Below are 573,120 nucleotides of genomic sequence, written 5' to 3' on the forward strand. Positions count from 1 at the left end.
ATTATCCCCGAGCAACCACTGATCTACTTCCTGTCACTATAGTCTAGTTTGCATTTTCTAGAAGTTTACATAAATGGAATCATACAGTATGTACCCCTTTTGGCTTTTTTACTGAGCATAATAGTTTTGAGATTCATCCATGCTGTTGAATGTATCAATAATTCATTATTTTTTAATATTCTGTTGTATGTATATACCACAGAATGTCCATCTCTTCAGCTGTTGATGGACATTTGGGTTGTTTCCGGTTTGAGGATATTACAAATAAAGCTGCTGTGAACATTCATGTACAATCTATGTATAGACATATGCTTTTATTTTTCTTGGGTAAATACATAGAAGTGGAATGTCTGAATTATACACTCGGTATATGTTTGACTTTTAAAGAAACTTCCAAACTGCTTTCTGAAGTGGTTATACCACTTTATATTCCCACCAGCAGTATGCTTTTTTGTAAGTTTTTTGGAAATTGTCTGTTTTGAAACTTCATGCTGGTGTACTTTGTTGTAGGTGTGTCATTGTGCCCACTTTGTGGGCTCTTTCAGTTTGGAGATGAGTTTTCTCTAGTCTGGACAATCTTCTTGAATTGTATCTTTAATTTCCTCTCCACTATTTTCCTTGTAATGTGTTTCTAGAACTCCTATTACTTGGACTGATTCTCTACTAGTTTTCTTTCTCTCCTATTATACATTTTTCTTCATTTGTTCTACTTTTTAGGAGATTTCCTTGACTTTTTCTTCCAACCCCCTTTAAAAAATATTTTGTTTTTATATTTATATTCCAAGCTCTGTTTCTTGTTTTATGGATGCAATAACTTCACTCTCTCTCAGGTAAATACAGTTTTTAAAAAAGATTTATTCTACTCTCTCTCTTGTCTTTCCCCTGAGTTCTTATCTTGTTTGTTCTGGTCTCTCATGTCAGAGGCATTAAACGTCTGTGATCCTCGCATACCCCTCATATTGGAGAGGGAGGCATCAAAAGCTCTCAGAAGCTGTATGTGTGTGAAAGAGGCTTGTGGACGGTGTATTTCTTTATGATTAGTTAGATGTGATAACTTTGGGGAATCCCTAAACATTCATATCTATTATGATTTGTTTTATTTATCAGCAACTTGCTGCTGGCTTTCTGGATGCAGGGAGGGGAAGGGGCCTCCCAGTTCAGGATGCAGACCTTCACTTAACTCTCATACAGCCCAGAGTCTCATTTGCACCTCAGCCTGGCCAGTGGTCCGTAAGTCCACAGCCTCTGTGCCTCCACATTTCCCACAACAATTTCTGGTTTCCTGGGCTAGGGTGGGAGGGAGGCTGAGTGAGGCCTCCTTATACAGAGATTGATCCAAAACCCGTTTTCAGCCCTTGCCTGCCCTGTGGTCCGGAACTCATGTGCGTCTCTGCAGTGTACACTGGCCCCTCACCAGTGCCCAGCTGCTCGCCTCTGGTGGTGGCTCCTTTATCGTGTTAAAGCAGTTTCTGCTGCTCCATCTGCTTTCAGATTGGTTGACATTTTATAATATTGTAAATCAACTATACTTCAATTTAAAAAAGAAGAAATATCTCTCCCATTATTGCCTCCTTGCCAGTACCCTCGTCCAGGCAGGTTTGTACCTTATTATAAAAATATACTGTATTGGGCTTCCCTGGTGGCGCAGTGGTTGAGAGTCCGCCTGCCGATGCAGGGGACACAGGTTCGTGCCCCGGTCTGGGCAGATCACACATTCCGCAGAGCGGCTGGGCCCATGAGCCATGGCCGCTGAGCCTGCGCGTCCGGAGCCTGTGCTCCGCAACGGGAGAGGCCACAACAGTGAAAGGCCTGTGTACCGAAAAAAAAAAATTATATATATATATATATATATATATTACTGTATTTGTAAGGTCTTTTCTGTCATCTTAGTGGAGTTTTGGGAGACAGGGGATAAGTATTTCTCGTCCTGATTCATCAGCACATTTTTGTTGAGTGCTCACTATGTGACAAATGTGACAAGCACTCTTCTAGGTGCTGGGACAGCAGGGCTTACATTCTAGGGAGAGTGGAGAGTAGAGCGAGTCTAGGTACTGTACAGAGAAACAGACAATACACATACATAAGAAGTAAGTTCCAGCACGTTAGAAGGTGGTGTGCGCTATAGAGAAACATGGCAGGAGTGGAGGAAAACGGGGCGTGGAAATACAGACGTGGGATTGCCATTTTAAACACTGATGGGGTGACATTTGGTTAAATACCTGAAGAAACTGAGAGCGCGCACCATGCATACCCTAGACAGAGGGAAGAGCCAATGCAAAGGTCATGAGGTGGGATTGTTGCGGGGGTGGGATTGAGGGATAGGGGGAGGTTTCGCTGGAACAGATGAGTGAGGCAGGAGAACAGGAAAGGAGGTCAGAGGGGAATAGAGGTCCCAGTCATGTGGGGTCTTGTCAGTCTTTATAAGGTCTTGGGCTTTCTCTTGGGGCCACATGGGGAGCCACTGCAGTTTTGAACAGAGGGTTGACATGGTGAGACGTCCCTTGTTTCTAAAGGCTCACTCTGGTTGGTCCGTTTAGAATAGACTATGGCAATTGGAAGCAGAGTGACCTGTTAGGAGGATGCTGTAGTAAACCAGGGCACTGGATGGTGACTTGGACGGGGCTGATGTGGAGATGGAGATGGTGCAAGCATGGGCTTCTGGATTTATTTTGAAGGTGGAACCTGCAGAGTTACTTGATGGACTAGATGTGAGGTGTGAGAAGAAGGATGATCAGAAGGGACTCCGAGATAATTGCTCTGAGCAACTGCAAGGGTGGAGCTGTCTTCAGGGGAGAGGAGAAGGCTGCGGGTAGTGTGGGTGTGGGCAGGAAGAGGCGGATCCGTTTTGGACACACTCAGTTTGAGACGTCTTAGTTAGCATCCAAGAGGAGATGTCAAACAGGCAAGTCCAGGCTGGAGATGGAAAGGTGGGAGTTGTGTGGTCTGAAAATGGTATTCCAGGGAATTCCCTGGCGGTCCAGTGGTTAGGACTCAGCACTTTCACTGCTGAGGACCTGGGTTCGATCCCTGGTCGGGGAACTTAGATCCCACAAGACAAGTGGTGCGGCCAAAAAAAAAAGTTAAAAATGGTATTTCACACGTACTTGGGTGAAAATGATGTGTCGATACAGATTCACCGCTTGTTGCAAATGTACCACCCTGGTGGGGTAGGCTGTACTGGGGGCGGGGAGTGAGGGGTGCATGGGAACTCTGTGTACTTTCTGTTTAATTCTGCTGTGGAACCAGAATTGTTCTAAAAAACAAAGTCTTTTTATTTTTTATATTTTTAGCAGCGTTGCGCGACTTGAGGGATCTTAGTTCCTCGATCAGGGATCGAACCTGAGTCCCCTGCAGTGGAAGTGCAGAGTCTTAACCACTGGACAGCCAGGGAAGTCCCCAAAGTCTATTTTTTTTTTAATGGTATTAGAAGCCATGAGACTTGATGAGATGGTCAAGGGAGTAAGTGTGCAAGACGAGAGATCCTAAAATTAAGCATGCAGTGTTCACCTTTAAGTGGAAGGAGAGGTGGCAGTGGGGACTGCAAACGTGGTGGAAAGAACACCAGGAGAGAGTGGTTCTTGGAAGTCAAAGGAAGAAAGTGGTTCAAGGGAGGAAGGCATCAACAGGGTCCGATGCTGACAGTGGCTCAAGTAAGACGGAGATGGAACTGACTTAAATTTCCCAAGGGGGATGCCACTGTGATTTTGCAAGAGCAGTTGAGTGGGGTGGTGGAGAAGCAAGCAGACCGAGAGGGCTTAGGAGAGTGGAGGAGAGGGATGGGAGACGATGAGTACAGACAACTCATTTGAGGCACTTTGCTGAGAAGTGCTGCAGTGAAATAGAGCAATAGAGAACTGCTTTGTTTTGTTTTTGTGTTTTTTTTTGCTTTGAGATTGGAGAAATACAAGTATGATTGCATACTGAAATAATTAACCTGCCTTTGTTTAGCAGGAATCCCGACTTGAATCCTAAACGTACATAAAGGTCTTCCTTTTTCAGGTGTATCTTCATGGATGCAGCATGGTACAAGATAGAGTGTGCTGTGCCAGGAAGACCACTTTCCTATGACTCAGGAAACCTAGCATCACTCCTAGCCAAAGCCATCTGGGCCTCAGTTTCCTGATCTGCAGCGGAATATGCTGATCTCCAAGGATCCATCCAGCTGTGATATTGCCATGAATATGTGACTTGAAAAGCAAGGGAGATCAAAGATGGGAAAGGCAGTCAATGTCTGCTTGCTTCTTGCACGGGAAATTAAAGAAAGCACAACTAACGTTGTAAAGATGTGGGCTTAAATATTTGTAGATTAAACCTAGTAGAGATTTTGATGTTTCCAACTACTGATCCCCTCCCCCCCCACCCCACTGAAAAGCATATTCACTGCAGAAATTTTGTAAAACACGAAAATACAATAATGGAAATTAAAATCACCCATTATCCCATCATCTAGAGATAAATGCTAGTAACATTTGGGAATCGTTTCCATAAAGCTTTCTATCCATAAATATACTATATTTCCTCTCCTCTCCTACTGAAAACTCTCTATATTTGTATCCTGCTTTTTTTCAATGACAGCTTCACAAGCACGTTCCCTACATCAGCAGTCCCCAACCCTTTTGGCACAAGGGACCGGTTTTGTGGAAGACAGTTTTTCCATGGATGGGGGAGGGAGGGCGGGGGCAGGAGGCTTTGGTTCAGGCGGTAATGCTAGCGATGGGGAGCAGCAGATGAAGATTCACTTGCTCACCCGCCACTCACCTCCTGCTGTGTGGCCTGGCTCCTAACAGGCCTCGGACTGGTACCCATCCACCGCCCGGGGGTTGGGGACCCCTGCCCTACATCACCAAATACTCTTCATTCAGTTCTTACAACTGTTCAATATTCCATCATAGGAATATACTGTAACTTAGTCATTGTATTAATGGACATTTATAGCTACCATAAATAGCACTGATAAAAGAAGTGTTATGATGTTCAACTTTGCACACAAATCTTTGTATTTCTTTTCTTTCTTTGGCATAAATTACCAGTTGTAGAATTATTCACTGGTCCAAAGGGTATAAACATTCTGAAGGCTCTTATGCATGTTGCCAAACATCATCTTAACACATCTGCCTCTCTTGCCTTCCAGAGAGGTTGTTAACAATTTACTTTCCCGCCTTCACTGTGTGTGTCAATTGCATCATGCTGTTACTAACCCTGCCAACTTCCTATAATTCCTTTCTAAAATGCCACTTTTCACCACATATAAGCTAAAGTTTATTATTTATTAAAACAGCATTGTAGGGGGAGTGAGTAAGTCAGATTCCAGTACATTTTTGTGTGCCTACATGTGCTGGGCACTATACCAGGTGTTTTCTTGTTTATTGCTAGTGAACACCACACCCTTAGAATGTGGGTGGCATCCTTTCCTTGTCCAATCCTAGGAGGCTGTGTTTAAAGACACACAGCTGGGGAATCCCTGGGAGTCCAGTGGTTAGGACTCTGTGCTTTCACTGCTGAGGGCGCAGGTTCGATCCCTGGTCAGGGAACTAAGACCCCACAAGCTGCGGGGTGGGGGTGGGGTGGGGGGATGGGGTGTGGGAAGACACACAGCTGGTCTGCTATATGGCCAGGATTGGTAACCAGGTCTCTTGGCTTCAAGCTGCGCACTTATGTATTTACTTAGTTTACTATATCTCATCTGCTTCAAATGGCTGAGCATATTCTTTATAAGAGACTAAAATATATTTTATTGTAAAAGACTATAATGTATTCACAGCTTACCAGTTTTTTTTTTTTTTTAAGTTTTTGAGAATTAAAAATGTCAAACTCGGGCTTCCCTGGTGGCGCAGTGGTTGAGAGTCCGTCTGCCGATGCAGGGGACACGGGTTCGTGCCCCGGTCCGGGAGGATCCCACATGCCGCGGAGCAGCTGGGCCCGTGAGCCATGGCCGCTGAGCCTGCGCGTCCGGAGCCTGTGCTCCACAACGGGAGAGGCCGCAACAATGAGAGGCCCGCATACCGCAAAAAAAAAAAAAAAAAAAAAAGTCAAACTCTAGAGTCAATGATCACTCTGAAATTCTGCTTTACCAGAAGACATGTGAAAGTTATTCAACCAAAGGTGAGACCAGCAGGGGTAGGAAGGGGCCAAACCACTTGTCCTCTTCTTACTCAGACTGGCTACCAGTGTTTGTAAAGGCTTGAGATGAGCTACAGAAAGTGAGCAATGCTATTTTTTCTTTTTTATATTCATTTATTTGGCTGTGCTGGGTCTTAGCTGTGGCACGCGGGATCCTCGTTTCGGCATGCGGGATCTAGTTCCCTGACCAGGGATCAAACCGGGGACCCCTGCATTGGGAGCAAGGAGTCTTAACCACTGGACCACAAGGGAAGGGGAAGCCCCTGAGCAATGCGGTTTGGATGGAGAGTACCTTCAGCCATTGCAAACCACAGGCAGAACTTGAATCACGTGGGAGGGGTGTGTGTGTGTGTTTTCTTTTGGCAAGCCTTAGGAACTGTGAGGCTCTATACTCCTATACATGGTCTTCTGCACAGCACATGTTGAAAACTGGCTTTTGGATCTTCAGACACTTGAAACAGGTATTTATAGCAATTTCATAAAGACAGTCTTTTCATGCCCCGAAACAGATTTTAAACTGTGAACATTAAATCATGGGTCTTTATTTTTGTACTCACTATCTGATGTGCTAACAGGACAGTAAAAGTGGTTTGAAGCTGTTCTATTTTCCTTTCGTTTCAGAAAGCTGACCCAGCTAAGTCTGGCCGCAGTCTTAGCTCAGGACAGATGCATAAGGACGTCCTAGGCCACAGCAGGTTTCTTTCCCGACACAGCAGGGGTGGACCTGGAAAGTGGCCTAACATTTAGCTGTGCCTAACTTTCACCCATTGTGCCAGTCTCCCTACTTCCTGCGTTAGAATTACTTGTAATTTGGTCTCTGGAGACGCTTTCTGGGGAGGTGCTGCACAAATTCCCTGGTTATTGTTACCTCATTTGTACGCAGGACTCTGTAGAGTTTGAAAGTCCTACTCTTAAAATGGCTGAACATGCTGCCTGGAGTTTAAGCATCACGGTTCAATCCCGTTATAACGGGAGAGGAAGCTGGCAGGAGGCCGGCGACAGGAGACGCTTTAAAAACCGAGCTTTTCAGCTCGATTCTAACTCTGCTCCTGGTCACAATAGCCTGCTTCCTCGAGTTGCAGCTGAAAACCCGCAGCAGAGGGGCAGGGTGCTTAGAAACACTCTGAGTAAAATACTTTGAGAGGGGAAGGAAAGGTAGGGAGAGAAATGAGAAACAACCACAGAAGGCCAGAGATGGGGGTGGGATTGGGGCTGAAGGGGTGGGTAGAGGGAGGGAGGAAAAATGAGCGGAATGGGAAGCTCAGAATAGAAGACACAAAAGAAAATGCCAACTAGTGAAAATACTGAGAAAGGATGGGTGGAGGGGGGACCGACGACTGGGGAACAGTTTAGAAAAATAGAAATTAGTACAGCTAAAAATAAAGACTAATTTAGAGACAAAGCCAGATACACAGGAGAAAAGTAGGACTCGCCAGAAAGACAATTACTCGTAAACCAAATCCTCAAGAAAATGGGGCTAACGATACCCCCTCTTGGGCTGTTTTGCAGAAGAAATGAGATAATAGATTCGAGTGGAGCTGGCGGCCCTAAGCAGGTGACTGGCGGCGGGAGAGGAGAAATCAGAAGTAGAGCGCAGTGCGGCCCGAGTGATTCCGAGCGTTGAGCGCAAAGGCCCCGCCGAAAGGTGTGCCACGTGTCCCGAAAGTTAGTGTCTCCGGCCAGCCGGTGTGCGGGGCAGAGGCACAGCTCCGCACTGGAACCTGAGGGGTTCCTACGGAATTCCCCCGAGGTCCGCCCTTGGAGCCTCAAGACCGGGGGCAGAAGGCGCCCAAATTTCGGCGCCCGCGCAGCGCGGCCCGGGAGAGGGCGCCCACCTGCTCCGGCTCGGCTCGCTCAGCCCGCGGACACCGCGGCCCGGGTCCTGGCGATGCCCCGCTGGCTTTCGCGGCCGTGGGAAGGCCCAGCGCCCACGGAGTCGCGGGACGGGCAAGCCCGGGCGCGCAGGGATCCAGGAACCCGAGGGCAAGGAGGTGAAGGCCGTGGGCCGCACCTGGGTTTTTCAGAACCACGAGGCCTCAGCTTTCCGGTCTCTGAACCAGGAGGTGACCCTCGCCGGCCGCCCGGCAAAAGCGCGCTGAGCCACGAAGCGCAGTGCGCTGAAGGCGCCGCGTGTTTCCCAGGGCTGCAGGGAGAGGGCGGGAGGCAGGGATGGACGCTGGAGCTGGGGGCAGGGTAGGGCGGGGCTCGGGCAGCTTCTCTGGAGAACCCCGCCGGGCGGCGAAGGGTCCCCGGGACCCGCGAACCACCTGGGCAGGGTTCCTAAGTCCCTGGCGGCGCGGACTACTTCCGAGAGAGTGCGCTCCGTCCTGGGATCTGGGCCGGGTCCCGGCGTTTGGGTGTCACCCGGGTGCGCCCTGCCCGCCCAGGCACCCCGGGGCGGGACCGCAGGGCCCCCTCCTGGGCGGGCCGGTAGGGCGCACGGAGCGCGCCACGCGGCGTCTGGCCGGGAGGAGGGCGGCAGGGTGGGGGCCGCACGCTCCGGGGCGGTGCTGAGCGGGCTCCTCCTCCTCGCCTTCCTCCGGCTCAGCCGCCGCGCTGCCCAGCGGATCCTCCTTCCTCCCTGGGTTGCCCGCGGCTATGTTTAACCGCGCCGTGAGTCGGCTGAGCAGGAAGCGGCCGCCGTCAGGTAAGCTCCCTGGACCCCGCGTGCTGGGGATTGGGGCGCCCGCAGGGGCTGCGATGAACCGCCCGGGCAGGCGCTGCCCTCCCAGGGCATCCTTACTAGGCTCGGGCGCGGCTCTGCGATGCCGCACGGAGGGGAGCCCCGGCCGAACGCGCCACTTCTCCCTGCTCCGTCCAGCGCCCCTGCGGTCCCAGCCGCGGCGGGAGCGCAGAACCCCGAGAGGCGCGCTGGGGAGGAAGTTTGTCTGAAAGGAGGAACAACAGCAGTTTTCTTTTTAGTGATGGTCTGGGAGAAAAAGGAGATCCAAAACACCTCCAAACTTTGGAGGTAGTATGGGCTCTAGATTCCGAAAGCAGAACGTCGCGCGAGTTCCCTCCCTTCGGGAGTCCTCTGCCTCCGCTGCGGGCGTTGGTGCGAATGATGCCCACGCGGCGCCAGGAAAGGCACGCCTGGACCCCAGGCATCCAACAGCGCTGTCAAGGCCTGTTCTGCGCCGAGGAGCCGAACTATGGGGCAGAGAAGGAGGGTGAATAAATACCAGGTGAAGGGCGCATCTGCAGTTAGCGCCAGGGAAGAGCCGACAAAGGATACAGTTTGGCTGTCACTCTGGACCAGCCACAATTTGGAACGATTTGATAGGACAAAGAACCCGTGGTGAAGATGAAACCATGCCCTTGATTCCAACCATCTTACCCTTTTTGCTCCTAATAGCTAAGCCCCTTTTGAGCGCTAATTGTGGGCCTGGGTCTGTGTTCACTCTGTTTTGTGAATTCTCTTTTCACCTTTAGGGCAACCCATTGAGATAGGCATTGTTCTCCCCACTTTACGGAGAAGGGAACTGAAGCCAGGAGCTATTAGGTAACGTGCTCCAAGTCACACTTAGGTGATGGAGAATCTTTCAAACCCAGCTCGGCCTGACTCTGGAGTTCAGAGGCTTTTCTGCCGCCTCCCGCCCCGAGACGCTTCTGCTAGTACCAAGAGTCTGTACGTGTTGGCCCGTATCTTTTTTTCACCTGATGTATTTTATGAGGGACACTGTGGTGAAGAGGATGGACTGAAAGTAGGTTGGCTGGGTCCAAATCCCACCTCCACCACTACTAGCTGTGGAGCCTCTCCGTGTAGATAAGGATCCGCAAAATGAGAATAAGATACCTTTCTTTAAACGCTAAATCGAAGGTGGTTTCTCATCCATCAGATTTTGCAAATTATTGCATTTACCATTTAGGACAACTCTAATAAAGTAGGACTTCATAGAGTTATAAATTGCTTATATCAGAGTTAGTGTCAGTGGTCATGTAAACCTTTCTGTGCTACCTGTGGGTCAAAGGATTCCCCTGTGGGCGTTCATTTTAGCCATTCCTTATTGTTAGATATTCACAGGCCTACGGAGTGGTGGTCAGAGCCTGGACTCTGAAGTTAAACTCCTGGTTCCCACCGTGACTCTATCATTCAGCTACCTGGGGCAAGTTACTTTACCTCCGAGCCAATTGCTAAATTATGGGGAAATTTGGAAGCTGGTTGCTAAACCGTAGGTAGCTTGAAATTGGCTACCGGTGGCCATTTACACCTTGGAAATCAGCAGATGCTAAAAATCAAGCTTTTTTGTTTTTGTTTTTCCCTGGGAGAGCTGGTTTACCAGCACACCTCTGCGTCCGTTTTCGCCTCAGTAAAGTGGGTTCAATAGAGCTGTGGAATCAAATACATGAAAGCATATATATGAAGTCCCTAGTACAGTGCATGGCGTTACTGAGTAATAATGGTTAGCTCTTATCTTTTCCGCCTTTTCCTATTATAAATAGAGCTGCTTTGAACATCCCTGCACAGTTCGCTTTTGGGTTGAAGTCTTCCAAATAGAACACACGAATTTTGGGACATACATGGTTTTGGGGTGCTGTTGCATGTGGGCAGGTTGTACCCCAGAAAGACTGGTGGCAGTTTTAGGGACACCAGTGGAGTGTACCTCTTTCAGGGTAACACATTTTAAGTCTGATGAAATGTGGTTAGGTCACTGATAGAAAGATCAGTAGCTAAAAATCATGGATTGGTATTAAATGCCAGACTTCCAAGAGCCCGATTTCTTTATGACTTTTAGGTTTAATGTCTACCCCCTGATGGGAAAGGACAAATGAGCCCCTGCCAGTTTGGTCATCACCACCCAGCAGTGAGAAAGGGGGAATGTGGGCCCCGAGGCAAAGGCACTGGGAAGCCAGCCAAGTGATCCATGGGACCCTGGACTGATTTTTGTGTGTGTTTTTTTGGTGATTTTGAATTATTTTTCTTAAAGTGGCTCTCCAGATTGTGTAAGTTTCTGGCCCCACAAAACCCGGATCCATCCCTGCTGGACCCTGATTTGAGCCTGGCTGCAGTCCTGCCTCCCAGCTCCTTTTACTCCAAACCTTTCTTGCTTTTCTGCAAAATCTTATTGGAGACAATGTCTTTAAACTGAAGTTTGGTGCTCCCAACGCTTAATTCCAAGTTTCAAAGTGCGATTCAAAGGGCAAATATTCTCCTTCCTGGGCTTTCTCAAAGTGTGTTCACGAACCACAAGGGGGTGGGAGTGGAGGTGGGCTCGACAAAATGCAGCTTTCCAGGCCCCCCCAGACCCCGCCCCGTCCCGGATTCAGTCCTGCGGACCCGAGGTGGGAGGGAGAGTTGGCTGCATTTTTGACAGTTGATTCTTACGCCACTTAAGTGTGAGGACCCCGCCAAGGATTCTGTGCACCCACCCTGCCCCCCACAGCGACTTGCACTGTTGATGGTACATGGGATGCTCTTCGCTTGAAAAGCAAAGCCAGAGCCACGGCCTTCCACCGCCCCCTGCGAGCAGAACACGGGCTGAACCGCCAGGGGAATTCCCCGCTCCCCCGCCCAGAGCCTGTTATACATTATCCCATTAAACCTCTGGGACCAGTTTCAGATTTATGGCAGGGCTTAAGTTTTTATTTAAAGATGACAGTTGACATACAATTTAATGGCCGGCTTGGCTGCTGGGGGAAATTTTCCCTGCCGAACATCACTGAGCCGGGCCTTCAGATTCAGGGAGAACGAAGCGGGCACAGAGAGGCGGGGCTGAGCGAGGGGCGTGGTTTATACACGTGTGGCGACCTGAACACCACCGCGGGCAGCTCGCGGACTGGTGGGTGCCGGGCGCTCGGGGTGCTTTACTTGCCTTCACAGACTGTATGATGTATGAACTGATGTCTCCTTTACTCACTGTTAGAAACTGTGGAAACCAGGCAGGTGCCTGGCTGGGCCATTTCCTAGGGCTTTCTGGGTGAACTGAGTCATTTCCCTCCCTGGGGTTGAGTAATCCCCTCGGCCCCCTGCCGCTGGGCTCTGGGAACTTGCTGTTTAAATTGTACTAAATTTACGCTCACCAGTTTCTTCTGCTTCCCCCAGATAGCTCTCCACGGCAGCAGCCCCGGGGGTGGCAGCGGGGGCCCAGGCAGGCGACAGAAGCAGCTCCTTGATAAGAGCTGTCAGGAGGCGCACACTGGAGCCAAACAGTCCCTTGCAGACTTCCGGGGACCAATTTCCCTTCCCAGTAGGTTCCCATCTCTCGAGGGCCCCGCCGAGTGCCTGTGGGTCGGCTCTGCTGTCCCCGCTCTGTGGTGGGCTCAGGGACCCCTCATCTGACTTGCCTTCTCGCCCAGTCCCCCCACTGCCCGCCCCGCCCTTGGGTGGCTGGACATTCCCACCTCTGTCCTGTGTCCTCTCCCAAAGCTCCAGGAGACCCGCTCTTCCAGGCCTCCTGCCTCCCTCTCTGCACCTGAAATGCAGCCTGCCCATCTTGTCTCTCCCCGGACAGCTGCAGAGGCCGCCCATTTCAGAAGGGACAGACCAGGGGACTCAGATCTCTGACCGAGCCCAGAGCTGCCTGCGTGACCTCACACAGTATCCAGTGTGTCATCTTGCTTGTGTGTATTTAGAGAGTGAGTGTGGAGTGGTGGGCTTTTCTCTTTCCTTCCTCGCCTCCCTGCTTCTCTGCTCCACTTCCTTCCTTCTTTCTTTTCTTTCTTTCTTTCTCCAGTTGGGACATTAAAAAGCAACAATACCATCATCAACTGTCTTTATCATCCCACAAATGAAGGATGTTTCAACACCCCAAATAGTAGGAGAGATATAATCTCACGTAAAGAACTTGTCCTGATACACAAGAATCTTCCACAGGCTGTTGCTTCTAGGGGAGAGGCTCTGGGTCGCTGAAGGACAGGGGCGATAGGAAGACCTGTCCCACTGTGCTCCCTTGTGTAGCTCTTGTCTTTTGTACCCTGTAAATAAATGTAATTACCTACTTAAAAAAGACAACCCAACACTGTCCCACTCGATCAGCACAGCTCACTTGGTAAATATTTCCTTCTGCTTATTCTCATTCTTTCATGGACCAGTGAAGAAAACTTCATGGCAGTGTGTGGCATTGCAGCCAGATGCCATCTGGGAATGCCTGGCTTCATCTTCTCAATTATTTTTAATTTCCCTGAGAAAATGGACCTGCCTTTTATTTCTTGCGTCTTTCCCTGCCCTTCCCTTAACAGCCTCTGCAGCCAGACAGCCTAGGGTTGAGTCCCAGCTCATCAACTTCCTGGCTTTCCCCTTTGGAGCAAGTGATTTAACCTTGTTGTACCTCAGTTACCTCGTCTGTAAAATGGGCCACCGATGGACCCAACCTCCAAGGGCTGTGAGGTTGAGATGGGATGTAGTCAGTGTTCAGTAAATGCCATCTCTTTTTACAACCGTCATCCTCCTCTCTGTTTTGTCCCCCGCTCAACCTGACAATCTATCAGAAAACAGCTATCACTATAAATCTATACAAGAGTGCCCTGCACTGCAGACCCTGAGGAAGACACAGCTCTTACTCTCAAGAAATACACAGTCTACCCTACTGACACCGGAGAGAAAAAGTTACTTATTTTCCCTGAGGTGGGGGCCAGGGGAGAGCAAGGGCACATTTCCGCGTAAGTCAGGTCCCAGAGGAAGCATGGGGGCTTCTGGAAAGTGAGAAGAAATACGGACAGGGTCTTCACTTTCACCTCCAGAATTGGGCTTCTGGGTAGTTTTTATTTTTTCTGGGCCTTTGCCTAGAAAGTGAGGATTCTAGGGAAGCTACAGATGACAGTCTGGCGTCCTTATTTCCTTCCCTCTGGTAGGAAGTGGAAACTGGGGCCATCTGTTGTTTAGTCCACTCAGAAGAGGATGTTGAGGTTTGCTTTTCCTCTGGATCCAAAAGGGTGCTCTGGAGCCCCACAGCCCCCGTCTGTCTCGCACAAAGCGTCTCTGAGAAGACAGCAGAGTTTTGGGCTGCGGGGACCTCCCCAGGCAGACCCCAGAGCATGGCACGTAAGGAAGGCTCCCCACCCCTTTGGCTATCAGATATGCCCTCAGCTCACCCATCGCTGGGTGCTGGCGGGCAGGGTAGAGGTAGGGGTGTGTGTGGTGCAGATGCAGATGCACAGGGGGCCTCTGGAGGGCTCGGCTGAGCAACTTGACTTTTTCTGAGGCCTCAGACCTCGTGGGAAAACTGCCATGAGGCCGTTTCTGAGCCCAGCTGACCTCTCCAGCCTGTTGGCCTGCTCTGGTCTTTGATGCTTGCTATCAGTATGATTATTTCAAAACGATTTTATTTTTATTTTCTGCTAATGGCAGTTCATGCAAACCTCCCTACCAAGGGAATTGCATGCCTGAACGCTCATTATTCTCAGAAGCTAGATACTGGAGCTGATAAACACTTAAGTAATATTTAGATAGAGGGTTTCCATGACCCAGTTTCTCTGGAGCCTTACATGGATCACCAGTTGTGAAAACGGATTCTCTGCTTCTAAGTGGGATGACTTTTTTAAAAAATGTGATGTTTGATGTGATATAGGTGATATGAGGTTTCAAATCAGTTTTGTGGGGTATGTACTTTCCCTGATTATTTTAAAGGAGTATGGTGTGTGTGTGTGGTACCAAACCACATTAGAATTTAGGGTTAACATTTCTGCCTTTTCCTGGGCTTGAAGGTTTAGTTTGTTTTCTTTAATGTGCTGTGCGTTTGGGGGGTGCCTTTGACAAACCCTCTGAGGATGTAAGTTGACTCTGCTGTTGAGGAAGCTGGATATTGAAAGTTTACTAAAATCTTTGACTTGGGGAAATTGTCTAGGCAGGACCATTAGCCAGACCTTCCTGAAGACTAATAGCAGGAATTTGTTCTGATGAATGTTAGAGATGCCTTCTGAGTATGGATTTCCAAGGAATTACTGTCTGGAGAAGGTCTCTGTTAGATATGACATCATGGCATCTATAAATAATGCATCACACAATGTGCTGCAAGCAGTCAGCCTCAGCCCTCTGTACCTGGATGCTGTGCCGGCTTTGAAATAACAGCTTTTACCACACAGAACAATGTAAACGTACATGGAAAGCGTCTGCCCGTTGTGTTTATGTGCTGGATGATTCTGGCCCAGTCATAGGTGGGTTTTTGTCTGCAAGGAATTGGACTCTTCGTTTTTGCAGTCTTCTCACACATAAGTGTTATCATTCTTGTCAAGGCCATCATGTTCTGGCTTCTGTGAATGTGAAGATCAGCAGATATCAAAACTAACAATGGCAGCCCATTGACCTGGGCTCTGGAGGCAGGACTACCTGGGCTTGGACCGTGACTCCCCGTTTCTAGCTGGGTGCCCCTTGCGAGTTACTGTGCCTCCGTTTCCTCATCTGTGAAGTGAGGATACTACTAAGCACATCTGAGGGTCGTTGTGAGAACAGAATGATTTAACCCATGGAAAAAGCTTGGAATAGTACCCAGCACATTGTGAATGATTCGTAAGTGTTAATGGTTATTATTAGCCAATGACAGATTCATCTGAAGATGAGTATATTGAAACGTAAGTATCGTGCCTGCAAAAATCTGAAGCTCTAAAATGCTTTGAAGGGCCCAGGAGGTAAAAAAAATTATTTTTTTCATTGCAGAAATATTTTACAGATGATCTAAACGACAACAACAAATGAGCAGGGCTGGACAAAATGGGAACAAACAAATGTCATCACCACCTGCTCCTTACTAGCTTGAGTGATCTTAAAGCTGCTAGAAAGATAGGTTTAACTCTTTTTCCAGCTGTGCATTCCCAACCTACTTTCTTGTGTAATCCATGTAAAATGGAAACTTTTATCAATGAAAAAGGAAAGAAGAGTGTTGGACCTTTGTGTTTCCAAGTGCCAGGAACTGGGAAGGAGTTGGGAAGCTGGGAACTCTTGTTTTTGCTTTATTCTTAAGCTCAGAAGTAAACTTGCTTGCTGTGAAGAAAGGTTATTTCTTTCTCCTATACATCATTGGACTGATTGTAACATTTAAAGTGAACCAAGTTGTCTTAGGAAGCCCTTACTTACATGCATCGGAAAATAGGGCAAGTCTACTTGTACCGACGAGGATCCTGAGAAATGGAAATGCCTCAGGTTAGGGGGCAGTCTCTTAGGGCATTGCCAAATGGAGTGGACCTCTGCCAGTCTCATTGGAGGTTGGGGATAATGACTTGGAAAGGAGAGACATCATTAAGTGAATGGAGTTTGCAAATGTTGCTCTAACTAGAGATATCTATCTATATTGATACCAATCAAGAAGGATTAAAAAAAAAAGGCGTAGCCAAAGGCCTTAATCAAAATGAAAAGACAATCAGGAAGTCTTGGCAAAATTCAAGTCAGTATTTCTGGAAAAGTGAAAACACATGGCAGTAGAGTTTGAGTAGAAGATTCCTATAGTAAAAGGAATGCTAGGGCAGAAGGTGAGCAGAAGGGCAAGAAGAAATTTCTCTTTATCCATGGCACCAAAGCCGAAACTAATAACCATGGCTATGGAGATACCTTCTGTGTCTTGGTATATGCTTTCTGGGCCAGCTCTGAAAATTCTTTGCCTCTGTAACATTGTCAGCCATAGACGTATTTCATGATATCGATGGAAGGGAAATGGTAGCCTAGGAGGGAACTGAAAGGAAAGGCCACCCATCTGCAAACTCCTGTGTTCTGAGGCACCCTGGGGTTCCATAGAGGTGGTCCTGGTGGGGACAATTGCCTGCATATTTAAGTCCCAGTACTGGTTCCATCCAGCAGTTCCTTAGCTGGGTCACCTTACCCTCTGGACCTTTATTTCTCAGTCTGTTAAATAAGGAGACTAGATCAGATGAGTGGGTTTTGAGTTGTAAAACTTTTTGTTCACACGAAAGCCAGCACAGAAACCTAATATGCAAAATGACTAGAGTATGAAATAAAAGAGGGGAGTGAGGGAGCAATTGTCTCACCGTGGGGATGGCTATCTTATCTCTCAGTTAACCAGAAGACCTAGTTAACCAGAGCACTCTATTGGCTAAATGGGAATCCACCAAGTGTATTTATTTGCAAGACAGTGAGGCCGTGAAAACCCAAATGTGGTTTGGTTTATTACTGAAAAGAACGTCAAGAGTTTTGGAATCACTACAGGCCAAGGTTGAAAAGTTATAGCCAAAGCAGTTGTTCTGCAATGGCGAGAGAAATTTCTGGCTACCTACGATTTTTCCGGAACAGCGAACTTGTGTCTCTAATTTATTTCCTTAAGAGAAGATCTGCTAGGGGAGTGGAGTAAACTGTCAAACTGTATTCTCTGGGTAGAGAACAGGGAGTAAATCTGTGAAATGCTTGGCAGAATGAACCCTGTTGCAGAAATTTCTTACGATAATGATCTTTTAATTTGATTTATACTTCATTGGGAAGAAATGCAGTGTTCAGAAGCTTGCCGTTTTAACATTTGCAAAGAGAGCAGGGAACTAATTTAATCTCCACGAACTGAAGATTCACTTTAGAGAAGTGTCAGGTCCATTTGTGATGTTTGAGTGAGTTTGCCTCTCGAGTAAAGGAATGGATTTGTCCCAAACAACTCTCTTATGTGCTCCATCACCATATTGCTTCTGCTTTATTTAGCCTAAATCAGCCAATCAATGTATAGAACCCAGGTAGTTTTCCCAGATGCTAGGAGACCGAGTCTCAGCTGCTTGAGAAATTAATATGTTTGTTGACCTCCAATAGAATACAGTAGATCACAGAAGCTGCGTTACTTCCATGTTCAACATATTCTGATACAACTTTCCTCCAAAAACATTTGAAACCATATGACCACCTAGCTACTTGCAGCAATTAATATTCATAAGACTTTTAAAATTCAACCTTTTAAAATGATTGTTTGGCTGATTTCTTAATTTAAAGTTTATTTTCTCCCAGATTCAAACTTTTCTTTAGAGAAACATGTCTCTACTTTGAAAAAAAAAGAAAGCAGTGGAGAAAAGAAGTATTAGCTATAAAAATAGTTCACTTGATAAATCATTATTTTAAGGAAGCAGAGAGAAGAACTAATATTTTTTGAGGGTACACTGTGAGCATCGAGGTGCCTGATGTGTTTCCTCCTTTAATCCTTCTGATAACCCCAAGAGATAGGGGGATTATCTTCATCTTACACAGAGTTTTGCCCATGTTCACATAGTTCGAATTGACAAAACTGGCTTTGGAACCTGGGCCCATCCGAAGTGACATTCCATGGATTTTCCCTTGACTCCAGGAAGGGGCCAAATTCTGTAGATGAGGTGTGTTTGTGTTGTTACTTCCTCCTTCAGGCAAGTGGCCAGAGTGTGTTAGTTGGAGGTCCCGTCCCCTTTCCTTTAGTCAAGAGGCTCTTTTTAGAGGTAAGAGTAAGAGAGTGCAGCAGATGTGCAGGTGCAAAGTCACTGATTCATTTAGCCTATGCCCTTCGTAACAGCGTCCCGCCGAGACATATTGGAGCCTGAGAGGCACAAGGAAAAATCAGTTATAATGATCCTGTCTTTATTTAAATTTTTGGTATTTTGCTCATTTTGGAATTTTTTGCATTAATTTTGATTTTTCAGAATATTGCATGAAAACCTCATTTACCTGATGCCTGAGTTTTTTGGGCACCCCCTTAAATTTTGCACCTCTGGCCAGTGCCTCCCTTTCCCCACCCTAGTCCCGGCCCTGGTACACACTTTAATCTATGTGCCAGGCAATGAGCTACCTGCTGGAGATAGAAGATCAAGATGCAGAGGAGCTTTCAGACTGGTGAGTGCCGGTTGTGCAGTCACAACACAGCAGGATAATTATAAGACTGTGCACAGAATGTAATGGGGGAAGAGTTGCTGTTGAGTCAAGGTCCCTGGCAGGAGGGCTTGAGGGAGACTTGAAGGCTGCCTGTGGGTCAGCCAGTGGACACGTGGGTGGGGGAAGGATATATGGGGAGTGTTGGGAAATGACAAGTCCCTTCTTAACTCGGAGCCACAGTTTTCCGCATCTGTAAAATGGAGGGAATAGCAGCATGCCCTTCATAAGTTTGTTGTCAGGACTAGAATGAATTCACTGTGTCAAGCACGGAGAGCAGATTCTGGCATATAACTTACTATTACATCTTAGCCATAATGGTGATGGTGATGATCATAATGCCCGTTATAAGATGACAGTATCTTTGGGCCACATACACAGTCTAAACTTTGCTTTGCAGACATCCACGACAGTGATGGGAGTTCCAGCAGCAGCCACCAGAACCCCAAGAGCGCAGACAAATGGGCGGCTTCTCTGGAGAATCTGCTTGAAGACCCGGAAGGCGTGAAAAGATTTAGGGTTTGACTTTTTTCGTTGTTCACCGGGCTCGACGCACATACAAAGAAGTTTAGAAGCCTGTGGGTGGAGCACAGGCCAGGTTTTAACACTGTCTGGCCCAACTTGAGAAGCAGAACTTCTCACCTGTCATGACCAAGATGGAAATGCTTTCCTGGGCAGTCGTGGACCAGCACGGAGGGGCGTGCACAGACTGTTTCTGTTTTTTTTTTTTTTAATTTATTTGATTGCACTGGGTCTTAGTTGCAGCAGGCGGGCTCCTTAGTTTTAACACATAGGCTCCCTAGTTGTGACATGCGAACTCTTAGTTGTGGCATACATGTGGGATCTACTTCCCTGACCAGGGATTGAACCTGAGCCCCCTGCATTGGGAGTGCAGAGTCCTATCCGCTGCGCCAGCAGGGAAGTCCCTCTTTCTGGTTTTTACATAGCTAGATGGGAGCGGGGTGGGGTGATGAGGAAGAGGTACTGTGCTCATTGGCAGAATCTACAAAGAATTTCCAGCTCTGTGACACCTGGGAGGGGGTGGTCTGGGCCTTTCTGGTGTGAAGGTTTGTTCACTTGTATGTTGGGGATTCTCAGGATACATATTAACAGAGTGAAAGAGGCTGGACATCAGCTGACAAAGTGAAGATGAACTCAGGGAGGAGAGCAGGTGGGTGGGGAAGTGTCAGGGCTGCCTAGAAATGGCCTGCAGAAACCCCAAGTGTCAAAAGAAGCACAGGTGAATTTCAGGAATGCCTTGTATCTGCCTGAGTCCCACTGACTTTTGTCTTTTAAGTCCTGGGTCAGGCCAGGATAAGCCCTGATGGCTAGTATGTGTGAAATGTTGGTCTCTGTAGCAGACTCCAAGGAGCGGGTAGCAGGCATTTCTGGACATAGGACCACCATCTAGAGCACCGTCTAGATCTCCGGGAGAAAACTCCGTGCACAGCAGGATAGCTGGCTGTGCCACTAAGCCCCCAACACCTGCCAAAAGAAAGCACACCTCCAGCTTGAAATAGTTTTCATTGTGGCATTTTTAGACGTGCTTAGTATGTTTTCTTTTCTTTTGTTTAAAAAAATGAGCCTGATTTTGAAGGAATGTACTTTGTTTAAACACTGTCTGGAAGGAACTAATATATCTTCCACTTTAATTTACTTTTTGGTAACTTATTGTCAGTTGAGAATTGTGAGTAGATTCCTACTTCATGTTTACTCTTTTCCAGAGTGTCAAACCCATTAAGTTCAAATGCATATGAAATTCCAGCTTTAACATTAAACATACACTTTGTTTTCAGGGTAGAGCTTTTACAGGGTGAATGAACACCCTCGTTTGTTGAATTTTGACTTAGTTCTTGAAGGGAAATGCATTATTTGTTTTTTAAGTAGAATACTGATTTGATATTTTTTCTTCTTTTCATCCACAGGAATTTTTAAAAAAGGAATTCAGTGAAGAAAATGTTTTATTTTGGCTAGCATGTGAAGATTTTAAGAAAACACAAGATAAAAAGCAGGTACTTCTACTCTATAATCACATTCTTGGTAATTTTCTTCTCTCCTTATAAAGTTACCTTTATTTGCCTTTCCAATAAATTTTGAAATTGCCTAGGGAAATCTGATCTATATTGGATTTGGGGGAAGATTTAAACTTCAGAATAGCCTATGTGGTATTGATCAAATAGTAACAATTTTTTTAAAAAGTGTGTTAATCTATTTTTTAAAATTAATTAATTTTTGGCTGCGTTGGGTCTTCGTTGCTGCGCATGGGCTTTCTCTAGTTGCGGCGAGCGGGGGCCACTCTTCGTTGCGGTACGCTGGCTTCTCATTGTGGTGGCTTCTCTTGTTGAGGAGCACGGGCTCTAGGAGCGCGGGCTTCAGTAGTTGTGGCACTTGGGCTCAGTAGTTGTGGCTTGCGTCCTCTAGAGTTCAGGCTCAGTAGTTGTGGCACACGGGCTTAGTTGCTCCGTGGCATGTGGGACCTTCCTGGGCCAGGGCTCAAACCCGTGTCCCTTAACCACTGCACCACCAGGGAAGCCTTGTTAATCTATTTTTAAATGGAGCTGTTCAAATGTTTAAAGTAAAAATAATGATTTAAGTCATTGAGAGTTTCTCATCGAGTATGATTGCTTTTTCATGAATAAGTTGTGTGCATGCTTCCCCCAGAGTTTGACGTGTCTGTGTTTTTTACGGACACTGTAAAGCAGATGTGTGGTGATAAAAGCACAACGCACGTCAGATGGACTGTCAATTATTCAGTATATCTTTACAAAACACCTTGTAGTTGGCAGGCATCCCACATAGAAGGTTTCTCACTGTTCTCCTGGGTAGAGGTGGATGTGTGCTCTTTGCAGGAGGTAGCCTTTAGCTCCAATGCCAACCAGATTTTCTGCCACTGGAGGTTGGGTGTTGGGGTGGTGGAGGAGATTATGGGGAAGGAGGCTTGTGGATTGGGTGTGTTTATGAGGCTCATGCCTGTGTATTTCTAAGAGGCTAGTGGCTAGATGCCTACAGGAGCCAGTGATAATGTGCACGAGTGAGGTTTTCTGTATGAGGCTGCAGGGAGTGGTGGGGACTGGGGCCATTAGGGGGTGGCCTGCCCTGCCTCCAGAGGCTGTAGCTGGTTGTTTGGCTGACTTTGGCAGTGAACGCTTTGGGGTCTGTGGCCGTCTGCGCTTTCCCTGCTTTGGGTTCTACCCACCTAGGTCTTCGCTTGCCCACCCTTGCCCCAGAACCCTGAGGGACCTTGCTTCCTAAAGCATCTTCTCCCATCTTTAGTCTGATGCTGTCTGTTTTTCCAGAGAAGCTGGACATTTGGATTCTTATGTGAAACCATCCAGTTTTATAAATGATGGAACTAATTTTTTAAAAATGTAAAACCTTGTCTGCCAAAAAAAACATACCCATGGGCAGATGTGGCTTGTGGGCTGCCAGTTTTTAAGCCTCTGGTTCCAAAAGCTGGAATCCATGAGGCCAAAAGCCATTACGCGTTTGCAGAAAATGTCTCTCGTCGGTTTATTCAAAGGCTTTTCCACCTCAGACACCCTTTCCCCAAGATGGAGCAGTGTGACCTTCGCTCTGTCACCTTCCCCTCTGTCCGGGCAAGGATGGATTCCAAGATCCCTTGAGCTGAACTTCCTAGGTCAGCCCAGAAAGCCATCCCTGGCATGATGCTGGGCATTTGCTTCCTTCCTGCTTCTTGACCCTGGATGACTTTATCTGAGCCCTTTGGGCTGGTGAATGGTCTCAGGTGTTGGCTGTGCCCCTTCAGGCAGGCATGCCCATCGCAATCCTTTGCCCCCAGCACCCAGCACAGGGCCCAGGGACAACTGTCAATAAATGCTGGCCTGGACGATGGGTTCATCCGGCCTCACCCTAAAACCCTAGCTCAGAGTCAAGCAGGCAGACAGATGTCCATTTCTCTGCCTTCATTTGCGTGTTGGAGCTTAGAGGGGCTGACAGGTCAGCCAGCCACCCCTGCAGTGTACAAACCAGGCAGCTGAGGTACCCGCGTGGCTGAGCTGGGACTTGAACCTGCCCCATGAGCTGCCCAGTCGTTTTCACTGCATGTGAGGCTGACGTGCCCTTCAATTCAGTTGAGTTTTGCCAGATCTTTGCAGCGCGCCTGCTCGGGGCCAGGCCTCGTGAAAAGCATGGGTGACACACAGGGACAAGACAGCTGAGACTCCTTAGGGAACAGGCCTCTAGAGGGGAAGCTGCTTGTTAAACAAGCCTTTGCAAGTGTGACGAGAACAGAAATGGGAAGTGCAGGATCCGTGGGAGCACAGGCAGTGGGTGTCAGGAAGGTCCCTGGGGAAGTGACTCTCAAGCTGACATCTAAGTGGAGTTTGGAGATGGGGGGAGTGTTCCTGTAAGAGGGGACAGCCTGTGGGGAGGAAGGCCTGGAGAGAAGAGCTGAAGGAAGACCAGAAGGCGGGAGGCTGGTGCTTGAGGGGTAGGCTGGGTCTGCTGTGTCTGAGACTGGGGCCACAGCTGGAGAACGGGGGTGTCAAGGTGAACACTGAAAAGCCACGGGGTTGGATTGCACCGTCCCGTCCACATCCTACAGCCAGAGCTTCCAGAATCTGGCAGCCCTCTCTGCTCCCCTAGCCCTGACACCTAGCATATGACTCCTTGAAGGTTTGTGTCCTGAGGCCTGGATGTTGCTTCTGGGCAATGACTGCTGCCTTGCCGTCAGCTGCTCAAGGATGCAGACAGAGCTGGGAAAGAGAGGAGCATGTGTGAGGCCTGCGGGGTCCACACCTTGGTCTGGGTCATCACACTCAGCATCGTGACAGTTCCCACCCTTCCAGATGCTGGTCTGTGGTCTGGGAGGTTAAGCTGTGGCTCGCCTACAGCCGTCCAGCTCGGTGCAGACAGAGGCAGGATGCAGCCCAGGTCTCCGCTCCAGACCACGTAGTGGGTCTGGCTGCAGGGGAAGTAGAACCAGAAGTAAGTTCTGTTTCACTGATTTTAAGAAGCAGAGAGGACATAGCACAGGGAGAAGTCAGCCCAACTGCATTTCGCAATCAAACTTATTACGTCTGATCCAGCATGAAGTTTGTGGACCATTTACCTCTACAGTGAACTAAGGCAGTTGTGGGATTGATGCAAATCTCACTTTTGCATCTATTTAAATAAGACCTGTGCTGGTTTTTTTTTTTTTTTTTCTTTTTCATTTTTTACTATCATTATCCAGCCAGATCTCTGGTACCTTGTATAATTTATTTATCTTCTGTACAGTTTGGTTTTCCCTCTATCATGCAGGCTCTATAAGGTTTGTGATCTTTGTCTGTCTTCTCCCCCACTGGGACTGTGTGCCTAGGACAGTGCCGGGCTCGCTGTTTCCTTCCCAATTTCCACTTAGGTCAGCTGACACCTGAGGATCTGCCGTGGGTAGGGTCCCGCCCTCTTGCTCACCTTGAGCTGCAGTTGCAGCCTTAGGGGAGGACTTGAGGGAAGAGCGTGCCATCCTTTCTGTTGGGGCTTTGCATTCTCAGAAGCTCCAAACAGTGGACTGGTGCTGTGTCTTTGCTGCCTTCCTTGGTCTCTGCTTCGCCCCCTGGCAGACAGGAAAGCAGCCCTTCAGTTTGGGAGGGTCTCAACGCTCTGTGTTTATGGTGGGGATGCTGGGGCTATAGGATGTTGGGAGGGTGATGCCTCCCACCCTCCCTCCCTGGGGTTGTAATTGCCAGGTGTTCATATTCCACAATCAGCTTTCAAAGCAGTTCTCTCCCTTTGCTATTTCTTCGTGGTTTAACATTTTTCTATGAAGAGCCTCTTCCCCATGAATTAGCATGTGAGATCCATCTATCTTTTAACATAAAGCAAACTTTATGTCTTATAAAACCTCAGAAAAAGCTCCAAGAAGGTGTTCATTCTTTGGCTATCCCTGAATTCATTCATTCATTCATTCATTCATCTGCACATGCATATTGGGCCTGTTTACTGTGTAACAAGGATTAAGATGGATACAGCGGCTCGTACAGATTTGTAAAAACCAAACCGAGTGGGGGTGGGGAAGTGGTGGGGTGGTACAAGATGTCTAATAATCATAACTCTGAGAGCAACTTGCACTGATATTTAAATATAATAGTACCATGCATTTTTATAGTGTTTTAGAGTTAACAGTTATGGGGGGAGGGGTCTATGGTATTTATTAATTTTATTGTATTTATTTAACACTAAAACTTGATCCAGGGTTTTAGAGTGTTTGATGTTCTTATTTAAAGTAATAGTAAAGGTTTTCCTGAAAGGCTAAAACACTATCTTCTTTATTTAAAAAAAAAAAAAAAAAAAAAAAACTACTTAAAAATCCAAAAGTGATGAGTGTTCCTTATATGAAGGTCACTCAGTTCATAAGCAGATGCAGTAAGAAGGGTTCATGCCCTCAGCACCCTCCAGGTTTCACTCTGTCTCTGGTTTGGGCTGTGTCTTTCTGACCTTTGACGTGGACTTGGCCAGGTCCAGGCGGGACCGGATAGGAGCTCAGCTGCTCACGGTGTGGGCTGGGGTCTGGCATGGGCCTGCCCGGCATCTCCACTCCTTCCTGCCTCACTGTGTAACTTTCCGGCGTCCTCTACTGTCTTCTTACTGTAACCAAGGTTTCACTTACTTTACATCCCTGTCTACTGCATTTTCCTTATTAAAACTTTACTGTTTACTGTTTGCTGCTGAGCCAAAGAGGATGCTATGATTACATTTTTTTCTTCTTGGACCATTTTTTGCTCTTCTTATTTTTATACTCTCAGATAGCCCTTTAAAATGCTTCTCAATACGGTGTTACACAGGTCTCTCAGATCATCTCTGCAGTCCGAGTTCCCCTGGGGACTCCTCCCGGGGCCCCCTGACTACCCCACCCACTGGGGCGCCCCCCTGTCTTCCTTTGCCACCAGTGGCCATTCCGTCTGTCCCTCCCCTGCCTCCTGGACCCAGATCCTCATCTGTCTGGAGTCACTCCCTCATTTTGGTGGAGCATGACCAGCAATAGCTTCTTGAGAAAGGGTACATGGCAGGTAGACCTTTAAAGAATCGTATTGAGTGAAAATGCTATTTTTTTCCTCTTCTCCTGCGTCATGGATAATCTGATGGAGCATAGAATTGAATTCTAGGTTAAAACTCACTCAGAATTTTGAAGACCTTGTCCCATTATCTTCCATTTTTGTTAAGAACCAGTATGTTACATGTAAGCTGTTTTGTTTTCTTTGCTTGTTCACCACCAATATTCTAAAACTGTACAGTCAGAGGCTTAGAGCGGGCTGAGGTTCGTTCATCGTGTGGGGCATTTGGTGGAGCCTTTTAATCTGGAAATTTGTAGTTCTGGGAGATGTTCTTATATTGTTATTTTTATTATCATTATTTATTTATTTTTTTTTTTGCGGTATGCGGGCCTCTCACTGTTGTGGCCTCTCCCGTTGCGCAGCACAGGCTCCGGACGCGCAGGCTCAGCGGCCTAGGCTCACGGGCCCAGCCGCTCCGCGGCATGTGGGATCTTCCCAGACCGGGGCACGAACCCATGTCCCCTGCATTGGCAGGTGGATTCTTAACCAGTGCGCCACCAGGCAAGTCCCCCGATGTGTTTATAAACTAAACATACCTCCAATCAGCTGGGTTGGGAGAAATTTGCTGGACGTCTGTGTGCGGAATTTCACTTAACCCTTGTGTTCGGTTTGGCATCTCTTCCTTGCCCTCCTTTGTGTCTCTGTCTGCAGCTTCCCTGAGTCAATTTCTTTAGAGAAGAAAACTCCAGGCTCTCGGGGGTGGGGCGTGGATAACTGCTCAGAGCTGGGGGTCGGGACCTGGGGGGTCTAACGGCTTCTTTCTGCTGCCTTCTCCATCCCTCCTGCCTAGGTTCCCAGATGCCCCTGAGTTCCTGCCATTTTGGGACATTTCTTTTCATCCCCAGCCCTGCCACCTCCCCTCACCAACCTTGCAGGCACCTAGGTTTCTCCTTGCTGCTCTCTGCAGAGTCATTCGCTGTCCCTCCATCTGCTTTCCATTTCCTGAGTCTGTTCTCAGAAATATTCTCAAACCATTTACTTGACATTTTCTTTGCCTCATTCTCTTTCTGAAGTGGATATTAATGAAGGTAGTGGCTTGATCCTTTAATTTCCTTATGTGTCCTGTCCCGTTGTCCATCTCTGGCAGAGTGATGGGGACAGAGGGGAATGGGCTGGCAAGATAAGCAAGACTCAGTGACAGGCAGGGTGCGGGGTGAGAGAGGCATTGGGGGATCACTGTTCCCGGCTTCCTGGAGTAGAGACGGCAGGACCCCCCTGCCAGGAGGGGCCCACTTCTTTCCTTGGCGTTAGGTGTGGGGTGTCTGTGGGACATCCAAGCCCACATTACTGGAAATCAGTTGGCTACATGGTCAGTAGCTTCGGGGAGAGGGATGGGCTGAGATCTTGGGAGAGCATGTGGCTAGGAAAGCGTTCGGCCTAGGGCAGAACTTGGGAAACCCCAGAATTTATGGGGGTGGGGGGGACAGAGGGACAGGAGGTGGCGAAGGAGACAGAAGCAGGGAGGTGTTGGGGAATCCTGAGACGGCAGCGGCACTGAGCAGGGCCAGGGGCCAGAGAGCAGTCCAGGAGAAGGACGGCAGTGGGCTGGCAGGGTGGGCAGAAGCCAGGGGCTGGGGAGCGGGTGGCAGGGAGAAAGTGGAGACACAAATACACATTTTTTTCTTTTGAGATGTTTCAGTAAGAAGTCATTAACTACAGGGGGATGTGGGTAAAAGGTTTTGTTTTATTTTCCCAATGGAAAAATGTAAAGCACGCTTATTGGATGAGGGAGAGGAGGCAGAACGTGGAGAGGAGCGCTCGTCGGAGCATGGGCTGCCGATGCCTTTGCCTTTGTTCTGGGTCGATTTTTGTTTCTGGGGCTGATACTAAAGGGAATTTGCTTCTCCTAAGCGTGCACTTCCTGGGAGCAGTGCTGGAGTGCTGACTTCTGCTGAGCACCGCTGTGGCTGACGCACTGCCAGGTGGGGAGGACGGTCCCGGGCTGGTGGGGTGTCTGGGAAGCAGACCTGGGTGCACACGCTCCCACGGGCATTCCTCAGGTTGATGCCGGGAGTCACCACTCAGACCCAGGGGGGATCCTTTTCCGGCACCGTCTGGGGCAGGGTTGGGCGCTGGGCACGGCTGCTGTCCACAGCGGGGCAGCTGCTCTGGTAGAGTCCGTAGAGTCTGGTAGGAGAGCGGCTGACCATCTTTCCAGGTCACACCGAGGGTCCCAGACCCAGGCGGCCTCACCAGTGGGGGATGTTCTCACCCTGTCCCGACGGGAGCTGCAATAGGGTTAACCAAGCTCTGGAAAATATACCAAAATAACTCAAGAGACCTGGTTCTTCTTTTTTGCTAAGTGTTCTTGGCGTGGACACCAGGCCTTCCCATGACCGGCCTGCGGTTGGCAGTCTCAGGGTTCCCCTTCTCAGTCACGCTTCCTAGCCCAGCCAGATAAGCTCTGCCCACGAAGCCGTCACTCTGAGTGATCAGTCAGAAATGAGGGTGGCCCTGGCCTGGGCGCCTCGGGGGCCCTGCACTCTTCCCAGAGACTCGGGGTGTTAGGGACATTCGGGGGGTGCTGAGAGGCCCGAGGCTGATATACCTACAGGCCCCGCCTCCCCGGAACCTGCTTCCTGTCTTCCCTTCCGCCCCATGTCTAAGCCTCAAGCTACTCGTTATACTTCTTCTTTTCAGAACCACCCAAGACAGCCTGCATCCATCTGGAAAACTGTGTGTGTGTGTGTGTGTGTGTGTGTGTGTTCAGGGGGGAGGGAAGAAGGAGGGGAGGCCTAAAGTGATTTCTGCTTCCAGGGCCTCACATGGAGTTTGCTAATCTGACTGGCTGAAAGTCTACTTTCATGAAGTATTGTTAAAACAGGAAGTGGTTTTCCAAAAACGTTCCTTCCTGACAGATGGGGGTGGTGGGAGGGAAGCTCATGGCTTCCTGGAGGGAGTGGGTCTTCAAGAGGCGGGTGGCCTCAAAGTACTGCCCCATCCGGTCTCCACAGCTGTCTCCAGGCCTGTCCCCTGGAGTAGCCATGTTAAGGCCCCGACCTGGACGGTCTTCCTGCACGTCTTGCCAAGGCTTTCTTTCTGGGGGGATGGCAGGTGGTCAGGCCTCCATCTCGTGGGGTCGTTTGTCAACTAGTCCCGGTACCTAAAGAAGTTAAAGGACTGCTTTTTGCCTTCTTTCAAGCACCTGCTATTGAAGCCTTCTGGTGGTTTCCACGAGGCCAAAGGGTTCCTAAGCCAAGTTCTGCAGCACGTGGGAGGCCCCAGGTGGGCTCTCTGGAGAGAATGGCAGTCTCTAGGCAGACCCCGAAAAGCCTCCTTGCATCCCCCCGCAAATCATAGCTCCGTGGCTCCATGACAGGGGCATATGTTGTCTGGCTTCCTCTGTAGGGTGAGCTAACACTGAGGCTCTAATGTTTGGAGAAAAGCCCCATATTTGCCACCTGTGAGGTGCGAGCACAGGAAGTCAGAGAACATAGAATCCTCAGGGGACGCCCTGCAGGACCCCGGCACGGATGCCTGCTGTGTTTAAGAGCACCCGCCGTGAGAGCGTTCCTGTACCAGCCACTGCTGGGTTTTGGTGCAACCTAAGTGCAGATGCTGCACACCTTTTCGAACTCCACTGACAAGCCCTCCCAGGGCAGTGCTTCCGTAGGGTTGATGCCTTCCGGCCCGACGGCCCTTGGGCAGGCAGCAAGTGTTCTCTCTCTTGCTAATTCTCATACCTCCTTCCCTGGAAACAACCCCCAGCCCTGGAAGGCTGACAGTGCATCGCCTGCTGGGAGGATAATGTATTGCGCAGGCGTGGACCTGAGCAGAAATGCCAGGCTTTGGAGTCAGATGGTCCTCTGTCTCCCTGTAGGCTCCCTGGATAAGCCACGTCACTTCTCCTGGCCTCTGTGTCCTCGTCAGGGATGGGGCACTTCATGGGCGCCCAAGGGGTTAAGGAAATGGGACCATAGTTGTAAAACACCTAACGTGTCTGGCACATAGTAGGGGCTTGATCGCTGGTTGGGATATGTGTTCATGGTTTAACTTGATTTTTTTGTATTGTGGTAAGATAGACATGACACACACCTTACCACACTGACCATTTTTTAGGGCTCTCATGTTTACCATTTTAACCATTTTAAAGTGTACAGTTCAGTGGCATTAAATACATTCACAGTGTTATACATCTATCACCACTATCCAGTTCCAGAACTTTTTCATCACCCCAAACAGAGACCCCTTACCCATTAAGCAGCCACTCCCCGTTTCCCCCTCCCCCAGCCGACCACTCACGTCTCTATCTCTATGGAGTTGCCTCTTCTGAATATTTCACAGAAATAGAATCATGTCACGTGTGGCCTTCCGTGTCTGGCTTCCTTCACTGTGCGTCATGCTTTCGGGGTTCATCCGTGCTGTAGAATATGTTGGTGCTTTATTCCTTTTTATTGCTGAATAATGTTCCCATGAGGCCTTGATTTGGGGCAGTCACAGGATGGCTGTGGATGCTACCGAATGTCCCTCACTCCGGGCTGGGATTCTTTCCGACATCATTTCGGAATGGATAGTGGTTTTGAGACAGGAGGTGTGGCCTACAGATGCATGGAAGAGGAGGGGAAGGGGCCAGGCCGACCGTGAGCCCCCCCGCCCCCCGGCCTCCCATCCAGCTCAGCTCCGGAGCCACAGCCAGATCCCCCAGGGCTCTCACAGCAGCGCTCCTTCTGGGCTCAGGCCGGGAAGGGCTGTGCTCGCCGATAACAGACAGGCTCTCCGTGTCTCCCCCAGATGCAGGAAAAGGCGAAGGAGATCTACATGACCTTTCTGTCCAGCAAGGCCTCTTCACAAGTCAACGTCGAGGGCCAGTCCCGGCTCAATGAGACGATACTGGAGGAACCGCACCCACTGATGTTCCAGAAGCTCCAGGACCAGGTAACCTGACTTCCCTACATGCACCTTGATTGGAAAACTGGCATTTTTTTCCCAGCCTGGAAGAATTCAGTTAAAACCAGATGTTCGACACCCTAGAAGCCGTCCCACCCGACCGGGCAGGCTGCGGCATGTGAAGGGGCCGTGGTTGGTCAAAGAGCAGGCTGGCCTGCCAGGCCCAGGATTTGACCCATTGGAGGCGCCCTCAGGCCTCGTTCCTCTTGGTCTACACGTAGTTTGACCGAGCAGCGTTATCTGTCTTCTCAACCAGATGAGAAGGGAGGCTGGAGCTATTTGAGGAACCCACACTGAGGAAGCAACGAGTGGTAACCGCTGAAGGTAGGAGCAGCCAGAAAAATCTAGAAAAGCAAAAGCACGTGGACTCGGAGTGGCGGGGAACCTGGGGCTTTTGTGCAAACATCGCCTCCTACTTCAGTTGACCCCATAGTCCACTTTGCCAACGTAGTCCACTTAAAGCAGGAAAAGGTAGGTTTAAAAAATGGACCTAGGGCTTCCCTGGTGGCGCGGTGTTTGAGGGTCCGCCTGCCGATGCAGGGGACGCGGGTTCGTGCCCCGGTCCGGGAAGATCCCACATGCCGCGGAGCGGCTGGGCCCGTGTGCCATGGCCACTGAGCCTGCGCGTCCGGAGCCTGTGCTCCGCAACGGGAGAGGCCACGGCGGTGAGAGGCCCGTGTACCACAAAAAAAAAAAAATGGACCTAGAAGGGGTAAACTTTAGTGTTCTGGCAAATTTTCGTATGAGGAATGCCAGCAGTAAAATAGGCAAGAGGGGTGAAGCTGCATTGCAGAGATTTTTTCAGGCATGAATTTGCAGATGTGACTATTCATAGCATGCTCTGTTCTTATGAAACGTTGTATGCACACATGTGGACCATGGAACACTGACAGATTTCAAACTTCTGCTGGCCCTGTTCTTGTTGGGGAAGCAAAGGCCTTACTTGGCACACAAGTGGAGACCAGCTCTTAGCTTGATTCAGCATTCCTCCAACATGAGCAAGCCTAGAGCCACCTGTTGTTACAACAGAAGCTGGGCCCCACCCCCAGAGTTAACCAGTGGACTTGATGGTTCCCAAGTGGGCTGAGACTTTGCCGTCCTAACAAGTCCCCAGGTGGTGCTCATGCTGCAGGTCCTGGGACTACACTTTGAAAACCACTGGCCCACGGCATCAGTTGGCATTTTTTTGATCACCTGGAGTATGCACAGAGCCCAGAGCCATGTCCCAGCATGCAGAAGGCCTCATTTGCTCAGCATCAGATAGAAAACAAATAGGTAGAAAATACAAATATTAGCTTGAGAAGGTTTTCCAGTTGGTACAGTGGCAAGTGCAAATTCCACATGAATTCTAAGTCAAATTTGAGTGTTGAAGGGACTCCAGTTAGCATGGGAGACTTGCTGAGGGCTTCCTGGAGGTAGTGATGTTGAGCCAATGGGAGGGATGCCATGGACATAGATTTGTGGAGGGAAAGGGATGCATGGTTAAAGGCAGCTCTTGTGTCTGTAGCCACACGGGGGTGTCTGCCCCACCCGGACCTCAGAATCTTTTACAAACTTCCTAGGTTACTCTGAAATGCAGCCAGGACTGAGAACCTGCACTGAAGCCCCTGTGTTCTCGGTATTCTCAATAAGAACAATATCTACCCTTCAGGGGTGCCCTTCTGTGCCCCCTTGGCATATATTATCTCATTTAATCTCCAGTGAGTAGTGGTATTCCCATTTTGGTGATGAGAAAAGCAAGGTTCCAGGAGACTAAGTGGTTTGTTAGCACAAAGTCCCATAGGTACAGGGCGTGCTGGAGGCCGATGCACCTACCTTCAGAGACTGTACGCCGCACACACTCACAGCCTGTGCAGCTGTCCCGCCCTCGTGGGCAGCCCCTCATGGCTCCTCAAAGCCGCATGAGACCGGTTGGAGCAGAGGGATTGCCATGCGAATACGATCCTTTTCTGGGATCGCCGAAGGCAAGGTAGCCGCAAGGAATGAGGTGGGCTGCTGTCTCTCCACGCGGTGGGACAGCTCTCCTGTCCCACCAGCTCTCCTTGTGTTAGGCCTGCGACACATCTCAAAATGGAGCTAGGCCTCTGTGACCAGGGTACCTCCGTTGGATTCAGACTGTGGGAGGTTTAGCTGGTGCAGAAAGGAGGAAATACAAGGGACCAAGGACAATTTTTTTAAGCGACAAAATATTTTAAAAATAACTTTTATTAAGAAAAACTTTTATTGACCTAACTAGAAAAATCATACATGCTCAACAAAAGAAACTTGGAAAACCAAAATATAAAGATAAAAACAATTCATAATTTTATGCCTGGAGATAGCATTTAACGTCTAGACTTTCCATCATTTTTTTTCTATAAATATGCATGTGCACACACGTCTAACAAATGTGGCACAATGCAGTTCGAACTACTTACTGTAAATAAAATACTTTTATACCCTGTTGTTAAAAGTCATTTATTTGAGGGGAAGACAGAGGTACTAACTATCTTCCTCGGGCATAATTGGGTGGAGAGAAGGTATTTGGAATCTGAGCTGAGTTCACAGTGAGTCCCTGCAAAGGCCTCTGGGTTCTGTTTCACTTCAGAAACCTCTGCCTCTTGGGGCTCTTGCTGGCAACTGTCAAAATGTATGCTCAGCAGAGTCTATGGGTCTCTGCTCCCCAAAGGCCCTCACAAGAGCCCTGCTTTCCTAAGTGAAGGAGAGTGAAGCTGAGGGGAGCATGTTTGGAACCACAAGATTTCACGTAACTTAAAAGCCTCCTCAGCGGCTTTGGCTTCGTTGAGCACCGCCTGGCTTTATCGCCGAGCTGTCTGAGCTGGCTGCGTTCAGCACCGGCTCACCAGGAAATCTCCAGGGGCCTCAGCCCCTTCCCACGGCAGGCAGTGCCCGAGCCCTGGAGGCTGCTGAGAGGGCAGCGTGGACTTTGGGGCACAGCTGGAGCCTAGAAGGATGGGAAGATCTTCCCTGAGCATCAGATGAGATGACTTGACATCCACGAATCTCATTTAAAGGAGAGCTTCTCGGGTCTTCATTCAGATCCTGTTGATTCTTGGTTTACACACAGTTCTAACAGGTTCTGGTTTTTCAGTTCACAGCCCATTTGAAGTGCTGGTAGAGGCTGTGGAGTGAGAGGCAGCAAGAAGTGATGGCTGACAACCAGGGAGGAAGCAGAAAAATGATACTAAACACAAAACCACAGCACAGTGATTGGGAACCACTGAGCGTGGGGAATCTCACAGCCCCACACACCGCACTGGGGGCATCCCTGTGCTACAGGACGGTGATGCAGTTAGTGATCCTAATGACCCCAGATTATAAAGCAAAACTTAAATTGTGGTCAGTGTGTTCACTGAAGAATGTGTTAGGCGTTTTAATAAGAATTTCATCATAGGGCTTTCCTGATGGCTCAGTGGTTGAGGGTCCGCCTGCCGATGCAGGGGACATGGGTTCGTGCCCCGGTCCGGGAAGATCCCACATGCCGTGGAGCGGCTGGGCCCGTGAGCCATGGCTGCTGAGCCTACGCGTCCGGAGCCTGTACTCCACAACGGGAGAGGCCACAACAGTGAGAGGCCCGCGTACCGCAAAAAAAAAAAAAAAAAAGAATTTCATCATACATGATATCTTTTTTAAAAAATTATTCATTTGTTTGTTTGTTTATTTATTTATTTGGCTGCACCGGGTCTTAGTTGAAGCATGTGGCATCTGCATTGCAGCATGCGGGATCTTTAAGTGAGGCCTGAGGGATCTAGTTCCCTGACCAGGGATTGAACCCGGGCCCCCTGCATTGGGAGCGTGGAGTCTTAAAGCTGGACCACCAGGGAAGTCCCCATAAATTATATCTTAAGAGAAGTTGGGGGGCTTAAAACTTTGTTACCTGGAAAATTCATAATTAGAGAGACTGTTCTCTGATTTAATTCTGTGCTGCCAACGTGGCCCAGGTGTGTGCCCGGCACGTGCCTGTAAAGCCAGGAGAGGTGAGGGTAGCACTGGGGGCATCTCCCTGGAACTTTAGCCTACAGTCAAAGGCTGCTGTTGGACAATTTTAAGTTGTGGGAAGCAGGAAGGAGGAGGTGATCTTACAAAGAGCTGTTTTCTTCAATGGATTGCACTTCACTGCAGTGGCTTTTTAGTCTTAAAAACTCCCCTGGGAGGTCTAGTTCAGTTCTGGTTGGTTTGCTGGTGTGTGAACTTGTTTTTTCTTTCATTCCTTTATTCTATAAATATTGATGCAGGGCCTCCTATGTACCGGGGACTGTGCTAGGAACTGTGTGTGCAGTGAGGAAATCAGCACCTGTCCACCCAAGAGGACAGACAGAGATAAATGCTAAGAAGGAGATAAAACAGATGACGGGTTAAGAGTGACTGAGAGGGGCCTATTTTGGGTCTAGTGGTCAGGGAGGACTCCTTGAAGAGATGCCTGAGATCTGAGTGGCAAGGGGGAGCTGCGTGAGAAGACTTGGGGGCAGGACCTTCCAGGGAGAGCCAATGGCAGTTGCAAAGGCCCTGGGGCAGGAATCCACTGGGTCTGTGCCTGCAGTGGAGTGAGCGAGGGAGATGAAGAAGCTAAGCTGGAAGGGACTGGCCGGGGTTAGGCCCTGAGGCCATGGCAACCAGTTTAATTTCAACAGTGACTGTAGAATGTGCCGGCTGGGCTCATAAGGTTTGGTTCTCTTGAAAGCCGGGCACCTTGGCTCTGATCCCCAGCTCCGGCTGTGCCCGTCCCTCCTCAGCCAGTCAGGAGAATGCAGATGACTCGGTGCAGATCCATCTCTGTTCTAGAAACTCAGCTGCGAACCCGCAGTCTCCTGACCATGGCTCATTGTTTGTATCCTGATGACCTAACCCCCTACCCCCTCCCTTACTCCTCCCTGCCCATCACTTCCTGGACGCTGAGCTCAGATTTACTGTCACTGTCACTGCATGTTAAGTAAGGCTGGAGGGGGAAGTGGGAGCTCATGTTCCAAGACTGCCTCCATCTGTCCCCAGGTGGGTCCTGTTTCCTGGTGTGGCTTCTGTGGCCTCATCGGTAACGTGGGGCTTTCGGCAAACATGGCTACCTCTCCAAGCAGCAAAGCAGTCCACAAGCCTTCAAAGCCCCATTTTATTAATTAATTAATTAATTAATTTTTGGCTGCGTTGGGTCTTCATTGCTGTGCACAGGCTTTCTCTAGTTGCGGTGAGCGGGGGCTACTCTTCGTTGTGGTACGTGGGCTTCTCATTGCGGTGGCTTCTCTTGTTGGGGAGCATGGGCTTTGGTAGTTGTGGCTCGCAGGTTGTAGAGCGCAGGCTCAGTAGTTGTGGCGCACGGGCTTAGTTGCTTCGCAGCATGTGGGATCTTCCTGGACCAGGGCTCGAACCCATGTCCCCTGCACTGGCAGGCGGATTCTTAACCACTGCACCACCAGGGAAGTCCCAATGCCCCATTTTAAAAAATTGCTCCCTGATGGCCACAACCTTGTTTCCGTAGAGCCGACTTTTCTTTGACTTTAGAATTTAGCAGCTTTGAAACTTTGGCTAAGATGCCATCCCTCCCTGAGCCTCAGTTTCCTCATTTGTGAAATGCAGGTTATGATAAGGCAGTTGTGAGGATGAAATGCACTCATGTCTGTGAAACACTGACTTGGTGCAGCACCTGGCGTGCAGCCAGCCCTCCACAGGTGTTAGCTGTGCATGTCCTTTAAATTGTCTTAATGCAGTAGTTCTTAACTGTCGTGGGACATGGGGCAATGTCTGCAGACATTCTCGGTTGTCATGATCGGAGTGGGGGGGGTGCTTCTGGCACCTAATGGGCAGAGGCCAGGTTGCTGTCAAAACACCCTGCAATGCACAGGACAGCCCTGAGCCCCCCCACCGCCCCACGACCCCCTACACACACACATATCTGGTCCAAAATGTCAGTGGTGCCCAGGTGGAGAAACCCTGGCTTAACGTAACTTTCAGAAATGTAGCAGAATCCACGTGCCTTACCCTCGCTAGGTTCCCACCTTTCAAAAAAGCACCAGATAATGTCTGTCAGTTTTCTACACTTCAGTGAATTCTGGGGAAACATTAAGGCGGAACCTCTTCACAGTTTACACTGCTTTTGTGTGTGCATCTTATCTGACTATCAAGTAGGCTCGGGGAAGGTGGAACCTGGCACCTCACTTTACGAGAGAAAGTTCCCTTGAGGGGAAGGTGACCTGAGTGGCCTGAGGTCCCAGAGCTGGAAGAGGGGAAACGGGGCATGAACCCGGCGCTTCTGGTTCAGCCGGACTCCTCCTGCCACACTGAGGCCCATGGTCCACGGGAAGCAGTGGTGTTTGTTCTTACTGTTCTCCCTCTGGTCTGTGCCGCCTTCTTCCTTTCCTGGGCGCTGGTACAGCGGCATGGTCTTTGGCGATTAAAGACCAGCCAACACTCTTACCTTCTTCTCCTTTCCCACCTTCGCCTCCCTTGCTCAGTAGTGCTCTCCTGTACCTCCAGCCCTGGCTGATTCTAGAATATTCCCATCAGTCACTAAGGCACTGAGAGTCACCCACGACATGAAGGGATCAAATTAGTCACAGCAGCCTAACACGTACAAGAAATGACAGTGCCGGTCTGTTCTGGCCCTGTCAGCTTGGTGGCCTGGACACATGTGTCCTTCTCAGCTACGTGGCTAGAACTCCAGGGAGGAAGGCCAACACAGCCAGCACTAGCCACGAGCACATCCTGTTACTGCCTTGCCCAGGATTCTGGACAAGTTAATTTTAAAAATTATTTTTAGGGCTTCCCTGGTGGCGCAGTGGTTGAGAGTCTGCCTGCTGATGCAGGGGACGCGGGTTCGTGCCCCAGTCCGGGAAGATCCCACATGCGGCGGAGCGGCTGGGCCCGTGAGCCATGGCCGCTGAGCCTGCGCGTCCGGAGCCTGTGCTCCGCAACGGGAGAGGCCACGGCAGTGAGAGGCCCGCGTACCACAAAAAAAAAAAAAAAAAAAAAAAAATTATTTTTAATTGTTAAATTACTATATGCATTGTTAAGATGAAGAGAAGAAAATTCACATAATCCAAGAGGAGATGAAAAGCTCAAATCCCCCAGTTCCTGCCTCTTCCCTCTCACTTTCCGCCTTATGTTGTGTATCCTTCCAGACCCTCCCCCGAATGTTTGAAAACGGAACACTTTGAAATCTGCTCAGTGACTTGAGCTTGTGCCATATGAAAGATTTAAAACAGAATTCTGCTCCTGCAAGTTTCTGGGCACCAATTTACACAACTTTCTTGCTCTGAAGCCTCTGGTTTGAATTCCACAGCGTAGAATGATGGGTTCTCTGGAATAGCAAGGAGATTGGAGAAGAGGGAAGGGTCAAGGTCATTGCTCTCTCGGACCATGAAAGAGAAGCCTGCAGGTTTGAGGGGGGCAGGGGGGCTCATTCTTCTTCCATAAATCTTAGGGACCCCAGTGCCTACACTTACTGCAGATTTTGCGTGTTGCCAGGATGCCCTCACCCAGGCTTCGGGGTTGGTGCTAAGTCTGGTCTGGGGAGGGCAGAGTGGAGGTGGTTTTCTCCACTGAAAAGGAAGTCCTCAACCTCTGATGTTTAAAAAAATATCAAGAGACTTCAGTGAGATGTCAGCACTCCCAGCCACATCCTTGACAGCGAAAGGAACCATGCACCAGGCCCCTTTTTAGCAGTGTCGTTTCTTTGAATTTCCCCAGAACCCAAGAAATGAGAAGTGCTTCCTTTGTAGACCTCAGTAAGAAGGGTTGGGCCAGCTGGTGAGGACCCAGGGGTGGGGGGAGGGGCTGCCACGCCTACCAGGGTCGTCTAGGAGTCCACTCCCTCTCCTAGCCCCTCGCTTCTCCAAGTCTGCCTGTGGTGGGAACTGGAGCTGGACTTACTGGGCACCTCAGTCTTGGTGCCAGCTGCCTTTTGCTCTCAACGGTCAAGCCCAGTCCGGAGAATGACATGTTCCAACGGGCAAAGCCAGAAAGAACGGTTCATGGGTTTTCATTCAAGTGGAAGGAGCATTGGATCCTGGCGTTTGCCATGGCCCTATGGCTTCTGAGGGTGGGGAGGCAAGGACAGCATTTGAAATACTTTGAGTTTTGGGGGTTTTTTTACAACTTTAAAATGGAGTTTAGGGGAAGAAGAGGGGGTAGGGGACGGGTGCCAGAGAGCATTGAACTTTCTCCCTGACGGCCAAAGGCGAAAATAAAACGCCTTCACCCCACGTCGAAAGCATGTCATTTCAGCTTTGGATTTGAGTATTAAGGACTCCAGGATCAAGTGGACAAATCACCCCCCTCCACCCCTGGCAGTGAGACAGCACCAAACCCATGGGTGTGCGAGCGGATTGCTCGCCGGGCAGGGGTCTCTGTCTCTGTCCGTGTTCGGCCTCTTTCTGGATTTCTGCTCTCACCTTGGCACGGTGTCCACCTCAGTGGGGGGCCTGTCCAGGAAGCAGCACTGTCCAGGCGACAGAACCTTCTGTGTGGCCTTCCCTGGTGCTTTGGGACAAGGGCTGGCCTGAGCTTTATCTTCTTACTTGCTCTCTGCCAGCTGCCCTCAGGCCTTCTCCCCCATCCCCCCATCCCCAGAGCGGGAGGTGATCTTCCATCAGGGGTGGGGACGTCCCCATCTGTGCCTGGCCCCAGCAGCCTCTGCGGCGCCCCGCTGATCCTTGCCTGAGGGCTGGAGGTGGAGGCTGGTTTTCTTCACACTTTGTGTCTGTCCGTGTGGTGTGAAAGCATGTCTGAGGTCTAGGTGTGCAGTTGCATTCTAGAACTGCAATTCATGGACAGTTATGTGTTCTTTCAGTCCTTTTCATGTAAAAACTAAACCAGATTCTTGAAGCAAATATGAAATCCCATTAATAAAATTTTCTGTTGCAGTAAAGGATTCATGTTTTTTCCTCCTGGTATCCAGTTGAAATAACATGGTGGAGGGCTTTGAAGAGGAGGTAGGATACGTGTTTAGTTTAGGTCTTTAATGGCCTTGTCCCCTAAGACGGGTTAAAAGATTTATTAGACTTGAAATGCACTTGAGACAGGGATGAAACCTTCACGGAGAGGCCCTCAAGGCTGGTTAAGCTTCTCATTGTCTATATGGCTGAATATGCGTCTGTGAGGGAGTCCTTTTCGGGAGCAGCAGACCCGGAAGAGTCTCAAATTGAAGCACCACGTGGATATTTTCCTTTGCAGAAAGGGGAATGCTAATCGGTCGCGCGGTCTGGGATCTGGGGAGGGCGGGGCGTCTTGTATAACAACTTTGAGTGGGGAGACCTCCTGGCAGGAAGACCCCCTTCTCTGTTTTCACTTCGAGTCCCAGCGCCAGCAGCCTGAGGGTTGGCTCCCAAGGTCACGACATTAAGCAATTCACAGTCCTGGCGTCCAGCCCCCAGATGTGGGGCTGCTGAAACCTGAAACCTACTGGGCCACAGCTGTGATGGCCAAAAAAAAAAAAAAAAAAAAAGGTAGGGAATGCAACTTAGCTGCCAACTTGAGTTTTTTGCTCCACAGGCTGCCTGTCTCCCCGAAGGGGTGTTGGTCAAGGAGTGTTGGTCGGCAGCCTGCAGGCCCGGCCCCTGCCCACCTGGGTCTCCACCTTCTTCTTTCGCTTCCCTGCAAACAACTAGAGGCGCATGGTCAGGGGACGATCACAGCCCAGCCCCAGTGAGGCCAGTCCTCCCTATCAGAGAGTCCTGGTTTTGTGGAACCTTCTGGAACCCCTAGGGCCATCTCATTTTCTGTGCACAAGCAGGAGTGAGGTGAAATCAATAATTTGACTGTGTTCATTTCCAAGGGCTGTCATAATAGATTATTGTAAACTGAGTGGCTTAAAACCACAGACATTTTTTTCTCTCACAGCTCAGGAGGCCAGAAGCCTGAAACTGAGGTGTCGGCAGGGCTGTGCTCCTTCTAAAGGCTGGAGGGAAGACTCTTTCCTGGCCTCTTCCAGCTGCTGGTGGCCGCTGGCAGCCCTTGGTGTTCCTTGGCTTGTGGCTGCATCACTCCAACTCCAAAATCTCTGCCTCTGCCTTCACATGGCCTTCCTCTCTCTCTGTGTGTCTCTCTGTGTGTTCTCTCCTTTTCTTATGACAACACTCCTTGGATTTAGGCCCATCCTAAGTCCAGGATGATGTCATCTTGAGATCCTCAACTACCCCTATTCCCAAATAAAGTCACATTCTGAAGTTCCAGGTGGACCTAAACTTGGGGGTGGGGCACACCATTCAACCTACTATACTGACCTTTGGGGATGTTTATTTCCCACTTATACACACAAGCACTCGCTAAAGAACGTAGTTGGGATCATTGTTTTTAGTTTACGTGCATTTTAAAAATTCTGTGTTCAGTCACTTAACACGCACATACATTTTTCCATGTTAAACTCCTATGCAGTCTTCATTTTTAATGACTGCCTCTTGCTCTGCCACGAGTGGCAGGATAGCCTGGAGGTTAGGAGTGTGGGCTCGAGAGCCGGACGGCCAGAGTTTGCATCCTGCATCCTTTTTGCACCCTCTTTTACTCACTGTTATGGGCTGAATTGTGTCTCCCTCAAATTCATATGTCAGACTCCTAAGCCCCAGTACCTCAGAATGTGACTGTGTTGGGAGATGGGGGTCTTTAAAGAGGTGACTAACGTTAAATGAGGTCCTTGGGGTGGGCCCTACTCCAGCCTGACCAGTGTCTTTATAAGGAGTGGAGATTAGGACATAGACACACACACAGCAGAGACCAGATGACCCTGGGGAAGATGGCCACCTACAAGCCAGGAGAAGCCAACGCTGCCATCACCTTGATCTTGGACTTCCAGCCTCCAGGACTCTGAGGAAAGAAATTTTTGATTTTCAAGCCACCCAGTCCTTGGTACTTGTCATGGCAGCTGAGCTGACAACATACCAGCCACTGGGGCAAAACACCAAATCTCCAAGTCCTCCGTCCTTCCCATGTGTGATTGGGGTCCTCGGGTTCGGTGAGGATTAGAGAGGATGCTCCATGCATTGCCTGGCGTGTGGTTTGAAGGTGCTCTTAGTGGGGCTGGTACCACCCTGAATTGTTTTGCCAACCCTCTGTCATTGCTCGGTGGGTAGAGTCTATTCATTCACTGGGTGAATGTTTGTTCGGCCTCCGTCATGGCCATTTGCCCCGTGATAAAGAAGGCTGTGGTCAGCAGCTGGGTACCTGGTGTTTGGCCACTTTCTTTCTTTTCTTTTCTTTTTTTTAAATTTATCAATCACTTTGTTTTTTAAACTTTTATTTATTTTTATTTTATTTTTGGCTGTGTTGGGTCTTCTTTGAAGCGTGGGCTTTCTCTAGTTGTGGCGAGCAGGGGCTGCTCTTTGTTGCGGTGCATGGGCTTCTCATTGCGGTGGTTTCTCTTGTTGCGGAGCACGGGCTCTAGGCGCGCGGGCTTCAGTCGTTGTGGCACGCGGTCTCAGTAGTTGTGGCTCGCAGGCTCAGTAGTTGTGGCGCACGGGCTTAGTTGCTCCGCGGCATGTGGGATCTTCCCAGACCAGGGCTCGAACCCATTTCCCTTGCATTGGCAGGCGGATTCTTAACCACTGCGCCACCAGGGAAGTCCTGGCCACTTTCTTGAAAGAGATTTTTAGGACATTCTCTATCCTCTAAGCCATCTTCACTGAGCACCAACCATGAGGAGCCCTGGGATGGGAGCTGCCTATTGCCATGAGCTCCTAGGCCAGTGCCCAGGAGACCCTTTGCCGGTGGCAGTGAAGACCCCGTGCAGAGATACCAGGCAGCTCACAGCCCCAGAAAATGAGACTCTTGGAATCAGCATCCCTTTTCTTCTTCAAATCTGTCCCAGTCTGATGGCTGCAGCTGCCACCCCCTGACTCGGCGGCACCAGGAGCTGCACCTGCAAGCAGGTGAGGGCTCGTGGAGAGGGCAGCCCCAGCCTGAAGGCCTTCACGGGCATCTCACACCCGCCCATGGCAGGGAGCAGCCCGTCTGCTCTTGTTAAATAGCTCGCAGCCCCCTCCCCTCACGCTTGCTGACGCCAGGAGTGCCAAAGGGGCAGCCAAGCCTGTGGTGTCCTGGCATCTCCTGGAGGCCGAGTGAGTCCTGCCAGGTACTCGGCTGAAGCCACCTCCCCTCCTCCCTCCCCCACTGCCTCCGGCCTGGCCCAGGTGCCTCCAGCCCCAGCCTTTTTGCTTCTCTTCTTTGAAGAGCCACAGCAGGCAAACAGGATGTTCCACTCCCACACGTGGAGACTCAGACGAGACACTTGGGTCGAACCGCATCCTGCTGGCAGAGCTGGGTCCCATCCGCTGCGGACCTGGTCGGGATGGGGTGCGGGGCTGGGGGCCGGGAGAGCACTCGCGAAGCTGCTTTCATTAGTCACTTTTCGAGCATCGTTCCAAACTGTGAACTTGGTGGGCATCTCAAAGTTCCCTTTGGGGGCTCTTGTGCCAGGAAGGGCCGAATAATGCAGGTGGTGAGGGATGGCAACACCTGCACGAAATGATAATGGCATTCCTCATCCCCCGTCTCACCCCTGGCTATGATTCTAGTATTTTCTGGGAGGTGTTTTTTTTTTTTTTAATGAATAATTTCTCCAAACCGTAGCACATCAGTCTAGGATTACAAGATGGCTACAAAATAGATGGCTGCCATGGAGAGGCACAAGGTGGGAGCTTACAGAGGCGTGGTCTTTCTGAGCAGTGAGATAAGACTGGAAGGACGCCCAGGGAAGGGCAGGCAGTAGCTGAAGAGTTTAAAGAAAACCCAAACTCTGCTGAAAGCAAAATGATTTAAGCGGTTCTCCCATGGTTGAAGCCGTCTTGGGAAAATGAAGGTGTCAAGGCTGAGGTCCAGTTCTCCCAGCCCCCAGGTAGATGTTCTGAGTCCCTGGACACCATCAGACATTTCATTTACGAAGTAGTTTGTGTGCCTGTTGAGAGAGGACAGATTGAAAAGACGTTTTACCACCCACTTGATAACCCTGCCTGGCAGTGAGCAGCATTCTAGACACCCCTGGAACTTTCCACTCGTTGAGCCCATTGGTGGTGCAATAAGGGGAGGCCCCAGGGTGCGCAGGGCGGATTTTCGGTCTGCAGAATGCCCTGAAAGCTCGGTTGAAAGGTCTGAGAGAGGTGGAGAGAGATTTCTCAAAAGAGACTGTATCCCTCGACCACCAGAAAGCGCTTCCCTTTTGCTTCTCCTCTTCCCACCCCTTTGCAGGGCAAGGGAGGAGGGTGGTGGCAAAGGATGGGGTGGGAGGAGAGGGGATGCTGGGAAGAGAGGGGGCAGCTCTCGGAGGACTTGGGGTGAGGCAGGCGGCAGCCCTCTAATCTGTCAGGGTTTCTCCCCTTGCACCTGATGAGCACGTACCTTGGAATGATTTCTCTCCCAGAGATGCACTCCTGGAACTGTGTGAGCAAGCAGGTGTTTGCATTCCGCAGCTGACCGCTATTTTCTTTCATTAAGGCCTGTTCCCAAAGCCTCTGCTTGCCAGGACTACCGTTTCACTTCCCTGACCTGCATTGAATAAGCCCCATTTTGTTTCTGGGCATAATGATAGGTTTGTTTGAGATCTGGGATGCCAGACTTCCGGGGGTCTTAACAATATTGACATCGTCTGATATGACAGTGACAGTGGCCTAGTACACTGTCGTCTCTACAGAAATGGTTTCTCTTCTGCTATCTCAAGTTCCTGGAGCCATACATCCCTGTATTATCTACCCAAATAAAGTGGAAATTCTTAAAGGACCTCTTGATACAAAGGTATAAATCAGTGCTGTGCGAACCTATACTTCCGTGGAAGATATAGATAGGTTTGTTTCGTGTGACTCTCTAAGCTCTTATATTCCATTGAGAAAATTTCAAAATGACCCAAAACACCCAGGAAATCCAGCTTGTCTAGCACACGACGTACTTAACTTCCTTTGTGTGTTTGGCACGTATTTTCCTCAGCACACGATCGGTATTTAATAAATATTCGATGAGATGATTAGCCTCACCCTTCAGATTTTGTTTCCTTTTCCCCTTAGATCTTCAACCTTATGAAGTACGACAGCTACAGCCGCTTCTTAAAGTCTGACTTGTTCTTAAAACACAAGCGAACGGAGGAAGAGGACGAAGGTCCACCCGATGCCCAGACTGCAGCTAAAAGAGCTTCGAGAATTTATAATACATGAGCCCCCAAGACACTGGCAGGACTGGCAGCTTTCAGAAGCGAAGGAACTCGCTCTCAGGACCGTGCAGGGTTTATAACCTCTTTGTTTTCTGCAAGGACTGAAATGTGCAAAACGCTTCCATGGAATATGTGTATTTTATTACCTGCTTGACCAGTAAGTTTTGCATGATGGCTAATCTTACATAAAAAGACAAATAGCTTTGAAGTTTTAGTTCTCACACACACCCAAAGGGGGGACAGTCCTTAAAACACTGGACAGTTTGAGTATTTCACAGCTTGATTAAGCGTCATGTGAGGCCACCAGGTGAACATACAGCCACCTCTTACCTCTAAAGTCTTTGCCCTGCCTCTGTGTGTGGGTCACATGTGTCCACAGATTCACTTGGTGAACCAGCTCAAGAATGAATTGATCTGACAAGCTCAGGTCACTGGGGTTTTGTCTGTCAGGTGCCTCTTGGGTTAAATACTTCTAGAGAGTAAGTTCAGTGCTGGGAAAAGAAAATTCAGCACAGCCTCTAAAGATCTGGGGAGCTGCGTGTGGGTATCGTCAGAGGGCTCTTATTTCTTGCGCGTGGGTTTGTTCTGGTTTTGCCCGTAATCCGTGACATTTCATGCAACAAAGATAAATAGTTCATTTTGACAGAAACAAGATCTCAACCAGGAAGAAAGACAAATGGGAGACTGTTCAGGGTCCCCATGGTGATGCAAGGTGGTGCTGAATGGGATGGTGGCACTGGCCCGTGCCGATGATGGAGCTGGGGGGATGTTCCCTTCTCTTGCAGCCCTTTTGGTGAAACTCTTTCTTCTTGATGCCTACCCCTTGCTAGACTTGTTAACTCTGGGCTTGAGACTTCAACCAGAGGAAGGAAATGCTGTCTTTGGAAGCCCCCTCTTGGGTGAAGAGGCTGTGAGTGAAGTCCTGCTGGGCCCAGGCGCCCCCAGCAGAGCCCAAGGTCAGGCACGGTTCCCTTCTGCTCATTGTTCCTGCCGTCTGCTGCTGCCAGACCTTCTCCAGCATGTTTGCCAAACCTTAATCTCCTGTTTGCACAAACAGAGCAACCAGACTCTTACTTGAGAGCCTTCCAAGTCAGACGTTCCCATTTGCAAAATTCCCTGCTGATGAGCCTGACTGTATGATTTATCAATCAAGCCGGGACACTTGAGAGAGAAGGGGAGTGAGCTTAATCATCACGCTGGGATAATAGGCATCAGCTGGTTCTGTTCCCAGTGAAACCAGTTTGCATAGTCACCCTACTGACCACCCTCTCCTAGGGCGACCACTTGGGCAGTTCCCCGGATTCTCCTTGTCCATTCACTGTGGTCGAATGCCCCCTGTCCTTCCACCTTGGACCTGGGGAAGGGATGGTCTTAGGAAGCCATTCACTGCTGCCAACCAAACCACCCAACTGAGGATTCGTCAGAAACAGCAAATGCTTGATCCCCCCGACAGGGGGTTTTCTGCCTCCCCCAGGTCATCCCCGACATGCCTTCTCTCTGCCTGGGATGAGATAGTAATGCTGAGAATGACACCCAAGGGCCCTGTCATCTGGGAAATTCAGTCCATCTTCAAGCAGTGCAGACTGATGTACTTGAAAGAGTAAGGAATAAAAACAACATGGGTTCTCTAGCTCCACTTGCAGTTTACTAGCCAGAAAAGTGCAGGGATGCGGACCCACACACCCACTGCACTGTTGCAGCTGCAGGATAATTTCAAGGTGCCAGGGAACTGAGCGAGCTGCTTGGTGCTCTCTTTTGAGAGCCTGTGCTGGGCGGGTCCCAGAGACTGCAGGTGGGCTGGGAACCCTCTTTCTGGCTTTTACCCTTTTACCCCTGGGTTCAGAGGCCCTTTGAGGTGGTGAGCTCTTCATAAGCACATAAAGGAAACAGCCAGAGTTAGCTGGGAGACTGTCTGCCAGAAGAAAGCCTCTGGCTTAGGAGCTGCCTGAAGAGCTGAATGCGGGTGGGAGGGTGAGCTGCCCGTGTTCAGCCACGGCTCACTTCTCACAGCACTTCCCCCAGCTCGCTCTGGCTGGGCTGCCTGCATCCCTGCCAATCGCGGAACTGAGGCAGGTACAGAATTCAGCTTCCTAAAGCCATTGCAGAAGTGAGACAGAAGTGTAGGGAATCTGTGTAGCCAGACCCATGCTTCTACCCAGCTTTTCACTTTCACCCTATGTCTGTCCATCCGTCCATTTATTGATTAATATTTAAATTGTGTCTGCAATGTGCTAGGGATTGTGTTAGGTGCCAAGATTCAATGGGGGGAGTATAGCAGCCATGACGATTCATGCTCTAGTTCACAGGTGTTCTAAAATGTAGGTTTTATTATTATTCAGGTGTGGTGAGCCCAGCAGATCAGGAGACGACTATCATTGAAAGGACAGTTTCTAAGAGAAAGGAGCAGGTCACACCGTGCAGGGCCGCGTGGGGAATCACCAGGGTCGGTCAGAAGGTGGAGAGAGTGAGGGAAACGTAGGCAAAAGCCTTTATTGTGGTTTCCTTGGAAAAGGCAGGGCAAAGGGTAGGTTTGGCTAGTTTGTATCGTTTCCGTGGGCTCTGGGGCTTAGGGACTGTCCCTAACTGGTACCTGGGCCTGAGTCATTAGGGCAGGTGGCCCAGAGTGTGAGAGCCCCATAAAGAAGGGACCTGGGGATGTGAGCTCTGCATCTGTCAGTTGTTTTCTGCCTCTAAGAATCAGCTAGCGCTGGGAGGGGCAGTCCTGCCAGTGCCAGCCAGGACCCAGAGGTCAAAGCTTCAGAGTAAAACACGCTTATGACAACAGTCTGCAGGGTCTCAAAATCTCAACCCGCAGGGCATAGATGTTGTGTTTGATGGGGCATGTGTCTGAAAGCTTTCAGTGCAATTGCCTTGGGCACAGCGCAAATGTAATCTCCAGTTGGCTACAAGCCCCATCATTCCCTATTGCCTTCTAACAGGCTATTCACAGTTTACATTTTCTGCTGGCTTTACAGTTTGTGCCCTGATCTCCATCTCCTGTATGCAGAGAGCACGGCCTTGGTGACATTTTCCTCTGTGACTTTTCAGTCATTAATGATACCTCCAGATCCACTCTGCTGACCCGCCCAGCTTTCTCAGAGTCAGTTGCGGTTCACACTCCTGCACCATCTTGCTTTCTCAATCACAGAACTCCCCTCCAAGGCAGGGCGGGGGTCACCTCACACTTGAAGAACACCTTTCCAAAGGCTTCTTTCCCATTGCTTCATACACAAAACCTTAAAAAGTGGGAGAACATCTATTTCTCCCATTTTAGAGATGGGAAAACCAAAACAAAGGACATGACTCACACGTGCTTGTGAGTGGTGGAGTCTGAGGCTGGAACCAAACCTTCCATCTCCCGACCCCAGCTCCCTTTTTGGTTCATCCTCTGCCTGGACAGGGCCCCAGGGAGGCCCAGCGCTGGGGTGAATACTGGCATTTTGGTAAAGATGCTCCTTTACTCATACAACAGATGCTTAATGAGCACCTACTACATCCCAGGCCACATACTAGCTATAGGAATGTAGGGGAATTAAAGAGTGAAGCATGGAGAATTCCCTGGCAGTCTCGTGGCTAGGACTCTGCACTTCCACTGTAGCGGGCATGGGTTCGATCCCTGGTCAGGGAACTAAGATCCCACAGGCTGTGACGTGCAGCCATAAAATAGACAAAAGTCATACTATACACAGTTCAAAAAAAAAGAAAGAATGGAGCATCAACCCTGCCAGCAGCTGGTCGGGAGATGAGATGGGGTTTTTAACCAAAAACTCCTCTGTAAGAAAGAAAGTGACCAGCCCCTGGGAGAGAGACTGAGGGGACAGGGCTGGCCAGTTGTGTTCATCTCTTAAGTTTACATGCTCAGTTGTTTTGTCTTTTCCCTAAATGTCAGGGGGTTAATTAAGCTTCATGTTGACACTGGCGGTGAAGTGATTTCATTTGAAAAACATGAGAATAAGTACTCTCTGTTCTCATGGGGGATGAGCTTTTTAAATTCCAGTCTCAGGTTAACTCCAGAGAATGAAGAATTAGTTAACTGCGTTTCCCATTACGATTTTGCTAATATGTCCTTTCTTGTGTTAGAGTCGGGAGCTGATGAATTGGTACCCAACTCCCAGGTCCCCGCCCTGAATTTGTGAGCACACTGTTTATACGCTTGGCAAATGCTAGGCAAGCGCAGTCATGACTCGCATTCTGTCATTATTTACTTTAATTTTGGCCGCGGATGTTCTAGAACTTACATTTATTTAAGTGCTAAATGGTCTTGTTGTACCATTAGCTTCCAGGGTTTTAAAACTGTGTTTCTTCTCATACACTACAGTGAGCACTGTGAAAGGACTGACGCCTGGGCAGGGAGGGGAGAAACCTCACACACAGATGGGTGCAGGGGTAGAATCTCTGTCGAAATGGTCCCCAAATTGTTCTCCTTGGATTCCCACAGGCACTGCAAACTTTGCAAGTCCAAAGTTGCTGAAGCGGAAACCTGGGGGTCCCCCCTTGGGGCCTCTGAGTGAGGGTCTTGCAGGGTACACTGGCTGGGTGCTTGCACGGGCATTCACAGTGTTGCATCCACCTGGAGAAAGGGGGGACCTTTTCCCAACTCCCAGAAAGCCACTGGGTCGAGAGACCTGGAAGTGGCCTGAGGGCCTCCCCTTTCCTGACTTCTAGGCTGATCCATCAGCAAGTCCTCTAAATTCTGCTCCCAAATCTATGTTGAGTGCATCCATCCTTCCCACCTCCACAGCCCTGGGCCCTGGCCAATCTGCCTCTCTCGTGTCTTGCCGGATGGAGCCTCTGCATAGGTCAGTCCTCACTGCACACCCCTCCCCATCTTCATCCAGCATCCACCTTTTAAAAGCAAAACCCTGACCAGGTTGCTCACCTGGATAAGCCCTTTCTGGGCCTTTCTTTGTGCTCAGAATGAAAGCTCAGATCATGACCATGGCCTCAGGACTGCAAAGCCAGGAGAGCTGAGCCCCGCCCCAGCTCACCTTCTGTCCCTCTACAGCTCATTTCAGATGTGAGCAGGGCACGGACGCTGCTTCCTGCAGCCTCTGCACAGGCTGCCTCCTCCTGACCTCGGCTCCTTGGCTCTCAGGCCAAATGTCAGCTCCTGGGAGAGGTCTTTCCCGAGGACCCCACTAAGCATCCCCCTGCCCGCTTCCCAGCGCCTTCAGAGCCCTGGCACGTGGCTATTTCTCTGTTACCAGCTTATGAGCTCTCTCCCCAAGGACAGGGACGGGATGTGTTTCACCGAGTTCCCAGAGGTGAGTCTACTGCCTGGCCCCGAGCAGCCACGTGGTGGGCCCTCCATAAACGTTCCTTGCGTGAGCAAAGGAATGTCAAGTGGGTCAGGATCTCAAAGTTTGGTTGGTCTCATTCACAGCCTGGCACTCCAGGGTTGCCCTTTGGTAATGGTCAACCCTTGTGATTGCAGAATTAGGAGGCCCACCACTTCCTGAGCACCTCCCACGTGCCAGGCATTGTGCAAGGCGCACTGCAGATGGTGTCAAACTTGGGCAGTGGGTGTGGCCTCCACTATATCAAAGGGGGCTGACCTTTGGAGGCATTGAACCTGCACCAGGTCACCATGGCTTATGGTTGGTGCTGCCAGGATTGGAACCCAGGTCTTTTAGACCCCTCCACACACCCCCTCCCAGCCCACCATCTTTCTCTATACCAGGCTGGGCCAGATTTCAGCTCAGACAAATCTCTGGCCATTCCAGCTAAAAAATGGGACTCTCTTTCTGCTCTCTCAGGGACAAGGCCACCACCCAGCTGGTCTTGACCCATCCTTCTTTTTCCCTCGCAGGATATGCAGAGAATACTTTGCCCCAGCAAGGGAGGTAGAGTCAAATGCTCCTTTAAAAAGTCTGGTTTGGTATTTGCAACCAGTTTTTTTCCCCAGTTAGTGATATATCATGACCATCTTTCCATGCCAGTAAACATAATTATACACCATCCAAAAAAAAAAAAGTCCAGTTTCAAGATTATCTAGGGAAGATAAATGTTTCCCTTGTGCTAATTCCAGCACAGTTTATATTCTATTTTGCAACGCGGGCAAACTGTTTCCTTCTCATTTAAGCATTTAAACTCTGTTTTTTAAACTGTTATGGCATACAGATCGCCTAAGAGTAACAGATGTCTGCTTGATGGAGATGTTCCCAGGAAAAGAATTTGCTGCTTCTTGGTCTCCAGAGGAAGGATGCCTTTGCAAGTATGTGGCTTTTGGTCCACATGTCCCCTCTTGTACCCTCGTAAGATGAATGGGGGAAGAAATATAGTGCCACTGGCTGCTTTGTAAATATCTGTATTTACAGATCCTGGCGATTACAGAGGTGAGACCCTGGTCTCCCAGGAGGGCTGTCCCTTCCCCTCCTGGAGGCAGTATTTCTCTGAATTTTCTTAGGTGGTTAAGGTCATGGCCCATCTGGAGACATGAAAATGTGGGTCCACTTCTACTGAATTTGCAGCTTTCCCCAGAATCTTAGCAGTGGAAGAATCTCTCTCAATTATTTTTATTATTACTTTTTTACTATTGACTAGCATGAGAATTTTGATTAAGATCATGTCATGGAGTTTGACTGCCTAAATTCTAACCCAGCTCCAATGTTTATTAGCTGTGTGCTCTTGGGCAAGTCACATTATCTTTCCAAGCCTAAATCTCCTCACCTGTTAGATGGGGATAACATTGACTCAATGAGATTTAATGAGATGATACATATAATGTACATAGCACAGTTCCTGGCCCATAGGGGGGTCCATAAATATTAATGATCCAGAGTCATGTAGTCTGTTCAAGGTCACAAAGGAAAGATGTAGCAGATTCCTAGTCTGGGCTAATTCCTGAGTCCTTGGCTAGGGCTCTTCCTCTATGTCATTTGAGTGAACACAGGAAGAGCCCCAGGGCCAGGGAGCTGGATCTGAATACTGCTCAAATGATTGATGTAGAAAGTGAGTGGGTCTCAGAGCAGGAGAGGGTCAGCACCAGAGGACGTGGAGGGCAGCTGGTGGGGGGCGGGAAGGGGAGACCAGGATGGGCTTGGGATTGGGTGTCAAGGCCGGGAGGGGGCTCCGTTGCCAACCTGGAGGCAGGCTCCTAGTTCAGCCAAGTGGCCAAGTTAAAGGGCAGGAAGTCTGAGAGAGGGTCTCTGACGGAAGGGGTTCTGACCAGGGAAAAGCAGTGAAAACAGGAAGTTGGTGGTCTCTTCTGGAGCCCCTCTGCGTCTGAAGGAAAGGGAAGGGAATCCAGTAGATGTCCTCTGGGGAGCTGCTCGTATCCTGGGCGACTGTCCCTCGGCCTGCGAGAATGATGGTTTCCCCTGGGGGAGGAGCTGCCCTCGCGCTTTCCAGGATGTCCCCGACTCTGCTTCTGCGAGAGGAGGGAACCCGGCACAGGGACAGCTTTCCTGAAGTTCCCGGCTCGGGCTCACGGGGGAGCTGCTGAGCCATGGAGAGAGGGCGCAGCTGGGCTCTCTGCGGGGAGGGGCCGGCAGCGGGGGAGGACCCTACCAGGCCCTGGGCACCACACCCACCCCCGGGGAGGGGTCCCCACCCGAGGGGTCCCCACCCCCCCAGAGGCGCCCTGCGGTGCCCCCTCCCCAGGTCCACTTGTAAAAGGGTTTTTGTGCTAATCACCTTCCGAGAGCCCGGGTCTGGGGATGGGGCAGCCCTGGAACTGCCACGTCCATGCCCGCTGACCAGGGCCACCGCCCTGGCTTCTAGGTGTGAGTGGCAGGAAGGTGGGCACTCTTCCTAGCCGCCACGGTCCCACAGCTGTTTAGGCAGGAGGATGAGGCACTTCCTGCATTTACACTGAGATTTTCTTTTGCCTCTTTTCCGCGGCCTCGCTCCCCCCAGCCTCCCACCTTGGCCTCTGCTGGCCCCAAAGACCCAGACAGGCCATCAGGAGAGGACTGTTTTGTTCATTTCATTCATTTCTAAAGTCACTGTTAATTTTCTTTTAAGCACTTGGAAACAATGTTTTGATGTGAGTTTATTAAAGAACTGCAGGACTTTGTACAGTAAACTGCCTGGTACAAAAGCTGCATTAACGAAGAGATCAAGAAATGACTAGCTTTGTGCACAGAGGCTTAAAGGTTTAAAATTGTTGAGATATTAAATTTCTGTCTTTCTAATCGGTGGATTTTAAAAGTATATCTCCAAACCCTCATCTTTTATCTCTGGTGTTTGTTCTGAAATGTGGTTATTTCTGAAGCCTCCAAGATAAGAGGTTAAAATTTCACTCTTTCCTTCCCAGCTCTCTGGGCTGCATTATTATTTTACGGGTAAGGGGATGGCTTTTTTTTAAAATTGAGGAATAATTAATGTTCAGTAAATATACAAATCTCGAGTGGGCAGCTCAGTGACTGTCCACATTTGTTTACACACATGGAATCACTACCAGGTCCAGCTACAGAACAATGCCAGCGTCTGGGGGACAGCTTTTAAGGGGCACCTTCTCAAGAAGCTGTGCTTTTTCATCCTACCTTCTGTATTTCCTGTCTCGGTTCTCACGGATGGAGATCTCGGTACCCTGTCCCCAACTCCTTGTCCAGCTGTGTGGAGTGAGAATAAAGTGGCCCCTCCTTCATGCACAGAACTCTTTGAGACTTTCCTCTGATTTTTTTCATTAAGAAAATTAGTTACTTTGCAAAATAGTTACTAGCCAAGGTGCCATTCTGCCTTTGTACAATTTTGTGGCAAAGTCGGGAGGGATTTCAGTGGATTCGTCCATGTCTTTACATCCCTGCTTCTTCAGTGCTGACCAGTTGCATTGCTCAGTTTACCACTAACCTGTTACATTATGAAAACTACTTATAGGGCTTCCCTGGTGGCGCAGTGGTTTAGAATCCACCTGCCAATGCAGGGGACATAGATTTGAGCCCTGATCCGGGAAGATCCCACATGCTGTGGAGCAACTAAGCCGTCTGTATGCCACGGCTGCTGAACCTGTGCTCTAGAGCCCGTGCGCCACAACTACTGAGCCCACGAACCACAACTACTGAAGCCCGCGTGCCTAGAGCCCGCGCTCCAAAACAAGAGAAGCCACCGCAATGAGAAACCCGTGCATCGCAACAAAGAGTAGCCCCTGCTCACCACAACTAGAGAAAGCCCGCGCACAGCAATGAAGACCCAACGCAGCCAAAAATAAATAAATAAATAAACAAAAACAAAAAAACTGCTTATAGGAAGAGTTTCAAAACATTCAGAAAAGTAAAAATACGATTACAATAAAACCATTGTCTATATTTAATCATTGAATAATTACCACTAATTATTATTAATAATTATTAGCCATGTTTCCTCTATATGTTCATATTTTTTTGCCAAACTATTTTAAAGAAAATTAGATGTAATGGTTCACCTAAAGTAATAACATTTATTACACTTAGTAAACTGAACAATTATTCTCAATATCATCTAATAACAACTCCGTATTAAAACTTCTCAAATGACAGGACATTTTGAAGTGTCCTTTTTTCAAACCAGGATCCAATCAAGGAGCTAGCATTGTAATGTCTCTCTGTAATTTAGACCAGTCTCCCAATCTTTTATATTTTTTGTTTAATGGCGTTGCCTTTGTCGAAGAAACTAGGCTAAGTATAGTATAAAATGCTCCACATTCCTGACTTGTTTTATTGTTTCTTCATGGTGTCATTTAGCTTGTATTTCCTTTACTTCTGAGAATAAATTAACATTATGTATGCTGACCTTTCTCCTTAGTCCAGAGGCCCCTGAATTTTCTCAGTTCACGATGCCCTTGGAGTCTCATAAATCTTTTCAGTGTTCTTAGGTTAAGCAAACAAACCCCAAACTAACTGTTCCATTTATTAAACAGGTCCAAACAATTTAATAAGTATTTGTGTCCTAACAACTTCATAATTGATTTAAAAAATCACACACATACATCAACGTTTAAAGAGAGTATTTCTATTTCATTCAAAAATAACCAAAATTACTTACTAATGGAATGTGTGCGCCTGTGGGCTCCAGCCAGCTTCTCAAACCTTGGAATCAGATTGACGCCACCACCCTTAGATCCTGTCCCATAGCGCTTGTCATGCGGTACTTCCTTTTTATCACAGCAACCACCGAAAACCCAGCTTTAGAAAGATATGGCTCCATCAGAAGGAATGTAGCATGATCTAGTGTTGAAACCATGAACCACCTTGAGTTAATTCAGTGTCAGCTATCCCTGTGTTTCCCTTGAAAGTGTAAGATATCCTCTGGCACTCCTGTCAGTTTGTGGTGGCCTCTGGGTGCCTCGGTGGGCAGTTTGGGAACCACAGTATGAATCCAGCATCTGCTAACTTCAGCTGCAAGGATTGCAAGCGGCCAGAGACAAAGTGAACAAGCACAGGTTTGTCTCAACTAAATGAACAGAGAACACCACCTCCTTACCTAGAGCAGTGCTTCCTAACCTCACTACGCATCAGAAACATCTGGGAACCTTACTGCAATGAACACTCCTGAGCCCTGCCCCAGGGAAACTGACCTGGGGGGTTTCAGGTACCTGTTTAAAAAGGGAGCATCCCATGGGCTTCCCTAGTGGCGCAGTGGTTGAGAGTCCGCCTGCCGATGCAGGGGACACGGGTTCGTGCCCCGGTCCGGGAAGATCCCGCTGGGCCCGTGAGCCATGGCCGCTGAGCCTGCGCGTCCGGAGCCTGTGCTCCGCAACCAGAGAGCCCACAACAGTGAGAGGCCCGTGTACCAAAAAAAAAAAAAAGAGCATCCCTGGTGGTGTAGGTAACCCAAAGACACTGTGTTAGGACAAGTCCCCTGAGGTCATCTCTGACTCAGAGTTCACTCTCAGAGAAGAAAATGGAAAAAGACGATATAAAGTTTCAACGAACGAGGCCTGGGTCTTAATCCAGCCAATAGAGTGATTCAGTGGCCTTGTGAACGCCCCTCTCTAGAAAACCTGTTCTCTTGAATAGGTGCTGGTTGAATACATCTCATGTGACAGTCCCTGAGCTCCAGGCAGTGTGGGACCCAGAGATGAACAAGGCCAGCCCTGCCCTTGTGTTTCTCCAGCCACTGAGAGGAAAGGGACATAAATAATGTATCTCCAAGGCATGACTTAACATCAGCGTGGATTTAAACCCTGTCATTGCAGTTTTCCAGGGATATTGACTCTCCCCTCCCATTCCACACCAAAGAGGCCATTTCCCTCAATCTCAGTAGGCAAGGGGAGTTGAGCGCCCTTTTCCCATGAGAATATCAATATTTCCTCGGTGAATTATTTAAGCTTCTCAATTGAAATGTTGGGAGCTGGCCTCTCTCAGCAGTCCCAGCTGCGGCCCATGCTCCTGACTTCAGTGCTTTTCCAATTCCCTTCTCGGAAACAACTTCAGCTGTGAATCTGAGAAGAAGCCACTGGAATTCTGGTTGATCAAGGTTAAGTCATTCTCCTTCAAAACTTGCATCTCCTCAGACATTTGGGGCATCTCCTGTACAGGAGATGTGGGTATTTCTGGGTCATTTCCTTCCTACAACCTCCCCTGGGAGCTGGGTATGTGGGGTGGGAAGTTGTGGAGGCTGGACACAGAGGCCAGAGTACCCCTCAGGGAGGGCTTACTTGGGAAGAAGTGAGACATCATCTGCTGAGCCTCAAGTAGGAGGAGAATCCCCCCTCCCTGGACGCATCCGAGCAGAGGCTGGGCACCCTCCTGTGGGGCGTGGGACAGGGCCTTCAGACATCACCTGCGACTGGGCTAGCTGAACCCGGAAGCCTCTTTCAGCTCCGAGAGACTGTGTGGGTTTATGTTCTGGAAGATGCTTCTCAAGAAAGGCAGGAACTCAAATCTTCATGTTCACCCTGAGGGAAAGCAGGAAATGAGCTTAAAAGGGAGATTTAGGAGAAAAAAAAATCCCCAAAGGCATAATTTGTTTTCAACATTTGCACAAACTCTTAAGTCTGGGCCCCGGAGAGCTTTGAGGACACCATCAAAAGAAACAATCGCCTTGGTATAAAAAATAAATATTAACCCCAGAGCCTTCCTCTGTAACCAGCTGCCCTCAAGAATCCCATCACTGCCAGCTGGATCACCACCTCACACGTAAAAAGGATTCTTTCTAGCCCAGAGAGGCTAGATTGAGCTCCATCCTACAGAAAGGTGGGGAAGAGGGGAGAGAGGAGCACGGAGGAGTGCCAGGGCGACTGCCGGGGGTGCGGGGAGAGGGTGGGAGAGAAACAGGGATTTTAACAAGTTCTCAGAACTTGGTATTTGGATCTCCTTCAGGGTTTGGAGGAAATAAAAGGAAAACACATTGGACTGTGCCTCATCAACTGTGCAGCTGCTCTGAGAGTGGAGCGTGTAGGTTCTGGGTTACTTTATTAACCCTTGTTCTTAATGAAGGGAGGCCAGAGGGGTTGCCTCTGTGGAAGAGTTAATACTCAGTGTTGCAGGGTGATTTGCCATTCTGGCTTCCTTAAACAACAGTACCTATCCTATAGATCCCAAAGCACTCACTCTTCCAAGTGATCACCAGAAGTCTAGAGGTAAAACACTGGTATCAATATGCCCATTAAGCAGATGGGAAAAGTAAGACTCAGAGGCATGTGACAGCCGCATGAAGAACACGGGGGTATTCAAGCTTAATTTTTCTGACTGTGAATCTGGTGCTTTGCCCCCTGCCTGTCCCGTGAAGCCTAGGCTCTCTGACCATCTGAACTTTGGCTTGAGGAGTCATCAAGTCAGTTTGGCTTCGCTGTCCCCAAAGCAACTCTCAAGTAACTTTGGAACACTGGCTGAATTGTCATTCTGGTTTTTTTCCCCTGCCTTTCTTTGCCTGTTGTAGGCACTTTTAAAAAACCCATTGAATTGTTTGTGAAAATGAGTGACAGTACATTTGCCAAAGCATCGTGTGGGTGGCGGCATTCTGCTGTCTTCTGCACAGACAAAGGAACGATGCCGCTAATTACACCTCTCCCGCCTGGATGTGCCTTATCTGCCCCTCAGCGAGGTCCCTATTTATGGTGTTCCCGGCTCAGAAGTGAGAGGAAGAAGGGTGAGGGAGCCTGGGCTTTATTCTCGCTATGCTGTTTACATAGAGTCAAGCAAGGGCGCTGTTGAAGTTTGTATTTCCATTTTGTTGTTGTTGTTGGGAGGCGGGGTAGGAAAGGAGGAACATGGGGTGTTTCTTGGAAGCAAATCGGGTGGGGGAAGGCGACATACATTGCAGCTGAGAAATGAAACCTTCTATGGTTTAACTTGCAGCAAGTTCAAAGGATGTGTTAGGGAAAATTGCAGGTGCTGGTTCTGTGGTATTTGGAGTTTAGATGAAAAAGAAAAGCAAACAAACTGCTGGGCAGCTCATCTCAAGAAGAGACTGGCTTGAAGGTCACCCCTTCCAGCAGGAACCCTCCTTCTGTGGGTCCCAGAGGAGGCAAGGGCGGTGGAAGGGGGCAGAGGGAGCAGAAGGAGGGACAATAAAATATATTTTTTGAGACAACCTCATTCACCCAGCTTTCTTTATGGAAACGGGGTGAGGGAACAGATCAGGCATCTCACTGGAAGATTTTAAGAGATGCCACAGAAGGAAAGAATTTTCTGATGTTCCAGTTTTGCTCAAGTTCAAGCTGTAGAAACCACAGACTTTCTTCAGAGGTGAAACCAGTTCACTGGACTGGTTTTTTTCTTTAACTGTAGAAAAAACAGGTTCCAAGATGCTACTCACTGTGCAAAACTTTATCACAGAGGTCTAGAGAGGGAAGGGGCTGGCTGATCTCTTGATTCCTTCGTTTGAGATGTTGAGAAGCAGAAATCATCTGACCTCCCCCTGGGTTTCCACCCAGCCTCCCCTTCCACTCCCCCCCACACCCCTGTCTCCCCCTGCCTCTGTCTCCCCCCGCCGTCCCCCCCACTAGAGGCCGGCAGAGAGCATGGGACCCTGATGCCCATTCCTGCATCCTTTCCACCTCACCCTTGGGTCTTTATAGATTTCAATTTCACGCACACCTTGTTTAAGGCTTTCCCTTAAACAGATTTGTCTCTGAAGTGTTTTCCTAAAAAAATGAGCCCCTGTGGCTCAGGCTGCCATGCCCTCAGCCCACGGGTTCTCCTTCCTACCGTTGAGCTGGTGGCTTTGCTGTGTGTGCCTTCTGCAGTGGCCTCCCTTTCTATTTCGTGGCTGTCAGGGGTCAAGGATCCAGTGGGGCAGGAGTGGAAGCATGAAGAATCCTTGTGCCGATGGATGTGTCCTGTAAGTTGACAGCATCCATGTCACCGTCCTGGTTGTGGTGCTGTACTAGAGTTTTGTAAGACGTCACTGCTGGGGGAAGCTGGATGAAGGGTACATGGGGTCTCTCTTTCTCTCTCTCTATTATTTACCACTGTGTGTGAATCTACAGTTCTCTCAAAATAAAAGACTTCACTTAAAAAAAGAAACAGGGCTTCCCTGGTGGCTCAGTGGTTGAGAGTCCGCCTGCTGATGCAGGGGACACGGGTTCGTGCCCTGGTCTGGGAAGATCCCACGTGCCATGGAGCGGCTGGGCCCGTGAGCCATGGCTGCTGAGCCTGTGCGTCCGGAGCCTGTGCTCTGCAAGAGGAGAGGCCACAACAGTGAGAGGCCTGTATACCGCAAAAAAAAAAAAAAAAAAAAAGAAACAAAGTAAAAACAACGCCCCCCCCTCAACATCTCCATATTACAGCCAATTATGGGAAAATACTTCCAACAATGTACATTTTTGAGAAAGGTTGTTTTCATCTTGTAGCTAGGAGGGCCCACACTGGGCCTTGTCAAAAGGATGACCAGCCCACAGGCCATACAGGCAGACAGGTTTGGCTCTAGGTCAGTGGTTCTGACACATAGAGCACATCAGAATGACGCAGGGCACTTGTTAAAACAGGTTCCCAAGCCCTCCTCCTAGAGTCCCTGTTCTGGGTCCAGGGATCTGCATTTTAACATGTGCCCCAGGAGCATCAGATGGGAACTGATTACTCATTCACCGTTCACTGGTTCCATTCATTACCCAGAGTGGGTGCTTACATGTGCTTGAGTACATATATGGGAAGTGCTCACAGGATGTTTGTTTCTAGATTTTTTTCTTTAAAAAATAAACACACACACCTGGGGTTCAGTTGTTTCAGAGGATGTTCCATGATTCTTTTTATGGTCATGATCAATAGCTAATATTAATCAAGGCCTCGCTGCAGATCAGGTACTAGGCTAAGCACATACGTATATTAGCATTTTAAATTCTACCACAGCCCTGTGGATAAAGACACAGTGGCACAGAGTGTTTAAGGAATGTGTCCAGTGTGTTGCAGCCTGGACGTGGTGGGCTCACCTGTAAGACCATTCTCTCTAAATGCTATGGTCTGAATGTTTGTGTTCTCCCAGTTCTCAAATCCATATGTTGAAATCCTAATCCCCAAGGGGGATGGTATTAGGAGGTGGGGTCTTCCAGAGGTGATTAGGTCATGAAGGTGGGGCCCTCATCAATAATTAGTGCCCTTATGCAAGGGACCCAGAGAGAACCTGAGCCCCTTCTGCCATGTGGTAACAATGAGAAGTTAGTAATCTGTAACCCAGAAGAAGGCTGCTGGCAGACTGATCTTGGATTTCCAGCTTCTAGAACGGTGAGAAATAAATGTTTGTTGTTGTTTTTTTAAATTTATTTATTTTATTTATTTTTGGCTGTGTTGGGCCTTCGTTGCTGTGCGCAGGCTTTCTCTAGTTATGTCGAGTGGGGGCTGCTCTTTGTTGCAGTGCACAGGCTTCTCATTGCGGTGGCTTCTCTTTGTTGTGGAGCACGGGCTCTAGGCACGTGGGCTTCAGTAGTTGCGGCATGCAGGCTCAGCAGTTGTGGCTCACAGGCTTGGTTGCTCCACGGCATGTGGGATCTTCCTGGATCAGGGCTCAAACCCGTGTCCCCTGCATTGGCAGGAGGATTCTTAACCACTGCACCACCAGGGAAGCCCAGTGTTTGTTGTTTACAAACCACCCAGTCTATGGTATTTTGTTATAGCAGCCTAAACAGACTAAGACACCAAACCACAGAGCTCCACTCCCCCTGAGCATGACACCAAACGCCCATTGGCATAGCACTGGGTCTGCTGCGAAGGATCTGGCTTGGGGGTAGGGCCCTGGGTTCCACTTCTTGCTCTAACACAGCCAGCCATTGGGCATCAATCCAATCCCATTTGCAACGCCTCTTAGGCTAGATCACATTTCCCCAAACCTTAGTACTCTGTGTACCACCTTCATAATGCACCTCATAATACTGAAGAGTTCACTCATTTGTCAAGTGTACTTATTTTAAAAAATTAAATCACTGCTATAAGTGGCCAATCAGTGTCAAATGTCCTAGAAGACAATGTACAGTTGATGGAAACATGACATGATTAGCTCTGACTCAGGTTCTTTTGCCTTCGAGTCTCTAAGCCTGAGGTCTTCTCTCTCTTTTCTAAAAAGGAGAGAAGGTCGGGAGAGAGTGATGTCAGCACTAAACTGAGGTGTTATGGGCTGAAATGTGTCCCCCTGAAATGCATGTGTTGAAATCCGAAGAGGTGATTAAGTTAAAATGAGGCCATTAGGGGGGACCCTAGTCCAGAAGACTGGTGTCTTTTTAAAAAGAGGAGATTAGGATGTAGGAGTGCACAGAGGGGAGGCCATGTGATGACACAGGGAGAAGCCGGGACGACTGTCTGCAAGCCAAGGAGACAGGAGGGAACCAACCCTGCAGACATCTTGCTCTTGGCCTTCTAGTCTCCAGAACTGTGAGAAAATGAATCTCTGTTGTTTAAGCCCCCTGCTCCATGGGACTTGGTGTGGCAGCTTTCCCTGTAAGACAGCCAGAAAGATTCACAAATGAATGGGAAGGAAATCACTTTCCTAGAATGTTGACACTATTGTTTGTGTCTGAGCACCACCCCAAAGCATCTTATATGCTGGGGAAAGAGTGCACATCTGGTTCAGGGGTCCCCCATTTTTCTAAGGGGGAGCCTTCTGCTCCTCATTTCACCATAAAGTAGAGAGGGGTGAAAGTCTCAGTAAAGGTGAGATGGGGGCTGTTCAGCCCCCTAAGGGTCAAGGCGAGGTCAGACAGTGGTGACTTTTGCTCTACTGGGACTGACTTTACTCCACAGTCTCCTATCCTCTCCCTCCCTCATGTTCGTGAGCCTCATTGCCCCCTTCTCTCTGCTCCTTCCCATCAGATGAAAATCGTGCTTTGTCCAAATTTCCCTTGGAAACCCCTGCAGAAAGGCACTATGTTGAAGACAGATCAGTCTCGTTTCCCTCCCCGGTGGGAAAGACTCCTGGGTCTGAGGACAGGTTCTATCTAGCCCAGAGGTCGCCTCTACAGAGGGGTCAGGCTGGGTGAAAAATGCACGTCTTTAAACAGCAGACTTACACACAGGGGCAAGATGATCTCCCCAAGTAGGGCAGTAACACTAGCCGATCAGACCCACGTGTCCCCCTTAGGCTCACTCAGGGAGTATGCTCCTGCGTGGGACGGTTCGTGGAATTGCCTCGACTGTTAAAAAGGTCACTTCTCTCTCTTGGGTGCGTGGAGTTGAACCTCTATGTTAAATGAGCTTCCGAGGTGACCTCCTTGTACTAAGAGACTCTCAGACTGTGCCTGGGGCTCCTTTCCCCAGCCCGGCCCGGCAGCCATGCGACGGCCTCCCTTTCCCTGTGGGACCTCCCAGGGCTCTGGGCTGGCCCGCCGTCGCCCACTCTGACACATCCTCCTTTCCTGAGGCATCCCCACCCCATCAACCACAAACTCCACAAGTTACAGGCCATGACCTTCCGGGGCTGGGCCACCTCAGTGGGTCTGTTCCCTCAGCGGCTGCCACCCAGTCCTTTCCCTCGCTGTCTGCTTTCAGTAACAAGGATACACTTTCTTTTTACATATCTGGGGAAAATAATACATTTATGTGGTTTGGTTTATAGTTCTGTCCTAAAAAAAAAAAATGGCCCGTTGTTCTGGCTGTGGTCTGGTTGGCAGATTGATAGGGACGGTTGACCCTCTAGTCTGTACTTGCTGGAGGAAGAGGAGGGGCCGAAGGTGGACCAGGAATTGAGGGGAAAGGGTCAGAGCCGGCTGAGAGCAAAGGGCCTCAAACCCCTGCGGCTGCAGTGGACAGAGGCCATCTGTATTCACCCCATAATGATCTCCCATGTGGTGTGCTGGATGCAGCAAACACAGCCAGTTATGTGAGAGCCAGTTAGGTGCATCTCTTCCCAACTCCACACTCAGTGACATCACGCTGGTAGTGTGACATCAGCCATGGTGGGAATGTTTACACCCCAGAAATCAGCAAAGGCTACACTCAGGGCTTCCCCCCTCCCCTTCCCCCAGGAGCCTGCTGTTAACTATTTTCTAGCACACCCCTGAGCACTCCTAGGCAGGGGTGGTCCCTAATATCGCTGAAGACCAGCAGGGGTCTCTGGGCAGTTAAGTGACAGAGCCTTCAATTCCTGGTCTCTGATCGTTTCCGTTGTCTATAGGTCAATCAATGGATACAGATAGAGAGAGAGAGAGACATATAAATATCAATTTATCTCTCTATATTCATCTCATTTGTCTGTCTATCTCTCTTTAATTCATAGGACCGGGGTGGGGGAGGTCATTCAAAAAAACCATAAACACATCCTCAACTGGGCAATGGGCTAACAGAAAAAAATCGCCAATGGTGACCTCAGACCTGGGCGGTGGGTGCATGAAGGATAGGGGGAAAATGAACAGAGAAATACCTAGTAAGCAGCTTTAGGAGGACAGAGACAAAGCTCAAATCCATACTTCTTTAGAGGATAAAAAGATTATTTAAAAAATGTGTTCCTTCTTCCTTTCATTCCTTCACTCCTTTCAGAATTTGCACAAACTATGGTACAAAGAGGTGTGATGTCACTAACCCCCTCCCAGTCCTCTAGAAATGTCCCAGCACCCAACTTCAAGACCAGCCACAGAGAGGACCAGGCCTTTTCCGAAAACTGCCCATGGCTGGGGCCCCGCGAGGGACTGAGTCCAAGACTGTCATCATTGCCTTGCCCTTGTTTGCTGCATTGTGTTTAAATTGCCTAAGCTTTTCCCATTCACTCGGGTGAATACTTGTGTATCATTTACAAGAACATGAACAAAATCCCTGAACTGCACTTTTCAACCTCAAACCCTCTTGTTGTTTCTGGAATATTTGGCGAGTCCTGAGCCACTGTGAAGGGGACGCCTTTGTAGCTGGGCCAGTAACTCGGCCCAGATGCTCCGTCCTGGTCACGGGCTGAGCCCAGACTGCACAAAAGGACCTCTCTGGACCCGCAAGACCTGCTGTGAACATCCACTGAGTCCATCACATTTTTACTGTTGTTCTTTCCCTTCTTGTTGTTGCTGGTCTGGGCTTCCTTTTGTGGGATTGGCATAAAGATGGCTTTAGAATCAAAAGCTAGGCAGTGAGGAAGTTGGCCGGGAGTGCCCGCTTAGCTCTGTGCCAGCCTACTTCCAGTTAAAATGGGGCCCAGACAGCTGGACACCTGGAAATTACAAAGGAGTGAACTTGGAAGGTCTTGGCCAGCGGCTGAGAGGTGCCAGGGGTAGCGTCCGTTGTGCCAGGTGGCACTGGAAGCCACCAGGTGGTGCAGAGAGAACAAATAGGACCCAACCCTGCCAACTGAATCCAGGGCCAAGGCTGGGCGAGACCTCCCGCTGGGGACCACCCTTTGCTCCCAGTTTCAGCGACGGCCAGGGTCTCAGACATGTTTCTACAGATGAGGAGGGTCTCCTAACACCTAACGCCCCATCCTCACGGCTCTGGCATCTCAGGACACGTGACGCAATTCCAGCCCAGTATGTGCCAAACACGGCCGATTCCAAACCGAGCTGGGCCGGATGGGCTGTGGGAAAAACCCAGAAAGCCCGGTTAGCTGCCCCAGACCCTGATGGCTGGGACCACGCTGCTCCATCCCCTCCCTGTTCTGGAGACAAGATGCTCTTGGATGACAAAGTTCCCTGGAAGGAAGGGGCCCTGGGGGAGAGGATGGACTGCTTGTTTGCCACTCCATGTGGGACGCGTTAGAAACGAGGAAGTTCAATAGACCAAATGAAGGGGTGGGTGGTCACAGCCGCAGCTCCTGGGGCCGTGGCCTCCACACTGCCGGGCTTCTGGGACCCTGGCCTCTGAGTCACCAAACCCCACCTTCCCGAAACCTCACGGGGCTGGGGTTCTTTTGAGAGAGAGAAAAACCTGGGAGGTGAGAGGAGGCTAAAGGGAAGTGGGGCAGGAGGGAGGGAGGTCAGGGTGCCAGAGACAGGCTGAGATGAACGAGAGGCAGAGCCAGACAGAGGAAATGGACTCGGGGCGGAGACACAGAGACAGAGACAGAGACTGACACCCACAGAGACGAAGCGAGCAAGAGAGGCTGCAAGAGAGAAAGAGGGCGAGGGCGAGGTGCAGGCGTGCTTCAGACCCTCCCAGCTCCTGTCTGACGAGGCCGCTGCGGTCCCTGGAGCTCCTGACTGGGAATGTCCACAGGGGGCTGGAGGCCCCTTCTCCTCCCCAGCGGCCTCTGGGGGGGTGTGAAGGACGCTTAGGGGCTCAGGGACGCCTGGGTCGCCTCCAGCCCAGCTGCACACCCTCCTCCCCACAACTGCCCCTGTTTCCTGGCGCTTCCCAGAGGGAGGCAAACCTGGCTGCGGTGAGGTCTCCCTCCAGCTGCCACCCCAGTTCCTCTCACTGGGAGAATGGGTGCACCCCTCCGGGCCCTGCCAGGCTCTCTGAGCCCCCTCCAAGTCTGGCGTGGCACTGAGGGTCTCTCGGGGCTCGGGGGCCGTGTCGGCAACCTCAGCAGGGATGCGGCTCCCGGGCTCCTGCTGCAGCCCAGGCAGCACTGAGGATACAGAGGCTCCGACTGGGCCAAGGTCATAGCCTGCGGGGGGTCGGGCTCTTAGGTCACTGAGGCAGGGGTAGGCACTTGAGACCCAGCAGAGGGAAAGAGGCAGAGAGAGCTGGAAGAGAAGGTAGCCGAGGCAGCCGCCCCTCCCCCATCCTCTCGGGGGCCATCCCACCAGCCTCTCTTACTGTGCTACAGTGAGCTGGGAGGCCCCCACTTCTGCAGAAACACTTCTTTCACTTGGGACATGTGTCTTCCTTGGCACACAGATGCCACCTCAGCAAATGTCGCATTGGCCGTATGGGGCAGCTGCTGCTGTTAGATCAGTGTAGCAGGTGAGGAAACAGACTCAGAGAGATTAAGTAACTTGCCCAAGGTCACACAGCTAGTAAGTGGCAGAGCCAGGATTCGATCCCAGCTCTCTCTTGGTCCAAAGCCCGAGGCCTTAATGAACGTGTTGTATGGCACCTGGAGAACAATGGAAGAGGCTCAAAGAGTTGGACACATGTTAAGAGGAAATGAGCAAAACCCAGGGACTGAATTGTTTAGGTTAGGTTTTGAGAATGGCTCTGCATTGCTGGAAAACACAGCCCTTCCTGTCAGGCCCTATCGAATGGCTGGCAGTGAGGGCGTGGGTTCAGCCACTGTTAGCTTGTGCTCATTCGTGTGTGAGCCGGTACCTTTTCTGTGTGCACGCGTCTTCTCTTCTTTCCTGGACAGTAAGCTCCTTGAAGGCCCTGCAAAGGTGCAGTACTTCACATTCAGTAGTTCCTCTATCACTATACGGTGAATGAATGAGTAGTTGGTCAGCATTTATTCTGGAGAGGTAGAGCCGGAAAGGTCCTCAAGTTTATGAGCAAATTCACTGCCATCATTTCCCCTCCCACACCCATTGCAGACATTACTAATTGATCGAGTCACTTAAAAAAATATTTATTTATTTGGCTGCGCCGGATCTTAGTTGCAGCACACGGGATCTTTTAGTTGCGGCATGCAGGATCTAGTTCCCTGACCAGGGATGGAACCTGGGCCCCCTGCATCAGGAGTGTGGAGTCTTAACCAACCACTGGACCACCAGGGTAGTCCCGATCAAGTCATCCTTTTCCACTGAGCCACCATTCAGCCTCACAATCTTCCTCAACACAGTGCTCAGGGCAGCTACTTCTATTGATGATAACAACAACCTAGCAGATGCTGCTGGTGCCCTGCACAGGTGTCCTTCACCAGGTGGGTGTGCCCACACTCCAAGTGCTGCAGAGCTTGGCTGCTAAGGACTCACAGTTACATTCTTCTTTGGCGGATTGCCCCGGCAGTCTCATCCAGAGACACCTGGCAGGTTTGCAGCTCTCCTTCCCCTCATATCCATGGCCAATGGCTGACGGCTGCAAGGCTGTCACAGTCCAGCCCCAGGACACCTCTGTGCATAATGTAACTCCAGATTTCCTCGTGGGGTCAGGTTGAGGCAGGACTTCCCCCGAAACGGTATCTTTGCCCAGCTGCCTGTCCTCCTTCCTTTACTCCCTCAGTACAGGCATACCTCGTTTTATTTCTCTTTGCTTTATTGCACTTTGCAGATACTGCATTTTCTTTTCACAGATTAAAGTTTGTAGCAACCCTAGGCTGAGCAAGTCTATCGGCACCATTTTTCCAACAGCATTATTTTTAAATTAAGGTATGCACATTGGTTTACTTTTTTAAAGATATAATGCTCCTACACATTTAACAAATTATAGTGTAGTGTGCACATAAATTTTATATGCCCTGGGAAGCCAAAAAATTCACGTGACTCGCTTTATTGCGGTGGTCTGGAACGGAACCTGCAGTATCTCCAAGGTATGCCCATACCTGCATTTGCACAGGAACCTTGGTCTCAGCCTCTGCTTCTAGAGAACCTGCCCCAAGACGAACAGCAACATTGCTAACATGTATTGAGTTTTTACTAGGTGCTAGGCAGAGTAAAAATTGCTCTACATGGCTTGTCACAGCAACTGATAAGGTTAGTATCCTTATCCCCATTTTACAGCTATTGAGACTGAGGCCTGAAGTGGGTAGCTCTGGGTCGTGTCGCTGGTGTGTTGCAGGGCTAAGATTCAAACACGGATCTCTCTGCTCCCAAGGTGCCTGTTCATTAGCACCACACTGAGAAGGATGCAGTCTTTCCTCTCCCCCTTCCTGCTTCTCTTAAGCTTTGTAGGAATAGAAAGAAAACAACTGCAGCTTTGTCGTGTTCAGTCAGTGCTTCATTTGACTTGGTTGGGGCACTGAGGGCACTTTGGGTTTGAAATGACTTTCCAATCTGCTCATGGCCCCATCGTCCTGCCTTGGCTTCGTGTCCAAGCGGCTCCTGTCACAGGCCCCAGGCTTGCTGCCTACCAGGGCCCCCTCCTCAATGCAGAGTCCCTGGGTCATCTGAGGCCACCTCCCAGGAGAGGCAGCACTGACCCTGGAGAACAAGGTCACCCTCTGCTCCACCCTCCGCAGAGAGAACGTGAGGAAGGAAAGTTGGCCTGAGGGGACAAGATAGATAACGGGGTTAGAAGCTGGTACCCAAGTGGGAAGAGCAGGAAACAGTGATGGGGTTGAGGGCCACCTGCACGTGCCACGTGTTTCTTCTTCTTTGTTTTTGGCCACACCACACAGCTTGTGGGATCTTAGTTCCCCGACCAGGGATTGAACCCGGGCCCTTGGCAGTGAAAGTGCAGAATCCTGAACACTGGACCCCAGTGTATTCCCATGTGGTTCTTCTTTTAAGGGAGGAGTGTGCCAGGTGGGTGGGTCTCCTCTGGGAGGTCTGTACTCGCCTGGGCCTGGAGGATGCAAATGGACCAGGTGACCCTTCACCGGCCCTCCTACCCTCCTGCAGGGCCTTTGACCCATGGCAGGAGGTATTGAGAACACCTGCTCCGGCCCTTCCCCAACTGAAGGATCAGAGGCTGTGGTTAGGACTGCAAGGAATCTCAGCCCAGAGAGGGGTCGTGGCCGTGTTGCTTGACAGTGAGGCAGTCAGGGGCTGAGTGTGGGCATCGGCACTGGCAGTGCTAAGGGTGAGAAATCTCTGGAACCCACCTGAGTGATCATTTATAGAAGAAAAAAGCGATATGGCCATACGTACAGAATACTGAGCAGATAAAAAGTGACAAGGCCGGGCTTCCCTGGTGGCGCAGTCGTTGAGAACCTGCCTGCTAATGCAGGGGACACGGGTTCGAGCCCTGGTCTGGGAAGATCCCACATGCCGCGGAGCAACTAGGCCCGTGAGCCACAACTACTGAGCCTGCGCGTCTGGAGTCTGTGCTCCGCAACAAGAGAGGCCGCGATAGTGAGAGGCCCGCGCACCACGATGAAGAGTGGCCCCCGCTTGCCACAATTAGAGAAAGTCCTTGCATAGAAACGAAGACCCAACACAGCCAAAAAAAATAAATTAATTTAAAAAAAAGAAAAAAAAAAAGCGACAAGGCCAATCTTTACATGCTGATTCAGAACCATCTTCAAGATGCTCTGTTGAGTGAAAAAGCCAGGTGGAGAGTAATGTGTATAGCCTCCATTTTGAGTAAGATTAAAAAGGAATATATATGCGGGGAATAGCTCCGGAGACCGACACCAGGAGGAAAACTCTCTTCCGCTGGGAAGGGGCATTGTTGTGTGCTAGTTATTACCAAAAACAAACAAGCAAAAAACTGAAAAGAAACATCAAGGCCTATGGCATCAGATAGAGCTGAGTTTTGGGGCCTGCTTCCATCACTGACTGGCTGGCTGACTTCCGGTAGGTTATTTCACCTCCCTAGACCTCAGCATCCCCATCTGTAAAATAGGGATAATAATCATAGTGACACCCAAATAGTCGGGTGGTTGGGAGGATTGAGTGAGAAATGCATGTTGAGCCCTGACCCAATAAATACTGTTAACTGTTATTACCTTTATTGATAAAGACCCCTCGCACAGGTCACTGTTCCTTAGAGGCCCGAAGGCAGTGGCAAACTCCCCTCTTTGGAAGAAACTTAGTTGTCGTGAATGTCCCCTGGGTGGCCAGGGGTGGGCTGATGGCTGGAACTAGGTGGCTCTCTCCAGCCGGAGACTGGCTGGCTCTGACTGCCTGCAGCGTGCACAGGCGTTTCACTTACACGCGTCACTGGACCCCATGTTTAGGGCTGCAAGGACGAGACCACCCTTCCAGCCTTCCGAGGGCACAGTGGAGGACTCAGGGAGAAAGTGGCCCCGCGGCTTCTCAACCACAGGACTTGGAGCAAATAACGGAACCCTTTCCTCCCAGGTTCCTTGGCTCCAAGACAGGACCTCATCTAGCCTGTCTACTTTTGGGAGCTGAGCTGATCAACTGTAAAGGACTGTGCCAAGAAACCGAAGGGGAGGAGAAGCCCTTTCCTCAAGATCACACGGTAGAAATGTAGAAAGGTGGTCTGTTTCATACATTTGGTTGCCACATAAGGATTTGTTTGGGGGGAGAAAAGTTTCTGCTGCTAAAACAAGTTTGGGAAAAACACGCATCATCCTGCTGCACTGCCTGCCCTCAGAGCTCGATTTTCTAAGTGAACAGATCACTAAGAAACAACACAGGGGGCTTCCCTGGTGGCGCAGTGGTTAAGAATCCGCCTGCCAATGCAGGGGACACGGGTTCGAGCCCTGGTCCTGGAAGATCCCACATGCCACGGAGTAACTAAGCCCATGCGCCACAACTACTGAGCCCGTGCGCCACAGCTACTGAAGCCTGCACACCTAGAGCCTGTGCTCCGCAACAAGAGAAGCCACCGCAATGAGAAGCCCGCGCACCGCAACGAAGAGTAGCCCCCGCTCGCCGCAACTAGAGAAAGCCCGCGTGCAACAATGAAGACCCAACACAGCCAAAAATAAAATAAATTAAAAAAAAAAAAGAAACAACACAGGGACGAACCCTAAAACCAGCTCTAAACAGCAAACCAGGAGATGGTCTCAACTCCAAAAGCAGAAAGAGAAGCCCTTTCAGCTGGACTCCTACAGACCCCCAGCCAAAGATGTGGGTCTACCGGGTTGGCAGGGCACATCCTCTTCTCTGCAACACCAAAAGCCGATGATGTGGGCGTGGTCTTGACCTCAGGGACCCGCAGGAGAACTGGCTCCTGCTGTGCTTGGGGTCCCTCTGGGATGAGAGGTTGCTGTGTCCTAGAGACGGAATTCAAGGGACCCCTGCCACCATCACAGCCGAAACCCTCGCCAATCCTGACCATCCACATCCCTCCGCTTCTCTGCCTTGTGTTTTATCTTGAAATCCCAGACCTCATACCATGTCATCTGTAAATATTTCAGTGTGCATCTTCAAAAGTTATGGACCTAGAAAAAAATAACCACAGCAACATTATCAAATAAAAAAGGAGTTATTTAAACAGAACCCTAAGCTCTCTAATGAAAACAAGAATAAGCTGGCATTTACTGAGTATCTGCAGTATTTCTAGGTTCGTGTCACACTGCATTTAAACCACCCTTCTACCCTCTGAGGTTGTCATGCTCTATCCAAAATTTCAACACCCGCTGCCCACATAGTGCCTACCCTTCCTCCCTACTGTAGTTTATATTTTCTTACATATTTTAAAAAACACTTTTAATTTTGAAATAATGATAGGTTCACAGCAAGTTGGAGAGACAGTTCAGAGAGGTCCCATGCACCCTTTACCCAGTTTCCCCCAATGGTGGCATCTTACGTCACTATGGTACAACATCAAAGCCGGGAAACTGACACTGGTCCAATGTGTGTGTAGTTTTAGGCCATTTTAAATACATGTGTGGATTTGTGTAACCACCACTGCAACCAAGGTACAGAATACTCCATTACCACAAAGATTTCTCTCATGCTGCTCTCTGTAGTCAAACCCAAACACCCACCGCCCCCAACCCTGGGCAACCTCTAATCTGTTCCCCATCTCTACAATGTTGGCATTCTGAGGATGACATACAAATGCAATCATGCAGCATGTGACCTTTTGAGATGGGCTCTTTTCACTCAGCAGAATGCCCTTGAGATCCATGAGAGTCCTTGTGTGTATCAATAGTTTCTTCCCTTTTTTATTGCTTAGAATATTCCATGATATTGGATGTACTGCCCTTTATTTAACCACTCACCTATGAAGGACATTTGTTTCCCGTTAGCATTGTTGACAAGCATACTACATATTTATGTGTCCTAGTTATTTTCTCTACCCCTCTAGAAAGTACGCCCCGTGAGAGCAGGACTTGTGCCTTTTGTGTTCATTTGTTCATCTCTCTAGGACCAGGGGTAGTGCCTGGCACATAGTAAGAACTCACTACACATTTGTGTAGTGAACGTTGCATGAGTTTTTTAGCAGAAGAGATTTAGATTTGGGGAACGTGAGTAAGCTGCCCAAGTTCATGGAGGCAGTGGGTTGCAGAGCTGGTCTTGCACCCAACTCTCTTGGTTCAAAGCCTCACTCTCGACCCACTTCTGGACCTGGCTCTTTCTTCTCTCTGGCCAAGCGTGGGCAAAGCGGTCGCATTTCTGTGTTTCCCTTGGCTTAAAGGATAGAGGTTTTCAAATGGAACTTTCCTGACAACCCGTGAAGCCCAAAGGGAAATAAACACGGGAAACACGAGGACTTATGAAACGCTGAACTTATGAAATAGAGAGATTCTCTTTTTCTTTCCATCCCCCCCGCACCGCCTTTCTTTAAGGAGTGTGAAGATTTAACGAGGTGAAGCATGTAAAATGCCTAGGATAGTGCCTGGGACAGAATGTATGGAAATAAGCATCACTTTTTCCCTTCCTCCCTTCTTTCCTCCTCCTCTACCGAGTTCCTAGAGCCATTAGATACTAGACACCACAGTCGGCCCTTGGTATCCGAGGGTGTGGAACCCCCATCCACCCCATCCACCCAGTACTGGGGTGCAAGAGAAGAAGAAAAGACAGTTCGTATCCTTAAGGAATTTATAATCTAGTTAGGGAGACAAGGATGTAAAATGCTGGGTACATAGTAAAGCACAGGGGCTTCCCTCGTGGCGCAGTGGTTAAGAATCCGCCTGCCAATGCAGGGGACATGGGTTCGAGCCCTGGTCCGGGAAGATTCCCACATGCCGCGGAGCAACGAAGCCCGTGCGCTTACTGAACTTGTGCTCTAGCGCCTGAGAGCCACAACTACAGAGCCTGTGCTCTAGCGCCCGCGAGCAACAACTACTGAGCCCGTGAGCCACAACTACTAAAGCCCGCGTGCCTAGAGCCCGTGCTCCGCAACAAGAGAAGCCACCGCAGTGAGAAGCCCACGCACCAGGACGAAGAGTAGCCCCCACTCGCCGCAACTAGAGAAAGCCCGCGTGCAGCAACGAAGACCCAATGCAGCCAAAAATAAATAAATTAAATAAATTAAAAAAAAATAGTAAAGCACAATGAGTGTAAGACACTATTAATATATGAATATCACTGATTGCATTAGTTTCCTATTTCTGCTGTAACAACTTACCACAAACTTAGTGGCTTAAAACAACACAAATCTATTCTAGAGGTCAGAAATCTAAAACAGGCTTGCAGGGCTGTAGGGTGGGACAGGCAGGTAGGGTAAGGTGGGTTGAAAACCGCTAACGTTTTGTACTCTGTGGCCTGTATTGTATTGGCCTGTAGTGCATTGATAAAACATTGTAAAATAATGAAGATAAGCTTCGTATTAGGAGACTCAACTGGACTCCAGTCCTTTGTCTTACCTGTGACGTGTCTATCCCCCCAGCTTCCAGACAGCAGGCAGGAATGTGGGGAGGGGGCAGAAGGGGTATCCAGGTGCCAAGGTCGGAACCTGCCCACAGCCCTGGGGGGAGGGGATGCCCCTGGGCAAACATATTTGACATCATGTGATGCCAGCCCACTTTCTCTGCCCCCTCTTCTCACTGTGGGGCTGCAGGGACTGACCGAGACCAGGCAGTCAAGGGGCAGGTTACTAGAATTATGAGATGGCTTTGGGGACAAATTTCTTCCAAACAGAGCCACTCCGTGCTGTCTCCTCTCATTCCCCATCGAGCGCTCTCTCCGGGATTTGAAGCAGGACACGTGGAGAGCTGGGCAGTGGGCAGAAGAAGTGGAGGGTGATCTAGAACCCATGGTCTAGGGAGGCTGTATGGGGACAGGAGACACCAGCCAGGAGTCAGCCGAGGCTCTGGGGGTTTGAGGAGCAGCAGTTTGAGGTCCAGGTTGAGGTGGACAGGTGAGAACAGGAAGAGAAGCTGACTGCCTAGAGAGGAGGAAGTGTGCCACCCACCAGGGGAGGCCCCCGCTGGCGTGACGGCAGGGGTCTGGGGCCACCGTGGAGCCTGGTCCAGACGTCAGGAAGTCCCTCTTATATTCTGATTTTGGAGTCCCACAAGATTCCTGTCTTTCTTGTGGCCACATAGGCTCTTCAGTCCCCAGAACGAATGAAGCCACCAGAAGCAATGGTTATCCTGGCAAAGAGCCCAGGAAGGCAGTGAGGGTGGGTAGGCCTGCAGAGCCTGCTCTGGCCAGCCGTGTCAAGGTAAGTGTCAGGCCTGGCGAGGCTGTGGAAGAAAAACAGCTCACGGATAGAAGGTGACATTACAGATGCTCAACTCTGGTTATGCTTGAAAGAGAACAGGCTCTGTGGCCAGACGGTGCAGGGTTCAAGTCCAGCCCTACCACTTCCCAGCTGTGTGACCTTGGGTGAGTGATTAAGCAACTAAAACCATGGTTTGCTCATCTCTATAATGGGGTAAGAGCTCCTGCCTTGCTGGGTAGTTGTACCAGTCACTTGAGAGAACAGTAACAGCATTCAGCCTTTATAAAAGGGAAAGTACAAACTATCTGTTGTCATTTTCCCTGTGTTCTTCCATTGTCAAAGCATCGTCTTCAAAAAGTTAAATAAATCACTTCATGCAAATATAGACCCAACCTATGTCAAAGATTTGTAAACTCAATGAGGGAATCAGAAAGAAAGTAAACTAGGTCAAAGAGTAAAGTGGGTATTAATTTTAAAAGGGATGTCACTTGTTCTGGGGGAGGAAAGGGGGATGAATAGGTGGAGAACAGGGGACTTCCAGGGCAGTGAAACTCTCCTGTTCAATACTCTGCTGGTGGAAGCATGACAGTATGTATTTGTCAAAACCCATAGAACTGCACAACACAGAGAGAGAGAGCCCCTGGGTAAATTGTGGACTTTAATGATAAAGTATCAATAATGGTTCAGCCATTGTAACAAACGTACCACAGTGATGCAGGATGTTGATAACAGAGGAAACTGTGTCCTGGAGCTGGGGGAGGGGGGGCAGAAGTTGCATACGGTAATTCTTTGTACCTTCTGCCCAATTTTTCTGTAAACTTAAAACTGCTCTAAAACAATAAAGTCTAGTAAAAGAGAAAGTCTATTAATAATAATAATTTTAAAAAGAGGATTTCCCCCCCCCTGCCAAAAAAAGAGGACTTCCCTGGCTGTCTAGTGGTTAGGACTCTGTGCTTCCACCACAGGGGGCGTGGGTTCGATCCCTGGTCAGGGAACTAAGATCCTGCATGCTACATGGTGCGGCCAAAAAAAATAATAAAAATTTTAAAAATAAATTAAAAAAATAAGAAAGAGGGGTGGAGGGTGGTGCAGGGAGGGGTGCAGCATGTGCAAAGGCCTGAAAGTGAGAGGGGAGAGGCGGCAGGGCATGGGGAAGCCACAGAGGGTCTGACACAGGGAACCACGTAATCAGTTTTCTCTCTGGAATGAGTGTTCTGTCTGCATCCCTTCCCGCCCCTCTTTAAGGATCACTTCTTTCAGTATGTTAAAGAAAGGGCTGGGGGGCTTCCCTGGTGGCGTAGTGGTTGAGAATCTGCCTGCTAATGCAGGGGACATGGGTTCGAGCCCTGGTCTGGGAAGATCCCACATGCCGCGGAGCGGCTGGGCCCGTGAGCCACAACTACTGAGCCTGCGCGTCTGGAGCTTGTGCTCTGCAACAAGAGAGGCCGCGACAGTGAGAGGCCCGCGCACTGCGATGAAGAGTGGCCCCCGCTTGCCACAACTAGAGAAAGCCCTCGCACAGAAACGAAGACCCAACACAGCCAAAAATAAAAATAATAAATTAAAAAAAAAAAAGAAAGGGCTGGGGTGGGGTCATCCACTGGGCAGCTGCCTCATGCCAAGGGCCCCTCCCAGGCTCATGGGTCCTTGTCCTGGGCCCCTGCCCCTCTGCCACCAGCTCCTGCCTCATCTCCAGAACCGCCTGAATGCTGCCACTTCCACCAGTCAGCCTCAGCAGAGGGGCGTTGTGAGGAAGGCCCCAGGTCCCTTAGTCTCCTCTCCACCCCAGCACGAGGCCCTGCATCTGGAACAGACTTTTCTGAAGGTGGGACACAGAGGGAATTACATCACAGGGTGGGAGGACACAGCTTTTAACTGACCTAAAATATGTCCCCATCAGGGAATTCCCTCGTGGTCCAGTGGTTAGGACTCCACCTCTCACTGCCAAGGGCCTGGGTTCAACCTCTGGTCGGGGAACTAAAATCCCACAAGCCTCGTGGTGCAGCAAAAAAAAAGTCCCCATCACCCAAAGAGCCACAAAGATGTCCCCAGAGGGCTCCCCAGGACATAGCCCAGAGCCAAGGATTGTCTCAAGTTGACCCTTCCCTGGCAGCGGCCCTAGAGCCAGTCCACCTCCCTTCCCCACACTTTTCAAACATTCAGCCACAACGGAAGACTGGTCTTATTTTCCAACCTAGTCACCTTCACCCACTAGGGCAATCCAAGACCTGGCACCTTCAGAAGGATCTGAGTTTCTTAGAACATTCTCCCGCCTGGGGGGACTTCAGTGTGACTGCCCCGGTGGGTTTTCCATCTCCCTGGATGGTGCCCACCGAGTCACCCATGCGAGCCCTTCGGCAAATATGCCTCCTCCAGACGCTTCCTCCGGCCTTCAGGTGCGTTAACTAGCGTCGGGCTGCACCCCGCTGGCCCGCAAGCCTAGCAGTTGCCCAGCCTCAAGACCGAAGAGCCCAGAGACAGGGACAGAGACATCAGTGGCTTCTTGGATGGGGAATCTTACACAAAGGGTCCTGAAGTGAGACCCCACTGTAGGCAGCAAACACGACAGCAATCTTTACTACTCCGGAGAGAAGGAGGCTACCATTTATTTATGGGGGAATTGACGTCAGGTGGGCTCAGTTACCAGGCCATATAATTAAGAGAAGTTGGATAGTCATGTGAGTGAAGCAGGGCCTGGTCGAGCAGGGGATGTACAGAGAGCAACGGAACAGCCATCTTAAGTGGCCTGATCATACACCTAGTGATCTGTTATGACACTATCGCCGCCCCTCACCCCTCACCCCCCGCCCCGTCTCCCAGAGACTGATCCTCAGAGCCAGGCAACCTGAATCCATCACCAGGAAGGGGACCTTTGTGATACAACGTCAGCTGCCCAGACTCCTCTGCGCTTGACCGGGTGCGGACACAATGGTGCCCAGCAGCCTCTGCTTCTTGCTCCAGCTGCCAGCCCACGGGCAGAGGGCCACGGGTGGAGAGAGCAGGACGGAGGCCCACAGCAGCCTTCACACTGGGGGGCCCCTGCTGGATACACAGGCTCTGGCAGGAATTTGGAAATGAGAGCTTTTTCTCTACTTGCAGCTGGGTTAATTTGACCACGGCGTCCCCGCCTCCCTCCCACCCCGTTTCTATATGGAGACTACATAAGGATGTATGAGTCTCCACTTTGGGGCAAACCCTTGATGTGGGGGAAGAACTGCTTATTCCTCAGGTCACAGTTATAAGGGGAAAAGCCTGTTAGAACAGTAAGTTTAACGCTGTCTCTGGCTGCCTTTCTGAGAATGAATTAGAAGGAGGCGGGCGTGGGGCAGGAAGACACTTCTCCCGTCTCCCGCCCTGTGGCTCACTGGTGGAAGGGGCCCCGCTCCACCTCGGTCTGGCACACCCAGCACCCCCTCCCTGGCCCAGGAATCTTCCAGCACCCAGAGGCACTTCAGAGCCACCTCTGTGCCCCAGCTGCCCTCTGTTCTTCCTTGGTCAAGGTCTCAGTGGGGTCAGGTGTCACTGTTTGAACTGCTCCTGACTGCAGAGGCTGGGAAAAGGAACCCAGCCTGCATTCCTGCAGGGGAGCGTGACTCACGGTCAGGATTTGACACACATTAGAGCCTTCAAAGTGTTTTCCAGCCTCTGGCCTCAGTGCAGAGCTGTAGAGAGCCAGACAGAGTATAGTTCCCACCAGCAACAGGAGAGGAGCTTGGCAAACTACAAACGACAACTTTTCTTAAACCCATCAGAGAACTGAGCTTGCAGGGCAAGCAACTAACCTGAAATCTGGGGAGAGACAGGACCTAAGCATTTGCTTATCTGGGGGGCAGGTGCCTCTGGCCATATATATGCTGGTAGGAAAATGTAGCTAGAAAATTTTAACTTCCTGCAACGGGCTGAGAGTATGAAGCCACTGGGGCTGCAAACACAGAGGGATTCATGCCTTCCTGCAGGCTTTTCCTACAGGATCCCACCAGACAGTCACTGGGAAGATGGGGGGAAGCCTGAGAAAGCTTCTGCAAGGGGCCACAGGGGGAAGGGGAATGGCTCCCACTGTGGAAACTCCTTTGAAACCCAGCTCTCCAGTCTCCCTAAGAAACGAAAACCTTCAATTGCAAGGGAAAGGGTCATAAAAACTGTAGCTGTAAGACACTCAAAGACCCTTTGCAGCTGGGGGAGGGACTAGGGAAAAAAAGCTTGACCCACCCCCCATTGCCCGGGGAAGATGCAGGATAGAGAGCCCTGCCTGGCTTTCAAGTTGGAGGCGGGGTGGACCACCTGAGAGCCCTACTTCAAGATCCAGGCTCCCCCGGGCCTGCCAAGACTGAAGGTTGATGAGAAGATCAGAGAATGCAACCTCACTCCCCACCCCTATTCATTCTACCACCATATGACTCAAGCACGGAGTAGAAAGAACCAGTGGATACAGCTCAGAAGGCTGAGACAGGTGTTCCCTGGAGGGCAGTACAAAGAGAGATCCAAAATCCAAGCCAGGAGCAGACCCTGAGAGAATCCCTCTGGTGGATTGGCCCACTCGCTAAACGCAATGTTTCACCAGAGGAATGTGAAGCCTTGGCAACTGAAGGTAATAAACTCCGCACCCCAGCCCAACTACTGACTGGATGAACACAGCCCACACGCTAAGGTACACTGAAGGGATAACACACTCATCTCTAAGCATTAAAACAGTTTCCTCAGAATCTGCCATCCTATACAGTGTATCCAGCTTTCAAACTGAGGCATACAAAAAGGCAAAAGGAATTGCAATCTGAAGAGACCAATGATCCAATATGATGATATGACACAGATGTTGGAACTATCAGGGAATTTAAAATAACTGATTAATATATGAACAACTTTAATGGAGAATGGGAGATCAGGTAGGTTATTTCAGCAGAGAGATAGAAATGATAAAGAATTAAATGGAAATGCTAGAAATCAAACTTGGTAACAGGTGAAGGATGCCTCGCCACTAGGTCCAACGCAGCTGAGAAAAGTATCAGTGCAGTTGAAGATTGGTCAATAGAAATTACCCACACAAACACAGAGAAAAAAACCAGAGCATTCAAAACAGTCTAATATATGCCTAATTGGAATCCTAGAAGAAGAGAGAATGGGGCAGAAGAAATGTTTACAGGAGTAAAGGCTGAGAATTTTTCAAAATTAATGACAGGCAAATCACAGATTTGGGAAGCTCAGAAAGCATGAAGCAGGACAAATTGCAAAGCCAAACTACATCTAGGCATATCATATTCAAACTGCTAAAAAACAAAGAAGAAAACCTTAAAGGCAGACGAATAAAAATGACAAGTTACCTGCATAGGAACAAAGGTAAAAAGTACATCAGAAACCATTCCAGAAAGAAGACAGTGGGGTTACACCTTTCAAGTACTGAAGGAAAAAAATTGTCAACCCTGAATTCAACCCAGCAAAATGTCTTTTAAAAAATGAAGAGAAAAATAAAGCCCTTTTATAGACAAACAAAAAATGAAGGAATTCATTGCCAGCAGACTTACTTAGGAAATGACAAAAGCAGTTCTTCAGGCAGAAAAAATATGATATAGGTTAGAAACTTGGATCTGCACAGAGAGATGAAGAACATTGGGAAAGGAATAAGTGAAGGTAAACAAGTATTTTTTTCTTATAATATTTCGCTGAAAGATAACTGAAATTTTAAAGCAAAAATAGCAACAATGCATTGTATGCTTACAGCATGTGTAAAAATAAAATATATGGCAACAATAACACAAGATGGGAGAAAGGAATTGGGAATAAAAGTTTTTTAAGGTTTTATTTTAATACATCTTCATTGGAGTATAATTGCTTCACAATGCTGTTAGTTTCTGTTGTACAACAAAATGAATCAGCCATATGCACACATATATCCCTATATCCCCTCCCTCTTGAGCCTCCCTCCCACCTCTCTAGGTCTTGGCAAAGCACCGAGCTGCTCTCCCTGTGCTATGCAGTAGCTTCCCACTAGCTATCTTTTTTTTTTTAACATCTTTATTGGAGTATAATTGCTTTACGATGGTGTGTTAGTTTCTGCTTTATAACAAAGTGAAACAGTTATACATACACATATGTTCCCATATCTCTTCCCTCTTGCGTCTCCCTCCCTCCCACCCTCCCTATCCCACCCCTCTAGGTGGTCACAAACCACTGGCATGATCTCCCTGTGCTATGCAGCTGCTTCCCACTAGCTATCTATTTTATGTTTGGTAGTGTATATATGTCCATGCCACTCTCTCACTTTGTTCCAGCTTACCCTTCCCCCTCCCCATATCCTCAAGTCCATTCTCTAGTAGGTCTGTGTCTTTATTCCCGTCTCACCCCTAGGTTCTTCATGACTTTTTTTTTTCTTAGATTCCATATATATGTGTTAGCATACGGTATTTGTTTTTCTCTTTCTGACTTACTTCACTCTGTATGACAGACTCTAGGTCCACCCACCTCACTACATATAACTCAGTTTCATTTCTTTTTATGGCTGAGTAATATTCCATTGTGTATATGTGCCACATCTTCTTTATCTATTCATTTGTTGATGGACACTTAGGTTGCTTCCATGTCCTGGCTATTGTAAATAGAGCTGCAATGAACATTTTGGTACATGACTCTTTTTTTTTTTTTTTTTTTTTTTTGCGGTACGCGGGCCTATGGCTCACGGGCCTAGCCGCTCTGCGGCATGTGGGATCTTCCCGGACCGGGGCACGAACCTGTGTCCCCTGTATCGGCAGGCGGACTCTCACCACTGCACCACCAGGGAAGCCCACATGACTCTTTTTGAATTATGTTTTTTTCAGGGTATATGCCCAGTAGTGGGATTGCTGGGTCATATGGTAGTTCTATTTTTAGTTTTTTAAGGAACCTCCATACTGTTCTCCATAGTGGCTGTATCAATTTACATTCCATTATGTATCATTACATTCCTCTTGCACAAAGAGGAATGTGCAAGAGGGTTCCCTTTTCTCCATACCCTCTCCAGCATTTATTGTTTCTAGATTTTTTGATGATGGCCATTCTGACTGGTGTGAGATGATATCTCATTGTAGTTTTGATTTGCATTTCTCTGATGATTAATGATGTTGAGCATTAGGAAACCATAAACAAGACCAAAAGACAACCCTCAGAATGGGAGAAAATATTTGCAAATGAAGCAACTGACAAAGGATTAATCTCCAAAATTTACAAGCAGCTCATGCAGCTCAATAACAAAAAAACAAACAACACAATCCAAAAATGGGCAGAAGACCTAAACAGACATTTCTCCAAAGAAGATATACAGACTGCCAACAATCCCACTAGCTATCTCTTTTACATTTGTTAGTGTATATATGTCGATGCTACTCTCACTTCGCCCCAGCTTCCCCCTCTGCCCAGCCCCCCACCATGTCCTCAAGTCCATTCTCTATATCTAAGTCTTTATTCCTGCCCTGCCACTAGGTTCAGCAGTACCATTTTCTTTTTTTAGCTTCCATATATATACATTAGCATACTGTATTTGATTTTTCTTTCTGACTTCATTCTGTATGACAGACCCTAGGTCCATCCACCTCACTACTAATAGACCAATTTTGTATCTTTTTGTGGCTGAGTAATGGGAATAAAAGTTTTAAGATCCTTACATGACTTATAGAGCAGTATAATATTATTTGAAGGTAGACTCAGATTATTTTAAAACGTATATTGTAAGCCCTATGGTAACTCCTAAGATGTTTTTAAAAGATGTATAAATAATAAGTCAAGAGTTATATGGAATCATAAAAAATGCTCAATTAAACTCACATAGGCAGAAAAGGAGGAAGAAATAGGAACAAACGGACCAAATAGAAAATAGCTAACAAGATAGAAGGTTTTAATCCACCCATATTCATAGAAATTATTGGGTTGGTTAAAAACCCAAATGAACTTTTTGGCCAACACAATACTTTAAACATGAGTAGTCCAAACATGCCAGTTAAAAGACAGAGATTGTCCGATTGGATAAAAAAGGAGGGCCCAATTCTATGTGGTCCACAAGAAACCCACTTTAAATATAAGGCAGTTTTCACAGGCTTGCTAAGTGTAATTTTTCCCCTTGCCTGAAAAACCTATTTGCTTTGAAAATCCTTACTTCGGAGTTTGTGCCAAAGTCAAGTTCAGCTTTTCTCAGGCTTTGATGAGCTCCATAATACTGGGGTCCGGGGTTTTTGCCTCACTCAAATGTTATCTTGTGTGTAATTTACATTGAAATGCTTTGGTATAAACAGTGAAATAACACATGCGTGGAAGTGCAGTGCTTAGCTAGCTTATGCAGGACCCTACTCTGGAATTCACACTCCCAGTGTAGACATGTCTTCAAAATATCACCATCAAAATCTGCACAAGAGGGTTTATTCAGATGAGGTTTCTACCCAAGCCAACGACAAATGTTCTTTCAAGTTAGTAGAAAGCTTGGGCACTGATGCTGGGAACGGCTCTGTTCTAATACTCAGCCATCAGCCCAACCCCCAGACAGGGTTTTCTGGCTCGGCCTTATGTAGTTGGTAGTTTTCATTGTTGTTGTTTTATGGGGGGAAGATGGGAAAGCGAGGAAAATAATTTTTAAAAAAATGTCTCCTGGATGCCAGGCGCATTATCAGATGAGTGAGAACATTCTCATGCTTGAAGTGGTGTGAGGTTTTTCTGTAAAGTAACATGGACAAGACATCGAAGATTCAATGAGCCTCAGGCCCTGGCATTTCCTGTCTGAGCTTTTGTCTCTCTGAAGTCTTTGCCTTTGGCTGGGCAAAGCAAAGAGTGTCTTCATTATAGCAGTTGTATGACCCAGTGGCCAAGCATACAAGTTCTGGAGCCCAATGGCCTGGTTCAGGTCCCAGCACCTCTATTTATGTAGCTGGGAGAGCTTGGTTAAATTATTCTCTCAAGGCCTCGGTTTCCTAATTTGTAAATGGGCATCATAAGAGTATTCAACCCTTTCTAGGTGGCTGAGAGAGAGAATGCGGGACATAAAGTCTATATCAATGCATTCCTGGCATAAACTCTATTGGACGATAAATGGGACTTGATTCTTTTCCATTATTTATTAGTTTTCCAAAAAATGTATTAGTTCTCTAGAATCCTCCAAATGTGACTGATGGGGAATTCCCTGGCGGTCCAGTGGTTAGGACTCCACACTTTCACTGCGGAGGCCGTGGGTTCAATCCCTGGTTGGGGAACTAACATTCCACAAGCCGTGCAGCTAAAAAAAAAAAAAGACTGATGATGTTTTTCTTTAAAAAAAAAATTATTGAATATTATTATAAACTCCTGGATTTCAACATGTTTGATTGTTTTAATCTGTCGTTCTTACTAATATTCCAGTTATCCCCTATTTGGCCACTGGGAACTCCTTCAAGTTGCTCCTGAGTACTTTGGACACAACCCTAGCAGTCTTTGATAAATTCCTTGTTTTCTGGGACAACAAGATACTCCAGGTTTCTCCTGGGCCTTTTCTCCCCCAGCCTTGAAGTCGGCCATTTCCCCAGGAGCCCTGGGTCCTTTTAGTGGGAAATGGTATTTGGAGGCCACGGTCTGGGTCCCACAGGACTCCCTGCTGTGGTCAAACCCAGGTTTGTGTGCCCGACGCACAGTGAGGCCAAACAACCAAAATGTCAGAATCTGGACAGAAAGGTTTACTTCGGGGCCGAGCAAAGGGAACAGGCGGCTGGTGCTCAAAAAACCCAAATTCCCGGCGGCTTTTAGGGAAGACTTTTAATTAATTAGTTTATTTTTTTCAGCCGTACGCGGGCCTCTCACTGTTGTGGCCCCTCCCATTGCGGAGCACAGGCTCCGGATGCGCAGGCTCAGCGGCCATGGCTCACGGGCCCAGCCGCTCCGCGGCATGTGGGATCTTCCCGGACCGGGGCACAACACCCGCGTCCCCTGCATCGGCAGGCGGACTCTCAGCCACTGCGCCACCAGGGAAGCCCAGGGAAGACTTTTTAAAGGTAAAATTTGGGGTGGTGGCTGCAGGGCGTGTGACGTTCTTCTGATTGGTTGGTGGTAACAGGGTGATGTCCCCAGAATCTCAACCTTCTGGTTCCAGCCAGTCTGGGGTCTGCGTGCTTGTGGTCAGCGTGTAGTCACCATCCTCCCCTTGGGTGGGTGTCTTAGTTTCTGCAGAAAAACTCAAATATGTTCTAGATTGTTATCTACATCCCTTCAGGGGAACCCAAAGTCCTGTGACTCTGTCCTATTAACTGCCTGAGCTGCTCTCTGGAGCTTGGGGAAGGCCTAGGAGACTAAAGCCTTTTTTCTGCAAACAGGGGACATGGAGGGGCTTTTGTAGCTGGGAGGGCCCCACGGGGTCCTGTTCGGTTTCAAAGTCACAGGAGCGTTCTCTGTGTGATTACGCCACCAGCTGCGTACCCAGATAGGTTTGTTTTGTCTTTTGATTTTTAGGGAATGCTTTTAAAGATATTAGTTTTGTTTTATAATCATCTAAAGCGTTTACAGGTGACAGTGTTGAATTTTATCTGAGCCCCTGGGATCTTGCAAAACAGTGACTTTAAAGAAATAACCCCTCACCCTTTTGAGTTCCGGAAAAAAAAAAAAAAAACAGCTCACTGCAAAGAACCTCCCTTTCCATATGACTTGGATAAGACCCATGGATGTCCCCCTCGTTTGCCTAGGACAAGGCCAGATACAGACCCTCCAAATTCCCACCCTTTGCCTCCTAAATGAATAGTTGAACTGTCGGTCCTCACTGGCCCGTCGGAACAAAATGCTTGTCAACCCAGCTTTGGTTACGTTTGTCTCCTTCCTCCAGACCCTGAACTCTGTCCCGCCCTCAGCCTGAGCCAGCACACAGCCCCTTGGACAATACGCTGGCCTCTATAGTGTTCTCTTCTGGAAAGAACGAGGGTGGGGAAGTGGGATGGGAGGCGGCGTGTTTACTCTCCTCCAGAACGAAAACCCCTGAGTCCTTGCAGATCTCAGGGTCAAAGCGGCCTCTCTTCTGCGATATTCTCCATCCCCCTGTTGGCAATAACCCCTTCTTTCCTCCTTGGCAAGAATCCTTTTGAATAAAAATCTCCCCTGAGTTCAGATTTATTTTATGTTTGACCCGTAGCTTTCAAAGTCAAATCTACGAGACAGGCACATTCAAAGAAATCTGCCTTTTATATCTGTTCCCCCACCCCACGTCCCTGTTGGCTACTTCTCCCTCTAGGTAATTTTTTCTCTCTTTTAGTGTTTGGCTTATCCTTTCATTTTTAAAGAGATAAGGCAGTACGACCACATGTTACATCCTCGCTCTCATTTTTGAGGAACGAGGGCAGCCAACCACACTCACCTTCTCCCACTTATAGGTATGAACCTCACCCACGTGAACCCTCCACCGTCTCAGCTTAACAAGCTGTCCACAGGGAGACCGTGGGCTTCAACAAGATTTTAAGGAGATGAAAGCACTTTGTAAATCAGGGTCCCGCAAACTTGAGTGTGCCCCCGAATCACCTGGAGGGCCTGTTACCAGGTCCCACCCAGAGTTTCTGATTCAGTGGGCCTGGGGTCAGGGTGAGGATTTGCACGAGCTCCCAGGGAGGCTCCTGCTGCGTGTCCGGGGACCAGACATTGAGAACCACTAGCTTGAGCCCCTCTGAGGGCAGGGCAGACACACTCGAGTACTCCTAAGATATCTGTACCTCTGAATGCAGGGCCTGAAGGGGACAGCAGTGGGAACGCAGGCCCTGGCTTGGCCAGAGACCTTGGCCTGACTTCCCAGTTTGAGGTTCTCTCCTCAAAGATAGCCCGTGGGCCAGCAGCCGTTCCAGGGAGCTTGTTAGGAATGCAGACCCTGACCCAGGCCTAGTGAATCAGAATCTGTAGTTTACAAAGCTCCAGGTGAGGCTATGCTCCCTAAGTGTGAGAGGCACTGGCCTGAGTCTCCACAACCCCTGGTTTATCTGTGTGTGTGGGGAACTGATGCCCCTGGAATACAAGCTGGACAGGCAGGGCTTTTATCTGATTTATGGCTGAGAGGGGGGAGCCCTCGAGCCAAGTGAACGGCCTCCTTCCTATAGTTCTGCCTGCCCTGTCCCCCCCGCCGACAGCCAACCTGGCCTGGCAGTGCTTGGCTTGAGGGACAGCCAAAGTGGTACCAGGAGCCCTGACCTGCTACGGCTCGAGTGCCCATCCCCGAGGGTCCCTTGTCTCCTTCCTCTTCACAGTCTCCAGGGGTGGCAGGTAGACCCCGCCCCCCCGATAGGCCCCCTGCCAGACGGATAGCGTCCTGAGGCTCTTTGGTGTCCTGGGGGTGCCCACGCTGAGCCTCGCTGAAAATAAGTCAGTTGGAGGCCATTTCAGCCCCCACTTACCACGTCTACGGCTGTCCATAGTGAGAGGAGGTCAGGGAGGGGCCGCCTGCCCCTGGCCCGCCCCTTCTGCCTGGGAAGGGGCCCAGAGGTATCAGGGGCGGGTGGCCGGTGTGCGGGGCTGGAGTTTCTCCCTTGGCCCCTCTGTCCCAGGAGGACGGAGGCTCTGTCTGCCTGGGGGGCCGGCTCAGGTGGCGGAGGGTCCTGGGACGGTGGGAGAAGGTCCCAGAGAAAGCGCTGGGGCCACCGAGATAACAGCCCCTGTGATGGGACCCCTGTCCAGAGGCTCAGAGCACTCCTCCCACCCCTCCTTTTTCTCCAGGAGAAGTCCCCCTCAGGCCCTCAGACAAGCAGGTCCCCACGCCATCCCCATTGCTCACCAGCCCCCCTCCCTCGAGCCCCTCAGTGAGCAGACTCCTCCTCAGTCCTCCAACGTCGTTAGGAAAGACACCTGCTCCGGGAGCCACGGGGCGACACGATTCCAGTTCCTACCTTCCCTGTGAGGTGGGCGGCTCCAGCCTCGACTCCCAGCTCAGGGCCTCCCTTGCCAGGGGCTAGGACTGCCGCCAGCTCCCGGGCTGGGCCCAGGGGCCGATGTGTGTGGGTCTAGGACCCCTGCCCTGTCAAGGCTCAAAAGGGGTCCAAAGACAGCCAGGGCGACAGTGTCCTCCATGGCAAAGGCCTCTGTGCTGGGCATCACACGTGTCCCCCTGAATCTTCCAGGAGAACCCGCACCCCAGCAGGTGTTACCCCACTGTACACACGAAGCCACTGAGGCTCAGGGTTAAGTGGCCGCTCAAACTCACACAGATTGTCAGGAAGGGGTTGTTTGAGCCCAGAGCCCTATTCATTGTCCCACTAAGCCAGGCAGGTGAAGGCGGACTGGTCGGGTCTCGGGTCCTAGACTGGGACTCCAGGTCCTGAGGCCATCCTGCCGTGCTGGTGAGCACTTCTAACATGTGGCTCCGTGAAGGCTGGACAGCCAGAAGAGGCCCTCTCTGTGGAGCCCACATCCGAGTTGTGGCCTCTGTCAGGTAAAACCTGCCAGGTGGAGGTGCCCCCTCTGATCTGGGTGCCAGCACCCACTCAGGCCCCTCGCCCCACTCCTGCATGGTACCTTGTGGCAGGAACACTTCTGGAGCCGTCTGCTGGCTCTGCGATCAGAAGCCCATCAACCTGGAAAGGGCTCAGGTGGTCTCCTTAGACCCTGCCCCCTGGAGCTGGGCCAGGGCAGGTCGGGTGGTCAACATGGGGGCCAGCATTGGGTGGGGCTGAACCGTCCACCTGAGGAAAGGTTAACTCAAAGACTGAAGCAGCACGTCCTGGCATCTTGGGGGCAGCTGGCATTGGCAGAAGAAATAGAACAGCTCAGCAGAAGGGAAGAAGTGCAGCCGTATTTTCATTAAGGAATTTATTTCTCTTAAAAAAACAACAACAGTGGTTCGATCTAGATACAGCAGCACTGTGACATATCGAGGGAACATACAAAGATTCAAGAGCAGCAGGAGAACAGAAGCCGTTATCCTCGGGAATGACTCCAGAATGGAACTATTTTTACTCATCAATGTTAAAATTTCCCTGAAAAAAAAAATAGCAACCTTTGGATACTAGAAGGATTGTTATTTTAACACTAATTATTTTAACAGCCACTAAGCTCTTCTAATTGAGAACATTTGCTTTTGATCTATTACAAAAATGACTTAGTGATGGACCAGGGAAAGACATCTAGATTCTTCTTTTGGGGAGTGTCTTTCCCTCCTAAGGAGAGCTAGTGTTTCAAAGGTTTTAGCCACTGTCCACAGCACAAGCCTTTAAAGTTAGACCAGACGAGGTACCTGCACCTGAGCAGGGTCTGACCCCTACACGTTGGAGCTTCAAAAGCTGGGCTGGTTGGTCCTAAAAGTAGGTACAGAAGGTGCCTAGGGGGACGAGGTGTCACCATGTGGTCTGTTGTGATCAGAAAGCGAGCTCTCTGCCGTTCGTGACTCACAGCTCTGCGCTTGGAAATGCACAAAGATTTCACACTCTTTCCATAGAAAGGCTAAAAAGTTAGGAGGTCCTACCTCAGAGTGTGGAGCTAGAGAACAGGAGACAACCAGAGGGGTTGCCCATGGATACGCAAGCACACAGCAGCCCCAGAGGAGAGCTGGGTGTCACCCCGACTGGCGTTTCCTCTTCATCTCGGGGGACTTGGTGGTCCGCAAGGCCGCTGTTCCCTTCAGCAAGGCCTGGGCTACCAGGCTCAAGGAGGCTGCAGTGCTCCCTCTGTATTGAGGTCTGGGTCAGCAGTTTGCATGAGAAAGTTAGTGGGAAAAGTCTGGGGGAAAGGACAGGGGTGTAGAAGGATAGGGGGAAGCTTCCACGGAGGGCTGGGCTCCTTGACCCCTGGCCTCTCGGAGGCCAGGCCCTCAGCATCACCAAGGATTGCTAGATTCAAGGGCAGGCAGCCGCATCTCACTTGTGCTTTCAATGCCAAGGCCACGTCCACATACGTGTCCCCAGAACTCACTGCCATTTGCCCCCGTGGGCTGCCTGAGAAGCGTGCATACCCCAGGCCACACCGCTTGCTTCCGTGCTGCATGGCCTCCAAGACTGAGCGCTCCCCTTTGTTAAGAGCAGTGCATTTCGGGCAACAAGCCCTCCTGGGGCGGCTCAAGACAGGGCAGCCCTTAGCTACTGTGCAAGTCAGCCGCCCTCGCGAGAAGCCTCGTGGTTTAAAGAACGATGTTCCCGGCCTAGAAAGATCAGAGGATGAGTTGATGTGGGAGGTGGTGCCATCCTCCGTGAAGGTGGGGTTGGGTCTTTGTGATCTTGTGGGTGATAATCATGGGAGCCGCCCAGGGGGCTTGAGAAACACTCACAGGTCATGGTGATCACGGCAGAGACCACCCCCGTTTCACTGGGGACAGCGGCTTGGCTCCGGAACAGGGGAAGCAGAGGTGCTTCTGCAAGACCCTGCGTCTCACCTCAAAGGCACGAAGTCAGAGAAGGTCCGGTGAGAAAAACGTCATGCTTGGAGGAAGAAAGTCTCTTCCGTGAAGAGTTCAAATGCAGTAAAAAGATTTAAATCCACTGGCTGCCCAAATAGGCCTCCTCCTGGACAGGTAGATGGTGGGAAGGTTTGTTTTTTTTTTTAAGTTAAAAAATCTTTTTAAAAACGCAGCCATAGAAAACAAGCTGGAGTAGAGGTTGGCGGCGGGGCAGGGGGTCCAGGGACAGGACCTGTGGCAACTGGGGACCCAGAGGGGAGGGGGCTGGCTTTCAGGCACTGTTCCAAATGAAGACGCCCCTTCTCTGTACAAAGCAATGGACCGAAAGGAAAAGGAGGATTGCAAAGGCCAGTGACTCTGACCCTGTACACTTTGGAGCGCTCAGGGGACAGGTGGCGAGGGTGAAGGAAGACTCCCGTTATCCTGAGAGCCACGCAAAGTCCTGTGCTTCTGTGCTCTCACGATGTAGAAACACACTGAGCAGATGTATGTTTTCTTTCTTGCTTCTTGATGATTCTCTACCGCAAACGGACAGTGCGTTGGCTTTGAGGTATAAAGAGACTGGTTGCTCCCCACCAGTCCGTTTGGAAAGGTTTGAGTTGCTGTGAATCGGGCAAAATGAATGAAATTTCTGGACAGGAGGGTGGTGGCGTGGACTACTGACTGTCCCAGGAAGATGACTGTCCTTTTCATTGAGGAGGGTCAGTAAGAGCGTGAGGATCTTAAAATACTGGTCAAAGAGCTTTCCACTTCCTCAGCAAACACTGAACACGGCTGTTTGTATTAATCTTGTACTCAGCTCCAGAGAGGTAACGGAAGCAGCCTCGGAGACGAGAGCTGGTCTTGAAGAAAATAATACTGCACGTTAAAGGGATCTAAGGGAGGCCCAACTGTTTCTTTTCTTCTCTTTCCTTGTAAAATGACCTCAAAATGGTCAGTTGCAACGGTCAGGCCCCTGTCTAGCCTCAGGACCCAATGGCAAAGTTTGGGGAAGGAGCATGGAAATTGGGACACAGGCTGACACGCTGGCTTCTCTCTCCTCCCTAAAAGCTCAGGCTCCAAAGTTGCCTGGTCACCTAGAGAAATAAGTTTGGGAGGATCACATCAAAAGCCCCACCGATGGCCTAAGGCAGTGGTTCTCACACTCCAGGGTGCATCAGAATGACCTGGCGCGCTTTATAGAGATACAGATTCCTGGGCCCTACTCCCAGGGAATCCCATTCCGTAGGTTTGGGATGGAGCCCAGAATCTGTATTTTAACAGGAGATGCTGCTGCAGGAAGTGCAGGGCCCGCGCCGGGAGAAACCCTGGCAGCTGCCCAGTGGCTGAGACCAGGTCTGACTGAGGGTGACCTGGCAAGCAGGGGAGCCGGGAATTCAACTGTTCACCCCGTCCCGGAGGGGAGGCAAAGGCAGCTTTGCTCCCTGTCACCTTGTGAAGGCGGCAGGGGGGAGGCTGGCCGCTCCCTGGGGCTGGAGAGCCCTGCTCAAAGGGCCTGGGGGCTGCCTTTAGAGACCCTGGTCTGGCAAAGCCACCAAGTTCTCCTGGGGCTACTTGTGCCTGGAGCTTTGAGATGCCCGATGAGAGCTCGCCTCTGCTTCACCTCTCCCGGAAGGGACAGTGAGTTTTTCTTGAGCTTCTGTGGGTGGCCCGGCCTCTCCCATTTGCTTGGAGAGCCAACCTCAGGCATCCATGCCACCTGAGCCAATGAATCTGCGGGGCCCCAGGAAGCTCTCAAGGCCCTATGACCCCGTAAACACTCAAGGGACATGCCCAGAGATCCTGGAGAGCCACCTTCTCCTCTACAAGCCCAAGACCTCCGCTCCCTGATGTTTCTATGGGCTGTAAGCATTTGGGACTCTTGGGGTTCCATGACTACTCCTCATCGTTGCTATGCGTCTCTTAAAACTAGAATAAAACAATCCCCAAATGCAAGCCTCTTGAAAACATACTGGCTTTAGCAGTCAGAACCTACTCAGAAAGAAAAAGGCCTAGACACCCTTGAGCTGAAGACCCTCAGCTCCACGTACCGGCCGCCTTCCAGAAGGAAGAGGAGGCCAAGGCCAAAGCAACAGTGGCATCGTGTGCCCCCAAAGGAAAAGTGCACATCTTGACGGAGTTGGGCCCAGGCAACTCCATGGACCCCAACGGAAGACATCCTGGCTGGGGGTGAAGTCCCAGTCGGTCTTTGAGCATTTAATTCAGAGAGTTACAAGCCAACAGAACGGTGATACCAATGCGAGGGAGGGAAAGGTTATAGAGATGGATACACTCAATCCTTTAAAGGTGAAATGGGAATCATTTTCTACATTTAATAAAAACATTTTCTCATTTGAGGCTCTGCAAGTCTTGAGTCACATTTTTTTTTTTTACACCCTTCCCCGCCCGCCACCCCTCTAAAATGTCTTAAAACACATGGCTTAACAGTGGCTGCACAGAAAATATACACCCTCAAAGTCTGACTTTCATTTAAATACAAATATACAAAATGTAAACTGAAACAATAGAGAAATTTACAAAACTTTTCTTTAAAAATAATAAAGACAAAATTCAGTTCTAGTTATGACGCTGTTAAAACACGTGCAAGTTGTATCCAATTGGATTTCTATTGCAATGTTCGACAGAGACACAGCCAATCCACCTTGGCTTGAGGGCCGCCTCCGAACACAGACCTGAGTGGAAATCTCTTTGAGGAACCTGGAGGCTCCCCATCTCGGGGCTGGACGGCCTCCTTCCCCGGCTCCTGGAGGGCTCCCCCGCCTGCCCGCCAGGGCGGAAGCTCCACCGGTCACAAGTCCGCTTCTAAGGAGGAGGGTCTAGGCTGGTCCCACCGTGGGCTTCAGGCCAGAGCTGCAGCTAGCTGCTTCCGGTGGAGTTTGAACTGACATGGTTTGAATTTATGTGATGGTTAAAACTGGTCTTGGAACTGGCTGAACTCTTGGAATTGTTCTGATGCTGGGAGGGGGGTGAGCAGGGAGGAGAGAAAGAGGGAGAGAGAAGGTCAGTCATCGCAGAGTCGAGCCCTGGGGACCTTGCATCACAGGGGCCTCTGAATCTGAACTGGAGGGGAGCTCAGCTGACCGGCTCCCCGCCTTGCTTTCTGCGGCCTTCTGTTCTCCCCCTGCAGACCCAGGTCCGGAGGCCACCCCTTGGGGCAGAGGGCTTTACCTGATTAACAGACGCCCAAGGCAGAGAGGAGGTGGTCCCTCCTATAATATCTATCTACATGGTTAGGCCTGCAGGCCCAGAGTTAGGCTGCCGGGTTCGAATCCTAAATCCGCCACTGCTTAGCTGAGTGACCTTGAGAAAGTGTCTGACTCCCTTGGTTGCCTGGCCCGTGATGTGGGTTAGGAGCCACTTCTGCGCAGGGCTGTTGGGAGACGGAAACAAGGCTGTGTGTGCAAAGGGCTCTAGCAGGTGCCCGGCTTGGGAACCACGAGCTGCTCGCCCTCAGTATCTCTGGCACCCTCTTGGCACCCCCATAGGCGCGGGCCCCTCACGTCGCAGAAGAGAGCTGGCGTGTCTGCTCCCTTGGTGGCAGTCGTGGTGCCAGGCACTGTGCTGAGGTCACTGTCCTCCACCTCACTCACCCTGGGCAGCCGGCATCTCCATCCTGATTTTTCATGTGGGCAAACAGAGGCTGGGGCGGGGGTTGGGTTCAATACGCTGCCACCCAACCGAGAAGGGTCAGGGCTGGATTTGAACCTGGGCCGTGAGCTTCCACAGCAAACGCTTGTCCCAGGATACCGGGCCGTCCTGGGGGGCTTGGCCACTTCGGGGGTGGAGGTCTTTTCTTTCTGGAACTTCAATTTTACTTAATGGAAGCATTTGAAAATTTTATATATATATATATATATATTTTTTTTTTTTTTTTTTTTTTGCGGTACGCCGGCCTCTCACTGTTGTGGCCTCTCCCGTTGCGGAGCACAGGCTCCAGACGTGCTGGCTCAGCGGCCATGGCTCACGGACCCAGCCGCTCTGCGGTATGTGGGATCTTCCCGGACTGGGGCATGAACCCGCGTCCCCTGCATCGGCAGGCGGACTCTCAACCACTGCGCCACCAGGAAAGCCCGAAAATTATATTTTTATAGTAGATGGATATGAGTATATTATGGAATAGGAGGTGAAACTCACATGAAGTTTTTAGATAAAACCGCAAACTCAGGCCTCAGTCTGCATTTTCTCTCAGTGTGCCTGATTCGTGCTGCCCGCCCTGTTAGCCCAGATCCTCCGCAAGGGCTCACTCACTGGCTGTGTGACCTTGAGCAAGTTCCTTAACTCCTCTCAGCCTCAGTTTCCTCATCTGTGAAATGGGCTAATGGGAGCACATCCTGGGCTCACACTTCACTAAGATGCCCCAAAGGAGGGATGCAGTGTTGCTTGCTGATGCATCTTAAGTCCTCAGGTAACAGTCTAGCATGGAGTAGGTGCTCAATACATATTGGTGGAATGAATAGTTGAATGAAGGCCTGGGGTTTTGTGAAGATTAAATAAGAGACGCCTTCAAAAAGCACCCAGCACAGTGCCTGGCCCACAGTGGAGTGCCACGAACAGCCACCTCTTCCCTGTTATCTAAGCAGGAGGGAGCTGGGATGCCCGGGGCCTGGGTACAGAGCTGCTGCTACTCCCTTGGGGGGAGGAGGAAAGTAAGGAACCAGGGGCCTCCCAGGCCTCAGGATGGGGCCCTGCCTTCTTGAAGGGCCAGGCCAGGAGGCGGCACTATTGTGGCCATCTTCTTGGTGGCAGGGATGAGGTTAGGGGTCTCTCACTCTAGAAAGCCTGCCGGGTCCTTCCTGGGACATTTCTCCCACGTGGCCCACAGCAACCCTTGATCCAGGGACAGGCTCTGAGGGAAGAATACCTTTTCCTGAGGGCCAAAGTCTCCTCTGGCTGCCAGCTGCAGGGCACAGCATCAAACTACGGGAGCCATGAGGTTCTTTGGGGATCACCTCTCCAGCACCAGATCCCCCTGTTCTTTGTCAAATCTTTACCTACATAACTTGCGTCGTCTTTACAATGGCTCTCGACTAGGGGCGTTTTGTCCCCAGGGCCATTAGGCAGCATCTGGAGACATTTTTTTTGGGGGTGGTGGTACGCGGCCTCTCACTGTTGTGGCCTCTCCCGTTGCGGAGCACAGGCTCTGGACGCGCAGGCTCGGTGGCCATGGCTCACGGGCCCAGCCGCTCCGCGGCATGTGGGATCTTCCCGGACCGGGGCACGAACCCATGTCCCCTGCATCGGCAGGCGGACTCTCAACCACTGCGCCACCAGGGAAGTCCTGGAGACATTTTTGATTGACACACGGCAGTGGGTGCTACTGCCATCTACTGGGCGGAGGCTAGGGATGCTGCTAAGTTCCCTCAACGCATAAGTCCCCGTGACAATGAATTAACCCAAAGCATCAGCAGCACCGAGGCTGAGGAACCCTGACGACCGGTTAACTTTGGGCTGGCCCTGCCCCTTCTGCTCTGGGGACCCCATCAGCCAGTGGGTCTCAAGGCACTTCAGACAGGCTGCCTCTCCCTTCCAGGCTGCTGCTGCCCCCAGTCTCCCCAGCCTGCAAGTTGGTCTCAGTTGTCTGGAAGGCTAAGACCTGGGGGGTTCCCAGAGCTGAGGCCAGGACAGCAGGGTTGAGGTGGGAGTGAGGGTCTCACCTGACGCTTGAAGAGCCTCTGGAGCAGCCCTTTCTTCGGCGGTTCTGGAGGGTGGCTTCTGTTCAGGTCCGGCGAGAGGGTACCGTTAGGTCCAAACACATTCAGTTCCTTAAAGCACTCTGTTTCGATCATCTGGAGAAGCCGTCAAAACACGGGTGGTGTCAGGGGCTGCGCTGGTCATCTTGGGTGGACAGGAATCCCAGCAGCCCAGCCCTGGGCGACACTGCCCCGAGCCCGGTCCTGCCAGGCTCTCCGCCCACCCTCCATCTCACAGGGCAGAGAGCCAGGCAGCAAGGCCCGCCCACCGCCTCTCCCTGACGGCCCTGCAAGCCGCCCTCTCCGAGAAGGCAGTAGCCGGCCATGGAGGGCAGCGGCAGGGAAGCGCTCATCTCCCAGCCACGGGACTCACCCCCAGCGCTCCGGACCCTCCCCCTTCCAGCGCTGCAGGCCCACTGCCCCATCACTGCCATCTCACTCGAACCAGCTCGAACTTGCCCCACCTCCAGCCCCCCCGTGCCTCCCACTGCTGCCCCATTTCTCCTGTTTCCCAGCCACGCTTCTCCAGAGAGCCATTGAGACAGGCCTCCTCTTCCCGCCCAGCCAGCTCCTGACCCAGCACCACACCACGCCCCAGTCTGCCCACAGGGACGCCCACCCAGCTGTCCCTCTTCTGCCCTCGTTGCACCCTCCCCTCAGGGTGAAGCTGAGGGCCCCGCCGTGCTCACCTCGCTTTGCCAAGGGATGGGTACGGAGCCCGTGGAGAACTTGGAGTAGAAGTCGTCGTCTGTGTGGTCCAGGTTGACGCCCTTCACGGTGGAGAACTGCTCGATGTCCAGCACGTCCTTGCAGTACACGGCCCGGGGCTGGGAGGGCAGGGCGCTGGTCACCAGGAGCCCTGCCTGTGGCTCTGGTGGGCCCCAGCCAGGCCCGGAGGGTTTTGATGGAGAGCAGCGGGGGTCTCCCAGGGCCACCCCCGCTCCGGGAACCCGGGCTGCCCTTCGCTCAGAGGGGCCAAGGGGCCCCCAGCTGGGGTGAGGAGAGCTCAGGGCCCCTTCCTGCCATCACTGCCCCGCACAGTATGCAACGGGGCGATGTGCCAGGAGGACCTCCCTGGCCCTTCTCGCATCGGAGGCCCGTCAGGGGTGGTAGGTCAGCACACAGGCTCGGCAGGCACACAGACCTGGGCTGGGGTCCCAGCTGTAGTGCTTAGGTGCTCTGTTAAAGTTACATATCCCCTGGAGGCCTCAGTTTCCTCACCTGCAAAATGGGGCAGTCGAGGCACCAGGCCACGGGGCTGTCGTCAGTGCTGCTCTGGCCCCGGCGCCGTAACCATAGTGATCTCTCTCATCTCATCCACCAAACATGCTCTGGGGCAGCCGTGCGGGGACTCACAGAGACAAACCCGCGCCCTGCCCTCTGGGGATTCTAGGTCAGTGGGGGAGGCCTCCCAGGGGCTCTGGGAGCCTGGGATTCTGGAGATGAGGACTTCATAGAGGTGATGATGCCAGGGTGGGTACAGAGAGACCCCCAGACCGGGCAACACCCTGCTACTGGAAGACGGGGGCCACCCCTTGCCCACAGGTCTCAGCCTCTGACCCGGGGCCCAGCACAGGTGTTTAGTGAAGTCGAAGGTCATAAATCAATGCACAGGCTCAGTCTAGGCTGGGGAGGCTACTTACATCTGGAATGAAGGGAGGGTCCAACATCCCGGCTTCTAAGCGCTTGAAATTCATGTTCCTGAAGAAGGGGTGTCTCTTGACCTCTGCTGCCCCTTCCTCCTGGCAGCCCAGCCTCTGCTTTGCATCTTTGGTGAGCAGCTGTGACAGGAGAGCCCCATGAGGACTTGCCCGGGGGACTTTTCCTCCTGCCCAGAGGCCCGAGGGGCAGAGGGGCTTCGGAGAGCTTGTGGTCACCTCCCTTTCACACGAGTGTCCCTGAGCCCTCCCGAACGTCCCTCCTCTCTCCTCCGCAGTGCCTGCGCTACCCCAGGTACCCAGCGGACACTGCCTGCTCAGGCCTCGATTCAGGGTGGCCTCCTGAACCACAGTGTGCTTTGTGGTCCCATGTTCCCAGCAGGCTCAGATGCCCGGAACCCCCAGGAGAGCAGGAATCCTGTCTGCTTCTCCAACCCAGCATGCACTAATGTTTGTTGAATTGGTGTTAACTCTTCTGCTCCAGGTAAGCTACAAAGGGCAAGGGCTGGTCAGTGGGTTCTTTCATTCATTTACTCCGTTCATAAGTACATTGTAGACTTGTACCCAGTAGGTCCCGAGAGAGGATGCTAAGGCTCTGGCCTCAGGAAATTCATGTTCAGAGGACCCATCAAGGCAATGCAGATATGACACCATGGTGACAGAGGAACAAGAACTGGCTGCCAGCTGAGGCATCGGGAGGTGTCCTGGGGAAGGGGCGTCTGCGACAGGCTTTCAAAGGTGGGAGCAGATATCGGAGGGACCTGTGGCATCATGAGCAGGGCGGCAGGGACACTCAGGGCGTGTTTGGGGAACACCTGTCTTTGAGTCTGAGAGAAGGATGAGGGAGGTGGGTCGGGGGAAGGGGACTGGTTGGGGAGAGTGATGGACGGTCCTGAAGGGCAGGTCCAGAGGTAGGATTTTAATACAGGTGTAGTGGGGAGACAAGGATGGTTGGGGTAGAGGACTGTCCTCATCACAACCAAAAGGCAGGATGGTTAATAGGAGAGGAAGGGGCTGCAGGAGCAGAGACAGCTGGACGGGAGGAAGGTGTGAATGAAAGAGAGGAAGGGGGGAAGGGGAGGGGCAGGCCCCGGCTGAAGATGGGGCAGGGCCGCCACGTGACCGCAGGGCATCAGTCCCTCCCCACAGTCCCAGTGTCCCCACCCCACTGAGCACTGCACCATAGACGCAGCTGGAATCTACTGTCTGCTTTGAGACTAAAATCAAAGTGGGTGGTCTGCACCTTGGAGGGAGTCCAGCCCTTTCCTTTACCAATACCCTGGCGACCTCTGCATGTGCTCATTTAATCCACATTTATGGCTGCCCTGAGAGCCAGAGGGCAGGGGGGCCTCCTGGGGCCCAGAGTCTGGAGGGGAGGCTTGCTGGGACTGCCCACCCCCCCAAAAACTAAGGAATGAAAGGTGGCAGTGGGGCAAGCACCAGGTCACAGCCTTGAAGGGACTAAGCGATGAGATAGCCACTCACAATGTCACCCTTTGGTCCACCGACCACCCAAGAGTGTTTTGCCCAGTGGGCTGGTGGCTCGGAGCCTCAGCTGCTCTTCTCCTGGGGCTTTGCTCTGCTCTGAGTAATCCCAAGAGGCTGCAGACCCCAAAGCCTGCAGGGGCTGGCCAGACAGATGGCACAAGTGAGAGCAATAAGGTGAGGGGTGGGCTGGGCTGGGTGGGCCGTGCCAGGATGCCCGTCAGCTCCTGCCAGGCAGGGATGCTGGCCAGTGTCCAGGGCTTCTGCTTTTTTTGAGAAGCCAGAAAATCCAGGTTTTTACGTGAATTTGCCCCATTTAAAAATCTTGGCAAGTAACCCACTATTCACCTCTCTCTAAGACACTGTGCAGACTGAAATAAACACCCATCTACATGCTGCCTGTCTGCAACCTGGGCATCAGGTAGAGAGTTTACACATGTAATATCAGTATAAACCAGAAGTGAGGGGGAGAGATAGTGTGAGCTGAGGTGGATGGGGCAGGCAGAGAGGGCTTCCTGGAGGAGGAAGACTAGCAATGGGCTGGAAGGACCGGAGAGACTGAGAGGGCTACAGGGCCAGTGGGGAAGAACCAGTGCTGGGACTCAGCAGGGGCCTCAGAAAGGTGGGGGCTGAGGTCTGGGCCTAGGTACGACTGGACCCAGGGGACAAGGCAATGAGATACATGCATTTCTGGACACCAGGGGCAGTGAAGAGGGTCTTGTGGCTGCCAAGATGGAATGAGGGACAGAACCTGGGGGCCAGGGACCAGCTTCCTTGCTGTTTGTAGAGAGACTTTCCTCGGCAGGTGGGGCTGGAGCTGCCCCGGGCCTCCATGGTCTCCTTACGGTCAGGCCCTGCTGTGTCCTGAGCTGGTGTCCCTTGGTGGTGGCAGCCTGGCTGCCAGACCAGATGGGCTGTGGTTAAGGGCTCAGAAGAAGCCCAAGACCAGAATTCCAAGACCCCAGGGTAAGGGGGCAGAGGAAGGCCAGAGAGCTCCAAAGGTTCTTCTAGCTGAGAGAGACAGGAGACCTTGGTTTGACACGTACACCTACGGACCCAGGTCTGCCTGGAGCCGCAGGCTCAGATGCCACCTTTCCTTCAGTGGCCACCAGGGGACAGCAGAGGAACAGCAGTGCCCCCGGTCCTGGGGCCCCAAAGCCGGGCGCCAAAGCCGATGACTGTGGGCAGGGAGGGGGCGCTCTGTGCCTCTCTGTCCTCTCAGCACATCCCATGCTGCTGCTGGACGTTTCTCAAGACTTGCTTCTCTGAATTCCCTGACCTAGGACATTTGGTGATGCTGTGACCTCCTTCTTCCCTTGTCCAGTTGGCTCCCTCTGGACAGATACCTGACTGTGACACAACCAAGTATCCTTGGCACCCCCCAGCCCCCGGCTGTCAATCATCCCTAGGACCCCACATTTCCACGTACCTGCCTTTTGCTGCCCTGCTCCTCTTGCCCCCCGACCCCAGCTCTGGCTGCCGTGACTACCTGTTTTCTCGGAGGTCCCCCAGCTACAGGCTGGCCCAGGCCTGTGGTCCGGGCGTGTGTTTGCTTGTGTACACACCACACCTCCCTGTCTCTCACACATGCCAATGGCAGATCTATGGTTCCTCTTCCTTTGGAAGTGGTCAGATGGCAGCTCTAGCCCAAATCCTTCTTCCCATGCCTCTGTGACGTCAGACCGAGGCTGGTAAGAGGAAGCGGTCACCCAGCAGGCGGACGGCTCCGGGAGGGTGGCCTTCTGGGGGTGGGAACTATGCCAGATGGTTTCTGGGCCCCTAGCAGTGCAGCCTCAGGTTTTCTAGAAGTGGAAACTCTGCTACTTTTCATCAGCTCTCCGGGCCTGCCCTTCTCTGCACTCAAGCCTGGTTTACGCCCATGATTCAGATCTGAGGGTCCGCTGGCCTGTCCGCTGCTCCAGGCGCAGCGCGCTGCAGGGAGAGGAAGGGGATCTGTGGATCCCCGGTGCCCAGAGCCAAGCGCTCAGGCCCCTCCTGTCTCCGAGTGGCTGGTATAAGAGGGCAGCTGCCTGCAGTGGAGGTGCTAGCACAGCTGGGCTAGCACCAGAGGGAGGAGGGCCCTGGGGGGCACAGGTGGGCCTTGGGAGCCTACGAGCCAGGCAGGAAAGGAAGCGGGCCCACCTGGGCCGAGAGGAAGGGCCGCGGTCCAGGGGCGGACTCTCTCCAGCTCCACTTTTTTTTTTTTTTTTTGCGGTACACGGGCCTCTCACTGTTGTGGCCTCTCCCGTTGCGGAGCACAGGCTCCGGACGCGCAGGCTCAGCGGCCATGGCTCACGGGCCCAGCCGCTCCGCGGCATGTGGGACCTTCCCGGACCGGGGCATGAACCCGTGTCCCCTGCATCGGCAGGCGGACTCTCAACCACTGCGCCACCAGGGAAGCCCCCACTTTTTTTTTCTTTAAGATTTTTTTTTGATGTGGACCATTTCTGAAGTCTTCATTGAATTTGTTACAACATTGTTTCTGTTTCATGTTTTGGTTTTCTGGCCGCGAGGCATGTGGGATCCTAGCTCCCCGACCAGGGATCGAACCCGCACCCCCTGCACCGGCAGGCAAAGTCTTAACCACTGCACCGCCAGGGAAGTCCCCCAGCTCCACTTTTGATGGCTCCTGTCACTCCTTCCTCTATCTGGCTTCCAGCCCCCGAGTCTGGCCCCGTCCACCCAGCCTATGTAAAGGTCATTCCCCGAGTGCGCCCTGCCTGTGGCCAGGTCAAGTTCACTATCCATGGATGCTGTCACACAGGGCCCCAGCAAGTGTGACCAACATTCCATACAGTGGGTGGAAAACTCGAGTATAAGAAACTATCACCACCCCCCACCTGCAGCCCCTGGCCTCAAGCCAGCACCCAGGGGTCCAGAGCTGGAGAGACAGCAGGAGGCCCAAGGTCAAGGGTAGGGGCTGCCTGGATCCCTCTGTGTCTTGGGGGCGAGCCAGGATCAGCCCCTTTCTCCCCATGCTAGCTTCCCCCACAGAGCTGGACGTGAGGGTGTCTCCCATTGTCACGCAGCCCCCTCCCTTATCACAGAGCCGCCCTGCTCCACCCCAGGCTCCCTCCTGGAAGCCTTCACCGCCCGCCCCAGTCCACAGCCTGCTCCTCCAGCCTGGTGGCTTCATCGCCCACACCCTAGAGTGCCCCGATCCTGTCCCCTTCAGCCCATTTGCTGTTCTCGGCTAAGGGCCGGGAGGGGAGCCAGCACTGGACACCAGACCCGGGGCAGCGTCTGGCTCACCGGGAGCTCACCATTTTGCAGATGCACTTGGCCTCCTCGGAGAACTTGTGCGAATATACCTCCTCGGTCTCCAGGACCCGGCGGTCCACCTCCTCCCTCTTCACCTTCTCCTTGCGGCCGCGGAAGGGCGACTGGCCCTCGATCATCTCATAGATGAGGCAGCCCAGACCCCAGTAGTCGGGGCTCAGGCCGTACCTCTGGTTGTTCAGGACCTCTGGAGCTGGGGGCAGAGCAGGGAAGCGAGGAGAGGTGAGAGACAGCTGGTGGCAGGTCAGAGCCCGGGCAGACGGGGCCAGGACTGCGATGTCAACAGGGCCTCGGGACGTCCTGCAGCCAGGAGTGCTGCTGCTGCTCACAGAAGGCCTGGAGCTTGATGGCTCAGACCTCTTCCCTCTGCCAACCCTGGTCTACCAACTGCTGTAAATACCACCTCTTCCTGGGAGCCTGCCCTGGTTGCTCTTTGCTGTGCTCCCAGGACCCTGACTGTGGCTTCAGAAGCCTGACCACAGTGGATGGAAACAACCTGTTCCCTTGATGTCTCCCCCACTAGACTGTGAGCCACCTTATTCCCTGCTGTGTCCGGTGACAGGTACGACGCCTGACACACAGTAGGTGCTGCACACATATTTGTTACAATGAATGGTGTGTCCACCCAAAGTAAAACGATTTTAAATTTAGCTGGAATTCAAATAGCTTCTCTAACATTTTGATAAAATGAATTATAGATTCACCATAGAAATGCAAAAAAGATAGTTTCAGGTCATCAGGCAGGCCACATTCATCCAGGGAGGCAAACGCATCCACACATGTGCTGGTATGCACACAACACTATGTGCTGTGCAGACACTCTGTGCAAGAGGAGAAGACGCAGATGCACAGGCAGACACACACAAAGGTGCACAGATGGACCTATCTACCCATCACCCATCTATCATGCATCCACCCATTTATCTATCCACCCATCCATCCATCTATCCACCCATTTATTAATCCATCCATCCATCCATCATCCATCTGTCATCTATCTATCTATCTACCTATCATCTGTCCATCCATCCCTCAGCATTCACATGGGTAAACATACCCCCAACATACACACAGATATACACCCCAGAGGTCCTCCAATGTCGTGCAACCTGAAAAGGACCCTCGAGCACCAGAGACCAAGTCTAGAACCCTAAGCATGTGTCACTGGCAACAGCCCGGTAGAGGAAAACAAGGTTCCCACACCCCCAGAGCTTTCAGGAGTCCTCTACCTCCTGGTGTGAGTGGGCTTATGAGTGGGAGGTGTGCAGAAGGAAGCCCAGGGAATATCCCTTATTGGCAGGAGCATTCCAGGGGTCGGTGTAGCTCTGGGGCTCTTCCCCGTAGCTCCCGGGATGATGGTCTCAGAGAAGCCTCAGGGGATGCAGCGCAGGGAGCCCGAGGCTGGTCTCTCCTTAGAATGGTACTTGTGACACAGTAGGTGGGGTGCTCCTCTCCTTTCTGGACCCTTCCTAATGATCTCCCCCCTCTCGAGGTCACCCTGAAAGGCTGTCTGCCAACTCAGCAGACCCCTACTCCACCCACCCCCAGGCAGCGCTGCTTGTCAGCTCTGCCACTGACCTTGGGAGGGGCTTGCCCTCCCAAGAGATGTAGCTGGGGCTAGGGGTGGGAGCTGCAGAGCTTAGTGAAGTCAAGTTGCGCCCTGGTGCCCCAATGCTCCCCGAACCCTGGCTAAGACCTCCCACCTCCCAGCATGACTACTTCTAGTTGCACTAAGAGGCCAGTGGCTCTGAGGGTGGGGCTTGGTGAGAGGCCGTGCCTACACTTACCCATGTAGCCGACAGTGCCCACCCGGCCGCGGATCAGGTCTCCCTCCGGGATCTTCACAGCTAGGCCCAGGTCCGAGATCCTAATGTGGCCTGAGGGAGGACAACAGAGTCAATAAATCCCTGGGATGGTCATGTGGACATCTGGTCTACCCTGGGCAGGGCCCCAGACTTGCCATGGTCCCCTGGCATTTCATCTGTCCTAGAAAGAGTGGTACCAAACCTACCATGGCAGGGTGACTGCAGACCCTTGGGAGAGTCCAGGTGTCAGAGGACAGGGGTAAAGTATTACTTTTTCGGAGAAAAACTTAACGATGAAAAGGATGCCTGGATTTGGTTAGACGATTACAGACCTGCCTCATAAAATGCCCTAATGGGCTTCTTGGAAGGCTGATGTCACAAAGTTTAAAATGCCTTGGCCTGATTCTGGGATTGCTTCATGGGAAAATGTAAGAGTCTCCTGACATTTTGCAACAATTTGCTTAAGGGGAAAAATCATAAAGCAATTTGGGAAGCAACTCCCTGTGCTGCCTTTTTGGTCTTTGGGGGTTGTTTTCTCCCTTTGGAGACACTGACACCCAGGCTTAGCAGAGACTGTGGGGAGGCACTGGAGCTCCTGGACCAGGACCGACCCCCAAAGGCAGAGACAACGTGGTGCTGAGAGCTCGCCTCAGTGCTGTCTCTCCTAGTGGCCCAGCTGGCAGGGTCGTGGCCTCATCTGACCCTGCAGGGAGGAACACTACCCTCCTTCCCAGCCTGGACCTCAGCAACGCCCAATGCCAGAGACCCCGCTAGGCTGCAGCTGAGTGGATTCCCCTGGCTCAGTGGCCCCTGACAAAGGCAGGAACGGTAGGGGGCAGGGGAGAGAGCACACAGATTCCAGCCACTGGGCCACAAATCAGTGGTGGGCACAGTTCTGGAACCAGCAAGACCCCCTGCGGGCACTGGGCGCATCCAAAGAGGGGCGGTGGGCCCTGAGCCCACGACAGTATCACACGACAGTATCACAATCAAACCTCTTCGCTTGGCCACGAACAACCTCCCTCCCTCCCTCCCTCTCTCTCTCCCATCAGCCTGGGGCTGCCTGACGTCTGGGGCGTGCTGGCAGGGAGAACTGGTTTCTGGTCTCAACTCCCCACTGATATTGCTGGGTGAGTGACCCTGGCAGGCTGGCTCCTCTGAGCCTCAATCTTATCATCTGTAAAATGGGCACAGGGGTGTCGGCCCTGCCCCCTCTGTAGAGATGAGAAGATCTAGTTAGACAGAAGATGTGACAACCCCTTCCCAGGCACGAGAGGCTGAAGGGTCATGAGGGGCTGCTGTGGTGGCTCCTGTTATCCGTGCATGCGCGCAAACACACAAGGAAATCACAAGGTGACAGACAAGTAATAACGCCCAACACATTCATAGCTGGCTACAGTTGATAAAGCAACTTCTCCTCAAGCTATCCTGTCAGAACCTCACCACCACCCTCCACCGTCTGAAGCAGGCAGGGCAGGACCCACTGTTTCTGTTTCACAAACAAGGAAGATGAGGCGCAGGGAAGCTGGGTGAGAGTTAAGTACTGGCCCAGAGCCTCTGGAATTCTCGACTCCTCACTCACTGCTCGCTCTCTCCCTCTCCTCCCTCTCGGCTGCTTCTTTGCCGGGTGGGAGCTCTGTCCACGCCCTCTGCCCTCCCGTGGACCCCGGGTCAGTGTCTCTGAGTCTCCACTGGGGGAACCCCTGCTCCCTTTGGGTTGCGACGCTCACCTCAGCTGCAGAGCAGGAGAAGGATCCCCGGGCCGCTGCCTGACTTACCGTAATCGTCTAACAGGATATTTTCAGGTTTCAAATCTCTGAAAGGGAAAGATCACCAGCAAGTGAGTGCGGCTGTTCTGGGAGGCAAGGGCACACCAGCATCTGGGTGGGCCCCTCGGGCCAACCCGGCCTGAGTGTTTCCTTCCCGACTCTGGGCTCAGGAGGTCTGGTCTCTCTCTGGGTCAAGACAACCTTGTGCTAACTTCTCTCCCTCCAGTAATTTAAAACAAATGCTGCTTTTTGCCATAGGTGCCTTCCTGACCCTGGAGAGTGACTGAAAAGGAAGTTAGGCAAAGGCTAGTCCTGGCACCTGTCCACACACTGATGGCCCCAGGGCTAAGAACACTTCTGGCTAGAGTGGTGACAGACTCCTCCAGGCCTGAGAAGACCCTGAGGTCTCAGGATGCCTTGAAGGCAGAGCAGGGTCTGGGAATGAAAGAAGTTATTGAGGACAAAGAACCAGCCGCAGGATTGGGGCAGAGGATTGTAAGGGAGAGAACGGTAACCTCCAGGACAAACACCCCCTTTGGGAGGGGGCCCCCAGGAGCCTGGCACATCTCCCAACTCCAGCTGAGCCACAGCCTGGGAGAGAGCACCGCCAGAAGGCACGGCTGTAGACACAGCCACCTCCTCCTGTCCCTAACATCTCTCTTCTCTTTGATGAAATGATCGTGCTCATGTGAAAGGGAACCTCTCCACTCCCACTGTGGGGGGGGGGGGGAGGCAGCAGAAGTGTCTGTTTTTATTTTAATTAATTAATTAATTTTTGGCCACGTTGGGTCTTCATTGTGCTGCGCGCAGGCTTTCTCTAGTTGCGGCGAGTGGGGGCTACTCTTCGTTGCAGTGCGCGGGCCACTCATTGCAGTGGCTTCTCTTGTTGCGGAGCACGGGCTCTAGAGCGCAGGCTCAGTAGCTGTGGTGCACGGGCTTAGTTGCTACGCGGCATGTGGGATCTTCCCGGACCAGGGCTCGAACCCGTGTCCCCTGCATTGCCAGGTGGATTCTTAACCACTGCGCCACCAGGGAAGCCCTGGTTTTATTAATAAAAGGTTTTCTCCACGAGTTAAAGAATAACAGGATAGTGTGTGCAACTCAGTTCAGCCATCGGGCAGACGATACATGGCATCTAGATCGAGGATTCGGTTCTCAACCAGCTGGCTTTGTTCATCAAACGGAGGGCAGCTCTCCTCGTGGGGAGCAGTTCCTGTGCCCAAATCCAGTGGTGCAGCGTCACAAAGTGATAACTGGTGTTTGCATGTAGTTATTTATTACGACATACTTTTGTTGCTGTTGTTAACCTGCATGCTTTTGGTGTGTTAACCATTCCAAATAGGGGCAGGAGTCATCACTGCAATTAATCAGCCCCCACCGACCACCGGGTTGGAAAGACAGCTGGCTAGTGGGCACAAACCCACACCCCCAGAGAGGCTCTGGCAAGTGGTCGGGGCCGGGGAGGCACCATGGTTCCCTTCCTCCATAGAAGAAGGGCTAGAATTTGGAGGGATGCCTTTTTTCTTTTTTTAAGAGAAAAGCAATCAAGTGGAGGATTCTTTTTTCAACCCTCAGGGAACATTTTCTGACTCCCTTCCCACTTGAATGAAAACAAAACAAAAGCATAAATTGGGAGATGGTGTGGGGGGAAGGGCACGTCATCAAGACCATTCCTCTTGCTTTCAAAACCTTCTCGGGCTCCCAAGATAATCTCCGACAAGAGCCCCATGGCAAAGGTCTTCAAACTGGGGTGTGTGTCCCCAGCGGCTGGGGGGCGGGGGTCCCCCACGTGCTGGTGGCTTCAGTTGACAGAAGGAGAGCAGGTTCCTCCCCACTCCTAAATGTGACTATGGCTCTGGAGCCAGTCACCATAGATCCCAATTAGAGGTGGAATCTAGTAATAATAATTATAAGGTCAACTCAACAGAATATATTATCTTAACACTTAGAGCCTTATGGTCAAAGGAAATTTTAAAAAAATCTTACATACATCCACATATTTCAGAGTGGAATGCTAATCGATAACTTTTATGCAAAAAAATATTACATTATAATAACTATTCTGTCGGGGTGGAGGGGAGTAGAGAAGAAAATGATAGAAAACTCCTCACCATTAAGGAGTTTTCATGCACTTTTTTAGCTGCACGATGGTGGAAATCAATTTGCTACAGCAATCAGATTCCACTGGATACTTTTAGAAATGTGATGTCACTTTAGCTCCATTTCAAAATATCAACATTAGCCACTCTTTTAACATATGATGGACAATTTCAGATGTCTACTTAAAATGTATGAGGGCACACAGATTTTCAAAATTCTGTGAGGAGGCCTGTGAGGAGAGTCTGAGGGCCACCGTGCACAGAACCTGGACACCTGGTCCTAAAAAGCTGGATGGTGTGGGAGGGAACGGGGTCCATTCTGATGCCTGCTGCGGTGGTGATCCTACTGAAGTCTTCCTGGGGTTTGTTCCGGATCAGGCCACCAGGCCCCACTGAGCTTCGCAGGCACTGGTTGGGAAGGGAACAGTGGCCCAACCTCATCAACTCTTGAGGGAACACTTGGCCTCCCTCCCTTACTCGGTTCCTGGGCAGGAGCCTGTCTGACTCAAGGGCAATGCCCAGGCCTCGACTCCCAGGGTGGGGTCGAGCATCCAGTCCAGGGCATGGAAGGGTCAGCCTCACCTGCTCAGACTCATATGGGGGGACCGGGGTTGCGGGGCACTGGGAGGGGAGCCCACTCACCTGTAGACGATGTTCTCACGGTGGAGGTCTTCCAGGCCGCACAGGATCTCTGCCGCATAGAACAGGGCACGCTCCTCCTCGAAGCCCGGGTTCCCCATGTTGTAGATGTGGAACTTCAGGTCCCCCCCGTTCATGATGGTCAGTACCAAGCACAGCGCATCCTTGGTCTCGTAGGCGTAGGCCAGGTTGACCTGGGAGCACAAGACAGCCCTGCGGTGGGGTTCCGGGGACCCTCTGACCACGTCCACTCCTCCTCCCGGGCCTTGAAGCTGGGCGGGAGGGCTAGGGTGCAGGAGCTGCAGCAGCTTCACGCCACCCCCTGCGCCCTGACAGCCTCCTGGTGCCCCTGCTGCTGCCCCTCCATCAGATTCAGTGGTTCTAGGTGAGGGGGCAAAGCCGGAAGGGGCAGGCCAGCACCTTTCAGGGGTCCCAACAGGACGGTGTCTGCATTTTTACGTCACAAAAGCATGTGTGTGCATCAGGTGGTTAAAACTTCTGCCCCCTTTGGGTATCACCTCGTAAAGCCCAGCCCACTCTGGGGGATGACGGTAGCACCACGTGGATGGCGTGGCCCGCCCTCACGCAGAGCTGGTGGGAGTGAAACTGGGGGCCGTGCACACACCCTCTGACACAGCAATTCCTCCGCTAGGAGTCCATCCCACGGACACCCTCACAGAAATAGGCCAAAGGGATGCTGAAGGATGGACACGGTAGCCTTATTCGTTGCGGTGGCTTCAAAACCAGGAACAACTTCTATCGTGGGAACGGGCTGCACAGGTCGTGGCCTAGCTCTTCCCTGTGCATCTGGGGAACGGTGCACAGCTTTAAAAAAGAGGTGCAGCTGTTGGTCTGTTGTAGGAAAAGCTCTACAATTTAAGGGGGAAAACACTGCAGCCTAAGATTTGTAGTAAGATCGCGTTGGCTAAAAGTAATAAAATCTGTACATGAATCAAACACGTCTGGAATGGTTACTTAGAGAGGGAGGCTTTTATGTTTACTTTGCGCCCATCTGTGCTGTTTGACTTTTTACCGGAGCATATATTATTTTTTATAATAACAAGTGGCAGTGACACTGAGAGCTGGCCAAATACCCAAGTCCTCCTCCACATTTCCCAGCCTCCCCTGCGGTTGGCTGGTCCCTGGCCATGACCGGTTCTGGCTGAGGACTGTGGGTGGAAGTGAGGGGTGTCACTGCAGCCGAGGCAGTGCAGAGCCCCCAGCACTCACTCTCCACACTCCCGGGAAGGGTGTGGCTGGAAGATGAAGGAAGGTGGTCTGATCTGATGGGATTTGGGGTGAGAAAAAGGACAGCCTTTGCCATTTTCAGCTACTTCAAGTTGGGGTTGATTTGTTACCGCAGCAGAGCCTAGCCTGGATGCAGTAACACACGAATATAAACCAGACGGGCCTCTCTAGGATCCTGACACTTCGGTCTCCTGTGATGAAACCAGCCTACAGGGGTCTGTGGAAACAAAGCTCCTTGGCCGGGCCCCGCGTGGGCCTCTTTCGTCCACGGAGGCGCTCAGAGAAGCCTGGTCTCACGCCCAGAGGGAAGCCAGGCTAGCTTGGTGACCACTGTCAGCCCCAACTGACCCCCAGGTGCCTCGTGATGGAGGGAGTGTCGGGCTCCTTTCTGCAGCCCCCCCCCACTGCATCCCATGCCCTGGGGGATGGGGACTTGTCACACTTAAGGGACAGAAGTCCCAGTCACCAGGAGGGGGCCTGTCCCTGGGGCCCTGACACTCACCACAAACCGACTGTTGACCTTCTCCAGGATCTGCTTCTCATTCAGCGCCATGGACTCCCCTTTCCGCTTTTTGATCCTCTTCTTCTCCAGGCGCTTGCAGGCATACATTTTACCCGTGGCCCGAACCTGGCAGGCACAGACCTGAGGGGCAAGAAGGAAGCCAAGGGCACACGGCACGTGAAACAGGGCCAGTGTGAAGCTCCCTCAAGGCCAGGATGCTGTGTCTCTGGGGCTTGGAGGATGCCTGGCCGTGGACCCACTGCTCCCAGGGCCCTGCCCTTGAGATCTGGCTTTGGCGGCACCTTAGGCAAATCCTAGCCCTTGGAGGTGCAGAATCAGCCACTTACACCAATGCTTAGATGGCTGGCTGAGGCCTAAAGAACTGTTCCTCTCTCAGGGGCAACTAGATCTGCTCTGTCCCAAGCTTCCAGCCAGATGTAGCCATTGATAACTGGGGACTTGCAAGCACCAGCTGCTGGTAGGAGAGGCTTGTTTCGGGGGGGGAGTGATGGGAGACCCCTGCGAACCCTGACTGTATAATTCAGAGGAATGGAAACCAGGACATTTGGGTCTGGTCTTAGTTCTGCCCCTATTCAGCTGTGTGACCTTGCCTGGGTCACCTAACCATTGTGAACTTCAGCTTTCCTCATCTCTAAAGTGGGAATAACAAGGCTTGGGAAGGTCAGATTAAGTACAACAGCGCATACTAACAGCATGGTGTGGCCAGGATGCTTAAGCCCCTCACGTCCTCCCTTCTCCCTCCAAACACAATCAAGAGGGCCCGTTTCTCCTCTCCAGACGTGACTCCTGCCTGAGGCTGGCTCCAGCTCAGCTGCCCTGCCACAGACACCCTCCTTCCTCACCTCAGACACAGCAGACCTTCTCAAGGCCCCGGCCTCACCCTTCTTCTCCATCGGGGGCGCGTGACCAAGCCATTCGCTCGGAAGCCATGCTTAGAACACTTCAGGCCAAGCCCGAAGGGACAGAAATGGTGACAAGAGTCCAGAAACTTTTCACGAATACGTGGATATTCACTTACCTCCCCAAAGCCCCCTTTTCCTAGTACTCGGTACTGCCTGAAAGTGTTTTTGGTTACCGGTTGCCTGGAAAAAAAGCAAAAATCCAACATGGGACTTGTAGTATTAAGATGCAGAATCCAGAAGAAACAGACAAGGGCAGCATTGAAAAGAGCCAGCGCCAGGCACAAACGGCCAGACCAGGCCCCGGGGACCCCCTGGAACCATCACTGCAGACGGGACCCTCGAGGACTTGCTCTGGGGCTGGGGCCGGGTGTTCAAATCCCAGGCTGCCGCCCTCAGGACGGCACTGGGAGGGAAGAGCTGAGCGGAGGCTGTTTCACCACACTTTCCCTGTGGTTCCCCTCTCTCTCCCAAATGCAAATCATGCGGCTAAACTCAGGAGGAAGCTGTGTCCTCAGTGCAGGGAGAGGGGAGGGGGCCAGGAGCCACAGAGGCTTGGTGTCCCACGGAGGCCACAAAGGAAACCGCAGCCCTCCCTCCCACACCTGCAGGCAGGACGGCAGGAGGGCAGGACGGCTGCACCTCCCGTCCTGGGGCGCCCGAGCTATTCCTTCCTGCAGACTTGCCCCGGGAAGACCCGGCCTCCTGTGGGCAGAGACTGCTGGTCCCCAGGTCCAGTCTGGTTACTCTCTCACGGCAGTTCCCAGGCTTCCCGCCACCGAGGGCGCTGTGCTATATGTAACCCCCCTGAGCCCCAGAACACGAGAAGATCCTGTCTGCCAAAAGCCGTATTTATGACTAATCTTTTTGTGTCTCCCGACTCCCCATTTTAATTAGCCAAAGCCATTCTTTAAAAAATATTTATTTATTTTTGGCTGCGTTGGGTCTTCACTGCTGCGCACGGGCTTTCTCTAGTTGCGGCGAGCAGGGGGCTACTCTTCGTTGTGGTGCGCGGGCTTCTCTCGTTGCAGAGCATGGGCTCTAGGCGCGTGGGCTTCAGTAGTTGTGGCACGCAGGCTTAGTAGTTGTGGCACGCGGGCTCAGTAGTTGTGGCTCGCGGGCTCTAGATTGCAGGCTCAGTAGTTATGGCGTATGGGCTTAGTTGTCCCGCGGCATGTGGGATCTTTCCCGACCAGGGCTCGAACCCGTGTCCCCTGCATTGGCAGGCAGATTCTCAACCACTGCGCCACCAGGGAAGTCCCACCAAAGCCATTTATAATGTCTAATGAGACAAACCTCTGATCGGGAGCCAAGGATGGGACTTGTGGGGTAAATAAGTAAATGGCCATTTAGTTGCAGCAAAGGACTCCACCTTGCAGACAGTGTGTGCTTTTTCATCGCTGGCCTGTTTGGCTAAGGAAAATCAGGTTTTCCCCCTCTTCTTTTCGGCTTTAGTGAGGTATAATTGACAAAGAGTGTACAACTTGATGTTTTGATATATGTATACATTGTGAAATCATTACCCAATCAAGCTAATTAACATTCTGTCACCTCACAAAATTAACATTCCCCCCTCCCTCCCTTTTTTCCGTACTTTCTTCCTTCCTTCCTTCCTTCCAAGAACACTTAAGATCTACCCACTTAGCAAATTTTAAGTAAATAATACAGTACCGTTAACTACTGTCCCCATGTTGTAAAGGAGATCCCCAGAACTTATTCATCTTGCATAACTGAAACCTTGTGCCCTGGACCAACATCTCCCATTTCTCCAAGCCCTCCCCACCCCTGACAGCCACCACTCTGCTCTCTACTTCTATGGGTCTGAATATCTTAGATCCCACATGTAAGTGAGGTCATGCAGTACTCGTTTTTTGTGTCTGGCTTATTTCACTTTAGCACAACGACCTCCAGGTCCATCCACGTTGTCATTAAATGGCAGGACTTCCTTCTTTTTTAGGCTGAGTAATGGCCCATTTATAAACGTTAAATATTTTACTCCTACATTCATTGCAGAATTATTCACAATAGCCAAGACATGGAAACAACCTAAATGTTCATCAGTTGATTCATGGATAAGAACAAGCAGCTTTTACGACGTTAAAATTGGTTCTTGGCTCTCTAGGACTTTTTTTTTTTTTTTTTTTTTGCGGTACGCGGGCCTTTCACTGTTGTGGCCTCTCCTGTTGCGGAGCACAGGTTCCAGACACGCAGGGTCAGCGGCCATGGCTCACGGGCCTAGCCGCTCTGTGGCATGTGGGATCTTCCCGGACCGGGGCACGAACCCGTGTCCCCTGCATCGGCAGAAGGACTCTCACCCACTGCTCCACCGGGGAAGCCCCTCTAGGACTATTTTTGAGCATGCCCCAACCCCACCCCAAGAGTCTTAACCAGGGCGGGGATTGGTGTGAGACTGAATTGGGCCAAAGAACTGGTTTTGCTCGAGAAAGAGCAGTGAGCCTCTGGTCGCCCAGCAGCTGTTGAATGAATCTTCCGTGGAAACTCTTCTCGCTGCTGGGTCCTGAAGAGGATTTGGGATTCACCAGAAATCACAGCTTCGGCACCACTCTGTTCTCTTAGGACAGCCCTGAAACCTCCGGAGCACTCCCTGGCACGCCTGTCTCGAATTCATGTGCTTCGACTCACTCTCTCTTCTCTGGTGTTTCTTTAGGAAGCGGGGCCCAGGCTGCCCCTGGGCAGAACTCCCCCTTGCTCTGCACCTTACACATGAGTAGCCGGCCTAGAGCAAACCTGCCATGCGCCTGCATCTGCCATGTGGCCCTGGGAAGCGTTTCTTCCAGCTGCCCTCGAAACCACATGAAGGCGTCCAGGCCTAACAGTTTACGATACGCGGAGAACAAACAGTCGGTCGACATTACCGCAGAGCTCCTCTGCTGGGGGAAATGAGTGTAATACAATTTCCGAGGAATTTCTTGGTTAACCTTGGGAGGGAAAAAAAATCCCTTTAATATTTCAACAGTACAGCACCAACAGGCCATGATCTTTTTAGCAAGAAAAAAAAGGGAGGGGGGGGAAGGCGGGGTGCTGTCAGTCATTTAGGGCATTTCTAGGCCAGGGTCCTGCCCTGCTGGCTTCAACAGCTTAACGCCCTCAAAAGGGCATAACTTCTTTGAAGTCAGCACGCAGATTTTAAAAGTCCATTTCTCCATCTCATGTGTTTGGTACTGACAAGTAAAGTGAAAGCCAGTGGCCACAGCTAAAGGCTTCCATTGGAACAGGAGTGCTGGGTGGGCTAAGAGTGAAGGACTTGAGTGAGGGACCTGGGCTTCAGGCTTCACCCTTGCCAGGCCATTGCTGTGTGACCCAGGGCCAACCCATCAACCTCTCTGAGCTTTGCATCTTCAGTAAAAGGGTATATGCATCTGAAGGCTTTTTGTAAGCTGCTGAGTGTCAGATGTCATTATTAGAACTCTTGGGATAAAGGACACAGCCCCTTCTGGGGGTCTCTATGGTAACAATCCCCATTGCTTGAAGCAGCTTATACATAGACTCATGTAATCCTCACACCAGCCTCAGGAGGTGAGACTATTACTGTCCTCATTCTGCAGATGAGAACGCTTAGGCTTTGAGAGGTGAAATGAGATTCCCAAGGTCACGGCTGGTAAGTAGCTGGGTTGGAAGTGGAGTCCAGGAAGCCTGCTGCAGAGCCCACTTTCGGTGTCCTGACTCTGCCACCCCAGGAAGGTGGGGTTGTGTTACACAGCCCAGGGCTCCAGAGTGGCAGGTGGGGCAAGATGAATACCTCCCCACCAGACTGTCCTCCGCAAGCAGCTGCTCCCTCCAATATCAGAAGGGGGAGGAGACGGCAATGGTGATGCCAATGTGCTCAGTGACGACTCATCCCAACAATTACATTCAGCAGTTTACTTCCCAAGGCCCAGAGGCTGGCTTTGTTGATGTGTGCGGTGCTATCTCACCTCACCCTCACCCCATGCCTATAAGGCAGGCAGTGTTATTATCCCCACATTACAGGTGAGGAAACCAAGATGTGGAGAGCATCCCTCCCCCAGCCCCTAGGGAGGAGGCAGAGCTGGGACTCAGACCCAGGCTGTGGGCCCCTGGTGGCCCACGCTTGGCTTTTCCATCTCCTGGAGGCATGACGTGCACGGGCAAGGCGGCCAGTGGCAGGCAGTGCACCAACAGAGAAGACCGTCCACTGCTCTCTCTGTCACCCCCATGGGTCAGGGTGGAGAGAGACGTCCCCCAGAGGCTACAGGGCAGGGTGTTTCCTCAGGGCTTCCTGAAGTGCGCAGGGAGTGCTGTGAATTCGGCTTTTCGGGGGTTCATGTCCCACAGGTATGTGTCCTAAGCGTCTGCAGGGGACTTGGCCAGCACAGATGCCGATATACATGCAGGAGCAGAAGGGCTCCTTGCTTTCTGACCACAGCCCAGATACGCAGATGGCAGTGAGTGCCAGGCCCCTGGGGCACAGGAACCTTGGGCAGTGGGAGGGGAAACTCCCACCCTCACCTACCAGCTAACCCAGCATGGATTTAATGTAAGCATTGCCCTCTCCTGCAAATCCTGGGACGCTGTGGTGGGCAGAGCACCGCCCTGGGGGTCCTGGGCCAGGGTCCCCTCCTTGGCTGCACTAATCCCTGCCGGGTGACCCAGCAAGCCACATCCTCCCTGCCTCTCCTTCCTTGTCAGTCACACGGAGGTCACCTCTGCCCGGCCAAGTCATCACCGTGTGTGTGAGAGCACTTTGCAGAGAATAAGGCGGCAAATGGAACACATGAAAAGATGCTCGGTCTCACCCGTGATTAGAGGTGAAGAGATAAACAAGAAGGAAACCCGGCTCTCACGCACGAAGAGGAGTGTTGCTGAATCTGAGGACAAGCGAGCGCCCAGGCACCGGCAGGACTGGGAATCGGGCAGCAGTTTGGGAGGGCAATCTAGCAGTCCCTCACAGCGGAATACCTTGCCCCTGGAATTCCTCTGCTAGGAATTTCTTTCTTTCTTTTTTTTTTTTTTTTTCTTTTGTGGCCACGCTGAGTGGCTTGAGGGATCTTAGTTCCCCGACCAGGGCTTGAACCCAGACCCCAGCAGTGAAAGCACCGAGTTCTAACCACTGGACCGCCAGGGAATTCCCATCTGCTAGGAATTTCTATGGATGTATTTGCAAAAATAAAGATGTATGTACAAAGTTATTCACTACTTCGGGAAGGCTGCACACAAAATTGAGGGAAACCTCCATGTCCATCAATAGGGGGCTGGGTTACATGAGGGATGTGCAAATCTTTCTAAGAACATGGCAGCTCCCATCATCAGATGAATGGATACAGAAGATGTGGCACATATATACAATGGAATATTACTCAGCCATAAAAAGAAATGAAATTGAGCTATTTGTAATGAGGTGGATAGGCCTAGAGTCTGTCATACAGAGTGAAGTAAGTCAGAAAGAGAAAGACAAATACCGTATGCTAACACATATATATGGAATTTAAGAAAAAAAAATGTCATGAAGAACCTAGGGGTAAGACAGGAATAAAGACACAGACCTACTGGAGAACGGACTTGAGGATATGGGGAGGGGGAAGGGTGAGCTGTGACAAAGCAGGAGAGAGGCACGGACATATATACACTACCAAACGTAAGGTAGATAGCTAGTGGGAAGCAGCCGCGTAGCACAGGGAGATCAGCTCCGTGCTTTGTGACCGCCTAGAGGGGTGGGATAGGGAGGGTGGGAGGGAGGGAGACGCAAGAGGGAAGAGATATGGGAACATATGTATATGTGTAACTGATTCACTTTGTTATAAAGCAGAAGCTAACACACCGTTGTAGAGCAATTATACCCCAATAAAGATGTTAAAAAAGAAAAAAAAAAGAATATGGCAGCTCTTTATTTGCTGTCAGAGAAAGAATTCCCGAAGACGGTGACCCCAAAAAGTAAGAACAGGAGGCTGAGTGTATGCGTGTGTCTGCACGAGCGTGTGTGTGTGTGATGTTAATAAGCATACAGCATTTCTAGAATACACAAGAACTTAATTAACAGGCAGAGAACGCTGAATTTTATCTGAACCATGGGCCCATGGGACGTAACAGACTTCTACAGGACTTAGGTGAAAAACCAATACCCCCCGCGCGCGCACACACACACACACACACGCACACACACAATGGCACACACTCGTGTGTGTGTGTGTGTGTGTGTGTGTGTGTGTGTGTTGGGGGGCTGTGCCCAGGGAGCACTCACCTTTCCAACCACTTCCACTGGAGAAACCGATCAAAATACATGCCGTCCAGGTACTCGTGGAAGGGTTCTCCCCTCAGGTAGTCGTGGACAGACCTAGCTCAGAGGGAACAAACAGATGAACATTTTACAACCCTGACCTTGGAGCAGGTGGGCAGAGCCATAACCAGCAGCTTATAGCCTGGCCTCATCCACTTCCAGACTTTGGAAATGCAAATACACAGGGGCCTCCGACAGATGCAGCAGGAGTGGAGAGAGGCTCCACCATTCTACAAAGGTTGTTTGAGATTGACCGACCCTGCAAACCTTTAGTAAGCAGTTGCCTTGGGGGTTTGCTCTAGTTCCGGGATACAGCAGGGAGCATGATGGGGGACACACACGGCAAATAACAAACAAACAAACGACCCCTGGGGCATGTTATCGTGAAGTGGGGTAAGCGAGGTCCCGGGGGGTGTCCGGGAGATCTCTCTGAAGAAGGGACAGGAGCTGAGATGAGAACAGAGGAATATTTAACTATGTGCAATGGAGGGATTGGGTGTCTTGGGAAGGGGCAGAGGGGCGCAGGCCCTAGATTTGGTCGGGACCAGAGAAGACCCTGGGAGGTTTTCAACCCCGCAGCAGAATTTACTGGTCACCTGCTGTGGGCCAGGCTCTAGGCCAGGCCCTGGAGGGCTCTGAACTGGGCTTCTTCCCTTTAAAAAGCGGCCACGCTGACCAATCGAGCCTAGACACTTGGGACCCGGGGAAGGGAGGCGACACGCAGAGCTGGGGCTCGCTGGAGGCTGTGCCCTGCCAAACCTGAACAGGGGCTGGCGTCGGGGGCCAGGACGGCCACTCCCTCAAGGTCAGGGGGCAGCCCAGGGACCTCACCCGCCGTCAGAGCTGACCCTCGGGCATCTCCAGGAGGGCAGCAACCAGCCTTGTTTCTGCTCACGGTGGGCCCTCTCCAGCACCTGCCACAGGGCTGGGCCCCACGTTGGCACCCCTGAATGTCCCAGCTCTTCCCATGGTGAGCGCATGGGGCGCTGGCAATACGCCGTGGAGGCAGGACTGGGTTCTTGCTCGCAAGGCCTCCCCTACACAGCATCGTGCCAGGCACACAGCAGGCGCTCAACTAATGTCTGGGGTGCAGAGTCTGAACACGGTGCCGTCACGCCAGCTGTGATCTTGGCACGTACGTATGTTCGTGCGGCTGCACGTCAGCCTACAGGGAGGGTGCGTGTGTGGGCGCAGGAACGGGTGTGAGCCTAGCTGCCTAAGCCTTCATGGTGGCGCTTAATGGGTGCACGGCTCGCCCCACACCCACTGACTTGTCTCACGTCCCATTATGGTTGCCGTACAGCCTGCAACAAGGTGATGGGGTGTGGCTGAGAGGGCAGCCTGCAGCCCAGCTCCTGCAGCAGCGCTGGTGGGTGGCAGTGATGGGGGCAGGAGTGGGTGTGGGGGGGACCTGGGAAGGATTTCCAAACCACCCAGACTGGGTCAGATCCGTGCACATTCCTCTGTCTCCACAGCCTGGAGACCTACTTGCTTTCGACACCATCTGAAGCAGATGTTCTCTTTGGACTTGGCACCCTGGTATCTTTTCCCTTCATGAGAAGTGTACAAGCGCTGGGTGGCTTGGCTGGGCCCTCAGGCACTGAAGACCTGCCCCGGGTGCCCAGCGCTCTGGTGGAGGCTAGAGGCAGCCCCTTGCCTGGTGACTGTGTGGCAGCCCGAGGGGAGGTGGAGGGGCCTGATGCCCCGGGCCGGGAAGCAGGGAGGGAGGCCGGCGGCCGAGCACTTACTGCACACAGGCAGAAAAGAGTTCTTTGCAGGGTTTCTGAAGGAGCTTCTCCTCCGTCTGGGAGACCAGGTCCCGGCCAACGTGGGCGATGAAAACTGGGGACTGCAGGGAGGAAGAGGAGAGGAGGTATCAGTGAGGGAGGGGGCAGGGCGCCAGGTGGCCTCGGGGGCCCCTCCTACCCACACCTGGTCCTGGGCCCCTGCACCGTGGTAGGCGGTCTGGCAAGGTGGCTGGGCTGGAAGGTGGTGAACCAGCCGGGACTCAGGGTCAGATTTCGGGCTCTGCCCCGGACACCGCATGTGACCTCGTAAGGCTACGTGGCTCCTCTGAGCCCCGCTCTGCAGAACATGGATCACGACATCCCTGCGTCCTGGACTGCGGTCAGAACCGAGTGGGAGGTGTCAGCCTCACAGTGTAGGGAGCCCCTCGGAGCTGCCCCAGTCCCTTAGCCACTGGGGTGGGGGCTGCGTCTCCAGAGGGCACATGAGACGGCCCCCTGCCCGGCCTCGAGGCCATGTGTGAAAGGGTCTGGACTAGGCAAAGGGGCAGGTGGACGGACGGCTCAGCGGCGAGGGGAGGGATGTGACACCGGCACGGCCTCGGCGTTGGTAGGTCTGCGTGCCGCTCCCACATCTGCCGCTGTAGCTCTGGGACCCTGGTCTTGGTACAGCCTGGCTGTTATCAGGAGGATGGTCAGTAATAATTGTTCCTCCAGGAATGAATCAATGAAGCCTTTGGGTCAAGCATTTGGCCCGGATCCTGGCAGGCAGCAGAAAGCCTGCAATAGATGTCAGCACTGTCATTTCGTTCTCCTTCCAGTTAAGCTGCCTGGCCTGAATGTTTCAAGTTCGAAGGGACAGTTCCAAGAGGTTCTGGTCCTACCCAGGAGCGGCAGCCCCCTTGGGAAGGTGTAGAGACAGCCAGAGGCAGCCCGGCCACCCCTCCCCTTCGCCGCTTCATTCACGGTCTGCCGGCTCTTTACTCACCAGGTGGGTCTTTAATCAACTACAGGGATAACAGAGAAAACTGCCAGGAGTGGGCTCCAAAGCACAGGATGTAGACACACCTTTCTCCCCCTAAAGATGCTGAAATCTGAAAGGCTTGCTTTCTCTTCCCAGCTATTGAACTGTAACTTGGGGGCTGATTAAGCCCACCGGGTGGTGTCTCTGGGGGGTTTGATTCTGGGGCTGGAGGGGGTGCCCACAGCAGCCTGGCATGGCTCTGGTGAATGAAATCTCCCCAGTGTTCTGAATGCCCCCATTCCTGAGTTCTTTCCTTCTTCCTTTCTCCCCTAGCCTGGTCCTCTCCTCTCTGGTCCTCTCTGCAGGCTTTCACCTAGCCCCTGAGCGGGGGAGGCCTCAGGTGTGTGTGTTGGGGGCGGCCGCTGTGCCAGTATATGCCGCCTGCACACCCAAGCACAGGCAAAGCCCATCACACGACCCCACAGACTCAGAGCGCATCTCCCCAGGGCTGCTGTCGCCAATCCTGGGGGGCGGCACCTTCGCCCCACCTTCCATCCCACTTTGCCCTGGACCATCCCCCTCTCCCCACACTAAAAACTCAATGAACGAGGGCTTCCCTGGTGGGGCAGGGGTTGAGAGTCCGCCTGCCGATGCAGGGGACGCGGGTTCGTGCCCCGGTCCGGGAGGATCCCACGTGCCGCGGAGCGGTTGGGCCCGTGAGCCATGGCCGCGGAGCCTGCGCGTCCGGAGCCTGTGCTCCGCAACGGGAGAGGCCACAACAGTGAGAGGCCCGCGTACCGCAAAACAACAACAACAACAACAACAACAACAACAAAACTCAATGAACGAGACATCAGGAGAGCGACAAGCAGAGCGCTGGCTTCTGGAGCAGCTGCTGCGCGTTTTGCAGAACGGATGCGCACTGCTGGGGAAGAAGTCCCGAGCTCTGCTCTGCCCTCTGCCCTTGGCCATTTCATGCCTCCACCTCCTCCTCTGTAACAGGAGGGAACAGCTCCAGAGATGCCCTACAGGCCCTTCAAGATTTGACAATTGGGGGTTGGTCATTTTTGCTTCTGAGACTTGGGGAACTTGCTTCGAATCCTGGCAGCTGTCTCTTGGGGATCAACGATTCCAGGCTACTTCAAAGCAATCAAATATTAGCACAAGCCACCGAGGCCACGGGTGAACTGGCTTCAGGAAGAGACCTGACGGCTGGGGCAGTTTTGGTTTGAAGGGCCCCGTGCCTGGCACAGAATTGGTGCCCCGCATATATCTGTTAGTAAGCAAGATGAAACACAGTATGCCAGGGTGTGGCCTTAACCCTGCCGTGAGTCAGCAAAGCGCAGAGACGCTGGGTGGGCGTGCCATGGGGAGAAACAGAACCATTTCTGGGACCTCAGAAAGGCACCCGAGTTGCCACCTGTATGCACTCAGACGCACACTTTGTCATGGAGTTCAGCCAGGGAGGACCCACCCTCACGCGCAGTGGCCCGGCCTGGTGTTGGGCACATGCAAGGGGAGGGGTGTTAAAATGTGAACCCAGGTGACCTCAAAGCACTTTTTCTCCAGTAGGACATAAATAAGGTCATATCCACACAGAAGAGTTCCTTTGCCTCTCTTGGCTACAGGTGATGTATAAAATGAGCTGGATGGATGGAACTCAATGGCTCTCAAACTTTTTTATCAGCAAATTTCTTTTCTCCTCCACCAAATGAAATGTTTCTATAGGCCCCATATTTAAAACCAATATAAGTAATATAATGGGTAGCAACGGTTTCCATCTATTGAGGCCAACACATCCTTTCATTCAATATTCCTTCTGGCTCTGTGAGGTGGCTACTATTATGATGTTCATTTCACAGATGAGGAAACTGAGGTTCAGCAAGGTTAAGACATTTGCCCAAGGTCACCCAGCCAACAAGCGGCAGAGAGGGGATTTACACCAGGTTGGGTGGGTCTAGAGTAAGTACGGTTGGAGGTGGTGGGGTGTCTGGGCCACCTGTGCTGCCGTCACCCACCCCCATCTCCCAGGAGTCCCCTGAGGTGTGACCCTAGCCGTGGGCTGACCTGGCACCTGCCTCCAGCAGAGGCAGATAGAACTTATATAGGAGATTTTGCAGCTCAGGGCCGTGAGCCACTGGGCTCAGAGAGGGGGGGGGATCATTGCTGGGGGGCAGGGGTCATCTGGGAAACCTTCCCAGAGGATGGGGTCAGAGGCAAAGCAGAACATGGCCTCAGACCACCCACCCCTTCTGGGCCCTCCCATCAGCCAGCGGGACTCCCTGTCAGCCACACTCCTAAGCAGATGGGAGGGGCTTCCAGGGTCTGGGGGCAGCCCAGCTGTGCATGAAGTTGCAGCACTCTCAATCCTTGGGGCTGGCTGGCAGGAGGGCTCTGGGGAAGCTGCCCACACTCAAAGTCCTGAGGGGAGTCAATAACGCGTTTGGTTTAATGACCACGGGTTTAAACTCAGTCTTTGGCTCGACATGAAGAAACTAAGTGATTCCAACCAAACCTTCTCTCAAGTGACTCCGAGAAGTGACACCTTTGCCAATAAGAAGGGAATAAGAAGCTGTTGGCCGGTTTAAGTTGGGACCTGACACTCAAACCTGCCAGGAGGGTGGGCAGAGCCGCTGCTCAAACGGACATTTGCTATTTGCATCAGTGGAATCTGAGGGTATTGGTCCTTCTCCTCCAGTTCAGAGAAGTCGATTTCAAAGGCAGACCCACAGAGAAGGCTCTCCCCAGTCCACAGGTAAGGTCTGATGCGTCACGTAAGAAAAAGGGCCCTCAGACACTGAGAAGGCTCTGGGGTCCCGGTAACCACAGTCCATCCTCTGTGGCTTGAAGGCAGAAGAATTCCACAGTTTCAGATCTCTTTCCAGGAAACTAATCCCTTCTGGTCCCAGGAGGCCTGTGAGGTCAGCTGGGGAAGGGAGAGGGGTGTATCCTACAGGCCAGGTGGGCTCTGGCCAGGAATGTCACCCTCGCTGCACTGAAGCCTCCGAAACGCCAGGAGAGCTACGGTGGGCAGCGCTGTGGCTCTTTCTAGCGGGGACTGTCCCTCTGGGATGAAGCTGAGGGTCAGCATGGGGAGGAAGGATTGGGGTCATTCTCCTCCATGTCAAAGACGTTCCCCTAATTTCTAACCAAACAGAAAGGACCTCAAGGCCCTCAGATATTTGCAGGACTGAAAGCAGCCCGGAGAAGGGGTGTTGGTGGAGGTGGCCGGTAAAATTCCCCCTGGGGCCTGGGAACCCCTCAGGCCAGCCGTGGTTTGAAGTGACAGTTTCTTTGGTCGCTGCTCCCGCCTGCAGGCCCAGACTTAACACACGAGTGTGAATTTAGGCACCGAGTTTCCTTTGAAATGTGTGCTGTGTTGCTTTGGACGAGGCCCCACGGGGAACACTTGGCCTCCTGATGGCCCAGGGCAGCTGAAGCCAATGGCTGGTCAACCTCCATGTGACCAGTGTGCCTGGCCCCGCCAAGAGGTCCACTCTGCTGGCAGTCGGGATGAGCCCCAACTGCCCGTAAGGAGGGTTCTACGGCCAACTCCAGGAGAGCTTAAAACAGCAAGACGTGCCTCTGGGACACGGCTATGTACGCCCTGGGCCGCTAACCACAGAGCTCTCTCCCCTCCAGGCTGATGAGATGGGACTTGGTTCCCTGAGGAACTGTAGGCTCAGGGCCACCTGTCCTGCCCCTGAAATCACACATGGAGCAAGGGAATAAACCTCCCCCTCCTCTTTGGCTAAGACTCCTCCCCATTTCTTCTCCCTTGAGGCTGGCAGTGGGAACAGACGTGGCATTAAAGCTCGGGTGTGCTTTATCCACTCTCTGTGGGTCTGTGCCTCTGGATAAAAGCCCCTGTCACCAGAGGGAAAAGAACGGGCTCCAACCCTCCCTGTGGAGCATGAAATTGACCTTGAATCTGGTACCAGAAGAACTTGGGGCTGCACTTGGATGGGGCCAGGTGGCCAGCAGGCCCAGATGGTAGGACAGACTCAGCACACTTGCCCCTTTGTACCTCCAGCCCCCCTATGGCCCAGACTCACTCTCTGCTGTTGCTGATGCGTGTGCCACAGGTTCTAGGCGTCCTGCTACGTGTTAGCCAGAAGGCACACTTTAGGCAGCGAGCGGTGAAGGCTGCGTGGGTGTTTTTCTGGGCACCAGAGCACACTGAGAAGAGCCCTTTGTGTTGCTCTGAATGTGAATGGGGCAGGCCAGTGAACTGGGTGCAGGGGCCCAATGGGCTTTGCACCTTCACTCCTCCCTAAGTCCTCTCCTCCCTTTTGTCCCCACTCCCCTGTTAAGTTCTCAGTGCCCTCATGCTGCCTCACTGCCTATGACCCTAAACTTCAACAAGTGGCCTAGGCCAGACTTCTCATCCTCTGCTCCATCAACACGGAAACCTCTGCAATAGTCAGGCGTGGACGGTATTGATGGCCAGTAATGATTCAGTGCACTGGGGTTTCTAGAGGAGAGAGTTGGCTGGAGGACTGTGGGTGGGAGGGCGTCTGCTTAGTCAGAAGAGCTAGGACTTGTCCTGAAGCTGCATCTGCATGGCAATGGATTAAGAGGGAGCATGTGCTGGGTCTGGGGTGACATACCGGCTAACAGAGATTACCGGGGTGCTTCAGGGACCAAGGCTGGGGAGCAAGGGATGGTGGTGGGGAAGGCATGGGCCTGGTCCAGGCACGAAGCCTCCCGTGGGTGCTTCACTCAGCACTCTGCCTGCCCCAGAGAACTCCAGCGAGAGGGACGCAGCCCCAGAGGCAGGCCAACAGCCCAAGCCCAGCTCGGCCTCCACAGGTCATCCAGCCTGGGGCGGGCCAGCTGTTGGTCCACCAGGTGGCACTATGGAGCCCCTTGCTGCAGACACCCCCCAGAGGACCAGCCTCCCTGGCCTCTAGAGTCGGGAGCGACTGATTACCAAGTGCTGCATCTCAGACCTGAGGAGGGCGGCCTTTGCAATAAGAATTTCGGGTTGGGGGGAAATGAGAGAGCAGGTTGGGAGGGAGCCTTCCCTGGGGAGGGAAGACTGGAACTGGACCTTGAGGGAGAGGTGGGATGTACACCAGGGGAGGGGGGCCATGCGGGCAAAGGGTGCTGCCCCGAGTGCGGAGGACTCATCCAGATACGGTTAAGTAAGCGGGGCGGCTGACAGGATCAGGTCTTGCCAGGCTGGTTCTCACCGGCTGCTGAGTCACCAGCCCGATGACATCATGAGGGTGAGGGCGGCTGCTCTGCTCTCCCTGGCACCACTGCTCCGAGGGGACCAGGAAGATGAAGGGACCTCATTTCCTGCATCGGAGAGAAACTCCACGTGTCTGAGGACCTTATTCCCGAAGCATCTCCTGGCTCCCAAGTCCCTTGTTTCAAGATGTCAGAGTGGAAATGGGATCCACTGTATGTGGCCAGCGCCCCTGGCAGCGCCCACGGATCGAGGCACGGTTGGGCCACGTGACAACCCTCCACACCTCCTCAGTAGCCAAGACTCCTGAAGCAAGCACCTCTGCTGTCGCCCTTGGAGCCTCCTGGAAACACACGCCCTACATTTGCTCAGAGGTTCAGGACCGAGAGGAAGCAGGAGGAAAACACAGAGGGCTCTTCTGGGAACACCCCCGGGGCCTCACTGATCCAACCCACTCCTGGCACCGATGGGCAACCAAGAGAACGGACCCCTACGAGTCACAGTGCTGGCCAGGGTCAAGCCGGACCGACACCGGAGGGGCTCTGTAGCGGGCAGAGTTCGGGGAGTGGATCCAAGCTGCATGGGCTCTAACCAGCTGTCCTAAGCCAGCTCTACGGAAAGGACACAGCCTTGGCCTCCCTGGCCCCACTCGAAACCAGCTTTTCCCCCACTTCACAGACGGGGACAGGCACACACGGCAATCTTAGCCCTGCTATGTCACCCACCCAACCCCTCTCCATCCCACTGCCCTGGTTTCAAGAATTCTCTTCTATCGCCTGGACTAGCCAGTACGCCCCTCACGAATCTCTGCAACCACTTGCTCTTATGTTGACACAACGGCCTCCAAGGGAGTTTTCCGAGAGCACACAGCGGAAGTGATCTCCACGGCCAGAGGACCAAAATCCAGTGCCTTCTCGACCTGCTTCCCCATCATGCCCTCTGCTCGCCAGGGCTCTCACCCCATACTTGTGATTTCCTGGGCGAGCTCCGGCTTTCCAGCTGCTGAGCCTTTGCTACTGGAAGGAGCCCTTTTGGCCCCCTCACAGCACGCTGTCCGAACCCTACCCCCTCTTCAGGACCTGTTTCCAATACAACCTCATCCAAGATGAATCTTTGAGCAGGCAGGGCCTTTCACCCAATCCCACCTCCCAGTGACAACTGTGGTCACCATTGCTACTTCTTGAGCACCTAATATATGTTAAGTCCTAGGAGCTTTACGTGGGGTTATCTTTTTTAATCCTCTCAAAGTAGGTTTTGTTATCTCCATCTTATAGATGCAGAAATAGGCCCCGAGAAGTTAAGTAACTTGCCCAAGATCACACAGTGGGAGCATAGACAGGATTCAAACCCAGGCAATCTGGTCAGAGAGCCTTATCCCTAAGCACCATCAGGTCCTCCAAGGACGCCACAGTCTTTCTCGAATAGTGAAGAGGAGGTGACTTTTGGCCTTTGGAGGCTGGATATCGAGGTGAAGTGGACTCTGCATGTTTCGGCAAGTGCTATTTGTATAGCGCTGCCACACGTATCTCTCACACACACACACACACACACACACACAGGCTAGTGGCCAGCTTATGCTTCGCTTCAACATATGAAACCATCCCTCCGAGGAGCTCCGCACTCATTAGCAGCAGTTCCATCAGTGAACAAAAGGTCAGCCCAGGAGACTGTCCGCTCTATCTCCAGACGCAAGCACTTAGGACTTAATGATGTGTATATTTTCATACGTGGGCAGCTGACATTCCCCATGTAAACTATTTGCAATTTCTCAGTGTGGACAGACTAGACCTTCAGGAAAAGCTGAGCAGGAGAGAGGCAAGACGCTCTGGAAACAGGGCTTCCGGGGGGTCTCCTTCCTTCCAAACAAGGGGCTTACTGGGGGTTTGCCTGTCCCACCCATACCAGGGTGGAGGCAGCTGTTTCTTGGGGGGCCACCCCGTTTCTCCTCCAGGACAGGAACCGGGAGGGGCACTCCCACAGCTGTACCCTGGCCACCCTTTGACCCTTGGTGAGGGGATCTGTGTCAGCTGCAGGAACTCTGCACACGGGGCTGCCAAGGCCTGGCTGGGGGCAGGGGTGGGAATCAGCCTCCAGCAGGATCCAGGGCCAGAGGCATCGTGGGACCCTGGGAGAGGGGCTGGCTGATAGTCACTGGCCCCTCCATGTGAGTTTTCCTACAAATTCATACTTCTGTTGCTCCCCGGAACGATGCCATAGGTGGGGCTTGTTCCAAGGTCACAAATGTCGACGCTGAGCCTTAGAGAGCTCTTTGAGGGGCAGGAATGTTGTTCATTCCTCTCTCATCAGAACTAAGTACAGCGCTTGGTGAGCAGCTAGTACTCCGTACATGCCCCTAGACACAATAATTAGTAAACAGAGGACCTGAGATTCAAATCCAGGCCTGCCCGGCTCCAAAATCTGTAATCTCTCCACTCTGCTTGGCTGATATGAACTTACAATGTGCCCTGCATGTAGTAGGTGCTCAATATGTTTGTTGAACCAATGTGTGTGCACATGCCTCTTCATAGCAGAAGAACCTTCATGAGGTCATCTGGTCTACCCCCTGCCTTTGGGACATCAGGGCCAATCAGTTCTTTGGGATTTTCTTAGTTACAACTAGTTGGAGTGCTTGTCTGGGGCAGAAACTGTGGGCTGGAGGCTTGGGGGTGGCTGGGGGAGGACCTGGAGCTGCCTTGAGTAAAGCGTCCTGGCGCCAGGGGTTCCTGAGCCCACGTACAGCCGTGTCTCTCTCACGGTTTCATTTAATCGTATCCCCCACCCCTCCAATACATTCCTCCTTTGTTTGAGCAACTGGGAGTTAAGTATCTGCCACTTGATGCCAAGAATCCAGACAAATGCACCATCTGTAAACTCAGGAGCTGGGCCAGGTGGCGAGGAGGACCCTCTAGAGGCGTCCCCTCCACTCGCTTTTCTCTCCCCCGGCTCAAGTTGGCCGGTTCCGAGTTCCGTAAACTAACTCAGCCCAGCCCGCCAGACTCTAGGAACAGGAACTGGGTGAAGAAAGCAGGACAGGCAGGAGGTGGGCAAAGGAGGGTGCTCATTCCAACCCCAAATCCTGGCTTGAAATGAAACCTGCTTGTACAATCACAACTGGCAGACAAAGGAGAGCATTTACTGGACGGCAGCGTTGGACAGCATTTCCTCACTCCAGGGTTGACTTAAGGTCTGGCTGACAGGAAGAAAAAGAGCCATTCTTCCACCTTTTAATCAAAACCTTCAGTGCCGTGTGGCAAAGCCACGGCCACGCAGCCTGGGTCCATCTGGAGCAGCTCGTCTTCCACATCAACCAGGCAGCAGGCACAGTCCACAGGCCCCAGGCGAGAACAGAAACAGAGGAAAAAGCAGGGTTTTGTTATCTTGGTCACTGGGGAAAAGTCAGTCAGCCAAGTCAAGCGCTCGCGAGCAAAGGGGCTCCGGCTCCTGCTACGCTGGGCCCATGTCTGGGTCCTGCAGCTCTCGGCCCGAACGCCAACGCCTCCCTGAGCGTCCACGTGGTCAGCAAGGCTGCTGGACTGCACGGCCTGAGCACAGTGCCACATGCAGACCCCTTGGGCAGAGACGCATGCTGGACAGGCAGCTGGTTGCTGGAGGTCCTTGGGGTAGAAGCTGGGAAAACGACAAGTCTCATGGCACCTGACTCAAGCTCTAAGGAAATGTGGTGCTCACCGGCAGGTACCCAGTCAGAAGCAACTCACCCTGAAGCAGAGGAAGCTGAAGCTTTGGGGCCCTTTACTTGCAGTCCTAGGAGCTACAGAGTTTTCTAGGTGAGAGAGGAAGCATTTCCGCACAAGCACTTCCAGTAAATTGAGATCTCAGGTGAAAAAGACCGAATCTCCAAGGCTCCAGGCATTGGTTGTGGTTTCTTTTCTCATTCTCAGGAAATACTTTTGTACCTAATGTTCTGTTCGTTCTTCTTAAACAGCATACTTCCCATGCTACTTAAGCTTCAACCCCTACAAAACCTGGATCTTCCCTTGTCTCTGACAGACAGCACTCGGTCTTGAAGGGGCCTTCTCTAGGGGGACATCCAGGGGTCCACCTCCTGCCCGACTGCCACTCTGCACCTTTATCTTTTTGTGATGAACAGCCAGAGACCCAGAGTCCAAGGGACTCCCGGGGCTCTCTGGGGCTTCTCATGGTAGGAGAAGGTGAGGAAGGCCATTGCCCTGACACTGTGCTGGGAAGCAGCCTGGTGTCCTACGTAAGGCCCACGGTTCCATTATGACGCAGACACACACGGCCACCCTGGTGATCTCCTTAAGTCTTTGGGCAACGATCTCTTACACCAATTCGGGGGTGACCCTGGGGATAGCGGGTTACTCTGCCAGGCCTGGAAGACACCGCAGAGCACAGAGCTGCCTTTGTGAGCTGACCCAGAGGTGGTACCACTGCTGTGACCAGTCGGAGAGCAAGGAGCTGCTTCTCCCGCTGGGGCCCGAGCTGATCCAGTCTGTCAGCTACAACAGGGTCCCTGAGTGTCCACTCTATGCCCAGGTCATGAGCTCTACCCCAGTGACCTCATAAACAGACTTTCTTGGCCAATGGCAGGAGTTCAAGGCTGGTGGGGACTGAGGGTGGCCGAGTGTGGAGCGGCCTTTCAGCCCCTAGAAGGGCGAGCTCAGACAGGTGGCCTCATGGCTGAGGTGAGGTCTGATCAAGGCTCAGAGGACGAAGGGCGTTTGGCTAGGCCATGAGGAGGACCCTCCAGGTATCTGTACCCTGGCAAGTATTCTGAGAAGACCAGGGCTCTGAAAGAATCAACTTTATCCTATGGCAAATCGACACTTGTCTGGACAAATTTAAGATGGCAGAGAGCAGGTTCACAGAGACCATCAACTGCGTGAGGGGCCACAGGGCCAGGCAGTCTTCTGAGCAAGCCTGCTCTACAGGGGGTTCCAGCCCTTTCCAAGGGTGCCCCTGCTGACTGGGCCACCCCGGGTCACAAGGTATCACATTCCCTGGGTCAGCAAAGTGGAGAAGCACAGCCCTTGAGACATAGCCACGACCCTCCAAGAAGGGAAAAGCAGATAGGGACTGAAAGGGTCTTGTCCCTTACTTCCTCTGTTCAAGTGGCTTCGCAGAAATCAGGACGAAGGATTTTTAGGGGTCAGGAAGTGAGAGAGAACATTTTTAAACACTAGCAGAATTTAGCCAGAGGCCCTGAGAGCTGGGCAACTTGAATGAGAAAGAAAGGAAAACATACAAGTGGCCCTGACCCAGACCATGACTCTTTACGTCAAAAGCAAAAAAGGATAATTAACAAAACAAAATCTGCCTGGACGTGGAGTGAGAGGCCAGCCGGGCTCTGTCAACTTGATAATCTCCGGTCAAGACCTGTGGGCCCAGAGTGTGCGATGGGAGAAGACTCGCTGTTTACACAGGCGGTCCTGGCTCTCAGGACCCAGAGAGGCAGGGTTTTTCCTGGCAAGCGGTTTGAATTCGGCCAACTCTGCTCTGGGTCAGGGCGGCCACGTGCAGGTAATTCACGGGTAGAACTTGGGTCCTAAGGGGCTGAGGTGCAGAACGCTCACGGCCGGGAGTGTCCCTCGTTCCTCGTGCATGAGAGGTGAGAGCACAGCAAGCTGACTCCCCACCTTCCAGAACACCCTCCCGGTCCACAGCCTCCAGACCGGCTTCAATTTGAAGCCGTGTTGGAAATACCTTGGCACGGGAAGATTTTTCTCCAGTCAAGATTTCATTCCACGCGGCTTGGGAATGAAGGAGGGGCAGGAATCTCCTAAGATCCAGGGAATTCGACTGAAACCCCCATGATGTCATTTCTCTGCCCAAGGCCCACGGTCAGGGAGGGCCTGTCAGGCCACACGGATTCAGCCGAGCACAGGCACCACAGAGACCTACCCAGGGCTGCCTACCCAGGGCAAGGCTGAGGGGAGGCTGTCCTCAGGAAGCCTGTGGCTGGTTTCTCTATCTCCAGACACTCTAAAAAGAGGAATCCTGGTCAGGAAACACTACACACACACACACAGGAATGGGGGTCAGAGGTAGCGCCGGCTCCACTGGCATCGAAGGAACATCCAACTTTCCGACCTGGAAGGTCACAAGAAAGGAAGAGGGACCCCGATGGGCATGCTCCGGCCTGCTCTGGGGAGCCCCGGCTGGCAGAGCAGCCTCAAGGATGTCAAGAGGGGCCCAAAGACATCAGTCAAAGAGGATGTGTTTTCCAGGAAAGGTTGGGGGAGAGAAATAAATGTATCTATTTGAAGGACAATTACACAGTCTTTAAAAATGTTGTGCAGGGAGATTGTGACATGGGAAAAGCTAATGACACGGCGCAAAGGTTTGGAGCCAGAAGGTGGACCCGGCACAGAAGGGACCAGCCAGTGTGCACATCCTCCAATCCACCTGCCCTCCCGGACTTGCTACTTCGTACAGCAGCTGGGAAGGTGATTCGGGGGGGTTTTGTCTTTGGTTAACCTCTGAGAAGAAGACACAGTGGAAAAGAAAGATCCCAGGTTCTAGAATCGGACAGACCGAGGTTATATCTCATCATCACCTTTCTTCTGTTGTTGTTCTTTTTCTTTTATTGTGGTAAAATAGACATAACAGAAAAATGGCCATTTTAACCACTTGTAAGCGGACGATTCCACAGCATTAATTACATTCATAATGTCCACTATCACCACCATCTTTTCCCACATTTTTTCCATCATCCCAAACAGAAACTCTATACCCATTAAGCAATAACTCCCCATCCCTCCCTCCAACAAGTCCCTGGTAAGCTCTAATTTACTTTCTGTCTCACTGAATTTGCCTATTCTAGACATTTCAGAAAAGTGGAATCACACAATACGTGGCCTTTTATGTCTGGCTTCTTTCACTTAGCATAATGTTTTCAAGATTCATTCGTGCCGTAGCATGTATCAAGACTTATTCCTATTTATGGCTGAATAATATTCCACTGTGTCGTTACACCACATTCTGCTTATCCTTTCATCCGTCAATGGACACTTGAGTTGTTTCTACTTTTCGGCTATTGTGAATAATGCTGCTATGGATGTTTGCATACAAGTATCTGTGTCAGTCCCTGTTTTCAATTCTCCCAGCTTTCACTCTTAACAGCTGAAGGCCTTTACCCAAGGTAGAACAGGGACAAATGTGTCTACTACAAATGAATGTCATGAAGACAGGATGCGATAAAGATGTAAAGCACACAGCATACAGTAGGTGCTAAAATCATGTCACTTTGCCCCACCTCCCCCTTTAACACCCACCCTTAGTAAAGGAGTGTGAGAGGGTTAGATTCAGTGATGCCCCTCAAGGGCATCTCCATTTAAAAAGTGTGGATACTTAAATGGTAGAACTTTCGGCACCAGTAGCCTTCTCTGCTTTGTTGGCACACTACCAGTGTCTCAGCATCTAGACAAATACTGACGCAAAGAATAAGAGCCTCGGGGGAATTCAGGCCCAGCTGCAGGCCAACCAGGGTGGGAGGTGGTAAATGAAGTCAGGAAGCATTCCTTTTCGTGCCTTTGCGCCATACTTGCAGCACAGGGGTGTGGAAAGCCCAGTGAGGAACATTCCATTCTCCTCCTCCAGCTGTATGACCCTTCAGGGGTCCAGCTCCTCTTTGAGCCTCAGTTCCCTCATCTAGGAAATGAGGAGTTTGGCTTAGCCCAGTAGTTTTAAAACTGGGTTCCAAGGAGCCACAAGTGTTCTTCTCAAAGCCAGGGCCCAGGACGGGGAAGGGAGCAAAGGGGGCCCTGCCCTAAGCTAGTCGACCACAGCAGACCTGCGTGTCTTTGCATCTGGAAATCTACAGCTAAAACTGCATGCAAAGCCTTGGACCGGGTGGCCCCTGAGATCCCCTGGGTGCTGTAGCCTACTCTAGGTGGTGTCCTCTTTCCCCTTGGGATGAACTAGAGGAACAGTCCCTGAGGATGGGCTATGGAGTCATCTCCCAACGTACCAGGATTGCTGGCTCAAGCAGCAGGGGCACTCCATGGGGAGCCATGTAGTGCTGGGTGCTGGGGGCAAAACTTGAAGTGACCCAGGAGCCCTGCTGCTCTCCAAACGGCACTGGTTTGCCAGTCTCCAAAGGACTGGTCATTAACAGTCCTTCAATCAAGAAGAGATGTGAGTGGAGCTCAAGGCAGGGAGGCAGGTTAGGTTATCTTAGGAGAGCAGGATGGGGAAGGGTCAAGAGCACAGACCCCGAAGTCTCAGCTTCCTCCATCCCAGCTGTGTGACCTTGAGCAAGTTACTTAACCTCTCTGTGTCTTCACCTCCTCATCTTTAAAATGAAGATAATAATCTATGGGGTAGATATGAGGATTAAGTGAGTTATTTAAAGCCCTGAGAACAGTGTTTGGCACACAGTAAGAGCTGTTCCCAGGAAGTTCCTTTCTCAAGTTTTCTTTTCAACCCTCTTCCAGCCTTGAGACTTCTTGCAGTGCTGTGGCAGGAAGTGGGAAAACCTGGGGTCCATGCCCCACAGGTCCTTCCAGCTGGACCCTTCCAGCCAGACCCTGCCCAGGAGGGGTTCAAGCAAAGGTGGATTCTGAGCTCACCAGATTCACTGACAACAGGATGGAGATGCCGTTCGGGCTGCAGGGAGGCAGACAAGAGCCAGGTGATCTTAGCAGAGATGAACAGCTGGCTCTGGGGCCAGAAGCAGGGAGCTCAAACCCCTGGAGGGCAGGCCAGGCACGTGGAAGGGAGGTATTACCCGGGCCACCCGTATTCCATGGCCTTGGGTCCCTGGAGACCAAGGGTTGGTTAGATGGTTAGACGAATGCTAAGCTAGCTCCTCAGGGCCCCAGATCCCAGGAAGGGAGATCCAGGAGCGAGCCTCAGTCCTAGTGCCCTTTGCTTTAGGTCATGCTGTCTCTTCCAACAACAAGCCAGCATTTCTAAAATGCATCATAGCTGGGAAGTAAACAGCCCAGCATTTTCTAACGATGATGAAGTGGTCTTAGCCTCGAGGTACAGGGACACAATTAAATAATACTGAATCACTCAGTGAAAAAAGTAGTCCCTTTTCTTTTTTCTTTCAAGTCTCCCATCATCAAGAAGAAAGTCTCAGTGTGATGCTACCTACCATCTTGCTAACCTGTCTCTAATACTCGCTACTTGCCCTTCAGAAACACAGAGAAAGGAGGCTCCGAGCATTAGGTAAACAAAAGAGTACCCAGCTAGAATAACTTTTCCAGTTATCTTTATGTACAGCAAATCAATACTGGCTTTCCAGGTAATTCCTGATAACAAAGTTTCCTTTTGAAACTCATTTATTTCAAGTTAAAAGATGAGTTGATTTAAAGAAAAATGAGCCCATTTGAGCACCACTGTTATCATCCCCATACTCAGATGGGGAAACTGAGGCTCCAAACATGCCCCACTGGAAAGTGGCAGAACTGGGTTCCATGTGCCCCTGAAGACAAAGATTGAAGCCTCTGACTGCCCCAGAGGCCGAGGAGCTGTCCCCTTTTGAGAAACCAGCTGTTTGGTTTAGCTCAGATCCTATGCTACTGCCTGGGTGGGGCAGGGGGAGGTGCCAGTGAAGTGAGGCTGTGACCGGGGGCCAGAGAAAGAGGAACTTGGAATAATTATTATTTCCTTTCATTCAAGCTCCTTACTTTTTGAAAAGTAGATGTTTCCCGGAGAGCCAAACAAGCACTAGGAATAGATTTCTTTTGTGCAGAAACTCAGGTTGATGGGTAGTTTCCCCCTTAACAAGAACAAACTTCCCTGCCCTAGCCTACCATTGTTTTCAGAAACAAAGAGGCCCGCATCTCTGGAGGGCCCAGAGAACGCCATCCTGCCAGTGGACCTCCGGCAAGAAATGCCCTCCAAGAGCTGCCTGCTCTGGGGCATTCCCAGGATCCCACAGAGGATGCCAGGCGGGTTCACGTCAGAAGCCTGTCCCAACCCACCCGCCCACCTCATTGTCGGAAGAAGCCCACGCAGGCCCTTTCAACAGGACCCTCTGCCAGGTCTGAGCTTCCGCCTGGCATCCACTGACACTTCCTAGCAAAACCACATTGAAACTGGGTGCCACCTGCCAGGCCTTAGTGATTGGAGTGGAGACCTGGCAGAGCTGCTGATGGGCACAATGAAAATGAACAGAGCAAGATGTCCTACAAAGCACACTGCCGAAGCAGGACACTAAGAAGCTCCTTTAAAGCCCCGCCTCCGCTATTCTAAGCCAGCCTCTTCCCTTCCCAAACCTCAGGTGCCTGATCTGTAAAACAGACGCACTAATACCCATCTTGGGGAGTTGCTAGGAAGATCCAAGAGCAGGTCGTTGCAGTGCTAGACCCGGACAACAGCCTAAAGAATGTGGTCATGTCAACCAGGAGAAGGCGTGGAATATTGGTGGAGGACCAGACCTGGCCCTGCCCTTTACAACAGGCGATGGGGCTTTGGTTTTGCAGAGGAAGAGAGATTTATGGGCCTAACGTGTCTAACAGGCCTATTTATGGGCCTAACAAAAATGAGTCCGAATGTCATCAAAATGAAAAATCTTTGTGTTTCAAAGGACACCATCAAGAAGTAAAGAGACAACCCACAGACTGAGAGAAAGTATCTGCAAATCACATATCTGATAAAGGACTTGTACCGAGAACATAAAAAGAACGCTTAGGGGCTTCCCTGGTGGTGCAGTGGATAAGAATCTGCCTGCCAATGCAGGGGACGTGGGTTCGATCCCCGGTCCGGGAAGATCCCACATGACTCAGAGCAACTAAGCCTGTGAGCCACAACGACTGAGCCTGCGCTCTAGAGCCCGTGAGCCACAACTACGGAAGCCCCTGCACCTAGAGCCCGTGCTCTGTAACAAGAGAAGCCCCTGCAATGAGAAGCCCACACCGCAAGGAAGAGTAAGCCCCCGTGCAGCAACGAAGACCCAACACAGCCAAAAAAAAAAAAAAAAAAAAAGAACCCTTAGGATTCAACATTAATAAGATAAACGACCCAATTTAAAAACGGGCAAAGGATTTGAATAGACTTTTCTCCAAAGACGATATACAAATGGCCAATAAGCATATGAAAAGGTGCTCAACATCATAAGTCATTAGGGAAATGCAAATCAAAACCACAATGAGATACCACTTCACACCCACTAGGATGAAAAAAGAAGAGGGAATATGCCAAGCGTTGGAGAGGATGTGGAGAGATTGGAACCTTCATACACTGCTGGTGGGAATGTCAAATGGTGCTGCCACTTTGAAAACAGCCTGGCCGTTCCTCAACTGATTAAATATCAAGTTACCATGTGACCCAGCAATTCCACTCCTAAGTATATACCCAAGAGAAATTTAAAAATATGTCCATGCAAAAACTTGTGCATGGATGTTCATGGCAGCATTATTCATAATAGCCCAAAAGCAGAAACATCCAAGTGTCTATCAATTGATGAGAAGATAAATAAAATGTGGTTTATCCATTAAAATGGAATATTATCCAGCCATAAAAAGGAATGAAATACTGATACCTGCTACCACATGGAGGAACCTTGAAAACATGCTAAGTGAAAGAAGTGAGTCACAAAAGTCCACATACTGTATGATTCTACTTATATGAAATGCCCAGAACTGGCAAACCCATAGAGACAGAAAGTAGATTAGCGGTTGCCTGGGGTGGGAAGAAAAGGAAATAGGGAGTGATGGTGATGAGTACGGGGTTTCTACTCAGGGAGATAAAATGTCCTGGAATCAGAGAGTGGTGATAGTTGCACAATTCTGTGACTATTTTTTTTTCCTTTTTTTTTTTCTGTGACTATTTTAAAAACCATTGAACTGTGGACTTTAAAAGAGTAAATTTTATGATATGTGAATTATAGCTCCATAAGCTAATATTTTATTTTTTTAAACTTCATTTTTTTTTTTATTTGTTGACTGCATTGGGTCTTAGTTGCGGTGCGCGGGCTCTTCGTTGCAGTGTTTGCACTTCTCTCTAGCTGCGGCGCGTGGGCTTAGTTGCCCCGCGGCATGTGGGATCTTAGTTCCCCGACCAGGGATCGAACTGGCGTGCCCTGCATTGCAAGATGGATTCTCAACCACTGGACCACCAGGGAAGTCCCCATGAGCTAGTATTTTAAAAATGATGTCTGTAGTGATGAATGATATATAATACTGTTTTCAGGATCATCCATTATTATTATTTATTATAATTAGGAATATTTCCTGGTCCATCTCCAGCTCAGAGCAATCCTGCACCTGAATACCTGCCACCTGTATCACCTCTGATCTGTAGGTACCTGGAAAGTGAGCTGCCCAGATCTCTACAGAGCCCAGCACACATGTCTGATTCGACCAGCTTCTGGGCAGCTTCTCTGAGCTGTCTCACCAGCCCTAGAAATTAGCCTGCCAAACAGACAATGTTTTCAGCTTGGGGTTGAGGAAACGTAGGCAGGAAGCAAATTTCCATATGCTCCCCTGAATCCCCCAGGCTTCCTTGCTGGTCAGTGGACAGAGAGAAAGTGATGTGTCACATCGGGACCAAGGCAGTTAAAGCTCATGTCCGTCTTTCACTCCTCTCTTCCCCTTTGGTGGCGGAGACACCAAAGCAGCCAGGACCCCTGATCTTCATCCAGAAGAGACCCAGGCAGAGCATGCATGAGAAAGAAAGAAATTTCTGGTGTGTGAAGCCCCTGAGATTTGGGGTTTGTTTGTTGTGGCAGCTAGCATTAATCATCCTGACCAATGCATTACTGTTGGCCAGTCTCTCTGGCCAGCCCTCTGAGGCCGAGGACCCTGTGGACCCCTCCTTGGCCTCTCACAACTCCACAGCTGGAGTTCATGTCTGAATGATTTCCTCATTCAACGGCCTGAATTTGAAAACACAGACTAGGAAGAGGGAAAGTCAGATGAGAGCCCCTGCTTAGGGAGAGTCTTATTCGTACCAGCTCCTGGGCTCTGTCCTGCTGGTATTTATGACCCTCGCCCACTGGACAGAGGAGCAGCCTGAGGTTCCGGGAGGTTAAGTAACTTTCCCAAGGCCACTCAGCTAAAAGAGGCCAAGCCTGGCTTCCAACCCGAGTCTACCAGGTCCTAAAACTCACGTCCTCACAGCACTCCGCTGCCTTTGTGTCACATCTCAACAGCTTTCAGCCCACCCCAAAGCCCACCCCGGGCTACTGTCCTCTAACTGCCCCCAGAGCAAGGCTGGCCGTGTACGGGCAACTGATGCAGGATTCTGGGCAGTGTCCAAAGAGAGGACTTGGTCTCTGAGATGGATGCCTTCAAGCCAGGGTTTGGAGAGCATCATCGCACGGGGAGCGAGAATCCGGCTCCGGGCATGAGCTTTGACTTTGAGCAGGATTTTCAGCCAGACTCTCAGCAAACACACTCTGTCAGACACTGGGGGACACAGGCCAGCCACGTGTCAGCTCGCCAGAAAGAGACTTCAGGTGGGAGAGGGAAGGGGCCCATAGAGGGAAGCTTCCCAGGGTCCCTCATTGTCTCATTCAAACCAACGCACAATGAATGAGAGCCATATGTCCAACACTGTGCACGGGGCAGGGGACACAGAGAACAGATGCCATCATATCTGCCCAGTGAGCTACTAGCCTGGCCACCTATAGCAATGGCTCTCATCCTGGGTACCGTGCCTTTCCTGGGGGCACCTGCACCCGCTCAGTGACTTGAGATGGAAACCAGAGAGTCACTTGGGATTCCTCTTGTTCCCTTTCCTCATGCCCCACACCTGCCACCCCCCCCCCGAGAGCTCCTTCCCCCAACATTTCCCAAGGCCCTTGTGTCTTCCCCCTCCGGTTCCCCCCCCTCCTGCCCCAGCTGCGGCAGCAGCTCCCGGGATGGCCTCCTGCCTCCAGCCCTCCCCCTCCCCTTTCTCCTCTGCATTGGGAGAGAGACCATCCTAAACTGCAAATGGCATTCAGAGCCCTAGGGGCTCCCCACTGCCCTTAGGATGGTGTCAGACTCCCCACCATGGTTTTCCAGGTCCTGCCACCCAGAGGGCCCCTGTAACACTGACCTCTCCCCCGCACACACACCCTTTCCCACCTCTGCACCAAGGCCTCTCACCCTCAGCGCTTCTGACATTTGGGGCCAGATAACTCTTCGTGGTGGGGGCCATCCTTGCATCGCAGGATGCTCAGCTGTACCCCTGCCCATGTGCGTTAGATGCCGGTAGCACATACCCCCAGTTGTGTCCACCAAAATGATCTCCAGATACAGCCAAATGTCCCCGGGGCGGGGCGCGGGGGAGGGCAAAACGTCCCCAGGTGAGAGCCCCTGCTCTAGACCTTTGCGCATGAAAGGCCCTTCTCCTTTCCTTTCACTTGCACCTGGCTTCCCCTCAACATCACATTGAAATTCGATTCAGCTGCATCCACTCCCAGATGGCTCCCTGGCTCGCCCAGGCCGGTCTAGGACAGCCTCCGCAGACCTTCCCACCCTCACACTTCCCTGTGCACCGTCAGCCACTGCTCCCATCACACTGCATTCCACCGATCTGTTGACGTGCTGTCACCCCCTTTGGAAGGTGGGGTCCTCAGGAGCCACCTTCTCCAGGGCATGGAAGCACTGACCCCACGGACCTGCAGAGGCACGACAGAGGGGCGAGCTGGGAGACCACCCAGGTGGGAGCGATGGCTTCTGACCAGAGGCAGAAGAGGCTCTGTGCGGAGAAGCAGAGACACAGCGGCAGAAAGACGGGGTGGGGTGTGGGGGGCAGAAAGACGGTGGGTGGGTGGCAGCTCCTTCCGGGTGCGGGGCCTTGCAGGGAACAGATGGACAAGGGTGACGAGATGGGGACATCAAGATGAGGCTGGGAGGTGGCGTGGCTGGAGCCCAGCGTGGGGCCTTTGGGAGAGGAAACTGGAGGCCAGGTCGTGAAGACCCCTGCATGTGTTCTGCAGCCCAAGATGTATTGAGCAGGATGTGAAATTGAAAAAAAGAAAAAGTTTGGGAAATGCTTTATTAGCAGTTAAGCAGGTTTCTTTACTGAGGGACTTCTCAGAGCCTTTAACATGCTCACAGGCTGGGCGAATCTTTACACGGGAGAGACCCGGCGAGCAGTGCTGCCCACAGGTAATTGTCCTGTGTTTTTTTTCCCAGAGCCTCTCGAATGGCCAGTGTTCCACCTTCTACCCTTTGGAAAATGCCGCCTGGAGCCGAGACACATGAGCTGCACCTTGAGGAGTGGGTACAAGGTGAGGACTACCTGGGTTTGGGGACAGGGGTCCTGGGCGTCATTCGAAGGCCTCAGAGCCAGTGCTGGGGCCTCAGCCACGTGGCTCCTCTCCCAGCGCTCGCTCCCCAGCACCCGGGGTATCCGCAGCGCTGAGAAGTAACACAGGCTCCTGGGAGAGTGACTGCAGGAAGGACTAGGAAGGCAGCGCAACACTTATTATTGGAAAACAGTCAACCCACGGGACCACTTCGACCACCTTCCCCAGGCCCCTGGGCCATAACATATGCTGTGGTTTAAATTTTTTAAATTGAGGAACTTAAGGAAAAAATGCTGGCAAGCTCTGAGGCACCTGTAAAACGGTCTGAGCTGCCGGGGAGGCTGGGCCCCACCCCTCCAGGAGATAGAGGCAGCGCTGAGCAGGGGTAGGGAGGGGCCCCGACTGGGGTCTGTGAGAAGAGGCTTCTGGTCAAGGTCGGCCGGCGGGGGGAGAGGGAAATGGCCCCTGCAGCAGCCCTTGGATAGGCCAAGCGAGGCAGCAAGGCCAGGCAAAGGCACAACCTCATCCTCACCACGGATCCTGGCCAGGCCAGCAGATGCGCGGGGGCGGGCGGTGGACACAGTGCAGCACAGGGCCAAAGCCAGAGGCTCTGGGATCACCGCGACCTGGGCTCAACTCCCAGCTGTCGCCTGGGACAGCGACAGCACCTCCTGTGGCTCCGTGTCCGCGCAAGACGGAGCCAATAGAATCACATCACACGGTTGACAGCCAGACTAGGTGAGACTGTGCCTGCACACACTGGGTCCTCAGTATATGTTAGCTGCCACTGTTTGAGAGGGAACCCCAGCAGGTGGGCAGCCCGAAAGGGGGGCGCAGATGGAGAACCGGACGGACAAAGCTGAGCCACTGTGGAAACCACCTTGGCCGAGGGCAGCAAGAGTCTATCAGCTGCGCGGCCGTAGCAGGTCACTCTCTGCTCTGGGCCCCGGCAGCCGCCTGTAAACAGGGCTGTCTATCCACCTCTCCTCTCGTGAAGGCCGGAACCGTCACAGATAGCGTCTAGTTGGTGTCTGGCTTGCTTTAGGTGCTCAGCACTGAGCTGTTCTCTTCCCTCGGGTGTGTTTACGCCCCTCAGGCCTGTTATGCCCGGAGTGGACTCCCTGTGTCAAGTGGTGGCCAGGAGACCGAAAACATCCCTGCAGCCTCTCAACAGGTCAGCGACTGCGACTGCGGGCAAAGGGGGACCCTGCTCAGACACGTCTCCTCCTTGACCATTTTCAACCTAAAGACTTTCAGGCCCGTACCTGGAACAAAGCGAGGCCACGCAGCCTGGTGGCCCTGCAGATGGAGAGGGCAGCCAGGTGTGCCCAGGGCCACGCCTTGTGCAGAGCGAGCCAGCCCTGTCCAGCGTCTGGAGGAGTTTATGAACATGAATCCACTCGCTTCTGAAAAGTGCAAAGGCCCTGGGGTTGCCCGCCATTCCATTAAGAGATGTGTATGATTACGACGGCAGCAGAAGCAGAAAAGGGAAGCAACTGGGGGTGGTGTCTCAGCAGGAGCAGGGGAAAGGGACACGGAGACGCCTGTGGGGTGAGGCTGGGCTGGCCGCCGGCAGGCGATGGAGGCGAGCACACCTGCTACAGAGCAAGGCTCAGTGTGGCCTGGGTGGTCCTCGTCACGCACTCAGGCCCCTGGGACCTCCCTAACATCCCAGGGGGCAGCGAGGGTGTGAGGTGGGAGCAGAGCTGCCAAGGACCTGTGACCCCTGCTGAGAACGACAAGGTGACTCAAGGGACTTCCGTGCCGTGTGAATAAAATATATAAGACTGTGCAGAGGGGCTTCCCTGGCGGCGCAGTGGTTGAGAATCCGCCTGCCAATGCAGGGTACACAGGTTCGAGCCCTGGTCTGGGAAGATCCCACATGCCGCGGAGCAACTACGCCCGTGAGCCACAACTACTGAGCCTGCGCGTCTGGAGCCCGTGCTCCGCAACAAGAGAGGCCGCGACAGTGAGAGGCCCGCGCACCGCGATGAAGAGTGGCCCCCGCTCACCACAACTAGAGAAAGTCCTCGCACAGAAACGAAGAACCAACACGGCCAAAAATAAATAAATAAATAAATTTTTTCTTTTAAATGAAGCTAATTAAAATGAAGCTTTAAAAAACAAAACAACAACAAAAAAAACTGTGCAGAAACCATCCATATGTACAGGGAGAGGAGAAGGCCTGGCTGTAAACTCGGAAGGAGCTACTGTGGGTTCAATCCCCTCGTGTCACCCTGGATGCCTTCAGCAGCCCACCTGCTGCTGGAGGAGCTGGTGTGTGTGAGCTGGACTCCTTGTGTCCACAGTCCCGCCTCTGACTCCTGAGTGGAACTCAAGCTGAGGAGCCGTAGCATCCATGTTTAACTGCATCCAGCGCCCGTGCCACCGTGAGTGCACACAGGCCACGGGGGGGACCCCGGTCCTGAGGCCCTTGAGCGTCCTCCAGAACACTTCAGAGTATGCTGCACCCTGCTGTGTGTTCAGCTGACTTTGCCTCTGCCGGCGCGGCTTCAGCCAGCCCCTTTCCTTCCCATCAGCCCTGGCCCCTTCCCGTCACGCTGACCTCTCAGAGCCACCCCTGCTGTGCCCTTTCTTCTGGGCACTCTGATCCCTGCCTCAGCCGAGCCTCCACCTGTCCTGCCGCAAACGCCTGAGTGTGAACAGTGGGAAGTATGAGGGCCCCTGGAGGGGACTGGGCCCCCAAGCAGCGGGCCTCCCCACCCCAGGCCTGGTGTGGCCTGGACCACTGCCTTGGCCTGGCCAGGCTTGGGTGCCTCTGGAGGAGGATGAGAATTCTGGATCTGGAGACCAACGGCACCAGCGGCTGGGCACTCCTCACATGGCCTGGCACAAACCTGGGGGCCCATATTCCTCCTGCTTTGGGGTTTGGGCAGCCTCTTACCTTTGGGGTGAGGTACTTGGTCATAATTTCCTTCCCTTTTTCTCCCAGTTTTTCATCCGGAGTAACTTCATATTCTGCCTAAAACAGAAGAAGGAAAAGAACAATAATAGACTTGTTCACGACCTTCTCATAGTTGTAGAACCTTAGAGGCCCCTGGAGAAGACACCCTGGAGGTCACGTGATCAACCCCCTCCTTCTACAGGGCAGGGACTGAGGCCCAGAGAGGGGAGGAGCCCTGACGTCCAGTCCAGCCCACGCTGCTCCACCGTGGACACATGCTCAGAACTGGGGCGGCACATAAGAATCACGGGGGAGCCAACGATGGTGCTCGGGCCCCGCCCCATGCCCATGCAGTCAGACCCTCTGGCGATGGAGGCCGGGCACCCAGGCAGCTGGGGTTGAGAACCACCGGCTTAGGAAAATCAAAGGAAGCTGCTGGAAAGTAACTGGGGCCACCAACCTGGAAGATCCTCGAGAGAGGCTGCCTGAGGTCACACACCTTACGAGCCGTGTGACCTCAGACTGTTTCCTCGACCTCTATACAGTGCAGATGGAAAAAGCACCTACGTGTAGGGTGATTGTGCAGAGAGAACGTGACAGAGACGGGCACATAATCAATACTCATTGTAATGACTACATCTTGCAAGAGAAGACAATAATATGCACTCCGTAGCTTTTCAGTTTACAAAGGGAACATGCAGAGAGATTTCAAATGCTCTTATATGAACCTAAAAGGAGCCCAGGTAGTGACACAGGAGGGCAGGGGCTGCTGTCACACCCCTCCATCTGCAAACAAAGAGCAGAAGGTTCAGCAGAGTCGCCCAGGGTCACTGGGAGGTGGGCGGGGGCTGCAGCGAGGCGGCAGGGCTGGGACTTGGACCTCCAAGCCCAGACCTCTTTCTCAACAACACCAAGGAACTTAGGACCCTGATGGCTGGCCAGGCCAGTGGGACCCGGGCTCTAAAGAAAGAAGTGAGGCCTCATAAGACAGACCGTGTTATCTTCCTTGACCCGAGAGAGGCTCCTTCACTGGCATCTGACCCACTTGCTAAGTGGGTAAAAGGCCTCCTCGAGTTAAGGAAGAGCTTGGGTGAGCTTGCCCTTCTCATTTAAACAAGGGAACTAATTGCAAATTGTTTATAACCATTTCAAAATCCACCACCCAAGGACTTGTCAGCCTCCGTCCAAAAGTACAGCTATTTCAAAAGAGACAGGAAATGACATCAGCACAGAGGGACTGAAACTCCTTTCCCAGCCACTCGCTGTGAAGTCAGACCCCAACCTCCGCCCCCCACCCCCTGGCCTGGTTCAAAGCAACCTCTCAATCCAGTGTCTAGGGTCCAATTTCTCCCCAGCCCGGCCCGGAAGACCCTCCCGGGCTGGAGCTGCAACTCTAAAGGGGCTGAGGGTTCTAGAGTACAACTGCCCCCCTATTTTCCAGCGGGGAGAAGAGAAGCTCCCAGTGTCCAGCCACCCTGGAAACCCCTCCTGGTGGTCTGGCGCTATGGGAATTTACCCAGACTGCTTTGCAGGGCCCAGGCCACAGGCAAATGCCCGACTACCTTTTGGGGGTAACTCAATCCCATGCAGAACCCTGGATTTGCACTGTCCCAAAACACATCTGTGAAGAAGGCTCTATTTAACCAAATGGAGGCCTAAGGCTCACTAATCAGCCTCAGTAACCAGCTGAAAATATTATTGCTCTGGGTACTAAAACCCACGTTAAAAAAATAACATCCCTTTCAGGTCAGCTCCCTCCCAGCAGAGGCCCGGCTGGGCAGCTGGGCGCCACAGTTCCACAGGGCGGCAGCCGGGAGCACGCGGGGACAGGCATCCCCGGCCCGGCATCAAAAGGCCTTTCTTTGAGAGTCCATGTCAGGTCGCCACCACTTGAAGAGCATTTGTGTTGGGAGGCAGAAAACCAACAGAAGGCTTCCAGCTGGGCTTTCCACACCGATTAAGTCACCTGGAGTGACAGGCCAAGTCTCCACGGTGACCTCCGAGAGGGGCTCACGGGGGACCCGTCCTGAGAGGCCACCTACAGAGAAAAAGCACCATGGCAGCTCGGCTGGGCAGGGCTCAGGCCGATCACCCAACCAGAGGCGGGGGACCACCCGGGAACCCGCTGCTACGGGAACACCCTTGCCCAGGTAGTCGGCCAAAGCTGCTGAAATCAGCTTCAACCAGAAAACATAGACAGCGAATAAGAGGCTGGGCTGGGCCAGCAGCCTAGAATTTTACTATTAGAGTGGGCTCTGGAAGCGGCAGCCCGACAATGACTTCAACGAACAGAGAGGTGAACCACATGCCAGGATGCCCCCGTGACCTCCATCCGTGAGAATTCCCTCCAACCAGGGAGGGTGGTGGGCTTGTCCCCTCCTCCCAACAGAGGGGACACACACTGTCCTCCCTGCCGTGTTGCCCATCTGAAACCTTCTCCTGCCCAGAGCTCAACCCTAACTGCCAGAGCGCCAAAGAGCTCCTGTGCCAGTCCACGCGGAGGGTATTTCTCTTCCCCAGATACATCCATGGTGCCAACGGAGGCAGGCATTTAATGAGCCTTCTCTTTGCACGGTGATTTATGCCAAACACAGGAATGGCCTTTGGGGAGGAGATGCTGTAACACAAAGAGCAGAACACTGCATTGAGTTTAAGGCGAAAAGAATTATTTACGTATCTGTACTTGCCAAAGAGTATAAACATCTGTGTACATCCTAGTTTATAAACCTAATATTTCATTCTCTCTCTTGGCTGGCTCTAATTGCATCATCCATCTCAGAAAATGCTAATAAAAATACGTCCTCTATTAAAACACATTTCCCTCAGATGAGTTTTTAAAAACATGAAGACTGCAAACCGGTGCAAGGGGCCCTGCCACGTTTCCACAGAAGCCGGCACTGCTTTACAGAGCGAGTCTGAGCTGAATTCCTCTCGGCCTCTGACCAACTCGAGATGTCACCTCCTCGTCCCGGGAGCCCTTCTCCTGCCCTGGCAGGAAGATGAAATCAGAGAGGCTGAGGTCTCGCCACCTCCGGCTTCTGTAATTACCGATGTGGTCAGCTTTTCCAGAGTCCTCGCGGCAGGGACAAGTGACACGCCCGGCTGGCAGGGCTGCTCCCCATGGCTCTTTCTGGAGAAAGAAACACCCTCCCACCTTGGCCTCAGCGTCTTGCTGGTGCCCGACCATGGGGGTGGGGGTCTCCGTTTGCCCCTCTGGAGTCACTCCCCACCCTGCGGGCTCCCTCGCCGCCTGGGCACCCGGGTTCCTGGACCCCCTTCTGAAGACCCAGCTCCTGCAGCTGCCTTCTCCCACTCCTTCCTGTATCGGCCCCTCCCCTGTCCCTGCAGAGCTGCAGGTGTGTACATCAGCCAGTACTGCTTTCCCTGCTCTGCCCAGCACTCTGTCAACCGTCCTCATTAAACTCTAGTTCATTCACACATGAGCGAGCCATCCATCTCCGGCCAGGCCCCTCACTGATGCCTGAACAATCCTTCAGATGGCTGGCATCGCCTACCCCCTCCCAGCGCCCCCAGCGAGAATGAAGAATGGGGGTGAGACTGCAGATGGGGGTGTCCCCCCGGGGCCCCAGCATCAGATGGGTCTGGTCAGTTCCACAGCCTGTGCCCACCTGGGCAGACAGAGTGTTCTCTGGTCTCTGGCCGCCATGTGAGGAGCCCTCGGGCCTGGGTCAGGAAGGGATTCCATGGCCCAGGTTTCAATGGGATGGGCCCAGAGAAAGAAGGGAGGAAGGAGAGGACCCCTGGCCACGCGGGGTACAGACAGAATGGTAGGAGTGACCCCAAGGGGGCGGCACCACGGCCACCAGCTTGAGAGACATATCTTGGCGGAGGCAAACTCAGAAGAGAAGTTAGGAGGAAAGGGTGCTGACCCTCTCTCGGGGCAGGGGTCGGCGGGAGGTGACAGATTTACCAGCCGCTGTCAGAGAGCACAGAGGGGCTGTGCTCTCACCTGCTGTGTGCCCATCATTCAGAGAGCCTCCGCCCGGACTGGCTCTGTGCCACCCCCGCACCGCCCAGCTGGTCCTCCTCCTGCAGCCCCTGGAGTTATTTCTCTGTCCTTACTCCCTCCCATGCTCATAAGGCCACCGTGCAAAGGTCTTTGGCTCTCCCTGTTACTCTTTCAATTCTAAGTGAAAAGAATCCCAACCTAGCCTAATTCAGGCAAAACCGTATTCTCTGGGCTCCTGGAATCCAAGGATGGGTTGAACAACCAAATTGTGGGGAAAATGGAAATGCAGCCTGGCCCAGAGCACCAGGAACCAGGGACATGAGCACTTCTGGAACCCACTCTCACCAGGTGTGCGTGTGTGTGCGTGTGTGTGTGTGTGTGTGTGTCTGTGTGTGTTGGCCTCATTCTCCCTCAGTGCTGCCTGGCTTGCTCCAGTGGTACAAAACCTAGCAGCCAGGTTTTTTTTATTCTAAGCTTCCTCTACCAGAGAAGGACTTCCCCTCAAATCTATAAACCCCAGAGAAAGGACTCATTGATCTGCACTGGCTCACAGACTCATCCCTGCTCCAATCAGCTGTGGTTTTCAGGCAGCAGCATTAAGAACATGGCAGCTTCTACGACAGCCATGTTGTCTGGGAGTACAGGTGGGACACCCAGGAGACTGGACAATCCCATAGATGTCCAGTATATGAACCTACTTTTTTTACAAGTGGTACTTTTTCAAGATGACCCTGCTCCCAGGCTTTACCAACTGCTCTGAGGGTCTTTATGTCCACCTGAAGAATGATTACCACCCTCCACCCTCCCTCTTTTGGGAGATCACAGCAGTGACAGAAAGACAAAAATAAATACTGGGTATGATTCAAAAATAAGAGAAGCAGAATATTTAGTTCCGCTGGTGAGGCATTTCAATTCATTTTACAACAAAATTCCAGGATAACCGGACATATCTGAAACCAGGTGATAGCCCACTAATTTCACATGCCATAGTTCTGGGCTAGAGTGACTTTTAGCATTTCCTGATGTGAGACTCCATTTGTAGTCCATTTGTAGTCAGTCATATTTGTAGTTGCCAGTCTCCAAAATGCACACTTTAACAATCCTCACATCCTGCTATTCATGTTCTTGAGAAGGTTCTCTCCATACTGAACAGAGGGCTAACCCCCGTAACCACTACAGTATCAGGGATATGGCAGTATGGAACCTCTGAGACCAGGTTACAAAAGACACTGCAGCTTCTACCATGCTCTCTTGGATCACGTGCTCTGGGGAAAGCCAGCCATGTTGTGAGGACACTCAAGCAGTCCATGGAGAGGCTCCCATGGAAGACAGCTGAGGCCTCCAGCCAACATCCAGCACCAACCTGCCAGCCGTGTGTGCAAGCGTGGAAACAGATCAAGCTTTCAGATGACTGCAGCCCCAGCCAATATCTTGATGTAACCTTTAGAGAGACCATAAGCCAGTAGCACCTCAGTTAACCACTTCCAAATCCTTGACCCATAGAAACTATGAGATGATAAATGTTTATTGTTGCTTCAAGCTGTTAAGTTTTAGGTAATTTCTTACCCAGCAATAGATAACAAATACTTGACAGGTGTCTGAACTTATAGCTAGTATCTCTTAGTTCATTAAAAAATGCTCTTTCTTTCTTTTTCAATCTTGCATTTAATCAGAAAGCAAGCTCCATGAGGGCAGGAACTTACTTCTCCTGCTCACTCTGTAGTTTCCAACTGCTAGAACAGAGTGTGACACATTGGAGACATCTCATAAATGTGTGTTGAGTAAATCTGGTTGAGTATCTGCCAAACCTCCCCTAATCCCAAAGAGAAGAGACCTGAAAACTTTAAGTTGCACCCACGCTTGGGGACGGGAGGGTTCCAAATGAGCTGAGATGCCATCAAGGCTCCCAGAAAACAATTTAGAGAAGTACGTCAGTCTTTAAGAGGTCCATGGCCAGACCCTATTGGCCTGTGGAGGTTGACATGAGCCTGGAAGCCCTTCCAATCCCCTGACCCGCTAGGCAAATCTTCTTGGCCCTCCAGAAGCCAAATCTACTCAAGGCCTTGACTTGGGTCACTGACTCCATTTCCCTGGAAGGGAGGGCAATGGGGGAGTCCTTCTCAGGCTCCCAGAAGCTGCTCGACAACCAAGACTAAGGGCCGAATTGCCCCTGCAGTCTGATGAATGATGCACAAACAGCTCTGCTGCCCCCAAATCACCCAGGCCCCATTTTAAAACAGCCGATGTCTTCTGCTTGACTCGAGAAACTCCGTCTTCAGGACTGTGCAGGGGAGCAGCCTTTCCTGGGGGCTACGTCAGAGCCGATGAAGACGGGTTAGTTTTAAAAAACTCCACTTGGTAGAAATTCAGCACAGAGGTGGGAACGGTGTGTATGGCTGTGACTGAGCCAGGGGCACTGGAGCGGCGTGCAACACCAAGGATGCCGCCACCTCCTCCCTCCTCGGAGTTCCAGTCAGGATGGAAGAAAAAAGGTATTTCAGACGAGCCTTGCGCCAGCCTTGGAAAACTCAGTAAAGTCTTCATGCGTAAAAGAGGTGTTCCAAAGCCTGTTCATTTGACACGTCAGGATGGGCAATGAAAGGCCTTGCTAATTCCCAGAGATGCAGACAGAAACGCGAGGGGATGGGGTGAGCCTCTCCCGAGGGGCGGCGGCGTTAAGGCATATGTAAGGAGCATCTGACGCGTCGACACAGGGAGCCAGACTCACATTTCCTTTCCAAAAGAGAGATCTTGGTACAGGCCCAGCAAAAGAGAACGTCTGCAGGACCAGAATGAAAATAGGCATCCACTGGATTTTTTTTCCTTCTTCTTTTCAAACTGACTATAAACGTCTAATAAGACACGTGGCTGGAAAATTCCACTGGCTCCTGGGTTTAGCCTTGCCCTGCCCTGCCTCATCGACTCCCCAGACAGGTCCCAAAGCTGCCGATGCCTCATCTTTTCCAAATGGGGAGGAGCCTTTGTCCAGGGCTCAGACTTTGATCCTCAGCTCCTCCATCCACATTCACCTCCTTGGTGAGCTCATCCAGCCCGTGGCTCCAAGTACCAGCTACATGCTGACAACTCCCAATCTGCTATTTCCAGCCCAGACCACTCTCACAAACTCTGGATTCTGACACCCACCTCCACATGGACATCTCCACTGGGCCATCTGGTAGAAGTCGGAAGCTGAGTGTGCCCCAGGTGAAGATCCTGACCTCCCCACAAACCAACCTCCCACAGCCCTACCCGCATTCCATCCTTCCACTGGTTCAGGTCAACACTCTGAAGTCATCACCAACTCTTCTCTCTCACCCCCAGGGCATCAGAAAATACTGTGAGCTCTGGTTCAAAACATGCCCCCATTCCTACCACTTGTCACCACGGCCGGCTGCTTCCACCCTGGCTTGAGCAACTACCCGCTCTCACCCATCAGAGCTCCCCACTCTGACCCTTGCCCCCCCCCCCATAGCCTTTTCCCAACACAGGAGCCAGAGGGATCCTTTAAAAACCTAAATCAGACCATGGCATTGCTCTGCTCCAAACCCTCCAGTGGCTCCCCTGCTTCACTCAAAGTCAGAGTTCTCTAATGGCACAAGGTCTTGGATGGTTGTCACCTCTCCTAGACCCCTCTGCCCTGGCTCCCTCCACTCCAGCCATGGACACCAGCTCCCAGTGAGTCCTGAGCATTGATCACCTGTCAGATTCAGTGTTGTGAGGATTCAGAGATGATGAGCTATGTCTGTGCCACCCAGAGACTTCCAGTTAGTGGAGGAGAAAGGCACACAAATAGAGCCCTACTGGCTACATTCATCAGGCGTCTGTGACATGCCGGACACTGCCCTGAGTGGCGTGAACTCATTCAATCTCTCCTCAACACGTCCACCACCATCAGGTACAACTACGGCCCCGCTTACAGATGAGATATGGGGCACAGAGGGGTCAAGCACCTGCCCACGGTCTCCCTGGCAGCTGAGGTGGCACAAGCATTGCCTCAAGGTCTGTCTCAGGGGTCTGCACCCCCTCCCCGATGCGCCATTCTGCCAGCACCGCGCAGTAATGAGGCTCAGGTGTGTGAGGCTCAGGTGTGTGTCGAGGCCTGGAGCAGAGGGCACGTGGGGAGAGAGGGCGGATGGGGAACGCTTCTGAGAGCAGAGTGCAGGGGGATGAGCTGGCACTCACCAGGCAGAGGGGGCCCGGGAGGCATTTCGAGTAGTGAGAGGGAGGGAGTCGGGGCTGACAGGCTTTAACCAGCCTGGCCAGTCAAAGCCTGGGTGGGCAGGGGCATGCTGGTGGAAGGTCTAGGAGGGCAGCCTCAGAACTTGGACTTCTCTCTGGATGTCAGTGTTTCCCAACTCTGGACATACACACAGTACAGTCCTGAGAGATGTGAAAACTGCCAATGTCTGCTACAAACAGTGGCCGATCCAGTGGGAGGTAATGAACACCCCTAGTGCCAAACTGTAGTCTCTAAGTACCATTGCCCAGTAAAAGGAACCAGGGCTTCTTGGAGAAATGACAAACTCTAGGTGGAGGGCAGGAAACAAACAAGATGAGGCCGGAACACTGCATCACACCAGACAGCAAGGAGGCTGCCAATGACCACTGGGGTCCTCTCAAGGGCCCAAAAGCCAACCTGAAGGGCTCCACAGACCAACAATGAAACCACGGAGCACCAATGCATCAAAATGCCCCATGTTTATCATTGGAGGATGCTAGTGAACCAATTTGGTACTTTGAAAACATAAACATGGGGAAAGAATCAAGCAATTCCTATATGAACTTTACCATTGGGTAACCAAACAGTAATTGAAAGGAAGTGTTTCCCAGTTAGCAAATGAAGAAGGAATGACAGAATGTCGCCATGTCACAACCCCTAATTAATCAATAGATTTGGGTATTGAATATCTATGGCTGCTGCCATCTCAAAAAGACAGACACCAAATATTATACGTCCCCTAGCAGGGACTTCCCTGGTGGCGCAGTGGTTAGGAATCAGCAGGGACTTCCCTGGCGGCACAGTGGTTAGGAATCTATCTTCCAATGCAGGGGACACGGGTTGGATCCCTGGTCTGGGAACTAGGATCCTACATGCGGCGGGGCAACTAAGCCCGCGTGCCGCAACTAGAGAGAAGCCAGCGCACCGCAACGAGGAGCCCACACGCCACAATGAAGGATCCTGTGTGCCGCAGCTAAGACCTGACACAGCCAAAAATAAAATAAATATTTTTTTAAAAAGTCCCCTAGCAGAAGAGCCTGAAACCACTTATGAAGTCAGTCCCCTACCACCACCAGATTGAAACTAAATCTGACCAAGTTTCTAGATTCAATGAGCAATTTACAAGAAATACAGAGGAACTTATTAAACGACACATGGGGGTGAGAACACAACACTCAGACTGTGGGACACTCTTGGAGAGGGTTATAAACTGTTAAGACATGCATTTACAGAAAGCATGAGAATATCAGAAATTTGAACGCTGATGATATTTGATTATTAACACTGATTATGTGATGAGAGTAATAAATTATTTTTTTTAGCTGTGATAATGGTATTGTGGTTTTTTGGTTGAAGAGCCGTCATCATTTAGATATACATGCTGACATGTTCACAGATACAATGACATAAGTGAGGTCAGCTGCAAAATGTGCCGGAGGGGAGGATGTGGGTGAAACAAGGTTGGCCTTGAACCCATAACTGTTGGAGCAGGGTGCATGGGGGTTCATTATGCTATTCTGTAGACTTTTACTTTTTATAGTTTGAAATTTTCCATAATAAAACGTTATGAAAATACCAGGCCCCATCCCCAGAGATTGAAATTAATGAGTCTGGGCTTCAGCTCAGGCATTGGTATCCTTTTTAAGGCTCCCCAGGTGTTTCTACTGCTCAGCTGAGGTTGAGATCTATGGTAATCACTTGTATGCGTCATGCGAGAGCCTGCGTGGAGACCAGGAGAGAGGTTGTAGAGGGAAGGGAACTGGGCTAGGAGGAGTCAGGAGCCAGGTACATGGTCCTTGATCCGGTTGGGTGAGGAATGACGAGAGGCAGGGGTCAAGAACAATGCAAAGATTTCAGGGGTGGGTGATGGAGGCGTGCTGGTCACTGGAATAGGGAACATGTCAGGGCTGGTAGCTGTGGGGAGCTGGGGGAGGGTGCTGAGTTTGTTAAGGATGACTTCAAGGGGCCCATGTGACTTCCGGTGGAGAAGTTCAGGGGACAGTTTGGCCAGTGGGTCTAGAGATCCACCTTGAGACCCTGAAGCAGACACAGAAGGTTGGGCCCCATAGGGCTGTCCCCCACACCAAGCTGGAGGTCAGGATGGCTGCAGCCAATGATGGCATTAGGGCCTCTAGGAAACAACAGCACCTTGGCCCCCTGCCTTGGAAAGGGGGGGCCCAAATGACCCCATCCTTTCACGACTGACCGTGATTCATCTTTCACCTCCCCACTCCTTCTCTACCTTCCTTGGACAGACACCCAAAGGGCAGTAGGCCAGGCTGAGGTGTCCTGTCCTCCTAAGCAAGTGTTGAGGAACTCCTGTGCGTTCCTACGTCCTGTCCTAAAAGCCCACACAGGTCAATCAGCATTTGTTTTTCGGTTTTTTTTTAAATTGACATATAGGCGATTTACGTTTCAGGCATATAGCAAAATGATTCAGTTATATATATGCACACATATATATTCTTTTTCAGATTCTTTTCCATTATAGGTTATTACAAGGTATTAAATATAGTTCCCTGTGCTATACAGTAGGTCCTTGTTGTTTATCTGTTTTATATATAGTACTGTGTATCTGTTAATCCCAAATTCCCAATTTATCCCTTCCCCTCCCTTTCCCCTTCAGTAACCTTAAGTTTGTTTTCTATGTCTGCAAGTCTATTTTTGTTTTGTAAATAAGTTCATTTGTATTATTTTTTTACATTCCACATATAAGTGATATCATATGATATTTATCTTTCTCTGACCTACTTCACTTAGTATGATCATCTCTAGGTCCATCCATGTTGCTGCAAATGGCACGATTTCATTCTTTTTTATGGGTGAGTAATATAGCATTTGTTAAACAAATGAACGACCAGTACATCTGAAGGAAGTCCCCGTGGTGTCAGTCACAGCTGTGTATGCCAGCAGCCAGCGCAGCGCAGCCAGCAGCTGTCAGATTGCCTTGAAATGGCCAACACGTGTTCCTCCCACAAACGTTTACTGAATGCCGGTATGGGCTGGGCACAATGCCAGGCAGAGGTGAACTGGAAGCCCAGGGCCCTGGCCTCAGGGAGCTTGCATTCTAGTGGGGAAGCAGACAGTAAACAAGCACACAAAGAAACACAAGCTTTGGAATTTTAGAAAACGGGTTCTCAGCTGGAAGAAGGGGCCTGGGAATCCAACACCTTGGGGTGTTGGGAAAACCACCCAACTTCCTAGGTACTACTTCACAATAACCCAGGCTCCCAGAATCAGAGAACTGACAGAACCTCGTGTTAAAGCAGCGGCAACCGAGGCCCAGAGTGGGAGCTGGCCCCGCAGGTCATGCAGCAGGTGGTGACCTGGAGACGAGTCTGCACCGGCAGTCTCTTAAGCAACAAGTTTGTTCTGTATCCACGTAAGCCACGTGGTCTATCTTTTCCTTTGGACAAAAACGATCGCTGATCACAAAGGACCAAAGGGCTCTTCCCCCCAGCGAAGGGACTTACCACTGAGTCCAGGAACTGAATGTAAGACTCCAGCCCAGGTCTGGTTTCGCAGAACTGCCGGAAAAGCAGCCTCCCAATTGGCTGCTTGTCACATAAACTGCAGTAATCTCTCTCTAGAGGTAAGAAAAGAAGAATATGGTGAGACCCCAGAAAGGGCCAGACAGAGCCACCAACCCACACCTGGGTTCTTGCCTCAGACAGATGGAGCAAGGTGATCGGCAAACTCCCAGGACCCTTTATCCACCTCCAGGCTCTGCAGACTCAGAAGAGTCAAGGTCAGTGTAGAAAGAGGAGCCAGTTATGACCTTGCCTCTACTCCCCAGCCCACTCCCTTTCCAGTGTCCTGATTTCTGTACGGAGATGCTAGCAGCTCTGGGGACTAAGGCTCTGCCCCTGACTGCCTGATCCGCATGTCACATTCCGTGGTTACAGGGACTGACTGGATAAGGGTGGTGGGCATGTAACCCAAGCCAGTAAAATCAGCACGAACCACAGACGTCGCCTGGGCACGCTAAGCCAAGGTGCTCCCTCCTCCTCTGGTACTGGGGTGCATGGGTGTGAGGCCAGGGTCTGCTGCAGTGTTCTTGACACCACACAACAAGCTGCTGGGAGGATAAGGTTGACAGACAGAGGAAGTCAGAGCTGGGAAAATTATGAGTAGGTGCTCTGGTGAAGTTATGAACCTCTGGATCACACTATGCCTGCAGTCCAAACCACATCTGAAAGGCTTATTTATGAGCATTATTTAGGGCAATTTGAAAAAACTTTAAAATGACTTGTAATTCAAATATTCTAATGAATACAGTAAACAAAATTTCATATTTGCCCAATTGGAGCAAAGCCCAGTCTTAGAATGCTTCAAACTATGAAAACCCTGTATTTTCCAGCTGAGGAGCTAGAGGCACAGAGACAGGATGTGACCAGACCTCAGCCACTCAGTAGCCAAGAGAGTTCTGAAGAGGAAATAACAGTGCAAGACTCAAAGCACAGAGGCCTAGAGACCAGGGTTCTAGCTAATGACCTGCTGTGTGACTTCAAGCAACACACTTGCCCTCTCTGGGCCTTACTCTTCCTCTCGATAATGAAGATGCATGTTGGAGGTAAGATGGGAGGGTCCCTTCTGCTTCTTCCTGCAATGACTCTGCAAGAGGCTTTCTCTGGGCAGAAAGATGCTCAAAGGTCTGGCTGAGACTTGTTGCCTCAGACCCTCCAGAGCACTGAAAATTAGCCCTTTGATTTTGTGGCTGCACCAGGAAAACTCAGGTGACTTCGTGGGGAAACCAGGAAGAGGGTGAGGCAGACCTCAGTTAGAAGAGCTACCTGGGAGGATGGAATGACTGTATCCTTGCCAACTGTAGAGGAGCCAGGAACCGCCCCCTGGAGATACGGAAAACAAGGAGACAGGAACAGAACCATCACGCCCACTCATTTTCATACCCAAAGAGTTTATCCACAGAGGTACAGCCATTACTTGTAGGGAGGGTGGTGGCTGTGAGCAAGGAAGGGCTCTGGAGCTAACCTCAGATTCAGATCCCAGCCTCACTACTCACTGCCTGTGTGCCCCAGGGCAACTGACCTGACACATTATCCCTCAGTTTCCTCATCTGTAAACCAGGAACAGTCATCGTACTATCTCTTAGGAGCAGTGAGAGCCTGGCACAAAGGAATTGCTTAATAAACACCATCTGTTATCATCGTGGAAGTGGGGATTTTGGTCTGTTCCATCTCCCTTCCTTTGGGGAACCTCCTCTCTGTAAGTCTGTAAAATACCATCATAGGGTCCTAAGGGAGCAACTCCTCCCAAGCCCCAGGGGTGGGCACGTGACTCAGTCCTGGCCAATCAGAGCCCTCTGTTTCATGGCCACAATGATTGGTTCAGGGCAGGTGACCCAGGGGGCCTTAGAGTCCTTCCAGGGTTTTTGGTAGAACTTCCAGAAAAGACACTTGTTCCTCTCTGGGATGACAAGGCCTTAGGACTGGTCAGCCAAGAGTTGCCACAACTGTCTTTCCCACCAGCAAGAGCCCATGGAGAATGAAGCCAGTGCAAGGGAAGGACAGCTGAGTGAGGAAGAGAAGCCTGGAGCTGTGAATATCACAGGAGTCCCAGAAAGGCAGCCTACTGAGGCCCGCCCAGTGCCTGCACCTTTAGCCATCTGTCTTTGCTTAAGCCAGTTGGTGTTGGGTTTTTGTCTCTTGCAACTGAAAGAACAACTGACTGGGGCTGGAGAGTTTTATAGCCCATTTCTCCTTTCATGGGTAAACTGCTTGAGGGCAAGAATGGTTTTTGTAGGAATCCACCAGTGGTAAGTACACCTTGTATCAGAAGGCACTCACAAATTTCTCATTCTCTCTTGAGAGGATACTTCGGTCAAGTGGATGAGGCACCTTGCAAGTCTCCCCTTGGCCCGCTCCTCAACTGGTTTGGGGGCTGAAACTAGCCTTGAACTATTGCCTTAACTCAGCTTACCTTTCCATGCACAGATTGTTCGGGAATAGCCACTCCAACAAGCATTTAACTCACCTCATTGTGTGCCAGGATTGGTGGGGGTCGGGAGTGGGGGGAATGGGACATGGTCCCAGCCCTCAGCGGTCTTGGATTCTGTTGGAAAGGGGGTGTGTGGGGAGGTGAGCAGACAAGATCCCAAGTGACAGTAATAAAATGTCAAGTTGTCATCAGCCACAGGAGGGAGTCTGGGTTGGAGGGAGCCAGGAGGGTGACAGGTCTGGAGCCTGCACCTGTTAGCACGATGCCCTACAGACACAGCCTGCGTTCTCACCACCTCCCACTCAGCCTGATCCCCCAAGGAGAGGAAAACAAACTTCCCTGTCCTTCCCCAGTCAGCTGAGCTTCCCCAGCACAAACACAGAACAAAGGAAATTACCTTGTGTGAAACTCCCGTTTTATTCAATTATGGCAGAGAGCGCCACATTGCTTATGTGATTTGAGCAAGGGGCCCTCCCCCATTTCCAAAAGCAATTATGAGATTTCATGTACCATATTGTGATTCCTCAAGGGTTCATCTGACAGGATTTTTTCTCTCCATATGGCGTGTGCTGTCAGTATGGAAACAAAGCCGTTATAAACTCACAGCACAGTAAACACCATGTGATTCCAACACAAGCTGTCAGCACCTCAGTTCTGTGCCTCTCCCAGCTGTACAGAGGATCCCAGGCAAGAAAGCCATGCGTTGGAAGCCCAGGAAGAAAGAAGAGGATCAGTAATCATCTATTTGGATGGCTTCTCAGCTTTAAATAAAGATAAATGGGCTTATCCTCTGAGGAAGCACCACCACCACTAAAATCAAAGTGCAAAGTCTGCAATTCCTTTAGAAATGGAGAACGAGGCCACAGAAGAAAGAATGTGAATTTGGGATTTGACCAAGGTGACAGGAAAAGGCGCAGATTCAAAGTTCTTAATGCGTCAAGGGCAAGTCTGAGGGTCAGGTCACTTCGGGAAAGTCAGAGGACACTGAAATTGAAAGCACAAGTTGCTCTGTAATACATCTTCAGAGCAGATCCTTTCTAGTCGGTTTCTAAGGAAGCCAGCCATGCTGTAGAAATACAGCTTGGAAGTGCCCTGCCCACAGCCCGTCTCCCAAGGGTGTCCTGTTTGGGTTAGTGGGGAGGAGTACCCAACACAGAGGGGCAGGGCTCTCCCTGTCTCTGAATCTCTCTCTCAGGCTGGGAGGCCCCTGGGATGCTGTGTACACAGGCACACATGCACGGTCTACACACAAACATACACACCAGCTCTTCTGAATGTGAAAATCCTGCTTCTGGCCACATCCTTCATTGATCTTTCCTTCCAAGCCAGAAAGAGTCTGTCGTTATGTAAGATATGAGGGGCATCAGGCTCCCTGCCCCCAAAGTATTCACCAATCATCAAATCATTCTAGCCTTATTCTTTTGGATCCTTCATTCATTCAACAAACTCTGTTCCAAGGTCTCTTGCTTTTTGATACTAGAAGGTTCCTTCAATTTTCAGACTCTCTTATTGAATTGAACACCTGGGGGGGGGGGGTTGTGGATGAGTGGGTGGGAGGAGACACACCTCATACCCATTGGCAGGTTAATGATCCAGAAACAGGCTTGGAGTTAACAGCTGGCGGTCAGCTGAGACCAAGAATAGGGGTGTGGTCTTTGTGATGTGACATTTGACCTTGGCTGCAGTAACTTTGGTCTGGTGGACACAAAACTGAAGCATGTCCAGAGGAAGGTGATGGAAAAGGGGGTCCAGAAAGCCCATTATAAGCTCTGAACTTATAGTGCCCTGGATCAAGGGGCAGGCTGCCCCAGGGAGGGCTAGGGCCCACCAGCACCCAGGAGGATGGGGGGCAGATGTGCTGGAGAGGCAGCTGGGCTCAGACAGGAAAGGGCTGGACTCCAAGGCCAAGGAGACTGGAATGGATTCACTGTCCCACTGGGGCATCAATAATTTTAGAGCACAAATGATTCAAGTGCAGTGCATGGGAAGGTGGACAAAAATGGGGTGGAAGTCACGAGCCTGAGACATTTACGGAGGAGGTCACTGGTTTGGGAGCCATTCCCACCTGTGGTTCAAGCCCTGGCCTTTGGGCAGGGAGGGCGCAGCCCCTGTGGTTGTGATCCTGCTTTGGTGAGAAGCCGAACTGAACTGGCTTTAAGGAAACCACATGTCGTTTGCTTCTTCGAGGGCTTGACGCCTCCCAAGCACGCCCACGGCTGGCCCAGGAAGACAGGACTGCCACTCCTTCCCGCAGCACACCGAACTCCTGCCATGCCTCAGACAGAACCAACGTCCCCTTAGCAAGTTCACAGACACTGGCTGAGCCCCTTCTGGGCACTTCATTCCAGGCCCTGTCGCAGGGGGGTGGGAGGGGCACCCCTTAAAGGAGACAGGCTCCGCAGGCTTTGTCTTTGTCCCAGCAGTTTGCTTACCAGCCCAGGCAGGAGGGAGGCACATTCACAGACAGGGCTGGGCAGGGCAGCCACAAACAAAGCTGCACACGCAGGGCTGCCAGAAATGCCCCGGCTGCAGGGGCACACACGCTGCTCTCCTGGTTTGGATGGGTTTCAGGGGAGGTGCCCAGGGGAGGTGCCCAGGGGAGGGCTCGCTGGCGCATGGGAATGGGAGTGATGGGCTCGCCAAAGGCAATGCAAATTGTCAGCAGGGGAGAGGCTGAGTGCTGGGGAAGGAGGAGAAGGTCAAAGCCAGAGAAATAGGGCCAGAGGCTGGAGAGAGGGGCAGGGAGAAGCCACAGGGCAGGGACGAGCCTAGGACAAGTGTGTTAGGGCAAGAATTCAGGGCTAGATCTGCAACCACTGCAGGAAAGCTTCAAGAACGGCTTCAAGTATACGGAGGTTCCTCAAAAAATTAATACGATCCAGCAATTCCACTGCTGGGTATTTATCCAAAAGAATTAAAATCAGTATTTCAAAGAGGTATTAGTACTCCCATGTTCACTGCGACACTATTCATAACAGCCAAGATGTGGCAACAAACGTAAATGTCCATTGACCAATGAATGGATTTTTAAAATGTGGTATATACATACAGTGGAATGTTATTCAGTCTTAAAAAGGAAGGAAATCATGTCACGTGACAACATGCGTTAGTCTTGATGACACTATGCTAATTGAAATAAGCCTGTCACAGAAGGGCAAATTCTGCATGACGCCACCTTTATGAGGTATGTAAAAGAGTCAAACTTGGACTTCCCTGGTAGCCTAGTGGTCAGGATTCCAGGTTTTCACTGCAGTGGCATGGGTTTAATCCCTGGTTGGGGAATATCCCGCAAGCCGCGTGTTGTGGCCAAAAAAAAAAAAGAAAAAATTTTTTGAATAAAATAGTCAAACTCATAGAAACAGTAAAACAGTGGTTGCCAGGGATTGGGGGTGGGGGAAATTGGGAGCTACTGTCCAATGGATATAGAGTTTCAGTTATGCAAGATGATTAAGTTCTAGACATCTGCTGTACAACACTGTGTCTGTAGTTAACAACACTGTATTGTGCACTTAAAAATTATTAAGAGGGTAGATCGCATGTTAAATGTTCTTACCACAGTAATTAAAAAAAAAAGAGAATGGCTTATAAAACACAATGAAATATTGCCACTTGCAGCAACGTGGATGGACCTAGAGAATATTATACGTAGTGAAGTGAATCAGACAGAAAGACAAATACTGTATGATATCACTCATATGTGGACTCTAAAAAATAATACAAATGAATCTATATACAAAACAGAAACAGATTCACAGACACAGTGTAACAGGGAAGAGCTAAATCGGACTCCATGTTTGATCTGTTTGACTTTAACCTTTGCTTTCCACTGCTTTTGTTATTATAATAATACATAATGGCCTGCCTCAGGGAACCCTGCCCCTCTGTCTGAGATGTTAAACCAAAGTGCCTCTGTTCAGCTCTCAGGAAGACAATCTGACTCCACCCACCTGCGGATGGCTGCAAGAAAGAAGAAATTAACACATCCCCTCCCCCCACCCTACCCCACCCCCGCCCCCAGGCTGGCCATTCCAGGGGATATTTGCAAAACTTATGGCCTTTTTACTTTCCTACCCCATCTCCTCCCCATCTCTGTGCTATAAAAGAAAGTGGCATGCAAAGCCCGAGAAGATGGTTTATCGGAGACCCTAGTCTGCCATCTTCTTGGTCTGTCGGCTTTCCGAAGAAAGAAAGTCGTATTCCTTGTCTCAACACCTTGTCTCTGATTCATTGGCCTGTCATGCGGTGAGCACAGCGAGCTTGGACTCGTTAACAACATGAAACAAATTTATGGTTACCAAAGGGGAGAGGGAGAGAGGGAGGGACAAATTAGGAGTATGGGATTAACAGATACAAACTACTACACATAAAATAGATCAGCAACAAGGCTGTACTGTAGAGCACAGGGAATTATATTCAATAGCTTCTAATAACCTATAATGGAATATAATCTGAAAAAATATATGTAACTGAATCACTTTGCTGTATACCTGAAACTAACATAATATTGTAAATCTGTTATACTTCAATTTAAAAAAAAAAAGAGAGAGAGAGAACGGCTTAAAGAAAATGGACAGAAACTGATAGCTTGCTTGGGGACAGGAGGTGAGGCACAAAGGGACACAAATCAGCACAGTGTTATCTGAGGGGTTGGCAAGTAAATTTACTTGGTAATGAAGGTAACTGCCTGAGAATACACATGCAAAGCATGCCAACATATGCATTTTTGCAACACACATGTCCTGAAGTTTTTAGGCACAGCCAAGCCTACCTTAAAGGTCGGGCACGACACTTAACAAGTTGTCAACCAACAGAGGGCACAACAAGACAAGGAGCCCTGTTCTTACCACCACCTTGTGATGTTTGGGTGTTTGCCAAGAGCTTCCTCTTGTCTCCTATCCTGTTCTTGTAATAAGCCATTGACAGTACCCACACCTCAGGACCATTGTGAAGGACACCTGCTATACACTAAATGTGTCTCCCCCCCAGATTCATTAGAAACCTAATGCGCATTGTGATGGTATTAGGAGGTAAGGCCTGAGAGGTGATTAGGTCATGAGGGTGGAGCCCTTGTGTATGGGATTAGTGCCCTTTTAAAAGAGGCCCCAGAGAGCTCCCTTGCCCTTTCTGCTATGTGAGAACACAGAGAGAAGATGGTCATTTATGAAGTGGCACCTGGACTTCCAGCCTCCAGAACTGTGAGAAATAAATTTCTGTTATTCTTTTAAAAATAAATTTATTTTTGGCTGTGTTCAGTCTTCGTTGCTGCCCGTGGGCTTTTTCTAGTTGTGGTGAGTGGGGACTACTCTTTGTTGTGGTGCGTGGGCTTCTCATTGCGGTGGCTTCTCTTGCTGCAGAGCACAGGCCCTAGGCGTGTGGGCTTCAGAAGTTGTGGCACACGGGCTCAGTATTTGTTGCTCGCAGGCTCTAGAACGCAGGCTCAGTAGTTGTGGCGCACAGGCTTAGCTGCTCGGCGGCACGTGGAATCTTCCCAGACCAGGGCTCGAACCCGTGTCCCTTACATTGGTAGGTGGATTCTTAACCACTGCGCCACCAGGGAAGCCCCAGTTTCTGTTCTTTATAAATCCACCCAGGCTGTGGTATTCTCTTGCAGCAGCCCAAATGGACTAACATGTTATCTAGTCTTGGGCACATCCCTTAACCTGAGGCCCAGGTCCTCACGCATCACACGGGCAATCAGAGTATCAGCAACACACGTGAGTGCCCAGGCCAGTGTCAGCACATAGTGGGTCCTAAACAAATGGTAGCCATTCGGACATCCCCTCTCCTCTATAAGACTCCTCTATAAGACTCTCTGAAGATTCAGAAAAGAAATGGGATGTAGCCGGTGAGAGGGGGACAACTCTGTATCAGCACCAAAGAAGGCAAAGCAAAGGCCACTCCTCCCGGCGAGAGCCATTGACTCTGAGCTCCAGAAGGGCAGAGGGCAGGGCTCTGCGGCCCTTCTCCCCCTCGCTCTGAGCCTCTCTCTCAGAGAGAAGACACATGTATCCCCACAGCACATGGCTGGGGTTAAAATCTCACAACCCACAGTCAATTCCTTCAAGACTCATAACCCCCAGTGGAATTAGAAACAGGAATGATATTGATAGTGAAGATAAATAAATGCTGTCACTGTTTTCATTCTTTTCGAGTGACATGAAATGGGAACATACTTTCTTAATTAAGAGCCTTTGGTATGCGGATGCTTGGAGGGTCACCAGACTTTCCCAACTGAAAGCCAGAACTCAGGCAGCGGGGACAGCATGGCTCCCCTCATGGCTACAAACCCAAGCGAGGGAGGTCGCCACCCCTCCCTCCCTCCCCCTCCCTCCCCATCTGGCGTCAATCCCCAGAGGATAGGAAGCAAGAAGTCCCGGCTCTGGGGGAGGGGGTGTCGACCACCTACCACCGAGATCTGCTTGGGACCGGTTTTTCATTGTTGCCCCTAGGCACTCCTTGAACTTGGGCCAATGAAAATGCACATTCCATTTCAGAAGTAGGAGCAAGAAAGGCAGCTTCCTGAGGAAATGGAAATGCTAACACGGGAGCCCTTGTTTATTGTACACGGAGGGCGGGTGGGAGAGCTAATCCAAAAGTGATTCCTGATTCCTGATTCCATCTCTCTACCAACAGGAGCTTTCTTTTCTTTTCTTTCATTTTATCTTATTTAACACCGTTTCACCAAAATACCAGGTTTTGTTGTTTTTTCTCATTGGGGGCAGGGGTGCTTATAGGTCCTGAGGCAACTGAGGAAAACAGATTGGAGGAGACTGGATTAGACTGAGGCCTGGAGCCCCCCCCCCCCCCCCCCCCCCCCCCCCGCTTTGCTGTACTCCAGGTCTAAGACAGAGACAGAAAAGGGATTTGAAAACAGCTTTCTCTCAAAAATTCCTGCCAAAGCTGGAAGAAACATCCTGGCGTTTGCTCTGAGGAAAAGGCTCTCTGAAAGGCAAGATAGCATCACGGATAAGGGCAATTCTTCATAGCCCGCCTCTTGGAAGGAGCAGGAGAGGAAAAAGGAAACATTTGGTATTTGGTTCGCAACAGCCGAGTGGGTTCCTATTGCTTCAAGAAAGATGTTTTTATGTGAATAAAAATGACATGTGGCACATTACACGAACACACCCAAACCGAGCCCCATCTTCCTGTGCTTTTTGTTGCCCTCCTGCTGGTCTCGGGTTTTACTGAATGTCTTGTACTTGTCATGTGTCTCTGTAGGATCAAAACTATTAAGCCTGAGTCTTACAAAGGTTAGTGACACCTGGACAAGTCACATGTAAAAACCACTGAGCTGTAGGGTGTTTGGGCCTGGGCTGCCAGGTGGGGGAAGTGGGGACAGGGGTGGGAAAGGGGGAGGAAAGGAGGGTCCGGTCTGTGGATCTGTGAAAGGAAGAGGGGTGGGTGGAAGTCTACTTGTCCGGGGGGCCCATGCAGCCGCCCGAATGAGCCCCACCTCTTTGTGAGGGTTCAGGTCTCTGCCCTGAATCCACTGGGTGCGGTCAAAGCCCAGGAGATACCTGGAGCCTAGGAACGGCCTGGGGGCTGAGCTGGAAAGGATGTCAAGCCTCCGCTGTCACCACGGGCCCCTCTGGGCAGTGATGGGGCTCCAGGGTTAGGCAGTGACCTCTCTCTTATCCTTGCAGCCAAGAAAAGCGAAGAATTTAGATATTCCCTTGCAGTGAGAATGGCATGAAGAATCGGGTGGGTAAATGGAGGGGTGGGGTGACGGAGGTGGACCCAGGGAATGGCCAGGGAGGCACGGACACTGTGGGGCAGTGGCTGGGATGCCCGGCACGGTGGAAGAGCTGGGGACAGAACTGGGACCTGGGTTCCAGGCCTGGCTCTTTTACCGGCCATCTCTACTGGCCGGTAGAGACCACTGGGCTCTCAGCCCTCTCCCGGGCTGAAAGTCCCCACTCTGTGACTATAAGCATTCCCTCCACGCGAGCACAGAAGGAGCATGACAGCCACAAGGCATCAGTAGAAAAGGCACCTGGTTCATCACCAGTGGAGGATTTTGAAAATGCCAGGCAAAAAGGAGACGACTGATGTGTGTGACCTGTGGTAGTTTCTACTTCTTAAGATTTTAAATCTTTACAGATGAGGGGAAAACAACTATTCTAAAAGTCTGGCTGTAGAATCACTGAGATTAAGAAGTTCCTGGCAAGCAAAGGAGCTGTGGCCGCCAGACATGTCCCCCTTGGGGTGCAGGGCCTGGGTCACAGGCGGGTGCTCAGAGCCCCGTTTCACCCTGCTGGGCCTGCAGCAGAGCCTTCCGGGAGCTGGAACCCGGCACTGTGGTGCGGCACCTGGGAAAGCCTGGTGTCTGGTGAATGACCCGGGGCCTCCCTTCACTCGGGCTCTGCTCACAACCATCCGCTTAGAGCCACATCCTTTCTACAAGCTTTTTTCCTCCTTGAAAAGAAATTTCCATGTGGATACAGGCAATTTTAGAAATTGAAACACGCAGGCCACACCCAGGCCAACTGTATCAAATTTCTGGAGATGGCGTCAGTAGTGTTTAAAGCTCCCTGGGAGATTCCAAGGTCTAGTTCATCATTTTATCCCCAGCATCTGGAACGGTGCCTGGCCAAGCAAGAGCGCAGGTGTATACGTAAAACAAATGAAGATAAAACAAAACAAATGAACAAATCAGTGTGAAGTGGAGACCATAAGCCTCCAAGCTGGGGAGTAGAAATCCCAGGCCCACACCCCCCCGACACCTCCCCCCGCCACTGAGTGATTAATCTGCCAGAAATGAAGGTCTCCCCGAAAAAACTAGATGATGAAGAGTTGTCCCTAGCAGGGCTTCCATCTAAGGTTAACAAAAGAACCCGTGAGGCTTGCAGGGCTCTGGGTACCCAGGCCGAGGCGAGGCTGGGCCAGGCCGTCTGCTGCAGCTGTGGTGGGCCTTGCCTCCAGAAGCGAGAAGGGCCTGAACACAGGCCCTGCCTGACTCACTGTCTTCAAAGCTCAGCCAGGGCCATGGGGCTGGGGCCAGGGGACTGGACTCTGCCTCCAGCTTCTCCTCTGACCCATGTATGACTTCAGACCCATCATTCTGCTCTCTGGACCTCGGTTTCCCCTTTTACAAAATGAAGCTGATGAACTAGAGGAGCGTAAATGTCCCCGCCTCCCAGTTGGGTGCGTCCACAGGCAGGAGCCTGGTGGGGATGGAGAGACCAGAGGGCATGGCCTTTCTCCAGCATCAGAGCCCCAAGCAGAGTTCACGACTGTTGGGGTCTTTAAGGCCACCCGGCTGCGGCCCCTCCTGCACCTGCACTGTGGCCAGAGCGGGAGCAGAGCAAGCGGGAGCTTAACAGCAGCATCTCCCCAGGGCCGGGGAAGCGCGCTGCTCCGTGGGCTGGGTCCCCGGCTTCCACTGCAGCCCTGCCGGTTTGCTGCGGGACCCCGGCGCCGTGACCCCCGCTCTCTATGCGTCAGTCTTTCTCGAGCGTTTTTCCAGTTTAAGCCTGGATGACAGCGCCTGACGCACCCTTACTGTGGGCTGCCCTAGCCTGCCCGGGAGGAGAGCAGGGAGGCGTGCAGGCTCTGCAGCCTCGGAGGCTGTGCCCACTGTGCCATCCAGGGCCCCGGGGCCTGGCTTCACCTGGAACTCTGAGCTAATGAAGCAAAAGCCACAGGAGGGCAGGGCCAGGAAGTCGCTGGGCAAGCAGGGGCCAAGGCAAACAGCAACCTCCATGCAGAGGCAGTCCTGCTTCTTCCTGGGCCAGTGGCCAGGGCCTAGCGAGGCTCACGGTTGTGCTGGCCAAAAGCGGCTTAAGAAGTGAATGCCTGGGAAGATGGAAGCAACTGATGGTCTCCCCAAAGTCCTGATGTCTCAGGTTCCAAAGACCCCCCCAACCCCCATCCTCTGGGTATGATCCCCATTAGTGACTTAGCCAGCCTTAACTTGTGCCATTCCAGGGACAGTAAGCGCTTCACCTACAAGGTGTCCGGTACTCTTTATCAGCACCATGTTAAAAGTCATTCTTATTTTGAGACCAAACCTTTCTGGAATACCTGTCCCTTAGTCCTTATTCCTGAGATAGGGAGGGCAAATATTTGGTGGCAGTGTTTCTGTGTTCCTGGAGGCCTCTCTCAGATACACGTCCAGTTCCGCCAGCTGCCTCATCACGGCTCCTACAAGACTGGCCACGTGATACACCTGCACTCTGCTTCCTCAAGGAACAGCGTATGGAGGGCTTGGCCCACTGGTACCTGATCCAGGTCTCTGGTAATTAAATATGACAGCATGTCAACTCCTTCCTTCAAGCCACCTTTGCTTAGCTTAGCCCCAGACCCAAGAGGGGCTAGAGTCGGGAAGAGACGAACATATTCCCAGGCACACAGTTCACCCGGTACCTACGCTGCAGATGAGAAACAGGGGAGATGCTTCAGCAGAAACCAACAGAGAGAGGTGGAGCCTCAATCCAGACTCACTTAGCAGAGTTACAGCCCAGGGTGGGTCGGGATTTTAGACATGAATTTTCATAGAGTTCAGCTAAGCTAGTTTTCAGAAAGACGTGACTTTTGGATCAGACGGTGACCTTCCGACTTCGCCACCTGACGTGTCATAATAATAACTGAACGATAGCAGTTAACATGAATGGGGCACCTGCTGTATACCAGGCACCGTGCGACACACTTCACATGCTTTTCTCTTGCATCTACGAAACAGACGCTATTAACAGCCTATTTTTCAGATGTCAAAAAATGAGGCACTGAGAAGGAATTAGCATAAGGTCCCAGAGCTAGCAAGAGGTGGAGATGAGATCTGAACTTATCTCTTCCTGAAAAGAGAACAGCTCTTCTGCATTTCTTAGCTTCTAGGGAATCCGCAGCGGCAGCAGGTGAGGAACTGGAACCCTGAGAGGTGGATGGCGTCACACCAGTGGCATCATTTGGCAGACTCCGGGAGTCCACAGGGGAGAGAGTCACCCTGGTAACCTGGACGCACCCATGACCTGTCATTCCATTCTCACGGGCCCAGGACTGCTCTGCATACAGAGTCCAGGGCTCAGCCTCCAGAGACTAAGGCCTGGGAAAACCGTGGCAGCTCAGGGGCTGGCTACCAGCTGGACCGGCAAAGGAGAATGGTGTAGAATACCCTTCTCTCCCCTTCTCCTCCGGAACGCGCCCTCCCTGGAGCTCCTTCAGCTCTGCGGCCAGCACCACACCTGTGATCAAGTAACGTTCGTGCTGTCTCATTCCTTCGGCCACTGTCCTCAGAGTTGGCCTTCACACTCACTCACACTCTCACACACACACACACACACACACATCCATCCATCCCCAGCTGAGCTGTAAATTCTCTGCATCCCCGGCAGAGCCTAGGACAGTCTGGACACTTAAGAGATCACCAATAAATATACAATCGATTAAAGCAGGAGCAGCCATGAGAAATATTATTCACTAGACTCCTGTTTACACTTCTTTTGTCAAAACAAATCCCTTGTTCTTTGAAGGAAGAAATCTTAAAGTCCTGGGTGTCCAAAAGTAAATGCTTGGCTTTAAACAGGCTGTTAGAACTGCACTTCACATCTCATTCCTGTGCTAGGACCGACATAGAGGCAAGTCCTTAAGCCAACAGGAGGGGAATCCAAACGGGACTAGACCCCACCTGGAGCAGGCGGGGCCCAGGCTGCCTGGTTCCCTGCACGCCCAGCTCCCCATTCAGAGCCTGGCATAGAGCTGGCACAGTAATATTTGAGTGCACAAGTATGAATGAATGAATGGATTAACGACCTATCTCATCAATTTGCTAGCTGTTGGCTACATTCTAATTTGTCCCTGGGCTGCGTCAAGTTAATGAATGGATCTGCCACGTGGGAAAGGGAGCCTCTTCCCAACACTGGCATCCTCATTCTTTATAACGCAATCATAGGACAGAGCAAGGGCGTGCCGGAGGGAGCAGGGACACAGACCCTGAAGAAAATCCGAAGGAAAGCCAGTGTGATGCCCTCATTGCTCAGACGGAGAAACTGAGGCCTGGGTAGGGGCAGGTCTGGTTTTGTTCCTCACCGCGGGGCTTGCTTAGCCGCTCAGCTGCTCTAAGGCCCTGGCTCAGCGTGAACAGGGAGGGGAAGTTCTTGATTAAAATTCAAAGACCCTCACCCTAGGGTCCCACCCAGGTCTGGCACAGAGACTCCCGGTCAAGCCTGTCAAAACTCCCTCCCAGGACCTGGCATTTTGAACACCGTGCAGGGTAGCTGCTTCTGTCAGCCTGAAGGCTGGTGCTGGATGCCACACAGGTGTCTCATATAAATCCTCAGGGGCCATCTCTGCCTGGAGCCAAGTAGACGCTTTTAATCATCAAGAGGGAAAAGAAGCAAAATGCCTCCTGCATTTTCATCTCAGTAAAAGAGCGCAATCAATTTGTCAGCAGGCAGTAACACTTCTTGCCAAATACCACTTATTGTAAACTAAAGCCTTCTCAGCTGTACAGCTACAGAATAGAAGCACGCAGAACCCAAGACACATGTTTTCCTTTCTTCCCTTCTTTCTTTTCTAAGAGTTCCACATATCTAATAACTGTCTAGACCTCGTAAGCTCCGTCTCAGCCTGAACATCGCTCTCTGGGAACACTTTTTCTCTTCCCTCTGACTGCCAGGCTCCGAACAGACGTTCTGACAGACACTTAACTGAGGCTAACCGGTATCCTCTTCAGTTACTCAGCACAAGAAAGACAACTGCGAAAAAGACCAAAAAACCATTGGGATGATCAAAGAATACCCTCTGTGGCTAAATGGTCTCAAAACGTGACCTATAATGGCTGTTTGTTTTCAATCATTCCTTGCCAAGAACAATGTTCAAATGATTGAAAAATTCCACGCTGGAACATCGGATGCTCACTGATTTTTCCCTTCTGAGCACCTGCATGGAGAGAAGCTCTGTTCAGAAGGTGTAACTAATAACAGGGACCGGAGAGCTCTCAGCTCCCCACATTCAGTGTGTCGTCTCAGAAAGCCCTCCAAGGACTTCGGAACGGGGCCTGGGTTCTGAGAGGTTGTTCTAGCTGAGTCAGGGCCAGTTCGAGCAGGCAGCTGGAGCACAGAGGGAGAGAGGCAGAGGCCCTTCCTCGCAAACCAGGGGCCAGCAGTTGACAAACCCAGACCTCCATGTGGCCAGAAAAGAATCAGGAATGTACAGGGCACAGCCCAAGAGACCACCGCTAGGGGAGAAGCCACTCAAAGCGGCCAGTTCCTCCCAAAGCAGGCACGGAGTCGAATTTCCAGTCTGGAACCACAGCTCATAGATGTCTTCAAAGTTGGGGTTAAGCCAGGGCAGCCAACAGGATACCCTGAACCTCTCTGTGGTCCCAACCAAAGCAGCTGGGAGCTCCACCCTGCAAGGGAATCCTTCTAGGCCCAGCTGCCTCCTGGCAGTTGGTCACTGCAGTTTCCAGCCCCCTTATAATTCACATCCAGATGCGCCCATCATATTTAGCTGGGGCTGGATCTGGTAGGTCAGGTCCCTCTCTACTGCTCTCCCTTTAAGATTGATTTACTGAGCACCTACTTGTTGCCCTGCGCTGTGCTCCCCCAGAGGATCAAGGGATCGGCAGAAACACCCACCACCGTAAGCACCCGAGGAGCTGACGGTCCAGCTCTGGGCTCCTTTCCTTGGAGCTGACCTTGAACTCCTCGGAGATGAGAGGTGGTGGACAGGTAAGGGACATGAACTCTGTGCACCACCTAGACTCATCCCAGTCACCTAATGTCCATTCATCGTGTTTTCTGTTGTAATAGATCTCCCACTTTTAGCCAGGCACATGGCCACCCAAAAGAAAGACTACATTTCCCAACAACATTTGCAGCTAGGTGTGGCTATATGACCAAGTTTTGGCCAATAGAACATGAGCAGAAAGGTCCCAGTTATCTGGGTTACGTCCTTAGGAGAAAGGGCATGTCCCCCTTCCCGCATTCTAGACTAGAATGCAGACATGTGGGGTGCCATCTTGGACCATGTAGATGCAGGCAACATCCTAAGGACAGAAGAGACTGGGAACTAAACAGCCACAAAGATAGAACTTCCACAGCAGCCCCAAACCCCTACCCGAGCACTGTTCCATGAGAGAGAAAGAAGCTTCTACCTTGTTTAAACCAGCGTTCGGGTGGGTCTTTGTTACAGCAGCCGAACCTATACTCTGCTTGATCCAACCACATACTAGCTGTATGAGCTTTTCTGAGACTCGCTTTCCTGGACCTAAAATAGAGATAATAACAATACGACCTACCTCATAGGGACAGATCAACCAAGGGGTTTATTAGCGCAGTGCCTGTCAGAGGGAAGGCCCTCAGTAAGTATCAATACTGTCTATCCATCATTATTATAAGGAGCAGTCACTGGAGATTCCTGCCAGTTCCCCAAACCCACCCCCTTCACTGCCCAACCAGGGGAGAGCTGAGCACACACAGCCAATGAGGGATTAATTGTGGAACTGATGTTCACCCACCTGAACCTCATCTACTAAATCAGGCAGTTTCAGATGCTCCTTTGCCACCGAGAGGGAGGCCGAGGTGTCCCTTCAAATGCGATGTACCCACCCGACCTCCCTTGGCATGATCCACGGTGCTGTGATAAGGCTCCCAGGGTCCCATGGTCCTCGAGCAGCCCTTGGACTTAAGCAAATAGAGAACTGCTTCCCTGGTGGAATTAAGGTACCCAAATCTCAAAAAGCATGTGTTCAGTTCTAAAAATTGTGACCTGGAGGCCTCCCTGGTGGCGCAGTGGTTGAGAATCTGCCTGCCAATGCAGGGGACATGGGTTCAAAGCCCTAGTCCGGGAAGATCCCACATGCCATGGAGCAACTAAGCCCGTGCACCACAACTACTGAGCCTGCGTGCCACAACTACTGAAACCCACACGCCTAGAGCCCGTGCTCCTCAACAAGAGAAGCCACCGCAATGAGAAGCCCGTGCACTGCAACGAAGAGTAGCCCCCACTCGCCACAACTAAAGAAAGCCCGTGCATAGCAACGAAGACCCAATGCAGCCAAAAATAAATAAATAGATGAAAAAAAAATCCCCTTAAAAATGGTGACTTGTACAATGGGTATCATCAGAAAATCTACAAACAACAAAGGCTGGAGAGGGTGTGGAGAAAAGGGAACCTCTTGCACTGTTGGTGGGAATGTAAATTGATACAGCCACTATGGAGAACAGTATGGAGGTTCCCTAAAAAACTAAAAATAGAATTACCATATGACCCAGCAATCCCACTACTGGGCATATACCCAGAGAAAACCATAATTCAAAAAGACACATGCACCCCAATGTTCATTGAAGCTCTATTTACAATAGCCAGGACATGGAAGCAACCTAAATGTCCATTGACAGATGAATGGATAAAGAAGATGTGGCACATGTATACAATGGAATATTACTCAGCCATAAAAAGGAACGAAATTGGGTCATTTGTAGAGATGTGGATGCATCTAGAGACTGTCATACAGAGTGAAGTAAGTCAGAAAGAGAAAAACAAATACCGTATATTAACGCATATATGTGGAACCTGGAAAATGGTACAGATGAACCGGTTCGCAGAGCAGAAATCGAGACACAGAAGTAGAGAAAAAACGTGTGGACACCAAGGGGGGAAAGCGGCGGGGTGGTGGGGGTGGTGTGATGAATTGGGAGATTGGGATTGACATGTATACACTGATGTGTATAAAATGGATGAATAATAAGAACCTGCTGTATAAAAAAATAAATAAAATTTTTTTTAAAAAACGGTGACCTGAAATGGAGAGTATTTTCTCTCCCTGTCAAACACAATTTAGCTTTCTGTCCCTGTGATATCCCGGGTAATCCACATTTTATCCACTGGATAAAAAATCCAGTATTTTAATAAGTTATAGTTTGGAAGCCACAAGGTTCTGAAGTCACTAGAACTGTTTTTGCTGTATATTACACAAAACAAACACTCTGGTTCCAGGAACTCAAGGCAGCACACTGGGAACCACATTCGTTTTCCCAAGATACAGGCGCTGTGCGAACTGCCTCGTCCCGGTCACATCAGGCTCAAGTGTCTCTGGGGTTCCTGAAGCGCATGGGCAAGGAGCAGCCCCCAGATGGCCATACCAGCACCTGGGATGGCACCACCTCTCTTACAAGGGCCAGGAAGGTGGGGGATGTTCGTGCACTCAAGGGGCAGACATCCAGGTGGCCTCTGGCCCCCGGCTACAAGTAACTGGCTAAACACAAGATTGTATACAGGGCTACTAAGAGCTTCCTAAGAACTGACATTCCTTTTTTTTTAAATATTGACTTTGACCTTGCAGTCTGATTGCCTCTGATGGTCACAGAGCCCAGAGTGGGAACAGCCTACAGCTGGTGCCCACACTTCCTAAAGGCAAGGGCTGCCTTGCAACTCTGAGTCCCCTTAAGCCTCAACCAGAGCTGGGCCCCTGTCACCCCTCCTCTCTGGCACTCAATACAGGTGACCTTTAAAATCTGCTTGGCGGACTTCCCTGGCTGTCCAGTGGTTAAGACTCCGCACTCCCAATGCAGGGGGCGTAGGTTCGATCCCTGGCCAGGGAACTAAGATCCCATATGCCCCAAGGTGCAGCCAAAAAAAAAAAAAAAAAAATCTGCTTGGGTGGTTGCTTGGTTAGTGTCCCTCCCCAGCTTCAGTCTGGAAATAAGGAGCCAGCCCTGCTATCTTATTTCTGGTTGTGGTCCCCAGTACTCAGAGCAAGGCCTGGTACAGGGCAGGTTCTCAGAAACAGGAGAATGGATGAATGAATGAATGGACGAGGGCTAGGGCTTGCTAAATAGGGATTTTTTTTTTTTTTTAATTTGGTTGCGCCAGGTCTTAGTTGCAGCAGGCGGGCTCCTTAGTTGTGCCTCGCTGGCTCCTAATTGTGGCATGTGAACTCTTAATTGTGGCGTGCATGTGGGATCTAGTTCCCTGACCAGGGATCAAACCCGGGCCCCCTGCATTGGGAGCATGGAGTCTTACCCACTGCACCACCAGGGAAGTCCCCAAGGGAATGGTTTTAATCATGACGATGAGGCCTTCCCACCTAGGCAGTCAGAGAGCAGCCAGGGCCAGATTGATAAATGGGAGAGGGGCATCAGCTCACATCCCCCACGCGGGCAGGGACCACTCACACGGGAGCTCTTGCACATGCGCTCAGCACCCACAGAGCCCCAGGCTTGAAGACTCCATTCTCGCTCTTAATGCCACCCTGGGGGATTGAGACTTCTCCCCCAGCACTGAACAGAAAACCACACATCACTGGTCTAAGGAACTCGCTGAGGTCATACAGCGGCAGTGGAGGAACTGGGGCCTGAGTCCAGGTCTTTTTGGTTCCTAAGGCCCTATGTTCCCAGCGAGCACTGGGGGGAAGGAGGCTTCCCAGGAGGCCCCTCTGCTGTCCCAGAGAGACTCACCCTTGGGAATCGGAGGAAGGGAGGACAGCAAATTGCTCCTCCCTCAAGAGGAAGCCACCACTTCCCACCAGAGAAGCGATGGGCCTCCCTCAGGGAGGAAGGGAGGGGAGTGTCACCCAAGCAAAGGTCCCTGGGCCAGGTGCAGAGGAAGGAGAGAAAGGGTGGGAGACAGGGGAGGGTAGATACTCCATCTTCTTTTTTTTTTTTTTTTTGTGGTACGCAGGCCTCTCACCGTTGTGGCCTCTCCCGTTGCGGAACACAGGCTCCGGACGCACAGGCTCAGCGGCCATGGCTCACGGGCCCAGCCGCTCCGCGGCATGTGGGATCCTCCCGGACCGGGGCACGAACCCGTGTCCCCTGCCTCGGCAGGCGGACTCTCAACCACTGCGCCACCAGGGAAGCCCAAGGGGAGAGTAGATACTCCATCTTCTTAATTAACGGGGTTGCGAAAGCTTCAAGCACTTTCACATGGAGCAGCAAGAGGGGGCTCTTCCCTCTCACACGGGCTGTGGCTTAAGCTCCAAGAAGCAACTCAACACCTTCAGAGCCCGGCTAGGGCCAAGGTGTGCTAAGCTGAGGCACAGACATAAGAGAAGCCAAAGACACCCAGAATGGACAGGCTCACACTCTGCTTTGGGGCAGGGCTGGCACTGTGGTCTTCATAGAGGAAACGTGAGAAACAGGAAGTTCCACTGAAAGAGCAGAGTCCCTCGGCCTCCCTCGGCCTCCTCGACCTCCTCAGCACTCTTTCCAGCCTCTTGACTGAGTACCTACTACAACCCCACACAGAACCCATATCTGCTCCGGACTCCACACAGGACCTGGTGCATGAACCCAAGCCTCTGTCCTGGGAACCCCGCCCTCATTCCAGAAACACAGACACTGCAGAAAGTTAAAATTTCTAAACCTGGCAGCGAGGATTTCCTTCACCAGCCACATCTGGCCTGAGTCTAAGAAGAGAAGGGAGGACAGACACTGGGTGAGGAAGGCAAGAGGATTTACAGCAGGGGCTCCTGCAGGTGATGACATCCTAACAAGGCTCCTCTTTATAGAAAGATCACGCTCCCCAGCAGCTGGGACCACAGCAGCTGGGGCTGGCTGCCACATGCAGCAGCCAATCTGCAGATGTCTCTCTCTGCTGAAGGAGTGCTTCCCAGGTCCTCAGCTCGACTTCTGCCCTTCTTTGCCCACCTGGAACTCCATCCCCTTCCACATTAAAGACCTGGAAATGCTACCTGATGGGCTGCATCAAGCTACAGCTGCCTTGCTGGACCAAGCAAGGACCAGATGGTTCCCCTCTTGCCACATCCATGGAGAGAAAGTTGCTCCTGGAAAATAGCCAGGCTCGTCTGAATCACGGGGTGGGGGGTAGGGGTGGACTCCCTGTGGGGTTGCCCTGAAATGACGCAGATTCCCAAATGGGCCAGCTACTCAAGCCCAGGGTACACACACACAAACACAGCCCTCCTTCAGGAAGCCTTCTCAGGTTGCCCCTGTCCTCTCCCGGGGCTCCTGCACAATCAGTCGCTCCAAATGACTCCTTTGATGTGCAGTAGCAGCCATTTCCTGGTGTGACCTGGGGGCCCCAAAAGAGTGGAAGGGGCTCAGGGTAGGTTACAGACTGAACTGTGCTCACCCTCAAATTCATATGTTGAAGCCCTAACCTTCAATGTGGCTGTATTAGAGACAGGGCCTTGAGTGCGGTAATTAAAGTTAAATGCAGTTATAAGGGTGAGGCCCTAATCTGAGGACTGGTGTCCGCAGAAGGAGATGAAGAGACACCAGAGATGGCGCGCGCTCTGTCTCTCTGCACAGAGGAAAGGCCATGTGAGGACACAGCGAGAAGGCAGCCGTCTACAAGACAGGAAGGAAGCCCTCACCAGAAATCAACCCTGTCACGACCCTGACCTCGGACGTCTAGCCACCAGAACTGTGAGAAAATACATTTCTGTTGTTTAAGCCACTCTGCCTTATCTTGTCGTGGCACTCAGTGGCATTTTGTCATGGTCCGAGCAGACTAATACAAGGTGTACGAGCAAAAGAGCGAGGTTTGAAGCTCAGTTCTACCAATGCCAGGCTCAGTGATCTCTGACGAATCACCTGGCCTCAGTTTCCTGGTGTGTAAAATGGGGTACTAACTCTCTCTGCCCTGCCTAGCTCACTGAGAGGCCAGGAGAAGACGGCCAGGCTACAGGGCAGGAGGGCAGGGCTGGGGTGGGAGATGGACATGGGTTCAGTCCTGGCCCCGCCACTCGCCACCTGGGTGACCCCAGACAAACCACATGATCAGAGCAGCTACTGTCCACAGAGCATCTGCTACGGGCCCGGGTCCGGCACCATTAGTCAGTTTTCCCAGCTGAGCAATGGGGACGAGGTTCCTGCTGCGTGTGGGAGTGACGGCCAGATGCTAAGGTGGGCGCAGCATCCCGGCCAGGGCCGGCCACGCCCCCTGGGCGGCCACCCCAGAATGCTCCCAGCCCTTGCCACATCCCTGGCCTGGCGACACTCACTGATGCTCCAGGAACTGGGACGCACTGGCCCTTTGCTCCCTCTCCCCCACACGATGGGGAAATCAGCTGGAGCCTTGGGAAGGAGAGGCCAAGCCATTCCAGACCGTCCGTGGCATCGTCCAAGGCTTGCATACTTTCCACACTGAGGCCTCAGCCCTTGGGGTGTTGACTGACGCAGTCACCCCAAGAGGACCAGAATCTGCTCAGCAGACGCTGCCCAGCCGCTCAGGAAGCTGCCTCAGCACCTGATCCAAAATCCAGTCCCCGCGGGACCGAGGTAGCCGAGTTAAGCAGTGTGCCCCCCACCAGCCCATCACTCTGCTGATGGCGCGGTTACTAACCATGGAGAAGGCCTGATATACAAAGGAGGAGCAAGGGCCATCACAGGGCTGTGACGGCTGCAGTGGGGAGAGGGGTGGAGAGAGAACGTGGAAAGAAACGCGTGCAGAGCAGTAAATGGTGGGGGCCAGCGGGGGGGCTGAGTTTGCACGGGGATTGCTAGCGTTGAATGAACCTGAACTTTAGTCAGAATTTCCATGGCACGTGGGGACGCAGGTCTCTGGAGAGCTGCCAAGCCAACGTCAATCCAGACTCTGATGCTGTCCCCCAAGGGGCAGGAATCCAGGAGGCGGTGGTCAAGGTGTGCAGCAGAATGGAACATTCCCCCCGCCATTCCCCATTTGCAGCCATGGCCTTTCCAAACATCCCTCTGACCCCAAGCACGAACCGGCACAGTGGGACGCTCCCAGGTCCCACCTCAGCCTGTCTCCCAGGGGACAGATATGCGGACTCCACACAGGTCCCTTTGAAGGCACCTCTGTTGTGCTGAGATGATCTCGAGCTGGGCTCCCGGGAATTTGCCCAGAGAAAGGAGAAGGCCACAGCCCATTCTATATCCCATTTGTTGCTTTCCCTTTGGAGCATAAATACACATCACCTGCATTTATGGTCAAAATGGCCAAATCGCTATTCCTTACCCAGCCCTGCTCTGTCACTTAAAAGGAAAAAAAAAAAAAAGATCACTCATAGATCACTTTCATTGCCTTAGACACGGCAAGGCATCTCACATCACACCGCTCCGCCTGGGCTCCAGGCTCTGTTTGGCCCCTTTCATACCTCACTCGTTGTTAAGAACGTTTCCTCCCCTGGCCTGGCCTCCCTTGCAAGCTGTTCTTCGGCAGGGGTGGAAGCTCCCTGTCCCGGGCTGGGTCTTCTCTGACGGTGCCTTAGAGGTACCATGAGACAGCCCAGCACTGGTACGTTGCAAAAGGGAGAGCTGGCAGAGCAAGTTTCGGTCAAGCAAAGTCTTTCGCCTTTTGTCAATTGTGAGAAGCGTCCCCACACGAGAAGACAAATCCTCCCATAGACTGTGTTGAAAACTTGTGAGAAAAGGGACCAACGGTGGCTGGGCTGGGTCTGCCGGATGCTGGAGCATATAGAGGGTTGTGGTTATGCCTTGTTGCTTGCTTTTTATTTTTGATAGTTTTCTCTATTCTTGGCTCTTTTCTCTTGATGGTCCTGAGACACAAATGGAAATAATCCTGGGATCAAAGAAGAAAGATGGAGCTGGAAGAGCCCAAAGGCTGTCTGAGGTTGGATTCAGGCAATGCGGGGAGTAGAAATCCAGACGTGGTTAAGGGGCTGATCTGCAGGGCATCAGGAAGGTAGGCACACAGGGCTCTAGCTAGCCCAACCTCGGAAATCAGACGGGACCCCAGAAATCAAGAAGGCATGAGCCGTGAACATGGTCTAAAGTCTAGGGCTCAGAGCCTCAAACCTGGGTGTCGACAACAGTGGAAGGAACAGGGCACCGACTGGTGGAAGAGCTGGGGGCCGGCACTGGCAAAGATGAGACTCAAAGCTCAGCTTTCCAGCCCTATATGGTTCCTATAAGGCAGAAACCACCCTAGCAGGGCCATTTCTGACCAGATATTGTCTAAAATGACCATGTTCCCTGGAGAACTTTTTCAAAATATAAAATTCTGAGCCCAGACACTCTGATTCTATAAAGCCTTGGAACTATTTATTTCTTAAAAGCTCCAAGGTGATTGATGTTAGCCTCTACCCTAGGCTCCCTGATTTTCCTTCTAACTGTGGAAGAGGGTGTGTAGGCAAAGCAACTGTCATTATGTCCTTTCTAAGCTGCCTTCTGCATCCTGAGAATTTCTGTTTTGTCTAAGCTGATTATAATGTCATACCCTGCCTGACAGAATTTGCTCTTTTCTAGGTCCTTTTCAGTCTGAATACAGCATTTACTCTTGCTGGTTCTTGGTCCCATAGAGCTGGGTTGTAACGCCCCAATTGTTCAGTAGGTGTCACTGTAACACAGGATGCGCATGATCCAGTCTTGAAATTCTTCCAGATGAATGTTTTCAAGTCCTGCAGAATATATTAGTACCTTACTTTATCAGTTCTCTCGATTTTAAAATTTCTATCTTGGGGCTTCCCTGGTGGCACAGTGGTTGAGAGTCCCCCTGCTGATGCAGGGGACGTGGGTTCGTGCCCCGGTCCGGGAAGATCCCACATGCCGCGGAGCGGCTGGGCCCCTGAGCCACAACTACTGAGCCTGCGCGTCCGGAGCCTGTGCTCCACAATGGGAGAGGCCACAGCAGTGAGAGGCCCGCGTACCACAAAAAAGTTAAAAAAAAAAAAAAAAATTTCTATCTTGAGTTATCTTAGAATGAAGGATAACTATATAGGACCAATTGTTTCTCAGGGCTCAGGAAATGCTATTTCACAAGAATTGTCTTTTTAAAAATATATATATATATCCATATTGGAGTATAATTGCTTTACACTGTTGTGTTAGTTTCTGCTGTACAACAAAGTGAATCAGCTATACGTATACGTATATCCCCATATCCCCTCCCTCTTAAGCCTCCCTCCCACCTTCCCTATCCCACCCCTCTAGGTCATCACAAAGCACTGAGCTGATCTCCCTGTGCTACGCAGCAGCTTCCCACTGGCCATCCACTTTACATTTGGTAGTATATATATATGTCAGTGCTATACAAGAATCGTCTTCTATGTTTCACTGTTTCTATCTTCCTTTTTTTCCCCTCTACCACAGTGGTTCTCAAGTTTTATAGACTCAGAACAGTGTTACACCGCTAAAAATGTTGAGGACCCCAAACAGCTTTTGTTTATGTGGGTTATATCTATTCATAGTTTCCATATTAGAAAATAAAATTGAGATAAATTTAAAACACAAGAATATACAGGCGGGCTTCCCTGGTGGCGCAGTAGTTGAGAATCTGCCTGCTAATGCAGGGGACACGGGTTCGAGCCCTAGTCTGGGAAGATCCCACATGCCGCGGAGCAACTAAGCCCGTGAGCCACAGCTACTGAGTCTGCATGTCTGGAGCCTATGCTCTGCAACAAGAGAGGCCGCAACAGTGAGAGGCCCGTGCATCGCGATGAAGAGTGGCCCCCGCTCGCCGCAACTAGAGAAAGCCCTCGCACAGAAACGAAGACCCAACGCAGCCAAAAATTAAATTAATTAATTAAAAAAAAAGAATATACAGGCATACATTTCATTAACAGAGTGATGATAGGCTCTAGAAAACTCTATACTCACAAAAGAATAAGAGTAAAAAGGACAAATAACATTATCAGGATTATGTATCATTATGGAAATAGTTCTGACCTTGCTGAAAGGCTCTCAGGGACGCCCAAGGTCCCAGTTCACATTTAGAAACTGCTGTCCTACTAGTTTTGAAGTTATACTGTTTGGTCTTAACAAATCTGAAGTAAATGAACATTTAAAATTTCCTTCTGAAAAAGATATGATAAGTTTGAATGCTTTGATTCTGATCATCCCCTTCCACCTTACATGTTCTGGTTGCCCAGTATTTTAGTTCTATTTTGTTTTGTTTTGTTTTAATCTCTCAATTGAGACATTATTTTATACAACCAGCATTTGTTTAAATATAGCCAAATATTTACCAAAATTTTTGCACATCATTCCATCTTGCACCTTAGACCTTCCACCTGGTATATTCTTTTGCCTGAAATACATTCTTCAGAATATCCTATTATGAAATAAATCTGTGGGGAATTATCCAAGCCTTGTCCTCTATCTCTAATTTTGCTCTTATTCTTTCACTGGGTATAGAATTATAGGCTAACAATTACTTTCCCTCAGCACATTGAAGTTATTTGACCGTTTTCTGGCTCCCATAAACTGCTGCTGAGAAGTCATCTGACAGACTCATCACTGTTCCTAGACAGGAAATCTTGCTCTTCTCTCTGGTTGCTTTTAAAATTATCTCTTTGTCTTAGGTGGACACAGGTTTACACTGATGTGTCAAAGGAGAAGGCTTATTTTCATTTATCATGCTTTATTTCTCATGTTTGGGATTCACTGAATTTCCTAGATTTGAGGTTTCATATCTGTCAAAGACTACAAAATTCTCAGTCATTGTCTCTTAAAATATTGTCTTTTCCCATTTTCTGTATTATTGCCTTCTGAAAACCCAACTGGGTGTATCAGACCTTCTCACTCTATCCTGTATGTCTCTTACTGTCTTTTTTTTTTTTGCTGTACGCGGGCTTCTCACTGTTGTGGTCTCTCCCGTTGCGGAGCACAGGCTCTGGACGCGCAGGCCCAGCAGCCATGGCTCACAGGCCTCACCACTCTGCAGCATGCGGGATCTTCCCGGACCGGGGCATGAACCTATGTCCCCTGCATCGGCAGGCGGACTCTCAACCACCGCGCCACCGGGGAAGTCCTCTTACTGTCTTATTATTTCCATTTCGTAAGTCTCTGGGCTGCATTCTAGTTTACTTATTTGAATATATCTTCCACTTCTCTAATTTTTCTTTTATCCACTAAGTCTAATCTGCTATTTAATGTGTCCCTTGAGTTTTAACTTTCATTTATTAAATTTTCATTTTTAAAAGTTCTCTTTCTTTTTATTTTGCTTTTTTAAAATTGCCTCTTCTTCCTTGCTCATATTTTCGAAACTCTTATACTTCTTGAAATATACATTCACCCCATATGCTCTTCAGGCAATGTGACTGACATCCCTCCCACTAACAGGTGGGGTCTTTGTTCCTTCCCCTTGAATCCATGTATGGACCTGTTACTGCCTCAACCAACAGAACACGGTGAGGGCGATGCTTTGGCACTAGGTCACGAAAAGGGCGTAGCTTCTGCTCAGCTCTCCATCTCCGAGATGCTCATCCTTGGAACCAGCCATCACATTGTGAGGAAGCCCAGGCCACATGGTGAAGCCACATGGAGAGGAACAGAGGACCCATTAACAGCCAGATCAACTACCAGACATGTAAGTGGATTAGTCATCCAAACGGCAAGTCCTACACTGAGGCCTTGAACAACGTGGGGCGGAAATAAGCCACCCCCGCTTTACCCTCTGAATTCCAGACCCACAGAATCCGTGAGCACAGTAAATGGTTGTTCCGTGTCACTACATCACTCAGCCATGGTAACTGGAACACTCCCCAATGTATTTCCAGTGCCTAGTTTAGATCTGGTGCATAGTGGGTGCTTAAATATGTGTTAGGTTTATAACACATTAGCTAACGTATTATTACTCTTCTAGAACCTACAGCCTACTCTTCAGAAAAGTCCTGCGCCCTTCATCGGGTATCTTTGATCCCTGATCGGAACAAAGGCTCACTCTCCTGTTTGCCAGTGAATGAAGGCACCCAGTTCCGAGAGGGCTCCTGCCTTACCCAGTCCCTCAGAAAGCTAAGGGGTGCGGATTCCCTGGGATCCACCCTCAAAGCAAACAAGGCGCTCATCCCCCCTGTTTCCCAGATAAATATTTATATTGCCCTTGGCTGAGTGGCTTTTTGTTTTTACATCTTTATTGGAGTATAATTGCTTTACAATGGTGTGTTAGTTTCTGCTGTATAACAAAGTGAATCAGCTATGTGCACACATATATCCCCATATCTCCTCCCTCTTGCGTCTCCCTCCCCCCACCCTCCCTATCCCACCCCTCCAGGCGGTCACAAAGCACCGAGCTGATCTCCCTGTGCTATGCGGCTGCTTCCCACTAGCTATCTATTTTACGTTTGGTAGTGTATATATGTCCATGCCTCTCTCCCGCTTTGTCACAGCTCACCCTTCCCCCTCCCCATATCCTCAAGTCCATTCTCTAGTAGGTCTGTGTCTTTATTCCTGTCTTACCCCTAGGTTCTTCATGACATTTTTTTTTCTTAGATTCCATATATATGTGTTAGCATATGGTATTTGTCTTTCTCTTTCTGACTTACTTCACTCTGTATGACAGACTCTAGGTCTATCCACCTCATTACAAATAGCTCAATTTCATTTCTTTTTATGGCTGAGTAATATTCCATTGCATATATGTGCCACATCTTCTTTATCCATTCATCTGATGATGGACACTTAGGTTGTTTCCATCTCCTGGCTATTGTAAATAGAGCTGCAATGAACATTTTGGTACGTGACTCTTTTTGAATTATGGTTTTCTCAGGGTATATGCCCAGTAGTGGGATTGCTGGGTCATATGGTAGTTCTATTTATAGTTTTTTAAGGAACCTCCATACTGTTCTCCATAGTGGCGGTATCAATTTACATTCCCACCAACAGTGCAAGAGTGTTCCCCTAGGATTAAAGACCTAAATGTAAGGCCAGAAACTATCAAACTCTTAGAGGAAAACATAGGCAGAACACTCTATGACATAAATCACAGCAAGATCCTTTTTGACCGACCTCCTAGAGAAATGGAAATAACAAATAAACAAATGGGACCTAATGAAACTTCAAAGCTTTTGCACAGCAAAGGAAACCATAAATAAGACCAAAACACAACCCTCAGAATGGGAGAAAATATTTGCAAATGAAGCACCTGACAAAGGATCAATCTCCAAAATTTACAAGCAGCTCATGCAGCTCAATAACAAAAAAACAAACAACCCAATCCAAAAATGGGCAGAAGACCTAAATAGACATTTCTCCAAAGAAGATATACAGGTTGCCAACAAACACATGAAAGGATGCTCAACATCACTAATCATTAGAGAAATGCAAATCAAAACTACAATGAGATATCATCTCACACCAGTCAGAATGGCCATCATCAAAAAATCTAGAAACAATAAATGCTGGAGAGGGTGTGGAGAAAAGGGAACCCTCTTGCACTGCTGGTGGGAATGTGAATTGGTACAGCCACTGTGGAGAACAGTATGGAGGTTCCTTAAGAAACTGCCGTTTTGTTTTTCTCATAAACCAGGTACTTCCCAGACAAAAGTGATGTAGGGAGAAAAAGACCTTTCCAAACAGCACCTGCACCATCCAGTCTAAAAATAAAGTCAGTAGAATTGGTTTGGGAGTGAGTGATGTCACTGCTAACAATGCTTAGATGTATAACGACATTAGCGGGTAACTGGCCTAGGACCTGCGGGCTCCAGCATCCACCGACATGACATCTCTGAGGAGGTGCCTGCTTTCCGAGCTGCGTCAATTCCTTCTCACCCAGCCCCACCAAGCCTTCATTTCGGGAAGCCAGGGCTGGACCTACTAAATCCAAGAAAAAGGGCTGGCTGAACATAGGGAAAGCCTGGATTTAGAGCTTTCATTAAGCAGTAATATGGACTTTCTATTTCAAGAACAGAATGTCTAACAGTGTTGCCAAGGAGAAGCTCTCCAGGACTTGCTTAAATGGTAAATATATAACCATTGTAATTAGCATATTAATAACGGTTTGATATCTAACGCCATAGGAAAGCATCTCTCCAGTCTCTTTATAATACTATTTGCTTGGAGGTAATTACAGAGCAAAGACACAGCACTGGCGTGCAGAAGCCTGCTCTCCCCACTTCTGCCTCATACTGGCTGCAGCAGTCTCCTGATCATGAAAATGGAGGCATGGGGGCTAATCTCACCTCTTGTGCCCATTTTAGCTCTAACATTCTTTCCACGATCTGATAAAAAGTGAAAGTTTCCCCCAAAGTAAAAGGGGAGCATTTCAGACCCAAAAGAACCCAAATCCCTGCAGAGGGGGCTTCACCCAAACAAGGATTATCTTCTATGAATGGGTCCCCAGGACAACTTCTGCAACTCAGAAAAGAATCACTGATATTAAAGAACCCTCCAAACTTGACATTCCTGGCAACTAGCCGACATACACCCCCTGAGAGTTGAGAAGTGCAAAGCACGCTTATGTCCCCACGGCCGGGAGGCAGGGCAAGAGGGAGGCTGGAGACCAGGTGGTAAGCAGTTTCCCACGAGCTGCACAGAACCCCACACTCACCTCGGGGCTCTGCACCCCATGCAGGGCTCTAAATGACAGCCCAGGGTTCAGTTCCAGGCTGCAGTGAAAAGCTGACTCTGCAGCTACTGCTCTAATTGCACTGGAGGACGGAAGGTTGGGAATCTGGTTTGTTTTGCACTCAAGAGTGGCTCTTGTCTTCTCAGAGGGGCTGATGGGATGGTGAGCAGGGGCTGCCTGGGGCAGCCTAATTGCTGCAACTCTACACTCCAATTAAACAACAAACCAACACGCAGAACAGTGCAAAAAAGACCAGGCTTATTGGGACCACTCCAGAAGCAGGTCCCAGTTCAGAGGAGGCTTTTTTCTCTCCACACAACTGCTGTCCTCTCCACATCTTCAACCAAAAGCAGCTCACTCTACTGGAAGCACCTTGAGGACAGGACTTTTGTTTTCTATGCACATATGCCTATCACACAGTAGGCAGCCTCCCATATAACAAGGGCTGGCCAACGAGATGAGGAGAAGCTGGGTTAGGTTCAGCTTCTGGAAAACTCCTTAAAGGTGGATGACTCATTGAAAGGAATGTATATTTACCCTTTTCTTCCCTTTCTTTTTTCTAATGCCTGGAACAAGAATGTGATGGCTGGAGCTGCATTAGCCGTTTTGGACCATGAGATACCTGGTGGAGATGAGAGATGGAAGGAGCCTGGGTCCCTAATGGCACAGAAGAGCCAACCCGTAGCCTAACCTCGAGACTTCATTTATATGAGGAAAAAACATGTTCAAACCATCCAGCCAATGATCATAGATATCTGATGGATGGGATACTCTGCCTTGCCACCCAAACTTCCCTTGCTAAATCCTGCCCCTCAGTCAAGGCATCCTTCTCTAGGAAATTTCTTGGATTATACCCTAGGGAGGAAATAATCACTTCTTCATTTGACCAACTGCTGTACTTTGTCATTTAGCATAGTGACGAAGAGTTCATGATCAGGAGTCAGACCAGGGTTCAATTCAAGCTCTTCCACTTACTAGTCATGTGGCCTTGGGCAAATCACTTCCCCTCTTTGACCCTCAGTTTCATCAGCTGTCAGTTGGGATGGTAACACTACCATCTCCCAGAGCTTCCTGAAGCTTGGATGATGGTACAGGTAAAGCCCCTGGCAACCCATCAGCATGCAACAAACCTGCACTGAACTTTTCCAGACATAGCCATTCGTGAGCCACTGTCAAGATTTTTTTTTTTGCAGTACGCAGGCCTCTCACTGTTGTGGCCTCTCCCGTTGCGGAGCACAGGCTCCGGACACGCAGGCTCAGCGGCCATGGCTCACGGGCCCAGCCGCTCCGCGGCATGTGGGATCTTCCCGGACCGGGGCACGAACCCGTGTCCCCTGCATCGGCAGGCGGACTCTCAACTACTGCGCCACCAGGGAAGCCCTGTCAAGATTTTTTAACGATAACTTTTACCATAATCTACCACCTGTAATAGTTACTACCATTAGAGTATTTACTTGGTATTTTTCTTTAACTTGGGTTTTAATTGACTCTCCCTCCTACCTTTTTTCAACTTTTTCCCCTAATCAATAACATATGGGAAATTACTGTAGTAGTTACTTTTTTTTTTCTTTTAAACGGCATACATCAAAATAAATGCATAACCCCAGTTCATCCATGTCTCACCTGAAATCACCTCACAACACTAAGAGACGTGCCTGCTGCCCTTCCTAATATGGTCCTGAAGTATTTAGGAATGAAATGTACCTGCATCTTTTAGTCCCCATCAACTAGGCTCCTTGAGGATGGGGCCCGGGTGGCACTTATCTCTGATTAGCCCAGAATCTGGGACATAGAAGGCGCTCATTGAATATTTGCTTGATGAGCAGGCGAACCTTCTCTCGCAGCCATATCAGAGACCTGGACGGAGAGCACAGCTAAATTCCATTCCAGCACATTCCGAGGGCTGGCCAAATTCTTCTGCTGTGCTGGGTGCATGTTCTATCAAAAATTACACAAAAGGAGTGGGCTGCCAGCAGAGGAGTCTGCAATTGTTTCCACAAACATTTCCATGAACCTTCAATGGCTTTGGCTGTAAGGGGACTTGATCCATTTCGTGGTACCCTGGCAAGACCCATCCTGGCCAGTGAAACGTGGCAGGAGCTCTACAGAAAGGGGATTCTTCTCTGAGCTGGACAAAGAAAACCTTCTGAAGGAGTTTTATGCCACCTTGACAATGAAAAACATTCTTGCAAAATATTCCATCAGGGAGTTCAGTCCTTACGCAAAGCAAGAGGTGGTGACATTCCAAAAACACTGGATCCCAAATAAAATGTGAGCTGTGACAAGGATGCAGCAGGACCCAGCTTCTGTGTCAGAGACACTTTCTGAACGATGGAAATGTTTTGATGGAAAATAGTGCACTAGGCCTGTTAAGAAGTAACCAAGTGAAATGATTTTTGGCGTACGTAAATGTTTTAGTTGGCAAATTCAAACCAACTCAGACTGAAAGATAATACTTCTCCCACCACCTCACCTTTCTGTGGCCAAATGGAGTACTGAGAAAATGAGACAGGTGTAGGCAGCAGGCTGCTTGGACCACGGAGCCAAAGACCTAGATGCAAAAGGCTCTTGAGTTGGAGGGTCTCCGTCAAAGAGGCAGCTGCCGCTGGTGGAAAGCTTATCTAGCAGGAATGGGCGTGACCCTCCAGGCCCATCTGCACGGCATCCTCACCCCATCCTGGGGCAAGCTGTGTGGCACAACCATGATTAAGCCCCGAGAAGCGGCAGAGAGCAGCCACAGGCCAGGCCTTGCTGGGCAATGGAGGCAACTTCTAGGAGCCTGGTCTGTAAAAGGAGAATGGAAATACCGCTTACCCGCAGGATTGCTGGGGGATTACATGAGCTCAGCGAGTGTGAAAAGAGCTTTGCAAGCTGCATGGCAGCCCAACAGCCTCCATGGAGAGTGAAGACAGGCACGTTCAGAGCAACAGTCAGCAGCATGTGGCGGTTTGAAGATCATAAGAATCCCTGGAACTCAAAGGACTAGGAGGTGACGGCAGCTGAATCAGTGCCAGACAGGAGAGCTGGCTTTCACCATTCAGGCCTCACTGGGAAAATAACTTGGCTGCTGGCCAATGACCCCAGAAAGGCCGTCTCCAGGACTGCAGAGAGACAGACCACACACCGACCCCCAAGGGCCATCTCGGCCCCAGTGAGAATTGTTCCACACCGGCAGGAACAGCGCCCTCCCACTCGTGTCTCAGCTGATGTGCGTGGAGACCCCGGGGGGTGTCCTGTATTTACCCCATGGTCCGAATGAAGAACTGCTTCCTGAAGGTGAGAGGCTTGCCCAGGACTACCCAGTGAGTAAATGGAAGAGCAAAGCACTGAACCTGTTTGGCTTTTAAAGATACTGCTTTCCTTCCAGAACCATCGGAAATATAGTCTGATGCAGCATCACCTTGGCCCACCTCCCAGAGCCATGCCGCCACCTTGAGCTGCTGTCCTGCCTTTTGTCTGCAGCTTTGTAACCGTGAAGCCCAGCGAGGACCAGGCTTGGCCCACTGCTAGTCCAGCCCCATCAGCTCCTCACCGGCCCCCACCTCCTTCCAGCACAGACCACAAGCCCCCTCCATCCTCCCTCCTCTCCTCCCTCTGGTCTCAAGCCACAAGTTCTTTTCTGAACACAGCAAATGGGCCACCTAGAGCTCATTCTCCCAAACTCTCTCTTGTGATGTGATGGCCAGGGTGTGGCAAGGGAAGAGGGTGCAGGATGATGGGAGATTCCTCAACCCTCATCTCTCGCCAACATCTCAAAAAATCTGTCTCATGCTGGTGGCCAGGCCCTCAAGAGCAGCCCTCCGGTGGTGGTGGAGGGGCTGAGCAGAGCAGCCCCGTCATCCGGCCACCCCCCAGCCCCGCACTCCTATCTATATCTCTCAGTCGAGCTCTTTCCTTTCTTGGACAATGTCACCGTCTTGGCTCACCGTGGATGCCCTGTCACTGTACCTCTTTACCAGGGACAGAGGAGCAAAGCAAAGCAACACATGAAGTTGGCCTGCCACCAGTGCTATAACTTAGGATGTCTAATTCCCCTCCAGGGCACTTTCCAATGGCCGGTCTAGCCAAGGTCTCAGCCAGTTTCTTCGAAATAGGGAGCTGGCCAGCTGCGCCCAGCCAGGCAAGCCCTGGCCCCTCCAGGCCGGTTGTTCCACAGCCAATTCCACGGAGGCCCCTGGCATCTTCTTGCCCAAGTGGCCTCATCTTCTAGAGCCCCGGGGCAGGCACTGGCCTGGCACTGCCCAGCACCCTGGCCTGTCAAAATACATTCTGCCCATACCTTCCTCGAAGTCAGCAGGGCAGGTGCTAATCGGCCCTCTCTCCAGAGAGGCGGAACAGAGCTCAGACGCACCTACTTCCCAGGTGGAGCAGGGGGGCCTTTTCTCCTTTTTACTTCTAATGACTGGTGTATTTGTTGCTTGCTCACGTCTCAAAAGGATCCACACCATTTTCCAGTAAAAGCACAAGTTCAATCATTCAATGAAAGACAAAGAAGAGGAAATAATCAGCAAAGCGGGAGGGGGAAGAAAACACGCTCCCCCAGGCATCTGACAAAGGAGAGCTATGCCTCTGGCACAAAACTGGGCTGTGGGCTTCCCAGCAGTTTGAACAAAGAGGGATGCAGGTGGGTGGGTAGTGGCAGAGCATAAACGAAAACCAGGCCTCAGGACTCCTCGTTAATCAAACACACAACAAGCACCTACTGGGTGCCGGCGCTGTGATACACGACCGGGGGGCACAGGGAACTGAGGTACAGCCCCTGTCCAGGGGTCGGGTGGGTGAGAGAAGAGCTCACCCGTGGGGTATCACTCTGCCCTCCCTCATGGAGAAGAGAAGGGTGGATGCTGGAACACAACGGGACAGACAGCGCCACCTGGCACCACCCGGCTGCACCCATGGGTACCGGTGAGGCTGCCCTCTTTGCTTGCCAAGCGGCCCCTGTCTCCTAGGGAAGGGCCGGGATCCTGGGAGTAAGCCCTTTCCCAATTCGGAGGCTGCCCTTGAGCGTGGCAGCCCCACGACCTGCCCAGCAAGTGATTACTCAGCTCTACGGCAGGATGGGATGAGACCAGGAGCCAAGGACGGGTCCCTTGTTGCCACAGACCCAGAACTGCCCCTCCCCGGCTCAGACCCCACCCCTCCCCGCACAAGATGCCGCGGCTGGGCTTGCCAGGCTCCTCGACTAAGGCACCTCCTGGGCCCACGGTGCCTGCCATCGAGCCAGCAGACCCAGGCCCCTCCTCGTTTCCTGCCGTCCTCAGCCTCCAGCCTGCCCGTCTGTCCCTCTGTGGGGCCTCGGTTTCCCCACCTGCAGAGTGAGGGGTGCGGCTAGAATGGGACTGAGGTCTTCCAGCTCTGATATTCCAGGAGGAATCTTGTTAGCTCGAAAACGACTACAACTCGGCTCTCCAGCACCCGGCACTGGCACCGCACCCGGTCAGCACTCAAGGACTCACTGAACAAATGGATGAAGGGGCCCCAGGAGGGATGTGTGAGCTCGGTGGCCACTGGGAGGCACTGCGCTTTCCTCCCTGCTGCAAACCAAGGCGGCGGAGATCAGAGCTGCTCCTGGGGAGACTCTCCACCCCCCTGAGAAGGCCTTACAAGCCGAAGGTCCCACTCAGCTCGTCCCTCCCCTGCCCACTCACTGCCTGCTTGGACCCCTGCAGTTAGGCTCTCACACTCCCCAGCCAGTGGTCCTGAACAGGCCCATTGTCTCTGAGCCTCAGCCATGTCATCCATAAAATGGGGGCAAGGGGAGGGGTGGTTTCTATACAACCCCCCAGCACAGTAAGAACAAGGTGAGTGTCCATCCCCATTTGACAGGTGAGAAAACTGAGGCTTAGGCAGGGGCTCTATGGGAACTCTCTGTACTTTCTGCTCAATATTTCCACCAGACTAAAACTGCTCTAAAAATAGGGCCTGTTCATTGAAAACAAAACAAAAACCGAGGCTTGGAGAGGTGGGTGATTGGCTTAAGGCACAGAGCTGGTTAGTGGGAACCATGCAGAATCTGGAACTTCTATCTCCTGGCCCAGAACTCTCTCCACTGCCTTCCCTTGCCGGTGTTGTCTCCAGGTCAGAGTCACTCCACCTGATATCTGTTCAGGCAAAAGCGATACAAGACAGCCAACAGCTTGCCTTCAGGGCACATGGTCTGGTGATGGACACACACGCACACGCACGCACATAGTACAGCGCTGGGTCACAAAGGCCAGGCCGAGGACAATCCCCTCAACAAGAGGGAACCTCTGCAGACTCTTCCAGAAAGCTGGAGGGCAACAGACAGCACAAACCTGGTCTCCCCTCAGATGAGCCAGGTGCCAGCGGTACCTCAGCCCTCAGGACTGAGTGTCAAAGCAAAGAGATGGAGAAGAGGGGTGTAGATCCAACCAACTGGGGACAGAAATTCTGAGGTCTCTACCTAGTAAAGTCATTGCAAGAAACAGGAATCCAGGAGGGGTGCAGGCTGGGGATGAGTGGGAAGTTAACACAGCAGCAGGCAAGCACAGCTGAGAACTACTCCTTTCACGTTAAAGCCAAACACAGACAGAGGGTGGCAAAAGCCCCAAGAGAACGAATCTCTTGGCTGACTAGCCAGGGGAGGAGGCCAGAGGACTGTCAAGGGCGGAGAGCTCCCTCTGCACCCAAACCCACGTTCTGATGCCCAGTCGGCTCAGGTCTGCAAGCCGCACCTGGACCATGCCCGAGGTGATCTCCCAGCCGGACCCCAGGCTCATCCCGGCCAAAGACGGCCAGTGTGACATTCCTGCCCATCTGCCACCTTCTAAAAGGTCCAGCGGGGGAGGAGGGAGAGAGGACAGACAGCAGGGGAACGAGAAATCACCCCCGGAAAGAAGGGGAGAGACAGGTGGGCAGCGGGAAGAGCTGCCGGCTCGGAGACCTCACAGGTGATGTGAAAGGCATCCCATGACCCAGCATCACAAAGAGAAACCTGCTCCCAGACTGACGCTGCGGGTGAGGAAGCTCCAGCCACCCCTGTCCCCTGTGGCATCACCTGAGCCACGGCGTACTGCCATCAGAAGTGGTGGCCCTTTCTGGGACATTCCAGGTCCTGGGCTGGGTACTTGAGAAACACTGTCTCATTTCTCCCTGGCACACAGTAGGTAAAGGATAAATATCTGGAGGAGTGAAGGAATCTCATATCACCCGGGAAGCCCCGCCTGCTTCCCTTTGCTCTCTGCTCTCACTGCGAATGGCTGCAGGGGCTGTCAGAGATGGACATTCAATGGCTCCCTACTACCTGCAAGACAAAGACCTAACCTTCCAGGCTGGAGGCATGGATGGTGTCTCTGGCTCGACCCAGCCTCTCTTAGCCTCTTCTCACTCCTGACTTCTCTGCACAAAGCTCACCAAAGCAGTGCACCATCACCTTCCAAATGTGCCCCATGCTGTCCCACCCCCATGGGGAAATCATGGCCAACATGGTGGAAATCACAGCCAGCATGGCCTTGACTCAGGCCCAGGTTTGAATGTGGGCTCTGCTTCTTCCAGAGCTCTGTAGCTTTGAGCAGTTTATTAATCTCTCTGAATCTCTGCATCCTCGTCCATAAAATAGGAGGACTTCCCTGGTGGTCCAGTGGTTAAGACTCCGCGTTTCCACTGCAGGGGGCACGGGTTTGATACCTGGCTGGGGAACTAAGATCCCACATGCCACACGGCATGGCAAAAAAAAAAAAAAAAAACAGGGGCGGGGAAAACAGCCCCTGGCCCATAGGGTTCTGTAATGCTTTGATGAGTGTGTGTCTGTTAGGCAAGCAGCCTGATGTCTGGCCAGAGTAAGTGCCCAGGAAATGCTTGCTGGTTGGATGACGCTGAACCTGCTGACCCCAAAAGTCTTCCCTTTCTGCCACGACTCAGCTGGCTCCTTCCTGTCCCACACAGACGTCTCTGTCCCCCTTCTCCCCCGACCTCTGGGCACTTGGTACTAAGGACAGATATCTGACAGTTGCCCACTTCACGTGGCTGTTACCCAGCACCATGTGTGTGCTCTCTGCCCTGTCTCCCCGACCAGGGACAGCTCTTTAAGGGATGGAGCTGGCCTCACATGCCCCCTGGGGACCCTCTGCTGGGCCTTCAGAGTGAAAGCTGGACAGGGGTTTGTGGATGAACTGGCTCTCACTCCGTGTGTCTGAACTGGTTGAGACCCCTCCTGCCTGGAGCCAGAGGGATGGGTGAGATGAGATGGCCTTTAAGAAAGGAGGTGTGGAGGGCAACCATCTGGAACCTCTGAGCCTGCTGAGAGTTAGTAAATAGAGATTTGAGGGCTAAGGGAAAAGGGTTATATCCAGGTTATGTAAAGGAAACACACGGCCCAGTCCATGCTACCAAGAGCCACTCCGGAAAGCAGCTCCCCAGATCCCTGCCACAGAATAAAGACTTAACAGATGAATGAAAGAATGAATGAATGAACAGATAAACTTAAAACCAGCAGGACCTGGCAACCACCACTCAGGGAGCCAAGAGGCGAAGCTCTGAACTGCACCAACTGTTGACAACAGTGAGATAAAGAAGAGGAAGGGGTTGAAGCGGCCACCCGTGAGCACCCACTGTGAGCCCAGCCCTGTGCAGAGCTCTCCCCACACCCGTCCCCAGGTAATCCTCGCAACACTCCTATTCCCGTTTTGCAGATAGAGAGACTGAGGATTAGGGAAGTCACATCACTTGCCAGTAAGGAACAGAGCCTGGCTCAAAACCAGGTCCCTCACACTTCATTGCTGTCTCTGTACCAAACCGACAGAGCTGGGTTAGCCCCTCCAAAGCTTTGCCCCAGTTGACCTGCCTGAGGCATATGCACAGTGCCTACAGCTGCCGGGTACTTGCAGAGCTGCTGCCACCCAAGCCTGATGATGGCGTCTCTTGGCAAAGCCGTTCCCGGCACCTTGCTCCGCCTCAAGCGGGTCTCAGCTAAAGGCGGGGAGCAGCATCACCTCTGTGTCCATCTCTGCCCACCAACCAGAGGGGGCTGGCGGGACAGCGGGCCTGGCAGCACACACCCCTTCCTCACACTCTCCCACGCTGCCCCTTGAGTCAGAAAGGGAGAGAAAAGTGGGGTCACTGCCCTTGGAGGGGACAGTTGGACACCTCTGTCCTGAACCATTTGTGACGAAAGCAGCTACTTCAGAACGGACAAGGTGAAAGCCGTTCTCGATCCACATTTCCAGAGCCTTTTAAAAGAACTCAGAGAGAAAAATTCCACCCATCGGCAATCAATCGTTCCAGGATTTGGGAAGATTAAGGCAAAAATATCCCAGCAAGGAAAGAAAATGAAGATTCTAAAAGGGCACGGTGCAGGGTAGACACTCGTGTTGGATGCTGGGGAAACAGTGCCAGGCAGATCCAGGCTCTACCCTGTGGTCAAGCCGAGGAAGAGGCTAGTCATCAGACCGCCACAGGGTGAGGACCAAACCCAGACTAGGTCAGGTCACCAGGGAGAGCTTCCTGGGGGAAGTGACCTGCAAGGTAGAAGACCAAGGTTGAGTCAATTACCAGGCAGAGTGAGGGACGTGTGCCGGGCAAAGGCCTGGAGAAGGGAGGAAACAAGAAGGAAAGGCTGGGGACCTCCCTGGTGGTCCAGTGGGTAAGACTCCGTGCTCCCAGTGCAGGGGGCCTGGGTTCAATCCCTGGTCAGGGAACTAGATCCCGCATGCACGCCACAACTAAGACCAGGCACTAAAAAAGAAGGAAAGGCTGAGTCGGGGCACAGTAGGAGGGGTGAAGCTGGAGCAGTAAGAAAGGGCAGGTAAGGCAGGGCCTGGACAGCTTTGATAAGACCTTTGGAGACCTTTGGGCTCCATCCTGACCACAGTGGAAAGCTATTGAAGCAGCAGGTGGTAGCGTGATCAGATGGATGTTTTAGAAAGAGCCTCCTGGCTGTTGCGTAGAGCTTGGTAGGAAACACGTGAGCCTGGAAGGAGTTGGCAGCAACACAGGAGTTCAGGCAGGAGAAGGTAGTGCCCGGGACGAAGGGAACGGTGGAGATGGGGAGAGAGGGGCTGCCCCAAGAGAGACTGTGGAGGCAGTTACCTGGACTTGGAAGGGACTGGCTATGTACACAGGACAGGGACAGGGGTGGCAAGTCAGAGGGAAAGGGAGGATCCCGGGTCTCTGGGCAGGCACAGGGAGGGTGGTGATTGTCATCAAGATCAGACACAGGGGTGGCTTTAGAAGAAAGGGTCACACGACCACATTGAAAACGGCCAGAATCAATCTGCAGAGCTCACTATAAAGACTTTCTACCAGTAACTCCACTGGCCACTTGATCATCCAGTACGGTAGGAAAGATTACTGGATCCCCATTTTAAAGATGGGCAAATTGAGGTTAAGCAACTTTCCCAAGGCCATAGAACCAAGAGAGGAGCACAGGAAGCTGGGTCTTCTGCCTCCCAGTCCATTGGGGATTCTACAACCATATTTCTCAATTTAAGATGATACCTGACTTTTGGGCAGGGCAACAAAAGACAGCTGGCACAATTCTCTCTCTCTAAGCAGAACAAACTATGAAAGGGCCACAGACCGGAATGTCAACAGTGGTTATCTCTTTGGCAATTTTTATTTTCTTCTTTTTAGATTCTATTTTGGAAATGTCATCAATGGGTTTATATTATTTTTGTAAAGACAAAAAGAACTAAAAGATAATTTTAAAAATAATTTTTAGGAAATTCCCTGGCAGTCCAGTGGTTAGGACTCTGTGCTTTCACTGCCGTGGCCCAGGTTCAATCTCCTGGTTGGGGAACTAAGTTCTCGCAAGCTGCAAGGCCAAAAAATAATAATAATTAAAAAAATAATTTTTAAAGACAATGCAAGGACATCACAACCGTGAAACAGAAAAAATGAACAGATGAAAAGCTGCGCTCGATTTGCATGTTTCTTGATTTTGCATTTTCCTTCCTAACACTAGCTGGGAGGGGCCGCAGAGAGAAGTCAGTAGGAGCTCATGCCCACAGGAGCCCTTTAGGGGATACATTTTTTTGGTGATGTCCTTTTTTTTTTTTTTTTTTAATTTGAAAGTTTATATTGGCCACAAATATCCCTCCGCCCACATTTTTTTCTTCTCACTCTCCCTTGGGTGCTAGCTCTGGGGTACTCGGAACAAGGGGTGTTTAATACGCTGAGGCAGAGGCTGGGGCAATACTGCCAAGGTGCTGCTGAACAGACAGAGCCCGGGAAATAAATTCTGTAAATAGTCTGAGCAGAGACCATCAGGAGTGTTGTCCCAGTGTCTCTTTATGGGGCAGAACTGTCATGCTCAGCCTGCTGCGGGTCGGCTGGCCTCTTGTGCTGGTCTGAGGTCCCCATTGCTGCATAAACCAGCTTGTTTTTCCCCTGTTTTCAGCAACAGGCCTTAAAACAGACAGAAAAGCCCTTCTCATGCCCGCGACTGCAGTGAATTGGGGCTGGCAAGCGGGGCCAAGGTGCTCACCAAACCTCGCTGGCTTTGTCCATCAGAGGCACATTTCAGGTTAATGGCATCTGCGGACGCAAGCATGAGCGGGAAACAGAACATTCCAGAGGAAGCAAGGGAGGCAGAGGTCATGGCGCAGGCTACTCGGGTTTAGCTACACGCGTCTGCCTTTAAAAAGACAGCGTGAGGGGGCTTCCCTGATGGCGCAGTGGTTGAGAATCTACCTGCCAATGCAGGGGACACGGGTTCGACCCCTGGTCTGGGAAGATCCCACATGCCGTGGAGCAACTGGGCCCGTGAGCCACAACTACTGAGCCTGCGTGTCTGGAGCCTGTGCTCCACAACAAGAGAGGCCGCGATAGTGAGAGGCCCGCGTACCGCGATGAAGAGTGGCCCCCGCTTGCCGCAACTAGAGAAAGCCCTCGCACAGAAACGAAGACCTAACACAGACAAAAATAAATAAATAAACAAATGTGGGATTTAAAAAAAAAAAAAGACAGCGTGAGGATTTCCCTGGTGGCGCAGTGGTTAAGAATCCGCCTGCCAATGCAGGGGACATGGGTTCGAGCCCTGGTCCGGGAAGATCCCACATGCTGCAGAGCAACTAAGCCCGTGTGCCACAACTACTGAGCCTGCGCTCTAGAGCCTGAGAGCCACAACTACTGAGCCTGCGCTCTAGAGTGCGCGAGCCACAACTACTGAGCCCGCGTGACACAACTACTGAAGCCTATGCGCCTAGAGCCCGTGCTTCACAACAAGAGAAGCCACCACAATGGGAAGCCCGCGCACCACAACGAAAAGCAGCCCCCACGCGTCACAACTAGAGAAAGCCCATGTGCAGCAATGAAGACCCCATGCAGCCAAAAATAAATTAATAAATTTAAAAAAAAAAAAGACAGCGTGGGCTTTCTCACCTCTGAGCAATGTCACAATGAAGTACAAAGATGCTCATCTGAACACTAACTGTAACGGCAAAAACTAGAGGGAAAAACCCCCAAAAGTACAATATATACATGGGATAGATAGGAAGCCTTGAAAAATCAGGTTCATTGGAGGCTAATGGGAGAGGGCTTCTTTTCTTCCTTTCTTTTTTTAAAAATTATTTATTTATTTGGCTGCAGCGGGTCTTAGTTGTGGCATGCGGGATCTTCAGTTGCACCCTGCAGGCTCTTTTAGTTGTGGCATGCAGGATTTAGTTCCCTGACCAGGGATCAAAACCGTGCCCCCTGCATTGGGAGAGCGGAGTCTTAACCACTGGACCACCAGGGAAGTCCTGAGAGGGCTTATTTTCAAGATAACTTAAAGGAAGAATCGCCCTCAGGAAATAAATAAGCCACAGGTAGGGAAAGATCGGGGGCCTGGACCAATGCTGGGAGGAGGGCAATAGGCTAGTTCCCCACTGCCCACTGGTGTAGACACTCAACCCTCTGGATGGCCCAAGAGAACAGGAATTTTGTGTTTTGTTCACTGATGTATCCCCAATGCCTGACACTCAATAAATACGCACCTAATGGAAAAACATGAATCACGTTTATGGAGGTTTTTAATGACCTGGGAAAATATTTTTGAAATTATATTAAGAAAAGATTAAGAAACAAAACCATGGTATGTACACAGGGAAAAAAAGCTAGAAGGAATTACATGAAAGTATTAACTAGCTATAGCTGAGTGGTAAAATTATGGGTGGCCTTTCTTATGTTTTTTAGCAAAGTAATTTACCAATTACAATGACTTGAACAATAACAACAACAATAATAAAAAGAGGGAACAAAAAAGCACCATGCAGCATGGTTTGGAAAGCAGTTAATTGTCTTGTAGACATTCCTGTGGCCTGTGGGAAGAAGTCATCCTGGGCCTGCAGGGGTTAACCCCAAGCTGGGGTCAGGAAGGAGGGAAGGATCCACCCTCAGACTTGGTCAGATGTGGGATCCTCTAGCCCCTTGAACTTGAACTCCAGAGACCATGTGAGAAGGTGATAGTAGGGGTTGGATTGTGACCCCCAAAGAAGACCCCCTAGTACTTCAGAATGTGATCTTATTTGAAAATAGGGTCTTTACAGAGGTAACTGAGTTAAAATCAGGTCATTACGGTAAACCCTAGTCCAATATGACACCAATATAACTGGTGCCCTTATAAAACGGGGAAATCTGGACAGACACAGACACAGACACGAACAAGAACGCCATGTTAAGGCGAAGATGAGATTAGGGTGATGCTTCTACACGCCAAGGAATGTTGAAAATTGCCAACAACCACGAGAAGCAAGGAGGAAAGCCTGGAGCAGGCTCTCCCTCATGGGCTCAGAAGGAAACAATACTGTCGACACCTTAACCTTAGACCTCCAGCTTCTAGAACTGCGAGACAATAAATTTCTGTTGTTTAAGCCCCCATAAATGTCTGTGGCATTTTGCTCCGGCAGCATGAGTCGACTAACACAGTGAGGGAAAGCCTGCCTTGGAGTCAGGTCACAGGGAGACCTCGGCATGTCACTTGTCTCTCTGGTACTCAGTTTACTTACCTGGAAAATGGGAGACCTGGCCTAAAGCAGTGGGTTTCAAACTTGGTTTTCACTCTGGAATAAAATCTTACACAGGTAAAACCTTCACTCTGGAATAAAATCTTACCAAATATAAAAGGTAAAAAGAAACCCTGTTCAGATAGAAGTCTGCTCTGGATCTCTCATGCTCCCTGCAGGACAGCCTTTGAAAACCACAATCTCAGATCATCTGTAAAATCCCTATCAGTGCTCCATTCTAAGAATCTCCAAACACAAAAGCCACCAGCTAGGATCACTGAGCATCTTGCTTGCACCCAAGCCCAGGCTGGGCAAGCCCTTGCCTTCCAGTGCAAGGGCTGGGCAAGCCCTTGCCTTCCAGTGGCTGTTCATCTTGGTATAGAGGTGAGACTAACACCCAGCAAACTAGCCAGGCCACCCTCTCCCTCGTAAGAGCTACAGCTGCAGACAGGTCACCTGATGTTCTAAATCCGCCACATCTAAATTTATCTTGCCCTCCAAGGACAAGCAGATGCTGTGCCTTATCAGAGCACGGCAAGTGGCAGAACGACATACATGACGTGCCCTTATCACCCCAAGGACGAGAATGACGTCTGTAGAAAGACTTGGTTCACCTGGCGATGAAACCAAGCGCTTACGTGCCAGCCTGGAAGGCCTGAAGGGGACCAGGTCATGCAGACCCTTGGGTGGGGTGAGACCTGTCCCAGGAGCCCATACTCCTTTCCAGACCCTGATGCGTGCCTGGCAATGCCAGGGAACCTGTAGCCCTTGAACAGGAACGAGCAGAAAAGCAGGCTGTTTTGCAGCACAGCATGGACTAGCCCCTGTCACATCTCTGGGAAAGGACCCCGGCTGCCCATTCCACTCAGTGGACATCGACGATGTGCAGGCAGGAGACCACCGTGGGCTGGATGAGGGGGACCCCGCCAGTCAGAGCGCAGAGCTGAGCAGCCCAGGAGGAGGCTGGAGACTCCAGGGATGGGGTCCAGGGTCAGGCTGAGCTGATCCAGGCTTGGGCTTCCCCCAAAGCCTTGCAGGATTGAAGGCCCTGAGACCCTACCTGCTGAAGGCAACAGGGTGGCTCCTGCCTGCCAGCATCCCAGCAGAACCGGGCAGGAGCCACACAGCCACAGTCCTGCTGGATCTGCAAAGACGGAGAGACTCTGACCATCTTCTCGGAGACCACAGACTCATCAGGGGACCCAAAATCAAGTAGGAAAGAGGGCAATGGTGTCACCAATCCCATTGCCCCACTGTGGAACCAGGCAGCAAATTCCGTATTTATTCATTCAACTTTCACTTACACAAATAACTCGCCAATTCATTCTCCTTTAAAAAAAAAAAAATCACCTTACAGATAAAGTTAATATCCCCTCTGACCTCTATGTCTTCCCCAGGGGTAACCTTTATTAGTGCTCTGGGGTGCAACCTTCCATATGTCCCTGCAAAGAAACCTACAAGGTCAGGGATCTGGGCACAGTGTGATGCCATCAGCTTCCACAGGTGTGCTGTGGGGCTGAGGGGAAGAAGGAGGGCTGAGGGCTGCAGGGATATCAGGGTGGCCTCCGGGAAGGGGAGGCCAGAGGCAGGGGCTCAAGGAAGGGTAGGTTTCAAATGATCCCAAGGCTGGAGTCCCTGGGGCACTGGACCCACGAGATGTCAGCGCAGAAGCAGTTAGCCACATTCATCGTTTGCAGCCAATTCGGCTTCTTTGGGAAACTCTAAAGCCCTCCCCAAGGGCCTTCAGCCTTTGCCACACACCACTAGCACCATGATGATGATGGTGACAAGGATGGCTTCTTCTAGGCACTCTGCTGGCCCTCCCAACGGTTCTACCAGGTTGGTAATAGTGTCTCCCATTTGATAGACAAAGAAACGACAACCCAGAGAAATTAAGCAACCTGCCCCATGTCACACGTCTGGGAGCAGCAGAGCCACCGTTTGACCTTAATGCCAGTGACTTTCCACAAGATGACCCTGCTTCTGCGGCCAATGGTACAGCTCCTGGGCCTGTAACAATGCCCAGCACCCAGCAGGAGCTCAACACATATTTGTAGGCTGACTTCTTGTTCAAAGACCATGAGCAATGCTGGGTGAACAGTCAAAACTAGGCTAGTTCAAGGCATCTTCACATTATTACAGTATTTTGGTTTTTCTTCTTAAAGGTTAAAAGTCTCCATTTTCTTCCAGGAATCCCCCATAGCCTAGAGCTTCTGCTCCTGGAAAGAGTTAAGACTTTGGCAAGACGCTGTCCCACAAGGCAAATGAAATCTCTCCCGTCCCGTCCATCGGTGAGTGTACAGGGCACCGCGGCAGCTACTTGCTGCGAACAGCTTCCTGGTAAATGTTAGCCTCACCAGGGGGTGGGGAGGGGCCTTGATTTATTATATAGCTTTTGGACAGTTCCTACACAAATATTGCCAAACAGTGGAATAACCAACTCTTTCACTCATACTCTTTTTTTTTTAATGAAAGAAAAAAGCATGCAATGAGCCTGAGCTAAATAAATAAAAATGCCACACTTTTTGCCCAACAGAATTTTCTGCGTCACTGAGAAATATTTGCAGACCTCAACAATCTTTTATCTTCACAATGACGTTCCAGCCTTCCAAGTTTTGGACATTCTGAGAACTTCTTTGATTTGGACCCTCTAATTATCTTACAATTAGCTTACTAACGAATGCCATTATTTGGTGTTTCATCAAGCAGATATCAAAGAATGCTTCTTCTCCCACGATCTGTCTGCTCCCCTCCAGGACTGTCTAAAATCAGTTACTCATATCTGGGGCTCACACTGGAAGTAGATGCATGTGGCAAGGACTCTCTGTCTTAATACTCGTTACTGCCAATCCCAGTTATGGTTTCCAGGCTGAGGAGGAGGGCAGCATCCATTCATTCAGTCACTTCATCCATCCATCATCCACCCATCCATCCATCCACCTACTCACCATGCCAACGATGGAGACCCCAAGATGGAGAGCACGTGGTCCATGCCCCCAGGGAGCTCACACAAAGAGATGCCCTGGGAGGCTCAGAGTGACGTCACTTCCTCCAGGGAAGTTCCTGACGGGTGGAAGACCCTCCACACTATTATCTAGCTTGGCAACCTGTCCCTCCATCATGGACCTTTCTCAGAATTTGTTATCACCTCTCTATTTCTGCCAGTCTCTTGGGTTCAGCCATGAATGAGCTCAGGGGGTGGGGGCAGGAATCAGGCCTGTTTCCCCAGTGCACAGCATATCTTAAGTGCTCAATAAACACTTGTTGAATAAGCAAATGAACATGCTACCCATACTTAGAAGATAAAAGAAAGAAAGAAGAGACAGAAATGTCTATCCCTCCGAGTACCTACTGAGTTTCTCTGCCGTGGGTACTGGCTGGGGGCTGATGCCAAAATGTTTATAAAGTCAATAGGATGCTGGGGAGTGGAGAGCTGCAGCTCAGGATCAGGGGCCTGGACTGTCCTGGGCAGGTCACTTCTCCTCTTGGAGCCTAACAGGCTCTGAAATTCCGACTCAGGTCTGAAAGGGGTGGCTAGACGAGATGCTCTCCAGTTCCTTGAGTCGAGAATTCCGTCAAAGCCTAACATCACTGTGAGAATTACTCCAGTTGCAGCCTCAGGGGAAACGGGCCTGGACCAGGAGCCACCAGGGCACCTGCCCCTCTGAGTTGCTCATCATCTAGTAGGGAGTGGGGGAAGGGAGACAAAGCAGATGCTTTCTAAGGTGCCTCCTAAGTCTGAACTGTTATGACTTTAAACCACTAGCTAAATTAAATGTGGGTATGGCAAGCATATGTCACAGAATTTTTAAACAGAGCCCTCGTTTCCAATATTTCACTTCATTCATTCCTTCATTCACTCTCCCAACGTGTAGTGAACCCCTATTGTGTGCCAGACACTGTTCTAGTGGTGACCCACACAAGACACAGTCAGTATTGTCATGGGACATCCAGTCCAGTAAGGGAGAGAGAAAATACACAGGTCAACAACTAAACATAGGATGACGGCAGCTGGGGGCGCAGGCCAAGAACATTAATAAACAGCACAGTGTGAAAGACAGCAATTAAAGGGCAAGTATAGTTCCTATCTAAAGGCTGGTTGGGAAGGCTTTTCTATGCAGGTGATATCTGAACTGAGACCTAAAGGCCCCCTAGAAGAAGTGTGGGGAAGAGCATTCCAGACAGAGGACAGCAGGGGCAAAGGCTCCAGGCTACAGACAAGCTTGGGGTAGTCAAGGGACAAAAGGGCAACCAGCACGGCAAAGTGAATGGAGGAGGAGGGAGTGACTGAGACAAAGGTGAGGGCCGGCTCACATAGGACAGGGTAGGAAGGGCATTGCCAAGAGGTCCATGGATAGGATTCAGGGGGTCTGTGAACTTGGATGGAGAAAAATGTCATCTCTCTCTTCACCAGCCTCTAACTGGAAATGAGCACTTCATTGAGTCACAAATGTTGACAACAACCCACAGTAATGTTAGCGGTGCTGGGACTTGTCAACGACAGAAATCTCAGACCCATTCATATCACCATCATTGCAGATATCTGGAAATATCACTTACGCTCTCACTAATTCAAAATTACAGTAGCTATTAGACCAGTTGCTGGGCCTTATTAAAGTATTCACAAGAAAGCACATATACTTCAAGATCATAACATTTTAAAGTATCTAATAACTATTTGAAAAGAACTGGTTTCCTTTGCAACCCTGCGTCTTTTATTTTCTGTATGTTAAAGCATTATTCTGAGAAGGAATCCCTAGGCTTCACGCAACGACCAAAGAGCTCATAAGCCGCGGTGAGAAGTTTGTCTTTTATTACAGGTGGGAGCAGCTGCTGCAGCGGTTTCAGCAGGGGACCCAAGGGGTGCCGTTTTCATTTCTCAGAATCCCCCTGGCTGCTGGGGGAGATGGCCTGTGGTTGTCAGGGCAGTGCTGGGGGCGAGAGGGGGTGTGGCTTTAACAGACCACTGTTCTGGCCAGTCAACGGGGTCCTTGTGGTCTCCGTCCTCCCCTCTGATCAAGAGCCTTCCCACGGGGCCCTCTGGGCCCATAAGGGCCTCATCACCCTGGCCCAAAGCCTGCTCTGGGACATCCTCCCAAAGAGCTTCAGAAAGTGAGCTCATGTGTCCACAAGAAAAATAAATGTGGCATTTGCCACTGTTTGGTTTGTATATTGGTCTAGAAAAGAAATGAGATTTTTATTTAAGAAAGCCTTCCAGCAGGACCCCAGCAGAGGCTGGGCAAACACCAGGGCGACGGACTGTAAACACACAGGAAGGCCCGAGCCCTGGGGCCGGTCCCCACGAGCTGCAGCCCCTCGGTTTATGGCGGCCTTCCTGTTTTCCCGGCCTCTCTTCACACTGCACTCATACACAGAGTCTTTTCAATCCCTCTAGGAGAACAGAAGAATTCATTTTCACACGGCAGCGTGCACGTTTCTCTCACCCTCCCAGGGGAGGGGACCCTGACAAGAGGCCCGTTTATGGACCTTGATGGACAGATGGGGATGGGGCCCATGGGGTGGAATCCACGGACATAGAAAAGCTCAGAGGCGAATCCTAGGCTCCAGGGGGTCCCCCGTACCGGAAGTGACGAGGGTGCGGCCGGGCCGACTGGAAGGAGAGAGGCATTTGGGGTCCTTCTGGGGCAATGCCTGGAGGCCCCATGGGGAGCAGGGCTAGAGTGGGGGGCACTGAGAGTTGGTTTCGGGGACTGAACCTCAGCAGAACTCGCTCACCTCCAAGTATCAGGATCTGTGTGTCAGAAAGGAGAGACGTGGAGAGGGAGGGAGCCCTGGGTCTCTGAGTCTGGCACTAGGATAGGTGAAAAGAAAGGTAGAGGGTGAGGCGTCCACATTGCTGGAGTGAACTGTGGCCGAAGTGTGACCGTTCTGGAGGGGCCAGCTCAGCTCAGCTGTCCTTTTCCCAGGCTGCTGGCTAGAGAGAACAGAATTTTTTTTTTTGGGGGGGGGTGTCTTTTCTTTTGCACCCATTGGCATCTCCGGGTAGTGAGTTTCTCCAGCACCTTGTCCCTGGGATTTAACGGAGGCAAAAAAGAAAAGCCAGGAGCCCACTGGCACATCACTCCTCACATCCTGAGATCCCAGCCAGTCTGCCTCTTCCTCCATTTTTAGGAATCTTCTTTAAATGCTTGTTTTGTTTTTATTTTATTTATTTATTTATTTTTGGCTGCGTTGGGTCTTCGTTGCTGTGCACGGGCTTTTCTCTAGTTGCGGCGAGCAGGGGCTACTCTTCGTTGCGGTGCGTGGGCTTCTCACTGAGGTGGCTTCTCTTTGTTGCAGAGCACGGGCTCTAGGCGCGCGGGCTTCAGTAGTTGTTGCACGAGGGCTCAGTAGTTGTGGCTCATGGGCTTAGTTGCTTCGCAGCATGTGTGATCTTCCTGGACCAGGGCTCGAACCCGTGTCCCCTGCATTGGCAGGCCGATTCTTAACCACTGTGCCACCAGAGAGGTCCCTTTAGGAATCTTCTTATATTTTTTTATATGTGATGTCCAGAGCTCTGGACTGCCCATGGTCGGGGGGGATAGGAAACCGCATCTGCTCCACGTTGTCTGGAACTGGAAGTCCTATAGTTGACGTTTGTGTTTTCCATTTTCAAGAGACACATGAATCAAATATAGAAAAATATTAACATTTCTTTAATCCAGGTGGCAGGTACAAGAATGTTCCTCATATGACTCTCAACACTCTTCCATTTATTTAAAACACTGCAGAAGCTCAGTGTTCACTCCTTCATACCACTTCATTCATTCTTTCCTTCACTCGTTCATCCAACTATTGTGCTCCTCCTGTAAGCAGGCACCAGGCACATGGTGGTGAATTTAAAAGATCCTTCTCGAGGAGACTTTCGCACTTGAGGGGCAAACAGACATCCAATAATAACTGGGGGTGGGAGGTGGGGAGGTGGGAGGTGCCCTGACAAAAGGGCAGGATGCTTTGAAAGATCCTGGCCAGGAGCTAATTTTAATTCTCTGAGGAGGTGGCCTTCAGAGCTGGCTGGGTCCTGAGGACCATTCCAGACACCACCACCTGCAGGCAGTTAACCCAAGGCAGAGAAGCAAATGGGCTCCACCTGCCGGGCCCCTCCCAGGTGATACTGGCCCTCACGCAGTTACCCTGCCTCTCTACACAGCTCCCCACTTTGGAGGGTCCTTTCCTCCTATTTCAAGTTCTCTCTTCCAAATCAACACCTCAGAAGGGTCTCTGGGATCAGCCCTATGGCTCCGAGGTTGAGTGGGAGCCATTCCTGGGCCTGTTGAGAAAAAGCTGGGCTCAGCATCCAGGAGAGGCATGTGGTAGCTGGTGAACGTGCTCGCCCTGGACCAAGAGGATGGAGAAGAGGGTCTGGTTCCCCAGGGGTGTGCGGAGACCATGGCATCTGAGCTCCCCACCCCTCCCCACCCCTAGGCCCTACTCTCTCCAGGCCTAAAGAACCAGATGGCCCCGGGAGGGTGGCGGCAGATTCCAGGGACTCTCCTTCCTCTCCCCTCTCTGAAGGCTACTTGTGAGTCGTCAGTGGCAAAACCCTCCCCGACATCCTCCCAGCCCCAGAAGAAGAGCCCATCTTCTCTCCCCCCGCTGCCCCACGTACCTCCAGATCAAGGGCAAACTCGGGCACCCCCAACACAAGAGCGGCCCAGCAGAGTGGGAGCTGCTGTGCATTCCAGGAAGAAAGTCAAGTGCTAAGGGGAGTGGTCCCGGGCTCCAGCGAAGCCCTTCACACACCTGGTCTCACCGGACTGGGTTCACGAGCACTATTTTCAGCTGAGGAAACTGAGGCTCAGCAAGATTAAGTAGCTTGTCAGGTGGCTGGAGAGCGGGTGGGGTTTGAACCCAAGTCGGCCTGGACCCAGAGGCCCTGATCTCTTAGGCCACCTGCACTCTCAGCCCCAAGAACACCGTGGGGACTCCGACCTGAGGTTTTAAGGACGGAAGGTGGGTCTGAGGTCATTTCCCCACCACTCAGCACCCTACTTCTTCCCTGGTCACATCTGCCTTTGTGGGATGCACGTGGCTCCCTTCCACTTCATAAACACCAATTAAGGGAGCTCCTCCTCCGTGCTGGGCATGTGGGGCGCACAGAGGGAACAGGTCACCTGCTGTCACAGCACAACGGAAGGATCTGGAGGGGGGCGCCCGGCGAGAGGACTGAGCAGGCCTGGGACGGCATGTGAGTCTCACCTGGCCTGGGGAGCTGGCGGAGGCCAGGCCACGCAGAGAAGCCATTCAGAAAAGCTAAACGGCCACGAGTGGCCTCACGTCCCACAGCAGGTGCAGGGCAGTTCACCCAGTGCCCCGGGCAGAAGTCTCAAGAGCAGCTGGGCCTGCGGAGTTCTGGGTAACAGCATCATCTATACGCGCGCTCAAAGGATCTGAGTGTAATAAACACAGCATTGCGCATCTGTGACCTCTAGCAGTCAGGAGCAGATAAGACGCCTTCATGCAGCAAGCGGGAGTGCCCCGCCCTGGGCACAGAGGGGAGAAGGGCCAGGGCTCCCACCAGCACAGAGAGTCCTCATCCAGCCCCCCAGCCTCCTCACCACAGCCGTGTTCGGAGCGGGGCCGGGGACAGACCCTCCTTGTGCATTTGGCTGTGCCAGCCCCTAGGGAGACAAGCGCCCTCTGCTCTTGGAGCTGCCTGGCCGTGTGGGCACTAAATAAAGAGGACAGGGCTGTGCACTGAGCAGGGCAGCTCCTCGGTGAGAACCCACATCCCTGGCAGCAGGGAAGGGGAGCCCAGAGGCTCACCACCCCGCCTCAGCTCCCAAAGCCTGGGGCTGCTTCCTGAGGGCAGGACCCACGGGTCCCAGGAAGGAAAGGCGGAAAGCTGCGGGGGGGGGGGCGCTCAGGGCCAGGTGTGGCCCACCTCCACCACCCTCCCACAAGCTGTGCAACTTTGGTCCAATTACAGAATCTCTCTGTGCCTTGGTTTCCCCAGCTGAAAAGTGGAGTAAAATAACAGCCTCAAAGGGTAATGGGGAGATAATCCTGCCCAGCACACACCAAATACTCGACGAATGTTGGTTGCATCTTTATATCAATTAGCAAAGGCATCAGCTTGGAGCGCCTACCTGGCATCACTTTACTGCATTAATCGATTTGTACCTGACTCACCGTTCAGACGGTTCCGGTTAATGGGCCGCTTGCTCCCCTCTCCGTCCCTCCCCGTGCCCCCTCGAGGCAGGAGAACTTACCTATGGTCCTTCGGAGGTCTTCACACTGGCTAATGTGAGGGAACTTCAGGATTTCCTTCCACTTCTTGCTTTTCCCCTTGCGCTTTCCTCCGCCCCCTGCAGAGATGGGGGAGAAAGATGGGGAGCTGATGCTGGTGTTGTCCAAGGCTCCAGAGCCTGTGTCCCAGCCCAGTGAGCCTGTGCACGGCTTCCTGGCTGGGAGACAGGGACACGCCCCCTCCCCAGTCGGCATCAAGCCTATGTGTTCTTCCCGCAGGCTCGCCCGGGCCTGGGCCCCCGCCACCACCAGCAGCAGCGGTCCCTCCCATCCTCCACGCCTGCACCCACACCGGGCACCCTGTTCTTCCTCGGCGTCTCCCACGGCTGTGCAGCCCTGCCGGGTGCCTGGTGTTCGCCCCAGACTCGACCACAACCTTCCGATGGCAGGGGCCAGGCCTGTCGGCCTGGGAAATCCTGGTGAAATGGATTCACAAGCGGGTGGACTGCAGCCCCCTCACCACCTCATTTTACCCCTTGTTTCCCGGGGAGAGTCCCCATCCCCAGCTGGAGGCCAGGTGTCGGGGACAAGGACTTCAACTCCCACTTGTCCTGGGTAGCCCCTTCTTCTCCCGCCTCACGAACCCCAGGGTCTCAGGGGATGCATTTCTCAAGGCTGGGAGGACTCCTGAAGGACCCCCGTCAGGCCTTGCATCCTGCCCAGTGTGCACACGTAATGAACACGCACACGCTAGGGACACACACATGCAATGGATATGCACACATGATAGACATACAAACACAATGAACACACATGTAACAAACACACACAATGAACACGTACATGCAAAGAACACACGGAGCTACCTAAGGCGCACACACAGGTGTTCCCATCAGCCCTGCCACACCTTATCCGTGGACAGATGTCAGAACGCTCAGGTGTGCAAACGGCAAGGGGGGGCCGACTCCAGCCTACGTGTCCCTGAGCCCACCACCATTTGGAACTTGGACCTGGAGGCACCTCTGTGTCACGTGGCCAGGACCGCGCCAAGAACCTGAGATGCCATCGTCTGCCCACTGCCCCCAGAGTGGCCCTTAAATTCCACTGGTCAGTGACTCACCAAAGATCACATAGTCCTTTAGGTCCCTCAGCGTCTCAGAATTTTAAGGGCTTCTTATCCCCCTTCACGTGATCACCACCTCAAATACCCACGAAGTTTGGGGCCAGTTAAAGAGACGCCAGATCTTGGCCAGGCCCTCAGCACCCCGGGATGCTCCCCCCAGCCTCTGACCCCCAGAGAGGGTCTGGGCAGGGCAAGGCCCCTTTCTTCAGCCAGCCAACCCAGGGACACCCGGAGGAGCTCGGATCTGGGCCCGCCCCTGGTCCAGCGTGTGCCGGCGCTGCCACAGAGCTGATCTCAATAAAGGGAGATTCCCAACTCATCCAACTGCCCTGCAAAGCTGAGGCCACCTTCCTGAACAGCAAGTGGGTGGGCTTCTGAGGATGGGACCAGGACCCCCACCCGGGGGGCCAGGAAGGAGGGGAGGGAGCTGACGGCAGAGGCCCAGGACACGGTCCATTTCCCAGCTCTCTGCTCGTTCTGTCTTCAGCCCAGCCAACCAGCCCCAGCCCCCTCTGCTCAAGCCTCCACAAAGGTCAAAGGCCCCAGCTTCCAAGGAACAAAACAAATGTGTATGGGGCTCACGTTGTAGCCAGACACTGTTTGAACATTATCTTACTTAATCCTCAGAATGACTTGTGGAGGAGGAAATCACGGCATATCACAGATGTAGAAACAGACGTCCGACGTTGCGTAACTCACCAGTGGATGGCCTGTCCGACTCCACTGTGCTCTTTGCTCCAGCGGCACCAACACACCATCACATGTCCACACACACCTCACAGCCCTTCTGCTGCCCTGCCCTGGTCCCCGCTCTAACTCTCCCAGGCATAACTATTACCATTGCCACTTGACAGACAAGGAAACTGAGGCACAGGGAAGAAAGAAGCAAGTCACCTATAGCCTCACAGCTCACAAATGGCAGGGCCAAGACCCCAGCCTGAGCAGAATCCAGACCCTATAGGCATTCACGCTCACCCTTCTGTCTATAAAGCTCCCTTTCGGGAGCACCGAAAGCAAAGGAAGCTCCCAGGTATCAAAGAGGAAGCTGGCATCGGACCTCAGAAGTGATACGGCGTCCGGTAGGAGGAAACAGAACCCAAATCTCTCCAGCTGAGGCCCAAGCCACCGGGAAGAGACGCCACCCCAGGCCCGAGGCCTGAAGAGCTGCTCTGTTGGACCCACGTGTGGCTTGTTGGTTTGTTTGCCTGTTCATTGAACCCGGTGTCAAGATTTAAACATGGAGATGTTACATATGAATCCAGATTTGGGACTTCTCTTCCTGCATTTCTCTTCCAGGATGAGCTGGAGCTGGGCGGCGGCTGCCCTTGTGGACAGGACAGTGGCCTCCAGTCGGCAGCTGGCCCGGCCCCTGTAAAGGTTAGTTACGTGCATCACCCAGGGAAGAGCCGCCGTCTCGAGAAATCAGCCAAGTCCGATGCTCCCATCCCCATCAGCTCCGGCTCTGAGGCTTAAAAGGGCCATTAGAAGTCATCCAACCATAAACAAGACCAAAAGACAACCCTCAGAATGGGAGAAAATATTTGCAAATGAAGCACCTGACAAAGGATCAATCTCCAAAATTTACAAGCAGCTCATGCAGCTCAATAACAAAAAAACAAACAACCCAATCCAAAAATGGGCAGAAGACCTAAATAGACATTTCTCCAAAGAAGATATACAGACTGCCAACAAACACTTGAAAGAATGCTCAACATCATTAATCATTAGAGAAATGCAAATCAAAACTACAATGAGATATCATCTCACACCAGTCAGAATGGCCATCATCAAAAAATCTAGAAACAATAAATGCTGGAGAGGGTGTGGAGAAAAGGGAACTCTCCTGCACTGCTGGTGGGAATGTGAATTGGTACAGCCACTATGGAGAACAGTATGGAGGTTCCTTAAAAAACTACAAATAGAACTACCATATGACCCAGCAATCCCACTACTGGGCATATACCCTGAGAAAACCATAATTCAAAAAGAGTCATGTACCAAAATGTTCATTGCAGCTCTATTTACAATAGCCCGGAGATGGAAACAACCTAAGTGCCCATCATCGGATGAATGGATAAAGAAGATGTGGCACATATATACAATGGAATATTACTCAGCCATAAAAAGAAATGAAATTGAGCTATTTGTAATGAGGTGGATAGACCTAGAGTCTGTCATACAGGGTGAAGTAAGTCAGAAAGAGAAAGACAAATACCATATGCTAACACATATATATGGAATTTAAGAAAAAAAATGTCATGAAGAACCTAGGGGTAAGACAGGAATAAAGACACAGACCTACTGGAGAACGGACGTGAGGATATGGGGAGGGGGAAGGGTGAGCTGTGACAAAGCGAGAGAGAGTCATGGACATATATACACTACCAAACGTAAGGTAGATAGCTAGTGGGAAGCAGCCACATAGCACAGGGATATCAGCTCAGTGCTTTGTGACCGCCTGGAGGGGTGGGATAGGGAGGGTGGGAGGGAGGGAGACACAAGAGGGAAGAGATATGGGAACATATGTATATGTATAACTGATTCACTTTGTTATAAAGCAGAAACTAACACACCATTGTAAAGCAATTATACCCCAATAAAGATGTTAAAAAAAAAGAAAAGAAAAAAAAGAACTCATCCAGTCTGCACCCCCTGTGCCCCCATTGATTCCCACACTATTTGTTCCCAGATCTGGCTGGGATTAAGCACTTTTGTGTGTGTGGTAAAATATACATAACAGAAAATGTACCATTTTAACCATCTGTAGGTATGCAATTCAGTGGCATTAAGCACATTCACATTGTTGTGCAACCGTCACCACCGTCCATCTCCAGAACTCCATCATCCCAAATGGAAACTCTGTACCCATCAAACACCAGCTTCCACTCCCTTCTACCCCTGGCAACCACCTTTCTACTTTCTGTCTCTCTGATTGGACTACTCTAGGGACCTCACGAGTGACATCATACAAGATGTGCTCTTTTGTGACTGGCTGGTTTCACTTAGCATGATGCCTTCAAGGTACATCCATGCTGTAGCAAGTGTCAGATTTCACTCCATTTTAAGGCTGAATAATACTCCGTTGTGTGCATACAGCACATTTTGTTTAGTTATTTGTCTGTTGATGGATACTTGGGTTGTTTCCACCTTTTGGCTATCGTGAATACTGCTGCTCTGCATATCTGAGTCCCTGCTTTCAATTCTTTTGGGTATTTGCCTAGGAGCAGAATTGCTGGATCATATGGTAATTCTATGTTTCCCTTTTCTGAGGAACTGGTGAAGCCCTCTTGACAATACAGACTCCCAGGCTGCACCCCATCAGCCTGAGCCCCAACTCTCTGTGATCGGAACCCAGGAGTCGGGCTACGTAAAAGGCTCCCCAGGCGATTCTTAGGTAGCCAGTCTATGGCAACAGGAGTCTATTTAAGACACACACACACACACACACACACACACTTCTTTATAGGTTAATTTATCCATTAAGAAAATTAACACCAAAACTTTAAAAATAAAGAAAATGAACAAAATTCATTAATTCATTAAACCAGTATGTGTAGAGCATCTAGTAAATGCCGAGCACTATGCAGGTGCTGGGGACGTGGGGACGGGCAAGACAGACGGGGTGTCACCCTCTCGGGGCTTCCTTCTTTGGGTGCCCGATCTAGTGAGGAAGACAAACATCAAAGGCTTGATTTCAGTGGTTCTCAACCCCTGGGCAATTTGTCCTCCAGGGGACATTCAGCAGTGTCTAGAGATATTTGGAGTTGTCACAACTGGATGAGGGTGCTACCAGCATCTAGCAGGTAGAGGCCAGAGATACAGTTAAACCTTGCCTAATGAGCAGGACAGCACCCCACAACAGAGAACAATGTGCTCAAAGTGTCAATAGTGCTGAAACGGAGAAATGCTGCTTTATTTAATGACCATTATGACCAACACTCAGAAGGAGTGCGAGGTTTGGGAGAGACTCGCTAGTAATGGGGCCACAGTGGTGGTAGTAGGGAGGTGGCAAAGGTGAGTCAAGGCTGGAGGATGTGACCCAGAGGCTGGAGTAATGAAGGGCCGGTGGGTACCACACAGCCACCTGGGGCTTCCTTCGTCCTTCTCCTCACTTCCTCATCCCCCAGAACAGGGCAGGGACTATGGCAGGCAAATCAATGCTCCTCCAAAGTATCCCTTAATCCCTGGCACCTGTGAATATGTTAGGTTATGTGGCAAAGGAAATTAAGGTTGCAGACTGAATTAAGGATAATGACAGGGACATTATCCTGGATGATTTGGGGGGACCCGATGTAACCAGAGTCCTTAATTTTGGAAGCAAAGGTGGGAGAGTCAGCTCAGAGTGATGTGATGTGCGAAAGACTAGACCAGCTGTTGCTGGCTTTGAAGAAGGAAGGGGCCACGAGCCAAGGCGTGCAGGCGACCGCTAGAAGCTAGACAAGCAAGAACACAGATTCTCGCCTAGAGCCCCCAGAAAGGAAAGAGCCCTGCCAACACCCTAGTTTTAACCCAGTGAGACCCAGGTCAGACTTCTGACCTCCAGAATTGACCCCTCTGCCTGTTGAAGTCCTGCTCTTTCTTCAAACCCCCAACCTTATGCCCCTTCCAGGGCTGCCCTTGAGAGGCAGATCCCTTGTCTGCCCACAGCCCTCTCCCAGCTCAGCCCAGACCTGCTCCATATCCTTCCAGAGGGTGGGGCAGCTAACACAACTGGCCTGGACAATTGCAAGCTTTTGTTAAGTTATGCTGACTGACTGGTTAAGTGAATATTTGCTTAGCACTGAACTAGATGCTACACGCTTGGTCCTCAATAAGGCAGTTACTAGCCCCATTTCACAGATGAGAAACCTGAGGCTCAGGGAGAGGAATTAATGGGGCCAATGGATGAACCACACCGCAAACAGGAGCATGTATCTTCTCCAACCCACACTGACTGGCAGCCACTTCCCGTCTTGAGCATCCTTGGGCTTTATTCTCTTTACCAACCAGCCTACGGTTGCTCACAGTTTACCTTCCACAGGCTAAAAATGAGACGGCCAAGAGGACAGAGTGCCTACCTTCGTGGACGTCCAGCTCATTCCACGCTTAAAAGGGCAGAGCTGAGTGAGACCACTGGGGGTGTGGCTAGGCAGGTGGGGGCTGCATGGAGGAAGGGCGCCCCAGCCAGGGAGGGGATGCCAGCAACACAGGCTGGGAGCCAGACAGGAGGGCTCCTATCAGAGGTGAGAAGAGACCAAGATGTCAGGCTTGTGGACATGGGCTGAACTCTACCCACTCATGGCTCTGGGGAAGGCACCAAAGGACCAGGGCAGCAGGTCTCTCTCCTGGGTGGGCAAGAGTCCAAGCAAAACCTGGAGAAAGGTGGGCGACAGGAAGATGCAGCCTCCAGAGAGGAAGTTGCTTACCAAATCACTTCTGCTTTCTCCAGCCCCCAGGGTCTCCTTGGCTGCCAGCAATGGCCTCGTGCAGGTACACCCCAGATGGGCCGAGGGAAGTGTGATAAGGGGGTGGCAGGGCAGGAGGAGGGAGAGTGGCCAGCAGGAGGGCAAGTCCTAGCAGGGATGGAGCGCAGGACTTGGGGGAAAAAGCAAAGTAATAAAGAGCTACTGTGTCTTAAGCATGGGCCAAGTGCTCATAACAGGGTGAGCTGCTGAGAAACGAGCTGGCATTTCTTTTCCTCCTGTGGATGCGCCCAGGGAAGAATGAAAAGATCAGGCCAGAAAACTGCCATGAGAAAACTGTCACTGTGGGGGAAGAAACTGGCTGTTATTCTTGTTGCTTTTACTGTTTTCCAGGGAGGTGTTCATGCTTTGCAGGCTGAGGACTGAAATGAGAACAACAGGGAGACAGTACGGTGGGGAGGCCTTTGCCCCTGCTGGATCCCAGGGACAAGGGGCTCTGAGCTGTGAGGGACCCGGGACCAGCCTGACACAGGGGAGTGGAAAAGCGCAGAGACCTCTCCTCCAAAGGACACTGACAAAATCGGCAACAGCAGTGACCCCGATGGTGTGAGGTCTTATTTGCTGGATTCCTTTGAGCCCTGGGGCTTCTCGTGCCATCCATGGAAGGGAGTGGGACAGACCTTTGCAAAACAATTGACCTTGAACTTCTCATCAATCTTACAGTATATCTGATTTGGAAGTTAGAGAAATGTGGCATTTCCTGTACTACCAGAGTCAGGGAGCTGTTTGTTAAGACGCCCTCTCATCTAATCCTCACATCAACCACACAAGGTAGGTCCTCTTACTGGACCCATTTGACAGGTGAGGAAATAGAGTCTCAGAAAGGCAAGAACCTTGGCTCAAATCACTCAAGCGGTTTGTGTCACACACCCAGGCATCCTGACTCCTACTCTAATGTTCTCTTCCTCCCTGGTCAGAGAAAGGTTCCTTGGGGGAAGCTGAGAAAGGCTCTCTGCATTTGTTGGAAAGACCTTCCTTCACACCCTTGAATCAGTGGTTCCCAATGTGGTCCTTGGACCAGTTGCACCAGCATCACTGGGGAATTTGTCAGAAATGCAAAATCTTGGGCCCCACCTTAGATCTACTGAGTCAGAAACTCTGGGAGGGGGCTCAGTGGTCCGTTTTAATGAGCCTTCCAGGTTGATTCTGATGCACAGTCAAGTTTGAGAAAGCCCTTGAGCATCATGTGGGAAACGGGACAACGATAGGATGACTCTTTCTGGAAATTTCTCTCTCTGACTTATTTCTGCCCTGCCTACTTCTTTTCTAGATCTGAAAAAATTCACAGCAGTTTGGACCAATTTGGTGATCCTGGGGTCTGACTCTGACAAGAATCCCGGTCCCTGTCCCCATAAAACCACTTACCCGGCCACTCGCCGGTGTAGGAAGGCAAACTGGATGTGGACCCAACTGTTTCCAGAAATCCAGAGGGAGACACTGGAGAGAAGCTCACCAGTGGCCATGGGGGAACAGGTTGGTGAGATGGCCTCAGGGGCCCACCACACCCGGCACCAGGCCCAGGTCTGGCTCCCTACGGAGCAGGCGGGACCCACCTCAAACCCCACCCGAATCATCAGTGCACACACCCTATACTTCCTGGGTACCTCTTCCCATTCTGACCTCTTCCCTTTGGACCTTTATTGTTCTCTGGAACCCAGAGAGAAGAGCATCATCCCTGGAGATAGGCACACTGGGATCCGGAGAGCACCTGATTCGTTTTGTGGGCCCTGAGGAAGTGGAAGCCGGTCTTCCCATGGACCACATCCTCCAGGACAAACTTGTCAACTCACACTGGAAAATTGTGTTGGTGAGTGCGGTTCTAACCAAGGTGAGCAGGAAGAGAGAATCATTTAAGCTGACCCACAAAGACAGGGATTATTACCAGGATCACTGGAGCCTCTAGGAATCCAAGGAGAGGCAGCCAAGAGCAGCTGGGTTTGTGGGAACAGGAAGGCTGTGGAGACACAGAGAACCCGGGGCTGGGGTGTCTCTGCCTCTCACTCCGCCATGTGCCTCTCTGCAGACCATGCCAGGCTTACTCACCTCTTTGCATGGAACCCAATTGGCTGTTGTTGTATAACGAAGAAACTGACTTTGTCCCTGGTTCCTGGTAGGTGATCTCCCAGTCCTGGGGATTTTCTGAGTGATGGGGGTGTGGGTTTTATTCGTGGTGGGCCCCCGGAACCACGCCCGAGCTCATGCTAAGGAGACGACTCAAGCTGGGGCTGGCCATGCCAGAATGACCAACCGTGGGCTTAGAGAGTTGGGGCTTTGAGCCAAATGGTGGTACCCAAACTTCGCGGAGGGGAAGGGGGCTGGAGACTGGGTTCAAACGCGTGGCTAATGATTCAATCAATCACGCCTAAGTAATGAAAAGTCCAATAAAAACTCTGGGCACCGGGCTTGGGTGCACTTCCTGGTTGGTGATCATACACTGGTGCCGGGATGGTGACGTGTCCCTAGCAGACCTTGCCCTATGCATCTCCCACTTTCGCTGGTTCAGATTTGTATCCTTTCGCTCTGATAAAACTGTAAATATAGCGCTCTCCTGAGCTCTGTGAGTCGTCCTAGTGAATCATCAAACCTGAGAGGGGTTGGGGGAATCCCCAAATTTTTAGCCAGTTAGTCAGAAGTATGTGTGGCCTGGGGACTCTCAAACTGGTGGCTGTGGTCTGAAGTGAGGGTGGTCTTGTGGGGATTGCGCTTCCTCTGCGGAGTCTTTGCTCACTCAGGGTAGTCAGTCTCAGAATGGTGTTGCAGCCGGCAGGCCCCAAAGCCCCCTCCCTGCCCATCTGCCAGAATCCTGAGCCTAGAGTCCCAAGGAGCAAATCTGATTGGCCAGCTCACCTTTTCTCTCCAGGCACGCCACATGTCGTGGGCCAGCCTAGGCTCTGAAATTACCCAATCAGCTCTGGCCCTTGTGGATGGGGCGAGATGGAGGGGCTGAGCGAGCTTTGCCCGTTCAGTGCAGAGGCCCCCAGGTGGTGCCAGATGTAACTAGAGGCAGCACAGGCGAAACCACAGAAACAGCTGCCCTCTCTTCCAAAACGGTTTAGGGCACTGCTGGTTAAAGGCACAAGGACACAGGATGGAGGAGGGCCCGGGCTACAGGGGCCCCAGGATTCCCAGCAGGGCCTCTTCCTCCTGTCACCTCAGAGCCCCTTCCTCGGAATGGCTTGTGGGTCACCAAGCTTCCAGGAGGCTGGGAAAGGTCATGTTAATGCCAGGGACCAAATCTGTTAGAAATTCAAATTGTGTTGTAAAGCAGGTCTTTAGACCACGCATCTGGGGGCTGGGGGGTGAGAACCATGAAAACTGGAGGAGCTGCTCTCAGCGCATTTGGATCAAGGTCTGGGAGGGTCTCAAGCATCCTGGTGACTGACTGTACATGGGAAGGATCTCTCTCTGTGTTCCCAGCCACAGAAGCTGATGACTCAGCCACTCCAGCCGGTCAAGTGGAAGGCACTATGACAATTTTGCCTGTGACATCTGTGGAGCTAAAGAGTCTGTTCAATTCCTTTCTAACCAGGTGAGTTTTCAGGACTCAGTTTCCACAGCACTGCCAGCAGGGTTGGTTTTCCAGAAAATATCGCCACGGGGAGGCCGTGGGTGTTCTCAAAGGCCACAGGCAATGCGGAGGAGGCCAGTTTTCCTGGTGGGGTAGGTGGACCCTGTGTCTGCTTGTTTCTATGCTCGCCCTCCCTGCCACCAATATTTCTGTCCCATCCACCTGGGCTCTGTCCCCTTTGCCATTGCCAGAGTGGCACCCGCAGCTGAAGCTGAAGAGGAGGGTGTATCTCACTGGTTCAGAGTCTCTTTTCATACAGCCCCAAACAAGGCAAGATCCCAATTATAGGGCCATTCGGGACTGCGTCACTGAGTGACTCAAGCCTTTTCAAAAGGGACATGACTCCAGCCAAATGTACTTGAGGTGACCTCAGCCTGCAGGGGACTTTCTCCAACCCAATGCACTTGGCAACCACTGTGAAAGGGAGACGGGCCCACCCCTCTGGCCTCAGTTTCCTCACCTGGGATGGGAGGGGGAGGAGGGGGCGGGGGAGGGTGATGCCAGGTCATGGCAGCAGAACCCTTTTTTTTCAAAAGAGTGTTTCTTTAAGATCGCATTAGTACAGATGAGAAGGGAGCTGATCGGGTGCGTGGGGCAAGGGGGATGGAGCTTGCAAACCCAGGGCCAGGGGCCTCGTTCTATTTTTGTAGGTCTCACTTTCTAGAACTATCCAGTACCCACAGGGTCTCTGCCTCAGGACACCCTCTTCTGTGACGTTTCCTGGACGCCCCCTGCATCTAGTTGACTCCCCCCTCCATCCTCCCCTGTCCTCCACTCCTCCGTTACCCCACCGTCCCAAAGCGCTGGAGCTGGGAGGTCAGGATCTGGTGGCGACAAGTGGAGACGCCCCCAGAACTACCCGCTGATGGAAACGTCTGGAAGAAAACACAACACGAGGGGCTACCAAAGGCACCTCTGGCCCAGAATCTCCTGTGATGGGAGCTGTGCCATTTAAGCGGGGCAGCCGAGTCCACGGCTCCTCGGGGCAGGAAGCATCCGGCAGCCCTGGTGTCTTCAAGTGTGTCCAGCGCCATCCTAGCTGGCAAAGGACCCCAGGAGTGGGCAAGAGAGGGAGGAGGGCAGGGCTCGGGGCACAGAGCCTCTTCCCACCCAGAGGGGCTTGCTACCTTCACACCACCACCACCTGAATTCATCAGAATCCAGGATGAAGCCCTGGGCTCCAATCAGAAGGCTGACACTGGTGCAGGCGCAGCCAGGCCGGGGAGCACCTGCCCACACTCAGCGAAGCAAGGAGGACGGGACAAGACCGGAGGCCTTTCCGGGGCCTGTCTACCCGCCTGGGAGCTGAACTCCGTGGCTTAGTTGGGGCTTCCGTTGTTCACAGGGACCCCACCAGGAGGGTGGGCAAAACCACGGTGGGCAAACAGAAGCAGTGCATTCCCACACCCCAGGCCTCAAGGCCGGCTGCACCCTCCATGGGACCAGACATGGGGAGGCAAAGACACACAGGGATCCTGACCACGGAACGTTTCGTGGTGCCACAGCTGTCAGCTACCAGAACCTAAAACCTCCAGGATGTTCTTCAAAGGAAGCGCGGTACTGAAGCGGCGAGAGGTGGGGGGGGGGCGGAGCAGCACGGGGCGTGTACGGCCTGCAGGCAGGTCCCAGCACCTCCAGGCCCCACCCCATGGCCACGCCGCAGCCGGGTTTCCAGGGCAGAAAAGCCTCAGCCACAACCAGAAGGATCCCACAACCTCAATTAGGAAAACCCAAACCAACACCAGGCCTGGTAACTGGTTGCCATGGGGCTGGGGGGACGCGGCCCCTCCCCATCACACGGAGCCTGAGAGAGGGGAGGCCTCCGGTGTGGCTTTGCGGTGGGAGTGGGAGGGCAGGGGGGCCTGGGGACGGCCCCTCCCAGGAAACCCTTGCTGCCAGGGGCAGCACTGAGACTGGGCCACCTTGACCGGAGGCTGCTGCCCTTGTGCTGGTTGCGCTGTTTACCAGGGGTTCTCACGCCCACGGCCTCCGGCCTCTTCACTGGAGTATGATAAGTGGCTATCACAGCATGTTATCTGAGCCCTGCCACACACAGGGTCTTCCCCAGTCACTCAGTGTTTTCTCTTGCGAAGGAAGATGCTGCTACCCAATCTGCACCGCTGCGATAAGAGTTAGAGTCAAGTGTGCAAGTGCCCAGCACACAGTAGGGGCTCACTGGATGTAGCCATTATCAACACCACCACCATCATCACCACTGCCACCCCATCACCACCATCCCCACCCCCCCAACCTCACCATCAACATCACTGCCACCCCCCCATCGTCCCCACCACCACCCCCATCCCCACCACCATCGCCGCCGTCAACATCATCCCCACTACCACGATCACCCTCACCACCACCACCACCATCACCATCCCTACCAACACCACTACCACCATCATCATCACCCGTCACCACCACCACCATCACGACTTCTGTAAATGAGATAACCGAGGACACAGAGCTGGCGAGGGACAGACAGCAGGTCTAAAGCCCAGGTGTTAGGACTCCCAAGTTCAGCCATCTCTCCGCCCTATCACTGCCCCCACCCAACACAGACACACACACACACACACACACACACACACACTTCCCCATCAGCATGATGTCAGCCTCTGTCCTGACATTTACCAGAGGTGCCACAGGAAAGCCATGCAGGAGGGTTACCTGATTTGGTGCCCGTGACTTCTCTGACCTCACCTGCTTCTACTCCTTCCTTCCCTCACTCCAGCCATCCTCTCCTCCTCTTGCTCCTCACATACCCCATGGACCTTCCCACCTGAGGACCTATGTATGCTCTACCTCAGGAGTCAGGAACTTTTTCTGTAAAGACCCAGGTGAAGTCCCTGAGTCACAGACAACATAATACGTAAACAAATGAACATGGCTTTATTCCGATAAAACTTTATTACAAAAACAGACAGCAGGCTGTTGGCCCGGGGGTCACAGTTCACCTGAGTTCATCTGTTCCTGCTACTCCCTCTGCCCGGAGCCTTCCTCTTTCTCCCTGGGAGAAAACATCCCAAGTGTTAACACCTTCCCCTCCTTTAGCCTTTTGCACAAATATCACTCTCTCCATGAAGCTGACCCTGCCCACCTTTTTTTCCCTAATAAACATTTTTTCCCTAATAAATAAAATTGATACTTTAAAGGGAACAATTCAGTGGCATTTAGGACATTCACGACGCTGTGCTACCTCCACCGCTGCCTAGTTCCAGAGCATTTCCACGCCTCCAAGGCAACACCTGCTGCTCACCTGTTCTAACACTACAGGCTGTACCCACCCACTGCCTGCCTCTCCGGATCCCTCTACCCTTCTTTTACTTTGCAGGTTTAATTTCGACTGCACATATCACTTTGTAACATTCCACGTGGCTTATTGCCTGTGTCCACCCCTCCTTCCATTAGAATGCACGCTTCACAAGGGCAGGGATCTTGGTTTTGTTCCCTGCTGTCTCCCAAACACCCAGAACAGTGCTTGGCACATAGTAAATGCTCAGTAACTCGTTGACAAATAGACTGATAAACAGATGGAGAGGCAGGACCACAAGGGAAGAGATGGTTTCCAAATGAACTTTATTATTTTATTTTTTATGTTTTGGCCGCACCACACCACACGGCATGCAGGATCTTAGTTCCCCGACCAGGGATCAAACCCATGCCCCCTGCGGTGGAAGCTCGGAGTCTTAACTGCTGGACCGCCAGGAAAGTCCCCCAAATGGACTTTAAAACAATAAAACCACATCACACACCATAGTCTTTCCCGAGCCTGCATTTTTTTCCCCCTGAAAATGGGAACACAACACCATCTATGGGAGGGACAGGGCACACACCGCCTCCCCAGCCCTTCCCCTCAGGTGTGTCTCCTCCCATCTTACCATGTCAGTTATCCTGACCCCGGACCAAGAGCCCTTTCTCCTAGGGCAGCATGGAAAGAGAGGGGGCTCTATCAGACGAGCAGCGTTGGACTTCTGAGTCCTCTGTCCACCAGCTGAGTGACCACAGGACACCTTCCCAATCTCTCTGAGCCACAGTTTCCTAACAGGTGTAATAACCAAATGCCCTTTGTCAGGGTCAGATAGAGAGTGTGCTTAGCACAGCGCACCGGGCGGGCGCGAACACAATTTTAAGCCGTCCTGCTTCCCATCTCGGCTCCCCAAGCATCCCCTCCCCGTGGCTTTCCCCGTTCCCCCCTCCTCCTCTCTGTCTCTTCACGAGTTGAGTGAACATTTCCTTCAGGAGAAAACAGATGCCCCTGTCCTCTTGCAAACACTAATGACCTTCTTTAAAATGTCCTTTCCAAGGAAAATCATTTCCCAAATGTACTTTCAGGCTTACTATGCTTTTGCCCACACTGGTTTTCACAGTTGAGAAAGTCTGGCCACAAAAATTAACTTCTCACTGCAAAAGTAATCCCGTTCTCTCAGCAAAGCCCAAATTTGGTCACTTTTGTCTTCACTATGTTTCCTATAGGTTAAAGAAAAGAAAGTGTGGGGGGGGGATTGGGGAGTGGGAGGGAGGTGAGCTGACCCCTGAGAAAAGCCACTGGCATTGAAAGTTGGCCCCTGCAGCACAATTGTGGCTATTTTGTTAGAGAAATAAACAGGACTGTTTGCTCATGAAGAAATGCCTCAATTTTTCAGAAGATACTCATAAAAATACTTGCATTTTCCTGTGAGTAATAATTACTTCTGCTGTCCCCAGAATTTCTGCATCATCTACTTAAAAGAAGCTGAACAGACTCTTTAGAAATCCTTCCCAATCAAATCCACCTAGCGACCTGGGTATGTTATGATGTAGCTATGACTGTGCACACAGAAAGGCTGGGAATCTGAGGTGTAAAGAGGCCAGGGCGAGCCAGGCCCCAGCCTGAGCGCTACAGCAACATAATTTCTGAGTCTCATGCTACCACAGCGAAGTGGATTTGTTTTGCAGATGCGGAAACAAGCCCAGAGAGGCCAAGAATCTGGCCCAGGGTCACACAGCCACTAAGTGGCTAAGCTGGAATTTGAACCTAAGAATGCCTGGTTCTTAATTCCTGGTCCTCGAGGCTGACATGGGATTAGTTCAAGGGACAGATGACAACTAGGCCCTGAGAAAGTTCCCCCCAAGTCTGAGGCTATGGAAGCCCCAGACCAGCACAGCACAGCAGCACCTATAGACAGAAGTTTGCAGTGCAGAGGTGAAGTCTCCCAAACTGGGGTCTAGAAGAGAGTTCTTGATCCCCACCTACCTTCCCCCAAGCATGTGCTTCTACCCCTCGGTAAATGGTACCACCATTCACCCAGCCACTTAGGCCAAAAGCCTAGTGTCATCCCTGATCTCACCCTCTTCATGGCCCCTGTGGTAAACAGCCTCCATGATGGCCCAGTGATTCTTGCCTCCTGGGATTCACAGCCTGTGCAGTCCCCTCCCACACTGAACCTGTGTAACCAAAGGGATGTGGTGGAAATGACAGTATGACTCCACGGCTAGGTCGTGAAAGTACTGTGGCCTCTGCCCTGCCCTCTCTTGGATCACTTGCTCTGAGGACACCTATGGAGAGGCCCACGTGGGGAAGAGCTGAGACCTCCGGGAAGCAGCCGGCATTGATTTGCCAAGCCATGTGCAGGAGCCACCCTGGAAGCGGGCCTTCCGGCCCCAGTCAAGCCTTCAGGTGATGGCAGCTCCGGCTAACATCATGACTGCAACCTGAGACCGTAAGCCAGCACCACCCAGCTAAGCCACTCCCCAATTCCTGACTCACAAAAACCATGAGTTAACAAATGTTGATTGTTGTTCTAAGCTGCTAAGTAACCTCTTACACAGCGACAGCTAACTAACAGTCTTTCACCTGCAACCATCCAGCAAGTCCTCCAGGTTCTCTTTCCAAATGACATTTTCACTCTGCCATCTCCCTGCCCCTCCAAAGTGGGCCACCGCCCTGATCCAGGCCACCATCACATTTCACAGGACGGCTGCAGCAGCCTCCTGACGCCTCCCTGCCTCCATCTGGTTCCCGTCCAATGCACCGTCCATCTTGCAGCCTGTGTCATTCTACAAAAGCAAACCACTTCCAGTCTCTCCAATGGCTCCCCATGGTCCTTGGGGTGAAACCTGAACCCTTCGCCGTGACCAAAAGGCCTGCAGGCTGAAGCCCACCTGCCTCCCCATCCTACCTCATCTCCTGGTTCACTCCGTGCCAGTCGCACTGGGCTGCCTTTGGTTTCCCAAATACACCAGTTCCTCCCCTCCCCCGCAACTCCGAGTCCGTGTGCCCGGCTGTTTCTTCTGCCTGAAACATGCTCCTCATGACTCTTTTCTTTGGTTTCCATCTGAGAGATCACCCCCTCCGAGAGGCCTTCGCTGATTCCCTTGTCTAGCAGATACTCCCCATCACGTCTTGTTTATTCCCCTTATAAACTGTAATGACCTTGAATTATTTTATTCATTTATCTTTTAGGCCTGCTTATCGTCACCCACCCACCCCACCCATTAGAAGGTTACTCCTCAAAAGCTGGCATCATGACTATACCTAGTGCCTGGCACCGAGCAGGTACACAATAAAATGTTCTTAAATGAATGAGTGAATGACTCCCCCGTCTTAATGTGACCCCAGGAAAAATCCCTGTCATTTCAGAGCTTGTAATTCCCAACAAGGAAACTATTGACTAACTTCCTGTGTGACCCTGGGGAGTCCCTTCCCCTCTCTGGGCCTCAGTTTCTTCAGATGAGGAGTTGGGCCCATGAGCTCTCAGGGCCCATGGGTCCTTGCAAAGGACCCAAGAGCAGTTAAGCCACACTCTGGGAAAGGTAAAAAGAACCCCATTTTTTGTGCTACTGGACTGGACCAGAGGGCCTCACCTTGGGTTCTACAGAGCCGGCACGTTGTCCTTAAAGCTCAAAATAGCATCTCTACAGGAAGAACTGCTTTCTTTAAGGACTGTCTAAATTCCTGACCCAGTAAAGCGCACAGGCTACTTCTACCATGAGCACAGGTACCTGAGGATGAACCAGAGCACCTGTGTTCTCTGCAGGGACCTGGGGAGAAGCCCACCACTCGCTGCCGCAGACCTTGGCCCTGACCTTGCGTGTTCAGCCCACAAAGATGTGCTGGGCATCTGGTGCAGACCCCACTGCAGGCGATCACTCACAGAGGATCAAAGACGGTGCCTGGAGAGGTGGAGCGTCCAGCTGCGGACTCACAGAGGCAGAGTCTGTGCTGGGGTCCCATGACCCTTTCCCTCCTAATTCCCATTACACAGCAGAGACAATGGGAGCAAGGCGGTTGGCCTTACAAAGTCTTTGTCTAAAATGCTTCTTTAGTTGTAAAATGGCCAAGCAGAGCTCTATTTGGCAGATCAGATTTCTACCCCTAGGAATTCAGAAACAAACTTGAATACAGAAAGGAGAGCCAGCTGCAAGTGAGTAGGACATGGTTGTTTTAATTTCCTGTTGATGCTATAACAAATTACCACACATTTAGTGGCTTTAAATAACATGAATTTATTATCTTACAGTTCTGGAAGTCAGAAGTCCGCAATCAGATTCACTGGGCTAAAACCAAGGTGTTGGCAGGGCTGATTCCTTCTGGAGGTTCTAGGGAAGAATCTGTTCCCATGCCTTTTCCAGCTCCCAGAGGCTGCCCGCATTCCCTGGCTCATGGTCCCTTCCTCCAGCTTCAAAGCCAGCAACCACTGGTTGAGTCTTTCTCAAGCTGCATCGCTCTGACCTCCTTTTCTGTAGTCAGATCTCCCTCTGCCTCCCTCTTATAAGGACCCCTGTGATGACATCGGGCCCACCAGGATAATCCAGGCAAACCTCCCCATCTCAAGATCCTTTAATTAGTGTAATTAAGCCAAAAAATCCCTTTACCAGGTGGGTAACTTATTCACAAGTTGCAGGGATTTGGATGTTGACATCTTTGGGGGCCCTTATTCAGTTTGCCACAGTGGTGATTAAGATGACACGTTCCAGGGTCGGACTGCCTGGGTTCACATCCCAGCTGTGTCCTTTATTAGCTGTGTGACAGACTCTGGGCAAGTACTCAACCTCTCTGAGCTTCAGCTGACTCTTTTCTGACCTCACAGACACAGGAGTCCTGAGTTGATGCATGTAAAGCACTTAGCACAGTGAAGAAAGCTCAATGAGAACGGGCTGTAATTACTCCCTCCTCTCCACCAGACTCAGAACTAATGGACGCCAGATCTGGGAGGGGCCTTGGTGATCACACAGCCCTGCCCCTCAATGAATAGCTGGGGATACAGAGGCCCAGAGAGAAGTGAGTCATGCAGGGCGCACTGCATTTTCTCAGGCAAAGCCCCAATACCCTCTAACAACCACCTGGCACAGACTAGCCAGAAGAAGCATCCAGCAGGACGGAGGCCATGGCCCCCCTGCACCCAGCACACTGCCCTGCACCCAGTAGATGCTGGCGGATGCTGCAGCCGGAGAGTCACACGGAAGGGGGAGGGAAGTGCTCCCTAGCAGAACGCCAGCAGGAAGCACCTGCAGGTGCAGTGCCCTGGCCAGAATCTCACACCCGTGGTTCCCACCCTACCCACCAGGCTCAGGGGCCAGGGTCAGACACAACGCATCTCCCCAGGAGAGGTCAGCAGGACTCATCTCAGCTAGGGACATCGAGCCCCATGTTCCAGGCCAAGAGAAAGCTCTGGACTGCAAACGTCAGCCGGGCCCCTTGCTTCCTTCCCGCTCGGCGTGACCTCAGATTGGACACCTCCTCTCTTTGGGCCTCTGTTTCCGCATCAGAAAAGAGAGGTCCTGGACCAGATTACTGATCCTCAATCTGCAATCCCTGCTTCCATGGATTTCAGAGAGTTCTAGAGAGCCGTCCATGGACGTAAAACTGAAGCACGTGCCCAGCTTGCTCGTCCAGATGTCCAAGTTCATCAGTGTGTGCGGTTCAGACTAAACGGACGTGTTTGGAGGTGTCTGCGATCAACAAAATGGGGAAAACAGTGACTCACCTCACACAGATGCCCTGGTTAGCAGGCAAGTTCCTCCACAAAAGGAGAATCACCAAGGGCCCTTGGCAGAAGCTCAGCTAGGCTCTGCTGCATCCAACCGAAGAAGGCTGACTCACCCCAAAGGTTTCCCCTCCCACTAATCTAGCTTACGCAGGCACTGCCCCCGATGGTCCAATTTCCCCCACCATCATACTGTCTTCCAGCTGACACCCAGGACTCCTAGAACGCCTTTCCAAGGACCTTTCTCTTGGTCTCAGGGGCAGCTGAAAGCAGACTTTCAAACAGAGAGGAGGTGGGGTGGCCTCCAGGGCAAAAGCCAGGCCTTCACTTGCTTCCTCACTGGGGAAGAGTTCCTGCCTCAGGGCCTTTGCACACATCATTCCCCTGCCAGATACACACTTCCAGTATTTTTTTTTAATGAAATATTTCAAGCTTAAAGAGAATTAAAAAAATTTAAACATATATCCACAGGTTTTGTGAAAATAATTCATTCATCCACTCTTTGTTGAGAGACATGGGTTATTTCCAGATTTTTACCATCACAAATAATGCTGCTCTGAGCGCTCTGACACATGTCACCCCCACTTCCCCAGACAAGTGTTCAGGTCTCAGCGTCACATCATTCCCTGAACCCCCTCCCCATCGATCCAAGAGTTATGTCTCCGTGTTTCTCTCCCACTGCTCCCCAGAGTCCTTCCTTCAAAGACTTATAATTTATGTCTTAATTAGGTCCCATCCGAGGCCATGTCGCTTTTGCTTACCAGCACTCAGGGACTAGGACATGCTTCCAGGCCCACGGCAGACCTCAGTTAGTGTCTGCAAATGAGTGAGGGAACGAATGAATGAGTGAGCAGAGGCAGCGCCTCAGAAGCAGGCTGTGCTGTGCTCCTTTCTACCCGGGACTCTGAGAGGTGACCCTGGCACATCTTCTGCCTGCCCCTTGCTCTGCCCTCAAAGGGATGGGAAGGGGCCAAGAATCCCCTGGGGACCTTGGGTTCCTCAGGCTTCTGAGAGCCCTGAGCCCTGAAGCAGGGAGTCCTGGGAGCTGGAGGGTCAGAGGCTCTAGGCCAGGCCCTCAGTGCCAAGCTCAACGTGAGGTTCAGGAGACCTTCACCTGGGCTTTCCCAGGGCTCCTAGCAGCCAGGCACCCGGTCCAGCTCCACCTCGGCAGGTCTGGGGAACACACTTCCATGGCCATGTCCAGTCGTGGGAGGCAGCTGCTCTGGGAACCCTGATAGCTGGGCCAGGGGCCGCACCTCATTCCTGGCATCCCTGTGCAGCTGAAACAGACCAGCCCCCACCTGCTGGCCACACCTGACCTTGGGTCAGGCCAAGGAGCAGGGCTGGGCAACGCACCTTCACTTGCTATCAATCACTTAGGATCTCTGTTTCCAAAGCTTCAAGAGGAAGTGCTGGAAATAAGAGAACTGGGTGGCAGTCGAGGCAACAGTAATAATAACACCCGTGAGCTGCTGTTGCTGAGCAGCGTCCTCTATAGGCTGACCTCGCTCGATCCTCCCCCTCCACTCAGCGAGGAAGGTCCAGCTGTGCCAGATGAGGAAACTGAGGAATGGTGAAGCATTCTCCTCTTGCTTCAGGAGGTGCCGGGGCCTTAACCAAGCAGGCTTAGGGACCAGCCAGTGAAGCAGACTGGAGACAGACGGACAGACCATGACACTGTGAATGGTGATATTCTAAAAAGACAGGCAGCACAAGCCTCCCTGCCGGTCCATCCGGGCCCCTTCTGCTGCAGATTTCTGGGCGCTCTGTCCGAAGTCCACCCTCCAAGCACCCAGCGCAGACCCACGTTCAGCTCCTGGCCGCCCACCTCTTTTCAGGTGTGTGGGCTTTGACAAGTTGCTTCCCTTCCCAGCCTCCATTTTCTTCTCTGTGAAATGGGCTACTGCTCGCTGGATTGGGAGGAACAGCTGAGGAAATGCATGGGAAGCATACAGCACCGCATGAATCCTGGTAGCTTCCCAGGTGGCCAAGGGAGTGAGGGTGGGGGACTCGGAAACTCCCTCCTGGTCCTGAACCTGCCCCACCCCGTTCAAGGGACAGACACCGAACCCTGGGGATGGGGGTGAAAGGAGTAACCGCCACACACACACACACACACACACAAACTGGCCTTGTTCTGAACACAGAGGCTACTGAAAGGCACCGGAACACCCCAGCACCACAGAGTGGCGCAGACTGCCTGGTGGAGAGCACCCCAGGGCCCCGGGGTCAGGGTGACAATCACAGCCTGCCCCCTGCTCCCTGAGTTCCCTGCCCTGGGGCTCAGGGGTCCTGAGAGGAAGCCTGCCTGCCTTCCTTTCTCCATCCTTCTGACATTTCTGCTTCCTCGGGACACGGTGACTTTCTTTTTCTTTTATTTCACTCTCCTCCAACTCAGCATCACGGCCTGTATTCTGAGTCCCAGGAGCAGGGCCCAGTCGTGGCCTGGCCCCAAACCCCCGAATCAGAGCCGCCTCCTTGAGAGGTGGAGGGAGCAGAAACCCCCGGGGCCCCATACACAAGGCACTGCTGTCTCCTCTGGCTAATTCTGACCGTGAGGTTTCACTCAGCATCCCCATTTCAGAGGTGAGGAAACTGAGACTCAGAGCCCTGCACCGGCAACACCGGCAGGAATGGGAGACTTGGGATTCCAGCCCAGGTCTCTTGGCCTTTCAAGGACAAATACCTCAGCCGAGGCCAGCGCCGTCCAAGAGGAATAGAACATGGGCCACACGGGCAAACTTAGACTATCTGGCAGCCACATCAAAAGAGGAAAAAGAAATGAGTGAAATTGACTTTAATAACATTTCATATTTAACTCAATATATCAAATATCAATTCAACACATAATCAGTATAAAAAATTAGTAATGAGACACTTCACTTTTTTTGGTCATACTTAGTCTTTGAAATATTATATACACTTACAGCACAACCCAGTTCAGACTGGCCACATTTCAGGGGCTCCATGGCCACGTGTGGCGAGTGGCTACCAGCTTGGACAGCGCAGGTCTAGAGCAACAGAGAAGCACTGAAGACCAGGGGCAACCCATTCATTCATTCATTTATTCACTCATTCACTCAACCTACCAACCAACACTTACTGGGTACTTACAGTGGGCCAGGCGGGGGGCTAGGGGTAAGGACACAGTTTGAATGAGGAGGAATCAAGCCCTACCCCCACGGGTTTACACTGGGGAGCAGGCGGACATGGAGAAGGGAAGCCAGCCAGGGCAAGCCACACCCCACTGGCTCAGTCCCCAGAGTCCCAGGCCCTGTGCCCGTGAGGACACACATGGATGGTCACCTGCCAGGCCAGGGCATCTGACGTGAGGTTTGGGAAATGTGGGCACATCACACCCTCTTCTTCTGGACATCAGAGTAACAGCCCCTCCCCCTCCCTGCTAAAGAAAACTTGGCACAATAATGTCCTGGCATCACTTCCATCCTCAGACCCCGAGGGAGTCCTTCGGATTCGTCCAAACCTGATGGAGGAGCTTCGCTCCCCACCCACTGACAGGGCCAGGCAGCGGGAGATCAAGTGCAAGTGGGTCAGGTGTGCCCCTCAGGTGCCGGGGAGGAGGCGGGCGGGGCCCAGGCAGCTGTCGCAAAAGACGAGGCTGACGGCCCCTGCCCGGGCCCAAGGCTGCTCTGCCTGCAGCTCCCACCTGGCCTGAGCCCCGGCAGCAAACCTTCTTGGGAAGGAAGGGAAGGAAGGAGAAAGGGAGACGGGGTGGGAGGGGCTGCTCTTTCCGCAAACTCCCTGCGGTCCTCTCCCGCATGCGCGGAGGAGCAGGGGTTCTCCGTCCCCCGGGCCTAGACAGGGACGGGCACAGAGCGGGCCCTCGGTACACAACTGGTGAGGGGACGGTGTGGCTCACTGGCGACAGAGCTGGGTGCTGGTAAAGGACTTAATACCTGGAGTCAGGGGCCTGTCGGTGAGCTGGGTCGCTCACTACCTGGGTGACCTTGGACCAAACACTCTGAGCCCCAATCTCTGCATCTACAAAATGGGGATAAGATCGTCTACTCTGCTGCTCAGGGTTGTGAGGAATACCTGAGAGAAATGCGTGTACAGCTCTTGGCACACGGCAGGGCAAGCACGCAAGCAATAGTAGCTCTCAACGTTGTCCTGAAGTTGCCGTCACCGGGGACCAAACACATCAGCCAGGGCTGCCCAGGGCTGCCTCTCGGGCATTAAACCCTGAGTTTTCCAACTTCCCCAGACTCTGGGTAACATCACACCGTCCAGCCTCCTGGCTCCAGAAGGGCAGGGTGGAGTCTGCCCTTCCAGGCATGGTAGTGGACGCCCGCAGGAGCCAGGCACTGAGTGGCACCTTCAGGTAAGCAAGGACTCCGGCTCTGCCAGGGGAGGGGACCGCAGACCATGCAACCCTAGGTGGTGAGTGCATCGGAGGAGCCCTGCCGGGTCCCAAACCCAGGAGACACCCAGGATTCTTCACTTTCGCTCCCCCACTTTATATTCCACACTGGGTCCATCCCCAGATCTGTGGTTTCTACAGCAAAACACATGCCTGTCCCCTCCCTGTTTCCACAGCTGCCACCTTGGACCAGGCCAGCATCAGCTCTTGTCACTAGACTGGACCAGCCTCCTCCCTGCTCTCCCACCTCTGTTGTCCCCCGCTTCAAACCATCTCGGCCCAGCAGCCAGAGCTATACCAACCCAAATCCAATCCTGGAATTCTCTCACATAAAGTCCTCCAATGACTTAACAACGAGCTTGGAATGATGTCCAAGGGCCTCGCACAGCTGGCCCCCACCACGGCCCAGGCCTGCACTCCCCTCCAGACAGCCTGACCTCCTCTAGTTCCCACGGAGACTTTCCAGTTGGTTCCCACCTCTGGGCCTTTGCTCCAGCTGTGCCCCCTGCCTGACCATCCCATGCGGGCCCCTTTCTGACACCTCTGAGTCACGTGAGCCCCGTGGCGGCTCTGTGGGCCCCCCTCTACAGTAACACTTCCACCCGCAGAGTCTGTCTCATACTCATCTAATCCCGCTTCATCTCACTGACTCCACAGTTCTCATCACCATCGGAAATTACCACTGTTTACGTATTTATAGATTATTTCCATCTGACATGATCTTGTTTGCTTCCTGGTTTACTGTCGGGCCACCACCCAAGCCTGAGGGCAGGGATGGCATGTGCCTTGGTCACTGCTGACCCGTGGAGTTCAGAACAATGCCGGATACACAGCCCTCCATCAATGCATGTGACTGACCTCCTACTCACTGAGCAACCTCGGGAGAGCCAGAGACCCCCCTCTGGGGAATGCCACCGACTCCGAGGGGTTGTAGAGGCAGGGGCGGGGGGGGGGGGACCAGGGAAGGAGGACGCAGACGCTCTTGCCTCCTGAACCTTTGCCCCATTGACAGTGTCTACAAGCAGTGGTGGGGCAGGTGGGGCACTGTCACCCCGGGGGATAGCGGATCCTCCAGAGACCCCTAGCAGCGGCCCCAGGGAACCCCCTGCCTCAGTGTGGAAGGAGCCCGACAGGCCCCGCCCCCTCCTCAGGCTCCAGGCTCTCCAGCCTCTGCTCAAACACCTGGAGGGACCTGCTTTCTGGCCCTAAGAAGTATTTACATTTTGATTAAGTCTGGTTTTAAACCACCAGGTAGGCTGGCCTGAGGCCGATACACCCCAGCCAGTCCCGCTGTAATAACAGCGCACTGAGGGGCAGGTAAGAAATGTGGGCCCGAGGGAGGACTTGCCCCTGCTCCCAGGGGCCTCCTAACCCCACTCTCTGCCCTAAGCTGCCTGCCAGAGACAGGGCACCACCGGCTCTGTGAACAGAAGCAGTAAGCAGTCTGGGGAGCCCCGAAGTCCTGCCTGGGAAATAAACACGCGGGGCAAGGAGCAGGGGCACCCTGACCAAGCTAGACTGCGAGGAGAGTGGCCCTCGGGCTGCCCTGCCCCCAGCCGGGGCCTCCCTCCTGCCAGGTGGTGTCTCACCCACGAAGCAGGAAGTGAGTCTATTCCTAAGTGGGGACTTGCACAAGTTACATTTTTCTCCTGTTGGATGTACTCTGAGGACTCTAGCAACAACCAACCACTGTGAGACCTCAGGAGGCTGGAAGAGAGTCCAGTTATTTATTTACAACCTTCAAGTCTCCTTGAAAGTGTGATTCTGGAAGCAGCAAATGACACCCTAAAGGAATGTGGACTCCTGAATTCAAAATATCCACTGGGCAAGACATGCCACCACACCTACTCCCTGCCACCCCACCTGCAAAGGGAAAAGGTCTAGGCAACTAACGAATGCTTCAAAAAGGCGATTTCTTTCATTTCTGGCCCCTTTCATAGGAAATCAAGCTTCCTCGGCAGAAAGCAGGATTCTGATTGTACCACCTGGAGCTGTAATGGCAAAAAGATTTTACGCCTGTGAGCTCCAAACAGATGGAAGTGGCTGCCTGGAGTTCCAGAACTCAAGACGGTTCAGGCTCAGTGGACAGGAGTGCAACAATTGATTAGCAATGTCTGCTACTGGCACGAGCAGGGGGAATAATGCTATACATACTACATGTTTGCAGTTTAGGGCTTAGCTAAAAATAAAAAGCAAAACCAGCAGTGGGAATTCAGAAAACCGGGGATTCAACTGGTAAGGAAACACGGTCAAAGTAACTCAAAAGGAGAGCCAGAAGCTTTCGAAGGACCATAGAGAGAGCCAGTGGTAATTTCTAGGGCAAAGGAACAAATCACTCCCAGAAGGATCCAGTCACTTCCTCAGCAGCTGTCATGCAGATGGGACATGTCCCAGAGCCGCCCCCATCTGAGCTGTCAACCCACGATCCACTCCCAGCTCCTCAGCGTCAATCCCAGCCTTCTCACGAGGCAGAAGGGCGTTTGACCTCTAGGGTGCAGAAATAAATACCCAGAGTTATGAACAGGGTTTGCTGCTTCCGTGGGGGTGGGGGGGTGTCTCCCTGATGACAGGCGTCCATTTAAAAACAAGGGGAAAGAAAGAGCCGGAGCACAGAATGTTCCATCACTAGGCTTCCCTCAGGCAGGGCTGTGCAGGAGCGGGGTTTACAGTGCGGTGGGGAAAGGACAGGCCTACCTAGCAGAGCACCGTGGGCATTTTTTCAGGACAAAGTCTGCACCTCTGCCTGTATGTTTCTACCTCCACACGAGGCCAGAGGAAAAGGCTCCCAGCATGACTGCCTGAGGAACCTTCCTGGGAGGGCCAAACCCCACTGGGGGTTGCTAGCTGGGTTCCCGGTTTGAGAATCACAGCTAAGGAACGGCTTATAGGCGAGTAACCCAGATAATTACGGGGTTGGGAAGAGGGTGAGTTCAAGGAGGCCACATCCCTCAGCCGGCCGTCCAAGGGTGACTTCCAGGGAATGCAAGTCATTTCCCAGAGGAGCAAAGAAGAGAGTGAGTGTCCATTTCTACAGAACGAAAGAAGATGTGGGAAGGAACTTCGTTGCAGCACAGAGGATTGACGTGAAACTGGAGGGGAAAGTTCCAGAACACGTTACCCTAACTGGGAGGCGAGGCTCAGTGCAGTGCTGTGGGGTCTGGGGTGTGGGGATCCAGGGCAGAGCTCTCGGGGGACCCCCGGCCCACCTCTGCCGACCTGTGTGACCTCGCAGGCCGCTTCCCCTCCCTGACTCTGGGCTTCCTTCCCCATCAGGCGGGAGGAACGGTCCCCAACCCGCATACCTTGCGGGGCTGTCGTGACCGTCAAATGTGTGTGGGAGATAGTGGAAGACCGTGCGAAGGAGCCGGCTACAAGTGCCTGCAACCACGTGGCTGAACCTTGAACGCGGTGGTGAGTCAAAGAGGCCACAGGCGCAAAGAAGCGGGTGGCATGTGACTCTGCGCATCCAGGCTTCGAAGGTGGGCAAAACCACGCCCTGGTGTTAGCACCACCTTGGGGCAGGTGGACATTGCAGGGGGGCCCCAGAGGGCTTCTGGGGCGTTGGCTCTGCAATGCGTGCACTTTGCAAAATCCCATCCAGCAGGACGTTGATTGTTTCTGCCTTTTCTACATGAACAGTACACCTCAATAAAAAGCTTACTCGCCCCCGCCAAAAATGTCTGGAAGTCTTTTGTAATCTTCTAGGTCACAGTATCAATATAAGGGAGAGTGCTGCAGAACACACAGGCTATCTATCCCCCAGAAATGAAAGGCAGTTGAGACAATTTCCCAAGGTCTCAGTTCACCCTGTGACTGGGGGAAAACTGAGGGAACCTTGTCCTGCTTCCAGGCCAATGAGCTTCTAAATTGGGCCACTATGTAGGTGACAGTGGGGACAACTTCTGCCCTTGGCCAGCGGCACACTGGCATCTTTCTCCAGACGGGATGGCCCCCACCCCCCCCTTCCCATCCTCACAATATACAGAACCCTGTGGCTCATGCTTTGGAAGCTAACACACTACTCTGCGAATAAACCAAATGTCAATTCTGCACCCTACAAAAGGGAATATTTATAGGCTCCTTCCTTGCAGGCTCCCTTCCTGTGCACCTCTCAATTTTAACACACAGTTGCCAACTCCTAGAAACTTGTGGTGCAGTGGCACTCAGGCTCAGCAGGTAATGCATGGTTTTCCACTCTTCAGCAGCATTTTTCTTTAGGGAGAACACCTGATGCTTAAAGAAAAATCTTAGCAACTGAGCTTCTGCAAAGCTCAGTACCAATGGACCTCACGTTGCATCATGAGGATAAAGGGCTGCTCCCCCTTAGAACGTCTGCTTGAACGGGGGACTCGGCGGCACACCGGAAAGGGCTCTGTCACTAGCCACCATGAAACTGGAAGCGCCTTCAACCCACCCCTTCTCTTCTCCAATCCTCACTGATACATGAGAGCTTGGCTAGACCACTGGCTTTCAAACTGTTTCACTAGGACCCTGTAGGGTGCCCTGGGGACCTCCTCAGGAACCGTTAGAGTGGAGCAATTTCATTTGAACAGGTTTCTAAGACATCTAAACAAGTTTGGAAACTACAGAATTAGATGAGCTTAAGGCTTCTTAAAGGAGAACAGGATTCTGTCTATCATGGTATGAAGGATACTCCCAAGATGGACATCTCTGTCAGAGATCTAATATTCATCTACATAGCACATCGGTCAATAAACACCTACCATTCTGGGCACTGAAGATGAAAAAGGAGATGCGGCCTGCTCCCTGAACCCCAGGAGGCCCCAGGGTGGTAGGAGGAGGTCAGGCCAGCCTTTAGAAGGTCAGACTGGAGCCGAGGAATGTCCTAACCACAGGAGGCATGGGGACAGGCGCACACGAGTCTGCCAGGAGAATCAGGGAAGGCTCCACAAAGGGCGTGTTTGAGCAAAGACTGGACTTTGCCAGGAGCGGGGAGTGTGCCTGAGGGTAAACGGTGTTCCTGGCAGGAGGAACAGCATGTGCAAAAGCACGGTAACCGGAAAGCAAGGCTGAACAGGTCAAAGCTGGAAGCAGTGTGGGCCTGAACCTCGGCAGGGGCAGTGGGTGTGGGGTCCTGGAAGCACAACACAGAAGCTGATCTCACTGTTCTGGTTTTTTTTTGCGGTACGCGGGCCTCTCACTGTTGTGGCCTCTCCCGTTGCAGAGCACAGCCTCCAGACGTGCAGGCTCAGCGGCCATGGCTCATGGGCCCAGCCGCCTTGCGGCATGTGGGATCCTCCCGGACCGGGGCATGAACCCGTGTCCCCTGCATCGGCAGGCAGACTCTCAACCACTGCGCCACCAGGGAAGCCTGATCTGACTGTTCTTGATAACAGGGGAGGATGGGAGGGGGACTTAGGGAGGGGAGTCTGGACAGGCTCCCGTTTGTTGAGGCAAGAGGAGCATGTTTGGAGAGACCAAAAACCACAAGGCCCATTGGAAATGTGAAGTTTGCAGTGCCTGGGACGTCCAGACAGAGACAATGGTGTCAGAGAGAGATCTGGGCTGGAGGTGGAGAGTGATGCGGTCAGGGCGGGGGACAAGGAACAGGGCGTTCAGAAGCACGTAAGAAACCCCAGCTCTCTGCTGCTTTCTGCTACATCCGATGCCTCTCACTAGGGTGTAAGCTCCCGGAAGCAGGACTCTGTCTGCCTTGTTTGGCACCTGGAGTCGTACCTGGTACACAGGAGGAGCTCAATAATCTTGATGAATGAGTAAGGGAACAAACGAGCAAACAGTACTGACCTCAGAGACCTGCACTGTGAGGACCGAACAAGACGTCACAGGTACAGTGCTAAGTGGAGCACATGCATGCAGTAAGTGCTCAATAAATGTTAGCTGGGATTTGAACTTGGGTCTGTGCAATGTTCTCCCACCACCATACAGGCATCTCTCCCAGAGTCAGACGCCCTTTTCGCCCCGCGGGAAGGGTCAGGAGTAAGTACAAATGCATCTTCTCAAACCATGAAGCCCGAGTCCCATCCCCTCCCCACCCCGATTCCGCTGCTCCCCCGCCCTACAAAGTGAAGGGGAGGGTGAAGATACAGCTGCTTCCAGACCCCAGGGGATTAGCAGGTGATTGTCAAGCATCTGAAAAGACAGCGTGCTCTTGTCATTACTAAACCATAATAGACGCATCTCACCCCCTCCAACCGAAGGTGTCTATTTCAGGTTTAACATAACAATAGAGTATTGTTCCCACTCCCTGACTTGGGTACCACCCTGCAGAGACGGTTGAGTGAGGGACCGCTGCCAGAGCGTCTAGGCACCACCCACTCCTCCCACCCACTGTATCACCAGGGGCAGGGCGGAGCCAGCACGGCAGAAGGAAGCCTGCCTTGTGCCTGGCACCGGGAAGGTCGACACAGACGGAACGGATCTACGGTCACCCATCGTCAAGAGCCACTGGAGTGACAGCCTCGCGGGAGGTGCTCTGGCATGGTGAGGGTGGACAGGAACAAAGCCACTTAGCACACGGAGCATTTGCTGGGTGCCCTGCTGCTGCTTCACTGAAGGCAACCCCGCACTGGAGCCTTACAACCACCCCATGGGAGAGCAGCATCTGTCAGCTAAATAAAGAATACAGCAGCATGGCCAGAAGAAAGCGCACTGGACCCCAAGTCAGGAGCCTGGGTTCAGGCTGGATGTGCCTCTGTATGTCTCTGCGGGCCTCTATTTTCTCATCTGTTAAACGGGAGATAAAAATACTTCCCCCGCCTTGGTTCACAAGATGGCTGTAAGAGTCAAAGGAGAGTGTAAGCAAGTCCCACATGCGGTCTCTTGACCTTGAACTATTATACAATGGATACCTAATTTCTCTAGGGCTTCGTTTCTTTATCTATAAAATGAGACAATTCTTGCTCATAGGCTGTCGGAAGTATGACATGGGCTGACGTCCCCAGGCACTTGGTTCAGGGCCTGACCCAGAGCTAGCGGTCAGTGTCACCAGGATTAAGTTATTAAAGGCACTTTGTAAAGTCAATATGATTGGAGAGCCCCACCCTGTCTCGGCTGGCAAAAGGCATCCTTAAGTTTGTGTACAACTTCAAATGTACTTATTCCCTGAGGGTAAGAACTAAGTTTGGGGCTTACGTACTTTTTTTAGCATTCTCTGGAAGACCCCCAAAATAGCCACTAGTCTGAGGCAGCAACCCAGAAACAATGAGCGGATGAGCGCCACGCGAAGGCACCGGGCGACTGTGAAGGCTGACGGGGGCGGGGGGGGGGGGTCCGAGGAGGCAGCTCCTTCCTGGCTCTGGCAGGCAGCTCTACACCCACCAGCGCCCCCGTGGTCACGCCCGCCACAGCAGATGCTGCTGGGTCCACCCATCCAGCCACAACCCCAACGAATGACCCCAAGAGGAGCCTGGGCTCAGATGCCTGCTTCTCCAAGGATACCAGGCTGAACCCCCTACACCTCAGCGTGTAGCTAAAAGGGCAGCACCGATTTCACCGAGTTTCCTGCTGATCTGTGTTACTTTGGAAACCCAAGGAACCCTCCTTTGCCGCTGATGCCAGCTTCCAGAAAGTGGAAGAGATTAAGCCACAAGAAACTTGAAGGTCATAGAAGAAGACACCCCCCACCATAGGATCACCCCCAGCCCTCAATGCCCACCTGCCCACAGCCGGCTCCGGGGGCCTCCACCACGTTGTTTCCAATGCCTAAAGACCTCCCCCCACCCTAGATCCACCCCCAACCTAATGTCTATCACCCCTCAAGGGCCAACGCAAGGCTCACTCCTCGGCAAAGTTTCTCCTGCTACTCGCCCCAGGCCCGCCTCTCCTGTCCCTCTTGCTTTCCCCTGATCCTCCCCACTCTATCCTGGGCGCATTTACTGAATAAACAGGCTCCCATCTCTGACTTGTACTGCACCGGGCTTGCCGCTGGGAACACAGGGATGACAGCCCCCTCCTTAGGGGAACCCGCAGTCCAGAAGACAAGACAGGCCAGGAAGCAGATGATTATGCCCAACACCAGGGACTACAGGACCCAAGTGAACAGAAGGCTGTAGAAGCACAGAAGGGGAAAACCAAGGCCAAGGAATCTAGAAGGTCCTCCAGAGGAGGGACGTTTCATCATGCCCTGGAAGGACAAGTAGGCGCCCTCCAAGCAGAGGCGGGTGAGAGGGCATTCCAGGCAGAGAGGCTCCAGAGGGTCAGGGGTCCCTGGCAATGGCTGGATCATGGGGTCTAGGACAGGACGGGAGTCTGGGGAGAGAAGTTAGAGCCAGTCTGTGGGAGGAAAGCCATGATCAGACGCAAGTTTGAGAGTCGTCATGAGGTTGGCAAGACCAGGAGGTATTTCAGGGGCTACTGCAAAAGTCCAGGCAAGAGAAGGAATGAGTCTCTGAACCAGGATAGTAGCGGTAGAGGTGACAGCAAAGGACGGAGGTGATGAGAAGGGCCACAGGTGGAAAGAAGCGGGGGACAGAGGCATCTTCCAGAAGCCGCTCAGCACTTGGGGGTTCTTAGGCTTCAACCTCCCCTGCTAAAAAAGCAAGTGCTCCTTTTAGGCAGCAGCCAGCTTTTCTACTTTTCTTGAGCACAGAGCAGCCTCCCAATTGGTAAGTACTTGCTGAACTAAAAGTTTTAAACTCTAGAAGGATCCCTGAAATGTCGGTATTTGACATGCCTGACCCTGATCTGAGTGGAACAAAGAGCACGGTTGTACAAACTGGAAACAAGAGAACCCTATCCCAATCAGGCCAAAGACAGTTCAGCTGGAGCTTAATGAAACTGCCTCCAGAAGTCCATCAACAAACCGCTGCTGGGTCGTGGGGAGACTCGGGCACGGGGGGCATCTGGTACAAAGGCCAAGACACAGGGAAGACACTCTCTTCCAGGCCTCCACTCATCACTATCCGGAAGGCTGTGTGACCATGGCCAAGTCACCAACCCTCTCTGGGCCTCAGATCCTCAGATCACCAGATGAAAATTCAGAGGCTACAAATATGTCCACAGGCTGCTGCCACCCTTGACCCCCACAGGGGGAGAAAGCCACAAGCACAGCAGGCCCCGCCTCCCATCCTACCCCACACTCTGCCCAGAATACCAGCTCCTCAACGCAAAGACATATTAAAGGACTTCCTGCTGTGGAGGGAGATGCTTGTTTACAGCCCTCAGTGGGTCCAGTCCTAGGTCTTCAGAAGGAGAGGAAAAGGTGCTCAGAAATCCTTGATCACAACAATGACCAAAACAGCTGCAGGTTCAGTTTTCAAACACCTCTGCGAATCTTTGAGTAGGGGCCACATACACATGGTTCTGGGCAGAAAATAGCTCCAAGTAGCCTCCACAAAAACAAAAAAACACCTTACTCTCCCCATTCCTCAACCCCTTTTTTTAAATTAAACTCTTTTAAAATGACAGTTCTGAAAAGAAAATATGCTCTCTTACCATATTTTCTCATGCAGTTAAAAATACAAGTGTTTCAGGGGAAAACGTTTTGTTTGAGGTCAGAGGGGGAAAAAAAGGCATGTTTTTTGAAATCTTGGAAAATAAACAGACTCAGCCCTCATCTGCAGGCTCTCTGGGAATGTGACCTGAAGTGCTGCTGGGGGTCGGAGAGCTGTTTAAAGGAAAGTTCAAGGGCACGCCGGAGGCCAGGGATTAGTAGCTTGGACACTGTGTCCCCCTCTCCAGATGACCGGCCTGCTAGCCAGTCGGGATATGAGTGTCCAGGAGATGAGACGCTGCGTGAGCGGGTGAGAAGGCAGGGAAACAAGGGCACCGCCGGAGGGTCCTCATCTGACCGGGCCAGGCTGTGGGGATGCACTGTAGGCGGGCAGGAGAAGTGACACCAGTGAGGGGTGGTAGAGCTGCTGTCTACCCAGGGGACAGGGTCACACCGGGTGCCCCCTCGGCCTGGCCCACCCACTCTTAGCAGCAGCTCAAGAAACCACAACAAAGCCAGCCCTGGGGAAGGCCAGGAAGCAGGGCTCGGAGGTGACTCATGCTTTCCATACGTACTTATTAAGCACCTACTGTGTGCTTAGACCGAGCAACACACACTGCGACTACCACTAGCAAGACAGCCAAGGCCCTTGTCTGCATGGAGCTTACACTCGGGTGCTCAGAGACCCTCCACTCTCTCCTCCTCATTCCCCACCTGGCAAGCCCACATCAACCAGGATGGAGTGAGCCACGCCCCTGCCCTCAAGGCTCACAAACTTCTGGGGGGGATCTGCAGGCAGTCAGGATGGGGAGAACAGACCCCGCACCGAGGGTGGCCAGCCAGAGAGATGTGGCCCCAAAGGCGCTGCACACCTCCTACGTCCCCAGCTCTGAGCTAACCATGAGAGCAAGGGACACAGGCACAGGCTCCATTCCTACCTGTGAGGACCACCCAGCCCAGAAAGGCAGAACCGAAAGCCAAGGATTCAGATGCACCCGGAAGCAGCAGGGCTCCGAGCAGAGCTTTGGACTCAGACAAGGCTCACTTTGGACGTAAGGCTCACCGTTCACGAGCTGTGTCTACCTGGAGAGTCCCTTTGCCTCTCTGAATCTGAGTTCTCTCTGGTGATGTGGACATGACAGTGCCAACCTCCCAGTGACCAACGTGCCACTGGCACCTGACGAAGCAGACCCATCCTCCTATCTGGGCTTTAATGGAGGTGTGAACAGCAGTGTGGGTGACAGCAGAGGTGGCCATGGATTTTGCCAGAGAAAGTCCAAAACATTTTAAAAGATGAAATGTCATCTGAGCTAAGTCTGAGATTAGAATACAATCTCTACAAGAAGAAAAAGTAGAGAAGGCATTCGAAGCCCAGAGGAAACAGGCATTTTTTTTCCTGGGGGCCTTCTAATGACATTTCTTTGTCCTGAAATGAAAGATTTGCGATGAATTATTAATAATAGATGGATGGATGTAACTTTTCCTGCCCTCCTCCCTTCCTTCCTTCCCTCCCTCCTGATCGTCAACATAAATTTACTGAGCACGTACTATGTGCCACATACTGTTTTAGGTACAAGAGACAGATTAGTGAGCTAGACAGACGTGACATCTGGAGCTGACATTTGACCCTCACAACCACCCAGAGGTGGTTTCGCCAAGTTAAGAAACTTGAATTACACATAGCAGCTTTGAGCAGAAACAGATCAAAGGAAGCCCAATCAGCCTTCACCCCCGACTCCCCCCCTCCCCCCCTTTCCCACCGAAACTGCCACATGGGAATGGATGACCGTGTGCGTGGCGGGCTGAAATGAGCAGAGACAACAGACTTCCCGGCCCCCTCAAAACTCCTGTTAACCACTCCCCAGCTCCTCTTGTAAATAATCATTTAGACTCCAGAACAACCTTTTCCCTTCAAATTATAGCAAGTTAAAAAGGAGAGTCCTCAGAGGCCCGCAAACTCCTGCAAGAATTGATCTTGCCCTCGTGGCTTAAGGAAGGGTGAGGGGGCCCCAGAGGCCCCAGGTGGGATTCCACACAGTCCACTGATGAGACGTTGCTGAAAAGCCCATCACTTGCTGCGGCAAGCATGTTAGGCCAAAACGCCTAATACATAAACACACTCTTTCTCCCAAGCGAGGGGTCAGATTTTACTTCAAAGGACTTAAAGCACTTCGGGAACTCGATTAATGAAAGAAATTATTCGGTGAGCTCAAAATCGCCCTGATGAAATATTAAGAATTGTTGAAGCGGGCTGAAGGGCACAGGGGCCTCAGTATGCCATCCTCTCTATGTCTGAGCACACCTGAAATTTTTCAAAATGAAAAGTTTTAAAAATTCAGATGAAACAACAACACAATACCTAAAGGCTATAAGATAGATAAAAATAAAAGATCCACAGTAGGGTTAATAAAAATAATAACCTCTGGATTTCTGCGATGCTTGGCTCTACAAACTGCTTCTGCATGTACAGCATCTAACTTGAACTTGCAGGGAAAGTAGGGATTGTTAGACCCATTTTGCAGATGGGGATGCTGAGACAGCCTTGCCTGAGGGCTTTCCACCAAGAAGCTGTAGGTGAGGTGAGAGAACTTGTTGCCTGGACTTCATCCCCGGCTCTGGCGCAGCCTTAGTGGCTCCCGGATCCTCCACTCCTGCCTCAGGGGATGTGGACTTATCGACCAGTTGTTGTTACTTTTTATTATTATTATTCTTTTTTTTTTTTTCTTTTTTTTTGGTCGTACCACTTGGCATGCGGGATCTTAGTTCCCTGACCAGGGATCGAACCTGTGCCCCCTGCATTGGAAGCGCGGAGCCTTAACCACTGGACCGCCAGAGCAGTCCCACTGTTATTTTTTTAATGTTAAAATGTTTTGCCTGCCATCACTCCTTTTCCCAGGCCACCTAGTCCTATTCCTGATTCATAGGGCAGGATTTTAAGAACTGTGCCATGGCCACCTTGTCTGGCGGGGAGACTGGCCACAGATTGCTCTGATCTCTGCCCTGAGCCAGGAATCGAGACGGGGGAGCCTGGCCCACGGAGCCCTCTTCTCCCCACCAACCCACCTCTCGCTACACCTTAGGACCATCCAGGAAATGTTTTAAGTGACAGTCTTAACCCCTTTCATTCAAGACCCATTTAAGAAAACACTAGTGCATTACTGTCTCCCCTTCCGTTTACACACCCTTCCCCACCCCCCGGGTCTGTAATTTCTAGTCTCCCCTGCTACAGGCCGCCTCCAAGCCCAAGGTGCCCTAAATGCGTCAGCCAGCGCCGACCCCGTGATGTATGAGTCTGATGACTTCACTCTTGACACTTGAAGACATCCTCTATTTGTATACTCAGAACCTCTGTTATGTCTGAAACCTCGTAACCTTTCCTGAAGAACACACCGTACCTGTTCTGAGCTCCGGGAGTTTTGCAACCGCCTTTGGCCAAAAGCAACACAGCTCAGAGCCAGATCCCCACGCAGACTAGCAGGGCTTCCCCGCAGCTCAGGGCTGGAAGCGCAGGGTGTCTGCGCTCTGCACAACCCTGCCCACGCCCCGTCCCAGAATGTGGGTGAGATGCTCCATTCTCAGGGGCAGCCCCTAGTGGGATACTCCCTTTTCGAGGTGACAGCTTTCACCCAGCATACACACTTGAGGAGAGACCCAGCGAGTGCTTTCTGGAACCCAAAACACATGCTCAGGCCTGCCACGCCCTCTCTATCTGTTATTCCCTTTGACCACTTCCTCATGCTTCCTCAGCTGCAAATGGCAACAAACCCCAATATTCATTCATTGACGAGCAGAGTGAGCCCCGATGCCCAACACAGAAACCACTGGACACGACTAGCTACTGAGCACTCGAGATGTGGCCAATCCAAAGTGAGATGTTAAAATACACGCTGGATTCTGAACAGTCAGCATGAAAAGAACCTGCAAAATATCTTAGTAATAATGTTTACGTAGATGACATGTTAAAATGATAATATTTTGCTTAGAGTGGATTAAATGAAATATATTATAAATGTCATTTCAGGTGTTTCTCTTTTGCTTTTGTTTTTCTTTTACTTTTTTTTAATGGGATGACTAGAAATTTTCAGTTTCACAGAAGGCTCACATGAATTTCCTATTGGACAGCAATGGTCTCGACAGTGACCCTGACCCACAACCTGAGTCCAAACGTCAGCTCCATTCACTAGTTATTTGACGTTGGGCAGGTTTCTTTTCCCATCTGCATTCCAGCTTTCCCACCTGCACACAGGGGATAAAAGTACCTACTGCCCAGGGCTGGAGGAGGATTCGATGAAACCATATAGATTTGCAGTTACCGTAATTCCTGGCGTTCAATAAATCGTGGCTGCTATTATTCATTCAACAAAGATTTGCTGACCTCCTGACATGCCAGGCTCCATACTAAGCCCCGGGGACAAAAAGAGGAACCTTGAGGGCTTCCCTGGTGGCGCAGTGGTTGAGAGTCCGCCTGCTGATGCGGGGGACGCAGGTTCGTGCCCCGGTCTGGGAAGATCCCACATGCCGCGGAGCGGCTGGGCCCATGAGCCATGGCCAGTGAGCCTGCGCGTCCAGAGCCTGTGCTCCGCAACGGGAGAGGCCACAACAGTGAGAGGCCCGCGTACCGCAAGAAAAAAAAAAAAAGAGGAAACTTGAAACATTCTCCTGCTGGAGGCATTCCCCCTCCCACCCCCCAGCCCCAAGTCAGGCCTTAAGGAATCAGGTTTACCTCTCAGCTTTGCTACTAACTGTGTGACCTTGAGTTATGTATGTCATCTGCAGAGTGAGGGGTAGGATGTGCAGCTCAGACAGACACTTGATGACTCTGAGATCTCACGGAAACCACCAGCACAGGCGGCCACAGAGAAGGCCCGTCCCCAGAGGGCGGGCATAGAGCTCACTCCACCCCAGGAACAAGCCTCCCTGGGTAAGAGCATCTGTGCCCGAGGCCCCACTGGCACTTGGCCAGGGAGCCCAGAGATGGGGCATTCCAGAAACCCGCAACTCACAGCCCCAGGAATGTGTGTGAGTTGCTCCCTCCCCCAGGCCCCACCCCATGTCCTCATTTCCCAGCCTTGGAGAAGGACTTGCAGGGCCTGGGGGTGGGAGTGGGAAGGTGGGGAGGGGGAGGGAGGTGGGGCTTGGCCTCACTTTCATAGAAGCTTCAAGATCAAATATTTTGTATGATCTTCAAATGAGACTACGCTCAGCCTGAGGGAGAGGGGACACTTCTGTTTGATCCCAGCTCCCCCCCGCCTGCAGCGCACTATGAATCAGTATTTCTTCCACGTCCTCTCATTACCTGGTACCCAGAGCTGCTGGCAGTTTTTGTTTTAAAAGCACCATCTTAGTAAAGGTAAATCGTTTTAAATACCATAATGTTTGTAACCTTCCTGTGGAATTTAAAAATTCTGGGGGACTTCCCTGGTGGCACAGTGGTTAAGAATCCGCCTGCCAATGCAGGGGACTCGGGTTTGAGCCCTGGTTCAGGAAGATCCCACATGCCATGGAGCAACTAAGCCCGTGAACCACAACTACTGAGCCTGCGCTCTAGAGCCCGCGAGCCACAACTACTGAGTCAGTGAGCCACAGCTACTGAAGCCTGCACGCCTAGAGCCTGTGCTCTGCAACGAGAGGCCACCGCAATAAGAAGCCCGCGCACCGCAACGAAGAGTAGCCCCCGCTCACCGCAACTAGAGAAAGCCTGCGCGCAGCAACGAACACCCAGCACAGCCAAAAATAAATAAATAAGAAAGAAATAATAAAAAGACAATTCTTCAATAAAAAATTTAGTTTAATGAACTCATAGCCTCAGAACGAAACAAAACATCAGAAGCAGGCCAAGCCCCTTGCCACCTTTGAGAGGCCCTGAGATGCATCCACCTTTGCAGAAGGACCAGTCTCCATGGGCACCTGTGACTGTCCAGGCTTAGAGGAGGGATTGGACCCTGGTCAGCAGGCTGCTCATGCCCACCAGACCCTGCCACCTGGAGTAACTGCAGGCTCCCCCTGGCCCCATAGACCTGCCTTCTTAAAAGAACTTGCCTTGAAGATTAGACACTCAATCTTGTTTGCTCACGAGATAGCAGCCCAAATGCTTCTAGAAAGCCTCCTCAAAGCCTCCAGGGCCTCCACCAACGCTGGACCCTACTGACAACTCCCAGAGCACTTGTCTCTACTCCAGTTAGATCTGGGCCCGACCACTGGACGTGACAGCAGGAAGCTGTCCCAGACCCCAGGGCCAAACTTATCTGCTCCAGGTGAGAAACCTGGACCCCCAGAGGGCCTCAGTCCAGCCTCCCGGGGGTCTGTCCTACCCCATGACCCACATTTCTCCAGCAGCCTCCGTGCCCAGGCCCTGGTCGAAGGAGCTGGGCACACAGTGGCATGAGACTGGCTGAGTTGGTGAGGGGGCCAGGTAAGGAGACCAGACCATGCTAAGGCTGGTGAGCACAGGTGGAGGAGGGGAGAGGGAGCGCAAACCGCGGGGACAATCGAGCTGGGGTCAGAGGAGTGTCTCCCAGGGAGCAACGTCAGGGCCGAAGCCTGAAGCACGAGTGGGACCTGCCCTGGCGAAGAGCTGGGAGAATGCTCCAGGGCCAGGGAACTGCACACGTGAGACAAGACAGTGAGAGGAGGGCCTGTGCACACCCAGGGAACTAAAGTAGTGCGGGGGCCCGAAATCCATGCAGGGAGGGGCTGTTGGTCACTCACCAGGGTGGCGGGTGCAGCTCGATTTGAACTCTAGGAAGGCTGCGCTGCATAAACGGGCAGACTGGAGTGGGGGACAAACCGGAAGTGGGGGAACCGCGTAGGAAGCCACAGCGATCCTCTAAGCCAGAGACGATCCTCTAAGCCAGAGACGTGGACAGAGAGTTCAGAGGGAGAATCGCCAGGATTCATGAGAAGTAGGCCGGGCTTGAGAGTCAACACCGGGTTTCTGTCCTGGGTGACGGGCCACTCAGGCTGTGTCTGGGCAATGAGACGGCCCCTGAGACACCAGAGGCTCCACCAAATCCGCCCACCAAGTCCAGTAACTGGCTGCTTGCTTCTCTGTGACTAACGCACCGTCATAGTGTTCAGCCAGGCTTCCTGGCCCCCCTGGGGGATCGGATGACCTGATGGCCTGGTTCAGGGACGGCGGTACCCGAGGGCATGCTTCCAAATGGGCAGGGGCCCAAGAAAAAAGGCAGCCAGGCCGCACCCCGGAAACCTGAGGCAGCCTGCCGGCATGGAAGGCCCAGCACGCTCATGTCAGGGGCCAGCCAGATCCCTCCCTGTGAAGAGGATATGCCACGTGGAGCTTGGGTGCAGAGCACCAGCTCGCCCGCAGGCTGGCAGTCACAGGCCGGACATACAAGCACAGGCTGAGCCACAAGGAACAGTCTGTGTTGCCTTCGGTGCGCTTGACACCTAGCGGGAGCTAAGGAGCCAGAGGAAAGGGGCGAAACAGTAATCTCAGGGCACAGACTACCAACCCAGAATTAGTTTGCAAACCGGGATCTGGATCACCGAGTCAGACCCACAAGAGCTGCCTTGGGAGCAGCAGGGAGGGGTGAATTTTTTTCCAAAGGAGGTGTTGAAGGCAGGATTTGCAGTAAATCTGAGAGGGAGGTGAAGGGGTATGCTAGGTGAAAGGAACGATCCAGCCCAGGTGTGGACACAGGACATGATGGCAAATCAGTCTGATCAGAGCAGATCCTTGTAGTGAGGCAGAATGATCAAAGTCCTGAAGGCAAGAGGCGGGCATTGGGCTTTATCCTGCAGGCAGTGGGGAAATCATTGCCTCCAAAGCATTCTGCGAGGAAAGCAGCTTTAGCAGCTCCTCAAAACATTAAACACAGAATTTCGTTACCATCCAGCAATTCCACTTCTAGGTGTATAGCCCAGAGAATTGAAAACAGGGGCTCAGACAGATACTTGTACACCAGTGTCCACAGCAGCACTATTCACGACAGCCAAAAGGTGAAAACCACGCAAGTGTCCATCGACAGACGAATGGCTAAACAAAATATGCTATATCCATACAATGGGATATTATATACATGCCACAATGTGGACAAACCTTAAAAAGATTATGCTAAGTAAAATAAGCCAGATACAGAAGGACAAATACCGTACGGTTCCACTAACACGAGGCACCTAGAGTAGGCAAATCCATAGAGGGAGAAAGCAGAAAAGGCGACCAGGAGCTGAGGGGAAGAAGGAATGGGAAGTTACTGTTTAATGGGTTTAGAGTTTCTGCTTGGGATGATGAAAGAGTTCTGGAAATGGTTCGTGGTAATGGTTGCACAAAACTGTGAATGTAACTAAGACCACTCAGTTGCACACCTTTAAATGGTTAAAATGGTAGATTCTATGCTTTGTGTTTGCCCAACACCTGGAGAGACCTGGTTCACTCCCGGGCAAGCATGGCGGAGCTGGACAGAACACGTTTACTCCCTCTCCTTCCTGAGACCCCTAAAATGACAAGGAATAAGACGGGTATCAACCTACAAAGGCAGAGGGAACTGGAGAGCGGATGACAGCGGACCAGAGCTGTTAGAACCACTTTTGAACGATGACAGAGGGATGGATGGGAGGGCACCGGCCTGGCAGGCCACAGAAACCTGACATTCACATCCCTGCAGGTAGCAAAGCCAACAAGAAAAAATATGTAAGCTGGGGGCAACGAGGGTGCTGGCCCACAGGCTTGGAGTATTGATTTTGTGTGCGTCCTAGCGTGAACTGTTACCGTCACTCAGACAAAGCATGCTTGGGATATCTCATTACCAAACATAACTTGTTCCCGCACCAATATTTTTAAGTCACTCTTCTTCACCTTAAGTACAGTTGCTCTGCACAGACAGGGAAAAGCCTCTAGTCAAAGACGCTAAGGCTTCCAACTCCCTGGGCACAGCGCAGGGGCGTGCCACTGCCTACAGGTAAAGTCCCAACACTGCTCTTGCATTTAGGGCTTTTCCCATCCTGGCCCCAGTGCCACTCAAACATGGGACTTGTGGGGTCAGGACAGCAGGAATCCAAGTGAAAAGGAGGCCACAGGATCAAAACAGCCTGCGTGGCCAGGTGGTGGGATTCGTGCCCCTCCATCACCACCAGCCCAAGGAGTGTGCAAACTGACCACAGCCTCTCCAGGAGCAGAACCAGGACTTCACAGTCTCCCGAGGTTGCTCTATTTTTCACATGCTTCCCTTCCACTTCACTGCCCCCCAGAAAATGGTGTGAGTGAGCCCAGCGAGAGCACGTGCTGCGCACCGAGCAGCTATGACGTGCATGAGCCTGGGCCCTGGCCCGCAGCCTGGAACACCTCGTCTCCTCCTCGCCCCGCAGGGCTCAGGGCGGCCTTAGCCACAGAATGCCAGGGGGCCGCGGGTCGTCGCCATCCACTCCCCAAGAGCCCTCAAGAGTCGTCTGTGCCGTGAAGGGACACGAGGCCCTTGCTGTCGCCATTGGAGTGAAGTCTGGCTTAACCACGCCCCGGCCCCTTGTCCACCCAGGAGCAGCGAGCCTGCCCCCTCCTGGGCCTGCTGTCATCAGAAAATCTGCCCCTCCTGGATGCGGAGTCTAGCAAGGACAGAACTACCCTGTTCATCTTTCTGTGATGGGCACCTAGCTCATGGTTTGGTACCTAAGGGGGCCCGTAAATGCCGGGGGATGGGCAGAAGCGCTGGGAGGAAGCAGGCAGGAGCTCTGATTCACTGCTCAGTCGTGCCAGATTCCAGGCTGTCTCTTCAGTGGGCTCATGTCAATCCAGGGGTCAGCCGACAAGTGAACCCTGAGGCATCCAAGCATGCATGAGGGGGTCATGGGAGCGTCCACCTCTTTAAGGCCTCTGGGTGGGACACTGTGGCACTGAAGGCGGTTCCTTGCCACGTGGCTTGTCGACCCTAGAGAAAGTCAGTGCATCTGCTGTGGCTTGGGTGGGTGGGAGGCATGTATGCACGGAAAGAGTCTGAGCTTCCCCTCTGCTCCCCAGGGGCATCTTGCACAGAGATGCCAAGTCCAAGCCGGCCATGAGAGAACAAGTGGAGGTGATGGGCTCACGAGGCCTGTCACTCAGGACCAACCACAGGCCAATAGGTGATCGCAGGAAGGAAAAGGCTATGGGAGAATCGCTGGGGAGGCTTATTTAAAAATATAGATTCCTAGTACGGTGGTACCAGGAACTGACAGTTTGTCAATTTCCAGAAAAGTTAAACCTATACCCACCATATCCAGCCATGCCATGCTAGGTGTTTCCTTCTAGGTGTTGACCCAAGAGAAAAGGAAAAATATATGTCCATAGAAAGACGTACACACAATGTTTCCAGCCGCTTTATTTGTAATAGCAAAAAAAACTGGAAACAATCCAAATGCCCAAACAGGTGAGTAGATAAACAAGGAAGGAAGTATTGATACATACAACAGTGTGGATGAATCTCAAAATACTTAACACTGTGTGAAAGAAGCCAGACAAAAAAGAGTGCTAATTATATGTGATTCCATTTACAGAAATCTCTAAAAAATGTCAACTCATCCATAGTGACAGAAAGCAGGATGAGTGGTTGCTTGGGGTTGGGGGGGAGGCAGGGAGGGATGAGAGGGTGGGATGATAAAGGGGCATCTGGAAACGGGCAGGCGTGCCAGACAGGCTCACTAACTTGTTTGTGGCCGTGGGTTCACAGGTGTGGGGATAAGCCCAAACTTTTCCAATGGTGTGCGTATTATAAATACACAAAGTTTACTGCCTGTCAATTATACCTCAATGAAGTGGCTCTAAAAAGAATATAGGTTCCTAGGTGCCAGTCTGGAGAGTGAAGGCCAGCCGTGTCGTGGAGGGGGTGTTACAGAGAAGAGAAAAGGGAGTGTGGTGCAGGCCTTCCCTGACACCCCGGAGCAGAGCAATGAGGACCAGCCCCAGGGACCCCAGGCTGCCATCTTCCACTTGCCACTGCTGTCCATTTACAGGATATATACAGGGACCATGTCTCAACAGCATCAATTATCCCTCCAGGGAAAGTGTGTGGACATTATTATTTCTATTTTGACATCTAGAAATCCCTTCATGGCCCCCAGAATTAGTTTGGAGAACCACTGGGAAGGGAAAAGTGCACACAGTCAGCTGGTTGTGTGGTCTCCACGCCCCAGTGTGGCGGTCTGTGAGCTCTCTGGGGTCTGGCTGAACTGATCCAGGTGTCAGTAACCCATGCTCAGTGTCTAGCGAGAGGATTCCAAACAAGCTACCTTCTGAACTATCACCACCTAATTCTTCACTTGAGAACATTTAGGTTAAAACTTTACTCACCCAGGTGAGGCTAAAACTTGGTCATGTTATCCAGAGATTTGGCCAAGGAACCATAAATTTTCCCAAGTCACAAGGACAAGCGATGGAAATATGGCCATCAGGGGACTCCAACTCAATTTCTAATAAACTTCAAAGTCAGGCTAAATGATAAGTCTGACATTATTACAATGACTTCTGCTTGTATATTTACTTTGTGGGGCTTTCTTTTTCTTTCTCTCCTCACTCACATGCTCAGGCACAAATGAAGACAGGAAAGAAATATGCCAAAACATTAATGGTTGGTGGACTTTGTTCCTTGCAGAAATTTTTCCGCAGTATGATCACATCACTTTTTAAAAAAGAACACATCGTAAAATATAAATTTCATCTGCCAAAGTACATTGGTACAGAAGTGACAAACAGCACCATCACAGTCGACCACTGTACAGGACTTGTGAACTGCAACAAGCATGGGCCAACCACAGAGGAGCCCCAGATGAGAAGTTAAGACGTGGGTTCAGGTCTCAACTTGGCCCTAACTAGCTGTGTGCTGTTCGGCCTTCCACTCACCCTCTCTGGGCCTTTTCTCATAAGTAAAAGGAGCACTTCATCCTCCCCAAAGTCCCTCCTCTCTTTGAGGTCTAGGACTCCTCCCACATCCTGTTGGATCTCAAATCCTATTGGAGTCTTCTACCCCTGATCTGCTAGCTGTGTTGCTAAAATGTCAAAGGTGACTTCAAGAAAACCAAAAACGCCCTCTGATTTCACTCAAAACCTCATCCTTTACAGCGGAATCTCAGCTGCACGTCTCTCCAGCAAAAGCCCAGTATATCCCACCTCTGTGGCTAAATGTGTGGAAATGTTAATCTGGCAAATAGAGGAGGAAAGACACAGACTTCCTTCAAACCTCAAGCAGGGAATCCTCAAAACCCACTGCGGTGCTGGGACAGCCGTGGACAATTGCATCTCTGTCTGCATCTTCAGTATTGCCCAGCAAGACAGTTCCCAGCTCCTGCAGCCCTTCTTTTCTTGTCTGACGTTGACACTAAGTACCTAATACCCATTTTTATAATGCTCGGCCCTCTCCCTGAACAAATGTTGCCTTTTTACTCCAATGAGTAATATCTGAATGCCTTCCAAAGGCACCCATCTAATTTATCGGCATCTCGATCAGATCATCAGGCAGAAGGAGCAACAGTCAAAAGCACAGCATGTCGTGACTACAAAACCACAGCAGCAAGAAATAATTCTGCCTTGGAGAATTCAGACTTGACCTCAGTTCCAAAGGTCATCATTTATCACAGGAAATAAAGGGTTCACCCTATGTTTTTCTTCCTCTGTATCAAGTCTCCATCACAGGAAAGTTTACATAAAACTGAAAGGACTGCCTGTCTCCAGGAAGTGGTAACACGATCCATGGTCACAGATCCAATCCTGCCCAGTGTAAAGGAAGCTCTCTCAGGTTGCCCTCATCTGTTTCTAACAGGTCAAGTGCAGGTCACAGTCACGCAACCGGTCCAGGTCACTGCTTGGAGAAAAGAAACCAAAGATGCTGATCAACCGTATGCCCTCCTCACTTCACTCTGGGTGCTTATCTGGGCTGTAACCCCAGCAAGAGTCAGGAAACTTGCTCCCCATCCTGTGTGAGGGTCACACCCGTGATGACGGTGATATGAAGTACTGGCTGCCACCTACTGAGTCTTACCAATATACCAGTGACTGTACTCCGGTGTCTATCTCACTTCATCTTCCCCAAAAGCAGCGAGACAGGGACCGTCATTAGCCCATTTTACAGGTGAGGAAACTGACAACCTTAGGAAGCTAGCATGTGGCCAAACCATAATTCCAATCCCAGGTTCTGAACCACTTTCCAATATTGCTCTCTGAGAAATTTTACATTAAAAGGGTCTTTGCATTTCCACAGCAACTCCCATGTAACAGCAGGAACCTGCAGCCCCCAGAGGCCAGGAGATTTGCCTATGACCACCTAGTGAGGAGCTGCACCCGAGGCAGGAACCCTGGCGTGTTGATTCCCCGCTGACAGCGTTCTTGGGGCTGCAGCCCGGGCCGCAGAGCCCACCCAGAGGGCACCAGCTCCGTTAAAGGATGCGAGGGACAATCAGCGAAGGGGATGGAGAAACCTGAACTATAACTTTCCTCCAACAGGCAAAGATGCAACCCCCCGTCTCCAGACGCAGACAGCGGGCTGGAGAGGAACATATCCAGCCTTGCTTTAGGAGACACCAAAGGAAAGAGAACCACCAAAAACAGCCACATAAAGAGACCTGTGCTGAGTCTCCCAGGACCACCCAGACACCACTTACAACACCAGCGTGACACTCGGAATCAATGATCACCTTCTGAAGTCAGCATGGTGGGTAAGTGCATGAGGAAGCCGCACAATGAATGTTACCCCTGGGATCTCTCCGAACATCTCCTGCTCTCCTGCTCTCCCTTCCACATCGTGTGCGGCCCCAACCAGAACTTTCACCACTCGCTGCCTCATCTCTTCCAGCCTTGTCAGGGTCAGACATCTCAGAGATAAGTGTAGTGTGTGCTCCTGTGCCCCAGGGGAAACCTCTGGCCTCCCTGGGTCAGTGTTATAATCTCGTGTCGGCCAGTCAGTCCCGCTTCTCAGCTCCTCAACGGGATGGCTGAGTTGGAACCCGTCCCCCATCACATGCCAAAGGCCAGCCAAGCTTTGCTATAAACCAAGCACCTCAGGGCTCTTTCATTCATGACATAAACCCAGCTCTAACTAGCTAAAGAAAAAGAGAACACATAGGATCAAGGGAAGGCTACCCAAAAATCTCAACAAGAGATGACAGTGACTCTGATAACACCACTGAAAAGTCCTAGGCATTAGAAGATAACATAGGAGAAAATCTAGATGACTTCAGGTTTGTCAATGACACTTTAGATACAATAGCAGAGACTTGATCCAAGAAAGAAAGAATAGATAAGCTGGACTTCATGAAAATTAAAAACTTCTGCTCTACGAAAGATAACGTCAAGAGAATGAGAAGAAAAGCCATGGACTGGGAGAAAATATATGCAAAAGACACATCTGATGAAGGACTGTTATCTAAAATGTACAAAGAACTCTTGGGAATTCCCTGGAGGTCCAGTGGTTAAGACTCCGCGCTTTCACTGCTGGGGGCGCGGGTTCAATACCTAGTCGGGGAACTGGGATCCCACATGTTGCGAGGCCAAAATAAAAATTAAAAATAAAATAAAATTACGCAAAGAACTCTTAAAACTCAACAGTAAGAAAACAAACTACCTGATTAGAAAATAGGCCAAAAGGGGGCTTCCCTGGTGGCACAGTGGTTGAGAGTCCGCCTGCCGATGCAGGGGACATGGGTTCGTGCCCCGGTCCGGGAAGATCCCACATGCTGCGGAGCAGCTGGGCCCGTGAACCATGGCCGCTGAGCCTGCGCGTCTGGAGCCTGTGCTCCACGACGGGAGAGGCCACAACAGTGAGAGGCCCGAGTACCGCAAAAAAAAAAAAAAAAAAAAAAAAAAAAGGCCAAAAACCCTAACAGTTACCTTGTCAAAGAAGGTATACAGATGGCAAATAAGCATATGAAAAGATGCTCCACATTCTTTGTCATCAGGGAAATGCAAATTAAAACAACAATGAGATACCAGGACACACCTGTTAGGATGGCCAAAATCCAAAACTCTGATAACACCAAGTGCTGACAAGGATGTGGAGCAACAGAAGCTCTCATTCATTTCTGACTGGGATGCAAAATGGCACAGCCACTTTGCAAGACAGTTTGGCAGTTTCTTACAAAACTAAACGTACTCTTACAGTATGATCCAGCGAGTTGCACTCCTTGGTATTGACCCAAAGGAGGTGAAAACTTTTGTCCACACAGAAATCTGCACACAGATATTTATAGCAGCTCTATTCATAACTGCCAAAACTTGGATGCAACCAAGACGTCCTTCAGAAGGTGAACGGATATATAAACTGTGGTGTACATTCACACAATGGAATATTAGTGCTAAAAAGAAATGAGCTATCAAGCCATGCAAAGACTTGGAGGAAACTTAAATGTATATGACCAAGTGAAAAAGGCCAACCTGAGAAGCCTACATACTATATGATTCCAACCATATGACATTCTAGAAAAAGCAAAACTACTGAGACAGTAAAAAGGTCAGTGGTTGCCAAGGGTTTTGGGGTAGGGAGAGATGAATAGGCAGACCATGGAGGATTTTTAGGGCAATGAAACTATTCTATATGATATTATCATGGTGGATACATTTGTCTAAAGCCACAGAATGCAAAGAGTGAACCCTAATGTAAACTATGGACTTTGTATAATTATGAGGTGTCCCGTAGGTTCATCAACTGTAACAAAGGTACCACTTTGGTGGGGGATGCTGATAAAGGAGGAGGCTGTGCATATTTGGGGGCAGTGGGTATATGGGAGTTCTCTGTAGTTTCCTTTTAATTTTGTTGTGAAGGTAAAACTGTTCTCAAAACAATAAAATCTTTAAAAAAGATTAAGTATATGGCTCAGACACTTTCCCACCATCAAACAAGCCCCAAAACCACAGTCAAAACGTCGGTGGCCAATGTGAACAAAGCCTGGGGAAATAAGTCCTGCCCTGTGGGTCAGAGCAGTGGTCCACCTGCACCTGTGGTCTGAGGTACCAATGCCTAGGGCGCCCTGGACGGGCCTGAGAAAGCCTGGGGCCAGGGTGCTGAGGCTGGCACCCTGCCCCCGACATCCGGTAATGACCACCATGGATTGCTCATGGATAAATAAACTTAAAATCTTTTTTTAAATGGTCACGTGGAGTCTGTACACTCTTGAAGTCACCCACTCCTGATCTTTACAACCTGCTGTACCAAGGCAGACAGCGGAATCCCACAATGGAGCTCCATCTGGAAGAGACCACATCAAAGTCCCCTTCATGCCAATGGTGTCCAGCACGGCCTCCAACACTACTGGCCTCAGAACAGGTGCCAGTGGATGCATCTCAAAATCACTTCCTTTGAGCTTGGAGTGGAGCTGCCAAGGCCCCCTTCTGGAAATCCACAGTCTACCCATGACCTGGTGTAATCTCCTCTCTGACTGGGCCTTTAAAACTGGTTAAAGGTGCCCCATTAATCCATTAGTTGCCCTCATATTCTGAGGCGGGGGAATGACATGTGTGTGGTATTGAAGCGGAACATTATCTCTGGTTCTGTGCGAGAATCCTAGAATATCCAGGGTGGGAAGGACTTTGAAGGCTATCAAGATGGACCACCACATCCCTGTCCCTCCCAGGCACCATCCAGCTTCTGCCTGAAGCCCTCTGAGAACAGGAATCCACTCTCTCTGGGGCGGCTCAGGTCCCTCCGCAATGGTCTCGCCTCCTGTCACTCCAGTTCTATGAGCTGGGCCACAGATGACCTAGACAATCTGATGGGGTAAAGCCTTGAGAAGTTTAAAGGCTGTGATCACCTCCTCTGCTCCCCACTCCCCACCACTCCACTTTCTTCAAGATTCTCTTGTATTTCCAATGCCCCTTCTAAGGATACCGAACTCTGGCCTTTTCAGATGCAGCTCATCAGTCAGGGCAAACCCCCGACCCACCATGTGCTGGCTCTGTGTCACCTAAGCATCTTACAAACATAAGCGCAGTTCAAGCTCACGGCCACCCTGTGAAAGAGGGATCTCACAGGCTCAATTTCACAGGTGAGAAATGCCCAGAGAAGATACGCAGCACATCCAAGGTCACACGGCAGTAAGGGCAGTCACAGGGGTGCAAACCCAGGGCTGTTCCCATTCAGCATCTGTGCGTCCTGTACAAGGTAGAAGTTCAGAACATTCTGAACCATTTCTGACGAACAGACCATCACCACCACATCCAGGAGATCACATCAACCTACAGTGATAAACGCCTCGATTCCACTTCTAAGTGAAGTGGGTCCTCTGGAAAGCCTTTCCCAACAGGATTTCTGGGGAGAGTCCAGTAACGGGGCCCAACAGACAAATAACAAGTGCAGCTAGCATATATTAGCCCCAGGCCCTGCACCAGATGGTTTCCAAATATTAACTCCTTTAATCCTCCCACCAAGGTAGGTACTATTTTCACAGATGAGGAAACACACAGATCAGGTAAGCAACTTCCCCAAAGTCACACAGCTGCTGAAAGTGCTGGAGCTGGGACTCAACCCTGACTAACCTAGTTCTCAAACATAGGTTTCCGCCTGACTAGTCAGAGGCCCGATACTGCCCTCCACGACCGCAGCCAGCAAATGAACCTCCGCACACGGGCCAGCGCTGACAGTATGAGTCATTTACAAGTTCTGGACCAGCCAAGGTCTTCAGACTCAGAAGAGTCAGTGACTCAGTGCAGCCACCCGGTCCAGGGCTCCAGATTTCTCTTTGTCAAGTGCAGAGATCTGTATATGCTAAATGGCTGTTTACTAGAGCAAAACAAAGACGTCAACGCAGGCGAACAAAATCTGTAGGAAACACATGGTTTCAGCAAGTCACTGGGGCAGCAAACAATAGAAGGGAAAGGCCACAGCAGAATCGCTGCAGAGAGAAACTGCCTCGCACGTCCCAAACCTGCAGACCCCCTAACTTGTGCCAGCAGCTCGGGGTGGTGGGAGGGGGGAGTAGAAAAGCCTCTGAAGAGGCAAGGCCAGTGTCTGAGAGGCCACGGGCCTCCACGGCGCCTCTCCGAATGACCAGAGCCCCAGAGGGCGTGGAGGATGTGGCAGAACACGTGTGACCAGGGTGGAGCTTCCGGCTGAAATCGCCATCCCTCCCGTTGTGTCAGCGGAGCCACCGCCTCCCCAGAGTCCACAGTTCTGTCTGACGGTGAGCTTAGGAAAGGGCCTGTCTGCTATTATTCAGCAACTTCTAGGCGGGTCCTGTTATTATTATTAACAAAGATAAGATTACAACTAATAATAACGCGCGTGACATTTAAATGCATTTTGTCCTATCGCTCCAGCCTTGCTCTCTGAGGCAGGGTAGAGTTCAAATTCCACATTTGTATTGCTCCAGAGGCCTTGCGTGCCAATTCGCCCAAACGCAGATGAAATTTCCAGAGCCTTCTTAGGAACTAAGTGATTTTTTTTCCCCTTGAACGAGTATGCCAGGTACTCTGCAGTTGGTGCTGCTGGAGAGAAAATGACTATTGTCTTACTTACAAAACCTGTACTTAACTCTCTCCTTCACGCCTCTCAGAAGAAACCTCTGAAAATCTCCTCGAGATCCCCCAGCGCACACACACTAAGCCGTGCCTTCACCCAGCGTCTGAAGGTCTCTGAGAAGGTCTGTTCGTGCTGCGGACTCACTTGAGTCCACTGTGGGCAGCATGAGCCAGACCTGCACCAAGCAGCCCACGGTCCAGCTGGAGACGGGACAGCACACAAGAAAACCAGCCAATGTACAGTTACACGTTTTGGTGAGCAATGGGAAAGGAAGAAACGAACAGGGGGCTGTGGTTGAGAAGAACGTGGATGGCGTGGTCCGCAAAGGAGCCCGGTTACTCAGGACGGCAAACGAAGGCCTCCCTGAGAAGGTGAGGTTTATGCCAAACCCTGAAGGTCAGAGAAGAATCGAATGGGTGAAGGGCTGGGAGAGGAGGGAAGAGGCTCCAGGCAGCGGGACTGGCGCACAGGAAGGTCCACTGAAGGAACTAACAGGAGGCCAAACGGCAGAAGTAGACCAGACAAGGAAATCGGTGCGAGGGGCCACTGGCAGGGCGGGAGGGGCAAGGCAAGCCAAGACCCCTCTCTCCCGAAGCTCAACATCCCTGGCGTGGAGCTGGCGAGCCCCTTCCAAGATGGCTCCAGGGAAGAGGCCTGGACAACAGCATTCGGCACCTCCATCAGTCCTGATCACCTCCTCTGGATCATTCATTCAAGTGTGTGAGGTCTCAGAACAGGGCCCGCCTATGGGCACCCTCAATAATGTCAGCCCTGACGGCTCTCATTACAGGGCCAACACGTTAGGGGGCTACAGGATGCTCTCAGGAAATCCCTTCCTCCGGACCCCCACCTGTGCCCATTCTTCGCTTCTCACAGGAAGCAGGCCACGACTATTGTCTATTGTTCTCAAGCAAGTCACACACCAATTGTCAGTGAAGAGGCCACGCGCCACAGCAAGCAAGAAGGTGTCAGGTCTGCAAGCTTCCTGTGAAAAGTCCCTCTTTGTTTAGAAATGATGCCGGCTCATTTCTACCATTTCCATTAAAGAACACGCAGAAACTTGCCCGGAAGAGTGTGGAATGAGGTACAGTTATGATCCGCCTGTGACCAAGGCCCCAGCTCTACCCTGAGGAGGGGCCAGAACATCCTCCCCCTCTGGAGGGGGCCTCCAGGCCCACAGGGACTCAGCTGCCAGGTGAGGACTCCCCCTCTCTCATCCACTCCCCCAGATCACCCAGGAGTGAGGCCAGCTGGGGCCCAGGCCTCTGGAGACAACTGATGAACCCCACCTTCATCCAGGCCTGGAGACAGGGCCAGGACCGCATTCTCCAGGGACTAAAGAGACAGTACACCCCATCCATCCCCTACTCTACTCCATGTCCTGAGATGATGATGAGGATGATGACCAAGATGACAAGGACAACACTTAGCATTTATCATGCGCCATTTGTCAAGGATTTAAATGTCAACGACCCTATTATTATCCCTGTTTTACAGATGAAAATAGAGAGGTTCAGGGAAATTAAATAAATTAGGTCACATCCTAGTTGGTAGAAGAGCTAGGATTCAAGCCTAGGCCACTTGACTTAGTCCAACCTCGAAATCATGCCCCCTCTATGCAACGAAAGTCACCAAGGGGGTCTAGCTCATTGATGAGGCAGATCCTCAGACATCAGGACCAACTGCTGACGCCCACACATGGGATCTGCCCGGAGACGGAAGGAAGCTACGTTGGCACTTCCTCTATAGTATTATAAAATCGCTTCTTTGCACGGAAAAACAGTACATCCAAAAATCAGAAATATGCTGTGTTGGATTTTGTTTTTAAATAATCTAATTATTTCTACTTAATTAACACAAAGGTTGTTTGAAAGCTGCCTTTGCTAATTCCGTTTTCCCATCTGCTGCTTCAGAAGCAGGTAAGAGATAAATGACAAATACAAAGAATTTCTCCATCTGGGAGCACACAGGCGGGTGTGGATGAGGCCAGCGCACAGAACAGGAGTGGGATTGGTGCCAGTGTCTCTACCTTATCCTTTGCCACCTGGTGACACACCCTGCAGGTACCAAACCTGGTGGGCTTTAGACAGTACACTCATTTGGGGATCAGCACAAACAAGGGCACCCTGTCCCCTTCCTCACATCTGTGGAAATTCCACTGGCTTTTATTCCCATCTTCAGGGGACCCTGTTTCCTGTGAGGCAGCATCTAGGGGTTTGGACCTGGCTGGGCAGAGGAGTGGGGAGGCTGCATTTTCTTTTTTTTTTTTTTTTTTTGCGGTACGCGGGCCTCTCACTGTTGTGGCCTCTCCCGTTGCGGAGCACAGGCTCCGGACGTGCAGGCTCAGCAGCCATGGTGCACGGGCCCAGCCGCTCCACGGCACATGGGATCTTCCCGGACCAGGGCACGAACCCGTGTCCCCTGCATCGGCAGGCGGACTCTCAACCACTGCGCCACCAGGGAAGCCCGAAGATGCCTTTTCTGATGCCCGAGCAGCCTCCCGGTCCCACATCACCATTTGTGTGGCTGAGCCGAGGCAAAGCTCCACCAAACCCATAGCTTTGGAAACACTCCCAGAAGCCTCTAACCGGACCCCTTCATTTCATGGAAGGCAAAACTCAGGTTCACAGCAGGCACTGGAGCTACTTGCTGTAGAATCCAAGAGTGGTCAAGGGCTTTTTTTTCCTGTACTGCCACAAGCACCTTCTAAGAGCAGCAGGATGAGTTCAAAGTGGTTCTACCAAACAGCTGAATGGCCATGAGCAGCTTCTCCTGGATGGGAAGGGGGGCGCCTAAGCCATCCCGCCTTACCCTTGCCTCCACTCCTGCCCATCTTGCTTTGTCAGTTACAAGTGCCAATGATGTGCCTACTTGGACAGGAATGGACGCCTGACCCAAGAGACTCCCATCCCTTGGCTGGCTGGTTCCTGTAGCCTGGAGAGGACAGATGGGCTCTCTGTCCAGGGACCCCAAGAACTTGGGGCATTCAGCTGTGGGGACATGAGAGCAATGAGATCACACAGCCTGGGGGATGAGGCTGCCCTGTTGGGTCCGGTGCTAAGTCAGCAAGCAGCTCCTGAAATATGGAAAGAACAGCCTCATTCCTTATTTTATGGTCCATTTCGAGTCCTCATGGGGCCTGTCTCGAGATGCCTGTTGTATATGTACAATAAACCCCCCTTTATTGGAAATGGCTTTTATGGGGCTTCTCTCCCTAAGACCAAACCAGCCTAAATAGAACTCACTTATTGCACATCGGTGCATAAAAACCTATGGGTGAGTTCCACGCAGTGAGCAAAACAGAGAGGCAAGTTGAAAAGAGCACGTGCAGTCCCTGTAGGTCAGAGTCACATCCCAAGTACAGCCCCTGCTGAAGTAATCGCCAACAAGAGGGCCTGGACCACTATCACTGTACCTAGATCTGTACTAGAGAGGGGGTGAAAAGTTTGAGACATGCTGAAATCAGAGCAGTATGCCACAAAAAGGAAGAAAAAGGCTGCCTCACGGTTTGCAGCGTGTGGGTCCAACCCCTTGCGGTCCATGATATTACCTGGGGCTACCAGTCAGCTTTCTAAACCACGAGTTGCTCCTGCATCAGCTCCTTCTATGGTTCCCTAGTGCTAAACCCTCCCACCTCCTCACTAAGGCACCCAGGCCCTGGGCTGAGTCTTCAGCCAACTCACTTCCTTCTTTGCCACCTGGCACCATGCCCCACCTCCACCAGCAGCTGGAAGATCCCTGAACAGCCTAGCTCTTTCACACCACAGCTACAAAGAGAGGGCACAAAGGCCACCCACAGGTGACCTGGTCTAAGACTTTGCCTCTCAACTTACCACCATCCTCAATCCCTAACTCAGGACACAGTCAGCTCAGCCTCGGGCACCTGCCAGCCTAGGAACCCCTTGCAGCCCAAGGCCCAGCTTACAGGACAATCATAACCTCCCATCCACCCACCCCCGGCCCCGACTGGTAAGCTGGCAGAAGAGGCCATCCAAACCAGCACCAGATAATAAAACACATCTCCCTTCCCTACTCCAACCCCGCCAAACTGGCCAAATCCAGGTCCCATGGGAAAGCAGCAGCACAGGCCCTCTGGTTCCTCAACCAGCCGCCCAATAGGAAAAAGCAGCTATAGGCCTCTTTGGCTCCAGGTAGAATCCACTTTCCCTGTTTCCTACCCCAGCCGCAAGGATTAGAGAGCGTGGTCCTTTGGCTGACCCTACGGCTTTACCATTTAAACTTCCTCACCTTTGAAAACACACAAGTTATAAAAGGGAAAGCTCATTGGATGGTGGCTGAGCACTTGGGAAGGGCTCTCCTGGGTAAAAACAACCAGCATTGTTTCTAAAAGTAGGTTAAGAATCCAGATTGCTCAGGCGCACAGCAGCCTCAAATAAACCTCCCTAAGACGGTGCACACAGCTCTTCCACCTCAGGACATCCTCCTAGGAGAAGCCAGGGAGGCCCTCTGTCTCCAGGTGGTCCCCGGCTCAGCTAAGGACACAATTTCATCATGGGGCCCCACTCCCAGGACCTTATTTAGTTATTTGTTGTTTGTTTCATTTTTTCAAATAACAGGATTTTTTATTTTATTTTTCTGGCCCCTCACAAGGCATGCGGAATCTTAGCTCCCCGACCAGGGATCGAACCTACACCCCCTGCAGCAGAAGTGCAGAGTCTTAACCACTGGACCGCTGGGGAAGTCCTTCAGGACCTCATTTAAATCTAATCCCCTCCCAAAGGCTCACCTCCTAAATATCACTGCACTGGAAGTTAGGGCTTCAACATATGAATTCTGGAGGACACAAACATTCAGTCCACAACGCCCACTTTGAATTAAAATCCTTGCTCTTCCACTCACCTGCCCAGGAGCCTCGGCAAAGGCCTGCTCTACCCTGAGCCCCAGTTTCCTCATCTGTAAAACAAGGCTGGTGATGCCTGGCTCACAGAGGAGTTAAGAAGATTAAGGAAACTGAGGAATAGAAAGCAGGGAGGACAGAGCCCGACATATGAACAGGGCCCCAAAAATTATGGGCAGGAGGGGACCAGACACATGTGCTTGATTCACAGAGGAAAGGCTTCCTGGTTCCCAGCAGAGGGGGTAAAATGGGTAAAGGCTGCCACTTGTCCCAAGAGGTTGCAGTGAGTCCCCACTAGCCCAGCACAGAGTAGCACAAAAGGATGGAAGGCATCTTGGAGTCTGCCTCCCAGCTAGACACTGAGCGCCCTAGGACAGGTCTGCACCTTCCTCTTTGGACCCTAAGATCCTATACAAATTATTGTTTGTGGTCAGTAATAGCAACAATTAATTTTTTTTAAAATAAATTTATCTTTTTATTTATTTTTTGGCTGTGTTGGGTTTTCGTTGCTGTGCGCAGGCTTTCTTTAGTTGCAGCGAGCGGGGGCTACTCTTTGTGGCGGTACGTGGGCTTCTCATTGCGGTGGCTTCTCTTGTTGTGGCACATGGGCTCTAGGCACACGGGCCTCAGTAGTTGTGGCACGTGGGCTCGGTAGTTGTGGCTTGTGGGTTCTAGAGCGCAGGCTCAGTAGTTGTGGAGCACAGGCTTAGCTGCTCCGCAGCATGTGGGATCTTCCCACACCAGGGCTCGAACCCGTGTCCCCTGCACTGGCAGGCGGATTCTTAACCACTGTGCTACCAGGTAAGTCCCAACAATTAATATTTAAGTGCTTGGTATGGGCTAGGCCCTGTGTGCAACACATCCCATGCATCATCTCAATGAAGCCTCAATATTCTTCCCATTTTGCAGATGGGGAAACTGGGTACATAGTGGTGAAGGGAACTATTCAAGGTCAGACAGCTCTTAAGTGGCGGGTGGAAATTCAAACCCAGGTCATTTGACTCCAAAAAGGACCCCGGCCTCCACTCAACCGCCTGCCAAAGGCATATTGCTCTGCTTTCATCCCTTTTTGGTCCTGTTCTATCTTTCCCCTCAACAGCCCAAGCTACGAATCTGATAACCTCTCCCAGGCTTCCGGTCTTCCTGGTAGACCTCACACCATGTTGTGGAGCTGGCTTACATGGGCACATGCCAATTACAAACATCTTTTCCCATCTCCCTGTTGAGTGATGTCAGGTTGACAGCCTGAAATCAGCTATGGAGGGAATATTCACACCATGGAAACACAAATGCTACAAATCACGACATTCTTCTTTCCAAAGAGCTGGTTGTTAAATGTTTACCAGCACACGCCTGGCCTCACAGCTACGCAGGTGGTCGAGCTCTGTCTGGCCTCTTGCTCAAGAGGCCTCCGTTTAAGTTGTAGCCTCAAACCTAAAATCGCTCTTTCTGTCTGATCAGGTTTTGAATTCCAAAACCCAACTGTGAAAACTGAAGATCAAAGAGACACATCACACCATGACGACTCAGGGTAGCCCTGGCCACCAGGAAAAGGGAGTAGGCGCTGTGAGTGGATAACTATCGTTTCAGTCCACCCAGGGCCCCTCTCTCTGCTGAAAAATTGTCCTGCCCCCACTTACTATGCTATGCTGCCAATCAGTGCCCTGCCACCTGCATGACTCATAGGACCCCAACCCCTGTTCACAAGTGTGGACACAAAACCCAAGCAAGGCTGATCAGAATGTTTTAATGACATCTGATATATTGGTGCTGGCACAGGAAGTCTTTCTTTGGGGGGACGGCAAATCTTAACGACAAAGAGCAGCTGGCCGGGGCTTCCCTGGTGGCGCAGTGGTTGAGAGTCCGCCTGCCGATGCAGGGGATGCAGGTTCGTGCCCCGGTCCGGGAAGATCCCACATGCCACGGAGCGGCTGGGCCCGTGAGCCATGGCTGCTGAGCCTGCGCGTCCGGAGCCTGTCCTCCGCAACGGCAGAGGCCACAACAGTGAGAGGCCCAAGTACCACAAAAAAAAAAAAAAAAAAAAAAGAGCAGCTGGCCATCTTTCCCGTGATGGTGAAAGAGATGAGCTGTGTCAGGAAAGAAAGAGGCCAACACACCAAGAGAAGCAGAGCCAAGAGCTTTGGAAGGCGGGGAGACAGGAAACAGAGAGGGACCATCACCAGATGACATCATTTGAGCCCCACCCAGAATTAAACCAAACTAAACTAAGCTCCCTAGGATTGATTTGTTTCTTGTTTGTTTCACTTAAGCTAGTTGGAGTTGAGCTTCTGTCACTTGAAATGTAAAGAGACATACCTAATCACAGTCATTTTGGTGAAATTCAGAAGAACAAGGCTGCAAAATGACACAGGAACAAGTTGAAAATGCCAATGACAGCACCCAAGGCAGCATGTGAGCAGCACATTTTGATAACAAACATCGAGCCTCTTGGGGCACATGGCATTTGAGAAAAGCAACACTGTGATTCTCTGATGTGTCCAGCCATCTCTCTCAGAATGTGTGTTACAGAAAAAGTCCCACAATTAGTAATCAACCAGGTTTTCAATACTTGGGGGACAGAGGGGAAGAGAAGGAGACAAGAAGTAAAGATTGTAGAAGAAAAGCTAAGAGCATAATGGAAAAGAGAATTTCCTTCTTAGCCAAGCGCTCAGACTTTTAAGCTAGAAAAGTTTAAGAACTGCCTATACCTGTTTCCTAAACTAAAGGGTCTACAGACCAGTATCCTAGGAAATGCCAAAAAAGAGATGGCCCATTAAAAAAAAAAAAAAAAAGGTGGATTCCATGTCCAAATAATTTTGGAAAACCTGATTTATACAGTGAAAAAGAATATTTTATTCCTCTGCAGGACTTCTCAGAGCCTTTGATATAAGAATGTGCATTAAGAATATCCAAGAGGGCCTCCCTGGTGGCACAGTGGTTGAGAGTCCGCCTGCCGATGCAGGGGACACGGGTTCATGCCCCAGTCCGGGAGGATCTCACGTGCTGCGGAGCGGCTGGGCCCGTGAGCCATGGCCGCTGAGCCTGCGTGTCCGGAGCCTGTGCTCCGCAACGGGAGAGGCCACAACAGTGAGAGGCCCGCGTACCACAAAAAAAAAAAAAGAATATCCAAGGAACCCTCCTACGCTGTGGGTGGGAATGTGAATTGGTGCAGCCACTATGGAAAACAGTATGGAGGCTCCTCAGGAAACTAAAAATAGAATTACCATATGATCCAGCAGTCCCACTCCTGGGCATATAGCTAGACAAAACTCTAATCCAAAAAGATACATGCACCCCTATGTTCATAGCAGCTCTATTCACAATAGCCAAGACATGGAAACAACCTAAATGTCCATCGACAGATGAATGGATAAAGAAGATGTGATACATATATACAACGGAATACTACTCAGCCATAAAAAAGAATGAAATAATGCCATTTACAGCAACATGGATGCAACTAGAGATTGTCATACTGAGTAAAATAAGCCAGAAAGAGAAAGACAAATACCATATGATATCACTTATATGTGGAATCTAAAATATGACACAAATGAACCTATCTACAAAACAGAAACAGACTCATGGACATAGAGAACAGACTTGTGGTTGCCAAGGGGGAGGGGGTTGGCGGAGGGATGGAGTGGGCGGATGAGGTTAGCAGACGTAAGCTATAATATATATAATGGATAAACAACAAGGCCCTGCTGTATAGCACAGAGAACTATATTCATTATCCTATGACAAACCATAATGGAAAAGAATTTTTAAAAAAAGAATATCTAAGAAAAAGCTATAGTAAGCAATATTTCCCAAAATATTTGACCATAGAACCTTTTTTCTTGGATATAGCTCTTAACATTTCCTGTAATGGTGTTTCACGGAACACTTGTCCTAATTTGGTTCTGACTTAGAAATGCACACTTAAGCTGCCATCAGGAACACAACTTGTACTTCCAAGTTCCAAGAGACAACTTCAGCCCTACTCCCTGGTGGGTCAACCACCTGCCAAGTGTCTCCATGTGTGAGGGGGGAAATCAGTAACTCACACGCAGACATCTGATAACACAAAATAGGGGTAGTACAGAGGTCAGAGTGAGTCACAGAATTAAAGAGAACTTCTGAGGATAAAATGTAAATATATCAAAGGAGGTTCATAACAGAATCATACCCCCCCAAAAATCACTGGGTCAATTTTAACTTCATTGCCTAAAATGATGGTACTTCCCATTCTTGCAGCAGATGGGGGAAACAAGAGTTTAAAAGATTCAGAATCAGAATCCCACAGATTCTGGATCAGATATCATTTAGCTTTTTAAAAAACTGACCTCTAGAAAAGGTTATATCACATATCACATTATATGCTAGAGAAAAAGGTCAAGGCCACTTCGTGGCCCATGGTCTAGAACTGTGCTGTCCAGTACACTAGCCACTATCTGAAGTTGAATATTAATTAATTAAAATTAAGCTAAATTAAAAATTCAGTTCCTCCGTAGCACCAGCCACATTTCCAGTGCTCAATAGCGCTCTGTGGCTAGTGGCTACCATACTGGGTAGCACAGATACAGAACATTTCCATCATCACAGAAGGTTCTATTGGACAGCGCTTCTCCAAACTCTCTGACTCACCTCCCTGGTCACAGCTGAGTGGCCCAGACCAGGCCACCTAACCCAAGGGCCGTCGAAGGATGGCCAGAAGGTCTATAGGATGATCTAAATTGAGGACTTTGCCCAGTAAAAAGGCAGTGACTAACTCACCAGCCAGTTTCTCTCTTTGGGGAGTCTGAACTCAACAGAGCCAGTGAGTTGTAGTGGGAACATAAGAAGAGACACAACAGCAGGATTACAAAGCAGAGAGGGAAGCCACCAGTGGCGAGAGCCACCAGTGGCGAGAACCGTGCTGAGAGAGGGAGATGGGGAGCGGCTGGAAGGAAATGTCTACTATCTGAGGAGCGCACACCTTGACTGTCACAGGTTAGCCTGACTTCCAAATACCCTTCACCTGTGACTCTGTCTGCCAAAGCCAGCTGTCCCTGTACCCGGGGCAGCTGCAAGCGCCATGAACAAGACCCCAGCAGCAGCCTTCAGCCCGTGACACGGGAGATGGTCTGCAGAACCCAGCTGTCTCGCTCCTCGTGTGGGAGAAACCTCAGGCGTGTGTTCTGTACTGGTTCTCAGAGCTCCTAGTGGGACAGAGCATGAGCTGCCCCAAATGGCAAACTGCTCGATGGAACACCCTTTTTTGGCTTCCTTTGTTTTCCTCTCACCTCTCCACTGCCCTGCTGGTGTTTCCTGGGACCATCCCCCAAATAAGCCACTTATACTCGAATCACTGCCTCAGAGGCTACTTCTGGGAGAATCTGAACTAAAACAGGTAAGGTAAACAGAGTAGGTCTTTGTACCTTGCAACGAAAAATGCCAAGCGTATATTGGCTCTGATCAATTTGGAGACTAGAATGTAATAAAATACAATTGGCTCTGATCAATTTGGAGACTAGAATGTAATAAAAGACAACCCTGGTGAGAATGCAAAATGCTACAGCTCTTTGGGAAACAGCTTGGAAGTTTCTTATAAAGTTAAACATACACTTACCATATGACCCAGCAATCCCACTCCTAGATATTTACCCAAGGGAAATGAAAACTTATGTTCACACAGAAAGCTGTTCATGAATGTTTATAGTGGCTTTATTCATAGTCACCAAAAATTGGCAACAACCCAAATGTCCTTCAACTGGGGAACAGATAAACAAACAATGGAATACTACTCAGAAATAAAAGGGAACTTATACACATGGCAACACAGTGAATCCAAATACATTATGCGAAGTGAAAGAAGCCAGACTCAAAAGGCTACATTCTGTGTGATTTCATTTGTGATATTCTTGTAACAACAAGACACAGGGACAGAAAATAAATCTGAGGTTACCAGAAGCTGGGGCTGGGGGAGGAGATGACTACAAAGGAATCTGGGGGAATTTCAGAGGGTGACGAAAATGTTCTTCATTGCGGTGGTACTTATATGACTACATGTATTTGTTAAAATGTACAGACCGTGCGATTTTAAAAGGTGAAGTTTACATCTTAATGAAATAAATGGGGAAAATAAAAGATAATAAAGACAATACTCTAAGCAAGGGCCCCAAACATGCTCTTGGACTGGCTGCACCATAGCCCGTCACGGCAGCTCAGGTGAGATGTAAATAAAGACATGCAGGCCAGTTGGTCAGGCAGCCCAGCCCATCTACAGCATCCCCTCATCCACGGACTCAGCCACTCTGCCCCAACACTCTCGAGATATGACGTACTCCCACCTGTCACAGTGCCCCCGGGGGAGTCATGTCAGATTTGGGGAGCTGGGGGAGAGGACATTCCCCTTCCCAATTCAGAATCACTGCTTTAGCTTCTCCTTAGGCCAGTACAGCCAGCCTACCAAGGGGAGAATGTTGACCAAAGTTTCCATTAGACAAATTAGAAACAACTTCCAAACACTCACCAGAGAACACAAGTAGACATCGGAGGCTGTGATTAGAGTTAAAATGAAAGGGGCATCAACAGATACATAAACAAAATGTGATACATCCACCCAACGGAATATTACTCGGCCACCAAAAGGAATGCGGTCCTGACACCTGCTACCACATGGATGAACCCTGAAAATGTCAGACTAAGTGAAAGAAGCCCAACACAAAAGGCCACATATTGTATGATCGATTTATGTGAAATGTCCAGCAAGAGAGGACACAGATTGCCAGGAGCTGTAACGGGCAAATGGCGAGTGACTACTCACAGGTGTAGGGCTTCTTTTGGGATGAAACTGTTTTGGAATGAGATAGTGTTGACGGTTGCACAACATTGTGAATACACTGAGATTCACTGAAATGTACACTTTAAATGGTGAATTTTGTGATATGTGAATTATATCTCAATCTTTTTAAAAAAGGAAAGAAAAGGAATATGCTCAAAGGCCAAACACTCATAACCAGAGACACAGCCACTAGGCCAGAGTCCAAGGAAAGTGGCTCAGAAGGCTAGGGGACGGGTCGGGGTGGGAGTGGGGAGGAGAGGGGTGTGCTGCGGCCCGGTGTCACCTCCCCAGACCCACAGGCCTCGACCCGGCCATGCCGACCATAAGTAAGTTCCCTAAATTCTCCGATACTGAGAGCCTTTCTGCAAAGAGCAGAGAGGGCCTGGAGGATGGAAGGTGGGGTCTGGGGGGTGACGGGTGATTCCTGGAGCTGGGACTCTGCTTCTGCTCGCATCTCACATGTGGTGTCTTGTTCACAGCCGTTTTCCCCGTTAGACTGGGAACCCCCCGAGCACAAGGACCAGGTCCGCCTTGCTCACCTCTATGTCCACAGTCCCTGGAGCACGCGTGATGCTCAGAGTGACTGAACAAATGAGACCAGAGTGGAAATTAAAATCCTGTCTAAAACTTGTCACAATATATGTCTGAAGACTCGAGTAGCACAGGATAGACAAAACCTTCTTTTGGGTTTCAAGAGACAGGATTCAAGCTCTAGTTGTGCAACCCTGGGTGGGTCGTAGGTCTTCCCTGGCCTTCAGTTTCCTCTTCCTTTAAAAAGAGTTATTTGGCCAAGATGACCGTTCGGCACCTCCCCCAAACTCAAGCACTGTATGGTTCTGAAAGCATTTTTCCAAGGCGCTTTAGTGCCACTGCAGAGGGACAGTCACCAGCCCAGAAGGCTCCATGTGTGCCTCATCCTTTCTGGCTGAGGTTTGGTTTAGTCTAAAGGCAAGAGTCAGAGGAGACACATCAGCTCCATTGACTAAGGCATAATATTTTCCATCAGGTGTCACAGCATTCTGTACTTTTTCCTTTTCCCCAGGGGACTCCCAAAAACTGTCCACACAAGCATCTGAAAATAATGTGTCCTGTGAAAAAGCATGCACACATGCACACACACACATCCCCCCGGGGCAAAGAACCGCCAAGAGCCCAAACACGAAAACTCCTCCAGGCCCCCCTCCCCAGGCCAAGCTCCAGAAGCTGGATCCGGGAGATGCTGCATTTTTCTGGAATTGTGTCATTATCCACAAAGAAGTTCACTCTCAGGCCTCGCATCCACCCTAAAGCTGGGTTGGGCTGCCCAGAGCCACAGTGAAGAAAGAGCTGGCCACTCACACCATTTTTATGGTGCGCTATATGACCTCCAAGCAAGCTGGGTGTGCGCCAGGGACAGAGCCGGGATGCTGGTCCAGCCTTGGAGAGGCCACACATCACACTTCGGGGACCAGGCTCACGCAGAGCTTGGACTCAGTCAATGGGACACATAAAACAGAGCAGCTGCCTCGAGGACTCCAAGCTTCCAGTTAAAGGGGGAACACAGAGTGCAGGCTTGTCCCGCTCCTCCACAGGCCTCCAAAGGCAGGGTCCAGGGGGCTGTGGAGACCATGACGCCGAGAGGAGCAGACATCAGCGACCTGGTGTGGCAGGTTTTCTGATGCACCCCAGAACCTGAGATAGCTCATGGTTGGCCCAATCCCCCACGCTCTTCCTTGGAATTTGGGAATCCCACCAAGGGCCAATGTAATCTACTCCACTACTGAGCTCTACCACTGAGCTCAGAGGGGCACTGGGTGGTGTGGACACCACTGCGTCGTCCCTGGGCTGTCACCACTGAGCTGTCTCCAGGCTCAGAAGGACATGACAGCAGTACTCCCTCACCAGCAGGTCAGGACAAGCCAGGGTCTGAAACCAGCCTGGAGCAATGAGATGGTCAAGGAAAGCCAGGCCAGCATCCCCTACCGGGCATAGGACAGGGCCTTCACAGTCCACACTGACCATGACCCTTGCCCTCCAATGTCCAGCACTTTCCCTAAAAACTCCTGGCCTTTGGGACACTTGATTTACTGGCTCCAGGGGAAGAAGATGACTTACTTGATAAATAAATCTGGACAAGTTCCAAAGTTCAAAGCCGCAACCAGGGTCTCATCTCTCAATTTCTTCAGGAAAGAGAAACGCTATTTATTGGGCTCTCCTCCAAGACCCCATAAACATGAGGCAAAAAACAATGAACGAGCCCCCCCAAGCCCCTCACTGAACCCCACTAGTCAGGAACTCACAACTAAAAGCAAATTCAATGAGGCCACAATTCCACCTGTCAACAATCCCACCTTTGCCTGTAAGTCAGGAGAAAACAGAAGTGAAGAATGTTCTACAGGAACACAGGAAGGTGGCTTTATGGGAAACATGAGGACAGAGGGAGGACTCTATTTGCCTAAGGTCACACTGCTACTCGGAGTAGAATGGAAACCAAACTCAGGCCACGTGACTCCTGGACCAGTGCTCTTCCCCCAGTGCCCCAGTGTAGCCACTGCACCCAGGTATCTGGGTGCTCTGGGGGCCGGTGGAACCATATGTCCCAGAGAGAGGCACTCATAGAACCTCCCACCCCTCGGCCCTGGGAAAGGGCTGTGTTCCCGCTCACTGGGATCCAGCCAAGCCTCTCCCAGGAGTTTCACCATCTCTCAGATTCCAAAAGGGGAAACAGCAGGGCAGCTCTCTGTCTATCACAGGCCTGGGCTGCCAGGGAGCAGAGCGTGGTGATCCATCAGTTGCCCCCGCCATCAGGACCAGAAGCTGGGGCTGCCAGGCTCCACCCCACACCGACCAGATAGTTTCCCTTCCACACACCTGTCTCCAAGACGGTCTTACTACTGACACACCTGCCCATCAGCACACCTTGCAGCACAAGCAGCGACAGGGACCTGCCAGGGAGAGTGCTGGCTGCAGCACTTCAAGCGAAATGCCTTATTCCAGGTTCCCGGGCCTGGGCGAGCTTGGCACACCTGTCCAGATGTAACACTATCTCAAGGCAGTAAGGGTAGGATGAAGAAAACAGGTTCCTGCTCATGGGAGAGCTGCAAGTGGGAGATGCACAGGGCAAAGGAGCAGGATGCAAGTTCAAGACCACCAAGATCAAGGCCAGTGGCTCTCAACACTGGGACACCTGGCAGTGTGTGGAGTCATTTTTGGCTGTCGTAACTACAGGAGTGTTACTAGCATCTAGGGATGCTGTTAAACACCCTCCAGGACTTCCCTGGTGGCGCAGTGGCTGAGAATCTGCCTGCTGATGCAGGGGACACGGGTTCAAGCCCTGGTCTGGGAGGATCCCACATGCCGCGGAGCAATTGGGCCCGTGAGCCACAACTACTGAGCCTGCACGTCTGGAGCTTGTGCTCCGCGACAGTGAGAGGCCCGCGCACCGCGATGAAGAGCGGCCCCCGCCTGCCACAACTAGAGAAAGCCCTCGCACAGAAATGAAAACCCAACACAGCCAAAAATAAATAAATAAATAAATAATTTTTTTAAAAAAACAAACAAAACACCCTCCAGTGCACAGGACAACCCCACAATAAAGGATTATCTAGCCCCAAATGTCAATACTGATAAGGCTGACAAACACTGTTTTAGGCACATACCTTCTGGAAGGCTTTTTCTTTTACTGTTCCCCAGGCCCCTTTCATCATCGCTGTATAAGACAGCAAGAAAATAACACGGGGAGCCTGACAATTACAACTTCAGATAAAAGTTCACAGCCTGTCAGAATGGAAGTTTGGGCTTTTCATCTATTACCATGACTATCAGTCACTGGGATGCAGGAAGGAAGGCCAGCCTTTGCGAAAATAACTCAGAGCAGAGACAGCTTTAAGAGGAAGTTCTCAGTACGTTCTTTAAAAAGTTTAAGCATCACAGAAAGGCCCTGGTGATGCCATAAACATCCAACTTGCGCTACCTTTTTCATCTGATTAAATAAGCAGCCCTCTGCCAGGGGCTTTTGGATATGGCCTGATTTCTGTCGTAACGTGGTTTTAATCAAGGGATTGTGGCTCTTCATTCCTTCAGGAAATTCTGTCAAATGTTTCACATTCCTCATAGAGAACAACTGTCTGTACAGGTTAAGATCCCAAGTTTTAAATTGTGGGGTAAGTGGCCTTCTGTTGTTTCTTAATGTCAGTATGAGAAAAAATAAGAAGTGAAGAAGGAAAGAATGCAAATGTTCGTCAGGGAAAACACACACAAAACCAGAAACATTCTTCCCCTCATGTACAAGGTCAACAATATCTGGGTAAATTTGCTTCATGTTTTTGCAGACCGCTGATGGAACATGAGAAATGCTATTGCAAAGGCCCCTCACAGGAGCGCCGGGAGACGCCTAAAAATAGCCATTTTACCCAACGGGGGGTTATCTATTAGAACTGCACCATTCCCAGCATGACTGAGCAGCACAAAGTGTGACACTGGGGCATGAAAAATATAGTAACGTACGCTATGACAAATTCTCTTTACTTAGAACGGGAGGAGATAAACTCGGCCGTGACTAAGCCACTCCCTTTGAAGCTCACTGCCAATTTTCCACGTAGCTCATACCCAGTTATCAAGATGCGGATTTGGGAAAGTGAGGGGAGCGGATGGAGAGTCTGACACCTCCTTATCCCTTCCTGGAAGTAAGGGAGTGGCATCAAAAGTTTTGTGAACCTTGTGCAAGTTAATTTCTCTGAGCCCCTCAGTTTTCATCTGGAAAATAGAGGTGGTTGTGAAAACTTAAAATGAGAATGTACAGGCCCAGGGCTCAGCACAGAGGAGGCCCTCACTCAACAACTGTGAGTTCATGCTGATTGGAGGGGACACCTTTCCAGGCACGGTCGACCCAGAGATCTGGGCACAGCACTCAGAGGGGAAATTCTGCCTCTCAAGAGTGTGTTTGGAGCCCAAAAGGACCCAACTCTTCGCAGACTCGGTTTTTTTTAATCTACTCCGTGAGTCCCTATCCAGCTGGTCAGAAATGTGGGACGGCAGGGACTCCTGGGAGCAAAAATTGGTAAAGCTGTTCTGGAAAGCAATTCGGTAGCACTCACCAACATCCCTCCACCATCAAGTCCACTTCTGGTGTCTGCAATGTCCCTGCACACGTGCACAGAGTTATGATAATGATAATAACGATGGTATAATAGTAGCCAACCTTTATGAAGCATTTAAAGAGTTCTAAATGTTTCACATGTAATTTATACACATACATTTGACACATTATAATCTGGTATAATCTACATGTGATATTTATTTGATATAGATAAGTAACTTCACCCTACAAAGTAGGTCTTGTTTTTTTGTGTTTTTTTTTTAACTATATTTGAACAAAGTAGGTTTTATTATCTTTATTTTACGGTATAGAAAGTGGAGACACGGAGAGCTTAGTAATTTGCCCTAGGTCAGGGGTCAACAAATGTTTTCAGTAAGAGGCCAGATGGTAAATATTTTAGGTGGACCAGATGGTTGCTGTCACAACTATTCAACTCTGCTGCCGCATCATGAAAGCAGCCCCAGACAACAGTAAACACGTGAGCATGGCTGTATTCCAACAGTAAACACATGCGCACGGCTGTATTCCAACAGAACTTTATTTATGGACACTGAAGTTTGAATCTCATATAATTTTCATGTATCAGGAAACATTTATCTTTTGATTTTCTTTTTCAACCATTTGAAAATAAGAAAATCATTCTTGCCTCATGGGCCATACAAAAACATGAGGAGGGTAGGTTTGGCCAGAGGGCTGCAGTTTGCCAACCCCGCCCTGGGTCGTACACCCCTGACCCCCGACCCCTCAAGTGAAGTCCCATTTCAAAGCCAGGCAGTCTAGCTCCAGAAGGCAGTCGTGATATCATGCCTTCATTACTTCATTTAACGGCAAAAGGAAGGATATATAAATGGTTCACTAAGTTACGCATGCATATTATGAGATGTGTTGCAGCATTAAAAGTCATGCACACATGGACTGACCAGCAGCAGATCTGGACACGTGAAGTGAAAAAAGCAAGTTGTCCGTCAATATATATACATCATGACCCCATACGTGTATTAAAAATAAAAGTAATCGTGTATATTATGTATACATAAATACACACTTATTGGTGGACATATAAACAGTGAACATAAAGAAACAGTTCTAGAAAGAACAGGAAACCTCATGGGCAGTGAGGGCGGCGGGTTGGTGGCGGTGAGGGGAGTTTTGAGCTCTCCTGTGAAGGTATGCTGCTCTGTAATTTGAACCTTTTACATCCCAAATGCATCCTTCTATTTCTTGCATAATGAAAGGAAAAAAAAATTGAGGTCCTAGTTACAAGGCACTACTACTGACATACTTTGAGCTCTCTGAGCAGTTTCCACGTACTTGGATCTAAACAAAGGCTGGTTATAATTAATTACTGAAGGACAAAGACATTCTTTCCAGAAGGGAAAACAAACAAGCCAACAAAGGTGGCATAAACTATAGTAAGTAAACACAGCTATGTCTCTCTCTATCAATAGTGATTTTTTTTAATTGCACATGTGTACAACCTAACCTTCTCTAGACACCATTAACCTTCAAACCAAGGATGTCGGTTGTAAACAAAGCTGTCAAGGTTTTCATCTGGTGTGTGACAGTCCAGGCCTAGCTTTCTTCCCTGCATAAACTTTAATTTATGAAGTTATTTTGGTTTGCTCCGCTGGCATGAGCACAGCTAAAGGGAGAGTCATCGACTGGGGAAACGAGATTTCCCCCAGTGCCAATTTTTAAATCCAGCCTCTAGGTCATCTTATTTTTTGGATGCTTCCCACAGTCACATTTTTGGTTTGTTTTACATGAAAGAGCACATTCCCTTTCCCCAAGCCAGGTTTACCATTTCCCGTTGTTCTTATTAAACGCATCTTATTCAAGTGGAATGTTCTCAGAGTTTCTGCCTTTCCCTGGCCCCGGTAGGAGGCGTGGAGTGGATACCCCAAGACGGTCACATGGACTCTGCACTCCAGGTTGCCTCTGCGTGCCATGCAATCACATCTGCAGAACGTAAGAAGGTCCAAGATCCCACTCTGACCCCAGGACCCCAGACTTTTCTCATCTGGAACAGACCCCCATGAGGCCCTCAGCCACTCCCTCTGTGCCCATTAAAACAGCAGCTGCTGAAGCAGACTCTGATGGTGCTAAAATGCAAACCTGGGAGGAGCCCAGTCCTACGCAGGTGACATTCTCATCAGAGCTGTGAGGGCCTTCAGCTGACCAAACAATGAATGTTTTTAATCCTGAGCAACACCTGGCTTGGAGGGTCCAGGAGGGAGCTTTAAACCTCAACTAGGCATGCCATGCTAGCCTCAAATCCGTGACACAACCGTATGAATTGCTAAAACTGGCAAGAAGAGCTATCCTAGCCAGCATTTGAACCCAGCCAGCCATCTTGCAGCCTTCAGACATCGTCTCTTCCGATGTGGCCATGACTGATTTCTTCAGCTGACTGATCCGAGATGGATCATCACTTGCCCCTTTGAACAGGGCAATTCTAATTCCTTGCTTTTGTGGTGGGATCAATTTTATGTTTTCCAAATGTTCTCCCACCACATTAGGAACAGAAAATAAACTGTTATACAATCTACTTTAGGTATATAGTTTTTGTTGTTGTTGTTGTTGTTGTTGTTGTTGTTGCGGTACGCAAGCCTCTCACTGTTGTGGCCTCTCCCGTTGTGGAGCACAGGCTCCGGACGCGCAGGCTCAGCGGCCATGGCTCACGGGCCCAGCCGCTCCACGTTATGTGGGATCTTCCCGGACCGGGGCACGAACCCGTGTCCCCTGCATCGGCAGGCGGACTCTCAACCACTGCGCCACCAGGGAAGCCCCGATATAGTTTTTTTTTTTTATGATGTTTACCCTCTTACTCTTGTTTTAAAGACACATTCACCCCAACCTTCATTGTGGCACTATTTTTTTTTTTTTTTTGGCTGCGCCAGGTCTTAGCTGCGGCACACAGGATCTTCGTTGCCACGTGCGGGATATTTAGTTGCGGCATGTGAACTCTTAGTTGCCGCATGTGGAATCTAGTTCCCTGACCAGGGATCGAACCCGGGCCCTCTGCATTGGGAGCGCAGAGTCTTAGCCCCTGGACCACTAGGGAAGCCCCTACCCTCTTACACTTTTAAGTGCACGATACAGTATTGTTTATTGTTAACTATAGGCACAATGTGTACAGCAGATCTCTAGAATTATTCTTGCATAACTGAAACTCTATACCTATTAAACAGCAACTCCGCATTGCCCTCCTCCCCTCCAGCTCATGGTAACCACTCTACTTTCTGCTTCTATCAGTTTGACTATTTCAGTTTCCTCATATAAGTGGAATCATACAGTGTTTGTCCTTCTGTGAAGAGCTCATTTCACTTAGCATAACGTTCTCAAGATTCATCCACGTTGTCTGTCGCATGTGGCAGGATTTCCTTCTTTTTTAAGGCTGAATAATATACCGGTGTGTGTGTGTGTGTGTGTGTGTGTGTGCACGCGCGCACGCGCACCACATTTTCTTAATCCATTCATCTGTCAAAGGACATTTAGGTTGCTTCCATCTCTTTGCTATAGTGAATAATGCTGCAATGAACATGGGTGTGCAAACATCTCTTTGAGATCCTGATTTCAATTCTTTTTGATAAATACCCAGGAGTGGAATTGCTATCATATGGTAGTTCTATTTTTAATATTTTGAGGACCCTTCATACTGTTTCCCACAGCAGCTGCACTGTTTTACATTCCCATCAACAGGGCACAGGGGTTCCAGTTTCTCCACATCCTCGCCAACACTTTTTATTTTTTGTTTTTTGATAACGGCCATCCTAACGGGTGTGAAGTATTATCTCACTATGGCTCTGATTTGCACTCCCCTGATGATTAGAGATGTTGAGTATCTTTTCATATACTTGTCAGCCATTTGTATGTCTTCTTTGGAGAAATGTCTATTCAAGTCCTTTGCCTTTTTTTTAATTGGGTTATTTGGTTTTTTGCTATTGAGCTCTAGGAGTCCCTTATTTGGGGGGGATATTAATCCCTTATCAGATATGTGGTTTGCAAACATACAGTTTACTTCAGAGCAATGTTTTATAGCCTATTTGAATACAAGATTTTCAGACATCTATATGAGGAGTCAGCAAGATAATGCCTGTGGGCCAAATGTGGCCCACGTCCAATTGTTTAGGCATAGGCTATGGCTGCTTTCAAGCTACCATGGTCAAGTTCAGTAGTACCACAGAGGCCACCCAGGCCACAAGCCTAAAATATTTACTATCTGCCCTTTTCAGAAAAGGTTTGCTAAACCCTGGTATACAGGATCAAGGCTTAAACGCAAATGTCTATTTTGGCCCCAATCATAATGTAACAGGAAGGACAATTCTGAGTCAGACTGTTCTCTTTAAACACTGTGATTTTTGTGACTGGAAACGACTTTAAAACCCAAGCTCCTACCACCCAGGACTACAAGTTACTGAGGAGTCTCTGGCACTACCAGGAGGTGCCTATTCTTACACAGTTGGGGTGGACAGTCGTGGTTTTCACTTTGTGGCCCTCCTTCCTCCCCTCCTCCGACAGCCATTCAACCTGACCCCCTGCCATCATTCCTTCCCTCCACTCCAGGCATCAGGCAGGCAAGAGATACCGTGCTACCAAAAAGTGTATCTTCCAGGACTTTCCGGCTGCTTTTCCAAAAAGATGCTCTCTTTGCACTGCGGTTGCTAAGAGGGCTGCTATGGGACCCCCTGAGCAGCCAAGAATTAAGTGGAGGAGAGACCAGCAGAGCTGCGAGGGACAGAAAGAACCCCAGGGACATTGTTTGAATCCTGGACCCAGAAATCCAACAATACCCTAGATTCCCAGACACATGAGGCCACAAATTCTCATTTTTGTTTAAGCTAGTTAGATTTGCATTTCTGTCACTTGCTACCCAAGGATTTCTGAGTACTGCAGTTGTGATCTTTTCATGTTCTACTCCTTGCAGTAAGAGTTCACAGATTATTTTCCATGTTTCTGCATTATCTTAAGAATTTTCACCTTTAATGGGTATATAACCCATCAGATGGGACAAACCTGACCTGGCTACCCAGCCTACTGCTACAACACAGACCCCACTGGGTGCCACAGTCCAGACTCCACAAATCTTGCACACAGCACAAGACACAACCGGCAGAGTACCATGATGCCATGGGCAGCCCCTGTCATGCAGGAGACCACCTCCAATCAGCCAGGTGCCCACCTAACCAACAAGCCCAGGTATTGCCTGGGCACCAAGGCTCACGAGGCTATCTTCCTGGTGTCAATGAGTTACAGCCTGTGGGCGTTTAGCTATGAAAGCCCGACAGCAACCCTTCCCCTGCCTAGACCTCGTCCCCCACATCCAAGACTCCACGCTGTCGGATTCCCCACTAAGCAGTAAAACTTTCCCACTTAGTGCTCAATCTTTGGTCTCTTAGTCTTTATTTTTTTCTTTAACAGAGTGTAAGTTACTTGTGTTATTTGCAAGCTTTTCCCTCAAGGAGGCAAGTTCCAGATCAAGGCAGAGACCATGTCTGCCAGGCTACCCCAGTCGCCCCAGTGCCTGGGACCAGAGCAGGGCTCAGTGCCTGTTTGTTGGTGGATAAATTAAATGAATGAATGAATATTTCCTAAGTGCCAGTCACTACAGCATTTTTCACAATCATGTATATATAACACTGCCTCTTTCTACAGTTACGCCAGCTTCATTCTGGCAAAAGACGCTCCCAGAGAAGTGTGTGGTCAGCAGCGTAGGACGGAATTTGAAGAAAGACCCGTGTTAGGAAAGCTACATTTTGGCGAAGCCTCATTGGACCCGTCAGCCGCTGACAGGGCTGGGAAGAGAGTGCACTGTAGGCCACCTGTCACATGGCCCTAAAGCGAAGTTGCTCGAGGGTTACTACTCCCTTTTGCCCACAGGAAAGAGCCCTCCTTGTGACCACAAACGGACCACAGGCCAACCCCTCAGGTTGGCATGGCCCAGCCCAGCCTTGCCCTCCTCCATTTGTTCTCACAGAAGCCCTGCAAATAGGTGGTGGTACCATCCCTAGTTTATAGGTGAGGAAACCAAGAGAATGATTCGGTATAGGTCACCCCGCCTAGTAAGTGCTGCATTGATTTTTTTTATTTTTTTGGCCGCGCTGCGCGTCATGCGGGATCTTATTTCCCTGACCAGGGATCAAACCTGTGCCCCCTGCAGTCGAAGTGCAGAGCCCTAACCACTGGACCGCCAGGGAAGTCCTTTTTGTTTTTTTTGGTGTTGCATTAATTAAGAAGGAGGTGGTTAGGCTGAGGCAGCCTACATAAACCAACCAAAATCTAAGCCTGTAAGTGCTTCGAGGTTACGAAATTAAAAGGCTAAGGACAACCAATCACAAAGAGCCAACTGGGCTTTACACTTCAGTCAACTGAATCATTTCCTTTCTTTGCTTTCGCAGTTTCTCTATATAAGTCCCCCCAGCCCCCAGTCAGTGGAATACTCCTAACTGCTTCTGGTTTGGCACTGCCCGATGGGAACTGATTTTTGCTCCAATGAACCCTTAAAATTTTTAATATCCCTCAGTTTATCTTTTAACAGAAGTGTCTAGAGCCCAGATGTTTTTCAACCCCTAACCCACACTCTTGCAATCAACCGTGGTCACAGATGGACCAGTGGCCTCAGCAAAGGGCTGAGAGTCTGGCACCAGCCTGCTCCCTCTGACCTCAGGGCCCTGTGGCCTGGGCATCTGCATCCTGGATGTTCCAGCTGGCCAGCATCAAGTCATGAACCTCTCTGCATCCTCTTTCCTTTCAAAACCCTGCTTCCGAGGGGTCTGCCCACGTGGACAGAAGGCCCTGCTTCTGAGGCGTCTGCCCACATGGACAGAAGGCTGCTACAAGCCCCCTTTCAGCCCCCGCAGCCCCTGCATGGTTCAGGCCTCTGATGAGGAAGCTCCAGGTTCCTTTACTTCATTCTCCTTGGGGTTTTTTGTTTTTTATTTGTTTGTTTGTTTTTCTGTTTGGTTTTAGTCAATGAGCTTTCTCAATAACAAAACTTCCTTCCTCTCTTTCGAGCAAGAAGTCAGGCTCTGAAGGTTGCAGACATCATTTAGTTTTACAAAAAAGAAATAAATATATATTTTTTTTTGGGGAGGGGGCTGCGTTGGGTCTTCGTTGCTGCGCACGGGCTCTCTCTAGTTGCGGCGAGCAGGGCTACTCTTCGTTGTGTTTCGTGGGCTTCTCATTGGGTGGCTTCTCTTGTTGCGGAGCATGGGCTCTAGGCACACGGGCTCAGTAGTTGTGGCTCGCAGGCTCTAGAGTGCAGGCTCAGTAGTTGTGGCGCATGGGCTGAGTTCCTCCACGGCATGTGGGATCTTCCCGGACCAGGGCTCGAACCCGTGTTCCCTGCACTGGCAGGCAGATTCTTAACCACTGCGCCACCAGGGAAGCCCTATATATATTTTTAAGTGGAAAATCATGTTTTTCAAATGGCTTGGTTTCAACATTGCCTCCCCAAACAAAGTTTTCTACTGAGTGTCTTCTGCTCTTTCACGGTAAAGTGACGATGTAACTTATCGTCCAAACAGGGACCCTTTTAAGAATGAAAGGGGACACTATGAATCCTAACACTGGCCACATTATCACCCTTCTTTGCAGGGGTCACCACTTCTCGACGGGGCCCAGGAGAACGTGGCGAACCACTTCCAGACAGCAAACTGCATTCGGTTATTTAATGTCGGGCCCTGGAATAGTCAACCGCCATGCAGTCCACTTTTAAATAAAGAAGAAGATTCTCTTCACTCTGCTCTATGACACTGGAGCTTGAGTGTCTAACAGAAGGGAGGTGTTTCTCTGTTTGCTGCCCAAGAAGCCAAAGGATCCAGCTTTAAGGATCTTTATTTTCTAGCAGTAACTCTAATGTGCTGCGACTAAACCTTTGTAGTCCCCGAATTTTCTCAGGCGGTGAGGAGTGGGGTGTCTAGTCCCAGAACAAAGAGGGCTGGGAAGATCATTGTGTCCATCCCAGCCGCCAGGCACGGCCACACCCATCATTCCAGGTGGAATCGAATCTCTGCCCTTTATTTTAAAACTTCAGAGGAAATCGTGCCACCTCCCCAGGGTGAGCTAGTCCAAATTTTCACTGTGATCTTCAGGGCTAGGCACCTCTCCTTCCAGTTCACCCTCCACCCAGGAAAGCAATAACATCTGATCTTCCACCCTGTCATCTGGGCAGCTTCCATCCACTATAAGGGGCATCCTCTCCTCTGCAGGCCAGAAAGTGCTCTCTGCACCCAGAAAATACTCAGGACATGAAAAAGGAACACACACACACACACACACACAGAGATCCCCCTTCCTCCCCAGCTCAGCAGGCTCCCCTCCTGGCCTTTTAATCCCCAGGCAGATTGCAAATGGAAAGACAGGAAATGCAAGATTCAGTGCTTGAGCCATTTCCATCTTAACTCCAGCCCTCCCCCACCCCAGCCTCTCTTCCCTTGACAGACAGACAACCCATTAAGAGCTCGCCCATAATAGTCTTTCCTGTAAGAACTTGTAAACAGCATCCTTGGAGCTTCAGCTTGGGTATTTCCCAGCTCACTTGCTTCCATTTCCTTTGTCGTGGAATGTTCCCATGGGGAGTGGGAGAAGCTGATGGGAGGGTCTCTCCCCTTCCACCTGCCTTCCCCGGCTCCCCACCTCCTTCAGTATCCCAGAAGTTTAAGGGTTTCCCCTTGAACACTGCTGCTGTCACTTAGCTTTGTGTGTTACTTTTTGTTTCCTTGAAGGAAGCCCTTCCATTCAGTATACTGGAGACTCCAGATAATGCCTGCCATGGCCTTCACTCCAACACATTCCGACTGCTAAGTATTCATACAGCGTTCTTGCCAGTTCTCAGCATTAAATGAACAATATCTGTGCCTGCTGAAATTATGTTTTAAGTGAACCCTGTGCCTGCAAAAACTGTTTTTTTAAAAAAAAAAAAAGAACTTGTTTTTATTATATAACTTAAAGTTTTCAAGGCAAATATATTATGGAAAAGGACAGGGGTCCCAAACTGGGGGTTGGTCAGGTGACATAAATGAGTAAAGGGGACTTGGTATGAGGCAAGAGGGAATAGTGGGGTCTATGGTGAAATGTAGAGCCTGAAACCTTGCCCCAAAATAGACAACCAATATACAACTGTAGACAGATGCTGCTACGTAAAAACTCTTATTTCATATTGCCAAAACTTCCAGTTTTCATTTTTTTATTTTCGAATTTTATTTTATTTATTTTTTTATACAGCAGGTCCTTATTAGTCATCAATTTTTTTTTTTTTTTTTACGGTACGTGGGCCTCTCACTTTTGTGGCCTCTCCCGTTGCGGGGCACAGGCTCCAGACGCGCAGGCTCAGCGGCCATGGCTCACGGGCCCAGCCGCTCCGCGGCATGTGGGATCTTCCCGGACCGGGGCACGAACCCGCTTCCCCTGCATCGGCAGGCGGACTCTCAACCACTGCGCCACCAGGGAAGCCCCTTAGTCATCAATTTTATACACATCAGTGTATACATGTCAATCCCAATCGCCCAATTCATCACACCACCACCCCCACCCACCCACAGCTTTCCACCCTTGGTGTCGATACATTTGTTCTCTACTTCTGTGTCTCAATTTCTGCCCTGCAAACGGTTCATCTGTACCATTTTTCTAGGTTCCACATATATGCGCTAACATACAATATTTGTTTTTCTCTTTCTGATTTACTTCACTCTGTATGACAGTCTCCAGATGCATGCACGTCTCTACAAATGACCCAATTTCGTTCCTTTTTATGGCTGAGTAATATTCCATTGTATATATGTACCACATCTTCTTTATCCATTCGTCTGTCGGTGGGCATGTAGGTTGTTTCCATGACCTGGCTATTGTAAACAATGCTGCAATGAACATTGGGGTGCATGTGTCTTTTTGAATTATGGTTTTCACTGGGTATATGCCCAGTAGTGGGATTGCTGAATCATATGGTAATTCAATTTTTAGTTTTTTAAGCAACCTCCATACTGTTCTCCATAGTGGCTGTATCAATTTACACTCCCACCAACAGTGCAAGAGGGTTCCCTTTTCTCCACACCCTCTCCAGCATTTGTTGTTTGTAGATTTTCTGATGATGCCCATTCTAACTGGTGTGAGGTGATACCACATTGCAGTTTTGATTTGCATTTCTCTAATAATTAGTGATGTTGGGCAGCTTTTCATGTGCTTCTTCGCCATCTGTAGGTCTTCTTTGGAGAAATGTCTATTTAGGTCTTCTGCCCATTTTTAGATTGGGTTGTTTGTTTTTTTAATATTGAGCTGCATGAGCTGTTTATATATTTCGGAGATTAATCCTTTGTCCATTGATTCATTTGCAAATATTTTCTCCCATTTTAAGGGTTGTCTTTTCGTCTTGTTTATGGTTTCCTTTGCTGTGCAAAAGCTTTCAAGTTTCATTAGGTCCCATTTGTTTATTTTTGTTTTATCTCCATTACTCTAGGAGGTGGATCAAAAAAGATCTTGCTGTGATTTATGTCAAAGAGTGTTCTTCCTATGTTTTCCTCTAAGAGTTTTATAGTGTGTGGTCTTACACTTAGGTCTCTAATCCATTTTGAGTTTATTTTTGTGTATGGTGTTAGGGATTGTTCTAATTTCATTCTTTTACATGTAGCTGTCCAGTTTTCCCAGCACCACTTATTGAAGAGACTCTCTTTTCTCCATTGTATATCCTTACTTCCTTTGTCATGGATTAGTTGACCATAGGTGCGTGGGTTTATCTCCGGGCTTTCTATCTTGTTCCATTGATCTATGTTTCTGTTTTTGTGCCAGTACCATATTGTCTTGATTACTGTAGCTTTGTAGTATAGTCTGAACTCAGGAAGTCTGATTCCTCCAGCTCCATTCTTTTCCCTCAAGACTGCTTTGGCTATTCGGGGTCTTTTGTGGCTCCATGCAAATTTTAAGATTTTTTTGTTCTAGTTCCGCAAAAAATGCTATTGGTAATTTGATAGGGATTGCATTGAATCTGTAGATTGCTTTGGGTAGTAGAGTCATTTTCACAATACTGATTCTTCCAATCCAAGAACATGGTATATCTCTCCATCTGTTGGTATCATCTTTAAGTTCTTTCATCAGTGTCTTACAGTTTTCTGCATACAGGTCTTTTGTCTCCTTAGGTAGGTTTATTCCTAGGTATTTTATTCTTTTTGTTGCAATGGTAAATGGGAGGAATTCCTTAATTTCTCTTTCAGATTTTTCATCATTAGTGTATAGGGATGCAAGAGATTTCTGTGCATTAATTTTGTATCCTACAACTTTACCAAATTCTTGAGTAGCTCTAGTAGTTTTCTGCTGGCATCTTTAGGATTCTCTACGTATAGTATCATGTCATCGCAAACAGTGACAGTTTTACTTCTTCTTTTCCAATTTGTATTCCTTTTATTTCTTTTTCTTCTCTGATTGCTGTGGCTAGGACTTCCAAAACTATGCTGAATAATAGTGGTGAGAGTGGACATCCTTGTCTTGTTCCTGATCTTCGAGGAAATGCTTTCAGTTTTTCACCACTGAGAATGATGTCGTATATGGCCTTTATTATGTTGAGGTAGGTTCCCTCTATGCCCACTTTCTGGAGAGTTTTTATCATAAATGGGTGTTGAATTTTGTCAAAAGCTTTTTCTGCATCTATTGAGATGATCATATGGTTGTTATTCTTCAATTTGTTAATATGGTTTATCACATTGATTTATGGTATATTGAAGAATCCTTGCATCCCTGGGATAAATCCCACTTGATCATGGTGTATGATTCTTTTAATGTGTTGTTGGATTCTGTTTGCTAGTATTTTGTTGAGGATATTTACATCTATATTCATCAGTGATACTGGTCTGTAATATTCCTTTTTTGTAGTATCTTTGTCTGGTTTTGGTATCAGTGTGATGGTGGCCTCATAGAATGAGTTCTGGAGTGTTCCTTCCCCTGCAATTTTTTGGAAGAGTGTGAGAAGGATGGGTGTTAGCTCTTCTCTAAATGTTTGATAGAACTCACCTGTGAAGGCATCTGGTCCTGGACTTCTGTTTGTTGGAAGATTTTTAATCTCAGTTTCAATTTCATTACTGTGATTGGTCTGTTCATATTTTCTATTTCTTCCTGGTTCAGTCTTGGAAGGTTATACCTTTCTAAGAATTTGTCCATTTCTTCCAGGTTGTCCATTTTATTGGCATAGAGTTGCTTGTAGTAGTCTCCTTAGGACGCTTTGTATTTCTGCGTTGTCTGTTGTAACTTCTCCTTTTTCATTTCTAATTTTATTGATTTGAGTTCTCTCCCTCTTTTTCTTGATGAGTCTGGCTAATGGTTTATCAATTTTGTTTTATCTTCTCAAAGAACCAGCTTTTAGTTTTATTGATCCTTGCTATTGTTTTCTTTGTTTCTATTTCATTTATTTCTGCTCTGATCTTGATGATTTCTTTCCTTCTGCTAACTCTGGGTTTTGTTTATTCTTCTTTCTCTAGTTCCTTCAGGTGTATGGTTAGATTGTTTACTTGAGATTTTTCTTGTTTCTCGAGGTAGGTTTGTATAGCTATAAACTTCCCTCTTAGAACTGCTTTTTCTGCCTCCCATAGGTTTTGGATTGTCATGTTTTCATTGTCATTTGTCTCTAGGTATTTTTTGATTTCCTCTTTGATTTCTTCAGTGATCTCTTGGTTATTTAGTAACGTATTGTTTAGCCTCCATGTGTTTGTGTTTTTTACTTTTCTTTCCCTGTAATTCATTTCTAATCTCATAGCATTGTGGTCAGAAAAGATGCTTGATATGATTTCATTTTTCTTAAATTTACTGTGGCTTGATTTGTGACCCAAGATGTGATCTATCCTGGAGAATGTTCTGTGCGCACTTGAGAAGAAAGTGTAATCTGCTGTTTCTGGATGGAATGTCCTATAAGTATCAATTAAATCTATCTGGTCTATTGTGTCATTTAAAGCTTCTGTTTCCTTATTCATTTTCATTTTGGATGATCTGTCCATGGGTGTAAGTGAGGTGTTAAAGTCCCCCACTATGATTGTGTTACTGTCGATTTCCTCTTTTGTAGCTGTTAGCAGTTACCTTATGTATTGAGGTGCTCCTACGTTGGGTGCATATATATTTATAATTGTTATATCTTCTTCTTTGATTGATCCCTTGATCGTTATGTAATGTCCTTCCTTGTCTCTTGCAACATTCTTTATTTTAAAGTCTATTTTATCTGACATGAGTATTGCTACTCCAGTTTTCTTTTGATTTCCACTGGCATGGAATATCTTTATCCATCCCCTCACTTTCAGTCTGTACGTGTCCTTAGGTCGGAAGTGGGTCTCTTGTAGACAGCATATAGATGGGTCTTGTTTTTGTATCCATTCCGCAAGCCTGTGTCTTTTGGTTGGAGCATTTAATCCATTTACGTTTAAGGTGATTATCGATATGTATGTTCCTATGACCATTTTATTAATTGTTTTGGGTTTCTTTTTGAAGGTCCTTTTCTTCCCTAGTGTTTCTCACTTAGAGAAGTTCCTTTAGCATTTGTTGTAGAGCTGGTTTGGTGGTGCTGAATTCTTTTAGCTTTTGCTTGTCTGTAAAGCTTTTGATTTCTCCATCGAATCTGAATGAGATCCTTGCCGGGTAGAGTAATCTTCGTTGTAGGTCCTTCCCTTTCATCACTTTAAGTATATCATGCCACTCCCTTCTGGCTTGTAGAGTTTCTGCTGAGAAATCAGCTGTTAACCTTATGCGAGTTCCCTTGTATATTATTTGTCGTTTTTCCCTTGCTGCTTTCAATAATTTTTCTTTGTCGTTAATTTTTGCCAGTTTGATTACTTTGTGTCTTGGCATGTTTTTCCTTGGGTTTAACCTGTATGGGACTCTCTGCGCTTCCTGGACTTGGGTGGCTATTTTCCTTTCCCATGTTGGGGAAGTTTTCGACTATAATCTCTTCAAATATTTTCTCAGGTCCTTTCTCTCTCTCTTCTCCTTCTGGGACCCCTATAATGCGAATGTTGTTGCGTTTAATGTTGTCCCAGAGGTCTCTTAGGCTGCCTTCATTTCTTTTCATTCTTTTTTCTTTATTCTGTTCCGCAGCAGTGAATTCCACCATTCTGTCTTCCAGGTCACTTATCCATTCTTCTGCCTCAGTTATTCTGCTATTGATTCCTTCTAGTGTAGTTTTCATTTCAGTTATTGTATTGTTCATCTCTGCTTTTTTGTTCTCTAATTCTTCTAGGTCTTTGTTAAACGTTTCTTCCATGTTCTCCATCTTTGCCTCCATTCTTTTTCCAAGGTCGTGGATCATCTTCACTATCATTATTCTGAATTCGTTTTCTGGAAGGTTGCCTATCTCCACTTCATTTAGCTGTTTTTCTGGGGTTTTATCTTGTTCCTTCATCTGGTACATAGCCCTGTGCCTTTTCATCTTGTCTATCTTTCTGTGAATGTGGTTTTTGTTCCACAGGCTGCAGGATTGTAGTTCTTCTTGCTTCTCGACACAGAACTTTTAAATTCTGCCAGTAGTAGCGGCCCTCAACAGATGTTGCTACATAAAAACTCTTATTTCATATTGCCAGAACTTCCAGTTTTCTAAGAGAAGTCTTAAGTCAGGAATGTTTTGTGAAATATTCTGATTTTTAAAATAGTGTGTGGGCTGAACAGTTTGCAACCCCTGGACTAAATGATAAATAGCCCCTGCTACAACCTGGGCCCCAGCACTATTGGGCACTGTGACCATCTGCACAAAGGAACACAATACCGGCGGCCTTTTCTCAATAAAAATATACAAGATACACTGAGAATAAAGCTCTTAACTAGTTTGCAGGCCCCTGTGATGGAGCAGAAACCAGTAACTCAAATAAATAGTCCTACAAAACAAAGGCCTATACCTTCCTTCCCAAACTCAAAGCAGGGGAGTGGGCCCTAGACCCAACAGAGCAGAAAAGTGCATGTAAGAATCATCTTCGCTTGCTTGGTTTAAACAACTGAGAAGACACAGGATGCTGGGAAGTTATTTATCCTCTTTAAGCCTCAATTTCCTCATCTGTGAAATGGAGGTAACAATAGCACAATCCTAATAGCATCCCTGTTAGAACCGAAACTGTTCATCAGCCTTTGGCCAGCAGCCAGCCTCAGGAGCTTCCTGGTGCTCCTGGGTTCATAATTCATCTCACAAGCATTTATTGAGCACCTTCTGTATACCGGTACACAACAAAGAGCAATAAATAGGCGCAGGCCCTGGCCTCCCCAAATCCACTTTTAATTCTAACAGAAAATCCTAAATATAACACATTTTCAAAAAGAAAAAAAAAGTGTCAGAAATTACTCAAGTATATGTCCTTGTACCTGCATATTAAAATGATTCATACATTTTGTTATTGAACCAATTCACGAGTTTGGAGGAGTTTAAGTAGCCTGAGTGTGTCTTCTAATGGGCCCTCAATGAAAAAAAAAATTGTCACATACTCCCACTCCACAGCATTTGTAACACGTCTAGCTGGCCCACAAACAGTAGTACATTGGGTTTTTTCTTCACCGAGGAACTAATTTACATAGACTTAATGGTGTGATTTTGTTTTTAAATCTTACCCTTTTGCTTTAACATTTTCCAACTAGTTACACATTAGTGAATCCCAGGACATGGTTTTCCAATGATAAGAGACAAATCAGGTCACGATTATTCTCTGTCCACAATGTTCATTCTCCTGATTTATTTCTTTAAATAAATGAAGAACATCACAATCGATGAAAGCCAGATTTAGGAAATAGTTCTCACCCATCCTGGGCTTCCAAATTAAATTTAAGGCATACTAGCATTTCAAGTCCATCTGAAAAAATCAACCTCAAAATATATTTCTGCCTCCTACTGACTGTGGGACTTGGCTAGGATTCCTAAATGGTCTGTGCCTCAGTTTCCTCGTTTATAAAATGGGATTAACCAGCGGTACCTACCTCATAGATTTGTGACAGGGACTCAAGGAAATAAGACATGCAAAGTAAGTATTAACTACTTTTATTAATATTTTTTTCAACACCAAGGTGGGATAGTGGAACATGGTGATTGAAAGGGAACAGACCCTGGGACCTGGGTTCAAATCCCAACTTTTCCATTAATAGCTGTGACCTTGGACAAGTTGAGGAATCTCTGTGAGCCTCTCCTGTGGAACTGGGATTAAAAAGAGTATCTACCTCAGGCTTCCCTGGTGGCGCAGTGGTTGAGAGTCTGCCTGCCGATGCAGGGGACACGGGTTCGTGCCCCGGTCCGGGAAGATCCCACCTGCAGCAGAGCGGCTAGGCCCGTGAGCCATGGCCGCTGAGACTGCGCGTCCGGAGCCAGTGCTCCGCAACGGGAGAGGCCACAACAGTGAGAGGCCCGCGTACCGCAAAAAAAAAAAAAAAAAAAGGAGCATCTACCTCAAAAGGCAGTTGCCAGGGAGGGCCCTGGCAGGCATAAGCACTGTATTAAGTTTATAGCTATTTTAATAATGATAAAACAAAGGCTTATCAGAGATGTTACCCTCTCCAGGGAAGAGCTGGCTATATAATGAGTTTATGGACATGTCCAGGCTCCCACAAGGAAACCGATTTGGGATCAAACCAATGTCTGTGTAGACAAATCCACTTCCGGACTCACACACAGCTATTGTTCCTAACACCTTGGGTTCACATTTCCATGGTGACCAGCATGTTTGTTTACTTATTTCCTGATTTTTTTTTTTTCTACAACTGGAGTCCCATTAGGGCAGTCAGGTGGGAGACTGTATTGTTTGTGGCAAACATCAAACGCACCTGCCCCTATGCTCAGGCAAAGCCCGGGACAAATGTTCACCCAGCCTTCCGTGACGCAGAGGGTCCTCCTGATACATGCCCCATCCCTCTGGCCACGCCTTCTAGGGTTAGGTATCCCCTAAAGACATGGCTTCTAACCCGGAGTGAGTCAGGACCCTTTGACTGTTAGTGTCAACTCACGGGTCACCCAAACAGGAAGCCTAGGGTATACATCTGGCTCCCAGGATGGCTGGAGACCAACATCAAATAAATGTGATGAGGAATCCATCTCTCTCTCTCCCTCTCAGGTTGGCTTTATTCTCAAGCAGCCTGTGGCAACAGCCACCAGCAGCTTCAGGATTCCCTTCCACCAGCTCGGCAACCCCAGCGACAGAAGGGCAGCCCTTCCTGGACCATGAATCACAGCCTTATCTCTGGTCCCTGAGGTAGAGAGAGAAGCAGTGCTCTGATTGGCCAGGGTTGGTCACATGCTCACCAACAGAGCCAATGAGAAGTCACTACCACCCAACCTCATGGATTGAATATGAGGGAGGCGCGGTCCCCGAGAAAAATGGAGGCGCAGTTACCAGAAGGGGGAATGGGTGCTGGGCAGAGAAAAACAACAGAGCCACCTGCTCCCATGTCTCTTCAAAGCTGCTGCTTGCCGGCACCTCGCCAAACCTCACCTCTGGCCTGGAGGCTCCTACAAACTTCAAGGCTCCGTCCCGGCCATTCCTCCACTCAGTGAGGCCCGAACCATACCTGCATCTTTTCCCAGAACCAGCAACATCTTCCCAGCTGCTCTGCAATGTCGCCTGCGTTCAAACTTAATAGTTTTGTCCTTCCACACACCTCCATATCCCACCAGGTGCCGAGTTCTGTAGATTCAGCCCCCAAGGCCGTGCGTATCCACCCCATTCCCTCTTTTGGGGAGGAGCCTGGTCAGCCCCTACATACTTCTCAGAACTACTGGGCGTTTGGCCTCACAGCCTCTGCTGCCGGATGCAGGGCCTTCCAGCTCAGCCAGCATTAGCCTATTGGCCTATGCTAATGTTCAAAAACTCCGTAACTGTTCAAAAACTCAATAACTCCAAATGGAACTCTCAGCCTGGCATTCAGAGACCTCCTCGTTCCCCACGTGACTGTCCACTCTTCCAGGCTTCCTGCCCTGCTACCTTGCAGCTAGTCCAGGCACCAGGCAAACAACCACCCGGTGCTATTCCCCCCGGTCACCACCATTTAGCTCTACCCTCCCCACTGCCAGGAACCTCCGTCTCCACCCTGTAACCTCATGAGGTGGAATTCTTCCCACAACACTGCTTTTAGGGTCAGATCCAAGCTACAATGCTTACCGGCTGCAAGACTTCAGACAGTAGCCTTTCTGTCAGATTTGTCATATGCAAATGACAATGACACCTAACGCACTGTATTGAAAACTACATCTCTGTAAAGCCCCCTTCACAAAGCCTGGCACCCGGCAGGGGCTCTGTGAATGGTGGCTTCACACTATCAGCCACCAGCCTCTGTGGTCCAGCCAAACACCAACTCTCTGTGAAGTGTTTACTGAACGCCCCCATCGAGACCACCTTTGTAGTTATGGTCTACCTTGTGATGTAGTTGGCCATGTATCTGTCCTTCCCCAACTACACTGGAACATCCTGAAGACCAAAGCAGTCTCTTTCATCTTGACATTCCTAAAGCGCCTCACCTGGCCTTTCACACCTGGGAGGTGCTTGAATCATAGCAGTGAAACTGACTCCAGTTGTGTGCATACCAAAGTATGCCCGCTCATTAGCTGGTCATTGGTTCACTAGATTGAGCTGACAGGATGCCAGTGCCCCGGGCACATCCCTGCTTACAGGAGTCCAGACAGTCACAGTGTCTCTTCATCAGTTCCCCAACTTGTCACACAAGAATTCAGGTGCTCACCTCCCACCAACTGTCACGTGACGATAAAACAAGCAAGTTGCCTTACTGTTGAGGCAAACACAAAGGGCCTGCACACCCAGAAGAACCCAGCCTAACAAAGCAAGTACCCTGGGGGGGATTTAGATAAACCCCAACCCTGCCCAGGGTACTGGGAAGAGTCCCGTTCTCCGCTCTTGCCTCCTCCTCAGCTCCAAAACTGCCACCCAGAGGGGCCGCTTGCCCTCATGCACCAAACCCAACAGTAAGAATGTAAGCTTTTCCTAAAAATCAAATTCATATTTGCAAGACAAAGATGCTTCCCCACCCAAAAAGGTGTTCTAGGTGCACTAAGGCATTTATTCACAGATTCAATCAAGCTAGTCAGTCAACTGATGGGGCCAAGGGAAAATTTCTAGAATCATTTGAGCAAGATGGCTGGAATAATCTTACTTACCATGGTGAAATGCTAAGAAGGACAACCCCTGGTGAGACCCAGAGGGCCTGGCATGTTTTGTTTTGTTTTTTTATGGATTTTATTTCTTTATGTTCCCATCAAAGAATAGAAATTGTGCCGTACAAGGCACAAATTGCCATTCCCCCCTCTCCAGATGGAAATGTCTTTGTTTTTCTAAGTATAATGAACACTCACTGTACAAAATCCAGGTTTTCCTAACTTCCACCCACTATGTTATGATCATCTCTCCATGTCAATAAGAATTGATCTCCATAATTCTTCATGGCTACGTATGTGTCCATTTTTTGAATATGCCAAAATTCATTTTATCAAGCCTCTACTGAAGGTCACTGAAATTGTTTCCAATTTCTCTCTATTATAAACACCCTCTACTCAACAACCTCCTGCATAGCACTTGTGCATTGATTTTTCCTTTTTCCTAAACAAATATTTTAGAAATAGATTTTCAAGACCAAGGGTTACACAATTTCAAGCCTTTTGAGACATATATATATATATAGCGCCAAGCTGTCCTTAAGAAAGACTTATTTATTTACACTCCTATCAGCAGTGGAAGTATAATGTTTGAAAGAACTTATTTACCCACACTTCCTTAAAGAGGCATTATCAATGTTTAAAATTTTTGCCAATGTAAGATTATGCATATGTTTAAGATTCTGCTTACTAGTGAGATTGAGGATATTTTCTTGTATAGCAAATCCCTCCATACTGCCTGTCTGACCATGACCCTCTTTTTATTTCCCCCCTAGAAATGACCTCCCCACTTAAAACCCCCATCCTCGCTGGCTGCAACCAGAGCCACCATGGTCTTACAACTTCACCCCAATGGCCTGCAACCTAAGAGTCTAAGAATTGATGCCTGCGATCTATGTTAATTGTTCCAGAGCGATGAAGGCAGGCCAACGGGAGTCATTCCTTAGGATTTTTCGAATCAGAATTGGGGAGGGAAACACCAGTCTCGCTGGAATCTAACATGCCTTCCCCGATGACTAGTGAGCTAGTTACCTCAACATCGTTTCCTGAGTAAGCTGTTCTTTACCTATTGATTCGAATGCTTCCTTTATTACGTACTAAATTTTTGCATAAACTTGAGTCTGTATCTGAACTTTGTATTTTATTTATATCCTTTCTTTGGTCTCTGTAATCATTAGGGCATTATGTAATGATAAAGATACAGAAAGGCTAAGTTACTAGCTTTGTGACTAGTCAGACAAATTAACAACAAAGCAAGGACAGAACCCAAATTACCAGTCTCCACCTTGTACCAATTCCAGCTGTAGAAACCTTACACAGAAGAGGACCACCAACCCTCTCAGCATCACCCTAGTCTATGAAATCTGTGCCACCAGTCGAGATAAGGCAGACGTCTAGACTGCACGTTGCAGGGGAATGAAGAAGTGAGTCAGGATTTGCCAGGAACCCACAAGAGTGCTTGGCAGGGCCCATTCCCGTCTGAGTCTCTGACCTCTTTCCCTGCGGGTGACAACAATGTCCCCAACCACAGCCCTGGAAAGTAGGTAATGCCTATCAATCTCTGATTCCTTGCGGGATGTCACCAAGTCCACATGAAAATGTTTCCATCACTCATGTCTAGATGGAAAATTCTTATTTTCTCAACACTATTTACTTACTGTATTTTTTGGCCAGACAGAGCACTGTGTCTTTTTAAACTTTCCAGGAAGACGGTTTATTAAGATAATACAGTGCAGAACAAACGGTTTACTTTTGATTTTTGATTTAATTCGCCTTTCTATAATCCACTAAAGAAGATACTAGAATCGTGCATTTGCCTTTCTTAGATTGCAGGCTTCAGTTAAACTAGCAGTGATGGGTTTTTTGCTTTTTCTGTTTGTTTCTATTATACACACAACCCCTCCCAGCTCCAATTCTTTCCTTGGGGTACTTTTCATTTTAATATGTAATGCTTGCTCTCGAAATTAACATCGACTCTTATCATGAAGTACCCACAGATGAATTCCTATCAGTGAAATATACACCAGCAAATTCTCAAGATCCAAAGGGTGAGAAGAGCTCTGGAAATCACCTGGGCCAAGGTACACATTTACACAGCCGAGGAAAGGCTCAGAGAGGTCAAGCAATGTGTCTAAGCTCACACAGCCAGGGTGTCGGCGGCACAATCTCCCTTCCCTTCAGCCTTTTCACTAGAGGCATTAATAGTGCTTTCAACGGAAACTGCACATCTTGGCTTGGTGCACTTAACAGCAAGAGAAGATACCATATTACCTTGAAAAGCAAAAAAGTGGGTGTCTCGACCCCGCCTCTAGGAATTTATTAAACAGCTTTTCCTTGAGCTGTGCCAGGTGTAAGCAACACCCCATCTGCCAGCAGATTCTGACCCTTGGTTGAATGTGTCTGTTATTCGAACGTGATGTACAACGAAAGCACAGACCTGGGAATCTAGAGGCTGGGGTTCTGGCACCAGTTCTACAGTGGGCATTACAGCTGTCTTCTAACATCAGAAGGGCCTCTTCAGCAAAGGGTGCTGCACTGATTCTGGATGCCTCTAAAGAGCGGAACCAGGACCCGGTGGGTTAGCACGGCACCAGGCACACCTGGGCTTGACTGCAAACTGGGTTTGCCATTAGCATTTGGTGAGGCCCAGGGAGATACAGGAAAGAAAAAACCTAGTCTCCGCCCTCAGGGGAGTTTAGTGGGTAAAGCAAAAAGCCTATCATTCATATATATATGAGTTCCTCTACACTAGAAAGATTTGAGCAGGGGGCAGAAACCTACTGCTAGGGAAGCTGCAGAGGGTACTGCTTGGGGAGCCAGGTTGGAGTTGAATCTCCAAGATCACCTCAGAAGAGAGTGAGAAACCTTTTAGAGCAGTGGTTCCCCAACCTGGCTGATCCTGGGGAGTTTTTAAAATACAGATGCTCAGGTGCTCCCCAGGAGCTTCTGAATTAGAACATCAGGGGCAGGGCTTTGTGTTACAGGTTGCACTGTGACCTGCCCCACCAAAAAAAAGATGTTGAAGCCATAACCCTCAGAATGTGACCTATTTGGAAACAGGGTCTTTATAGAGGTACTTAAGTTAAAATGAGGTCGCTAGGGTGGGCCTCAATCTAATATGACTGGTGTCCTTATAAAAGGGGGAAGTTTGGACCCCGAGACAGACAGGTACAGAGGGAAAAGCACATGAAGAGACATAATAAAGAGAAGACAAGCATCTATAAGCCAAGGCACGCCTGAGGCTACCAGAAGCTCGGAGAGAGGTCTGGAAAAGATCCTTCCCCAGCACCTTCAGAGGGAGCGTGGCCTGCCCACAACTTGATTTTGGCCTCCAGAACTGTGAGACGATAAATTTTTGTGGTTCTAAGCCGCCCATTTTGTGGTACTTTGTAGCCCTAAGTGGCCCTAGGGAACTAATGTAGCCTGGGAATCAGTATTCGAGCAGAACTGCCTCAGAGAGGGGCCGGTCCTACTCTAGAGGCTGCTTCTGCTCTGGCCCTGCACTCCACGCACACGTGGGCTTCCTTCGGTCCTGAGACCCCTCTTCTGGGGAAGGAAGGCGCAGGCTCTGGTTGGTGGAGCTCCTTCCTGCACTCGGAGATGACAGTGAGCCCACAGCCATGTGCAGACTCATCATCCAATTAAGGGGCTGCTTTTCTCCGTTCCCTGCGCTTCCAGGCACAGTGAGTCTCCACCGGGCGAGCCAAAAACCCACAAACGCTTCCAGGAAGAAAATGCCACTCTCTTCTCCAACTGTTACAAAAATATTCAAGACCCAGGACCTTGGACTATGCCCTGGAGCCAAGCTTATCTCAGAGGGATATAGAGTGGGGAGGCAGGGCCAGGGGTTTTTTTGTTTTATACTGTTTTTACCTGAGCTCTGGATTCTCAAGGTGGGACTCACAGAACCCTCCCCCAGGTAAATCACACGCAAACCTGCAGTCAAAGCAGTTACCCGTGGAAACACCCCCAGAATTCCACAGAGGAGAAAGCCATACCAGCTAAGAGACAGGAGGCAAAGGACACTGTGTGCAACCACCAGCAGCACATGTGGCACCTTTGAAAGAATTAGGAAAGGGTGCCCCTTCCCCAAGATACATTTATAACTCTACTCTCTCTGAACAATGAACTCCGAACTCCAGGTTCAGATGACTCCCTAGAGTTACGCAACACACAAACAAATGTGGAAGTCCTTAGAGATGGGAAAAGATGCGGTGAGTTAGCACCAGAGGAGGAAGGGGGAGAAGTGCGTCCTTGCTGTGTGACCTTGGAAAATCACATCACCTCTCTGAGCTTGATATTTTTCTTTCTCAAATTGAAATAACAATAATAATAGCTTCCAAGTCTGGCTTGTGGTGATGATCAAGAGAGAGGAATATATGGGACTTCCCTGGTGGTCCAGTGTTTAGGGCTCTGCACTTCCACTACAGGGGGCATGTGTGTTCGATCCCTGGTCGGGGACTAAGATCCCGCAAGCCACACAGTGCAGCCAAAAAACAAAACAAAACAGAGAGAGAGAGAGAAATATGGGCTATTATCTGAGCCTGTGTTCCCTGCCAGATTCACACATGCAAAACTCAGGGGCAATTATAAAGTCATCACCAAGGAAAGTCTTTGACTGAACTTGATTTCCCCAATCCAAGCTTTGAATAGCATAGAAAAGATGACTGAACACTCAGAGGTGCAGGTGTTAAACACCAAAGGTTTCAAAAATATCGTATCACATGTCCTCACGTGTATCATGCTTCTTTCTCATAAGAAAATGTACTCTGTACATCCCTAGGATCACTTAACTCCATTTCAGAAATCATCACTCTTCTTCCCAAGGTGGGGAGTGAGGGATAGTATCTATTAGGCAGATACCACCATGGGGAGTCGGGGGGACTAAGTCTTTAAATAAGTGTATAAAGATGTTATAGAATGGGTAGACGATTCCCACACTGTTTACAATATACTTAAAAATTGGAAAACCTAAATGGCCCACTATAGGGGCTTGGTTAAATACACATTAACAATGCAATAATGTAGCTACTCCAAAACAATCAAAGACACAGACCCGTTTACAGCCCGATAGCCCTTCAGGGTCTGCTAGAAAACACCCAGCATTCCACTGCAACAACACTCCATTTACAAAGTCTTTCGCAATTTTTCCTAACACACCTTCGTTTCATGGGAAACTATAAACAGAGATATGGGAAGGCACTACAATTTATTGTTGACTGAAAACAGCTGCAGAAGTACGTGGATACTAGGATCCCATTTGTGTCAAATGTATCTGTATGTTCATGAGTGCACATACATAGAGATCTGGGAAAATGTCCATCTAAATGCTGACAGTAACTATCTCTGAGGGATGGAACGGGTAGCAGGGGCACATGGGAGGAGGGAGATTTTGACTTTCTTCTTGATGTTGTGCGCTGTTGTTTGCATTTTCTTCAGCAAGCAAGTATTGTCTGTGCAAATGTTTGAAAACCTTCAAATTTAGATAGAATGACTCCTATTGAATTGTGAGTCACAGCGGCACACTTGATTCTTTTGCAAATGTCTCATGCACGTTAGTATTGATGTTCCCACTAGCTGGTAAGATTATTGAGGGCAGCAGCCGTGATGGAGCAGAATGTCAGGGTAGAGACTGGGCTTGGCGCTGGGTCCGGGCTGTGGAACTAGCAGGATGCTCCAGGACAAGGCATTTATTGGGTTGGCCAAAAGGTTCTTTCTGGTTTTTCTGTAAGAAGTTACAGAAAAGCCCGAACGAACCTTTTGGCCAAGCCAATACCTCTCGGAGCCTTCGATTCTTCATCTATAAACTGGGGAAGAACAAAACATACCTCACAGGGCTGTAAAGAGCAAATGAAACCATGGGCACCAAGGATTCTATAATTCCTAAACAATTCTGTTAAAAGGAAGAAGGCGGGAATCCCCCGGCGGTCCAGTGGTTAAGACTGAGCTTTCAATGACGAGGGCATGGGTTCGATCTCTAGTCGGGGAGCTAGTCCCACAAGCCGAGAGGCATGGCCAAATAAATAAAAATAAAAATATCTTTATTAAAAAAAACAAAGAAGAAGGGAGGCTCCATTGCTTCCTGTCCTCCATTCAGAGCCTAGCATGGTGCCTAGCACATAAGAAGACCTAACTAAATACTAGATTTACGACCTAGGGAAGATGCAGAAGCCAATCTAGGGCTACCGCCCTCGGAATTCTGCTTGCAGGGATCCCCAAAGCTCTATATTTTAGGAAGATATTTAGAATGCAGAGGCCCACCGTGGAAGAATGAAATTATAAGCAGACATAGGTCCACTTCTCTGAATAGGCCTCTCAAATCCTCGACCCCCTCACAGCCACTCCTGAAATGTTTGTAAGCTGCCCAAAAAAACTAGCAAAAGCACGAGGCACCAGGACGTAAAACAATTAGCCACCCAACAGTTACCAAAACGTACACTGAGACGCATCCTTGAAGGGAACCTGAAGACTAACCCTCACCTTAGTCACCCATTGAACCGACGAGGAACCCAGGTTTGCTCTTCTTTAATTTGTATTCTGCTATGTTATAGGAGAATTAAGCTTTAATTCTCAAAAGTCCTCTAATTGGATACTATCCATGGGAAGACATCTGGGGCAAATATCTAGGCCTGGTGCATTCCACCGCAAGTGATGGTTAGTGGTTTGGGGAATGAGTGTGAGGCAGAATAACCAGTGGTTACTAATTATTATATAGCACAGGGTTTGGCATCATCCATAAAGCCCCGTCAGGTCGACCCCTTCCTCTTCAGAGAGGATTACAGGATTGACTGTTTAGAAATTTCTTCTCTGAGTTAACATACGTTTTCCTTGTCTTAATTGGATCCAGCCTCTTTGCCCATGAGCAAACAGGCAATTTTTCTATAAAGATTCTATCCTTCAAATGCCAGGTCATCAGCCATTGCTGGATCTGGAAGGATCCGTGTTTGGCTTCCTATTTTCTTTCCATTTGCTCAGCCTCGTTCTAGCAGTGATGTGAAAAGCATGTGAAGACTGTGTCCTAAGCTACCTTCAGTTTAACCAAAAAAGGTATGAGTGTTATCAGCATGAAACATCTCCGACCCACACAGAGCCTCAGAATTGGGGAGAACTGTTTGCCCCGAATGTTTGGACGAATGCAAATATTTATTTCTTCCAAAACAAGTAAAAACAAACCACTTCCAATTTGGGGGTCGGGGTGGGGAAGTCTGCCAGACATTTTTCACAGTTAAGACAAACATTTGGAAAACATTTTCCAATTTGCCCTATACCCTTAGTTAATCTTTCTTAACCGTGTTGAATCATCTCCTAATTTACCATCTACTGCGACATCAAGGCCACTTCTTGAGGACCTTAGTTTCTTGGCTCTTCCTCCTCCTCCACAAAACTTAGATATACATCAGTCATTCCCAAATCAAGGTTTGTTGAACACCTACTACGTTCCAGGCACACACTCGTCTGACTGACAGCCTCCCTAATCTGTGACTGTAGGCTTAGTGGCATCAACCCACTACAGCACTCGGCTTGAGAAAAGTGGGATTTTGAGACATCTTTGCCATTCAAGCCTGCGGCCCAATTCTTTGTCCCCATCCCACCCCTATTCGTCCTAGAGCTTGGGGTTCCTTCTCGGGGGATGTTATCTAAGCATCCTAACAAGCTGTTCCTCAGCGCCCAGACACTGTTAGGACGGAGCAGAGTGCATTCCTGCAACAGCCATCAGAAAGCCGTTTTTCATGGCCCATTTGTTGACCCTCCTCCAGCTTGTTTCCATTTCACAAGTGGTGCTAAGACCTGTGCCAAGATGGAATTCCATTTTCAAATGAGGTTTCATAAGACCTTTTATCAGATATGCAGAGCAATTACACTGGCTGGGTTCTCTCCACCCTGTAGTGGGTCATTCTATCCTTCACCCCCCACTTCCCTTCCTGAAGCGGTTAAGTTTGGAGCTTCACCTTCTCTGCAGGAGCAGATCAAAGGCTTGACTCCCTGTCCCCTCATTCGTGCTGCCTCCTCTCCAGCAGGATGTCTCAAGTTTGACAGCAACCCCCAAGGAAGAGACTCTCAGCTCCCAAAGATCCTTGAAAAGTAAAGTTCCTAAGTTAATGCAAAATGCACCCACGCATGCATGGTCTGGTTTCTAAATGCAAATACCCACAAGGTTACCCTTGCGACATGGAAAGGGTTAACTCTGAGAGAGCTTTTCTGGGGCAAAAGGCTGCTTCACACATTCTCTTTGGGAGGAAGAGGGGGTGTGCCCTGCGATGTGGCCGAGAAACCACTCCAGTAGGTAACCCCCATCCCAGCCCCCTACTTTTCTTTTAGTAAAGAAAGCTGCAGAGGGCTTCCCTGGTAGCGCAGTGGTTGAGAGTCCGCCTGCCGATGCAGGGGACATGGGTTCGTGCCCTGGTCCGGGAAGATCCCACGTGCTGCGGAGCGGCTGGGCCCATGAGCCATGGCCGCTGAGCCTGCGCGTCTGGAGCCTGTGCTCCACAACGGGAGAGGCCACAACGGTGAGAGGCCCGTGTACCGCAAAAAAAAAAAAAAAAAAAAAGCTGCAGAGACATAAGCATATACCTAAGGTGCATCAGGCAGAGCTGCACGGGAACAAGGATCTCCCAAGGGGTAGCAAGCACCCAAGGAAGGGGAGCTCGGGCAGACGTGACCTGCACGTGGCAAGCCAACATCAGCAGGAACTGGCCTGTCCAGTGCCCATGTCTTGGCCCTGCCACGGAAAGGGAGCAGGGCTGCCACCGCTGACATGTCCCTACCACCGCCCATCTCGTTTAATCCCGTCCCTCAGGGGCAATTCTTTGGCTACTCAGGATTCTCCCCAAGCCCTGCCAGGAAGAAGAAGAATGCCAAGAGGCTGACCTTGCTCTTTGGTTGTGCTGGTATGTGTCAGGGAGGGGGGAACGCAGGTAGAACACAGGTGATGGGGGCTTCAGAACGGATCGCAGCCATGTGCACAGGTGCAGGCACGTTCGTATATGTCTCCCCCTTGTCAATCACAGATGCAGTCGAGCTGATAAACAGTTCTACTTTTAAAAGGGGAACACCCACTGTGAGGACTCACTTTATGGTAGTCATTCATAGCCTAGCAGGAATTACTTTATCCAACTGCTCTCAAACTGGCATTTAGCTGAAGTCAGGGTCTGGAGGGCAATTAGATTCCCATGTTGCCCCTTTTCCCCAGGAAATCTGTAAGAGACCCTCTTTCTCCTCCACAAGTGCAACCTCAGGGCATTTACATTTAGAAACCATACCACCCAGAGAAATGGCTTTGGTTTTTTGGTTTTCGGTTTTTGTGGGAGTTTGGGGCTTATGTTATTACAGGGGAGGGGAAAGATTTCTTTTGGAACGTTAAAGGATTTTGAAGGGCTTCTCTAGAAAAGTCTGCAATTCAAGTAACCTTGGACAAGTGACTCCCTTTCTTTCCTCTCGCTTTTCCTCATCTGAAAAGCAGGGGTGACCTCTATTCTGGAAAGTGGAGAACAGATCAGTAGACCCACCGAGAAGCCTTGGGGCAGCCCCGGCCCTGGCCGTCCCGTGGACCTCTGCCACTTCTCAACCTATGAATGTTCTTATCTGTTTATCTCCGTTTCTTTTACTTTCTGCACAGGCCCCGGAAGTTCTCCTTTAAGGTTTATTTCATCATTGCCTTTTAAAAAAATACTGATACTCCACCGACCACAAATTCCTAGAGACAAAACAGGCCCTATGGAAATGAGCCTAATTTATTGCTGACTTCTGCCAGGAGGAGGTTACCAGCCGACTCCCTGGCACAACTTCAGACAGAGTTCTGTGCTTCCGACCCCAAAGAACAGCAGCGCACTGTTTCATTGTTTCAAATAATCATGTTGCTTTCTAAGTGTGTTCTAACTGGGTTATCATTAAAAGGTTTCAAATCGCACAGGAAACAGTTTTTAAAGAGAAATCATTTTAAACCGGGTGCAGGAATAGTGTGTTCTTGACATCTTTCTTCATGATCTTCTTTCAATCTGGCATGTTCAAAAGAAAACGGAAACCCTTAAACTTGTTTTACCTATTTTCCCGCTCATTTTAGACTGTCTTTTTGAAATCCATAGAAAGAGGCTTTTTTTCCCTTCTTTCTGAGGATTTACTGTACACACAACTTTTTGTTTTTATTAATAAAGTGATGGTTTTAAAATATCCTCACCTCAGGAGTTTCGAGAAGGAACATGTGCGCATCTATAACATGCACTTAATTTAAATCATGGGGCTTCCCTGGTGGCGCAGTGGTTGAGTCTGCCTGCCGATGCAGGGGACGCGGGTTCGTGCCCCGGTCCGGGAAGATACCACATGCCGCAGAGCGGCTGGGCCCGTGAGCCATGGCCGCTGAGCCTGCGCGTCCGGAGCCTGTGCTCCGCAACGGGAGAGCCCACAACAGTGAGGGGCCCGCGTACCACAAAAAAAAAAAAAAAAAAAAAAAATTTAAATCAGGACAGTCAGTTGCTCAATCTAGGCAAATTTCCCAACAAGATATGAAAAAAAACAAGGGGGGGGGGAGGAATATGGATGGCTTACTATCACCACCAACATCTATGATTGTCCTTGAACTGCATTTTTCTCTGATGTGACTCAGTCCTAATCCCTGATCCCCCAGCCCCCCAGCCCCTCCTGTTTCTCCCCCTCCTTCCCCTCCCTTACCTTCTCCCAGTTTTCATGTCAGAAGTTATGGGGTTATCACACTAATTTAATTCAAGGTGTAGAACTCTAGAGAACTCTGTCCAAGTGAACTTTCTGCAGTGCTGGGAATGCTCTACATCTGTACCATCCAACAGGGTAGCAGTAGCCACACGTGACTGGTGAGCACTTGAGACGTGGTTGGCTTCAGGAATGGAGTGTTTCCCTTTAATTAATTTAAATGTAAACAGCCACATGCAGCTAGTAGCTACCATGTTGGACAGCACATCTTTAGAGGACTAGACAGACGCCTTTAACACTTTCAGGTCATTCCAGGCTCCACCAGAGGACATGCTCAAACCAATTCCAAGAAAAAGCCAGAAAGGAAGGCGGCCTCCACCATCTTTACCCCTGAACTGCAGCCCATCAGCCCTGCCCAGGCTGCTGCCCTAGGAAGACCACCAAGGTCCCACCTGGAAGGCACCTCCGCACACCACTTTCCTCTTGGATCTTCTCATTCCTCAACCAAAGGGTCCTCTTGCTATTGTTTTGAGTGGTTTCCATTTGTAGGAACTGACTGTCATAAAAGCAGTATCTTGGAAAATTAGCAGTTGTCTTCCAGATTCGGGCCTATCCCTCAGGTATGACTTCTGAATTATCCTTAAATTGTGTTTTGGTCCCTCAGGCTAGTGTTCAAGTTCTAGGCACAGTAGAGTCAACAGAGAGTTCCCAGCTAAGCGGGTCACACAACAGACAGCTTCAGCTCTTCGGGGGAAAAATCAGGTTCTATTCAGATCTGATTCATCAGTTTAAAAGCCTAGGAAGATAATAATGATGCCCAATTCCATCTCTTCACCCACCTCCAGCTGCATCTCGTCAAGGCTGAACATCCAAAAAGTCACCTCCAACAGGGTCCTTCAACAATCAAATGCTGAATGAATGAATGATTTTTACCCTTGTAAGAACTTCAGAAGACAATTTAAGAATGGTTAACCCAAAATGAGAAACTGGCAGAGGGGGCAAGGTCTAGTCAGGACATAAATGCTTTCTCTTTAAAAGGCAGCACAATTTATACCAAATGGGGTGCTTCCTCCAGTGTCTGAATGGTACCAGATGGAACAATATTGTCTTTACCCCCAAAAGATAAAATTTTAAGTTTTACTTATGGATTAAAATCTTTTCAATGTTTAGGATATTTTTAAATAAAAATTTTCACTGAAATGTAATAGGATGTGTTTCAAAGTAGAAATCACTCCTATTATTTAAGCCCACATAATCTATTTTAATCATTTAAAATCACATCTTAAAACCCTTTATCTTCACTATTCTATTTTGAAGTGAGGTGTAGGGGCTAGGGGTTGTAAGACTGAAGAAATTCCTGATTTCCTTTTCTATGTGTCACCTGTTTTTAAATCACTATTTTTTTCTCAAATTTCATCTCTGAATTGCATGATCTACTGCAGTGAAATCTTTTTGTAACCATAAGCCTTTTTTATTTCAAAAATGACTAGATACTATAATACTTTACCTTGAGCTACAAATATACTGGCAACAAATATTAACGTTAAGTATTACCTGCAGTCCTGGAACCATTTCACTAGAACACTGTAAATTCCCAGGTCTGGGTTGAATGGCCCTTGGTAAAGGTGAATTTGGTCCTATACTGAGCTCTTTCCTGAAATTCACTTGGATATTACCGAAGTCTTCGGCCCACACCCAAAGGGTATCATTTGGCAAGCCACTACAAGAATTATGGCTGGGATTCCCTGGTGGCGCAGTGGTTGAGAGTCCACCTGCTGATGCAGGGGACACAGGTTCGTGCCCCGGTCCAGGAGGATCCCACATGCCGCGGAGCGGCTGGGCCCATGAGCCATGGCCGCTGAGCCTGCGTGTCCAGAGCCTGTGCTCCGCAACAGGAGAGGCCACAGCAGTGAGAGGCCCGCGTAACACAAAAAAAAAAAAAAAAAAAAAAAAGAATTATGGCTGCTGAAGATATAATTTAAACAAGGATTAGTTTGGGGACTGGAAGAATCAAGCGTTTTGGAGTGTAGAATCTGACAAGAAGCGGCTAAGCTACCGAAAGACGAGAGTCTTGTGGGCATTTATCTGATGGTTTTAAAAACAGGCAGCTAGATTAAGTAAAATCATCACTGGAAATCTTTCTGTAGGAAAGCAAGGCCTCTGAAAACAATTGCTTTTGGTTTCTCCACCTCCAAGTTGTCAGTACTGAAAAGAAACTCAGAAAAAGTAAAAGGCAGTTTCATTTAATGACAGCTTGGTACTTAATAGGCCCAGCAGCTTTTACACACGCTGAGCAGCCTGCACCCAGGATGCAAAGCTGCCGCTCTTCTGTGCGGGAAGATTGAAGCGAGAAGCCACGGGGTGGATTAAGTACGCCTGCCGATAGCAGTAGGAGGGCTGCGGGCTTCAGAGACATCCCAATGTTCTAAGAACGGAATACACTGATGTTTTGGTTCTGTCATCGTGAACTAGGGTGCAAGGGGAAGAGGGAAGAGGGGCAACAAGGGCTTTCAGCCCCGCTGTGGAATGCTGAGTCTGTCTGGGCAGAGACTGCCCCTCGCTGGCTGCATGCGGGTCCCCTCTCCTCTCCAGCCCTCCCCAGCCTCTGCTGTCACCTTTCCCCAGGTCCCCAATCTTAATCATCAGGAAGAGCCGGGCCAACAAATTTACAGAGATATCTGAGTCAAAGGCTCTTGCATATTCTGGTTTTTGACATCCAAGGGCAAAGTCATTATGTTTTTGACTTCTCAGTTCCTGTACTCAGTGCCTGCTAGTATCACGCTCAGGAAAATGTGATCAATACTCCCTCTCTGTCGTCTTTATTGATCAACTATGGCTACTGCTGGCCTGTGAAGAAAGGAAAGGTGGGCCTTTACAAAATTTCTGCTCCACACCGTTCACTCAGGAGTGAGGCAACAGATCTAGAATATGACAAAAACACAAAAACCTTTACTGCAACAATAAAACCAAAAGGAAACACACAAAAGGCCCTCTGCAAACACTCCTTCTCACTACTATTATTTCAGCACTAGCACGCTTGCCAATTTTCTGAGATTCTGAAATGTAAATAGATAGACAGATAAAGTTAGTCTGGGTCTCTTTTCATTAAATGCTTAATCACTTAGCTCATTTCCATAAATTGGCATGAATTCAGTCTCAACTTCTTTCTTTTTTTCCCTAACCACCCACTTTTTAGGAGAGTAAGCTGAAGTTCCTAAGGGTGATCAAGTTGATGTTTTCTCATGAGACCAGAACAAAATACATTTGGGCGGTTTAAAATTTTGAACCCAGATCTCTATCTTATTTCAAAACAACTGTCACAAAGGTGCAATCTGCCTTCCTATGTTTTCTAATTACTAACGATAAATCATTTTTACTCTAATTCACTTATAGATTTTCTATCTTATTGCTATATTCATTTTTCCACTTTATACATGTATTATTATGGTAAGAATCTGAACTTACAATGAATTTAGAAGACATCTGCCTTTAAGAATGCGTAACAATAACAAAAGATAGGCCCCAAAATTACCCACCAACATGGACAACTACAAATTCCTTCATAGCATTTGCAAAGTATGTCTGTCTTTCTTCAAGGCCTGTTTCTCTATTGTTTGGGACAAATGTGACTTTTACTTGAAAGCCACATTTTAAATTGTTTACAGTGTATTTTGTTAAGTGAACTAAATTAAATTTCGTATTTACTAATCATATTTCTCATCTATAACCATTCACAAGAATCTTCAAGAAGTGATTTTAAACATCTAAACAACTCAGATTTTTAAAGATACTATAAATTTTATGTTACATCTTTCACTAAACTGACTAGAACTTTCATTTCTGAATATTTGGGTAATACGATTATTAGGAAAATTACTTAATTGAAAAGAATGACTTCAACTACATGAGAATCGAGAAGAGAAAAATTAATTGCTTTTATTTCTAAAAGCTTCTACATTAATTAGAATATATGTACTCAAATCTTCAATAAAGACCCAGCAAGAAGAAAGTGGAAGCACTTAAAATCATGGATTCTTTTTAGACATATGAGAGAAAGGGGGGGAGAAACGCAAATTTCAAAATGAAGTTTCCATGTAAGCGATTAATTTTTCTCATTCACGTGTCAGTTTCTCTGTATCCTTAGAGGCAAGGCCCCCTCCATTTCAAAGGCGTCAATCAGGAGCCTATTTTCTCACCATGAGATGACTACCAAACTCTCAAAGAGAAATTGAAAAGACTTTAAAAGGAAAAGGAAGTGAAAGGCACATTCTGGGGAACTTTTAATCACTGTAATTCGGTCATTCCATATAAGCCTCCAGACCGTAGCCCTCTTTCCTAAGCCTCTGAAAAAAACAATTTGTTAAAAAAAAAAAAAAAAAACAATTTGTTAACCTGACAGACAAAATTATCAAGTGGTAAATTCATTTTGGTGAAAAAAAAAAAAAATGGGGAGACCAAACTGGGGGAGAAAATTGATAATACTTTGCCCACTCCAAGCAAAACATTTTAAAAGAAGCAACCAAATGCTGAGAGAAGAAAAAAGCAAGCTCCAGGCAAACGAATGTGTAGAGCAGCAAATCTAGGCAGCCCAATTCCCCAGGCAACAGGAGACACCAGTGAAACTTGCGAAGCCTCCAGTACCATCATATCCAATGATTTCCCAGGAAAAAATTTCAGAATGGAGAGAGGGTGAAAACTTTCCCAGCCCGCGAGCCCTGAGATGTACAACCATATTCCACCACTAGGTGGCGGCTGCTAAGGCTGGGAGCGGGGGAGGGGGGCTGTTTTGTCCGCTTTTCCCCCTACAGGACTCACTGCCCCGTTCAGGAGACAGCCCACCAGCCCCCACCTTGATCCAATTTGCTAAAATGTCCCGTTAGGAAAACAGAAAACATTCATGCTTTAGAACCTGAAGTCACCAAGTAACAGCCTCTTAAAAGTCTGTTCACACCAAAGCTGAGCAATGGGAGGGACAGACCTGCACATTTTCAACTCTGCTGGAGTTTTCAAAGCAAATCTTCCAGGCTGCTGCTTTAGAGACAAGTGACACCGAAATTACGACGTGAGTTGCTGAGCTGTGCATCTCCTACTCACACAGCGTGTACAGTGCCACAAGGTGATGGAACCGTCTGGATAAACATGAATCGTTTTATTGTTGGCCAGAAAGTCTTCCTTCATTCATTAAAGTGGGTGAATGAAAATATTAAGAAGTAAATAAGGCGTTTTCGTGGGCTGCTCCCCGAGTATCCTTCTGAAGTCAAGACCTTACGTAGACTGCCTACTACCTTGGGTGTCAAATAAAGCCTCCTCCCACGAAAGGGAAAACCACTTCCCCTTTCATAAAAAGGCTGCACCCAGAGCTCAAATCCTGGCAAAAGAGATATTACATAAATTCCAGGTGTTCCCAAATATGTATGTTTACACGCACGCAATCATTTTAGGAAGCATGTAAGTTTCTGGGCCACTTTCTCTCTTTTTCTTTTCTTTCTTTTTTTTTTTTTTTCCATCTCAAGGAAGAGTCAGAAAGTGTGTTTATAGTCTCGACTTAGGTTCTTACCCACTCCATTTAGACGATATTTCCTGATAGCCTAATGCAGAAAAATCTAATGATTTCCATCCAAAACGCATCTAAACACTTGGCACACTTACCTTTCTTTCCTTAATTGAGCCCAAAACCAAAAAATTCACTTACCTCTCCTCCTCCCCAAAAGGCGGGGGGGGGACCCACCCCTGAAATCCTGAATTATTTTCTAGGTGAGTTGTACAGCCATCCTCTCGTTACTCTATGAACAGGCTAATTCCTCAACATCTTACTTTGCCTTTAAAAGGCTTCCTTCCACGCGACGGGATTTCCCTAAGAAACATTCCCAGCGGATGGTTTCCAGCAATAGCCTATATCAACTCAGCCTGCGCAAGCAAAGACTGGCTTCTAATAATTCCCCCCCTACCCCCCCCCCCCGAATTCACTCACAGAACCATCCCGGGCCGACTCGGAAAAGCTATTTTATTTGCATGTTTTCCCATCTCTTCCTGAAAGCCTTTCCAACTGACATTTCAACAGCTGCCGAGATGGCACGATCTATAAGGTTAGAGCTGGCTGGAAACTAGGGGATATTTTAGCATCCTAATCCCTGCAACCTCGACGTTTCTCCTTCTCTGCCCAAGTCCAGATTCCCTGAGCACAAGGGCAGGAACCCTGAAACGTTTGCAGAGCAGCTCTCCGAGGTGTCCTGCTCCCGACCAACTCACTGCGGGCATCCTGCACACGCACAGCCCCAGCCCACACGCCGCCCGACACCGGCACCCCGGCCCGCGGCGAATGCGCCAGGCTCGCACCAGCCCTGCCTCTTACCTTCCCTGGCTTTCAGCAAGACCGTGTTGGCCACGATGTTTTCCAGCTCCATTGACAGTCGGCGGTCAGCGAGGGAGCCGGCCGGCGGGGCTGTCAGCGCCTGAGGTGCTGCCGCTGCTGCTGCCGCTGCTCGGGCTGCTGCCGCTGCTGCCGGAGCCGGGAGCGAGCAGCCCGCCTAGCCTACCGCATTATTCCTGCTCTTATCCCTCGGAGTTTCCACCTCTGCAAAGAGGAGCCGCCGCCGCCGCTTCTTCCTCCCTCTGTGTCCCCCCTCCCCCCTCCCTCAACAGTCTCCCCCCCACCCCCCACCCTCCGTGTTTCTCTGTCACTCCATTCTCCTCCCCTCGGGCTCCCTCGGATGCTTTAATGCCTCGGATGCTTCTGCCTCCCCTCGGTCCCTCCCGGGGGTGTGGTACTAGCAGGCTCGGGCGGCCGCACTGCGCAGGCGTCAGGCCGGGCCGCGCCTCCCGCTTCGGCGCTCGCGGCGCGGGGCCTGCTGGGACTTGTAGTACTCCCAGCGCCCTGCGCTGGGGCCGGGCTGGCGCTTAGCTACTAGAGTCCAAGAGCCGCCACGGGACGTGCCCTCGGAGTGAAGGCGGGGGTGCCCCAGGGCTGCTAGGGGCGGCGGGCGAATCAAAGGCGGCTCGGCCGAGCCGAAGCCCCCAGCCTTGGGGCCCGGACTCGCACGTCCACGCCTGGGGCTCTCGCTCGCCCGCTTCCCGCCCTGCCGAAAACCCAGAAATAGAAGTGCACAGGCCACGGCGGCGGCGGGCGAAGCGCCGCGGCCGGGCAGGAGTCGGGGCGGGTTCTGGCCTCCCCTCGTGGCCTGCTCGGGGTAGGAGGTCAGGCGGGCCCGACAGCGCGCCGCAGCCCGCTTCCTCTGGGGCACGCCGGGCCCACGCAGGGGCTGCCGCCCAGAGGCGGCGAGGCGCGCCCGCGGGCCCCGCACGCGGCGGCCGGCCACTGTGCGCCGTAGCACACGCACACGCGCTCGGTGGCTGACAAAGGTGTACTTTGTTTCCTCCGAGGGCGCGAAGGGGTCTGCGAGTCGGTGGTGACCCGGCGCTGGCGGCCGCGTCGGTGGCCGCGCAGTCCGAGCGCCCCCCGGCGGCCGCGGGGTGGAGGCGCGGCGGCGGGTCCACGCGGATGACGGCCCCACCCCCCGACCCCCTCTGCGCCCGGGACGCCCGGCTGAGACTTTGGGGATCCGGGCGTGGGAAGCGGCTGGCTTTGCACATAACCTGCCTTCCAGCACGCGGGGCCCGCAAATCAACGATCCTCATTACCACCAGACTCATTCAGATTAATAAAAATGCAGACGGAATCGCCGGAGTCAGGAACGTTAATAAGTAACAGCACCCAGTCAGTGTTGGAAATTCGTTTTCAAATTCCGGGATTATTTATCTTGGAGCTCTTAGTGCCTTTCCACTGTACCCTCAGAACATCAGACCCCAGATCTGCACTCAGCGTTGCTCCCTTGCTTCCTCTGAAGGCTCCACTCCTGGGAAATGGGCCCTGGGCCACCCAGGGTCTGCGACAAGTGTCCTCCGATCTGGGGGAGGGGCGGGCTGACCCCAAGGAACAATGAGGCCTTTGCCTCATGCGCATCTTGCTTGCCGGATATCCGTTCAGAAGCCGGCTCTGGGCCTTCTCTGTCCGAAAGGAGGAAACCTTCCATCCCTAGGGCTGACAGGAAGTGGCAGGGAGGTGCCGAGAGAAACGGAGAACAATTATTATGCATTGGAGAATATAAAGAAATGAATAGACTTTCCAGGCCTTGGAAACCAGGATGGTCGCCTATTCTAACAGCACAGGATTGTCGTTTTCTGATGGAATGTATCCATCACCACCATTTCTAGTGTCTGGATTTGGATCAGTGGGTCTCCCTGTGCCTCACTTATCTTGTCTGCAAAGTGGAGAGGAACAGTAACAATTTACCTGTCAGAAGGCAGAGAGCTGAGCAGATGATTTCTTAGGCATCTTCCACTCCAGGAATTACTATTCTAAGCATCCCGGGCTTGGTTTGGGCTGCATATCCAACTGCCCAGAGCCCTAACTTACAATGAAAGAGTCTGGAGAGATGGAGAATCCTAGAGCTGGCAGCATCTCAGAGCTCAGCAGCTATGGTGGGCCCTTGGCACTTGCTGGCAGCCTAAGGCCTGATGCAGCCCAAAGTTTACTTATTTGACTCACAAAAAAAAAAAAACTAAACTAAAATTGAACGCCTTTAGATGGCTTGTGCTCCACAACAGCCTTCTAAAGCTTTCATGTGCACACAGATCACCTAAGGGATCTTGTTAAAATACAGGTTCTGTTTTGCTTGGGCTGAGGAGGATCCTGCGAGTCAGCTATTTCTAACCAACTCCAAGGTTCTGTCAATCCTGCTGGTCCGTGGACCACAGTTTGAGTAACTAAACTGTACAATTAACCGTAATCCCCACCATTCTTTATTGTCTTATACTCAGCCCAAGTCACCACTGATTTTACCTTTCTGGCCTCTACAGACTATTGAGTTTGCAATCCTGGAAAATTCCTGCCTTTCCTTCCCCCCTCCTCACTTTACAGTTGCAAAACAGACCCATAGAGAATAAGTGGGTTCAGCATGGTCATTCAGCAAGTGAAAGTCTATCTACTGCTCTCTCTGCTACAAGGCAATATGTCCTGCCTACAAAATAAATAGCTGTACTTCAAGTACCTGTGCCTCTATGAAGAAATTAGGACATTCCAATGCAAGAATGAAACGATAATGGCTAGCTTTACTGGATACCAGCTGTGGGTCAGGTGCTGTGCTAAGTGCTTTATGATTAATTTCAGTAAACACAACATCCAGATGAGGTAGAGAACACAGCTCCATTTTATAAATAAAGTCACCAGCTTAGGAGAGGTTTTATAACTTGCCTAAGGTCACACAACTGATAAGCAGAAGACCTAAGATTTGAACCTAGCAGTCTGACTCAGAGTCTATGCACTTAATTTCTGGCTAGCGGGCTGGCTGGCAGAGCTGGGTTGCAATTGTTCTGTTTGGCTGCCAGAGTGAATTTAAATTGTACTGTAAGAGGCAAAGCAGGCAGCTGGCTAAATGATTAAGACGTAAGTGGTGGTGGTGGGGGGGATCCATTCCAGTCCATAACACCACCATTATTGCTTCATTCCTTTCCATGAACTGCACTAATGACTCACAGTCCTCTTGAAAAACGGGTTTGATTCAGGAAGAGTTTAAATATCAATAGGTAAACTGGGAATCTTGCTGGCTGAGAGGAAGAAGAGAAATCCAAATGGAGGGTGGGTGAGTTCGAGAGGGATGGGAATATGCCATAGACTAATGCTGACTTCCCAATCCACTCAAGGTCAGCTGAGCTGGAAATGCCAAAGAAACAGGGTATCTTCTTGTTCTTCTGTCAGCACCTGTATTGCGTGGATAAAGCTGCTCTGTCAGAGTTCTTGTAAATAGAAAGCAACTATTCTGAGAGTCACAAACCTATCTTTGTCCCCAAATATGGATTGCTTTGCTTGAATAATCAAACTGGCTTTTTCAATAGTGCTGCAGCTGGAGTTTCCATTCCTTTCCTTGCCTCACAGCTTTCTAATCATCAGGAAACAGCTGGAGAGACAGTGCTTTCATTCTCCCACTTCTTCTCTCCATCTTCCAAGTTCACCTTTATGTACCAAGCACTGCGGGGAATACAAAGCTGATTTCCCAGGAGAGCTCACACTAGGAGAGCAAGCAAACTGGGAGGAAAAGCACTGAGATAAACTGGAATAAGAGCCACTGTGGACACAGGCACAAAGGACTTTGGAAACAGAGAGGAAGTGATTTCAGGCACCTAGGAAGATTCTAGGAGAGGAGAAATGAGAGCTGACCGTGGGATTGGAGGCACGGGGTTTCCTGTTATGTTCCCTCCCCTCTGAAAAGTCCCTTCATCCATGGACCCAGTGGTGACCAAATTTGACATTAAAAACTTTGCAATGCTGTAGACCACCTACTCTTCTTCTCTTTACTTAATATTTTTCTTTAAAGTCAAGTTGCTTTAAAAAAAATTTTTTTTTATTATCCTAACCCAACACATTTTTGAAATGTGAGTAGTAGTAGAAATATCACACTTTGGAAAAAACTAAACTCCAAGCAACTCATGGGACCGTAGCAGCCTTTGGCTTCAAGATAAACTGGCTGATCGTAATAAGTCTGCTGGGAGGCTTCACCCAGATAATTATGATCTATAGACATCTAAACGCCCAGCTCGGTAACAAGACTTTACAGGGTCATCAGTGGGGCTCTCAATTGCAAGCTCAGAAAAAAGATTCCAGCCACACGTGACCTCTGTGCTCCTGACACTATAGCAGTTTAACATGATCTTCTTTAGTGAGAAGGAAAGGCCTCTTTCCTGGTGCTATGTTCTGTTAGGAGGGTCCCCACAGTAGACTTACTTGGGCCCTGAGTTGTTACAAAGTTGTTGCCTCCACTGCATGGAAAGGAAACTGAGCCTGGGAGAATTAGGTCAGTTGATAAGTGGATGGCAAGGCTAGTTTTTTAGGTAAGTGTCTGCCTTCCCTACTCAAAGGCCTGAAATGTGTCTTTTTCATCTTTTGATTTCATTCTCTGTAGAACCTAGTAAGTACCTTATGCACAGGTTTTGGCAATGTTTGCTGACTCAGAGCACATACGCCATGACACAGCCCCACCTGGGCCTCTGGGGTGCTAGTTATTCTGTACTAGTTAACTATCAAAATTCCTACATCACTGCCAGATCAGAGATTAAAAGGGAAAAGTAGGGGAGACTGGCCTCCTGGTATCAGAGGTCAACATCTTAGAAAGCCATGACACTCAGTCCCTGGAATGATTCCATCCGTCTGACTGTACCTCCATCCTCAAATCCAGCTGTCTCCTGCAATCAGCCCAGTGGTTAAGCCAATCACACAATTTTAAGGAAAACTAAGCAGACAAATTTCAACTCACTTTTCAGACTTGAATAGAACACAAGCTATTTACCCCCAAAATGACAGGTGGAGAGCTGGGTATTTTTGTTTGGTTCAGTGCCGAGCAATCAGATAGATTTAGATGGCAGAAAAATGTTCAAATTGGTAAGGAAATTACACAACAAAAGCATAAAAATTAATTCAGAGTGGGAGGAGGAAAAACAGACTCTTTTCTAGTAATCTACTTAAAAGCCAATGATTTTCTGTTAATATGGATAAGGAAAGAATCCAAGCCATCACTGATGGTCTTTATATGACGAGCATCTGTCAGGCAATGACATGACCCGAAGCCAGGTTCATTTGTTTGAGCGTGGTAGCCTACAGTGAAAATGTGGATAAAATCTTGACAACAAAGGTAGAATTGCTTCTTAAGAGAAAAAGGAGGTGAGCTGAGTTAAATGCAATGTGAGGAGCCTTTAAAAGCAGATGACTTGCAGGTGAGAGGGCTCCAGCAATTTCGACATTAATACTGCAATAACAAACTTTCTCTTGCTCCAGAGACCCTGAGCCTAATTATCTTTGAGACCTTAATATGAAGCTTTTACTGTCCTAAGATAGGCCACTGTGGGCAGGTGAATATTTAATTGACCCAATAAAAGGAGGGCATACTTGCTCCTTCCTTGAAGTCTTAGCTAGTCAGTTGTATGATAAATGGAATCTAACAAACACTCGGAGTTTAAAAAATGTAATGCTTTGCACAGATCTTTTTTTTAATATATACTTTTTTAAAAAATTTATTTTGGCTGCATTGAGTCTTCGTGGCGGGCTCTTTATTGCAGCAGGTGGGCTTCTCTAGTTGCAGTGCGAGGGCTTAGTTGCGGTAGGTGGGATCTTAGTTCCCTAACTAGGGATCGAACCCAGGCCCCCTGCATTGGCAGCATGGAGTCTTAACCACTGGACTACCAGGGAGGTCCCCAGATCACTTTTTTGACAATTACATAAAATAGAATATAGTGTCTAATTTGGAGCAGCTTAATCCCCTCCTGTAGGAGCAAAGGCGTGTGTTCCCTGCCATAGAAATGAGTTTGTGCGGGAACCTGACAGGTTGGAGCACTCATTCCGCTTAGCTGTCATTGTCTCCTCCATAGAGAGAGGATGCCATCTAGCATGAACTCTGGAGAGCTGCAGCCAGCCCCCACACGGAAAAAGTAAGCCTCAGGTTCCACATTTATGGGCTAAAATGAGGCCATGAGTGTGCTAGGTCACTCAATGCAACGCAAACAGTCCCCACGTGCTGCAAAGGGAATTCTGCTCATGAAGTGGTTATTGGGTCATAGAACGTTTCTATTACTTGTATCTCAAGCTCCACAACCCTCATGTGCTCCAGGATCCAACTGGGATTCCAAAGAATTCCCTCCTGTCCAGGCTGAATCTGGCCTCTGTGTTTTGGGGGGGCGGGGCAGGGGGGACGGTTCACTTGTTTTTTTTGTTTTTTTGTTTTTTCTTTGCGGTACGCGGGCCTCTCACCATTGAGGCCTCTTCCGTTGCGGAGCACAGGCTCCGGACACGCAGGCTCAGCGGCCATGACTCACAGGCCCAGCCGCTCCGCGGCATGTGGGATCTTCCCGGACCGGGGCACGAACCCGTGTCCCCTGCATCGGCAGGCGGACTCAACCACTGCGCCACCAGGGAAGCCCGTTCGCTTGTTTTTATTAAGGACACTGGATATTCATTCCATTAAATGGCTGGACTGTAACTCCTTTAACTAGTTCACTGATGAACATTTTTTATTATTACCAATCTTTTGCTATAACAAGGAGATGATTTTTTTTAAGTTGATGAGTATCTTTTTTCCTTTTGTCATCTACCTTTTAAATTTACATACAGTAATAAAATTCACTCTTTTTGGTGTTTAGTTCTATGAATTTAGACAAATGCATATACTTGTGTAACATCAACACAGCCAAAATATAGAACAGTTCCATCACTCCTGATTTTTTTTTAAAGGAGTAAAGTACTGGTACATACATAATTACATAGATTAACTTTATTTTTTTATTATTTATTTTATTTATTTATTTTTGGCTGTGTTGGGTCTTCGTTGCTGCCTGCGGGCTTTCTCTAGTTGTGGCGAGTGGAGGCTACTCTTCATTGCAGTGTGCAGGCCTCTCATTGCGGTGGCTTCTCTTGTTGTGGAGCACGGGCTCTAGGCGCGCAGGCTTCAGTAGTTGCAGCACGCGGGCTCAGTAGTTGCAGCTCACGGACTCTAGAGCAGAGGCTCAGCAGTTGTGGCGCATGGGCTCAGTTGCTCCACGGCATGTGGGATCTTCCCGGACCAGGGATCAAACCCGTGACCCCTGCATTGGCAGGTGGATTCTCAACCACTGCACCACCAGGGAAGCCCCACTCCTGATTTTTTTAATGTTCTTTTTTTCTTTCCTAAAAAAAGAAAAAAAAACCTGAGTTCCTGAAAAAGTTAAACAGAAGTAACACATGATCCAGCAATTCCACTCATAGGTATATACCCCAAGAACTGAAAACTTGTACACAAACGTTCGTAACAGCACTATCACAACAGTCAAAAGGTGGAAACAGGGGACTTCCCTGGCAGTCCAGTGGTTAAGACTCTGTGCTTCCACTGCAGAGGGCACGGGTTCGACCCCTGTCGGGGAACTAAGATCTCGCATGCCTCAAGGTCAAAAAAAAAGGTGGAAACAATTCAGATGTCCATTAACAGATTAATGGATAAGCAAATTGCGGTGTATCCATACAATGGAATATTATTCAGCCACAAAAAGGAATGAAATGATGATACATGTTACAAAGTAGATGAACCTTGAAAACATTTTGCTAAGTGAAAGGAGCCAGACATAAAAGGACAAATGTTTTGTGATTCCATTTATATGAAATATCCATAATTCATAGACACAGGAACATAATTGGTTATCAAGGGCTGGGATAGGGTGAATGGGGGAGGAACTGCTTAATGGGTCTGGGGGTTTATTTTGGGGTGATGAAAATGTTTTGGAACTAAAGGCGGTAGTTCCCCAACATTGTGAATGTCCTGAATGTCACTGACCCATTCCCTTTAAAATGGTTAATTTTATGTTGTGTTAATTTTGTCTCAATAAAAATATAATTTTTAAATTCAAGTAATAGTTGAGGAATACTTGGATTAGACCTAGTGATTAATAATATTAATATGCTAAACAACAAATTACAGTTTACCAAGTGCTTTCACCTACCTAACGAGTAGGTAGATATTATAATTCCAACTTTATAAACAAGGAAATTAAAGAGATATAAAAGGCTGTTGAAATAGAGGATGCATAACCAGAAAGTTGTAGGATTGGGACTCCAAGCCCAGTCCCTGGTTCTACGTGCAGCGTTGTTTCCATTCTACTGCATGATCTTCTAGAATGATAGGAAAGTTGCAGCATTTTTACCATGTGCACTGATCTTGCAGGAAAGAGAGGATATTGGCAGGAGACCAAGAGTCCAGAGAATAGTTAAATGGACAGAGGGAGCAGCAGAGGAGAGGAGGAAGAAATTAACAAAGAGAGGACCAGAACCTTGGCGTGCTGAACAAAATTACAAGGGGTGGTGGGCAACAGGCAGGCTGTCTCATGCCGGGGTGGAGTGTGACTCCTCTGAAGGAAAGAGGCTTTGAGCCGTGATAAGCACTCCTGGTTAGGAAATTGCAGATTAGGAACCTCACTACCTGCTGGCCTGGAGGGGCTGCTCCGCTGCTCTCCTCCACTACCCCTCTCATCCTCCCTCCTCTCTGAGACGTCAGTTTCCCATTGCGGGAAGACCAGAGAGGAGACAAAAACAAAAGCATCTTTATTTTCAGCACAACCTCTTGTCCCACCTCTACTCAACCTCTCCCTCTCTGGCCCCCAGCATTCCAAACCCTTGGGGAAATTAAAAGCAGCTTCTCCTTGCACAAGACTTGGAGCCCCTCCCCTAAGGTGCCTTAACAGAGCAGGGAATTGGAGCCCATAATAATGCTTTGAAACCGGTGAGGTTGTGTGTAAATGTTCCATGCTTCGTGACGTGGCACCGGTATTTCTGAAATGATGATGACTAAAGGCAGTCACAGACTATTTAGGCGAACAGTGTTTTGTTGTGGTTGTGGTAGAGGTGGAGGGAAAATTCATCTGAAAGGGAAGAAGACTTTTATTTTGGGAAAACACTTTCAGCGGCTTTTAGTTATTTTGAAAATCAAGCCACTTCCCACTCTGGAATGGGAATACAGAGGAGTTGAACTGTGCTGCATATTCTAAAAAGATGTCTTCACCAGGGGAGGCTGATCACTGGGGATTCTTTCTGGGAGAAGCCAAGGTGAGGGTGGGGGAGGGCAGGCATGGAAAAAAGAGGCAAGATCAAGGGTGCTCCCTATGATACTCTCCCAAGTGAGCAGATCCCTGAAACATGGGGGAAGAAGGGGTATTGCAAAGGAGAAAATCGTCCCTCAGGGGTGCCTAAGGAGCTGGGAAGGTGACAGAGTGTATGAACAGGATACCTCACACCCTGCTTTATGTTTGCCTTGTCTGCATTGTAATTCCCCTCTGTTATCCCCAAGCCTTCAATTTAAAATGATCGCTCATCTCTGCTGGCATCCAGGAATTGAGAAAAAGGCATGTGACCACCCTGGGACCCAGAAGTATGTACAGGAAGACCGGCAGCAGCCCAGAGAAGCTTCTGGAGCAAGGGCAAGAGGGGAGCTGAGAAACCCAGAGCAGTTGTTGCGGTGCTGGTACATGAGGTGAAGAGCACACCTGGGGTCAAAATGGACAAGATGTAAAGATTCTTTGGGACTCCCAAGAGGTCCTGGGAATAGGGACTGGTAAAAAGCTGGACTGCTTTCTAATCTAGGCTAGTAGGGACTCTGGTTGTTGGACTCTGAGATGCTAATGTTAATGACATTTTTAGTAACCCAACATGTCAGAACAGAATCTAACCATCATATAAGGTGTCAAAATTATCATTTGTTACTTCCTTCCTTTGACATTTATTGATCCACTGTTAAGTAGGAAGCATAGTTAGGCACCATGGGATGAACAAGACCACAAAGATGAGTAAGGCACACAAGCCCTACCTTTAAACAGCTTCTAGGTGCTTTGCACCAACCAGTCGTATGCAAGAAACTGGAGTAGAAGATAGATCAACGTGAGAAGTACAGACTGCTGCAGCAAGGATGCTTTAAACTGTTTCGATTCAGTGTTGGCAAAACGTCCTAGAAACTGCCGCTTTCACTCATGGTGGAGGGAGTGTAAACTGGCACAGCCCATCTAGAAGGCAATTTGGCAACACGTAACAAAAATTATAAACACACACACGACCCTTAAAGCATTTCCACTTCCAGAAATATACTCTAAAGAAATAAGTAAGAATGTGTGCAAAGATTTGGCTACAATGGTATATAAAGATCATAATATTAGTTATAATATGAAGAAAATTTTGAAACAACACAAATCTCCAACAATATCAGTTTGGTTAAGTAAATTATGGATCAACACTTCAGTGGTCTTCCTGTCAAAAATGTTTAACCTGACTTGAATGATGAGGAAATATCAAACAAGTGAACTGAGGGACATTCTACAAAAGAGCTAGCCAGTGTCTCTTAAAACGGTGAAGGTCAAGGAAGATCAAGAAAGACTGAGGAACTATTCCAGCCTAAAGGAGGCTAAAAAAACAAGACAACTAAATGTGATGTGATGATTTTTTCTTTTTTTTCTTTTGTTTTTACTTTTGGCTGCTCTGGTTCTTCGTTGCTGGCCTTCTCTAGTTGCAGCGAGTGGGGTTACTCCTCATTGCAGTGCGCGGGCTTCTCATTGCAGTGGCCTCTTCCATTGCAGAGCACCGGCTCTAGGCACGTGGGCTTCAGTAGTTGTGGCATGTGGGCCCAGTAGTTGTGGCTCGCGGGCTCTAGAGCGCAGGCTCAGTAGTCGTCACGCATGGGCCTAGATGCTCTGCAGCATGCGGGATCTCCCTGGACCAGGGCTCGAGCCCGTGTCCCCCATACCGGCAGGCAGATTCTCAACCACTGCTCCACCAGGGAAGCCCAACACCCCTGATTTTGATCGTTGTAATATGGTTATTGTATAAGAGAATGTCCTTATTATTAGAAAATATACCCTCAAGTATTGAGGGGCTTTTATTTATTCATTTATCTTATTTTTTCAAAAATTTTTTCTCTTTATTAATTTTATTTATTTATTTATTTTGGTCGTGTTGGGTCTTCGTTGCTGCGTGCGGGCTTTCTCTAGTTGCGACGAGCAGGGGCTACTCTTTGTTGTGGTGCGTAGGCTTCTGATTGCGGTGGCTTCTTTTGTTGTGGAGCATGGGCTCTAGGAGCACGAGCTTCAATAGTTGCAGCACGCGGGCTCAGTAGTTGTGGCACATGGGCTGAGTTGCTCTGCGGCATGTGAGATCTTCCCGGACCAGTGCTCGAACCCCTGTCCCCTGCATTGGCAGGAGGATTCTTAACCACTGCGCCACCAGGGAAGCCCTTGAGGGGCTTTTAAAAAGTGAATTAGCCAGTTATTCAAGCTGCAAACCAGGAGAGCCACCAGAAATGATTAAGAAAGGAAACATTAGTCAAGTAACAGTTCAAGGTAACAGTAGAAGGCTTGTGATAAAACACAGAGGATTGATTGCCAAGAGAATTATGTTGATGATAACTGTCAAAGGCATTCAGGGAAAGGAGATGTCAGCTGGGATGGGAGGATGTGTAATCAGAAGTGGCTGCATATGGTGAGTTTTTAGCTAGATCTTCAACCAGATTCATCTAAATTGGCCAGGAGCCTGTCATGTGCCAGGCACGGTGCTGGGGTCTGGGCATGTAACAGTGAGCAAGATGGGCATGGTCCTTGCCCTATTGGGGCTTTTATCTTGGGAGGGAACCCAAAAAATACCCAGTAAACAGACAAAGTAATTGTAATTTCCAATCAAAGGAAACAGACAAGGGCCAAGCCGGTAATAAGAAACAAGGTCATTAGGGGAGTCCTCTTGGTGAGGACCACAGCTAAGCCATGACCTAAGTAGGGAGGAGGAGGTAGCCAGACCTGAGCAGAGAGCAGTCCAGTCAAAGAGCACGGCAGGTGCCAAGGTGCGCACTGGGTGTTGGGGAAGGAGCAGTAAACCAGCGTGGCTGGAGCAGGAATGGGGCGGGATGGGCCCCAGATGAGTGGTCTGGGAGGAGGCAGGGGCACAGACTGTCTAGGGCCCTCTATGAATTGGGGTTTTACTCTAATGAAACGGGAAGCTACTGAAGAGTTTTATGTAGGAGATGAAATGACCTGGTTGGGGTTTGAAGAAGAACCACGGCTGCTGCTGAGGATGAATTGGAAGGAGGCGGTGAAAGCAGAGAGACTAGGTAGGAAGCTGCAGGGCCCATCACGGGAGGGGGAGGGGAAGCAGGCAGACCAGGCGTAAAGGGGTGGGCCTCGAGCCTGTACTTTTGCAACGTCTTCAAATAGAGTTCTACGGGCCACGCGTGGAGTGAATTACGAATAAATATTTCTACCTAAATCCTGTAATCAGCCTGTGGATAGCATTCTGTATTACAGTTTTTGTAGCGCTGTGTCTGAGTTTGGGTTCTCCTAGACCTTGAGACTAGGATTCAATGCAAGGAGCTTGTCTGGGAGGTGCCGGAAGTGCAGGAGAGGTGGGGGAAGTCACACAGGAAAGCAGCCAGTAAAGGTGTGTTAAGGAACCTCCATGGGTGACCAGCTTAATCCCTGTGGAAACTCTGGGAACGCACCTCAGCTTGTCTACCCAGGAGCAGGGGAGCTGGGCTATTTTTACACCAACTCTCTCCCCCTGGCCACTGTGAGGGCTGCTGGGCAGGGGTTAATTCTCCTAAATTTCTGTCTTTCCATAGGGATGGGTGGTCCGGCCTTCCCCAGTTCTGAAAGGCCTCAACACAGAGATGCAGGTAAGGGCAGTTGGGAATCTCCGGAATCCAAAGAAGTAGCAGGGCCTGAGGGACACAGAGACACGGGACAGAATTGTGTGGACTTTGTGTTGGGTTTTCTTTCCCTTTTAAAATAGTCCTCACATCATGGAAGTGACCTAAGCCTTTTTGATCACCAAGAGGCCCTAAGAAGCTGTGAAAATTCCAGGGGAGAAATGACGGTGGCCTGGGCTGAGGTGGTGGCAGTGGAGGTGGAGAGAAGACCGTGTATCCTTTGGGTGCTGGTCGGCTGGGATGGTGGGGAGGGCGCCGTGAGGCATAGGTGTGAGGAGAGAAAGCAAGAGTTTGGTCTTGTGTTTGGTAAGTCTGGGCTGAGTAAGAGCTATCTGAGTGGGGATGTTGGCAGGCTGGATGGGAGACACAGCTCTAAGAAGGGGATAGGTAGCTGAGGGTATGGGGAGGGAGGGATGACTGGGGGGCACAGAGGATTTTTAGGGCAGTGAACTATTCTGTATGATGCTATAGTAGTGGATACACGTCACCATATTTGTCCAGACTTGTAGGATGTACAACACCAGAGTGAACCCTAATGTAAACTAAGGGTGACAATGACATTATCAGTGTAGGTTCATGGACTATAACAAATGCATCACCGTGGTGTGGGATGTAGATATGGGAGAGGCCGTGCAGGAGCGGGGACAGGGAGGAAACGGGAAGTCTCCTGTACTTTCACTAAATTTTGCTGTGAACCTGCAACTGCTCTAAAAAATATGATCTACTGAATAAAGAGCCGGGGGAGAGGGAATAGGCAATAAAGACAGGAGGGGAAAGGCTCAGAAGGAAGCCGAGGTGTGTCGGGGTGGCAGGAAGGGAGCTGCCCTGTGAGTGAACATGAGGTGACCAGGGGCCTACAGTGGGCAGGACCTCCCAACCCAGCCTCACAAGAAGCTTCACAAGAAGCCTGTGAGGTGAGTGTTCCTGCATGGAGACTCTCAGACTTGGGAAGGTGAAACAATCTGTGGGTCCGTGGGGTTTTTTTTTTTTTTTTTTGGCTACATCATGTGGCTTGCAGGATCTTAGTTCCCCGACCAGGGATCGAACCCACAGAGTCCTAACCACTGGATCGCCAGGGAATTTCCCCATGGGGTTTTTTTCTTTTTTAGTACACGGGCCTCTCACTGTTGTGGCCTCTCCCGTTGTGGAGCACAGGCTCCGTAAGCACAGGCTCAGCGGCCATGGCTCACGGGCCCAGCCGCTCCGCGGCATGTGGGATCTTCCCAGACCGGGGCACGAACCCATGTCCCCTGCATCGGCAGGCGGACTCTCAACCACTGCGCCATCAGGGAAGCCCTCCCCATGGGGTTTTGAACTGAGGACAAGTCGACTCCACCCGCTACTCCGCTGCCTGCCCTTGAGGAGCTCACCGTGGAGCAGCACGAGGCCATGCAGTGGGAATCCGGGGGATAATGTTCTCAGGAGAGGCCTTTGCTAGCAGACATGGCTAAGTGTTGAGACTGCATCTTCCCTGAACCCAGGGGCCCTCGTCAATGGGAAAAGAAGAGGAAAAAAATGAATGCTTTTTGCCGTGGAAAGAGGAAGAACTCAGCAAAACCCAGAGTAATGTTTGTCATCTCTAATTGTAGCCCTACTTACCAGAATATTAACTTGTGGTTCCAGGGAGGTATTTTCCTAATCATCATAAAAAGTAGCATATATCTTTTCATTTGCCTTTCCCTCGACTAGGTCCAAAAATTCTTCTCCCAAACTCAAAAGCAAGAATTTCAGTTATTTTCTACCCTTTTGGTAATGAGGACAAGTTCAGTTTGTCTTTTTTCTTCAGGGGAACAATCTGTGTCCTTGTTGTGACAGCTAGAGAAAACTGAATAAAGAGATGTCTTTTCCAGAATGAATGTGGAAAGAACGTTTTGGCCACCATGTCAGCCACTGCTTATTCATTCATTTGACAAATTTTTCTGAGCAGTTGCTATGAGCCAGGCACTAGCCTAGCCATGGGGACCACAGAGCTGAGCAAGACATGAGCTCTACCCTCATGAAGTTCACAGTATGGTTAAGATCTAGAGAAGACTATAGAAAATTCCAATGTGATGTGGCAAGAGCAATGAGAATGAGAAAAACGTGAGAAATGAGAATGAGAAAAGCTTTCTAGGTACCTGCAAGGTTTCTCTAACCCAGACCCATGGGGGAGGTAGTCCGGGAAGGCTTAGCAGAACAGTGCTCAAATACCAATACTAATTAAGATGATCTGTTCTTGGAATGAACAAGTGGAGGACTCTGCTTATCCTCCCAGGGGAAGTCCTTGGCTGTAGCCTGAGATTTAGCTGAAGGCCACTCACTTTGCAATTCTGAACAGGCTTGAAAGGCTCTGGTATGAAATTCCTTCTGGGCCTCTGGGCCTGAGATTCTAGGTTATTTCATTCCTTTTAGGACAAGGGAGATAAGCTTTAGACAGATATCAGCAGACCAACGTGTCCAATGAAGAGTTCTCAGTTCTAATTGTCCCCTTGCCAATGGATCCCTGTGTGACTTGAGGCAAGCTGTTGAACCACATGCAATTGCTTCAGCTTTCTGTTTAGAAAAGAAGCGATAAGCAGTGAAACGTCCTCTCCAGTGGCCAAAAGATCTGGGAATTGGGCTGCTGTCTTGGGCCTGTAAGTAGATAAGGTGGGGGGTCCTTGGAGAAAGAGAACCAGGCATGGCTTTCTTGACCTAACAGAAGCCATTTTTGGCCTAAGCTATTTTGTGATCTAAGCCTGGCCACAGAACTTGCCCTTGAACAGGTCTCAGTAATTAATGATCTAAAGGGAACAGAAGAATGCAGAAACAAATTACTTTATCAGGCAAGAGAAGAAACTATAGCAAAGATAATACATCAGTTGTAAAGACTTCCAGGTCTGTTTCAATGTTTAAGATTGGCCTGAAGCGTTCAACCACCAGATCGACTGGAACTTAAAGCTTGGACTTGGGGACTTCCCTGGTGGCACAGTGGTTAAGAATCCACCTGCCAATGCAGGAGACACAGGTTTGATCCTTGGTCTGGGAAGATCCCACATGCCGTGGAGCAACTAAGCCCATGTGCCTCAACTACTGAGCCTGCACTCTAGAGCCCACGAGCCACAACTACTGAGCCCGTGTGCCACAACTACTGAAGCCCACATGCTTAGAGCCCACGCTCCGCAATAAGAGAAGCCACTGCAATGAGAAGCCTGTGCACCGCGATGAAGAGTAGCCCCTGCTTGCCTCAACTAAAGAAAAGCCCGCATGCAGCAACGAAGACCCAACACAGCCAAAAATAAATATAAAAAATAAATAAATTAAATAAATTAAAAAAAAAACTTGGACTCTTTCTACCACCCAAGCCCCTTCATGAATATGCATGTACCCTTAGCTTAAAACTTCCCCAGTTTTCCTGTTTGAGGAGATAATGCTTTGGGAAAGATCCCTGGTGTTCTCCTTACTTGCTGCAAGTAATAAATCCTTCCTCCTCCGGATTTTGCCTGGGTTGTGTCTTTTGGCTCCACACCCAACAAGAGGCGAACCTGGTTTTTCAGGTAACAGGCCTGGTGTTTGAAGAATACTCACTTAGAATCTACATTTTGTCACACTTACTGTAGGGCCACTGTATGATTTTTATCATGTTTGATGAATTTGCTTCAAAGTACCCTGCTCACCACTGAGAACTTGGCTTTACTAATCAACAGAAAACAAATTTTAGATATGTCCTAATTCTCCCAATTTTGGCAAAAGAAGACAAAACGGAAGCCCATGCATCATCCTAAAGGTTTTGAGGACAACACAAACCTTGATGTGCCTGACCCACTCATCTTATTAACGGACTAAAATTGCATTAATAATTTTTTTTTTTTTTTGGCCACGCCATGCAGCATGCTAGATGTTAGTTCTCCGACCAGGGATCACAACCTGCGCCCCTTGCATTGGGAGCTCAGAGTCTTAACCACTGGACCGCCAGGGAAGTCCCTGCATTAATATTTAATTTCATTTCATCCAGAAGCCACAAGGCTACACCTCTGGCTGAAATAGGAAAGGGATTCTTTTACAGAAACAGTAATCCACAGGTTCACAAAAAGTAGCAAATATGGAAATATCTATCTTCCCACCTGGATTAGACCTTTTTAGGTTGGGGCGACAAATAGAAATAAAGTGTCGCTTTCCCAAGCATGCAGCTACTTAGAAGCTTTAACAGGAATTAGCCCCGTATGAATTGGGTCAAGGGACCCGACCACAGGGACGTTTACACGCGGAGGATCCCCAGAAGGCGAGGAGGATACAGCTCTTCCCCGCCGCGTCTCCGGCCGGGCCCCGCCCCCGCCTACCTAGACCCCGCCCCTGTCCCCGCCCTCCCTGTAGACCCCGCCTCCCCTGCTTCTCCGTCTGCCCCGTGGGTGCCGTGCACCCTGAAGATGGCGGCCGTGGCGGGAAGGTTGCTCCGGACTTCGGTGAGTGGCTGGCGGCGGGGCACAGGCGCGGAGACACTGTGGTGGCTCCGAGAACGTGCTTCCCAGATGGGATCCCGCTCCCCTGCGGCCTTGGGGTCTTTCACCCTTCTTGGAGTATATCGGAGGGTAACGGACCAGAGGCCTCCTCCTCTACGGAAGGCTCACTGCGCCTGCGCAGAGCCGCCCTTCCCCCCACCCACCCTTCTTGTGGTCCCCTGCCCAAATCCCTTTCGCTCCAGGTCGTGGGTCCCCGGTCCCCTCTCCACCTAAGCATCTGGCTCTCGATGCAGGCGACCTGGCCCCTGGTCCCGGTTCTGTAACCGACTCTGTGACCTTGGACAAGTGACTTCTCCTTTCCGAACCTCAGTTAACTTTCCTCAGCTTAACAAAGAAAGAATGATGTTTCCGTGAGCAGCCACTTAAATGCTGGATGAAAACCAAAATGCCAAAGTAACCAAAATGCTTACGTGCAAAAGGCGCTTTTCTCCTCCCCACCCAGGGCGGTCCCAGGGCCGTTTTCTCCAGGCAAAGCCTAGTACCCTCTTGCTACCCGCCCTCCCTTTCTCGTGGTGGGGTTCAGCGCAGCCTCTTTCTTCTTCCTGAGTCATGCTGGACCCTGAAATTGAGCAAACGTTTCCCTTGAGCCCTGTCCAAACTTTCCCGGAGGCTGAACTTTGCTCTGTTTGTTTGCTTCTCTGTGGAGCTGGAAGGCCCTTGTCTTTTCTAGGGAAAACCTTGACCATAGTAGAACATGCTCAGCAGATCTGCTGGTAAAGGGCTTAATACACAGGGCCTGGCCAAGTTTCCCGGTTTCTGAATCCTCTGGGTTGCTCTTAAAAGCATGGAGTCTTTATGTTCTTATAATTCTCTGCCTTGCAGTCTTTTTTTTTTTTCCATTCATTAATTTATATATATTTTTAAATAAAAATTATATACTTGAGGTGTGCATCATGATTTGATATACGTAATGAAATGATTACTACAGTCAAACCAATTGACATATCCCTTCACATAGTTACTTCTCTGTGTGTAATGAGTACACCTGAAATCTACTCTTAACATATTGCCAGCTTCAATACAGTATTATTAAGTATAGTCAATATGCTTGTACTTTAGATCTCAAGACTTATCCTACATAACTGCAACTTTGTACCCTTTGACCAACATCTCCCTTTCCTCCTCCCCAACCCCCTTTACAATCTTGAAGGATAAGGAAGCAGAAGGGAATTTTAAGAACATGGAGACTCAATCCATGCTCTTAGAGTTTGGAGTTTGGTATTTTTGTTCACGGGAATAAGGACAGCCGAGGCCACTACTGGCCTGATGCCCTCTCAGCAGGGATTCAGCCACCATTCTGGGAATACTTCCTAATTTAAAGTGTTTCTCTTTTTAGCTTGTCCGACAAGTGAGTGCCATTCCTTGGGGCATTTCTGCCTCTGCAGCCCTTAGGCCTGCTGCTTCTCGAAGAACGTGCTTGACAGATGCACTGTGGTCTGGCTCTGCTCAAGCAAAATTCGCCTTTAGCACCAGTAAGTGTTGTTATGCTTTGGTTTGAACCAGAAAATGGCAACATGTGTCATCTCTGTACAGGGGCTCTGAACCCTGGCAGTGTATTAGACTCCCCTGGGGAGCTTTTGCAAACATACCACTGCCCCAGTCCCACCCCAAACAAAATGAGTCAGTCTCTGGGGTGAGACCAGAACATCAGTATTTTTCAAAAGCTCACCAAGTGATTCTGGTGTGCAGCCAAGGGCTGAGAATCACTGAGGCAATCTGCCCTTGTGTCGCATTTCCTTGTTGGTTCCAGAGGTTTTAATCCCGTGTTGGGGAACTTGAAGTGGGGTGAGAACACTCAGAGGCCTCTGGGCCTGCTGTGTGTGAAGGGGTGTGAGCTGACTGGGGACTGACAGTGCAGCTCCTCTAAAGGCATTTGGATTCAGACTTGTGGGCGGGCTCCACTTGGCCATGTTAGGCCAGTCGAATGGACTGCTCCGTGATCTGAGTGACACACAGCTATTTCTTGAGATTTACACTCCATTATCTAGAATACGAGGTTTGCTAAGTACAGCCTCAGATATCTGGAAATGCCTCCTTTAGATCTATCGCACCTTTTAAAAAGAGTGTATTTAACATGTAATGGTTTCGGGGGATATACTTTAGCAAACCCTCTGTGGGTGAAATGTTCTGAAAAATTTTACCATTTTATTTCCCCAGAGCTTTAAGAAATTTCTGGTAGCGATTTGATGCCACAGGTTTAAACCTTTCCTTGTCACCTGTCCCAAACCCCCCTCCCAACAGCTCCTCCTGTTTCTGAAGCAGGCATCTCGACCCTTGGCCTCCTTTGTCCCGCCTTCCCAGGTAGAAGCATGTCCTCTCCAGTTCTGACACAGCTCTTAAATCCTTTCCTTTCTTTCTGTTCCTTCTGCCGTACCCTTTCCCTCCACACCTCTCACTTAGATGCCTGCAGTCACCTCCTAACATCAGGCTCCCCCCTCCCTGTTCCTCTTACTGTCCCCTGCAGACTGATCTTCCTGAGAACAGCCGACGCATCATCCATCTCCTATGTGAAAGCCTCCAGTGATTCCTGTATCTCTTCTTTTAAGAACAGATTCATCGGCCTGATATATAAGGGCCCTTGCAGCATGGCCTTCACCAGCCTTGCTTTGTTTCCCACACGTCTTCCCTCCATGCACACCTGCTCTCTATATCAAGCTCTGCCACGGGCTGTTCCCCACACCTGCCCTGTTCTTTTGTGCCATTAGCCCTGGTCTTGGCAAAATCCGAACCATACTTAGAATCCACCTCGAGGGTCATGTTGTCCTTAATTCTATGTTCATTCCATCCCTACTATCTCCTATCTTTTTAGTTTCCACAGCACTTTGAATTTGTGTACAGTCTAGAACTATGAAAAGAGAAAAAATTACCTAAGATGTACAATTGAACTGAACTTTTAATTACACTATTAATTAATTACTGTGAGAGGATTAAATAAAACCAAATAAGTGCTTGGCTTAACCATGAACTATATACGTGTGTGCTATGTTTTGTTTTCAGGTTCCTCATGCCATGCCCCTGCCGTCACCCAGCATGCGCCCGATTTTAAGGGTACAGCCGTTGTCAATGGAGAGTTCAAAGAAATAAGCCTTGATGACTTTAAGGGGAAATATTTAGTGCTCTTCTTCTATCCTTTGGATTTGTAAGTGTATTTTCTGTGATGCTTTAATGTCATCCTGAGAGCAAGCAGAGATCCCCGCCTCCCCGCTGACATTGCCTGTCTCTAGTTACTCTTGTCAAGGCGAGGGTTGCTGCTGACCCTTTGTCACCGATGGTCTTGTTGATACAGTTTCCCTCTGTAGCTAATTTACAAGTGATAAATATAGGGGGTGAAGTGGCATTCCTCTTAATGGGGCAGGGGTTTAATGTACGGACTCTGGAGTAGTGGTTCCTGTAAGCCAGTCTGTGAGGAAGTTTTCACTGGTTCGGGGGGAAAATGAGAAAAGTAAGGATAAAATGAATTTTCTCATGAAGCTACCTTATTTAGATAAAATTTTGTCTTCTTGGAATATGCCTCCCCTACCCCCATTTTTTAAATATGATTCTTAAATAGGTGATAAATCTTTTTTTTGAAAATTGGAGTATCATTGTGACCAGGAGTCCTGTGAGGATGGTTAACCATTTTGCCTTTCTCACCTTTAAGCAAACTGAACTAGTTTTTTTTTAATTAATCATTTATTTATTTTATTTTTGGCTGCGTTGGATCTTCATTGCTGCACGCGGGCTTTCTCTGGTTGCGGCGAGTGGGCTTCTCACTGCGGTGGCTTCTCTTGTTGTGGAGCACGGGCTTTAGGCTCGCGGGCTTCAGTAGTTGCAGCACGCAGACTCAGTAGTTGTGGCTCATGGGCTCTAGAGCACAGGCTCAGTAGTTGTGGCACATGGGCTTAGTTGCTCTGTGGCATGTGGGATCTTCCTGGCCCAGGGCTCGAACCCGTGTCCCCTGTATTGGCAGGCGGATTCTTAACCACTGTGCCACCAGGGAAGTCCCTGAACTAGTTTTTAGACACCTATTGTTCAGATTTTAAAGCCTTGTTTTTCAATTCTCTGATGAAAATTTCTACCCTTTTTTCCTAGCACCTTTGTGTGTCCTACAGAAATTATTGCTTTCAGTGACAAAGCCAATGAATTTCACGATGTGAACTGTGAAGTCGTTGCAGTGTCAGTGGATTCCCACTTCACCCACCTGGCCTGGATAAACACACCAAGGAAGGTATAAACATCATTCACGCTGTGTCTGCACTTGTGATCTTAAAAACTCAAATGATCCCATTAAAGACCAACGTAGAAGTTGTTAAAGCACGACTAGTCTGAAATGGGCTATTAGTCAGGCCTAACCTACTGGCAAATTCTGTTAAACTCTACCCACCCATATCTCCTTTAACATTGCATGTATTTACTCCCCACTACACTTGTATTTTCCGGAGTACAAACAGTAACAGAGAACAGACTCTGCAGGGCAGGAGAACAGCTGGGGTTCATTGCCTCCCCTCTCACGTGTACCCTGTAGGTCCCCGGGACCCTGTGAGCCATGTGGGACAGTGATTAAGTTTTCTGATTTCACTGCTGTCCACGGTCAGTATTCTTGCCTAGAAACTTGCTTGGGAGAATCAAAATTTCTAGCTATGCTGCCGGACTATCAATCAAATTATTCAAAGTATTCTTTTTTTTTTTTTAAACTGTTCCATTTTTATGCTTCAGAAATTAATCTTCAACCAAAAGGATACTGTAAGAATTAGAAAAAGAAAGGTCTGTAGTATCAGCTGGGTTTAAATCCTGCCTCTGCCCCTTTCTAGCTGTGACCTGGAGCAAGTTACTTAACCTTTGTGTGTCTCAGCTTCCTCATCTGTACAGTGGTGGTGATGATAGTAGCTACTCCAGGATGCTTAGAGGAGGAAGTGAGACAAAAGAAAGAGCTTAGAGCAGCGCTCGGCCCATTGTTGGTGCTCGGTCACCGCTGTCCGTTGCCACCGTCAGTCAGACATCGTGTTGCGTGGCCGAGGCTGCTGCGGGAGCCACAGTATAACAACCAGCCCTGTTTGCATTTTTATTAGAATGGCGGTTTGGGCCACATGCACATCGCACTCTTGTCAGACTTGACTAAACAGATTTCCCGAGACTACGGTGTGCTGTTAGAAGGTTCCGGCCTTGCACTACGGTAAGATCGGTTTCTTATGAACTTGAAATTGGTTTTCATGTTTAGCATCATCCTACTTCACAGGGGATTTATAGACACCTTGGTAGGGAATTTTTAGAACCCCAAATCCTTAATTTGTCTTTTAATAAGCACTGATGGATGCCTCCTGCAAGGGTTGGCAGTCTTTCAGAAATGGCTGAGACATGTGTGCCCCCTGCGTCACCCTGGGCCTGTTTCTGAAGAAGGATATCATGTCTTGATGGTCACACTGCTCCACTCTCCCTGACTGTCTGGGAGCCACTCCTGGTGGTGAAGCCATCAGACTGTTTGGAGATGAGCGGGGGCGGGGGGGGGGAGGTGGCCAGCAAGGGTAGGAGTCCGTTTTCTGGAATGGTTAGGATCTTGTACAAGCACTGGAATCAGACTGGAGTTTGAATTTATTTAAACTCAGCTACTTAATAGCTGTATGACTTTGAGCAAGATATTTAACCTCTTTGAGTCCCATTTTTCCTGTAACTAAAATGAGAATGTACCTCCCAGGTTGGTTGTGAGGATTAAATAAGGTGAGGCAGCTACAGAGTTTTTGGCACAGGCTCTAGTGCCTGTCCCAGCCTGTCAGCCTTGCCGGGAGGGATGAGAACTTAGGCCTTAGAACTGGCGTCCTGATGGCTGCTGAATGAAGGAGGGATTGGGCAAAACCGTACCTCCAGGAAGGAAGCGAGAACCCCTCTTGGATGCGCCTCCCGGTTTTGCTGGGGGCGGGCTTGAACCCGCTCACCTGCTTGCTCTTGTAGCTGACGTCTGGCCTGCTTGGGTCACACCTGAAATTTTAGCTCCAGGAGCCACCTTGGAGCTTGGGCCTTTTTGACTCCAAGGGGATTACGGTCTTCCTTTAATAAACTAAAGCCTAGCTTTGACAGAGGTGGCAAGGGAAGGAGAAGAGTGCTGGCATTTTCCTCCCAGGATCTCCTCCCCTGTAGAGTCGTGCTAATTTTGCAGTTACCTCCCTACTGGTTTCACTATCAGGATTGACAAAGGGGGAGGAGTCGAGTCTGACTTGTAAGATAAGGCTTTCTTTCTGGAGTCTGTGGGCCCTGATCCATCCTAGCCCTGTGTCTGCATCTAAACGGTGGACTTCACCTTGCCTGCACCCTGCAGGGGCATGCACCAGGACCCCTTAGCCTCAAAGCCTAGACCCCCAAAGGCCAGGCCCAGGGAGGGGGAACCACCTTTTTATCTTCTGAGTTTTCTCTAACTTGTCTTTTTCCTGAGTGATTAACACTTGGAATGCCACACCCTTTTAAAGATGGACTGTTAAAAACCTAGGAGTTTTATGACATCTGCATATGTCATAGTAACACCAGCACTCATATGGAAGATGAGCACAGACCCCAGGGTGGGTCACCTCATTACATTGCTGCCAAGTGACAAAGAGTGATGGGCTTGGACAATCTGACAATAAAAGTAATAACTAGAAGTGATTGAAACACATCAAATATGTTTAAATCGATGATTTGAAGAGTTCCAGGGAACCAGTTCATTATTTTGAAAACTATTAATAATGGAATAGTACTAAGCACTCATTCTGTCTTTCCTGTACCAACTGTACCTCAGGGTAACCAAAATAAATAAAAGTGATGGGCTTGGTTTTTCCTTTAGATTTCTGCTCTGCATAGCCTCAAGGCCAGTAAATTTTCCCATGGGATTTTCCCCCCTCTACGCAAGAATTCACTCATTTCATAAGTACTTACTGAATACAGATAAAATACATCTCTGTCCCTTCCCAGTTGCCTGTGGTTTCTTGCCAAGATTTGATGCAGCAGCCCGAAGAATGCTTACTACATCACTAATAAGAAGTCTTCAGTCTCTGTAGTTCAGTGACTTACAGATTCTGCGACATATAGGTCACATTTGTAAATGTGACCGTACTGCCTGTTTTCCATGGTGGCCTTGTCCAGTCCTGTCTTTGTTAAAGCATCTGTCATCAATAAGAGATGATAAGCTGTTTGTATAGCAAGGAAAACCCCATTTTTAAGCATATGATAGAGTTTATTAATAAGTGCTCTATCAAGGATAATTAAAGACAAAAAGGGGTAGAAGTTAGAGTCTTTCTAGCTCTGGTAATGTTGAAATACTGATGATGATAAATTCTGATGCAGAGGTCTCTTCATAATTGACCCCAACGGAGTCATCAAGCATTTGAGCGTCAATGATCTCCCAGTGGGCCGAAGCGTGGAAGAGACCCTCCGCTTGGTGAAGGCATTCCAGTTTGTAGAAACCCATGGAGAAGTCTGCCCAGCCAACTGGACACCAGATTCTCCTACAGTAGGTTTATTTTCCAAAAGCAATGGGACCCCAGCAGAGGGTCCCAGGTCCTCACTGCCTCAAGGGCTGCTGGCCTGGAATATCCATGAAAGAAGCCCACCCTTGGAGCAAGGGTGTAGATGGTGTGCAAATGGGTGAAGCTGGTGCAGTTGGGGGTGGGACCAGGCACCAGGCAGGCTGTTAATGTAAGTTTCATCCAGGTATTTTAAAGGAAACAGACCAATCTTTAAAAAGTTAAAGAACTTTAGATTAAAAATTGATGGCTTTCACCTCACTTTTGAGATCATAAAGTCACTTACCCAGTGAAATGTTTTTGTATTTTCAGATCAAGCCCCATCCGACTGCTTCCAAAGAATATTTTGAGAAGGTAAATCAGTAGACCATCCCACGTGCACCTGCAGCTTCCCACACCAGAAAAGAACCACAGCTGGAACTTACTTTTAGCATTTCAAAGATTATTATTTATAGAAGGCAAAAAAACAATTATGCTTGTATTCGTAAATATTACTCTAAATGTTTTGTTTTTGTAACATTGGCCAAGGCTTTTAAAATGTGGTTAGTTACTAATGTAAGGAGTCCTTTATTGGCAGTGTATGGATGGATGGCTAGTTGCTATAGAATGTGCAGTTCCCCTATTTCTTGGATCATGTCTTCAAAGGGAAAAGGAAACAACTTTTCTTTATCAGCCTTACTTGAAGCTTTGTGTGTACACTAGCGTAGTGTGACAGGCATCAAAAGCTTCTGATCAAGGGTCCTGAAATTTTCTTCTTGAGTTTCTTTATATTAAACTGAATTTTCTTTTAAGATCATAGTTTTAAGTTGTTAGCATCAATTGTCTAATTTAACACTTGCAGGACTTCCCTGGTGGTCCAGTGGTTAATACTCTGTGCTCGCAATGCAGGGGGCGTGGGTTCGATCCCTGGTCAGGGAACTAAGAGCCCACATACCATGCAGTGTGGCCAGGAAAACAAAACAAAACAAAACACTTGCAATGAATGTGTATGTGATTGAAGCAGATGTGAATCATGTTTTTTAAAAAACCACCTACAGTGGCCAAGTGACTTAACTGACCATGCATGTTCCCCAGTCCTGAGATTTATACTTTATATAATTATTTTACTTATTTTGTTAGCTGACTTAGTGCCTACATACATTTCTAATATTTATTGGGCATAATTATAAAGGATAATTATTGAATCCAGGGATTGCATTTTGAATTTGAATCATTCATGCATTTGAATCATTGTAATTATTTTATTTCCTGAAGTGTTCAATGTAAAAAAATATAAAAATAAACATTTTAAAATACTTGCATTTTTTTTTTAATACTTGCATTTTTAACACCATTAATTTATTGGTTCAGCTTATGCTGTGGGACTCTAGTTTTCCTTCTCTGATTATATCAACAAACATTTATTGAACATTGAACTCAGTGGCTACAAAGATGAATAAGATGCTGGCTCCACATCCAAGGAACTCAGTTTAGGGGGTGAAAGAAACATGGAAGCATTTGTTAATTTTAATAAATCCTGGAGTTCCTACCATATGCTGTGTACTATTTTGGAGGCAAGAGAGTGAACAGAAAAGACACACCCCTTCCTTTATGCACTTAAATTCTAGAGGGAATAAACATAATAAAAATACATAGGGGGACTTCCCTGGCGGTCCAGTGGTTAAGACTCCTCGCTTCCACTGCAGAGCGCGCGGGTTCAGTCCCTGGTGGGGGAAACTTAACATCCCACATGTCTTGTGGCATGGCCAAAAAAAAATACATAGGATGTTTGGAAGGACAATAGAGTGGAGCGAGGGACTAGAGCAGAGTGTTGCAGGTGTGTTCTAAAAGGGTTTCAGGGAGTCAGTCTCTCCAGGTCTGTTTTCTCATCTGTAAAATGAGGACTGTAATTGTACCTATCTTAGGGTTTTGATGATCAAATGAAATAAAACATGTAGGTGAGGGAGTAAGGAGGATAAGAAGGTTCTAGGCAAAGGGCATGGCAGGTGCAAAGGACCTGAGGCAAGGGTGGACTTGGGGTGGGTGAAGAATTGAAGGGCCATGTGACCAGAGCTGTGAAGGAGAAGCATGGTAATGGGGAGCCCAGAGTGCTTTATGGGCAAGCTAAGGACTTTGGATTCTATTCTGAGATGGGAAATGTCAGGAATGTTCTTGAGAAGAGTTACATCAACTTGTTCTAAGAGGATCACTCTGGCTTCTTTGTTAAGGCTAGACAGTCCAGAGAGGGAAGCAGGTCAGGTGGGCTGGATCTGTGACATACTTGCAGGGAGAGCCAGCAGGATAATAACAGGTGTGCTAAACTGTGGTACAACAGATACATTCCTGGGGCATAGAACACTGGGGAACAGCGAGGAGGGGGCACCTTACCCAGCTATGGGCATCAAGGAAGGCTTCCTGGAGGACAAGATGACGTCTTGAAGCCTATGGAAAAGTAAGCCAAGTGAGCTGAGCAGAAGTGGGAGCGGAGAGGCCACATGGGCCTCTGATAAGCTGGTTTCATGTTCCCAGAGGGGAAGGCAAAGCAAGGGAGGGCAAAGGCAAGCTGCCTGTAAGTGGCCCAGACTGAGCCAGCACTGTTAGGGCTTTTACATGTTTTATCTCATTGGACCCACAACAAAAACAAAATAGGTACAATTACTGTCATCATTTTACAGATGAGAAGGTAGATTTGGAGATATTGATTTGACCAGGGTCACACAACCAAGTAGTGGACGGTGCTGGGTCCCCAGCCCGGGACTCCTGAGGAGCCCCCTGGACACCCTAAACATCCACACGTCTTCCACAAACACACACAACCCCCCCCACCCCCCCACCCCCCCAGTGCTGGGGGATGGGGTGGAAGGCGGAGAGAAGGCACGTTTTTCTCTGCAGATGGTCCCTACCTGATCTGGTATCCAACAGAAGGAGCTGGATTTGCCCCGGCGCTGGGGAAAAACCCTTGGGCAGAGAGAGAGAGAGTGCACTGAAATCAGGGCCAGCTTCACGGGCTGGCAGCAGGGCCCGACACTTAACTTAGAGGGGCCCCGGGGTTTCGGTTTAACGCTCTGATATCGACTTTTGAAAATTCGCAGTCTTTTTTTAATAAGGGGCGCCACGTTTTCACTTTTCACTGGGCCACGCAAATTATTTAGCGAGTCCTGACTACCCCTGATCCCGTGTACGCTGGACTTTAGGTGCAATTGAAGGGATTTTCGAGGGTGATATCCAAAAGCCTGTGCTGGGGTTGGGGGGCGGGGGGCGGTGGTTGGACGCTGCAGGAGCGCAGGGCGAGGCTGTGGAAGGCGCCACACGCCACCTGACCGGGTCTTCGCGGTAGGTACCGTGATCCGGGGGTTCCGTAGGTGACCCCTCTAGGCCTGGAGGCGACCAGGCTACCCGAAAGGGCGGAGCAAGGGTGGGAGGCCTTGACCTGTGGGATAGGTGAGCTCACTGCAACAGCAGACGCGTGGGGCCCGGGGCGCCGGAACAGCAGGCGCGTGATGCCGAGGAGCGGCGGGCGCGCGGCCCCGGGAGCGGGGAAAGGGGACGCGCGCGCGCCCGGGGCGGGGCTCGCCGCCCGGCTCCTCCTCCGCGCCGGGCCAGGCGGCCGCGGCCTTTCCCGGCAGCTCGTAGGTCTCAGGAAGAGGAGCAGCTGGAGGAAGAAGCGCGGGGGCTGGGCGGCTCCTAGGGTGCAGCAGCGTCGCAGCCCGCATGGAGCCCAACGTGCGCTTCTGGATCACCGAACGCCAAGTACGGCCCGGGCCTGGCGCGTCTGGGGACGGGGAGGGCGTGGGCCGCGCGGCGTGGAGTCGCCGCTGGCCGCGGTGACCTTGGGTAGGCCACGTGGTCGCAGCACCCGCCTTCCCATTTCAGACCCCGGGAGGGGACGAAGGAAACCCAAGCGTGCCGGATGCCGACGGCCATGGCTGTTACCGTGCGTGGCCTCTGCCCCCAGGCCTCGCAAGCGAGAGTCGCACAGTATCCCCCTGCAGATCGCACGAACTGAGGAGTCACTCCCCACCACTCAGGGGTCTGCCTTCCGCCGCCTATGCTGTTGCTGGGCATCAGGTTGGAGAGGAACAGGTCCTCCCAGGAGGCCCCAGCTTCCCCGAGTCTGTAGGCCCAGCCACCGGACAGTGAGACTCGGGGCTGCGGGAGGCCGCCTTGGCCGGAAAGTAACCTGGGCCCCATCTCAGAGAGGGGCTGGGCGGCGCTGTCCAGTAGAAATAGGATGGGAGATGCATAGGTAATTCCAAATTTTCTAGTAGCCACATTAAAAAACGTGGCTTTTAAAATTTAAATTTTAATAATATATTGCATTTAGCCCAACAGATATAAATATTAACATTTCAACATGTCGTCAATATAGAAAATTATGAATGAGGTATTTTACCTCCTTTTCTGTAGGAAGTCTTCGAAATCCCGTGTATGTTTTTACACATACAGCACATGTCAATTTGGCCTGGCCACATGTGGCTAATTGGACAGTACAGTTCTAGAGTGTTCTCTTTCAGCCTTTACCTAAAGTAGAGCCTAGCCTGGTTCTCTTAGATGGGGATGTTGAGGAAGGACAGGGTACTCAAGGCGTCCTGGCAGAGCCAGGCCTCAAAGCTGAAACCACTGCAAAATTTGGGGACTTTTAGGAGCAAACCATGCCTGCTTTCTCCATATGTGAACTGCCTTTATTGAGCCTTCACTGGGGTGTCTGGTTCTTTATGACTAGAGTTAAGCCTTATAACCACTGCAGGAGGGTGAAGAAACAGATTCTGAGACCTTTCTAGGTAGTGCTTCAAGGTCATATGTGGGTGTCAACATAGGCCCATTTGACCCCAAAGTCTGGGCTTTTAATCCTCAAGAGCACTTTGATATTGGAGTGGTTAAGAGCACAGGCCATTGGGTCATTTCCTGGTTGGGTTTCCTTGAATCCATTCGTGAGTCCTTGGAAGCCTCAGTTGCCTCACCTGTAAGATGGCGTTGTTGTGAGGATTCCAGGAGATGCTGCAAGAGGAAGGCCCTCAAAAGGTTCTCAAAAGTAACGTCGACTGCTCTTATTACCATGTATCTTGGTTTTTCTGCTGCCATTAACCTCTCTGGTGCTCTTGCCCCTCTTAAGTCTTTTATTCAAAGATTTCTTCAGTGGACAGAATTATTGGATCCTACAAATTTGGTCGTTTCAATTGTAAGTATTTTCTTGTTTTCGGAGATAGTGAATTTCACATTTTATTCTGAAACGTGAAGACTGTGTGTCCCTTTTGAAAGCAGCTGAGATAACAGAATCCATATATATTATCATGTTTTTATTCCTTGCGAATGAGCTTGTTGGATTGGAAGGGTGGTACATAAAAGCAGACATCTGTTCAACAGGTCGTAACAAAGGGGATCCAGACAAACCTCCCTGGTAATGGAGGACAGACCGGCAAAGCTAGTTGCAGACCTTGACCTAGGGTTCTAAGGGCAAAAGGTATAGTGAGGAATTGGGGGAGGTTGTTTAGAGAAGGCAGGGAGGGAGGGAGGGCGGGCCAGGGAGGAAATGTCAGGAAGAGCGGACTGTAAGCAAAATGGGGGAGGGGGGGCCAGGTGGGCCAGGTCACCCAGTTACTAGGGTTTTGTTTTCCTTTTTTTCTGCTGCGCTGCACAGCATGTGGGGTCTTAGTTCCCTGACCAGGGATCGAACCCGTGTCCCCTGCAGTGGAAGCGTGGAGTCTTAGCCACTGGACTGTCACGGAAGTCCTACTGGGGCTTTTATTTTAATTCAGGTGAACCAGACACTTCTTGAAGGTCCTTGTGTGTCATTCAGACGAGGGCGGTTTGTACCTAGCCAGATGGTGAGTAACCAGAAGGGACCAGACTGAGAGCAGTTCCGGGGATGGATGGCTCAGCTGTCCAAGTAAAAGATGAGAGTTTGAACCAGCTGTGGCTGAGGGATGAGGAGGAGGAGAGACCCTGTCACCAGCAATGACCCTCGGGGCCAGATCCACAGGGGTGCTCCTGTCCTTGTGCTCAAATGTTCCATATAGTCTTGTTTACAATAGAGAAAAACAAGAAACAAGCTGAATGCCCATCGGTAGGGAAATAGAGAAATATAATGTAGTATATTCATGCAGTGGAATACTGATTAGCTGTTAAAAATGATGATCTGGTGATCGACCTATGATATGAAGTGGAAACATATGATATGTGTGATGTTAAATGGAAAAGCATGGTATCCATGATGTTTTGTAAAGAAAGCAAGACGCATATAGTACAGCATTTATGCAAATTACAACATAAAAAACCAAAACTACATATTTGTTTTATGGATACATGTATTCATGTATGTACAAATATAAACAATGGACTGGAAGTTTATACCTTGAATTCATAATAGTGGTTACCTCTGATAGAATAGAGGGGAAATCGAGACTGGGGGTGATGGATCTTTTGGGGGAAAAAATTAGAAACAAATATAACCGAATGTTCACAGTTGTTAATTCTGGGTGAAGGGATTGTATGTAATCATTTTTTAAATTTCCTTGTTTAATTTTTTTTCTCAGATTAAGTAAAAAAGAAGAGAGAAAATAAGACTGAACTGATTAGATGTGGGTATGAGAGAGAGAGAAGGGACTTCCAGGTTTCTGACCTGTGTAGCCAGGAGGATGGTGACAGTCAGAGAGGAACCGGTGGAGGAGATGGGGCAGGTGGCAGCAGCAGTGGGGTAAGCCGCTGGAGCTGTCTAAGACGCAGGGTGGGGGACTTCCCTGGTGGTCCAGTGGTTAAGGAGCTTCCAGTGCAGGGGGTACGGGTTCAGTCCCTGGTTGGGGAACTAAGATCCCACGTGCCGCGAGGTGTGGCCAAAAAATAAATAAATAAAAATTAAAAAAAAAAAGCTGGGTGGTCTGAATCTGAATGACACACAGGACTATCTAATGGAAACTCAGGGAGTACAGAGCCTTAGCTCCACGTTGCTTTAAAATTAAAATCAGGTGTGAGTGAACATGTGCTTCTTAAATCTGTGGATAAATCGGAACAGTGTTGAGATCATTGCTTGATTTCCTTATCTCCGATTATAGGAAAAAATAGAAAAATCAAGGCAGCTATTGTTAACACACGAAGATGCATCCGGAAGTGACCTGGAGGACAAAAGGGTATGGCTCTTATTCCCAGGTGTGCCTGGCTCAAGGCTGAGTGGGGTTGCCTTTAGGTGATTTTACTTGCATGGTCTGAAATCAGGTGGGATTTTGCCATTGTAAACACTGCCCAGTTGGGTTAGCTTTTTAAATGTAGGTAGGATTCCTTCTCGTAAACCAGATTAATATTAGTTACTAGTGTTAGGAACTGGTATTAAGAAGAAAAGGCATAGGGTTCCTCCTGTGCAACAGATATTTGCAGTTGCAATATCTGTTGTGAGGATTCTCTGTAGCTGATTCCTGGAGCCCCATGGCAAATTCCAGAATTCAGGCAGGCCTCCAGAGTCAGAACCTACTTCCTACTAGAGGCAGCGAGGTTATAGTCCTGTCCAAAGACTCAAACCAAGTGTTTGTTATCTACCTTGCAGTGTACGGGGCTTTCCGGAGGCCACAGACATCAGTCCCTCAAGGCAGCCTGCGGAAAGCGCACACTTTTTTTTTTTTTTTTGCGGTATGGGGGCCTCTCACCGTTGTGGCCTCTCCCGTTGCAGAGCACAGGCTCCGGATGTGCAGGCTCAGCATCCATGGCTCACGGGCCCAGCCGCTCTGCGGCATGTGGGATCCTCCCGGACTGGAGCACGAACCCGTGTCCCCTGCATCGGCAGGCGGACATCTCAACCACTGCGCCACCAGGGAAGCCCAAGCTCACACATTTAACTTGGTTTTTCTGAGAACTTGTTGGGGCCTCTGAGCTCGCAGCTTGGCTCTGTTAAAAGTGACTTGGCTAATGGCGTGGTCTGCACACAGTTCACTCTGCTCTGAGCCAGGGGAGGCTCGCTGCGCTCAGGGACTCGCCCGAGGGACGAGTTAGGTGTTGGCCTCTCCTCGGTTAGAGACTTGGGGCTTTTTAATGCTTTGGTCATTTTCATGTGGATCTTCTCTTTGCTTCCTGTCAGTTCATTCGTTTGATTCATTTGATTCACTTGTTTTGATTTGTTCAGTCCGTGTGGTAGAGAGCAGTTTGCCCTCCAGCCTGTGAAAGGTGGAGCAAACATGGCACCAGAAATGAGACTGTAGAGGAGATTGGCTGCTAAGCCACCTTTAAAAGCTATTGCTTGGTTTTTCTCTTTTTAGGTACAAGAAGCTTGGAAGAGAAGTCTCGTAAGTTTCTGCCCCGTCCTAATTTTTAGCCTAAGGTAACAAAACCAAACATCACACTCACCTTTGTGTTCACCCTTCTGAAGTCAACAGTGCATCCTGACAGTAGCAAGCTGATCCCTGGTCCTTTTCGACCTGCAGGTGAGTTGATTCTCATTTTCAGAGTGGTTTGTAACCTTTAGAAAACCTTGCCTCCCTCTAGTCAAGTGTTTGGTTCCCCTGGCAACCAGCCCCCTTCTTTAGGTGCTTTCCCAGGGTCACTGCATTGACATTATCTCAGGTGTGGTTGAAAGGGGCTTGTTATGAAGAATAAGAGACACTCCTTTCACCTTTATCGCCCTTCTCACTTAGGAAATTTCAAGGATTTTAGGCTGTGTGCCAGGAGCAGGGATGAAGAGCAAGTATATGTGTCTTATTCTAAGTCCCAGTGTCACAGATGTATTGAATTCATGTGGAAGGGTGAACAAGGACTTGGAATAAGGGACCACTTACCTTCATTGGGCAGGAGCCTGGTCAGATCTAGCTCTGCTGCACTGATTTAAAGTTCTGCCACGTGCACAGCTATTATTTTTATTAGGAACAAAACAGCATGTGTAAAAAATACCCTTTGACGTCCATGCCTTCATTCGGCCTGAGAAGAGGTTTTTGGGTGGGTGGTTTTCCACCCACTCTGCTGTCACTGACCCTCTTGTCTTTTTTGCCAGCTCTCCTGCCTTTCACGGCGCCCATGGTGAGTAAGCTGCCGCTCACCGCTCTGAAGCTGGGGGCTTAGGAAGATGTCCCCCCATCTCCTAAGCTCAGTGGCTGGTGTCCTCCATCTCTGGACCTCTGTCCCGTGACTGCCTGATAGATGGTTAGGACCCGGCACCTCCGACCCTTGTCCACTCCCCACCCCACTCCCACATCTCCCCCCCGGGCACCAGGGCCTCTTGAGGGTCCACAGTGTCATAGGTAATCCTTTCTCTGAACACCTAGCATGTGCAAAGTGCTACGGCGCAGATTGATGAGTTAAGATGTGCTCCCTGGCACAAGCCCATGTCACTGGTCACTGGCTGTCACCTTCTCCCCGCAAGCCCTCCCCTTCATTCAGGCCCTCCCCTGGAAACCGGAATCGCCCCCAGCGAGGCCGTCCACCTTGGCTCTCATGAGGTGCGCTCACCAAGTGACAGCACCCCTCTGCCCCTGCAGGTGCTGCTTCTTAGCTGCCCTGCTCAGTTGCCTGGAGATGGGGACCACTGTGAGGCACCCAGGGGCTCCCAGTGCCCGTGGGTGCCCATCCAACATCACCTGTCCACTGCCCACTAGCCCCTTGCATCGCACCTTCCTCTACTTTCCCTGCTCCTGGGGTCTCAGGTCTGCATCTCCCTGGGCAAGTTCTTTGCTCCACAAGCCCTCCCTCCCCCCAGGCACTCACAACTCTGCTTTATTTTCTTTTTTATTTATTTATTTAATTGGAGTATAGTTGATTTACAGTGTTTCAGGGTTACAGCACAGTGATTCAGTTATACATATATACCTATTCTTTTTCAGATTCTTTTCCATTGTAGGTTATTACAGGACATAGAATCTAGTTTCCTGTGCTACACAGTAGGTCCTTGTTTATCTGTTTATTTTATAATATATATAGTAGTCTGTATCTGCTTTATTTTCTTTACAGGTATTTTTGTCAATGCTGCCAGTAAAAAGTCTAAAGTCCATGATTTTACCTCAGGTAGCAACTCTTTCTATTTCATAATTATTGAATGTTTTGTGCTTGAAACCAGAATGTGACATGTTAGCCTCTGTCTTCCTGCAGGTTTCCTTCTACACGTACAGTACAGTCTTCAACATTGTCAATGGAAATGCAAGTTATGTGAGTATTATGAGGCCCAGAGGGTATGCAATTTCTTATTGTTTCTTTTGGCGATTTTGTGTGTTTAATTATCTTTCCTGGGTAAAACTCTGGTATTTGCTAAATATGAACTTTTGTTTTTCCCTAGGATCGTCGCCCCCATGAGACTATCTTAGTAGGAGCAGGAGTGATTGCTTCGTCCACCTTTTTTGGAGTGTGTATTTTAGAAATCTGTCGAATCTCTTTTATTCCTCAGAATCAAAATTTTACGTTCTAAAAAAAAAAAAAAAATTTACGTTCTAACTTAATTTAGAAAGTGTGATTAAGACACAAGGAAGAAAATAAAAGTCGTCTGTAATCCTATCGCCCCAAAATTGTGTGATTATGTTCCAGGTTTCTAGGCATGGGCTCAGTACTGTTATCTTTAAAAACAAATTAATTCAGGGGACTTCCCTGGAGGGCCAGTGGTTAAGACTCTGCACTTCCACTGCAGGAGCTGTGGGTTTGATTCCTGGTCAGGAAACTAAGATCCCACACGCAGCACGGCACGGCCAAAAAAAAAAAAAAAAATTTATTCATGTTTATAAACATGTTACACAAATTGTGTATTGCTTTAGATGTCAGGATACTAATAGGAGAAAATGTCGATTTCAGAGTCCAGTAAGCCTGGGTTCACATCTTGGCTCAAATTTTTAATGGCTTAGTGACTCTGGACAAGTTCTGTTACCTCTCTTAAGTCTCCAAGAGTTCCTCTGATGATCAGGGAGAACATGTCAGTGTTGCAGGAATTAAAACAAGAAATACACGGAGAGCACTTGGCAGGGGTCTGACCTGTAACAGAAAGTAAGTTGACACTAGCTGCTCTCTGCTGGTCCCGTGCAGTAATGATTTTTCTCTCCTATTTTCTAGTTATTCCCTCGTTTGCTCCAAGTAAGATTTTCACTGAATAGCATTTTGAGCAGAAACGTCATTCCTGTCGTCATTCTCGGTAAGCAGGGAGCCTCCCTCCATCTTCGGGGATACCCAAGTCCCTGGGCCACACTGTAGCTGATGAGGGCCGCTGTTTGCATCTTGCCGGTGCCCCCAGGCCCAAATTAGGTCTTTGGTTTGAGAGGTGACACTTTCTCTGTAGATACTCCTTTAGTTGTCCAAGGGTGAACACAAACCTGGAAGCACAAATTACATTTGAAAGACCCTGTACAAGCCCTGTCCATGTATCATTTCATTTAATCTTGACAACAACTTAGGGGTAGGTAATGTTATTATTCCCATTTACAGATGAGGAGACTGAGTCAAGGGGAGGTTAGGGAAGTTTTCTGGGGTTTCACAGGGAGAAAGTGGTGGTCTAGGGGATTCCAACCCAGTGGTCTGACTCCAAGGGAGGGACAGATATTAACCAATTGTTTTAAGTTTGCCAGCCTGCAAGTTCACTAGTTCACGCTCCACATTTGGGTTTGGGAATCATAGCAGCTTGAAGAGTTAGCAGAATTATGTCAGTGGTAAACTTTGGGAAATTATGTTACAGAAACTTGGTCAAACCAGCTTCAGTAGGGATTTCCGCAGTGGTCCAGTGGTTAAGACTGCGCTTCCACTGCAGGGGGCACAGGTTCGATCCCTGATCAGGGAACTAAGATCCCACTTTCCACGTGGCGCGGCTAAAGAAACATAAAAAAACAAAAAAACAGCTTCAGCAAAGCAGGTAGGCGTATTTCAAGGACCCCAGGGTTTCTCCGGGAATCCTGTCGGGGTGTCAGAACCTGGTGCTAGTTTGTGGTCAGGATCCAAGACTGAGAGCCCAGCAATTCTGACCCTACCCCACAGCCCAGAGGAGGAGAGCTTGGTTGGCCCAGTACCACCCGAGGATCAGGAAGCGCAACCATCAAAGAAACAGGCATGACACTTGAAAAGATGGTGCTTTATTGGACCGACACTTATCTCTCTGTTGTGTGTTTTCTTCTTTACATCCACAGCCCAACTCAGTGGAATGAATGTGGTCGCATCGAGAAGTTTGGAGCCCCTGCGAGGAATTGAGGTCATGGACAAGGACGGCAGTGTCATAGGCTACTCCAGAAAAGCTGGGACAAAGGTAGGGGGACACACGAGATGGAGCTGTAAGCCGCTTGCCTTTTGGGCAACGAATTGAATTGCCTGTTTGAGAGCTGGTAACAAATTCATGTCTCCCTTCAACCTTTTGTTATCTGTCTTTTCTTACGATGCTGAGAGAGAGAATTTACATTTTGTACCCTGATGTTTATTTTTTAAATTTAAAAAAATTTTTAATCTGTTCTCTGCAGTAAGATCTTTTTCTTTTTATAAATTTATTTATTTTATTTATTTTTTATTTTTGGCTGTGTTGGGTCTTCGTTGCTGCGCGTGGACTTTCTCTAGTTGTGATGAGCGGGGGCTACTCTTCTCTGTGATGCACAGGCTTCTCATTGCGGTAGCTTCTCTTGTTGTGGAGCACGGGCTCTAGGTGCGTGGGCTTCAGTAGCTGTGGCACGAGGGCTCAGTAGTTGTGGCTTGCGGGCTCTAGAGCGCAGGCTCAGTAGTTGTGGCGTACAGGCTTAGTTGCTCCGCGGCATGTGGGATCTTCCTGGACCAGGGCTCGAACCCGTGTCCCCTGCATTGGCAAGTGGATTCTTAACCACTGTGCAACTAGGGAAGCCCCACCCTGACGTTTAAAAGGTGATGCATTAGTCTGGGTTCTCCAGAGAAACAGAACCAATAGGATATCTGCCTATCTATCTATCACCTATCTATATATATAGTAAGACATTTATTTTAAATAATTGGCTTGTGCAGTTTTTGCACTGGGAATGTGTAGGGCAGGCCTGAAAGCTGGAAAGTCAGGAGCTGATGCTGTGGTCTTGAGGCAGAATTTCTTCTTTGGGAAACCTCAGATTTTGCTCTGAAGGCTTTCCAACTGATTGCATGAGGTCCATCCACCCTATGGAGGGTAATCAATCTCCTTTACTTAAAGTCAACTGATTGTAGATGTTAATCACATCTACAAAACACCCCCACAGCAACACCTCGGTTGTGTTTGATTAAATACCTGGGAACTACATCCCAGCCAAACTGACCCCTAAGATGGGTCACAGATGGACGTCCACCAAACGTTTGGCCCCTGTCTGAAGGTGAGATCTTGTCCTCCAAGCTCAGCATCTGCCCTCCCAGCCTGCTCTGTACTCGGGGAAGTCAGTGGACATGTCTCTGGGTTTAAGGGAAGCCCTCCGTGTCCACCTCCCAGTGGATTTTCTTAGAGCCTTCATCTTTAAGGACCAGTCTGCTCTCAAGAAGGGTCTGAGGAAATCCAATGCTCTGACCTAAAACTCCTCCATTTCGAAGACTTCTTCTTGTTAAATAGTTTACTGTTTTGCTCAATCCGACACAGTAGCTTCTGTCTGCATTCAGCTCAAGAACCTGCAGTAGTCTATGGTTTCATTTGGGGTATAGACTTCAAAAAAAAAAATACCTTTCAGGAAGTGAGATCTTTTTTGATCTCAGTGAAGTGACTTTAGCTAAAGAACTGTAACGTGAGGCAGTTGCTCACAAAGCAAAGAGAGTAGCTGGGCCTCTCACAGTGTCTGCGTTCAAGGGGGCTCCCTGAGCCAGCTGGACCTCCTTCCGCCCAGAATGCTGGTGGGAGAGGCGGTCAGATAAGATGGCCTCTCAGTTGATCAGTAACTACATCATTATGTGGCTGATGAAACATGTTACTCTAAATCCTGTCACCGATTTACAGAGCTGAATTGTAAACCACTGGATACGTGCTACAGTATTCTCACCAGCCCGTCTAATAGTAGGTCTGGAAGTAGTGGCCGCCTTTCTAAATGAGTTACAACAGGGACATCATAATTGCAAGTAACAGGAGAGAAACTGCTGCCAGAAATAAAATACCTTGTTTTGGAAATGAAGGTTCTATGTTTAAGAATCCACCCTAAAGGGTCCACCAGAGGGCAGACAGCAGAAGCAAGAAGAGCTACAGTTCTGCAGCCTGTGGACGGAAAACCACATTCACAGAAATATAGACAAAATGAAAAGGCAGAGGACTTGGTACAAGATGAAGGAGCAAGATAAAACCCCAGAAAAACAACTAAATGTAGTGGAGATAGGCAATCTTCCAGAAAACGAATTCAGAATAATGATAGTGAAGATGATCCAGGACCTCGGAAAAAGAATGGAGGCAAAGATGGAGAAGATGCAAGAAATGTTTAACAAAGACCTAGAAGAATTAAAGAACAAACACCTAGAAGAATTAGAGAACAAACAAGCAGAGATGAACAATACAATAACTGAAATGAAAACTACACTAGAAGGAATCAATAGCAGAATAACTGAGGCAGAAGAATGGATAAGTGACCTGGAAGACAGAATGGTGGAATTCACTGCTGCAGAACAGAATAAAGAAAAAAGAAAAGAAATGAAGACAGCCTAAGAGACCTCTGGGACAACATTAAACTCAACAACATTCGCATGATAGGGGTCCCAGAAGGAGAAGAGAGAGAGAAAGGACCCGAGAAAGAGATTTGAAGAGATTATAGTTGAAAACTTCCTTAATATGGGAAAGGAAATAGCCACTCACGTCCAGGAAGCGCAAAGAGTCCCAGGCAGGAGAAACCCAAGGAGAAACACACTGAGATACATAGTAATCAAATTGACAAAAATTAAAGAAAAATTATTGAAAGCAATAATTATTGAAAGCAAAATTATTGAAAGCAAAAAACGACAAATAACATACAGAGGAACTCCCATAAGGTTAACAGCTGATTTCTCAGCAGAAACTCTACAAGCCAGAAGGGAGTGGCATGATACACTGAAAGTGATGAAAGGGAAGAAACTACAACCAAGATTATGCTGCCTGGCAAGGACCTCATTCAGACTCGACGGAGAAATCAAAAGCTTTACAGACAAGCAAAAGCTAAGACAATTCAGCACCACCAAACCAGCTCTACAACAAATGCTAAAGGAAATTCTCTAAGTAGGAAACACAAGAGAAGAAAAGGACCTACAAAAATAAACCCATATCAATTAAGAAAATGGTAATAGGAACATACATATCAATAATTACCTTCAGGGCTTCCCTGGTGGCGCAGTGGTTGAGAGTCTGCCTGCCGATGCAGGGGACACGGGTTCTTGCCCCAGTCCGGGAAGATCCCACATGCCGCGGAGTGGCTGGGCCCGTGAGCCATGGCCACTGAGCCTGCGTGTCTGGAGCCTGTGCTCCGCAATGGGAGAGGCCACAACAGTGAGAGGCCCGCGTACTGCAAAAAATAAATAAATAAATAAATAATTACCTTCAATGTGAATGGATTAAGTGCTCCAACCAAAAGACACAGGCTCGCTGAATGAATACCAAAAAAAGAGACCCATCTATATGCTGTCTACAAGAGACCCACTTCAGACATAGGGACACATACAGACTGAAAGTGAGGGGATGGAAAAAGATATTCCATGCAAATGGAAATCAGAAGAAAGCTGGAGTAGCAGTGCTCATATAAGATAAAGTAGACTTTAAAATAAAGAATGTTACAAGAGACAGGGAAGGACAGTACATAATGATCAAGGGATCAATCCAAGAAGAAGATATAACAATTATATATGCACCCAACATAGGAGCACCTCAATACGTAAGGCAACTGCTAACAGCTATAAAAGAGGAAATCAAGAGTAACACAATAATAGTGGGGGACTTTAACACCTCACTTACACCAGTGGACAGATCATTCAGACAGAAAATTAATGAGGAAACACAAGCTTTAAATGATACAATAGACCAGATAGATTTAATTGATATTTATAGGACATTCCATCCAAAAACAGCAGATTACACTTGCTTCTCAAGTGCACACGGAACATCCTCCTGGATAGGTCACATCTTGGATCACAAATCAAGCCTAGGTAAATTTAAGAAAATTGAAATCATATCAAGCATCTTTTCCGGCCACAATGCTATGAGATTAGAAATCAGTTACAGGCTACAAACAACAAATGCTGGAGAGGGTGTGGAGAAAAGGGAACCCTCTTGCACTGTTGGTGGGAATGTAAATTGATACAGCCACTGTGGAGAACAGTATGGAGGTTCCTTAAAAAAATAAAAATTGAATTACCATATGATCCAGCAATCCCACTACTGGGCATATACCCAGAGGATACCATAATTGAAAAAGACACATGCACCCCAGTGTTCATTGCAGCACTATTTACAATAGCCAGGACATGGAAGCAACCTAAATGCCCATCAAGAGATGAATGGATGAAGAAGATGTGGCACATATATACAATGGAATATTACTCAGCCATAAAAAGGAACGAAATTGGGTCATTTGTAGAGACATGGATGGACTTGGAGACTGTCATACAGGGTAAGTCAGAAAGAGAAAAACAAATATTGTATGTTAATGCATATATGTGGGATCTAGAAAAATGGTACAGGTGGACCAGTTTGCAGGGCAGAAATAGAGACACAGATGTAGAGCACAAACGTATGGACACCAAGGGGGGAAAGTGGTGGTGGTGGGATGAATTGGGAGATTGGGATTGACATGTATACACTAATATGTATAAAATAGATAACTAATAAGAACCTGCTGTATAAAAACTAAATAAAATAAAATTCAAAACAAAAAAAGAATCACCCTAAAGAGACATCTTTAAATAGCTTGAGGAGAAATTTACATAGTATAAAATTCATTGTAAGAGTACAGTTTCATGAATTTTAGTAAATTCAAACAGTTGTGCACCCATCACCACAGTCCAATTTTAGAAGATTTTCATCACCCTAAAAATTTTTCATGTGCCCATGTACCATCACTCCCCCTCCCAGCCCCAACCCCAGGAAAACACTGATCTGCTTTAAAATTTATTTATTTATTTGTTTTTGGCTGCGTTGGGTCTTCGTTGCTGCACGCGGGCTTTCTCTAGTTGCGGCGAGTGGGGGCTGCTCTCCGTTGCGGTGCGTGGGCTTCTCATTGCGGCGGCTTCTCTTGTTGCAGAGCACGGGCTCTAGGCACGCGGGCTTCAGTAGTTGTGGCTCACGGGCTCAGTAGTTGTGGCTCACGGGCTCTCGAGTGCAGGCTCAGTAGTTGTGGCGCACGGGCTTAGTTGCTCCATGGCATGTGGGATCTTTCCAGACCAGGGCTCGAACCTGTGTCCCCTGCATTGGCAGGCGGATTCTTAACCACTGTGCCACCAGGGAAGTCCCCTGATCTGCTTTATATCGTCATAGTTTTACCTTTTCTAGAAGTTTCATACAAGTGAATCATACAGTATTTTTGTGTAGGGGTTCTTTGACTTTTGAGGTCTGTCCAACTTTTAAGGCATCAGTAGTGTGTGGCTTTTTATTGCTGAGCAGTGTTCCATTGTATGGCTGTACCACGTTTTGCTTGTCCACTCCCCAGGCAATAGATACTGGGATTGTGTCCAGTTTTTGGCTGTTACATGTGATGCCGCTCTGACCATTTATGTATGACTCTTCGTGTGGATATATGTTTGCATTTCTCTTCAACTCAAATTTAAGTGCAGGGCATGGGTATCGTTGTGAACTGTTCACAGAGCTGGAGAGAAGAGTGACAGCAAATGTTTAATCTACAAGTTGTTCCTCAGCACCTCCTCCCTGCTGGGCGCTGTGCTGGGCTCTGGAGACCCACACCCTTACCAGTCAGCATCCCTCTTCTCCAGGGGCTGGGGGCGGGGAGGCAGCCTCGGGCCCTGCTAGCTACCCACTTATCTAGCCCAGCTCATGGAGAGAAACTTCCTTTTTTGCATGAAGGCCAGTTTAGGGTAAAAGAAAGGTTTGATGGTCTGCTCTTTTTTAAGTGCTTATCTTTCTCTTAAGAATAAAGTGTCTGCGACCGTGCGTAAGCATTCTTTTATCACTTCCCTGTCACCGAAAGGTTTATTTTCTTTGGCTAAAATTTCAGAAACTGCGTAACCAGCAATATCTGATTGTAATAGGGCACCTTTGATCAGATTTCAGGAGCCTAGTCCGTGCTGTTTTCCTTGGCCTGGCCTTGTCAGCTACTCAGTTGCAAGCTGTCACGCGTCTTGCAGCGTCTCCTCATGACCGGTGTCTGGTTTGGAATGTCTTCTCTTCCACACGAGACAAATGGAGTGAGGCTGGCCTCGCCTCACTGACGTTGAAACACAGCATGCTCCGCAGCCACTTTTCTCCTCCTGGAGTCAAACAACTTTATCTTGTATTCCTGAAAGTTTATTTTAAAAGCCACCCTTCTTGGCGCCCTCTGTCCTCGTGGGGGAAGGACATTCCCGCAGAGGATCGGGTGAGCTGAGCGTTAGTGTCCTAAGCAGAGAACAGGCCTGCTGGGTACAGCAGAGGAGCCCAGACAGCGGGCTGTAGCCCCAGGGTCACAGGGTCCTGGGGTTATGGGAGGACAGAAGTGCACAGAACAGAGTTCAGGGGAGGGAATGGTGGGGAGAGTGCCTGTCCATCTTACGCTGAGCGGTGCTGTGTGTGGAGCTGTGTCTTATCCAGGGCTTGGGTTCTGAAGTTCACATGCAAGTGTCATCTATAGTCAGAAATTTCCCTTGAAAGTCTCTGACATTGCTCTTGAGTACACATGATTTTGTGCATATAATCCATACAGTCAATCATATGTTTAAATGTTCAATATAGAGAGTAACGTATATTCTAGAAAAGATGACGATATGGTAGGAAATATACATACGTGTTTACGCAAAATAAAATTTTATAGCACATTGTTAATTACACAAGCAAAAGATGGGTGCATACAGGAAGACATATTCATGTTACATGTGGGTGTGATGCCACACCAGTGCACTCGGGGCCGGCCTTCCTCCACTGGAAGGGGTGGGAATAACTTGGGGGGCCTGTTTAGGAGAGGAAGGCCAGTGGCAGAGTCCTGGACTGGAAGGAAAACATGGAGCGGTCCTCAGTGGCAAGTCCAGTCCAGCATTTCCATCAAACGGACTGCCATCTGGTTCTAAGTAAGGATTTGTCCGTAAGCTGCCTTTGCTTGTGCTTGGTATTTTATTTGGGGTGGTTTGGGGGAGTGATGGAGACCACTGTGGAGTCAGGGAGGTAAATCCCGTCTCTGGTTCCTCTGGCACCAACCCCAGGCATCCTCTGTACGTGTGCACGTCAGGCGCTGCCTTCACCTTTTGCACGTGCATTGTTTTTCTAAGAGAGAAGGGAGAGCTGCTGTTTGCCGGCCTCTGTCGTGAGTTGCAAGATGCCTGGAAACTGTCTCACTCCACGTGCTAAGCTGCTTGCTTTTCATTTCCACTAGGCCGTTAAAGACACAGCAACATCCAGAGTTGTGCTGTTTGGGACCTCAGCTTTTATCCCTGAAGTCTTCTCATACTTTTTTAAAAGGTAAGAGGTACGCTCATCTCCCCGGGTAGGAATAAACATTTTAACAATCAAAATTGTATAAAACTCGTCAAGTACTGGACCTGGTTGGAGAGGTGGGAATAAGTTGCTTCAGGAATGTTCCTTCTAAACACGCTTCATCACAGTTAAGATAGTAGGATTGATTGAGGGCAGATGTGCAAATCCCGATGTGCGCATTCCAGCAAACCTGGAATCTCGCCCAGGCCCTGTCCTCAGTTACATCTGCTCCTGGGCATGTCCCGGCACCTGCTGAGGCTCAATTCCTCGCTTCTAGAATGATGAGTGTGGATGATTTGCGGGTTCTCCCAGCTCTGATATGCTATGAATATTGCTCAAGCCTCTTTTTCCCCCTTCATTCCAAGCATGTGTTAAATTAGCTTAAGTGGCCCAGAATCAGTAGACTGCCATCCCTTTTGAGAAGCGAGACATGGCCTGTTAGGAGGACAGCCTGAGATCAGCCAGTATGAGAGGCCCCACTTGCAGTGAGTAGCTTAGGGCAGAAGGGAGCTGCGTTGGTTTAGATATTGGGTACGGTCAGGGTACGTTGCCCGTGGCAGCTGATCAGAAGCTCTGGTGCAGGACGGTCCTCTCTTCTCCTTCGTGGGTGTTGTCTTCCTTCTCTCCCACCACACACTGGCTTCTTCATGTTGAGGGACGTGACTGTAGCCACCTCCCAGCTCATATCCTCACAGTGTCCTGATGAGAGAGAAAAACACAGCAAACCCTGGGGGTTTAGGGGCAGGGAATGTCTTCCACTCAGTTCACAAACTCCCAAGGAAGGATTCTGTTGGCCCAAGAGGGGTCACCTGTCTGGTGCTGAACCAGTCTGCTCTGTCCAGGTGGTGAGCTCGGAAGTCCCTGCTAGGACCACACAAGGAGCACATTTCAGGAAGTAGCAGTGTCCTGGGCAGAGGCAACTGTTACTTCCCGTGGTTGATCCAGCTGGGTGGGTGTGGGGACTTCTGTTGGGTTGGGGTCTTCCTGAACCTCTCTGGCTGGCCTCAGAGTGGGGGCTTCTGGAAAAGCTGGGGTCCTGCGGTTCGTCCCCTGAGGCCTGCACAGTGGCACCCGCTGCCTGGTGAGGAGAGATGGTCCTCATTTCCCAGTGGGCCTTGGGTGCCTGGAAGGACCTCATATCATCCCACAGCTATGATGGTGTCCAAGCTGGAGGGACCACATTGGCTCTTCCGACTCAACCCTTTCATTTTGCATATGAAAAAACTCAAGGCTCAGAAGGGGAAAGTGACTTGCCCAAGAGCACACAGTCTGTCAGTGGCCGAGCCCCAGCCGGACCCCAGGACCCCAGGTCTCTGACTCCCAGGCTGGGCTTCTTGCACCTTCTTCCCACACCCTCAAAGGTCATGGTCAGAATGTCACATCCGTGTCAGTGTAGCCCAGGGGAGAGCACAGGCTCTAGAATCTGACCTCTCACTTTTAAGAATTTGGAGATTTTTGACAAGGGACTTACACGGTCTGTGGCTGCAGCCTCTTGTTCATATGAAGGGTATGATGATAACACAAACCTCACAGGGTCATGGGAGGATCTAATGAGCAAATGCATGTGAAGTGCTTGACCCGGGCCTGACGTGTAGTGAGTGCTCTGTGGGTGCAGCTGCTAATACGTATCGCCTGTTTGTGGGGCAAGTGGGAACCAAGTCTGGGCTTGCAGCTGCTGGCAAGACAATTGGACACCATTCGAGCAGAGGGCTGACCTCTAAAAAAAGCCCTGGTACCTTGTCTCTTACAGGACCCAGTTTTTCCTGCAGTGTCCGTGGTCACTGTGGACCCTAAAGCTTTCTTGTACTATCCTTGTCATGGGACTCATGGTGCCAGTTTCTTTCAGTGTATTCCCACAGATTGGACGGGTAAGTGTCCCCCTTCGACTTCCTCTAAGAATATATATCTTTCTTCCCCTCGTTATCAGAGTGAAATAACTTATTCTCCTAAAAAATCTGCGAAATTTTCAAAAGTATAAAACAAAGTAACATTATTTATGCATAATCCCATCTCCCAGGTCACTTGTACAGTTTTGGATTCTGTGTTTCTTAACTGTATATCTGAAGCATGTTTCTGGGACGTTAAAAAAAAACCTTTGAGATATTTTAAATACTTCATAATATACTATAGCGACACCCCACCCAATGGAACTTTCCACAGTGATGGAAATGTTTTATATCTGTGTTGTCCAGTGTGTGTAGCCGCTTATCACATGCGGCTGTTGAGCGCTTGAAACGTGGCTAGTGTGACTAAAGAACTGAAATTTTAATCTAGTTTAATTTAATCTTACGTGCTCACATGCAGCTAGTGGCTGCTGTTCTATAGACCATGATGATCTATGGTGCGTCAGACCGCCTGGACTCAGATTCCCAGCTCTTCCATGACCCTGGTCAATCTGCTTAAACTCTCTGAGGCTGAGTTTCTATTAAAGACAGATGATGATCATAGTACCTCTGCAGAGCCTTGTTGCTGGTATCCAGGACGTTATTGATGTAGCAGATATCAATTTCTAGCATTTCTTGGCTGTCACCCCCCCCGTCCCCAAACCCCGCCAAGCAAGTCTTGGCATTTGCTGGACTTTTAAAATACCTTGTTGGTCCGAGGTGGGCATGACGTAGCTGAATGGTGGTCCTGTCCTGCCTAGGGTGGTTTGCAGAGAGAGCCCAAGGCTAAGAGGGATTCTGCCAGGCCCCTGCCCAGGGCCCCTCCTTGGACATTACATGGGCCACAGCATTTGTTTATATTTGAAATTTTCCATAAGAAAGTTTTTAAGAAGTTAGGTTAATGTTTCTTTGTTATCGATTAGACATCACTGAAAAGGTTATATGAAATAGATGCTTTCTGAAATTGTGTTGTTTTTTTTTTAAACTTGGCTTCTAAGGCAAGAAGACGTCTTAATGTGAATAGTAAGAATTTAACTTTGTGTTTTAGATACAGTGCAGTGAGCTTGAAAAGGAAATTCAGTCTGCAACAGAAGAAACAGAACTCTTCTATAACAGAGGGGTGTAGGGGTGAGTTTTAGGTGAATTTGTTTGGTACCTGCGTGAAAACCTTCCTCCAAGGTTTCAGTTTGGACAACCCTGCCAGGAGTGTCCTGGAACCCCCAGAGGTGTCTGCACCAACAGGATGGCTTCCGATTACGCACGCCAAGACTGTTTTGAGGCTGATCGTGCCTAGGGTTAAACAAGCTTGGGTGGAAGGAGAGAAACGGGGGCTGTCCTGTCTAACCCACCACACGGGGTTGCTGAGGGGATGAATGTGTGATGTAAGATTCAGTTTTCTATTCGTCAGCCTGTGAACGGATACTGTGAACTTACTAGTAAACTTTTCTAAAGTTGAGTATTGGAAAACGAAGGAGAAAGGTCCACCAATGCCCGCGTGCCCAAGGCACAGCATTAAACTGATGGCCCATCCCGAGGTGTACACGTGGGGAGCCAATGAAGGCCTCCAACCCCCAAAGCAATCCTGTGTCCCTTCTCAGCTTACTCCTGTTAGACAGCTGCTTAAAATCTTTGCCAGCTGCTGCCCAGCTGCTTCTTTCTCCTCATTGGCAGGTGACCCTGTCTCCTCCTGCACTGTGAAAGCCAAGGCTATTGGCCTCCTGGCTCCAAACCTGCTGACCTCCCTCCACACACGCCGGCCTCCCCTCCTCCGTGCAAAGTCAGCTGTGCCCTGGGCTTGAGCCCGACCCTTCCTGTTTGCTCAGGGCCTTTGCTCTGCGGCCTCCTCTGCCCCTCTGGCTCCAGCCTCCCCGCTCTGCTCCTTCGTAGCATTTCAACTGCTTGAGTCACCTGCCTCATGCAAAAAGCAAAACCCCCCCTTTGTAGCCGGACTTTTTCAGAGAGTTTTCTACCCTCACTGTTTCCACCCCGCCCTCCACTGCTGAGACTGCCGTCATCCGTGCCCCCACAGATGCTGGCCATACTGCCACTGCCCCCTGTGCGGGCCTGTCGTGGGGCTTGCTCTCCCCTGCCCAACAGGCCCACGTCCAGCGGCCCCCTGCGCTTCGCCATCTGGATGTCCACTTGAGACCATCTTCCCCTCCCAACCTCAGGGAACGGCACCACCGCGTACCAGTTTCGTCAGACAGGATCACTGGCCTTGGCCTTACTCCCCCATCGCCCCACCCCATTCAGCACTATTGGGCTGAGTCTGTTAAGTCTCTAGAACTCACCCCTCCGCGTCCACTGCCCAGCCCAACAGCATATCCCCTGCTGGTGTCGCTCATCAGTCCATCTCCAGCCCGCTCTTCGAAACCACACCTGCTTAAAAGCCTTAAATGGCTTCCCAGTACATCAGGATCAAGTCCAAATTCCTTGCCATGGCAGGCGGGAGCCTTTACCTTATTCATCTCTTGCCACTCCCTCTCCTCACTCTGGACTGACATCCAGTTCCTCAGATGTGCTGTGGTCTCTCTTCTCTGGCCTTCCCACCAGCTGTTCCCTCTGTTCTGGGCTAACTCCTCCCTGTGCTTCACGTCTGACTTGGACGTCAATCACTCTTCTCCAGGAAGCCTTCCAGGATTCACAGAACTGAACTAGGTGCCCTTCCAATGTGCTCCCATAGTGCTCGTATCATGCCTAGCACGTGCCACACCACGTGCAATCCCGTTTGCTGAAGCTATGTGCCCATAGACTGTGCACCTTGACAGCAGGAACTGTTGTCTTGGGCATCAAGGAAGCCCCAGGATACGCAGTCCACGGTGTAGAGTAGGTACCCAAACGTATGCGTACTGGATGGAGGGCTGTTTCCAACACACCCTGCCCCAAGTCCTCTAAGAATGCACCTGTGGCTTTCAGTTTTCCCTAGGCCACAATGACGGTTATCTCCAAATTGGGTAAAAGATGTTTCACAACAGCCTAAAAGGACAAAATCAGTAAAAGTGATGTATCATTCAGCTCCATGTAGCCACAGGCTTATACTAAACAAACTTAACAAAATGTGCAATGGCTCCAAGTGGAGGTTCAGCCACTGACAGATAACTGAGTAGTAATGTGAGAGCATCTTTTCAGAGAAGGCACTTGGACCTTACAGTCAGCTCCAGGAAGTGCGGGGTGGAGGAGGGCCGGGCAGAGAGAGAAGGGCTGAGCCAGTGGTGGAAGGAACCAGACTGCCTAACTTTCAAATCGGTCTTTGGATAATTCCCCGGTGGGTTTGCAGTTGACTTTTAAAAAAGAGTTTTTTCTTTTGTTTGTTTGCGGTGGGGAGAATTAGAGAAAGAGGGCACAATTTTTCATATGCCTAAAACTGCCGAGTATCAAAATATTTCATTTTATTTCTGTATCATAAATTTGTCATTTTAACAACTTTGATCATTAGCTAATAGAGTAATACAAAAAAAACACGGGCAAAAATGATGTTAGTATTCATTCTCATAAAGTGCAGATTTAATTTTCAATTGTTGGCCTCAGTAAACATCATCTCATTTCAAATCCTCCCCTGCCCCCACCCAAGGAGGGGCTATTTTTAAAAATTTTTCCCTAACAAATGTCTAACACCGGGAATAAATGAACGATCCAATAAAGACAAGCTTTTTTGCAAACATTTTTCTGGGTAAGATTTCTAAGGCCAACAGTACTGAGTGAAAAATAACCTTTCATAATGAATATGAACACATATAATAAGAACATAATTTAGACCCCCATGCTTATTTTGCAATTTTTAGGTCTCCAATTATGAAAAAGTTACCTAACTAAACAAAGAACGGTTATCTTCATACGTGGCCAAATTATTTTTACTGATGTTGTTTGAAGACATTCTCTGGTTTTGGCCTTTACAAGAAGTTAATTCTCACACTCTCTCACCAATTACATAAGGCTGCTGTTTCAGCCATAGAGACATTTATATTCCAAATGGGCTTTCTTCTTTTACTCTACTACATAAGGACTGGCATCTTTTTCAAAAGAATATTGCTAGCAACTGGGTTAATTAAAGAGTACTCATGGCTTAAGTTTGCCAAATGCTTACCTCTGCAACAGTATAAATATGGATTATTAAGTTGTCTACTCCAGTATAAAATCTATGCAGAACCCTCATACTACAGGCAAAATGTTCAAAGGCTAAGGAAAAAAAAATTCTTTTACAAGAAAGTGCAACTGCAGGGTCTTTTGAATGATCTTCTAGACGGTTCTGCAGAAAACTTAGTAGTTTGGCTCAAAGTAGAGTTCCTCATGAGGCATTAAAGTTCTTCCTAGAAGAATACAAAGCACAATTTCAGGCAGCTTTCTGAAAATAAACCATTAGTTTGTGGTTACACACTGAGACAAACTGGAACTTATAATAATGAAGGCTTTCGGATTTGCTGTGATTTGCAGGAGAACTTGACAGAGCTGTTCTGCTCTTACTCCAGGACATCAGGCTGTTTTATAATGTTATATATATAGGTGGTTACAGCACTTTGTAAACATTGAGAGTAGGCATGAAATTAATCAGATAGGAGGAAATCGGAAGTGTTTTCGTATGTGTTTCAGTGCTTTTTCAGGTCAAATTGCAATGCTTTCAAATAAATCATTAAAAATATAACATTTTCTTTGTTATTTCCAGTATTTTACACAGTTAATGGATAATCATGGTGCTAGGGCTTTAGATCAGTTATCAGTAGTGATACATTCTGTCCCACCATCAGATTTTCAGCATTTGTTCCGCGGCTGCTAGGTGGTAGAGGAAGTTTTCTGTTGCTGGTGGAAATCGTCTTTGCTTTAGTGCCTCGTAATTGAGCACTCGCTTTTCTCCATCATCCGAAACTTCTGAAAATGGAGCCAGGTTGGTGAAGATTTCTTTTGTTTTTAGGGAAATATCCTTTAATAGAACAGGAAGATACACAATATGTTAGTATCAAAAAAATCTGAGTTCTCCAGAATTCTTCCTGCTATTCTTTTTTAAGTTTATCAGACTAACTATAAATTATAAAAAATGAAACAACAAAAAATACATGTCATGGTTAATTTTGAGCAGCGGTGACGGTGGGATCGGTGGGGGCGGGGTTAACCATTTTTAAAGTGTGTGCAACTCAGTGGCGTTTCAAATGCGTTCACAGTATTGTGCAACCATCGCCACTGTCCATCCCAGAACTTCTCCATCATCCCAAACCAAAACTCCGTACCCATTAAACAGCAACTCCCCACCGGCATCTCCCCAGCCCCTGGCGATGACCATTGTGCTTTCAGACTCTGTGAATTGGTCTATTCTAGGTACTTCATATGAATGGAATCACGATATTTGTCCTTTTTGACTGGCTTATTTCACTTAACATGTTTTCAAGGTTCATACACGTGGTAGCACGTGTCAGAACTTCATTCTAAGGCTGAGTAATATTCCACCACGTGTATGTACTACATTTTTTCCATTCATCCGCTGATGGACATCTGGGTTGTCTTCACCTTTTGGCCATTGTGAATAATGCTGCTGTGGGACACGGGTGCACAAATATCTATTTGAGTTCCTGCTTGCAGTTTTTGATATATACCCGGAAGTAGAATTACCAAATCTATGTTAATGCTATGTGTAACTTTTTGAGGAACTGCTATTGTTTTTAGAACAAATCTCTCCCCAAAGTCCCCTCCTGCCTGGGATGAGTGACCCAGCACCTGTCGCATGGGCTTTATTCCCCTTCACTGACTGACATTCCCCTCGGGTGGCTGAGGACTCAGCAGAGCTCGCCTTAAAGTCATGTCTTTCTCCTGGTTTGCTGACATCATTAACTTATTCAAATACTGTGAACCTGTACAACATGGTAGGCACTCTCATCATACATTATACTGAGTCATCTGTGTATCCCTTTTAGTCCATGAAAAACACAGTAATACAAAACTCAAATTTACACATTTCACTAACATTGTTTTCCCTCTAATGTTGACAGGGCAATGGGTGGGCAATGACCATCTGTCCGGTAAGACAGTCTCAGTGTTTGGGTTCTCGGGAAAAAACCTGCGCACTCCTCCCAGCCACAGCACCGAAGAGAAAGGACAGTGCTGCTGGCGGGTCCCCGCCAAACCCTATGGCCCCTCTCACCACCTGGCAATCACATCTTTCACTATAAACGCTTGGCTTTGGCACCAACGCCCTATGTCCGTCTTTCCCTGGAGCCTGATAACTCATTGGCTCATCTTCGCCAGGGCCAATCCTGCAGACCTCATCTCAGCAGCTGCCCACTGGCCTCCCCAGTAACTTCACTCTGTGCCCGTGAACAGCAGATAACCAGCCGCTGCCCAGCGATGCCGTTTCGAGACTCAGTCAGTGGGAAGATTAAGGCATTACCTGTATAACTTGACTGTCTGATTTCTCTGGATCTTCTGCCGACTGGACAATTAACTGACCGATTTCTTTATGTAGTTTGCCCATTGTCATGGCCTCTGGTGAAATCAAGAAAAATATTTAGATGTTTACATAATGAAAAGTAATCATCTATCTGGAAACTTGAACGATCACACAGACGGAATTTTCAAAAAGCAACTGACAACCCCCCATTTCCATCTTATTACTACACACAAATATGGTGACACAATAGGAGGTAAGGCATGATCATGATTTATATACTTCATGTCCAAAATAAAAATACACCACCACCAAACCAAAATTCTGATAAGAATTATTTTTCTTTCTAGACAAAACCTAATGAAATCTGACTGCCTATGGGTTGTGATTGTAAGCCAGCAAACAGCCTGACTTTCCTGTCCAGGTCTTCACAGTTGAGAATTCACGTTTATCTTTCCGGCAGGGATATTGTGAAAGCAGCACTTCCTGTCAGTTCTGCAGAAGCAGCTCAACATTCACTGTGTAAAGGCCCTTAGAAACGAGCTAAGGCAACAACCCAAGTTACATTAATTATATACACTGCTATTTTCTGCAGCCAGAAGGTTAACAAAAATTTCTGTTTGTTACTCGTGAGGGACAAACTCCACTGGGATGAGCCCGTTTTATAGACTCAGAGCAGCAGAGGGCAGCAGGGAGTTGCCAGGCTTTCCAGTCCTAACGCTTCAGCAGTTTCAGTGGCCCCGGCTACAGCTAGTTTTCTATCACTCCGGCTTTACAAAAGGCAATATCCCCTAAAGACCTGATACTATATTTTGAATTTTCCACCATGAATATTTATTATATTTGTAATTTCAAAGCGAAAACAAGTTCTGGTTCTACTAATTTGAGGTTGCTAGATAAAACCTCACATTATCAGAACCTAGCTAACAAAAATCCCTAATTGGCTGGCATTCAGCTGCTCCCACTTTTAGGAGAAAGATAAATGACACTACAAAAGCTGATATCTGTAATTCCTGTCTAAAACTAATACCTCATAGTGTCCTAGGCTCAAAACGTATTTAACCCAATCTTTTCTACTCTGTGCAGCTGTAATTTAGGATAATTTACAGTTGCCAGAGATGACCCTATGACACTAGAACACCCTTTCTTGGTCATTAGCCCCAAGAATACTCTCATTCCCTGCTGCTTACTGAGACATCCTTCAAAAAGATTTTCCACACGGGAGTCATGTTCAACCCTCGTGTGGTGACAAATGTCTACAGACACTTTGATACTCCTTCCTTTACAAGGTGGAGTCTAATTCTTCTCCCTTAATGACTTGCTTTAACAAATAGAATGTGGAGGAAGTGATCATGTATGACTTCCTAGACTAGGTCACAGAAGGCACTGTGGTCCCCCCTCTCTTGAATTGCTCACTGTTGGGGAGACCAGCAGACGCGTGGTGAGAACACTCAAGCTGCCCTATGGAAAGGCCCATGTGGTGAGGCCTCCTGTCAACAGCCATGTGAGTCAGCTTGGAAATGGATTCTCTAGCCCCAGTTGAGCCTTCATTTGACTGCAGCCCTGGCAATATCTTGATTAAAACCTCATGAGAGACCCTGAATCAGAACCTCCTAGCTAAGTCACTCATAAATTCCTGCCCACCAAAACTGTGAGATAAGTATTTGCTATTTTAAATCACTAAGTTTAGAAGTCATCTCTTATGCAGCAATAGATAACAAATACACCTTGTTTGAATAGGAAACTGAAGAAACAAGACAAACAGACCATTTATCTTATTAACATATAACCGTACAGCGTAAGCCCTCAGATGTATCCCTAAAAGGGTCAGGTCTATTAACATGAATGCTGTGTTCTAGAAACAGAAAAATCCCTCCAGCACAACAGGTGAAGCAGGCCTTCAAAAGGGAGAATCAGCCTAAAAAATACAACTGCTTGGCTTACATCTTGTGTCAACAGAACAGAACAGAGAACTAACCTTTTGCAAGCGGGGCAATGGTAATCTCACCATCTGCCAGATTCACAAACACATCATACAGGTCAGATCTATTGCTCACCTCCGAGTCTACAAATCCAGCGACGTAACCTGCATTACAGAGGGGACCAGCGTTACTAGAGTAGGAAGAAATCACATTGTGAACATACCAAGAAAGGAGTGAGTCTAAAAGCTCATCAGCTGCTTTTCTTCTCTGCTTTATTTATCCAGGGCATTTTAGCCATATCCCGCGGCATTTATTAAGATGACATTTTTGCCAATTGCCTGAAGAAACTCAAGCAACTCAAAATGTTCCAAAACTAGGTTTCGGTGTCAAGGAGGAAGGCTGAAGCAAAGCATCTGCTTTTCAGTCATCGTTATTTGGGTCAAGAATGACAGAGGAGGCAGCAGGCAGCAAGGATTCTCTTGACCACTGTCCCCCCTAGGTCTCTGTCAACAGGAAAGTCATAGCCAAACACTCGGGTTCCTCAGGGATAGCATAGTGGAAACAGCATCATCTTCCCCAATTTCAGATCTGATACAATAAATGCTAAAGGAATCAGGGCAACTCAAGAATTAGCAGACTTCTGGAATTGGTGTTAAGACAATGGTTCCCAGACTCTGGATTTCACACAGCAGTATGATTAAAAAAAAAAAAAATTTTTTTTGTTTTTTGAGGACCAATTTTTTACTTCACCAAGTGACAGCATTTAAGAAACAACGTCAGCGGACTTTCCTGGTGGCGCAGTGGTAAAGAATCTACCTGCCAATGCAGGGAACGCGGGTTCAAGCCCTAGTCTAGGAAAATCCCACATGCCGCGGAGCAACTAAGCCCGTGAGCCACAACTACTGAGCCCGCATGCCACAACTACTGAAGCCAGCGTGCCTAGAGCCCGTGCTCTGCAACGAGAAGCCACCGCAATGAGAAGCCTGCGCACCGCAACGAAGAGTAGCCCCTGCTCGCCGCAACTAGAGAGAAAGCCCACGTGCAGCAACAAAGACCCAACAGAGCCAAAAATAATAAATAAATAAATTTATATATTTAAAAAAAAACAGCAGCAACAAAACCAAAAACCTGGAGCTCAAGATGGCAGCAGTGGGCCGTGTGCAGAGAGACTGCGGCCCGGCACTGCCACCTGGAGCGTGAGCCCTGCAGGCAACTTGCGAGAGCTCTGCTGTCCCACCCACAAAACGAGATCCCTATAAAACAGCCCCGACCCCGGTTTGCGGGGGAGAGCGTGGATGCACCAGCTGCGACCTCTCCATTCTTTGATCGAAGGATGAAGCTTTCCTTTGCTTCCGAAACGAAAACTCATTCTATTGGCTTGAATGGCACTGGGCAGAAGGACCCTTGCTGGAGACGGACTCCAGAGGTGGAGAAGAAGCTGAAAATGGCCGAAGCCAATTTGGACCTTCACAGAAGATATCTGTAGTCTCCTGCAGTTAGAGGTGGTGACCTGGCTGCTCCTCCCTTGATTTGCAACTGTTCGAATCTGCCCTTTGGAACTCAGGGTAAGTCATGGAGGCTGGAGTCTTGTCTACAAAAAATGGGGGACAAAAAGGCCTCCGTGCCTGGGAGGCCCATAGGGCCCCGCTCAGTTTCAATTGATCTTCTTGCCAATTGGATCATAAAGTCACTGAGGAAAAGTGTCTTGTCTTATATAATACGGCAACTTGCCAAGACCTCAGCATATACTAGGTGCTTAAAAAATGTTTATTGCATGATGACTCGCTTCCTTGACTAATACACACCATAATTCTTCCATCATTTGGGAAATAAAGGGGCTGTAATATTGTGATATAATAAGAAATGTATATTTGGTTATCGAGGCTCCTGGCCAGAGCTCCTACAACACAAGCCTGCGCTCTAGAGTCTGTGCTCCACAACAAGAGAAGCCACCGCAATGAGAAGCCCGCGCACCACAACGAAGAGCAGACCCCGCTCGTGGCAACTAGAGAAAGCCCGCGCGCAGCAACAAAGACCCAACACAGCCATAAATCAATCAATCAATCAATCAATGAAATGAAATGATACTGCAGATTCCTGGAGAGGGGACACTATTCTGTAAGTGTTCCTGAGCCAAGTTGCCATCCAAATGGAAAAAAATGGAACCAGATCCCAAACCCACACCCTACAAAAAATAGTAATGCCAGGCAGATTAAAGACTTAAATGGGGATGAAAAAGCTTTAAAAATTTTTACTAGAATATATAGGAGAATACCTTTCTACTGTTGGGATAGAACTTTTCTTAAACAAAATATAAAAAATAAAATCATAAAAGCCTAAAAAGTCCCAACACATTAAAATTAAGATTTCTAGGGACTTCCCTGGTGGTCTAGTGGTTAAGAATCCGCCTTCCAGTGCAGGGGACGTGGGTTCGATCCCTGACCGGGGAACTAAGATCCCATAAGCCATGAGGCACGGCCAAAAAAAAAAAAAAGAGGGTAACTTTTATGTGATGTGTATTTTACCACAATGTTTTTTGTACTTTATAATTTTTATTGGAGTATAGTTGATTTAGAATGTTGTGTTGGTTTCAGGTGCACAATTTTTTTTTTAATTAAAAAAACTTTTTAAGGGAAAAAAAACGGTTGCATTTACCAAAAAAAAAAAAAAAAAAGATCAGTATGCCCCTTAGGAATGCACTTAAAAAAAAAAAAAAAAATCCCCCGAAACAAACACCCCTGGTAAAGCTGAGCTTCTCATCCCCTGGGAGCCTGCTGTCTACCTGGGCACATCTGCAGGGCTTCCAGCTCGTCGGCATCCAGGTGCACGTAGGAGTGAAGTATGGTCCAGTCCTGTCGATGCCACACCAGGGCAGGCAGAGTCCTGGGGTCAAGGTGAGAACACAGATGGTTGCCAGCCCACACCTGAGACTCAGCCCATCCTCTTCCCTCTTCTTCTGGGGGAGGAAACTGGTTACCAGATGCAGAGGAAGAACAAGCCCTAAACATGCCAACACCTCCTCCAGGCTTCAAAGTAAAGTAATGCAATGTTTTAAACACCGACTGTTGGGTCAGATTGGCTACAAAAGGCTCAAGGTAAAGTTTCAAAAGATCTCCATGGTGGCAAGGAAGGATGCTTCTGAAGTGTTCCTCCCAACGCCCACTCTGCAGACTGCCATGGAGGGAGCCTGAGGGTAAAATCCAAAGTGGGCCCTGCAAGCAAGAAATTTTTTTGAAGTCTCGCATTTCATATTTAAAATTCCAGCCAAACTTGCCAACTACTTTGTGTTTGTTTTTATACAAAAATAAGTTTTCTTAAAGAAACTTCCAATAAAACAGGAAGAAGTAGGTGCCGAATTTATCTGTGGTTTTGTGAACCCCCTGGTGGCCTGCTACATATCTCAGAAGCTGTGGACACTCCCATTTCAGAAGCATAAATGGAGAGGAAAAGGGTAATTGGGTGGAAAAATACAAGGTTTGGGAGTCAGAGCCGGGCAAAAACTCTGGTCCTGTTACCCAAGATCTAAGGCAATCACAATCATAATAACAATGATCGTCTCTAGAGTGCCCACTATGGACAAGGTACATGCTGAGCACGATACACAAATTATTTCCAATCCTGAAACCAAGCTAACGAGGCAGGTATTATCATCTTCATTTTACAGATAAAGAAACTGAGGCGTAGAAACATTACGTACACTTTATGTGGTCACAAGGCTAAAAAGTTGCCTCCCAGGACTTTAACCCAGGTCCTTCTGACTAGCAAGTCTTTCTTCTTCTCAATATCTCACCCTTCGCCTCCATCTTCTCATCTATAAACAGGGCAGTAACACTTCCTCCCAGGGTTCTTGTCATAAGTAAAGTTAATAATTTAAGGTGACTTATACAATGCCTGGCATACGGTAAACAGCATAAATACTAGTTCCCCTGCTTTTAAAGAAGGATCTAAGTTCGATTTGGCAAGGAAAACAAAACAAACTGTATTTATTATATAAATAATACAGTCTGTAATAAAATTGAATGGAAGAAACAACTTACCTAAAACAGGGGTCAGGCAACTATGGCTCAGGGGTCAGGCAACTATGGCCCATGCCCGTCTTTGCACATAAGATTTTACTGGAACATAGCCGAGCTCATTCATTTACGTATGGACTGTCCATGGCTGCTTTTATGCAACCTGTGGCAGTTAAGTAGTCGGGACAGAGAGCGTATGGCTACAAGCCTAAGATATTTACTTTCTGGCAAGGGAAAGTTTGCAAACTCCCCGCTCCAAAATATTCATATTTCAAAATTTAAAGAAGAATGTTCAAATTCAGTAACCTTGAACTACTCAATCTAAACTAAAACATTACACCAAAATGGTATTTCACCCCCAACCTAACTCAGCCTGTTTATACCAGTGTGCAAAGAACAGGGTACACAGTGACACAGAGGGCCCCAAAGTGGCTGCCAACAAAGTTTACACTTTTTGGGCTTCTCTGGTGGCGCAGCGGTTGAAAGTCCACCTGCCGATGCAGGGGACACGGGTTCGTGCCCCGGTCCGGGAAGATCCCACATGCCGCGGAGCAGCTGGGCCCGTGAGCCATGGCTGCTGAGCCTGCGTGTCTGGAGCCTGTGCTCCGCAACAGGAGAGGCCACAACAGTGAGAGGCCCGCGTACCGCAAAAAAAAAAAAGGTTACACTTTTTAATGATAAGAGACCATACCTGGTAAACTCCTGAACAGCTTCTATTTTGGGGTGATAGACGACAATTCTTTTCTTTAGCATCAGTGCTGTGTGTAAGATAACAGTTTCCATTCCAAACTGAGATACAATGTCTTAAAACAAAAATAATTATGTTACTGCATTAAACATTATACAAGGAAATCAAGTTTTTACTGGAAATTATTCTTGTATGAATGCAAAATTATTTTCAACACAGAATAAACTTAGGTAAATGTTATAAGTACAGAAGCACCTTATTTGGTGGATGGGCATATCAATTCATACATCTGCTCCCCAGGATGGGCGTTACAGTAGCTACACCTGCTCCCTCAAGGGACAGTATGCTGGATGCACAGATGAAGCCAGACTCACAAGAAAGTGGAATTATATGAAGGGAACCACCATCCTCGGTGTCGTGCAAACTTAAATTTTAAAAAATGTTCACTGACCCCCCCCCCAAACCCACATACACATCATTGCATAAGTCCTTGTGAGACAGTTGGACAAACACCTAACACCTCAACAGGGATGCTTAGAAACCATATAAAACAGTAGGATCAAAAGTGGAGACAGGGCTTCCCTGGTGGCGCAGTGGGTAAGAATCTGCCTGCCAATGCAGGGGACACAGATTCGATCCCTGGTCTGGGAAGATCCCACATGCCGCAGAGCAACTAAGCCCGTGAGCCACAACTACTGAGCCTGTGCTCTAGAGCCCGCGAGCCACAACTACTGAAGCCCGCGTGCCTAGAGCCCATGCTCCGCAACAAGAGAAGCCACTGCAATGAGAAGCCTGCGCACCGCAACAAAGAGTAGCCCCCGCTCGCCGCAACTAGAGAAAAGCCCGCGCGCAGCAATGAAGATCCAACACGGTCAGAAAAAAAGAGTGAAGACAGGTGCTGTGGGAGGATGAGAAAGAAGGCCAGCATCGCCCTAGGAGTTCTCCTCTCCTCCCTTTTAAGGACCTGATGTCTCGGTTTAGCCCTAGGCTGGACTTTCCAGCGAGGAGAGAGGGATGGGGAGTTGGAATGGGAACTCTGGGTCAGGGGCTTGAGCTCCCCAGGTGGAACAGGTCACTGCTAAGATCTAAGGAAAGGAAAATGATGGAAGTCAGTGGAGACCTCGACCCATGAACTTTAGCTCACTGGTGAAAGTACATTTCTGTCTTAACAGCTGCAATCATATGGAAAGAAACACCGCAGAAGTCTGCTTTCCTGACAGAGTTCTAACCACATAAGGAAATGTAGAAGTTGAACTACCCTCCTGCATAGGAAACAAATATCATGTAGATGAAAATATATGGAAAGATGAAATAACAGAGTCTAATGACAGATTGTCCTTGGCTTGGGGATTTTGTTGTTGCTGGGATGGACTCATCTGGGATGGGTTTTTGTTTCTTTTTTGCTTCTTTTTATTTATTTATTACCTTTGATGGAGCCTGCAAGGTATGCCTTTCGGGCATCAAAATCCTTGCTAAGGAAAGAGCCATTTTCTTCACTCTGGCATATCCCCTTTGTGAGAACCGCGATGTAACTCTCCATCATCTTAACTGGGCTCCCATGTTTTAGGTACATTCTGTGAGAAAGGACAGAAAGCAAGTGTGCTACTAGTTAGCATGAACCACCTGGAGAAACGCACCGAGGCCAGGTATGGGTACGTTCTAAAGAATCTAAGCCAACTTGCTAATACACCTGTGAATGCCTGAATCTTTTCATGATGTGGTTACTTCTATAAATTTAATTAGAAAATCTATTAGAAAAACAAAACAACCACTTGAACAACCTTCAACAATTCTGTGAAGTCAGCCCTCTTGTTACATCTGGGGAGGCCTGCTGTGGTCCACTTAGGCAGGAGAATGAACTATGGACTTTCTGAGGCCCTGCTGTTCTCAAGAACATTGTATCCTTATCTCTTTTTATGTCTTACATTCACAACTGTTTTTGTTAGTCATAACAACTGTTTTATTGCTGGATATCCTCTGACAAGAAAGGAGTTTTATGCATGGTTCACAAAGAAAGCAGTAATTAGGTGTAGAACCTATATTTATTATCAGAGTTCTCAGAGGTAGCTGTATTTAGATAATTAAGAAATCAAACTCCTTTAAGTTTCTGGTGATAAATGCACACTAGACACATTCATCAAGTTAAAACTTCCAGAAAATGCTGACAGGAAACTGGCTACAGCTTACATGTGAAATCAGCCCTTTCCCCTGAAATATCTTCCTATAAGTAAGTAAATGTAAATTCTTCTGGAGAAGCAGGACTGGGTCTACTTGGGCATTTTAGTAGCTGAAGGGATAGAAAATTGGGACGAAAATAAAATAATTGTTTAAGAAAGATCACTTGAAAACTATATTTACTGTAGACTAAGTGAAAAAAGCATGTGATTTAACTGCTTACTAAATTTTGTCAGTCATCAGTGTTTTAAAATTATTTCAATGCATAAATTTGGGAAAAAAGGCAAAGAACAATGAATATTGTAAACTATCATATATATAGAACAGTCAACCCCATATACATGCTTATATATGAAGAAAATATCTCCAGTAAGATACAGAGAAGGGAAGCCCAGGAGCTGCCTTGGGATGGGGAGTCGGTAGGTAGAATTAGAGATGGGGAAGAGGGGAAGGAAGGGACTTAGGGTTCACTGTATACTCTTTGGCATTATTTGCATTTCTTTTTACGATGTGCTTACATTACCACCACCAAAACAAAGCAGGAAACCAAAAAACACCATTCAAATTATTAATTTTTTTTAAATAAAATAAAATTTATTTTTTAAAATTTAGAATTATAGAAAGGGGTCATGGATCTGGACCCAGATCCCACAGGGGGAATGAACCCCTCCATGCGGGTTTCCATGGCCACGTGAGCAGCGTACTGTGGAGGGCACCTCTCACCATTAACGGGAGGGAGCACCTCACCACCATCAAAAAGTGTGAGTCTAGGGCTTCCCTGGTGGCGCAGTGGTTGAGAGTCCGCCTGCCGATGCAGGGGACACGGGTTCGTGCCCCGGTCTGGGAGGATCCCACATGCCGCGGAGCGGCTGGGCCCGTGAGCCATGGCCGCTGAGCCTGCGCGTCCGGAGCCTGTGCTCCGCAACAGGAGAGGCCACAACAGTGAGAGGCCCGCGTACCGCAAAAAAAACAAAAAACAAAAAAAAGTGTGAGTCTAACTAATACAACTTTGTAAATCAACTATACCTCAATAAAAGTAAAATAGAAAATAAAGGGAAAGTGAAAAAAAAAACAGTGCTTGTCTCTGTGTGTGTGAACAGGCACACGTGCACACGGGGAGAGTGAGTGTGTGTGCACATGAGCACGTGAGCGTGGACAGGCGCTAGGGCAAGCACTCAAGTGCGGTAAGGGGTGGGGTCAGAGCGGGCGGCTGGCCATAGCTTGAGCCCTCATTTCTCTTGTAACTGTGACAGAGAAGAGAATCCGGAATGTGACAAAGCCACAGCTCTGCACAAGCAGAGACACCCTCTGGGCTTCCTCCTGGGCAGGAAGTGGGGTCTAAAGCAACCTCGCCTTCTGGGCCCCAGAACATTTCCCAGTGAATTCAGTTGAGTAACCTAACCCTGACTCAATCAAATGAAATGGGAGTCCAACGTTTGTTCAAAAACAACTTTGCAGTGTTTTTAGTTCACGGCTTCTGGATGGAGCCCCTTCTAACAATAATCATCTCCCTTTGTGTCAGTGCCGCATTTGCAGAAAACTGTTTATATTCCACAGCGAGCCATACACCTGGAATTTATCTCACTGAAAGCAAGAAGCCTTTCTTATCACAGCTGACTGCAAAAACAATTAAACTGCATTTTGTCAAAATACAACCTAACCGAAACACTTAGGTGATAAGATTGTATTCTTGCGCTGTGTGCGTACCCATGCGTGCATGTGCACGTGGTCATACACAGAAATTGCAAATAAGACAACCATATATCAGACTTATGGTGAGAAAAACAGAAACAACTCCCCTTATCCACCCCCCCAAAAAAAACCTACTTATTGGGCATAAACCTGAGGGCTGAGAGTAATACATAACACTGAGAATTATAATTCTATCTAGTAACAATATTAGAAAAAAAACAAAATCCCAAACCCTGAAAAAGTCTTGATTAAAGAAAAAGCCAATATCCCTAACATATAAGACGGATTTCATTAATTCCACCAGATACACTTATCAAGGCAAAAAAGCAGACTGTATATTTTAGTTAAATTTTTTCAACGGCTGGGATGAAACTGAAGGCGTCTATCCTTCAGTTTAACGATTAACCAAAAAATCAGTTTCTCAGTTCCTCAGCATTCCAGCTAAGAAATATTTTCCTGTGCTTTAGCATAATTCAAAATGCCCATTAAACTTTCCCCAAATGACTCCCACACACAGACCTTGCCACAAATGAACCAGCTTGCTTACCACTTCCATCCTAAGGAAAGTTCCAGATTGGAAACGAGCAGAAGTAACAGACCAAAAGTGGCAAGTGACTCAAAGTACCCAGAAATTACAATAGTTGTGCAAACTGCCTCTTCTCCTCCCCTCCACCATTTTCCCTAATAAGAGGAGCAGTACCATGGAAGCAGAAGACAAAGTTCCTCTTGATAAAACAGTGTTTGTAGGGCCAGTAAAGGTTAAGTTGGGGAAACAGAAGGCTGAAATATGCTTCCTCAGTGTAGAAATCTGCTGTATTACTATTGAGTAAGATCTTCATTTTTGTATATTAGCATTTAATACAGTTTTCATACAGACCTACACAATATCCTAGTGAAGGCGGCATATTTCTCTGGATTAAAATCTTTGGCGGTCAGAACAATAGAAAAATGAGTCACCTGTCCAAAACAAACAAACAAAAGTACACTCTTTAAAGACACTTTAATAGAATTAATCTTTATTACTATATCCTAACAAGCCTCTTATATAAGACATACCAGCATTAAAAAGAAAAGACCAAAATGTACCAAGTCCTCACTTGCCTCTTTATACTTTTACGTATATATACACACATAAAAAAAATTATATATACATATATATTTAATTTTTTAGAGTTATTTCCTCAAAAATATAAAAATATTTCAAAAATATCAGAAATGTGACTTTTTATTTAAGCCCCCCTACCCTCAACAAAGCAGAACTAAGAATGCCGTATCAGACCTACCACATAGTGACTGTTTTCCACTAATGAAATAGAAGGATGGAAAACAACAAAAATACGTTTCAGTAAAATTCATACAGTAAAAATCATACAGTTCCCAAAATAGTCAATTCTCTGTAAAATGCTATATAGGCTAAAGGGCATTGTTATAATAACCTTCATTTATTTATATGCCTCTATTATTATACGTATAAATTTCTGATAATCATATACCTATTATTCCCATTAATGAGTATCTTTCTGCAATTTACATTTTCTAATTACTAATCTCTGTTTTATCTTAAACCTCTTACAGTTTCTAAATTGTTGCCTTCCTGTTATTTTAAACGTAATTCCTTACGTTTAAACTGGACATGCTGCATACTGTCTGGTGATTGACTATAAAATCAGCCCTGAAATTGTAAAAGAAGTCCCCACCCAGAAACCGACCAGGAGCTCAGCCACTTCTTTCCAATATTCTTTCCTCTGAAAAAGCCACTGGCTCTGTGGGACTAGGAAAGTGCACAACGACCACATACTTACTGGTTTTTAGTCTGTCACCTGATGGCATTCATATGAAATGACACACACACACAAAGTCTACAGAACACATGAATTTCCTCAATTATCCTTTCTATTCTTAACATATCCTTATCATCCATAAACAAATGAAAAAGTTTTCTTAACTAGGATAATTATAACCTTTAAAATAGTTTTTAGTTATGGAAAAATACTTCTTCCCACTTTTAATCAGAGTCCAGGCTTTGAAAATACTTCTACATTTCTACTCCATCCAAGTATAACCTGGGAAAGGCTTCGCTATACCAACCCCAGGTCAGTCAAATAATATACACCAATAAATACAATGAATGAGAGTGAAATGTGAAAGAGAACATTCCCAATTAAAGTCATATATTTAATATTTTTCCAAAGCGTATTGTGAATGATGAAGTCTAAAGCTAAGGGTTATTGGAATCTTACATCACTTAAAATATTTTTCGTTTTTTGACCCTCATACAGTCATACCTTTTTCAAAACGGAAGAATCTGGAACTTCAACTGTTGTGATATAAAACCATGTTCTTCTGTACTGACCAAAGACGAAGGGATGGAGAAGTTTGTTTTCCTCTGTAAGGCAGCATTTTCTCAGCAGTAGGTTCCTTAAAGTAGCTGTCGTGGAAGGATAACACCACACCCACAGAACTTCTCCATTTGTGTCCTTTTCTACGGTGGAAAGATGGTCACTGTGAGAATGTCAAACAGCAGCAAGGAAGTGAATTGATTGGTTACTCAGAAGCACTTAGTGGAATCAGTTTTAACACCCCATTTTACAAAGCAACCCAGAGCACGTGAGAACCCCCAATTCTCACCTACCTCTCCTGGTTACATTAGCTAGCTCTCCTGATCTTGAATTTTAGGCCACCTGAGTAAAAAGCTTTTCTAACAAATCATGAATGAAAATGTAGCCTTAGAGGTTTGCTAGGGGTCTTCCCTATCTCCTCCCACACTTTACCTTTTAATCTAGTTGGAAGGATCATTAATGAATACATAGAATGGATGGGTTTGTTGAAAACTGGAAATTAAGAAAATGGTGAAATCTCTGTCATATGCTATGTACTGACAGTATGCATTCTATACTTAAAATTTTAATAATAATGGTTAAACAGTCATATATGTAGTTTCACCAAAGTCAACACCTCAGTAACAAAATAGGAACAATTTGCTAATAATTACTCCAGGCAAAAATAGCCTAAACGTTAGAGAAACAGTAACTGAACATATAGTAGTAAAAATCCAGTTTTTGATCTATAGACTTAAAAACAAACCCTTTTATTATGGAAAATAGCAAGTATTAAAAAAAAGTAGAATGATAAAATGAGCCTCCATCCCACAGCTTCAGCAGTTATCAACACCTGGCACTCCTCGGTTCATAAGGGTAAGGAGCTCCCCGCCACTTATTTTTAAGCAAATCCCTTTTAAATTCATGTCGACATGAAAAATAAAAAAAACTGAATTGAAAATACGATAAGCCATCTTTTTCTTTGCTGTTACCAGATAAAGTCAGAGTTTAATTCAGCCTTAATTCCGAGGTACCTTCAAGAAGGACTAAGATGCCTGAGGTACTTAGGTTTTGCTTTGAAACAGTTTTAAAAAATTACATTAGAGATGAGCACAGGAAGCCGTTCCCAGATACACGCACTCCTTTGATACAGTGAAAATAATCAGCAACATTTCGCCGCATTTCCGCCAGTTTTGCTAGATCCAAGCAATGTGCTAGGGTTTAGGGGTATATAAAAATCTCAGAATACTTTTTCAAAGAACAATGGCACTCAGGGAACCGACAGAAGTTCATTCAAGCAATCCCGTGCTCACTGTCGCTGTTGGATGAATGGTTGCTTCAAAAACTCTGCACCAGGTTCAGGCACACACTCCAGACTGCCCAAAGATCCCAACGCACTTCCATATCCATTAATTCCTCAGAACGAACTGGGATTCCACCCACTGTGATTATGTAGACACCTGTGTCATATGCACGACCTCTGTCTTAGGATGCAGTTCTCCACTGGTATGAGTTGGGGTTCTGGGGCTAGACTGCAAGGGTCCCCCATCCTGGGTCTGCCACTTCCTAATGTGCGTTCTTGCACAAAAGACACGCTGGGCCGCCACCTGCTGCGTAAAGTGGGCATCAAACATTACCCAGATCCCCTGGAGCCGAGGTGAGAGTCAAACGGGAAACAATCCATGCATAACGTGCAGCACCCCGGGCTGGCAGTTGGCCACCGCGTCTGGAATCGCTCGATCACATGACCGGGGCCAGACGGGCGCCGGGCTGGCAGTCACGCGTGGCTCTCCCTCGTTCGGAGGGACCCCGGCCCTGCAGCCTCACAAACGCGCGGCCTGCAAGCTCCTCTCTGCATGACCGGCGACTCGCCTACGCGGCTCGGTTACCTCCACGTCCGGGCTCCTCTGTAGCCCGGGGCGTCCAGGAGCTCCCTCCCAGAGCCTAGGAGGCCTCCAGGGTACCCGGCCCCGCCTCCCGCCCGGCAGGCCCCACACAAGGCCGCGGGCGCCCGGGCCCAGGGCGGCAGGCCGGGGCCCTGCGCCGAGGAGGCCGGGCCCTGCAGCCCCTAACCCAGGCCCAACATGGAGGGGGCCGCGCCCTCCCCACCGCGGGCGGTGCCGGGGACCGCGGGAGCAGGGACAGTCCCGGGCCCAGGCGAAGTCAGAACTGGGTGCGGGCCTGCGGGGCAGGGTGCCTTCCTCCTCACCGATCAGCCCGACTCCGAGCATCAGCAAAGGGTCCGCAGCCTCAGTTGCAGCCATCTTCCGCCGCCGCCGCCGCCGCAGCCGCAGAGCACCGCTCCCAGCTCTCTGCTCATAAGCTCCGCCTCTCTTCGGGACCCGCCCGCCCGCAGGCCCCCGCCCCGCAGGCTCCCGCCCCGCCTCCCTCCCTCCAGGCCCCGCCCCCGCACTGGAGGCCCCCGCCTCCGCCGCGCTCTGCCAGGGGTGTGCCCCTCCGTTCACCTTCACCGCAGGCTCCTCACCCTCAGAGATCTCCCTCATTTCTCTGCTCCAGATCTTCATTCCGCTCCCTCCTCAGCCCGCTCCAATCTTCGCTCTTCTCTTCAGGCTTTCCTCATTCTACCTCTGCCCTCCAGTCTGGCTCAAAAGAGGCGTCCTGAGGATGAAGGAATGGACTCCATTCATTAAGTCCCTTATTCACCCAGCCATCCAAAACAAAAAAAATAATTGAGGATTTAAAATGGCTTTAGGGAGAAGGAAGATGGCGGAAGAGTAAGACGCGGAGATCACGTTCCTCCCCACAGATACACCAGAAATACATCTACGCGTGGAACAACTCCTACAGAGCATCTACTGAACGCTGGCAGAAGACCTCAGACCTCCCAAAAGGCAAGAAACCCCCCACGTACCTGGGTAGGGCAAAAGAAAAAACTAAACAGAGACAAAAGGATAGGGACGGGTCCTGCACCAGCGGGAGAGAGCTGTGAAGGAGGAAAAGTGTCCACACACTAGGAAGCCCCTTCGCGGGTGGAGGCTTCGGGAGGCGGAGTGGGGGAGCTTGGGAGCCGCGGAGGAGAGCACAGCAACAGGGGTGCGGAGGGCAAAGCGGGCAGATTCCAGCGCAGAGGATCGGGCCGACCGGAACTCGCCAGCCGAGAGGCTTGTCTGCTCGCCTGCCGGGGCGGGCGGGACTGGGAGCTGAGGCTCCGGCTTTTGTCGGAGCGCCGGGAGAGGACTGAGGTTGGCGGCGTGAACACAGCCTGCAGGGCGTTAGTGCACCGCGGCTGGCCGGGAGAGAGTCCGGGGAGAAGTCTGGAACTGCCGAAGAGGCAAGAGACTTTTACGTCCCTCTTTGTTTCCTGGTGCACGAGGAGAGGGGATTAAGAACGCTGCTTGAGAGAGCTCCAGGGACGGGCGCGAGGCGCGGCTAAAAGTGCGGAGCCCAGAGACAGACATGAGACGCTAGGGCCGCTGCTGCCGCCACCGGGAGGCCTGTGTGCGAGCGCAGGTCACTAGCCACACGCCCTTCCGGGGAGCCTGTGCAGCCCGCCACTGCCGGGGTCCCGGGATCCAGGGACGGCTCCCCCGGGAGAACGCACAGGCGCGCCTCAGGCTGCAACGTCTCGCCGGCCTCTGCCGCCGCGGGCCCGCCCCGCACTCCGTGCCCCTCCCTACCCCCGGGCCTGAGTGAGCCAGAGCCTCCGAATCAGCGGCTCCTTTGACCCCGTCCTGTCTGAGCAAAGAACAGACGCCCTCCGGTGACCTACACGCACAGGCGGGGCTAAATCCAAAGCTGAGCCCCTGGGAGCTGTGAGAACAAAGAAGAGAAAGGGAAATCTCTCCCAGCAGCCTCAGAAGCAGCGGATTAAAGCTCCACAATCAACTTGATATACCCTGCATCTGTGGAATACCTGAACAGACAACCAATCATCCCAAATTAAGGAGCCCTGTGGATGAAAGGCTCTTGGTGCTGCAGCCAGGAGTCAGTGCTGTGCCTCTGAGGTGGGAGAGCCAACTTCAGGACACTGATCCACAAGAGACCTTCCAGCTGCACATAATATCAAACAGCAAAAATTTCCGAGAGATTTCCATCTCAACGCCAGCACCCAGCTTCACTCAACGACCAGCAAGCTACAGTGCTGGACATCCTATGCCAAACAACTAGCAAGACAGGAACACAACCCCACCCATTAGCAGAGAGGCGGCCCAAAATCATAATAAGTCTACAGACACCCCAAAACACACCACCAGACGTGGACCTGCCCACCAGAAAGACAAGATCTAGCCTCATCCACCAGAACACAGGCACTACTACCCTCCACCAGGAAGCCTACACAACCCACTGAACCAACCTTAGCCACTGGGGACAGACACAAAAAACAACAGGAACTACGAACCTTCAGCCTGCAAAAAAGGAGACCCCAAACATAGTAAGATAAGCAAAATGAAAAGACAGAAAAACACACCGCAGATGAAGGAGCAAGATAAAAACCCATCAGACCTAACAAATAAAGAGGAAATAGGCAGTCTACCTGAAAAAGAATTCAGAATAATGATAGTAAGGTTGATCCGAAATCTTGGAGATAGAATGGACAATAGAATGGACAAAATGCAAGAATCAGTTAACAAGGACCTAGAAGAACTAAAGATGAAACAAGCAACGATGAACAACACAATAAATGAAATTAAAAGTACTCTAGATGGGATCAATAGCAGAATAACTGAGGCAGAAGAACGGATAAGTGACCTGGAAGATAAAATAGTGGAAATAACTAATGCAGAGCAGAATAAAGAAAAAAGAATGAAAAGAACTGAGGACAGTCTCAGAGACCTCTGGGACAACATTAAACGCACCAACATTCGAATTATAGGGGTTCCAGAAGAAGAAGAGAAAAAGAAAGGGACTGAGAAAATATTTGAAGAGATTATAGTTGAAAACTTCCCTAATATGGGAAAGGAAATAGTTAATCAAGTCCAGGAAGCACAGAGAGTCCCATACAGGATAAATCCAAGGAGAAATACGCCAAGACACATATTAAAATGGCTTTAGGACTTCTCTGGTGGTGCAGTGGTTAAAAGTCCGCCTCCCAATGCAGCGGACATGGGTTCCAGTCCAGGAAGATCCCACATGCCGCGGAGCAACTAAGCCCGTGCGCCACAACTACTGAGCCTGCGCTCTGGAGGCCACGAGCCACAACTACTGAGTCCGTATGCCACAGCTACTGAAGCCCGCACGCCTAGAGCCCATGCTCCGCAGCAAGAGAAGGCACCGTAATGAGAAGCCCGCGCACTGCAACGAAGAGTAGCCCCCGCTCGCCGCAACTACAGAAAGCCCGTGCGCAGCGACGAAGACCCAACGCAGCCATAAATAAATTAATTTAAAAAATAAAAATAAAATGGCTTTAGAAATATAGTATTGACTAAGACAGAGCATTCCAATGGGGAACTTACTAAAACAGCCCAGAGGGATAAGCCTATTCAATAAAATAGTGCCGTTTGTTAGAGAGTGGATAGGGGTGCGCTGATCTGAAATGGGTGTTAAGAAGGATTCCCTCAGGAAGGGATATTTGAACCAAGATCTGAATGATGGGAAGGAGCCAGCCAGTTTGGGTGGCTGCAGGATCTTTTCTTCCGGATTCTCTGTGCCTCTAAACCCAAATCACACAAAACTAATCAGGGAAAAATCTTTGGAGTCTATAGGAATACAATCCCACCCTCATCTCATTTGATCTTTAAAAAATTTTTTTATTTTTAATATGACATATTTCATACACACATACCAATCTAAGAAAAACATATGGTTACCACCCAGCTTAAGAAATAAAGTATTACAAGGACGTCCCTGGCAGTCCAGTAGTTAAGACCCCGTGCTTCCACTTCAGGGGCAGCAAGTTGGATCTCAGGGAACTAAGATCCCACATGCCTCGAGGAGGGGTCAAAAAATAAAAATAATAAAGTAAAAAGAAACATAGTATTACAAATGTAGTTGAAGCACTCTCCTTCTCTTCCTTAATCTCTTAAACTTCCCTATCCTACAGAGGTAACCACTATTCTAAATTTGTTAATTGTTGTTTTCCTGTATGTTTTTAAACTTCGGTATATGTATCACTCAACAAAATATTATACTCCTTCTAAAACTTTATACCATTGCAACAATAGTTAACATTTATTGGGTGGCAGGCATTGTTCTCCGTGCTTTACTTGTATTACTTCCATAAATCCTCACAGTACCCCTGCCTGTAAGTCCTATTATGATCCCCAATTTACAGGTGAGAAAGCTGAAAGGAGATGCAAATTGCTCAGGATAACAAGTGGCAGTGCCAGGATGTCACCCCAGGCCGTGGGATTCTAGCCACACACCGGGTCACCGTGCTCCACAGCCTCCCATGGTACGGCGTGCTGTTTGTATTCGTCTGTAAAGTGCTTTTCTTTTTTCCTTCTATTTTTTTGGCTCAGCGTGATGATTTATCCAAGTTAATATTTATAGCTCTGGTTCAGTAATTTTAACTGTTGAGTGATATTTTGCATGTGAAAATATGATTATTTCCATTGTCTGTTGATGGACATTAAGTTTGTTTCCTGTTTTTTACTGTATCATTACAGTGCTGCTATATTTTAAAAGTCTCCTCATTCTACCTGCTCTTTACCTTGAAAAATTCTTCATCATCAAGTCTCAAGTATGATTTCTTCCCTAAACCCAGGCAAAACTACATTGTCTCTCTTCCAAAGCCTAATAGTATTTGGCCGTAGAGCTAGGATTGGTGTATATTTAGGTGTGTATATGGCTCTTCTGTTTCTCCCATTAGACTGAACTCCTGGAGGGCATACACTTTTGGATTCCCTGTGTTCACTATTGTAGTAAATAGTTGTTAATATTTCTAGTTCCCACAGAAAATACGCAAGTATTGGGGGCTGAGGAGTGGGATGCAGAGTCAGAATCAGTTTGTAAGCCAAGCAGACATTTGCACTCCTGTTTCATTGGCCTTTGAAATGTCTAGTGGGGTTCTACAGAAAAAGTGTTTACAAGGAAAACAGATCCTCTTGTGGATTCCCTTTAACAGGCTCAATAATACATCAGCCTGCATCAATCATCTGTGCCTTAAGTACCTGCTTTTAGTGAAGGCCACTGACATCCAGTCAACTAGGATAACTATAAAATCACATATAGCAGCTACTGATATGAGCTGAAATAACCCATTGTTATATAGCATGGTCCTAACCCCCATTACCTTGCAATGTGACTTATTTGGAGATAGGGCCTTTAAAGAAGTGATTAAGTTAAAATGAGGCTGTTAGTGTGGGTTCTAATGCAATCTGACCTGTGTCCTTTTAAGAGGAAATTTGGACCCACAAGAAGATACCAGGGATGAGCTCACATAGAGAAAAAGCCACGCGAGGACCAGAGAGGCGGCGGTGCAAGCCAAGGAGAGAGGCCTCAGAAGAAACCAAACCTGCTGACACCTTTTTCCTGGACTTCTAGCCTCCAGAATGGTGAAAAATTAAATTTCTGTTGTTTAAGCCACCCAGTCTGTGGTACTTTGTTATGGCAGCCCTAGCAAACTAATATAGCTACTCTTAGGCAATTAGTTTTAGATACATATGGAGTGCTCTGCTGGATATTATATTTCTGTAGAGCTTTCCCCCGTTCTCTTACAACAGAGAAGTTTGAGAAAATTACCTTTGAGTCATTATCTCTGCAGTAAAGGGGTGGGGCCATTGAGTTCACCTAGATAGTCTTCCTTGGATGGGCAATAGTTCCCACATCTGTGATTAAGACATATAGTCACCTCCTTTTGTGTTTGAGAGTTTAAGAGGAAATGTGCCAGACACCTGAAGGGATCCCAACACCTCCAAGGAGAGAAAGTGACACGGGGTCTGTGTGCATGGGGTGATGGACTCTGAAACCAGCCCTACTAACCTGCTGCTCCTGAGGCAACTGGTTCCCCTGAGGAGCCAGAGCAAGAGTTCCTCAGAGATTCAGGGTCCCCTACAAAAATCAGCACAAGGATCCATGCCCTGAGGAACATCACAGGGTCCAGTACTGTAGTGGACGCTGCAGGCTTAGTCTTTCAACAGTGATTTGTGGGGCTGTGAAAACCACAGTCACGTGTGGAACGCCCAGAACTAGTTCACAAACTCCCTGGATTTGTTTGCTGGGCATCTGGGACAATTGGAAAGAAACCCTTAATAAGGCAGCTGCATACTCTAGAATTTCATACGAAAGATAAAAGCAACATGAACATAATTGTTTATAGAGTTTGTGGTAGTTCATTCTGATTTAACTAGGAAATACCATTTTGTTTAATATGGGTTTAATGTATTTAAAGAAAAAATGTTAATGAAGGCTTTTTTTAAAAAAATTTATTTATTTATTTATTTTTGGCGGTGTTGGGTCTTCGTTTCTGTGCAAGGGCTTTCTCTAGTTGCGGCAAGCAGGGGCCACTCTTTATCGCGGTGCAAGGGCCTCTCACTATCGCGGCCTCTCTTGTTGGGAGCACAGGCTCCAGACGCACAGGCTCAGTAGTTGTGGCTTATGGGCCTAGTTGCTCCATGGCATGTGGGATCTTCCCAGACCGGGGCTCGAACCTGTGCCCCCTGCACTGGCAGGCAGATTCTCAACCACTGCGCCACCAGGGAAGCCCTAATGAAGCCTTTTTAAAAGGCAGTTTGGCAGTATCTATCAAAATGGAAAAGTGCATACCCAGCAATTTACTTTTAGGACATACTTACACATGGACACAAATATGCATGTGCAAGGATCTTCATACAGCACTACGAGTAATAGTGAAAATGTGAGAAGAAGAATTACAATCCTGCAGCCTGTGGAACAAAAACCACATTCACAGAAAGATAGACAAGATGAAAAGGCACAGGGCTATGTACCAGATGAAGGAACAAGATAAAACCCCAGAAAAACAACTAAATGAAGTGGAGATAGGTAACATTCCAAAAAAATAATTCAGAATAATGAAAGTGAAGATGATCCATGATCTCGGAAAAAGAATGCAGGCAAAGATGGAGAACATGCAAGAAATGTTTAACAAAGACCTAGAAGAATTAAACAACAAACAAACAGAGATGAACAACACAATAACTGAAATGAAAAATACACTAGAAGGAATCAATAGCATAATAACTGAGGCAGAAGAATGGATAAGTGACCTGGAAGACAGAATGGTGGAATTCACTACTGCGGAACAGAATAAAGAAAAAAGAATGAAAAGAAATGAAGGCAGCCTAAGAGACCTCTGGGACAACATTAAATGCAACAATATTCGCATTATAGGGGTCCCAGAAGGAGAAGAGAGAGAGAAAGGACCCGAGAAAATATTTGAAGAGATTATAGTCGAAAACTCCCCTAACATGTGAAAGCAAATAGCCACCCAAGTCCATGAAGCACAGAGAGTTCCATACAGGTTAAACCCAAGGAGAAACATGCTGAGACACATAGAAATCAAATTGGCAAAAATTAAAGACAAAGAAAAATTATTGAAAGCAACAAGGGAAAAATAACAAATAACATACAAGGGAACTCCCATAAGGTTAACAGCTGGTTTCTCAGCAGAAACTCTACAAGCCAGAAGGGAGTGGCATGATATACTTAAAGTGATGAAAGGGAAGAACCTACAACCAAGATTACTCTACCCGGCAAGGATCTCATTCAGATTCGATGGAGAAATCAAAAGCTTTACAGACAAGCAAAAGCTAATAGAATTCAACACCACCAAACCAGCTCTACAACAAATGCTAAAGGAACTTCTCTAGGCAGGAAACACAAGAGAAGAAAAGGACCTACAAAAACAAACACAAAACAATTAAGAAAATGGTCATAGGAAGATACATATGGATAATTACCTTAAACGTGAATGGATTAAATGCTTCAACCAAAAGACACAGGCTTGCTGAATGGATACAAAAACAAGACCCATTTATATGCTGTCTACAAGAGACCCACTTCAGACATAGGGACACATACAGACTGAAAGTGAGGGGGTGGAAAAAGATATTCCATGGAAATGGAAATCAAAAGAAAGCTGGAGTAGCAATAATCATATCAAGACTTTAAAATAAAGAATGTTACAAGAGACAAGGAAGGACACTACATAATGATCAAGGGATCAATCCAAGAAGAAAATATAACAATTATAAATATATATGCACCCAACATGGGAGCACCTCAATACATAAGGTAACTGCTAACAGCTATAAAAGAGGAAATCAACAATAATAGTGGGGGACTTAAACACCTCACTTACACCAATGGAGAGATCATTCAAACAGTAAATTAATAAGGAAACACAACCTTTAAATGACACAATAGACCAGATAGATTTAATTGATATTTATAGGACATTCCATCCAAAAACAGCAGATTACACTTTCTTCTCAAGTGCACATGGAACGTTCTCCAGGATAGATCACATCTTGGGTCACAAATCAAGCCTCAGTAAATTTAAGAAAATTGAAATCATATCAAGCATCTTTTCCGGCCACAACGTTATGAGATTAGAAATCAATTACAGGGAAAAAACCGTAAAAGACACAAACATATGGAGGCTAAACAATACGTTACTAAATAACCAAGAGATCACTGAAGAAATCAAAGAGGAAATCAAAAAATACCTAGAGACAAATGACAATGAAAACACGATGATCCAAAATCTATGGGATGCAGCAAAAGCAGTTCTAAGAGGGAAGTTTAAGCCTACCTCAAGAAACAAGAAAAATCTCAAAAAACAATCTAACCTTACACCTAAAGGAACTAGAGAAAGAAGAACACACAACACCCAAAGTTAGCAGAAGGAAAGAAATCATAAAGATCAGAGCAGAAATAAATGAAATAGAAACAAAGAAAACAATAGCAAGGATCAATAAAACTAAAAGCTTGTTTTTTGAGAAGGTAAACAAAATTGATAAACCATTAGCCAGATTCATCAAGAAAAAGAGGGAGAGGACTCAAATCAAAAAAATTAGAAATGAAAATGGAAAAGTTACAACAGACACTGCAGAAATACAAAGCATCCTAAGAGAATACTACAAGCAACTCTACGCCAATGAAATGGACAACGTGGAAGAAATGGAGAAATTCCTAGAAAGGTACAACCTCCCAAGACTGAACCAGGAAGAAATAGAAAATATGAACAGACCAATCACAAGTAATGAAATTGAAACTGTGATTAAAAATCTTCCAACGAACAAAAGTCCAGGACCAGATGGTTTCACAGGTGAATTCTATCAAACATTTAAAGAAGAGCTAACACCCATCCTTCTTAAACTCTTCCAAAAAATTGCAGAGGGAGGAACACTCCCAAACTCATTCTATGAGGCCATAATTACCCTGATAACAAAACCGGACAAAGATACTACAAAAAAGGAAAATTACAGACCAATATCACTGATGAATATAGATGTAAATATCCTCAACAAAATACTAGCAAACAGAATCCAACAACACATTAAAAGGATCATACACCATGATCAAGTGGTATTTATCCCAGGGATGCAAGGATTCTTCAATATACGCAAATCAATCAATGTGATACACCATATTAACAAACTGAAGAATAAAAACCATATGATCATCTCAATAGATGCAGAAAAAGCTTTTGACAAAATTCAACACCCATTTATGATAAAAACTCTCCAGAAAGTGGGCATAGAGGGAACCTACCTCAACATAATAAAGGCCATATATGACAAACCCACAGCAAACATCATTCTCAATGGTGAAAAACTGAAAGCATTTCCTCTAAGATCAGGAACAAAACAAGGACGTCCACTCTCGCCACTATTATTCAGCATAGTTTTGGAAGTCCTAGCCACGGCAATCAGAGAAAAACAAGAAATAAAAGGAATACAAATTGGAAAAGAAGAAGTAAAACTGTCACTGTTTGCAGATGACGTGATACTATACATAGAGAATCCCAAAGATGCTACCAGAAAACTACTAGAGCTAATCAATGAATTTGGTAAAGTTGCAGAATACAAAATTAATGCACAGAAATCTCTTACATTCCTATATACTAATGATGAAAATCTGAAAGAGAAATTAAGGAATGCCTCCCATTTACCACTGCAACAAAAAGAATAAAATACCCAGGAATAAACCTACCTAGGTAGACAAAAGACCTGTATGAAGAAAACTGTAAGACACTGTTGAAAGAACTTAAAGATGATACCAACAGATGGAGAGATATACCATGTTCTTGGATTGGAAGAATCAATATTGTGAAAATGACTATACTACCCAAAGCAATCTACAGAATCAATGCAATCCCTATCAAATTACCAGTGGCATTTTTTACAGAACTAGAACAAAAAATCTTAAAATTTGTATGGAGACACAAAAGGCCCTGAATAGCCAAAGCAGTCTTGAGGGAAAAAAACGGAGCGGGAGGAATCTGACTCCCTGACTTCAGACTATACTACAGAGCTACAGAAATCAAGACAACATGGTACTGGCACAAAAACAGAAATATAGATCAATGGAACAGGATAGAAAGCCCAGAGATAAACCCACGCACCTATGGTCAACTAGTCTATGACAAAGGAGGCAAGGATATACAGTGGAGAAAAGACAGTCACTTCAATAAGTGGTGCTGGGGGCTTCCCTGGTGGCTCAGTGGTTGAGAGTCTGCCTGCCAATGCAGGGGACATGGATTCGTGCCCCAGTCCAGGAGGATCCCACATGCCACGGAGCGGCTGGGCCCGTGAGCCATGGCCGCTGAGCCTGTGCATCCGGAGCCTGTGCTCCACAACGGGAGAGGCCAAAACAGTGAGAGGCCCGCATATCGCAAAAAAAAAAAAAAAAAAAAAAAGTGGTGCTGGGAAAACTGGACAGCTACATGTAAAAGAATGAAATTAGAACACTCCCTAACACCATACACAAAAATAAACTCAAAATGGATTAGAGACCTAAATGTAAGACCAGACATCAAAAACGCTTTAGAGGAAAACATAGGAAGAACACTCTTTGACATAAATCACAGCATTATCTTTTCTGATCCACCTCCTAGAGTAATGGAAATAAAAACAAAAATAAACAAATGGGACAAAATGAAACTTAAAAGCTTTTGCAAAGCAAAGGAAACTACAAACAAGACAAAAAGACAACCCTCAGAAGGAGAGAAAATATTTGCAAACGAATCAACGGACCAAGGATTAATCACCAAAATATATAAACAGCTCATTCAGCTCAATATTAAAAAAATAAACAATCCAATCAAAAAATGGGCAGAAGGGGCTTCCCTGGTGGCGCAGTGGTTGAGAGTCCGCCTGCCGATGCAGGGGACACAGTTTGGTGCCCCGGTCCGGGAAGATCCCACATGCCGCGGAGTGGCTGGGCCCATGAGCCATGGCCGCTGAGCCTGCACGTCCGGAGCCTGTGCTCTGCAACAGGAGAGGCCACAACAGTGAGAAGCCCGTGCACCGCAAAAAAAAAAAAAAAAAAAATGCTGTATTTCTTTGCATCCAATAGTCCAAATTTTCAAATCTCTGAAATTGGGATGCATCCTAAAATTATAATTAGGAGTGCTTTTTTTCCTCATAAAATGATGTGTTTAATCACTGATGGCATTTCTAGATTTGAAGAAACATGGTAGACAGAAAAAATAAGAAAATATGTTAAATTCATAGACCCCAGATATCCTGTCTTTTCAACTTCACTAAGGTCATTTGCTGAATCTTAAAAGAGACACATTTAGCCCAAAATACTTTATAATTTTATGTGGTATTTGGGCTTGGGTAATCATCTTCCATTAAATTAGCAAGAATGTAGAATCAGTCAGACTTGATTTCCTTTGCTCAGTGTGCTAGCATCTGCAAAACAGACTGTGACATGGGATGAAGGCTGCGGAGAGGGTACAGACATAAGCACAGCAGAGTTCTTTCCTGTGACCACCTTACAACAGGTGGGAAAACAGAAAAGAGGAGAGGGAACGCATGACCAGATCTATTGTTTCTGGGATTTCAGACCTAGAGATCCACACTTGCGGAAAGAGAAAAAGGCGAGAAGTCTCAGAGGTGGAACAGGATGAGAGCCTCCGAGTCATTGCCTCTCCTTGCCCTGCTTGGGTGGCTCTGCTGGGTGTGGGGACCTAAGGTGGGCACTCTAAGTACTTCCTCTAAGAGTAAGTTAGGGACAGCCCCCTGTGGCCAAGGCCCATCTGTGTCATCTTAGTCTCTGGCACATTCTGGAGGCATTCAGAAAATAAATGAGGATGAAGATGATGACCGATAGATACTAAAACAAAGGATTTGAGGGAGATGGTGGTGGGTACTGGGAGGGAAGGATAAAGAAGGCTGTGGCCAGGCTCGGATGGAGTGGGACAGAGGGTAGGGCTGGAGAGGTTATCTCTGGGAAGGTGGGAGGATGACTGGAACTGACGCCTTCCTCCCTCCCCTTTCACCCCCAAGCCCTGTCAGACCTGCCAGACAGGTTCTCCAGAGAAAAGGGGGAGAAGTAGAGGGTGGAGAGAGGGGAGGCACCCCAACCTTTGGCAAGAAGATTGACTGCTGGGTGTGGAAACAGAAAACTTGAGCTCTAATTCCAGCTCTGCCCCTCCTAGCTGTTAAACCAGTCTTCTCTGGGCTTGTTTTCTCAGTGATCAAATGCAGCTAACCATATCTTCCTCTGTGCCCATCCTAATAAGGGTTGGACCAAGAAAAATCTTTATGCTAATGTTATAGATAAGAGTAGCCTTGTGGAGAGTATGAACTAAACTACGGTGGCCAGAGTCAGGGCAGGACAGGCATTTAGAAAGTTTTTCCCCCTCTTTGACCAAGTATTAGTTGAAAAGAGTGCAGCGGAAACTGTAACCAAGAGAGGCATTATGCTTCCAGAAAAATCTCAAGGAAAGTATTGCAAACAACAGTAGTAGTTACCGGACTGGGCTCTAAGGCACCAAAGCAGTTCTAGACAAGGATTATTTCTTACTTAGAGATGGTGACATTCTTGGAAAGTATGTAGACTGAAATAAGTCACTACTGAAATGGCATCACGTGAAGCTGCCCATTCCACTGAGGTATTTCATCATGTAAATAATTTCCATGTTTCTCTTTTATAATAAACTAATGATATCCCCCCAAAAGAAGAATAGCCTGTGTAGGGCGTCCCCAAGACTACCCCCAGATTCAATGATTTGTTCAGGGGATTCACAGGATTCAGCATATAGCTGTATTCATGGCTATAATTTATTGCAGCTGGAGGATACAAAGCCAAATAGCAAAGGGGAAAGGCACAGGGGCTGGTGTTCAGAGCAAAGTAGGCCCAAGCTTCCAGGAGTCCTCTCCTAGTGGAGTCACAAAGGATGCACTTGATTCCTCCAGCGACGAGTTGTGACAGCACATGTGAAATATTGTTGACCAGGGAAGCTCATTAGAGACTCAAGGTTTTTATTGAAGGTGCCGGTCACATAGGCAACTTCTGCCCAGCACATACCAAAATTCCAGCCTCTCACAAGGAAACAGGTGTTCAGCATGAACCCCACTGTGTGTACGAATCGTTTAGGCATAGTTGGTCACTCTTATCAATTCTGGGAATGGCGGGAGTGATCCCAAAATCCAAGTTCCCGACACCCGCCAAGGGCCTACCTTCCTGGCAGGCTTTTCTAAGGGTGACAGTCTCTGGCCTGCTATGACTGGTTTGTGCAGCCACCTCCTTGCTCCCCAGGAAAAGATAAAGAAGTTGTTGGCACTGACGTGGATTTGGAAAATGCCCAAACTGTCTGCGTATGTGGATAAGGGACCCAATATTTTCCACAGATGTTCCAATGCCCAGGCTCCTGTGAGGCAAGTGTGGCTCTTCTTTTCATCTGTTTCCATAACTGGATTTAATCAGAGATTAGGCATGTAGTCAGCCAAGAGCTTCTTTGGGGTGGCAGCTCTTTTTTTTTTTTTTTTTGCGATACAAGGGCCTCTTACCTCTGTGGCCTCTCCTGTTGCGGAGCACAGGCTCCGGACGCGCAGGCTCAGCAGCCATGGCTCACGGGCCCCGCCGCTCCGCGGCATGTGGGATCTCCCTGGACCGGGGCACGAACCCGCGTCCCCTGCATCGGCAGGCAGACTCTCAACCACTGCGCCACCAGGGAAGCCCGGGGTGGCAGCTCTTTTAAGGGATTCCAGGCCTGCCAGGGGACTGGAAAGTCACTTCTGGAAGGGGATTCAGTCAACTGCCCTGACACCCTGTCTTGATGGTTAACTGGCTTCCAGGCTATTCGAGACTTCCAGAACATTCCCAAGAGGAAGTCATCCTTCTTGTGTTCTCCAACATTTTAGGATGCTAATATTGGAACCTGAATAGATCCTAGGCCCCAGGAAGCCCAGCTTTGGAGACTTAAAGAAACATTGTTGCATTAAAAGAAACATTTCAGTAAGGAAAATGCAATTAAAATTAATTCTGATCCTTATTTGCATTTTTCAAAGAGCATTAAAGATGACAGAATTCATTACCTACAGTAATATGTCTTAAAATTCCTTTCCTCTCATATTTTTAAACATTTTATTGTATTATTTTTAATTAAAAAATGTGGTACTGAAATCTGGGATAAATGTTTTGTTTTAGAACAGTTTTCGATTTACAGAAAAGGTGCAATAATACTGAGAGTTACCATATACTCCCTACCCGATTTCTTCTATTATTAACATCTTACATCAGTATAGTACATTTGTGGGACTTTTCTAGTGGTCCAGTGGCTAAGACTCCATGCTCCCAATGCAGGGGGCCCAGGTTTGATCTCTGGTCAGGGAACTAGATCCTACATGCTGCAACTAAAAAGATCCCACATGCCGCAACTAAGACCCGGTGCAAGCCAAATGAATAAATAAATATTAAAAAAAAAAGGTATAGTACATTTGTCACAACTATGGAGCCAATGTTGATACATTAGTAACTGAAGTTTATATATTATCCAGATTTCCTTAATTTTTACCTAATGAGTTTTTCTGTTTCAGGTTTCTACTTAGGATGTTTCCTTAGGATCCTCTTGGCTGTGACAGTTTCTCAGACTTTCCTTGTTTTTGATCACCTTGACAGTTTTGAGGAGTAGTGGCCAGGTTATTTTATAAACTGTCTTTCAGTTAGGAGTTGTCTGATGTTTTTCTCACGGTAAGACTGGGTTTTGGGCTTCCCTGGTGGCGCAGTGGTTGAGAGTCCACCTGCCGACGCAGGGGACACGGGTTCGTGCCCTGGTCCGGGAAGATCCCACATGCCGCAGAGCAGCTGGGCCCGTGAGCCATGGCTGCTGAGCCTGCGCGTCCGGAGCCTGTGCTCCGCAGCGGGAGAGGCTACAACAGTGAGAGGCCCGTGTACCGCAAAAAAAGAAAAAAAGACTGGGTTTTGCATTTAGCAGGAGGAAGACCACAGTGGTCAAGTGCAGTTCTCATCTCATCGTATGACACCTTGTTCACCTGGCTGAGGTTGTGTTTGTTGGGTTTCTCTCCTGTAAAGTCACTCCCTCTCTCCTTTTTCTATACTGTTCTTCTTGGATAGAAGTCACTATGCACAGCTGACACTTAAGGAGTGGAGGCTTATGTGCTCCACTCTCTTGAGGGCAAAGTATCTATATAAATTATGTGGAATTCTTCTCCACGGGAAATTTCTCTATTTGCTCAATTTATTTATTCAATCATGTATTTATGTCGGCACAGACTCCCTTGTATTTTTGTAAACTCTCTCTCTCATTCATCTGGCACAGGTTCTCATATCTCTCTCCACTCTCCTTAGAAATAACTCTTTCTGTTACCTTCATCTTCTCTCCTCTTTCCTTTTTTCCCCCATTAGCCTTTTTTCCCACCCCTCTATTATCCCTCTGTCTCTCATCTAAGCCCCTTCCTACTTGAATCTCCTACCCAACTTCTCCAGCTGTCCTCCTGACTGATTACTTCCTGTCCCGAATACAGGATGTGGAAAACAGGGGGAAGGAAACGGGGAAACGCTCATTAGTCATCATCAGAATAGTTTAGCAGTTGAGGGGGCAGAAAGAGGCTGTGAATATTTCAAGCATTGATTATTTTATCCGTCTTGCATATACGTGGAAATGATTTCTAGAGAGCTTGTGTCAGGGATGGTGCTAAGAACGATACACATAGTATCTCACTCAACCTCACAACAACCTCATCGTGCTTATTCCACAGTTGATAAAACTGAGGCTCAGAGAGATTACTTGCCGAATGTCAAGTAAAATGGCAAAGCTGTGGTTTGAAGCCACAACTAACTCCAAAACTGGCGTGCTCATAGCAATAACTGAGATGTATTCATAATCCTAGCTCCTTAGGAAATGTAACATGCCCCTAGTTCTAAAAATACCAATGTGGAGTATGGTAACTTGTTCATAGTCTCAGAGAGTCTCAAAGCTCTCATGAGGCTTTCGCTAGACCTGTCTGAATTTTTATAGTTACACCTTACGCAGTCTTGCCCTTTTCCTCCATTGAGTTGTACCTTGGTTTTCACTTCCTGCAAAGCGAAGACTCCATGGTGTTTCATTCTTTTTTCTCTGTGAGTTAATATGGAGAACACTGTTAAGTTCTCTGTATTAGTTTTCTCTTGCTATGTAACAGGTTACCACCAGCAGTGGCTTAAAACAACACCCATTTATTAGCTCCCAGCTCTGTAGATTTGTGTGGCTGGGTCTGTGTTCAGGGTCTTGCCAGGCTGCATTCCTTTCTGGAGGCTCTGGGGAAGAATCTGTTTCCAAGCTCATCCAAGTTGTTGATAGTATTCAGTTCCCTGCAGTTATAGGACTGAGGCCTCCATTCACTGGTTGGCTTTTGGCTGGGGGACTGCTCTCAGCTCCTAGAGGCTGCCCGCAGTTTTTCGCTCTGTGGCTCCCTCCATATACTTTCTCATGCTTTGAATCTCTTACTTCCTCTGCCTCTGACCTCTACACCCAGATTTAAAGGGCTCATGTGATTGGTTAGGCCCACCCAGATGATGTCCCCCTCCCTTTTTTGGGGGGGATGTGGGATCTTAGTTCCTCAACCAGGTGGAGTCTTAACCACTGGACCACCAGGGAAGCCCCAATCTCCCCTTCTTAAAGTCAACTGTGACATATAACGAACCTACTCACAGAAGTAATACACCATCACATTTACAGTCCCAGACATTAAACAGGATGCGTACACCACTGAGAAGGAGTCTTGGAAGTCTGTCTACCACAGTCTCCATTCCTTCATTTATTCACACATCTCATACTTATGGAATGCCTGCCCTGTGCTGGGCATAGTTCCAGGAGTTGGAGATACAGCAGTGAACAAGATGAACTTGGCCTCTTAAAGCTTACCATCTAGTATGTTAAGACAGACAGTAACCAAGGAAACAAAGAAAACTCCCAGTTAGTGCTGACTGCTCCTCTGAGAATTAAAACAGGTTGGTCTTTAGATTAGATTGGGTGGTCAGGAAAGGGTTCTCTGAGGAGGGACTATTTTAGCTGCTCCCTGAGAAGAGAGCACAATGAAAAGGTCCATGTGAAGATAGTCTAACATCCACAAACCCAGGATGAAAGCCCACACGTTCTAGGGTTCCTTCTAATCATGTTTAACACATTTCACAGAGAAGCCCCGTTTCAAACCACATCCAAACCCACTATGCACAGTATCTTACTCATTCTGCTTCCTTGGCTGTAGTTGGTTTGTGTAGCTTTGGGCATAATCTCCTCAATCCCCAAGCAAGAGCTGGGCTTCATGGCGTGCCAACAATGGCACGTGTGAGCACGTGTGCCAATTCCCACAAACAAGCCCCTCTTTCTTCTTCCCTCAGCCTTCTTCTAGAGGCAAGCAGAATATTAATTGAAGGTTCCTGAGTGTAAGATGCATTTTACCCAATAAATAACAGTATATTGCCAGGACATGTTTCTGCTAAAAAGTATACTCAACTGAATTTGCATTCCAAGTTCCTGCTTTAAATGTGCAGAACCCAAAGGCTCAGTGAGAACTGTCTGGCACAAGCACAGTGTACCCCACGTTTGCCTTTGGTACCCCACTGCCTAAAAGCTTTCCAACCCCGGTTAGACACTTTCATGGTTAGGAATTCAAGGCTGTGAGGTTTTGGACCTAGTCTGTTACGGTGCAGCTGGAACCACCAAGGTGCTTGGGTGTGACCATGAGCCAGGCACTGTCCAGACACAAAGATTAATGGTCCCAATCATTACCTTCAAAGGACTTCCAGGGTCATAGAGGAGACCACCATGCAGACGGGCAATTATAATATAGGAGGCTTGCTTTAACCAATTGTCAGTTCTTCGACGAAGATTTATCGAGTGCTTACTGTGTGCAGGGCACTCTTACTGGTGCTGCAGATACAGCATTTGAACAAAACAGACAAATCCCTGCCCTCATCAAGCTTATATTCTAGAGGAGTAGACAATAAAGAAAGAAACTCATAAAATATATCAGGGATCAAATGATGATAAAGAAATAAATGCTATGGAGGAAAATAAAGAAGAGAAGCGTGCTAGGAAGTACTGTATGGGAAGAAGGGAGGTTATTATTACTTTAAAGAGGTGAGGGAAGACAGCACTGAAAAGGTGACACTGGCGTCACAAGGGAAAGGAAGGGATTGTGTAGGGCCTTGTAGGCCATTATAAGGACTGACTTTCACAGGGTGATCTGGGGGCCACAAGAGGGTCTTCATTAGGAGACTGACATGATCACTTCACTTTTGTGTTAAAAGGATCCCCTTCCTTGCTAAGTGGAGAAAAAAGAGAAGGGAGCCAGGTGAAAAGAGAAAGACAAGCTAGCAGGTTCTTATACACTCCAGATGAGAAATGATGGCGACTTGGATCAGCGTGATAGCTGTGGAGGTAGCACATGCGGGATTTGTTGATGGGTTGACTGGACGTGGGGATATGACAGAAAAAGTGGAGTCGAGGATGTCTCCAACACTTTTGTGGCTTAAGCAACCAGAAGAAAGGGGTTGTAATGGTTCACTGGGGGACGATGGCAGGAGGCACAGGTTGGAGCCAGAAGAGACCCAGAGTCTGGTTTGGGACAGGCTGGGTGTACGTTGTGTGTCAAACATTTAATGGATGTGAGACGGGCTTTCAGGGGAGAGATCAAGTGCTGATGATACAATTTTGTAACTTATAAGCACAGATGTGATTTCTAAAGCTATGAGCTAGCGTGTTGGGTACCTTTGCCATAAACAAGCATTTCCACTGCATAACTAATTGGCCGTAAGACAATTTTGTTATGAAGGATATAATAACTGGTTGACAATTTGGTTTCAACCGGTTGAAATGTATTAGCATTTCTTCTGGTTAGTGATATTATGGATGGCTTTATCGAGCTGACAGATGAGGTCCCTCTTTTACTTTTCGTTATTTTATCTTTTAGGGCAAAATTGCCTAAGGCCAATTAGTTATGCGGCAAAAAACATATGGAGGCAAAACGCTTGTGGTGAAGATGCCTATGGCAAAGATGCATCCTGCGAAAGTACCTAGAAGCACGAGCTAGAACCAAGAGATGAAGGTAGTTAGAGGAGGGAAGAGGTCCAGCAGCTGAGCCCTGGAACTTTTCAACCTTAGAGGTCAGAGAGGTAAGGAGCAGACAGAGAGGTAGGAAGAAAATCGGGAAAGGGTGATCCTGGAAGCCAAATGAAGACAGTGTTTCAAGGAGGATGCAGTGATCATCTGTGTGTGTGAGAGGAGATGGAATCCAACGTATTGGTAGGTAGGGGCTGGCTCTAGATAGGATAGTGGATGGAGAGTAACAGGAGGGAAGGCAGAGGGTCTGAGCACAGATGAAGATGGGTGGTAGATGGCAGAGTGCCAAAGTTCTCTAATTTTTCCACTGTTTTGGCCATCGGCTGAGAGTAGAGAAAGGACGTACTGGAGAATTAGAGAGGGGAAAAAGTATGAACTAGTCATCTGGGAGAGTGGGAGTGTGGCCCAGAGAAGTGGAGTAGGGTGGCTGAACAGCAACACAGTGCTTGTTGAGGCTGGTGGTCGTGAACTTAAAGTGAGACTTGTCGACATGGTTGTGCATTCTTCTCCAGTCACATTAGGCTCTAGGCAAGGAGTGGGTGGAGGGTTGGGTTGGCCAGGGTTTGGGGTAGAATAAAGGGAGAACTGAGCAAGAAAATAACTAAATGATGGAGTCCAAGTTGCGTCTGGAGGAAACAGAGAACAAGAGGGATGAGAGCAGTGAAAAGGAAGTACAGTTGATGAATGGATTGCAGGTCCCAGTCAGGCAGTAGGGTTGTTCAAGTTGGGATCTGATAGAATTAACCATAGGTGGTGGTGGCCAGAAAATAAGATGTTTGAAAACAAGATTTGGGAACTGAGACAGTTAGTGTGACAAGGTCTGGGTTAGGGGTCAGCAAACTATGGCCTGTGGGTTAAATTTGGCCTGCTGCCTGTTTTTATACAGCCTTGAGCTAAGAATGCTTTCTCACATTTTAAAATATATTAAAAAAAAAGACTATTATCCTTTTAGTAAGAACAGTTGCTCCAATAATTGAAGACATTGCTTCCTGGCCTGCAAAGCCTAAAATAATTACTACCTGGCCCTTTATAGAAAAAGTGTGCTGACTCTTGGTCTAGACTCTAGGGTATCACCATGTGTGAGTGGCTGAGCTCAGGTAGAGGACACATAGTGAAGGCCAGGTGGCCAGGATCATTTACTGATACAAGGGTATAGAGCCCACGAATCATTACGATGGTGGTGTTGGAGAGAGTGACAGGGAGCCAGAACTAAGAGCCAAGGAATGAGGGAATGTGACCTGGGTTCTGAAGATGCCTGTAGAGGACTGCAGTGTGGAGGAATCACATGTGGCCTAGACTGATGGCATGAATGTCAAAACTCAGAATTTAAGGGAGGAGAGAGAAAGAGAGAGAGCACACTCTGGAAGTAGCTAGTGGGAAGAGCTAGTCGGTCACTGGTTACCTCCAGGCACCAGTGGTTTGATGGAGGAACACAGCCACCCCTTGACAAGGTGGCAGGGGCAGCAGAGTGCTCAGGGCTGGCCCGAGTGATGGAGTTAACGGTGGCCTGAACAAAGAGCACAGGCAAAGGGGAAGTTGGGTAGGGCTCCCGCTGGCCGAAAAGGCTTTGCAGAGGAAGCCTTTGGGCTGAAGCTTGGAGTACTGGCAGGAGTTAGTCAGGTAACAGTGGGGGTGGGGTGGGGGAGGGGCGGTATATATATGTGCAGGAAAGCATGGTATCTTTGAGCACTGACCTCAGAAAATCATGAGTGAACTTTGGCACAACTGGAGGTTCAGAAGCAGTGCCATTAGGAGCTTTGGGTGAAGAACATTCTTGTTTCTTCTTTACTATTTGCATGCTGAGGCTTAGGGATATCGAGCACTCCGTGTAGATGGGGAGATGCTCTATGAATGAAGCGTGACACACGTTGGCCTTTAAACTTGTTACCTCTCCATGTGTAAGGTAGGAAAATGTATTAGATACATATTTATGTAAGGATTTATTCATTTCTCTCTCCATTATTTTTTGAGAGTATCTTGTCTACCTGATGCCTTGCCAGGCATTGGGGATACAGTGGTGAACAACACAAATATGGTCCTTCCCCTCTCTGAACTTACTGTCTGCAAGTAATTACACTGAAGTATGGTCAGTGTTAAGAGAGGATGTTACTGGCGCTCAATGCCTTGGCACCTAAACTTATCTGGGGGCCAGGGAAGAATCCTGGCAGAAGTGACATGTATAGGTGATTGTTGCCAGAGCAAGGAATGGGCAGTGGTGAATTTCCAAGTGAAGTGATGGCATGCGCTGGGTTGGAGGTAGGAGAGGGCTGTTTCAGGCACTGAAAAGACACTGAGTGTGCTGAGAGATGGGCCTAGAGAGACGATGGGGACCTGGACTGGAGTGGTGTCACCGTTTCCACGTGGCTTCTTTTTTTTTTTTCAGCCTTGTGGGATCTTAGTTCCCTGACCGGGGACTGAACCCAGGCCCTGGGTGGTGAAAGCACGGAGTCCTAACCACTGTACTGCCAAGGAATTCCCTCCACGGAGCTTCCGGTGAGTGTTCAAATCTTCCTCTCTCTAGACTGCAAAGTCTGAGAAGGCAGGAACCAAATCTGTCCTGTTCAACTGCTGTGTACCTACCTATCGGGTATTTACCTCCTCAGCCTGGCACATAGTAATGGTTTGTTGATAACATGACATAGTTTGTTGAACGAATGTATAAATGTGAACCTTGGTTTACCCCTGAAATTTATTGTTCGTCATTATAAATACCTTCATTACAGCATTCTTGTAAACAAAACAATGAATGTGAAAGCATTTCAGTAAACTGTAAAACGTCATACTTGTTTTAAAACTGTAAGACATTATGTTGGAAATATGTATAATGTAGTACTTCAGTTGTGCCCTTAACAACTGTTTTTTTTTTTTTTTTTTTTGCGGTACGCGGCCCTCTCACTGTTGTGGCCTCTCCCGTTGCGGAGCACAGGTTCCGGACGCGCAGCTCAGCGGCCATGGCTCACGGGGACCAGCCGCTCCGCGGCACGTGGGATCTTCCCAGACCAGGGCACGAACTCGTGTCCCCTGCATCGGCAGGCGGACTCTCAACCACTGCGCCACCAGGGAAGCCCAACAACTGTATTTTTGAGAATCATATTTATTCCACTCAAGTCAGAAAAGCCCTCCAAAACACTGTATTAGAGAAATTATCCAGTCATATATAGTACAAAAGTAGCTTGATTAGGGAAAAAACCTTTATCACCCTGATTACTTCCGTTTGCCACTTCCTGAGTGACTTTTAGTATACTTAGGTTGCTTGTTTTCTACTAAGCATTAATCAACAGCAAGTATTTATGCTTTTCTCCAGGCCCAGAAAAGATCCTATCTTGACCCTCATTACCCTCATTGTGTACTCATCTATCTCTGAGGGCCCAGGCAATCTCTGTGTCCCCAATTTTAAAATTTTACCTAGATATGAAATAAGCTTGCTTATTTGTTTAAGTTACTTATTACAACCCTCCTCCCCATACTAGTCCGGGCGGTGACAGGTCACCACTATCTCCAGTGATGAGCATCGCTGGCCCTAATGATACCTGCTCAAAGCATCTGTGTTAAATGAATAAATTCGGCATTTTAACTCAGTCAAGCCAGGACATTCTCTAGGCGGATGGGACCTGAGAGTTAACTTTGTATGACTCCGCACAAGTCATGTTAAAAGAAGAATCTGTGCCTTCCCGCCAGACAGAAGCTCTGACCCAAATCTCACCTTTCCCACCCAGATTGTCGCTCGAAGAGTGAGGTGGCGGAGAACCGGCTCTCTAACATTTCTCCGCGGAGTCCCCAGGTGCAGCCAGAGAGCTAGGAAGACTTCGGCTGGCGCCACGTCAGCCGGCAGGCGTGCGGCCAACGCGCCTGCGCGCGAGGAGGGGCGGTGCGCAGGCGAAGGCCCGCCCCTACATCCGGGGCCTAGGCGGCGGCGGTGCCGCCGCGCGGGGGTCACGTGTCTCTTTCCTTTCCGTCTCTGGCCGGCTGGGCGCGGGCTACTGCTGGCGAGGCGCGTGGAGCCTTGCGCTGCTACCCCTTCGTCTCCTCTCCTAGCCCGGGCCCCTAAGGAGTTCGCTGACGCCGGGTGAGCTGAGCCTGCCGCCAAGATGCCGGCCTATTTCCAGAGGCCGGAAAATGCCCTCAAACGCGCCAACGGTGAGTAGGGGATCAGGGCGCGCCGGACTGGGGCGGCCCGAGGCCTCGGAAGTCGAGGCGCCCGGGCCAGCTTCTCGCTGCTTCGCCGCTCAGCTGCGGCTGCACAGGAGGCCGATGCGGCCTGCCCGCCGCCGACTCAGGCCGTGGTTGGGCATGGTGTCCCTTCTCACTCCAACCGACGGGGGGGGTGGGAGGCGCGGAGCAGGGAACCGTCGCTCGAGGGCTCGTCCCTCCCGCCGCCTCCGCCGCCGGGTGAGTCTCGGGGCCGCGGCTCCCGAGACAGCCGTACCCGGGCCTGAGCTTCTTCCTCCCGCCCGCCTCCGCTTGTCCTCCAGACCACGGGGCTTTCAGCTTCGGCCCCGCGCCCCCGGCCGCCATCTGGGAGTGCCGGGGAGGAGGAAACATGGCTCCCTCCCGGGGACAATGCACGCCAGAACCTCGGCTCCACCTCCCGCCGGGCCCGGAGCCGGGCAGTCCCACCTCCTGCCCTCCCGCAGACAGCTCGGCACCCCCTGAATCCAGCCCCGCGCTTTGCGGGGTCAGGGTCCACTTACCCTCTCCTCTGACCACTATCTCCGCTTCGGGGACTCTGACCCATTTAACCCGTTTCCTATTTTTTCTGGCATTGATTATTGGCAGCTCAGAAGCCAACTCCGAATCACAGGAAGTTGGAACAGAGTTAATACTGTAAGAGGGACTTCAAGTTCTCTCTCAAAGATAACGAAAGTGAGGCCTAGGGAGTCTGGTTTGCCCAAGGTCACTCTGGGAGTTAGTTGTTGAGCTAGGAGCCTAAAACCAAGGTCTCTTCCAGATCAGTCGATTTTTTTCACTACGGCGCTGCTACTTGCGATTTTTATTTACATATGTGTACTTATGGGAAAACTTACGGCGCTTCTGGGAAACCTTGTGCTTGTCCCGGTCTATTCAAGAGGCATTTATTACGTTGGCATTATGGGGGTGCAAATGTATTACACGTGCCTCTGGTCTTTAAACACTTTTTTATTTAGGGTTTGTAAGTGTTAAGGGCGTTCATTGCTCTTAGTTTCACCCTTCTTCCATCCAAACAAGTTTTGGATCTTATCCATGTTGTAGGTGGATATGCCGTGTCTGTTAAGCTTTTATGCTTGTGAAGCTTATTTTGTTAGTTTGTTTGAAAATCCTCTTAGGAAAAGGTCAATTTCAGTCAGTACATACAATTGATACTACTGATAATCTGTCAGGACCAGAGGTCTGTCACATGCTTGTTATTTTAACTAGAAGTAAGAATTTCGGGGAGAAGTAACAGTCTGTGAAATAGGATAGTGCCATATTCTGTGGAATAGAGTAATTGTTTTAAAAACAATTGAAACTACAACTTTGACCTGATCACGCATTTTAATTCTCCATCTAATAGTCAGAACAGGCAAGAAGTTTACAGATGTTGATTAATTTATAGGAAAGAAAATAGATTGAGATGGAAATTTAACCCTACAAAATGAGCTAGCAAAGTTAGGGAAAAAATTTTTTTTTGATGTTTTGAAACTTAGAGAGTTATATTGTGGCATACCAAATGACTTGGGTGAAATGACTGCTGTAATTGCTTCTGCAGATCTGTTTTACAGTCCTTTGAATGCTTGACCAACAGACATTTTTCCCCCATGTTAATTGGCTAAAGCACTGTAATCTCAATGGCCTAAATATTACACATTTGATGTGTTCAGGCCTTGTTTCCTTTGCTCCTCCCTTCTGAATCTTTTTATGAACTTAATATGTCAGTAATTTTTTTAAATTAGAAGGGATATATGATATGTAACAAATCTTAAATCTTTTCTCACAATTTCTAAGTTGAAATAGATTTGATTCATGGAGGGCAATATGGGGAAAATGTCAGAAATTAAAGTAGGCAAGATGAGAAAGGGACACTGAGATGGAGGTGGAAACTTGAATTTTGTTAATGTAGTTTTTCAAAAAGGCCCCTTTAAACTGTAGGATGAGCGTAGGATGGTAGAGATGCCTTACCTCTCAAGTAGTAATTTCTGTACCTTTCATCTTGTGAACAGAGAGATCCTGTCTTAGTGTCAAAGAGCAGAATGTGGATGGCAAATGACACTGCTTACAAAACTTTAAATAGGATGATCAAAGCACATTTTATTTTAATGGAAATAATCTCATTTATCTATAACATTGGTAATCTCAATCACATCTGGACCTCATCCATTATGTTATCCTAATAAAACATGAATAAATTTAAGTGTAGAATAGTTTATCAGAGCAATATTTTTGGAAACAATTGGAAAACAATCATCCAGGAAAATGAGAACTTGGCCCAGCAGTTACAGGCAAGAAATTCATTCCCCAGAATCATTTGGAAAAAGCCCTTTTCTGGTTTATATTGTTAAGTAGTGCCAAATCAGTTGCTTCTGACCCTGTAACAGCTTTTTAACTTACACTCTACAACCAATGACTTAAAAATGAAGTTGTTAATAAACCTACAAATTGTGTAACATTATATCTTATCTACTTGGTCCGGTGCACAAATAAACTAGTAAAATTGAAGGGTTGACCTAAAGTTTTTCTTTATAGGTAGACACATAGTTTCAGTCATGATGTCTTAAAGGTAAATTCAGAATGCCCACCCTCCTAGTAATAGTTGGTAATTCCAGATTTTAATTTTTATTTCAAAAATATCAGTCTGGAAATGAACATTTCTGTAAATTTTGCAGTAGAGGTTTTAGTGTGTGATAGTTTTTTCCAGCCTCAAAAACTTTTTTTCCCCTTAATTAGATGATTCAGAGGATCATCTAAACTATATCCTCAGATATCAGTTGGGATAAAGACAGGAACTCACCATCATGGATTATCATGAGAAACTTCTTTCCATTTCAGTGTTTTCTTTTAAAAACATCCTTGCCTGGTATCCATGTTTTCCTTTTTTTCTTGGTGGTGGTGATGGTCCTATGAAAAATTATTTTTTAATGCATTTGCTTTGGCTTTTATGAAACTATTGTTTCAGAGTTTGAAAGTATTGAATTTGGAATCCTAAATTTTGATTGGCTGTTGAGGAAATGAAAAGTACTTTTAGTTGTATCACTGAACAAGACTTTGTTTTTTTTAAATGACATTAAGATACCACACGAATTTAAAAATAAGATATTGGGAAAGTGAATTATTTTTTGACAGTTTAATATTTTGTCACCACATCATGCTGGTGACTCTTTGTGCCTATTCTGTATTGCGTTGATGGTGTTTATATATGGTAGTATGGGATTTAAATCCTCAGCATAAGTTTGGGAATTGGATATAATAGGTTATAATAGGTCATTTTGGTGTGCTGCTGTGATATTCTTAATGTAAAGGATAAATTTAAAAACATTTACTCCCCAATTTTTGGCTGATAGAAACTGTGTATGTCAGTTTTGAAAAGCATTTAAAGTACTGTTGGATTTTAAAATAATCTGTGCATGCTCCAGGAAGAAGATGGGTAGGTTCTCCCCTTAAAATAGAAAAGGCTTATTTCAACAAAGTATCTAGTTGTATTACATCTTTGTTTAATTTTGTAGGCTTTATTTGGGGGGAGGTAATAAAATTGACTCAACTGAAAATGGCCTTTCTGTCATATTGGCCGGTTTGATATTGAGACTGTTGAAGTATTGAAGAGGGGTTTATATTCATTTGCCTGTAAGGAATATGATTTGATATAATATGGGATGATGTAGGATATTGTGTTAAAGATACTAAGTTCAGTATGTTTTGTGATTTATCCTGTGCAAGCTTTTTAATATACTAGAGTTGGAATATTGTTTGTAGTTTTCCGGGAGGAAGGAATGTTTAGAAACAGCATTCCTGAAAGATGTGATAATTGGAAGAAGAAATAACAGAGTTACTCACTAAATCTGTAGATCTAGTAAATCCTCCAAATAAGAGACATTTTTACCTATGTGTGCCTAGCACAGTTAACGTTAGATAATGTTATACATTGTTAGGTTAACACTTAAAAGAATTTCTTGTCAAGGATTTTTTTTTTTCCTTAGGAGGAAAGTAAACAATGATTTTTAAAAACAGATGTTTTAAGTTTTTTATAGTGTAAACTAGTGTTTAGTTCTGCCAAATTATTTTTCAAATGTTCAGTGGAGAGATTTTTCTGTGTGTGAAATTTGCCAGTTACTGAGTTTTAAGTTGAACATAACCAGAAAAATACCACCCCCTAGTCTATTAAGTGTACAAAAGAAAATAAGATGAGAAAAAATATAAATTTTAACCTTGGTCAGAAATAATGTGTTAGAGGAGACTTTGCTTTTGATTGAGTTTCAAAACGAGCAACATACCTAAGATTGGAACTGATTTTGAAATATTGCCATGTACATGCCTTCACGTTTAGGTGGTGAATTTTAAAAGAGTATACATTTCTTTGCTCTACGTTCTATTTTTTTTCCCAATTAAAAAATAAACTTAATTTTAGAAATTTGAGATTTACAGAATTATCATATAGTACAGAGGGATCCCATATACACCACACACAGATTCTCCTATTAATGAATATCTTACATCTGTGTGGTATATTTTTCACAATTAATGAATCAATGCTGTTACATTGTTATTAAGGAAAGTCCATACTTTGTTCATATTTCCTCAGCTTTTCCTTATGTCCCTTTTGTATTCCAGGATCCCATCTAGGATACCACATTACATTTAGTTGTCTCCTTAGGCTCCTCTTGGTTGTGACAGTTTCTTAGGTTTGTTGATGGCCTTGACGGTTTTGAGCAGTATTGGTCAGGTATTTTCTCTCTCAGCTGGGATTTGTCTCAATATGTTTCTCATGTTTAGACTGGGATAAATAAGTGGAGTGATATTCTGTGCTCATGGATTGGAAGAGTAAATACTGTTGTCAGTTTTTCCAAACTTGTTATATAGATTCATTGAGATCCCAGTGAGCTTTCTATTTTTTTTTTAACTTATTTATTTTATTTATTTGGCTGGGTCTTAGTTGCGGCATGTGGGATCTTTCCTTGCAGCATGTGGACTTCTCTCTCATTGTGGTGCGTGGGCTCCAGAGCGTGCAGCCTCAGTAGTTGCAGCGCTTGGGTTTAGTTGCCCTGTGGCGTGTGGGATCTTAGTTCCTGAACCAGGGATCAAACCCACGTCTCCTGCATTGGAAGGCAGATTCTTAACCACGGGGCCACGAGGGAAGTCCCCATGAGCTGTTCTGTAGGTATCTACAAGCTAATTCTGAAGTTTATGTGGAAAGGCAAAAGGTGTTGTATAGCCAACACAATACTGAAGAACAAAGTTGGAGTACTCACCCTACTTGACTTGAAGACTTTTCTATATGGCTACAGTAATCAAGACAGTGAGGTATTGGCAAAAGACTAGACAGATCAATAGAGAATGATAACTATAGAGCCCAGAAATAGACCCACACAGTCAATAGATTGTAAAGGAAAAAAGTCAATCTAATTTGTTTTTTCTGCCTCAAGTCTTAACATAAACTAACAAAAATTTTATCAGCCAGATCACTGTGACCGAAGTTATGCTTGATTTTTCTGCATGTACAAGGGGGAGATTGTTTTCCCTCATGACTTGAATTTCTGGAACTTTAAAATAACTTAGAAAGATATAATTGGTACAGAGGAATTGAGTGAAATCTAGTTTTACCTGTAGGTCATATTTGAGATAGTATTAAATTTTCATTGTTTTACCTTGGATAATTTTGGCATAGCTTTAGAAGTCAAAAATAAATTTGAGCCATCATCAAAAAATCTAGAAACAATAAATGCTGGAGAGGGTGTGGAGTAAAGGGAACCCTCTGCACTGCTGGTGGGAATGTGAATTGGTTCAGCCACTATGGAGAACAGTATGGAGGTTCCTTAAAAAACTACAAATAGAACTACCATATGACCCAGCAATCCCACTACTGGACATATACCCTGAGAAAACCATAATTCAAAAAGAGTCATGTACCAAAATGTTCATTGCAGCTCTATTTACAATAGCCCGGAGATGGAAACAACCTAAGTGTCCATCATCGGCTGAATGGATAAAGAAGATGTGGCACATATATACAATGGAATATTACTCAGCCATAAAAAGAAACAAAATTGAGCTATTTGTAATGAGGTGGATGGACCTAGAGTCTGTCATACAGAGTGAAGTAAGTCAGAAAGAGAAAGACAAATACCGTATGCTAACACATATATATGGAATTTAAGAAGGAAAAAAAATGTCATGAAGAACCTAGGGGTAAGACAAGAATAAAGACACAGACCTACTAGAGAATGGACTTGAGGATATGGGGAGGGGGAAGGGTAAGCTGTGACAAAGCGGGGGAGAGGCATGGACATATATACACTACCAAACGTAAAATAGATAGCTAGTGGGAAGCAGCTGCATAGCACAGGGAGATCAACTCGGTGCTTTGTGACCACCTAGAGGGGTGGGATAGGGAGGGTGGGAGGGAGGGAGACGCAAGAGGGAAGAGATATGGGAACATATGTGTATGTATAACTGATTCACTTTGTTATAAAGCAGAAACTAACACACCATTGTAAAGCAGTTATACTCCAATAAAGATGTAAAAAATAAATAAATAAAATAAATTTGACCTCAAAAGAGATGGTAATAGGTTCAGAAATTAAAACAGCCAAATTAAAAAGCAAGATTTAGGCATTTATATAGTATACATAACTGATTTTAATTCTCCTGAATTACTTTTCCAGAATTTCTTGAAGTTGGCAAAAAGCAGCCTGCTTTGGACGTTCTTTACGATGTTATGAAAAGTAAGAAACATAGAACATGGCAAAAGATACACGAGCCAATTATGTTGAAATACTTGGAACTTTGTGTGGATCTTCGCAAGAGCCACTTGGCTAAAGAAGGCTTATATCAGTATAAGAACATTTGTCAACAGGTATGAACAGCTGGGTTTTTATGTTTTACTAAGTGCTTTTAGTAATTTTCAGAGGAGTTTGCCTCTGAAAGTTATTATGTTTTATATCATAAAGTTTGCTTTTAAAATATTTTATGGTTTGTTGGGGAAAGTTTTATTTATTTGTTTTGTCTAGGTGAACATCAAATCTCTGGAGGATGTTGTTAGGGCATACTTGAAATTGGCAGAGGAGAAAACTGAAGCTGCTAAAGAAGAATCCCAGCAGATGGTCTTAGACATAGAAGATCTGGATAATATTCAGACTCCTGAGAGGTGTGTGGGTTAAATTGCTAAGTAAATTTTTCTCACTGTTTTTCTTTACATGTGTCTCCATCATACCCATTTGAAGTAGGTGTTTGCTAGAAAGAATGCTTATCTTTGAAGTTTTAAATGTGTGGTAACCTTAAGAAGTCATGTACTATTCAAAGTTTATAAAGGTGGAAAATTACAACCATCAGATAGGAGGGTGTATACTAATTTAAATGGCTGTAATACAGGTTGGGAATCCAAATACTTTGACACTAAGTGATAGCTTTACAGTGTGTCCAGAGTTGTAGTAAAAATTTCAACTATTTTATAATGATCAATTTTGGTTTTGGTTTTATAATCATATGGCAAAGTAGGAAACCATGTCTAAAATTGTTTTCAATGTTTTTAAATATTTTTGTAGTGTTCTCCTAAGTGCTGTAAGTGGTGAAGACACTCAGGATCGTACTGACAGATTACTTTTAACTCCATGGGTTAAATTCCTGTGGGAATCATACAGACAGTGTTTGGACCTTCTTCGAAACAATTCTAGAGTAGAACGTCTCTACCATGATATTGCCCAACAAGGTAAAACAAGAACTGATTTGAAAGTTGACTTAAGGATAGGTTTTGCAAAAGATTAACTGTTAAAGTTAACCTCCTTTTCTCTGTAGTACTTACTTTACATAGTTTTTATTGTTGTAGATGATTAGCATTCATTTGAATATTATATAAATGATTATAAGAAATTTGTTTCATTAATCAGGGTATTTCTCTATATTCCACTGATGTCTGAAACACCTTTTAAAGTCATTTTGGAATTTTCCAAGTGACTGAAAAGATAAACTTAACTTTTTTGATTGCTTTCTGGCAAACTTGAGTTCTACTTTTGACTCTACAACATATTCTTTGGCAAGCTACTTAACCATGTACTGGGTTTCTGGAGTCTTTTTAAGGTCCAGAAGATTTACATGATTCTATGAAAAACTATATATTTTTCCTTTCTTAAACAGTGTTAATATAGAACTAAACCTTGATGACTCAGGATCATCATAAAAAGTATCTAGTAGTTAATACTGCATGCACTTTTAATCTGAAGAACTGTGTTAAGTCTGTTTTCCTAATCTTGTCTTTTTGCCTTACTGTCAGTGCAGCCTTTTAACTGTAAGTGACTTGAGAGTGGCTCTTGGCTTTTTCTTACTTTGGCCTTAGGCACAGGCAGGTGTTGCCATTCTTTTTAATATGGGGCTGATTGGCTGATCTGTTTTGTTATGGCTAGCATATGTGAATTTTCATTTAACACAAGCTAGGGCTTTTTGATAACAGTTGAGATAAATATTAACTTGTAGTTAAACTGCATCCTTTGAAATAGAAATACTCTTTTTTAGGGGAAGGACAAAAGTTATTTTAGTATAGCTTTTTTTTTTTTTTTTGCGGTATGCGGGCCTCTCACTGTTGTGGCCTCTCCCATTGCGGAGCACAGGCTCCGGACGCACAGCCTCAGCGGCCATGGCTCACGGACCCAGCCGCTCCATGGCATGTGGGATCTTCCTGGACCGGGGCACGAACCCGTGTCCCCTGCATCGGCAGGCAGACTCTCAACCACTGCGCCACCAGGGAAGCCCAGTATTGCATTTTTGACAGTAGAAAATGACTATGTATTTTAATGGTGGAGCAAGTACTTCATTTGCACATCTGTGTACACAGTAGAAATTAGGTTACCACACACCCCCAATTTGTATTATTTAGTTTTAATTAGTGCAAAAGCTTGTTTTCTAGTAACTTAGATAGGAAAGTTCATTGTATTTCAGACCAGAATTTTTTTGCTCTTTTAGGGTTTGAAGTGTTTGAAAGGTGAGTCCCTCCTAGACCTAAATTTGAATCGCTTCCTTTTGTAAACTCTCCCAGAACCGTATTTTAGTCCTAGACCAGGACTGATGACTATGTCCAAAAGGTGGTCAGGGCACATGAAGTGAGTTATGACTCTGATCACTTCTAAAGACTGATGGTGAGTTTGGTAAATCTTGATAAAATAACTGACCTTAGTATATGAAATAATACCTATTCAAATACTTAAGTTGATGGTGGAAAGTACCTAATATATTTTACACTTATGCTTATAGCTTTCAAATTCTGCCTCCAATATACCCGTAAGGCTGAATTCCGTAAGCTGTGTGACAATTTGAGAATGCACTTGTCTCAGATTCAACGCCACCATAACCAAAGTACAGCAATCAATCTTAATAATCCAGAGAGCCAGTCCATGCATTTGGAAACCAGGCTCGTTCAGTTGGACAGTGCTATCAGCATGGAATTGTGGCAGGTATGTTGTGAACTGTTAGCTTTTCTTTGTAGTAATAACAGCCCATATTACCTTTTTTTTCTTAATGAGTATCTGCATCTTGATAATTTGTTGGTTAATTTCAATAGATAGGTGACAAATTTAAGGTTGTCTAATGGAGTAGGAAGAGTTCTGGACAGGAAGTCTCAGATATTTTGGTTCTTGATGCCTGCTGTCAGTTCTGAGCCAAATCATGTAATCTTTTTCAGACCTCAGTGCTCAAAGTGTGGCTTAATGCTTGGAGGATATGCATTACAAAATTTTTTAAAGAAGTTTCTTGGTAGTTTTGTGTCTGTTTACTCTGATTAAAAAAAAGTCTAAGTTCATCTTTCCATCTTATTTTTGTAGTAATTTTATTGTATTTTATAAAAGTATTGGTGGCAACAGGTTAGAAATGACAAAGATGAACTTGTCCTTTACCGCAGAGAGCTACAGAAGCACTGCACTAGATTATCTCCTAGATGTTTCAGTGCTGCCCTGACTTAGTAAGCAATGCACAGTGAATATCATACATTGGAGATCCCAGTGGTGTTGGGAATCTTGTCCTCAGCATGGCCTTTTTACTCTAAGAATTCTGCAACGACATTTTCACATGAATTGTTTTTATATATTTGATTCCCCCACCAAATCTAATTGAAATTGCAGAGGAAGAAACTAAAAATCGGTAGTTTTTCAGCCAAGTGGAAATGTGATTTCCCGCTCTCTCCCCATATTTTCCTTTTCTGTAGGGTGTACCCTTGGAATACTGTCTGATGAACTAAAGAGGAAAAAAAGTTCAATAGAAGACAAGTAAACACGCTTAGTATAGGAAAAATAGATAAGTAAAAGGGAGAAAATATCCATTATCTTTATCACTCAAATAACCTCTATATTGTGTTTTATATCCTTTGAGATTAAAATATATATTCCCTCAAGTGGTATGATAATATGCATATTTTTTAAAAAAGTTTGGGCAATCTACTTTAAGCAGTTTAAGGATTTAGTGTTTTTGTAATTGTGATGTTTTTCTGAAACATATCAGATATTGAATTATAGACGAATAAAGAGAACCACACATGAAGGCATTTTATTGGCCATTTTTATTCTTGTGTTCTGTATTTTAAGTTTCATAAAGAGATTTGAGTTAGATTTGTTTGTTTGTTTAGAATGCAATGACTGTAATTTGTACCACTAATTTTAGGAAGCATTCAAAGCTGTGGAAGATATTCATGGGCTATTCTCCTTGTCTAAAAAACCGCCCAAACCTCAGTTGATGGCAAATTATTATAACAAAGTCTCAACTGTGTTTTGGAAATCTGGAAATGCTCTTTTTCATGCATCTACACTCCATCGTCTTTATCATTTATCTAGAGAAATGAGAAAGAATCTTACACAAGAAGAGATGCAAAGGTAAGAGTCTTATTATCAGATAGTATTGAAATTATGAAAGAAATAACTTCTAAATGGCATCATAGTGTTTGATGAGGGTTTCTCAGCTTTTGCACTGTTGACATTTGGGGCTGGTTCATTCTTTGTTGTGGAGGGGACTGCATTCAGGATCTTCAGCAGCATCCCTGGTTTACCCACTGGGTGCCGGTAGCAGTCCTTCCAGTTGTAGCTACCAAAAATATCTTGACGTGGTTCTTCTTGGGCAGTATTCTTGGTCTTCAGTAGCTATCTTTTACCTGATAACTCTCCAACTGAGAAAATGGAATATTAGAAAAGTCAGTGTTAAGGTATGAGCTTTCTATCCACGTATGGGTATTTAGAATCTAGGAACTAATTAGACAAAAGAAATGAGTACTTCTATCAAGTAACTTTTTCCCAACTATAAAACATTAACTGTATAGAATATTTGGTGTGTGTATTTTTATGTAGATAGATAGTCTATAACCTAACAATCTAAAGACCATTTTATTTTTTTAACATTACATATATACTTTTCTTTCAGTCATGTTTGGTTTTTATTGTACATTTCAGTTGGGCTTAGGCAACTCACATACCGTATCTTATTGGTAGACCATGTTATTTTGGCCTCTAGTAGAAATACATACACCAGATTGTTTTTCTTTTAGCTTTTAAAGAAATACATGGAACCAAATAAATGAATTATTCTAGTATGTATTTTTAAAAAATAACTCTTGAGGATAGTGTTCATTATGTCATTCACTGTCCTGTACGTAATCCATGTCTGTTTGGGATAAGAAAAAACCTGATTTTCCTTTGTTGTTTCTATACTCTCCCATTAGAAAATACTGTAAGAGTACTGTCATAATCATTAAGCTGTCTTGCTCTATGTACGTTATTTTCCTTAATCCTCACAACAGCCTTGTGACTCAGAAAATGAAGTATTTTGCCTAAGGTTCCAGTCTTGGGAATCGTGAAGCTGAGATTCCAACTCTAGACTCTTGTGCTCCAGAGCACACAATCCTTAGTGTCCTATGGTGCTCTGAATTCAACCCGACTTTCCTTTTGTGTTTTAAGGAAGCTTTAGCTTTTGACCCCCACCTTCCATAATTATGTTCACTTATGGTCCTTGTAATTTTTTCCTCTTTCTCATTGTCATTTTTCCCTTCGTTTTAAAAGCTGCCTTAAATGTTTTTATAAGGAAGTATGGGGTACATGCAAATGTGTCTGTTCTGCCGTTTTACCCACACAGTCTTTATAGCTAGAAGACATTGACGGTAGTAAGCGGGTGAATGAAGTTCTGCTTCTCCAAGTGTTCATTTTAGCATAGTCCATTTCTCTTTTAATTAATCCCATGCTTTGACGAATACTTATGAGTACAGTTTACCATGGTGGTGTACATATTCTATCAGTGGCATATTTTACTAGAGGATTAAAGAGAAGTGTCTTTCTGCTTATCAAGTAACATTTACATATTTAACAGATTGTAACTTTGTTCTCCAGAATGTCTACTAGAGTCCTTTTGGCCACTCTTTCCATCCCCATTACCCCTGAGCGTACTGATATTGCTCGACTTCTGGATATGGACGGCATTATAGTTGAAAAACAGCGTCGCCTTGCAACACTGCTAGGCCTGCAAGCCCCACCAACGCGAATTGGCCTTATTAACGATATGGTTGGTATAAGTTTTAGCATTCTTATGGCTTTGAACAGAAAGCTATATGGTCAGGTTTTATAATTTATGATTATTAAATGCTGGGAATTCTGATGCATGGACAAGTTTGAGAACCACTGGTGTAAGTCAACACTGTGTTCATTTGAGGTGTTTTGTCTTGAGTGAGCTGGGGTTAAATTTGATGTAGCAGACAAGACTTGGACTAGCTTTAAGGAATAATATGGGCCACTTGGTAAGAGAAGTGATGGTGGGCAAGAATGTTCAGGGGCAAGAGAAAAAAGTCAAGCTGATAGGTGTTAGAAATACGATAATGAGGCTAGGAAAGAATGTGAGTTAGATTAGGCCCAATTCTGGACAATTAAAATGTTTCCAACTTTTTTCTTTTAAACTTTCATTGTACGTTACTAAGGCAGTGATTCTTAATCAGGGCTATGCACTGAAATTTTGTGAAGTACTTTTTAAAATGCAGATTTCTAGGTTTCACCCACTGCATTCACTAAATCAGTTTCAGAATATGGAGCCTAAGATTTTGTATCTTCACAATGTTTTACATTGGAATCTTTAATTCAGTGGAAACTTATCACGTGAGTGTCTGTTACATGCCAGGCAAGTGATGCTTAAATGGAATTTGCACTCTTAGAGGAGTTTAGATTTTAGAGATTCTGATTAACAGTAATAGTCTGACTTTGTGGTTATTGTGGTACACCTCCAGCAAATTACTTTGGAACAAGAGAAAAAGGAGGGACAGGTATTAGAGAATAGGCCTTACTTTATTGGCAGTCAATTAATTTAGATAAAAATTAACACAATTTTTATATGGCAACAGTTTTCTCTTGTAACATACTTCTCTGTATAGTAGCAAGGCAAATTCCCTTTGTGATCAACTTTTATAAAAAAACTTAATATCTACAACAGTATTTCTCTGTCTTTGTATGCCTCCATGTTTTATTCTGCTTCCACTTACAAAAATCAGCTTTGTGTTTTGGAAAGTTTCTATGGGACTGAATTAAATTATAAAACAACAGCATTGTGTTTAGGAAGAGGTCTTACTAGCAAAAAGTTTTTTAAATACTGAAAAATGTGCCAAACTGGAAGTATAATCCATATCTCTTGAGCCCATGTCTGTACATAGCACACCTTGATGTTAAAGGTACTTATTCAGGGGTGAGTATTGGTGGGATCAGGGTCAGTAGCCAGGACATCCAGATCTGGGTCCTCATTGTACCCATAGATAAATGTTTAAGTTTATAAGAAAGGTACTGGTTGGTGCCAGATGAATAGAATAGCTAACTGTCAAGAGGCATTTTACAAAACTTGAGTTCACCATATGTACAAGGTCGAGACCTGAGTTTTGGGCTCATATAACTAAATTCATAATCACCAAGAGAATGATTCTTATATCTCAGGAACAGACTCAAATTAATCAAGTTCATAAGGTATTGTTAGGTCAGAAAGCCAATTATTAATTTTAGAGAGAAATGTACTTTAATAGATTATGGTAGCCTGTCTAGCACATTCCCTATTTGGAGGGGGTGCTAAATGGAAAATCTAGAAGAATAATTTATTTATTTTAAATCGAATTGTAGTTGGTTTACAGTGTTGTGTTAATTTTTGCTGTACAGCAAAGTGATTCAGTTATACATATATGTACATTTTTTAAATATTCTTTTCCATTATGGCCTATCTCAGGATACTGAATATAGTTCCCTGTGCTGTATAGTAGGACCTTGTTGTTTATTCTGTATGGAAGAGTTTGCATCTGCTAACCCCAAACTCGCAGTCCGTCTCTACCCTGCACCCCCAGCAGCCGCCAGTCTGTGCTCTATGGGTCTGTTTCTGTTTCATAGATAGGTTCATTCGTGTCATATTTTAGATTCCACATATAAGTGATATCATATGGTATTTGTCTTTCTCTTTTTGACTTCACTTAGTATGATAATCTGGTTGCATCCATGTTGCTGCAAATGGCATTATGTTTTTTGTATGGCTGAGTAGTATTCCAGTGTGTGTGTGTGTGTGTGTGTGTGTGTGTATTTATATTACGTCATCTTTATCCATTCATCTGTTGATGGAAATTTAGGTTGTTTCCGTGTCCTGGCTATTGTGGATAGTGCAGCTGTGAACATAGGGGTGATGTATCGTTTTTAATTATAGTTTTACCCAGATATATGCCCAGGAGTGGGATTGATGGGTCATATGGTAATTCTAATTTTAGTTTTCTGAGGAACCTCCATACTGTTCTCCATAGTGGCTGCCCCAATTTACATTCCCACCAGCAGTGTAGGAGGGTTCCTTTTTCTCCACACCTTCTCCAGGGTTTATTTGTAGACTTTTTGATGATGGCTATAGAATAATTTCTTGATAGGAATGAAATCAGGACTGGGGGAATTTTACTTGAATGCTTGTATCACATCTTATTCCTATAAACATACAAGGGCATTTACAAGGGAAGTATTCAAATGCTGTGGGACATCAGTCATGCACGCATTTTGCACTGGAGATAAACCTAGAGTGCTCGAGAGTGTGGACATCCTCCTGTCTTGGAGATGGGATCTGCCAACAGTTGCCTCAGTTTGGAACCTAGTCTGTAGGGGTACATGCTCCTGTGCTTTGGGGGTCTTGGTTTGTTGGCTGCAGTTGTTCTTTCTTTGGGTTAGCAGTTTCCAACAAGTAAAGGATAAAGGTCACATGCACTGCATGTAGTTAGAGCACAGGTAAGATAGCATTTGGTAATGGGCAGTTTTGGAGTTTATAAAATTATACCACTTTTTTGTCTCCTTTGTGAGGGCGGTTTATGCAAGCAGCATCTTTATTGTGAAAGGAAGTTGAGTTCTATTCAAATATAAACTTAAAATGTATTAAACTGTAACTTTTTTTAAAGTACAAATCATAAATGTAATTGCATAAATTCTCAAAAGATTTTTCCAGTCAACACTCTCCCATTTCCCCCAAGAAGAACCACTGTCCTGATTTATAACACCACAGATTAATTTTGCCTGTTTGTATATTTTATATGAAATTTAAATTTCACATAAATGGAATAATATGTGAAATTCTTTTCCTCACCATCTGGGAGATTTATTCATGTATTGAATGTAGCTGTGCTTTCTTTGACCGTTTCTGTATATAATGTGAACCTATCCCTTTTTGTCCTGAGTTTTTTTTGAGTTTGTGGCTATCAGGAGTGACGCTGCTGTAATAACTTCTGTGTGATAAAGTTGTTTGTAAACTGGTATTTTACTTGTTACTGATAATAAATTAGTCGATGTTGGCCACACAAATTGTCTTTGTAAATATTTTGATTGTGTTGATGAGTTTTTATTTCCCTTGTAAATTCTTTTGGGATTTCACTGTAGAGAGCTGCATAATTTGGGGCAGGAGACTCAGAGTAGTGGTCCTGGATTTCTTTTTCATAAATTTCAAGGAGGTGAGGTTGAGGCTAGATAATCTTAGAGTCATATCCCAGATTTCCAATCTTATATTTTTCATTAATTTATAATCATTTCAGAATCCCAGTTGAAAACACCTTCAGCATTTAAACCTTTTGTTTTGCTTACTGTAGGTCAGATTCAATGTGCTACAGTATGTTGTCCCAGAAGTAAAAGACCTTTACAATTGGCTAGAAGTCGAATTTAACCCACTAAAACTCTGTGACAGAGTCACAAAGGTAAGCTTTGGTTACATTACCACGTAGCCAGCCCTGTTGCAGTTTTAGGTTGTATTTTTATTTGTTAAGAGAGAAGTGTTGTCCTGTGTGTCTGAATTTGGTGCACATTTCATTGTCTTTTTTTTTTTTATGTCAAGAGAAAAGATATTTCTGATGTGCTAAATAAACCTTTGGAGGTAAATTAGCAGCATGACTAATTTAGCCATTGCTGTCAGTCACCTTCAGACAACAGTCAATAGCTGCATATTACCTTTTGTATTTCTTTGCATTGTGTGGTGGTTTTGTATGTTAAGAAAATTGAAAAAAAAATCTCAGGTGTTTTAGTATTTGTCGTGTAGAAAATATAACTCTTTTTCAATTTAATGGATTTTATAGGTTTTAAATTGGGTTAGGGAGCAACCTGAAAAGGAGCCAGAGTTACAACAGTATGTCCCACAGCTGCAAAACAACACCATACTCCGGCTTCTCCAGCAGGTAAAGATGAAAAATATGAATGTTTTATGGACGAACTGTAATTTCTCTCGATTGTTTTGATCACAAAACTAAAAATGTAGGAATAGCCTAGAAGATGAAAGCCTCCCCAAATTCTACCCTCCACCAAAATTAGTTTTATTATTTATCTGTTTGATTTGAAAAAACAATTATGTGATTCATAACTGCTTTTGTCTCTTTTTTGTTGACCACTGTCTTCGTACATTTTTCCTTGTTAGCCGTTTATGTCTTATTCCTTTTAATACCTACGTAGTTTTTCATTGGCTAAAGGTACCATGATTTATTTATACAGTCTATTGATGGAATTTTTTTTTTTTCTTTTTTTTTGCGGTACGCGGGCCTCTCACTGTTGTGGCCTCTCCCGTTGCGGAGCACAGGCTCCAGACGCGCAGGCTCAGCGGCCATGGCTCATGGGCCCAGCCGCTCCGCAGCATGTGGGATCTTCCCAGACCAGGGCACGAACTCGCGTCCCCTGCATCGGCAGGCGGACTCTCAACCACTGCGCCACCAGGGAAGCCCTGATGGAAATTTTTTAGTTTTTTTGCTGTCATAAAATGTTGCAGTAGTGAGCATCTTCTGTACTTGTATCTTTGCATTCTTCTGTGATTTCCTGTAGCTAAGAAGTGGAATTAGTCATGGTCTACACATTTAAAGCTAATAGATCCTAAAAGATCGGATTCATGGGCCCTCCCACCAGTAGTGAACAAGAAATAGAAAGCCTCTTTTCCTGCTAACACTAAGTATTATCAGTATTTTTTTTTTTTTTTTGGCTGCACTGCGCGGCCTATGGGATCTTAGTTCCCTAACCAGGGATAGAACCCGTGCTCCTTGTGTTGGAAGCACAGAGTCTAAACCACTGGACCTCCAGGGAAGTCCCAGTATTGTCAGTCTTTTAACGTATTTTAGCCCACCTTTGTACTTAAGTTTGAATATTATGGTTTCTAATATGGCTTTAATGATCCTGTTTTGTCTTCCATTTGTTTCATTGGGGGGGGGGCTTTTACTATATGTTCACTTTCATATTTGTGCACATTTCATTGACCTGCTTTCTCTCCTGTATGTGAGCAGTGTTATTTCTTATGTGCTATACAAATAATTGAAGGTTAATTAGCAGTATAACTAAGTAGTAATACTGCCAGTCTCCTTCAGACAAACAATTTTATTAAGTGTTCAGATGAATTAGGTAAGTAGCAGGTCTCTATCTACAAATATGTGACCATTTAGGTGTTTTTTTTTTAATGAAACTAGGATATGAAAGGATTATGTGATGGTTCAAAATATAACATAATCCTTTGAAATAGCCTTGGATTGTAATTCCAGCTCCAGCAATGTACTGTTAACATACTCTGAGCTTCAGTTTTCTTTTCTTTGAAAAATAGGCTAAATTTCTACTTTCCATGGTTGTCATGAGACTCCACATAAAAATTGCTGAATAAATGATAGCTGTTATTACTAACCTTGTGTTTTTTATGCAGGTGGCACAAATTTATCAGAGCATTGAGTTTTCTCGTTTGACTTCTCTGGTTCCTTTTGTTGATGCTTTCCAACTGGAACGGGCCATAGTAGATGCAGCCAGGCACTGCGACCTTCAGGTAGGTGCTGCAAGGGGACTCTGAGGTTGGAGGCCTTTGAGGACGAAAAAAACGCATACTCTTTGTTTCTCAGCTTTTGGTACAGTGGCACCCTTGTAAAGCTTTATTGAATCAATCTTCTAGCTTTTATATTTGACATTCTTCAGTTAATTTTTTATTTGAAATTTTAATCAAGTTATTCATTTGTAGAATGACTATATTTGCATGTAAATTTAACTGTTGATAATACCATTTAATTTTCAAAGGTTCGTATTGACCACACATCTCGGACCCTTAGTTTTGGATCTGATTTGAATTATGCTACTCGAGAAGATGCTCCAATTGGTCCTCATCTGCAGAGCATGCCTTCAGAACAGATCAGAAATCAGCTGACAGCCATGTCCTCAGTACTTGCAAAAGCCCTTGAAGTCATTAAGCCAGCTCATATACTGGTATGTATCTTTGGGAGAAATGGACTACAGAATTTTTGAGGGGCCCTTATGTCTTTCACAAAAAGGTTTGAGACGATGTCTGAGAGAAGGGATTTATTATGTATTTCCTATTGACATTTAGTTGTATTTGATAGTTTTGGTATTTTTTATCAAATATCTTTATCAGATATACAGATCTTTGAGCTTCCTTCCATGGGATAAAATGATAACACTACTCGGGTAATGTGATAAAAGGAGTACTGTTAAACCGTACAATAACAGACCACATGTGATGACCCTCCAAATAGGGGAGTGCTATGATTGGGCTTTTCCTTTCTGCTTCAGTTGTTTCTTGTTTGTGAGCTCTGTTAGTATTCCACCTTGGCTTGAACACTTTAAAGTAGATTTGGTTCAGGGAAAAGTCAACCTAGCAGATAAACGTTCTTCAGCTACTGTTAAAGACTTCAAGTAGGAGTAGCGCCATAGTATTTGGTACTGGGAACCAGTAGCTTGAATAATGTTATCGTCTGTTATTAACTGCAGATGCATGTAAGGATAATATATTAGGATTATGTAATATTTTTGATGTCTGATACCATGGTATGTCGCTTAAATTTTTTTAATGCATTTGTTTTTGAAGCAAGAGAAAGAAGAACAGCATCAGTTGGCTGTTACTGCATACCTTAAAAATTCACGGAAAGAGCATCAGCGTATCCTGGCTCGCCGGCAGACAATTGAGGAAAGGAAAGAGCGGCTTGAGAGTCTGAATATTCAGCGTGAGAAAGAAGAGCTGGAGCAGAGGGAAGCTGAACTCCAGAAAGTACGGAAGGCTGAAGAAGAGAGGCTGCGGCAGGAGGCAAAGGAGAGAGAGAAGGAGCGTATCTTACAGGAACATGAACAAATCAAGAAGAAAACTGTTCGTGAGCGTTTGGAGCAGATCAAGAAGACAGAACTGGGAGCCAAAGCGTTCAAAGATATTGACATTGAAGTATGTAGCATATTATGCATTAAAAACTTCAGTTTTATTCGGGTCTCTTAGAAGCACAGTTCTTTTTTGTTTGTTTTTTTGAGGTACACAGTCCTCTCACTGTTGTGGCCTCTCCCGTTGCGGAGCGCAGGCTCAGCGGCCATGGCTCACGGGCGCAGCCGCTCCGCGGCATGTGGGATCTTCCCAGACAGGGGCACAAACCCGTGTCCCCTGCAATGGCAGGCGGACTCTCAACCACTGCGCCACCAGGGAAACCCAGAAGCACAGTTCTTTACCATTTATTGGTTTATTTTGGGTTATTTGGTTATTTCACTCATTTTGATACAGCTAGTTCATTAATCTCTGAAGTAAGCATTTGTTTTTAGTGATGCTACAGTTTTTAGCCACTGTTGAAGTGGAGTTTGGATACGGTAGAATGGAGGAATAAGAAATAGATGTTAAGATTACATTGTTTTTCCCTACAATCAAGTGGAAATAAGGCTATTTTAAAACATTTTTATATTGCCTGAATTTACCCATTGCAAACATTTGCCCATTATAAAGAAAGTAATTTAGCATATGTTTCTAGAAAGAAATGGTGCTCCATATTGACTGCTATGCACTTCTTTTATACTCTTATTAATTATGGTGCGTTTGTATTACTTTTCAGGACCTTGAAGAATTGGATCCCGATTTCATCATGGCTAAACAGGTTGAACAACTGGAGAAAGAAAAGAAAGAACTTCAGGAACGCTTAAAGAATCAAGAAAAAAAGGTAAATGAAAGAACTGGTGAACTTTAACATGCCAAGTTTAAAAGAATTTTTTTTTTTTTAAACAACACTTGTTTTCATGACATTCAGATTGACTACTTTGAAAGAGCTAAACGTTTGGAAGAAATCCCTTTGATAAAGAGTGCTTATGAAGAACAGAGAATTAAAGACATGGATCTGTGGGAACAACAAGAAGAAGAAAGAGTAAGGTTTTCATTTAATTATATTTTCAGACTGTAAGCTATAATGAAGTCCTCTGCCAGTAATGGGAACAGGGTTTCAAAGTGATTTTTGTATTCTTTTGCCAGATACGGTGCTTTAATGGCTGCATGCTAACAGATTGGTAGACAGACAGATTTTCAGAATAGAGATTAAAAAATGAAACTTGTAAAATACAAAGGATAGCTGAAAAATTTATTTAAAAAAACCCAGCAATTCACATGCCATATAATTCACCAATTTAAAGCGTGCAGTTGATGGTTTTAGTGTATTTACAGAATTGTGCAACCTAATTTTAGAACATACCCCAAAAGAAACTTCATACCTTAGCAGTCACTCCATTTTCTCTCCACTCCCTCAGCAGCCACTAATCTCCTTTCTGTCTCTAGACTTGCCTGTTCTGGATATTTCTTATAGATGGAGTCATACAGTCTGTTTTTTTGTGACTAAACAGCTCCTTCTATAGTTTTGTTAGTCTGTATTGTATGTATTTACCTAACGATACAAAAGCAACATTTGCAAATGCTTGTAGCGGCCACATTTGTAGTAAAAACGAGTGACCTCATTCCAGTTAAAAAAATAACCACAGGCAGGAGACAACACACAGCTATGGAGGCTGCCCCTCCTTCTTGGTTCCATTGGATTGTTGTCATTCTGGGCCTAGTGTTGCCAGTTTTTCCAGTTTTTTTAGAAGTTGTAATTTGTGTGGTAATTCTTAAAATGTATGAAATTAGAAAAAGAAAAGTGTTACAGACCAGCTAAAATGCTTAAGAGGATTTGCTCCATGTGCCCTGAAACCTTTTATTGTTTCACTTGGAGCACAAAGGAAAAGCCTTTCCTATATGAGTAATTCATGGTGCCTTAACCTCCAGTTTTTGTTTTTTGTTTTTTTTTTTTTTTGGCGGTACGCGGGCCTCTCACTGCTGTGGCCTCTCCTGTTGCGGAGCACAGGCTCCGGATGCGCAGGCTCAGCGGCGTGGCCCACGGGCCTAGCTGCTCCGCGGCATGTGGGATCTTCCCGGACCGGGGCACGAACCCGTGTCCCCTGCATCGGCAGGCGGACTCTTAACCACTGCGCCACCAGGGAAGCCCTCCAGTTGTTTTTAAGGAAGAAAATGCATTAAATAATAAAGCCATAGTGCCTATTATACCATGAGGTATTTGTTATTCTGTTTTACTATATACATTTCAGTTTTTCCTCTATAAATGTTGTGGTACCATGGGGTTAAAACTGTTTCTTACAGATGCTCCAAGTTGTCTTTACCCATCTTCTGTCCCTGATTGTCTTCCTAGGGATGTGTTACCCTTCCATTTTTATGGCAGAATGGAAGGGGCAAAGGAACTTCCTGTAATTCTTCAAGAATATTTGTCAGGAATTGGGGATAAGTTAGTAAGCAGATAATGAATACTTTGAAATTTAACTTTGTATCATATATTTGCAGATTACTACAATGCAGTTAGAACGGGAAAAGGCTCTTGAACATAAGAACCGAATGTCACGGATGCTTGAAGACAGAGATTTATTTGTAATGCGGCTCAAGGCAGCACGACAGTCTGTTTATGAGGTGAACTTACTGGTTTCAGGGAAACATCTATTCATGAACTTTTGGGTTTTACCTTAAGGATTCTTCTTTAACCTTGGTGGTACATTCTGTCTTGAGCTAACATTTATAATCGTCATTCAAATAATATTTTAATAGAGGTATCTTGAAATTATTTTATAGGCCAAGTAACCATCACTGTGAACAAATTTTTCTGAAGGTGAAAGTAGACTGATAAAATTTGCTTTTGGTACAAGCTTTTGTTTATTCTTTGATTCAGAAAGGAAAAAACTAGATCGAAGTGTCTGCTCTTAGTTTCTGACTTAATCATTTGATTTATTGTATAAAAATAAACCCACTGGGTATAGGTAACATTGTCAGTTAAAAATTTAAAAAATTCGACATGCGAGAACTTCAGTCATTTGGAAATTTGATTTTTATACTTAATGGTTGCTTTCTGTGGTTCCACGAAACTTGCAATGATTTTGTAAACTTAAAACTTACTGCCAGTCTGTAGCCCTTGAAAATTTGATTGTTTTTTATTTTTTGGTAACCATTCAATTACAGGAAAAACTTAAACAGTTTGAAGAGCGATTAGCAGAAGAAAGGCATAATCGTTTGGAAGAACGTAAAAGACAACGTAAAGAAGAACGAAGAATAACCTATTATAGAGAAAAGGAAGAGGAGGAGCAGAGGAGGGCAGAAGAAAAAATGCTGAAAGGTAAAACTATATAGACAGACTGGAGGTATATGGGAAGGGTGGTGATAGGTCCAGTTTGTACAGTCTTACTTAGAAAATAGAGGAATGTGGAACCAAGATGATTGGCTTCTTTTCTTTTTTTTCCTTTTTTTGTTTTTTTGCGGTACGCGGGCCTCTCACTGTTGTTGCCTCTCCCGTTGCGGAGCACAGGCTCCGGATGCGCAGGCTCAGCAGCCATGGCTCACGGGCCCAGCTGCTCTGCGGCATGTGGGATCCTCCTGGACCGGGGCACGAACCCGTGTCCCCTGGATCGGCAGGCAGACTCCCAACCACTGCGCCACCAGGGAAGCCCAATGATTGGCTTCTTAACTGCAGCTAACTAGTTTTCGGGTTCTGACAACCCAGCTTGTAGTTTTCTGCAGTTTGTTATCTGTGAGGGTGTTAGGTCCTCTGCCAGCTTATTTCCACATTTTTGGTGTTCTTTTGAAAATTCTGCCTTTTTATTTTTTATCACTGTAGTCTATATAGTGTTAACATTTATTGAGCAACACATGCCAGATGAAGTCTCTCAGATGATCCTTTATCTGGCATCCCAGATGCTCAGGAGTTGGGGGAGGGCTGCTCCTTTAGTTGTGTTGAGCGGCATAATACTTGTGTTCTTGAATATTTCTGATATTCAAGTTTAACTGATTGTAAACTCTTTTAAAATTCTTAAAAAGAATTTCCTTCTACATTATGCTGCCTCTTTAATACCAGAGAAGTAGACCTAGCACTGGGGGAAGCGTGCAGGTAGGAGGCACACTTTATAACCTGATACGTTGTACAGAGCGGGAAGAGAGAGAGCGTGCTGAACGGGCGAAACGTGAGGAGGAGCTTCGAGAATATCAGGAGCGGGTAAAGAAATTAGAAGAGGTTGAAAGGAAAAAACGCCAAAGGGAGTTGGAAATTGAAGAAAGGGAACGTCGTAGAGAGGAGGAGAGAAGACTTGGTGATGATTCACTTTCTAGAAAGGTAAGTATAGACATCACTCTGTTTTTATGTGATGTGTGTTTATCAGCCAGGTCTCTTGCATGATGCGTTTGGTCAATGCACATGTCAGTGTCTGGGCTTGGTGTTTTAAATCACATTATTCACGTTTCTTTTTAAGTCTGGTATTGCTTTGTCTTCCCAAAGACAGAAGGTTCCTAGGGGCAGTGGGGAGGGGATTAGAGTTGTCTTAGCAAAGTTTGGATTTTATAATAGGCTTCAGTTTAGAATACTTAATTCAGTAAGAACTAATCCCATGAAACTAAGTATTTGACAAAAAGTAACACAGTCGTATGGAAGAGGGACTGTTTTGGTTCCTTGAAAGGAGTTACTGTGAATTAGGAGGATGATGTGAGGGTACTCAAAGATGAATCTGGGGGACCAGCAGTATTCAACATCCCTTTAGGAGCTTGGTAGAAATGCAGAATCTCAGGCCCAATGCCAAATCTTCTGATTCAGAGTCTGCATTTTAGCAAGAGTACCAGGTGATTCAAATGCTGGTCTAAATGTTTATTTTTAATATGCATTCATGTCCAAAACTGACCTGTGTTTCTCACTTTATCTTGTGTAAAGGGGGGTATCTCTTTAATCCCCTCTTTTGGTGGTGACATTGTACCTACTTAACCACAGTGTTTTGAACCCCTCCCTCTCCATTCTGTCCCTATGCTCCTGCCTTAATTCAGATTGTTTCTTTTGCCTGTATTACTTACTCGTCTTAACTATTTTCCCTGATCGTAATCTTCCCCAGCTTCACATCTTCCTCTATACAGTGGCCTGCTTGGTTTTTCATAATGCATATATGATTGTTACCCCTGCTCTTGGTTTCAAACCTTCCTTTGAGTGGTACTCATTGCTTAGAGCCAAAGGTAAAAAACATTCCTTAGCCGTCAGGGCCTTTTATGTTTATTGCTTTTTTCATTAGCTTCATCTATCACCATATTCTTCTTAGTCACCTATACTTTAGCTATTCTGAGCTAGTTTTATGCTTTATCGTGTCTGTGACATCTGCCTGCATGCTCTTTGTTTTTCCTGGGATGTGTCCATGCTGCCCTTTAAATAAAATACTGCTTATTTTTTAAGGTTAGAGGTGAGTAGCTGGAGGTATGTGTGCCACACTTGTATCAAATGCTTAACTTTACTGGAGGACCTGCTACTAGTTATCTTTGTAGCCTTCAATTTGTTTTATAATATATAGATAAATTTTTAGTTTTGTTACTCTTGTTGCTAATTCCTATGAGTATTCTTTTTCTGTTGGGCACTAAGTGCTGTATGTGTGAAATCAGAGTTACAGTGTTTGATTTGCTACATCCTGTTAATTTGCTTCATCTTCTGAAGTAGATGAGGTAAATCACCCGTGGTTATGGGTTTCTAATTCTTTTCTTTTCATTAGTTTTTGAAATTCTGTGTTCGTCCTTTTTTTTGTTGTTTGTTTGTGGGCCCCCCTCTTCCCTTTCAGTTGGAGAGTCTTTAGTTATCTATTAATGTTTAACATGGTAACTAGTATATGCGGCTTTATTCCTGACATTTGGTTTGGTGTTTTTTATTTGCTTCCATGTCCCTGCCACTCACCCCTTCCTTTCTTTAAGCCAAACTTCAGAAGTTTTCTCAGCTCATTTGTTGTGCTTTTCTCTATTCTTTTAGTGATTACCATCTGTTCTTTTCAAAGTCTAAACTGCAGTGTGTAAATTTTGAGAACTCTTCCCTCTCTTCAGAACAGAACAAAATTTTGAGCACACCTTAAGTTTTATTGCCTCCAGTGCATTAAAACAATGCTAATCTCTCTATTTAGAAATCATTTAACAGTTTTACAACCTTGTTGGCAACATGATTTAGTTTAAAATATGTTTACACTGTTTATCACCTTTTCCCCTTTGCAGATAAGTTGTTTTGTAGAGTGTATATTTTATCAAGTATTTTTGTGTATGTCTCAAAAGAGGTTTTGTTTTTCTCTCTCAGTTGAATAATGGTTCATTGGTTTGGCCAGTTCAAAGTCATCCTCCTCCTGAAGTTTATAGAGACCTGTGCTCAGGGTCCTAGTACATAATGGGAGGAGGGTTCTTGATAATAGTCTTGTTCGTGTTACTTTTGTAGATACTCTGCTTTATTCCTTGGAAGCTCTGAGCATATGGTCTGTTATTCACCCGTTTTGGCATGTGTGCCCTGTCAGTCAGGATTCAATTTACTTAGAGCAGACAGAATTTCCTTAACTTAGGGAAATTTTTTCTCCTTTTCTTCTGGCCTTTCACAGTCCATCTCTTTTAAAGTTTCACTTATTCTTTTCATCTCTTTGTCCTCTTGTTACTGGCTCTTTGAGATTCCTGCTCAGTTTATATGTTGATCAGTAGTGTTGCTAATGTAGTGCCTCTCATTACCTTTGCTCAATGTAGGACCCTCGTTGGGGTGATAGAGATGCAGAAGGCACATGGAGAAAAGTACCTGAAGTAGATTCTGAGTGGAGAAGAGGCCCACCAGAGAAGTAAGTAGAGTTAAGGAAAATAGTACCAACAAATCATAGATCCTGTTAATATCTTATCAGTGTTTTTCTCATTTGGTTTATTTTGTAGGGGTGGGGAAAAGGGAGTCATGAAGAATTGTACACATGTCTGTTACTGAAATGTTTGCTTCAGTGCTGCTGTAATTACTGACTTATAAATATCTTGGGAAATATGTGCTTCAGTTTTTTTTTTCTTTTTAATTCCCTAAACTAATAGTATTGAGGTTAGAGTAAGAATGAACAGTTCCATAACATTTTTCTCATCGTTTTGAAAGCTTGTAGTAATAGATTTAGAAATTGCTAAGGTATTCCTCATAAAGTGCAGATAACCTTTTTTTTTTTTTTTTTTTTGCAGATAACCTTTTAAAGGCACTTGTCTGCTTATTGGTTTAATTAATTGTTGATGTAAGATTTTGGATTCATGTTGTTTTTTAGTGGAACATACTCTTTTAGGAGTAGGATTAATGAATTTAGACTGAAGTGATTTTTAGAAGTGAGTAACATCACTCCCAAAAAGATCACCTGCTTTTAAGAAAATTTACTCTTAAAGATGTTTGGGTTGTTACTCTGTAGGGAGTGGAGACGTGGAGAAGGGCGGGATGAAGAGAGGCCTCAAAGAAGAGATGAAGATCGACCAAAGCGTTTGGGGGATGAAGAAGAGAGAGAGTCCTCTCTTAGACCAGATGATGATCGGGTTCCCCGGCGTGGCATGGATGACGACAGAGGCCCAAGACGTGGTCCTGATGAAGATCGGTTCTCTCGCCGAGGGGCAGACGATGACCGGCCTTTTTGGCGTAATGCAGATGACGACAGGCCTCCCAGACGAATTGGCGATGAAGACAGGGCTAGCTGGCGTCAGGCGGATGATGACAGACCACCTAGACGAGGACTGGATGAGGACAGAGGCAGCTGGCGAACAGCTGATGAGGACAGAGGACCTAGGCGTGGGCTGGATGAGGACCGGGGGCTGCGCCGAGGAGGTGCGGATGAGGAGAGGTCATCCTGGCGGAACGCTGATGACGACCGTCCCAGGCGGGGCGTGGATGATGACCGGGGTCCCAGGCGTGGGCTGGATGACGATCGAGGACCTTGGCGGAATACCGACGATGACAGATTTTCCAGGCGCAGTGCAGATGATGACAGATTTTCCAGGCGCGGTGCAGATGATGACAGGGGGCCTTGGAGAAACACGGATGATGATCGGATCTCAAGACGGGCTGATGACGATCGGATTCCCAGAAGGGGTGATGACTCAAGACCTGGTCCCTGGAGACCATTTGTCAAACCAGGTAAAATTCTGGTATTCAAGAAACCAGATTGGATGCTTTATAGATGTAATCTGCTTGATTTGTTTGCAAATACAACGTGAAATTCTACACCAGCTAATCTCCACTGTTCTGTAGAGGATAGCAAGTTATTTCAAACAAGGAGATCAGATCTCAGGTGACAAATTACAGTTTGATTGTTAAGTAAGAAGCGTTCTTTTCAAATGCAAAAAGTGAAATTTTAACGGGCTTATGACAGAGGTTGGGCCATGTTACTACGATTTTTAGATAAACTGGTCTTTTATCTTTCCTTGAATATTTCTGCAGTGACTTTTATGTCAAAAGCTTGCCTCTGAGATCTTTCACACCAAAACAACTGGCTTCACCCGCTTTACTGCTTTAGTGATACATGCACTTTGTTTTCCTTCTTCCTTGTTGACTGCTTCTTTGAGGGCCCTTCCTTCTGTACCCGTCCCTAAGTATCGGTGTTCTTCAGGTTCTGTCCTGGACTAGCCTCTTCATATAAATAATGAAAAACAAAATATACTTAACTAAACATTTATCTGTACTCTTGCCAACCATGGGATTATGTTCATGAGAGGAGCCCATTTCTTTACTTTGTCAGTCTTAGGCCTGCTCATCCTTTCATACTTTTTATTATTCTTGAGTAATGTATACAGGTCTGTGACTTCTGCTACTGTCTTCTCCAGATGACTTCTCCCCTTACCTTCAGACCTGTGTTTCCAACTTTATATTGCACCTGTAAGTGTTACTGACACTTCCAACTCAACCCATCAAAACTGAACCCCCGCCTTCTCCAATACACACACACATACACACTTCAGGGGCACCACTGTCCATCTAATTGTATAAGATGGGAGTTCTTTGCTCTTTCATCCTTTTTCTTCCATCTTTTCAGTAACCATTGTAATTTGTTCTAAATGCAGATTTGAGCAGCTTCCTGCCCTTTATCCTTAGTGCTTTCTGTGGCATACTTGTGCTTCTTCTCACTTCATTCCACTGTGAAGCTTTGTGACTTTGAGAAAGCCACCTAACTTTTCTGTGCCTTGTGTAAAATGGGGATAACAGTATAGTAGATTCTCATTAATTCGTGATAGTTAATGTAATATAAAGTCAGTGAATACTGAACCATTGCTCTTAAGGGAAGTACCAGGTTAGGTTTCTGTGAGCCCTCTGGTCAGTTTTTCAAGCAGTCAACACATAACCTTGTTTTATTTTTCTGTTTAAAGACAGTTTATTTAATGTATGTTATTGATTCATTAGCGTTGAACTTATGGCCAACAGCACTGTAACTCATTCCTGAAAGAAGCTTATCTAACACATTTACTCTTTCCCTAAGGCATATCCATTGCCTTCTTGTGCTTGGGACTGCTGGGGCGTAGGGCTGGTGGTGCACTTAAAAACTGAAATCACCAACAGAAAGCACAAAAATGTGGTACTAACTAGATCACCAAAAGGCTACTTGTTTAAAGTAGGAGAGCTGCAGCAAGAAAACAGCATTGTCTTGTTTGTCCTCAGCTGAGAACAGGCCCGTCAGGCGACTCAAATATTTTGCCACTCTGTATGTGTCTGCAAGTGACTTGTAAAAGTGCTAGAGTATTAATTTTGGGATTATAGATTTTAGCAAGTAGCAAATTAGCAAGTATGGAATAATCTGCTTAGCTCAGCACTATGGGTAGGATTGAATGAGCTAATACAGGCAGAGGCGTTAGACTAGTTCTGTGGCACACAGTAATATAAATGTTAGTGACAATAATAATTATTAGCCTTGCAGCTGTGATACATTTTCATTGAAATCTCTGCTTCCTTTGGTTTCTTTTTGTGCATGCGTGCGTATGTGTGTGTACATGTATATATTGTTTCTGGATTTGGACATCCCATGGCTAAGTGTGAGATATTGAGCAGGGCCAAAGGATTTATCCTTATTTCAGGACTTTTTATGGGTGGTAAATGGTGAGGGGCATGAATGTGAAAGGAAAGAGTCTTTAGTTAGAAAGGTTTTGAAAATGTTGCAAGGTATAAATGAACTAGTAGTTGGGGTTCTGCCTCTCAGAGGTCTAGATCCTACCCCTTACCCTTTGAGTTTTCTGCTTAAATGACTTGTCTTTACCGTCAGAACAGATTTTTATCCCTGAAATCTCTGCATATGGAACATTTAACCCAGGCTATAAAAGTTCCTATATGTTATATGTTAGAAAAACAATAATAGGTAGTCATAAATAGGAGTTGGTGGTTCCATGAAATGAGGTAAATGAATTGAGTTGGTGTTTTAAAATGAGGCAGAGCGTCTTCATTAGCATCTGTAATGGTGATGGGTTAACGTCAAGATTTATGGCTGCCAGTCTGTTTCTTGAGTGGAAAATTTCTTTTCTTTTTTTAAAAACGTAGGTGGATGGAGAGAGAAAGAAAAAGCCAGAGAAGAGAGTTGGGGTCCACCTCGAGAATCGAGACCATCAGAAGACCGTGAATGGGATAGGGAAAAAGAGAGAGACCGAGATAATCAAGATCGTGATGAGAACGACAGAGATCCGGAGAGAGAAAGAGACAGAGAGAGAGATGGGGATCGAGAGGACCGCTTCAGACGGCCAAGGTTTGATATTCTAATTAAAAAAAAAAGTGTCTGTGGCATTACAGTTAGGATTCTTTTAATGCTCTCTTATGCGTTCCCAACTATTTTTGAAAAATGGTGCTCATCCCCTTCACTTCCCCCAATTTATCTAGTAGAATCATAGTGTAGATTTTAAAAAAATTAGAGGTCATCTTAATTGAACCAGTTCCCTCTCTACAGAGTGAGGACATGGAGGCTGGAGCTGTGTGGCTGGCTGTGGGCTGTGTAGCTCTATGGCAGTGGAACCAGTCGAGGTTCTTCACTGCCAGTTGCTTTTCCCTTGTGGTTGAGGTCAGTTTATTGCCTTTAAATTATTAAAAGCCTCTTTACTTCTATTAGTAGTAAGAATTCTAGCTTACTTCCTCTGGTCAAAGTGGCTTTGTACTAATCTAGACCAGTACAGTTCAGTACAGTTTCCTGCAAGGATGAAAATGTCCTGTATATGTAATGTTTGTCTGGTAACCAGCAGTCACGTTTGACTGTTGAGCATTTGGAGTGAGTAATGACTACTGTGTTGGACAGTGCAGAGCCAGGTGTTCTCATTTGACCTCCATGCCTGAGGCATCAGTTGGAGGTCAAGTCACGAGTTGAAACTATTCCTGTTACTATTTGCTAACTTGGATGTGATATATTCACTTAAAATTAACCCGTAGAGTCTAATGACAGAACTTAACGTGTCATTTTGAATGGCTACAGGGATGAAGCTGGCTGGAGAAGAGGACCAGCTGAGGAATCTTCAAGCTGGAGAGATGCAAGTCGTCGTGACGACAGGGAGCGGGATGATCGCCGTCGGGAGAGGGATGAGCGCCGTGATCTGAGAGAGAGGCGAGATGACAGAGACCGAAGAGGACCTCCTCTCAGACCAGAGCGTGAGGAAGGTAGAGATGTTCTTTCTGTATGACCGCTGAACCCTGGAGAGCCATAATATATGAGGGAATTTGGGGTTTTGCTATGTCTTAAATTTGTATGAACACCAAAAACAAGATGGACACGTAGATCTTTTATTTCATTTAGAGTTCAAGGTTCTCACAAACTTACTCACTGGTTGCTTTGTGAAGTTTAGCTCATCTTTAAATTTAAAGTATAGTAGTAGACTAATTCAATGGTGTAGTAAGCAATACCTATATTGATTTTACAGAAAGTTTATTTTATGTAAAGAAGGAAAGAAGTAAGGTCCTGGTAGATAAGCACAAAGTGTAAAACATTCTTTCTCTGGAATTGTAACAATGGAAGCTTTAGTAAAAAAATGCTTTGTTTAGTAGTTGCCTCACAAGCTTTTACTATTTGGTTTGTTACAAACCAGATTGTAAGGGTATTTCTTCTTTGATAGCCATAATGAAATATATTGTTTCATTTATTTGCTGTTAAATCTTCTTCAACAGGAGCCAAAAATCCTTTAAAAAATTTTTATTCAGCCAGATTTTTGTCACCTTATCCTAAATTAAAAAAAAAATTAGGACACTTCCCAGGCCGGTGATTTCTTCTTGCTTGCAACTTATATTTCTAAGTCTGTATATTGTTTTGAAGGTTTTTCAGAAATTGTATCAAAATGATTAAAGTGTATTTATTTAGCTTTTATTGTTTTGTTTTGTTTTTTTAAATGATTCTCTATCACTATCTTCAGTACAGGATTTCCAAGTAATTTGAGGCATTCCTTTTGCTTCAGTTCTGTTTAGTCTGAGCTAATAGCATACAGTACAAATTTATTCTCTCTCCTTTTTTTTAAATTAAAAGTAAGTTCTTGGAGACGTGCTGATGACAGGAAAGATGACCGGGCAGAAGAGCGGGATGCCCCTCGTCGTGTTCCTCCTGCAGCTCTTTCAAGAGATCGAGAAAGAGATCGAGACCGAGACAGAGAGGGTGAAAAAGAGAAGACCTCATGGAGAGCTGAGAAAGATAGGGAATCTCTTCGTCGCACTAAAAATGAGACTGATGAAGATGGATGGACCACAGTACGACGTTAAATCTCAAGATAATGGACTCAGACTCATGTCTTCACATAGGTTTGATCACATTCAAGGAATTATTATACTTGTGCTTCAACCAATCTAAATTGGACTCTTTAATGTCTCACCATAACACAAAAAGCATGAACTTGTATTAACCCTATGTAATAGGTTGATCATGCACCGTATCCGCAGAAGGTTGGAAAACCATGCCATTTTTTGGAATTTGAGGTGTTGCATTGTTTCATCAATCATTTGTTTACAAAAAAGAAAAACTAAAAAATAAATTTAAAATGGGAATTCTTCAGGTATTCAGTAACACCCGTATCTTGGTATAGAACTGATCTTTTTTCTTTGATTTCGAAGTACCTGATATTAATTTGGAATGGAGTAAGATTCTGTTATAGAAAATGTATTTGAAGACGCTAAAGCAGAGAGCTGAAACAATTCTCACACCACTAGCGGTTGAGACGTACCTCTAGGTATTTTGAGGTATTTACTATTTACTAAATTTAGAAAGTTTTTAGGTTTACTGTAAGTGCAGTAAGCATTACACACACCGGATACAAAGGAATTTTCGGTAGATTTTACTTGAGAGAAGGTGAGTATAAACCAATTTGCAGTCATTATTGTAATGACAAGAATACTGCTAAAGTGTGAATCCAGAACAGATACATACAGCTTTTACATTTTAAAGCATTTGGTAAACTGTTGCTGAGTTTTTTTCTGTTGCCAATAGCAAACTGCTTTTCCATTTATGGAGAATTCATGCCTTTCAAGCATTTTAAATATGACAATATTTATAAATGTGTGGTTTGGAGGAATTGTTTAAATTGTTTTTCCTAATTTCCTTTCTCTTCGGGATAGATTCTTTCACCAGGTAATTTGTAGTAATGACTGTGTTGACTTCAATTCTGGAGTGTAGTAGCTATGTTAAAGATTAACTATTTGGTCTTATTGAAGCCAACACAGAACTTGCTGCTGTGTTTTTTCTTCAATGATAAATAAAATACTTAGAGAATTTGTTTTAGTGTTGATTTGTGGTTACAGTCAAAGTGTTTTGTTTATAATGCTGAGCTTGCGTATTCAGTTGAGGTTTTTTCACTGGAGTTTTTACCAGTGCTGTTAAATTTTTCACTGTTGGGTATCAAAGAACATAACCTAAATATAACAGAAAGCAAACGTGGCTAGGATGTTTCCACTAAAACGTCCTCCTCTGTTCCTTGATGAACCCCTTAGTTTCCTTGTAAAGCTGTTCTCTCTGTGAGTACGGTGTGTGTGCAGTACATCTTGGGTTTTCCCTTGAAATTAGAAAAATCATAATTGGTTTCACAGAATGTTAGTTGCAAATTTATAGTGGCTGTAGGCACTTACATTCTTCCTGGTGTGAGTAGTGGTGAGAATTTCTGTTGGTATAGCCCTAAGGCCAGAAGAGGGAGTATTGATGCTTTTTTAAAACTTAATCAGATGCAGCCTCTCCTTTTCGACGTTAACAATGATAGAAACCACTTTAGAGCTGCAGCCGAACCCCGAGCGAGCCGAGCAGCCTCAGCTGCTAGCGGGGTGGCAGCGGCGCCTCCCCCTCCCCCCCAGGAGACCACCGGATCACCTCTCCCCTTGGCCTCGCCATAGCGACCTACGGACAGAACTGCCCGCGGCCAATGTGTATTCCTCCATCATATGCTGACCTTGGCAAAGCTGCCAGAGATATTTTCAACCAAGGATTTGGTTTTGGGTTGGTGAAACTGGATGTGAAAACAAAGTCATTCAGTGGCGTGGAATTCTCAACATCTGGTTCATCTAATGCAGACACTGGTAAAGTTACCGGGACCTTGGAGACCAAATATAAATGGTGTGAGTGTGGTCTGACTTTCACAGAAAAGTGCAACACTGATAATACTCTGAAATCGCTCTTGAAGACCAGATTTGTCAAGGTTTGAAACTGACATTTGATACCACCTTTTCACCAAACACAGGAAAGAAACGTGGTAAAATCAAGTCTTCTTACAAGAGGGAATGTATAAACCTTGGTTGTGGTGTTGACTTTGCTGGACCTGCAATCCACGGTTCAGCAGTCTTTGGTTATGAGGGCTGGCTTGCTGGGCACCAGATGACCTTTGATAGTGCCAAGTCAAAGCTGACAAGGAATAACCTTGCAGTGGGCTACAGGACTGGGGACTTCCAGCTACACACTAAGGTCAATGATGGGACGGAATTTGGAGGATCAGTTTATCAAAAAGTATGTGAAGATCTTGACACTTCATTAAACCTTGCTTGGACATCAGGAACCAACTGCACTCGCTTTGGCATTACAGCCAAATATCGTTTGGATCTCACTGCCTCCATTTCTGCAAAAGTCAACAACTCCAGTTCAGTTGGAATGGGCTACACTCAGACTCTGAGGCCTGGTGTGAAACTTAACTGTCTGCTCTGGTAGATGGGAAGAGCATTAATGCTGGGGGCCACAACCTTGGGCTTGCCCTGGAGCTGGAGGCTTTAATCCAGCTGAAAGAAACCTCTGGGAATGGATATCAGAAGACATGGCCTTAATATATTTCCAGTGTCACCAGCAGGCTTCCCCTGCCTCCACCCAGGAAGGTGATCAAACCAAAGGATGATCTAAAGAGCTGTGTTTTAAATATTTAGGCAGTTACTTGTTAGCTGGTTTCTAGTTGAATTGGTTATCTAGTTACCAATGCTGCAGTCGTGCAGTCACCTCTACATTATTTAAATGTATTTAACTGTTAAATGCGCTACCCACCAATAATGAAATAGACCTTTATGAAAACTGAAAAAAAAACACTTTAAAAAACATTTTTCTTAATATCTGGATTTCAAACAAGTGAAAGTCTTAAAAGGTCCTCTTTTGTGAGGAGAGGGTCTTTCCTTTTGTAACAAGTGAAAAAACTTGGGGCAGTAACCTGCTCTGTCTTAAGTTACTAGAACAGGACTGTGCCTGGGCCATCACAGATAGGCCGCAGCAGACGATTCATTTACACTGGTTTGTTTAGATGAGTTACAGATGCGTGTCCCAAGTCCTTTGTCTTGGGTATTGGAATCAGAGCACAGGGTAAAGGCAGAATAGTCTGCAGCTGCTGTGATGCTGCTCTTAGGTTTCCACTCTCAAGGCCTCACCACCTTACCCCCTCCCCCACTGTTTATTCACAGGTGTCAAAGGAAAGCTGAACGACCAACCTACTCACTGTCTTCCATGTTGCCAGTGGTTTCTGCATTTTTATTTTTATTATTTATTTATTTTTTTTGCGGTATGTGGGCCTCTCACTGTTGTGGCCTCTCCCGTTGCGGAGCACAGGCTCTGGACGCGCAGGCTCAGCGGCCCCGTGGCATGTGGGATCTTCCCGGACCGCGGCACGAACCCGTGTCCCCTGCATCAGCAGGCGGACTCTCAACCACTGCGCCACCAGGGAAGCCTGATTTCTGCATTTTTAGTTGGGGATATTATTTGTGTCAATATGGATGGGTCTGAGGGCAGAGACAATGGCCCAAAAAAGACTCGACATCCTAGTAGTTGTCCATAGTGGCTACCAGGAGGAGGTTGGCGCCTATATGGTGTGGCATGATTTGGCTGTAGACTGATTCATGATTTCATAAGTCTAATTGAAATATACAGGAAATTAATGGAATGTTCATATTGTAGCTAAGAACAGATTAGAGAATTAGGACTAACACTGAAATTTTTCTTTGAAGTACATGTGTATTTGTGGTATAATTTTAAAATATAAAGCAGTCTGTGCCTGCACAGTTGGTGAAGCTCTTTTGAGGATTCCATACTTTTTTTTTTGGCCAAATATGCAGTCTGTTCTTATGAAAACAACTTCATGACACTATTGTGGATACTTTTTAACACTTCAAAAAATTGGGTTTCTTTTACCCTAAATTTAGCTTTTTCAAGTGTTTAAAACATGTTTCAGATTGAGAGTCGCTTTTAAATGTATTAGCGTGGTTAGTAAACTTTTCGTAAGAGATCTCTGCAAAACTACTGATATTCCCTGTTCATGTGTAAAATACTGGGAGTTAAAGTTAGCTGGAGAACAGGCAAATTTGGGGGCTGATATGGTTATAAGTCACCTTAACCATACCTTCTGGTCTGGAGAATGCACCTCTCAGTTAATAATGACTCTTGAAAAGGTACAGTTAGAGCAGTGGCAAGAGGTAACAGGAATTCATGTTGACCTGAAAACTCCTTAAAAAGCAAGTCTAATTTAAACTGGTATGTTTTCTAGCAAAACTGAAGAAAATAAGTTAGTTTCATGGTTTTATTAAGCTACTTGAGTTTAGGCCTAGTCAAGTGGATTATTTTTTCCTGACCAAGAAATCGTCCTGTCCATCCCCCGCCCATGCACCTTCCTTTGACCAATAAACGCTCATAGCTATCCCCAGTGTTATTTTTTTTTTTTGCGGTACGCGGGCCTCTCACTGTTGTGGCCTCTCCCGTTGCGGAGGCACAGGCTCCGGACGCGCAGGCCCAGCGGCCATGGCTCACGGGCCTAGCCGCTCTGCGGCATGTGGGATCTTCCCAAACCGGGGCACGAACCCGTGTCCCCTGCATTGGCAGGCGGACTCTCAACCACTGCGCCACCAGGGAAGCCCCCCCAGTGTTACAGCAGCTTCAAAGGATGTTCAAATCAGGCAAATTGGCTGTGGAGGAAGTTAGTTGTTTACCATGAAAGCAGTCTAATTTTTAATAACCTAGCTAAGCTCTCCTGGAACCTCTATAAGACTAAATCTCTTGCTGGTATTTTCAGAGAGTGATTTTATACATTTCAGATGACTTCATCTTAATTCATTTCCATTTTTGCCTTCTGTGTCTGTCCTGATGGTAGATATGGCGTGGTGCTCACTACAGTGGATTTGAAAATGAGGGTGGGAGGTTAAAGTAGGAGTCAAGCACCTTTGCTAAGGATTAGATTTAATCTCATTTATGGATAACTGGTGGGATTCCAGAAAGAAGGATAATCTTCCAGTGAGAATGGGAACATCAGAGAGGCTGTGTTCCTTGTCTCCTGCCCCCCCGCCACAATAGTTCCTTTAATTAGTGCTTATACCAGTTTGAGGACTGCCTCTGATGCTTAAAGCCAACACAGCCCAGAGTGGAACCTTCCTGAACCCAGGTTATTACATTGACCTTCCAGAGCTCAAAGGATTCCATCTTATATTTAGTTTGAGAGGCAACAGCTGGAATGAGCTTTCCACTATTCAGGAACCCTGAAATTGAGCAATTCAGACAGTGAATTAATACTACTCCCTTTTGATCTGAAGGATGACAAATGTTTTGCAAAACTGGAATGGGGTGGGGGGCATAGACAAAAGGCCAAGTACCAGAGTTAAAGGCAAGATTAATGAATTAACATACTGTATAAATGCACAAGTTTTTTTAAACAGCACCATTTTCAAGTGTGTACACAACATTATAACTTGGCACGACTTTTAAAGGTGGAAAACACTAGTTGCTCGTTCAGTAATAAAAGATCTGGTACATAAAAGGATAAGGAGCTGTATTCTACCTGCTACATCCAGCTAGGACAGAAACAAGCCACAAGGAGGGAACACCCACCCAAACTAATACTGGAAAGTTTACTAAGCCTTCACTTAATGATGCTACCAGGCAGGGGGGCTTGCTTCGCCTGGAATTATAATAACTGATTAAGGACAACAGAAATATTACTTGTTTCAAACAATAAAAGTCATTTTGCTGACATTCCATAAAATCGCCAGTTAAGAGGCTTTTAAAAAAATATTCTAGACCTAATAAAGTGCCTCCATTCATAAAATTAAACATCCAAGATTAGACTGAGACAATTTCATACTGATGCGCATCTAAAATAGGTCGACGTATAAATAAACAGCGCCTCTAAGTTGCCACATTTCAGTTAGCGGAATACCCAGCCTTCACCGTCTGGATGTGCACAAACCAGAGATAAATCAAGACTTTAGCGTCTACTCTCAACCGCTCTTCGACAGGAAAGTACTCAGTACCGTCGGCTTCCTTTGAGAAAACCAAGACGACATCCCAAGTTGAGCCAACTGCTGAGCTCCATGCTCCCCAGCAGCAAGGGAGAGAGAGTGCGCAGACCAAATACGAGAGTGGGCAGGCGGCGACCCTGGTGGCGTCAGGTGGCAGCAGCAGACCGGAGCCCGGGTCCTCAACGCAGCTTCTTGCCGGGCAGGCCGTCCCTGGCGCTGCGCGGCGGCGGGCGGGTGGCGGGCGGCGGCGGCACTTTGGAGAGCGGACAGTACTTGATGGTGTGTGCGTTGTCACCACTGGCGCCGCACAGGGGGCACGTGTAGCGGCGCAGCACGGGGCACAGCACTCGCCCATCGGGTCCCTTCAGGATGTGGGTGGTGTAGAGCGCCACCGCCTCCTTGTTGTTCCGGCAGAACACACACACCTGCAGCTCGGGCTTGAGCAGCCGGGCGGCGGCCGCCCCGGAGGCGGCGTGCAGCCTGGGCTCAGCCGCCCACGCCGCGGCCCGCTCCTCGCGCGGCGCCACTTCGGCGGTGGCAGCAGCGGCGGGGGCGCAGCCCAGCAGCACGGCGGCGGCGCGACCAGCGAACGGGCTCAGCTCGGCAAAACGCTCCTCCAGCAGCCCGGCCTCGGCAGGGTCCGCGCACAGCTCTAGCGTGCGCAGCTCCAGCGCGCCCCCCAGGTAGCGGCCCCGGGATCCCGGCTCGTCGCTGTCGTCGTCGTCCTCGTCGTAGTCGGGCGGCCCCAGCGCGGGCCCCAGTGTCCCGGGCCCGGCCCCAGCGTGGGGGGAGCAGCACGACGAGGAAGAAGAGGAGGGCGGGGAACCCTCGCCGCCGCCGTCCCCGCCGCGGGCGCAGCCGAAGCGCGGCTCGCCGTCCACCGCCTTGGTGATGAGCGTGGCGAGCCCCAGGTAGTCGTTCCACGAGCTGAAGGGTTGAGGGTGCACTGGGCGCTGGGAGCTCACGTAGCGGGCGCTAGGCACGAGCGCCATGGGCGGGGGTGCACTGCCGCGGCGGGGCGAGCGGGGTGCCCAGGGAAAAGCCTCCATGGGTGGGCTACGGGCCGCTCGCGCCGCCTCCCCGCCGCCGGCGCGGGCCGGACGGAAGGGACGCGCTAAACCTGCCCGCCGGCCTGCCTCGGGGTGGGGCCGCTTCGCCGCCTTTTATCGCGCCCCGCTCCTCCCCGCCCCCGGCTTCGTCGCCTCGGCCCTGCCCCCTGCCCTACCCCGCCCCGGCCACCTCGCCCGTGCCCCGGACCGAGGCGGAGCGGAGGCGGACGCGCGGGGGGGCGGGCGGGCGGGCGGGCGGGCAGTGAGCGCGCTCAGCTCCGGCCCGCGCGACTCCCGCGCCCCACGCGCTGCGCCAGCCTCGCCAGCTGCGGGGCGGCTTTCATTCTGGGAGTGGGCGGGCGAGGCACCGCCTCGGGCCGCTGCGCTAATTGGCTGCCGACCTGAGCCCCCTGCGCCACGGGCGCCGCTCCGGACTCTGATTGGTGAATCGGGGGAGGGGGCGTGCCCTACCGCGCAGCTGGTAGGGGAGGGGAAAGTAGGGGAGAGGAGTACGGGAGGGGCGGCTGCTGGGGCCCGCCTGAGCCTGAGCCTTGTTCTCTGGGTTTGGAACCGATGACCAGGCCTGGATCTCCCTCGGCCTGGTGGTGAGACCCACCTCCCAGCCTTTAGTGCCCTGGGCTAGCCTTCTGCCTTCTGAGAAACCCCTATCTCTCCTCTCTCCTCACCAGCATCGGCAAGAAAAGACGTGGGGAGGCAAGACTTGGCGCGACCTAAGGATGCAGTTTTTAAGTCAGAGCAGCCCAGCAATCAAGTAACTTCCGTTTGCACAGCGTTTTGGAGAGCTTTCAACTGGGTGAAATCCTCGCACAAACCTCAGAGAGGTTCAGAGAGGTTTTGGTTCTTACCTAGTAAGTAGTGGAAGGACGCAGGACTTTTCCACAGCACGACGCACCTCCCAACAGGTGTTCCGAGACTAGGTGGCCATTAGCTGGCGACAGGTGGGGATGAGGGCTGGGCCAGATAATCTTCCGGCCTTAGGACAGTGATTGGTGTGTGTGTGTGTGTGTGTGTGTAGCTCCCCACGCTCCCTGCCCCACCCCCAACCCCGGGGCGGGGGGCTGTATTAAAATCTTAGGTGTATGTGCAATTTGAATAACAGCGTATTCAGCGTCACAGTTGAATACTTTGAAATGAATAAAATTTTTTTCTAAAAACTTGGAAAATAAATCAGAAGACTTGATTAGGTGGCCCCAAGGTTGTTATGTCCTTCCCAGGAGAAGCGGCAATACATTTTTTAAAAAGATGGAAAGTAGGGAAGGTATTAGCTACTGGGAGGATTCTTGTAGGGTACTGTGGGACAGGGAAAACACCTCCTCTGGTGGCTGAGCTGGCAGGCAGAGTTGGCTTCATGGGGCAGGGCAGGGTTTTCCTTCCTCTCTCTGGAGGAGCTGTGGCTATTGAAACAAGGACTGGGAGGCTGGTGTTGCAGCCGTCATTAGCGGTCATTAGGCTATGCTGATGGGTCTGGCTGTGCCCAGCAGGTTTAGAATAGCCCAGGAGGGGATGTCCAGAACCTAGCGCTGGCACAGGTTAACATTAGAATGAATGAGTTGAGTCAGAATGTTAGCAGTGGAAGGGATCTTTGGGATTATTCACTCCGATCTTACTTTACAGATGAAGAAAATGAGACCCAGAGAAGAGAAGGGCTCCTTTAAGGTCACGCGGTGAATTTGTCACAGCCAGAACTAGGACTCAGGCCTCTTCATGACTGGCATGGTGGCCTTCCCACTCTATCATGGAACCTGGAGGTATTTCAGACTTTGAGTCTGTGCATGCATCAGCAGAAATCTAGTAGCACACAGGGGAAACTGGAAGAAGAGAAGTGAGATGGGGCCTTGTGCCTTTGGCATGGGCCCCTGCCCTCGGGAGCAATCCAGAGGCCATGTAGCAGGCATGGGGAAGGCTTTGAGGCGGTAACGTGTTGCCTGTTCTGGCCACCTGTCTGCATGTGGGGTGGAAGAAATGTTTTTCAGTCTCTTCCTCACCTACTACTCCCTAACAGTTAAGTCCCCAACCAGGCAGTGATATTCTGTACTTGCCAACCCAGTTCCTTTTCCAAGTTTGTGTTGGCACTCAAGTTAAAAAGCTATTCCTTTATTTCCTCCCGTCTCCCACCAAAAATAAATAAAAGGGCCCAGATGGCGTGGAGCTCCTGCAGAAGTGTGGCGGGTTTGCTGACACTGAACTCCGAGCTCTTACCACGAGAACGCTGGCCCCCAGAGTGGTATGAAGGATATTATTCTATAAATGGAAAATTCCTGCAGCCTGCATACTTTCAAGGTATGCAGGCTTTTCAAGTTCTGAAGACTGGAGCTACCATTCTGAGAAAAACTTCTGCAAGGAAAGTTTAAAACCGCCAGCTGCTGGGCCCAGTCCCCCTTGGTCAGGCCAAAGAGAGGATGGCAAATAAGCGAGGCCTTCTTTCCTCCCTCACATGACTTTTTAGCCCTTGTGGTTTTGCAAGGGGAATAAACACTTTTAAGTGAACATGAATGGAAACAAATGCCTTGATTCGGAGCTACAACCTGGGTGGGTGGGTTGTGGTGATGGTCAGATAGATGCCCTGGAGAGAAGTGAAAGGATGCTCGTGTGTCCTGGGGCCTGGCTCTGTGCTCTGTTCCCTAGGCTGCTCACCTTGTCTGCTGCCTTGCCCACAGTAGGTGTTTTGCCCTGAAAGAATGCCTGGAAGTGGAGGCCAAGTTCATAAAGGCTTTTTTTTTTTGGCGGGTGACACCCTGGGCCTCAGTACACCGTCAGTGACCGCAGAAAGCCTGGAGTGGCTGCCTGGTCCAGCTCTAGGGTAAATCAGGAGTTACTTTTGTCACCAAGCACAGGCCTCAGATGAGCTCTCCAGCTCCCTTTGAGGCAGTGGAACTGACTTCTGAGATGTTCTTAGATGCTCCGATAGATGAAGTCTGACTGCCTTTTTGTTCCCTTTCCAGAAGTCTGGAATGAAACAGAAGGAGTCAGAGTGTGACAGTGTCTTCGAGGGATACCTTCAGATTGATGGAGGCAGGAAGACAGATCAGGACGGGCCTCATCTCAGAGGTTAGACAGCATCGCTCAGTTTCTTCTGGAAGGGGGCCTGTGTGGCACAAGTCGGGCAGGGCAGGGGTGGGTAGTGGGGAGGGACGCTTGGGCTCTGAGTTTCCACCTCTCCACGTGGCCCCCAGCCGCCATCCTGGGCCATTTCCCTTGCTGGCAGCAGAACTGAACCATGAGAGGCAACACACAGACCTCAGGCGTCTTGAGGCTCTTCAGAAACATGAGGTCAGCCCTAGGGAATGAGGCAGCTTGGCGGGTGTCCAGGCAGCTACAGAGACGCTGTTTGTCAGGCTCTGGGTTCCCGCTGACCCGCCTGCCAAGCTCTCGCGAGGGACAGGAAGTGCTTTGGCTCCCCCCGCCCTGGGGCCTGGGTATATCAGGGGCTCACTTCTGTAATGGTGTCGACTTTGTGCATGTCATGCCTCTGGCCGAGCTCAGAGGGTCCCAGGGACGGGGCTTCTGCCCTTTGGGGCTTAGAGGCAGCTGTAGTGGGTTGAGAAGCCATGTGGTGAAGTGGCGGGAGCTTGCTGGGCCAGGGGCTGGGTTTTTATCTTGGTCCTTCTGCAAAGTCGCCTGTGGCCTTGGACGTGGGACTTTACCACTCTGGGCTCCAGCTCCTTCCTCGATCAGCGAGGGGGCTGATCGTGTGAAGTGACAGCCACTTTCTCCTTCTTGCTTTCTTAATTTTGTACTGGAACAGTCTCTCCCTCGCCCTGTGTGGATGAGCTGTGATGGGTGTGAACCAGCAGAAACAGCCTATTTTCCCTGATTTTACTAGGAGAGGGCTGGTGACCCAGGTCCGGTCCCTGAAATATAAGGGGATGTCTGTTAGGTGGGCTCTGAGAGGGAGTTTGCTCCCTTCTTTAAAAAGAAAAGAAAAAAAAGAAAAGATCAGGAACCTCACCTTCTTCTGGTCACTGACAGGTTGTGGAGCTGAGGCAGCCCAGAGGTGACAAAAGTCTTAAGGGAGAAAAAGCTGGCCCACTGGTGATGGCCGCCTGGAAAAGCTACATTAAAAAAAAATGAAGCCTTCATGACATTTCTGTTGAAGTCTTGTGATTTGTTACACAAGATGATCAAACATCTTTGTTGTTTCAGCCACTACAAGTCAGGTATTCTTTTACTTGCAGCTGAATTCACTCTAATGGAGACGTAGTAACATGAAAAAAATGCATTTGGGAATTCTATCAAAAAGGTGGGATACAACATTCTGGCCAGATGGAGGTGACAACCATGTCAGAATTGTGTGTGTGTATAAACGGGGGCAGGAAGAAAATCCAGAGAACTGAGAACAGGGGCTTTGTGGTGGCTCTTCTCTTACCCACCCTGCCTTGCGCTGAAGTCTCCCAGCTGATATTCGTAATGGTAACACCACGACCATCAGACCAGGTGCTTTATAGCGTCGTCTTGGTACCACTTACACGACTGCTGCACGCGGCAGGTGCTGTGATTGTCCTCGTGTTGTCCATGAGGGGAGGCTGCAGAGCTCACATTTAAACCTGTGTCCCTCTCCAAAGCTGGGCTGTGCCTACTTGGATGCAGCCGGTCATCCTCTGGCCATGGGGCTTCTGGGGCTCGCCTGGGGGAGGACGGCTAGGAGCGCAGGCAGAGGGGGCAGGAGGAGACGGTATAAGGAGCCGCCTGGGGCCAAAGTGGGCCCATCCAGCGTGTCAGGGATTGTTCCCAGAGAAAACCAATTCCACTCAGAAGCGGTGTGGATTTTTCGATCTATTTATCTAATGGGTACTTTGGTATAACGAGTAATCGTTTCTCTTTGTAACACACCCTCCCTCCTTCTAGCCATGTGGTTTGCTTTTAGACATACGTATCATCCCAATTTTGTTTAAAGCAAGATATGCCTGGAAGCTGACAGCCCGAAGGGCAGATGTCCCTGGGCTGATGGTGCTGATAATAATAGAAATAACAGCTCGCACGTCCAGAGCCTTTACAGGCACCAGCATGAGCTCATAGTTTCTTAAATCCTTCCGGCAGTGCTACAATCATACCCTTTTCACAGAAAGGAAAATGAGGTTTTCGGAGGCTAAAAAAGTGTACTCAGCATCTCCCTGGTAGGTAGTGGGTGGGCTTTCTCCAAGGCCTGTGCTGGGAGCTATCATATTTCCTCAGCCAGCTCCTGGCCCATAGACATTCAGTTAGAATTCACTACTTCCTGTCTCCCTACGTCCTCACCTTCTTTCTGACTGGGACTATCAGGCTCATCCTCAACCCCTGCTGTCTGCAAGGGGAAGGGAGTAAAAGCTGGGGCCCCTAGTGGAGGAGTTAGACATGAAACGGTAAACTATGAGGTCAAGGTTGTTTTCCAGTGGGCCTGAGGGCTGAGGTGGAGGAAGATGAGGTCAGCGAAGGGGATGAGACCAGACTGCCGAGCAGGGCTGCTGTGTATGGTTCTGCAGGTTGTGCACTGTGCAAGGGCTTTGCATCTAAGGGGGTGCCTTGTACTTCATAGACGTGGTAATACATGTATGAGTGAATCTCTGATAGTTTTCTGGCAAATCGGGAGTAAAGTGTCTTTTTCTAATGGAATGGTATATTATGACAATATTCTGACAGATGGAAAAAGATGTCTTGTGGAAGAAGTACCTTTTCCTAATTTGCCCAAAGCTTTGACTCTGGCCAGAAGAGTGAAATGCTAAGATTTTTTTTTTCTTAACATCTTTATTGGAGTATAATTGCCTTACAATGTTGTGTTAGTTTCTGCTGTATAATAAGATTCTTGAAAGCAGGCCTTCAGTTTGCCATTAACTACATGCCCATGGGTCTTTCTGAAGCTTCAAGTGAAAGTGTCTTTCTAATTGAGCTGATCAGGCGGGTGCTGGGCACAGTTCTGCCCTAGTAGTTACTGGTGGACCAGGGGCTCCACTGGGATTAACATTTTTAAGATCGCTCAAGTCATTTTAGACATCTTCTCTCGGTCTTACCTGACTTTCCCAGCTGTCCCGAGTTCCCTAGGGTTTCTTGTGCCCTGACAGTGCCTGTCCATGATGGTAAGTTGGCAGTTGTGCCTGTCCTGGGGCTTCTATGGCTTAGGCACCAGCAGGCAGGGTGGTGGCCCAGGCTGTTATATATGGAGTAGGCTTAAGCAAGTCATTGCCCTTCTCTGGGCCTCAGTTTTCTCTCATGTAAAATAATTAGGTGGCCTAAGTGATTTCTTGGCCCTTTCCAGCTCTCAGGTTTATTTGTTCACCATCAGGGCTTTGGGCTGAGTGTGAATAAGATGTGCCTACTTCTGAGCTCATGGAGCTTATACTCTGATGGGGGTGGACAGACAAGCAAACAGATGATGATACTTTGGTGGGAGACATATTAGTTTCCTTTTGCTGCTGCAACAAATCATCACCAACATAGTGGCTCAAAACAGTACAAACTTATCTTACCGTTCTGGAGGTCAGAAGCCTGAACTGGGTCTCACTGGGCTAAAATCAAGGTGTCAGCAGGACTGTGTTCTTTTCCAGAGGCTCTAGGGGAGAATCTGTTTTCTTGCCTTTTCCAGTTTCTCGAGCCCGCCTGCATTCCTTTGGCTGTGGCCCCCTTCCTTCTTCAAAGGAGTTTTTCTTCTGCTTCCCTCTTCTACTTTTCAGAATGCTCGTGATCACATTGGGCCCACCTGGATAATCCAGGGTACTCTCCCTATTTTAATGCTCTCTAATTAGCAATCCTAATTCCACCTGGAACCTTAATTCCTTTCTGCCATGGAAAGTAACATAGTCTTCCGGGTCCGGGAATTAGGATGTGGGCATCTTTTGGGGCCATTATTCTGCTTCCCACAGGAAGAGTACAGAGGACTGTGGGACCCCTTGGCAAGGGGCATCCAACCAATACACAGGGGACCCATGTGTCATGGGTCCCTAGACCTTTGAATATCCAGAGGTCAGCTGGGCTGGTGAATTGAGGTTTCCTTTGCCTGTTGGGACCTGACCCTGTAGGGTGAGGAAGCCCTACGCAGTATATGTGTGTGTCCCTCAGGCAGATGGAAGGTAATTGCCTAGGGTCTGAGTTGCAAGAAGGGATGGTGAGCAAAGGAAGTAGTATATGTGTGGGGTACTCTAAAACATAATGATGGCGATGATGTTATTTAATTTGTGGTTAAAACAAACAAAAGCCAAGTACAACAAAAATACCAAGCAACAACAGCGTGTGCATCTTTTAAATTTAGTGTATCTGAGATCCTATGTATTTTCTGCAATTTGCTTTTTTAAATATAAATTCATTTATTTATTTATTTTTGGCTGTGTTGGGTCTTCATTGCTGCGCACGGGCTTTCTCTAGTTGCAGCTAGCGGGGGCTACTCTTCATTGCAGTGAACGAGATTCTTATTGTGGTGGCTTCCTTTGTTGCGGAGCATGGGCTCTAGGCGCGTGGGCTTCAGTAGCTGTGGCTCACGGGCTCTAGAGCGCAGGCTCAGTAGCTGTGGCGCATGGGCTTAGTTGCTCTGTGGCATGTGGAATCTTCCCGGACCAGGGCTCGAACCCATGTTCCCTGCACTGGCAGGCGGATTCTTAACCACTGCACCACCAGGGAAGCCCTGCAATTTGCTTTTTTCATTTAATACGTCTTAGGAGCTTTCCAGTTCAGTATATATAGCACCACCTCATTCTCTTTACCTCATTCTTTTTAGCTGCTCTAAAGATGAACCATGGTTTATTTAAGGGATGGTGTCAAACTCCCTGCCGTCCTCCCTGTGTCTGGCAGGTGAACACATATCTCTTGCTGAATCACTGATTGGGGAAAGTGCTCCCCAAGCTGGAGGAGCCTGTTGATGTTTTAGTTTTCATCACCTATGCAAATCTTTGAGTCTCTTTGGTTTGAGTGCGTCAGAGTCTGGTCTGGAAATCTACCCAAGATTATTGTTAGTGTGTTTGGCCAGGGGATCAGCTGCCCTCTGGAAACGCTCCCTCAGGGCCTGTCTGCACGTGCTGCCTCCAGAAGGCGGTCACAAGCTCTTGAAGATACATCTGGGCCTGGGTTGGAAGCTGATGGGAACTTGAGTCCCTGAATCTGAAAGCAGGACTGGGAGTCTCCTGAGACTGGCCACAGCCAACACGTAAGGGACCCCAGGGGATTGATTCCTGGCTCCTTTTCTGGTCCTGCTCAGACTGTCTCCATGATGGTGGTTGCATGCTGATGGGACACTTACACTCTGGCCTCAGCCTCTGCCCAGCCCTCCCTCGGCTCCAAACAAGCTGTGAAAGTTCACACCTTTGCACAAGCTGTTTCTTCCGCCAGGGATACCCTTCCTTTTTCCTTTTTTTGCATTTAAGGCTCAGCTCAAATGGCCCCTCTTGGGTAAAGCTTCCCCCGCTTCCCATTGGGGACGAGTTGGTCACTCTCTTCTCTGAGTGCCCAGAAGCTCTGTACCTGCTACATCCTGGTCACAAGGTAGGACCAACCACTGCTACCTGTCTGCTCCCCTCACCTGGTGGGGGCTTCTGGAGGCAAGGACCCCCGGTGCCCATCCTAGTGTCTGGCACATCGTGGGACTTTGCAAATGTCCACTGGATGCGAGAAGCTCTGTGACAGCAGGATGAAGGCGCTGGGCACAGGCAGGTGAGCAGAGGTGAGTGCTCCATGGAAGAGCTGAGAAGCTGTGAGGTTAGGAGCCACGGGCTTTCCTCAGGGTGACTTCCTGTCATCAAAGTGGTCCTTTCAGGCTGGAACAAGACACTTAGAGCATCAGAGACTTGAGTTCAACTCAGATGAAATCTTGTCTAATTTCTAAAAAAAAAATACTAAAGGCAGATGGCAGTTGTGTCCGTGATATTGATTTTACCTGTATCTGAAAAACAAAGCACCTTGGAGCACCTTGCATGTTGGAAGTCACGTCATCTGAGCACAGTGATGGTCACTTTTCTAGGGGTCTGACCCCCACAAACCTCAGCCATCCAGGATGAGGCTGAGAAGTGGGAAGTGAGTGGAAGGGCTTGGGTGATTATCTCAGAGAGTTCTACGAAAGCATTTTTGCTGCGCAGAAAAGAGTCAGCTGCTCTCTGGGAACCTGTTAACTCTTGCTTTACATACATTTGTAACAGGCTCCTTTATCTGGTTTCTCAGCTCAGACTGTAAGGTGGTGGTGATGGGGTGGGCGATACCTGTTGAAAGCAATGAAAAGCAGTAGCTGAAAACCAGACGTGAGAGAGGGGACCAGTGAACTGTCAAACGGCTGATGTGTGGGACTTCCCTGGTGGCGCAGTGGTTAAGAATTCACCTGCCAATGCAGGGGACATGTGTTCGAGCCCTGGTGCGGGAAGATCCCACATGCCGCGGAGCAACTAAGCCCGTGCGCCACAACTGCTGAGCCTGCGCTCTGGAGCCTGAGAGCCACAACTACTGAGCCCACATGCCACAACTGCTGAAGCCTGCACACCTAGAGCCCGTGCTCCGCAACAAGGGAAGTCACTGCAATGAGAAGCCCGCACACCACAACGAAGAGTAGCCCCCGCTCACCACAACTAGAGAAAGCCTGCGTGCAGCAACGAAGACCCAACGCAGCCAAAAATAAATAAATAAGTAAATAAATTTATTAAAAAAAAAAACTTATTAAGAAAAAGCTGATGTGGGCACAATTAGAACAGAGCCACTTTGTGCTGGACCATCTAGCACCTGGACAAATAGCCCAACTTGCATCCAGTCACCTCTATAGATATTACCGTATGATGGCAGGATATAATTATTTGGTAATGTTAATTCTGAATTATTAGAAAAATATTAAATTCCAATTACTGTTTAAGAAGGCAGGAAACGTATAGTACAGTTTAGAAAATGATTAGCACATAGTTTGATGTTTGTAGTATCTATCATGTAGACACATATATTATATGATTTGTCCCCTCTCTCAGAACCACCAGGTAAATAATAACTGTGGTTAATGTGTCCAGCTATGAACTCTACCCTGTTACCTCATTTACTCTCCAACAACCTGGGGTGGGGGGTTAGTATTATGGGTAATCCCATTTTATAGATGTGGACAGTGAGACTCAGAGAGGGAATGCAATGCATCCAGTGTCACACAGCCAGCAAAAGCTAGAAGGGACTTTGATCCCAGGTTAATAGACTCCAAAGCCAGCGCTCTTAACCCTTAGGCCCTGACTCTGCTGTGATTTTCCTCTCTTGCCTCAGCAGACTGCAGCCCTGCTGGGTGTGTCTCCTGCTGTCCTTTAATCGCTCCACTTGCCCTGGCTCCCAGGGAAAGGTTCAGGGTGATGGAGTTGCTTCCCAGGAGGCTGGATGCATCGTCAGGGCCCCTGGTGTCCACTGCTGTGACATTTGCTAATGAATAGCTCCCTTCCTGGAGCCAAAGGAAATTCACTGTCTGGCCACAGGAAAAGCACACCGTGTGTCCCCTGACAGCACAAAGATGAATGTTGACTGTCTGGACACGCTCGGGGTGTACCCATGGCCTTTGGCTTCACCGACCACACCTGTTTCTGGGCCAGAGGTAAGGTCTAGGGCCATCCCTCTGCCAAGTGACGGGGCTTGGCTGGAGGGTGGGAGGGAGGCAGGGTCCAGGGTCCTGGCCAGGAAGCCACAGCAGCTGCCCTGCGGGCTGCTGCGAGGTTATGTGAGCCCCAGAATCTCCTGGGGGAGGCCAAGGTAGGATGGCATCACCTCCCCCTAGCTGCTGCCTGCAACCGGAGGCCAGAGCTCCCTGCCCACCCCCATGTTGAACATAAGTGTCACCTTTAGAAGGGAACTCACCACGCAGCAGCGTCACCTGCTGGGAAGGGTCCTACGTGAGCCGGATCGGGGCGGCTTTCTGACCCACCAGCAACTCGCAAGTGGTTTCCTTCCTCTGGACCTCAGATTCCTCCCCATTAAATAAGAAGACAGGCAGAGGCATGGAACATTGTTCATACCTGTCACTATTAAACAGGGTCTCAAAACTGTACAAACTCCCCCCTGTTATCTTGTTAAATGAGACATTTGGTAGGTATATTTTCCCTTATATATTTTGTGTGAAAAATATAGAAATATGTAAGAAAATACGTGTACAAGTATATATATATATATATATATATATATATATATATATATATATATATATATGAGATTGCTAAGAGTGATCATCTGGGAATTCCCTGGCCACTCAGTGGTTAGGATTCCCTGCTCTCACTGCCAAGGGCACGGGTTCAAGCCCTGGTCAGGGAACTAAGATTCCACAAGATGCATGTTGCGGCCAAAAAAAAAAAAAAAGTGGTCATCTCCAGGCAGTGGAATTAAGGGTGTATAGTTCTATACTTATTTTTTTTTAATACAAAAAATTCAAACCCAGGATGTTAGATTCCAAATTCTGTGCTCCTCGTTCATTGATGCTGCTGCCTCTGCTATTAAAGCCCAACAGTGGCTGTCTTCCTTGTCCCTGGAGGCTACAGCCAGCTCATTGCAGGGACCGGGTCCACCTGCCAGAAAGGTCTTGGTAGCCACACCTGCCCATTCTACCTCCTTTTGCCCCTCTGGGTTCCCTGTGTTGCACACCTGAGCACGCTTTCATCTGGGATTTGGTGGTGCCGAAGTCTGTTTTCAAAACAGCGCAAGTGGAAGTCTGGGTCCTATATGTTTCTTCACCTCTTACTACTGCACCCATTGCTCCCACCCCTAGATTCAAACATCATGATGGTCCTGGAGAGGTGGGAATTAGATTAGAGTGAGATAGGTGAGTAGAGTTCTGAGGGGTCTTCTCTGCTTTCCTGTCTTAGCCAGGGCAGCTGTAACAGGATACCATAGACTGTGTGGGTTATAAACAATAAAATTTATTTCTCATGGTTCTGGAGCCTGGAAGTCCAAGATCAAAGCGCCAGCAGATTTGCTGTCTGGTGGGGGACTTCTTCCTGGTTCTTAGTTGGCTGTCTTCTCACTGTGTCCTCATATAGCCTCTTTTATAAGGGCACTAATCCTGTTCACAAGGGCTGCACCCTCATCACCTCCCAAAGGCCCTACCTCCATATACCTTCACGTTGGGGATTAGGTTTCAACATATGAATCTGGGGGAGGTGGGGAACAAACATTCAGTTTATAGCCCTCTCCCTCTCAGCCATTGTCTAGGGTCACTGCTGTCCCATACCTGTTCCCTCTGCCCTTCACTCTCCCCTAGTAAATCTCGCCTAGCCATCAGAGCCAGCTCATATGCTGCTCTTCAGTGAAGCCTTTGGCAGTAGATCAAGGAAGTGAGTGCCGTCTGCCCAACATGCTTTCCCACTCTCCACCTTTGGGTTCCTCTGAGGAACTCCCTTAGGCCATGTGGGCCTGGTAGGGCTGTCAATCACAGCTCTGCCCCTGCCACAGGGGTCAGCATATGACACAGGCTGGCCAATCAGAGGATCCAACCCCCTGGCCATAGAGATTGGTTCAGTGGTGGGCATGTGCCCAAAACAGGACCAAGCAGACTCTTCCCTGAGATTGATGTGAGCATGTTGCAGGAGAGAAGTGCTGTTTTCATTGACAGTGTTTACTTGGGATGCTGTGAGTCTGCAGTTGCTGGTGGCTATCTTGTCTGCATAGGAAGAGCACCTCTGTGCAGAAGAAAGCCATATACAGACAGAGCCCAGAGGACATAATTGCTTCAGCCTCTGGATCCAGCTGTACCTGAAGCTGATACTCCTAAACTTCCCAGTGAGCCAGTAAATCTCCTTTTTGTTCAAGCTAGTTTGATATGGGGCTCTGCTCCTTGACTCTGAAGGAGACCTGATCAGTACAGCTCCCTGACACCCCGTCCCGCCATGCACCTCCTTGAAGTTAGTCACTCTTATTTGTACTTCTGTGCTACATTGTCACTGCTTGCTACTGTCCTGCTCCTCAGCAGGGCCTCCCTGCTCCTCTTCCAGCCCACAGCTCTGAGACCATAGGTTGTGGTCAGTGAAGGGGGATTGAGTGAACCAGGGAGGGATGAGTGCAGGTACTACCTTGAGACCCCTTCTGCTGCTACTAATGCTTCTACTCAGGGACAGGCTGGCTGGGTCTGAACTTACCTCACAAGGAGACTTTTAAAGAAAACAAAGAGATCTAGCCCTAGCTGCCAACATTCCTACTTCTGGAGTGAGGCTGGGCTTGGGCAGTTCATTGAAGATTCGGTTCAGGCCAAGAGAACAGACAGAACTGTTGCTCAGGGGATGAGAGAGTCTGAAGCCATAGCACTGGCACCTGCCAGGGACAGAGCTGACGTTAGGATTCATCTCAGCCCCTTGGAGGGCGGCCAGGAGCTGGCCAGAAGGTCAGAGGCAGGGTCCCTTGAGGGAGTGGGGGCCACGGTCCAGACAGGGGTCCACTTGAAATGGGTGGAAAGCTGATTTCCTGCCAGGAATCTTAACCATGCACAGCTTCAACTCCCAGGGAAAAGTTCCGATTTAGTTAGTGTCCCAGTGCCGTGCCCCGGGACATGGGCATGGTTTTCATTGTGCCTGTGAGAATAAAACTGATGATGGGCTTTTTAGAAAATGGAATCTAATAATCAACATGTTTCCAGGTCTGCAGCTTGTAGAAAGCCTGGCGGACGGTTAAAGAAATGTTTTCTTATAATAAATTAGAAAGTGTTTTACTTTTCCTTCAGCTTATTTCTCATAATAAATTCAGTTGTGCTGTGGTGGGGCAGGATTCTTTTAAATAATTCTTCCCTGAAACATAACATCTGCTGGCCTCAGATTGCCAGAGAGGATCCTTGATAAGTTTGAAATTGATGAAGATAGAATATTCATTTTACAATTGGCCCATATTTTATTTTGATTTGTGGAAGTCGCCTTCTCCTCCTTACTTACGTTGGCTCTCAAGTAAATACCATGATTGTGGCTTAGGTATTCAGCAAGTCCACAGATGGTTGTTTTAGTAGAAGCATGGACAACAGGGAAGGCAAAGCCATATTTATTTAAATTAAAAGATTTTATATTCCAGTATAGTTGATTGACAGTGTTGTCTTAACTTTTGCTGTACAGCAAAGTGACTCAGTTATACATGTATGTTCATTCTTTTTCATATTCTTTTCCATTATGGTTTATCACAGCGTTGTTGAATACAGTTCCCTGTGGTATACAGTAGGATCTTGTTATTTATCCATCCTATATATACACTAGTTTGCATCTGCTAATCCCACACTCCCAGTCCATCCCTCCCCAACCCCTCCTCCCCCTTGGCACCACAGGTCTATTCTCTGTGTCTGTAGTCTGTTTCTGTTTCATAGATATGTTCATTTGTGTCACATTTTAGATTCCACCATAATCACGTGGTATTTGTTTTTCTCTTTCTGACTTACTTCACTTTGTATGATAATCTCTAGGTCCAGCCATGTTGCTGCAAATGGCATTATTTCATTCTTTTTTTATGGCTGAGTAATATTCCATTGTATATATGTACCACATCTTCTTTACCTGTCACCTGTTGGTGGAGGCAAATCCATATTTAGAGAGTCAATTCTAATGAGAAACAAGTGCTGCCCCTCCTCTGATGGAAGTGATTCAATGTAATCAACTTGCCATCAGATCACTGGCTGGTCCTCTTGCGGGGTGGTGATGTGTCTGTAGCCTTGAGGAGGGGATGTCTATTGCTGAGCCATGGTGTCGTGGCCACTTTGGTGTAGGTTCAGAGCCAATGCCCAGTAACTCCTAAAAAGTATAGATATTTTCTCCTATCCAGTGCACAGGAACATGGTCACCTGCTATGTTGGAGGAGCAGAGTTCTTTCTCAAGAGACTGCAACAGATCGTGTTTTCCAAACATGGCTGTGTTGAATATGGTCCATCTCACATGCTCTTTTTATGGTATGATGTTGAGACTTCTCCACTGAGTGGTAGGGTCTGTGCTCTCTTCCCTTGAATATGGTCTGGTCTTAGTTCTAAAACACAGAACATGGCTGTGATCGTTCATATTGCGTGTCAATTTGACTGGGCTAAGGGGTGCCTAGAGAGCTGGTGAAACATTATTTCTGGGTGTGTCTGTGAGGGTGTCTCTGGAAGAGATTAGCATTTGAATTGGTGGCCTGAGCAAAGCAGATGGCCCTCCCCAGTGTAGGTGGGCATCATCCGGTCTGTTGAGGGCCTGAACAGAACAAAAAGGCTGAGGAAGGGTGAATTCATTCTGCTTGAGCTGAGATGTCCATCTTCTCTTGCCCTCAGACAACAGTGTTCCTGGTTCTTGGACTTTCAGACTCATATCTGGACTTACACCGTGAGCTCCCCCCTCCTAACCCCCCACCCCAGCCCCGATTCTCAGGCCTTTGGACTGAGGCTGAATTATACCACCAGCTTCCGTGGTTCTCCAGCTTGTGGATGGCAGATTATGGGACTTCTTGGCCTCCATAACTGTGTGATACAATTCCTATAATAAATCTCCTTTTATATCTATCTATATCCTATTGGTTCTGTTTCTCTGGAGAACCCTGACTAATACAATGGCAGTAATGGTGCTACTTGGCATCTGAGCCTAGGCTATAAAAAACGATCCAGTTTCTGTCTGGTGTCCTCTGTCTCTGTCCCTCCCCCCATGTGTCTTGGGAATCCTAAGCCAACATACAAGAAGTCTGGCTACTCTGAAGCTGCCATCCTGGAGAGACCACACATGGAGGCCAAACAAAGATAGAGAGAGGTGGCTGGGGGGCTCCAGCTGTTCCAGTCTCAGGTCTGAGTCCTCTGAGCTTTAATGCCAGACGTCTGGATGAGTCTTCAGATGACCAGCCCCCAGCCTTTGAGTTGTCCCAGACGACACCAAGTAGAATAGAGATCAGTTGTTCTTACCGAGCCCCACACAAAATGCAGACTTATGAGCAGAATACACGACGTTGTCTTAAGCCCTGAGTTCTGGGATGGCTTGTAAGCAGCATCATTTATAGGGTCTAGGTCTGTGGACTGGCTCAACTATGGGAATGAGTTGAAGGGCTGTGACTCTTTTGTGCTCATTCAAGGGAAACCTTTGCTCGCCTGATCTAGAACATCTCTGTTTATACAAATCAAGTAAGTTGCAGAGTGCCCATCTCTTTCACCATCTCTAAGGTCACCACGATCTTCAGCCAATACCAAAGATCTCTGCTCGTCAGACCAGGAACACTTGGTTCTGTTGCTTATTACAGAAATCATGCCAACCTTGTCTCTGGCAATTAAATACCGTCACTTGGCTTCTGCTTCTCTAGGATTTCATCTTCTCTACTGAACTGAGGAAGCCCAGTTTGATGCCGCTATCATTCCCAGTCTGTAGAGAATATCCACTGTAGAGACCTTCAAAGATGCCGTGCAGTCCCCACCACAATATTTCTCAAAGCCTTGGTGAGGGGAGTGTCCTCTGGATCCTCCGAGGGATCACGGTCATCCTCCCAGGGGTGAGGGAGCAAGTCTTACACAGCAGGTCCACGCGGGTATTCCAACCTCCCGAGACTTTGACACCTTCCTCTACAGTATCCAAAGGAAGTTTCGGCATCTCAGCCTCCTTCAACATACACATATTTGGGTCTAGGATTCAGTCAACCAAGCAAGTCGATGAAAAACTGAAGCCCTGTGCCTATGACACTTTTCAGTGTAGAATCTGAATTTAAATATATGGTAGAGGACTTTCCAAGTTGAGGTATTAATGTAGAATATAGTCCCTCTGGGACACTTTGTGGAAGCAAATATAAGACTTTTCATAGACATTCTTTCATAATTCAGGGTCCATGGGCCCACTGAAGAAAAACTCAGAATCCAGAATCACAAATGACGTGAAGAATCATTCTGGGGAAGAGACAGCGTACAGGATTCGTATTGTAAGAATCTGAGAAAATGTGAGCATACTAAAGAAAGAAAAAAATGAGAAAAAGCAATAAGGATAGAACAGAATATAATAAGAGAAAAAGAAGATTTGGAAAAGAGCTGCATTGAACAATACAGAAGTGAAAAGAAGCCATTGAAATAAAGATACTCAGTGGATAGGTTATTATCTCAACTGCGATACAAAATGATAAAGAGAAGGAAAGAGAGGTTGGGAGACATGGAAGATAGGACGAGAAAGTCCGACATACATCTAATAGGCCTTCCAGGATGTATAATGCGGGGAGAATAGGAGAGAATATTCACAGGGACAACGGCTGAGCATTTTCTAGTATTGATGAAAGCTAAGAATCTTCATATTATGAGACTGACATGCTGCCTACTGCACTAAGGTAGGAATCCTGCCTAGGTTGGAATCTTCATGTTGAAAATGGACAAGGAGTCCTGTGAAGGTAAAACAAGGAACTCTACTCTTATATACAATGAGTAAAATTGTAGACAACCAGAACGAAGAGAAATCTTTAAAGTAACCAGACTTAATTACCTACAAAAGAATTAATTACCTACTTAAAAACCTACAAAAGATCGGGCTGACAGCAAATTTAGTAACAATAGAAACCAGAAGACAATGGAGCTTTATAATAAAGATGCCACTATAAATAATTGTCAGTCAAAAATTCTGTAGCCAACTAAGAGTGAGAGCAAAAAAAAAAAACGAAAAAAAACAAAGAAGAGAGAGACATAATTCAGACAAAGTGTGAGACTCTTAACACTCATAGACCCTTGCTAAAAGGATGATTACAGGATGTACAGTTGTCCTGTGGTATCTGTGGAGTACTGGTTCCAGGAACCCCTCATGGATACCAAAATCTGCAGATGCTCGTATAAAATGGTGTCATGTGATGAATACAGTTGGACCTCTGTACCTGTGGATTACATTAAGGGGTTTAAGCCCAGGAGGGAAAGGTTAGGATGTAGGAAGTAATTGTAAGACAATAAGTTGATAATTACATACATAAGTCTAAATAAGCCTTGATTGTATAAAAACCGGTAATTAAATAGCAACAAGTTTTGGGGGTTCAGAAACAGGTGGAACAAAAGTACTAGATCACAACAAGCTGAAGAAACAGTGGTGAGACTGGAGGCAAAGTGTTCTAAGGTCTTTGTGTCGTTAAGGTGGAGGATACTGATGTGGCTTAACTTGAAACCTTGTTAAGTATTCATATTAAAATATGATAGAAACTAGCTACAATAGTAAAATAACAGGTATGCCTTTGAAATCAGTAGAAAAGGAATCTAAAAAAAAAAAAGGTGAGGGACTTCCCTGGTGGTGCAGTAGATAATAATCTGCCCGCCAGTGCAGGGGACACAGGTTTGATCTCTGGTCTGGGAAGATCCCACATGCCACGGAGCAACTAAGCCCGTGTACCACAAGTACTGAGCCTGCGCTCTAGAGTCCGCGAGCCACAACTACTGAGCCCGCGTGCCACAACTACTGAAGCCCGCGCACCTAGATCCCGTGTTCCGCCACAAGAGAAGCCGCCGCAAGAAGCCCGTGCACCGCGAGGAAAAGCAGCCCCCACTTGCCGCAACTAGAGAAAAGCCCGCGTGCAGCAATGAAAACCCAACATAGCCAAAAATAAATTTAAAAAATTAAATCTTTAAGAAAATGTGATTAATCCAATAGAAAGCAGGAAAGGAGGAAAAAGAAGCAAAGAAAAAGCAGAGTAAATAGAAAACACAAAATAGGATGACAGTAGGAAATCTTGAATATTTTAGTCACCACAACACAGGTAAACAGATTGCACTTGACATCTCAAAGAAATTCTCCAACTGGATTAAAATGTAAAACAACAGCTGCTTGAATCCAGCATCTATCAGTGGCGCATCCAAAACGTGAGGAGACTTGAAGGGTAGAAAGAGGTGGAAAAAGACACATCCTACAACCACTAACCCAAAGAAAGCCAGTGTAGCAATGTTATTATCAGGCAAAATTAATGAAAAAGAGGGCCTTACACCTCATGCAAAAGGGACAATTCACCAGGAAGATATACTTGGATGAGTATCCCCTACCAACGTTATTTCCAATATATATAGAAAGTAGACAGAATTATGAGAAGAAATGGAAACCTTTACGGTCTCGGAGATTTTAACACAGCTTTCTGGAAAATGAGAGCTCTGGTAGACAAAACAATTAGTAATGATATAGAAGTTTAGAATAACATCTTTATCAATCTTGATTGGATGAATACATCGAGAACCCTGTATTTATCATTTAAATACATATTTTCATGCAAATATGGAACATTTACAAAAATTGATCACATACTAACCCAAAGTAAATCTCAACAAATACCAAAGAACTACCATCCCAGAGACCACATTCGCAAGCCACAACCAAGAAAATTACAAATCAATAGTGAAAAGTTAGCCAAAAAAGGAGAAAGATTATTCTCAGGATTTCCAGCCACACTCACAACATCATGACTTCGGGCATGGGAGCTGGGCTGGTAGTTACTGCTATGGGCTGATACCCTCTGTTATTATCAGGCAGACCATCCCTGCCCGGGCTGGTGTGTGTGTCCAAGGACAAAGAGTGCGTTGTCAACGTAACTGAGCAGGCGCATTAGCTGGCGTGTTAGTCTTTGAGGCTGACCGTGCAGCAGCAGCAGCAACTGAGTCAAGGGACAGACTGGAGATGACACCTCAGGGGTCTTATCTTTGGCTATCTCCCTGGTTGCCCACTGACTCCGGACTCGTGTCTGGATGAAAAGCCCACCTTTAGGCTGGAAGCAGCCTCTGCCCTGAGTGCTATGGGGGTGGCTCTATTCTTACCTTTGTCTGTGGTCTAGACACTGTCAGTCCTTGAGAATGGGGTGGGATATTGTTGAATGAGCATCTCACTCCATATGTTGGCTTTAGGGTGGCTTTGGGTTTGGTCCAAACTGGGCCCCCAGGTGGAGGAGAAGGTGAGGCAATGTGTCAGATGGAGAACGGTCTAAGAGTCAGGCAGCCTGAATTCTGGTCTCAGCCCTCTCACTAAGCAGCTGCATAACCTTAAGCACGTCACTGCCTGCTGCCTTGAAGCCCAGTATGTGGCTTTTTTTTTTTGCGGTACGCGGGCCTCTCACTGTCGTGGCCTCTCCCGTTGCGGAGCACAGGCTCCGGACGCGCAGGCTCAGCGGCCATGGCTCACGGGCTCAGCCGCTCCGCGGCATGTGGGATCTTCCAGGACCGGGGCATGAACCCGTGTCCCCTGCATCGGCAGGCGGACTCTCAACCACTGCGCCACCAGGGAAGCCCAGTATGTGGCATTTTTAAGGTACTCAGTCAACCAGAAGGAAGTTAGGAATCTGGGAGTTTTATCCAGGACTCTTGGCTGCAAGTGACAGAAGCCCATCTCAGACTGGCTCAAACAAAATGGGGCTTGATTGGCTGATGAACCTGGGACGCTGTCTTCAGATATGGCTGGATCCAGAGCTTCAAACCAGAGCATCAGGACTTTGCCCTTCTCTGCATTGCCCTTCTCAGCACCGCTGTCCTCTGAGCTGGCTGCAACCTCAGGCACATGCGTCCTGTTCACAGCAGAAATGGCCAGCTGCGGATCCGAGCTTCCATCCAATCAGCTTTAGAGCCCCAGTGGGAAGATAATACCTCTTTTGTGACAGTTTCATCACAGATCCCAGGACTGAAGCTCACTGGTCTGACTTAGGTCATGTGCCCATCCCTGAACCAATCACTGTGGCCAGACAGTTGGACACCCTGGTGGACCGGAGCTTGGACATGGGCTCACTGCTGGAGCTGAGGGGTAGTGACTTCCTAAGACTTCCAGGATTTCAGGGAAGCAGCGGGCAGCCCAGAGGTAGGCAGGTGTGCTGCTCCCCTCCCCTCCACACCATTGTTACTGGGCAGCTGGGCTGGGATGCAGACATGAATTTGGATCTTAAATTGCTTACACTCTAGGCAAAGCAGATAAGTACACAATGAACCGTACGTAATACCAGCCAGACCGTTTCAAAGACTATAATTGCAGCCCACACAAAGTGCTGCCAGAGCCCAAAGGAGGGGGGCCTGGGGGCCTGGGAGGGCTTCTCAGAGGAGGTGATATCGTTTTGTTCTGCATCTCTCCCTTATCTTTACTTTCTGCCTGCACTGTGGGCAGCCGAGACCTCTGGTGACTCAGGGCCGTCCCTGGTGCAGGACACAAGCCTCTCCGCCACCTGAGGGAATTGGCTGCAGCATCGCAAATCTGATTATCGGGAACCGAGTGGCTTCTAAGCATTCCTTGAGGACCCTGGCTTCGCATGTCTGAATATGGAAATTTAATAACCTTACTTAATATAACCACCCCCCCATCTCTGTCTGTACCATTCCAGAGAGAAAATTAATCTTGGTGTTTGCAATTTTACAGACATTAGGGAACTGGTGCAAAAAATACCGGTTCCTGAGTTCACGGGTCTGAGGTGACAGAAGAGCCTGCTTGGGTTGTTGATAGAAACACAGAATGTGAGAGATGGAAGGCCTGAGGGGTGAGTCAGGCCAGGGGTACTTCATGTGGAGTCTGTGAAGTCTCCAAACTTGGAGACAGAATTGTACGTGTGTGTGTGTGTGTGTGTGTGTGTGTGTGTGTGTGTGTGTGTGTGTGTGTGTGTGTGTGTGTGTGTGTGTGTGTGTGTGTGTGTTCCCTAGGGAAAGGGTTCAGATTCACAGATCTGACCACCAAAAACTGAGAGCTCCCAATTGGGGCCCAGACCCTCATTTGGTGATGGAGGAGAACAGAGCCCTGGGGAGAAAATATACATGAGAGCCCCTCGGGTCAGTGTCCGAGCTGCTGTTGAAGCTCACATGTCCAGGTCCTGGCCTGGGGATGGAGGAGCTTCCTCCAAACCAGGGATTCCCAAGCTGACTGGGCATCAGAACCTCCAGGAGGGTTGTCAAGCACCCAGTGTCCCGGGCTGGCTCCAGGCCCCCCGAGTAGAGCATGGCTGAGCCCCAGGAAGCTGCGTGCTTAGCAGGCTCCCACGGGGGTCTCCTGCAGCCTGCCCAGACCTGGCGCTGCGACAAAGGTCGGGTCCACAGCTTGGGAAGAACAAGCCTCAGATGGGCTGAGGATCAAGGGGGGGGACACCTTTGACGGGGAGTGGGTAGCTGGGTGGGTCTGGAGTTTCCAAAACCACCCTCAGGTTTGGAGGTTCACGAGAGGGACTCACTCATAGGATGTGGCATATAGTCGTACTCGCTTTTTTTTTTTAAATATATCTTTATTGGTGTATAATTGCTTTACAATGTTGTGTTAGTTTCTGCTGTACAAGAAAGTGAATCAGCTATACGTATACATATATCCCATATCCCTTCCCTCTTGAGCCTCCCTCCCACCCTCCCTATCCCACCCCTCTAGGTGGTCACACAGCACCGAGCTGATCTCCCTGTGCTATGCAGCTGCTTCCCAGTAGCTACTTATTTTACGTTTGGTAGTGTGTACATGTCAGTGCTACTCTCTCACTTCGTCCCAGCTTCCCCTTCGCCCCCGTGTCCTCAAGTCCGTTCTCTACGACTGCGTCTTTATTCCCGCCCTGCCACTAAGTTCATCAGTACCGTTTTTTAGATTCCATATATATGCATTAGCATACGGTATTTGTCTTTCTCTTTCTGACTTGCTTCACTCTGTATGACAGACTCTAGGTCCATCCATCTCACTACAAATAACTCAGTTTCGTTCCTTTTTGTCGTACTCGTGGCTGAGATCTATTACAGCAAAAACATACAGAGGAGAGCAGCAAAGGGAGTCTCTCCCAGCGGAGTCGCACAGGACACGCTTCACTCCTCCAGCCTCAGATCGTGAGTGCTGTCTACTAGGGGCACTTGTCTGAACCTAGGAGTCCAGGGTTTCTATTAGGGGTCAGTTATGTGGGCACCCTCTGCCTAGCACGCACCCAGATTCCAAACCTCCAGGAGGAGAGCAGGTGTTCAGCCGACACCACACAGTTTGTACAAACATCGTGTTCATTCCCTAATTATAAGCTGCTAAGCCCCTCTTCTTCTCAGGGAGTCGTGGGAACAGCCAAGGCTTTTGTGAGCGCAGCAGTCTCCTGCACAGTGGGGACACCAGCCAACTTGACCTTGATGAGGCACTGTGTCATCGGTGCTCTGGGAGAAGCACCAAAGGGTGACCAGTTGCATCAGCACACCTGTGTCCACGGCAGACAGGCGGTCTCAGCAGCTGTATATTGTGCAGTGTTCCTGTGACCTCACCAGCCTGGATCCTCTGCTTCTAGGTGTCACCAGCCCCCCAGGGAGGCCTCTGTTTGACGGATCCAGGATCGGGATCTGGCATGTTTTGCTTCTGCAGTTGGGGTTAGTCTCTGTGTCTGGTCAAGGCTCCCAGATGCGCGTATCTGCCTGCTCAGGCTGTCATAACAGGTATCACAGGCTGCATGGCTTAGACAATAGGAAGGAATTTCCTGAGTTCTGGAGGCTGGAAGTTCAAGATCAACGTGTAGGCAGGGATGGATTCTTCTGAGGCCTCTCTCTTGGCTTGTAGATGGCTGTCTTCCCTGTGTGTCTGTGTCCTACTTTCTTCTTATAAGGACACCAGTCAGGTTGGATTAGGACCCATCCTAATTACATTAATCATCATTTTAAAGACCTTCAAATGCAGTCATATTCTGAGGTACTAAGGGGTAGGATGTCAAAATATGAATTTTGGGTGGACACAATTCAGCCCACAAAGCGGTAGGGAATTCCCCAAGTAAAGGCAGGAGGTTTGGAAGCTGGGTATCTCTTCCCAAAGGACAGTGCTGGAATTTTAATGTCTGGGGGCTTCTGTGGTCATGAGCTCTTTCCCTTGGTAATGTAAATGTCTTCTCGCTCACTGGAGCTTTTCTATAACCAGCCCTGGTTTACAGAAGGAGAAAATGCAAACTAGTTTCTGTGCAATAAAAACAAACCCATCTTCTAGCCACAGCTGGTCATGAGATTCTGAGCCTGCAAGTCTGTTCTCTGGATCTGGGTTGGGTCTCAGCCATGGGGAGACTGTGGAGGAAGCCAGTGCCGCTCTAGCCACCAAGCTCGTTGGCTGGTCCCACGTGTTCCAGGCACCCTGGGCTCTGACCTGCAGGTAAATGAAGCAGGAGACGGGCAACTTTCCCAGGCTCCACACAGTGTCGTTTCTTTCTTGGTTTCTTGAAAAAAGTACCCTGTTTCTGTACATGAAGATTCTTGGGGTGAGTTGACAGCTGCAGAGGCATTTTGGGAGCAGTGTCTGGGCTACCACATGGCCTGAGCCCAGGCCAGGGACCTCTGAGAGCCTGTGGCTAAAGAGATAGAGACGCCATCAGGGTGGACACAGGCCTTCCCCCGGCTCCTCCCAGACTTTGATTCTGCTGTGTCAGAGGTCCCACACTGCCTGCTGTGACTGAGAGACCCTCACCTTCTGGGTAAAGGCAGGACACCTTGTTGTGACCCTGCAAAGAGGCAGCAGCTTCAGCTACAGTGGGAGATAAGAGGTTCATGAGATCCCAGGGGAGGCCTGCCTGGCCCTGTGTCCTCGAAGTTACATAGTGATGATAGCTTGAGCATCAACCCTCCCCACCCTGACAGGCTAGGTGTCTCCCCTTTACCCGGGGCCCCCAGTCAGCTCAACTGTGCCATGTGGACGTCTCTCTTCCAGAGTGCAACACTGCTGTAGGGGAGGAAAAAACTTTTCCTCTACCCTCTTAGGTTCTGTTCCTGAGGCCTGCAAACTAAACTGACAAATGATATATGAACAAGAGAGAAGTCACACAAATATTGTTTGATGTTCATATTTTAATTTTTTTGTGCATGGAGGTCTTTGTAGAAAAATAGATGAAGACCCAAAGAAAGAGTTAGACCTGGGGACTTATATACCATTTTATATAAATTGTGTAGAAGATAAACTGTAGGGAGATAGTTTTATGTAAATTGTAGGGAGAAATTATGTAACAAGACAAAGGAAAAGGGGTTTGGGCTTCTAGGGGCAGTAAATTCTGAGAATGAATATATACAGGAGAAATATATATATATGTATATATGAAACAAATGGAAGATGAGGGTTATTTTGGTAAGGTTTGTTTGTGCAGAACCATCTCAGTGCTGACTTTCTGTTTCCAGTGATAAGGCTTGATCTCCTAGTACGGGAGAGGGGAGGGGGAACACCTTCACAAAAGGAAACCTCTGTGCTGCTTTTAGGCAGGATGGGGGAAGGGCAGAGAGTTCTTTCTGTGTTTGCTGCTTAATTGCCTGCAGCTCAAACTACTCTTGTGCCAAAGTGGCAAATTTTGGGGTGGCATATTCTAATCCCCTTCACTGCCCACCCCCTGCCACCCCAGGTCCATGTATGTGCCCACACTTACGACTTTAAACGGGCAATCATGCTCCCAAAGAACCTCCTGGAAGCTGGGATCGAACGGGCTGCATGAGAGAAGGTGACAGTGCAGTGAGGCAGCAGAGGGGCCTCCCGGGCACCAGGCCTGGGAGCTGGGCTTTGCTGCTCACTTGCTGAGAAGCCTCATTTTCCTTTTACTGAACCGCTGCCTTATCCATAAGGTAGGGGTTGCTCCCCACTGGGCTGGTGTGGGGATAAAGCGAGGGTGTGGGTGAAGGCATTCTGTAAACCGTGGGGTGCGTGGGGCGCAGCGGCCTCTCAGCCTTTCCTCCTAGTTGCCGACCTCTCCGGGAAGTTCTGTTCTGTCACTCCGCTGCCAGGGACAAGCTAGGATGGGGACAGTAGGGAAGCAAACAGCTGGATTCACTCCAGCCAGAGCTGCTGGCCAGGGCTGGACACACTGTCTGAAGGGCGCCCCCTGGTGTCCATCAGCGCAGAACAGCGGGCCCTGATTGGGAATGGCCTAGTGATGGTTCCCCCTTCCCTGAGGTTATAACCTTGTCTTTCCCAGATGGAGCTCCAAACTGAAATGTGAAGTGGGGCTGTATCTGCTGAACAATTTCTAGTGCACCACCCTCCCGCTCTGCCTGCGTACTGGGATAGACTATTCGCAGGAGTCAATGGGGAAGTAACACCCACTGCTTGTTCTGAAGTCCAGGAAGCTCACACTTTCTGCGTCCTGCTTATGAAATCTTTGCTACACCAGGGTCATGAAGATATTCTCCTAATTACTTTCTAGAAGATTTTGTTTTACATTCCATGGTCTATATCTAGACTTAAAAAAAACCAACCACTGAAAATTTGCTTAAAGATTGGACATTGGTTGCTGAGGAGTGAAATTCAGTTTGAGGCAAAAATAGGTAATAACACCTAAGCTTTGGTTTCCTTAGCTAGGAAATGAGGATAATAATTTTCCCAGGGTGGTTGTGACATTAAATGAGATAATATATGTCAAATGCTCAGAGTAAGGGTGGGCACACAGTAAGGAAAACTCACTGTAGGCTCTGATTATTGTTTTGGGCCCTCCTAGCTGTTTTTATGGCTCTTTGGTATTCTATTGTACTTGACCGTGATGGTCATGGAAGTGATTTCTGGTTTTCCCCTCTTGACAATCCACGCTGCATAAATAATCTTGTAAACAGAGGCACTTATGAGTATTTCTGCCGGACAGATTTTTGATGATTCCTTTTGCCTCCATCCAATGTCCCTACTAAATGACAAAGAGGAAAGGACTACGAAGATTTTCCCGCATTCCCACTCTGTCCCCTGGGAGTGGATGGGCGAGGAGCTGTCTGCTGAGAAGCCGCTGGAGAAAGAAGACCAATCTAAGATTTGCCCTCAGAAGAGCGGGTGGTTAGGATGCAGGTGTGGAATAAGAGCCATTTGCTACAAACGGTGAGAAAACAGCTTGTGGGAGCCTTTGTTCCTTCAGAGGAGTAATTGCCTTTGATGGGCTGTTAATAGGAGTCATTATGCAGTTATTAAGAAGGGAATGTGATGAGCCCAGCTCTGAATTGTTCAGTTCAGGGGGCTCCTGGTTTAATGTTGTTTTTGCCTCTGCAAATAAGGAGTCACGCTACTTGCCTGGAATCCTCTAGAATCAGCGGTTTTGACCTTTGAACCCAGCAGGTTGGGACAATGCCTGAAGGTGCCAATTACCTCCTGGGGCACCTAATGGGAGGGCAGGGGTGGGGAAAGAAAAGGAAAGGAAGAGGTGAGAAGGGAGGTAGGAAGAGACATCGAGAGAGGGATGGAATGATGGAGGGAGATGGGAAGAGAGAAGGCAAGGGAGAGAAAGAGGGAGAGGGACCAGAACAGAGCGTCAGTGAGCAGAGGGGGGCAGGGGGAGGGGGTAGGTGGGGGGAGAGAAGATAGGGGGAGGGGGAGGGGGGAGAGAAAAGGAAAATGGAAAGAACATTAGCCCATAGGGTAAATTCTAGAGCCTGAATTCTGACCCATCACCTGGGAATGCCTTCCAAATGCTGATTCTCAGGCACACCCAGCCTTGCTGATTTAATTTCTGTATTTAATAAGGTCCCTGGCGATGACTCTGCATGTTCAAGTTTGAGAAGCACTGATTTGGAGCTCACCAGGGACCTCAAATGACCTAACAGGCCCGGGGCCTGGAGTGGGCCATGTCAGGGCCCAGGGGACTCTCCAAGGAGGAGCAAGCTGGGTTGGATCTTGCTGAAAGCTATGTTAGATGGAGCAAAGTGCTCAGGAGAGAAATACAGCAGAAAGGAGTTTGGAGAGGGCTGGGGGCGGTGGTGCGGGGGCACTTTGGGGCAGGTGGTCAGAGGTGTCACCAAGGTGACATCTGCAGGGAGACCTAAAGGAGCTGAGGGAGCCTGGGGGATCTGGAGAAGCCATGCCGCTCTTACAGGGCAGACTCTGTTCTGAGTTCTTCACTGTGTTAGCTCATTTAACCCTGACACGCCCACCCCCTGGGGTGTTTGGCCACGCTGAATTCAGAGCCGGGAGAGACTTGAGCGGTACCCCCGAGCACAAGTGTGAGTCTCTGGTGCAGACGGAAACAGCCATCTCCGCCCCCTCCTGGTTCTCTCTGTGACGCTTCCCAGCCATCACCTGCGTTGTCAGGGCATCTGCCTGACACCCAGTCCTGGCAAGTTTGGCTTTCTTCCTGAAGCCAGAGACCCTTACACTTCACCTAAGAGGGTGGCTGAAAATGCAGTTGGTTGGCCTGGGTCGAGGGGCCACTGGCAGGACAGCTAAAGCCTTCTGCACAGCCCCTCCTTTCATGAGCCGTGGCCAGGAGGGGGACCTGCTCAGGGTACCTGAGACTGGTCGGGGTGGGTGAGGCATGCTGATTCCTGGTCCCACAGCCAGAGCCTGAACCATCCAGGGATTCTGGCCAATTGGAGCCCAGAGAGAGCACAGCGGTCCTCTGTCTGGGGATTTGTGATGCCAGGTCCCAGGAGTGGCTGAGGAAGAGCAAACGCAAATGGAGCTGGGATTGGGGGACCAGGTCCTAGTTCCAGCCAATGCCACTGACTAGCTGTGTGACCCTGGGCAAGTCACTTTACCTCTCTGGGCCTCAGATTGCGTATATGTAAGATTGCGAGAATAAAGAGAGTACCTACTTATAGGGTTGTTTGGCACATAAATGGTATCAGCTGTCAATCATAAAATCAGTAGGAATGCACTTTATCTGTATCATCTCGCTCTTATTACCTCTCTGACTTCCTCTATGTTTGGGTCAGCAGTTCGGTTCGGGGACTTTTTCCTGCCTGTGGAGGAGTCAGGGTTGCGTGAAGAATACCTCACCCAAGTTTGAGGAGTTTGTAGTCGCCTTCGGGGCCAGGAGGAGGTTACTGGTCTTCTCTGCAATTTACAAAGCTCCCAAGTGGCTGCCTGGCCAGACTTTTCCATTGGCTGCCCCTGGTGGTGTTTGGAAATGGATGGCAGGTGTTGGGGGTCTTTTGAGAAGCACCTTGTCAAGCCCAGAAGGGACTCTCTACTTCCTTCCCACCTTCCACTTCGGGGCTACGTCAGCATGTGCAGTCGATGGTCAGTGGGGACTGACCCCTGGACACAGTCCTAAACAGCTTTAAATACATTCAGGATGTCATCTTAGACCTGAGCTTGGACCTGGGGATGGTTCAGAGCCTCTGCCACCTGTCGGGGTTTTCTCAGGCCTCCATGGTCCAACTGTTACAGGCAAAGTTCAGACTCCTCCTTGTGGTGCCCTTGGCCTTCCAGGACCTCGGCCGGCCTGGCCCTCAGACCTCCCTGTCCTGGCCTCAGGGGCCCTCCCTTCCCCCAGCTCACTGCAGCGGCCCCCGAGGCCAGAGTGTACTGTCTGTGTCTCCAGACATTTGGGAGAGCTGGTCTTCCTGCCCAGCAAGCCAGCTCCACTCCCTTGCCCTCCTGGCCGACTACTACTGAGTCCACCGTGGGGCCCACGGCTCTCAGGCACTTCTTCCTGCCCTGCCCCTGCCCTAGTGGGCATGTGCCATCAACTTACTGCCCTCCTCTGAGAGGCTGTGGGCTCCTTGCTGGTTCAGCATCCCTTCTTTCCAGAATATACACGACATCCTCCTCCTCCAAAAGCCAAAGGGCTCCTCCGATTGTTTTCTAGAATCAAGTCTCTCTCGTTACATTTTCTGCTTCTGCTTTCCACCACAATGTCAGGGAGTTCTCCTTTCCACCAGTGAATGGGGAGGAGAGAGGAAATAAAATCTGGTGTTTGTTTTGCACGACTAGCACGAAGCCAAGCTTTATCAGGCCAACCATATCAAAATGAAAAGATCTGGCTGAAATGCTTTCTCTTCCCGCCCTTTCCCTTCTCCCCTCCCCATCCTCCCAGGGCTGGCTGTTCCACCCCAGACTGAGTGAATCAGAATTTCTGGGGAGGGGGTGGGACCAGGCCTAGGTGTTTGGTTTTTTTTAAGGTGTCCCAGGTGATTCTAATGGCAGCCAGGGCTGAGAACCACTGCTTCAGGGTAAATGTTGTCATTGGGACTAGAAATCCCAAAGGCCAGAGACATGGAAGGGAAACAGCAGTAGCTACAGTGCTATTACTGGAACATGGCTTGTCTCTTTTTCCTTCTTCTTATTGTCCTTCACAGTGGCTCCATTTCAAGCCCTAACCTCAGAGGCACAAGATGGCTGCAGCAACTCCAGGCTTCACATTCCCTTAGTTTCAAGTCCTCAGGAGAAAATGTCCCACTCATGGCCTACTGCATCTCACTGGTGCTTACCCTCTCTCTCTTCCTGGTTGGCTTGTCTCTGGTTGTTTTCATTTCTACAAATAAGCTTTCTCCAGCAGGTGGACGGGTGCAATTTCAGTTTTGGGGGTGTGTGTGGATATTCATAATGGGGAACCTGTGAGGGGCTGTAGGAGCACAGAGTGAGGTTACCGGCTGGGAGAGGGGTCAGTATTGTAATAGTTAAGGGGAGGCCTAGAGGAGAGGGTGTTCCCAGCAGAGGAACTAGAATGATTTGTATTAAGAAATATAGTCTTCGTCCTATTCCTGGCACCTCCTAAAACCCTTGGAATTTCTTAAGTGGTAAGAGGATAAAGGTGTCTCTTGTTATTTATAACAAGCCCCTTTCAACCACAGCTGAGTTTATGTTAATGAGGAGCCTTTTGGAAAGCCCCTAAGGATGGGGGGGTCTGGTTGCCAGGGGAACCAACCAGAGGGTTGGGGGATCAGAGGGTTGGAATTGAGTCCCTCTGCCACCCCACACCCGCTTCTCCTGGGAGAGAAGAGGGGGCTGGAGTTTGAATCAGTTAACCAGTGGCCAGTGACTTAATCAGTCACGCCTGTGTAATGAAGCCTCCATAAAACTGCTAAAGACAGGGTTCCGAGAACTTGGAGGTTGGTGAACAAGAACACAGCATATGCCAGAGGGCGGCGCACCCCAGACTCCCCTGGGACAGAAGCTGCTGTGTCAGGACCCTTCTGGACCTCACCCTGTGAATCTCTGGCTGTTCATTTGTGTCCTTTGTCATAAACCAAGAGTCTGGCAGGTAAAGTGTTTTCCTGAGTTCCGTGAGCCACTCTGGCCTGGGAACCTCCTGTTTACAGCTGGTCTGTTAGAAGCACATGTGACACCCTGGACTTGCAGGTGGTTTCTGAAGTGGGGGCAGTCTTATGGGACTGAGCCCTTAACCTGTGGGATCTGAGGCCACGTCCAGGTAGACAGTGTCAGAATTGAGTTAAATTGTAGGACACCCAGCTGGTGTTGCAGGATCGCTTGGAGTGGGAAACCAGCCCCGACATAGTCAGAAGTGTCCCAGGCGTCCTTTGAGTAGAGGAGTGAGAGTAGGCAGAACACAGGGGTGTTTCCTTTGCAGAAGGTAATACGTGTACGTGACTTAGAAAGGTAAACGGTTTTAAGAGTTAAACGTTAAACAGTGCCCCGTGAGGCTTCTGCTGTAAAAACTGCAAAACTCTGTTCCCCACCCCCCGATCCTGCTGCTCAGTGGGAACGGTTTTTCTGTTCTTCTAGAAATGTCTTCTGGTTTCTACTTCCATATTTCATTGTTCATGCTGCTCTTTCTTGATTTTTCCATTCTAGATACTGATGACTTCCTACTCTGGAAGATGGGGTTTTAGTATTCTTACACCTCCCCTGCCCTGGTGGGCTGAATACTGCACCCCCCCAAATGTCCCTGCCCTAACCCCCCAAACCTGTGAGTGTTACCTTATATGGCAAAAGAGACTTAGCAGATGTGATTAAAGTTAAGAACCTTGAAATGAGGAGATTATCCTGGATTATCTGGGTGGGCTCGATCCAATCACGAGTCCTTAAAAGTGAAAGGCAGTAGAGCAGGTCAGAGACGTGACAAGGGAAGATGAGGCAGGAGAAGGTGGAAGCCCCGTTGCTGGCTGTGAAGGTGGACAAAGGGGGCCACGGGTCAAGGAATGTGGGTGCCTCCAGAAGACGACCAGCCCTCCGCTGACGGCCAGCAAGGAAATGGGAACTTCAGTCCTCCCCACGGCAGGAAACCGAATTCTGCCAACAACCTCAGTGGGCAAGGCGAGGGGTTCTCCCTGGAGTCCCCGGAAGGCGTGCAGCTCTGCCCACACCTTGACTTTTGCCCAGCGAGACCCACGAGTGTTAAGATAATAAATTTCTGGGGAATACCCTGGTTATTAGGGCTCTGTGCTTTCACTGCTGAGGGTGCAGATTCAGTCCCTGCTCGGGGAACTAAGATCCCACAAGCCGCTCAGCGTGGCCAAAAAAAAAAGGGTAATAAATTTGTTGCCTCAAGCCACCAACTTTGTTCCGCAAATAGCAGCGATAGAAAACACACCTCTCACTCTGACACGCATACTTCCTCATGCCCTTTCCTTCTGATATATTAATAACTATAATTCAAATTTCAGTGTTTATATAAGATGAAACATTGTGCCCAGCCAATCCATGTAGTGTACCAGAATTACATTTGTCTCTCTTTTTTGTTTTTCTTGGAGTTAATAATTGCCTTTTTTGTTTAATTTCCTGTATATTTATGAATTCAGACCTAAATATTTGGTAACACTATCCATCAGGTGCTTAGTTGTGAAAAACAGGTCGCACTCTAGCTCGAAAAATTTGTTATAGGATGCTCACCGGCTCCAGAATCTCCAGGGTCAGGCCTGGAGACATCACACCAGGGACAGTGCTCAGACCACAGGGCTGGAGGTCAGAGACGCCAGTCTTCCCCTGCTGTCCCTGAAGGTTAATGCCTTCCCCTCTACTTGCTCTTGAAAAGCAGGTGTCTGTCATTGACATCTGCTTCTTACATTGTTTTCCCCCAGAAAAGAAATCTCAGGTGGATCCACTGATTGGCAGGGCTGAGGTCACATGTCTACACCCTAGCTGCAAGGGAGGCTGGGAAAGCTCCAAGTTCAGCTGGGTTAGTTGCTTCTAGATCTGCTGCGTCCTGGAATCTCCCCACAACCTCTTTCTGGATATTTTCCTTGCCTTTCTTCTGTGCTGGACTGTCTCCAGTTGGATGCTCTGATGGAATGAATGGGCTTGTCAACTGCAGACTTCACTTTTTCAGTGCTTTTCATTTCAGTGGTTTTCAATTTTTGCTGCACATTAGAATCACCTGGGGAGCTTTCACAACTAGGCTGCCTGACCCCTCCCTAACTAATGAAATTAATTTCTGGAGGGTGGGGCTCTGGGATTGGTGTGTTTTTAAGGCTCCCCAGGTAATTCTAATTGCAGGTAATCTTGAGACCCCTGCTGCAGGGTGATTTCGTTCAGCTGTCTTGAGAAACTAATAGCAGAAATGTAAGTAGATTCTGTAAGCTTGTAATCATACATGTCAAACATTGTACACTCTGTCCCCCTCTACAACAGAAACGGGAAATAGTATAGAGTAGGTGCAGGAAGTTGTGTTTTCTCTGACAGAAGTTAATTCTAAATTAAGTATCCCTGAAAGAAAAGCAGGGAAAACATTTTTGCCTGTCTATCATTTGTCCTTGGAGGGCACAAAACAACCGTGTCAGCACCCGGAGCTCTTTTCTCTTGAGTTGGTCAGACTCCCCCATGAAGAACTTTCCATTCTCCTGCCCTTTTTTTTGCCAGCATCCTGAGAGCTGAGTCGGGAAAGAAGAAGGTGGATCTCGACGTCTGATATGTAAGCTTGGATTTAATTTCCTGTTTTCGGCACGGGTCCTCTCTCCCCAGAGGTCCTTGGTGTCCCCCAGAGTAGAGATCCTGTTTTACTCTCTCCAGAGAATCAGCTTCCAGTCTTCCACTGGGGCAGACGGGGCATTTGGTCAACTACGAGGAGTGGGAGAGGTGATCAGCATCTACTTGCTTCTTAGCTAGACGCTCAGCTAATCATCTTCTCAAACCTACTTCCACCCCTACTGCCCCTGCTGCCCGGGGCTGCTGCTGCCTGGGGCTGCTGCTGCCTGGAGGGGGGGGGGGTTCTTCCGTGTAAATCAGGCTGAGTCCAGTGCTCTACTTGACCCTCTTGGTTCTTCTCTCTCAGTTACAGCTTATCCATCTGCTTCCCATCTTCCAAAATTTTGTTCCTGCTGTTTCTCATTCTTTTTGTTCCTGTGCGCTTATTCCTTTAAAGACTCCCTTTACTACAGTTTTAATGGGGTGGGGGGGAGGAATCACAGGTGAATGTGTCTCATTTATCATCTTTCATCAGAAGTTTTCACCATCACCACAATAAGAATTTACTGTATCACTTTGTGTGGACAGGGGAGTTATTTTAACTTTAGGGAATGGCTAGTTTAATTATTGCAACGTTAACTGTTCAGGTGTAATTTATTTTCCATGAGGCACAGATTTCACTGAACAAAATGACCTTCTGGAACCTTCTGGGGTGATGGGCTGTGTGAGAGGAAAGGCTCTGTGTTGAACACTGATGGGACAAACTTAAAAAAATTTTTTTTCGTTGCTTTGGTTCTTCTTTGCTGTGCATGTCTTTCTCTAGTTGCAGCGAGTGGGGGCTACTCTTCATTGCGGTGTGCGGGCTTCTCATTGCGGTGGCTTCTCTCATTTCGGAGCTCAGGCTCTAGGCACATGGACTTCAGTAGTTGTGGCACGTAGGCTCAGTAGTTGTGGCTCGTGGGCTCTAGAGTGCAGGCTCAGTAGTTATGGCACATGGGCTTAGTTGCTCCATGGCACGTGGGATCTTCCCAGACCAGGGCTTGAACCCGTGTCCCTTGCATTGGCAAGCGGATTCTTAACCACTGTGCCACCAGGGAAGCCCCAAACTTTTTTTTTTTTTAAGAGACAACTTGGTTCCTGTTTTGCACAGAAACGTGGTGGAATGTACCACAGATGCCGCTGAGTGCGAGCTCGGGGATTTATGCCGTACTTCTGGCTTCGTGTGGGTTTCCATTCACGATTGCTGCTGGAATGTGTTCTATGGACTTTCTTTCCCAAGAGCTAGACTTGTGCATTTGATTTTGTTTGGATAGAAACATTTCTGCCTTTGTTGCCAAATGCCAGGATTTGTGAAGTTGAACTCTGAGCTGTAAACTGAAATAAAAGGAGTCAGAGTGCCTGGGTGTTGGATTTCCAGGGAGTTGTCTTGAAAGAGGGATCCATGTCGTTCTATTTTTGACTGAGTAGTTCAGTCAGGAGTTGGAGGTGAGCCGAGGGGTTAGGGGGTCCTTGGGAGAACTGTGGTCTGTGTGGCTCCTGTCTGCTAGCTGGGGAGGAGGGTAGGCACAGCTGTGGCCACGTTGAGGACCAGGTTACTTGAATAAGACCCCAGACAGCAGGTGGGGAAGGAGGCGTCTGGAAATTCGGACTCTCGGCTGCAGGACGGTTGCCAGCCCCAGCGAACTTTTGACGAACCATTTCAATGTTTTATCCTGCCTAAGGTGGAGGCAGCTCTGGGGAGTAGAAAGAGGCCATATTACAAGGAAGGAACCCAGACCCTGCTAGTTAAGAGAGGCCCCCCGCCTCCCACTAACTCTCTACAGGAGTTGGCAAACTTTTCCTGTACAGGGCCAGATAGCAAACATCTTAAACTTGTGGGATATTTGGTCTCTGTTGTATATTCTTTTTCTTTTCATTTTTTTGCATCTCTTCAAAAATGCCAAACCGTTCTTAGCTTGCTGGCTTACAAAGAGGTGGAGGGTAGGATTTGGCCCGTGGACTGTAGTTTGCAAAGCCCTGAATCACATCACTCTGTTTACTTCTTTCATAAAACCTCCCACATTTGACTTATTTTGTTTATATTCTTTTTCCTCTGCTAGTATATGAACTCCACAAGGGCCAAGGCTGTGGCAACTTTATTCTCTGCTCTGTCTTTAAGTCCTAGGGCAGAGCCTGGCACAGAGGGGGTGCTCCAATGTTGGTTGAATGATTAAATGCACTATGAGTTCTCATTTCATCTCTGGTAACTCATCTGTAAAACAAGGATGAGACCTAGCTGGTCTCTGAGGGACCTTCCTGAGTTCAAGTTCTGAGATTCTCATTCACCGGTGAGCGGAGGGGTCAGGGGTCCTTGGGAGAACTGCGGTCTGTGTGGCTCCTGTGCTAGCGGGGGAGGAGGGCATTGTGGGGCTGGGTTCACATTATAGCTGTGTGGATTCTCCAGCCATCTCAGCCTTCTCCTGCGTGCAGGGTAGACGTAAAGCAGTTCGGCCCTAGGAGCCGAGGGCTGACTCTTGCCTCTCACCCGCATCCTTCCGCAACACTGGATCCGTTCTGCCTATGCTTAAAACCGGATTTTTCTCTGAAAATGATTCTGATCCTATCAGTCCTCTGCTGATAGTTTGCTGCTCCAGCCCTTGTCTAACAGGCATGATAGTCAAATTATGTAACAACTGATAGGATACAAGCACAGGCACTAACCAATCAGGGCAGATGCTGGATGCAAACAATTGGAGCTGCCATGGCAACGAGCATAGCTATGCTCTCTGCCTACTTCCTCAGCCTCCCCCCACCCCATGATTCTCCACCTGGGCATGAGCATTCCATGCTGCCCTTCTTTGTTCATGCTTTTTCTTGCACTTGGAATGAACTTCCTGAGCTTTTCTTTTGCCTGGCAAACTCCTATGCATCCTTTATGACCCACCTTGGCTATCAGCTCCTTTGTCCCCAGGCACACTTAATTGCTCCCTTTTCTGCATTCCTGTAGCACTTCTATGGCATTTTTATTTTCATTGACTTGGGTGTGTCTCTCCTCTGGACTCAGTTCTCAATGCCTGGCTCCTAAAAGCCTCAGAAAATGTTTACGGAATGAAAGGGATTGAAGTCAGAAGAATGAAACTCGCATGGCAGATTTCAGACCATGAATCCTCTCCTGGGTTTGGACACTTGGCTTAATTGCTGTTGCCAGTGGGCATTTTTGTGAGGCTCTTGCACGTTTAGAGAATTGGATGGCAGCACTGGGCAGCTGGCCCTTTAAGAACTGGCACTGTCCTAATGGTGCCAGGCCACTGCAGGAGGCAAGCCATCTGCAGGGGGTGGAGCTGTGAGGCTGAGGGCGTGGGTAAGGCCTCTTAGCAGTTGTCCTTTCACCTCTCTGTGCCCTGGTTCTCTCACTTATCCTCTGAAGGGATTACTAGATGCCCTCTGAGGTCCCTTCCGGAGGTAAAGTGTCAGGGGTTCCATGAAGAAGTGTTGGGTTATCAAATCGGATCCTTTTTTTAAAAAAAATATTTTTATTTATTTTTGGCTGTGTTGGGTCTTTGTTGCTGTACACAGGCTTTCTCTAGCTGCGGCGAGCGGGGCTGCTCTTCATTGCAGTGCATGCACTTCTAATTGCGGTGTCTTTTCTTGTTGTGGAGCACAGGCTTTAGGCACACAGGCTTCAGTAGTTGCAGCACATGGGCTCAGTAGCTGTGGCTCATGGGCTGTAGAGTGCAGGCTCAGTAGTTGTGGATCACGGGTTCTAGAGCACAGGCTCAGTGGTTGTGGTGTGTGAGCTCAGCAGTTGTGGCTCGCAGGCTCTAGAGCACAGGCTCAGTAGTTGTGGCACGCAGGCTCAGTAGCTGTGGCTCGCAGGCTGTAGAGCGCAGGCTCAGTAGTTGTGGTGCACGGGCTTAGTTGCTTCGTGGCATGTGGGATCTTTCTGGGCCGGGGCTCGAACCCGTGTCCCCTGCATTGGCAGGTGGACTCTTAACTGCTGCGCCACCATGGAAGTCCCCAAATCAGATCCTTTATCAAATACGACCTATTCTTTAAATGCCTCCACCTCTGGGAAGTTTCCCAGGCGCCAAGTCAGAATCCCTCTACCGTGCAACGTGTGCACAGTGCCGCTATAATCCTAGATCAAGGCTGTCTGTACAACACCTAAAGGTACCTGATGGCTTCTGCTGCTCAGCCTTCCCACACTCTGTGCCCATTTCATGGTGAGGCTCAGAGAGACCAAGGGAGCAGTAGAGGTTGTGCTCTGCAGCCCACCCCTGAGGTCACTTACACACTGGTGACCTCCTGCCTCTTTCCTGGTCTGGACGTTAGGAAGCCTTGGTTCTCTCCCCAGCTCCGGCCTCTACTGCCAGTGGGGCCCTGGACAGGTGTCCTTTCTCCTTCAGTTTTCTCATCTGCAAAGCCAGGAGTTGGGTAGTGACATCATGTCCCTTTTGGCTCAGACGGCCCGCTTTGCTGTCACCCGGGGTCCCGCTGCTCACATCACAGTGCAGTCCAGTAGCTGAAGCTCAGGGCACCCAAGTCCTCAGCCATCATGAGCTCATTGCTCTGGCGATCCTGCAGTGCGGGTGTGATGGGCTCCTCACTCACTGGGGGAGACACAACGAGGACCTTTGACCTTCTCTGAGGTCCTCTGGTTAGACAGTGGGAGCCAGGGTCAGAGCCTCTGACAGTAAACCTCACAGAAATTTCACTTCCTCAGACCCCTGCCTGAGCCCGTCCCCTCCCGGGGACCAAAGCATATTACAACCCGACCTGCATGAGTTTTCTGGTGCTGCTGTACAAACCGCCACAAACCTAGTGGTTTAAAACAACACAGATTTGTTTTGTAACAGTTTTGTAGGTCAGAAGTTTGACACGAGTCTCACTGGGCTGAAATCAAGGTGTCTGCAGGCCTGCTTTGCTTCTGGAGGCCCTAGGGGAGCAGCTGCTCCTTTGCCTTTCCAGCTTCTAGAGGTGGCTCGTGACCCCTTCCTCCAGCTGCAAAGCCAGTGGGTTGAATCTCTCTCTCTCTCTCTCTCTCACTTGGTACCTCTTCTGCCACTTCATCCTTTATCACATCTCTGACCCACTCTACCTCCTCTTCCACTTTTTAAAGGACTCGTGATTAGATTGGGCCCATCTGGACAATGTTCCCATCTAAAGGTCCTTAACCTTATTCACCTCTGTAAATCCTGTGGCCGTTTAAGGTAGCATATTCTCAGGTTCTGGGGATGAGGGCGTAGACATCTTTGTGAGGGTCATCATTCTGCCCACCACTCCACCCCACTCTGAAGCTTGGGGCGTGAGTCATGGCAGTTTTCCTGTGCTGGAGAGGCACCTCTTCCTGGGAGCCCTCCCTGACTACACCAGGCAGAGGTGGCCGCTCTGTCTCTACACTCCCACAGCCCCAGGTGTGGCAGTGCTCATTCATGGTAGGTCTCCCTCGCTGACTGAGAGTGTGTGGGCAGGGACCTGACCTTCTCTCTGGATCCCTGGTGCCTGGGGGTGGCGAGTAAGCACATAGGGCTGGCCTGGGGAACGACATCACACGCTGTTGGGCGGGATGGAAAGCTTCCCCAGCGGTCCGACAGGAGCAGACAGTGCTGCCCTAAGCATACTTCCACTGATCCTTTTCTTCAGTCCCGGGACATCTTGGCGGCAGGTGAAGCGTGGATCGTAATCCCCGTTTTACAGGGGCTCTGACAGGTTCAGTGACTGCCCGGGCTCCCAGGGGAAGTGACAGAGCTGAATTCTGACTTGGGCCTCCTCGCCTTTTCTCATTCTCTTGCCCTTATCTCACTCAATTATTCTTTATTCCTCAAACCACCTGTTATGGGTTGAATCGTGGTCCCCACAGATTTAGACGTTCAGGTCCTAATTGCCAGTGTCTCACAACATGACCTTATTTGGGAATAGGATCAATGCACATGTCGTGAGTTAAGATGAGGTCATACTGGGGTTGGGTGGGCCTCTTATCTAGTGGGACTGGGGTCCTTATAAAAGGGGGAAATTTGGAAGAAGACCCAGGCACACATGCACACACACACACATGGGTGAAGATGAAGGCGGAGGTTGGGATGATGCTTCTACAAGCCAAGGAGGGCTTCCCTGGTGGCGCAGCGGTTGCGAGTCCGCCTGCCGATGCAGGGGACACGGGTTCGTGCCCCGGTCCGGGAAGATCCCACATGCCGTGGAGTGGCTAGGCCCGTGAGCCATGGCCGCTGAGCCTGCGCGTCCGGAGCCTGTGCTCCGCAACGGGAGAGGCCACAACAGTGAGAGGCCCGTGTACCGCAAAAAAAACCCCCAAATACATGCCAAGGAACGCCAAAGATGGCCAGCAAGCCACCAGCAGTCAGGAGAGAGGCCTGGAGCAGATTCTGTCTCACATTTGTCTAGAAGGAACCAAACCTCCTGACACCTTGGTCTCGGACTTCTAGCCCTCAGAACTATGAGTTAATACATTCTGTTGCTTAAGCCACCCGGTGTGCAGTTCTTTGTTTTGGCGGCCCCAGGAATCTATGACACTGCCCACAGACCAGTCCTCAGAGGTGTTATGAAGCCTGGCTGAGCTGACCCCTCCTGGGCCTCCAGCCTCCTCTCCTGCCCCCTCCCTCCCCTCCGTGAGCTCCAGCCACACCGGCCTTCCATGTATTCATTTCTTAACAGCTTTATTGGGGTATAATGGACATACAATAGGCTGTATGTAAAGTGTGCAATTTGACAAGTTTTGACATGTGTATATTCCTGTGCAACTGTTACCACTATTAGGATAATGAACAGGTCAGTCGCCCTTGGCGATACCTCTGCCTGGCCTCACCTCCCAGCCCAGGCAACAACTGTCACTATAGATTAGTTTGCATTTTCTAGAATTTTACATAAAGGGAATCTTCCTGTTAGTGTTCTTTTTGTTTTGCACACTGGGCTTTTTCCAGTTTTTTAGAACTCCTGATGCCCTCCTGCCATGTGGTCTGAACTGCCTCTTCCTGTCCTCCCGCCTGTTAATATCCCTCAACTCTCGTCAGTTCCCCAGAGCAGCCTTCCCGGAACCTCCCGGACCAGGAGGGCTCCCCATTTAACACACTTTGCTAGCCCTGCATCCGCCCTTGGACACAGCACAGGAGCATCTCACATCATCTGTGTGACTGATTCATGCCTGTCTCCCCCACCAGTCTCTACAAGGGGCAGGCCTGGGAGGGATTCTGCTCACCTTTATCCCTGGCACCTAGTAGCAGGAGATGGCACAGATGGGGCACCAGAGGGACAGGTGCACACCTGCGATGGGAGCAGCAAAAGCACCGGGCTCGGGAGCTGGGTCTCTGCAGTCAGCTTGCCAGTGATCTTGGGCAAGATTATCAGGCCTTCCTTCCTCTGGCTCCAATTTCCCATCTTTTTTTTTGGCCGTGCTGTGCGGCTTGTGGGATCTTAGTTCCCCGACCAGGGATTGAACCCAGGCCCTTAGCAGTGAGAGCACATAGTCCTAACCACTGGACCGCCAGAGAATTCCCTCCAATTTCCCATCTTTAAAATGGGCGCAATAACAGTACCCACCTCCTGCGTTGTCATGAGGTCAGGAGGATGTGATGCATGGAAGGAGTTTCCGAAAGCACCTGACACACAGTTAGCCCTCAGTAGTGATGGTCAGGCATTGTGGGGGCTGCCAAGGAATATGACAGTTCTGTGGCTCCCAGCAGAACTTCTCTTCTTCCAGATGGTGGGCCTGCGAGGCTCGTTCTCCCGCCCACCCCCAGCCTGTCTTGCTAACAAGCCCCCTAGTTGCAAGCCTCTTGGTGGATCAGCAGCGCTGGAGAATGAACCGAGTGGGGATAAATCACTGGCGCGAGCCTTGTTCCAGTCTGGTGTTGGGATTTCAGTGGCTGCTGACCGTGCTATGCGCTACTCAAGTCCTCTTCCTGGGGACTCAGGATGGATTTATTCAGCACGGATGTTTATGTGGCGGACGCTGAGTAATGGCCCTGTGGGGCCCATTGGAAGGTAGAGCCAGTGGGTGGGCAGGCGGTGTGCAGCTGTGGCTGTGAATTTCCCACCAACCCAACGTTAGAAAGCTCTGGAACTCCTCAGTCTTCAGGAGCAGCCCCCGTGGGGTGTCTCCTGGCCTCCACCCGGACCTGGCTTAGCGTAAGAACAGGTTGGGACAGGCTCTTGAGTGAGCCCGTCTGTCTAGGCTGCTGTGGCCATGCCCAACTGAAGGAGCCCTGAAGACAGGGGAAGGGTAGCATCAGGCTCCGTGGAACCGGGGGAGATGCTGGGCCAGGCCTGGGTGAGGTCTGGGCTCAGGGCACAACTCCAGAAATTACAGTCCATGTGAATGGCGGCCCCTGGGGTTGTGCAGTGTGTATAACCTGCGTGGCTACGCATGGCTTCCCTGTCCGGGGTCCTGGTTTGTGGATTAGCCTTTCAAGGCAAGTGCTCAGACCCTTGGGAACATTGAGGAAGGCAGTGAGGAGTGACGGGAAAAGCTGGCGATCTGTGGGCAGAGCAGATGGCACAGAGTCAGCTCTCCACTATAGCTCAGGGCCTCAGGCAAAGCACCCTCAGAGCCTCTGTTGTTTCATCGTTAACACAGGGATCATCTGACATGCCTCCCTCACTGCACAGGATTATTGAGGATTATGTGAGCTGGGGCGTGCGGAATCTTTGTAAGCTGCTGAGTAGGATGGGCAAGTTACTGCTTAGCTTTTTGTACCCTGGAGCGCACGCCGCGTGCGGGTTATGGGTCTTCCACATTATAGCTGTCCCTGGGAGAGGTACTGGGGCGCTCACTGCTTCTGTGTGAGCTTTTGGTTTTCTGGGTCTTCCTGGGGACTGGAGCCAGCCTGAGAGACTCAGCTGGGTGGATGTTGAGGGGTTATGGGGGACCCGCAGAGGAGCCGCAGAGCAGATCCTTCCACACAGCCCCCTGTCCCCGGGGACTGCGCAGCTGAGGGCAGCCAGGGGAAAGCTGACTGCGGGGGCTTGGAGCAGCCGGGGCTGGGGATCCCATTCGACATGTGATTCCTGAGGCCCAGGCAGCGCGCTGCGCAGTGTCCCCACGTGTTGTCACCACACGCTGGCAGCAGGCCACAGTACTTAGTGTCCAGGGTGGTGTGTTCCTGTCTCCTGTGGTCTCGGGTGGAGGTTAAGAGGGTGGGCTCTTACAGTTCTGTGGCCTTGGGCGAATTGCTTTACTTCCTTGGGCCTCAGTTTCTCTACCTGTAAAGTGGGGATAGTAATAGAACCTCCCTCCTGGAGTCGGCCGTGAGAACTCAGTGATCTCAGAGCTGCATGCAGACCTAGAGCTCAGGGGAGGCAAGAGAGAAGAAGCACCAACAGAAATAACCTGCCTGGGGATGGGCGCTAATGGTTTGGTGAAGCCGAGGCCCTGTTATCCACGGGGGTCACCCGTTCCTGACCTTGGAGAACTGGGTGCGGCTCCTTGCGTATCTGGGGCCGCCTGTGTGGAGGCATGCTCTCGCCCTTCACGCCTGGGGTGGGGAGCAGGAGTTCCCTTGTCTGCTCGCTGCCCCAGGAACTGCTAGGATATTTTTCGGAGGGAAAAGTTGCAGCCATAAAAGTCCCCAGAACAAAACCCAGTAAATCTCAAAGACTCACATAAATGAGGTGGTCTCAGAATACTGACGCGCCTTCACAGACCCCAGGACAGACACACACAGAGAAAGGCCCAGATGCACAGGTCCCCTCCACAGCGTCTCCCACTGCATTCCTGGTGGTTCCACGTTCTTCTTCTGAAATCTCAAGGCAGCACCGTGGAGGAGAGAGGCGGCATTTCTGTGCAGCGCCACCAGCTGGTCCTGGGCTCCAGGTTGTTTGGAGAAGTTGCAGGGCAGTGATGTCTCTAAGTCACTTCTGTCTCCCAGGATGAATCGTGTGGCTTGAGGCTGCACCTGGACTCCTGACAGACGAGAGTGGGGTCCAGCCATCCATCAGCATTCTGGAACCTTCCCCCGCTGCCCAGGGTGGTTCGTTCACGGGGGGCTCTGGCCTGGCCAGGAGGCACCTTTCTTAATAGGAACCTGGAAGCTCATGGCAAGGGGTCAGGCACAGGCTGAGCTGGGTCTCTGTGTGGGGAAGGAGATTAGAGGCCCAGCGCTTGGAGTCTTATGTTTGAGGATTTCCTTCCTGAGATCAAAGAGTCTGAATGGATTATTTTAATTAATAATAATGGCCCAAAGAAAGATCACTTATTTAGTGCTCACTCTGTCAGACAACAAGCTGGGGGTGCCTCCTACGCGGCCTGGTTGTTCCTGGGCCCCGCGTGGCCCAGTCTCCGTGGGGAGCTGCTTTCAGAGAATATTGTGTGGCCCCTCGGAGGTGATTAGAGGTGGTTCACTTGCTGACTCGTCTCTTGAGGAATATCAAAGGCAGGAAAGAAGCTTCTCCGCACGGAGAGTGGATTACTTTAGAAACACTCTTCTCCACACTTCTCTCCAGGGCCTTTCATGTGGTTCTGTCCCCAGAACTCGGCCTCACGCTCCATGCTCCACACCAGAGCCTCCTCCCTGAGAACCTGCACACTGCTGCTTTCCCCTCCGCCCTCCCACTTAAATACATGCAGATTCCCTTTCTGCCGTGGTGTCCTCAGTATAGTGTGCTGTTTCAGCATCACAAAAAGCCCATGAACCAAGCTGGTGAAGAGAGAATTCTTTGGGGGAATAGGGTGTGGAGAGTGATAACTGCGTATACGTATAATTTAATACCTTTTTATTTTCACATATATTATTCCTAATAACCTTCACATCACAAGTCAGTGTGGTCAACAGTGGTGTCCCCATTTTACAGATGAGGAAACTGAGGCACAAGGAGGCTAGGGAATCAGACACAGGTGTTTCTGAGTCCAGAGCCCAGACACTGCGTGGAACAAAGGCACAGCTTCGCCTAAAGGCGCGTGCTTGGCATATTTCCTTTCGTCTGCCTTTTTTCTTTAAAGGGCCACCTCTTCCAAGAAGCTTCCAGTCTTCAGATTTGCAGGGCTGCACTGTCCACAAATACCCTCGTTTATTCCTCGTTGATTTGCATTCCATCCTGCGCTGCCCGGGTGGCGTGGGCGGCAATAAGGGAAGGAGCAAGATGTCCTCGGGTTCCCTGGTCTGTATGCTGTGTTAGTCAGCTCCGGCTGCCACAACAGAACACCACAGATTGGGGGACTTCAACATCAGAGGTTTATTTTCTCAGTTTTTCTGGAAGCTGGAAGTCTGAGATTGAGGTGCGGACAGTCTGTGAGACCCCAGGAAAACTTGCCCATCCTCACCTTCTGGTGAGGCCTCTCTTCCTGGCTTGCAGGCAGCCACCTTCTTGCTGTGTCCTTATGTGGACTTCCCTCTGTAGGTTTGCAGAGAGAGGGAGGGAGGGAAGGAGAGAGAAGGGGAGGAGAGGAGAGTTGGGGAGGGATGGAGAGGAAAGTGGGTAGAGAGAGCAGTGGTATCTCTTCCTCTTCTTATAAGGACACTAGTCCTATTAGATTAGGGCCCCACCCACGTGATCTCATTTAACTTTAATTATCTCCTGAAAGACCCTGTGTCCAAACACAGTCACATTGAGGGTTAGGGCTTTGACATGTGAATTTGGGTGGGGTGGGGGCTCATAATTCAGTCCATAACATATGCCCAGCCAAGGGTGGTGGGCCCTAAAGGGACTGTGATGGGACAAGGCAAAAAGGAAGGAGGAGACCCTTCCAGACCATCAGAAAAGGAGAAATCTAGGGCAGGTGCTGCTCAACTGGCTCAGAGAAAGTGCTGGAGAGAACAGGGGGTTTCGGAGGCCATGGGGCATCCCGTGTGGTGGTGCTTGGACCTTTACTAGGCGTGTGGCCTTGTACTTGTGACTCAACCCCTCTGAGCCTCTATTTCGTCATCTGGAAAATGGGAATAATAGTAGTATCTGCTTCACTAAGTGGCGTTGAGGATAAATTAGGGGATTTATCTAAAGGGCTTGGCCCTGTCCCTGGCACATTGTGAGACAGGGGAGTGGCAGTGACGGTGTTGGGCCCCTTGAGTTCCAGGGTGGGGTGTGAGTTGGGGTGGCAAGCGTCACTCACATAGGAGTTAATCTCAGCGATCGATTAGAGAAGAGCTACTGGGCTAGGCCAGGTGTGCGGGCAGGGCCTGGGTGAGGGGGCTCTGAGGCAGACAGGAGGGGACAGATGTGACTCGTCCTAGGGCCCCTCAAGGTTGAGGAGAGGCAGGGTCTGGTAGGCAAACGAGGCCGGAGGGCAGTGAGACGTTTCGTTACTGAATGGGACAAATGCCAGCGACAGGAACGAGCCCGGTTGGGGCGTCAGAGGCCAGAGTGAGGGGCCTGGGGACCTAGTCCTCAAGTCCTTCACAGGACACGTCTCACCTTTCAGCTCAGCGTCCCCTCCCTTCCCTTCCGACAGGCGAGGCATGACGCCAAAACGCGCTGCTACTAAATGTAGCTGGCGGCATTCATGAGTCAGCAAGCTGTTTTATTTCGTCAACTGAGATTAAACCTTTTCTTCTTTGGCAAAGCGCAAAGTTTCTTCCGTACGATTTCTTGTGATCAGGGTCCTTTTAAAGGACGGGTGCTCAGAAGTGGGAGCACCAGAGCGTTCTGTAACTCAGAACAATGCATGCTGTCTCCCCACGGTGGCCGGCGCTTACCTGAAAGCCACTGGTGACTGAGTCTGCAAGGCAGAGGGGACACCGAGGTCACGGGTCAAGGAGCTGTAGCTCTGCGTCAGATGGCATTTCTCACCCAGAGTGGCAGAGAATCAGTGCCGGGAGCCTGTGTTAAAGGACTGGGGCACTAGCCTGGGGTGGCAGAACGTCCACCTGAGACGTCCTCTAGGAAGATTTCCATGCATCTTTGTGGGAAACGATGCAGGTGCAGGTAGCCCCCGCTCCAGATCTGAGTCACCTGCATCCCTTTCACATTCTCAAGGCTCGGGGAGAGATGCCCACACGTCAGCCTCCTCTGCCCTCTGCCTGCTCCCAGTGCATGGTGACACCCCCATGGTGGGTGGGGTGGATTCCATGGCCACCTCCCACCATCTTGCCCCGCCCACACTTGGCCGGGTACGAGACAGGCGTCGGTGGTGCTTTTCCATCCTGGGGAGAGGATAAACAAGCTCTGGGTTTTCCGCCCGTGCTGTGTGTGTGTGTGTGTGTGTGTGTGTGTGTGTGTGTGTTCCTATTTAGGACTGGGAGAAACTCAAAGTGAACTTTCTTGGAATCTCTGGAATTTCTTGGCAAAGCCTCATCTTGGGAAGGAGGAGGCAACCTGGATGTTTGCCGTCAGTGGCAGGAAGGTGGGTTTTCCTGGCGTCTCGCTGGCTTGAAGACATTCTTCTTCTCCTCTGTGGGAGCCTCACGCCCGCCTTTGTGCTTTGGTGGACCTGTGTGCAGGGCTGAGTAGCTTTGTGCTTTGTCAGCTGCTGGGCTGACTCCTGCCAGCTGATGGTGATGACAGCACTGAGCAGGCGCTTCCTCTGTCCAGGTCAACTGCTTGATACTTGGTAGCTCATTTCTCTCTCACAACAGCCCTCTGTGGAAGGTACTGTTCCTTTCTGCACATTCCAGATGTGGAAGCTGAGGCCCAGAGAGGTTGTTTAACTTGCCCAGGGTCACACAGCTAGAAACAGAGTCAGGACTCAAATCTAGACTTTCCAACTTGACGTGTGGCTGTGGGCCAGAGAGTTTGCTTGGCTCTAGCTGGCTTTAGCCTCTTGCTGGCCCTCCTCCTGCCTAAGTTCCCCCAAAGGCCCTTGCTGTCTTCTGGTCTCTAACCCCCTACACATGTGCTTCCTTGGGCTGGAACGCCCTTCTACTTGGCCAACTCCCACTTATTCTCAGGACCTGGCTCAGTGACCATTTCCTCCAGGAAGCTCTCCCTGACTGCTCCCCACATCCAGGCTGGATGTCTCTCTGTGTGGTCCCATGGCACCCTGGGCTTCCTCCCAGCAGATGTTGACCACCCACTGGTATAAGTGGGGCTCTACTTGTCCATCTCCTCCACCAATGCAATCGTCTTCAGGGTAGGGCCTGCTCACTAGATGTTTGATGAATGAATGAATGTTAACTCGAGTCTCTTGCTGTAGTGTCTGGTCAGCACTGCAGCCTGGTTGCTGGGTTTCCATCCCTCCTTGCCTCCCTGTGCCTCAGTTTCTTATATGGAAGATGGAGAGACTCACAGGGTATATGAGTGAACCCACGGGAAGGACTCAGAATAGCCCTGGCCACCCTCAAGCTGGCCTTATTCTGTCCGGGTGGGGCAGGAAGGCTGTGCCCGGGGCTGACCTACTTCTCCCTTAGGCGCTACTCCCCCGGGTGAATGACTCAGCATTTGGAAATCTTTTTTTTCTTTTTTAAGGAGTCACATCATTCCCCCATCAAACTAAAGCTATTAAGTGAGGTTAAATGCCAGCTGACGGGTGGGGGTGGGATGGCCAGCAAGAAAACCGTCCAGATAAAAACAAGAGACCCGTTGCCATGGAGGACAGAAAATAAAATGTGTGTGTGAATGTGGGGGGACGAGGAGGGGCTGAGGCAGGAGATGCAGGAATTGGGATAAGAAATGAGACTGGAGGTAGTGCTCGTGGCTACAGGCCTGTAGATGCCACAGCCTACAGACCTTGAGCCCTGAAGCCCCCCTAGACTGTCCCCCAGGGAGGAAATGTGTCACCTAGCGGGGCTGTGACTCCTGGGGGAGGGTCCTTTTCTCCTTCAGCCCGTATTCTCTCTTGCAGTCCTTTCCAAACTCCACTCTGTACAAGAGTCCCACCAGCGGCTCCAAGAAGAGGGTTCTGTGGCGCGGCGCCCGAGGCTGGACCGCAGATCTGTGCCACCTTTGAATTGGGGCCGAATTGCACATGCCTTGCGATGAATCTTGGATTTTTTTTTTTTTTTTTTTTTTACTAATTGGAGCGGGGACGAATCATAGATTTCCGATTTTATGTAAAATTCTGCTCAGCGCATTAAAGCCATCCCTTTTCCAAAAAAAAAAACAAAAACAAGAAAACCGAGGGCAAGACCACTCCTGTGTCCCCTCCTGGGCGTTCACAAAGCACGTTCACACGCAAAGGGCCTCGTGCAGTCCCACAATCAAGAAGTCCTTGGAACTTTGTGTAGGCCAGTGTTTCCCTGACTACTTGACCAGGGAACCCTTTTCACAGCATATTTTCATATTACCCCCATCAACTTCCTGTAGTACCAGGAACCCTTTCCCCTAAAAGGGACTGGTACACTGTTCACATCATTGAGATTGAATTGACTTTTCTTTCAAAACTTAAAATGAAAAACCAAATAAAATCTGTATTAGTTTCCTAGGGCTGCTGTAACAAGGTACCATAAACAGGGTGATTTAAAACAACAGACAATTTTTGTCTCAGAGTTCTGAAGGCCGGAAGCCTGCAATCAAGGTGTCGGCAGGGGCGTGCTCCCTTTGACGCCCGTAGGGGAGGATCCCTCCTCGTCTCTGGTAGCTTCTTGTGACAGCATCACGCCAATCTCTGCCTTTGTCTTCACATGACCACCTTACCTCTGTGTGCTGTCTCTGTGTCTCTTCTCTTCTTATAAAACTGCGAGTTGTATTGGATTAGAATCCCATCCTAGCTCCATGTGACCTCATCTTAACTAATCACATCTGCAATGACACATCTGCAATGGGAGTTCACTGCAACCATTCGGAAAGGTGCTTTCTCCACCTTCCGAGACCAGGCAATGACGTTATGTGCAGTTAGTGTGGATGGAGGGGTGACTGCCTGTCAGTCACTGTGCGTGCAGAGTGTATTACAAACAGCATCTCATCGCACTTTTCCACAGTCCTGAGAGCTGGGCTCTGTTGTTATCCCTGTTTTATTAGGTGAGCAGGTTGAGTTGACACAGCTGGCCAGTGGTGAACTGGAGTTTGAAGCGGGGTCTGTGTTTCTGCACTGCCCTGGTTCTTATGCTCTGTGCTGTGCAGCTTCTGGTGGAAATGAGTAGCTGGCTTCAGATCAAGTCCCCGTGTCTCCCAGGTGCTTTTTCCACTTGCTTAATTTTTTTTTTTTGGCCTTCATATATTTATTGGCCATTTAGATTTGACCTTTAGTGAATTTATGTCAAATTTATGTCCATATCCTTTGCCCACTTTTCTATTGTCTTCCTATTGTAAATTTGTGAGAACTCTTTATATAGGACAGATACTGACACTTTCTCTGTAAAATGTAAATATTTTCCGTAAATAGTTGTCTGTTTGCTTAATTTACTATATCTTTTGCCATCCAAGAATTTAATATTTCTTGGCTAAGGTATGTCTTTTTTTTCTTTTATGCACTTTGAATTTCCTAGCTCCATTAAAATAGATTCCCCAATACCTACTTTGTATTTTCTTGTCTCCTAAATTATATGATTTTTCTTGTTTTTCTTTTTGCAGATAACATTTATTCCAACTAGAACTTATTTTTGCCAATAGAACTTATAGTTTGAGGTAGGGATCTGACACTATTTTCATCCAGAAAGATACCCACTTGGGCTAGCATCATTTGTTAAATAAACTGTTCTTTCCAGTTGAATTCCATTCACTTGTTTTTCTCCAGGGGGAATAAGGCTGGGAAAGTGTCTTAGAGGAGGTGGGGTTTTGGGAGCTGCAGGAATGTTGGGATGAGGTGCTCTGGTGAGGGAGGGGCCTGTGCAAGAAGGGAAGGGAGTTGGGGACAGAAGGTTCGACAGAGGAGAAGAAGTTACGGGGTCAGAGAGGCAGGTTAACTCCTGTTCCAGGGGCACCCCTGGAGGAACCAGAGCTTCCGGCTGGGGTGGGGCCAGCGCTGCTGGGACAGGGATACCTGTATGGACAGAGAGTGCCCTTATTCACAGGGTGTGGTCCCAAGGGTGTGGAGGTCTGGGGTGTTGATGAGAAGGCAGAGCACAAGGCCTGGGACTTGGGGAGGGGGGATTCCCCAGGGCATGGACAGCTGAGCAGGAGCCCGGTCCCCTGGATGCTGTGCCCGCCCACCTCCTGGGCACTCACCTTCCCAAGCACACCAATGGGTTCTTCCTGGAAGCACCTGCTACTCTGCCTGGACGTGTGCTCACCCTGTGCATGGGGTAGTCTGGAAACGCTAATTGATTAACTAATGTCTTCAGGAGCAGCCCGCACTGCGGGATGGGTGACCTTTGGTGTATAAACCCACAGTTTGCTTGGCCCTTAGGTGGGCAACTCTGAGCAGTGGTCTGCACCCTCTCCTAGAGGTCCCCAGAAGGACTGAACCCCAGTTGCTCATGGCGATGACCTTCTTGTGGACATATCCTTCCCTCTCTCCTTCTCCCGCTCCCCTACCTGTGCTTCCTGGGACCCCCTTGATCAACTCCTGGCACTTGCATCCTTATCTCAGGGGCTGCTTCTGGGGAAACCTAAACTCCTATGTTAGGTCAGCGCCCCAGAGGGCTGGTTGGAACCATCCCATCCCTCCTGCTTCAGGCACTGTTGGTCCCAGGGTTTGGGGGAGGGGAGTGTGAACCTCTGGAGAAGGGAGGAGAGACTTGCAGAGTTTGCCACCTGGGAAGGCTCAGCATTGGAGGTTGTGAGCAATAGAAACTCAGCTCTAACTAGTTTAACCCCAAAGGGGGAAATATTGACTTACGGGACAGAAAAATTCTGATGATGACAGTAGCCTGCAGCATGGCTGGGCCCAGGGGCTCCAACCGAGTCAGCAGTTCTCTCTCCATTGCTCACCTGCTTCCCTTGTGGTTGCTTTCATTCTGGAAGGGGGGCAGCTTTCCATGTGGTGCCCCTACCCCAACCTCAGGTTTATATTCCACTAGCTTAGCAACCCCATTGGAAAGAGTCTGCCTCGCTTCTAGTAATTTTAGGCAACACCCCAGCCCTGACTCTCACTCCGTAAAGCCCGGGTGAGGGACCAAAGTCTGAGCCAATCCTTGCAGCAGGTAGAGGGTGTGAGCTGACTGGCCAGGTCTGGTCCTGGGCCACCCACCCTGGGGAATGGGCTCAGTCTCATAAGATTGGAGGCCTTGTCTCTTCCTACAAAGATGGGCTCTGTTCCCTGTGCAAGAAGGGACAGGAAAGTGAAATCCACAGATGAGGATGGGCAGGTTGGGTTGGCGCGGGACAAAGGAGAACAGAACAACCGGGAGAGGAAGGCAAAGAGCCATTGGGCGGAGGGAAAGGAGACAATTTCAGTGACTTTATTGTGGAGGCCAGGCTGTCAGATGCCTGCCCTGAAGCACTGTTATGAGAAGACAAGGATTGAAAAAAAATAGGTTCAATGTTTTTGGAGGGGGGTTTATTTTAAAACTTTTTATTTTGAAATGGTTTTAGATTAACCCAAGATTTGCAAAGACAATACAAGTTTCCTGTGTGCCCTCATCCAGTTTCATGTTAACACCTTACATACCTGCGGTGCGGTGCGTTTACCAAAACTAAGAAATTATCATTGCTGCGCCACGATTAACGCAAGTACAGACTTTATTCAGATTTCCCCAGTTTTCCCTACTGATGCCCGTTTTCTGTTCTAGGATCCAGTCTAGGATCCTACATTGCTTTTAGTCATCGTGTGTCCTTATCTCATTTATAGTCATCGTGCGTCTCCTCCAGTCTATGACAGTTTTTGCCGTGTTTCCCTGCCTTTCATTACCTGGACCTTTTTGTAGAGAGGCTGTCAGATGGTTCGTAGAACGTTCGTCAGCATGGGTATAACTGACGTTTTCTCCCGAGGACACTGAGCTTATGGATCTGGGGATGAAGACCGCAGAGGTGAAGTCTTCTCAATGCATCGTATCCAAGGGCTCAGGATACCAACGTGACTTCTCACTGCTGCTGTTAAGCAGGTGGTCACTGGGTTTAGGGGCTGCCTGCCAGGTCTCTCTACCGTAAAGTTAGTATTTCCCCCTTTCCACACTCTATTGGAGATGCAGGGCTTTGGATGAGTTTTGTCCTGGGAATGGGGAGCAGATGCCCTCTCTTCCTCCCTGGGTTCTCCCTCCTCCCCAGCCAGGCCTCCATGTACACCTGCTGGGGTGGACGCTGGTGCCATGTTCTCTGTCACTCTCCAGGAAGGCTGGCGGTGGCTTCTCCTTGAGGGTTCTGAATCTCAAGGCCGTCCTGTCTGCTGGGTCACAGAACCGTTGTGTTTCACATGCAGCCGGTTTGGGGCTCTAGTTGTGCATATCTGGATTCTAATTGGGAAACTTGGGCCAAAGCCAGATGTGGTGCTGCCCCAGCTTCCTGGAGAAACCCGGAGTTTTCTCCACGACAAAGATGGTCTAGTCCAGGGAAGTAAGGAGAGTTTGCTCGCAGAAGCGGGAGTAACTGAATTACCTAGGAGGCCAGCGGCGCCTCTCACCTGCTGGGAGGAGATGGATGTCTCTACTGAAAAGAAGGAGGTGGGGCGTGCTCCAGGTGACCTGAGCGGAGGGCTCACAGAGCCGGGGAGGACACCAGCCCTGGCCCGAGACGTTGGTGACAGCCCGTTTGCCAGGGTCTCTGCTGACCAGTGGCTGCTCTCTGGAAGTGAAACATTTTGCAGATTTACTCATTTGGGTCCTGTTGGCAGTTATGTTCTGAAAGATAATCAGCTGTCGGAGCAACTAAGACCCTGTGCTTTAAAAGGAAGCTGAGGACTTGCCTGGTGGCACAGTGGTTAAGTGGCCAATGCGGGGGACATGGGTTCGAGCCCTAGTCCTGGAAGATCCCACATGCCGTGGAGCAACTAAGCCCGTGCACCACAACTACTGAGCCTGCGCTCTAGAGCCCATGCGCCACAACTACTGAAGCCCACGCGCCTAGAGCCCGTGCTCCGCAACAAGAGAAGCCCGCGCACCGCAACGAAGAGTAGCCCCCTGCTCAACGCAACTAGAGAAAGCCTGCAAGCAGCAACAAAGAACCAACACAGCCAAAAATAAACAAACAAACAAACAAATAAATAAATAAAAGGAAGCTGAGCCTGTAAAAGTAAGTGTGGTTGGTGACCCAGAAAAATCGGAAGTTTGTACAATTCCTGTGCATGTATGGAATTCGGGCACTTTGGCTCCTACTGGCATTGAGGGGCAGGCTGGGAAGACACTGGGCTTGGATTTGGTGTCAGCCCCGTGAGCTGCAGGCCTTGGCTGCACCCTTTATTAGCGTGGGGTGACCTCAGGCAAGCGACCTGGCCTCCCGAGCCTAGCGTCTCCTCTGAGAAATGGGGATAATAATAGTGCAGCCATCTCGTCTTGCAGCTCAGGGGCTGTTTGGATTTGAGGTTATTCGGCAGGCAGGCAATTAAAAAAATATATATGCATGAGGGATATTTTCTATTTGGCCCAAGAAGGAGAAACACGATTTGGGCACTGTGTGCCTGAGGCTGAGAGGGGCCCTGGGGACAATGTGGGACCCTAACCAGGAGGGCCCCTGAGCTGTTTGAGCCTGGATCCTGCCAGGGCGGAGGAAACATGGCTGGCCAGCACCTAGAGGGTTTTGTGCTCTGGGAAGTGGTGTCTGAACACCAGTGCAACGGCAGGGTGGGACGTGTCCCCTGAGGGGCTTGTGGACAGCAGTGAAGAGGCCAGAGTAGGGGAAGGTGAGTAGAGAGTGTGCCTGAGCTCACAGGAGCCCCAGGAACACCCGGGAACAAGGTTCAAAGAGGCCGAGACCCTGAGGGTGGTGGCCTCGAGCTGGTGAGATGCAGGCTCAGTGGTCATGGAGGTTCCCAGATGGTACCACCTGCAGGGGTGGCCGAGGACACTGGGTCACTGTAATACCTACCTCCTAAGGCTGGGGGTCAGGTGAGAGCACCGGGGGGGCAGGCATTGTGACAACTCAAAGTGCTATGATAAGCTCCAGTGCACCCTACCCAGCCACCTCGTCATCGCTCTGAGCCTCAGTTTTCACATGTGCGAAATGGGGATGATGAGAAGGCTCTCCTTCCCCTAGAGTTGTTACGAGGATGGAGTGACATAAATATGACTTCTTCTTAGTGGCTGAATAACATGCACAAAGTCACAGCTGAGAGCATCAGTGTCAGATTCTGTTTGACCCCGTCATAATCAGCGTCGTATCCCTGCATAGCCAACGCTCAGCAGATGTGGGTGAAGGAATAAGTGAATGCTGTTCCCATGTTCCACAGTGTTCCATTAAAGCTCAAAGTGCTATTTGTAGAAGTCCTGTTATGAACACACTCCCACAGAAACAAGTAGGACCTGAGCTCCGAGCAATGAAGTTCACTGAGGGCTGGTCTGCAAGCTATTGCGTGTTGCTTTCTTTCATCCTTGTAATGATCCTATGAAGTGGGTCCTATGACTAGAACCCAATTCCCACTGAATATAATTCCCATTTTGTAGCAAAGGGAACCAAGTCTTGGAGAGGCCAGGTGATTTGCCCAAGGTCCTAAGGAGGTAAGAGGCAAAGCCAGGATTTGAATCAGGTGGCTTCCTCCAGAGCCCAAACGCTCCAGCCCTTCATTTTGCAGTTGATGATGGCAGAGAACTTGGTCCCAGGTATCCAGTGGGCAGGCCAGCCCCGGACCCCATCTCTGGTTAACCAACCCAGGCTCCCACCGTACCACTAACGAGCAGTTTCCAGGAGGTTGCTGCCAGGAAACAAGACCCAAGGCCTCCTCCAGGAATTACATTAGGGGCTTAAGAGGCAGAGAGTGTTTCAGAATAGCTATTGGAGCCGACAATTATTATTTTTTTGGTTCGATGGGTAAAATTTCCCTCTCGCTTCTTACTCCCCTGCTAAAGGACTCAATTGAATAAGTAAGAGAAACAGCAGCATGTGTTATTTGAAAACTGTTTAGTGCAATTACCTTCGCAGACTTTACTGAATTTGAAAATGATAGATGGCAAATCTTAATTTCCCAAACGCTCCACTCCGGCAAGCAGTTTGTTAAAGATTAGCAGTGCGGCTAATCACCGGTGCATAATGCCCACGAATACACGTTTTTCCTTTTTATGAAACACATTATGCTAATCACCCTGTATTCCATTTTTCAATAAAAGGTCAGCAGAGCACTGTTTGTTCAGAATGTGCAATTTAAACTTCATGTCTGTCATTAGAGATAATCTAGGTTTGCTGTATCAAGTGGGGTTGTCATAGAAACCAGACCCCGCAAGCTTTGTTTATGGCCTTTGGAGAATAAACACTTTGCATTTATTTCTCTGGAAAGGAAAAAAAAAAACATCAGAAATCATCGAACAATTAAGTAAGGTTTGAAACAGAGCGATAATAGCCCAGAAGAGAGAGCTATGTCATTCATCAAAAATCAATAACTGTCACACAGTTGGTATACCCGGGCATTCAAGCAGGTAACTGACGGAAGTGGTCAAATGTTTCCCCTGGAAAGAACAAGTAAGGGAGAGCGGATGTGTTATTATGTCAAGTAGAGAATTAATTTAAATGTGCTAATGGGCTTTATCCAAGCTAATAGACCCCTGAAAAATATTTTGTATAAATTGCATCAAGTGCCTGATTAGGCTTTTTTTATGCCATATATTTGGATATTCACTTGTGAACCCCGAATAGCCGAGATGATTCCATAGCATGGTTTTTCTGATCTTCCTCCTGTCGTTTATAAGGACCCTCCCTGGAAGCAGTTCAGGGATCCTGGGCTTCAGCATTTTAAGATCCTGCTTGAGTAGCTTCACCATGTTTATCAAATCGAAATGCAGGATGATGCCCAGTTAAATTTGAATCGTTTTTTAAGCATGTCACAAATATTGCACGGGGTATACTTATGCTGAAATTATTGTTTATCTGAAATGCAAATTTAACTGGGTGTCCTGTATGAAATCTGTCTTCCTGTGTCTGAAGGGTCCAAGGGGGTGAGGCGGTCACTCTCTGAGCTCCTCTGCCAGCCTCAGTCAGGCCTGTGCTGCTTTTAATAGGGGAATGAGCAGTGTGTGCATGGGATGCGGGTGCATGACTAATCCTGTTAGTGTGGTTGTGGCTCTGATTTGCCTGAGGCACCAAGCAAAGTCAAGTGCAAACAAGTCAACCACTTGCAAATGACCAAACAGCGCTCAGCCCAACCACCCCATAGTGGGAAAGCTTCTGGGCGTTTGCCCACCGAAAGAGGGTTGTTAGACCTCCTTTCCTGGGCTGGGAGCTAACTGCCCCCAGTTGTTTCCTGTGGTGTGTGATGCTCAGTTCGGGGCTGAAAGGGTGGGGTTCTGTGAACTGTGGCCCTGGCCATGGGCAACTTCATTGTTGTAACCTCCACCCATGCGACGCAATTCGCAGAGATCTGGTAACTGGCAGAAGGTGCATTCATTAGGCTGCTGTATTGGATTCAGGTTGATGGAGTGAAGTACCCAACACACATTCAGTTCAACACGTGGGAATTCAGTATCTGCTGCCCTGGCTCAGGCACTCAAGGGGACCCAAAGCCAGATGACGGCGAGTCCTCCAGGGATGCCTCAGCCAGCAGGGAGAGAGTCAAGCATAGATGTCACTCGAGAACCAGCAGATGGTCCAAGTGCCAGAGCAGAGGCAGAAACAAAATGCCACAAGAATGTGTGGGAAGAGATGGGTGTCACCCCGGGAGTCTGGGGAGCCTTCTTGGAGGACGGGGATTCGCAGGTGGTCTTTGAGGTGACTGTGTATTAAATCAGATTAGTTAACGCTAAAAGTATGTGTCTTACAAGGACACTCTCACTGGATTTGGGGGCCACCCTAATTCAGCACGATCTCATCTCCATCCTCAATTACCTCTGTAAAGACCCTACTTCTAGATAAGGTCACATTCTGAGTTTCCAGGTAGACATGAATTTTTGGAGGAGACTATTCAACCAACTACAGTTGCCAATGATGAAATCTTACAGATTTCACAAAATGTAGAGATTCTGCCTTCTCTTGAACAATCAGATCTGGCCCTGGTGGGCCTCCAGTAGACCGGGTCAGAGGGGCAACTGGCCTTTCCCCAGGCACACCCTCTCCAGGCACCAGGTGCCCTGCTCAGTTCTTCACCTGCCCAAGCCCTGCTTTAGTTCAGGTAGAGCTGTCACGCGACCTCTGTGAGGCTGGAGTCTGCTTCCTGCTCTCCCATCTCCTTCCCAACACGTCCTTCATGACATACACTCATTTATTCTATGCATGAGTTGCTGCTTAATAGTATCTATTTCCAGAGTCAGAAATATTTGATTCCAATTAGGGACACCAAGTTGAAACCCATGCAGTGTCAAAAATGCAGGTCAGGTGATAATTGAGAGCCCTGGGACATAGGACAAGGAGGGAGGGTGTAGGCTCCCAGACCAGGCAAGCCATGCAGCTCCTGCTCTGATCCCTGTGTGGTCTTGGGAAAGTAACTCAGTCTTAAGTAGCCTCAGTTTCACACCTGTGAAATGGGTATAATAACAGTTCCCTTCAATGTTGTTAGAACTTGAAATACTGTGTGTAAAGTGCCCAGCAGAGTCCTGGCATGTAGTAGAGGCTTAATAAGTGTCTGGTGAATAAATCATGCGTGAACTAGTTGTCTGAACTTTGAATCACTTACAGCTAAAACAGGATAAATGGTTCAGATGCAAATAATAGTGTCCAAAACACACTGATGAAATCCGGAAAGAAGGTGGTAGAATGTTCCAAGAAAGATTCTCCTTGGCCCTGCAATGCAATAAACTATGCATTTTTTTCAGTCAAAAGGGAATTCACTCCAAGATCAGTAAGTAGTCATTCCAGAGGTAGTAATAATGACAAACCTCAGTGGTTATCCCAACAGATGCAAAGTTTACATAATTAGGGAGCAAAGTCAGATATTTTTCCAACATCTAGGATAGCATTTCCAATTGTGTGTGTTCTAAAAAAGTTAATAGGTGTTCTGTGAAAAAAAAACCGTTCCTGGTTAAACAATTTGGGAAAATCCTCAAGTATAAGAGTTTTCTTTACTGCAGGAATTTTCAGAGGCTTTAATATGTTAATATGGAGTGTGAATTTCCTAAATTAGGATAGAACATGGAGTATCTCCCAAATATATTTGGGCAGAGAAAAACCACCTTCCCCCATACCTTTTTTTGGAACTAGCGCTGCATGGAGCACAGCACTGGGACGATTTCTGATGAATACTGTCTCCCCACCAAATGCTAGATATTCTTGTAGGTTTCAGGAGGGCTCCAATCCTTGATAGAACTGGCTGGCTGCACAGCCCTATGATTTCGGTTATTAAATGAAAGGCTGATCAAAGGGCTATGGAAGGAAAGACACTGGGCATTGAGCCTGTCTGAACGATGTCACCTTTAAGGCAACTGGTGAGAGATTCCTGTAGGCTGCCTACAGACGGACCGAATAGAAAGGATTGGGGAAAGCCAGGACAAGGGTCCAGCTGCCCCACGTGGGCTCCCATCTGTCTCAGCTTCCAGGTCCTCCAGGGCCAAATCTCATTTTCAGAGGAGCTTCCAGCTCAAGTGCTGGGACACAGATAGGGCTTCCTGGGGCCTGGGGTCGGAGGTTGCCTGTTTCTGAAGCTATCACCTTTAGGCTCCTTATTTCTCTGCCGCCAAACCCCACCAGCTGACTCTGCCCAGTAACCCCCTTCCCACCAAGACTCGAAGATGCAGGCAAAACTCATCAGCCTTACAATTTAAGCCCTAGATTCTACCTCTAAGTCATTCTTTTTTTTTTAAAATAAGCTTTCTGTTTTTAATTAATTAATTTATATTTTTTAATTTTTGGCTGCGTTGGGTCTTTGTTGCTGCACACGGGCTTTCTCTAGTTGCGGCGAGTGGGGGCTACTCTTCGTTGCAGTGCATGGGCTTCTCATTGTGGTGGCTTCTCTTGTCATGGAGCACGGGCTCCAGGCATGCGGGCTTCAGTAGTTGCAGCGCATGGGCTCAGTAGTTGAGGCTTGCAGGCTCTAGAGCACAGGCTCAGTAGTTGTGGCGCATGGGCTTAGCTGCTCTGCAGCATGTGGGATCTTCCCAGACCAGGGATCGAACCCGTGTCCCCTGCATTGGCAGGTGGATTCTTAACTGCTGCGCCACCAGGGAAGTCCTAACTCATTTTTATAACTCCTCTGCTCATATCTCTTGACAGTTCAGTCACATGACTCTCCTAGCTGCAAAGGAGACAAGGAAATGAGTCTTTGACCTGGGTGCCCTTGTGTCCACCTGAAAATCAGGGCTCTCTTAAAAAAAAAAAAAAGAAGGAGATACTGGGAGGATACTGGGAGGTAACTAGCAGTCTGCTACAACATCCTTAACTTTGGCCAAGACATTCTTTTTGTTGGTTTTATTGTATTTGTTTACTTTTTAAAAAATAAACTTTGGCCAAGACATTCTTTTTGTTGGTTTTATTGTATTTGTTTACTTTTAAAAAAATAAATAGTCACAGGTAGACTATTTTTCTTTTTAAATATTTACTTATTTGGCTGCGCCGGGTCTTCATTGTGGCAGGCGAGATCTTTAGTTGCGGCATGCGGACTCTTAGTTGCGACATGCAGGATCTGGTTCCCTGACCAGGGATCAAACCTGGGCTCCCTGCATTGAGAGTGCAAAGTCTTAACCACTGGACCACCAGGGAAGTCCCTATTTTATTATTTTTTAATTAATTTTTTAATCGGAGTATAGTTGATTTACAACATTGTGTTAGTTTCTGCTGTACAGCAAAGTGAGTCAGTTATACATATACACATATCCACTCTTTTTTAGATTCTGTTCCCATATAAGTCATTACAGAGTATTGAATAGCATTCCCTGTGCTGTACAGTAGGTTCTTTTTTTTTAGAAAGCACTTTTTAATTATTTATTTATTTATTAAATATTTAGTTATTTATTTATTTGGTTGTGTGGGTGTCTTAGTTGCAGCAGGTGGGCTCCTTAGTTGTGGCATGTGAATTCTTAGTTGCGGCATGCATGTGGCATCTAGTTCCCCAACCGGGGATCGAACCCGGGCCACTTGTGTTGGGAGTGTGGAGTCTTAAGCACTGCGCCACCAGAGAAGTCCCCAGTAGGTTCTTATTAGTTATCTATTTTATATATAGTAGTGTGTATATGTCATTCCCAATATATCCCTCCCCCTTTTCCCCCTTCATAAGCATAAGTTTGATTTCTACATCTGACTCAATTTCTATCTTGTAAATAGGTTCATTTGTACCATTTTTTTAGATTCCACATATAAGCAATATCATCTGATATTTGTCTTTCTCTGTCTTACTTACTTCACATAGTATGACAATCTCTAGGTCCATCCATGTCACTGCAGATGGCATTATTTCATTCTTTTTTATGGCTGAGTAATATTCCATTGTATATATGCACCACATCTTCTTTATCCATTCCTCTGTTGATGGTCATTTAGGTTGCTTCCATGTCCTGGCTATTGTAAATAGTGCTGCAGTGAACACTGGGGTGCATGTATCTTTTCGAATTATGGTTTTCTCCAGATATATGCCCATGAGTGGGATTGCTGGATCATACGGTAGCTCTATTTTTAGTTTTTTAAGGAATCTCCATACTGTTCTCCATAGTGGCTGTATCAATTTACATTCCCATCAACAGTGCAAGAGGGCTCCCTTTTCTCCACACCCTCTCCAGCATTTGTTGTTTGAAGATTTTCTGATGATGGCCATTCTAACTGGTGTGAGGTGATACCTCATTGTAGTTTTGATTTACATTTCTCTAATAATTAGTGATGTTGAGCAGCTTGTCATGTGCTCTTGGCCATCTGTATGTCTTCTTTGGAGAAATGCCTATTTAGATCTTTCGCCCATTTTTTGATTGGGTGTTTTATTTATTTTTTATTAAAAATTTCATACATGTTCACTGATGAAAATCTGAAAAATGTTGGCAATTTTCAAAAAAAGAGTTATCTATGACCACTAATCATGCTTCCTAGAGATAACTATTATTAACATTGCATATAAATGTTCCCTCCCCCTCCTGCCCAATTTTGAGGTCATGTCTTAAATTTGATATTATATCCTGCTTTTTCACCATATTTTTGCATGTCATTGAAAACCCTTCACAAGTATTTTTAACAATGACAATCATATGGCTGTAATTATATGTACTATGATTTACTTAGTCATTCCTCTAATGGTTATTGAAATTGTTAGCAATTTTTCATTATTAACAGTAAAGAACGTTTCCTGGGTTTTGACCTCATTTTGGATTATTTCCCCAGGGTTGATTCCTAGAAGTGAAATTACTGGTTCACATGGGCTGACCTTTGAAAGTTTCTTGATAGACAATGCCAAATTGCTTTCTTGAAAGCTGATTCACCTCACTTCCTCCAGGATTGAGAAGAAATATAGGTTTAAAAAAAACATGTTGGCCTTACTTTCGTGAGGGTGGTGGTCAACTGACTGTGGAAACATCCTCCTCTGTGCCCTATTACCTAACTGTCATCCTGTCACACAGCTGACGTCTTCGTGCTGTAGAAAGGACGGGGGTCATGGATACTGTAGCCCACAGATGGGCAGCCTCCATGATCTCATTAATGTTCCGGAGAGATCTTTGGCCACAGCCCTGTGCCTCATGTGTTGGATGAGGCAGACCATCTCATCAATACTGTCATTTCCACCCTTCTCAATGTTTTCCTGTTTCTGTGTGTCCCTGGCTGGTTCTTTGAGAGCAAGATGACCACTGCAGTCCAGCCTGTCCATTCTGAAGGGTCAGTTTCACTGATGTCCTTAGCTCCTTCCATAACCAGTTGCCTTGGTGATGTTGTCACCAACTCTTTAGGAGATGGACTTGAGGCCAATCTTTGGGGCTGTAACAGACACAGGGTCAGTTCCCCAACCAGGGCAGCAGCATCTGCTGTCAGATAAACCTGGATATGAGACAACCAAAGAAAGCTGAAGGTTTGCCTTCTGCAAGCCTGAAGAGGAGAGCTCTCTGCCTTTCCTTTTCAAAAACAAAAAAATTAAAAAGACCTTTTTATTTTAGAGCAGTTTAATATTAATAGCAAAATTGCAAAGATAGTATAGAGAGTACCCATATACCCACACCCAGTTTCCTCTATTATTAGCATCTTACATTAGCATGGTACATTTGTCATAATGCATGAACAGTTATTGACACATTATCACTAACTAAAGTCATACTTTATTCAGATTTCCTAAGTTTTTACCAAGTGTCTTTTTTCTGTTCCAGAACCCCATATAGGATGCTGCGTTATATTAGTTACCTTATCTCCTTAAGCTTCTCCTGACTGTGATAGTTTCTCACACTTCCCTTGTTTTTGATGACTTTGACAGCTTTGAAGAGTACTGGTCAGATATTTTGCAGAATGTCCCTCAGTTGGGATTTGTCAGTTCCACCCTCACCTCCCTTGGCTTTTTTTTTTCTTTTTTTAACATCTTTATTGGAGTATAACTGCTTTACAATGGTGTGTTAGTTTCTGCTTTATAACAAAGTGAATCAGCTATACATATACATATACCCCCATATCTCCTCCCTCTTGCGTCTCCCTCCCACCCCTCTAGGTGGTCACAAAAGCACCGAGCTGATCTCCTTTCCTTTGGCTTTTGGTAGGAGGACCACGGAGGTAAATTACCATTCTCATTGTATCAAGGGTGTATGCTATCAGCATGGTAGCACTGTTGGTGTTAACCTTGATCAACGGGCCTAGGTGGTGTTTGTCAGGTTTCTTCCCTGTAAAGTGACTTGTTCCTCCTCCTTTTATTACTGTGCCCTTTGGATGAAGGTTACTATGTGCAGCCCGTGCTTACGCACTGGGGAGTTATGCTTCACCTCCCCGAGAGCAAAGTATTTACATAGTTATTTAGAATTCTTTTGCGTGGAAGATTTGTGTATTCTTCCCCATTACACATTTGTTTATGTATTCGTTCATTTATTTATATCAGTGTGGATTCATGGCTTCCTTTTGTGCAGATTATACATATATATGTTTATAACAGCTTTATTGACATGCACCACACAATTAACCCATTTAAAGTATACAATTCAATGTTTCTTTTAGTATACCCAGAGTTGTTGGAATCAGGGCAGACACAGAATCACTTTCCCATCCAGGGCAGGAGCTGCTGTCAAATAAACCTGGACATGAGACAACCAAAGACAGTTGAGACAACCATAGCCACACTCAACGTTAGAATATTTTGTCCGTGCAAAAAGAGATCCTGTAACCATTAGCAGTCTCTCTCTACTTCCTCCTAATCCCCCTAACTTTAGGCAACCACTAATCTACTTTCTGTCTCCATAGATTTGCTTATTCTGGACATTTCATATTAATGGAATCATAAAATATGTGGTCTTTTGTGACAAGCTTCTTTCACTTAGCATGTTTTCAAGTTCCATCCGTATTGTAGCTTGTATCAGTACTTCATTTCTCTTTATTGCCGATTGTATCCCATTGTATGGCTTATGCCACATTTTATTTATCAATTCGTCAGTCGATGGATATTTGTGGTGTGGTTATTTTTTGGTCATTGTGAATAATGCTGCTATAAACACTCATGTACAAGTTTTTGCATAGATATAGGTTTTTAATCTCTCTTCAGTACATAACTAGGAGTGGAATTGCTGAGAAGTGAAGTGGCATCTCATTGTGGTTTTGGTTGGCATTTCCCTGATGGCTAATGACGTTGAGCATCTTAATGTGCTTATTGACCGTTTGTATATCTTTGGAGAAATGTCTATTCTGATCCTTTGCCCGGGTTGATAATTGGGTCAATTGTCATTTAAAAAACGTTTTTTAATTTTTGTGACCACATCGCACGGCATGTGGGATCTTAGTTCCCCTACCAGGGATCTAACCTGTGCTCCCTGCACTGGAAGTGCGGAGTCTTAGCCACTGGACCGCCAGGGAAGTCCCAATTGTCACTTTATTATTGAGTTGTATAAGCTCTTTATATATTCTAGGTACAAGTCCCTTATCATATATATGATCTTCAATTTTTTTTCCCATTCTGTGGATTGTCTTTTCATTTTCTTGATGTTATGCTTTGAAGCACAACATTTTTTACTTTGATGAAGTATAATTTATCTTTTTTTCCCTTTTGTTGCTTGTGCTTTTGGTGTCATACTTAAGAAACTATTGCCTAGTCCAAGGTGATGAAGACTTATGCCTATATTTTCATCTAAGAGTTTTAGTTTTAGCTTTTATGTTTAGATCTTTGATCCATTTTGAGTTAATTTTCAGATATGATATTTTTTTGGCCACGTCGTGCAGCTTGTGGGATCTTAGTTCCCCGACCAGGGATTGAACCCTGGGCCCCTGGCAGTGGCTGCTTGGAGTCCTAAGCCCTGGACCACCAGGGAATTCCCACAAATTATATTTTTATTAAAACATTCTTTCATACTAAATAAGTAAAAGGTAGCATGTAAACTGATGTACATTTGGTATTTCGTAATTGTCATCATCCACATGTTATAATATCCAAAATAGTTTTCTTTGATATGAATTGAGAATGTGAGGTGTCACTGTGATTATGAATATCTGTATCTTTATACCTCGATACCAGCTGGGAAAGCACACAAAAGAGTGTGTAACAACGTTTATGTATCCTTACAGTTTACTTGTTTCATTCAACATGATGAAGCACAAAAGTCAGAATGCATCTCCTGTGGCAAGACTTTTTTTGTTAAATGATGCAGCCACTTTATTTTATTTTTAAAGAATATTTATTTATTTACTTATTTGGCTGCAACGGGTCTTTGTTGTGGCATGCGGGATCTTTGTTGAGTCATGCGGGATCTTTTGTTGCGGCACGCAGGCTTCTTTCTAGTTGTGGCACGCGGGTTTTCTCTCTCTAGTTGTGGTGCACGGGCTCCAGAGCACGCGGGCTCAGTAGTTGTGGTGCGAGGGCTCAGTGGCCCCGCGGCATGTGGGATCTTAGTTCCCCGACCAGGGATCGAACCTGCGTCGATCCCTTGGAAGGCGAATTGGAAGGCGAATTCTTCATTGGAAGGTGAATTCTTAACCACTGGACCACCAGGGAAGTTCCCGTGGCAAGATGCTTACCTACAGAATTATGGAGCCAACAAAGCTGAAGTGGTCCCTTATGTCCTGAGAATACATTACATGGCCTCTATTGTCTGAGTATAAAAGGCTAAACTGGAAAAAGTGGGAACTTTACCAAAATTGGATTTTCCCTAACACAAGAGTGTAGCCTTGAGTCACCCTGCTGCCGCGTCATTGGATAAAAACCTTGGTGAAGCAATATGCCCTGGACGTTGTTGAGCTGCTTCGTGCCTTGGAGGGAAATGTAAAAACGAAAACAATGCCTCTGTCAAATGTTCTCATTCATTCCAGAATTAGTAAAGTCTGTTCCAGTGTTTTGAAGTAGACTGTGCAGAAATTGCCCTTTCCTTTCGTTGTGCATCGGGATGACAGTATTGATATCCCTTAGTGGAGCCAACTCCTGATTTTCATCTGTTATCTGCACAAGGACAACATCAAACAAAGATTCCTGTTTTCTGAACCTGTTTGGAAAGTTCAAAGACCTCCTGTGGTTTTTAAAATTTTAATTAAAAATTTAATTTTGACGGCCACTATGGAGAACAGTATGGAGATTCCTTAAAAAACTAAAAATAGAATTATCATATGACCCAGCAATCTCACTACTGGGCATATACCCTGAGAAAACCATAATTCAAAAAGATACATGTACCACAGTGTTCACCGCAGCACTATTTACAATAGCCAGGACATGGAAGCAACCTAAGTGTCCACTGACAGACGAATGGATAAAGAAGATGTGGCACATGTATACAATGGAATATTACTCAGCCATAAAAAGGAATGAAATTGAGTTATTTGTAGTGAGGTGGATGTACCTAGAGTCTGTCATACAGAGTGAAGTAAGTCAGAAGAAGAAAAACAAATACCGTATGCTAACACGTATATATGGAATCTAGAAAAATGGCCCTGATGAACCTAGTGGCAAGACAGGAATAAAGACGCAGACGTGGAGAGCAGACTTGAGGACACAGGGGACAAAGGGGAAGCTGGGACAAAGTGAGAGAGTAGCACTGACATGTATACACTACCAAATGTAAAATAGATAGCTAGTGGGAAGCTGCTGCGTAGCACAGGGAGATCAGTTTGGTGCTTTGTGACGACCTAAAGGGGTGGGATAGGGAGGGTAGGAGGGAGGGTCAAGAAGGAGGGGATATGGGGATATATGTATGCATATAGCTGATTCACTTTGCTGTACAGCAGAAACTAACACAAGACTGTAAAGCAATTGTACTCCAATAAAGGTATATAAAAAATTTAATTTTGAGATGAATGTAGATTCACATGCAGTTTTAAGAATTAGTACAGAGTGATCTCTTCTATGCTTTATATAGTTTCCCCCAATGGTAACATCTTGCAAAACTATAGTACAGTGTCACCACCAGAATATTAACATTTATACGGGCAAGATACAAAATGTTTCTGTCACCATAAGGATCCCTCTTTCTTGCCTTTTTATAGTTACATCCACTTCCCTGCTACCCCCATCCATTGCTGGGTCCCAAGCAACCATTAATCTGTTCTGCATTTTTACATTTTTGTCATTTTAAGAATGTTATATAAATGGAACCATTATAGTGTGTAACCTTTTAGAATTGGATTTCTTTTTTTTCACTCAGAATGATTCTCTGAAGAGTCATTCATTCATGTTGTTTATATTAATAGTTTGTTCCATCTTTTAAAATCTTTTTTTAAAAATTAATTAATTTGGCTGCATCGGGTCTTTTCGTTGTGGCATGCAGGATCTTTCGTTGTGGCATGCGGGCTCTTCTTTATGGAGCATGGGCTTCTCTCTAGTTGTGTTACGTGGGCTCCAGAGCGTGCAGGCTTAGTTGCCCCGCAGCGTGTGGGATCTTAGCTCCCCGACCAGGGATTGAAGACATGTCCCCTGCATTCGAAGACGGATTTTTAACCACTGGACCACCAGGGAAGTCCCTGTTCCATTTTATTAAGTAGTATTCCATACTACGTACCATAGTTTGTTTAACCATACATCCATCAAAGGACATCTGGGTTGTTTCCACTTTTGGCAATTATGAATAAAGCTGCTGTAAACACTCATGTACAGGTGTAAGTGTTGACATAAGCCTTCATTTCTCTGGGATAAATGCCCAGTAGTACAATTGTTCAGTCATATGGTAGTTGCATGTTTAGTTTTTAAAGAAACTGTAATAGTGTTTTCTGGAGTGACTCTACCATTGTACATTCCCACCAGCAACATATATAAGTGATGTAGTATCTCTGCATCCTTGCCAGCATTTGGTGGTGTTATTATTTTTTATTAGTCATTTGATAGGTTTGTAGTGATGCCTCATTGTTGTTTTAATTCCATTTTGACTAATGATGTTGACATCTTTTCATGTGCTTGTTTGCCATTGTATACTCTCTTTGATGAAATGTCTGTTTGTGCCTTTTGCCCATTTAAAAATTAGATTATCTTTTTTACCCTTGGTTCTTTATGTATTCTCAATACTAGTCCTTTGTTGGTTATGTATTTTGCAAATATTTCCTCTGTGTACCTTGTGTTTTTATCTTCTTAACAGGGTCTTTTATGGAGCAAAAGTTTTAAATTTTGATGAACTCAAATTTGTCAATTTTTTCTTTTATGGAACATGTTTTTGGTATAAAATCTAAGAGTGGTTTGCCTAGCCCTAGATCCCGAAGATTTTTTCCTCTGTTTTTCCCTAAAATTTTTACAATTTTATGTTTTATACTTAAGTCCATGATCCATTTTGAGTTAATTTTTATATCAATATAAGGTATGAGACTTAACACTTTTTTTTTTGGCCTACAGATGTACAATTGTCCTAGCATTGTTTAAAAGGCTACCTTAAAAAAATAATAAAAGGCTATCTTCCCTTCATCAAAATGCTTTTGCACCTTTGTCAAAAATCAGTTGGACATATTTGTGTGGGTGTTTTTCTGGGTTTTCTTTTTTTTTTTACCTTTTTTTTTTTTTTTTTTTTGCGGTACGCGGGCCTCTCACTGTTGTGGCCTCTCCCATTGCGGAGCACAGGCTCCGGACACGCAGGCTCAGCGGCCATGGCTCACGGGCCTAGCCACTCCGCAGCATGTGGGATCTTCCCAAACCGGGGCACGAACCCGTGTTCCCTGCATCGGCAGGTGGACTCTCAACCACTGCGCCACCAGGGAAGCCCTGGGTTTTCTATTTTGTTTATTAATTTGTGTGTCTATCCCTCCACCAATGCCACACAGTCTTGATTACAGTAGCTTTATTCTTCTATTTCAGAATTGTTTTTGTTCTTATAGTTCCTTTGCTTTTCCATATGAACTTTAGAATAACCTTGTCTATAACTACAAAAATTCTTGGTGGGATTTTGAAAGTAATTGCATTAAACCTGTATATCAATTTGGGGAGAATTGACATCCTTATTGTGTTGAGTCTTCCAGCCTATGAACATAGTATGTCTCTCTTTATTTAGAAATTCTTTAACTTCTTTAATCAGCATTTTTGTATTTATCAACATGTAAGTCCTGACAATATTTTGCTAGATTTATACTTAAGTATTTCAATTTGGGGGAGCAATTTAAAATGATACTGTATTTTCTATTTCAGTGTCTATATGTTCACTGCTAGTATATAGAAAAAAATAGATTTTTTTATTTATATAGATTTTTATATCAACTTTGTAAAAGAGAAAATGGCTTGTGCATTTCTTTAAAAAGATTGGAAAGAGGGACTTCCCTGGTGGCACAGTGGTTAAGAACCTGCCTGCCAACGCAGGGGACACGGGTTCTAGCCCTGGTCTGGGAAGATGTTGCAGAGCAACTAAGCCTGTGCGCCACAACTACTGAGCCTGTGCTCTAGAGCCCGCAAGCCACAACTACTGAGCCCACGTGCTACAACTACTGAAGCCTGCATGCCTAGAGCCTGTGTTCCACAAGAGAAGCCACTGCAATGAGAAGCCCGCACACTGCAATGAAGAGTAGCCCCTGCTCTCTGCAACTAAAGAAAGCCCACATGCAGCAATGAAGACCCAAAAATAAAATTAATTAATTAATTTTTAAAAAAGATTGGAAAGATGTAACAAAGTATTTGTTTTTATCTCTGATAAAATTTTAGGTGAAATTTTTCTATATTTTCTACAATAAGCATTCTTTTACTTACATACAGATACATATATATTTTGGTTTGTTGAAACAATGAAAAGTGATTTTATTATGAAAGTATGCTTTGGTCCCTAAATCAAATTTAATTTAGGGAAATTTGAAAATAAGTGTAATTTGAAAATAAGTGTAAATATAACTTTCAACATTTTAATTTGAAAATAAGTGTAAAGTTAATTTGAAAATAAGTGTAAATATAACTTTCAACATTTTATTATGGAGACTACTCAGTGATTACATATTATTATTCATATTGCTAATTTAATTATCATAAACTATTTAAACCTTGTTCATTTACATAGACACATAAATAACATTTCTATGTTGTTTTTGTCTCATCTGCTTTTCTTATTATTTAAGTATGCATGAAAATAATACAGAGAAAAATATTACCTGACATCCAGGAAATACAATAGATTTTTGTATGTTTATCTCATATTCAATAACCTTGCTAAAATCATTTATTAGTTCTAGGAGTTTTTGTAGATTCGTTTAGCTTTTCTATGTAAATAATCATGTCACTTGCAAAGAGAGACTGTTGTATTTCTTTCTTTCCTGTTTGTATGACTTTTGTTTCTTTTTCCCACTTTATTGCTCCGGCTAGGCCATTTTGCACTATGTTAAATAAGAGTAAATGTCCTTGCCTTGTTCTCAGTTTTAGAGAGAAAGCATCACTCTTTCACTGTTAAGTATAATGTTCTCTGTGGGGTTTTGTAGATGCTCTTTACCAGATTGAGAAAGTTCTCTCCATTCCTGTTTGCTGAGAGTTTTTAACATGGATGTATTTTGGCTTTTGTAAAAAGATTTTTTTGCATCATCTGAGATGAACGTGTGATTGTTCTTAATTAGCTTGTTAATATGATGGGTTATATTGATTGATTTTTCACTATTGAACCAGCCTTGCATCTGTGAAATAAACCTCAGTTGGGCGTAGAATGTAATTCTTATTAAATGTTGCTGAATCCTATTTGTTAGTATTTTGTTAAGGATTTTTGTGTCTATACTGAAGAGGACATTGGTCTGTAGTTTTCTCTTTTTGTATTGGTCACAGGGTGATAATAGCTTCATGAAATGAGTTGGGTGTTGTTCCCCCCTCTTCTATGGAATCTTTCCTATATATATATATATATATATATATATATATATATATATATATTTATTTATCATGTTCTTACTTCCTTCTTGATGTTCTAAGGTTTTTTTCTTTTATTGTTTTTTTGTTTAGAGAACTTCCTTAGCCATTCATTTAGAGTAGATCTGCTGGAAGCAAATTCTCTTAGTTTTCTTTAATCTGAGAATGTTTTTATTTCCCCTCCATTCCTGTAGGATATTTTTGCTGGGTATGGGATTCTAGGTTAATAGTTCTTTCTTTCACCACCTGGAAAATATTGTGCCACTTCCTGCTGGCCTCCATCGTGTCTGATGAGAAATCCACAGTCATTCTAATTGTTTCTCCCTGAAGGTAAGTTGTCATTTTTCTCTGTCTGCTTTTAACATTTTTTCTTTATCTTTAGTTTTTAGAATTTTTCTTATGATGTGTCTTTATGTGGATTTCTTTGGGTTTATCCTGTTTGGGATTTACTCATCTTCTCAAATTGGTAGGTTTACATCTCATGCTAAATTTGGGAAATTTTCAGCCATTATTCCTTTGAGTACCTTTTCAATCCCAATCTATTTCTCCTTTCCTCTAGGACACTGATGACATGAATGTTAGATCTTTTATTATAGTACCATAGGTCCCTGAGGCTCTGTTCCTCTTTTTTTTTTTTTTTTTGTCTATTTTCTTTCTTTAGTTCAGATTGGGTAATTACTATTGTTCTGTCATCCAGTTCACCACTTCTTTGTCTGTTTCCCATTTGGCTCTTGAGCCCACCGACTGAAATTTTATTTCAGTTATTGTGTTTTTCAGCTCCACACTTTCTGGTTCTGCTTTATATGTTCTGTTTCTTCACTGAGGTTTTCTATCTTTTCATTTGCTTCAGATGCATTTGTAATTGCTTGTTGAAGCATTTTTATCATGGCTGCTTTTCAGTCTTTGTCACATGATTCTAACCTTCCTGTCCTCTTGGTGTTGGCATCTATTGTCTTTTTTCACTTAGTTTGAACTCATCATGGGTCTTCCTATGATGAGTGATTTTTGACAGAAACCCAGGCATTTTCATATTATGTTATAAGCCTCTGTATCTTATTTAATCCTTTTGTTTTAGCTGGATTTCTCTGACACCATTTCAGTAGGGGACGTTGTAGTGCTGCCTTGTTGCTGCCAGGTGGAGGTGGAAGTCCAGGCTTCCTACTTGGCATTTGTTGACATCTGAGGTGGGGGGCACCTGGTTCCTGCTGGTTAGGAGTTCTGGCTCCCCATGTGGTCTTCACTGGCACTGCAGAGGTGGGGGCTCATTACCACTGTGCAGGGGTGGGATAAAAGCCCTGGCTCCCTCCTTGATCTTGTCTGATCCCATCTGGGTAGGGGTGTTGGGGCACCTTGTTACATCCTTGAGAGGGTGGAAATCTAGGCTTCTCACTTGGCCCTTTCTGGCATGGGTAGAGGTGGAACCACAGTTTTACCTGTGGTGTTTGACTGGAGTAGAGTGGTTATGGCTAGAAGTGCTCTTTCCTGGCCCTTTGGCCAGAGAGAGCAGGCTTTTGTTGGGGCTTTTTTTTGTCCTTGTGTATTGGCCTTTCTGGGTTGTTGGCTTCTTCCATTCCACGTGGGGGGATATATGAAGCAAAGAGAAAACTCAGGGAACTCACAGTGTCACTTCTTGGACACCAAGGTCCCTAGCTGGTCTACCTTCTTCCCTTCAGTCTACTTATGTGTGTTTTATATATAATATTTAGGGCTTTTAGTTATACATAGTGGAAAAAATAGGGAAAAGTATGTCTATTCCATCTTCCTAGAAGTAGAAGCATCTTCTGAACTCATGGGTAATTATTTTATACTTAGGTGTTCTAATCCACTACTACTTTGCTTCTTTTTCTGCTCAAAATTTTCCAGCTACAGTCACTGGTTGTGTTTTTTCTTTTGTATCAGAATCCAGCTGAGGTGCTTCAATGGCCAGGGAAGGAAGAAACCCTACAGAATGGTCTCTGTTTCAGTGTGGAAGGAGAGGCTTGGCTTCCTTCAAGTCCTTCTTTCATCCAACAGCTTGAGTAGAGGTCTAACTTGAAGCCATTTCTGTGGGTCCCCCAGTAGCTGCCCGACGTAAATTGGAGGTGAGCTGACTAACTGATTGCAGGGCAGGGGCTCCACAGCCCAGCTTCTTCACCCCAGAGCCTTGACCCTGTCCATGTGATTGTGACAGTTCTTCCTCCCACCATAGCTTGGGAGGAAATGGGATGCAGCCAAAGGGATCACGTATCTGGGGTGATAGCAAGTACACATGAAAAACGTGCTGGGAAACACAAAAGGACAGTGATCAGAAAGGCTTTCTCTTTCAACCTAAATCATGATGTTTTTGGCGTCAGCTAGAGTTTCCCAAGTTATTTATAACTGTCCAGCCCTGTTAGGGGATATATGTCTTATCTAAATATAAGTAATCTTTCCTAATCAAATGATAAAATGTGTGTGTCCCGCATGGAAGGCCCCTAGTTAGCCATCTTGTTATGAGTTGAGGTGGATAATGGAAATATTACGGATATGACACTGGATCAGATGCTTCGAGATCCTCAGTGTTTGGATATTAGGGCTCTTGGAGTCTTTTGGTGAAAGACCCTTCATGGTAGCAGAGGTAACCTTCATAAGCCGAATCCTCTTAGAATAATGTTCAAGGTGCTTCTATTCCTGACAGCTAATGATCGAGTGTGTAGGAGGTTCGGTTGTGTCCCTTTGGAGTTTATGTTTTGAACAGTCAGCATCTGGCTCTTTATCTCCAGTCCTTCTTGGGGGACCAATGGGGCATCTCAGTTCCAGACTTAGTGGGTGTCTAGTACTCATTTCCTCTTCACCCAAAGGGAAATTCACAGAGCGTTAGAGCTGGCAGGAACCTAATTACTGCTTCACTATAGCAACGCTGGTTGCTGTTTAGAAACATCTGGAAAAATAAAAAACACTAGTGTCCGGGCCCTACCTCTAGAGATCCTGATTTTTTACACCAGCGTGATAAAGTACGTAGTGTTATTATCTCCATTTAACAGATAGAGACCCTGAGGCCTGGATTAAGTTTCTCTCAGACCTGATAGTTGCCCAGTTTGGAGGAGGATTTGAATGCAGGCGGTCTGAGTCTGGAGTCCCCGATCTTAATCAACACACAGCCAAGAGGTGGGCCTTCATACCTGTTGATTTTTTTTCTACACCAATGAATGTTAGAATCACCTGGGGAGATTTTTACAAACATGGACACCTGTACCCTACTCCCTGATTCTGGTTTAATTGGGCGGGTGTGAGGTCAGTGCATTGATGGGCTTTTAAATATCTCCAGGTGATTTGAATGGGCATCGGGGTCAACAACCGCTGTTAAAGTATGGATTACTCCCCAATGTCTAGAAACAGACTCCAATGCCCAGAGGCGGAAGTGAGCCGGAGGTCGTGCCGGGACTCAGATGCTGCCCAGTTTTCTACACACAAGGGGCATCTGGCTGAATAAGGCCCTCGATCTTTTCAGTTATTTATTTATTTTGGGGGTTTACATTGTTTTAAAACGATTTTTAAACTGGTTGAGAACATCGAGATTGGGAAATTTCACATAGATGCCCAGATTTCAGAATTCACTAGAAATGTCAGAGTATCTGGTGACACTTGGCTGGAGCTGAGCGGGGTTGCCCTCTCCAGTTGGACACGTCCCCACTGCCTTCCTGGCATTCCCATCGCTGGCCTTCAAGCTCACTGGAGTTCACAACCGCTCTACTCCTCCCATGATGTCCTTCATCATAAAGATTTGTGTAGTTGTTTTAGTTGCTCTTCTAGATTACAAGCACCTTAAGATTTTCAACCTGGGGCAACTCTGCCCCCAGGGGACATTTGGAATGTCTGGAGATCTGTTTGGTTGTCACACTGGGAGTGGGGGACAGTTCTACTAGCTTCTAGTGGGTGGAGGTCAGAAATACTGCCGTATATCCTACAATGCACACGACAGGCCCACTATCCAGCTCTGAAGATCAGTAGTGCTGAGGTTGAGAAACTCTGCTTTAAAGTACTATCTGTGCTTCTTGCTCATCTCTGAACAGCCAGGCCCTGGGCCTGGCTGGTAGCATATAGTAGACGGTCAGTTAAATGTCAGCTAGCGGACTGTGCCGGCTCCTCCCCTGCTTCCGCTGGGTTTTGTCCTGATGCATCGTTGCTTTGCTCCGTGTGCACCATATGGCCCCTTGATAAATGAGTGAGTCAGTACCAAAACCTGCCACATGTGACATAAGTGATCTTATGAATGAAATCCAGAGTAGGGAAACAATGATTTCTGAAGACAGAGACTAATTAAACACAGGATTGCAGCAGGCGCATTTGTTGGGAGAACTGAAGGCGTTCTGCAGAGGGAAAGCTCATTGCTCATTCCTAGAGAAGAGGAATAGGGAGGAAGTCTTAATCAGGCTTTTACTGATCAAAGGTGCCCTTAAGATCAATCCTTTCGTTAACTGGGTGAAGAATGAAACTGACCCAGCGGGACTTTCAGACGGCATAAATTAATTACAAATTGCTGCAAACAAGCTGGGATCTAGCTCCCATGCCTTTGCAGGAAAGGGTCAGAGGAATTCAGTTAAGGCTCTGAGGGAGCTGATATTAAATAACCCAAGCTGGGGCATGTTGAGCCTCCATGTCACCCTTTTGGTGACCACTTGGACATGGGGACCATCCTGGACTTAACCTGGCTACCACTGTATCTGGCCTTGCAGCTCTGTCCAGGATGAGGTGGCAAATTTACGGTTACCAACCATCTAGGCTTGTCTGGGACTGTCCCAGTTTTAGCATGAAAGTTCTGTGTCCTGGGAAATCCCTCCCCAGGATGTGAAGTCCTGAATTTCAGTGATGAGGGTGGAAGTTACAGGAAAAGCACAAAAGCCCCAGATAACACTGTTTTAGTGTCAAATGGATTTGGAATAGGTCACTTGCCTTTTGTAGTTGCTGTGTCTATTTTGCCCCTGTCTGTGATGTTGGCAACCCTGGGTAGCCTCTTGAAGCTGCCCTTTGCTCACCCTTGCTCTGTGTCTGGCCTGAGATGAGTGACAAAAGTGTAGCCTCTGGTCAGGTGTCTGGGTGCATTTTCCACGTGAGCTCATCGTAGCTATGTGGGCTTCGGAAAGCTAACCTCTCCAGGACTCGTTTTCCCCATCTATTCCATAGGGATAATAAGAACACCCTTCCTAGAGATCTGTAATGAGTATCAATTGAGACAGTGCCATAAAATGCTTACGGAAGGGCTTTGTTCAGAGTAAGTGAGCGTTAGATGTTAACTGACATTAATAAAATAATTATGCTGCAATAATTATTGTTATTGATATTATTACTGGTATTGTTGGTGTAAAGTGCTGAATGCTTGTGATTGGGCAAAGTGGAGCAGCCCGGGTCTTTGCCCTGAGCATCTTTCCCACAAGCACTAGCTCTTCTGTGAATGCACAGGAGTGATGGGGGCTTCTTTTTATGTGGCAGGGAGACATAGGGTGGTTGCCTTGAACCCTGCTCTCTGGGAGGCCTGACCTCTAGTCACCCGGGCAGGGACTTGAGGGTGGAGGTGGGAAATGGGGGGACCAGCTGGAGCCCCCAAAGACCCAAGTTTAGGGACTTCCCTGGTGGTCCAGTGAGTAAGACTCTGTGCTCCCAATGCAGGGGGCCCGGGTTCAATTCGTTGTCAGGGAACTAGATCCGGCATGCCTGCTGCAACGAAGAAGTCCTCACGCCACAACGAAGATCCCGAGTACTACAGCTAACACCTGGCACAGCCAAAATAAAATAAATAAATAAATAAATATTAAAAAAAAAAGACCCAAGTTTAGAAGCACAGTGAACTCGCTCATCCTTCTCCCTAGAGCGCTCCCTTTATGAGTTGTGATTTTCATGTCATATACGCTGTGAAACTATCACCAAAATCAAGAAAATGAACATATCCATCATGCCCCAAAGTTTGTAATCTCTCACTCTGTAACCTAAGGCCACAAAGATTTTCTCCCAGAAAATCCATTCTTTTCATCCAGAAGTTTATTGCTTTGCCTTTTACATTTAAAGCTATGATCCATTTTGAATTGAAATGCAAGATGTGGATCGAGGTTCATGTTTTTGCAATGGACATCCAACTGTTCCAGCACCATTTGCTGATAGGACTGTCCTCTGTCTACTGCACTGCCTTGCACCATTGACAAAACTTGGTTGTCCATATATATACATGTGGTCTTTTTCTTAACTCTTTATTTTGTTCCATTGATCTCTTTGTCTCATTTGACACCAGTACAACACTGTCTGGATTACTGTACCTTTACAATAGGTCTCCCACATTGTTCCTCTTTTTCAAAGTACTTCTATTATAGAAGTAGAAGTGATGAGTGTGGATATCCTTGCCTTGTTCCTGATCTTAGGGGGAAAGGTAACAGTTTTATTTTTGTTTTGTTTTTTTTAAATCAAGTATGATGTTGGCTGTAGGCTTTTAGTAGATACCCTGTATGAGGTTGAGGAAGTTCCCTCCATTCTTACTTTTCTGAGAGTTTTTATGAGAATGGATGTTGAATTTTGTCAAATGCCTTTTCTGAGTCAGTTGAGATAATTGTATCATTTTTCTTTTTTAAATTTATTACTATGTGAATTATACTGATTGATTTTTGAATGTTAAACCAACTTGCATTTCTAGGATAAATCTCACCTGTTCATGATGTATGCCATTTTTATATATTGCTGGATTTGATTTGATAAAATTATGTTTAGAAATTTTGCATCTAAGTTCATGAGCGATATTGGTCTGAAGTTTATTTTCCTGCGATATCTTTCAGGCTGTGGTTTAAGGGCAATGCTGGCCTCTTAGAATGAGTTGGGAAGTATTGTCTCCTCTTTTCTGAAAGAGTTTGTCTAGAATTATTTATTTCTTCAATGTTTGGTAGAATTCACCAGTGAAATCATCTGGGCCAGGAGTTTTCTTTGTGGGAAAATTTTAAACTATAAATTCAATTTCTTTAGTAAATAAAGAGATATTCCAGGTAGTAAATACTCTTGAGTGAGTTTTGGTAGTTTGTTTTTCAAGGAATTTTTCCATTTTATTTAAGTTGTCAAATTTATTGGTATAAAGTTGATTGTAATATCTCCTTTATTATAATTTTATTATCTGTAGGATCTATAATGATATTCTCATTCTGGATGTTGGGAATTTGTATTTGCTCTCCTTTTTTTTCCTGATCAGCCTGGCTCAGATTTACTAATTTCATTAATGTTCTTTAAGAGTCAGCTTTGGGTTTCATTGATTTTCTCTGTTGTTTTTCTGTTTTCTCTTTCATTGAGTTCTGATCTTCCTGATTTTCTTCCTTCTACTTACTTTATGTTTAATTTGCCCTTCTTTATCTAGTTTCTTAAGGTAGAAGTTGGGGTCATTGATTTAAGACCTTTCTTCTTTTTTAATATAGCTGTTTAGTGATATAAATTCCCCCCTACATAATGCTTTAATGGCATCTAACACTTTTTACATACTGTATTTCATTTTAATTCATTTCAGAATACTCATGACTCATGAAAACTGAGTTAATAAACTTGTTTTTTTTAAATTTTTTATTGGAGTATGGTTGTTGTGTTAGTTTCAATCTTGTTTTGTTTTAAGCCTCCAAATTTGTGATAATTAGTTATACAACAATAGAAGAAAACCAATTCACAGGGTATAGAGTTCTAGGTTAAAGATTTTTCTCTCTGTACTGTAAAGATAATCCCACTCTCTGCTTGCTTGCATTGTTTCTGAGGAGAAGTCTGCTGTCATCTTTCTCTTTTTTTTTTCTATGTATGCAATGTGACTTTTTATAAACTCTGGCTGCTTTTAAGATTTTCTTCTTTGTAATTGATTTTGAACAACTTGACTACAATGTGTCTTGGGATCATTTTCTTCAGATGTCTTGTGTTTTGTTGTGTTGAGATTCTTGGATCTGTGGGTTTATAGTTTTCATTAAATTTGGAAAAATGTCAGCCATGATTTCTTCAAAAATTTTTTTTCTGTGTCCTTGGCCCCATTCTCTTCTTTGGGCACTCAGTATCACATATATTAGGTTGCTCAAAGTTGTTCCACAGCTGATTGATGCTTTGTTCATTTTTTTCTCTCTGTTTTTCACTTTGGAGAGATTTTATTGTTATGTCTTCAAGTTTACAAGTCTTCTTCTGTGATGCTTAGTTTGCCATTAATCCCATTAAATGTATTTTTAATCTCAGCTGTTATAATTTTAATCTCTTGATTTGGTTCCTTTTTAAAAATATCTTCCATGTCTCTATTTAATTTTTCAAACATATGAAGTACAGTTTAATACTCTTTTAATGTTCTTGTCTGATAGTTCTAATATCTATGTCAGTTCTGGGTAAGTTTCAACTGATTGATTTTTTTTCCTCATCATGGCTATTATTTTTCTGCTTCTTTGCAAGCCTGGTGATTTTTCACTGGATTCCAGACATTTGACTTTTACCCTTTGTGTGCTGAATGTCTTTGTTTTTCTATAGGTATTATTGAGCATTGTTCTGGGATGTACTTAACATTACTTGGAAACATTTGATCCTTTTGCCTTGCTTTTAAAATTTGTTAGGCAGGACCAGAGTTGTGTTTTGCTTGGGTTAATTATTCCCACCTACTGAAGCAAGGCTCTTGCCCTGTGAATTATGAGATTTTCCAGTCTGATGGGACAGGCACCATTTCTGGTCCTGCTGAGTGCGGTGTATTGTTCCCTCTTATCCTTTTGGGTTACTCATTCTCCAGTCTCGGGTAGTTTTCTCACATACTGTGCTGCTCAGTACTCTGCTGTGTGCTCCTAGGGGATCCTATGCAGGTCTTTGGAGTTTTCTCTCTGTGAAGCTGTCTTCTCTCTGGTACTTTGTTCTGAGAACCCTAGCTGCTCTGTCTCCCTGGACTTTCAGTTCTGTTTCCTTAATTCAGGGCTTCTCCTGGGTGCTGCCCAGATTCTCTCTCTCTTACTGCGGCATTCTGGAAGCTCTCCCAAGGCAGCAGCCAGGCCCCTGTGGGCTGATCTGGTCTATTTCCTGACCCTCTGGGACCACTGTCTTTCATTGTCTAACGATCAGTCTCTTGAAAACTGTTGTTTCAAACATTTTTGTCCATTTTTTTAGTTGTTTCAGGCAAGAGGGTAAATCTATCCCCATTTTTCCACTTTGGCTGGAAATGGAAGTCCAAACCTTCTGTGTTCTGTGGTCAGATTCCACTTCCACTCTGGTTTAAATTCACTCTTGTGATTGCAAGGATCAGACATTTTGCTACCTTCCTCTTCATATCTAATCTGCTCTCCCACAATGTTTTGATGACCTCTGTGCTTTCCCCTGAATTCTGTGACTTAATACATTCTATTTTTACTCACTAATCTTGATTGACTTTCATCCCCTAATGCAATAACTTTCTCTTCTGACCAGTACTGACATACATACAATGCATTTCTTCTTCACCCTCCCCTGCATCAGCCAGTGAATGGCAGTACTGCCCTCCTGCAACAGACTGAATTGTGTTCCCCTAAAATCATATGTTGAAACCCTAGCCCCCAGTGTGATGGTATTTGGAGGTGGGGTCTTTGGGAGGTAATTAAGTTTAGATGAGGTCACGAGAGTGGGACCCCATGATGGGATTAGTGCCTTATAAGAAGAGCTCTCCCTCTCTCCACCTGCACACACTGAGGAAAGGCTGTATGAAGACATATTGAGAAGATGGCTGTCTGCAAGCCACAAGAGCCTTCACCAGAAACCAAACCCTGCTGGACCTTGGTCTTATACTTTCCAGCCTCCAGAACTGTGAGAAAATTTTTCTGCTGTTTAAGCCACCCAGTCTATGGTATTTTGTTACAGCAACCTAAGTAGACTAACAGACCTGCCATCTTTCTGTGAACCTTTGCTCTGTCTGTCTTCTTACTTAGGCTGCTACCTTGATTTTTTTCTCCCCTTCAAGTAGTTCTATAACCTGCACTCTAGTATTTTGTCCTCTCCTTCTCTTTTTAACCCCTGCACTGTCATAGGTCGAGCCCTCCTCATCCTGGTCTATAGGAACCTTTTTCCTTCTAGGCCCTGTATTCTACACATGATGCCATGGTGTTTCGTTAAAACACAGTTCCCATAATGGTCTACCTCTTCCCGTGCACCTTCAGTGACTATCATCATCGTCTGAAATGGTGTTCAAAGTTTTTGAGTTCCTTCCTCCACGATGCCTTTTTCAATACATTGGATGTATTTTCTCCTCTGTGCCCCCATAGGGGTTAGTTTTCTCCTCTAGTCATCGTACATATCATTTTCTTCCTTGTAATGAGCTGTGAACTGCTGTCTCCTTACTAGCCTGCAGACTCCGTGATGGTGCACCAGGATCAGAGCACGTCACAGAGTCTTGCACGTATTAGTTGCTCACCAATTGCCTGCATCAACATTTCCCAATTTCTTATAATGGTCTGAATTTTAAAGTGACATTAGAAATTATTTTTTAGAAAAGAATAAAAACCACCGTAATAATCCTACCCTAGTACAACTCATCTTGTTTTTGCACTTCACCCCTCTGTCTTTGTATCTGCGTTTTCAGAGCTATATTCATAATGAACATATTCAAAAATCAAAATTCTTTTTTCTTCAATGTACCACCTTGCACATTTCCTCCTGTATTTAGAGTTACCAATTTTAAGTAACTCTAACATCCCGCTATGTAGAAGTACCGTAACTTACTAGGTTCTACGACGATTTATTGGATTCGAGTCTGTGGAAATGTGACCCGATGTCAGGTTTCCCCTTGTTCAGGGAATCTGACTCTGTTTTGGCCTCAGTTATGTTCCTCCAATTAATATAACTTAGCCCCTTTGCTGGTTTCCATGAGAAATAAAGCAGACCAAGCAGTTTGGGGCCATTTTAGTCGAAGATCTATGGGCCCTGTCAGGGATTACATTGCACAGCACAGAGCCCTTTACTTGGAAAATCCTGGTTAACCATAATCTCTCCTCTGTAGAGAACCCCTAGTCCAACCCCCGCTCTGCCCACTCCCCTGTTGCTGGACCCGGTGTCTAGCCTTCCTTCTCGGTTTCCCTGGAAGTTCAACTTTCTCATCCTTGTGTTATTCAGAGCAAGTCACTGCCCCAACAACCTCTGCTAGTAAAACAGAGTCCTCTAGTTATGGGATGCACCCTCCTGGGCAGATACAAAGCATAGGGTGTTATAAATAACATCCCATGAGCCACCCCACCTCCACCCCTGGCTCTATAAGGGACGGAAGGAAGAAGAAAGCGGTGAGCATAGCACGGGGCTGGCTCTGTGCTCCCACCTCTCCAGGAAGCAGACTCTCATCTAGAGCCTTGATATTGAACTTCGCAGCCACCAGAGCTGTGAGCAATTTCTGTTGTTTATAAGCCGCCCAACTCATGGTGTAGCCTGAATGGACCAAGACAGTGTGTGAGTGAGAACAGAAAGCAGTGTACTGAGCGCCAGCTGACCCTAATTCTGAGTAAATCCTCTTCCCTATCCGGGCATCACTTTATCTTTCAGGTTATGGGGTTTGACTGAATGGTCTCGAAGGTCCCTTCCAGTTTGAATCGTCCATGATCCTCTGAGGTTTTTCACGATAACTGAGTTCCAGGGAAGGAAATCGGTGAAGTCACTGGTAGAAGCTTTTGTTTTTGATTTGTTGTTGCCTGCCTATTTCCCTAAAAGGATCTGAGGGGATGAGTAATCTTTAGATATTTTCGCATTATATATATGCACATCTTTACCTAAGGGAAAGCGGCAGTTCTTTTAAAAGTATCAACTTGTTAGCACCATAGAAAAGCCAGGGAAATTCCCTTCTGTCACTGCTGTTCCCTACTGCACAACGGTTCTGGTTTGGGGATCAGAATATCTTGTGCCTTTAAGCTGGATAAAACATGTAAAGGAAACAACACTTAGGGGCATGGTGCAACACGTGCCCTGAATGATCTCTCAGAGAAATTCAATTTTGTTTCCAGTTATTTGGGGTTATAGATAGGATTATATCTCTGAGGCAGAGAAAGTCATTAATCAAGAAAGAGGCCTCTTAATCCTTCTCCTGATTTTAATGAGACACTGTAAAATGCCTTTCGCTGGCAAATGGCAAGTATCAGCTGGGTGTGATTAGCAGACTTCTGTGGCAGGTTTGCTGTGGTACTGTGTACCCAGTTATTCACCAGCCTAATCTCGCCTGACTGTCACGGGGGTGGAAATGGGCAGAGATGGCTTTGTGGCCTCCCTTAAATGGCAGGCTGACAAGTGAGGACCTGGCAGTGGCATATGGGATAGACCTTAGACATCAGCCCACAAATATTAGAGTGGTGCCTAAGCAGAATTTCCAAAGTATATTTTATGTACCAGAAACAGAGCTTCACTCTCAGCATTTGGGGGCATCCTCCTTTGTTGACCTCAGGACTAGCAGAGAGGTGAGAACCGGAGTCTCCCCACGTCCCTCCTCCCTTTCTGTGTGCCCGTAGCTGTGCTAGTCACTGGGCAGACAGCAGTGTATAAGTTCCTGTCTGCAAGAAGCCCAAAGAATAGGAGTGACAGATGTGTTATGTCAGCATAACAACAACCTCAAGATCTCAGTGCAAGAATAAGTGCTTATTGAGCTCAGGCAGCTGTGAGTCGGCTGGAGGTTGGCTGATCTAGGCTGGGCACAGCTGGAGCAGTCTTTTGTTCTCCTCCTAGGACCGGCAGCTTAGCCAGGCCTTGTCCTCCTCATGGTGTGTGAGCAGTTCATCAGGGCAAACAGAAACACGCCAGGCTTCTTAAAGCCTAGTATGGCACTGGGCACACTGTCACTTTGTCTCATTCTATTGGTCAAAGCAAGTCACATGACTCAGCTTTGAAAAATCTTGGCGGGGGGGGGGGGAATGTGCTTTGCTTTGATGGAGAGAATCCCAAAGTCATGTGACAAAGGGTGTCATCACAGGGAGGGGTAATGAGTGGGGGCAATAACACAGTCTATCATGATCACATGTTAACCAATCAGAGTGATAAAGCCTTTGTATTAGCACAGTTTCTGTTGCTGGTATCAGAAACACTCCTCACACAAGCCCAAGCTCACATAGCTGGAGAGCCCAGGAGTTGTCTGATTGCTCATGGCTGGGTCTGGAGGCTCGGATGGTGTTGTCAGCACTCTGTCTCTCTTTTGTTCTCTTGGCCCAGGTTCTGGGTATGTTGGCTTCGTCCTGCAGGTGGCTTCTTTTTTTTTTTTTTAATAAATTTATTGATTTTATTTATTTATTTTTGACAACGTTGGGTCTTCATTGTTGTGTGCGGGCTTTCTCTAGTTGTGGAGAGCGGGGGCTACTCTTTGTTGCAGTGTGTGTGGCTTCTCTTGTTTCAGAGCACGGGCTCTAGGCATGCAGGCTTCAGTAGTTGTGGTACAAGGGCTCAGTAGTTGTGGCTTATGGACTCTAGAGCACAGCCTCAGTAGTTGTGGTGCACGGGCTTCGTTGCTCCATGGCATGTGGGATCTTCCCGGCCCAGGGCTTCAACCCATGTCCGCTGCATTGGCAGGCAGATTCTTAATCACTGTGCCACCAGGGAAGTCCCTGCAGGTGGCTTCTTTAATGCAGTGAGATAAGATGGCTCCAGCAGTTCCAGGCTTTCTCAGTCTTTATTGCTGCTGTTGGAGGAAAAGAGATCCCCCTGACACCTAGTGAGCATACACCAAAGTCTTAGAGAAGGCTCTGATTGGCCCCGGCTAGGCCATGTGCTCATTTCTGATCCAATCATGCTACCAAGAGAGATGGAGCATTCTGATTGGCTAGTCTGTGTCACATGTCCAGCCCCATGTTAAAGGGGCTGAAGGACCTGTGATAGGCAAGCCAGGCACAAATAAAGTGGGGAAAGGCAGTTCTCCCAAAGGAACAGCAGAGTGTTTTCACCAGACAGGAGAGGAAGGGGTGCTGGGCACAAGGAAGCACTAGAGGTCACTTCAGTACAGGGTCCAGTGGGGGTAGAAAAGAAGGAGTGAGGTGATCCTACTGTTTGCCTGTCTACGGCAGACACATCCCATTGCTTTTGGTGGTGTTTGGTAACAACACAAGGGTCAACGATGTGTTTGGGGCAATAGGTCATCACCAGGTAAGGGCGCTGGTGTGGCAGGCAAAAGACAGGGTTTATGACCCAGCTCCTCACCCAGTTAGGGTTAATGATGGACTGAGCCAGCCAGGTCAAGACAGATGCCAAGCGGGGTCACTAGATGATCTGTAAGGCCCACTCCTGCTCCTGTGCTTTGTGACTCTGACATTGACCTTGATCATAGGATGACCTGGAATGTCTCAAGGGTGCTTTCCCACCTCAACAGTGTGGATAGAGGATCAGGCAGGGGGGCAGCCAACGCTCATGATGCTACTTGATTGGTGCCCGTCCTGACGCAGATTTTGGCTTTCAGAGGAGGCAGTGGGGTTTGGTGGGAACCATAGGATGCAGGCGCTTTAACGCCAAGTTTCACTGAACATCACTTCTGTGTGCCTGGCACGGGGCAGGGAATTGTCATTACAAATGCACAAGACAACCATTGTCCCTCCTTTCAGAAGAAAGTCCAGGGTTTCAGTCTTGGGCAAGTCACTTAGCCTCTTTGCGTCTCAGTTTCCTCATCTATAAAATGGGGGTGATATCTACCCTGCTTTCATCACAGGGTTTTAAGTTCAGTTCATGGAAAATCAAATGTGTGGCAGTATTCTGTAAAGGCATCATACGCTTGTGACGGATTATATTAAGACAGGATCATTATCTAGTTCAGACCCAGCGATTCCACCTGTTCTTTTTTTAATAAGTTCAGTGAGGTTTCTTTTTAGGTAATTTACTCTTATTTACTAATTTTTTGGCTGCGTTGGGTTGTCATTGCTGCGCGCGGGCTTCCTCTAGTTGCGGCGAGCGGGGACTACTCTTTGTTGCGGTGCGCAGGCTCCTCATTGCGGTGGCTTCTCTTGTTGTGGAGCACGGGCTCTAGGTGAGTGGGCTTCAGTAGTTGCAGCATGCGGGCTCAGTAGTTGTGGCACATGGGCCCTAGAGTGCGTCAGTAGTTGTGGTGCGTGGGCTTAGTTGCTCTGCAGCATGTGGGTCTTCCTGGACCAGGGATCGAACCCGTGTCCCCTACATTGGCAGGCGGATTCTTAACCACTGCGCCACCAGGGAAGTCCTCCACTTGTTCTTTAGTGACACTCAGGGTTCCCGGAATGTACCAACCAAATGACTGACATGGGGAAACCAGGGTACAGAGAAGCAGCATGACATAGGCAGGCCACATGGTGTATCCGAGAGAGGATTCATGATCTCAGATCTCTGCTCCTTATCTAGAGCCCCTTTAGTGGAAACCTTTGGTTTGAAAGTAACATTAGGCCCCTGAGTGGCATTATCAGGCATTCCTGGCATCGTGTGGGCATCGGGGGGTGTGGTATGAGGGAAGAGAGGCTGTGATATGATGATGATTCTCTCCTAGTGCCTGCCTGCCCTCAGCCTCACCCACCTCTTGTCTTGCATTCCTTTTCCTCTCATTCTGCCCTTCCTTAAAGGTCTGGCCCTTTAAATAGCACCTCTGCCTCACGGGAGGGGCAAGACACAAGCCTGGCTGCCTGGGGGCACCTGGCCAGACTGAGTCTATCCGAGCAGTTCTTGTCCTTGAACTCTATCCCTGCCAGGGGTAGGGAAGGAGGAGGCTTCAGCCAGCAGTCCGTGGCCCTGCGGGGAAGGGCTGGGGGCAGGACAAGGGTGTTGCCCCTTCTGGGGTTGGGATAGAAGGAGCCACGTGATGTAGAACCTGCATTCCACTTGCTTCCATGAGGGACTTGGAGGGGTGACAGTAGAAACACATATGTGGGTACACAGGGACACATAAATTAAAGATGAAAAGAAAACTATATGGATAAGGAGAGATTGTAAGTGGGAACAAGAAATTAAGTAATGACCCATGATTGAGGTCTAAATTTGGCCCTGAACTTCCTGGCAGACAAGGCAAAAAGAGAAATATGACGGGTTTCTTAGTATCTTGAAAGAAATGAAGCGTTCAGAGAAGGCAAGTTTTTTGCCCCCTGGCACAAATTACTAGGAGAAATTTATCACCTGGGTCCTTATATAAAGGACACTGGGAAACAGAAATTCCACACACAGGAAAAAGTACCCAGGGTCTTGCTTTCACGAGCAGACATCTCGTGACTAGACACATCGTGGACTTTGTTTTAGTGTCTGTGTTTCCTACTAGACTGTGGGCTCTGTGTAGACAGGAATCTGGTCTGTCTGGTGGATGGCTGGGCCTCTGCATGACAGATGTCTCTACATGTGTTAGAAGAATTTAATAAGTAGTATTTTAGGAGAAAAACAAATATTTTGTGGGTAATTAGAAGGACAGCTAAGCCTGACCTGTGTTGTCAGTTGAGGGGGAGAGGTTTCCCGGGTAAAGTGGCATCTTATGGAGACTTGAAGGACTCCTAGGAATTAGGGAAAGGGCAGGGGTGAAAGTTGTTCAGGAGGAGAGACTAGCAAATGCGAGCCGGTGAGAGAGAGAGAAAAAAAAAACGAACCACGTGGTGTAAGAAGCAGAACACGGGCTCAGCTGTGGGGAGGGGAGAGGTGGAGACACAAGCCCGCCCACCTTCAATCGTGAGAAACTGTAGTTTTGTCTCTAGTATCTATCTGAGTTCCGTGAAAGCTTTTATTTGAAGAAGAAGTTTGAAAACCGCAGATGTGGTCCAATCCCTTTAGAATGAGGCCCAGAGAGGGAAGGTAATTCACCCAACAATGAACAGCTGAAAATGGCAGATTCAGCGCTAAACTCTGGTCTCCTGCCTCCCAGTCAAGTGCTCTTTTTACCAGCCCCTCTCCGGGATAAAAGACCAACCAAGTTAAGAAGGGGTGCGTACGTGAGTGTATCTTGCTTTATCGGCACAACGATCCTGAGTGAAAAGCAGGGGGACGTTGTTTTTTTGCCTCAATTTCTCGTGAGGAAGGCCCTGTCTGGTGAGACCAGATGGGGTTCCTGGAGTGTCACCTGGCTGAGGCCTTCAGACAGGTCCCCGTTCCCCATACGTGGCCTCTCCCTCCTATTCCCTCCTGTCCCCTGATCCGCCTCCAGCTAATTGAAATTGGTGGTGAGTCAGGCACTCAGCCGCATTCCTGCCCTGGGGCTTCTGGGCCGCAGATTGTCGTTAAATTAACTGTGAAGATTTTCTGTGCTGGCTGGGAGGCAGTGATGCAGGGGACACGGAGGGCCTTGGGAGCTATCATCTGCTCCTCTGGCCCAGCTCAGAGCAGCTGCCCTCCGCGCCTGGAGATGCGATAATTTAATCGGGGGCGCTGCCGCGTCCAGCCTGGGCTGGGCACAGACACACCGTCCAACCTCCCAGCAGCCAGACGGATTTGCGAAATGGAGCAATTAAATCTAAAGCGAGCTGTCTGAACCGATTTTCCCCCTTCATCTTCAGCCAGTTCTGCAAACCCTCCTCCTGGCATTATCTTCATTAGGGGCCGAGACAGCCTGGAAGGGACTCAGATGGCTGGTTCTAACCTGTGTGCTCTGCACCCTGAAACGCCAGCTTCTGCTACGCCCCCCACCTGCCTGCATCACTTGGATGTCCCTCTCCTGGCCTTCCCAACGTCAAAAGCTCTGGGGCGCGCCCTGTGATTTCAGGGGCCGGCGGCCACATCCAGCCGCATAGCTGTGCTGGGCCCGACTCTGGGCCGCCTTTATTTCGAGCCCGATGTCAGTGGCCTCTGCTGGAGTTATGCAGGCAGCGCCCCCATTCAGGGCTCCCCTCAGGCCAGAAAGGAAGGATTGTTGATGTGGGCGGTGCTTCTGTTCCAGCTCCTTTTTGTCTGTTGCTTAGGGGTGATGCAGGGAAGGAGAAAGGACTTCTCCCTTCACCAGATGAGGAAGCGCCATTCATCAGTGTCCTGATAAATGGACACTGGGTTGGTGCTTCTCTCATCGAGGCCTGTAGCATTTGTCTGGGTTAAAAGCCCAGGGGCAGAAAGAACAGGGAAAAGAGAAGAGTCTGGAAGAGGCTCTGGCGACATTCTGATGTAGCTTCTTAGAACGAGCAAATGTCAGTACCCAAGATGGGGAAACTGAGGCTCAGAGGGGGCTGGGGAGGGCTCACAGGCGTACAGCAGAGGGAGGTGGATCAGAAGTAGACTCTCTGGTGCTCCATGAGCCCTTGGGCACATAGCGCTCAGGCTCAAGCACAGTACCTGGCACACAGCGGGTGCTTAATAACTGTTTGTTGGTTGACTGAATCAATGGGAGCAACAGTGATGTGTCTGAGAAGAAATGGTTACCAGCCCTCAGCCCTTCCAAGTCAGGGCCATGTTATCTTCATCTCCCTATTCCCAGAGGCCAGAACAGGCCTGGTGTGCAGTAGGTGCTCAGTAAAGATGTATTAAATAAGTCAATGTAATTGGGGGCAGTGTGGCTGGTCTTGAAACAAAGAGTCCACCCTTCCCACATTTATTAGTCATTTGGGGAATTAAAGGGAGCCGTCCTTACCAGGACTTCTGGTACAGCTGAGCGAAGTTCTGGGAGTGAGGAACATACTTCAGCACTGGGTAGGGCGTCAGCAAACGCAGTTTCAGTCCCTCTTGTGTGTTGTTGGTTGAGTCCGTTCTATTCTCCGGGCCTTGGTTTCCCCTTTGGTAAAAGGATGGGATTGGGTCAGGTGTCCCCATGGCCCCATCCAGCTCCAACATCTTGAGAAAACTTAGGGGACTCTAGTGAATCCCAGGAGCCTGGGAGCATGGGAATGGGGTGCTGGCTTCTCACCCTGATGGTCTGGGGAGGGTGGAGAGCATCCAGTCTCTTCCCAAAGACTTCCAGGCAAGAGAGTCCGGAGTGGCCTGGGTCTCAGGAATAGGAACCTGGAAGGAAAGTGGAGGTCAGGTCTTGTCTTCTGGGTAGCTCAGGACCCACACCCCAGCTGCCCACGGAAGGAGGGCCTCTGTGTGGGAGCAGGACCAAGTCATCAACTGGACCTTGATGACCCCGAGGCTACTGACATTCCCACTCTACTCGGGGCATGTTGCTGACCACATGGCAAAGTCGTCATTTCAAATGCCACTATTTTTGGTCCTACGGCAGGGGGCACACCTAGGGGAGGGGCTGGGCCCTAGAGGACATTAATGGGCTGATTGGTGTCCACCATGGCCCTTAGAAGGAATTTCAGGGTTAACCCCAAACTGCTCTGTAAGAGCTGAGGGAGGGCAGGTAGTCACAGTGGTGACCTAAAGATTTGTCCCTGGAATTGCTGAGTGACTCCGATGATCTGCCTCTTATACATTGAACCAGGTCACATGCAATGACCCTTATAACTTCCCCAGCAATCTTAGGCTCAGTTTTTCTCCTTTAACTCATGCTTGGGCCATACTTCAGCTTTTGCTATGTTGCCCCTCATCTGGGCTCTCTCAATAGTATTATCTCAATAGCTGCAAATGCTGTGGCTTAATTACTGTAGTACATGCACACACAGAAATACATGTCTATATACATATATCCACAGAAGAAGGATACACAGCCCTCAGGGCACATGTGAGTATCTGGAGCCACACAGCCAGTTCTCTGGAGAAGCTCAGGTTACCTGCAGTGAGGTTGCCCCGCCGTCCATCACATCCTCTGTCTCTGTGAAGAGCAAGCACGACAATTCACCGAGGAACCCAGAGTCCTCCGTCACTTACTTGCACACGTGACTCACCACCAAGCCCTATTGATTCAGTTGCCCACGTGGCTCTGGCACCCCTCCCAACATTTTTTTTTTTTTTTTTTTTTTTGCGGTACGCGGGCCTCTCACTGCTGTGGCCTCTCCCGTTGCGGAGCACAGGTTCCGGACGCGCAGGCTCAGCGGCCATGGCTCACGGGCCCAGCCGCTCCGCGGCATGTGGGATCTTCCCGGACCGGGACACGAACCCGCATCCCCTGCATCGGCAGGCGGACTCTCAGCCACTGTGCCACCAGGGCAGCCCCCTCCCAACATCTCTTGATCACGGACATGGCTGCCTACTCGTGGACCATTGGCCTCCGCCCTCTGCTTCGGCTGCATCTCTGACTGTTCCCCTCTGGTCTCTGTGGCTCAGCCATTGCAAGGCCTCCTGGTTCCCTGAGTATGTCAGGCTCCTTCCCGTGTCTGCATTCCTCTGCTTGGAGCTGAGTATTTCTCTAACCAAACTGGATTATTTTTACTGATTCCTCTGGATTCAGCCCAGACGTCCCTTCCTCCTCGCTGTCATCTACATTCCCCATGTTGCTACGTAGTAGTCTTCATTATAATCCAGTCCACGCCTGCATAGGAGTCTATCAGCTGGCATCCCCACACTTCACCATCACATATTATTGGGCATAAAATGTGTTTCTTCTGTTTCCCCAATATACATGATGCTGCGTAGAGTTGCCTTGATCTTTGGGAGGCAGGGTCGAGTTGTAACTAGGACTGTCTCTAGGTTTGGATCCTGGCTCTGTTACTGCATAAAAAGTTGTCAAGGACTTCCCTGGTCATGCAGTGGTTAAGAATCCACCTGGCAATGCAGGGGATACTGCCAATGTCTGGGAAGATCCCACATGCTGCGGAGCAACTAAGCCCGTGCGCCACAACTACTGAGCCTGCGCTCTAGAGCGCGTGAGCCACAACTACTGAGCCCACGCATCACAGCTACTGAAGCCTGCTCACCCTAGAGCCTGCGTGCTGCAACTCCTGAGCCTGCGTGCAGCAACTACTGAAGCCCGCACGCCTAGAGCCTGTGCTCCGCAACAAGAGAAGCCACTGCAATGAGAAGCCCGTGTACCGCAAGGAAGAGTAGACCCTGCTCGCCGCAACTAGAGAAAGCCCACGCCCAGCAATGAAAACCCAACGCAGCCAAAAAAAAAAAAGTTGTCAAACTCTGTGTCTCAATTTTATCATCTGTAAACGGGCATAAAAATAGTATCCATCTCATAGGCTTCTGAGAATTAAATGAGAAAACACATATAGAAAGTGTTTAGAATGGTGTCTGGCATTCTAGAGTAAGTGCTCACTTATTATAACCTGTTGTTTCCCTTCTTATTGTGTCTTTGAATTCAGTCCTGACAGATATATTCCCACAAGTAGTATTACTGGATCAAAGGTGAGAAGGTTTTTACGGCTCTGGAAATGTTTTGACAAATTGCTATTGAGAAGACTGTGCCTCTTTCACCCCCATCAGCCACGCCCGAGCAAAGCTGGTTGCTTTGTCCCGTCTTCCTGCGTAGTATATGCCATAATTCAAAGTGCCGATCTTAGAAGATGAAAATCATGATGGACTCCATCTCTGGGCTTTGGGCCCCTCCACCTACTCACTGCCATTCAGCTCAATCCTCCGCTCCCAGCCTAGAGGGCTCCCTCTTGCCTTGAGTGTGCCCTGTCCTGCTCGGCACTGCATTCTTCTGTAATTGTTTGGCACCGTGATGATTTATTGAGATATTAACTTACGTATTGTTCTTACCGTGATGACTGTCATTCTGTCCCCATTTCAAGATGGCAGCCAAGCTTGTTCCCTCCCACTCGTGGGTTTCATGTTGCAAGGTACTGTGGGACCCACAGGCAGGCTGGTGGGGGCGAGGGCAGGGGCGAGGAGGTGATGTGGGGCACTAACCCGAACACTGGGGCTGCCTGTCAGGATTCAAGCTCCAGCAGTTGAAGCACTGGGAGATGGGACCAGACGGCAGGTGGTGACGTGGAGTCAGGGAGAGCTGCCTCAGGGAACTGGGAAGGCAGGGGCTTTATCTGTTTCATTCCTTGCTGGATTCTGAGTACGTAGCACAGTGGTAAGTGTTTAAAAATACTTTTCGAGGGACTTCCCTGGGGGCGCAGTGGTTAAGAGTCCTCCTGCCAATGCAGGGGACATGGATTCGAGCCCTGGTCCACGAAGATCCCACATGCCGCAGAGCAACTAAGCCCGTGCGCCACAACTACTGAGACTGCGTGCCACAAAACTACTGAAGCCCACACGCCGCATCGAAGAGTAGCCCCTGCTTGCCGCAACTAGAGAAAGCCCATGCCCAGCAACTAAGACCCAACGCAGCCAAAAATAAATAAATAAATAATTTAAAATAATTACTTTTTGAATGAGTGAATGGATGGATCTGTGTTGAGGGCAGGCCCTCTGTGGGTGGCTGTGAGCTTGAAGCCAGGCTTCTGGTCAAGGGCCCTGGGTTCAGGGTGGGGCTTGCTTTGGAGGGAGTGGAGGAACTGGGCTCCAGAGTAGGGGTCAGAGTAGACACCCAAGCCTAGGAGTTCCTACAGTCATGGAAAGAGGAGAGGAGGGGATGGCGGAACTTGGGTCTCAGGAGTGGTACTGGTCTGGCCCTTGGCAGGCTTGCCGGCGGTCATTCTAGGCCGTGCTGGCGTCACCCCCAGTCATGGTCATCGTATTCCAGCCTTGACCCTTGGTATGGGTGGTAGCAGCATGACCGGAGAAGGCGAAGGCCCCAAGGGCGTCAGTCAGGACCAGTAACTGTGGTGGACACGACTGTTGCCCCCACAAGCTTGGCTGTGTAAGAAGTGTCCCGACACCTCTTTAAAACCATGTGCTTTGACTCTAAGCCCCTCGTCCTGCTGGGCTGGTGAGGACTTCTGACCTGATTGGGGCTCCTTCCCCTGGTCTGTGGCGTGTGCAGGTCCCAGGGGTCTTGTGCTGAGCAAAGTCTCCTGCAGCCTTTACTGCTGCCCACACTTGGCCTTGGGGGTCCAGGTGCCTCAACCAGCCCCGGCCGGTCCTTGGGTGGTCCTCACCGTCACTTCCCCCAGAGGTCCTCCGGGCTGCTTTGGGGCTGCACCCAGAGCCTGCAGACCTCCATCTCTCTGCCTGAACCCGCAGGCAGCTCCCCTCCCCCAGTTTCCTGCCCGGCCTGTTCTCCCCTCTTCAGAGACTCAACTTATTCTTCCCACCTCCTGGATCATCTAGCAGCAGCCGCTCGATGAGCTGGGCTCTCGTGGAAGCCCAGAGATTTTCTGCAAGCAACCTTTATTGCAGGCTCTGGGTACACGGGCTGCCTTTGAGCCAAGGGGGGTCCTCAGGCCCTGGCTACCTTCTTGCCGGGGGGGCGGGTGGGGACAGGTAAGAAAAATACAGCAAGAACAAAATGCAGATTAAGATCTCAGCAAATCACCTTGTCATCCCAGCATCGGCCGTTCTGGACATATGTACGAGTTTCAGAAATTTGTGCCAGTTGATGGATAATTCAGCGCCCCCCGGCCCCCCCAAAATCTCCTGACTTTATAGAAGAAGGGAGCCTTCTGTGTGTTTTTTTGGTTTGTTTTGGTGAGCAGAAGACTTGAGAGAGTCTGAAGCACTGTTTACGGAGGCTGAATTCAGCTTGTGCTGCCCAGAACTGTCCTGGAGACTGCGGGTTGGTTATAAGGTTTATCATTAAGTTAATATTGCATTGTCATTTTAGGTTCCCAAACTGGGAGATCTTTAACCCCTCTCCCCTCAGAAAACCCCTCAAATCCACCACTAAATTACAGTCAGCACTGATTTAAAAGAACAGCGTGAAATCATTCATCAGGCAACAGGCCCAGCAAATCTGAGTTGTTTATTCCTAAGTCATTTACTAGCTAATTACATGCTGCATAAGGTAAGAGTGCAGCAGGGCTCCATTAAGAGTAAGTCCATCGTTGGGAGGCACCTTAACAGAAATTCACGTTTGGCGTTTCCCCCGCTTTCAGTGACTGTGAACTGAGGCTTTTGGCAAGGGAGAGACCTGGAAGTAGAATCACTGTTTTTATAACAATCCTGTTACCTTTAATGACCATCTTCTCCCCTTAAGTGCAGAAAAGTATGGAAATATTGCCGTGCTCTTCGGTGCAGTTTTCCTACTGTGATTTTTTTTTTTCTTTTTTTTTTTGTTAAAAGCCCCAAGAGAGTGCATTTCTCTACCTGCTTATTTGCTACTGTCAAAAGAGAGCAAAATTCATGAAAAAACTCAACTGTCAAATCCCCAACAAGTATGCAGTTATTTCAGGCTGGCGTTTTAAGCAAAAATGGTTTTCATGGCAGAAGCTTGCTTCTGTTTTCTGCACAGGGGATTTGGGCCGGGGGTATGTTTTTGCTTCCAGCTGTTTCGCTTTCTCTGGGCATCTGCCAGCAACACCCGTTCTAACACACAGAGGTGAATTTCCACCCGCAGGGCCCCGACATCAGGCTGAATTAAATGCCAGTTTGGGTGCCCTTTTGGGCATCGCTTGGTGGGGTGGGAGCCCCAAGTAATTCCTCTTCCTGCCTCCCAAAGCCCATCATTCCAGGTTGTTACACTGGGGGCTGGGCAGCAAATGACAGAAGGACTTGGAAGGGAGGAGAAAATAGATGATCCTGTCCCCACCGTAATACAGGGAAGAAAGATATAAAGGGAAGTAAGTGGCAATGTTCTTGAAAGAAAACAATTGACTGCCTGTCACCAATAATCGATGACAGAGATCCTGAAGAACGTGGCCATGATAAAAAATACATATGAAAGTGTACACATGCCATTTTCTCCTGACATATCATTGCTTTCCTCTTTGCAAGAATCTTCGCAGGATCAAATTAGAAGCACTGTTTGCTGAAAGGCAATATTCTCCTCTCCAGGCTTGTGAAAGCAGAGCTCCCTGTCTCCCGGGGAGCCTTCGTTTGACTTTCATCTTTATATTGAATTTAAGTGTCGTATTTTATGATAAATGCATGCAGCCCCTGGCCCACCTGGTAATAACTACTGCCCCATACGGTAGAAGTTTCATTCACCAGAAGGGCTGGGAGCAGACTCGTCTGATTATTTGAACTACAGTGTTAATTAACTAAAATCTTTCTCTGGTTTGAACAGTCCTTGGTGGGATCCTTCCTAAAGTGCATTTGCTTGCTTTGCTGTCTTGCTCTGCGTTAAGAATACCATCGTGAACAGAATTGAATTCCTGGGGGCAGAGGGCTTCCTGTGGTTCTGCATGGCTTAGAGGGCAATGCTAAGACCAGCAGGTGGGAGCCAACATCAGTTCCCTGGGGGGCAGGCAAACTTCCTACCCCAGAGAGCTCTCTGAGAATAGAAATATTGGGCTGCCTTAGGAGGTAGGTAATGAGTCCCCGATTACTGGGGGAAACTGTTGGTGGAGCTGGATGAATTCTTGGAAGGGCTACTTACCAATGGCATCACTGAATCACGCAACGTTTAAATTTGGTGACACCATGACCCACCCATAGCCCGTCATCCTCACCTGAGGGCATTTTTGTGGCATTGAAATCATTTTGCTTGCCCATTATGCTTTTGCTGGAAATGCTGGGGAATTCATGCCCCCTACCCCTGTGGCCCTCAACCAGTGACTGGTGGGTATAAATATCCCGGCTCCCTCACCCTTCTAACTCTGGGGTTTGTGTCTCTACTGGCTCCCAGAGTTTCCCCAGGGGGATACTGTCTCAGTCACCTGCAGTGGCAGCCGTCTTGATAAAGCAACATTTATGGGTTAGGATTAGAATTAGGGTTAGGGATGCCTTCCCTTCTCGGCCTCACATCCCTCCTCTTGTACTCATCTGTCCTTTACTCCCCAAAACACTATACATCCTTATCACAAGGTCTGCGCCTGGGAGAGCCCTGAGGAAAAGGTAGCGACTGGCTTTTCCAGACAACGTAAGGGCCCATGGCCTGACAATGGGGCATCTTTGAAATTGGGTCTGGTGAACATGGTCCAGAACAAACAAACAGACACCCTACTGTGAGGGACTTTCTCAGCCCTGATGAGAAGTAATTCTCTGATGTCCCATGCCTGCTGTCCTCACACCCTTTGCCTTTGCAGCAGGGCCCTCGCGGCCCGCCATCTGCCCTGCTACCCGCTGCCATCCCGCCTGTGTTCCAAGAGACTATGCCATGGCTTTGTTTTCTCAGAACCCGTCTCCACCGTGTACCCCCACTGCTTCAGAAATGAGGAACCCACACTTGGCACCACAGTCCTTCCGGGTGCTCTGGGCCCACTTCCTGCTCCTGGGCATTCCTGAGAACGGCTCCCTGCCTGCTCAGGCTTCCTCTTGCCTCTTCCTGAGACAGCAGTCATTCTGGCCATCTTCTCTTTAGCTGCCAGGCTGTGATACTGAGGAGACTGCAAGGCCAAAGGAGCACCATTCTGAGTATTGACTTTTTAAAAAAAATTGTAGATTTAAGGACAGAAGCATCAGGAAAATGGGCTAAATACATCCTGGCCTCAACTGGATGTGAATGCATTTAGAACCTCCCTCCCTCCCTTCCTTCCTTCCTTCCCCCCTTCTTTCTTTTTTCTTCTTCATTTAGATTTCATTGTGTTTGTTTCCTTACCTTAAAAGAATTCTGCTTAACTGAAGCTCCTCAGAGCTGAGCATGCATGAGTTCCCAAGTTCTAGCTTTGAGAATGTTTCTGTGTTTCTGAGTGTCATAGGCAATGCCTGTCTCTGGGTGTTTTCATAGCATGAACAGCCCTGAGGCAGCTTCTTGTTCAAGGACTGGGGGAGAAACACAGTAAGTCAACTGTAAACGCCATGCTAAGGTGCAGATAGCTCTGTGGGCCTCGTCCCAAAAATGTGTAGGTGACACATTTCTGGCTGCTTCTGCCTTCTCTCCGTGGTACCCAAAGTGTGCCCCCCTCCACTTCTGGTGCATCAGAATTGGAGGACCTAGCCTGTTTGTCTCATCATGATTTACGGCCCTTTAAGTGATGTTAAATGCTCTGCCTCATTGTAGCCTGGAAGAGGTCTGATTTTCCTGGCTAACTAGTTAGTCTCTTAGATAGTATTTGCCTTGTCTATCCCAGAGAGTCTTTTTTTTTTCTTTTTGGCTGTGTTGGATCTTTGTTGCTACATGCGGGCTTTCTTTAGTTGTGGCAAGCGGGGCTACTCTTTGGTGTGGTGCACGGGCTTCTCATCGCGGTGCCTTCTCTTGTTGCAGAGCAGGGGCTCTAGGTGTGCGGGCTTCAGTAGTTGCAGCACGCGGGCTCGGTAGTTGTGGCCCACGGGCTCTAGAGCACAGGCTCGGTAGTTGTGGCGCATGGGCTTAGTTGCTGCACGGCATGTAGGATCTTCCCGGACCAGGGGTCGAACCCATGTCTCCTGCATTGGCAGGAGCGCCAGCAGGGAAGTCCCTATCCCAGAGAGTCTTATCCAAGGCATGGACCTCAGCATATCAACACAGTTCCAGTGAGGAAGGACCCCTTCATTTTTGTCAGTGTGGATGGGGTTTTTCTTTGCTTCCCTTCATCTGCTAGAAGGTGCCCAGTAGGCCGGTCATTTTAAACTTGTAAAAACAGCATAGCATTAAAATAGACACTAAAGAACATTTTTAAAAAAATTCTCTTAATCTTCTCCCTTCCCAAGGCAACACTTTTTATTGTTGCGCGTTGTGATGTCAGGCTGACCCCATGTCCAACATGGCTTTTTCTTTTCACATTCTATCAGAAATGTTTTTCCATGTTTCTACGGAGGCTTCACAGTGATTCCTTTAATGGCTGCAAAATCTGTGTGCTGGTTTCCTGAACTGCCCCTTTGCTCTTGGTAATCGAGGGCCTTTCCAGTCTTGGGCTCCTGCAGTGAACATCTTCACAAAGAAAACTTTTTGTTTTCATTTAATTACTCCCTTAGCATATAGCCCACAAGAGGAATTTCTGGGCCAAGGCGTGGAGATGCTCCTCTGGCTTTTGATCATTTTGACATTGCTTTCCAGAAAGGGAATCAATGTACTCTGCCATCTCTGGGGGCTCCATGCAGCCTGTTAGAGCCGCATGTGCAGAAATCAGTCTATAAGGATTCCTAGCTCTCTCTTCTGTTCAGAGCCTCAAAAATCATCCTCATCCTCCTGAGGAAGTGTTGGAAATGACATCTTCAACCAAAAAAAAAAAAAACCTACGCGAAAAAGAGAAACCAAAAAAACCCAACTCTGGCATCACACGCTACCTAACGAAGACGTAAGGGCCCCTGAGGGTTAATGATGATGGTCAAAACACACACTTGGGTGTTAGGCAATGGCTTGCTCTCTCCCATTATTTTCTTAATTCTTCTAGCAGCTCTCCAAGGTGGGTATTTATTATCCCCATGTAAAGATGAGCAAACTGAGGCTCCGAGAGATGAAGTATAACTTGCTTCAGGTAATGACTAGTGTCAGAGCCAGGATTGAATTTTCATCTACCTTGCTTTATAGGAACAAAAATTGTGATGCCAGGGTACTTAAATGTGTATTTGAAGGACACATCATGAAGATCAGCATCAGCTTCAGTGCATCTTTGAGAAAAGGACTGTGCCTGTGGGGATGAGACAGTCTAAGGGTCAGCCTGAAGCCGATTCAATCTAGACTCATAAGCCCAGGTGAAAAAAACTCACAGGCACAATGACACAGGGTATGGCTGATCAGGGAAGCCCAACACCAGCTAATAATCTGCAAGTGCTATAGCCTAAGTGAGCCCGTAATTGGGGAAATCAAAATAGTTTGGGGAGTCAAGGAAGGCTTCCTGGAGGAGGTGTTGTTTGAGCTGCAATTCAAAGGATAACAGAATCTAGAAGAAGAGTATGGTGGGAGAGGTGGGGAGACCATTCTAGCAAGGAAGTAGTGTGTGCAAAGGCCCTGTGTCTGGAGAGAACTAGGCACTTCTGAGAAACTGAGAGAAGGCTCATGTGGCTGCAGTGCAGAGCAGGCAGCCTTGTGTCTTCTTACCTCGTTGTACCAGCTTCCATGGGTCGACAGAGCAGGGGCCACAGGTGTGCTCCCCTTCCGCGAGGGGCTCTGGATGGTGATAGGAGCACAGGCTAAGGGTAGGTCATTAGGGAGCATGGTAGACAGGGTACATTAGCTTCTCTAAACTTGTGTCTGCCTCATTCCAGTTCGGGAGGTTGGAAAGTTGAACCCTACATTCTCCAGACTCCCTGACAGCTCCCATTCTGGATGTGAATCAGGTCCTGTCAATTAGACACAGGCATGAACGATTTGGACAGAGGAACTGTGGCAGAAGCCTTCTTCCTGCCCCGCTTAGGCTGTTTTCTGATGCTAAACAAGGTCATGGAAGTGTGAGGATTTCTGCAGCCATGCTGCAAAGCCCATTCCATAGCTTCCCGGCTGTGGAGAGAGTCGTGGCGGCAACAGCAGTAGCGGGGGTGGCCTCAGAGGGCAAAGGTCCCCTGGTGGGTCAGTTCTATTTGTCTGGGAGTCAGTCCTGAAGGCCAGCCTAGAAAGCCTCCTCTAGCCCTTCCAGGAAATGTATCTAATTCCTGGTCTTGAACCCCTTCCTGTTAAGATGCTCTAGGGCACGCTGTTGATGCCCCCCACCGACCACCCGGGTTCACCTGCGCTGTGACGGTTCCCAGCTTACCTCCTGAGTGCCTGTATCAAACTTGTTCTCCGATTGAGGGCTTTTTCCAGCACCTGGAATTCACTCTGCTAAACACAGGGGTGATCCAGGGGGTGAAGGTGTGAATGTCCTGGGGCTACTTTCAGCCGCTGGGGCATGGGATTTGGTAAGTACCCCACTTTCTGCCCCGGTGGGAAAATTCTAGGCCATGGTCCACATGATTTCTCAAAGGGTCTTCAGTGAGACTGAGCCCCAGCTACCCACAGCAGTAACCCACTCATGACTGATTTTCTTCCGCTCTCCTGTTACACTTTCCCCACTTCCTTACTTGCATTTCCTGGGATCACCTCTCGAATAAACCACCTGCACCTCAACCCTTGCCTCAGGGTCTGCTTTTGGGGGAGCTCAAGGCAAGACAATTAAATGCCTGTAGAAGTTTCTATTTCTGTGTGTGTTCCAAATCTGGCTAGGACAGAGAGGCACCGAAGACTGATTTATAGACACAGGAGTGGATACTTTTCAACTAAGTCAAACATACTCCAAGCAATCACATCACTGTGCTTTGAATTTATATCCCCAGGCTTTTAGCCTTTCAGTTACAAGATTGGTTTCCCAACACACTAAAATAAATTGCTGAAGTTGTGTCTTTGTCAGTCCATCCATCCATCCATCCATCCACCCTTTCATCTATCCAGCCAGCAATCATTTATCAGACCTCTGCTTGGGCCCAGTGTTGTGCTAGAGGCTGAGGATACAGAAACTAATTAGGCTTCCTGCCTGTCGGTTACTCACTGTGATGATCCTACAGCAAATGTGGTCCTGCCATCTTGAGTGCCACTCGGATTTCTGCACATAATGCGTTTCGCATGGCCATATAAAGTCAACACTAATGCCAACTAGTGGTCTTATCATATAAACGTACTAATCATAACATTTCCATCTGTCCTGAAAAGTGTCTCCAACATTCAAACTGTGTCTCTATTTTATTAAAATGCCCTGTATTAAGACACTGCTTCTAAGGAACTAAATTTAGTTTAAGAAACTGCTCTCCATTTTGAAGTCATTAAATGTAGCCTTTGTGTGTGTGTGCATATGACAGAGAAAAATTAGAGGCAGCAGTGTCTATATTGAAAATCCTGCATTAGATTGCCATCAGTTGCTAATAATACATCATAATTATCCTTATAGGGTTAAGCTTTTCTCTTTTCTCTTCTACCTGCCTTGCCGAGATAACCTCTAAGGATGTCCTGGAAGACGGTGGGGCTGAAATTCAAAAGCTTTCCTGACGGCTGAGCTCTCCACGCAATTCATTATGTTGGAAAGATGGGGAGGAGAGAGTTGTCTGCAAAGATAATGACTGCAATTTCCAGTCCATTCTCCTTGCAGCCAGATCTTGGAGGCAGCCCATGGACGAGTTTCATCAAGCAGACCCTGCTGATCTCTCATCCCTCTGGGAAAGGGGTGTGTGCTGGGAAAGAGGTTGTGTCTGGCTCAAGCAGGAGCAGGCTGAAACCCTGGTAGGACGGGCCAGTCTGTGGGGGGAATGGGATAGGGAGATAAAGCGGGGCTCATCCCCAGAGTGCTTGGTCCTAGGGATCTTAGGTGTGGTTCTGGCTGACATCAGTGTCAAAGGTCCAGATGGTGGGCTGGGAACAGGGGATTGCCTCCCAGCCTAGCCAATAGTTCTGTGCTTTCTCTGCAGCCCCAGCTTTGAGCCCAGAGCCAGGCAAAGCAGGAGCTCAATAAACATTTGTTGTTTCACTGCGAAAGCACTGGTGTACGATAACATGCGGCAAGGAGATCCGCCAAGCATAGTTCCCATGGGAAATAAAGTCACGTTCTTCTCCAGTACCTGCCTATGGAATGAGGTTCTTGGTCGGAAAATCCCAGCCCGAGTGTTGGACTATGTATGGAGAAGAAGATGTCCTGCGTTTGTGGCAGACATCCCCAGCAAGCGCTGCCCAAGAAGGACAGAAGATTTCCAAGGACGGGGGATGCTACTGTTGCTGCGTCTCTCATAATAAGCTAAAACCGGTGAAATCCTGTGTGGTCCCCAAAGGAAGCCAAACCAAGTTTTAAACACAAAGGGGGTGTTTCCTCTCACTGGAAGGCGGCAGGTGTCACACATGCCATGTCTGCCGGGCAGGTTTTCATTCACACTTTCAAGGCTGTTTCATTTTCCTTCCCAGCCCTGCTACCCTCCTTCCTTTGTCCCCCTTTCATTTGTCACCAGTGTACCCTTGGCGGGTTCTCAAGGTTATGGCCACTGTGGGAAGAGTGGCCTTGCCTGATTACAGGAGGGAAAAGAGAACACTGAAGAACTACAGAAAGTAGCATGACAGCAAAAATTAGAAGAATTATTAAATTATTATAAGCATTTGAAATCTTCCTTGAGCCCCCCCCCCTCAAAAAGAGAATCATTTATTTGCTTTATTGGCCAATGGCAGAGGCCATTATCTGTCCTGCTAAATCAAGTCTCTGCTTTCTTCTACAGTAAGAAGAAAAGCAATTTTCATTGAGCACAAAGCTGCTTGGAGTAAAGACTGCCTTTCCTGGTCTTCCTTATAGCTAAGTGCGGCCATGTGACTAAATTCTAGTCATTTAGATCCAAGCAGAAGTGATGTGTTTGACTTCCTTTTATTTCCCTTTTCTTTCATTATTAAAAAAAGGAAGTATAATTCACATACGGATCTTAGCTATACTGTTCAATGAAATTTGACAAATGTATGCATACACGTCAGTCAAGATAAAGAACATTTCCAATACCCGTGAACGTTCCCTACATCCAATCAATTAATCCTCGCTGCCTGCTTCAGTCTGGACAGCCCCCACCCTGGGCTAACCATTGTTCTGATTTCTAACACGTAGGTTAGTTTTATCTGTGCTTGAACTTCAACTGTACAGTATGTACCCTTTGTATCTGGCTACTTTCACTCAGTACAATGTCTGTGAGATTCATCCATGTTGTTCTTTGTATCGATTGTTCATGCCTTTTTACTGCTGAGCAGTGTTCTCTTGTACAAATGTGTCACATTTTACTTATCCATTCATTCGCTGATGGACATTTGGGAGGTTTCTGGTTTGGGGCCAGAAGAGTAAGGCTGCTGTGAACATTCTTGTATAAATCTTTTTGTGGACATGTTTTCATTTGTTTTAGGAATAGGATTGCTGGATCCGTGGGGAGGGGTATGTTTAACTTCATAAGAAATTGGCAAAGGGTTTTCCAAAGTATCTGTTCTACTTTACACTTCCGCCAGCAGTGTATGAGAGTTCCAGTTCCTTCATGTTCTCACCACCATTTGGTGTTACCAGTCTTTTTCACTTTAGCCATTCTGATGGGTGTAATTCGGTATCTGATTGTCGTCTTCATTTGCATTTCCCTGTTGACTGGTGAAGTCGAGCACATTAGTACATGCCTACTGTCTATTCATATGTTTTCTTTTGTGAGATGTCTGTTTGCCCATTTTTAAATTGAGCTGCTTTTTTTTTAAAAAAGAAAACCCTTATATATTGAGGTATATAATTTACATGCACTAAGATGCATCCATTTCTGTGTAGAAATCAAACGTTTTCACGAATGTTTGTACTTGTATAACCACCGTGACAAGCATGATGTAGAATATTTCATCGTATCACCAAGTTCTCTAAACGCCTCTTTGCAGCCAGTCTTCCTCCTCCCTTCCCACTGCTAGCCTTGGGCAGCCACTGATGTGCCTTTGCCGTTATAGATTAGTTTTGCCCGTTGTAAAATTTCAGATGAATGGACTCATACAGTATGTATTCTTTTGTGTCTAACATTTTGGCTCAGCATATTGTTTTTGAGTTTTATCCATTTAATTGCCCATATCAATGTATTTTTCTTTTTATAGCTTGGCAACATTCTGTTGTATGGACAGTCCACCATTTGTTTATACATTCACTGTTGATGAATAGTACATCAACTAGTGGGTTGGTTCCCAGTTTGGGGCTATTTTGGTAAAAGTTCTACGAACGTTTGTGTATGAGACTTCAGGTGGATATATGTTTTCATTTCTCTTGCATAAAAACCTAGGACTTGAATCACTAGGTTGTATGCTTAACTTTATTAAGAACCTACCATATTTTTTTCCAAAGCGATTATATCATTTTACATTCCCTCAGGTATGTGGGTTCTGTTGCTTTGTATTCTTGTCAATGCTTGGTGTTGTCAATCATTTTAATTTTAGCGATTTCAGTGTGAGTGTCGTGGCATCTAATTGTAGCTTTAATTTATATTTTCCTATGACTAATAATGTTGAGCACATTTCCATGTGTTTATTTGCCATCCATATATCTTATTTGGGGAAATATTTGTTCAAATCTTGGCCCCCCCCTTACTGGGTTTTCTTACTATTATTGAATTGTAAGGGCTATTTATGTATTCTGGCTACAAGTCCTTTATCAGATATATATTTTGCATGCATTTTCTTCAGTCAGTGGCTTGCTTAACAGTGTTTTTCAAAAGAGCAGAAGTTCTAAATGTTGATGAAGTGGAAGTGATGAATATCCCTTTAATGGTTTACACTTTTTGTGTGCTTTTCAATAACTTTCTCTACCTCAAATTTGTGAAGCTATCTGCAAATGATTTCTCCTAGAAGTTTTATAATGTTAGCTTTTATGTTAGGGTCTGTGACCCATCTCAAATTGATTTTTGCATATGGGATGAAGTAGTGGTTGAGGTTCATTGTCATTTCCCCAGGTGGATGTTCCCCAGGTAGTTGTACCAGCATAATTTGTTAAAAGGTCTCTCCCTGCAAACACACATGGAACTGCCTTAGTGTCTTGTCAGAAATAAGTTGGCAGTGTATATGTTTGGATCTAGTTCTGGAACTTCTGTTCCATTCATAGTTTTGCCTTTATGCAAATCCCACACTAACTTGATTGTTGTGATTTTATAGTAAGTTCTGGAACAAGTAGTATGAGTTTTCCAAATTTTTTTTCCCAAAGTTGTGTTGGTAAGTTTAGGTCCTTCACACTTACTTCTATATAAATTTTAGAGCAGTTTTTCAATTTCTACAAAAATGTGATTGTTCTGAATCTGGGAAGAATCTATATCCTAACAATATCAAGTCTTTATAATCCATGAATGTGGTATGTCATTCCAATTTTTAGGTCTTCTTTAATTTTTCTCAGCAATGTTTGTAATTTTTTTTTTTTTTTTTTTGGCGGTACTTGGGCTTCTTACTGCCGTGGCCCCTCCCGTTGCGGAGCACAGGCTCCGGACGCACAGGCTCAGCGGCCATGGCTCATGGGCCCAGCCCCTCCACGGCACGTGGGATCCTCCCGGACCGGGGCACGAACCCGTGTCCCCTGCATTGGCAGGCAGACTCTCAACCACTGCGCCACCAGGGAAGCCCAGCCCTAACATATTTTTAACAGTTGGTTTAAATTTCTTGTCTGTTAATCCAACAGCTAGTGTTTGTCTGTGGATCTGTTTCTGTTGACTATGATTTTCCCGAGTTCTGGTTACATGTTCCTGCTTCTTTGCATGTTTCATAATTTTTTTTTGTTTGGAGACTAAAGTATACTAAAATAAAGTATAATATTTTGTTTTGTTTGTTTTCCAGAACATGCAAACCCACTCCTCTGTCTTGCAGATAGGGTGAGAGGCTCTCTCAGTCAGATTCCTCCTTGAGTCTGGTTGGGCCGCAGCCTTCATTAGATTGAGAGTTTACCTGTTATAAGTCCATTTGTCTTCCAGCTTTTCGATCTGCTCAGTGTTTGAATTGGGAGGAGGTTGGATTAGAGTTTCAGATATTTTTGGTTCACTGTGCATTCAGCTCCTCAGGGCCCCCAAATCCAGTCACCATGACCATCATGGAGCTGAGTGGGACTGAGTGATCTGTCTCTGCTTCCCTGCCTTGTCTTCATGACTCCTTCCTTCCTTGGCAACATTTCTGACAGGGCAGCACTGTTGGGTTGAGTAATTTATGTTTGCATGTGGGGTTCTTTCAGATTCCACATCCTCCTGCCAGCCCACACAGTCTGTGGCAACTCTGTACTTTGTAAGTTTGGTTGAACTCGAACTATGTTTCCAAGAATTCCCTTCCTTGTGCATGTAGGTTAGTTGAGGCCATAAGAGACATTTTGCACAAGGCTTGGCAGATAGAAGTGAAGCTGCAGGTACCTTGTTGGACATTTTGAAGGTTAGCAAGAGCACCGGGAACGCTTGCCTCAATGGCCAGCTCTTTAACTCCCACGAGATCCCCTTCTTCTCTGAGTTGTAGGTCAGCTGCACGTGCACCTCTGAGGTGAAGACTATTAGCTTTTCCCATAACTCATCCAGAGCATTCAGTTTGGAAAGTGTGAGCAACAGCTGTGGATTCCAGTTCGTCCTCATAAGTTCCAGTTTATCCTTGTGATTCCAACTTGTGCTTTCCTTTGTCCACGTTCAATTTTCCTTTCTGGCTGCCCATCTGGCTGACCTCTAGTGATTTCAAGCTTAATACTAGTTACAGAGGCAACAGCCCGTGGGGACTGTCCCACCAGTGCCTCATACTGCGTAAGGTCAAACTCAGGAAATGAATCCTTGATTCTGCACCCCGCTTCTCTGATAGTAGCAGTTCTGTTTCTCTGATCGACACTGACTGCTACACAGTCACCTAAGGCTAGGTTGCTTCCTCCTCATTCGTGGGCAGTCTCTCCCCTCAGGGATGCCACATGCATTCCAGACTGGTTCCCCATACCTTCTCAGGTAGGGCAGCCGCTGTGGCCCTCTACTTACCTATGACATGCTCATTTTTTTCCGGAATTCAGTTCATCGAGACCTCCTTCTACCCTTAGCTCTTTGCTAGACCCATAGAGAAGTAGGATTTTAAGTTTTGTCCAGATTTTTCTCGTTGTTACCACAGGATCAAAAGTCTTTTACATTCTTCTACATTCTAAATATCAGCAAAGCTCTGGAAAATGTCCTTAAAGGGGGGGGGTGTGGGCCCTTCTCATCCTCTTTCCCCCTTTCTGGGCTGGGATCACACATGACTGGTGCTGCATCAGGTGTCTTAGTCTTGGCAACAGAGAGCACTCCTAGCTCTGGCACGGGGCAGAAAGGGCGGAATAAGGGGATTGCTATACAAACCCTGGACTGCTGACTTCCAGAATCTTGATGTGGGAAACTAAGACCTTGAGTGCTTAAGCCATGGATACTTTTTTTTTTTTTTTTTTTTTTGTGATACGCAGGCCTTTCACTGTTGTGGCCTCTCCCATTGCAGAGCACAGGCTCCGGATGCACAGGCTCAGCGGCCATGGCTCACAGGTCCAGCCGCTCCACAGCATGTGGGATCTTCCCGGACCGGGGCACGAACCCGTGTCCCCTGCATCGGCAGGCAGACTCTCAACCACTGCGCCACCAGGGAAGCCCCATGGATACTTTTCATTTTCTGATTCATGCAGCCACACTTCTTTCCAGAGCATAGAACCAGCTTCTGGGATTTTGTGGGGCTACTCAGGGTAGGTAGTGAAGGGGAGACTGATAGAAGGTGGAAGAAAGCCAGAAGGCTCTACAAAGACAGGGTAGGTGGGGAGGGGACAGGATGTAACTAGTCTAAGGCCAGGGTGGCTGAGGTGGAAGGGGGGCTACGAGGTATGCTGGGAGGTTTGCAGGGAGAAAATGTGTATTATTTTTAAGCAGCCTTGGTTTGTGTTGTAGCTTCCCCTTTGATCGTTCCCAGAGGCTTTCTCTAATGGACCTACATTTCTTTCCAAAGCTGTAAGGAGTTGGGTCTGGGTTTCTTTAGGTGCAGCCCTGTGCTGAGACAGGCCCAGTTTTATTTAGGTTCCAGAAAATAATTTGAAGGGAGCCCTAGGACCAAAGGTGATTTGGTTACTGAGTGTCCCCTGGGGAGGGATAGTTCAACAGCGTCAGGGCCACAGAATGTCCAGTCTGGAAGGGTCTTGGGCAGCCATCCACCTACACCCCCCTGTTGCAGATGGAAGCAGTATCTGCCTTGATTGAGACTTGCTCTCACTGCCCATTTTCTCCTTTGGACCAGGTTGTTTAATGGCTGGACTTCCCATCTCAGCTTCTAGGAACTCATCCCCTCTCAGCCTAGCTAGGAGTCAACAATCAACAAACTCAACCTTATCTGTATCTCTATTTCCCGAATGGGAATTCAGCCTTGTGAACTTGACACACATGATTTTTATCATTTCTAGGATCTTCATTGAATGACTGGAATGGAAGGGAACTCCCTTGGCCAACCCAGGGGAGGAAACTGTGGCCCATGGAGGGGAAGTGACTCATCCAAGGGCATATAGCCAGTGGGACCTGGGCTGGCATTAGAACGTAACAGCTCATAGCTCATGATCCAGAGCACTTCCCACACCCTCAGCGCGAGGTGGTATGGAGCGAGGGAAACATTAGAAGCCAGTTAGACTGGCTTTTTATCCTGGCTTCCCTCTGAATTATTGCTGACCTTCTTTCCATCCCTTTGGAGGCTTTCCTCTCCTTTGTGGCAGCAGAGAGATGGAAGGCAGTTGCAGCAGCGGATTCACCCTGACCGCAAAAACAAATTCCACCGTCTCCCAGTCCTTTCCTATACTGATGGTCCCAGGTAGAACAGGTGAGGCAACATGAATTCATAAGAATGCTTTATTTAACTCAGTGGTTCTCAATGGAAGGGGGAGATTTTACATACACACCCCTTCCCCTCCACTTGCCCTGGAATATTTGGCAATGCCTGGAGACAATTTTGGTTGTCACAAGGGGGGTTGGGATGGAATTGGAGAATGCTACTGGCATCTAGTGGGTAGAGGCCAAGGATGCTGCTAAACTTCCTACAATGTACAAGACAGCCCCCCCCAACCCCCATGACAAAGGATTATCCAGGCTGAGTCGGTAATACCCTGATAACCTAACCCTGAAAGCAGTAGGAGCTGTATCAGGTCTGTGGCACCAAAGAGGCGCCAAGCACACAGGCTCAGTACGAGCCCTTTCAGTTACAGCTTGAGTCCATCTGTGATCTCATTCTTCATCCACATCCTAATTGTTTCCCCAGTGTCCCCCATTCGCAAGTGTGGAACCATAAAGACTAGAACTTCCCGAACTGTAACGTGCATGTGAATCATCTGGCGATCTTGTTAACTTGCAGATTCCGGTTTGGCGAGTCTGGGATGGGGTCCGAGATTCCACATTTCTAACGTCTTGGGTGATGCCAAGGCTGCTGGTCCCCAGACCAGATTTGAGTAGCAGTGAGTAAGACCATGTGTTGCTCTTCCCCTGATGACTGTTTACTTCCTGCATGTGGCTTTCCTTATTGTATCACCAACATGCTGGGGGGCGGCATGTTTTGTCACTGGGATACCCCGGAGAGGGGCTGCCAAGTTCAATCTCAGCGGGACCCTCTGCTCTACTGGCTGTATTCCAACTTGGCTCACCTCCTCTCGAGGTTGTAAGAATGTAAACAAAAAGCCCAGGAGATTTGATGGAGTAATGCCGGCCAGTTCCTCCGAGTTATTCTGTCAGCTTTCCCCAATAGCCCCTCTGAATGGACTCACGTAACATATTTCATTTCCACTAACTAAGTCTAATAAATTTCCCTCCTAAAATAAAACATTAAAAAATTTATTTAATTTGGCTGCGCCGGGTCTCAGTTGTAGCACGTGGGATCTTCGTTGCGGCATGTTAGTTGCGGCATGCGGACCTCTCAGTTGCAGCATGTGGACCTCTTAGTTGTGGCATGCATGTGGGATTTAGTTCCCTGACCAGGGATCAAACCTGGGCCCCCTGCATTGGGAGCATGGAGTACTGCCCACTGGACCACCAAGGAAGTCCTAAAATAAAACATTTTCATTTTGATGAATAGTACTCAATTCTCCCACCAAATATCAATATCTTTAAAATTTCATATATCTCTATGAAAAGAAGTCGACTGCTGCACCCTTAGCTCATGATCAATATTCTCTGTTAACCAACATCAGCAAGTTACTCAACCATCTGAGCTTCACTTTTCTCACATGGAAAATGGAGCTAATAATTCCTACTTTGCAGTGTGATAGGCATCACCTACAATCATGCTGTCTTTCTCTTGCTAGCTGATCTGGCTTAATCAGATGTGGTAAGATGACAGACACGGAAACAATTGCCTTGAAAGAAGAGTTTATTACTCGCAGTTCCCCAAACAAGGGGGCACACAGTGCCCTGCAGGGCCAAATGGGGAAGCACCTGGGTGGGCCAGGAGTGAAGGAGTGAAGGGAGAGCGTGGTCAGAGCGTTTACTGAGGTTTCCATGGGAAGGAATGCATGGGCAGGGTAGGCAAGTTTGGGCAAGTTTAGGATTGTATAGTTTGAATAACGTCAGTGGGCTCTGGGCTATAAGGGTGGTCTCTATATGTCTGGCACCCGGCCTGGTGGTGATTTAGGGCAGGGGAAACATTAACATGGTATTAGAAAGCTAGATAAAGGAGGAGGTGGATTTATGGGCTTTGGATTGGTTCGGTTTGCATAGGAATAGCATACGGAAGGCAAGGTGTTTGCTGTCTTTAGGAATTAGTCAGCCCTGGGAGGGTCAGTCTCTCCAAGATCAGCAAGGCCCCAAGATGTCAAAGCATTATAAAATACAGCAAATAAAAAATTAAATAAAAAACTTGATCAATACATGGTGTCAAGCAGGGCTTTGGTCATTAACCACCCCCCCCGTTACAGACTGCTCCTCACCACCTCAACTGAAGAGACAACTTATGTAAATGCGGTGGCTTCCAACCAGATGGCTGCCCCTATGTCCCTCCTCTGGAAGACTTCTCCTGCTGCCTCTTCTTTGTAGGAAGTCAGTGACAGCGCTGCTTCCAATTCACAGAATTTCCAAATGGCTGTGTAATCATAGACCCATGTAAGCATGAGCCCTGGTGTTCACAGGAAGAGGAGAAAAATCCCAGCTCCTTGCCCCTGTGAAGCCGAAAGACTGCTTCTGCATTTCCTTTTCATGCTGGTAGAATAAGGCTAATTTTGACTTCCCAGCAGCTCTGACTCCAAGTGAATAACTAGAAGCAGCAAGCAACAGGATTGGGACCTGCTGGTGCAGTTAGAAATAAACAGCATGTGCATGGGTTCCAGAGGAAAGCTGCTCTTTGTGGGGGAGGAGAGAGGGGTGGCGGGTACTGGGAACAGACGAATCTTCATCCTGCCTTAGCACTAGGGCTGCTTCTCAGAAAGAGAGCTCACAGCACTATAGAACTGCCTTCCTTGTGAAGTTTAAAAAACTCAAGAGAAGCGATGTCAACAAACAGCCATTTGAGGACAGCGGGGGTGTATGGGGGCTGGTGAGGCAGGTGTCATTATTACCTTGGAGCTCAGTGGGACACTTGGGCTGCTGGGCTCCCCATTGCTGGGCTGCCTCAGGGGAGAGGGGGCCTGCACCCAGTAGGGTGCTTTTGATTGCAATGAACAGATGAACCAACTTAACGTAGCTTCCAGGGTTGTCTGACATTGCACTTCAGAAGGTCATCACGGATGCTTGGTCCTTTCTACCTCTCTCTTCCTCCATCCACAGTGTCAGTTTTGTTCTAGGGCTGGTTCCCTTCTTTGTAGGATTGCTGCCAGCAGCAAGCTGGGCTATCTTCTTCCCCATTTATTTTAGGAAGAGAGAGAAGCTTCCTAGTCTTGTTCTTAAAAGTAAGGAAGCATAAGACATGAAGCCCTAGCAGACTTCTTATCGTGTCTCATTGGCTAGAACTGTTCCCCAGGCCCAGGGGAATGGCATATGCTGATCAGCTTAGGCCTGAGCTCTTGCTCCAGCTGCTGAAGAAGGGAGATGGGATTTCATTTTCGTTGGGTTTGCATTGACTAAATGGGGCCGACCTGGAGGCAGGGTCAGTCCCTGAAACTGAACTGTGGCCACACAGTGGGGGAGGGGGATGGATATCGGGGAGTCAACCACCACGTCAACTGTAGCATCTTATCACTGGAGCCAGGAGACGTGGGCTCAACCACTTGCTAGCTGTGTGACTTTGGGCAAGTGGCTTAACCTCTCTGAGCCTGGTTTTCACATTTTTTTTTTAAATGGGAGAAAAATATGTTTTACTTAATTTTCAGACCGTGAGGGTCAATGAGGTATTGGGGGTAAAAGCCCTTTTAAGGTGCACATGTGAGGAATCAGGAACATCTGTCTCTTGACCAGCTCCTTCCAGATAAATTAAGCAGACCAATCCCTGCCTACTAGAGGTGATGGTTCAAGATGGTGCAGAAGCAGAGAGAAGAGGGGTTTACAGATGAGAATGAGTTAAGGGCAAAATAGGAAGACTGGAGAAGTGAAAGGAGTCCAAGAAAGTGACGCCGTGTCCTTCTTTGTGCCACTGCTGCTGATGTGAACTTTGATCACTTGGTCCGGGTGGTGTCCGCGAGACTTCTCCACTTTCATAGTTAATGTTTTCCCCTTTGTAAGTAATTAGCATTTTGTGGGGAAGTCTTTGAGACTATGTAAATATTTTGTTTATCCTCAAATTTTTATCCACAAGTTTTAGCATCCGCTAATGATTCTTGCCTGAATTATTATTATTATTACTATGATGCTTGCCAAATTGAGATTGTCTAACTGTATCATTCCCTATTTTATTAGCCTCTGTCCCAGCTTAAATCTAAGAGCCTGAGTCTCATCCTTGGTCTTAAATGGGGCATTTTTGGTTTTCAGTGGAACTAAACTCCTAACCACCTCTGCCTCCTTCTAGACCTGCAGCCAAATAGCTCCAATCTTCAGTTCATTTAATGTTTTATTTTCTTGAGTTTTGGTCCTTGGAGATATTTATTTTGTTTTTAATGAGGGTGTGTCTTTTTAATTTTCTCTTTTTATATTTCATTTGTTATTGCTTTGAATTTGGGATTGGGGCATGATGCTCAATACAGGTACTTGAATGACATTTTGTCTGGATTCCATAAAAAAAGGGAGGTGGTGGTTGCTCAGAGGAATGTCAACAAAAAATTATGTCCTACTTTAGCCATATATGCCAGGGTGGCAATAGAGGAATGACAAACAGACCACCTGGCAGTGATTCAAGAATCCTTGGACTTATTTCCTGTAATAGCCTCTATCTGCTAACTTGCTGTGTGACAGTGGACAAATGACTTAGATTCTCTGGGCCTCAGTGCCCTCCATTGAAAAATAGTGCTGTTAGACTCCTTAACCTACAAGGTCCTTGTCAGCTCTAGAGTTCCAGGGGTCTACAGGGGATAGTTTAAAACCATGCTCTCTGTTACAGTTGGAAGGACTGTTGAGAGTATTTGTTCAGTTCAGGCAAATGGTAAATGTGTCGGCCACTCTAATGAAATGAGTACGTTTTTGCTCTAAATGTCATGGATGTTTATTATCAGATTAAACTACAGCAGATCTAATTGTAGCTCTTCCAATTCAAGAGGAGCAATGAAGATTAAATGTTAGGCATAATTAAAGATGCAGATGTAGTTATATTGAATTATAAACCTCATTAAGTGCAACGTCCCAGGAAGGCCCCTGAGACCTACAGCTACAAAGGACTTCTAGTTGCAACACTGCAGTTAATAAAATATTGTAAAGTAGATCTCGCTCCAAAAATATTACGACTTGGATGCAAGGAGTTTTTAAAAGCATGGTTGGAGTTGGTTTCAGGGGTAATTTCTTTGCAGATGGTTGGAAGGGAAAACTTTTCCTCAGTATCTCCACAGAGAGCCTCATCATTGGGGCTTGGTGCTCCCCCCTCAATCTCCCAACGTGGGTTCTAGTCTCCTGGGTCAGCAAGAAGGGCAACTTCAAGGTCAGTCAGATTTCATTCCAGAGTCAGTAGTAAGTGGAGTTGGTGGAGAGGGCAGAGGTTTACTACGGACTAGAAAGCCATGTTTTTATATATGTAGAGAGAAAGGTTCTCTTGGTGACATTTTCTTTTCTGTCTGTAAGGATAATACATTATCATTTTACAAATTCATACAATACAGAATAGGATAAAGAAGTAAAAAAAAAATCCAACTACTTCAAGATAATCACTGTTAATATTTTGATGCATGGATCTCTCCCTCCATCCCTCCCTCCCTCTCTCTCATATTCAATAAAAACAATAGATCCACCTTAAAACCTGTTTTTCCATCTACTTTTTCATTTAACATGAAGTAGACATCTTTCCATGTCAATAAATATTGATATATATTACCTTTTCTAATGGCTAATGATATTCCATTGTATGGATTTAATTTTTGAAAACCAATCCACCATTACTGAGCACTTAGATCTTTCCAAAAGAAGTTTTCCGTTTTTTAACTATTGTAAATAACACTGTAAGGGACATCCTTATTCATGCATCTTTGCCTCTTCATTGAATTACCTCCTTAGGATAAGTTCCTAAAAAAGGATTAGGCAGGGTCAGTTATCTAGTTGCATAATAATGCTGTGCAATGAACGACCTCAAACTTAGTAGCTTAAAACAATAAGCATTTATTTTGCTCTTGAATCTGGGGGTTGGCAATTTAGGTGGCGCTTGACTGGGCTGTTCTGGGCTTGGCTGGTCTCACTCACATGTCTGTAGTCAGCTGCAGGTTGGGTGGCCTCAGCTGGTCTTGGCTGGGACAGTTCGGGTGGCTCAGCTTTGCTCTGTGGCCCAGACATGTTCTCGGGGCAAAGGCAGAAGAAGAGGGAAAGCAGAAACAAGTAAGGGCTTTTTTAAGTGTCCGCTTGAGACCAGTACACTAACATCGCATTGGCCAAAGCAAATCACGTGGCTGACTGCAACCTTAAGAGGTAAAGATGGGAGGAACCACAAAGTCACGTTTCAGAAGGCTTGGATACAGGGTGGGGTGTTGATTTGGGGTCTCCCCCATTGGCAGTCAAAGCACACGCACATTTAACATTTTGATGCATACTTACGCACTGTCCAGCTGATGGGACCTGTTTACACTGCCACCAATGGTGATGAGCTACCCTTTGTGGAGTCTTCAGTTAATGGGCCCAGCTTCTGCTTCCTGACGGGCATTCTCTGCTCAGGGAGACCCGTCTCTCTCCTCGCTGTCCCATGAGCATCTCATGCTGATTTTTCTCCAGGCTCCTGCTGCTCTCTCCTATCTCAAATGTTCTTCCTCCATCTATCCTACCCATGTCCCACCCACCATATATCCAAATCCTGCACATTTTTCAAGGCTCACCTCTATCAACTCTGCAACTCCCAGGGATGTTGCCTTCCTCTGAGCTGTGGTAGAGCAGGTAGGGTGACCAACTTGTTCCAGTCTGCCCAAGATTTTACTGGTTTTAAAAACGTAAAGTCCTGCATCTCAGGAACTCCCTCAGTGCTGGGCAAACCCAGCCAGTTGGTCACCATAAGAGAGGGGGTTGGCAAACTTTCAAGCGTCAGACAGTGACTATTTTAGGCCACATGATCTCTGTTTCAACTACTTGGCTCTGCCAATGCAGCATGAAAGCCACCATAGACAGTATGCCCCAAATGGGTGTGTCTGTGTTTCAATAAAACTTTATTTACAAAAACAGGCAGTGGACTGTTTGCTCCATGTGCCATAGTTTTCTGATTCCTGCTTTAGGGCTTAACATTTGTTCTGCACAATTTAATCCTACATCATATTTTCTCTTATGTTGTTTCATGTGGATTTGTCTTGTCTCCTTGTTTGGAATGTAAGGGAAGTATAATATCTTGACAGCATGCTCTGTCACTTAACAGCTATGTGAACCTTTCTGGCCTCAGTTTCCTCATCTGTCAAATGGGATAATACATAATGGTATTGACCTCATAGGGATTTCTGAAGATTAAATGAGTTAATCTTTGTACAGCCCCTGGCGCACCTGGCACATCGTGAGGACTCAGTAAATGTGAGCAGCTACCATCACCACCACCACTACCATGATCAACCCATGTGACTTCTGGAGGAGCTAGCACAGTTCTGGTTACAGAAGAGGCTCAGTAAATAGAATCATAAAGATAGATGATGTTAAAGAGGGAAGGCTCTTCAAGAATGTCTCATTTAGGGCTTCCCTGGTGGCGCAGTGGTTGAGAGTCCACCTGCCGATACAGCGGATGTGGGTTCGTGCCCCGGTCCGGGAAGATCCCACATGCCGCAGAGCGGCTGGGCCCATGAGCCATGGCCGCTGAGCCTGTGCGTCCGGAGCCTGTGCTCCACAACGGGAGAGGCCACAACAGTGAGAGGCCCGCATACCGCAAAAAAAAAAAAAAAAAAAGAATGGCTCATTTAACACCCTCATTTTAGAGATGAGCATCGTGGAGTTACTCCTGTGCTAAGGATGGTGGGATGCTATCCATCACAACCGACAGTGCCCCCCCCACCAGATGTTACCCACCTTCATCCCGTGGTTACCCATCAGCCCCTGCATGCCCAGAGGCCAAATTCCAGCTTCCATGTCATGGGCAGTCCACGGAGAAGGCCAGCTTTTGTCTTGTTTTCGGTCCCCTGGTCTTTTCCTTGGGATGGTGTTCACTCACCTGAGCTGTGCAGGTGAGGCTCAGAAGAGGACCAACCTGAGGTTGTAGCTGGGAGGTCCAGCACAGGTGGAGTCAGGTGCTAGTAGTGTGTCGAAAGTGGTCAGAACTAAGGCCGTGGGTGCACAGGTGTGCTGGGTTTGCCTCAAGCTGGGGCCTGGCATGTGGTGTGCAGGCAGCCACTTGGATCAGGCAGGCCAGACAGGGCCCTGGACTACACCGTGCCCTTCTCTTAGGGTGGGAGGCGAGAAGGGGAGACCCCATGGGAGATGCTGGTCCAGTGACCCCTTTGGTCAAGTCTCTGCCACCTGGTTCTTCTTCAGGCGCATCCCATCGGGATACTTCTTCCATCCTGGTGCTGGTTCAGCTTTGATCTGGGAAAATAAAATGCCAGGCTGCTGGGTCCCCAGCTGCCATCTTCTGCAGCAAGAGTGAGACTTCATGATCCTGCTGGCTTACGCGCACTTCATTTCCCGGTAATTAAACAAGTGGAGATCAAAGTCGACAAATCTCCCCCATCTCTCAGCGCAGCAGATGAAAGGTAAATATTTCCAGCAACAGTTTTTTTTTTCTCATTAAAAGTGAGATGTGAAATGTCTTCTCCTTACTTTGAAGAATACTGATAAGTTCAAGGTCACTCCAGATAAGATATTTAGTTTGACTGTCTTTATTATTCCACACCAATTGTTGGTCTGTAAAAAATTGGGTTAACTTGAGGCGATTGCAGAGGCTAAATCATAGCAAATAAGTCAGAAGACAAAGGAGAGTAAAGAATGATACCAAGATGGTAACTGGTCCGCACTGTGGAAACCTACGCCTTGTGTATTATCTTCTCGTTGCCGGGCAGGTGCAAGGGCTTCTGAGGCCAGTATCTAAGATGGGTCCTGGAGTCCTACATATGGAATCTCAGGCAGATGGCCCGATGCTTTCCCGGCTGGGCTCCAGAAGAGACCATTGAGATCTGCTGTTTTCTTTGTAAACGAAAGAACCCATCCCTAAGGCCGTGAATCAGGGGGAGCTGGTCTATCCAACCTGGGTCCACAAATGCCTGCTGCGTGTCATCAGGCTCTTTTCAGTGCAAAGAACAGACCTCCCTTGAGCAGGTGGCTACTGTAAAGACACCGCAGGGACTCGGAATCAGAACAGGAACTCGAGTGTGGCTCAAGGAGCCCACAGAGCCTTGGGAAGGAAGAAGACAGCCGCTTCCTGCTCTCTTCTGACTGCCCTCCCTGGCTTATCCATCCTTGCTGCCTCCGACTTCCACCTGCTCACCAGCTCCCGGGGCTGCTCTGAGTGCAGGCCTCCCCCATGTCCCCTCTGTCCGTCTCTCACAGCTCACCTCTTCAGTCCCTCGTTCTCCGGTTCCAGACTCCAGAGAGAGAGGGAGAGAGAGATCTGGCTGACCTGGGCTGTCCTGTGGAGTGAAGTCACAGGTTTCTGGCCAGGCTGGGGGTGTTCCAGGCCATGCCCCCACCCAGCTAGCTGTAAGGATGGGGCCTTGTCCCCAGAGTCACACGGTAAAAAAATGCCAGCTGCCCCTCAGCAGCAGATGTGGGTGTGAGATTCTCCTCATGAGGGACTCTGGTGGTGTGAGGCTGTGATGGGCGTTTTAAGGGGTGTCAGAGCAGGACCAAGAGGCTGATGGCTTGGGTTGGACTCTTGGCTGGCTTTTTATCAGCTGTTTTGTTGGTTTGTTTTTGAGATGTAATTCACATACCATAGTATTCACCGTTTTTTTGGTTTGTTTGTTTTGTTTTATTTATTTATTTTTGCGGTACGCGGGCCTCTCACCCCTGTGGCCTCTCCCGTTGCGGAGCACAGGCTCCGGACGCGCAGTCTCAGCGGCCATGGCTCACAGGCCCAGCCGCTCCGCGGCATGTGGGATCTTCCCGGACCGGGGCACGAACCCGTGTCCGCTGCATCGGCAGGCGGACTCTCAACCACTGCTCCACCAGGGAAGCCCCTATTCACCGTTTTAAAGTGCACAATTCAATGGTTTTCATTATATTTACGAGGTTTGGCGACCATCACCACTGTCTAATTGCAGAACATTTGCATCACTCTCTGCACTCGGGGATTTCCCCGGCGGTCCAGTGGTTAAGGTTCAGTGCTTCCAGGTGCCCGGACGAGGGACGGAGCTGGGAGACGGCGTCCGGAGCGGCTCGCTGGCTCGCGTTGGCACCCGTCGCATCTGGGGCTTTCCGGAGCCGGCTGAGCCCGAGGAAAGGTGGTGAGGTCTCCGACGGACGGCGGACGCGGCGGCTCAGTTCGGAGTCTGGTACCATGAGGTCAGTCACCGTTACTCTCAACGGCTCCATTTTGCCCAAACCGGTGAAATGTCCTTCTCCCTTCTCCGTGTGTTCTCCCTTGTGATCCCCTTTCTCTCTGTCGGGACGCTCATTAGCAAGAACTTTGCTGCCCTGCTTGAGGAGCATGATATTTTTGTTCCAGAGGATGATGATGATGATGACTAACAGGGCATGGAGGAAGTGTAGAAAGGAGAAAGTCCTGACTCGAGAAATGGTGATGCTCGCACCCTCTCCTCCTTCCCTGTCAGCACGTGGGAAAGCACCAGGGAAAGCCCGCAGCCTCCCAACCCTAGTGAAGCCTCCTGCATGGTCTGTGACCGTAGCTCAGATCCCCAGGCTCCGGGAGGCTCCTGGAGATGTGCTGCCCACCGAGCATAATCAAATTATGAATAAACATAAAAAAAAAAAAAAAAAAAAAAAGGATTCTGTGCTTCCACTGCAGGGGATGCGGGTTCCAGGAACTAAGACCCCACCGTGCTGACAAAAAATTAAAAAAAAATTAACTCTGCACTCAAAGCAGTCCCTTCCCGTTTCCCCTCCCCCAGCCGCAGGCAGCCACTGATCTACTTTCTGTCCTTGTGGATTTGCCTTTTCTGGACGTTTCATGTAAATGGAGTCATACAATATGTAGCTTTTTGTGTTTGGCTTCTTTTACTTAGCATAATAATTTCAAGGTTCGTGTATATTGTGTAGCACGAATCAGTACTATGCCTGAATAATATTTAATTTACGGATATACCATATTTCATTTTTCCATTCATCAGTTGATGGACTTTGTGTTGTTTCTCCTTTTTGGCTATTATGAATAACGCTGCTATGAATATTTGTGTACAGTTTTTAGGTGAACACGTGTTTTCATTTCTCTTGTGTAGATATCTAGGAGTGGAATTGCTGAGTTACATGACACTTCTATATTTATCTTTTTTTTTTTTGGCCACACCACTTCCTAACCACTGGACCACCAGGGAATTCCCTATATTTATCTTTCTGAGGAACTGCCAGACTGTTTGCCAAAGTGTCTGCACCATTTTACATTCCCACCAACAGCGTACGAGAGCTCCAACTTCTCCATATCCTCGCCAACACTTACTATCTGTCTTTCTGAGTGTAGCCATCCTGTGGGTGTGAAGTGGTATTTCACTGTGGTTTTGATTTGCATTTCCCCAGTGGCTAATGATTTGAGTGTCTTTTCACGTACTTGTTGGCCACTTGATACCTTCTTCGGAGAAATGTCTATTCAAATCTTTGCTCATTAAAAAAATTTGACTTGTCTTTCATTAATTTACTAGCTGTTTGACATTGGGCTCATTGCTCAATCTCTCTGGGACTAAATTTTCTCCCCTTAACAGTGGGGGTACCTACCTTTCAAGGTCGTTGGGGACATTACATGAAGTCACGCATGTCAGTGCCTTCCTTACACAGTGCCTGATCGATGGAAAAAACTCAACTTATTGCGCCACTGTGAAGACTAACTTAATTTCTCAGTAGTATAATCTCTCCTCCACAAAGGAATCTGTTTTGCAAAGAGGGAGAAGGGACTTATGGAGAACAATTTGATCAGCAGCTGAGAAGCTGTGTCTGGATGGAGAGCGAGGATTCTCATCCCCACCAAGGGACAGACGTCAGTTACAGTAGATGCTTAATGCCTTTTTTGCTCAGTAGAGTTTCAGGCCAGGGCTGAGGACAGTAGAAGAATTTGGGAAGTGACAAAACGAGATAAGCTGGGGGGACATACGCAGAGAACAGAGAATCTTTAAAGGTGGTTTTTATGGAGCTTCACCTTGCGATGTATAAAATGTCTTCCTTGTCTTCCCACCAAAGTGTTAGTAAAATCGACATCTCACTAAGAATTGTAGAGTTGGATCTTTTTGAGAGAAAGCTGTGAAATGCTTCTGGTTGGAGGGGGTGGGGAATGAATGGGGTCAGCCACACCTGGAGTTGCACCGTGATTAGTGGAAGATGTGAGTCCAGGGAGTGCAGGGGGTCAGGTCCCTTTCCTAGCTGCTCGCTGCTGCTGTGTGATGGGGGGCAGGCTGGCCCCGTCAGCCTCCATGGTTCAGGGTGGGTGTGTTCAGGGCAGAGATCTCCTAGCCCTGCTGGGTGTGGGTGGTGCTTCGGAGCCGGGCCCCCAATCGGCTGAATGAGCATGGGGGGTTTTACTTCTGCTGTGCTGGTGTCACTTCCTCTCGGCTGGTGCATAGACCCCCTCCAGGCTGGGTCTGCAGCTGGTGCAGTTCCTCTGACAGTGGCCGTCCCCCGGGGCCACAGAAGGGGATTCTCAGCCTTTCAGATTTCAGTAGGGAGAACTTGTTTTGGCTGGGCACTGCCTGCAAGATGCCTGTGGGCTACAATTGTCTCCCATCAACGGGATGCCGAAGTTAAAACTACCCCCATATCAAGAAAGTACTGCCTTGCTGGGGCATGGGCATTTCATGCCCTCAACATGGGATTCCATGTCAACGCTAGGATCATCCCTCTGGGCATGTGTGATGGCTGGCATGTGTGCAATACCACCTGAAGAACTATTAGAGAACAAGCTCTCTTATAAAAACACCCAAGAGGACAATTTATTTGTCAGTCCACAAACACAGATTAAATAGCACCTGCTGGGTAACGTGCACTGAAGCAGGCATTGGGGGAAAGACAGAGGTGAATGAATGAGATCTGCCATTCCATCTAGTGGGAGGGATAGAGTTAGACCAAGAGGGAAACAACATGCAGAGTTCATGATAGGATGAAATAAACGTCATAGTACAGTTCGAAGTAACCTGCTGTGGGTGGAGAGAGCACTTCATTGTAACTGGAGCATGAGGGAAAATGTGGTAGAGGGTGATGGGGCCTTGGAAGGGGGAGGATGCTCCTGGCTGAGGCACTGCCAGGATCGACATGGCGTGGGTAGATGGTGTGGGGTGTGAGCAGAGAAGGGTGGTTAAGTTCTGGTGGCTGGAGCACAGGAAGTGTGGACAGCTGACCGGGAGAGGAGGCTGAAGAGGTGAGCTGCGGCCAGGTGGTGGGAATCTTTGGTGTCAGGCCAAGAGGTTTAGACTTCATTCTGGAGGCAAAAAGGAGCCCAAAGAGGACTTCAAACAGGGGCTGTAGCATGGTCCTGCCTCTATTTAGGAAGAAAGTGAGACAGAAGGAAGACAGCTAGGAAAGGTGAGAGGCTCAGAAGATTAGTAAGATTAATCAATCATTGTTAATTATATTTAGGAGTGAGAATTCCATTATGGATTTTTTTTTAAAGAAATAGGAGTCCTCATCAGATGCATCCTTATCTCAGACCCATATTGAAATATTTACAATGACTCTGTAATTGAACCCTGAATAATGCTGGCCACTGGAAGATCTCAGGGGCTGGGCTTCAGTGGGTGATGGTGGAGTAGGTATTATTGGGTTGGTCCAAGGGAGATAGGAAGCCCTGGTCCAGGATAGGGCCAGGTGAGGATGGAGTGGAGGGTGGATGAGGGAGAGGATATGAAGTAAAGCTGATTAGACTCTGAGTCCCTTTGGGGCAGGGGCCAGGTCTTCTGTTTCCTGCACAAGGTCTGGGGCATAAAGAAGGGGCCTGCTCCATCCTCAGAGATCAGCCATCCCCATCCCCAAGTCATCATTCTATCAGGTGGTCCCTCCCTCTTCTTGGATCCACGGGAAGATAGACCCGCTGGGCAGTTTGGAAATTTTGTAATCAGCTGGTCAGGACAGTGGGGAAACATCATGACCGTCTTCTGGCCTTGGTCATGGGCCTGTAATCTGGGCCCACTCTTGAGGCTTCAGCACCTTCGAGACACAGAGCGAGCACCTGCCTTACAGGACAGAGGCACAGGGGCTTCGAATGTCCCGAGTTTGAACAAATGGGAAGGGGAGAGGGACGTCTGCTTTTCCTTCTTCTTCTTCTTTTGAGCCTTTCCTGGAGGTCTATGAGTTTGTTAAGGGCCCTGGTTCTCCTAGACCCACCCATAAAGGTCTGGGGTGGTGGATGACCCAGAACCTGTATTTTTAACAAGTGAGTCCGCTGCCTTCCAAAGTTTGAGCACTACTGATATGGGAAAATTTTTCTAAGGAAAAGGAAGGGTCTGTGTATTTAAACCCAACTATACTAGGGTTCAAATGACCTTGAACAGGAGAAGCCATTGGATTCTCTTTTCTTGCGGGAAACTGCCAAGAAATTTGAGTTTTTAGAAAAAGTCCTTCCAGGTTTGTACGAGAAATTGTCACCTTTTTGTAAATAATATGCTGCCTGAATTTCTGTAGACCTTACCAGCCTGTGCGTATGGAAGAGCCATGTTACAAGTAATAATCCCAACTGACCTGATTGTACCCCAGCTGTACACGCAGCATCTCTAGCATTTCCCATGAGGTAACTTAAACATGCTAAGGATCAAGTTCTCATCCACCAGGTGGCGCCGTGGGCTTCCCAAGGTTCCGCTAGGCATTGGCCATCTTCCACCAGGCACCATCTCTTGGATACCCCAGAATTGGCATCATCACCCCCACTGAAGCCTGGGCTCTGAGGTTTTCCAGTGGCCAACACTATTCAGAGTTCAACTGCAGAGTCACGTAAATATTTCAGTATGTGTCTGAGATAAGGATGCATTGGATATTTCTAAAAAGACATACCCCAATAGAATTACCACCCCTAAAAGAAATGTGTAATGATTTCTTAATATCATCCAATACCAAGTCAGTGTTCAAATTTCCAGTTGTCTCATAGATGTCAACTTTTTTAAACAGTTTGCTTATTTGAATCCGGATCCGCAGAACTTCGTACGTGGTGACTGGTTCATCTGTTGCTAAATTTGTGGTTCTTTTATTCTACAGTCTCCCCCTCCATCTGTTTTTTTCCTTCTTGCAATTTAATCATACAAGAAACCAGGCTGTTTGTGGGGCTTCCCCAGTCTGGGCTTTGCTGATTGCAGCCCCTTGGTGTCCTTTAACATGCTTTTCTGCTGTATTTCCTATAAACTGGTAGTTGAATCCAGAAGCTTGATCAGATTCAAGTTCGTTTTTTTTTTTTTTAGTCATTACTACTTCATAGGTGGTCCTGTGTGCTTCTATCAGAAGGCAGTTAATGTCTGATTCTCTGTCTCTGTCTCTATCTCTATCTCTGCAGCTATCTCTATCTCTCTGTGATATTAGCAGCCATTGAGGAGCAATGCTTAGGTCCATTAGTTTATTAGGGGCTGCAAAATGGGACATTCTAATTCTATCATTGTTCTTTATTTGTTAGCTCAGTTACTTCCATAATGAGAAATGTCCCTCTATCAACTCTTTGCTTCCTCAGTGGCACAGTCCTTTCTGGAAAGATAGGTTAAATGCTTGGTTGCTTTAATTTTATCAGTTTTCAAAATAAGAAATGGGTTCTCTAGCATCCTCTGATGGTAACCAGTTAGGTTTAGCACCATTAATGATCTCATGGATTTAAGTATGTTTGGTGTGTTTCGATCCACGGCAGTTATTACCCTTAGCGATGCTCAGATTTTCTCAGCTTGAGCCAGTGACCCTTGAGTCCTTTGTCATGACCCTTTGATGGCTTAGTCTCATCTTGTATATTTCCTGAGCCGGTCCTGGAACCCATCATTTCTCCAAGCAGCCCTGGTTCCTTCCAGTAGGAAATGGTACTTTAAAAGCGCTATCTGGGTGTGAGGGATGCTTATTTCTCTTGGGTTGGTGATTGTTTCTGGGCCTTTTCAGTGAGTACATCTCAGAACTAGTTCTTTTCTTTCGTTAAAGATAAAATGCATCATGATAGTTACTGATGCTTCCTATCCAAGTTCAACTGCAGGATTTTTACCAGATTTCTTCTATCTTACACGTGTCTCCTTTCTTTCATGCCAAGAATACAAGAACGATAGAATTAGAAAATCACAAAATCACTCACTTTCTTCATCCCACATACACACAGGGAAGTCAAGTGACTTACACAGGTCACGTGGGCAGCAGGCATCGGTTCAGTCTGCCTGGCCTCAGAACCTGAGTCTTAAGGAGCACACGGTACGCTCCCTCTCTCTCACCAACTCTGCTGTCTGTAAAGTTCCTTCATGGATCCATGGGGCCGGCTGAGGGACCAACCAGTGCAAACAGCAAATCCCTCACCGAAATCAGAGCCTCCCCTCCAGCGAATCTGTTGACTGGGCCAAGAGCTTCCGCCTAGGCTCCCTTTCCCATGGAATGGGTTCTCTCAAGATGCGGCTTGACTTTGATGCCCGTAAAGCTCTCATGAACACCATGCGGGTTTCCCAGACACGGCCACGCAGTCTCTTCTCACTCAGATGGGAGTGGGACCCCACTTGCTTTTATAAGGCCCCCTCCCCCTTCTCTTTCCCGTTCAAGGCCAGGTCCACTTCTCCATCCTCAGCGAGTCTTGAGCTGAGCGGTTGCTTGGGTTTGACGTGAGGGCTGAGGTATGGTGTATTGCAGGAGACCGAGGGTCCTGTCTCCGTGGCATAAGGAAAAGAGCTCAGGATTCACTTTGCTGACTTGATCTCCAGCCCTCGCTCTGCCTTGATCACCTCCCTGAGCCTTAGTTTTCTCCTCTGTAAGATGGGATTGTCCCATGTGCAAGGTGGAGTGATGATAAAGCCTCCTCGCAGGGTGGTTGTGAGGATTAAATGGGGGCACGTATAGGGATAGGGCTGTGAAATGAATCTGTTGACTAATGGTTTTCCTAAAGGGCCTCTGTACCCTGGGGTGTAAAGAAGGGGTGGCTGGGGAAGGGTTGGGTCCCAAACATCATTTGTTGCTGGTGGCAGATCAGGACTAGAGCATCTGCTTGCCGAGTTGAGAGGGAATTTATTTCAGCTCTAGCTACCCGGGCAGCCCAGCCGCCTGTGTGGTCCCCGTGCGCCGCGGGTATGCTGAGATAATAGCTCAAGTACTTTGTTAAAAGAGAAAAGCTCTCCACGTTTCCATTAACTGCCCACGTGGGGCAGTTTCATCTCACTGCTCCAGGTTCCATTTACAGTCCAGTTTCTCAGCTGTGATGGACAGAAGTACCTGACTTGTTTCCGCTTCTCTCCACGAACCACACGCATCCACAAACAGCAGAGATTCATCAGCTCACCCCTCACCCGTCCTTTCGTGTTCAAATCATTGCCTCCCCCTGATCTTTCTCTCCCTTGTCCTCTTCAAATGATAGAGCCACGCATGCATTTCACTTTGAATTTCCAATGTCCCAAGAAGTGCTTTCATCCACATTGGGACCTGATGAGTTAATTTCTTAGGAAATAAGCTGAGCACCCAGGAGCTGTTATAATTCCCTACCCCCAATGCCAGCATCACAAAGAATAGCACAGCAGCACATAAATCTATTACTTGCATATGTTTACTTAATCACATTGGAATTTTCTTTGAACTTGACCCCAGGGAAGAGAGATCCCAGAACTGGCTGGTAGCTAAAATAATCCGCTGAAAAAAAAGTTCAGTGTCACACTAGAACTTCAGGGGCTGTTTGTGAAAAGCATGGAACCAGTGTGACTTCTACACTGTTTGATTCTGACAACAGGCTTACCCAGGGCTGGGGATGCCTCCCCACCTTAGGCTGTGGGTTGCAAACTGACTGGGAGGATATGATTTTCTTTTAAAATAAATAGGTGCCCTTACCTTGAATTTCCATATGGTAGGCAGTTAATGTGCCTGATCTCTGGAAAGGACAACGGGCAGTGGGGCCCTGGGCTAGACTCGTTAAGGCAAGATGGCAGAGTGGTTAGTACTGACTATGCTTGGGGATCCAAGGGGTGCGTGCAAATCTGGGAGTCAAAGAGGTCAGGCTGGGCAGGCCCAAGGACAAGCAAAGAGGAGCACGGGGCAGGGCAAGGGGTGGGGGAGTGAAGTGATGGGTCGGAGACCAACACTGCCCACAGGGCCCGGATACGCCAGCTCATTGCTACGGAGCGTTGCTTGTCTATATGTGGATGGATTAGTGCGGGCACAACTACGGCCAGTGCCGAATCTGACCTGATGCCTGTTTTTGTGTGGCCTGTGAGCTAAGAATGGTTTTTATATTTTTAAATGGTTGGTATCGATGAAAAAATTAATCAGCAGTCAATCTAAGAAAGAAATGGAAAATTTTTTTCGAGCCAACCTGAAGATTATAACCCGGGAGACAGCCTCTCAGAAAGCCCTGAGGACGGCTCTGCCCGGGAGAGGTCAAAGCACAGTTATATAATTTTTGAGACAAATGACCTATTGACAGTTTACGCAACCCAGATCCAGAGGTACAAGAAGTAGTGGGTCATTGTGACCCCTTACAAGATTAAGAAGGAAGGTTATCTTCTAAGGAATTATGGGTCATCATGACCCTTTACAAGATTAAGGAGTGTTATCTCCTAAGGAGGTCTGGATAATGCAGGTGCACAGTATACGCCAGAGGGGAGGGAGGAGGCCCAAATGGGCAGAGAAAAATTTTATGGTTTTTTTTGTCTTTCCATAAAATATGAATTTTATTTCATCATTGGAAAAAAATCAAAAGGAGAAAAATATTTTGTGATGTACAATGTATGAAATTCAAATTTCAGTGTCTAGCAATAAAGTTTTATTAGAACACAGCTGCGCTTGCTCGTTTACATAATGTCTAAGGCTGCTTTTGTGCCGCTGTGGCAGGGTCAAGCCGCTGCGTCAGAGGCTGTGTGGACCACAGAGCCTGAGATATACTTTCTTGCCCTTTGCAGGAAAAGTTTGCCCACCTGTGGATTAGTATAACATGCACAGATGTGAAGCACAGGTTTGAGACAACTTGGGTTCTGGGTGGAATTAAGACCAAGTGAAATGAGCCATGAACTAGCTTGTCTTAGTGTGGGCCAGTTTCCTAATCTGTGAAATGGGTGTATTAACGTTACCGGTCTCATAAGGTGGCTGCCCACTGAGAACCTGCTGACGGACCCCTCATGTGTATTTCAAGACATTTACGTGGCTGGGAGGGGCCACAGAAATTGGCTGGAGATCATTTGCAGACCTGGGTCATCATCTGAACCACTTGCTGAGCTCTAAAAACAGGGAGTCCTGGGCCACCATTCCTTGGAGAGACTGATGCAGTAGGTCTGGGGTGGGACTGAGAGGCTGTGATGTCACCGAGCTGCCCCGGGTTGGGGAAGCGGTGATCTGGCTATGCACCTCGAGCCACAGGTGAAGACACAGGGGTTTGATCAATCCTTCCGGGTCCCTCTTCACTGACCCCTCTGCCTGCACCCTTTCTTCCTGAGATCTCGTGGCCCCATGTTTCTTTTGTCCCCACACTGAGCTCAGGCTGTCCTGTGGCATCACAGTTTGTGGACGCCATTCTCTGCCCCTTTAGGCTGGGAGCTTGCTAAGGCCAGGCTCGGGGGAACACGTTTGTCTCCCCACTAAAGCCCTAGGCCAAGGCCACTCCTGGTTCCACACCCAGCGAGGCGTGGGCAGCTGTGCCACAGGTGGGAGGTGCGGCTTTGACTTCTACTCGGCTCTTCCCTAGCTGGGGGGACTCGGGCCAACCATTTAACAGTGCCTCCCTTTTCCCCCATCCAAGGCCTCAATTTCCTCATTTATGATATGTGGCTGGTCCTCCTCATGGACTGTTGTAGGGCCCAGAGAGACGGTAGTCATAAGAGCACTCAGTAAGAGGAGAATACTGTGCAGGTGGAGATGCGGCTCTTAGATGCTCAGTAGGAGAATACTGCGCAGGTGGAGATGCGGCTCTTAGATGCTCAGTAATTGTGTTCCCGTTTGCCCAGAACCAGGGGGATGTGCATTCAGCCCATTCTCTGGACATTGTGTCTTACACTTCCCAAGCTACCTGCCAAGGCTGTTGACTTCCCCTGCCAACATGGATTTTGGGCGTAGGGTGACCAGCACTGAAAGTCCTTTGTCCGGGGAAACCCCTCAATCGTAGGCAAACTGGACGCTTGGTCACTCCGGTTGGGCCTGACCTGGGAGCTGAACTTTTACTCACTGGCACAAGGTGATCAGCTGAGCGCAAGGGAAGGTCCTGGAAGGATGGTAAATTAGGGGTGTGGGCTTTTGGCATCCTGTCAAGACCCCTTTCCTCCTGGCCAGCACCCCCAACCCTGCTCCTAGGACCCGTCTCCTTCTGGCCTCTGCTGAGTTGACATGGAGGCCAATCTAAGCCCATATTTAGAATTTGTCCACTTTTCTCCATCTCCCCCTCCTTCCCAAGTCTGAGCCACCATTATTTCTCACCTGGAGAAGCTTTGGAACTTGTCCACCTGATTCCACTCTGACCCTCATCAAACGTACCCTTCACAGTCTACAGGACCAATACACTGATTGCCTTAAATTGCCAGTATAATCATGTAGGCCTATGCCTACTTTTTTTTTTTTTTTTATGCCTACGTTTTTTAATCGCCCTCATTCCTCTTAGGATATAGACCAAACTCCTTACCTGAACTGCAGAGCTGGCCCCTGGTCCCTCCTCCTCTCCAGTCTTAGCTCTTGCCCCTCCCCACTGCTCACCTACTTCCTGCTTTGGCGTCTGATTCTTGGAATGCTCTTTCTCCTGCTTAGCCTGGCCAACTCCACTCCTTTTCAGGCCCCAGCTCCAACATCACTTCCTCACGGAAGCTTTCCTTAGCCTCCCTGGTTTTACCTGAACTTCTTCATAGCAGTTAACACAAATGTAATTCTGATTTGTGCGTGTGTGTGTAATTACTTGTTGTCTGTCTCCCCACAAGGCTGTAAACTTCATGAGGGTAGAAGCCACATTTTTCTTGTTCCCAGCTGCATTCCCAGCAGCTAGCACAGTGCCCAGGATATAATAGCTGCTCAATAAATATTCTTGAACAAATAAATGAATGAAGGGTTGAATGGATTATCAGATGGATAGATGGATGAAGGTTGCAGGGGGTGGATGGTGGATAGATTATGATTGGATGGTGGATGGAAAGATAAATGGAATGAATGGGCAACTGGAAGAATAAGTGGTTAGATAGTGGATGGATAAGATGGATGGTTGGATGGCTGTACAGTGGACGGCGCCCCTGAGACCCTTGTTCTTGGGTGGCTCTCTGTCTCAGCCTCATTCCATCTGTGCTCTTGTTTTGTTCTCATCAACAATGATAGCTACCAGCATTCCTGGCAAAGGGGACAACTTTCCCCATCGCTTTGGGAAGATGTTTGCCTTCAGGGAGGCAGCAGAGTGGTTGGCAGGCCCCAGTGAAAATGAGGTCCAATGCTGTGGCATCATTTTCACCAAATCCTGCTATCTGTCAGGATCACTTGGATGTCATCTGGGAATATGACCCTCAGTAGCTGCTGAGGTCCTGGGCTCTCCTCCCTGGGGATGGGCCCTCTTTGGTCAGATTCTGCAGTTGTGAGTGGCAGAGCCAGCTGATGGTGCTGGTGCTTTGGCTCCAAACACCCTGAACCCTACTTATCCCTAAAACAGAGGTCAGCAAACCTTTTTGGTACAGGACCAAATAGTAAATGTTTAGGCCTTATAGACCATACGATCTGTGTTGCAACTATTCAACTCGGCTTTTGGAGCATGAAAGTAGGCATAGAGAATATGTAAAGAAATAAGCGTGACTGCATTCCAATAAAACTTTACAAAAGCTGGTAGGTTTGGCCCAGAGGATATAGTTTGCTGACTTCTGCCTTAGAGAAGTAGGTCTTAAAGTGTAGTCTTTGGACCAAAGCACTAGCATTACCTGGGAACGTGTTAGCAATGCAAGTTCTTGGGCCCTATTCTAGACCTACTAAATCAGAATAAATATCTTCTGGGGCTTCCCTGGTGGCGTAGTGGTTGGGAGTCCGCCTGCTGATGCAGGGGACGTGGGTTCGTGCCCCGGTCCGGAAAGATCCCACATGCCGCAGAGCGGCTGGGCCCATGAGCCATGGCCGCTGAGCCTGCGCGTCCGGAGCCTGTGCTCCGCAACGGGAGAGGCCACAACAGTGAGAGGCCCGTGTACCAAAAAAAAAAAAAAAAAAATTTTCTGTTTGCATCCCCACTTCCTTCTGGGACTCCAATTACATGTATGTTAGGTTCCTGGAAGTTGTTCCAGAGCTCACTGATACTCCTTT

General features: G+C 48.3%; 7 protein-coding genes, 3 non-coding genes and 3 pseudogenes across 23 annotated transcripts; 9 read left to right on the top strand and 4 right to left on the bottom strand.

Moving 5' to 3' along the window:
- Positions 1 to 7,729: 7,729 nt before the first annotated feature.
- RGS10 (regulator of G protein signaling 10) lies at positions 7,730 to 54,644 on the top strand. 2 transcript variants are annotated; one of them, XM_060286243.1, is made up of 6 exons: positions 7,730 to 7,785; positions 8,669 to 8,767; positions 19,272 to 19,390; positions 20,797 to 20,883; positions 30,658 to 30,801; positions 44,787 to 54,644. In XM_060286243.1, exons 2-6 carry the CDS (start codon positions 8,719 to 8,721, stop codon positions 44,931 to 44,933), a joined length of 546 nt encoding a protein of 181 aa, XP_060142226.1. In that variant the 5' UTR covers positions 7,730 to 7,785; positions 8,669 to 8,718; the 3' UTR covers positions 44,934 to 54,644. The 2 variants fall into 2 exon arrangements, with proteins under 2 accessions (XP_060142226.1, XP_060142227.1); XM_060286244.2 differs by lacking the exons at positions 7,730 to 7,785; positions 8,669 to 8,767 and adding an exon at positions 18,714 to 18,835.
- Positions 54,645 to 87,990: 33,346 nt separating this feature from the next.
- GRK5 (G protein-coupled receptor kinase 5) lies at positions 87,991 to 312,810 on the bottom strand. Of its 2 annotated transcripts, XM_060286043.1 has the most exons (17): positions 312,548 to 312,810; positions 208,381 to 208,476; positions 155,891 to 155,947; positions 154,571 to 154,683; positions 142,909 to 142,986; positions 118,680 to 118,780; positions 116,896 to 116,988; positions 110,798 to 110,861; positions 109,759 to 109,899; positions 108,012 to 108,202; positions 105,280 to 105,317; positions 103,484 to 103,573; positions 101,681 to 101,889; positions 96,918 to 97,055; positions 95,964 to 96,101; positions 95,239 to 95,370; positions 87,991 to 92,539 (listed from the first exon to the last, which is right to left on the bottom strand). In XM_060286043.1, exons 1-17 carry the CDS (start codon positions 312,597 to 312,599, stop codon positions 92,441 to 92,443), a joined length of 1,830 nt encoding a protein of 609 aa, XP_060142026.1. In that variant the 5' UTR covers positions 312,600 to 312,810; the 3' UTR covers positions 87,991 to 92,440. The 2 variants fall into 2 exon arrangements, with proteins under 2 accessions (XP_060142026.1, XP_060142027.1); XM_060286044.1 differs by lacking the exon at positions 155,891 to 155,947.
- A 16,958-nt stretch (positions 312,811 to 329,768) lies between these two features.
- PRDX3 (peroxiredoxin 3) lies at positions 329,769 to 338,684 on the top strand. Its single transcript, XM_030839328.2, has 7 exons — positions 329,769 to 329,857; positions 331,251 to 331,386; positions 332,912 to 333,053; positions 333,986 to 334,121; positions 334,963 to 335,066; positions 337,205 to 337,370; positions 337,696 to 338,684. The coding sequence occupies exons 1-7, from the start codon at positions 329,822 to 329,824 to the stop codon at positions 337,747 to 337,749; spliced, it is 774 nt and encodes a 257-aa protein (XP_030695188.1). The 5' UTR covers positions 329,769 to 329,821; the 3' UTR covers positions 337,750 to 338,684.
- A 2,243-nt stretch (positions 338,685 to 340,927) lies between these two features.
- On the top strand, positions 340,928 to 365,336 carry SFXN4 (sideroflexin 4). 10 transcript variants are annotated; one of them, XR_009559400.2, is made up of 15 exons: positions 340,957 to 341,112; positions 341,236 to 342,541; positions 344,412 to 344,486; positions 345,603 to 345,629; positions 345,713 to 345,767; positions 346,331 to 346,356; positions 347,284 to 347,337; positions 347,422 to 347,478; positions 347,606 to 347,671; positions 348,367 to 348,445; positions 349,428 to 349,543; positions 356,727 to 356,812; positions 358,578 to 358,695; positions 363,453 to 363,589; positions 364,686 to 364,819. XR_009559400.2 is itself a non-coding variant. In XM_060286657.1 (14 exons), exons 1-14 carry the CDS (start codon positions 341,074 to 341,076, stop codon positions 364,863 to 364,865), a joined length of 1,044 nt encoding a protein of 347 aa, XP_060142640.1. In that variant the 5' UTR covers positions 340,928 to 341,073; the 3' UTR covers positions 364,866 to 365,336. The 10 variants fall into 10 exon arrangements, 9 of the variants coding, with proteins under 9 accessions (XP_060142640.1, XP_030695232.1, XP_060142639.1 ...); XM_060286657.1 differs by lacking the exon at positions 363,453 to 363,589 and having other exon boundaries at positions 340,928 to 341,112; positions 342,476 to 342,541; positions 364,686 to 365,336; XM_030839372.2 differs by lacking the exon at positions 364,686 to 364,819 and having other exon boundaries at positions 340,928 to 341,112; positions 342,476 to 342,541; positions 359,759 to 364,678.
- On the bottom strand, positions 362,182 to 403,167 carry DENND10 (DENN domain containing 10). 3 transcript variants are annotated; one of them, XM_060286653.1, is made up of 10 exons: positions 403,031 to 403,167; positions 380,374 to 380,507; positions 377,856 to 378,052; positions 376,448 to 376,527; positions 373,129 to 373,277; positions 371,707 to 371,818; positions 369,785 to 369,885; positions 367,059 to 367,166; positions 365,084 to 365,178; positions 362,182 to 363,625 (listed from the first exon to the last, which is right to left on the bottom strand). In XM_060286653.1, exons 2-10 carry the CDS (start codon positions 380,411 to 380,413, stop codon positions 363,449 to 363,451), a joined length of 1,059 nt encoding a protein of 352 aa, XP_060142636.1. In that variant the 5' UTR covers positions 380,414 to 380,507; positions 403,031 to 403,167; the 3' UTR covers positions 362,182 to 363,448. The 3 variants fall into 3 exon arrangements, with proteins under 3 accessions (XP_060142636.1, XP_030695226.1, XP_060142637.1); XM_030839366.2 differs by lacking the exons at positions 380,374 to 380,507; positions 403,031 to 403,167 and adding an exon at positions 380,098 to 380,220; XM_060286654.1 differs by lacking the exons at positions 376,448 to 376,527; positions 380,374 to 380,507; positions 403,031 to 403,167 and adding an exon at positions 380,098 to 380,220 and having other exon boundaries at positions 377,856 to 378,072.
- LOC115843421 (10 kDa heat shock protein, mitochondrial pseudogene) lies at positions 392,169 to 392,824 on the top strand (annotated as a pseudogene).
- A 90-nt stretch (positions 403,168 to 403,257) lies between the features above and the next one.
- On the top strand, positions 403,258 to 436,768 carry EIF3A (eukaryotic translation initiation factor 3 subunit A). The gene is made up of 22 exons (XM_030839365.3): positions 403,258 to 403,464; positions 410,157 to 410,347; positions 410,502 to 410,638; positions 411,036 to 411,199; positions 412,735 to 412,934; positions 414,133 to 414,341; positions 415,842 to 416,013; positions 419,576 to 419,680; positions 420,056 to 420,154; positions 421,648 to 421,764; positions 422,010 to 422,195; positions 422,815 to 423,162; positions 423,812 to 423,916; positions 424,004 to 424,117; positions 425,575 to 425,697; positions 426,241 to 426,394; positions 427,200 to 427,384; positions 429,787 to 429,875; positions 430,467 to 431,182; positions 433,568 to 433,769; positions 434,484 to 434,665; positions 435,522 to 436,768. The coding sequence occupies exons 1-22, from the start codon at positions 403,416 to 403,418 to the stop codon at positions 435,749 to 435,751; spliced, it is 4,077 nt and encodes a 1,358-aa protein (XP_030695225.1). The 5' UTR covers positions 403,258 to 403,415; the 3' UTR covers positions 435,752 to 436,768.
- LOC115843447 (small nucleolar RNA SNORA19) lies at positions 419,781 to 419,911 on the top strand. The gene has a single exon (XR_004035755.1). It is a non-coding gene; the product is annotated as a small nucleolar RNA SNORA19 (small nucleolar RNA).
- Positions 421,198 to 421,327, top strand: LOC115843446 (small nucleolar RNA SNORA19). The gene has a single exon (XR_004035754.1). It is a non-coding gene; the product is annotated as a small nucleolar RNA SNORA19 (small nucleolar RNA).
- Positions 436,769 to 437,157: 389 nt separating the features above from the next.
- LOC115843413 (voltage-dependent anion-selective channel protein 2 pseudogene) lies at positions 437,158 to 438,255 on the top strand (annotated as a pseudogene).
- Positions 438,256 to 440,646: 2,391 nt separating this feature from the next.
- NANOS1 (nanos C2HC-type zinc finger 1) lies at positions 440,647 to 442,918 on the bottom strand. The gene has a single exon (XM_030839332.2). The coding sequence runs from the start codon at positions 442,765 to 442,767 to the stop codon at positions 441,898 to 441,900; it is 870 nt and encodes a 289-aa protein (XP_030695192.1). The 5' UTR covers positions 442,768 to 442,918; the 3' UTR covers positions 440,647 to 441,897.
- A 59,511-nt stretch (positions 442,919 to 502,429) lies between these two features.
- Positions 502,430 to 502,502, bottom strand: TRNAE-CUC (transfer RNA glutamic acid (anticodon CUC)). The gene has a single exon. It is a non-coding gene; the product is annotated as a tRNA-Glu (tRNA).
- A 33,034-nt stretch (positions 502,503 to 535,536) lies between these two features.
- On the top strand, positions 535,537 to 561,276 carry LOC132593668 (essential MCU regulator, mitochondrial pseudogene; annotated as a pseudogene).
- Positions 561,277 to 573,120: the final 11,844 nt, after the last annotated feature.

Source organism: Globicephala melas, chromosome 16 (assembly GCF_963455315.2).
Source record: "Globicephala melas chromosome 16, mGloMel1.2, whole genome shotgun sequence".
In the NCBI taxonomy this organism is placed as follows: domain Eukaryota; kingdom Metazoa; phylum Chordata; class Mammalia; order Artiodactyla; family Delphinidae; genus Globicephala; species Globicephala melas.

Coding starts and splice junctions, on each gene's coding strand:
- RGS10 (XM_060286243.1), top strand. CDS start 8,719: ATGTTTAACCGCGCCGTGAGTCGGCTGAGCAGGAAGCGGCCGCCGTCA. Junction 20,884..30,657: donor AAACACAAGATAAAAAGCAG/GTACTTCTACTC, acceptor TGTCTCCCCCAG/ATGCAGGAAAAGGCGAAGGA. Junction 30,802..44,786: donor TCCAGAAGCTCCAGGACCAG/GTAACCTGACTT, acceptor TTTTCCCCTTAG/ATCTTCAACCTTATGAAGTA.
- GRK5 (XM_060286043.1), bottom strand. CDS start 312,599: ATGGAGCTGGAAAACATCGTGGCCAACACGGTCTTGCTGAAAGCCAGG. Junction 155,948..208,380: donor AGACCTCCGAAGGACCATAG/GTAAGTTCTCCT, acceptor CCGTATCTCCAG/GGGGCGGTTCCTGGCTCCTC. Junction 154,684..155,890: donor CAGTCATTCCATCCTCCCAG/GTAGCTCTTCTA, acceptor TCTTACCTCTAG/AGAGAGATTACTGCAGTTTA.
- PRDX3 (XM_030839328.2), top strand. CDS start 329,822: ATGGCGGCCGTGGCGGGAAGGTTGCTCCGGACTTCG. Junction 335,067..337,204: donor GGTTCCGGCCTTGCACTACG/GTAAGATCGGTT, acceptor ATTCTGATGCAG/AGGTCTCTTCATAATTGACC. Junction 337,371..337,695: donor GGACACCAGATTCTCCTACA/GTAGGTTTATTT, acceptor TTGTATTTTCAG/ATCAAGCCCCATCCGACTGC.
- SFXN4 (XM_060286656.1), top strand. CDS start 342,419: ATGTATCTTGGTTTTTCTGCTGCCATTAACCTCTCTGGTGCTCTTGCC. Junction 346,357..347,283: donor TGCCTTTCACGGCGCCCATG/GTGAGTAAGCTG, acceptor TTTTCTTTACAG/GTATTTTTGTCAATGCTGCC. Junction 347,338..347,421: donor AGTCCATGATTTTACCTCAG/GTAGCAACTCTT, acceptor GTCTTCCTGCAG/GTTTCCTTCTACACGTACAG.
- DENND10 (XM_030839366.2), bottom strand. CDS start 380,152: ATGGCTGCAACTGAGGCTGCGGACCCTTTGCTGATGCTCGGAGTCGGG. Junction 373,278..376,447: donor TTCACTAGGATATTGTGTAG/GTCTGTATGAAA, acceptor CCTTTCTCACAG/AATGTACCTAAAACATGGGA. Junction 365,179..367,058: donor CATTGCCCCGCTTGCAAAAG/GTTAGTTCTCTG, acceptor TGATTTCACCAG/AGGCCATGACAATGGGCAAA.
- EIF3A (XM_030839365.3), top strand. CDS start 403,416: ATGCCGGCCTATTTCCAGAGGCCGGAAAATGCCCTCAAACGCGCCAAC. Junction 429,876..430,466: donor AGAAGAGGCCCACCAGAGAA/GTAAGTAGAGTT, acceptor GTTACTCTGTAG/GGAGTGGAGACGTGGAGAAG. Junction 434,666..435,521: donor CAGACCAGAGCGTGAGGAAG/GTAGAGATGTTC, acceptor TTAAATTAAAAG/TAAGTTCTTGGAGACGTGCT.
- NANOS1 (XM_030839332.2), bottom strand. CDS start 442,767: ATGGAGGCTTTTCCCTGGGCACCCCGCTCGCCCCGCCGCGGCAGTGCA.